Source organism: Penicillium odoratum, assembly GCF_028828045.1.
Source record: "Penicillium odoratum strain IBT 22623 chromosome Unknown utg000006l_segment0_segment0, whole genome shotgun sequence".
Lineage (NCBI taxonomy): Eukaryota > Fungi > Ascomycota > Eurotiomycetes > Eurotiales > Aspergillaceae > Penicillium > Penicillium odoratum.
This window is the reverse complement of record NW_026643148.1, coordinates 3096-429308: the sequence shown is the minus strand read 5'-3', so window position 1 is coordinate 429308 and position 426213 is coordinate 3096. Positions and strand designations below refer to the sequence as shown.

Here is a 426213-nt window from a genome sequence, read left to right as displayed (position 1 = left end):
CCAGCGACCTGAGATGATGAGAGTAAGTCACTGTATATCCATCGAGGTGAAGGGTACAAACATGGCTAGCTACTTTGACTCCGCCGAAAGAACTATCTATGAGTGGGGTCGTGATCTCGAGTCCCATGGAATAGTACCATTTAACCGTTGTTGTATCTTTCCAATGAATTAGTGATAGAGATACATGTATAAGGCGACAAAGCGAGTTCCTTCTTTGTCTACGGCGCGTGTATGCAATTTTACTTCATTTTTCGATTTAAAATTTTCAAGGTACAAATCAATTATCACCTGTAATCGTGTTATTTCAAAACTTGCACTTTTCAAATCTCTAGACGTGTCCGGTGAAATGATAATCAGCTGGCTCCAAGCATTGCGCCCTCTTCTAAACGGGACGATCGTCACTTATATAGTGGACTTCGACGTGTCACGGCCGGTAATGGCTTTGAACGATGTGAGAGACACAAGCTAGCCATGAAGAGATTCACGAAAATACAGAAATTCCTACCTGACTGCAGTGGAGGGGCTGCCGCCATACCTGGGGATTTTGACTGGTATGACAGGTTGATCTCGGTGGTGTGGGGATGCTGCCGCCGTCACTAGCCACGTCAGGCAGTGATCAACGCTAGGGGATGGGGGCGGAAGATGATTTCACGAGAAGGGTTCTAGCCAAACCCGTACTAATCTGACAGGAATTATGCGGCTGATGGCACTATATTACCATTAGATTGTCTCCCCCCAAAGAATCCTTTCTCTCTCTATCTACATCTCCTCACTTGGATGTTTCTCTGGCGAAGACTCTCGATTTTCACTTGTTATCTTCAATGATTCCTGTCGAAAATGATTGAAACCCGGATAGAGATTGTGGCTCCACCTAGTCAGGTGCGAGACCTTGTAAGATTCCATCAAACTATCTGATATGACTCATGACTGACAGTTCGGCGATGTCACGCCTGCCCTTCCCATAGCTGCTAGATTTTGCGAATTACCCGGATTGGCAAACCTCTGGGCTTATTCGTTCTTTAGAACCTGAAGATTCCGCTCAAACTCTAGCCACCTTGCAGCCTGGCGATAAAATCAAGTGTGACATTGATAGAATGAAGTTCACAGCCGTCATTAAGGTTTGTCTACATCCAAAACTAGCGGTATGCAGCTAACGCGATACCGATGACAGGAAAATTCCGAGCGTCTCTTCCAGTGGCAAGGGCCGCCCGTCATGGGCCTGGTTGCGGGGCTTCACTCATTCGGTTTTGCGACTACGGAATCTGGGGGTACGATATTCACCCAGACAGAGCAATTTTCTGGCCCCCTCTCATTCCTGATGGGGCCCTCTTTACTGGGGCGGAAGATGCTCGGCCAGTATCGGAGGTTCAATGAGGAGTTGAAGGTGCGCGCAGAGAGAGAGGGTTCCCCTTGATGACAATGCATTCTGTTGGGAGTGGCCCGAGTCATGACCTAGTGCAGTGCTCTCGTCTTGTTCGGGACTAGCTTAGTTGTGGTCCATAGGCCTTATCCTTAGACCTTTTACCCTTCTCTCTCTTTTTTCCCTTGAGACCCATTTCATACACTGTTCTGTGCGCTTCATCCGTGCTAGCCATGGGTGATGAGTGATTAGACCATATCACTTTCAACAAAAGTAAGGTTGCCTACAGCGCACTCACATGCATTGTCTAGAACTGATAGTACATAGCTGTAGTGTGTATTCATGCGTGTTACAGTCTTTGCAACATTTGTCTGCAAGAAAAAATATATCTCTACAAGAACCGGGGAGATTTAGATAAATCGATATTAACGTCAGGTTTCCCTACTTGCAAGTTTGGAGCACGAGCAAAATTAGATTCATAGCAATATTTAGCTAAGTGATCATGGTCAGCAAAAAATCCGAGGGTCTGAATTTGAAGTTTTGCGCCCGAAAAAAAGGATGCATCATCCGTGAATCGAACACGGGCCTCGTCGATGGCAACGACGAATTCTACCACTAGACCAATGATGCTGGGTCATGTGAAATGCTTACATATGTGGCTTCATGTAAGAAAACTAGCTTTCCAACCCAATTGAAATCTATCCCCGTAGTTGCACCTAATAGCTCGATTAGCTCAAAATACAAACGAACTCGAAAGATACACACCACTTAACATATAGAGCGGCTAAGGATGAAGAGTAATTGAAGTACCAACATTGAAATTGAAAATTCAGAGTACATGAATTCGTTTTTGAAAGAGTCTATAAGACCATTGATAAGTCCCAAACATAGAGAGCAGTCTAGGTACGATCACGACAAAAATCGTGATCATGGCGTAGTAATCTGCCCGGGCCTGCACCTCGCTTCTGGGCCCTATCTCTTACTTGCCTTCTATAATTCAAATTGTTCACGTGTGATGACATTTTCACAATTGATGGTCCTCGGAGGATATGATAAAGCGTTTAAGCACCGAAGAATATCATTTTTTGACTGATTTTAGGAGTGCGAATGAGGAGTACAGTACAGATATAACATCAGCCGGCTTCCATTTAGTTCGGTTTAAAAGTTACGGTATAGCGCCATACATTCTTGCGCTAGCCGCTGTTGATCTGTTCCTTGATCTTCCTCATCCAGAAGGCGTTAGGTATTGTCATCGGATGTTCTAAACCTATATGCGAGCTCCCGTCCGAGATATCAGTATCATATCCACCACCTGCCCCAGTACCAAAACAGGCCTGCCTCTTGATAGTCGTAGTCCGGCACTTATACGCTTTATATTTGACAGCGCTATTCTGCACCTTTCTTTTATTTTCCATCTCCCCCAACCATGGTTTCACTTTCTCTTTCAAAACCTGATACACTCCGGTGTAGAAGTGAACTTCAAACACCTCTAGGTCCTCATTCGCCTCAACCATCGCTTCAATACCATCTAACCACGCATGTTGGATGTAACTGTTTTTAGCATTCTCGGAGACTCCTTTTGGCATTTTAGCCAAAGATCTCAAGCTCGGACAATCAATATAAATCCGGATATGAGATAGGGAGAATGTCGTCCCTGGAGCGTTCCATAGGGAGTCGTATTTTGCTTTGTTGTGGCGTGACATATGTGGTTGGATATCCGTTTCCAGGCTCCACCAGAAGGTTAGACGTCGGATAGCAGGCAGACCCAGGGAGGGGATCTGGGCGGGAAAAGTGTTGCATGTATCTTTCTGGTGTTTGAAGCGGAACTCATTGCTGCCGTAGAGAATTGGTAGGCTTTCGGTGTATCTGTTTCTATTATCAGTATCATCGTTTTCTGAATAGTCCCTGATGTATGAATCGCACGGTAGAATTTCAAGATAGGAAATATTTTAACTCACACCTTCCAACACGAGCACAAAAACCAAACATCAATGCACATCCCCCAATACACTGCATGAGAAGGCGCGTGGCTTTGATCTCCTGGGCAAAAGTCCCAGTCTACGCTTTCGGATTGTGAATAGCATCCATACGAATAGATAACCCAATTTCTCGTTTCTTCCACCCAGTCACACTGGTAGTGCAGGGAACGGTTTCCGAAAAGGAGCTCGTAGATAATGATTCGGATTTCTGGGGGAAGGGTAAAGAATATACTTTGGGACTGGGAGTTGATGGAAGATTGACAGGGGTAGAGCTTCTTTTGGTGGACATTGGAAGCCGGGTGTTTGTTGGATTTGACTCCTGATTTTGTATTTAGTAATTGATCATTTGCATGGTGTTGGGTTACTCACTTCTCTCTATGTACCGTTTCAGAAAGTCGAAGGGCATGGTTTTGGCCAAAGATTAGTGATGAAAGAGATGATGGAGAAAGCTGGGGAAGATATGGAAACAAGGAGTCTGAGGCGCTTACCTAGGTATTCATGGCTAGGCAAATTTACTAGGGTCATTTTGGTATATGTAGGGTACCGCGGTAAACTTACACTACCGACCTTGCCCAAGTTTGAGATAACACCTTTACGGAGGCGAATAGAGACCAATTTATCAAAACCCCTAAAAACCAGGCAGAAACAGTAGAAATGGCAGAGAACGCAAAAATACTAGAATTTGAAAAAACAGTAATTTACATATCCAAGGTAAAAAAGTCAAATATTAGTCAAATCTTACTAAGTGCCAACTATATGCCACTTATCCGGCGACATGTTTCAGAGGTTTAGTCAGTATGTCCGGCAAGTAGTCGGCTGCCAAATATCGGACCGATCGCCTTCGGATTTCGGTAAATGAGGTACCGAAGTTGTCGGGGTTTTGAGGCCATGTGGCCCCTTTCCGTGAGCTCCAAGCGCTCCAGTAGATGGAGGCTTCTCGCCTAAAGAGAACCTATCCTCTCCACCCCTATGAGCACGATATATTGTGCGTCTTCCCACTTCTCCAAAACACCTAGTTCAGCCAGCTATGTGCACTTGCCCCTAGCTTCAAAAATATTTTCCATCGCCGCAGGCTCCTAGGCTTTGATGCACACTACTCGCCCTTTGTTGTCGCAGACTGCCTCGAGTTTGGGCTTTCTAGCATCCTGACTTAACATGGCTCCCTTCATGATCTCCCAATGCAGCGTCCCCGATGGCGCTGCCTTGGCTGCCAACAATGTTCCCGCTTTCTGGGCTGACCCGCACTGGGTCCTGGCCTGGCGCCATCGGACCCTCGAGTACCATATTTCGCAGGTAGCCCTGCTTTTTCCGCGTAACATGCTGAATGAACGGGAGTCCTTTCGACACCAGAAAGCAGTGAATCTAGAGACGGGTCGTATACTTGGCTATGCCCGATGGTCCCTATATGTACCATCGTGTCATGAGATAAACCCAGATAATGGTACACCGATATGGCCTGAGGCCCAAGTCCCTGCGTTTGAGCCTGAGAAGGAGGCTGAGATCCGGTGGATTGCTGAGACTGCTATTTGGGATCCTAACGAAGATGCCGACGAGCTAGGGAATCGCGTAACCGCGCTTAGGACAGAAGTGACGCCAAAGACACCGCATATAAGTAAGTTATATATTAAAAAATGACTATAGAGAAAAGGATTTCCTATACTTACACATTGGTTAATAGGTCTAAAATACCTTGCTGTGCATCCAGACAACCAGCGTAAAGGAGTCGGGACGGCATTGGTGAAGAGTGGGACGGACCAGGCGGATAAGATGGGTTTAGACATAATTGGTGTTAGTGGAGAGTATGGCGCAGATTTCTTTATCTATGAGGCTGGATCAAGGACTGTTTCTACATGTACATAATTCCCGGTCTTCTATTGAGTACTCAACACCGTCTAATCAAATACATCTGCTAAGTTGAGCGTACTAAAGTCGTGTTGCCTTATATTTACTTACATAGTTATCATACTTCCAAGTACTAGTCAGTACCTAGTAGTAATGAAGTTTCTCAGCCGGCAGTAGCCTGAGATAGTGTTGATTTTGGACGAAGTCGATCACAGCGACTAAAATAACGGGACGTGAGCAGAATTTGGTAAGCTGAATAAGCGCCTACCCATTTCCTGAAGTTGAGTAAGGCTCTAAGTTCCAGACTTCATATTACGGAAAGAGACGGCATCGTTTCGTGTTCATCATGCTATTACACTACCTTAGTAGCAGTAAATTAAAGCCCGTCCGAGAATTTTTGTTTTGACAGATACCTAGATTCTATATGTTTTCCAGCTCGGGGGGTGTTATTTGATGATCACTGGAGAATAAAATTCGCTCATTACAGTGGTCACTCAGTGAGGTCCAATTGACCATACAGTATGAATGTATATTCTCTAAAGCTCTAGATGAACGATCTATTTCACAGTTCAGTGTGCTGATTCAGCATTTAAATCTGAAATAGGATCAGATTGGTGGTTAAAATCTGTCCATGAACGGTAATATTTATACAGTATTTTTGTTATATATGTACATGAACGTTTTTTATGCACTTTATGGGAATGAAGAAATCAAATAAATCTGTCCATAGACAGGAGGAATGTCTCCATTGATAGGCCCGTGCCGAAGTCTATCACTAACGAAATGCCTTCAAGCGCAAGTGACAGACTATATATCCCTCACAGGCTCTTCGTATTGGCGGATAAATGAGGGTACTCTACCTGGCCATTGGTTATGGCACTCCATAAGCGACATAGTGAAAGGGTCGAGAGCGAGAGGGGGAGTTCTTATCGGGCGTACTAAGTGGGTCCATATCTCCTGGCTCCTATACGATGTAGTTTATGCCTAGTGTTTCTATTCGGTATTTCATCACAAGGCCACCTGTCCATATCCTAATGAGGCATCTTTATTTTTTCCCTTCTAAGGATATACACGTATCCTTCAATCAGCCTGGACTCCTCTCTCATGCTGACTGAAGTGACAGAGCCGGTTAACACCGCATTCGACAATACTGGCTACGGTTCGCTCCGAGTGCCAGGGTTCGCAGACATCCCGGTCCACTATGAACTCCCTTCCAACGCCCGTTTTGCGCACGGAACGGTGGAATGGCGACAGGCCCCCGCAGTCACGGCCCGCGAGCTAACCATGGTCGCCGTGATGAGCCACCTCACCGATCGGCCTGCGTGGTATGTGACTATCTTCGACGATGAAGTTGTAGCGCAATGGAAACAAAATACCTTTGATACAACACCACTGATGAGCGAAAAGGCGTGGGGATGGTGCGTAAAGGAGCTGCGCGATAAAGCGGTTAATCTCCGGGACAATCGCCAGATCCATATCCGCGTTCTTGATACTGGATCGTGCGTGTGCAAAGCGGATACGGAGAGTCTGGGCTCTCTCAGTGCAGTGTTCAGAGGGTCCGTTCCGGCTTGATTAGAGGAGCAGCAGGAACAGATAATTTTAGATTGGCAGTCTGAAAGCGTGTTGAATGTGGTTGACCCGTTGTTATTTGATTTATGGACGAAGCCTAGTCTTGACGGACGGAGGGAAAGTGGACCTCGACAAAGTGCTGGGCTCCTATCGAGATGCAACGGTCGCACCAAAGCATACGACCGACGGACCAATTCTCAGACCATGCAGGAGACACTAGACCGAAATTGCATTCCAGCGTGGGGTGTTAGACCCCCCTATGGTGACAAGTCTGCTTTCTACCATTGGAGTTCCAACCACCAATCCCTTCCATGCGAGGTGGAATTTCTCCACAATTTCGGGACGGAGGTGCAGATCACATCATACATCAACAACTTAAATCCAGCTCATAAGGGGCTATACCAGGCCATTGAAAACCTCATCTCGATGGCAATCAAGCCGGGGAATGATTGTCTGGTGAAAGAACAGAGTGGCTGGGATAATGAATACAATGTGGCACATTCAGGGCCGGTTCCCCTACGAATCATTACCTACGGGGTCGAATGGGAGATTGAGCTTCCTGAATGGGCGCTCGCGTTCAAAATACCCACCAAAGACAGAAAATAAATGTATCACATAGCCCAAGAAGCCCTACAGAGCAGCAAAGATGACCAGACAAGAGAGGGTAAGAAAAAGTACCTCGAGGCGCAAAAACAGCTATGCGGGCTACAAGATGTTGCAGAAAACCCAGATAAGGAGTGGAACATTGAAGATAAGTTAAAGCGTCTGCTGCGCTTTAAGCATCCGGAACCGGGAACCGCTTTTTCGTACGAGGAGTGGAAGACCAACCGACACAACGACAGAGCCATCATCGAGATACCCGACTCTTCCCGGGCATTATCGCTACATCAAGATGTATCTGATCGATCCACACTACCGCGTATGTTCGACCCGGAATATACCGCCACAGCAGTATCACTGGTGGATGCAGGAGGTAGGTAAGGTCCTTTCTACATTGGGGTTGCCTCGCGAACTTGTGGATGAGATCTTCTGCTACACGGAAGACTGGCCGATGGGAATGGAGGAGGCGGCACAGCACCGTCAGGATCTGATCAGAGAGCATAGATGGAACGAAGTATCTAGATTAGCGCGTATGTCTGGTCCGGAATTTTGATAGCAAAGAGTGACATGTGACATGTTCATTCACGTTGCAACATTAAGCCTCGTATGATTGTGTCACTTTAGGTCCTCACCGGGGGTTGGAATTGAAGGCAGGTGCCCATTAATGCCGAAGGGCGTAGTGTGCTTGTCGGGATATAGTTCAGGCAAATATAGGCTTCTCAGAAAATGCTTACATCGCAAAGGGGTGTTCAAGAAGCGTCATATCCTACCTTGATAGGCCTCTCAGCCCATAGGTTTTGTCTTGGTACTATGGGGAATTTCTTTTGGCCTACTTCATTATGCCTAAAAATGATAGGTAGATCGCTAGCTACTTTATTATGGGAGCAAGGATACTAGGGAGTATTAATTTTACACTTCCATTCATAAAGAGTTGTTCACGAAGAAAAAGATGCGACGATAAAGCGATTGCATATTGAAACCAATTTTTACTAGTAAATCACCGGCGCTTCCCCCCGAGCTGCAAAGCTAGACCTAATCTTTAGAAGGGTTGGGCATTCCCGAGGTGTGAGGCCACTTGCGGAAGAGGTCGGCAAGATGGTCAATGGGCGCCGCCAAAAGGCCAACAGCCGTCTCGTATGGCGGTTTGTCCGGAGCGCTGGGGTGAGAACGAGAAGGAACGAACATCTTAGTTCTTCCAAAAGACGTAGAGTACTCCTCGCTTTCCTCTTGCGATAAGACTTCTTCCAGCTTGGGCAGGTCATCAGCCTCTTCTTCCTTGATATGCTGAGACAGATCGACCATCAGAGCCTTGAGGGTAGGTAGGAACTGAGAATCTGAAGACTTCAAGTTTTGGAACTTCTTCAGTTGCTCTTTGATCTTTGATAATGTAAATAAGCTATTGAAACTCAGGGGAACGCGCACGTACTGATTGATGCTCTTGGCGATCTTTTTTGGCAAGTTCAAGGCCGCCGGACACATACTTCTCAAAGGCTGGGTAGACAACAAGCTCCTCAGCAATGGAATGGCGAGCCAATTCCCACGTAAAGAGATTCTGCCATCTCGTCTTCTCCGTATCCTCTGAGGTATTGATAATATTTTCGTAATATGACTCTATCTCCCGGTGATCCTTCTTGATCCAGTCGCTGATGCGGGGTGCCATATCAATGGATGAAATCACAAATGTGCGTCTGGTAGTAAGTAGTACTAGGCGTTCAATACTATTTTTTCTGAGCGCACGTAATGGAAAGGCCATGTTAATGAATCAACAGCTCTGCTCCTACGTTATATCGAGGGACCCCACCCTATAATAAAGATCCCTGCTTTCCAGTAATCATTCAAGCTTGCCAGAAGACTACCGGCTTGATGGTGTTGGTGCCCCAACCCTGGGAATGAATGCCAGCATCCAGGGATAGAGGCAAAAATCAAGGATGCACGGTAGGCCCAAACAGATTTACCAATCAAAGAAAGTATATATGTAAGCGTCATGGTGGCGAGCCACGGAAACTGAAGGATGGTCCACTTGTTGAACTCAAAAACACCTGTATACAACGAACTAAACTTGAAATCTAGTCACCGTAGCTGAAGCACTTGGGAATTCAGCTAGACAGACCCCGGGATCTAGTTCCACCAAATAGAACCAGACTGGTTCTAATCTGTAGAGCGTGAAACGCGTCAGATTCTTTCTATTTACTATACCAGCTTAGATACCGTAATTAACTAAAGCGGTCTATTGACCCGATCGTTGGAGCTTAGCAACATGAAACCTCAGTAAAACACAGCTTAGAGAATGCATCTCATTCAGCGTTTCACTGTTGCCTGAGATGGTGCGGAAACTGTTAAACAGCCAAGCAATCACCTTGTCATCCAGGGTGAGATCCATGAACATTAAGGTGTCAGCGCTAGGTAGTTTTGAATTGACAAAGTGTAGATCAATTACGTTGGCGTTCTTGCTATCACGGAGGATTTGTTTAAGCGAGAGATAGAGACGAATCCCGGTAAAGAAACGGATAATTATCTCCGAATAGTGTTCCCACGACCGACTGTTGCGAAGGCTTTGAATATATATCGGGTCTTGACGGGCGGGCTTGTACTGTACCCTAAGTTACGGTGAATAATGATGTTATTCGTCAAGCAAAGCCTCTATAACCCAATATGTGCATGCCATTCTCCCAAATCCCTACCTACCAAAATATCCTATTGTCATTCATAGTTTTCTCCCCGTATAGTAGAACAGAAGAAAAACGCCACCGGCATTTTTTACTAGATAGTTCTAACCGAGGGTGTCATAGTTTCTGATTAATTTATCTAGGCTTAACACTAAAGATCAATAATCAAGAAACCCGCAAGGGAATTAAGATAGAAGGCATTTCCCGTGCGAATATTGTGACATCATTCGGGTATCGCTTTAGCCCAAGTTGGGGGCGTTCTACTGGGCTTTCTTTTTTTTGTTTATGAGTTTACAATCAGTTAAAGCACTCGTCTCTTCACCGACGACCTGCTGTGTGGCATAAAGGTATATGGACTATCAAAGGTAACGAATATATAAGAGAGCCGGAAGCAGATTACTCACCCAGTAACTTCAGATTTTTTTTCACTTTACTATAATCTTTCCTCGTAGTCTAATAGTCTGTAATATCTAGAATCTGGTATAATTGATTTCCTGCATTCGCATTGTAATATAGACAAGCAAAGACTTGATTCCAATTATGGGCTAATGCTAAGGTTACATGTGCTGTTTGGAAAGACCAGATCTTTTATGTAGAAAGCCTTATAGGGATCTATGGCACAGTGGGTATATGAAGATCGCATGGTAAAGCCTGACTTTTACTCTTATGTTGCCATAGACTTTATCATGTTGACAGCAGCAATTTCTATTGATCTCTCCATTAATCTTTCCATTGATATTTGTGTTGGACTTTCTGAATTGGCCATCAATAAAAAGGCCTTCTTGCTAGCGAGCAAGCTAGTATAAAGAAGAACTAGCGCAATTGTCAATAGCCGCAATTGATAACGAATAGTCAGAGTTTACTTAAAGGGACTGTGACCCAGAAACCATTGCAGAGTAAAAAATATCCCCAGAATCTCAGACCTGGACGTCCTCGGAGACATCACTTGATATTTGCATTAATCGGCCATGATGAGCCAGCAAATTAGAATTGACACCATGTGACATTCTGCGTTACATCAAGCAACCCACCGCTAGTGAGCTCTCAGCATCCTTTCCGCGCAACGCTGTCCGCTGAGCGACCTCACCAAGCGACCCCAGCTGGGCAGTCCTCTGTCTGTGCGTAACTTTCTTCGCTTCCCCGCCACGTTGTTTTCACCTAACGCCCGTCACCCGCTTGTTCTTTGCAATGGAAATGGAGATACATGGTATCGGACGGCCATGCCTACGCTCTGTTAAGGGATCACCTGCGGAAGCAAGCGGAGTTCAGATTCTCGCTGAAGCCCCGATGCAGATGCCATATCCATGGGCCATCTTCCAGGACCACACCAAGTCCAATGCGCCAGCTGATTCGCTCTCCCAATCTAGGCGACCGTTGACCTGAGGGTACCATCGCTGTCACTACAAGGGATACAAGCGCGTTAGGTCAACAAGCCCGAGTATGGGTGTAAACCTACAAGGATGGGTTCCTTTCTAGTCTCACCGGTGCTGATCTGAACAATTTCTCAATTTGACATACAGTCCGTGCACAGTTCAGCTCTAAATCGTAAACTACTCAATTGCTCAAGCCGCTAAAAAGTGGAGACAGCCCTACAACTCGGGTCATGATGCCGAGGCCCTATAGGCCAGTATCCACAAAGAATTGACGAAGATGCATCAGTGCTTTTACTTTGGTTTTCCACAAGCCACCAATGTTGACCGAGGCACGGGATTCGGAAAGAGAACTCGGCCAGCTTACACCTATTCATAAACCTCATTTCCTCTCCATCGTCTGTCTCTGCTTTGTGCTGACGATTTACGAAGACGTTTAGAAACATCGTCGACCTCATGGCTGGACGATTGCTCTAAAGTAAATCAATCTCTGTGGTAAGGAAGACGAACTTCGCTGCAGCCCCTTTTACTGACAAGGAGTAGAACCCCGAGACTTATTAATTCAAGTTCGAAAACGACGGAGGTAAGACACAATTCGGCAAATAAGGCATAATGCAATGCTGAGCAAATAGATGTGAGATAATATACCAGGACTATTTGGATTGTGCGGTCATGAGGCATCAGTTTGTATTGCGAGATATCGACCTCCTCTTCAAAACAAAGTGACTTGTCCTCCTTATGAGCTTGCAGACGTCCCCGACTGGCAAGAAGACAAGGACAACGAAGACCGCCCGTATGTAAGAGGATAACACCAGTGGTAGTCTTGCCTGGTGCGGGGAATTATCAAGTTGGTGACGGTGATTGGAATTTTGGTTCTGATCATTAAATAACCATGCATGAAGGTGAATGGGCTGGAGTTAGGTTTTTGCTTGCCTGCTATGGTTTATATTAAGAAATTAGATTACCATGATATCGATCGTCTATGAACTTTGAGCTATGATTAAATTTGCGCTTGAGCCTTGTCTATATTTAACTGTTGAGTTGCTGCTACTTTTCCGAAGGTGTCATTAGAAGTTCCATGAATGATACACTTATTTGAAGAGGACTGTTATCCATTGATCTGATTGGCTGACGCCATAAACTGGGGTCTCCAAGTCAAGTCATTACATCATACTTGCGTTTCACTACAGTGAGGCAGAACAGGACAGGGCAATGTGGAGATTGTCAAAAAGGGGCGAAGGGTGATGAAGCTTACATGGAGTTGACGTAAGAGGGAAAAATACGAAGGTAGTGTAAGGATAACCCCCGCACGAACAGATATAAGGGTATTTCTATGTGCAAACGTAGAACAATCATCAGACAACATAGCAGAATCCTCACACAAGAAATCCTCCGCATTCTTACAGGCTAGCGACAATAGTAAGTTAATTAGAAATCATCAAAATTTGAAAAAGCGCGATATCCTGATGAGAATGACAGTGTGATTAGATAACGTACTTCATATGCGAGCGCCGCCAAAACACCATAGTAGAGGTTATTCTTGATAATCCTATATATCAACAAAAACTTCCTTAATTATATTATACTATTTTTCGATAAACTTCGATAAGTATTTAAAATAACATATATGAAGTTTAAATGATTCAAACTATTATATCATGACGATACCGAAAATTCCATCACTCAAACCCGGAAGACATATAATGTGATCCTCAGATAATCAATAATTTCAAATTTCTCTAAAATGACTAGATATGACATAAAAAGAAGTAAAATTCAAGAAAGCTTCCTATAGACCACTGTCGTTGAGATAATGAGTTGTAATTTATCGCATCTACTATGTGTTTTGGGGTGCGGCGCTCGCCTGTGCGCGGCGCTCGCATGTGAAATACGTTAAGTATCCTTTAAAGTTTAAAACTCAGTTACTCATATATATAGCAGGAGACAAGGATACGAGATCAGCAATCTTAATGTATCAGCCTGGATATAATATTGAGCGCCATGATGGTGAACGCACTCTGAATAATCCGCATTTTCACCCACGGGTCGAGGTAACGATGTTAATTGTCCAAGGGGGAGAAGCGAGAATGACATCGAGTTAGCTCCGTTAATCAAAATGTGAATTCTATATACTATAACGCCAACGAACGATTACCACTTTGTGCTTATGAGTGTATGAATCTTATCTAAAGAATGAATCGTTAGTAACTCGGTGTACTTGCTAGCTTGCAGAATAATAATCAATGGTCGTGGAGTTGCGGGGGTAGATTTGCGGGGTTTTAGTGGATGGTCAGTCCCGAGATGAATTAAAATCCAGTTGAGCACACAATATAAACAAATATGTATTAACTATTTTATTAAAGACTACTTGTTCTCTCGAAAGTATGATCAAAATGACCTTAGTAGTGTGACCAGTGCTACCCTATCCGTTCTTGACGTCATCACGATGTGAAAGACTACTAAAATTTCTATAGAAATCAGGATTCTTCTAGGTATATTTTCTTATCAGTCAATCAGATGTAACCGAACACCTGTTACATATCAAGAAATTTTTGTGAAATCATTGCTACGTAGGAGACAGCTTGAGTGTCTATAAGGTCCAGAATATACCAGCGAGACGATTTCAACCATTCAATCTTTCCTTAGTTGAGCCGAGAATAACCAGTCCATAAGTGGCGAGCCACAACGATATCATGACAATGAAAGCCGTCCAATTTCACAAACGCAAGGATGTTCGCGTGGTGTCAATTCCAGAGCCGGAATGCCAACCTGGCGAAGTGAAGGTATCTATCAATCCTCTTTTATAAGGACGAGATGTAGAGAATGAATATGTTCACAGATCAAGCCTGCCTTTGTCGGAATATGTGGTACAGGTAAGAATCTCTACCAGCAGACTTAGAATTGGGAACATTGAAGTTGATCCATCAAAGATTTACACGAGTATACTTCTGGGCCTGTTTTGATCCCAGAGAAGCCCCATACAATTACCAATACCAAAATTCCCGTCACACTGGGACACGAATTTAGCGGTACCGTTATAGACGTTGGAGAGGGAGTTCATCATTTGACCAAGGGTCAGAGAGTGGTGGTTCGCCCAACAATTTATGACAAGACCTGTTGCTCTTGCAAAGGGAAAGCCTATCACTGCTGCGATAACATCGGGTTTATTGGACTAAGTGGTATGTTTCGACATGAGGTCAAATCTTTGCAGACCTCTGTTGACATTCTCCTTCCAAGGCTATGGCGGCGGAATGGCGGAATACATGACTGCTCCAGCGGATCATTTCTACTGCATTCCAGACAGCATCTCGTTTGATATTGGAGCCCTCGTGGAACCTCTAGCGGTCGCCTGGCACGCTGTGCACCTGTCGCCTTTTAAAGCCGGTGATACAACCGTGGTCGTCGGCGGAGGCCCAATCGGCATCAGCATCGTCCAGGTCTTGAAACTTAAGGGGGCAAAGCAGATCATTGTCGTTGAGCCTGTGAAGAATCGCCAGCGTTTGGCATCCGAATTCGGTGCTGATAAGATTCTTGATCCAGGGGATTCGACTAATATCTCGGAAAGTATACGAGCATTGACGGAGGATGTCGGGGCCGATGTCATATTGGACACAGCCGGGGTCGAAAAGGCACTGAATAGCATAATTCCAGCATGCCGAACGCATGCATCAATTATTAACATTGCAGTCTGGGAAAAAAGGCCCCAAGTCGACTTGAACAAGTTGATGTATAATGAGGTGAACTTTACTGGGGCAGCATTGTACGATGAGCAGGCATTCGTGGACGTGATTCAAGCTTTGGCTTCTGGTGAGTACTGCAAATCCTTCCTGAGAAGCCCGAAGATGATTGAAACTAATAACGAGATAAAGGTGAACTGGATCCGAAAAGAATGATTACTTCAAAGATCGAGATAGACGATGTGGTTGATCAAGGACTGGAAGCTTTGATTCGGGACAAAGAGCACCATTGTAAGGTTCTGATTAATGTGGGGGCAGGATGAGATACAATCCGAGCTCATTGTATAATCGATTCGTGGAGAAATGTTCGAGAGCATGGTAGTCTCGTTCCATTGTTTGACTATTACAAGATACCATGATCCTATGAGACTGTATTGGCCGACGAATCTGCCGTGGACCAGGGCGCTGTAGTGAGAAATTGTTTCTTGCAGCCTTTTCCGGGCCATCCCAACCAAAGAAGAATTTATTGGATTGTTCTTTTCTCAGCTAAATCCGCCATAGCAATTTCTTGTAGCAGCTTGGTTATTTCTTGCTATATCCTCATTGTAATAAAAGAGCAATACTTGGGTGGCTGCTTTATCTGCGCGTAAACAGGTGCCCAGACTCTCCTGAAATGGCTAAATAAAGCGACAAGCTACCTAAAACATCGATACGTAAGCTCGCATACAAATTTCCGGTTGCTCTTCGAAGTATACTTTGATGCGTTTGGTATCCGACGAGAAAGTTGAATCTATGTTTGGGTCTCGTTGTATTGTTGCTGTTACATTACTGTGCAAAGTCATCCCCCACCGAGAGCTAGATGGTTGTTGATATGGTACTGTACGGCATCCCAAAGATGAAATGACCTAACCCATAGGGGTAATTCCATCGTACTACGATGGAATTAGGGTGATCTTCTTTAGTATGGGGGAACAAAAGTGGGTCAGGGTACGATGGGATATTATTTCAAGACTAGGATGGAGGCTGCCACTGCACATATTGCCGCAAAAACACAGTAGTTATTTATGTTCGTGAATTACCTAATGCAAAGTAGATTTCGACAATTAATTGAAGAGAGTAAAGAGATGAAACTGATTTCGAGCGCGTCTGTACCCCTTCGTAATCCTTCACTTTGCACACCCCCTTTTCATCGCTTGGCCCTTCTCCTCCAGTATGCCAGAGCTAGCAGACTTCACGCCGGCAAGGTTTTAGTCGTCAATATATCTCTAAGAACAGACTTGAAGCTCCTTCAAACCTAAGGTTTCTTCCTCAGCCTTCTTTAGGTAGCCATCCCCAAGATACTTGCGGAGCAATGGGGTATGGTCGAAGATGAAATCACGAATGTTGGCGAGAGGTCGAGGTATCCAATGAAACAATGTACTAAGTTTGCGAGCAAATTCCATGTTGTGATTAACATAGTCAATACGCTGTTTCTCATAGATTTCACATCCGGCTTTGAATGCTTGTGAGTCACGCAGATCGACGCCATCCAACGCTCTGGCGAGGTAAAATCCGTCTTCAATGGCCATACCCATACCGTAAGCAGCATAAGGCGATACGGGGTGCACGGAGTCACCGACGCAAACCACTCGTCCCTTGGACCACTTTTTCATTGAAGGTCGATTGTAGATTTCCCAACGATAAACCTGGGTATTGAAATCGGTGACATCCAAAAAGCGAGGTATCGGCTGTGCCCAGTCTTTGAGGATTTCGGAGAGATGTGCCTTAGGATCCTTTGGGACAGGTTTCCCCTCCCAAGACGGCTCGACAACCCACCACTCAAATCCGGGCTTGCCATCATGAATCATTGGGAAGAAGCTGGCTTGGTGCTGCCAGTCATGCGAGACGTATCCATAGTTGGGAGGAATGTCGGGAATGTGGTCGCACCAGGCGAGCCAGAGGCGAATGCCGGTGTGAAATAGGTGAGGATCACCAAAGGCCTGTTGGGAAACCTTTGAGCGAATACCATCTGCACCGACAACAATATCAGCGGTAATTTGGTTTCCGTTTTGGAAATGAAGTTCGACGCCATCTTCCGTCTCGGTGTAAGATGTAAACTCATGACCGGCGTAAATCACACCCTCGGGAACAAGGTCGAGAATCTTTTTGAAAATGGAAGAGCGGAGGACTCCATAATGCCATCCCTTGATGCCCATGCGCTTTTCAACAAGGGGATTGAATGGTAGTTTGACACGCTCGTCCCCGGCCTTGTTCTTAAAATATGTAGTTGTGAATGAGCCAACGTTGTCCAGACTCAAACCGTAAGACCGAAGAATCGACAAGACAGGAGTGGACAAGAGAACAGCACCCCCTATGGCTTTACATTCCGCCTGTCGCTCGTAGATGCGCACGTCAAAGCCACGTTGAATGAAAGCAAGTCCAGCCGAGATCGATCCAGGACCTCCTCCCACGATTGCCACTCGTTTGCCAGGGCGCCATTGTGGAGAAGCCATTGCGAGTATATATCAGACTGAAAAGTAGTCTGACGAGAGCGAGATGGTTGCATTGAGAAACAAAAGAAAAACCAACATAAACGTGCTAGGTTGGAGCTTTAGTAGGCAAGACCATACCCCTAACCTCAATATTGAAACCCATAGATCCAATTCCGGGGTATAGGTCGGAAGGCTGCCCACATTCCGTAAGCCGTATGATTGGTCAAAAAGGTAGATCTCTCGACTACTCTAGCGGTGTATGGAGAACTCGTCTCGGAGAAACAAACACCCGCTGACAAAGCAGCCGGCGATCTGCTAATCGCGCTTCCACGAAATAGTCTCGATCCCCCTCTAAAACTCAGGGAAAGTTTTGATTTTGGTCGGTCGGTCACTCACTATACCTAATTAGGAAGTGTTTTCGCATCCAAAAAGCCCACTACGGCGAGATCATGCTTATTTGGAGACCCATGTCTATTGAGTTAGAGAGCATCACTCAAGGGGACGGTAGCCATACAGTCGCGGAGATGTTCAATAAGCGGACATAATATTGCACCTATGGCGTGGACTTAGCGGAGACAGACTTAAGCCAGCAGGAGAAAAAGCAGGAAATTCCACTTCTTGTCCACTTGAGAAGCTCCAAACCGCCGTTCCGGTGATTGAGAACTTAACTCAAATGTCAGATTAACGTTGTGCTCGCTCGTATCAGTTTCAAATGGTGTTTCGCAGGGCCGGACAGAATTTGTGCTTTCTTGTTTAGCTGAGAGAAATTGGCACAGGAAGGGGTGGCATCGGTCACCAACGGAAACTAGCTAGGCTACATATTGTATTGGGGTGCAACCGTGCATGTAGAAGCATATGAGATCACCGCCTAGCATGTGGACGTGTATTTAGTATAATGACTCGCTGAGTCTCAGATAGCATCTGCCTAAACACATAGCCCAGGGAATGTCTCTGTTCCTAGCTTTCCGTTGTCCTACCATACTGGGCTTGCGTAGAGCTTGCCTCCTTTGACAAAAAAATGATGTCTGCCAGTGCCATTCCATTATTATCTTTTACTTCGCTGCTTCAAGTACGTCCGTTGTAAAATGCAGAGTAGGGTAAAAGAAGATCATGAAATTATTAGCTAATCATGTCAATGAACCATTCACGTTCTTGCTTCCAGCGTTTCTCGCAAGGGAATTTCCTGAAATGGCCTGGCACTCTTCTCTAAGGTAAAATCTGCAATAGTGCAATGAAATCCGTCGACACCATCATCATCATCTAAATCATATCCTCGCATATAGTTTACATATAGACTCCGTCGATTTGGTGATATTAGTGGATGTGAATGTGAAAGAAATTCCCCAAGTCCAATGTACAATCATATGTAGAGTCGAACTTGCCCGCTAGAGAGTATTTCACGTTCTACACTACATCATAGGGGACAGTTTAATACAATTCCCATAAGCGGCCGCGTGATATTGGTCCTTCGCAATGCACTGTACAGAAATGTCAAAGTCATACTGTGGTGCGCTAAGCCTAATCAGGTAAAAAATGGGCTAAGTGTCAAGCCGATGTGCGTCCTACTTATTACTGAGATTTCAGGTATCTTCCAGGTATCTTCAGGCGGGGGCTGACTTTAATAACTAACTTTCTTCAGTAACGAGCTATCAATTTCGAATTCACATGGGGCTGAAGGTTGGAGAAGGACGAGTCTGCCAATAAATCCTTCACAGAAAATAATGATACATTTTATATAAACATATATAGCTCGACTTGATACATGAACACATTATATCGCACGTTATTACTCCATAGATAACAACCGTGCTCAATAGCAAGACCATTGCACAACAATCATGGACAATTTCGTTTGCGACCAGCCATGTCCACGATCAGACCTTTTCGACAAAGTCCTCACATCTCTTCTCGTCGCCCGCATATCCACCGCTCTCAATCTCCATCTTTTCGATTTCAGCATTAAAGTGAGTCATACGCTTGGCAAACTCCTTTTCCTCATCCCACACGAAGGGGCTCTTGCTGGCAAACAGGAAGTCGATCTGCTCGAGCGTGCGGCCGGCAGTCTCGGGGAAGAAACAGTAGATGATGGGGATGTAGACGAGCATGGCAGCACCGAAGACGTAGAAGGTCTGAGGGAAAGAAGTCAGAAATGAAAATATGGGAAAGGTAAGATAGCACTAACCTTCTCGTGGATACCGGCAAACATGACCGGGACGAGCAACGACCCAGCGCCATAGCCAACCGCCCAACCTGCAACACCAAAAGCGTTACCTTTGGCGCGTAGCCATGTCGGGAAGATCTCCGTCGGATAAATGAAAGGAATCATTAACCATGAGGAGCTGAAGACAACCACGTAGAGAATTACCATGGCGGCGGCTCCGGTCCCGTACTGTTGAGCCTTGTCGGGGTTGTTAATGGCTCCACGGTTCAGACCACCACTTGAGAGACGTCAGCAGGAGCATCGTCAGGAAGAAATGGGATTGTACTCACATGGTAAAGAGAATAATACTCAAAACGACCGCTCCCCAGTAGAGAGTCCGGCGGCGACCTACTCGGTCCAAGGTCAAAGCAGCGATGCCAGTTCCCAGAATACCGCAGGTCATGCACACAGCAGACAGCCAGTTGGACTTGAAATCATCAAAGCCAGCAGTGCGATAGATGTTTCCCGAGTAGATGACAACCGCCGCGATACCCGTGCCGTATTGCATCAGAACTTGGAGCCAGAAGGCCAGCTGGATACGACGTCCAATGTGAATATCCCCTGATCCAATGCCCAAAAACATTTTGATATAGCTGGAGTTCTGTGACTCCTGTTCCATTTGCACGACGACAACGATCTCGCGGATTTCCTTCTGCACATTCGGGTGGTCGCGATCGCCATCTCCACGGAGCTTGGTGATAATCTCGAATGCCTCCTCATTGCGTCCGACCTTGACGAGCCATCGAGGTGATTCAGGAATGAGCAAGGTGCCGATGACGAGGAAGAAAATTGGGATCACTTGACAGGAAAAGCAGAAGCGCCATCGAAAAGCGCCGCCGGCGTAATTGGTGAAGGAGGTAGCGAAGCCAATCCAAGAAGCTAAGGCAATACCCCCAAAGTTGGCGAGGAAAGTCAGGGCAATCATTTGACCTCGATGGGCCGCTGGAGCCAGCTCTGCAGTCCACGAGGGAGCAATAACGATGATGAAAGAGACACCAATACCTGCGACAACACGGGCGCAGAGCATATGAGTGAGATTTACAGCACTAGCCTGCAAGATAGCTCCGACAAGACACCAGGCGCAGGCCATCCAAATACCCTTGATACGTCCGTAGGCGTCGGAGAAACTACCGGCCCAGAAGGCTCCGAACAGAGCACCGAAATAGTACATGGCAGCGATGCCACCCTGCAGAGAGGGCTTGATGACTTTTCCATTCTCATTGGCGAAGCCCATACGATACTGCAGTTGTGATATTCGATTAGTTCACGTTTGTGACTTAGGGAATAACGGCCCAGGAAGACTGCGGTACATACTCCATATTCTGGGGCGACGTTGACAGCGCCCATGACACCCTGACTCATGCCCTCATAGGAAATGGCCACAGCAGAGACTGCAGTAATCAGCCTGAGCAGTCTAGGTCCAGGGACCGTCTTCCAGAAACCTTTCTGAATCATAGTGAATGAACTTGAATGAAGAAAAGATAGAAGTAGTCAAAGACAAATTTGGAATGAGTATATAATGTGGAGAGAAACCAAGACTCTGGGAGTCAACCCCAGATGATTGATAGAGAAAGGAATGGATCATCGTTGTATCAGGGAGACATGGGGATTTTTATAGATGATGAGTGGTTTCCCTTCATGAAATGAATGATGGTGAGATATAGAGAGAAAGTGCGGGACAAACCCCATGGGGAGAAGATCATGAGAAATTGGGGCTCCATAGTTTTCTTGGTTCTTGGTCGTTGACGGGAATCACTCCAAACTCAAAAACCTCGGGGTCTCTTTCCTTCTTCGTCTCCGTCTCCGCCACCATATATCCCGAGTTTCCTCTCCACTTTCCATCTCTCCACAGCTCTTCGATCCTCTCTCCTGTCTGTTCTCGTCTCGATATTCCTTCTTCGACACAAACTAACCTCGCTCTTACCGTTCCACCTCTACAGACCCACTTCTACAGACCTCGCGTATTTCGACACAGATTTCGACATGGGAAAGCTTCGCTCAAAAGAAGGATGGTAAGTCATTCCCTCCATAAATTTCCCCACACTACACGAGCTGCACACTACGCCTGTCGATGATCGGAAGGAAAGGTGACTGGCTCATATCTATGTCTCATGTCTTGAAACGGTTATGGGGAAAGTTTCCAGGCAGAGCTATTGACCATGTGACCGCTAACGGAGAAGTGTCCAGACTCCGTCCTTGTCGTGAGTCTCGCTAAGTTTCATCACAGCCTAACTTGCCGGGAGAGGCATGTCAAATGTATATCATTCACAAGTCCAATATAAGTTGAATGCAACGACTTACCCGAGAACAGGCGACCAAGTCAAACCGATATGTTCGCAGTGCCAGAAAAAGAACCGGCAATGTCGTCGACAAGATCCATTAAAGAGCATCAGGATCAAACCTTATCAACCACGAAAGGCCAAGGACGACCCCAAGGATGCTCCTGGTCATGACCACGATGAAATATCTCGCCTTTCGGAACAAGGAACTGAAGACACAGTGATTGCTAATGCAACCAGCCCTGAACATAGTACTAATCCAATCTATGCGGAATTCTGTACCAATGCCTCGGTGACATCATCATATAACACAAGAGGATCTACCATCCTCCCGAAAATCACCAACGACTCTGTTCCCGTGCCTCTAATGGCCTCTCAAGTCAATAATACCACTACCTCACCATATTTTAGCGTGGTCGGACTTCCGATCTCCCACCAGCTCCGAACGGACTCTTTGAGTCCATGGTCTGCGGCTTCGCCCACAGGTGCGATACATGCAGGGTCTCCACTGACCTACAGAGAAGCTTATCTTGTGCATCACTTTGCGACGCACCTCGGGCATTGGCTCGATTGCACCGACGCTTCCCGCCAGTTTACCCGGAAAATCCCCATCCTGATCAAGCAATCGCCGATTTTGCTGCATGCCGTACTTTCCTACGCGGCCTGCCACATCGGGGATACCAAAATGGCCGACCAGGCGTATGAGCGTTGCGTAGAATTATTGATTCCCTCCCTGAACTCAGAAACGGTGGCCAACGATGATATTCTGCTGTGTGCAATTGTCATCCTGCGGGTGTTTGAACAGTTGAATGGTAAGTGAGAAAGTTTGCGAGCCGATTCCCAGGCTAACTTCCTTGGGACTGAAACAGTCAGGGTAACTGGGAACGATCAGGAGCGTCATTTAGCCGGCTGCTCGGCTCTGCTCCGGGCGTCGCAAGGACGGGAGGTGGATCCATCGACCCCGAGATTGCGGCAGGCGGCTTTCTGGGTGTACATGCGTCAGTGCCTCTACAACGCCTGTGTACATCAGCAGGCTCCAAACGTGGATTTAAATTTGGTTCTCATCCCTCCCCCGGGCGGAGGAGACCCCCTGAGCGATCTGAGGTCTGAAACAGCTTGGGCCAACACTATGACTTGGATCTGTGCCACGGTGGTACATTTTTGCTTTGGATCGAGTTACCCTGAGCCCTCCTCCAGAATACGCCGATGGCAAGAGCTATCTGAGGCCGTCGAGAGTTGGTTGATCACCCGACCAGATACATTTGACCCAATCTGGTATAGCGAAGCCGTTCAGGAGAGTGGAAACCCATTCCCGGAGATATGGTTCACCGCGGACTGGCATAGTATGTCTGCTAAAAGTCTTCTAGTTTGTGCTGTCTAACGTTGTTCGTAGTTATGGCATTCGGGTTTTATCATCTTGCCTGTATGCTCTTGGCCATCTACAAGCCATCGCCTAAATTCGCAGTCAGGGGGCTACATAGTACAGCTCGTGAGTCTGATGTGAGTTCTGGTTTTGCTATCCTGCGAATGACTTCTCGTTGACGTTAGCAGATCCGAGTCATGATGCACGCTCGTGCAATCTGTGGGGCATGCAACAGTTCCCCTTCGACGGTGCCATCGTTGATCACACTCTGTCATTCCACCTTTATTTGTAAGACATGTCCAGGGTCCGTGGGGATGCAGTTACTGACATTGACAGGGGGTCCCTTGATGACAGATCCAGCAGAAAGGTCTGGAGTAATTAGACTACTGCGAGATATGGAAGCGACGCATGCATGGCCGACGACTTGGATAATCAATTCTCTAAAAGAAGAATGGACGATGACATAACTCATTTACAATGTCCACATCAGAAGTAAAGGGCGTTTATTCATGCGACAAAGGAAATCATTGACCCTCATTAAAGGATACTACGGCATACTTTCCGTTCTGGATCCAGGCACCACCGGGCGCCTCCTCGTTCAATGCGTCAACTTTGCTCTGGGTAGGGACGCCAACGCAAACGTCGGACTTATTCGTGCGAAGGGACAAGATTTTGACGCCGCTCTGCTTGCCCAGGGGACCCAGAGCCTCCTCGTATGTGGTGGTGTGAGGCCACAGCCCATCCCTGGTCAGTTTGCGGTAGTTGAGGTCGCCCTTGAAGATGACCAGGTAGCTGTTCTGGAGCTCCTTAAAGACGGCCGGTGCCTTGGATGGCAACTCGTGGAATGAGAATGGCGTTGTCCAGAAGGGATCGCTAGTGGTTGTGATGGCGCCCGACTGGAAGAACTTGCGGAGTTTCGGGATGAGTTGGCCGAGATAGAGGCGACCTGGGAAGCATTCGGAGGAATCGAGATGCTCGAATAGTGATTCGACATCTGTGGAGATGACATCGCTGACGAACCACGGGAAGTCCTTGGTATGCAGTCTGATAGAGGTAGAAATGCCGGCGTCCAAAAGATAAGCGGCATAGAGCACATCAGTGAAGAACTCGAAGCCAGCGTTGTCAAGGATAATGTCAATCTGGCGACTAGCCTGACTGGCAGTGCGCTGAAGATAGGTCCAGACGTCGTCAGTGTCGTTGTCGACAATGTTCCGCTGGCTCTTCTGGATGGCCTCACGACCCTGCAGGTTTTGCAAGTCCTCCAGGGACAGGTTAGCGAGGAGTGACAGGTCTGTGGCGTTTCCCCACAGTGCAATTTCTGTCATCTCGACAAATAGCAACTTCTTGGCCTCTTCTTTGCTCTCATCTTGAGCAAATCGAGTATCGGCAACGATCTGCATATAACGGCTGGCGAGCTCCTCGACTGCGGCTCTCGACTTGACAAAGGTAGAGTCTTTCTGTCGTTTAAAGACATCGTAGTTCTGCCAGTATTTTGAGGCATTCAGGATCCTCTGGATGCTTCTGGAGGAATTTTCAGCGCAATTCCTCGATCCGAACTTTGCAGCAAGATTCGTACCTGTACATGTAGCACTCTCCAAAGAGCCAAGGGCAGTTTCTCCAACTGCACTGGCCAATTGCAGCCAGCTGCTTGTTCCACTCTTGAATATCGAGCTTGCCGTCATCTTGCAGGGGTCTGAAGAGCTGTGAGTCCTTGCGCTTTCGGTTATTGGAGAAAGATTACGTACGTGAGGGGCTTGTTTTGTTCGATCCTTCTCTTGATGTCCTTCAAGGCAATCTGAATGGCAATGCTCTCCGCTCTCTTCTGGTCGTCAAAATCGTCCGCGTTAGCTGTTTCGCCAATGTCGTCGATGGTGCCTTGAATGATTTTTGCCCATCGGTTCTCGGCCGTCTGTTTAGCCATTGACCCCTCCTCTGACGTCCAAACTGCACGAACTTCTTGAGGGTTCATGGTGGCGGAAGGCATGATGATGTGACTCTGACAGATCCGACTGGACAAGGTCAAGAGCTTAAAAGCTGTGAGGAAGCAGTGACAGCGGATTCAGGGGACTATTTATGTATTCTTTTTCAAAGAAAAAATGGAAGATCGTCCCTACTGAAAATAATAGCAGAGCTCGAGATCCGCTGACCACCATCTATGGAAACGCCCTCGACGCGAATATGGAAGGACCTCGGCTGCCTTCCCCTGTCTAGGGAGGTGGGGCCGAAACCAAGGCTTAAATCCCAAGCGTTCGCAATTCCGGGGATACGGTCTGTGCACCTCGTCTCGAAGATACCCAATTAGGCAATTCTGGCTTGCATGTCGGCCTCGGAATCGTGATGGAGCTCGCAAAATGCATCCCGAATTCTTACTTTTGAGCATTTTCTCGTGCGCATAAGCACACGCTTTTGGATCATGCGGGGGTAGTGGAGTCTTTTTGATTGTCCAGCAGGAATGGGGGCAAGGTATTTGAAGCGGTTGTTCGCTCCTCTGGATTACTGTTGGAATACAAATTATTGAGTTTTGATATTTTATATGCACATTACCAAAATGGTCACTTCAGTTGAATTTCCTGAGCCCAATGGCACTGCTCACGTCAACGGCTCTCACCGTTGTGTCGCAGATGGTACCATCGACATCACAGTCATGGGAATGAACAGCGGTACGGCCATGGACGGCATTGACTGCGCCCTTGTTCGTTATCGGCAGAGTTCTCCTGAAGCTCCTTTGCACATGGAGATCCTCAAGGTACGACTGCTCTCTAGTGGTCTTTCTCGATTCAACTTCAGCAAAACTGACAAATTGCCCTTGTACAGTACGACGAGATCTCCATCCCTCGGTACATCAAGGAGCCTGTCCTCACCATGCTACGTGAAACGAAAACCACCCCATCCCTCATGTCTCAGCTGAACGTCCAGCTCGGCAACATGTTCGGCGAGACCGTCAAGCTCTTCTGTGAGAAGCACAACGTCCCCATTAACAGCATCGACCTCATCGGCTCTCACGGTCAGACCATATGGCTTCTCTCCATGCCCGAGGAGGGCGAGACCCGTTCTGCCTTCTGCCTTGGTGAAGGAACTGTCATGAGTGGCTTGACCGGCATCACTACAGTCACCGACTTCCGCATGGCTGAACAGGCGGTCGGCCGCCAGGGTGCACCTCTTGTCGCTTTGATCGATGGTCTCCTCCTTCACCACCCCACTGAATGGCGTATCTGCCAGAATATTGGCGGTATCGCTAACCTCTGCGTCATTCCACCCGACAGTGAGGGTGGCGTCGACGCCATGGTCGACTGGGACTGCGGCCCGGGCAATATGTTCATCGACGCCGCGATGCGCTACTTCACCAACGGCGAGATGGAGTATGACCGCGATGGCAAGTGGGGTGCTCAGGGTACTGTCAACCAGGCAGTCGTCGACAAGTTCCTCGACAATAATAAGTACTGCAACCACCTGCCTCCGAAGACGACAGGTCGTGAGACCTTCGGTGACAACGAAGCCCAGGCGATCATCGACGAGTGCTTAGCTTTGGGCATGAGTAAGTGCGACACCGTCGCCACAATAACCCGCATCACCGCCCAAAATATTGTCAAGCAGTACCGCACTTTCTTCCCCAACTTCAACATCGATATCGACAAGATAGCCGGTGTCTACATGTGTGGTGGTGGTGCCCACAACCCCAACATCATCAAGTACCTCAAGGAGCAGCTTCCAAACTTGGAGATTCTCAAGCTTGATGAGACGGGTGTTCCTTCTGATGCCAAGGAGGCTGTATCGTTCGCTCAACAGGCTCTCGAGGCTATTCTCGGCCGTGCCGCTCTTGTTCCCATTAACAGTGACACATTGACACCCAACACCATCTCGGGTAAAATTGCGCCGGGATTGCGTTGGAGAGAAGTTATGACGATGGCAGTGGAATTTGGAAAGGGTCAAGCTCAGTTGCCAACAGTCAAGGAGATGGTTATTGACCGGCCCTACACCTACGGGAAGCCTTAGAAGGGTATGGTGGTGCACCTATCTATTTGTATGATTAATTACTTGCATATAATGGTTTAGCAATGATTTGTTCCAATCCAGCATTTTTAGCGACTTTGAAGTATCTTTCCGGTTTAATCTCCTCATGGTACTGTCAAGTGAAGATGCAGTGTACCACTGTTGAGAGGGCGATGGGCGGTGTTACGGCTCAGGACTATGCAGCACAAGAGGGACCTGCGCTGTTCATGAAGTAGCCTAACACTAATACTTTTCAGATAAGACTCTTCAACTACATAGGCAAGATCAGTGATTTCCAAATTGACGAATTTTCTTGCTGCTTTTGCTTGTGGTAAACCCGGCGGATCCAGCAGGTATCAACTCCACGTTTACCGTAGTATATAGCCGATAACAATCCATCGCTCATTTATTCTCCATCGAAAATTGAGCAGTGCATCAAACTCATTTCACGTATCAATTGATTGCGAACCTATCCATATAAGAAGGTCTCACGATAAGGCACGATAAGGTTCGATCTGCGGACTTTTTAGTGGCTAATCTACTATTTTCGCACCACAAATATTTTCACCGCTTCGTTCGCGCGTCTTCCGATATACGAGTACATGATCCAAAGAGCAGCAGATGACTGGGTGGATTTTGAGAGAAGTTGGTGACAAGAGATAATAGCATTTCAATTTAGAGCCCTGCTTCTACCTAGAAATTGACCATACAATCAATGTCTCAGATCCAGCTGTCTCTCAGCATAGTACTGATATCTGTCTGCCATTGCATGTCGCAGGCGTTTCCCATAAACAATAAACCCAAAGGTGCCAAGTAGAATAGCAGTCATTAAAACTGCAATTGTCACAAAGACATTTGCCAGGCCAACTCCCTCAATCCATGGCGAGAGTGAAAATACCAAAGCGGTCGCAAAAAGATTACGCATGAAACTGACTCCAACCAGTGAGTCGGCAACGATCTAAAATTATGTTGTTCAGCGACTTAGCATTTCAGAAGGGAGCATTGGATTGCATACCTCTCCATAAGCATCGGTGATATATGTCAAAGAAACGCTGCTGGCGGGTGCATTTCCAAATGCACAAAGTGCATGATGATGATGATGATGATGATGATATTCTATTAACCTGATGCTGCCTAGCTAGAATCGCAGTGGCAATGCAGGCGCTTCGTCCGTCCGAAGCAAGAATATGCCCAACGCCGTAACCCACGCAGTAAAGAGTGACTATGCACAAAGGAAATAGGTATCGCGCTACCACACAGGTGTAAATGAAGCCGAAATGAAGCCGAAATGAAGCCGAAATGCCAAATAAAGTAAAAACCCGCTAAAAGAACGTCGCAATCGCTATGCAATATGCTTTGATATCCCCGATATCCTCCTGTACATCCCCCTCTGCATTTGTCAACTCCCTCCTGCCCTGCTGGCAACAGCACACCCCGCTTCGATCGATTGTGTTGTGTTGTATTTTCGCTGTCGTCGTGGTCGACATCTCAGTTGTCGCTCACTTCGTTGTTGGATACACAGCGTCTTCACCCCTTGCCCATTCCGGTCATTCCCGGTGTGTTGGTTCAGTGTCTTCCTCGGGTTCAACGTCGCATTGGCGAAATTGTCCGAGAAGGCCAGTTGATAACATGAATTCGGCGACGTAGCGAATCGCCTGCGGGTGAGACATGATGGCCTCATAATCCGTCCATTTCCCACTGTCCAGGTCCGTCCTCTTAACCTTTTCTATGAATGTCTTCCGTAGATCCACGTACAACGGACACTGCAGGAGGACATGCCTTGGCGTCTGAGAGCCCTCCTCGCAGCTGCACCTGTCCGATTCCGCCTCGTTGATCTTATACAGGAAGTGACGCAGGCCGATCCTCATCGACCGCATCTGCACCAGAATCGAAGTGTACGGCTTCGATAAGCCCTCGAATAGCTTTAGAACCTTCTTGTGCGGCACCTCGACCAGTCTATGGTTCGGTCTGCCCGTTTTCTCCTTCGCCCACTGTTTTGCCCACTCTGCACGGATCCGGGCTCGCACCTGCCGTTTGGCGGTGGTTGCAAGTCGCAGCTTAGGGCTTATTCCAGACCCGGAAGAACCTATTTCCGACCCCGCACTCACACCCGCACCCCCTTTCGCTGCCTCCTTCGCCGCAGCATCCGCCAGCTCGTTGCCACTCACGCCCACATGTGCGGGGATCCATCGAATCGTAACCGAAAGACCGGGCGTGAGGGCACGGATGTGGGTATAAATTGCATGGAGGACATATTGGCCGGATGGGCGTTTGGGGTTCTGCACGGCTTGAATCGCGGCCTGCGAGTCTGCGAAGATCACCAGTTCGCGAGGGGGCTGTGGGTGTGGGTATGACTTACGAAAGTGACAGACAGCCATCTCTATTCCGGAGAGCTCGGCAATATACACTGTCGACTGGTCAGAGCTGCCTAGGTGCTGGCGTTCTGCTACCAGCGGCTCCGCCTGTGGGGCTACCGCGGACGCCCCAATCATGCCTTCGTATCCACTCCCGTCTGTGAAGAATATAGTAGGAGGAGGATTTAGAACAGGGTCTACGCTAGGCTCCGCTTCCGCGATAACAGCGTCGACTGTCGCATAGAGAGCGTTGGTCAAGATCTCGTTGTGTGATTTTATCGCAGCTTCTGCACCTTCAATGATGCATCGCACTCTTGGCTCCCACGGCGCGAGGACAAAGGCCGTCCTTGATTCCCACATAGTCTTTGTACGTTCGAGAACCTGACCTTTCTTCTGGAGGGCTTCCAGAGGTGAGAGGCCTCCCAGTTTCACTTCTTGGGACTTACGTGGCTGGCGCGCTGTGAGGCACTCCGGCTGGGCCCATTTGGCCCCTGTTTGGATTCTGATGGCTGTTTCCTCGATGATTTGTCGCATTTGTAGCTGGATTGGCAGTAGATAAAGTTCCACATTCAATGCAGCAGCAGACATGCTTTTGAAGGCACCCGCGATGAGAATGGCCGCACGGCGTTGAATTTGTGCAAAGATACTGGTGATTCGATTCGTTTCCGTTTTAGGGACAGTAGCTGGGGAGTGCCACGCAGCCACGCCGTAGAGCATCTGTGGTACCACCACTGCCTGGTATACCATGCGCATGGCCATGAGTGGGGCTCCCCATGTGGAGCCTGTCATGCCTCGGAGGGCCTCTAGACTGCCGTTTGCTTTTGCAGAGAGCTTCGCACGGTGGGTATTGAATTGTAGTCGTTTATCAAGCCAGATACCAAGATATTTGGCAGATTCTGTGGGTTGGATTGTTTGGTTTGCGATTTTCACTGGTAGCTGGTCGTTGCCGGGGTCTTCCACAAGGATATCGTAAATGTCCGGGGCGTGCTGGCGGTCCGGTAGTGGTGTAGCTGTCGTTTCTGGTATCTGTCGGGGGTTGGTGAAATGAATAAGTTCGAACTTGTCTGGTGCGAATTTCGCAGCATGTCGTCGTGCCCAGGTGTCTGCTTTGGTGAGGGCTTGTTGAAGAAGCTCCACGTTCCTTGCGTATGTCCTAGACTCCACAATCATGGCCACGTCGTCGACCCATCCGTATCCACGGCACTCAGCTCCATCCGGCCCTCGAATATAGCATCCACGGACGAGGGGGGTGTTGAATAGTAAGAAGAGGATTGGTGAGATCGGGGAACCCTGGGGAATGCCCGTTTCTGTGGCGAAGAGGTCGCTGGTGAAGCCCGGGAGCTTGATCCGAGTTGATCTGCCTGTGAGGAATGATTGGACCCATGGCACGAAGTGCCCAAGTCCTAGCATTCGCATATTGTGTAAAAGTCGCTGATGGGAGACGTTGTCGTATGCTCCAGAGACGTCCAGCAGTAGCATACTTACCTTTTTGCCGTCACCCCAGGCCCGGTGGACACGGTCAAGGATCAACTGGATTGCGTGGTCGACAGAGATACCTTTCCGGCCCCCGAGATGTGTATCTGGCAATAGGTGGTGCTCTTCGACCGCCCACGAGATTCGGCTGGCTATCACGGCTTCTAGCAGCTTTCCGAGGGTATTCATAAGGGCGATTGGTCGGTAGGATTTGGGCTTGCGGAAGTCCCGGGGACCCCCTTTGCGAAGGGCTACTGTGATTGATTGTTGGAAATGGCGTGGATTGTAGCCGGTACGTACACATGCGTCGAAGATTAAGGTGAGGATTCGGGTGAAATCCTTGCATGCGAGTAGTAGCTTCCATACCCTGTTTGGCAGTTCGTCTGGCCCGGGGGCCTTATCAGGAGGTGCTCGGCGGATCACGTCTATTATCTCTTGTTCAGAAATCGGTGGGAATCGTGATTGTTGTCTTGCTTTGGCCCTGGCTATGTCGTCGAGATCGGCATCTGGGGGCTGTGGGAAGAAAACCTCCCGTAACACCTGTGCTTTATCCTCGTTCGACTCCGCCAGCTGGCCATCCATTTTCTTCAGTGCTGGTATAACGCCGCCAGAGCTTTCTCCGCGATTCCTAGCCCATTTTGATACCCGCCAGAGGCCGCGCGGGCCGTCCTTGATGGTGTCTTTGATCCAGGTGCGAAAACCCTGTCGGAGCGCCTTACCGATCGCTTTCCCCTTCTTATTGCGTGCGGTTCGGTATTCCTGGTGATCTTGGTCGTTTTTGGAGTCTCTCCAGCGTCGGAATAACCTTCGGGTGGTGCTGATTGCCTCTGTGCACTCGGGGGTCCAGCCGGGGTGTGCCCAGGCTGACGGACGGGCCCAAGGCGTTGAAACCTGCACACCTTGCTGTATGACGCTGAGTAGAGACTCAGTAGCTTCATCGATCTGTCGTGGTGTCGTGACACCTTCTGGTATCCCCCTTTTGCCCAGCAGATTTGCTGACACAAATTCCAGGAATTTCCCTATGTCCATAGCTTTCCAGCAGTGCCGGCGAGCTTCCCCCACACTTTGCGTACCCAGATCAACCAGTGTGGCAATTGGAAGATGGTCTGAGTCCGCATGTGTGTCCTCGCTTACCTCGCACGCTATCAGACGTTCATGAAGCTTTTGTGACGCTAGTACCAAGTCGATTGTGGTCTGGCTCACTGCGTTCATCCTCGTTGGAACCCCTGGTTCCGTCCATAGTTCAAGGTTTGCTGTGTCCATTAGTTCTAACACTTCCTCCGCCTTAGCATCCTCCTCTGCGTCGTCACCTCCCCACACCGGGTGGTGTAGGTTGAAATCCCCCACAATCAGGTACGATGCCCCCCTCTGCTCCTTTGTTGGCTTCACTAAACATCTGAGGAGGTTTAAACCGTCCCCTGTGATCTGGTCGTTATATACATTGAAGACTCGCACCTCACTGATATTGGTGCGGATCCTCACTTCTTGCAGATCTCCTGAGTGCGCGTAGTGCGTCCACCCCGCTAATTTCTTCGATATATACATGCATACCCTGGCCCGCTGGCCTGTCTCTGCCTCCGCCGGCCATAGCAGCTCGTGAGTGCCCTTCGCGGGGTGGTGGGTGCTGTCCTGGAAGGGATTCTTCCATGGTTCCTGGATGGCGATGATGTCCGCGGCTAACACTTTAGGATCACGCAGAAACTGCGCCATGACCCCGTCTTTCGATCGATTCACATTGTACTGGAATATAGTGAACTCTTTCATTAGGAACTGTGAGATTTGGAGGGCTTTGCGCTTCTGTTGTTCCGTCGGAGGCGTGGTTCGAATCGGATGTCCATCACCTCTGTCTGCGTGTGTCGACGCTTCCTCGGGTTATATGTATTGAAGATCTTGTCACTGATCTCGGTGAGTGCTGAGCTGCCGACTGTTGATGGTTTGTAGCTGGCGTCACATGCTGGCTCTGAGGTAGGGACTTCAGGCATGCTGACTGTGGCTTCAGCAGCCTTTTCGGTGAGCTCTATCAGTCTCCGCGACTTTCGGGAGCTTGTGCTCTCTATGCTGACTGATTTATTCTTTGATTTTGGTCTCTTTGTTGTTTTAGTGGCTGCTTTGGCAGCCTTTGTGGTGGCTGGCTCAAAGTTGATGCCGTCTCCGTGGAGGGTGCTGGCTCTGTCCGGTTGGCTTGCCTGTGTGGCGTCCTCTGCCGGGCAGAATGAGTCTTCTGCAGTATCCATAGACACTGTGAGCTCGTTAGCGGCTGGCTGCTGCCGCTGGAGGCCACTCTTGGACACTGTGGCCCCTGACTGAGTGCTGGTCCCCCTCTTCTCCTTTGCCTTCGCCCACTGACTAGATTGCAGGCTAGTCGAATTTCCAGTTAAACTTCCCGCTTGTGCAGAACTTTCGGCAGGGGTCGAGTCGCTACTCTCGGTGCCGCTGCCCTCGCTTGATGATGACTGCCCTGCCGGTGTGCCCCACGAACTGGCTGGTGACGGCTGCAACACCACAGATGAAGCTTTGGCGGAAAAGTGAGCCGGAACTGGATGATATCGTGGCCGATATCGCGCCATCTCCTTCATCTTATCGACTTCACGCACTCGGTTTGGGCAGTCGTTTGCCCACGCGGCGTGTGTGCCCCCGCAATTGGCACATTTGTTTTCCTTCAGCGTGCCGTCAGCCTTGGCGCTGCACTTCTGAGATAAGTGCCCGCCGGCGCAGTGGACGCAGGTTGGGGATTGATTCGGGCAAGTGGCTCCTATGTGACCATACTTTTGACAGTTGTGACACTGACGTACACGGATAGCCCGGTCGTACATCACAGCAGTCAAGCAGCTCCCGTCCCAGAAGACCCCCCGGTCAATCGCCGCGTTGGCTGGCAATGGAGATGTGAACTCGACCACCAGTGACCCCGTCTTGCCCGCAGGCGTGCGGAGCCACGATAGTCGAGTGATTTCAGCCCCTTCTCCCCAGTCCGGCCCATTATTGGCGAGCAGCTGGCCGATCACCTTATCCTGCACGCCCCGCAGATCCTCCGTACGTGGCGTGTTCATCCCCAGCGAGCGAACGTTGATATCGTGGATCACGATACCCCAGGTCGGAAGCAGCACCTCTGCTTTCCTCCCCAGAGAGTGCACCCAGCCTTCACGGTGCACTCGCAGGATTTCCGCTTCCTTGGCGGTGCGCGCGGTGAAGCGGAGATCACCCGATCTCAGCTGGCGGGCTGCCAGGAAGCGGACAGAGGCCAGTGGTGCGGATCCTATGGCTTTAGCTGCACGCTCACGTAGCCTGTTGGCTTTCGCGGTCATCTCTACAGGTGTTTCTCGTCGATAACGATTCACCGCCTCCGCATCGTTGAGCCGTACGGTGATCGCGCGGTCTGCGGCAATATCGCTCACCGCCGCCGCCACCGACGATGCTGAGCCATGAGAGGACAGGTGGTGTGCTGGGCCTGGAGCCCCTCGCACCACGTCTGCCCAGCTGCTGGTACTCATACGGGTAGGCAGATGCCTCTCTGCCGCGGCCCGTACTGCGGTAAGGTCCTTCCGCATCTCCAGCGTCTCCTGACGCAGCTGTGAAAACTCTGCACGCCAATCGGCGCCCAGGGGGTTCTTCAGGAGGTCCCCAGTGAGCTCCTCGAGCAATTTGAGGTGTTGCAGCACTTGGGCGGGCACACGGTGCCCATTTTGCTTGTCAATATACGATAATAACTGCTTGGTGTCGTGATTGGCGTTCAGGAGTCTGGCAGTGGCGTCGGCGGATGCCGTGCGGCCCGTCCCTGAAACCAGGGTTGGCCACGCGGACGCCGGCACTGGCATGCTGACACGCTAGAAGATGGTATCAGAATGTAGCGCCGGAAGTAATTAAAAACTTCCCGTTTACAGTTAATCGCCAACTGGCGTGGTTGTGGAGTTATTTCAAGAATTCGTTGTGCCAAGAGATATGTGTTTTTTCTGCACAAAGTGCATATCCTACTGCCAAGACTGGCCACGGAGCGCCTCTGCTCAGGCCCAAGCCAAACATCAGTATTCCTGCCGGAACAAGAGGGATGAAGCCGGCAATGACCCAAAGACGCATCTCCGGTTCATAGATGCCTTTGTTTCGTCTTGCGAGAAAGAGGATAATCCAGTCGCTCAGTGGGCCCGTTATAAGGACCCTCAAACTTGTGCCAATAAATGGAGGGAGACTCATGAGACCTATTTGGGACGAGTCGAAGTTATATGGTGGCAAGGCCATGTATGATGACAGGGTGGTGATCATGACTGTTGAGCATGCCGTCATAGCACCGTATATGAGGGCCATAAAAAAGACGGATGGAATGGTGAAAAGAATGAAGAAAGGCTGGTAGCTATGCCGGAGAAAATGACGGAGGGAGCCTTGGGGCTTTTTAAACGGTACTAGGCGCTGTATGTATGTTTTCTTCGGGATAGAAGTATCGATACGTGGTAATGCTGTGTCGGAGTTGGGGCTGCTTCGTGTCAAATAATCTCCAGGTTTGTCGATTTTCTCATCATCCTTGGTCACTGCGTATGTATCTGATGCCTCGAAGCTTCTCTCAGATGTCGGGATACCATTGATCACCCCGGCAGGTACCTTGTATAAGCTCTCCTCGTAGAAAAAGGTGAAAGCAACAAAGCAGATACCAAAGAATATGGCCATCCACCACCAGACCATGCGCCACCCTTGAGCAACAGTGATGTAGCCGGCAGCCAATGGTGCTAGATTAGCGCCACTGTTCATGAACCAGACATAGATACTATTTATCAATCCGCGTTGGTGCACGAAATAGATATCTGCAACAGTCATCTGCACAATGACTTCGGACAGCGCACCAAAGAAGCAGCTTAGAATGTTGACCATCATAAGATCAACGACCGTTTGCATTTTTGCCGACCATATGCAGATGGCGAGCTGCGCCGCGGTGCTGATCAGGTAGACAGGGCGCCGTCCGTATGCCAGGGCAAACGGAATCATGAAAAAGGCCCCGATACATAAGCTTCCACATCCGGCTGCGTACGAGTCGTCGAGTATCTCGAAGCTAAAGCCGAGCTGGATGTTCATATCGGTCCAGGTTGGTGTAGCAGCGTCAATCCTTCGGGCGATCAGCGAAAGCATGTTAGAAAGGGGGAGGGATACCTACAACGCCCAGACCATGAATGAATAGAAAGATGCCAGGAAGAAATTGAGATGTTTACGCCATAGAGGCCAATTCTGTGGGTTCATTATATCAGATGGTTGTCTCGAAGCAGAGAGAAGGGAAACGGATAGCTCCTTACTAGAGGGTCATTTGGGTCCGATGACGGACGAGGCTGTAAGATTATCTCGCCATGAGTGCGCGTATAATCAGTACCCCGTAGACTTTCAATTCGAGCGGTACCTGGCGGCCAGGCTGGGTCACGGTTAACTGCATTGCCAAGGGCCATAATTGCTCATTCGGCATGGATTAAGGAGATGGATTGTTGAGCGATTTTGATCTGGACTCAGATATTGAGCCAGTCTTTATACCAAGCCATTGCTGAACACAGTCTGCGGTACTCAATTGAGTTTCTTTATCTGTATTGGAAATGAATAGCCTTCAGGCCATGAGCAACCAAATTCGTATCATATCAGGGCGTATCTTGGCGCGATTGCCTATTGGCTAATGCGGCAAATGGCGGAGAATGGACCTGTGCACGGTTATTCCCCACATGAAAGTTACTTTTTATCTTGAGGTATTAGGAAATTATGGAATGGATTACGTTTTTCTCTCGGGTCAAGTGGCAATATCTGAATGTCATGTAGATAATATGCGATAGGTTGTGAAATTCCCTAGTTTATGATCACTGCCTTACATGACCATCACTACTCTCCCCAGATTCATAAAAATACTGACAGAGGTAAACATCGACTCCATTAATCATATCTTATTAAATTTGTTTACATTATGCCATGTTTAAGCGCCTCTCAATACCCCAAAGACTTCCGTGCTTGGCGTTCATCTCTTCAAATATTTTACAGATCCAGGCCTGTTGAGCCATGTCTTTCGTTTCCATACTTGCCATAAGCATGGGCCAACATATGCGTCCTAAAAGCCGCATATCAATATCCAACGCCTTTTTGGCAGTCTCCATGAGATCATTTAGAGAAGACTGGTGGCAGCCATGCTCTGGTGATTGGAGGCAGACTACCCGGTGACAGAATATCTCCATTCCATATAAATCAGTAGCAGCAATTAGTGTTGTACGCACTACACGGCGCAATGCAGTGCCGGGTACTTGTGCGACTTTCGCTAATCGCAGGAGATCTTCGAATTTCTGCTCTTGTTAGCACATTCACCATGGCCAGGGAAGCATAACTGGAGATATTCATACCTCCCTCGTCCGACGTAATTCTTCACGTATGCCTGCTATATGGGAGATGTTCAGGGACAGATCTTGTGAGCTCTGATCCAGAATTTCCACTTTGAAACGAAGCTTGTTGCACTCATGAATGAGGTCCAGAGCCCGGAGATTCTCAAGGTCATCAAGAAGCTCGTCGGCTGGGTACCGAGTATCCCAGACACGGGGTAAGGTATGGTGCGCTGCTTGGAAAAGCTGGTCGTAGAACATGCCAGGGTTTCCGCTGTCGATAAAATAATCGAATGAAGCCTTGGCATCTTGGCTGTCTGGTACGATCGCCAAATTGCAAGCACTATTCCTATTATGAGCCATTATCAGGTAGTCGACTGGTTGAACTTACAGAGTGAGAAGCAACAAGTGCTGCGATAGCGGAGGAAGACTGTCAATTGATAATTGATCTCCATTCCGTCCAGACAGCTGTTGGGAACTACGAAAAAATGAAACCAATCCTTGAAGGTGTATTGACGTAGCGACGTTATTATTACCAAATTGTGCTTCGTAAGAAACCATGAGATAGAAGAGAGTTAAGATCGCATCGATGATCTCGTCCGTCATTGGTGCTGGCGTATGCAATAGTCGCGATAGCTCGCTCAGAGCACGGCAGTAATGCACTTCCCCTGCCTCTGCCATTGTTGTTAAAGAAGTGTTGTGGTGTGAATCTGTCGTCTGCTGTAGCTGAAGTTCTTTCGCCCCCATAGCCATGATCATGTGCATCACGCTGGAGTTGCGTTTGGCTACTTCCCGATAAATATAAGCCGGGGCACTCCACTCCCAAGCTTTCCCATAGTTGAATGTGAGAATGCAACGAGGAAAGAATTGGAACAGTTCCCGGTCCCTTAGGCCAAGTATGACGGAGTTTTGGAGGGGGATATGGTCTGTCCCCAAGCTTCTCGTGAGAGGAGGCTGATAGTCACATATATATTGACATAGGTCGATCTTATAAGTCAGTGATCACAGGCGATGAACGATGGATCAAAGGTTGTAATGAGCGGCAATTCCCACGCGGTCCTACTGCCTTGCGTGCTGATCGTCGAGGAACCGGCACCCAGTCCCAATCACATTTCACATGGCCACTAGTACAGCGCAGACACTCTGGTCTTTGTTCGTCGCATTTCAGCTTGCGCACACGGCAAGACAAACAACCTGTTCATAGAATGGTTAAATGAGGAGAGTTATATTGCATCCTAGCGGCACTGACCTTTTTTAGAGCGGGGGGCATGTCTTCCCGACATATTGATTTCTATGTCTGTGGAATCAATCGGGTTAGCACAGAGTTAGACGATGTCAAATCGCTTAGAGAATAGAGAAGAGACGAGGTGATAGGGTGTGGAGACGCGGAAACCACCGACTTACTCCGCTTGTTATCAGTAGTGCATTTGCCGCATTAGCCAATCACAGGTCAGTTCCATATTTTCGATTCAGCCAATCAGACCCCGAAGAACGTGTTGACTTATACTGTACAACGTCCAGAAAATAATTGTCTGGTAATTCTTTCTGTACCTCACGGTCCCTATAAATTGGGTGTAGGTGAGTCTATCCGATCTCTTTCCTTGTCTCTCCCAAAAAATTCCAGATCGCAAGCCATGAGAACTGCTATACCTGCACAAGCTGACCTCGGTCAAATTCAAGACACATTCGAGGTCCTGGCACACACCCACAAGGATGATCTATGGCGTGTTAACAAACAGGTAAATCGGTTGATCCATTGATTGGGTGCTCATAAGCTTTTCTAAGTTGTTTTCTGCACCACCAGATTCACGGAAACCCCGAGCCACATTATGAAGAGGTGCAAGCCCATGACAACATTTCCGGTTTGCTAAAAAGCCTTGGATATACCGTCACGCCTCATGCATACGAAGTCTCCACAGCCTTTCAAGTCGAGTTTGGCACTGGAGGTGGACTAGTGAGTTATAATGCAGAATACGATGCCCTCCCCTGTGAAAACAACGGATACCACCATGCATGCGGACACAATCTCATTGCCACCTCCTCCATCGCCGCTTTTCTCTTTACTGCGGGCTTGCTCAAGGAAACTGGGATTCAAGGTCGGGTCCGATTGCTAGGTACACCAGCTGAAGAGTCGGGTGGTGGCAAAATCGACTTGATCGAAGCTGGTGCTTATCGCGGCGTGGATGCTAGTCTTATGGCCCATCCATCCAACGATATCGAGTCCTTCGATGGCATCAGCTGTCCCAAAACTCTGGCCATTAATTCAGTCAAGATCAAGTTCCACGGAAAGGAGGCCCATGCGGCAGCCTCTCCGTGGGCTGGAATCAATGCACTCGACGCTGTTGTTGCAACATACAATAACATCGCGATGTTGCGACAGCAACTGCCTTTGACAGAACGTGTTCACAGCATCATTAGCAATGGCGGCGAAAGACCTAACATCATTCCGGGACTTGCGGAGATGGAGCTCTACGCACGGGCTGCAACCGATGCGGAATTGGAAACGCTTTGCAAACGACTTGAGGGCTGTATTTACGGCGGCGCGCAGGCATCTGGATGCAAAGTTGAATTAACATGGTAGGACCCAATTTGTCTCCGAGTTTTTTTTTTTTTTCCCCATATTGAGTGGACGCTAACCGCGGTCAGGGATCGGGCATATAAAAACTTGCGAAATAATGAGACAATTGCCAAGGTCTTCACCGACTCTATGCGAACCATGGGGAAAACATTTCAACACAAATTGGAAGAAAATATTGGAGGCTCAACTGATCAAGGTAGCATTTCTCTTTTCAAGTCAGTGGCTGCATGGCTGTATTTCTAATGTGTCTGCCTCTAGGAAACGTGACCCACGAGATTCCCGGTATTCATCCGATTTTTGTTATCCCTACTCCAGAGGGTGATACTGGACCGCATACATCTGGATTTGCGGAAGCTGCAGGCACATACGACTCGTTTCTGCGAGCATTGGACGTTGGAAAGGGTCTTGCAACTGCTGGTTACCAAATTCTGGCAGACCCTCAACTGAGAGAGCAGGCTTGGAACGAACATGCAAATAAATGACTGGATGTTATCAACGCATCCATGGAACGCTATATTGCCTAGAGGCTTGAACGTTGGAAACAGGACCTGAATTCAATTTGTATTCAAGGGATTCGAGATGAAGATCCCGTGATGATAGAAGCCAAGCATACGTGCACTGACCCCGGACTGAAAATTACGCTTGAGCTAAACGGGTGCGTATCTTACGTCATGTTCATGTCACGTGTATACTCCTGGGCCGCAAGAATGACATGTAAAAGGAAACATGTGTTTCAATCCGATGTTTATGCCTAGAAGCCCAAAATATAGATCCAGGTGCAGGATCGGACTTAACCTATTTTCAGAAGCTTTAGAATGAGGCGTAGTCTTGGAAGGCCCTCGAGGTGCAATTTCGAACCGTTTACTACTCCATCGGGGCAACTGGAAAAGTATATATCGGGCAACTCAAGTAATTGCAGGACATCGGATTATATGCGCTCATGCACCCGATGATGCTGTTATTCGACAATAAATATTCGAATATTATATGAAAGCTTCAATTTTCTAGATCTTCTTAATTTTGTTCAGTTTGAATTTAATTATTCCCCAGTTGAAAGAGGCTCTGGAAGGTCAGACCGGTCGACGCACTGGACCCTCTTAGCCAAGCAAGTTCGTTTTCCCCACTGTTGCCCTTCTTTCAATTGATGAAGGCCTTATCTTTGTCCAAGCTGATCTTGAATTTTTATTTTAGCTTATTGGGGCCCCAAGCAGACCATTATGCGCCTCATCGTGCCGCACACGCGTAAACGCGCCAACATCTCACACTGTGTCCTTTGAAACCAAACTTGGAAACATGAAACTGGAAACAAAATGATGGCGGGGAAGTTTCAGCGATGAACGTCATGGAGCTGACAGCTCTAAGCAAACTACAGTATATATCAGTCGTCGGAGATCAAAGAAAGATACCACGCTAGAAGTCCAACACAACGAGTACGACTTTCTAAACCCACTCTTTGAAGATGAATAGTTGCATCAATCCATTGCTACCCCGAGCCTGACGATTCGCCAGGTTCATTTCGCGTGGTAGGCCCACGTATTAAGTTCAACGCCTGTGCCGACATTAATGCACACGCATTATACCGCGTGGAGAAAACGTTCGCCACATCTGCCGATTGTTTTTCGAACTTTTCTTCCAGCCCACTCAAGCTGTTATAGACAGGGGCACCGACCGGCCCAAGCTTCTGGATTCCCTCCATCATCTCCTGAAACGCAGCGCGTGGTTTAGTTTGAGCCATATGACCTATCTCACGCAGTCGTTCCTCAACTGTCTCGAGTAAATTTGAGAAAACAAGAGTGGTATTTGGCGGGGTCGTTCCCGCGGGAATCTTCCGCATTCAGGCAATATATTCGGCGACAGCTAACGCGATGCCGTTTATCTCAGCCTGGGCATTGAAAATAGCCGAGGAGAAGTCGGCCAGGTGGGTGGCGACGCCTTCGTTTATGTTGCTATTGTTGTAGTTCAGAGGTGTGAATTGTCTTGTTTTTTATTTGAGAGGGAAGAATAAGGCTATATATACAACGAGAAGATCAAGTTGATTGGAAATCAACTTGGTTCTTCGTATACATACTTCGGGATTAATTCCGGTGGTTCGGCTTGGTTCCTGATCTGCACCAGCCTTATATCACAACATTCCCCCTCAGGATCGCTTTGCTGGCAGGGCGATTCTGGAATGGCGCAGAGCAGTCAGGCCTCGGTAAAACCACTGAAAAACCTTCGTGGGAAAATAAGTGGAAAGAGCGCCTGCGCTGTCACGCGTTTTGTCTCGAAACCTCTGGAGCATCGACTCCTAAGAGACTACAAAATCTGGCAAAGGCCGTAGGTCCCAATGGCTTGGTGAGACCGTCCGCGGCCTGTTCCCCAGTTGGAATATATTGAAGCCCAATCTCGCCTGTATCCAGCACGGCTCGCTGATAGTGAAATTTTACATTGAAATGCTTCGTGCGTTTGTGGAATTCAGGGTTGCGAGAGAGAGCGATGGCGGACTGGTTGTCAGCCATAATGTTAGTGACCGGAGACCGATACAATTGCGTTTCAGCCAGAAAGGTGCGGAGCCACTGGAGATGCAGAATGGCATTGTACTGTCCGATGTATTCGGCATGAGTTGTAGACGTGGCCACTTCCCCCTGTCTCTTGGATGACCAGGAAACTGGCGCACCTGCAAGTTGGAAAACATAGCCAGACGTTGAGTATGCACCGTCAGTGACGACGGAGCCCCCAAAGTCGGCGTCCGTGTACCCGATCAACTGCCCACTGCGGTAAGTAATGCGATGAGATTGCGTGGCTTTGATGTAGCGAAGCAATCGCTGCAGAGCGACTTGGTGTTGCGATTGCGGCTGAGACGTGAAGCGACTCAACATGCCCAGCGCAAATGCAATATCTGGTCGCGTGCCAACCATTAGATACATTAACGAACCGATGGCAGTCGCATAACGAGCTTTTGCTTCCTCGTCCGGAGGTTCCTCCTCTGGACGATGATTCAAGATTTGCTTGGGATTCATCGGCGTAGACTTCGGCTGACAAGTCTCCATGCCAAAGTCGGAGAGCACCTTCTGGATGTACTGGTGTTGGTGAATAGATACGGACCCATCGACATCATAGTCGAACTGGATCCCGAGGAATGATCGAGGGGTGCCCAGATCGTTCAGTCGGAACTCTGTTTGCAAGGCTCGTTGCACTTGTTCGATTTCGTGCGTGTTTGTCGCAGCAACAAGAAAGTCATCGACATAGACACAAACGACGCAATCCGGTTTGTAGAACACACAATTGTCCGATTGGGCCATAGTGAAGCCATGAGAAGCCAGAACGCGGTGGACGCATTGGTACCAAATCCGCGGAGCCTGCTTCAGTCCGTATAGTGAGCGGCGCAGTCGGCATACGTATCCTGGCTTTTCGAAACCTTCAGGTAACTCCATATAGATAGACGAATCGACGTCTCCATGGAGAAATGCGGTGACCGCGTCGAAGTTTCCATCCGCGCAACACGGCGCTGGCGACGATGCAGCGGACCGAGTCCATCCTGGACACAGCAGCAAACGTTTCGTGATAGTCGATGCCATGTTTCTGCCGGTAGCCTTTGATAACCAATCGCGCTTTGCGCGTTCCGTTGGCCTTGGTCTTGAAGACCCATTTGCAGCCAATCACATGATTTCCGGCTGGGACGTCCTCCCGCCGAACCTTTTCCCATGTTCCGTGTTCGAGAAGCGACGCATATTCTTTCTGGATGGCGGCCCACCAGTCCAGCTGGTCTGGGCCTGATACAGCTTCGCGAAAGGTCGCCGGGTCGACTTGTCTGGCCGGTGCGGGATTCAATGCGCCGGCAGAGTACACCTTGCCGAGTGATTCCAGGAGACGCCGTGATGGTCTTCTTCTGCGACCAAAAATCGAATATCCAAGATCCGATGTCAGGTCAGTGCCTTGTTGGCTTGGATTGACCACTGGAGGTGTCTCCTCCTCACGCTCAGATGGCGTTTTCTCTCGCTCCTTCGGCGGAGGTAATGGCGATGCAGGTGGTGTTGGCAGCCCGCTGGCTGAACTTGGCATTGATGAAAAGACAGGTGATGGAGGAGCATTGTCCGGGAGGTCGTTGCCTGTTTCCCCCTCGATGAGTGGCGCCACTGGGGTCCTCTCATCGAACTCGACATCACGGGAAAAGACTGTCTTTCCTGAATGGATTTCATAGAGCTTGTACTGATTCGGTTCACAATAGCCTAGCAGTCGGCACTCGGATGATCTTGGTCCGAGTTTGGCTCGATGCTCTTTGGGGATCAAGACCCATGCACGGGAGCCGATCCGTCGCAGATGCAAGAGCGAGGGCGGTTCCCCGTATAGAATTTCAAACGGTGTCTTCTTCCGTAAGATCGATGCTGGTGCACGCAGCTTCAAGTAGACCACTGTGTCTACAAGCTCGATCCACCAGGAAGGAGAAAGGTTCGCATCGGACAGGAGCGTGTTGATCCGCTCCCGGATAGTACGATTAGTGCGTTCGGCCAGCCCATTCTGCCCTTTGCAGTATGGCGGCGAGGTGTCGAACTCAACTCCCTGGGATTCGAGATGTGTTCCAATTGGCAGATACTCTCTCCCATTATCGGTGAGGAATCTTCTGATCTGGGCGCCGAACTGTCGGTGCACCCAGGCCTCAAAATGTTGGAACTTCGGGAGCGCTTCATGCTTCCATCTCATGGCATAGGCCCACGAGCCACGAGAATAATCATCAGTAAAGGTGATCACGTACCTGGAGCCATCTTTGGCAATCGGCATCTCCATGATGTCCGAATGGATCAATTCGAAAATTCTCGTTGAATGCAGACGTGGCCGTCTTGCGCGGGAGTTCCTCTTCTGATGCTGCTTACCCGACATGCACGCCGGACACTGCGGCGTTGCCAGCAGCTGCGCCTGCGTCAGCGGTCGGTACGGAGTGCCGGTCTGCCGAAGGACCACCCTCAAGTCGCCCCGGTTCAGATGTCCCATCCGAGCGTGCCACAACGCTTCGGAGGCCTGGTCCACTCCTGTGCACACATCTTCTTCGAGTATCACAGCTTCACCACCGAGTTCAGAGGTTGGCGCTGTACATTCTACGCCACTTGACTCCCGAGGATCGTCAACGTCCATGGCCACCGCCTGCGGTTCCAGGGAATCTGCATGGTCATGGGTCGTCGGCGCCCTCGCCAGTTGGACTCGCTCTCGAGATCTCTTGCTCACATGGCACCGCAGGATCAGTAGATCCTCCTCCGCGTGGTAGGCGGTCCCCACGGTTCGTCCTCGGCGTTGCACAAAGACGTTCTGTGGGTGCGCCACCACCGAGTAGCGGTCTCGCAACAGCTTCGGCACGCTGATCAGGTTCATCCCGACGCGTGGCGCAAAGTACACGTTCTTCAGCACCAGGGGCTGGTTGAACTTCCCCCGGAGCGTGAGCTTCACCGTACCAATCCCTTCGGCTTCCACTGGATCGCCCGCCGTGTCCAACATCTCGCGGTGGGGCCGCAGACTGCTGAAGCAGCTCCGGTCCCAGCAGATGTGGCTGGTGGCGGCCGAGTCCAGGATCCACCGGGGTTGCGGTGCGTGGGTATAAAGGGTCGTCACGATATTGATCCTCGGTCTCTTGGAAGTCGGCGGGCCCTGCCAATCTTCCACCTGGCTTGATGGTATCTTTTGTAAGTTAGTTCTTGGTGAGCCGGAAACACTCCTCTCAGCCTTCAGGGCATGGTCCCTAGACGACTGTCCTTCTCGCTGTTTCTTCCAGCACTGCGCGACCACATGGCCGCGCTTTTTACAATAGTTGCATTTCTTGGCAGTCTGCTGCACCGTATTGACAGACGGGCCAGATGCTGCCTGCAAGGGTGTTGGAGCTTCTTTTCTCCGAACCGTCTGCTCAGCATTAGACAGACGATTTCCGATCGTGGTCGGATTCACCGGATCCTTGTCATTCTGAATGGCATCCACAACTAGAATGTATTCCGGTCCGATCTGCGTCAGTAAGATCGCAATGTGCGTTCGATCGCCAATGGATCCGGGCACGATAGCATTCAATCGATGTACGAGCAACCGTACCCGATCGACAAATTCGCGGGCACTGCCGCAGCGCTCGCCAGTGGTTTCACGAAGCTGCGCAAACAACTCGCAGAACGTGGCCAGTTCCATTCGCCGGTACCGTTCTTCGAGTTCATTCCAGAGGTCGCGAGACGTCTCAAGTCCCGCAACATGAATGCTAATGTGGGGGGACAGATACCGGAAAATGGTGTGGTAGGCCTCAGCTTCGCGGCGCGACCATTCACGGTGGCGCTCGAATGCCTGGACCTCCACTTCGAGGCGCGCCTCAATGGCGCGCTGTCTCACCGCCCCCGCGAGGTGCGGTTCCACCAAAGGATGAATGTCTGCCGTAATAGGCTTGGCGTACTTGAACAAGCAGTCAGGACGCTGGAGGTCGCCCGACACAACATCCCAGACCTGCCTGGCTTTGAGGTAGGAGGTCATAAGACGTTTCCAGGTTGCGTAATTATCGCTTCCTGTCAGAGGCTCGATGGCCGTGACGGCTCGGTCCGGAGAGTCGTGAACCAGAGCAGACATAGTGATGACTGCGAAAGCGGGGTAGATATATAATCACGATGGTTAAGATAATTTTCGGATGAGTAGAGATGGCACCCGAGATTTTGCTTCCGGGCTCATAACCTGTTGTAGTTCAGAGGTGTGAATTGTCTTGTTTTTTATTTGAGAGGGAAGAATAAGGCTATATATACAACGAGAAGATCAAGTTGATTGGAAATCAACTTGGTTCTTCGTATACATACTTCGGGATTAATTCCGGTGGTTCGGCTTGGTTCCTGATCTGCACCAGCCTTATATCACAACAGCTATCACTGCAAGTTGCCCCCCGTGGCGCGAGTGATACGGGCGCGGGAAGGGAAGAGGGAGCCTCTACAATGTCGCTCATATCCGCGTTTGATAACTCCGCTATATCAACAAAGCTCTGACCTTGACCAGATTTATTGTTATTCTTCGTTTGGAAGATTGGCGGGAATCCGAACCCCTCGAAGTCATGCAACTCTGGTCCAAGGTGACTTCCTAACTCTTTCTCCGTGCCAAAAAGCGTTGAATTATTTCTTTCCGCTGCCATCCTATTATGGCCGTCGTTTCCATGCAGCGAGCACAGAAATTCATTGTTCAAGGAGTTTGGCAAGATCGTCTGGTGAGATTGGGGAGATGGAAGCTGGTCACCGTGCTGGGTTGCAGTATGGAGTGGATTGAGGAAAGCCGCAGGGGATTGACTGTCCCAGATGCTACTCCCATCTGTGTTGTAATGAGGATGCGAACGCGAGGTGGTACGAGATAGGCTATTTGGTTGACTGCGCATTTCTGAGACACGCGCTTCTGTCTCACCTTATGTCGGGGTTCGCACGAAAATTGTAGTAGGGATGCAATAACATTTAAAAAGAGTGGAAAACAAGAAGGGATATTGTCTTACGTAGCCGCTTCTGTAATGAGGCCACAGCTTGAGTGAGATCGGCCCTTGTGGGTCGTTGTGTTGGAAGATAGATACACTCCTCGCCGGCCCTGCGGCATTTCTCGCACGACGGCTGGCCACCATCACACCGCACTTTATGGTCTCGACAGTATTTGCATGCGCTGTGACGCGCTCCTCCACCGCTCATGGTCTCTCCCAGCTCTGGGTTGGTTGTAAAAGGCAAGTTGTGTAGTTGCGCGCCAGGTAGTCCCCGCGTGCCAAGCGTTTAGATGCGGGCGGGTAGTTCATGTGGCATTTGAGATTCTCGCCCCCAAATGATCGAATAGCCCATCACAATGACGAATATAATCGTGTTTTGTTATCCCCCTTATCTTTTCGATTGGAACAGCCTCTCGAGGCTGGCTGGCACGAAATTGCAACAGTCTCTTTAGACGGAACATGTACGTCATCCTTCATCAAGCCCACCGGGCTGCCCAGATTCATGGATTATATGTATCGAAAGATAAATTCCGAAGGTAGCGTCCTTGTTGGCAACTCCCGGGTGATGATTGATGAGAATGGGGTCACAATTGAGAACAGACAGTTCCTTGTCCTTACTCCCAAGACTGAGGGGTAAAAAAATGACAGGTAGCTGCTCAAGCGAGCTAGGCAAGTAATAAAAGCTGCTACTTTCACTCGAAACACATCTTATCGGCCTTTTTGCAGGTTTTTTTAAATATAAAAAGTCAAATTATCGTTGTGAGAACATTTGGAATGGCTGTAAATCTTTCTTAGGTCTCTTCGAGAATCGTAATCGACGAGCAGTGGAATTAATGTATTTTGTTAAATACGGTGCAAGGGTGAAAAAGAAACAGAAGGCCCAATACTAATTTTGAGATATTGCTATAGATCAGTGCCATTCTTTATTGAAAATAGCTCAAATGTTATTTTATTGCTGACTAGCCCGTTGGTCCAAAAGGTAATTCTTCAAGGTTGCTTCACCTGCTGTATCGACAGTCATCCTGCAACTTATAGCACACTCTTCGTTCTTCGTTGCCGGCAGGTTCATCGGACAATTCAAGCCGGTTTTAATTTTTGAAGCCTTGATTGTTTCTCAGGTAAGCAGGTAGGAATCATTCAGCTTGAGGATTGCTTCTACGGATGGTGTTGAAACCCACCCAGGTCATCCTGAAGTGCATCTATATACTACATCTTGTCAGCAGGTTTCTTTTCCGGGCGAATAAAAAAGCGAAGCCACCTAAATGCCATCACATACGGAATTGAAAGTCGTATATTGCGTATGCATGTTTCCGCCTCTGCGCAAGTTATCTTTTGCGGGTCCACACATTCCACCCAGCCACTCCCTTTTCCATCTCTTCTTGGGGCAGAGAATCAACATAATTGACCAGGAATGCACATCCACAAAGTGCCTGAAATCCTGACACTAGAAGGGTGCACATGGAGTGAATAAATCCTGCAAAGTAGATATACCGGTCCCATTCGGCGGCGACTTTGGGCACGATAAGGCGCCGGTATTAGCGGCTCGGGCCGTGGTGGGGGCCATTCCCCGGGCTCTGGCTCGTGCCGGGATGGTGGAACGGGTAAGTGTTTCAGAGCAGGAAATAATTTAGCGACCATTACCCCAGCGCAGACGTCCAGCTCGGTACACTTCGTTTGTAGCTTCGGCCCGAATGGCTGATCAAATTTCTCGTAGCCGGTGCAAAGATCAACAAAGTCTGTCTCCAAGTGGATCCACATCATAAGGAAGATCGTGTTGCTGTTGCAGCCAGGCCCGAGCCCCACCCAAGTTCGGGAAGATCTGTTTCTGCTTGTATATGCTGGCTCCAGGGGGAGAAACCGTCTGAATTTATAACATGTTCTATTTCTTAAGGTTCTGTGGATTTTTCCTCTGTATAATTTAGAAATCCAGCCAAATAATTCACTTGACAGCACAGTTCGCCCCATAAATATTTCATCAAACCGCCGACAGGATGACAGTGAGAACAAACACGCCCGACTGCAAACCTGAAAGATTGAAGGGCGAGAATAGACGGACATCTGAGGCCTCATTGTCAGCAGAGGGGGAAAAGAGACTTGACAGTTTGGAAAATGGGACATCAAGCGATGACCCTGCACCAGCACAAAAAGGGTCCATCACTGGTTTGAAGGTATTTGGATCCTCTATGACACGGCGCCATACTTTGTCAAGAACCTCTCCTGCTAACTGCATATTCCGGGCCGATCAACTAGTGGTTCTTTGCCTACGCGTCAGTGTTGTCTACAGTTTTTCTCTTCGCCCTTGATGGAACAATCGTGAGCATCATACTAGGGCGTCAATCGTGTCTCTCAGAGCTTTGCCCTAACAAGCCTCATTATAGGTCGCAACCCTTCAACCTTCCATCGTTGAGACCTTCGAAACCGAGAGTGATCTTTCCTGGATCGGAGTGAGTTTCATATTGGGAGATACCGCTATTCTACCACTGTAAGCCACAAATCCTTCTCCTCGGGTCATGGACAAAGCGATATTGACTCAGAAAATTCAGTGGAAAGGCCGTCGGCAGATTCAACATCAAATGGCTCTTTATCTCTTGTTTGATGATTTTTGAAATCGGGAGTGCGGTCTGTGGCGCGGCGCCCACAATGGACGCGCTTATTGTCGGTTGCGTTATTGCCGGCGTTGAAGGATGCGGCGTCTATGTAGGCGGACTTACTTTCGTTGCATTGCTTACGACGGATCACGAGCGTCCACTTTATTTGGCTGGAATATATTGTGTCTGGGGCATCGGTTGCGTTCTTGGTCCTATTATTGGAGGCGCCTTTGCCCAGAGCAGTGCCTCCTGGCGCTGGGGCTTCTACATCAACCTCCCTATCGCAGCACTGTTCGCACCCGCCTATTTCATCTGCTTACCGCCCATCAGGCCACAGCCGAACAAGCCCTTCCTAGAGAGACTCCGTTCACTAGATTGGATTGCCACAATCGTGTTCCTGGCTGGGGCCACCTGTCTGAGTATGGCTCTCAGTTTTAGTGGCACGGAATACGCCTGGAGCAGCGGTTCCGAAATTGCTCTCCTCGTCATGACTGGAGTGCTTCTGATTGCCTTTATTTTCGTGACCATATTTCACCCAGGGGTGTCGGCGGAAGATAAACTCTTGCCATTGGGATTTATGCGCACTGCCGACCTCATTACGCTACCAATTCAGAGTGCTATCGTCGCAGGTGCGATGTATACATACATTTACTATGTCCCACTGCTTTTCCAGGTTACTAGGTCCGACAGTCCCCTCGAAGGTGGTGTGCGCATGCTTCCACTCATTTGCGCGCTGGTTTTCTTCGCCCTCTTGAATGCGACCTTTATGCCAAAGCTTGGATACTATATGCCGTGGTATGTCTTTGGCAATGCCGTTATCATTATCGGCTCTGCTCTCATGGGTAAGTGAGAAAGCACATCTCTTTACCGAGAAATCCAAGAGCGTAACTCCGTGCTGACATTAGGGGCTTTTCCCTCGCAACATAACAGTCACTATTAATTCGGGTACTTCTCCAGCACGCATATATGGATACACCTTTCTCATTGGTGTTGGAGTCGGCTGCTTCCAGAGCGCCGGCGTTGCTGTCGCGTCAGCAATTGCTGCACCGACTGAAGTGAATAATCCTGTGAGCCTCATGACTATTGGTAAATGACCTGTCCTATCCGAGCATTGCCTTCCTTTGATTAATATTTTCGGGTGACAAAAGCTCAAATTTGCGGCGTTCTCGCATCTCTCTGTATCGATGGAGCTGTTTTCCAGAATCTCGTTATCAATAAAATCAGCAGCGTTCTTCCAGGGTACAGCACCAACGACATAAGCGAACTCACCGCTGGGACCAGTGGCTCTGTCTTCCAGAGTTTGCGCTCGAATCAACAATCAGCTGTTATTGACCAAGTTACTGATTCGATCCGACGGGTCTTCATTTATCCTCTTGCTGTCTCCGCATTTGGGTTTATTCTTTCATTTTCCTTGAGTGTACGTTATAAAGCCGCGTGTGGAAGTTGGTGGAAATGTGTGGCTAACCTCGATCCCTTCTTTTCAGCGCCGGAAGCTATATCTTGCCGAAGGTAAAGTTGCTAAATGATTTTGCTACGGGTACAGGTGACGCATCGAGGTGAAAAATTGGCAACTGCTTTGGGGGAGGGGGGTGGTACGGTTCTTTATTCGATTCAAGTGAACAGAGAGCATTAAGGAAAAATTATTTGGATAAATAATCTCATTGTACTATACTGTCATATCTTCTTTCAATTAATTTATTGATATTTATGAAAAACAGTCTTTATTTGTATTTTACAATATTCTGTCGGCATCAATCATTAGTGATAAAGGGGCGATTGGATGATCCAACTCGCATGCCAATTTTCAACTGCACACTATATTCCAGAAGTGGTGTACAATCTATGTCTTTGTCCTACCATATTGTATCTTGAATATGAACCGAAATAGTACTTGTATAATATTCCTCTATCGAGTAGCGTTACAGCTCATGTGAAGTGATTCTCGTGAGGACCAGGTGACATGACAAATTGCTTCGTGCGGGCTCCGCGCTTGGTCCTTCCTTACTTGAAGGAATCGTTACTTGATGTGGTGCTGGAATGCCTCCTTGGTGGTCTCAACTTAATACCTCACAGCTCCCAGCCACAGCGGCCATGGAGCAGATGAAACCAGAGGTTCAACCAATTGACACGATTATTCACAGTTCATTGCGGAATCCATGTCAGCCTTTCTCTGAGTCCTTAATTCGGCGACAGACGTGTTCGGATGCGCTACGAGTGTCTGCACCCAGTAACACGTCTCTGTAACCAAATGGCTGGCTGTGGCGAGATCAAGCACTCCTTCGGGAATCGAGAGGCGGAATTCATGATCCTCGACGCGGGGAACAGAATAGAGAACAAATCCATCCGTTAAATCCCCCAGATAAATCATATCCATCTTGCCAACTGCCTCCCCAAGACGATATTCGTTATCAGGCGTGATATTCTGATGCATAATATATGTCTCGATCAAGGCATCCAAGCCCCATTCCGTGCATTGATCTCCCAACTTAGTGAACTCGATGGTTTCATAGAACAGCGACTCAACGTGTTGCGATTGTACTGCCTCCATCACCTCCATTGCCGATAGATTTGGCTTTTCTCCGGCCAACGAAACCCGCACAGGTATACTGTTCACGCACGGTCCGACCACTTCTTGGATACCAGTCGGACCCTGGGAACGACCAGTAACGAATTGCGCAAATACGCAATCATCCTTACCAGCTTGGTGTGCCAGGGTCAATCCCCAGGCAGTCTTTACAACTGTAGCTAGCGTGATGCCCAGAGGTGGCTGCACTAAGGGAATGACACGACTTGTATCCACTACTGGGCAACGCGAGAGGACTCGACAACGTCCCACATCAAATAGCGATGAACCACGCAAGGTCTCTTGCCAAAAATCCATGGCATCGCTCATTGGGAGAGATGCCGCGAAGGCCTGGTATTCGCCAAAAGTCATGGCCGGCGGCAATGAATCTGGTCCGTGCTCGTAGAAGGTAGCCAAATCGCTAAATAAGGTTATAATGGACACGGCGTCATAGTGCGTGTGCTTAATTCCAACAACAAGGGAGCTTTCACGCGTGTCATCATCCTTCATGGCAAGAAAGAATCGAGCGGGAGGCCATAAAGAGCGCATGCTCCTTTTTGTCATCTCATTGTCGTTGACAATCCATCGGCCAGCAACCTCAATTGCTGGTTCGGTACTCTCAAGGATCTCAAGTTGAGGCTCGAAATCCCGTACGATGACCTGATACGTTCTGCCCGGTGTGTCGCTACCAAACACAACAGTCCGGAGGATCTCATGTCGCTCGTGGAGCGATTTGATGGCTGACTTTAATCGACAGATATCCAGCGATCCGCAAAGATTTAATCGAAAATATTCACACGGCAGATCGAGAAAGTACCCCTGCATTTCAGTGCCGGCAAGAATATGCTGGATATTCAGGGATCCTATTCCCGGAAATTGGCACGAGAGCATCTTCAGGACAGTGCCGTCGGTATCTTGAAGGAACTGAGGAGCCCATTTTTCATTGCAACCAAGTTTCTGTTTTTCTTTGTCAAGCTTTTGAGCCAACTTGGCTATCGTTTCCGCCTCTTGAAGGGCAAGTGGGCTTAGCTCGATGTTCTCTTTGCCGGCCAACGCGGATATTCTCATTGCAGCCAGCGAATCGCCTCCCTGGGCAAAGAAGCTCGCATCTAGAGCAACTTGCTGCTTCTCAACACCCAGCACCAGCGCAACCAAGCTCTGAATTCGATTTTCCATCTCGTCATGAGCTACGGTACGGCGATTCCCCATGGAGAGACCATACTCGAACGCCTCTTCCGACGAGAATTGTGCCACCTCTGCTGATAGTAGACGAAAATCCAACTTGTCATTCGGTGTGAGTGGCAGCTTGTCCAATGGGATCCACAGTTTTGGAATCATGAATTGCGGTAAATCCCTCTGGAGACGAGTAGCGACAGCAACCCGACACGCATGTTGGAAACTTTTCGAAGGCTTGAGGAACGTCGACTTGGCCGATTCCTTCTCACAAGTATCCCCATTCATTCCCAAGAGAAAGGCAACGAGGACGGGAGATGTGCGGCTCACAACGGCCACGATCACACGCTGAGACTCTGGCAATGCATCATGGATGACATGTTCAATTTCCTCGAGCTCAATTCGTTGCCCATGGATCTTGACTTGGTTATCTTTCCGTCCCAGTATGCGAAATGATCCGTCTGATACCATTTGCACCAAGTCACCTGTGCGATAAAAGGACCACTGCGACGTACGAAACGGACGAATCCAGGGTGTATTTCGAAAAAACGCTTGCGCAGTCTGCTCGGGTCTGTTGAAGTATTCACGGCCGACATTGGGACCTTCAATGATCAATTCTCCGACAGCACCGACAGGTACTAGCCGGTTGGTGTCATCCTGATCCACAACCCAGAAGTGACAACACTCGGTTGGGTACCCTATATTCGCCGTATCTGGTGTGAAGGAAAGGCTCGACGCAAATGATGAGCCAATGCTACATTCGGAAGGGCCGTAGATATTGGCAACGGTCTTTTTCTCGGCCCATGACTGGATGTCATTCATGGCAATCTTTTCGCCTCCACAGACTACCGTTGATATGGTTGGAAAATCATCAGGGTTGAATGTTCGTAAGACCGCAGGTGTCATAAAGGTTGTATTGACATTGAGACGTCGCGTGACGCCCCCTAGATCCTGCTGGCGTTCTTGTTCCGATGGTACACAAACACACCCGCCTCCGATCAACACCCCGAGAGTCTCCGAAATGCTGGTATCAAACCCATATGATGCAAATTGCAGGACGCGTGAGGTGGGGAGATAATTCATTTTCTTTGCAATTGCTATTAAACTTGTGCTAAACGCAGCATGTTCGATCACAGTGGCCTTCGGCTTGCCTGTAGAGCCAGATGTAAAGGCAAGAATTGCCATGTTACCCGGACGAACAGTTCGGGGCAGAATGATATCTGAGGCTTTCGAAACAGTGATCCTTGGAGTGATAACTTGCTGCAGCCCAATGGATTTACCGCGATAGGCATATTGAGGAGAGCAAACCCCGACCATGGCACCAATATCACTGCACATCGTCTTCAGCCGCCCATCGGGGAATGATGGATCGAAGAGGGCAAACGCAGCGCCAGAATAGAGAACAGCAAGCATCGCGACTGGTGTCCAACCAGACCTCTCGAAGAGCACTGGCACCACGACTTCTGGACCCGCCCCAGCCTGGACCAAACGAAGGCTGAGTGCCCTTGCTTGTGCCTCAAGCTCACTATATGTCATTTTGATATCCCAGGCGCAAATGGCTTCGCTCTCAGGCTGTGCCGCAACATGGGATGAGATCAGATCATGAATGCATATCTCGATTCGACTCAATGGATGCATTGGTCCATTTCGAATATCAATCCAGGAATGATCTTCGGGACACAGACTGAGTAAGGCCACAATATATCTCTCTGGGAAACATTGAAGCTGTTTCATAAGGTGGCTGAATTGGTACATCATTCGCTGTGCCTGCCATGAAGAGGGTCCTCTAGTGCCGACAATGACGCCAATTTCAGTCGAATTCTCTGCTAAGTTGCATCTTAATATCATCGGGGACACCAAATCTGGGCCTGTCGCCCCAGTTCCGTCCTGTTCAGAGGGCCTCGTAATCGTCAAATCTAAAAGACTCCTGGACTTCCAGTCGCTCGACCTCGCAACCGGGTCACAATCGACACAGGCAGTTTTAAGGAGGCTTCGGATCTCTACCAGGGCCTCCGATGCGATCTTCTCGGTATCAATTGGGATATCGAGTGCTCGAACAGACCCTTGCGAGTATAGTTGAAATTGAACATTTTTTTTCGCTGGTGAACAGATAGAGCGTGAGTGCCCAGGCCAAGTGCGGGATTGAGGTTTCAAGTCCAGAAAGATTCTTCAGCTGCGCGGATACTGTTTCAAACATCGCGACTGAAGGCATTGTGATCCTTGAATAGTGTAAAATAGTGCTGTTTTAAATGGCTAGTGCCTCGGGGACATCAATATATATTGTGCAACAGCACTCACAGTCGCTTGTAGCATGCAACCCACTCGGTCGTGTGCCGGGAAGAGCCTGGATTCCCGCCACTCAGCCTCAAGCGATGGTTCACCGAGGTCGATGGAGCAGGGTGAATCTCAGCATGCTTCGTTGCCCCACCACGGGCTGCATTATGGGCCAGCTGAAGTGATGTGTACGCAGTAGAACGATGTAAGGAGATCTGATTCTGTCATCTGCATGATTGATCGCCCCACGCTCCCTGCCTATATTATGTGGGTCCTTGCATAAGCGCCGCATGATTGAAATAATAGAGAATCTGACGGTATCAAATATAAAGTTAATCCGTGGATAATGTGATTTGGACGCTCGAATCTGCGTTGGAACTTGAAGCAGCCTTGGCGGGGATGACGCAGCCAACAAGTGCTGTTGATTTGTTGATTCTGTCCCTTGGCTCCATCGCGCACTTTACCACCAAGGGCCAGGGACGGAAATTTTTTTGGTCAAGTTGGAAAAGTTCTACGGCCGGGCAACGGACGTGCCGCGATTTCATTCTATCGCGCTTTAGAGAAAACGAGTCATCCGGTCAGACTGCCCTGTCCTGTAGATACTGGCAGGATCCCTAGCGTGCAGAACCCTGGAACACCGCCTGACCACATGAGGTGTTATGCATGATGCATACTACGTAGTGCCAGATTAGCTTTTCTGGTCCTCCGTACTTTTTCACAGTATGTTCCAAGTAGTAGATTTAATGCTAGGTGATACAGCATAATACCGCCTCTCTAGCAATTGCTATTTCAAATGTTTGATTAAGGCACGACGAACTTGACGCAGCTGAACACTAATACTTTCAAATGTTCACCCAGCCACTTCTCATATAACCCGATGTCTCAGTCAATTCCGAAAAAAAGCACAAATCATAATACAAGTGAATAGCAGATCTATTCACCGATACATCGTGGACAGGTCAGATCTTCAGGCCCGCTGATATCATAGAGCGCAAGATTTCAATTTTGCATTACATATAGACAGAGCTTGCAGCTGAAAGACCACAGGATACTCGATCCACTACCGTGTTTGGATGACAAAAAGACGGTAACTGTGTAAGATCAACAAAGGCGTAAAATGAGCTTCACTAAGTTCATGCACATCTGTAGTTTCTTCCTCATATTGGCAGCGGAAATATGACCCCGAGTGAGTTATTGCTTTCTGTGAAAGTATCCATCCATTCCTTGCAAGTTTCTCTTATCTCAACCATCTAATTCGTCGATATCTCAGTACGACTCCACGAGATCCCAACCCAACATCATCTCGCATTAAAATGCCTTCTTCTGGGATAGAGATTTTCAGGGCAATGAAAGACACGGCACGCAGCAACTCCTTGCGCTGCCTTGTTGTTCCTCTGCGCCCCACGCAAAAACATCGGACCGGTCGTAGGCCGCGGCTATTTGAATGCGACCATACGAACTGCACAATCATTCATTGAACCACCGGCATGGCTACGTGCGTTTCGCCAAAACTTGGTTCATCCAACTCCCAGTCGCGTGTACAAAACGGGTGATATCGTTCACTCCTCAAGGCTCACTGCAATATGTTGGTCGCAAGGACCTACAGGTCAAATTGCGCGGGCAAAGCATTGAGCTGGGTGAGGTGGAGCACCATGTCCGCAATTTAATCTCAGATGCTGCCGATGCCGTTGTAGGCGTGATTAGCCTGGTTGAGGGACAAATGGAACCCCAACTTGTCACGTGGATCAAACTGGAGGGCAATGAGCACACATCAAGTTCTGCACTTGTCAACCGCCAGCCATCCTGGAGGGATGCCGTTCGCACGGCCCGTGAGCGCCTGTGTAAGGTCTTGCCAAATTTCGTGATTCCCTATGTCTTTTTCACGTTCATAGCTTCCCGACGACGATGTCCGATAAAATCGACAAACGTCGTCTCAAGTTACTAGTATCTGCATTGTCGAGAGAGCAAGTCTCGATTGACCTAGTGGCCTCTCGTGCAAAGAGACCAGTAACGAGTGATTATGCACGCCGTGTTCCAGAAACTTGGGCCAGAACTCTTCGCACTAAGCGTCTGAAAGTGGCGCAGAAGACGGATTAGTTGATTTGGGTGGCGACTCGATCACAGCCATGACGACTGTAACAGCAGCTAAGGCTGTAGGCATGTCTATCAGGGCATCGGACTTGATACAGAATCGCAGCCTCGAGGACATCTGTCAAGACCTGCGGGATTCTTCAGTCATATCAGAAGTGAACTGGGTAGTCGAAGCTGCTTGAACGCAGATTTGAATGGTTTCAATTCAATACAACCCCAGGAGACACACTGCGTGAAGGAAGTTGCAGCACCGATGATCGTCATGCTCACGGGTGCCACCGGCTTTCTAGGAAATGAAATCCTGCGCCATCCCATCAGAAGCTCTAATATAGAGACATCACTGCGTTGCAGTCCGCAATCGCCCAAGCGCCAAGTTTCCTCATTAGACAAGGTTTTCATACGTGCAGGAGATCTTAGAGAACCAGGGCTCGGCTTGGACAGAACCTCTCTGCTAAAATGGGTCTCTACATGCAACGCAAGTATCCACTGCGAAGCGGATGTCTCCTACGCCAAGGACTATGCGGCTCTTCGCTCTACAAATGTCCTATCAACTCGTCAATTGGCCTCTCGGGCCATCATTCACCGAATTTCTATCCACTATTATTGGAGTATATGGGGTCGGGTCAGCTGACCCCCTCCGTTTATCAGCGCTTGCATGTCTTTAGCTAGATCTCACACTCTCTCTTTCTCTTTCTCTCCTCCATACCTCTCGAAATACAGATCTTGTCCCTTTCGTCTGTTTCCACGCTACTATGTAGCCCTTTCTTCCCCTGGACAGCAGATCAGCTGCCGACAACTATATTTCCACTGTGGCCCCTGCTCATCTTCCGGGGATGAGGGACTTCCCCTCGGCATCTATCCGGACTCTTACGCCAGAGACTTGCAGCAGTGGTTATCTTGTCTCCAAATGGGTCAGTGAAGTCCTGCTAGAGACTGTCAGCTCCACCTACAAGATCCCCGTTACAATCTATCGCGCATCCAGCATTGTCGCTCGACAGCTCCGAGCACAGACCTGACCAACGCCGTCCTTCGTTGCTCGCGTGCGATGAAATGTGTTCCTGATCTCAGATCACAAGACGGGTTCGTAGATATGATACGTGTTAAGACATTAGCTCGAGATTTTGTTGACACAGTTTTGTCATCTTAGTCCGTTAATGGGGCAACGAACGCAGAGAATCCATTGACTTATATTCACGAGTCTGGTGAGATTCACTTTCCTATAGCGCAGTTGAGGGACTATATCGGAGAGGAAGAAGGAACACCAATTCAGGAACAGGATCCATCCTCGTAGCTCAAGCAGGCTCCTCAGTATGGTATGCCCGCCTCGCTATCGCGCCTTCTGAACACGACCGGTCCAAGTGAGCTCGATATCTTTCTTCCGTTTGTTCTTCCGTTTGTCGAAAGTCGAAGGACGCATTTGAGCCTGGATAAATAATAGGACGATTAGTTGCATTATTAATAAGAAATACTCATTGTTTTCTGTATACGTGTCCTAGCATATATTTATAGTAAAAATAGTAGATCTCAATATAGGAGTATGTGGTCAGCTGACCCCCTCCGTTTGCCCGCGCGTGCATGTCTTGGCCATGTAGATCTCTCTCTCTCTCTCTCTCTCTCTCTCTCCTCTATCCCTCTCGGAAAGAATATCTTGTCCCTTTCCTCTGTTTCTACGCTACCATGTAGCCCTTTCTTTCCCTGGATGGCAGGCCAGCTGCCAAGAATAATAAATAAATTGAAAGGCATCTGGTGCAGCGCACCAGCCGATAAATTTCCAATTCAATCATGATTACTACTCGGCTACCGGCTAATCTCATCTGCACCTTCGCAACTCATTTCCAAGGGACACCCTGGGAATATTGGCGAGTCAAGAAGACCCTTACGAACAGAGTAATAAAGAGCGGGACAGATAAATATTCCGAGTACGAGGTTCAAGTGCATCGATCCTGTCTAGTGCTATAATTTCCGGTCTTTCTGCCTTGATCTCCGTCGAAATCGACCAAATGGGAAATAACAAAGAAGGGGAAAAGAAGACAAAGCGTCAACTCGGTATGCTTACACCCGAGAAAGACGGTCTGAGCCGCAACTGTTTCTGGACCGGACCAAGTTCTTGGCCCTGATTGGCGGTGTTCGGAATGAACGGAAGTTATGGTTGTAATTCTATCAATCATGGCACCGGCTTTCGCTCTACATCTGACCTTTGTTTCACGCTACGAACGTTGATTCCATGGGTCAGACCCAGGACCGCCTGAGCGTAATATTTGGGTCCCCCAGAGAAAAGGGGCGAAATGGGTAAATGAATCCCACCCCGAGGGTATATTGAAGAGATGGATTGATGAGCTGCTGGTCAGTACCATAAAAGCAAGGAAGGATGTGGTGGCGTCCGGCGCCACTGATAGGATCCATCGATCTGTAAACAGCCGTCTCGTGCTGAGTTGCAGCTCGGGTCATACCATACGAGCTCCACGCGATCACCAGTGGAACGGGAGGCTTGGTGACGAGGTTGTGGTGAAACTCTCTTTCTTGTCGATCACATACAGATTCGGGGGGTCGAGTAGACGGGTCAACATATTTTCCAACCAAAAGGAGAGATGTCGGGGAGCCGAGCGCACGTCCAAGCAAGATTGAAAACTCACCGGCTTGGCAACCTGGGGGTTTCGGATGGTCCAAGCCCTTCCCGCGTTGGTAAGGGAAAAAGAATGTTGCCAAGATGTCAATTCCGGGGAACCCAGCAAATACTTTGTGTGACCTATTTGGGGAGGACCGTTGAGCAGCAGAACAGGAGAAGTTCAAACTTCAAAGCTGAAGTCAAAGAAAGAGAAAACTTCAAATGGTTGGGTATGGACAAAGTCACCAAAGGTAGGATTGAATGAAACCATGTGGCGCTGACAGGGTCGTGGAGTTGCATACGCTAAGACCGAGATAGGGAATTGATTGACTTTAATTCAGTAAAGTCAGTGTAATTGGACCCTATTGACTAGTTCACTAGATTTCTCCAGTCTTCCCCCGCATGTACCCCATGTTTTCTTAAATGCTGGTATTTGCCGGTTCCTTTTATGTCTCCTTTGTTCCTTCCCTTTTCTATTCTCTATCGCTTTTAACACTTTCCCCTTGACACACACTCTATCTGGCCAGATCCCTCTCAATAACCCATCATGGGGTACGTGGTCGGAAATATCTACCTTATCACCGCGGTGGCCGTCATTGGCGGTGCACTATTCGGTTTTGATATTGCTTCCATGTCAGCAATGTAAGTTGTTCGACTCCACATACGTTCCTCGGATCATCTACAATCCCCAGAGCTTCCAGACTCCACATTAGATCATCTCCACTGACCCAGTCAATTTTTGAATCCACAGTCTTGGCACTCAACAGTACAAATGCTTCTTCAACCAGACCGGTCGCAATAGTGCTGGAGACTGTGGTGGCCCAACCTCGTCCACCCAGGGTGGTATCTCCGCAGCCATGCCAGGTGGCTCCTTTGTTGGTGCTCTGATCTCCGGATTCGTCACGGATTATCTGGGTCGGAAACGAGCCATCCAGAGCGGCTCCGTCATCTGGTGTATTGGAAGTGCCATCGTCTGCTCTTCTTTCAGTATCGGTCAACTCGTTGCCGGTCGATTTATCAACGGTCTGTCGGTCGGAATTCTCAGTGCCCAGGTTCCCGTCTACGTCGCCGAGCTGGCTCAGCCCAGCAAGCGTGGCCAGGTTGTGGGAGCTCAGCAATGGGCCATCACCTGGGGTATTCTGATCATGTTCTACATCTCTTATGGAAGCAGCTTCCTCACAGGCCCTGCTGCCTGGCGGCTTCCCTGGGGTCTCCAGATGGTTCCTGCCGTCTTTCTTTTCTTCATGTTTTTCATCCTGCCTGAGAGCCCTCGCTGGCTGGCCAAGCATGACCGTTGGGAAGAAGCTCATCAGGTGCTTGCGTTGGTTCACGCCAAAGGGGATACAAGCGCTCCTTTTGTCTTGACTGAGCTGCAGGAGATCCGTGACATGGTGGAATTTGAGCGCCAGAACGTTGATGCTTCTTACCTGGAGCTCTTCAAGGGCCACATGGTCTATCGCACCCATATCGGCATGTTCACCCAGATCTGGTCCCAGCTGACGGGCATGAATGTCATGATGCTCTACATCACCTACGTCTTTGGTATGGCTGGTCTCTCGGGAAATGCCAACTTGGTCGCTTCCTCCATTCAATACGTGATTAACGTCGTCATGACAATTTTGGCCTTGCTCTTCATTGACCGTTGGGGTCGTCGCACTCCCCTTCTGGTGGGATCGACCCTGATGATGACCTTCATGTTTGCCAACGCCGGAATTATGGCGTCTTACGGAAAGCCTGCACCCCCCGGTGGAGTGGGAAATGTCTCCGAGGAGTCCTGGGATCTATCTGACGCCCATGGCGCAGCAAAGGGAGTCATTGCCTGTACCTACCTGTTTGTTGCCAGTTATGCCCCCACCTGGGGTCCCGTCAGCTGGATCTATCCGCCTGAGCTCTTCCCATTGCGTCTGCGTGGTAAGGCGGTTGCCCTCACCACAGCCTCCAACTGGATCTTCAACTTTGCGCTGTCCTACTTCGTGCCCCCGGCGTTTGAGAACATTAAATGGAAGGTATACCTGGTGTTTGGAGTGTTCTGCTTTGCGATGACGGTTCATGTGTTTTTCTGCTTCCCCGAGACTGCAGGAAAGACCCTGGAAGAAGTAGAAAGCATGTTCACCACCCCGGGAATGCGTCCTTGGAAGACCAATGTCCAGTTCCAGCATGTTCGTCAGCTGGAGTCGGGTGCGTTTCAGTCGGAGAAGCTGGCGGATATCCAGACTGAAAGTGTAGCAGAGAAACGGACCACGGAGACCCGGGTGGAGTAAAAGATGCTTTGACACTTTTGGTGCCTTGGTTGTCTCTGACACAGTTGCTCTTTCGCATGAAATAATATTGCTTGCCCCTATTGACATTAGCTACAGCTCTAGCCGCTCTGGTTGAATTGTCCAAGTTACTAAGGGGACTACTAAATTCAATCCCGGTTTTTTTTTAAATTTTACTCCCCACCCAAAATAAAGTGATTGTATTTCTTTTGACGCTCCTTCGACATCACATAATGCACATCTTCCTCTCCCCGCTGAACGCTGAAGTCCGCGGAGATTTTAACTACTATATATAACAATTTGATATATTGAACGTTACAAGCTGATTTTTATCGCTTTTGAAGGCTACTTGATCTAAAATTACTGTCTCTCCATCTACTCTTCTGCCTTGCGATCAGCCCGTTTACGTGGACTTTTTTGTTTCTTTGGATCATCCTTCTGCTCTTTAGTCCTCTTCTGACTTCGAGTTTGACTAGGAACTGAGGTGATATCTCGAAAGATTTGAAGCAGACGAAAGGAGACTGTGTATGTGGAGGTGAGTCTAGCAGAGGACTTGAGATAGACGAAATAAGACTCTTTATGTGGGCGAAAAAGAGAGAAAGTTTTTGTGTTTCATGGTGATACCCTACTGTAAAGCCCTATTTCCGACATTAGGATATGCTTGGGGGTGGAAAAGGTTAAAGTCTGAAGGAGGCGTAGGGGTTGGAAGTACTAGCGCAATGAATACAAGTCACTTAATTTAGGGGGGGGGGGAGTGAATACCTGTCGGAGGGTCATGGTATGTGTAACCTGGATAAGAAGCATGAAAAGATGGATAACCATACTTCCTGATGAACCCTCAAGCGCAGCTCGTGCTTCAAATACCTCGCCGGCCTTTCCACCACTGATCCCAGAGTGGAGCACCTCTATTGAGGAGAGGTTATCCATGGTGTGAACAACAAGCTGTGAGTCTTTCACTCCAGTCCTGCTATTTTGGGTTTCAATTCATGTCGTGGCTGTATGGTCGGTCAACGAATTGATTCAGACTATATCCGGATTCCAATCAGCATCCAGGGGAAAGGTATGAATAGAGCGGTAAGGAAAGAGAGAGGATCGAAGAGAGAAGGAAACAGATAGCCGCACTGCTCAGCGCTGGAATTCCCGGAGCATTCACACCGTACAAGAGCAGAGGGGGAGTGATAACTACCTAGTTGAGCTCATTGAAATCATTCAAAAGCAAGTCGATGGTTTGTTGAGAGTCCTCTAACTTATATGAAAATCACGGGCTCATATAACTCTCAAGTGCTCTGATCGTATGCGCGGGCAGAATCTCAGTAAGATACTGGGCTCTATGATGATAACCTGAAGGATGGTAAGTGAAGTATATGTGATCGGGGATGAAGGCGATAAATGGTTAAGTAGCCCACGAGGGTCACCCATATGGTATATAGGAAGGAGAAACGGAAAGAGAAAAGGAAAAATGGAAGTAATTTCTCTTTACACCGTGCAGTGAGGTATATTATGAAGAGGTAACTATTGGAGGATAGTAATGAATACCTGAAGTTACTATGGATAGCGATGAGCTAGACCTATTTGGGTCGCAAACAAAATATGCCTCAGGCATTAAGATCTCGAATGACGGTCATCGCTTCGCAGTCAGAGCTATCCTTGTGCTTGCAAGACCACATACTTGACAAGAATTGCACGATCTGAGGCCATTTGACACTCTCGTGGTCACATTACAAATCTCATGGAAATAGGAAGTCACCTATCATTAATGCACCAATCGCAGGCAGGGGTTTTTCGCCCCCAGCAGTTTCAAGATCTGCAAGCTAAACATGTTCAACTTGCAAATTCCTCGACTTCAGCCCCACACCGCCGTTCAGCTGCCAGTATCGCATAGTGTGATGGTCACGTCTGTGAAATTGAAAAAGATCAAATCTCTCCTTCCGCTTTTTTCCCATCCAAGAAAGCAAAAAGCGGCTGTGTCGAAGGTGGGCTGTGAAAATCATTGGCCATCATGCACCGTCTTCATTGCATATTGCCAAGCCTAGAACCAGAATACCGGGCTCTTGCGCTGCATTTGCGTGGTTATTACTGGTCACCCTGAATGATGGTACGTGATTCGACTGGGCGGACGAGCCCAAAAAATTGGTAGCGTTTCCCAACCCGCAGTTGAAGCCGTGTTTATTCATAAGGAAATCGGGGGTTTGTTTCGTCACTTGCCTGAACTCATCTCTCTTTCAATACCTCTACCCTTGACCGGGCGTTGCATGATTCTGCCCTATGGAGGATTAGTCCGAAAAAGGGCTGAAAGGGGATGACATCTTCACTACATCAACTTGATCTGCATTTCCTCCGGCGCTAACTTGCGCTGCCATCGATTGTGTCTGGACACTCCCCTCTTACCCCCCAGCCGTTAATTTTTCTCCCGCCAGTACCCACCGCATTTTGGAACCTCTTCTTCTTGGAATCCGCCTTGTTCACGTCTGGAATCTTCACCCAGGAGTCGGTGTCGATTAAGCTGGTAGTTCCTCAGCCACAGTCTCATGTATGCTATTGAGGTGCAACAGCCTAGCTGTTGAACCTATTCTTACTTATACTTGACACTGTCACTACCTTTATTGATCTTTTAATATCGCTTTGCATTGGCTGGCTAGAAGTTTTGATACCCTATCTTCTTTTTTGTCCTCTTTGTCACTATCATGGATCAGACTCCAGAATCGGTTCGTCGCACTTCTATGGTACCTTCTTTGCCAGGGGATGCCCACGCCCTGGAATCAACATTCCCATACTTGTCACCCGCTCCCATAACACCATCTCACGTACCCAGATTCCCCACATCGATTGGCTTGGGCATCACAGGATGCGGCTTGGACCCTCAGTTCGAGACCATGGACTATTCTGGTCAAGTCCCATTCTGCTACGGCGGCTACGGCTTACCAAAAGCCATATCCCCAACACGCTATGAGGCGCATGCCATGAGCGCTTCCCCAGGCTACTATTCTCCCGTTGAAATGGGTTCCCCCCCCACAACATTACCTGGTAGCATGCCAGGCTACTGGGCATCCGCGTGCTCGGGGCCGACAACACCACCTGATTTCGTGCCATTTGCTGCTAGTTGCGCGGGAGGTCTTTGGAATACGCAATGGCTCTCGGGGTGCGCTACTATCAACGCCCCGACATTGACGCTTGACGCTTTACCGGTCGCTCCTACATACTACCACCCTGCAGCAAATGTGCCGGACTATGCAAACAGCCTTTATTCCGCGAGTCTTAACGACTATCGATCTACTTCCACTTTGGACAGGTCTACCCAAGCTCCTAACGCGGCTATGCTTTCCAACTTCAAGAGAAGAATGCGCCCCGGATACCCTTGCCGTATCTGCGGGAACACTTTCACTCGGCGATCGAATTGCGTGGAGCACGAAAAGAGACACGATCCCAATTTTAAGCGATCCCACCCGTGTGATGAATGTAATAAATCATTCGGACGGAATGCCGATCTCAAGAGGCATATCAACAACGTGAGCAGAACGAGAGCTCTCCTGCGCGTTGATGCTGATGAAGATTCAGGTCCACCGCGGTATTCGCAAACACGCTTGTAATGGGTGTCACCTTCGCTTTACACGACTGGACACGTTGATAAGGTGAAAACGAAAAATTTCGATTTAGCATCTACTTGCTAACAAATTTTTCATCTCAGACATTCGAGTGAGTGCGAGAAATGCACCATCAGCTCCACCAAAGGAGAGATGCGCGCCCCTCAACAAGCCGAGAATGGCTGGTTAGTCCCTCCTCGATCACAGCCTCCACTGCGCCAATTCTCTGGTTACAGGTAATCTAGCGATTGGTTTCCCTCGAGTTGGTCTGCCAATAGTCACTGTGGGGGCTTTGACCATAGAGTGGAGAGAACCATTCTGGACCTGTGTTGATGTATTTAATTTTAGCATCCGACAAGACTCTCCGAGATTTTCGATTTTATAGCGTTTCGGATGGCTTTTTGTGTAATTTTCAAGCATCTTGACATGGCGATTATGATTCAAAACATGGATTAGCTAACAAAGCAATTTTTTCTGTATTCCCTCGTTGAATTGAACACTTTCAACGTTGTGATTTTAATTCTGAATCGATCTGGGGCGAGTTAAAGGAGTAACTGGATCTCACGGCCTAGTGGGCCCACAAACTTCCTTCCGTTCAATCAAGACTTCAAACCTGGTGTACAGCGGGAAAGTATAGTAGAACTGGCAAACGGTCATTTGATTAAGTCAAGATTCGGTGAAACTCCCAGGGAGAAAGGAATATATTGAACGTGTCGCAGGAACAAGCAAATAAAGCCCTTTAATCCAATATTAGCTATGCCTTGTCAATTCCAAAAATCAGTCAACTCGAGAGCCCCTGGATCTATTTTTGTATCGGCTGCTAGATTCCACCTGAACGCCCAATCACTCGCTAAGACGGGTCATTCCGGATCGATCAGCGGGGCAATCTAAATTGAATTTCTCCAAAGTCACCAAACCGCTAAGGAGGGGAACTTTTCCTAGTGTCCGGGAGATTATCTCCTCCACAAGCGCTTGGTCCGAGCTCTTTCCTCTGACACGGAGTTATATTCTCAGGAAATGAGGCATTTTTCATCATAATGATGTCCAGGCATATTTAAATCGTTCCGTTTGTGACCTCTCTGGCTGCGGGATTTGGTGAAAAATGGCATCTTCCATTCAGTCAATCAGATATGACACAGTGGGGCCACTGTAACCCCAATTTGGAGACTACCTGCATGTTCAGTCAAGATGATCTCGAATATCCATTGGTCATTTCCCGCCACTCAAAGACGACCACTGCATGCATTATGATCGGCGGGTTGGTAGTGAGCTTTGACTCACGGATAGAAGAAACCGTTAGACTAATGAATCCTGATTGATGGTTTTGATATATATACATACCGAACTGTATAAAGTATTGGGTATAAAGGAGAAGGACATATTTATTGACTGCGTGTACTTATTGTCAACAGGTTCTGCCACATTCAAGGAGAAATGCAACTTTTCCCTGTTGTCACACCCTAGCTTGCTTTCTAACTCGATTTGGCATCTTTTGGCGTGTTACATGCGACAAAGATACGGATTGTCTGCTTGCAGCGCCTCAATCCCCACGCATATTTTTTATTCAGACACGCTCCTGATAGCGGAGATCTCCGTGCTCTCTTCGCACAGCTAGTCTGTTAGCCTCGGGCGTCGATGATGATCGCCATTTTTACAAAGAAAGGTGACAGATACGGAGCCTGAACTAGAGATAAAATCGAACAAAGAAACCCAACCCGGTATGTAATTCCTATTATCTGACCTCTTGATATCCTAGAATTTCATCCACTCTTCGATTGCATCCATCAACCCCGCCGCGTTCGAGCAATCTTTCTAAATTCTCCGTCAACACACTCTCCTCTAAGACTTCCTTGAAGCCGTCCCGCCCACAATGCCTCAGTATTGACTTCAATCCTGGCTCATCGTCATCAAAATATAAACGGGGCAAGAACACGCTGGAACAGTTCTTGGCCATCCCAAAAAATGAACTGAGCTGCCCAATGATCCGCTGATCTTGTTCGCCCTTAGCTGGTCTTTCACGTGGCAGTAATCTCTTGTCGAGCACCAGTTGCAGCATTCTCATCACTTGAGCGGTACCATGGGCCAAGGGCTGATGGTAGGAGTGGCATGCATGTGCAGGTATTTGGCCACTCTCAAGGATATGTGCCGGTTCGCACTTCAATCTACGATTAAAAAACATTGGAATGAGGAAGGGGCCCAGTGTCAACACAATCTTCTAAATGTCTATGAGCATCTCTTTGAATCGCTGACCATGCGAGCACCCTCACTATCCATCAATTATTATCTAACATTAGTATCTGGGGATGAGTCTTCAACACTGAATCAACTCGCACTCAGTGCAGTCGGGAATTTGGATGAGTTCATGAGACGCTTCATTACATGCATGAGCTTGATTTACGAAGGATAGTAATTTGGGATCGGCCCGGCGATCTCTAAGATGATCTCGCCGACAACATACACCTCTGTGGACAAAGTTGCATCTGGAACAACGCCGAGGATCCCCCAGACCAAGAAATCAAGAGATGTCCCACTGCTGGGTTGGATGAATTCTTGTAGAATGTTGAAGACTGATACCCCGCTGAATGTGGTGGTGCAAGCGTACTCATACTCGCCGTTCGGGACGGGTTCCTGGTCGAAACCCGAGTGCATGTTTGATGAAAATCGTAATTTTGGAACTTTAGATCAAGATATGATTCTTTTAATTGTTGGTTACTCCGAGTCTATTCAAACACTTGCAGTAGATCAATTTTATCAAGATCTGCTAGGCCGGGGAACAGTCGAGGGACCAGCTGACTGAGGCACAACCCAAATCTACACATTAAGCGAGCGCGATATATTCTTGCTTTTGATTAATTTGAAGATCAGTTCGAAGGAGGAAATAATCGAAGTCTGATTTCTAATAAATATCCCCACTTCAATCGAGAGTCGAGACTTAGCGCCTAGGGGAACATATGAAATTTTTTAATTCAGCTATGATAAGTCGAAGATCATCTAAGGTCTACAAATGCAAGTATAAAACTATTGGCTGGCGCTGCAGCCTGACTTAGGAAGTGTTTCATGAAATTCAGGGCTAATCACTCATAGGATGCACACAAGACTCTTCTATTTTCGGATGTTGAACATCGTTCGACTATGGCTTATCAGTTGCCACCTCAAGTGCTGCTATCTGCAAGCGGAAGATTATTTTGTACGTATTAGTATGCTGGTTTATTCTTAAGTGATATCCATATTCACAATTATTTTCTCACGAGACATCAAGTATTCTTCCATCATGGGCCTCTTTAGCTCTTCCAAATCTAAGGATCAGCTTGACCGAGCACCCAATCCGCAAATACAAGTGGTCAGTTATGTACAGTGTTAGTGCAAAGTCTGTTTAGGTATCTCTACTAAGCTCTATCTGTGCAGAACTATCAAACCCACGCCGCGGACACTTCCACGTCCAACAGAATGGCCTACAATCATGAGATGATTTTGCTCATCAATGTTGAGAGAGGTCTTCATAAAGCGCCTCCTCATATTCCGGCCAATGTACCCAGGATAAATGATGCTGCAAATGTAGCGTCCACGCCTATCCCAAATCACCGGTTTTGCCCGGAAGAATACAAAAAGCCACGAGAGATCTATTCCGCGAGCTGGGTACTGCAGCGAATATCCGAAGAATGCTTTATTTTTTCAAAGCCAAGGCCCAAAGACCGGCAGGTCCCATACTGTTATCAAAACCTCGAAGGGGAAATGGAAGGAAGAAATGTTCGAGGTTGGATATACTTACAAAACTACCGACCAGCATGAAAACATACAACGTGCTCAATCATCCCAAGCCCAAGGAGAAGGGGGACTATAGCCAGTAACCACCGACTCATCTGTCGGATAAGGGCGAGACCAAAGGAAGAGTGAAGGAACAACTCTCTTCTTCCAGCGATGAGACTCGATAATTTCGGTCCACTTGTCTCCATAAGATGACCTTTGTCTCAGTTGTACGGAGTGGTGTGTATGGCGAAAGACACGAGTACTCAGGAAGTGCTTCAATGTTTGAATGAGCGAACATCTGAAAGGCTGATTCTCATTTTCAAGTAATATTTTATAAGTGATTTTATATATATGCAGACTCTCGATTCTATATTTTCGGCAATTTGCTATTCCCGAACTCCTCTCTGAATATTCAAATCTGGATATTATTAAACGTGAAGAGTACATTGATCTATGCTGAAACTTCCACCTGGCTGCCAACTTTGGGGTTGGAAACCTTGAGAGACAGTCCAAAGAGCTGATTGAATCTCTCAACCTGCTGCGCCTTTGCCTCATACCAGGGGCCAGTATGTCCCTCAATCGGTGACAGACCTCGTTGGTCTCTCTCGCTATTCACCCAAGCAAGAAGATGATTCACATAAATTTCTTCTTCCCCCTTGAGCGAATGAAAGCTTCGCCTATAACCCTTGATACGGACCTTTTCCAATAACTCTTCTCTCATTTCCGTCTCTGATGGTAGATGCACATTTCCGGAAAAAAACTCCACGACAGCGATAGCTTGGAATTCAAACAATGTGAACGTCGCAGTATAGAAGGGAATACCCACAAACGCCAAGGTCGGATCGGGAATGTAGAAAATATCTCGGTGCAAATTGTGGACCTGCGTTCCGTCTGTGACTAGTGTCGAATTATCCGCCTCAGTAACAGACACAGAGTTGTTGTTGTATTGGGGGAAGAACGGCAATGTCATCAGGTAGCCCGTGCAGAGCACAACTCGATCGATATCGTGCAGGGTTTCACCTGACTTCAAACGGACAGTTATTGGTAGATGCTGGTTTTGATCATCTGCTTCATGAATTTCAAATTTTGAGACCTGCTCGATTCTCGTGGCATTTGCAGGGAGTGCCGCCGCGGGGACGTCAAATGCGCCACCTCTGGTGCTTTGATAAATTGTTTGGGAAACTGGGCTGATTTCTCGAGCGATATCCATTGCAGACACACCGCCGCCTATCAGAAGTACATTCTGTGTTGATGTCAGTAAAGGGGGTTGATAGATTTTGTGCTGTTCAGCTGACCTTTCCTTCGAATCCTTCGGAATTTCTGAAAGACTTGGAATGAGTAATCTTCGATGGCCATTTTTCTTTCGCCTGGGCAAGACCTGGGATATCAGGGACAAGTGGAGTGTGGTAATGGCCGGATGCAATGACAACGGCATCAAATTTCTACTTTGAGTTGGCAGGTAGCTTTGTAATGTAGGGAAAGATACTTACCAGTGATTGGTGACTTTCGACAAGTTCCCCGTTATGAATGTCTTCTTCCAAGATAGTCCAGTGAACATGCCACTGTTCATCCTGCTTGTAGATTTCGGTAACTAAAGCCCCGTAAATGGTCACATCATTGACCCCCGTTTCCTTGGAAGTATCTTGGATGTAATTTTTCAGCACATTATGGTTGACATAATGCGGAGTTCCCTCCGGCCAGGAATTCAACGTGGTTCGTAGCAGTGGCGTTGATACGTTATTGGTCAAACCTTCATAACAGGGACTATGATGATCAGTAAAATTTTCAGACTCAGTTGAAATTTTCATACCCTGGTGGTGCATGTAGTAAAGTCTGTCGCTCCTTCCCTTCACGGCCATCCTGAACGTATCGCTCCACATCAAGTGGTTTAATTGATGGATAGTGAGCTTCGATCGGCACTCGTTTGTCATAGAGCCTGAGTAAAGGTTGGCTTCATAGCTTCAATGGCAAAAAAGGGTCTCACCAGTTTCCGCCTGCTGCGTGATTTCTTTCGAAGACAGTCACCTCTTTACCAGCTGCCAATAGATGGGCGGCACTGACAACCCCCGAAATGCCTGCTCCAATGACAGCCACACGTTGGATAGCATTTTCAGTCATATTGAATGTAGTGACTAGAGTGAAAGTTTCATCTTCAGGGTGGGATATACATTATTAAACGCCAGATTATCGATCTTATCTCCACTATTGGTCATTGTGGACTATTCTGACCCAAGATTTCGCAATCGAAGCTAGACATGGACAATAGTACTTCCCCTCAATTGACATTTGATTACAATTCAAGATTTATCTAGTATATCTCGGATCAGGCGGCAGTGGAATGATAAGCACATTTTGTGCGGGATTGTGCCATGAGGTTTCAACGTGGGATGTCGCATGGATGCCTGGGCTAGGTCATGGTACCAAAATAAATTCATTCCTATCTGTGAGTAGATGAGGGGTAAAACAAATCCTGGCTTGATGGGATTCTTTTGCAGCCAACGAGGTCAACGATGATTTGGGTTTGACAGAAGGCGTAATGGATTGCGACGATGATGTGCTCGCGGCCTGTGTCATCCAACAATGCATGATCAAGACTATGAAAAAGAGTCAATAGCTTCTAACTGACAGACATACATAAATGTGGTAATTGACCACCGGAAATAATAATTATTAGTTTTGAACAAGTTCCAAATTATCAACATGGCTCCTGTCCCCATCGATCCTCGCATTGTAGACGTTGCACCACCGAGAAAAGATACCCTCGGTCTACCGGCACCTGCTAGAGAGCGATTGGAGAAGTCCGGGGTTGATCTCAGCAACGGATACCCATATCGACCTTCGCGTCCTCTTTATTTGGATGATGTTTACAACGTGCGAAACTATGACCGCGAGCATGTAGACCCTGGAAGCCGCGCCGATCCCGAAAAGAAGGCTCTTCTGTCTGCAGCCAAAGAAGTGATTCATCTCACGAGAAATATCGGCACGGAACTTGTCGGCCTACAGCTAAAGGACCTTACGGACCAACAGAAGGATGAGCTGGGACTGCTCATTGCCGAGCGCAGTGTTGTTTTCCTTCGAGATCAAGACATCTCACCACAGCAACAGAAAGAACTGGGTGAACATTTCGGGGAAATTGAAATCCACGTATGTTCCATAGCCGAGAATGAAAGTCTGCAGAAGCTCACCTGTTCATAAAGCCACAAGTACCTCAGGTCCCGGGCATCCCCGGCGTATCCGTGATTTGGCCCGCACTGCAGGCCACCGAGAGACCAGCTAGCTTCCGTCGACCAGGCGGTTCATCCCAATGGCACACCGACTTGGTACACGAAAGACAGCCAGCTGGGGTAACTCACCTTCACAATGACACTGTTCCAACCGTAGGGGGAGATACACTCTGGGCAAGCGGATACGCTGCATACGAGAAGCTCTCGCCCGAGTTTCGCAAGTTCATTGATGGCAAGACTGCCATCTATCGATCTGCTCATCCGTACCTTGAGCGCAGCAGCCCCGAAGCAGGGCCCAAGTACGTAGAGCGTGAGCATCCCTTGGTCCGTGTTCATCCAGCGACGGGATGGAAGGCGCTTTGGGTCAACAGGGCGATGACCGACCGAATTGTCGGACTAGACAAGGCCGAGAGTGATGTTATTTTGAGATATCTGAATGATGTCTTCGAGAAGAACCAGGATATCCAGGTTCGGTTCAAGTGGACTCCACGAACAAGCGCTCTCTGGGATAATCGGTTTGTTTCCCTGTTTTGGTCTAATTTCTCTTCATTGACGATCCAACAGAATCACCATCCACAGCGCGAGTTGGGACTATGAGGGTTCGGAGCCTCGTCATGGCACTCGGGTTACCTCCTTAGCAGAAAAGCCATTTTTCGATAGCAATGCCCCCACTCGGAGAGAGGCGTTGGGTCTATTGGGACCCGAGGAGATCGCGGAGCTGGCGAGCCTGAAGAAATTAGAGCTCCGGTGAGAATCTCGTTGTAATCCTTCCCAATTGTGGCGCATCGAAATCTCTCGCGTTCTAGGAGTATTGTGAAGACAAGACTTGGAATGTGATCAAGAAATATGGTTTTCCAATTCCCAAATCCCAACAAAGTCGTGTGTATTAGACGAAGTAGACCATGAGCTTCGGTATGATCCATCCAGGCTAGAACATTGTACCAAGAGTTTTAATATGGGTCGCAGACCCCAAGTATCGCGCTGAAGTCAAGCAGATGTGATCACCTGCAGTTGATTGGGACCAAAAACGTTCACATGATGCAGGGGACAAAGAGACACTCGACATGAGTACCCAGCCGTCGAGGTACTTAAGCCAGAGAAACCCCCTGGGCCCTGGCTTTCTTCATCGCCCATGTAAGGAGTTATGCAGGGTGATGCACGCTAGAGCAGAACTCCCAGTGTCCATGCCCCCTAGCATTTCCGATCATCAGCTTACTTGAGGTGGGTAGGATATGGCTTTGACTAGTATTGCTAGGTGGAGTGTATTGAAGTTGCTACTCCACCCGTGTTGTGATGTTCCTACAGAATGGAGAACGATGGGCAGATCATTACCGCCTTGGGAACATGGCCCCGTGCTACCGCCTGCATTTTGTTTTTTATCTCGAACCCTACTCGTCTCCTTAACTTGTCCATTCAATTGCAAATATGAGTGCCACTATGACAATGACTACACCGGAGATCACCGCCGAAAATGTGGCTACCCTGTTCCCCGAAGTTGACACCTCGCTGGCTCGGGATGTCCTACCCACCGCGAATGGCAACAACGCACGCGAAGGCACTGAGTTAGAGGGATATGATGAGGAGCAGATCCGCTTGATGGATGAGGTGTGCATTGTATTGGATAACAATGACCGACCTATCGGCAGCGCCAGCAAGAAGATCTGTCAGTCATCACAAACCCCGCCTTCGGACACCCAAGGAGGGGTAACCACATACAATTGAGGTTGAAGAACCAATACTGACTTTGCTCTTTCCTCCATAGGCCACTTGATGACCAACATCGACAAGGGACTCCTTCACCGCGCCTTCTCCGTTTTCCTATTTGACTCCAAAAACCGCCTCCTGCTCCAACAGCGCGCCACCGAGAAGATCACCTTCCCGGATATGTGGACTAACACCTGCTGTTCCCACCCTCTTGGAATTCCCGGCGAGACTGGTGCGGAGCTTGATGCCGCAGTGATGGGAGTGAAGCGCGCTGCCCAGCGCAAGCTCGGCCACGAGTTGGGTATCAAGGCCGAACAGGTGCCATTGGAAAAATTCGAGTACTTCACCCGAATTCACTACAAAGCCCCCAGCGATGGAAAATGGGGAGAGCATGAAGGTATGTCTGCATTTTATGACGTGGAAGTTTCTGGTCTAACAAGAATTCTAGTCGACTATATTCTCTTTATCCAGGCGGACGTTGACCTAGAGCCAAGTCCGAATGAAGTGCGGGACACTCGCTACGTCTCAGCTGATGAATTGAAGGATATGTTCAAGCAGACTGACCTGACTTTCACTCCCTGGTTCAAGTTGATTTGCAACTCGATGTTGTTTGAGTGGTGGAGCCACCTGGGTACCCCGGCCCTGGAGAAGTACAAGGGCGAGAAGGAGATTCGCCGGATGTGAGCTTGGCCGTGACATCTTGTGCTGGCACTCGTCTCTCTATAAGTTTTCATGATGCATTGGCCTGATACCTTTTGTTTTCTTTTCACCTGCACATTGCAGCATTTCGGCACATACCATCTTAATTCAAGTCCTCCATTTCGGAAGAACAGGAAATGTTCAACATAATTTATACTGCCCGTATCATCAGTTCAAACTTGTACCGTAAAATTGTCAGTAACGAATCTGGATATACGCAAATGCACGCTGAATGACAGTCAGAAAAGGCAAAATTTAACCCCGCCAATTAAGCTAGCCCGTCTGATCCGTGGATAGGAATAAGATACAACTCCCCAGAATCACAGTCCCAACCACCGTAAAAACCACCTGAGTCTTCCACCCGCTTTGGACCAATGCAGCCTTGCGACTGTACTTCATGACCGTGCGCGCGTAGTTGGCGAACCCGTTGGCCAGACAGGTTATACTCAAGAGCCAAAAGACGATGCCGAGAGGTAAAGCCATACGCCTTTCCAAGACTGAGGGTTGCGCCCGAAAGTGAAAGGAGATGATGATTGCTAGTGAGACCACTGCCAGATACATGGATAGGCGCAGCCATGATAAAAATGTGCGTTCATTGGCACAGTGGTCACGGGCGTCCGATGAGGTATTTTCGAAGAGGAGTGGGCCGAAGAGAGGCGCTGAACAGAGGATATGGTGTTGATCTTCGACGTGTCTGCATTCAATCAATATGGAGAAATCAAAAATGTCTATCGATAGCAGTCTTGTAACAAGAACCCAGTCCAATGATCAGACAGTGGAAAGTTTATGGAGCTAGCCCATGGGAGATATGACTTACTCTTCCACTAACGCCGGTCGAGAATGTGTTGGGTTAATAATCGGGTTATATGGTCTTCGCAGGCTTAAAGCTGCATTACCATCCACCGATCGTACCATTTCGCAGATGATTTCGAGATGAAGTGGGGAAAAGTAAGAAGAGTCGTGGAGGTCAGACCTGCATCAGGTGACAGGTAACAGCTAGACCGCTTTTAACCAGTGACACCACATCTAGATCTAACATCTTCCCAGATTCACATATAAGGAATCGAAAGAAACACAACATGGAAATAAAGTCCTCGAGATAGGAAAACGTGAGAGAGTGAACAATGCACCTTACCACTGTGGGTCTTCCAATTGCCGCGTGGAGCCCCAAGAGTCCTCCGATTTAGGACCCCGATGAATTTGAGTCACTCTAGGACTGACATGAACGCCTCGTTTTAACCTTTTCTGCTTAGACCTCCCTATTTGAGCTTTAGCAAATCAGTAATTGACACAATGAACCAATCATTCTATCATCCTATCGTCTTATCCGATCCTCACGCTAAGACCTGCACTAAAACGGTCAAAAGTGGTTCTCCCCCCACTTTGCGTTTCCAAGGTTTCATTCCTAATCTTTTCAAGCTTCCCATTCTTTTCTTCCTTTGTTTTTGGCTGGAGTGGTAGAGCTTGCCTATAGATCATGTTGAACGATCTGTAAAGAAGTAAATTCTCGCCTTCAATTCTGTATCATGCCGGCGCGCAATATACTTTCCGCGGAATCCGCGGAGCATCAATTCGGCCGTTCTTTCAGCTCCAGATTGTCCTGTTAGTCATCGTTTTGAGACCTCGGAAGCAATTTCAGGGCTAACAATCTCTCCAGATGGAACTTCGCCCGTGGCAGAAGCTGCAATCTCCCGAGATCTTGCAAACTATTACGAAGATGATTCCTTTGCCACCGATACCTCAGGATCCTCAACCGTGCGCCCATCTAGTAGTCATGCCGGGACAAATCCGCACTCGCTGGCCGGGTCTTATCGCCGGCCGAGTTATTTCACTACCGTCAATCACACCACAACCATTCCGGCCCAAGGCGATTACCAGCCCTTGACCCAAAGCGAACGTGAGCAGGCCATTCAGGAGGAACACGCCTTATTAGGCGACAACAATGTAATTCCGATCGCGCAGAAGCGTCGGCTGTCGCATAAACTGAGCAGTCTTTTCTCCACCTCTCCGGGGCAAATACACACAAGTTCATCTAATCCATATGGCTCCGTTCGGATCACATCGGCACGTGGAGACACGAGTGCAGCGCAGGATCCTACCGAGGCCACCGCCTTGTTGGGATCCTCTGGGGAAAATGAGATGGGACCGGAGGAGATTGATCGGAAGTGGGAGGAAGCAGTGATGGCAGGTCTAATAAACACCACGTGGAAACGGGAAACGGAAGTCATCGCCCGATACTCCCTGCCGCTGATGGTCACCTTCTTACTGCAATATTCATTGACAGTCGCCAGTATCTTCACGATTGGTCATCTGGGCAAGGAAGAGTTGGGTGCTGTCAGTCTGGCGAGTATGACGGTAAGCATCACTGGAAATGCGGTATTTTCTGGGCTCGCAACAAGCTTGGATACCCTCTGTGCCCAGGCGTATGGATCTGGCAAGCGGAAGTTGGTGGGTCTGCAGATGATGCGAATGGTGTATTTCTTGTGGGTTATAACCATCCCAATTGCCGTGCTTTGGTACTTTTCGGAGCATATTCTTGCGAAGATTGTCCCAGAGCCAGAAGTTGCCAAGATGGCTGGTCTGTATTTGAAGATTGCACTTCTCGGTACGCCTGGATACGCTTGTTTTGAGAGCGGAAAGCGATACCTGCAGGCCCAGGGTGTCTTCTCGGCTTCTCTTTATGTGCTGATTGTTTGCGCGCCTTTAAATGCTTTTATGAACTGGTTCTTTGTTTGGGTAAGTGGATTACTATTTCAGCCGCAACAAGCAGGGCTAACAAGTTTACAGAAATTACAATGGGGTTTTATCGGTGCGCCGATTGCAGTCGCTATCACAGAGACTCTCCTCCCTATTGGCCTGTTCATTTACGCTTATTTCGCGGTTGGCAGCGAGTGTTGGTGCGGCTTCACAAAACGAGCCTTTCAAAATTGGGGCCCTATGATCCGTCTCGCTCTACCGGGTTTGATCATGGTGGAAGCCGAGTGTCTTGCCTTTGAGGTCCTCACCTTGGCATCAAGCTACCTCGGCACTACCGAGTTGGCAGCACAGTCCATCTTGTCCACCATTTCGAGTATTACATGGCAGATTCCCTTCCCCCTCTCTATCGCCGGTAGTACGCGGATTGCAAACCTGATCGGTGCCTCGCTGGTCGGTCCTGCGAAGACAACGGCCAAGGTGAGCTTCTGTGGAGCTACTATCGTTGGCCTATTCAATATGGTTCTGCTCTCCAGTTTACGCTCCTATATCCCCAGGCTTTTTAGTTCTGACGACGAGGTCGTCGAACTAGTGGCGCAGGTTCTTCCTCTGTGCGCGGCGTTCCAGCTCTTTGATGCACTGGCTGCCAACTGTAATGGTATCCTTCGTGGGCTGGGCCGCCAGGAGATTGGCGGATATATTCAACTTGTCTGTTACTACGCGATCGCTATGCCCATCAGTATGGGGACAACCTTTTGGCTGGACTGGGGGGTCATGGGTCTCTGGACCGGTGTAGCGTTGGCTCTCTTGCTTGTGTCTGCGATTGAAGCCATTTTTATTACTCGCATCAGCTGGGAGCATTCAGTTGAAGAGGCTCAACTGCGGAATGAGCTAACCTAGGCTTTTCATACATGTGGTCATTGGCTGCTCATTTATACCAGGAGGAACTTGTGCTGTATATTGTGCTCTTTGAGTTGGCGTTGGCGAAAAGTTCCGAACAGAGACATTCATGCGATTGGTGTGTCGGGCGGAACGTGATAGACAAGATCGTCTTTCTGATGAGTACAAATGACTATGATGTTTATGGTAGATTATATCGGATATAAGTAAGAACAGGCTACAGCTGTTTTGAAAGAGATGAATCATGATATCATTTGAAAGTCTTTTATCGAATGGAGATGACAAAAGCCGTTACCAGGTAAGACTAATAATCGAGGATGGCCCATGTGTGCTCATCCAGCGTAGAGAAAATCAAACCTGCGTTGAGAAGCTCATCACCAGCCTTGCCAACATCCATAGCAGGAAGCCCCAGCTTCGCTGCAATTGTCTGCAAATGAAGACCATTGGCATCCTGGGATGATTCCGCCTTCAGCAGATTGTACATATCCCTCGCGAAGGGACTCACTCCAGCAAGGATCCTGTCCTGTCCATTGGAGTCCTGTCCTCCTTGCGCTGCCGCACCATCAGCACTGCCGGCACTGCCACCACCCGGGGGGCCACGAGTGAAGAACAAGTGCGCGGCCGTAGCGTCGAGCATGGAGCAATAGAACTGATTGACGTCGGTTACTGGTTGGATGCTGTGGGCAGCAATGTATCGCTTATTGCCGAAAGACTTGATTGCGCCGAGTACGCGGACATAAACACGATTCTGGATATCGCCCTTCGTCTCATCGATGTCCATGTATGCCGCGTCAACCCACTTCTTGACTTCCACTCTGCCTGAATAATCGTCGACAATATATGTAATGTTTGTGCTCTGCTTGCTGACATTGCGGACTCGGCCTATGAAGAGCACATTGTTGACGTCTGCGAAGTCGATTTGGAAAGGAGCCTCGGGGTATGGGCAGGTTGCGTCGTTGATCTGCTTGATTGTGACAGGGCGGAGTGTCTTGTTATCACCACCAGTCTGAGATACCTCAGTGTCAGCAGTGATCATACACGCCGAATCAGGGTCATTTATTCACCTTGCCTCCTGAAGGACTGTTGGTCTCGCCGCCGGCCATGAAGCCGCCGCCGCCGCCAGCTCCGCCAGCTCCACCTGCACCACCATAGGGGTTGTAATTTTTGCTGTATCCACTGTCTATCAAATCGGTTAGCTTACTATCAATGAAAGCGAGGAGAATGACCAACCCATAATGTTGAGTGTGTTAAGCGTGTTGCATTGAAATTATTTTACCCCGAGGCGCGTCAATTGGGACGCGTCCGTCGCGGGGACTAGTTTGCACTGTTTGTTGGAACCCCTCACCGCCTTATCTGATACCGCCTGGCATTTCAATTTTTTTTTTGCCAATCGTTCCAGGTTTTATCAGCACAGTATTTTCTCTGTGTTTATCTATTGTCTTTCCATTTTCTTGTCACCTACTATCTGTATCGTTCATCTATTTCGTTTTCGCCGGATCGGCATCACTTGAGGGTCTGACCTCCAAACCCGCAACCATGCCTGGACGCGAAGCTTCTCCGGCCATGTCGGAGAACGAATTCGATATTACAAGTGCACTATTTCAAAATGACAACGATTCCGACTCCGATGCGGGCATTCCGAAGCCCAAGAAGAAGAAGCCAGCGCCGACAGGGGATCTCGATTTCCTCGGTGCCGAGGACGATGGTGATGAGGCTTTCATTGCCTCAAAGCAAGCCTCTGCGAACCGCAAAGGATCCAATCTTAAAGGTCGGACCGTCAAGAAAGGTGGTGGCTTTCAAGCAATGGGCCTGAATAGCAAGCTGCTCAAGGCCATCACCCGCAAAGGATTTTCTGTCCCAACTCCGATTCAGCGCAAGACTATCCCCGTGATCATGGAGGACCAGGATGTGGTTGGTATGGCTCGTACTGGTTCCGGAAAGACGGCTGCCTTTGTCATTCCCATGATTGAGAAACTGAAGGCCCACAGCACGAAGTTTGGAGCCCGCGGACTGATTCTGTCGCCATCTCGTGAGTTGGCCCTGCAGACATTGAAGGTGGTGAAGGAGATGGGACGTGGAACAGACTTAAGATCCGTATTGCTGGTTGGTGGTGATAGTATGGAGGAACAGTTCGGACTGATGGCTGGCAACCCCGATATCGTCATCGCAACACCCGGTCGATTCTTGCATCTTCAGGTGGAGATGAATTTGGACCTCTCGAGTATCCGCTATGTGGTCTTTGACGAGGCTGATCGACTTTTCGAGATGGGTTTCGCTGCCCAATTAACCGAGATTTTGCACGGCCTGCCCTCAACCCGACAGACTCTTCTTTTCTCCGCCACACTGCCCAAGTCCCTTGTGGAATTCGCACGTGCTGGTCTCCAAGAGCCAACCCTGGTTCGTTTGGATACTGAAGGTAAAATCTCTCCAGATCTACAGAATGCCTTTTTCTCTGTCAAGTCATCGGATAAAGAAGGAGCATTATTGCATATTCTGCACGATATCATTAAGATGCCTACTGGCGATACCGAGGTCACCAAGCGATTCAAAGAGGAAGGCCCGCCGTCGAAGTTTTCGAACAAGCGAAAGAGAGATGATGGAAAACGACCGCACAAGGAATCGCCGACCGAACACTCCACCATCATTTTCGCTGCTACGAAGCATCACGTCGACTACCTCTACTCACTTCTTTGTGAAGCCGGTTTTGCTACCTCATACGCCTATGGTTCATTGGATCAGCTTGCCCGCAAGATCCAGGTTCTAAATTTCCGCAAGGGCATTTCCAACATCTTAGTTGTCACCGATGTTGCTGCCCGTGGTATCGATATCCCGGTTCTCGCCAATGTCATTAACTACGATTTCCCCTCGCAGCCTAAGATTTTTGTCCACCGCGTTGGTCGTACCGCGCGTGCCGGTCAAAAGGGATGGAGTTTCAGTCTTGTCCGGGATTCCGATGCGCCCTACATGTTGGATCTTCAACTTTTCCTTGGACGACCGCTCGTGCTAGGCCGTAACTCCGGGTCAGTCAATTACGCCGATGATGTTGTTGTTGGATCGCTCCCCAGAGACGCACTTTCTCGCAATTGCGAGTGGGTCAACAAGGTTTTGTCGGAGATGCACGATATTCAATTGCAGCGCCAGGTGGCAACGCGTGGTGAGAAACTCTACATGCGTACCCGAAATGCTGCATCACTCGAGAGCGCGAAGCGAGCCAAGCAGGTCACAGCAACGGAAGAGTGGTCTACCATTCATCCGCTCTTCAATGACCAGACCAGTGACCTGGAAGCCGAGCGGGAGAAGCTCTTGGCCAAAATTGGTGGTTTCCGGCCTAATGAGACTATCTTCGAGGTTCAGAACCGACGTGGTGGCAAGACCGAGGAGAACCCAGCAATGGAAACGATCAAGCGTCTCCGCACAACGGTGGACAAGAAGAAGGCGCGCGCCCAGGCCAAGGAGCAATCAGACTTGAATGAACTTGGCCTTGGGGCAGACCAGGAGATGGAATCCGCCGACGAGGATGTTCCCGAGGTCGCTGGCGACAACATGTCCGAGGCAGACGAGTCTGATTTGGAGGTCACTTTCTCCGCCTACTCTCAACCCAAGAACAAAAACTCCGACAAATCCCATGAAAAGCTGGCGACTTCGTTCCAGAATCCTGACTACTTCATGGGTTACACGCCCAACCACACCGACATGGCAGAGGATCGGGCCTACGGTGTTCACTCCGGTACGAATCAGAACTTTACCCAGGCCTCCCGCAGTGCGACCATGGACCTCAACGGCGACGAAGGTGCGCGCGGCTTGGGCGAGAACCGGTCGACCATGCGCTGGGACAAGCGACACAAAAAGTACGTGGCTCGGCAGAACGACGAGGATGGATCCAAGGGCACGAAGCTGGTGCGCGGAGAAAGTGGAGCCAAGATCGCGGCCAGTTTCCGCAGTGGTCGATTCCAGAACTGGAAGAAGGGCAAGCGGATGGGCAACATGCCTCGAGTGGGCGAAGCCGAGACTCCTGGACTTGGAAATGTCTTCAATGGACCTGCTGGCCGCGGGGGTGGTGGCGGAGGTGCTCGTGGTGGTGGTCGATTCCGACACACGCAGCAACGGGCGCCCAAGCGCGCTGATCCTCTCCGTGGCGACTACGATAAGATGAAGAAGAAGAACGAGGCAGCCCGCGAGAGACAAGGAGCGGGAGCGGGTGGCAAGAGTGAGATTCGCTCGACCGATGATATCCGCAAGGCACGCAATCTGCAACAGAAGCGTCGTGACAAGAATGGACGGCCGTCGAAGAAGAAGCGGTGATCGTCTTGTATAACTTTCATGTCTTTGAATAGAGATACCACGATAGTACAAAATTCATGTTTTTTTCTTGATTTCTTAATCATGATTTCTACGATTATTAGTAGGTAGATAGTCTGTAGGTATTTGAGTCTGGATCCAAATAGATCCTCTCGTGCTTTTGACTAAGATTTCTCCCGGACCAATCAAAGTCCCTAGTCGGATCAACATGGAATCACCGTTAACAGACACATGCGACCTCCTCGGGTTAAAGTCTGGCAATAGCAATAGCCCCGAATAATCTCCGCTATTAAGGAATAGTTCACCGGCGAATTTCTTCTTAAAAAGTGTGATCCACAAGTGACAGGAATTTCTCCCGTGTCATACCACTCAGGGGTGACCTGAGGGGGGCCTGAGGGGTGTCTGAGGGGGGAAAGGGAAAAGACAAAAAAGTGACTAAGCCCAATAGTTCGCACTATTGATTCCCACATCCCACATCGTGCATGAACTGGGTGACAGACCCCTTGCTGCTCCGCGTGCCGCATGTTCCACATAGCTATCCCCCCTCCCCCCTTTCAGGAGAGCCGCTACCGTATTCCCTCGGTAGTTCCCGGTTATCTATTATGATTGGTTCCCCTCTTCAGCTGTCAATGACGTTGGGGATTTTCCCTGCAGTTCCAACGCCAGGGATGAGCAATGCGCACGCGCTGTGATTCAGTTTGTGATTCAAGGATAGAATTCAAGGATAATGTCGCCACACCTGCTGGCTACCGGAAAATAAAACCTGGGATGAACCGGTGTACAAGGACCCTGATTCCTTCTTGGGTCACATAGGAGATGGAATGGTGTATTAGGGGGGGGGGGGGGGGGGTGTTACCACTACGTACCACGACAGGGAAATAGATTATTGAACCAAGCTTTCGTCATCGGTATCTCACGAACCGTCGATCTAACAGGACCAAAGTTTTCCCTCCCCTGCAGCTGTCCGACTCATGGGTTGAGTGAGACGATCTGCAGTGTTGGGCTCGACTGTAACAGTAACCCCTTGTACAACGGAGCATAAATGGACTCGACGGGGAATACGGCAGGTGTTCGGTATAGGTATTGGTATTTTTTACTATACACGAGGAACCACCTGATCACTGAATTTTCGTCTGGTCACGGAACAAGATACCGTGATTCTTGTTACGACTTTTCTGGATCTTTACCTGTCTTTAGGGAATCTTGTCTACGGAGTATTTACCGAGTGATCAGGATCTCGATTTTAGAATCTATATAGATTCTAGAATCTCGAAATTTAGTCTCACCGGCTCATCGATGTGAATTCTCATGCCAAGTACTTTGTGCATGTCAAACGGAATGTGCATTTCATTGCCGAGTCCGACTATTGGCAATGGCTGCGGGCGCCGACGTCGATCCGTCAATCCCTCACCTTGCGTCCTGTGTCTGATTGGTATAACCCCAAATAATGCCCCTCTTGAGGAGAAAAAAAAACAATAAAATGATTTAAAAATTGCTCATTATTCCTCCGTATCATAATTGTTAATCATCCTAGACTTACCCTTTCCATTCTAGCGGGGAATCTGATCCCTTTTACAGTGGGAAGAGGTGTCACTGTCACTTCCCCCATCTAATGCAAGCCACTTTAGCCAAAGAACCCCTATACACCATCTGGAGAACTTTCATGGGTTGTCTGGTATCTATGTATATTATACCATTCGGTGTCAATTTTAGATTTGGCTTTCTTTTGCCGGGCATAAGGAGAGAGGAGAAAGGGGGGGGCAACCCAATCTATAGAATCAACCCCTCCAAGAAATACTCCGCCCTTGTCTACTCCACCAGTGACCGTACCGTTGGGCACACCTGAAAAGATCTACCATGAAAAGGAGATCAAGTCTATCAGCTACTAGTGTCTTTCTGCACAGACCACTGCTTTCCTACCGTGTACCTAGGACCCGCTGACTTGTTGGTATAAGCCCTGAAGGCCCGCAGGTCGGGTGTGTTGCTCTAACTTAGGGTAAAACAATCGATTTCTCCATTTCTTGTTCACCTTGCTATCCTATCCCTACGGTATTAAGGAGGAAAGGAGTTCTGCAATACATATCTTCCATTTCTGGGGATACAAGTGATCAGGGGATTCTTATGTGAGTTTGAAGATATCTTTTTTCTCCCTTTTTACTCTTTTGGGCTTCATACTGCCATCCTGCACTGAACGTGGACCCCGATGCAAGAAGGTAAGGTATTGGTTGGGAAGAGGAAAAAAAAAAAGAAAATACAAATACCAAGCAAATCAATATTTGGCTCCCCGTGAAAAGAGAAAGAAGGAAAAAAGAAAGAAAAGAAAATACCAAAAGAAAAAAAAAAAGGAAAAATACCAAACCAGTAGGAGAACTGGGGGTCAAGAGAGGGGCGAAATTCATTGGAGCATTGACAATGGGCGTTACTTCCTGCACCTTGATCCTAGCTCAATGATCGACCGCCATCCTGCAATAAATCGCCCTGGGAGGGGAAAGACATGCGCGGCTATGAGTAACCCTGCTGTCATGATCTGGAAATCTCCCGCTGATCGATGCAGTCTATTTTCTGACTCCTCCAATAGCGGATCTCTCTAGTAATCGATTATAAGCTCGGGTGGTCCTCGGAGGTGCTGGATGACGGATATTGAACCTTCTTGCCCAACCCCTACACCGCTGACCTGGATTTCCCCCTTCCTAGTCCAGGCCTCCAGGGATTCGTTCGTCAGATATGCTGGCCCAAAGTACACTGAGAGTCAGTGGTCCCCTTTTGTGAACAAGACCACGCCAATAGAGACCGAGGCCGAGGAAAGAGAGTATCAGGTACAGGATCGGGATCGGGAGTGGCAAGAAGATTAAGATCAAGAAGATCAAGAAGACCAGGAAAGAAGGGAAAGGATCAAGGTATAGGACTTTCCCGTGGATCTATCCTCGGTCTTGTCTGACACCCGATGCAACCACTCGTGCTTCCTCCACCGAGCCTCACTACCGCCCAGTTTGGACAGCCCCGGTTCAACTCGGGCCCAGAGGGGTTTCCGTTGAATCGACCTTGGTCGACCAATGCTCGAGGCTGTAGCCCCCGGGCTGCTCTCCCTCGTCAACCTATGTCTGGCTCGTCTCGTGAAGAGCCCGTGGTGACATCTGAAGAGTCTCGGTCTCGATACCCACCGGCTTCCTCACCGGTGACATCAACTTTGGGAGAAACCCTCACTACTGGCCCATCTCAGCTACCCCCAGCGGCTCATGATCCTTTTCCAGCATCGATTCGGTCACGATATGGAGACCAGCCATCTGTCTTTACTGGCTCCCCACGACTTCCACCAGGGGTGGTGGCACCTCCGTATCCATTATCAGCCTTGGAAACGTCCCTTCCTGGGCCGCCAAATCGTTCTTTAGCACCAAAGTCCACACGACGGACAAAGGCACATGTGGCATCAGCGTGTGTGAACTGTAAGAAGAAACATCTGGGCTGTGACCCAGCACGTCCTTGTCGAAGATGTGTTCTTGCGGGCAAGGCTGTGAGTATTTGTTGGATATTGCTCATTTATCAATTCGTGAAGATGCAGCTGACAATAGCCTAAGGCTTCCTGTGTGGATGTTACTCACAAGAAACGGGGAAGACCCCCACTCAAAGCAGAAGACTCTTCTATTCGCCCATATACGACACCTGCGGATCATCCAGCGATTCCGGCCGAGTCCCAATCAGTCCCAGCACACCGAAGCACATTGCACCGACCAACATCTTCCAGGGAACTTAGACCGATGACCGATCTACACGCCACAGACTCTCCCGGTGCCACGGCCGGAATGAGAGCCCCAAGTGGTCAACAGCAGCGCTGGTCGGCATCTGTCTTTCCACTTACTCGGCCGATGGACCCAGCGGCTACAATCATTCATCAAGGTGTTCGCAGGCCATTCTCTTCATCTGGTGCGCCGTCAGATCCATCATTAGTACACCCTGCATTCATTCCGATGACTTGTGTGTTCAATCCAGTGATTCAAACCGCAACTATACCTCCGGGCTTGGACAGACGCTATCAACCATACGGCCCGGCGCTACCTCCAACGACATCTCCTCAACAACACCATCACCCAGGAGTACCCTTTTACGCCGTATCCCCCAGCTCCCTTCACCATACGATACCGGATTCCAGAATCCCACCAGGACCTCGCGAGCCGTACCTAGAATCTCCTGTCCGACTACCTCCGATTCACCAGGCTACTGCAAGCCCCGGTCCAACGCCAGGACGCCCAGGACCCCCACCAGGGATGCCTCATCACGCACACAGACTCAGTGATCCCTACCCCGGACTCTGGAGTACCGGCCGAGAAGAGAGTCGAATGGATCCACGAGGCCCACCGGCACAAAGACCCATGGGCTCCATGTTTGCCCACTCGCCCCACCATGGCCACCAACGCTCCTCCTCATCCACTACAGGACCCCGAGATCCCATCCCACGGCACCTCGGTCCAATTGACCTCTCAAGCCCTGTTCAAATGGCCCATTCCCCGCTCCTTGGAGTCCGGACCGCCCCATCGACGACAGAATCCGACCCCGACCCTGAACAACGACCAGTCAAACGCCGTAAAATGGCCCTAGACGACATGGTCAACGGTTAATACGCTGGAGCTATTCTCATCATAATATCTCCTATATCCCCCAAACCCCTTTCCTTTGTTTGCATGACTTTTTTCCCTTACAACTAATCTCGATCTCATTGTCTACTGCCCCGGAGGCGTCTTGTATTGTATAATTCACAGTTCCTTGTAGCAGGGCCTACGAGCGTGACCGATATACCCCTTCCAGCGTGGCGCTTTTCATTTTATTCTTTGATCTCGATGTGAGCAAGCAGCAGGAACTATTTGCGTTTTGTCATGTTCTATATTTCCTTGTGTCATTGCCCTGTCTGGATTGGATTTGAATTTGGATATCCTGCAAGATTTGTGGATTTTTTTCCTTGGGTTTCTTTCCATTCTCGCGAGTACCCCCTACAGTTATGTGTTTCTGAAGACATGGCATGGCGTTTCGTGGTGTGGCAAGGGGTATTTCTCGCTTTTTCATATTTCCTTTGTCATGTTTATGTTTTTTAGAGGTTATGTATGCTTCTGATGGAGAATGGAGGTATCCTGTACACCAGTGTACTTTGAGAAATATTTCGAGTTCAGATCCAAAGGTAGTTTCCTGCCCAAGAATTCGAGTTTACTAGTATTAGTAAGGTTTAAGCTTAAATTCTAAATGTTTCCGTGACTTGATCTCCCCCACGTGTTTGACTTGACATGTAAATGCCGAGGACTAGTCGATGTGTTCTATTCAAAGTCCGATTACTTTGTAGTTGTTTCTATTTAGGTAGTTTTCTTGACCTTTGCTTCTGACCTTCATTTTTATTGAAAGTTAACGCTGCACCTATGTGCCTCCAATTTGACGGCTCACAAAGAACCCCTTCGGCCAATGTAATTTAATTCTTTGACAGCTCAAGTGTCATAAAATCCAACCAATGTAGACAACAATGTCAATAACATATTTTCCGAGAGTAGTATTCTTCCATTACTCGGACCTAAAGCCTAATGCATTGTCCCTCGGCGATTCTCCGCTCCGCTTGTTTATCATTGGAGAACTGACCACCGAGGTCATAATGCCCCGAAATTAAGAAACTCAAATTCTATAGGATTCAAGGTTGAGGATTCGAAATAGATTCTTTCTTAGGTCTTTTTGGGGTAAGAGAATCAACCTCAACATTGAAGCTTTAGCAGGGCCATTATATTTTTGATGGATGCACCTGCATCGACGTGTTCTTTCTAATTTTGGAATGTTCGTCAAAGTCTGTTCAACCCCGCCATACGGCTCCAATAGACCCGCATTCTTGACTCCGCCTATTCCCACGGTCTGTCGATCTGAACCCATCTCTTTGACTTCAGAAGAGAGAAAGCCGCCGATGCAAACTGCACTTGTGAACACAAAGGAAATATCATACTTGGCTATTTTCTTTGTAGTTACCAACACAATATCCTCGAACGAAAGATACATATGCATTTGGACCGATTTTCTGGTACAATTACAAAGAGCACTTGAAGCCATGTGGCTGCCCACCTGATCATATATACATAAGAATGTCCCCATATTGGAATTGATTCCAACCTCAATATCCATTACCATCGATTTTTATCCATCAGATACAGTAAGTAAATCCAATCTGTTATGGGGTTCTATTTCAATGGTTGGAAATATTCAAACTGAAGATGAAATGTGAATAGAATAGCACAATTCAACCCAACAGGATGATAGACAATCCAGCCAAGCGTAAACATCCAGAGTCCGAGGCGGGAAGATCCACCGATGACCTGCAGACCAAGCGCGTTAAAACAGCCCCAAAGAAGACTAAGACTAGCCCTCGCAGTCCTCGCCCAGGGACTTCATCCATGGGCCCACCTCCTTTACCAGCGGCTCGTCTGAGTCAAAATTCTGGAAATAAAGGCCCGCTCAAAAAGACTCAATCTTCAATTCGCCCTAAATATAAAACTCCGGTTCCATCTCATCTTCAACAGCTCTCCCCATCTTCAGTCCGACTTCCTGCTCACTCCGCAGGCTCGTCTTCGTTTATTACGACTCCGGTCATACTTTCTCAGACTACCTTTGCGCCCCCAGCCAGACCACTGGATGCTAGATCAAATGGTTCCGTGGCCATAAACTATGTCGCAAAGCTTCAAGGACCACCATGGCTTCCTCCAGCCACCAGGCCTCAGGGCCCAAAGAAACATTCAGATCCGGGGATATCTTCAGGAGCGTGTCTTTATCCAAAGCGTAGAGAGACTACGGGGTTTTCGAATCTTCAAGAGAACACTAAGAAGGAGCCTCCACCACCCAGAAGGGAAATGATCAAAACCCCGAGTGCAGCGGATCCGACCCCAAATGTATATCAATTTCATGCATCAAAGAGCCTAGGCGAAGGCAACTGGCCCGTAATCTCACTCGGTCAACAGGGACCTTTGCCTCGATGGCGGCTGTGGCTACATAAGCCAGACCTCCCATTGGGCAAAGACCTTCAGTTAGACTTGATTCGAACGCATCAAAACAGAACGGTTATTCGAGGCCTCAACCACGATAGCAAACCCAAATCCAATGATCCGACTATTGGTCTTGGGGCTCTTCACTGGGAATTTGAACCAGGCCCAGCAGCCGGATGGGGTGGGCTATCGGGAGAGCAGCTGTACGAATATGCATACAAGTGTCTCGAGGACGCTTTGAACGATTATACGAGCCGACACCAGATCCGCGAAGTGCTAAGACGTGCCAACCTGCCGGCGATTGCTCACGTGGAAGATCCATTGTCACCTCTCCCATCGCCGCCAGCAGTGACGCACTTTGGACCTGAAGCTGGCGTTGCGAGGTGGCCGAAGATACCTGCGCCCATATCTGGAGAAATTAAGACTTTTTTTGGCAATCGATATTGGCGTCCTAGTATGGCTGTTAGGCCCGGGAAGAGAGGACGATCCAATATGGACTTTTTGGTTACCAGGATGCGCCGTCACTTGAGAGGGACATTGAGTCCCCCAGGTGTGACGAGTCATTCACTGGATCCTGTGGATTCAGCACCAGACCCACCGGCACCTGGACTTAATAACACGACATATTATAGCAAAGGGTTGATAACGGGTGCTGGGGTTGGACATGAAGGCAAAGATGGCCCGATTGGTGAGTTCAACTACTTGTCTTTCCCCTGATTTGAGAGTTCACATTTGATTTTCTAGCTGACAGCAAGGACCAGACAAAATTGAAGAGCCGCAGTCAAAAGGAGAAGTTGTAGAGAAAGAAGTTGAAGTGAATTTTGGACTCGTAACAGGGAAGAGTTCATCCTCGATTCGCCCTACTCATCAGGACAGGATAATGCTAAGCGGCTATGTTGATGTGAGCAAAGCTTATTACAACAAATGCAAAGCGATCTGTGAGGATCGCTTGGAGCGTTACCGATACTTTCCTGTGCCTAGATCAGTGCACAGAGTGCGAACGTGGGCTGGATCCTCCATTACAGCTTCCCAAGCGCGGGAGTGGGATTTGCCTTCGAATGCTGCATCGGAGAGACCTTTTTCTCCATCAAAAAATTGGTGAGATGCTTTGAGATGGTCTTACTTGGAGTGGAGCTAACTGGAATCAAGTCAATCTAAGGCAATATTCTCTAGGCCAACAAATCCTGGAAAGAAGAGAAAGATCGAGGCAGATTAGGTGCGCAATGTTTGACTTCGGTGGAGACTGGGAACTTTAGTTGTTAAAGTATCAATTTCTTTGGATTGTTCAATGTTATTATAGATGAACTAGCCGCTGGTATCATGCAAGGTTTACAATTGAAAACACACTATTCGTTATTCGCTCAATCTGCCAGACTCCCTTCCCCCATCTCGTCTCATAATTATTACTTTTGATTCATGGGAGTTTCAATCATCCCTGTGCCCTCATATCTGCATGAGCTGCCAGCAGCCGCGTAAAGAAGAAGAAAAGAGCAAAACGAAGCATATCATCTATGACGACGAGGGTGCAAGATGATTCATGATTTCCGAATATCTGCCATCGTTAGCTGTCATTCAAGGCAGGATAGATCAGGTTACAAACATCATATATTTCCACGAATCTACTGAATACTCAGCGGTGACCAAAGCCCAGTTGAAAGGCGCAGCTGCCACCGGTTCATCCTCTGGGTCATGGTAAACGCTCATGTATGGATGGACAAGAGCGTTGGCAGCACTGATGCGTTGACTTGGGTCCCACACGAGCACACGTTCCAGAATATCGATGGCTATGCCAAGTCAGCAGATACACAACGGGTTCAAGTTGAGCAAAACATACCCTGAAACGATGCATCTTTGAATATCTTTCTAAATGACAGCTTCTCTCGTCGTGGAAGGGCCTGAATGCGTTCCATTGTCTGAAAATATGTTTTAGCGGGACAGATATCACGACAGACGACATGGGCGAACTTACACCCTTGGCACAAATATTGGGGAGAATCTCGGGTGGTATTGAGCCGAGGAGTTCAGAAATTATTAGAAATTGGTGCGCATGATCCTTACCAGGGAAAAGAGGTTTCCCTTCAATCATTTCGGCCAGGATACAGCCTGAACTCCACATGTCCACCTCGACACCATAGTTTTGCCAAGTCAGCATGGTCTCAGGTGCTCTGTAGTATCTTGTCGTCACGTAGCCAGTCATTGCCAGTTTGAGTGTTCGGGCAAGGCCAAAGTCACAGATCTTCAGGTCACAGTTCTCATCGATCAAGATGTTGCTAGGCTTTAGATCACGATGCACAACTCCCGCGGAATGGATGTATTTCAAGCCACGCTGTGGGCAGTCAGTAACAAGATGCAGAGTTGGCAGTTCATATCTACTTACCATAATTTGATAAAAGAAGTATTGGATATATTTGTCCTCCAAAGGTCTGGAGCGAATCACACGAGCAAGATCAGTGCTCAGCAGGTCTGTTACCAGATACCTATGCAAGTTAGTACATACTATATGAGTATATTAGATTGTATTGATTGCTTACAAATCATCGAAAGGAGAGACGAATATATCTTGGACAGAAATGATCTGTCAGAAACCATGGTCAGTGATTATCAATGAAAATGTAGACCGGCTTACATTTCCATGTCGGAGATGTCGAAGCAATTTGACTTCTCTGAAACTTCGCTTCGCTGCTTCCAATGACTGAAAAGGTTCGGCGATCTTTTTGATGGCCACGGCTTGGTGGGTCAAATTATCGGTAGCAGAGCTGGAAATAATGTTAGTCTGGGCACAATGATGGGTTTGTGACATACATACCACACTTGTCCATATGTTCCAACTCCAACGAGCCGGAGCGAGGAATATCTGGAAAACAATTAGCATTTTTATCCGGGAGCGCTTTGGCAATGGCACGGACCTGCTGGTAGTGTCAAAACTGCATCCCGCGACTTGGTGATTTATAATATGCGCCATCCTGGCTGAACATTTCCTAGAAACTGGATCGCGGAGTTTTATGAATATGTGCTACCGAGGGAAGAATATGCACAAACTTCATGGGAAGTGAGGATGGGTCTGATGGCCGGTGATTAGTCTTAAGCTAAGAACCACCACCCGTGGACTCGGCCCAAATCAGGTTTTTGAACCAATCAAACATGGAATAGATATTTGCATCACATAAGCATAGGGATTTGGGTCATGAAAATCAGGTACTTTGAAAATCATTTCAATGACAATTATTGATAATTTCAAATGAAGATGTTGATTTTATTATCTACTAAGATGATATATGTACTAGTTAACTATGGCGCCTAAGCCACAAGGTGTGGGTCTCATTGGTCCTATTGGACGGATATTTGAGCCGCCCGGTCAGATTTGCCAAATTTGTTTAGAGGGACTGCTAGCATCGAATTGGGACATAAGATATACTAGTACTTAAGATGTGTGTGTGTATCCTGTGTGGCGCAATAAAGAATGATGCAAATGTTCGAATCTCAACCAAATATTGCACAGAATTGAAGATATCTTCCAATTCCATAAAAGGCAAAATCAACGACGATCTCAACGTCTAAGAATGTCCAGACTACAGTATGATTACGGTACTCCGTACTCCGTACCAAGTCTAGCGCCTTAACAGGGATTTGAAACGCCACAACAGTAACAGTACCTACATACAAAGCTTATCTAGGACTTGTACATATTGTCAATTCTTCATGGATCATCAGCGATTCAACATCAACTTTCCACTTACGCAGACTTTTACATACATGAAGGGGTTTTCCACTCAAAGCTTACAGACCATGACCACTACTGAAGATGAAGTCTGTTAATTTGATCCCATACAGACGATCACAATATTCTAGGTAATAGATAGTAATATAACTTTTCAGTCTTCCAGGAGGAAGGTCGACAAACCCAGATGAGCTTGACTATGAGACTGATTGGGCCCCCGAAGTTAGCTGGGGATATCGGATCGGCCTAGTGAACTCAAGAACTGTGTACTCATTAAGTGCGGCCCGTTTGGGGGGAGGCGTCATAATCACTACTGCTGATGTAAGTTCCTACGGATGGAACCAGCTTGATTTGTTGCTTCTTCAAATTGCTTACGTGACAAATCTGGAGGATACTATTGCTGTGATGAAGAGGACTATGGTGGAATAGAGTCCAAGAAGTTCCAGCACGTAGACTTGTGGCCGGGGAATTTATCGCCCTTGACAACTAGGCTTTCAATTATATGCTGAAAAAGGTGTAAAAGTATGATAAACGAAATACAAAATTTGGGAATTTCGTGGAAACCTACGAAGCACTCTTTTGTCCATTTGTTAGATCGCGGACCTGTGCTTCAACTCCGCGGAACTGATCTGGATCCACGATGGGGTGATCTGGGACTTCAAGAGATTCTGTAAGTAGAGGTTACAACGCGTCTAGTTTCAATCGATTTGTATCTGAAGAAAAGAATTGGAAGAATAGGGTTTCGAACGCGTGTCCAAAAAGAGTACTATAGGGAGGAGGAGTGCCCACGTGACCTTGACCCGTAGTGTGTCCTTGGCGTCGATAACACGTGACCTGCTCATGTCATCTGCCCCGACAAAGGCACGGACACGGCGACATTGAGAGCTCTTTCGCAAATCCAAGTCTTTTCTCGTTTGCCTTCATTCGGCACGCAATTAGTTTACACAATGATTCATCCTTGATTTGAAAGAAACCCCAGATCTTTCGATTGACGTGTTCTACGGCGTCGCGACACGCTGCATCAGACGTAGCGGACGCTTTGCTGACGGCCCGCGATCATGTTTACCTTTACTCCGCTCTTGGGCGCACAGTCGTCCTCTTCCAGAGCCTCACAGTCGATTTTGGAGTTTGACGGGGGAATCAAGATCTTAGTAGATGTTGGTTGGGATGACACCTTTGACACCCGCGATTTGGCGGAGCTCGAAAAGTCGGTTCCAAGCTCCCTGCTCTTTGTGCTCGTGTCGCTGTACTAACTTGTTTTATTACAGACATATTCCCACCCTCTCGCTGATTCTCCTGACCCATGCGACCCCGTCACACATCGGCGCTTTCGTACACTGCTGCCAAACATTCCCTCTTTTCACCAAAATCCCTATCTACGCGACAAGCCCGGTCATCGCTCTCGGTCGCACTAGTCTACAAGATCTCTACGCATCCGCGCCTCTCGCTCCTACCTTCCTCCCCAAAGCATCGGTCTCTGAACCCGGTGCCTCCTCGGCAGCGTCTGCGGTAGCCGAGCGTGAGAATGCTGAAGCTGCAGGCAGCACAGGACGAATCCTTCTCCCGCCGCCGACTGCCGAAGAGATCGCCCGCTACTTCTCCCTCATTACACCTCTCAAATACTCGCAACCACATCAACCTCTTCCTTCTCCCTTCTCGCCGCCCCTGGATGGCCTTACCCTTACTGCCTATAATGCCGGACATACTGTTGGTGGAACAATATGGCACATCCAACATGGAATGGAGTCGATCGTATATGCAATGGACTGGAACCAGGCGCGCGAAGGTGTCGTGGCCGGTGCGGCGTGGTTTGGTGGTTCTGGCGCGAGTGGGACGGAAGTCATTGAGCAATTGCGCAAACCAACAGCCTTGATTTGCAGTACCCAGGGTGGTGATAAGTTCGCTCTGTCTGGTGGTAGGAAAAAGAGAGATGATCGCCTTCTCGACATGATTCGGAGTAGTCTTGCAAAGGGCGGCACTGTTCTTATTCCGACGGACACTAGTGCTCGAGTGCTCGAGCTTGCATACGCGCTGGAGCACTCTTGGCGTGACGCAGCAGCGGGTGAAAAGGATGACGTATTGCAAGGTGCCGGTCTGTATTTGGCAGGCCGGAAAGTCAATACCACGATGCGCTTAGCTCGAAGCATGCTCGAGTGGATGGATGAGAGTATTATCCGCGAGTTTGAAGCTGCGGAAGGCGCAGACGGAGCGACTGGTCAGCGGCCTAGTGGTCAGGGACAGGAGAAAAGTGCCAAAGGAGTTGGGCCGTTTAATTTCAAGTACCTTAAGACCGTGGAGCGCAAGAAGAGTCTTGAAAAACTCCTGTCAGAAAAGGGTCCTAAGGTTATCCTTGCATCTGACACCTCATTAGCCTGGGGCTTCTCAAAGGAGTCTCTCCGTCGAGTCGCGGAAGACCCCAACAATCTGCTGCTATTGACAGAGTCATACCGCAAAATGGCGTATGAAGACACGCTGGGGTCACCATGTACTATTTCCCTGGGCAGTATTATTTGGCAGTGGTACGAGGAACGGCGCGACGGTGTGGCGCTCGAAAAGAGTTCCGATGGCGAGTTGCTCGAACAAGTTCATAGTGGTGGGCGGGAGCTGGCGTGGACCGAGGTGCAACGAGTACCTCTAGATGCTAGCGACCAATTGCTTTACCAGCAATATCTTGCCACTAAACGGCAGCTGCAGGATACATCTCAAGTCCGAGGCGGCCAGGAAACTCTCGAAAATGCAGCGGATGCTTTAGATGATGGATCTAGCTCCACCTCTTCAGAAGACTCAGACTCAGAACAACAAGGTCGTGTCCTCAATTTCTCGACCTCCCTCGCCCACTCGAATCGAAACAAGCTGGCTGTCAGTGACGAAGACCTGGGTATCAACATTCTTTTACGGCGGAAACATGTCTACGACTACGACGTGCGTGGTAAAAAGGGGCGGGAGCGGATGTTCCCGTATGTGGCGCCGAGAAAGAAGGGTGACGAGTATGGAGAGTTTATTCGCCCCGAGGAGTATCTCCGTGCGGAGGAACGCGAAGAGATCGACATGCAGCAACGGCGATCAGACGCAGAAACAAAGCTTGGCCAGAAGCGACGGTGGGACGAGGCCACAGGGACTGGACGAAGACTATCCGGTAGTTTAGCAGGCCGCAAGCGCCAGCATTTGTCCAAGGATGCAGGTGCAGGCGATGATTTCAGTCTTGTATCTGATGGCGACGTCGGCGATGATGCGGCGTCTTCCGAAGATGAGGCAGATGCCCAGCCTTTCGAAGGCCCTTCCAAGGCTGTGTATACCAAAGAGACAGTAACCATTAATGCCAGGATAGCCTTTGTCGATTGCATGGGCTTGCACGATAAGCGCAGCTTGGAGATGCTGATCCCTCTCATTCAGCCACAGAAACTGATTCTGGTGGGTGGAATCAAGGAACAGACCGCAGCATTGGCAGCTGAATGCAAGAAACTTCTGGCCGCCAAGTCTGGCGTTGATGTCTCTGCTTCTGCAGCTGACGCGATCGCGATAATTTTCACACCTGCCAATGGTGAAGTCATTGACGCAAGTGTTGACACGAATGCCTGGATGGTCAAGCTGAGCAATAACCTCGTCCGCCGCTTGAACTGGCAACACGTTCGCAGTCTTGGCGTCGTTGCTTTGACTGCCCAGCTGCGAGGACCTGAACTTCCCATGGAGGGAGGTGATACCGACGAGGCAGCTAATAAGAAAATGAAGCTGGTCGAAGATGGAGCATCTTCTTCAGCCCTTCCGACCACGGATATTGTCGCAAGAATTGCTGACAAGTCGGACGCTTTCCCGCTCCTTGATACCCTACCTGTCAGCATGGCCGCAGGCACTAGATCTGTGGCTCGGCCATTACACGTCGGTGATTTACGTCTCGCGGATCTGCGCAAACTCATGCAAGCTGCCGGTCACACCGCCGAATTCCGAGGTGAGGGAACTCTTCTTATTGACAAATCCGTGGCTGTCCGTAAATCGGGCACTGGCAGGATCGAGATCGAGGCTTCCGCACTGTCCGCTGCAAATCAGGCCGCTATGGGTCGAGGCGAGGGGAGCTTCCTCGCAGTCAAAAGGAAGATCTATGAAGGCCTTGCAGTTGTGGCAGGAAATTAAACGAATGATATGTATTTTTACACTTTATGTATTACTTCAGACAAAGCATTCACGAACATCAACACTGGCAGTTCGCATGATATCTCAAGATTACTTGAAGCCACAACGTTTCTAGATACAAAAATGTGTCCAAACATGCGTAAACGCGCAATTCTTTGCACTCTATGTATATTCTAAATTGATCGTTAATTATTAAGAGAAGTATCTACTTAACCTTGGAAGGTCATGAAATTCCAGCATATCCTACACACTGACTTCTTGATCGTTCTCGTAGCAGTAATCTTCGGTTGGGATTTCGTGAATCGTGTCATTAGTCTGAGGCCCAGTGTATTTGCTGCAGTAATTTGTTAGCTAGCAATTCGCATTGTGGAATATAAAAAGCTTACCCTCTAGCATCAACCCACCACCATGCTAATGCAAATATGGCAATGAAAGCAGCCACGCAAATGGCGTAATTCCTAGACTTCGATTAGTAGATTTCGATTTGAATCAGAAAGGAATACCTCACATGTTGGCCCTGGTGACAGGAATCTGAGTCGGGAAAAATAGAATGGTGCTGATAAACAAGACCCAGATGACGGAAACATAGTTGATAGGAGCTCCCCATCTACCAAGAGTGAAGGGTCCCTCCACAAATTTGACTCTAGACTTGTAGATCTGGTGAGCTAGAATCACCGAAACGTAAGAGAGATCAAGCGCAGGCGCTGTGACACTGAAGATCGCCGTCGCTGTTTCAGTAGAGCCAATAGCAATACAATTCAGAGCAATGCTGAAAATGACCACGAACCAAACCGCATTGACCGGGGTATGAGTTTGTGGATTGACCTTAGCAAAAAACTTTGAAAATGGCAGAGCATTATCTCTGGCAAATGCGTATGCCATCCTGGTATCAGCCAGCATGGCTGAGCAGCCAGTGAAAAATTGTACCAGTATGGCGAATGACCACATGACCGTGCCGCCTGTTCTCCCTCCGGCATTGAAAATTATTTGCGCAGCAGGCAAGCCGGTGGGCGTATGAAGGATACCCTCAAAGTCTGTCAGGCAGAAACACATGCAGACGGTCAACAACCACCCAAAGATTCCACTAACAAAGACGGCGGTCCTAATGGCAATCGGTCCTTGAACGGCCGCATCATGAGTCTCTTCCGACATATGAGTGGTCCCATCGTAATCGGTCATAGTCCATGCAACTGATAAGAAGCCTAGAAAGAATGAAAAGGTCTTGGAGCCCCACCCCGATCCATCAGTGAAGTGGGTAAAAACCCATTCAGCGGGCATTTTGTTCGGGGTAAGATATATCAGTGCGATACAAATACCGATAGTCGCCAGGACTGTTCAAATGTCTGGCATTAGAGCTGACTTTTCCAGGAGGGAAGCGTATATCTTACTATTGATCGGAGCAAACCAAAGAATAATCCGATGTAAGGACTTCGTCGTCAACGAGCAGATGACACCGAGAACACATAAGATTCCAATTGAAACCAATACCGTTTGAAGGGCCGTTGGTGAATATGAATACTCTCCATCAAGGAGATTCGAGTTCATGCTGACCGCAGCCAACATCATCTGACTGACAGAGTAGGCTACACTGCTCACTCCGGCAGTCTGACCCAGCAAATTGCACCATCCCTGAATCCATGAGAACATGCTGACCTGTTCTGGAGGGACCACATGTTTTCCAACGAAATACATGCCGCCTGCAGTTGGATATGCCGACACAAGCTCGGCCACGGAACTACCTTGAATGAATAGTCAAGACTATTGTTGAAGCGGGAGTTGCAGGAAGACAATGCGCACGCACCGATACACATAGCCATGCAGGACCCAATTAGCCAACACCATACAGATGTCGCAGGGCCACCTGCTGATAAGGGCGAGCCAAAGGTAGCAGGAACGGAACCCAGAACGCCCAGGATGCTAATTGCGTACGAAACAGTCGACCATCTGGAGAACTCTCGTCGTAATTCCTGTCATCAAGTTCCAAAATAAGCCAAAGGCAAATATGCCAATGTCCGGGCGCGATTACCTGTGTGTAACCAATTCTCGCCAGCAGAAGCTCATCATCATCTTGTATAGTCGCCATTGTGGACCCCGGTAGGGTGGGTGTTTGATCCCCGTACTTCACGTCTGAGGATTTTGCAATCTGGTCCATAATCAGAACTGCACCTTATGAGGGGGTAGATCATTTAGTGTAGGATAAAAAAAAGCCAAAAAAAAGGACCACGGGGAGGGGGGGTTCAATAAAGGACACTCACGGGCTATATCTAGTTGGCGTTGGTGACGCCAGATGGAGGGGTTAGGGTCCGATGCGGGAAGAAGACAGACGGTGAGAAGACAAGCTAACTCCGATTGTGGAGTTTCATGTATAGGCAAGAGACAATCCGATAAGCGCGACTCAATTGATTCGTGATGCACGTCGGCGCCGATTCGGGAACGAATTGACCAGGTAATGGATAAGCGAAGGGACTTACGACTTACGCTTTAGCTCTGCAGGGGACTAGATTGACTAAATTGGACTAGACTTTGGTTCGATGAACTTAATACTATCAGAATACAGTATCAGAGAGTTTTATTACGGTATCCTAGAATAATACCGTACTACAAGTTTACAACTAGTAGTATACTATACATATGGTATCAATACCAAGATGTGGTATTATCATTGGGATGCTCCTTGATTATACTACATATATCAAGCCTGGTAGGTAATCCCTCACCGCTCCCCCCTCATGGCTCAATTGATACGAGTAACAGGCCTGCGGGCATGTTGGTGGAGCCAATTATCAATCCTTTGCATAACCTATATATATCCTTCCACAGTTTCCTATATATTCTCGTCAAACCAGCCCCGGGTATAACTACCACCAAAATCAGTGTTTCAGGCATCGCCCTTCATGCAAATATCTGATGTAGTCTTTTATTTGCGTAGACTAACGAAGCCAATCCTCGCCTGTGCAGTCGGACCAAGGCTCCAAACCCCTCGAAGTGACTTTATTCTCGATATAGGTGAGAAGCAGTCCAACCAAACGAGTCTCAGAGCAGAGCTCTCCGCTGTGGAGGGAATAATATTGAGGAAAATACTCGTTCTTATCGACGATCAGACCGTGAGGGTGACAGATATCGCTAAGAAGTGGCGGGCTTGCCTTGATAGTATCCGCAAGGATCTTCCCATGTGACTTTAGCTCGTGGGATCGATATACTCGATTTGACTCGTACGATTTGAAAAGGTAGTCATTATTTTTCACAAGGACTGCGGAGGCTAATTCAAAACAAGAAAATAGCAGTTTAAATACGGCCAGGCGGTAGGCTGATTGATAATATGAGATCCTCAGGCTGGTCACCATAGCTACCAATCAATGTTGAGCATACTTAGTACGAACCTCTATTGGCCCTGTTTGTTACTAGTAGCACAGTCTGGAAGATGAAAGTCACCGCCCCCTAAGCCCATTGTTATACCTATAGTTACTCACAATTACTCCACAACCTGCCCTTTCAGCTACACTGCACTATAAAATTAAATCAAACATATATATGGTTGTAGAAAATGCGGAGCAAAAAACCAAAATTCGAAAGATTGATATTGTAAGGCAGCACCGATTCTAAGCCATAGAAATTATCCTATAAACGGTTCGGAGGGTATGAAATTTGACCGGCAATATGGAAAGCACGCGGAGAAGTTGCCAAATTTACTTATGACTGCTAAAGTGACCGGCATGAATGAAGACTACTAGTAAGTAGGAGAAAAACAGTTAGATACTGGGGAGAACGTCGCTGCCTGATTCAACACAGGTAATACGTAGTTCGGACGTTTACTGGTAACTCATCCAGATATCCTATAGGTGTTGGTTGTATTGTCTTGCTATCCCCGTAATCATAATGTGCTAGTACGAGCACTAGTAAATAAAAATACAGGAACAGAAATACACAATTTAGGCTTGGGTCCACCTCGGGAAGCGGGCGGACCACGTGAATGATTACATAAGGTTACGTGTTCAATTGAATAGGGAGATCGTCAACATCACACATCGCGGGGTCTGGCCTTTTTCTCGACATGCTCGTTTGCTGATTCTCCTTTCCATTATTCGCAATGGCCAATCCTTCCTATCATAACCCCAATGTCCCGCCTGGTCAGTGGGACGCATATGCCTCCCAACCACAACAGCCGTATTCAGGACAAAGCACCGACGACCTATCGAATCAGATGGGCAATCTTGGGATCGCAGAAGCTCCAGGACAAGTTCCAGGAGCCAGGACACGAAAGAAGCATCGCCATGCCCACCATGACATAGCTGGAGCATCGGCCTCAAACCACGCCATGGGCGCGGAGGGCGCGCAACTCCTCAACACTCGACCGTTGTCACCAGCCGCAGGACTCCAGCCTGGACAGCCCTCGCAACAAGCTGGAGCGAGCTCCGTGAGCACACAACGCGGCGTCAATTCTGATGACATTCCTTCTATTCCAAAACTACGCCAGATCTATTCGGATTACTATAGCAATCACGTTTATCCCACCCTCGACAGACGGTTACCTCCACCCGCTTGTGTGCCAGTCGTCTCACAAGATCAAGGAAACTCAGCGCCTCAGTTCGCTCGCCTTACGCTAAATAGCATCCCCGCTACCTCCGAGTTCTTAAGCCAGACCGCCCTACCCCTTGGCCTTATCCTACAACCCCTAGCAAAACCAGATACAGAAATTCCAGTACTGAATTTTGGGGATCAGCAGGGTGGTCCTCCTCGCTGTAGGAGATGTAGGACTTACATCAATCCCTTCATGACCTTCCGATCTGGCGGCAGCAAGTTCATTTGCAATATGTGCACCTTTCCCAACGATACTCCGACCGAATACTTTGCGCCTTTGGACCCATCCGGGGCGCGTGTGGATCGCATGCAACGCCCTGAATTGATGTTAGGCACCGTGGAGTTCCTTGTGCCGAAGGAATACTGGAACAAGGAACCTGTGGGACTGCAGACACTCTTCTTGATTGACGTGAGCCGCGAGTCAATTCAGCGCGGTTACTTGAAGGCTGTTTGCGAAGGAATTGTGGAAGCCCTGTATGGCATTGATCCGAAAGACGGCGAGGAGACCGCACCCAAGCTCCCGACTGGCTCGACGGTTGGCATTGTCACATTTGACAGTGAGGTGCACTTTTACAACCTAACGGTAGGTGATTCTGTTTACTTCGAATAAATTTTCACTGAACGAGATCTAGGCAACATTCGATCAGGCGCAGATGATGGTTATGACTGACTTGGAAGAGCCGTTCTTGCCACTGAGTGAGGGTCTCTTTGTGGATCCGTACGAATCTAAGTATGCCCAAGCCAATTCCAAATGTTGAGTGTCGGATCAGAGCTAACCGTACAACCAGGTCCGTAATCACATCGCTTTTGAGCCGGATACCCGGTCTCTTCGCGCATATCAAAAACCCCGAGCCGGCATTACTCCCCGCACTGAATGCAGCATACTCAGCGTTGCAATCGACGGGTGGAAAGATTGTCTGCTCGTTAGGTAGCTTGCCTACGACCGGCCCCGGGCACCTGGAAATGCGAGAGGATCCTAAAGTGCACGGCACCGATGCAGAACGTAAATTATTCAGTACAGAAAACCCCGCATGGAAAAAAACTGCAAGCAAGCTGGCCGAGGCTGGTGTTGGTGTTGATTTCTTCCTTGCGTCCCTTGGTGGCGCGTACCTCGACGTGGCAACTATCGGTATGTTGACCTACGCATCCAAACGAACTTGAAATTGTTAAGACTAACCCCTATAGGACACGTCTCGGCCACTACGGGAGGTGAGACCTTCTTCTATCCCAACTTCCATGCACCTCGTGATTGCTTGAAGGTGCGGCAAGAGATTGCCCATACCGTCAAAAGAGAGACTGGTTACCAAGCATTAATGAAGGTGCGCTGTTCCAACGGTCTTCAGGTGTCTTCATACCACGGAAACTTTGTGCAAAATACTCTTGGTGCCGACCTCGAACTCGGTAGCATTGATGCCGACAAAGCCATGGGTGTGATTTTCAGCTACGATGGTAAACTAGATCCTAAGCTGGACGCCCACTTCCAGGCTGCATTACTGTACACCTCTGCAGACGGGCAACGACGGGTCCGGTGCATTAACATTGTAGCAGCGGTCAACGACGGTGGTATTGAGACTATGAAGTATGTTGATCAGGACGCCGTCGTTGCGATCATCGCCAAGGAGGGTAAGTTGACCTATGACCCGCATCTTCTCGCCTGACACTAAATTTTCTTCCAGCTGCATCTAAGACACTTGACAAATCTCTGAAGGATATTCGTGCCAACATTTTGGAGAAGACAGTTGATATCTTGAGCGGCTATCGCAGGATCTTCTCAGGATCTAATCCTCCGGGTCAGATGATCTTGCCGGAGAATTTGAAGGAATTCACGATGTACATGCTTAGCTTGGTCAAATCAAGAGCATTCAAAGGTGAGGCTGTCCATTATTGACTCATTGATTGCAAACCCGTTCTGACTAGTATTCTAGGTGGCAATGAATCCTCAGACCGCCGGGTTCACGATCAACGAATGCTACGGTCATTCGGTTGTACGGAACTTTCCCTTTACCTCTACCCTCGTATCGTTGCCATCCACAACTTGCAGCCTCTAGATGGGTTCCCAAACGAGCATGGTCAACTTCAAATCCCACCAACACTGCGTGCCAGCTTCTCAAAAATCGAGGAGGGTGGTGCCTACCTTGTCGACAATGGCCAGACAGTTCTGTTGTGGCTACATGCACAGGTCTCGCCTAATCTCTTAGAGGACCTCTTCGGGCCCGGGCAACACTCCCTCCAGGAACTCAACTCTAACATCTCCTCCCTCCCCGTATTGGAGACACATTTGAACGCCCAGGTCCGCAATCTACTACACTACTTTTCCACGGTGCGTGGGTCGAAGAGCATGGCTATCCAGTTGGCCCGGCAAGGCATGGATGGAGCCGAGTACGAATTCGCCAGACTGCTGCTGGAGGACCGCAACAATGAAGCCCAAAGCTACGTGGATTGGCTGGTGCATGCTCACCGACAAATTAATCTAGAGCTTGCCGGTCACCGCAAGAAGGAGGAATCTACTAGTGAGGGTGCATTGGCTAGTTTGTCTGCCATGCGAGCACCCTATTGGTAATGGTGAGACTTGGACAGCGCCCTCGAGTCGGCTTCTTAACTCGCCAAATCCACACCCATTAACACCGGCCTCCTTTAGGCTGCATGTACTCCACTCCTCACGAAATCACAAGGATTTCCACATCAGATGAGGAAGGTAACTCGTTAGCTGATCAGTAGATCCTATGGGTTGCAGGGAACCATCAGCAGAGCCCTGAGATATCGGAGAAAACCGTTTTCTGTAGTATACCAGACTAGTTTTTCAGCATTTACATCGGATTATTTCATCCCCAAGTGATTGGCATTTTTGCATGTCCTTTCTACAGATGCCAAACCTGCTTGCCGCCTATTCATCGAGTAATTTCTACGCTAACAAGAGTGGGTCAGGATAGTTCCACAAATTATTGCCTATTACAGTAACATCCGTGATTCAGCTCAGTACGGCGATTAGATCAAGACCGATCTTGACTAGTCGCGTGCGCTATACTCGACTGATTGGATATCTATCCAGATTCTTCAGAGATAAATTTTGACGGCGTCAGTGGCCATTATGCACCGTAAATTGGTGATTATTTACCGATGCCCCTCCCCCCACTCTCACGCACGGTAAATCTGCCCTGCATTTTGACTTCTTTTCGTGCATGAGCAAAAGTACATAATGCCACCTACAAACAGCCTCCGACTCCATTTGTACCTGGCTTGAGTGAACACATTGCTTTCAACTTCCTCGGATGTCTTATGCGAAGATGGAATGCCCATCATGTCACTGGAGGAGATGATCAATCTCTTCCAAGAACAAAACCTCAACAATTTACTAGATTCCGGAAAATTGGCACAGGTTGTTACCTCATTCCGGCACATGGTGAATGCTCAAGAAATTCTTCTTGGGGGTAGTGTTCCTCCTTCATGTGATGAGACCAATATTTTGAGCCAGAGCTACAAACCTTAGGTGGAGTGCTCTTGTTCAGGAGTTTACCTTGCCCCTCCGGGATTTACTGTTGAATCAATAATACAACAAGGCGACTGTGAAAAAATCAAAGCTATGGTCAAAATTGCCGAAATTGTGACAGAAAGAGAAGATGAATGGAATCCACGCTGTCTGTTTTCTGCCGAAGATCTGCGGAATGCAATCTCTGAACTTGTCCTTGCTAGCGCAGATGAATATCCTCGACCTGATACTTGTCTTGGAGACCTGTCATCAATCGCTAAGATACAAGCGCCTGATCGTCGGCCAAGCTCAGTATGCGACACAGAGTTGTCTGTTTATCATCAGCTTTATCCAACAAGTGAGCAAATAAAGATCTTCGCGGATGTAAAATACTTCTTCGCCATCGCGTGTGGTGGAGGTCTCTGTGACGAGGGACGGGCTAGGGCGGTAGCTGAAGCAGCGAATGATATTCTGATTGCCGATTATTGTGAGGCAGCAGACCCGAGCTCTCTGAAACGGCTACAGCAAGTGGGCGGGGCGGCTACGGCATTCCTGAAGCTGTGTCACCTCGCCGGCGTTGTTACTGATTGGCAGTTTAACAATACCGTGGCTATCATTATTCAATTTCGCACTCTTGGGTACTATCGTGGTCACTCTCGCCCACTCTTACCCAGTGGCGTATACGGGAGTCGCATGACAAGCTTACTCGCACCTCGTCATATTGACCTTGCCATCTATATTGGTGTCATGGTAGCGTCTCTTGGCACTGGGGAGGAAATCACCAGGGACCAATATGAACTCCTCGTCGAGGCATGCTGTTTCATTAACGATCTGATTGACTTCCGAAGTGACACAATGCGGAAGGTGAGGGAGAATGTCATTCTCAGGGGCATCCGAGGCAACTTTTGCGAGCATATGGATGGCTTGATATCGTCCTGTCTGCGCTTATCAGCCAACGCCATCCGATCTAGCCGCGTCAGTGCTCTCGTGGTCATGGGATAAGTAACTGGATGCTCATGGGATCTAGCACAAAGCATACGAGCTGCTCCATGGCGTCCAGGAACGAGAGGATTCCACGACCTGTAAATATGTCTCTGCATCTGATTATTTTTATCAAATTCTCCCCGAGTCGTTAGCCGACTACGGCACGTTGGGTGATAATGGCCCGCGTGTGACGATTCGAAGAGCTGAATGGACATGCGATATCATCTATATCGAACTTCATCCCAGACTCATATGGCCTGGCTGGCGGATAGCATGCGAACTCTTCTCAACCCTATAACATTGCAGAAGATTGTCGACGTGGTGCATTTTGAATGGCATGGAAGCACTGGGGATGTGGAGTACTGTCCATAGAACCACATGGTTGAATTTGAAATGCCTACCGCGGCCTGCTATCTTCTGTGCTGCTCTACCCAACGGCCAATCGCTTGGTGATCCTGAAAGATGATGGTCTCAGTAGAAACATTGTACAGAAAATGAATAATTTTTGCGATCAACCTTGAGTCATGCACATGTCGCCTCTCTACTTCACAAGGGAATTGAAAGTGAAGAAATGCATTGCATAATTGCATAGCTGCATCATGTGCTCTGACATTAGGTTGTGTTGCCTAATTAGCTAGGCTGGAGACATACGCGTGCCTGATATTTCAGGCTTCAAATTCACGAATTGCTAACCAAGTTAACTAATCGCTAAGTAAGTTAGTTCAGATAGAACAGATCAGTCTAGAACAATCAATCATTCTCTTAAAAAGGATCGACGCCCTGGCCCCTCTTTACTCGGCCCACTTTGACAAAGTATGGACGCGGGGCTAGCCCAAGACTAAGGGCTAATATGAAGATACAAGTAGATTATATCTTGGAAAGTCGTGTAACAAGGAAAATCTGTTTGGGTACTTGGCAGTTTACAACGTGTGTCATCAAGTATCAGGGTTTCAGGCAAATCCCACTATGAGCATACTTGCCACAGGGCGTTGGCGCTCTACTACCAAGAAATCCAGACTCGATCGACAGGTACCCCAAGACATTTAGCGACGTCAGAGGTGGCTGTGGATCTGACAAGAGAAGGATCAGGAACAGAAGGTGACATTTCAGGCGAGTCTGACAGGTGGGACACGTTGAACCGGTGAAGAAGTAAAGAAGAAAAAGAAAAAAAGAAAAAAATAGAAATCGATTTTTAGGGCAGATTATTGGTCGAAGGATGGTTACTTCATGGTCCAGGGGAACAGCGATCTTCCGTCAAACTTTTCGCTTCATTTTTGATCGTGAGAAGGACGGAGGTGGGCGGGGATGACGTTGGGGCCTATTGCCACGGCTGAAACTCCGGTACGGGAGGCAAACCACACGCACTTGGAGTTAATGATACTAAGGAACTCATATGAACACGTCCAATCGTGAACATTTGAACTTGAGTACTGGATCTGTTCAAGATCACACCGCATACTGTAGAGACGAGTCGATCTCAATTAACATTGATTAACTCTTACAGATATAAAGCCGCATAATAAATACACCGTAACAAGTACATTTACCTCTTAATTCGCCTTTTTTTTTTAGGATCCACTCTGATCCATGGTTCTTGCTGCATGGCTTTTTACCGATGGTTCCATGGTCTGGAAAGCATCCGGGGTCAGTATGAATGATTCGAAAGGTATATAAACGTCCTCTTACTCCCATGTAAATCCCTCATCCCAACCAGTCTCTCACTCTTTGAAGACAGTCATTCTCTTTCCAAACCCACTTTCTTTTTGAGATTCATTCTCGTCACTTTCCTTTAGTCTGTCGATCAGACCCAATCTTTGATCTATATCCAACCATCTTGTCAGTCTTTTTACCAAACTCATCAATATGATGTTCACCAAGACTTTCGGCCTAGCTGCTGCCTTCGCTACTCTGGCTACTGCCCTTCCTTCCAGCATGGTCAAGCGTAACGAAACTGCGCCTGCCAGCGGATCCGTCCTGATCACCAACAACTTGAGCCAGGATATCTACGCTTGGTCCGTCTCCAACGACGTCGGTCCCATGCAGACCCTCACAGCCAATGGTGGTACCTACAGCGAGGCCTGGCGCACCAACCCCGATGGCGGTGGTATTTCCATCAAGCTCTCCACGAGCCCCAATCAGTCCGATGTGCTTCAATTCGAGTACACCCAGAGCACTGATACCATCTACTGGGATCTCTCCTGCATCAACATGGAGGCCAACTCCGAGTTCACCCAGTACGGTTTCTCCGTCCTGCCCTCGGACAGTGGAAACTCGGGTTCTTGCCCTTCTGCCGTTTGCCAGGCTGGCGATAGTGCCTGTTCTGCTGCCTACCTCCAGCCTACGGATGATCACGCAACTCACGGATGCCCTCTTGATACCGGCCTGGCTTTGAACATTGGCCAGTAAATGCCTTCGTTATGATTTGACTGTCAATTTCTCTTGCCTTGCCGGTTGACCCGAGCACTCTTTCAAGGGTCTGACTTTCTTTGATCTTATGTCTTTACGTTATTGATGATTTATTTGATTGGACTTGTTTTTGGACTTTCTTTTCTACCTGTTCGGTTGAGTCGACATGACTTTCCCAATACGGTTGATTCCGCTAGGGTAGAATGTCACAAGATTTGATTTCTTGATGTTTTTGTTAAATACCCTCGAGATCACGGGAACTCCGGGGTTTCACGGGGAAGTTATGTGATAGACTGTAGATGAGGTTGAATAACAAGAAAAGTTTGACGTTTGAAACGGTATACAAAAGTACGAGTACAAACAGCAGAACTTCCCAGACCCTGAAAACGGCCCTGCGTAGAGTCTGAAAAGGCTCAATTGGGAATGCAAAATCTATTAGATCTAGAACAAAAAGATAGGAACCCTGCGGCAATTCGCCTTTCTTTTGAAGGCAAAGAACAGCCACAGATCCACAATCCTCCACTTCGAATGTTCTCACGATTCTATTAGACCCGCTTGTCGATCCTCCGCCAGTCAGATCTAGAGCCGAGACCCTTAGACCCTGATTCTAGTAAGTATAACGAGCCCCACTGGAGGGGCGAATGAAGGGTCTACTGTTCCTGTTGCCCGATGACATACCCATGGCATCTCGGTGGAACTCCGGATTCGCCATTAAGACTGATTCGTCTACTGAGATTTGCCAGAGTTTGACCCAGAAGAATGACCAAGGCAAAGGCAAAATCAAAGAAAAGGTACTAAACTCAATATGCCGAATTATCCATTGGGAAGGCAGTGTTGGCCACTTTCAACACTGTTCCTGGCATGCGAACTATGGTTGAGCCTGCCAAGCCTAATCGGTTCATCCAATCACACTTCAATTGCAGGATACCGTTGATTCAGTTGAACGGTTCAACCCAAGAGGATTAAAACTCAGGATTTGAGAATTGAAAAGGATTTTGCCGTCTCAAACTGTCCCGACAACCTGGTTGACTGGATGCAGTTTGTGCAGTTTTTAGGCGTAAACTCAGTAATGAGGAATCTCGAATTATTGGTCGCTGATCTTGTCGATTCTGAGACATGCCATCTTGGACTTTCCTTGCTCAGTCTCGGTGAAAACCCGTGAGTGATTTGTGGCAAATGTGGGAATAGCGGTGGGAGCTGGCAGATTGACCTGATCTCGACCTGGGTGCCTGAGGCAACAACCTCGCTTTTGCTACGTTATTTTCTTGAATCTGTTATACCATTGTCTGCAATTGCCCTGACCGAACTCATTCACTGATGCTTGTCAGATTTTCAATGTGAACCTGTCGTGGTCATTACGCTGTGGATTCTGAAGCATCCGATGGCTTCCGAGCTGCATATTCGCCAAAAGCGGAAGGAATGTAATTGGATATTATACATGCAGGATGAATTCAAACATTGGAATCATTTACCTGGCCGTTCATGAAAAAGTAGTGGGTATCTGTAATCAGAAAAAAATTATCTGCTCTGGGAATGCTCGAGAGAGAGGCGCCACTCGCGCCACCGCTCCATCATGCTGTTGGAACGGATTGCTTTCAATAGTGCATATGCGATAAATCGGTAGATGATGGTGCAGACACCCAGCGCCATAATATTCATCGGACCATTCTTGTCCAGGTTGTAGAGGTTTAGGACCTGCTCTCCGGTAGTAATGGGGCAGCTACCGTTTGCAAGTCTCTCGGCAGCCGAGCAGTCGAAATGCTGTCCTTGGAGGGAATACGGTGCCAGGTTGGCGATGCAATATTTGACCGGTGAGAGATAGTTGAATCCTTGTAGCACCTTGTTGACATTCAGGCTCATGACGCCGCCGAGGGTGCACGAGATGGATAAGAGGGTGGAGATCACGTTAACAGCGAAGCCGACATGCGAGAATAGGGTGCAGAACATGATTCCCAGGGATTCGCCGCAGCTGGTCATGCAGAAGCAATTAAAGGCGGCGATGAGAAACATCTTCACGTTACGGCTCATGTTATCGGCATAGGCCGCGAGGGCGCCGAAGACGAGGGAGGAGACGATCTCAAAAGGGACTTCGATCGTCGTGTAGGAAAGGATAAATGTCTCCGCGGAGTAGCAGTTGTCGGCTTCCTCGCGATAAAAGACATCGCGCTCATTCGGGTAGACGGCGATGTTTTGGAGCATCCCTATTGGTGTCAGCAAGAGGCGCCAGTAGTAAGTACCCGCATTTTCTACTTACCAACAAAGTATAACGCCGAAACCTCCTGAACAAATCCCATGCGTGACTGTACAGCGGCGTAGTCATTCTTGAGTGGTGCAAAAAACAAGGCCATGACAATGGCAATTCCCAGAATCTGCATCGAACGGGCCATTACCAGCGCAGGTTGGCGTCGGAAATTGATGAATGATCGCCGCAGCACTAATGGGAACGTAATTCGAAATGGAAGCATCTTGCGACGGAAACTACCAAGCTCGGCTGGAGTTGCAATCTGAGATGTACAGCCAGGCACCAGAGCCGCTTCAGACCAACAAGAAATCAGATTCTGAACGCGCTCGCGAGTTATAGCCTCCCGGTCCGCTTGTTGAAGATCAACCGTGATGAGATCCAAGACAAAGTCCGCCGGGTTGGTCGTCTGCGGGCAGTCGTAGCCGAGTCCTGCAAAGTGTGAAAGCATCTGTTGCCCCGGTCCAGCGTACACCGGATATCCGCCTCTCGCGAGAAGCAAGACCTGGGCGAAATGACTGACCAGATCGGAACGTGATTGGTGGATAGTCATGATCAATGTGCGACCTTCGGCTGCGAGGCCATGCAAGACCTCAATAATGGACATGGCCGTGAAGGCATCGAGACCTGACGTTGGTTCGTCCAGAAGCAGCACCTTGGGGTCCGTGAGGATTTGGATAGCAATCGTCACACGCCGCTTCTCTCCTCCACTGATACCTTTGATCAGCTCGCCGCCAATTAGATTGTCGGCACATTCTTTAAGCCCCATCTTGAACAAAATTTCCTCGGCTCGCCGGTTCTTTTCCTCTCGTGACATCCAACTTGGCAATCGCAGCCCTGCTGAAAACCTCAAGCTTTCTCGAACGGTCAAGGATGGCATCAATGCATCGTCGTCTTGCGTGACGAAGGAGGTCACAGATCGGATCACAGTCTCTGATGGTATGGCCCCGTTGTATAGCATTTGGCCATGAACACGGTATTGGGTTCCCATAGAACCCTGCAATCGGGAAGCAATTGAATTTAGTAAAGATGTCTTGCCACTCCCTGATGGTCCCATGATGATATTCAACTCTCCTGGATGAAACTCCGCAGTGATAGGCTTCAAGACGTGCAGGACTTGGGCTTCTTGCCAGGGACGTCCGCGTTTTCGAATTTCCAAGGCATACCGATCCAGTGAAATGGTCAGTCTACGGGCTTCCTCGGCTGGGCGAATGGCTAGTTTTGATTTCCTGGCTGAGGGATCTACCTCCGTCTTGCGAGCTTGAGCAATATCAATCGCGAAACGATTATACTGCAGCAATAAGCCAGCCACCAGATAGTGGGCCATCACAAATGCAACGAGCACCACTATTGGCCGCCATATCCAGTTCGATGGCATTCCCAGACTGTCCATGATGTATCGCCCGGTATACTCCTCGCACGCTGGATCAAGCGGGTCCTTTGAATAAGGGCAGTCATAGAACCGACCCAGCTCAGAACCATCGAAGCCGATGAATTCGTTTGCACACTGCGCTCCGAATATGTAAAAGGTGTATGCACACCACTTGAGCCATCTCACATACACTGGTATCTGGTTCGACTGGACAAAGTACCCACAGGCAAACGATTGCACGGTGTAAGATAAGTTGGCAACCAGGGTAGCGCCAGGCAAATTTCTTACCAGACCGACTGCCACCGCTGCAAATGTGACGGCGATGTAATGCGTGAGAAGGGTGATGAGGAAGAAAATAAAGAACTGACCCACATCAGGACGATAGCCAACCATGAAGTAAAAGATGATGGAAAACAGAAGTGGGACAGGTAGATCTTCAAGCGGAAATCGGGCAATCCGTCGGCTGAACAAGAAAGCTGGCACACTGACCACGCCTTCATTTCGCTCACGGTCAAACAGTCGTATATCAATTGTCAACCGATAAGTCTCATAGAGCAATATGAGATAACCATTCAGGCTGCTAGCCGTATACAGACTACCTTCCCGTGAGCGAATTCCGGCTAGACTCTCATCAAGCTGCCAGAATATCCAACCGTTGATAATACCCATAGCAACAGCTTCAAGTAGACTACCGGCAACACCCATAGGGTCTCGGAGGGTGGTGACGAAGGTGCGGGAAGAAAGGACGCGCAGTTGTCGTCGGAATGATACCTTCCTCGTGGCTCCAGTATCCACGCCATCAAGAACTGGCACCGGTCCCTGCTTCTTATCCTCGGGCACGCATCTTCCTCGTAGTTCCCGCCACGTGTCTCGAAGGGAATCAACACGGACATATGACGCAGCTTCCGAGGCTTCAGTTCGGTTATCAATCGCAGCCAGGTCGACTAAAAATTCTGCGGGATTCACGAAAGGTGGAATGATATGGCCACATTTTGCGAAGTGCACCAGTGACTCGCTCACAGAACCACTGTATAGAGCAGATCCCCGAGCCAAAAGAATGACATTGTCGACAAGACTCCATATCTCAGATCGGGGTGCGTGTATGGAGACAAGGATGGTTCGCCCGTCCCGCGCGAGTCGCTTTAGTGTGCGGATGATCTGAAACGCACTGGTCGCATCCAAGCCAGTGGTCGGCTCATCGCAGAATAGGACGGATGGGTTAGCCAGCAATTGCACACCAATGCTGGTACGTCGCTTCTCTCCACCACTGCAGCCCTTGTGTGCAGTTGTTCCGATTCTTGTATCGGCACACTCCTTGAGCCCCAGTTCCAGAATAACCTGCTCCACGATGGCATGTCGTTCTTCTTGAGTTGTTGGTGGCGGTAAGCGGAGATCAGCTGAGTAGCGCAAGGTTTCGCGAACTGTCAAAGTCGGAATAAGGACATCCTCCTGCATGACATAGGCGCTGCGAATGCTGTCGATATTGGCGTTGCCATTGAATGTGGTCGATCCCGACACCTTGGCCTTGGAAAGGGACATTCGACTGGCCATGAGGTTGAGTAGAGAGGTTTTTCCCGAACCACTGCTGCCAATGATAGCTGTCAAGCTCCCGCTTGTCATCTCTGCACTGACTCCATCTAACACCCTTTTCGACGCGCCTTCGGGTTTCTGACCGCGCACGCGACACCACAGTTGCGAAGGTGATGTTTCCCATAGTGGGGGTGCTGTGTCAAGGTCAAGTGAGAGGATGTTGACGCTGACATCTACAGGGTTCACTGCGCGGAGACCCAAATTATAAACCGCATCTTGAAGGGTTTCATTGGGGCCCGGATCTTTTTTATGGACGTCAACATCGACAATCACATCCTTCTCCATCATGTACTATGTCTCAGCCAGATACAGTATTAAAGCGAGTTCCTGTAGCATTCAGCCAATGAAACGAGTACCAGATGATTCGCGGCGAATGAATCGATGTGATGGCATGCGAGCTTGAACGGCAAAATGATGTGACACAAGAACACTAAATAGCGATGCCCCAGGGATAATAAAAGGAGACTGTTCGATCACTTGCATCTGCGTTTATGACATGGCTCGGACTCTTTCAGTCGTTAGCCCCGATTGAACCGGACTATACACTGGATCCGTTCTAGTGCTGTTTTGATTGGTCATCTCCATCGATTAGTCATCACACGTGCTGCCTTACTTTAAGCGAGGGACGACGATGGCCCGATTAGGAAGGCACGGATCATCATATCTATTTGTCACGTACACCGCACCCTTCTTAGATAATCAAATTTGCTATATCACATGAACATTTGTTTTTATATTCAGTAGAGCCCCGACTTCCAAGTCCACTTTGCAGAGTTTTCTGAGTTGTGGCCCGTCAAAAGGTTCGGATGGTTCAACTCTCATACGAAAATTATGTCCACAGGTACATGGTACGGTTATCATGTCCATACTAGAGGCTTTCCGCCGCGCGAAATGTGCGGCGCCAGGTAGAACAACTATTACTTATTCTATAACTCCTCTTACTTATTCTCCTATCCAGCCTCCTACTCAGCCTCCTGCTCAGCCGCCTACTCAGTCTCCCACTCAGTCTCCCACTCTGTATCTTATCCAGTGTTCTACCTTCTTCACTATCGGATTAGTTAAATAGTCAAAGGGCTCTCCAAATTCAGGTAGCGGAATTGAAAGAAGAAAAAAGAAAAGAAAAGAAAAAGAACAGAAACAGAAAAGTGGAAGGAGGGAAGGAGGAAAGAAAAGTCGGGGTTGGGTTTCGAACGGAAATCCAATAAGTCCGCGGCGAAACCAATATTTAACAGAGGAGTAGATATTATAACAAAAACTAACAACATTCTTGTTCTTGACATACTATATAACATCGTATAAACGAGTTCTCTATTCGACGGAAGTCTGTACAAATTAGATACAAATTAGGACATACATCTTCCATCTTGAGAACAGTACAGGATTGACCCATCCAAATTGATCTATATTGGAGTGTGAGATCAGGCGACCCCCTCCGTTTGCTCCAGCGCGTGCACATAGGCAAGTCTTAGCTAGATCTCTCTGTCTTTCTTTCTCTCCCTTCCCGACCTCTCGAAATCCAGATTCTTTAATCCATTTCGTCCGTTTCCCGGTTACCGCGATGTATCACTCCCTTTCCCTGACCGACAGCAGCATCCAGCTGCCGCCAATTTACCATTCAATAGCTCAATAGCCGGATTCCTAGAACGGACATCCTACCCTTCCTCCCCTGGGTATTTGATTTCTAAGAGAATAGATTGCTCTCAGTTGCTACCAGGCTATGTTAGTCACCATAAAAGCTGCATGAAGACAAAAATGCGCGTTCTCCCCTTTTTCTTCACAGCTTCAGAAATAGCTCTCAAGAGTAGGCGTGGCTGCGTATTTCTCGGCCAGCAGAATTGGGCAGCGTGCAATACTCGTTAAGCCGCGCTAGAAATGCTTGGGAAAGGCTTGAAGAATGGAATAGTTAGTTCGTCTGTGGATGACTGGGCGGGAGATAGCCCCACTTTCTTTGGGATAGTCTTTCCCTCCTCCATACCACATCTTGTGTATTCGCACACTCGCTTCTTTCCTTACCATAATCCCGTATAGAAATCAGCCTGTCATAGGTGATCTACGTAAGATTGCGGGTGTCATATAAGTCAGAAATTGTCGATCAAACCTTGGTCTCGCTCATGACCCTGGACCCTGGACCCCTGAACCCCTGGGGAGCAAACCCTGAATGAGGGTCTTCCTGTAAAGCACCTGAAACACACATACCTGTAATACCATACGCGGTCCTGACGTGGCTAGGTATTATTGGCTGCGGCATCTTGCCGGCCTAGGTCGACTTTCAGATCCACTTGGCAGATTTTTCTGGGCAGTGGCCCGTCAACAAGTTCGGACAGATCGGACGGTTCAGTTCCCGTACGGGAATTAAGTACACGGTTACACAGTGACAGCTACCATGCTCATATCTACTACAATGTGATCAACCCCTCATTTGTATCTACTTTCAATTGATTGAGTACTATCTGATCCCACAGTGAGCGTTAATACCAGTATTGTCTCTCCAAATCGCAACAAAATGCCAAAGTCTATTATGAAACCCTCCCTGCGAGGCATATGTTTTGACGCTTCGGATTGGGAACAGTTGCCTGAGACTCCTATTCTCAGTATCCTACAATTGAAGTTTTTATCAGAAGTCAATCTAGAGGATCATTCAACAGTCTCAGTCCTGTGTCTACAACCCAGGGCTTCCAAGGACTCTTTTGGGCGCCAGTCAACCAAAGCACAGTGATGGTCTTGATTCAATGGGAAAATGGTCCAGCCTGGAGTCGATTCCAATGCTCATTGGGCTTCAGTATGCTATTAGGCTACCTGGAGCATGTCACCAACCGCTGTACGCAGCTAGCTCTTCCTGCTCATATTTCCAGTGCTACCTTTCGCCTGGAGCTATTCTCCTATGACTTCCCGGCCTCTGAAAACACGCCCGACGAACGACAATACAAATTCAAAGAGCGATGGAATTCATTATTTCGGCTCAACGCGATGAATGACCTGATATATGCTCGTGGAGAATGGGTGGAAGCGGATTTCCGAAGTTATGAGAAGAGGTTCGATGTTCCTTCCACGATAACAGAAGACTTCAAGGTTGAGAACCATTACTTTTCTGGTCTTATCCTCTGGAAGACTGGTATTGATTTGGAGATCCCCTCCAAAATTGCCGATCAATTTGCTATTCTAGCAAAAGAGGCAAATGGCTTGGTTATCTCTATGACAGAACAAATGCGCTACGAAGGATCAAATAATTCATCGCAAAAGACGGCCTGTGCTCCTCTTTCCGATCAACCAGCTTGGGATTATCCGCTGCTGAATACACCAGTGATTCGCCGATGCGATCTAGAGGACTCGGTTCGTCTTGACTTCGAAGACGTGGTACACATAGAATCAATGAGACAGGCATACACGGCTGGTAACAACCGAGAGGTTTCCAGTCCGGCTGGTAATTGGTTCCAAATGGGGTCGATGACACAGTACGAACTACCTTCGATGCATACTCAACGAACTCGTCAATCAGCCACTGTACTTGAAGTGATCTCTTTCCGCCTCTTGCACCAAACTCCAAATTTCGATAATCTATTTGCAGAACTTCGCGTTGCCATTTGGAAGCTCCGACATAAGCCTGGCGTCTACCGAGCCTCTGATCATAATGATCCCACTCGAATGTTCTTACTAGCTGGTCCGTATTTGGCTCTAATACTGTTCATACACTTTACTCACCAAGCACCAAATAGGCCTCGGTGACATGAAGAATGCATCAATGGAGGATAAAGAATACTTCCACCAACTCATTCACGATTTCGAAAATGCATGCAGAGGGATAATTGAAGATTTATCATACATGCAAATCCCAGGTCCAAGCCTACGACTCCCGGATAACCTAGAGATTACAAGTTTCTATGTCTCAAATCGTGACCTTCGTTCATTTGAATACGCATATCAGAACCTGCTTCAGTATGGCAATCTTTCACTACTCTTCTCAATCCTTTCGCTAATGATTCCATTCACCAGAACAACACGTGTCCAGAGGTCGTTTGGAGGTCTAGTAAGCAGTGTCTGGCTCAATGCAGTAAAATGTATGGGTGAGGATTATGATGGAGATCTGCAAATAACCAAATATACGAGTATTTGGTTTTGGAAGAGTAGTTCAATTGGTCAAAAACAGTGGTACGCCGAGTTCGCCGAGCGTGCTCAGAATGAATACGAAAACCTCGGACATATCATCGACTGGCTTCGAACTGTCTGCAAGAGCTCCCATAATGTGTTTTTGAACATTACACGATACGACCCAGCGATTGAGCCACTTTTGTTGGTCCAATAGATCTCTATTCCGACAATTTCACCATGTACCCGTCCTTCGCTCCAAACCTGGATAACATTAAGTGAATTACATAGTCTATGCGCTGAATGTGTGATGCAAATATTCTAATAGTTATCCTGTGACACATGTGCATCTTAAAGGCTCATAACTTCTCTAAATATAGTGATACCCAAGCATCCAAGTCCACATGCTAGCAAAGGACTTCTATGAGCCGTAAAGCATCATAATCCAATATCTGACTATGGTGGACGTCGGCAAACAAGACACAACATTCCAGCAGCATTACCCATTGACGAGCCCCTGATGATTCATTTTGTAGTTCATCAAAGGATTATAGGAGACACCGGTCGACTAATCATTCTTCTGGAAAGTAAGGGCTGTACCTGTTAGTAGAGGTAACAGAGGATGAAAATGATCTACTCACCGGTGATATAATAGGTCCACGAGTCTACAAACAGTCATAAATTAATTAGCATTTGCTCGCTTTGGATTAAGGTGTTAGTATTTCTGGAGGATGTTGATATACCGGCATTTTTGATAGCATCACTTAGGTTGAGAATTAGAAATATCATCTATGAAAGCGGGGTGTTCTTGTATATAGCCCACTTTCCAGATGAAAACATTCTTACTAGCTTCGCACGAAAGCCGACGGAATGAATTTCTTACAAAAATCCAGTTTAAATTTGGCCAAAGAAGATTATGGCGGGCTTTCCCTTGTACTTTAAAAGCCTCGGTTAGCGATTAATTTCTTTTACTTTTGCTTGGATCACCTTTCACATCTAGGGCATACAATGCGACGGAGTTGGGCGCTAGCAACGGCCTTTCGGCTACTGCTGCTATTATACAAAGTCTTTGCTGATAATAATGCTTATTCAGCAGACAATCCTTGCACGGAGGGCTGCTGTTCAAGCACATCAAATGTTTGCAGCTATGGTCCGAACTATTGTGGCAGCAGCTATATTGAAGAGGCTAGTTACAATAGCACCTATTCACATTTATCTAAGTATGACCCTGGAGTATATCCAGGCTATAGAGATATATAGGGTACCTACTTCCTTTCTTAAGTTTGAGCGCGATATCTCTATCAATACTTTATAATACTAATAAATCGGTATAGGATCCGATTATGCTTCCGCTAAGAAATACCTATTGGACGTTTGTTGTAGCGAGTACGGATACTGTAAGTAGCCCCAGTGAATCGTCGTTTCTTAGGAGCATATGCTAATCCAATTACTCTATAGGTGGCACCTCAAGCAGCTTCTGTGGTAATACGACATGGAGTTCACCCGAGTACTCAGGAACCTCGGCCTCTACCCGCCGAATTGGATACTACGAAGGATGGAACCTTAATCACGCTTGCGATAGTGAGCTTGAGCCTTCTTAGAGCAGCAGTTATTTTCAAAGATGTTTTTACTAAAGGTCTCATATAGTAATGACCCCGGAAGAGGTATGAGACGGATCCTTGTACGAAAAATTGAATTTTATATATACTTATGAGTCTCCTCTAGATACCTATCGGTGGATATACCTATCTGGTATTTTCATTCATTTATATCGATCCGGATACTTATGAGCTAGCTCCCATAGAGTCTAACCAAACGGATCTCTATTCACGATTTGCAGCCCTGAAGGACTATAGCGTCGAGGTATAGATCTCCATTGGTGGCTAGGCTATGAATAATCCAGGTATCTACTCAAGCGTTTTCACAACCCTCGCCGGCTCTACCACAGCACAAGATTCTTTCATTACGTCTCTCAAAGCGTTCTTAGTAGAGTATAGCTTTAATAGTGTGGACATTGATTGGTCAGTATTATAGACATCAACATGCTTAGTAGCTATATTCTAATACAAACATGCATATATTGACAATTTTTAGGGAATACCCTAGAGCTTCCGATAGATATGGCACGGATGCTGATTATAACAACTACGTCACTATCCTTCAAAACATTCGTTCTTCATTAGATAATGATTACGGACTTTTAATCACACTCCCAAGCTCCTATTGGTACCTTCAAAACTTTAACATTGCGAACATTTCAACTACAATTAATTGGGTAAGTTTGTGCCCTAATATATCAGTCTAAAATGTTTCCACTGATAGAGATAATTTATAGTTCAATTTCATGTCCTATGATATCTATAGTACGTAGGACAGCACGATTGCATCTATCGGATCCTATATCTATGCCAGCACCAATCTCATAATAATCAATTCTAGATTACAACTTCTCTGGCATAACGACATTGAACCTAGTCAGGTAAACCTTGGACTTAGATTTTACGGCCGCAGTATGTCACCCCAGTCTGATTTCATTATTTATTGAAATATTATAAGGTTACTCTGCTGATCTCCACAGGCTATACCCTAAACGATACATCCTATATTAATGCTGGATATCCATTTAGTACTGGAGGTATGCTAACATAGATTCTCGATATTTTATCCGAACTATCTCAAAATAACTAACGCCGGTGTTGAAGGCAATACTAGACCATGCACTAAGACCGAGGGTATACTTTCTTATACTGAGATCATGAATATTGTCAACGACTCCTTTCGAAACCCCACTGTCTGGCTTGACTCTACTACGGCTGTGAAGATTGCTATCTATAATGAAGACCAGTGGGTAGCCTACGATAATGATGAGACCATTCAAATGAAAATGGATTTTGCTAACGAGAGATGTATGGGAGAGTGAGTGATCGTACTGTGTTTTTTTATTCTACCAGCCTACCTCAGGTAGTTTATAGCTAATCTTATCTCTAAAATTAGAGTCTTTACATAGGCTGTCGACGAAGATAATGCGGGCGATCTGTCAGGTATTTGTTTTGTTCTCCTCACACAGCCTTTATAATTTAGCTAACATTCATTAGCAGAGGCTATCTCCAACTCGACTGACGTATTTTCTGCTGAAGGAGATAGCAAGGTATACGTCCTCCCTAAAATCTGGGACAGCGATTCCCCTAAGGTCTCCTGTCAGCCTCCTTACACGTTCATTTTGCCACCATTTCCTTTAAATAAAACGCAAACTGTGACTTGGCCATCCGTTACCACTCCGGTGATTATCAGTGCAGATGGAACTACTTCCACAAGTAAGACAATCATCTCGGTTCCGGACTTCGTCGTGACTGGGCTTCCTTTCTAGCCTATTACTGTCCTAAGTAACACGACCGGCATGATGACCGCCGAGCAGAGCATTGCACCCCCAGCTATCACTTTAGTTTTTCCTCCGAACATAGCGTTGGGTCCAATAATATCGACTAACTATTCAAACATCGGCGTTAGAACGATTACCGTAAATATGGAAAACACCGCGACCATCCCCAGCGCCCCTAGCACAACGACCGCAGTTGCAGCCGTGATAACTACGCCTACTCCTTACCCTACAAATATGGAAAGTGGCTACACAGAGTTCTATCAGGTTCAAAGTAGCGACTCCTGCTAGAGTATTAAGGAGTCCTACGGCATTGATGCTTCTGACTTCGACACCTAGAACCCTGATATGGGAACAGACTGCGCTAGTGGTGTCTGGCTAGACTACTACTATTGTATTGCAAATAATGACCAGGCTTCATCATCGGCCACAGTAGTTAGTGGTGATGATGATACGACAAGCAGCACGGACGATGACTCTAAGACTATTATATCATAGGGTTCTACCTCCCACACTATCACTATTCGACCGGGCGCCACATATACAGAAATCACCCCCCAAAGCAAAATTCCTCCCATAAAGGTCAAAAGTGAAAAAACAGATAAGACTGAGTCTGAGGACACAGGAGATAACGATAACACGGGAGATAACGATGACACCGGCGATGACGATGATAATACAGATGACACCGATAATACAAGTAGCAGTGAATATGAGGGATATAGGACACTGGATTGTGATATCTGGGGCTGCGATAGGGAGTGCGGATTATTCGGGTGTGATAGGGGATGTGGACTGTAGTGGTGTGGTGGTGGCTACGGACTAGAATTTTGTGGCCCTGGCTGCGGCTCAACAGGTAAGAGCTTAATTAACATACCATTAGTGCACGGCGAATTCCTGACTCATTTATCGTATCTAGTGGAGGGTGGCGGTGGTGGCACAACTGAAGACATACCTAAGGTATCCGAGGATGAGGATTGCACTTCCATGGTCACAGCAACCATTTGTACAGTCCTTGTGCAGATAATTTCGACAAGTAGAATGACTTCTGCAACTGTTAGCTCCTCCGTAAGTTCAAGAGCCAGTCCAACTTGTATCTAATGTGAAGGCTTGACTGACATCTTTACTTTTTTGTTTAGACATATTGTGGCCCGACTGAAGGATGTTCAGCCACTCCATCCACTACAACATCGACCATAACCACCACAGGAACCTACTTAACCGAGACCAATAGCTTCATGTATGTTTCTGAGCCTGTTGAAGATTCATCACTGCTAGCTTCGATCGCGAGCGGCATTGTGAGCCGGCGGAACGCTATGGATGCCACGCGCTGGGGATCGGCAACAGCAACTGGCTCCAGTACTAGTAGCTCCTCCACTGGCACTTCCTCCACCAGCATTTCCTCCACTAGCATTTCCTCCACCAGCACTTCTTCCGCCAGCACGGATGACCAAAGTATAAGTACCTCGAGCAGCTCATCTAGCAGCGCCACAATTGAGGCCAATACTCCCCCAACTTCCGACTACTACGAGCTAAATATGTACTCGGATAGTACTTGCGGGAGCTATCTCACCGACGATGAAGGAAGCACAAGTGATGTTGGCTGTATCGCCTGGGTAACGTCCGGCGGCTCCGCTGTCTACCCTCTCTTTGACGAATCCGTTTTCTCGATCGCGGCATACTCAGGGGATTCTTGCGACTCGTCGGATAAATTGATGTCATTCAATTCAGGCACATGTTACGAGCTTGATATTGAGAGTGGTAAGGGAAGTTGGAAAATTACCAAACTGTAAGCCCCTTTGAATCTCTTTGGGATTTACTATGTACGGGTTTGTGAGTTAGTACATGTATGTTGGGTTCAAAATTGTTTCCTCTTAGTCTAGTACTTGCTATTGAAAATGTACCGCAAATGCCAGAGGGTATGCATCGTTGGCTATTCGGTCGAATAGTGGAAATGAACTCTTTTATCAGACCGACAGCAAGACGGGTCAAACATTGAATAAATATGCACATAGTAGTGTCAAGGGGACATGGTGGAATGGGCTGTCTTCTGTTGACAGCTAGATCTTGTCTTGGGGAAAGGGAAAAGTGTATTCGGAGTTACCCCGACATCCCGCACATCGGGATAATTGTACCCGAGGGCCCCCCGCGTAACCCGTGGACTAACCCCCGCGTAACTTCCTCGTAAATCTTTCCGATTGCTACACTTTAACACTTTGATTCTCTCTTAACATTGAAAATGTCATTCACCACAGCTATCAAATCTACCCTCGAGGGGCCCGATGTCGCATTTGGATTCTGGCTCACGTATGGTCTCAATTCAGCCAAGATCATGGACTTCTGACTAACTGATTGTCATTTTGTCTGTAGACTTCCCAGTGCCGGAGTTGCAAAGACTGTTTTACATGGAGCTTCTGGGTCTTCGACAAAGTTTAGCTGGGTTTTGGTTGATGCCGAGCATGGATTGATTTCTGATCACCATTACTATGAGGTATGTCTCGGGCCGCGAAGCTCTAGCTTCTCGTCTTGCACTATTTCAGACATACTGACTGTAGCAAGCTCAACAATGCCATCGGCTCCGAAGGTGCTAGTCCCATTATCCGTGTTCCCTTCGCAGAGGACTGGATGATCAAGCGGGCCCTCGACGCTGGCGCACACGGTATCATGACTCCCATGTGCCACTCTGAGGTAGGGCAATCCAGGACGTTGAAATACTCCAGGTCAGAACTAATTCGCAATGCTGTAGGAGGACGCCGCCAAAATTGTCAAGTACGCCAAGTACCCTCCCCTCGGCACACGAGGATACGGACCCATGTTCGCCCCACACTCTGTCCCCGGCTTGAACCCCGGACCTGAACATGATAACGGTGCCAATGACGCTATCACTGTGGCCGTCCAGATCGAGTCCCGGTCTGGCGTTGAGAACGTGGAGAAAATCGCCGCTGTTCCTGGTATCGATGTGCTTTTCATTGGACCTTTTGATCTGGCTAAGCAGATGGGTGTGACCCGCTGCGGTGAGGAGCATGAGAGTGCTATTCAGCGGATCTTGACTGCTGCTCATGCGTCTGGGAAGAAGGCTGCTATCTTCTGTATGTTTTTTTGGGCACCCTGGGTCAATTTGTCTAGTTTCTAACGTGTCGGTATAGGTACTGATGGTAATGATGCGCGCGCTCGTGCGCAGCAGGGCTTTGATATGATCTCTGTCAACACTGATGTTGGTGTGTTCCGTACTGGAATGCTGAATGAGCTGAAGACCGCCAATGGAGAGAACGTCTCTGGTGGTGCTCGGGATGGTTACTAAAAAGAAATCTTGTTTCACGGGACAAGCTGTTAAATATATATAACATATTCAATTTATGAATATCTACTTCCCTATTTGAAGGACCCGAGGTTGGCATAGAAATTCCATCTGCACTTATCCAACGGTTGATCCCATAACATAAACCCCCTCAGCGGCAAACAGATTTCATTTATATCCGTGGACCTGGAGAAAAAGCTCCAGCTATCTTAACGGTCGCGCTATCGGTACTTAAAGTTACTAGCTCTGAGGATCATCCCCCACGCAACAAATCTAGTTCAATATTGACTGAACTCGAGTTCATTCTCTGAAAAACAGGTTGACACTTCGACAAGTGGCCCAAAGTATTTTGATCGACCTCAATTCTCAGGCTCAGTCTAAAGTTTTTAATGGATCTGAACTTACCTGGTGACTGATCATCTTCACCTTCAAGGCTTCTAAATAGTGTCCCTGACTGACCTGGTGTAGAAGTCGTTTACAGTGAATACCTATGTACCGTTCATTCAAACTTCACATATCATACAGAGTAGTCCTTAAGGATCGAATTGTCAATACATACAAGCAAATGGATATATACAGCAGATCAAAAATGTCCAAGAAGATCATCCACATCAAACGCCGATCGGTTCTGTCGTTATCATTTCCCTGATCTGGTCAACCACCAAAAAACCTTTAAAACACCTTTTTCCTCAATTTGAAACCGCCTCGTGCGGTAGGTCAAAATGTACATTATGCCCCCTTCCCAGGCGGGGTTATGATTTACCTCGTTGCCCCTTACTGCATGACACCGTCTGCCAACTAAAAACAAAAGCACGAAGTGAGCCCTCCCCACCGAATGCAGATGCATGTCCAAAACAAAGAACGCCGCGTACAGTTGCCAAGAAGCAAGGATCATCATGCTTGTCGGTCATCAGGTATAGAAAGGAAGACAATAGGCCCCTGAGGGGAAGAAGTGGGTAAAAGCGGGTATCGAAAATGGGGTAGGAAAAGAAATTTCAGGTGATGAGGAAATCCATATTCATGTCGCTGATGATCCTCTCCCAGTCCCAGCTGTCTTCCATCTTGGTATCCATTATCTCCCATACGCGCGAAACAACCTTGAAGGCCGGTTCGATGTTGCGGAGATTAGAGTAGGCCTTGAGGGACTCAAAGCCCTTTTTGATCCGTTCTCGTTGCTCGGTGAGGAAGGCCGAGCAGCCCAGTAGGAACAGGGGCATGAGGACGATACTGTAGGCACCTGCATCTTGAGGCAGGCGGTCTAGGTAAGCAAGGCCGTCATCAACCACCTGGGCGATCTTGTCGCTAGGGCGCGAAGGTCGGATAGTGCGGAAGAGGTATACCCAAGTTGACTGCCGGTAGAGTTGGGCCAAGCACCAGTTAGAGGAGTCTTCTTCGTGGGATGTCTTCCAGTTCCGGATGGCGGTATCGACTTGGACAGCTTCGCTGAGAGTCTGGTAGTCCACTGCAGGCTCGTATCCTTCGTTGAATCGCTGTCGAATCCGGTCTCGGAGCTGGGTGACCTGGGAAATGTAGTTGAAAAGTCCATCGAACACCCCCAAGAACATACCTGCCGAAGCGCCCGGCACGAAATCCGGCATTCGCTTATCACCTTGGAGAAGAGCAGGCCGCCGGTCCAGGGAGGTAAGGGCGTTTGAAATGTCGTGGTACTGGAAGAATTCCACGATAAACTGTCGGAACTTTTCGTTGCGTGGCTGTTGCGATACAAGGAGGTACCGGGCAGCATCCATGTGCGGTCGGTATTCACCACTGGTTTCACCTTCACAAATTGTATTCAAACTCAATGCGATGGTAGATGCTATGATGGGGTCTTCCACCAATAGTTGCTGGTCCTCTTCCGACTGAGGCGTAGCGGCCGACGAGGCGGTGATGTTCTCCTTCAGATCCTGGATCGCACGATGGAAATGATAGTACTTGCGCTCTCTCAGCTTCGGCTCTGGGTCCAGCCCCGACAGGTGCGATCCCGACAGGCACATAAGCGAATGCATCAACCCCCGGTGTTGAGTTGCCATGGGAAGCAAAATCTCCTTGAACGGATTCGAGTCATCGTTGATGAGGGTCAAGACCCGACTAAACCCATACACAAAGTGATCGAGGAAGCGACGGTCGATTTCAGTTTCGATGCCATCGATGAGGAAGGGAAGGTTCCGAGGCACGGTGACAAGGGACTGGGTTCTGACAGCTAAATGACGGGTCTGGTCAGTCCGAGCTTCAAGATTTTTTGCGCCTGCGCAAGTCCAGATCTCAATACGGACCATCCGCAACTCTTTGCCTTCCACTTTTCCAAATCTCCTTCGGGGGATATCCTTCACATACGACGGCATTTTTCTGGCAGTTAAGACAGCTAGTAACACATCGCATTAGTCTCGTACCACAGGGGATTCAGGGGAAATGGGTTTATCCGGCTCTCGGAAGTTCACTCACGCAGGCTTGGTTTCGTCGCATTTCTTCTTCCGGCGTCGACAGGTTATACAACCGGTCTTGGACCGACCCTTGGTCACTTTGGCCTGACCGCCGGGGGTAGGAAGCGGATGTTTGCGTGGACGCCCACGTTTCCGTGGAACGGTCGCGGGTGCACCCGAGCTTTCATCCACTTCGGACGGTTTCACAGTGTGGATATCATCGTCATCCACCTCCTCCACCTTTGGTGGAATGTCGTCGCTCATTCGACTCGATAATACATCAGAATGCAATCTGTTCAGTATATCCGAGTCTGGTGGCGATTGTCCCCCATTCCCATTCCAGTCTGGCGAGTCGGTTGAGGTATCATCGGGACTGCCACTGGTGCTGGCACTGGAGATACTTTCTCGGAGTGTGTCGATCCGGGAGGTGGGGATGTCCGAGCGGCTTCCGGAGCAACTTTCAGCCTGTAGCCCTGCGTTCCAAGGGTGTAGGTTATATGGGGAGTTCTGCATGGACAACATTGACCATGGGTTGTCCAGAGAAGTAAAAGCACCGGCGAAAGCCAAGAAAAAAAGAAAAGGGTTATGATTTGTCGGGGGTGGATGGGGTGGCTTTAGTTCAAAGCAGAGGGGGGGGTGGTGGAAAGGAAGCCGCGTATATCAATGGGGTGGGGGGAAGAGGAAGAAATAGGAAACGAGTGACAGCTATAAACAGGAAGGTTTTTCAAAGTATTTTTTGGCGGCAGATCGGAATGGGAGATCCGAAAAAGAGGGGCAAAAAGTCAAAGGAATATTATTATTATAAGTGAATCAAATATGTAATAGAAACTACAAACCTTGAGGTCATACGAGTTTGGGCTATAGAAAGGTTAAACTTTGCATTGCGGGGGAGGCTGCCAAGCATGTTCTGTTGCCCTGATTTGCACTCCGAGACAGGGAGAAAAAAAGCAATATTATTCCATTATTTATGGATAATCAAGGATATTCCTTTCTAGGTAGGAGTGTACAAGTTGTGTTGTTGAGGCAGAGAGGAACTGTATTACTCTTTGAATGAAATTGTGGACCATCCTCATTTAGTTTGAGTCTTGGCCTTTACTCTTTGTACGTTAGGATTATAAAGGACTTGTCGAATGGGACAGAAAAAGCATACATCCCCCAGCTACCGATGGAGTTTAATAGACGAGCTATGGGGGCCAAAGAAGAGGCTAGAAGAAATTAGAAGAATAGATGGAATAAAAGATCATGGTAAGCCGGTTAACAGCTTAGCTTTGGTACATTATATTATTACCATTTTACTCCGTAAAGGCGGGACAATCCCAATCTCCACGGATTTGGTCGGATCTAAGTGCAGGGAATTGTGCTTTTTTTTGCTTTTTCAAGGTACAGATTTGGTCGACATTGAAACTGGTTACGCAATTTTCCCCCTTTGTACGCCCGACAATCTGGGGTAGTGGGCCAGATCGTCTGGATTGACCAGCACAGACATCCGCCTGCAGGGAATGGCCCAGGTTCTACACGTCCACGGGGCTCGTCTTCCTCTGAGTCTGATCGTTATTGAATAATTTTGGTTTGGATTAATGGATTGCTAGTTTGGTGGGGGGGTTTTTTTGGTTACTTTTTATACCTCAAAACAATTCCTTGGGACGGATAACTAATATTTCTTGTGACAAGGGGGGAAAATGTGGAAAAAGTGGAAGTGAAAATGTGGATTCTCTGCCTAATCCGGCTTATAGCACTTGCAGCAAGAAGGTCTTAGTACCTGCCGGCGGACTAACGCGGTAAGACTGTCATACTAAAGCCCCTCTTTTTCCTCTTTTTTTTTCCCCTCTTTCCCTTTTAATTCCTACCGTAAGGGGTCCCGGACAGCTCGGGCCTTTTCACCATTTAAACTTACTTAACGCATCAGCTGAGAGTCCAAAGGAAAGTCGCGTTTCAGGCCGGAACGATCCTTGCTAGTTGCCTAGCCCAGGTACCAGTTTGGGCAATCTCCACTTGGTCAAACGACTTAATGCAATCCGATGGAGCTGATTCAAATTAAGGCAATCTCTGTTCCGAGGGGATCTGCGAAGGAACTGTGGCCAATCAGGCTATTATGACAGAGTTTTCCATTCGGATGTGTTCCAAGCATACAAAGGAACAATACTTGATTTCCGCTCCATGTTGTGCCATGGGTCTCAGCGGGTCTCGGTTCTTCCCGTTCCCATGTTTTAAGTGGGAACTGACTACAACATGTTTGTGTACGAGGTGGGATTACTTGTTAACCATCTCATTTCTTTTTTCTCCAGTAGCGCTTCGTGTGGATTTAAAAAGGCCGAAATGCTGGAAAAAGCGATCCGCCTGACCTCGTGTACAGGATCAGTAGGTTTGCCGAGAATTTGATGATCATCCACGGGATTGGATGGAGCTGCAGAGGCTGAGATCTTTGACCTTCTCTCATCAACCAATAAGCCTTCCATTCAAGCGAGATTTGCTCATCGTCCTGCCCGTGGGCCTGGTGAGTTCCGGGCCAGAACGGTCGAGGATCCTACGTATTCCATTCTGTCAAGAGAGGCTTGACGCCCACATCTGACCAAGCCACCCTATAATAGTTCGCATTATATCAACCTTCCACTGCATAAGCTTCATTCATTCATCGGTTGGTTCCTCCGAATAATAAATTTAATATGAATAGATCTCCAGATTCTAGAGTCGACTACAGAGTAAAACGATCGTCAATTCAAATTTAAACGGTTAAATGATAACAATACTCCATAGATGTGTCTGTCCCAACAATGCTATCCGAACACGGCTGACAACCCGGAAACTCGGAAATCTCCCGACAAATACAAAGGGTTACACATTTGATGCATATATTATTGAATTAATACCCGGGTCAGTTACTCAACACTTCCCACACGGATCACCTCCGAACTACCCAATAATAAGCCGGATAATAGTCAGGATCAGCCGCGGAGAGATTCACCACTTCAGAACCTGAATCATGTCCGTCATCATTCAAACTCAAAAAACTAGCCCAGGGGAAAGGAAAATCACTGTATATCGGTATATGCCGCGTATGCAACTAGTGCCACATCGTCGGCTCCGTCCGATCATACCTCCTTAGCTCGAACTACAAGTATCGGAGACTAGCTATCTCTCGCGACGGGGCAGATAGCCTTGTAATTAAGTTATTTGCCCCGTTTGCGCCATTTTTGAAGCCACCGGCATTTGGTTCGCGGTGCAAACATTCGTGTTCTACGCCCGAGGAAACTGGACTAGGAAAGTATTAGCGTGTCGAATCGTAATAACCGTAACGCGTGGCAAGGGGTTTTCTTCCATTCGGCCATACCGACCTTTGCTGATTGAATAATTATGACTGAATCCAGAATCCTTCCACTTTCAAGGTTCTTCTTGCTTGCACGATTGGGCAATAGTTTGCATTGCTTTTGGGGGGAAAACTTATGTCTCCATATTACCTCTAACCTTGGAATCGTTCGGCGAACTGCTTCAGTAGTGCCAATGGCGGGGCGAAGAGTTTGGTTCTATTTCCGCGGTCGGATTCTGTTGGACGCTCGCATTGGCCTGAACAAGGTTCTTTAGATCGATCACTTCTTGTTGTTCCATGAGCTGAACCCCCACGATTTAGCCCTGCAATCTGTCGTAATAATCTCCAGTCCCAAAGTTTGGTCAATTCTCGGGGTCTCCAATCTTGGGAAGCAACTGATGGGACCAATCGGGGCGAAAAGGCTAGAGTTGGTTCTGTCATATCTCCAAGCCTCCTAGGTTTGTATCATAACTGAATAGATAATTCTGCCTGACCATGGGCAAAATATAGGCCATCTCCCCCAGATTCTTAATCGGGAACGATGGCTGCATGCGCTCATGCTATTCGTGGCCTCGTGTGATGAGTTGTGTCTAATACGCGATGTTTTCTCCGGCTGACGAATTCACCCAATCTACTCATGTCATCGAGAAGTAGATTGTATTATTTCCTCCCTCTGAAAACGAACATTCTACCCTCCACTTACTCAATTCCGCCATTGCCCCAAGTCTATTGTTGGGGGTGTCCAAGTGAGGAGCAAGGCCGCCAACAGAGAAGGAAACTTGACAATTATGTGACATATGCCTGCATATATGGGAACCAGCCGGTCGAATGTAGGCGAATGGAACACAGTACATCAATCCACAGACCCCTTGCAGCATATCCTGGGGTCAATGGTGAATGACTCTTGGTTCAGCCAAGTAGGGTTCTCGATTAGACGCCCTCAAAGATGAAATGGTGCTCTTAGTGATGCCGATACCAACATCTGTATGACAATATTCCTTACACTTTATCTATCACATCTTGTCGATGTAACGTTGATTTCCGTGAAGTTGCTAGTATCCAAAATTGAAAATGACCCATCAAAGTGACCAGCTTCGTCAGTCTGTACAAAAAATACATGTGACGTTCGGGTCCATTGAGAGCGTCTTTGTCAAATTTGCCTATACTGAGCCTGGTGACTTCATTTCAGAGCCCGGACAATTGGGACATAGATTTGAATCAATCAATTCGTCAGTACACACCGCACCTTGAAGTTCTCTCATGACTGGTCTTGCGAGGATGAACAAATACAAATACACGCGATGAAAAATAGTCCACCCCCACGAATTAATAATATAAGCTTCTCCGAGGACATGAGTTTTCGGACTCAGATAACGACCATAATCCTCCAGACTCGGGATTAGTGTGTGATTGAGCTTCATTCAGCTCCGGAATTATTTCCCCCCTCTTCGCCACCTCTGACGACAGCCATTTGAAGTCCAACAAATCCCCGTCGCTCCCACGATTAACCACCGTCTCGGCCCTCATTCTCAGCAAGTCGACATGGACGCAACAAAGCCTTCAAAGAAAGGCTCTACCGCGTGTATCCGTTTGATTACATCTCCGATTTGAAGGAATTCGACTTGAACGCTGGATCCTTGGGAGCAATCGAACTGGATATTGCCGTCGGGCTGGAGAGAAAAGTTAAGAGCGCCGTCCATAACATTTTTGAAGATGTCGATTATGACATCCTTTGGCGCTGTAACATCCACATCCTCCGTGCTGTATACGGAATTGTGGGCAATGCTGGCGGCGCCACCAACGAGGATTAGTTGTCGGCGAAGTTCTGGACGGACTAGGCGGGTGGGGGCTCGGAAGCACTCGAGGAGAGCACTCCGAAGTGGTGCAGGAACGGGGGTGGACTTCGGCATGTCTCAGAGGTAAGAAGCGAAGAGGAGGGGCCGGAGTTGCTATTTCTCGTCAGTGCAGCCCCATCTGCGACACATGGTCCATTCTATCACTCGTAGCCCTTGAGTTTACAAGACCTTGAGTTTACAAGAAAAAGAGTGGGTGTATCCGCAGGAAGCTTGGAGGGTCCAAGGAGACCGGATCGCTTGCTTCAACTTCAAGTCAGTAAGTACTCACTTCAAGTATTAGACAGGGAGGTTCAAGCTCACTATTGAATGAAGAGAAGACGAGATAATTATACTTGAAGTCTTCTTCGCTGTCAGCTTCAAGTATTGATCACATTGAAGGATTCAAACTTACATAATTATACAACTTTTGGGTTAACAGAGATGTTTGTTTACGAGATCTCATTGCTACACGTGCAAAAATACCGAAAGCCTACTTTTCTCACTTCTAAGGTCGCTCCTGCCTATTATTCTACTGCATCCAATTCCACCCACCTGTGAATACTGACGTAATTTCAAGAACCTCAAAATGAAGCGAATGATTCTCCCATTCATCTCTAAATAAGGAGGAAAGAAAATCCCACTACCTTTGGTCCTCCAACAGAGTCCACTAATCCCAAAACTCCTCATTCCATTTCCTGCTAGGTTAGAGCACGAGGGGTACTTTAATGTGAAACAAAGGAGAAGAAATTCTGAACTCCTCCAGCTGTGACTATTGATTATATCATATCTTGATAATAAACCCAGAAGATTTCCAGAATTGTTACTGATGTTCTTATGACCAAACCTACGGAGACTCAGGGCTAGGACCCGTCTATAGGGGCGAGTAGCGGCCATGTGGTCAGATCAATTTATCGTATAACTAGAGTTTACCGCTTTTACCAATTTTTTGCTGAATTATACTAGAAAGTCTATAAATCTTAGTATCATTTGGTACTAATATTTATCCGTTATGGAAGTCAAGGAATCACTAAATGTCTGAAGTGAGCTGATGGATATCCTCACAATGATTCCTCTTTTCTATATTTGAGATCAAGATGAAGGAGTTATGACTTCCAATCAAAAGAAAGACAAGTCTGTCTTTCTCTAAGTGAAATCCCATATGTTTATACTCCATGAATATTTCGACAGTGGACTGTTCCGCCGGAATGTCTTCCAATACCAAGATACCAAGGTTCATGACTTCACTATTACAGCCAAGGACGAAATTTTATTGGACTAATCCTCAATGAGTAAGCCTTAAAGTCTAACTAGCCTAACTAGTTAGTTAACCTTATATCAAAACCTCTGCATCAGACATCTCTTTGCCGGGCACAAACATTCTCATTCCCAAGCCACATACTTACGGCCTGACTCTCAAGATATTTCAAGATCGTACAAACCTCAAAGATGACAAGCACTACTCCAGCCAATATCAAGACCCGGTTTCTAATCGTTTCAGATACACATGGGCTGGACAGTTTACCCGACCCTGTATCGAGTCAATATGTCGATGTTGCGATTCACTGCGGCGACCTTACCGCGGAGTCCAATATTGATGAGTATCAGGCCTCCATCCGACTCCTGCAGGCTGTGAATGCCCCCCTTAAGCTCGTGATAGCCGGCAATCATGACTTCACCCTGGACATTCCAGTATTTCAGAAAAGATTGGCAGAAACTCAGCCGTCCCTAGACCCAAGCAGGTATATGGCTGCTACGGGGATGCAAGACGTATGCTTGAAGACGCCGCTGGTATTACTTTTCTCGACGAGGGAACTTACTCTTTCCGTCTCCAAAATGGTGCATTCTTAAAGGTTTACGCCAGCCCATACACACCAACACTCGGAGAGTGGGGTTTTCAGTATCATCCAGATCGTGGTCATGACTTTTCAATTCACAATGTTGATGTTGCTATGACACACGGTCCACCAAAGGGCGTCATGGATTACACTTATGCCGGTGAGCGAGCCGATTGTCCATATCTTTTTGAGGCAGTTAGCCGAGCGCGACCTCGTCTGCATTGTTTTGGTCACATTCACGAGGGTTGGGGTGCAAAACTGGTTACTTGGCGCCACAAGACTAATGTGAAGCCTTCTATTTGACCGATATTGATAACTGAAGATCTACAGTTATCGATAAACTTTCTACATTAAATACCGTCAAAAGCTTTTCAGCTACAAGTCATTGCTTTGGGGACAAAAACCAGCTTCAACCAGGTTCTCAAACATTGTTCGTCAATGCTTCCATCGAAGGCGCGGGGGAGTTTCCGACACAACCACCGTGGCTCGTTGAACTTGAGCTTCCATCTGCAAGCGATCAGGAGAACTGAAAAGTCAAACTATGGATTATTGTGACGAATCGACTTTTTGGCTTTACTTGATCGCTTAGCTGGAAAAGCTCTGGAAAGCAGCAGTGCTATACTTGTTTGATATTCTACGGAATGGTCTTCTGCTCTCTCCATCCACCGTTTTGTCATTGAAGTAGAAATATAAATTGCGCAGACTTTGTCATGTCATAGCTACTTACTATTGATCGTTTCCTACAGTTAGTGAATATTTAATATGATGAGACAATCTGTAAAACATTTCGATCCGCGACAAGATCAAGATAAGGATAGACGAATGGAAGAAACGAAAGCAGATAAGTCAAGATCAAAAGAGTAAACCCCACTGGTCTCAAAATATTCGGTACTGTGTTATCGTTCCTGCGATGTATCTCACACTCCTTGGATAAACCGTAGCCAGCCAAGTCATGGCACTCCAACTATGCACAAACCTTCGGACTTGTTATCAAACCAGTATGTAATTATCAAGTACCTGGGTGCTCAAACAGGAGATTCAAGCAAAACGGTTGGTAAACAAGAGATTCTCAAAAAAAAAAAAGTGACATCGGCAACATCGCTGAAATATCTTTGCAGACACACAGATCAATACAGCAGTAGATCAGCAATACACAAATTCGACCACTTCGAGGCGAGTTGGCTAAAATTTACAAAATGTAGAATTAACGAACACAAGCTAGTCCATTGACTATAACCGGATAACAGAACCAGATCCCATCCGTGTAGACCGATCCCAATGCATAAATATGATAGGTCCGTGAACCATAACCATGACCTGATCATACATGAGACAAAATGCAATATCCCCCGACCCATGCAAAGAATGCTAAATAATAAGCAACACAAACATAATGGATATCACATGAGTAAGAACTCCGTTGCACCGTAAAAACAATAAATCAAGCAAGCCAGAAACGACATTCAAGAAATTGACTGGGAAACAGTCTAGAGAGAATTTTGGATTGCCGAAATTGGGTTCAACATCGGCTCTGGTTCATGCGGTGAACACACGGTCTAATTGGCGCAAGGCTCTCATATCTTCACCTCCAAATCCGATCTTCTCGTTTGGAATGTCGCGGGGACCTTCGCCCATGGGACCGGGACGAGCGGAATTGGGACTTCCCGGTCCCGGAGGACCACCAGAGGAGATTGGGGCTAGAGATGCACTGGCCATAAGGTTTCCAATACTAGGAACGGCACCTGGGGGACCGGCTGGATCGGATTTTGGTGGAGTGCCGATGGGCCCAAGATGTTGCTTCAACATGTGTGGACTTTGCGCGATACCGTTTGACGGTGCACCAGGTGCGGCAACGACGCGGGGAGAGGCGAGGCGGGGATCGGCCATGGGTTGTCCGTAGCCTCGCGGGCTTCCTTGGGCAGGCTCGTGGATGGTGCGAGGTGATCGACCAGGGTAGCCTGGTGGTGGGCCGGGAGGGAGGTTTGCTTCTGGGTGTGAACGGTCGTAGACCGGCCCATGGGGAGGTGGTGGGAGCGCATGATGTGTGTGTGGATGTTGCGGGTGGCCATATGGTGGACCGTTACCAGGCACAAGTTGGGGATAGCCTGGACCGTAATGGACCGACACTGTCGGTGGTGTGGCTAAGGGTGTTGGAGGCCATGCGTACGAGGGCTGTTGGTATGAAGGCGCATGGGTGGCGCGAGGATATGGGCCGATGGGATGAGGAGTGATGGGGTACGCAGCTCCAGGCATAGGTCCACGAGTGACCACAGGCAAGTTTTGTTGATCGTTGACAGTTGACTCCGGATACAGACCCTTCTGGGGGCGGACATGGCGCAGTGCGGGATCTGTAGTGGGTTGTTGTAGAGACATGGCAGACGAGTGCGCGCGAGCATAGTAGCTGATCAGGTGAAGGTGCTGGCCCGTCGAGGTCGTGATACTGAATGACTGTTTCATTAAGCCATCAGGCTTATACCGGTATCCATCAGGACCTTCGTCTGTGCCGTCACCTCGCTCCTCGTCGCTTCCTCTGCTTTCCGGTGTCTTGCCTGTTCTGGGCATGGAACCCTGTGATACACTGCCACCACCCCGCTTCCCTTCCATCTCTCGATATGTGAGAAAGCTGCCGGACACTCTACTGGCGCTCCATGATTTGCCGTCCGTCCATCGGCGCATACCCGCTTCCCGCTCATCCCAGACAAATACTGATCCGGATCTGATCGACTGTCGCTCCTTCTCCGAAAGACGGCGTTGTACTCGTGGCAGCAGACCAATGCGACAGGCCTCGAATAAGATGATAGCGTCCGCTGGGGTGCGAACGTGTCCGTAGTAAGTCTCCATCCAGCCTCTTAACTCATCCGACGACCCAGATGGGTTAGTAACTTTGATGGCCAGAGTGATTTGAGTTGGTTTTTTTTTTTAAGTTGATAGTTAAGTATGGGGATCAAGTTGGATTTGATCTTCCTTATCTCGATGTGGAGCAGACAGATCTGTTCGATTTTAGATCCTGTTCCCCGATCAGGTTGAGTGGGTAGGGAAAAAGAGTAAGAGCAAGAGCAAAGTTTCAGTGGAGAGGCGGTCCAAGATATAAAAGGAATCAGGATCCGAGTCAATGATGATCGGGTATGGGGTAGGCTGAGTAGTGGGTAAAGACCGAGCTTTTTTACGTCACGGAACAGGTTTAGTGGCTTTGTAATTTAGTTTCAATTCTTTTTTGTTTTCATTTTTTTTTATTTTTTTTTTCTTTGAAACCAAAAAGGGTAAATAAAATAAAATAGGAAACAGCACGCCAACCTGCAGAGATTGGATGTGGGGCAAGTGGGTAAGGAAGCGTAAAGAATGCCGACAGGAACACAAGGGGGGAAAAAGAGATTCAAAGAAACGGAGTCCGGGGGGGGGGGGGGGGGGGACTCACTTTAGGACCTCGTATAGTAGATTCAATAAGGGAAAGAATCTAGTGAACAACAAGAATATGAAGTACATGAACCAGGGGGAGAAGAAGGATTATAGGATTGTAGGGGGAAGAAACAATAAGGAATCATCAAAAGAAGGTTAAAAATAAGGGAAACCAGACAAAGACCCAGAAAAACTCAGAAATCGGAAGTTGCTAAACGCCGAGAGTTCCTGTATTTAGGTTACATGTAATATATTACTATCAATCAAGATTTTATGGGGCCCAGGAAAAAGGAGAAGGAAAAAAGAAAAATAATGAAAAAATCTATTTCTGTGTAATACAATAGCTTGGGAAAAACAGAGTTAAGTGGAGACAAGGTAACTAAGGTTGAAAGATGGAGCAAATGACGATCCACGATGTGATAGGCACAGGGGAAAAAAAGGAAAAACAAAAAAAAAAAAAAAAAAAGAAACTACTATGCACATTGTAGAATTTGAAATCCACGGGCACTTTATCGCCCGACCGTGTTGTGCATGGGAACCTTGGTTCTTAATGAGTCAAAATGAGTTGTGGCTGGTGTGGCACATGGTTGGCCATGATACAATGACGATACGGAGTATATGAAGTATACGGATACGAATGGAAAGAAAAATCCAGATCATTTCCAAGTATTTTAGTAAATAAGTCCCGTAGGGGGCCGTGGCTCAGCATGAAAATGTAAAAAGGGCTTTAGTGTAAAGATTAGTGTTCTGATTCGTCATTCTAATACTATTGGAAGCTCTTGGCTTTAGCCTTGGCTAAGCTTACGGTGGCTTGACAAGGATGGACATGGTGGGGGCAAAGACCAGTAAGGTTAATTCTGAGCCTTGGCTTCACCCCTTCGCAAGGCAGCTCCATTCCATGTTGAACACAAGTCAGAAAATAATTAGCCTAAAGTCTAATTTGAAGAAAATATTTGAATTAATTTAGATAAATTAATCCATAAGATGAATGGATATAAAACATAAGATGGATAAATATAATACATGTGAATAAAGAAAATAAAAACAAATAAATAATAAGACCAGTCCCATCGTAACAGGATCTGTGTCAGATGCATTCTCAAGGTGGCGCTCTGATCGTAAGAGGGAAGGTTAGTGCGCGCTGATTGAAGCTTAAGCTTAATCCGACACGAGGCCGCTGAACTTTATGCTCGCTTAGAGTGACTGTCTCCACCCAAAGTTCATTCTCACCTGATTTGGATTTCCAATGCTTGGCATTTGATCTAGTCCTACTGAGGCAACACTTGATTTCTTTTATATTGCTTTAGAATTATGCATTTTTCTACGTGGGGCGACCCTTCACCTTTATCTCTGCCGGCTTTCTTTGGATCTGAATTTCTTGGTATTTCTTGGTTTTACACGGAGCTCGGACTTCGGATACGGAGAAGAGCGATATCCAGGATAAAAATTTAAGACTGAATCCACTTGCCTATTGATATTTAGCACGAATGCGACCAAGGAAAGTACTCCGCCGATTCCGGATTAGCGTATTCTGCGGGTGTCTCGGCATCAGCATCAGCCTCCTGGAACTCAAACGGCTAGAAACCCGGAGTACAGTTTACCAGACAAAGTATATCGGGATTCGGGGCGGAAAAATGCGAAAACAAAAAGCCACTGTGGCCAGATCTCGTGACTCGTAATCGTATCATGACGCGGCCGCGGTTTGGAATTTAACTGTTCTTTGTACTAAGCTTGAACATTCAGAGCTGGAAAGCTTGAGATATGTTCTTAAAACATATTGCACATGAGGCATAATTGTTAGATAGGGATTATCCATGCTTATTGTTTTGATTCACGAAAGTGCCACGTAATGATCTTCGTACTTTCTCCGCGATCCTTACATCGGCAATAGTCGTGTAGAGCTAGTCGAATGAGCTAACGTCGGATGTACGACTTAAACTCTGTTTCGCATGTAATCGTCCCAAGTCGAGACTCACTTGATTTGCATAGCATTCACAAGGTTATACTTGGTTTTTATCCGTGATCTTCCGGGCACATAACTAGTTAGTATGAGGTAGTTATATATTGTTTTGGCAATAAAAGTCATCCAATAGTGGAGTCGGATAGCCGAAGCGCCCGCTCTCGAGCGCTAGTCCATCAGCTTAGCCTTAGCTTACTGTGGCCTCTTATTCTCCTGGTGATTCCGGGATAACCTTACGCACGGGCCGGTCCTAGATGCCCAGTTAAAGCGTATCGCCAACGGAGACCGGTTGCACAACTGCCACAATTCACTCTAATAGGCTTCGGAGGCTGAACGATCTGACCAGCTGATTCTATTCGCATCACCATCTTACCGTCCGTGTGTTCGGGCTTGGCCACCTCTAATCCTATGTTAAAATCGTTCAACCATGGCCTGCATTAGATGTCTCACGTGGCGACTAGTGTAATTTCAACATCACCATGGCGACCTGAACTTCCGTTGACCTGGGTGGAAATGGGGATGTCGCACCGAATTTCTAGTTTCCCACTGATGGAATGGGAACAGGACAAGGCATATGCAGCCGAGATGATTATATAAATTTTTGTTTGAATAATTTAGGAGATAAAGATAAAGGAAAGATAAATGGAAAGATAGTAAAATTTAAATTAAAAAAAAAAAAAAAATAGAACAAGTAATTAACTAGTATGGTACCACCACGGATAAACCGTTAATTAAACATAACCTTTTATCGGCTGCTCAGGGTCCAAAGCCGATCGATCGAGTTCAAATGTTGGAATGTTCAGTTCAAAAATGTTTACAACTAATTCGAGGCCATTCTCTACTGTGACCGATTCTGCAAATGACCACATGTTACACCCTTGCTTGATGTACCATGTGCGAGATCTGTCAAGCTGTCGAGCTGTGAAGCTCGGTATGCAGACAACCCCTTGGATCGCCCGAATTCCCGCTTGATACATCCGTCGCTCCTTTTACTAAATCCGGATACTTACAGAGTATGGATTATTTTTGGGGCCCGAGGTTCTACCGCAAGGCTGCCGGAGTCTAGACCTAACATAATGGAGTCCTCCGAGAACTCGTCAAACTCACCAAATGAGATTATCGAGATAGGCTTGTATTGCGTACGCTTAGAGCATAAAAACAAGACATTATATTGACTCGGAGTTCTCGGACCGCCAGGCCTTATCCGATCATCCGAGAAAAACAACTCCTTTTCCATTAAAGTGGGTCATGGATCCACAGCTCGCTAAGCATATTGCTCGTAACCGCTGATTAGGCCCTTGCGGGCCAACCCGACAGGTTTGCCGACCGTGGTTCATGAGGCCTCCTGGCTTTCTGATTACGGATCATAGGTGGATTCCATATAGATTTTGAGTCCCGTAGGGCGCGTACGTGCATCCGATAATATACTACAGAGTATCGGCATTACAATTCTTGTTTTTTTGAGGGAGTTTTTTATGTCCGTACATAACTGTGTAGTGTTCAGGTGCACTGCGCAACAGCGTATGGCGCATATTGTCTAGGATTGCCCGTGCGGTTGTCCCCTTAAATGTACGGAGTCCTCCGGACAGGATTACAGTATAATACTTCAATATTACCTGCACCTATCAATAACCTCAGACTTGCTGATCACTGTGGCTAGCTGACCTTTTCACTCGAGTTTACGATCTTGTAATTTATCTTTATTGCCTCGGCCCCTGGGGCGATGACGTGCCCTTGCATGGGTCCCATTACTCATCAACTTTACTTGAGATACGATTGTGACATGTACTGTATTGTCATGTATGATTGCAACCTTGGAATTAAAGGTTGCCAAGATTTGATTCCGTGAAACGTCGCACGAGCTTATCTCCACTAGCATAATTACTGTCCATGATTTTGGGAATGTGCTGGATCCTTTACGGAGTACTCCGTAGTATTTCTTGTTTGGCGTATGTTCTATCTAGGTAGCAGGCATAGCTGAAAACCCCATTTTTTTCCTTTTTACATCGTCATCTTTATATATATGATTAGTCGGATAGATCTGCTTCAATACCTTGGCCGCATTGCTACTCCTATCTAGTTACCTTGCCTTGAGAAATCAAGGAATCTAACCTTCTATCAAGACCCCTTCCAATTTTGGAAAAAGGTTCAACCCTTCTCTAGGCCCTAGTTCTGGTGGCAACTGTCACCCGCAAGTCTAAAAGCCAGTTTCCATCCTCAGAACCATGGGAAGAAAAAGGGAAAGTGGAGGGAATCATCTCTTAGTCTCACACTTTATGTTGTCTCAACCATAGAACCTTCCCCAAAATGGCGCCATGAGCCGACCAGTGTCTTAAACATGAATCAAACATAATCCATGTGGCGCACGGTTTCTTTTTTTGACTTTATGCATCGGGGAGTTTATTCAGCCGAATACGAAGATATTACGACTGGGGCTGGGGGATTCTGAAAAAAATATAGTACAGCTGAGGAGGCGGTACGTACAGTAGTTAACTAGTTAGGAAAATCTGGAATTGTAACGCATGGACAATGTGATACGTCAGGCAGGGATAGTCCCGGCTAGTGCATGACTCGTTTATAAGCGGACAAAGCCCGAACATCTCCTGCTTATGCTTAACCCCGGTAAGGTTGGGTCCCCTTGGTCCGCCGATCCTGGCCGCCTGATTGGCATGGGGGTCGATGCTTTGGTAAAGTCTATTAAATTGAGGAAAAAATATGTCCTCTGTACCCTGTTTTCAAATGTTGCTTTAAAAATGTAATCCCTGGCTCTAGAACCTAGCCCTCTGACTCTGACATTCCGATCGCGCGAGGCTGTCGCAAGCATATCAAAATCCCTCTAGCACCCTGGAGGTATGCCGTTCCAACTCTTTCTCCTTCGGGGCTAGACCATCCGAGATGCGTATGATAAATAATATTACCAATGATTACGGATTAATTAACTCTGCCGAGACCGGACCATAGGCGGTTCAACCACAATTTCCTCGGCATCTGTAAGCGAGCTCCGCAATGAACCAAAGGGGATTTAGAGTACTTTGTAAAAGGATATAACAAGTTAAATCCGAAATTAAACCGGGACCACGGACCACTCCGCGACCCCCTCATTTGCTCGCTCGTATGGTCATGGAATCGGCTCTGCCCCAATTTTTTATGTTTGGCTGCGGGCGCCTCTTACGCTAGAGTGCTTGGCCTTTTGATAGATTTGGGGGCTTGAACTTATGCCCCATAAACTTGCTTAAGCTTACCGTAGATGGTAAGCCTTGCGTAGCTAAATGTAGTGCAACCAGTCATGTACGGGAAACGAGACTGATTGTACAGTAGATCCACTCACATTGCGCGATTTTCCTAGGATCGACCTAGATAGTATCCGTGCTCAGATGGCTAGAATAATGGTTAGCTCAGTCACATATATCCATCTATTAACCTTGTTGAACTGATCAAGCTTGTCATTGTACCCACTATTCCCGTTCGATCTTTTCGATTTGGCCCCAATGTGCTGACATTCTGTTCCGCTCTTAGGGGCGAAGGATTTGCTCTTTGCCTTATTCTGGCTGTCGGAGGATTAATCTCCCCCCAACCATCCCGGGTGAAGGATGAACCCGCGGGTGGCTGGGAGCTTCGAGCTGTACAGTATACTCCATACATTGTGCATATGCTAGGGGCTGTAAGAGGGGACCTGAGATTCTAAATTGGGTTCATGCATGTGTTGATCGGGAAGGCTGAAACCCGATCTATTGTTAGTTTCGACAGGGTAGATATGATTTTGCCTAGCAGCCGAGAGAGTCCGTGGTAGTCAGAAAGCTGGCTTTAGATGAGCGGGCTTTGGGTGATTTCAGTTTGAAGTTGAGAGATTGAACATTGTAGGTCCTCTCGTCTATCGTACATTGCTTCAGTAGTATACACAATCCATTTTGGTCCAGATTTAGCAGTCGGCCCGGCCAAAGTACCGTGGGAATGCTACAGTATCTCGGACGCTAGAAACACCCGATAAGTAGCCCAAGAACCGATCAAAGCCAAGGCCGAAGCCTCCATGAGGCACCGAGCCCCATCGTCGAAGATCCGCATACCACTGAAGATGGCTGAGGTCCTCGGTCGTAGAGAGGTAGGGGTAGAGTGGCTCTGTGGGCACATTCTCGGGATCAATAACTCGAGGTTTAATCAGACCATGACGGCGCATGTTCTCAATAAGGTTGGGCAGGCGGTGCTCACGCAGAGAGCCACCAGCGACCTCACTGACCTCCGGGAACAGTAGATCGAAACACGCAACAGTCTCTCCTGGAGCGCTAACCTCCCCGTTTCCATTGCCAGTTGAAGGAGCCGTGTAGAATGGTTTGACGGCTTTCGGATAATCGGTGACGAAGACAGGAGTGCCTTGGAACAGAACCTCCACAATATACTTTTCATGTTCAAGCTGAAGGCCCCCATCCCAAGTGGCAGGGTGTTCGAATGAGGCACCATCTTCGGTGACTGCCCGTTGGAGCATTTCTATAGCTTTGGTATACGTAACACGGTGCCATTTAGGGCCGTCCATCAAGGCGGACCACCGTTGGCGTAGATTCACCTCTGCCTCGGGGTCGGATCTTTTCCCATCAACAGATCGGTTAAAGGACAAGACATCTTGACCAGCAGTGGTATCGTACAGCCTGCGTGTCAAATCACGAAGCAGATACTCCACCTGCTCGGTGAGCGCATCCAAATCCGACATGAAGTTGGCTTCCGCCTCTAGCATATAGAATTCACTCAGGTGGCGAGGTGTATCACTCTTTTCCGCCCGGAACACAGGTGTCAATGTCCAGACATTCCCAAGCTCTGCGGCATAGGCCTCGAGATGTAGTTGAGACGACACCGTGAGGTACTTTGGTGACCGGAAGAAGTGGTCGGCCTCGGTATCAGCGGTGGCACCACGCGGAATCAAGGTGAATGTTTCGCCCGCTCCTTCACAGTCAGAGGAGGTAATTATCGGCGGTTGCACTTGTGCAAAGCTTCCATTGGGGTAGGAATGAAAGACGTTCCCCAGCTGGAATAGACATTCGGAACGGAAGCGGGCAAGCATCGAGTTTAGCGGCGTTCGAAGGCGGAGATGAGGAATCTGGCGCAAGAAATCGGGGGTTTGGTATTTCGCTTGGATGGGATATGTCTGCGATTAAGATTGAACTATCAGCTCGTGGTTTCTTCCCATGGACTACAGAAGGAGATCTGCCAACCTCTGGGTCCATTGCGCCAGCCATTTCCACATCAGTTACTTGTAGCTCATGGGTCTGCGATTTGCCTGGTGGGGAAGCTTTCCATATTCCGGTCATTGTGACTGCAGAACCTGCGGATAGACTAAAGTGAAAATGGTCGATTAGATATGACTAGACACAAGCTTCATGAGAAATCTTACTCGGCTGCATGCTCTGGTTTTAGAAGAACCTGTAATAATTCAACTGTAGAGCCATCCGAGACCCCGGCAAAAGCAATTTTCTTTTGTTTGCGAATGGAACGAATGAAGCCATTAACCTTAATCTCCTGGTCTTCAAAGCGGCAGGGCCCATCTTGCCGGCCAGATTGAAGGATCTGGGCACATCGCAGTACTGCAGATGGTTTGGCTGTCGCGCTATGATTGAGTCTGGCGACAGACGTTGTGAAGGCTCGCCATTGCATGGCTGTAGTTGAGGCGCGTTGTGGTCAGAAGTTGCGCGGACTGGAAAAACTACGGAGCTGCCCATGTTCCGACCGGCTTCCCGACAGGTGGAGTTTCAACTGTGCTCCGGCCACTGGATACCTATCAGTAGGTAATCATTTGATGTTTTTAAATATCTGTTTTCTCTTTAGAACTGGACATCGTCATGACAGAAGAGTCATTTCATTTCTATTCATCAACAAGAGGTTAAAAGTTGACGTATATTATTGTTTTGGCCGTGTCAAACCAGATATCAAATTCATGTGTATATATATTCTGGCCACGGCGCTGTAGATTTGAATGTTGGAAAATTTGAAGTGAATTAGAAAGCAGCATCCATTGATAGAATTCACCGGCTCTGACAGAATATCATAAAATTAAAGAGGGGAATTTGTTATTCATGCAACAGAAATCTGGGAAAATAGAATAAAACAACATAGAGCTAAAAAGTAACCCCTTCAAATACCTGGACGAATCTTACTTCTGAGCATGGCGAGCATAAGCCTTCCGCTCATCTTCAATCATCTCGATGGCATCCAATAGACTGCCATTGGATGCGGCAGCATATATCTCCATCCGGGCCCGACCACCATCTTCAGCACTTCCATACCCCATTTTAATGAGCGAAGAGACACAGCTTTCAATAGCATCTTCCATGTCACGGACCTCGAGTGAACTGGATTGGGGTACTTCGGCAGGAAAGCTCCCAGGAATACTGTGTTGAGACGATCTGGACCGCTCGCGCTCCCTTCTGTCCAATCGCGCCCACGTATCTAGACCGCGGGCGGGACGGGCAACTGTGTCAAGTGCTTGACGCTCACTGGCTCGACGTCGCATACTAGGCCAACCCATGACTTCGTCAAGAGCTCGTAGATCTACCGCGTTGGAATTCTCTTGTCCCGCTGAAGACGTAATAGTGCTCGCACGACGAAGGCCAGGCCCGGCATCGCTACGATTACCTTGACCTTGAGGATGGGCAATGGTACGCGATCTTCGGGGAAGATCTGCTGTGAATGCAGGAGTGGAGTCACTATGTTTGACAGCCTGACTGTTGGAAGCCATTCCACGTTGACGTTGAGTCGCCAAATGATGGGCATCCAGCTGGGAAACAGGTGGAAATCGACTCATCTCTAATTCCGAATCCAAGTTGACAGGCACGTCATGCCGAATCCGTGATTCAGAGGCAGACTCGTCAATAGACAAATCGATAAGAGGGGATGATGCTTCCTTTGCTGATGGGGTAACTGCTTTTACTGCATCGCTAGACTGATGTGCGGTGTCTTTGGAGGACTGATCTGATACTTGAAAAGTGACTGATTTCCGGCGTTTGATTGGGGTGTTCTGATTTTGCTCCACACCGAAGGCATCAGGAGTCTTCGGACCTGATTTTGATTTAAGTGGCTGATGCTGATCGGTAGGATTGGTCACACCCTGGGTACTGACATCTTGGGTGGGCACAAAGTCACTGAATTCCAGGTTGATCGCATGGCCGTCAATGTGAGTACCCTGCAACGAACCCATAGCGGATATGGCTGGGTGGATCGAGGGGAAATGCAGGTAGCCAAAGCCTGCATGTTTGCCTGACACGGCATCCAATGGAAGATCCACCGTGACAATGTACCCTTTTGAGGCAAAAACATCTTGGATAGTTCTTTCAGTTACGTTGAACCCAATGTTTCCAATGAACAGGGTTTTATTTTCAGGCTCTTCCGTTTGTTTGTCCACAGTACTCGACGAAATTTCTCCGGATAGCACTGGTAGAGGCCCATGTCGGTGGGTCGAATATGTAGGCAAACGTTTAACCCAAGGAGGGGAGCCTGGGCCGTAAGGATTAGTGTAGGATGGGCGTACCTCAGCGCTTACTGAGTTGGAGGAATGGGGAGGGTGGGCGTGGTAGCCACCAGAGCTTGAGTAGGGTATCTGGTAGGATGGGGGCATGGGATAGGGTGGGTGATAGGCCGGGGGACACACCGCGGGCTGAGGTACATGGTATGGAAAGCTCGATACAATAGGAGCACCGAAAGGAGGAGAGAAGCGTCGTGCAGCTTGACTGTAAGAATTAATCGGGGGCGTTGCATGGCTGCTAGTTGCAGGTTCTGCCGCTGGTGTGTGGTCATCTCCCCTACTAGTCTTTGCCTCAGAGTTAGAATCCGCGGGGCGAGACTCAGCCGGAGGATTGGCCGACGCGGCGGAGACATTGCTTGAACCGTTCACGAAAGCGGCAGAGGCAGTATTCGACCCATCATGCGGGGCGTTCGTTCCCTGTGGCGTAGGGCGCCCAAATTCATGTTCAAAAGCAGCAAACAAAGTGCGGCCAACTTCGTTGAACTCGGAGGCCATCATTCGAACGCTTTCGGCGGCATTTTCAGCCACAGGCCGCCCTGCATGAATTGCTTCTTCTGCCCAATGTCTCCCATTGTCCGCCCACTGTCTTCCGTTATCCGGTAAATTGTTGAAAGCAGTTCTCATATGGGCTTCGAGTGTACTAAGCAGAGCTTGCAGCGATGCGCCAATGTTCTCGGGCAGATGTATCTGGGCATCACGAACTTGACGCTGCAAATCCGGCAGTCTTGTCCTGAGCTCAGATTGAACCAGATTGGCGCCATTAGCCAAGTGATGTAATATCTGCGCCGCAATAGCCTCGGCAATATGGGGCACTGTTTGAGGATTGGCATTTGTCGAGGACTCAGTCGTAGGCGACGGTTCAGCTTGAGGTGCTCTCTCAGCAGGGTCCTCTGATGAGCCAAGAATATTGGCCAACTCAGCCTCAAATGCTGCTAGCAAGGGCTGAGAGTCAGGGACAGCAGTGGCACTGAGTTGCAAGGGGGGTTCCTCGCGAGCCGATGCAGGTCCATCGTTCTTTGTTTCAGGAATCTGAGGACCCCCGATGGATTGATTCTCAAATCTTTTCCACAGCTCCGTTACCGAATTTGATCGACGGATATCAAATAGATGCATCGGCTCTGGTTCATCTTGGGAGAATTGCATAGGCCCAATCTCCAGGGGCTCATCTAGACGTTGGGCCAGTTCCAGAGAAGACCCAACCTATAGAGGTAGAGTTAGTTACCTGTTGGAAGAGAGGAAAATCTGGTGTGGAGCCTACCGTAATCTGATCGCCATCATCGTCATCCAGGTAGGTTAACCTCGCCCGAGGATGATTTGAGGCGAGGTCATCATAATCAGAGGCTGAGATTCGAACCCCTCGAGGGCCAGAAGACTGCACTGGACTTGAAGATGGAGACCCTTGTTGGTCTCTGATCTGGAAGGGTTTCAACATTTTGAGGAACGCGTGATACCGTAGTTCTAGCTCAAGTGTGGGGAAGTAACGGGAAGGATAGACACGGGATATCACCAGGAGGCGAAGGTGCGTGAAAATTCACAAGATTAAAAGGAACTTGAAGTCACGATAGAAACCATGGGGGAAGTTTGATTCTTGCTGCCTATGATAGCCAAAGCAGGGGCTAATGTAGATGAAAAGGATGAAATTCAGGATGATTTCACTTGTACATTTCAGCAGGCAACAGCGGATAAGATAAAAGCTGTTCCCCACCTGACCTGTGCTGACTCAGCTCCATGATTTTCGATTTGGAAATTCCCCAAAATGAGGAACTTTCGCTGTTTCGTCTACTGAGGAGTTCCTTACGGCTTGACTTGTTGTCCAATGTTGGTCCGACTGAGTTGCCTTTGCGTATCCAAAAAATCTGGTTGGTACGCTGATGCCAATGGCTACTCAAGTGGACGCACTCCTTGAACCCTAGCTACCGCGCGACATCCATTCGTTAAAACACCCTCCCTTCCGAACTTCGGACCTATCAATGGCGACTAGTACATCCGCTTCACGACTACAAAGTCCGGGCGACCGCAATCTGAAGAATGTCGTACTAGGAGACCTCCTTTTCAAGCCATGGTACCAGTCTATCTACCCGGAAGACTTGGTCGCCAAAGACGCCGATCGCCTATATGTTTGTCGCTGGTGCTTTCGATATTCGTGTGACGCGGAGACTTTTGCGGCACATACTCAAGTTTGCGAGCATCATATAACACCACCCGGCACGAAAGTGTACGAACACGGTGGATACGCGGTATGGGAGGTTGACGGGGAGGAACATAAGCTCTTTGGCCAGAACCTGTCATTATTCGCGAAGCTATTCCTCGACCATAAGACCGTCTTTTTTGATGTCGCAACGTTCCTCTACTATATACTCACCTATACCGACCCCGATAATGCTGAGAACTACCATGTGCTCGGCTTTTACTCCCAAGAAAAGCTCTCCTGGGACGCGAACAATCTCGCCTGTATCTGTGTCTTCCCACCTTACCAACACAGGCAGTTGGGAAAACTCTTGATGGGGGTGAGTTATAAACTGAGTGGCTGGGAGTCGCCTGGTGGATATATCGGTGGTCCAGAGAAACCACTGAGTGATCTGGGCCAAAAGAGCTACAATCGATTTTGGTCAGAGCGAATCGCGAGATATTTCCTACGTGGTAAGCATGGAGAAGATGCTGAAGTAATTCCACACAAGCCAAGCACCCCGTCGAAACGCAAGAAACCCCAGCGTGAAACCATGACCGTCGAAGAGATCGGACTTGCCACTGGAATGTTGACAGAGGATGTTATTACTGCAGTCAAAAGTATGGGTGTTGCTCAACCCGAGAAGAAGCGCAAAATGAGCCGGCTTATGGGAGAGAATGAAGCTGAACAGGGCCCGAAGATGATGATCCGTAAGTCGGACGTCTGGAATTGGGCCAAGACAAATCATCTTTCACTAGACGATCCTGTGAAAGAAGAGGGCTTCGTGAGGAAATTGCAGTCCACGGGTAGATCTGAGAATGACGACGACAGTCTGTCTGAGTGATCTGACCCCAGTCCTGTAAAACATTGGTTTAAATCCTGTATGATAATAATGATAATTACTTCCATAAGGACCATGCTACCTGAAAGAAACTCGGCGGTCACAGCCTGAACTTCATTGAAATATTACAGTTATGGCCTCTGAGAACCTACTAGTACTTATTTTATCATCGTACGTTGTAAAGTTGGCAGCTTGTAACTCTAGCGTTCATTCTTTTTTTCATTTTTGCTAGTAGACTGTACTGTTCAAGCATCAAGCCCTAGCTCCATCAAATTCTTTACATGAGATGCCACGCATCGTCAATCAATGGCACATTACTCCTCCATACCACCAGGTCCACTTGGCTTGCTCATTTGCCGGGCCTTCAACAGCTCGTCACAGAGAAGGAGGTTGGCAGCAATTCCAGTGCTAGAGGCAATGCAGTTCCGCAAAACACGGTACGAGTCAAAGACACCCTCCTGGACAGGGTCCATTGGCTCGCCAGTGTTCAAGTCTAGACCAACAATGTTACCCTCATCACACTCACCCTGCAGAGCAGCCAGGGAATCCTGGATGTCATGTCCAGAGTTGGCAGCAAGAGTCTTGGGAATGATCAGGAGAGCATCGGCAAAGGCATCAACACCATACCTGGCCTTGCCCTTCACAGTCTTCCGGAAGGCATCCGACTTGAGACGGGTAGCACATGCAACTTGGAAGGCACCGGCTCCGGGAATGACACACTGGTCAACAATGGTATTGTAGACGGAGCGAAGACCGTCACGAACGGCATCCTTAACCTGAGCGATAGTGTGTGGGTTGGGACCCTTGATAAGAATGGTCACAGACTTAGGGTCCTTGACCTCCTCAACGAAAGTGAACTTCTCCTCGCCGAGCTGGTGCTCGTAGACCAGACCGGCCCAACCGAGGACATCGGGGGTCATGTCCTCCACGCTGTTCTGGGCAACACCTCCGCAAACCAACTGCAGACGCTCCATGTTTCTCCGCTTGGCGCGGCGAAGAGCCATGATACCATTCTTGACCAGGATGTCCAAGCTAAGAGGATCGATACCCTTCTGGTTGATGATAACGAATCCTTTCTTCGGGTCGTTGCCGCAGACCTGCTTCTTGAGATCCACAATCTTCTGCAGCTTCGCATCGACAAACTTGCGCTCACTCTCCACCAACTTGTCTCGCTGCTCAGCGGTAGAGTAGTAGAAGCCGGAGTTGATCTCAGACTTCTCGTACTCCAGGCTGACGTTCAGGGTCAGGATGAAGGCGTTCTCCACCCGCTTGGGCATGTCGGGGTGACGAGCACCGTGGTCCAAAGCCAGACCGCGGATAAGCTGAGTGTCAGAGGATGTGCGGTGTTGCATGGTCATGATCTCAATCATGTGCAAGTCGGGCTTCTCGGGGGCGCGGTGGATGGCAAGCACGGCATCGACAATGTCAGGGGTCAGCTTCTCGGCGAGGGCATTGTTCAGCTTGGTGGAAAGAGAGGTGCGGGCGACGGAAAGGAGCAGCTCGCGGTCAATGCTGCGCTCGAGCTTGAATTCTTCAAGGTACTGTGCATCACGTCAGACTCGAAATTTGTTATGGCCAATCAAATATTTCGGTAGAATACCTTCAAAGCCTCTGTCTTCGCAATCTCGTAACCATCGGTGATCACTCGGGGGTGCAGACCCTCCGAAATGAAGCGGTCCGCCTGCTTCAGGAGCTCTCCTACGGAGAGCACGACAGATGTTGTTCCATCACCAGTGATATCATCTTGTGCGGTGGCTGCGCGAGCAATCATAACCTTCCATCATTATCAGCGAGAGTCGAATGTTCGTTCGCGTAAATATTGTCTTACAGCCGTGGGGTTTTGAATTTGCTGCTGAGTGTTAGCATCTGTCTGCAGCATGCTAATCATTAGGGGAAGGACCAACCATTTCACGAAGCAAAACATTTCCATCCTTTGTCAATTTGATCTGTTGTCATACCGCCACATTAGGTATCTCGATCTGTAGCATTCAATATGAAAGGGAGGTGTTGCATACTCCGCCAGAACCGTCCACCAGCCTAGAAATTATGTCAGCTATATCAAGGCTTGTACCCGCATGAAAATTGAATCTTACATCTTCAGGGTGCCTGAGGGACCCAGATTGGACTTCAGGACATCTTGGAGACCCTCTCCAGCACCGATGTTGACCTTCAGGGCCTCTCCTCTCCGCTAGATGAAATGTTAGTGCGGGCCACGGAGGGGTCAAATATGTGAGAATTGCATACCCGGGACTCCGCCTTCGGGTTAAGTAGTTGAGTAGCAGACATCTCTGCTATAATAAATGAATGAACAAGAGCTCAGCTCAAACAACAAAGCAATACTGAAAATAGGAGGGGAGCTCGTGCAACCCGTGGACAGGAGTGGGCAAGCGTTGATTAGTCACGTGTCACTGCCCCAGGCGGTGAGAAGGATAGTTTTTGCCCACAGCACTAGATTTGGTTAGCGCCGAAAAAAAGCTCGATTTTCGACTTCTCTTCCGCTCTCTAGAAAACGACCGCACCAACAACCCCATCGTGTCGAACCCTCAAGTCGTTTGTGGGCCCCGGTTGTTGCAATCAATATTTTGGTCATATAACGCCTAATCGGACCAGAATTTACAAAAATAAGACATGGCCGACTACCTTCTCTTCGAGAGCCCCATTGGCTACTCGCTTTTCAAGGTCGCCCTCCAGGGTGATGCTGTTGGCAACCGCCTGAAGGAAGTCCAGGAGGGTGTCAATGATCTTGCCAAGTTCGGAAAGATGATTGACCTCGCCAGTTTCCTTCCCTTCGAGTAAGTTTCGAGTGTGGGATCTCAACCTGCAAATTTTATCCCTCGTGGGATTCTTTGCTAACCCATCGCAGAAACAACAAGCAGGCTCTTGGTGAAATCAACGATGTCTCTGAGGGTGTCGCCTCCGAGACCCTTGTTTCTTTCCTCGAATTGAACCTCCCCAAGCCGAGTAAGAAGAAGAAGGTTGTGCTGGGTCTTTGCGACAAGGGTCTTGCTGGAAGCATCAAATCTGCCTTCGATTTTGTCGAATGCGAGACCGGTGACACTAGCGAGGTTGTGCAGGATCTTCTCCGTGGTATTCGCCAGCACTTCAGCAAGCTGGTTCAGCAGCTCCGTGAGGGTGATATGGACACCGCCCAGCTCGGTCTCGGTCACGCTTACTCGCGTGCCAAGGTTAAGTTCTCCGTTCAGCGTGACGACAACCACATCATCCAGGCTATTGCTATCCTCGATCAGCTTGATAAGGCCATCAACACTTTCTCCATGCGTGTTCGCGAATGGTACTCGTGGCACTTCCCCGAGCTGGCCAAGATTGTCTCTGACAACCAGCGCTACGCCGAAATTGCACTCTTTGTCCAGGACAAGAAGAACCTGAGCGATGAACGCCTACACGACATCGCTGCCCTCGTGGAGGACGATAAGGATGTTGCCCAGAACATCATTGATGCCGCTAAGCACAGTATGGGTCAGGATATCGCTGACTCCGACATGGAGAACGTCACTTCCTTCGCCGGCCGCGTTGTCAGCCTTGCTAAGTACCGCAAGTCTCTCTACCAGTACCTCGTCTCCAAGATGAGTGTCGTTGCCCCCAACCTTGCTGCCCTGATCGGAGAGGTTGTTGCTGCTCGCTTGATCTCCCACGCCGGTAGCTTGACCAACCTGTCCAAGTACCCCGCCTCGACCGTCCAGATTCTGGGTGCCGAGAAGGCTCTTTTCCGTGCCCTGAAGACCAAGGGTAACACCCCCAAGTACGGTCTGCTGTACCACTCTTCCTTCATTGGCCGCGCTGGTCCCAAGAACAAGGGTCGCATCTCGCGTTTCCTTGCCAACAAGTGCTCCATCGCGTCCCGTATCGATAACTTCTCTGATGAGCCCAACACCAAGTTCGGTGAGGCCCTGAAGCACCAGGTTGAGGAGCGCCTGGAGTTCTACGCCACCGGCGCTGCCCCTACCAAGAACGAAGTTGCTATGGTATGTTCATTACGTCTCCACGTTATTGATAGGTCTTTGCTAACAATTCTGCCACAGAAAAACGCCATGGATGCCGTTCTGGCTGGTATGGATGATGTGAATGGCAGCGATGTGGAGATGGAGGATGTTTCCCCCAAGAAGGAGAAGAAGGAGAAGAAGGAAAAGAAGGAGAAGAGCGACAAGAGCGACAAGAAGAAGAAGCGCAAGTCCGATGTGGCCGAGGCCGAGCCTGAGAAGAAGAAGAAGCGCAAGCACGACACTGATGCTGAGCCTTCGAAGAAGAAGCAGAAGGCATAAAAGCGCTTTTTCCTTGGAACTGGGAGTCTTTGTCACGGCGTTGGGATTTCTTTTCTTATCTTTTCATATCTGTTCAATCTTGATCACGACTCGATGGGCTCGGGCATCTGTAAATTATTCGATTTAGGCCATCATTGGCAATAAGATTTGCTCTTTCCTGTGTGTCTGTGCTTCTGAATTGCATTTTGCATGATTTCCAAAGGTTTAGTATATAGTATAATGATTAGTCTCAATTCTCTGTGTCAAAAAGTGAAAGCACATATTGGCTACCTATTCAGTAGGTACGTTGTGTGGTACTGATATAGTGATGGAATGTTTATGTACTAGTAGCTTCGTATGAACACATAAAAGATCTGCTGATGTATATTCTCTTCGTAGAGTACGAGTATTGATAACTTAGATCTTTGCTATTTACCATATCCACGCTGCAGGATCAATCTTAGGCCAGTCTGTTGATGTTGGCGGCTTAACTCATCATTTGACGGCAGTTTGGAGGTCTGCTGTTTGCGGAACGGCGCACTCCGATGCTGATTGCCAGCACGATTAAGGGTGATTGCAAGTAGATGCGCATAAAAGTCTGCTTTCTGGGATCTGCTTAAGGTGACAGAGATACTTGGCTGCTGCGAACGGAAGGCATTTTTTATTGGCAACTCGTTCTTTGGTCAGATGCTGGGATCTTTCGAATAATTTCAAGGATAACCCAAGTCTGGCCGGATAGCGTGAGAGGCGGCTTAATTTAATAGTCAATGTTAGCTTCGTTCCCCGTAAACCACAGGATTTCAGCAGTTGCGGATGTCGTAGTGCTTTATGGGTAGTATAAGGTAGATCGAGATATCTTAAGAGCCTGATATTCGTGGGAGTGCAGGAAGCGAGAGTTCAAATTTTGTGATTGGGGAAAATGAATTAATGTTAGTGGTCAGTGGGGAAATACTTAATTTACTTATTGTTGGGATCTAATAATGGGTCTTATTGAGGTGCTGACTTAGATGACAATCATGACACGCGTGAGGCCCACAGGACCTTGAACAAGTCACGTGATCACATCATGAGTTATCCTATCCAGGATTATCTATCCGAGTACAGCCTGAACGGATAATATATTCACCGCGATAACATTAATGATTGGAACACCTGGTCCACCGTAGGCGACCCCTCACTTAATCCTGATCTCCGCACCTTATGGTATGAGTTTCACTGCATGATGGGTTTACCCCTCTAGCCCTTAATAAATGGGGCGTCTCATTTAATCTCATGATCAAGCAATTCTGGATCCCTTAATTTTCCTGCATATTCCTCTTCCCCACGATGACGACAGATCTCCCGCCGTACTTCTCGCCCAAACGCAAACGAGAACCCTCTGAGTCCGACTACTACAGCCCATCACCATCCCCGACGTCAGTAGTCTCTATCGGGAGTCCGCAGGAAACTAGGTTTCGGGAGGAGGAGGTTGGACGCCACAGCCCTCGAGCCGCCGTGGCGGGTCGATTTGGAGAACTTGCGATTCGAGGTGAACGTCTCACAACCCTGGGGCGGCAAAATGCAGCTCTGCAGCCCGAGCCAACTAGACCGCCAGAACAACGGCTAGGTGCCGCTGGAAAACCCAAAAATATGCCTGGCTATCAGCCGGCACTTGAACTGCCCCCAACTTCAAACGATACCCCCACCGCGGCTGTGTCTCCCTCCAGAAGAAGATCCACGCAACCGCGCAAACAGCTTCAACCTAGATCCCCCTCCAAAACCCGCAAGCAACGAATGTCGCCCCCTCCTTCTGAAACTTCAAAGGAAGACCCTTTCACCTGGCACGATTATGAGATAACGGGACATGATCCCACAGATCCCACAGATGATGGCTATGGAATCAACGGTATAGGCTTCAGGCCTACTGCGGCGATTGCGTGGGCACGGTCTCAAAAGCGACAGAAACAAGTGACCGAATGGAAGAACCGTGAAGCACGGGAAGCTCGGGGGAAGCGAAGAGAACGACGACATGAGAGCGGAGGCCTGGAAAGAATCCACAGTATCCAACAAGGTTCCGTTCCGAAGCGTGTGAAATTTGATGTTTCAGCCGAAACATCCAGCAGGGATCTATCCCCGCCATAGTACAAAGTACTTTTTCGACATATAATGTCAGGTGAGAAGCCTGCACGTCCAAGAGCAGATAATGAATGCTCTTTTGGATTGGTTTAACCAGCAATTTGGACTTGGGGAATTGAGAAAGCTATGATACACAGATGACTTAATGACATGATGCCCACATCCTTGCATGGGATCGCAATATACAGTTTTGAATAAAATCCCACAAATACCGTGACTCCAGCCCATATCTGAGCAACGCTACCAGAACTTGTAGTTTGAAGGGTTGGTCCAACTCTTCTTTTGCCGTTCCTCCTCTGCCCGTTGGGCGGCGGCTTCCATGGCTTTTTCTTTATCCCGTTGTTTCTTGTCCTTCAATTCCTTCATTAACTCAACCGCTTGCTTCATTCCGTGCATTTCTTCGATTCGTTGACGGCGACAGAACTCGTATGCTGCCAAAGAGGTGATTGCGAATGCTCCAACGGCCCAATTTCCGGCAGACCACAATGAGCGCATTCCTGGACGTAGGGTTAGCTATTCATCTTTGTCCCAGACATCAAGAAAATCAATAAGCAGAGTGTTGAAATGTACCTCCGAATACACCACGGATACCACCAATACCAAAGCCGGCGCCAATGCCAGTTAATAACGACTCCCGCGCGCATGGAGCTTTGTAAAATGATGAGATTTCGCTCATGGATACATCCCCCACCACTTCCGAGTATGACACATCTTTGGGGTTCTTTCCACGAGGCTTATAGGACGCATTGGCGAGCATGTTTACCGGTTCTTCGGGGTTGCCGAATGCATCCCATAGCTTGCCAACTTGCGACTGAGGGAAATCGTGTTTGGGTTTCGTGGGATCGGTATTGGGGGTGCTTGCGGGAAGATGACTGCCAGCCTCCTGGACAGAGGCGGAATCTCGAGAATCTTCGGCCATGATGTCGTAATGTGGGTGAGCCTTCTGACAATTGACTGTAGTTCTCGCGATCCGTAAAAGAGGAGCCGATCCATATCAATATCGCGGGCTATATATTATCCGTCATCGGCTGTACTCGGATAATTATTCCGGGATAAGATGACTAAGATACTTTCACACGCGTAAATGGAACGCGAACGCGTCAAGCAGATTACGGATTAGAGCAGCCCAACTAGGACTGTACCTTTTTACAGACATTGGTTCAAGGTACTCTCACCTCACTGTTCCTCTTTTTTATCCCCGCGTTTCTTTCACCCGAACTTGTTGACTCTATTCTGCTCATTCCAACAATAATATTTTAATGTTCATCTAACGCGACTCAACCTGTGAAAAGGATTCTGAGCAGCCCGGCTGGGGCCCAAAATTCGCCATGCCTTCGCGCAAACCCAGCAAGTATGGAAACAACAAATTCAGATCCGGCGCAGCATCTTCAAATCCACGTCGAGCCAAGACCGTCGAGTTCTCCTCTCTCCGCTCCACCGAAGCAACCTCTCAGGATGAGAAATTCGAGGCCATTCGGCTGGCAAACAGTATCGATGAATCGCTGGGATTTCCACGCTTCGAGTCCGGCGAGACCAGGGCTGGTTGGCTTATCAACATGCGCAGCACCACAATAGAAGACACAACAGTGCCAGGTGGGCGCGCCGGTGTTGATTATTATTTCCTCCAAGACGACGGAGGCAGCTTCAAGGCAACCGTCGAGTATGATCCATACTTTCTCCTTGCGGTTAAAAAAGGCCATGAGATGGAAGTAGAGGAATGGTGCAGACGGAATTTTGAAGGTCTGATCAAGAACTTCAAGAGGGTGGAGAAGGAAGACTTAGATCTCCCAAATCACCTCCTTGGACACCGGAGGACGTTTGTCAAGCTAAATTTTGCTAATGTGAGCAACCTCCTCGAGGTTCGGCGGGAACTTCTGCCTCTGGCCGAGAAAAACAAAAAAAACGCGACGGATATGGACGCATATGCTGAAATGTCCGGGTAAGTGATGGTCCAAAAATCTGGAAACCTTACCGTTTACTGATTGAGTCTCTCAAGTGCACCCACGGGTTTCGACCTTTTTGATGACGAGATAATTAATGAGCAACGACATAATGGCAACATGCAAGCGAGTGATTTTATTGTTGATATTCGAGAGTACGATGTTCCGTACCATGTCCGAGTATGCATCGATAAGGGTTTGTACTCTCTCTTTGGGAAAACGGTGAAACCTGGGCTAAGACTTGATTAGATATTCGGATTGGAAAGTGGTACAACGTGGAGTCAAGACAAGGCGTGATATCTTTGAAATGCCTTGAAGACCGACTCACACGTGCTGATCCTGTCGTCCTCGCTTTTGACATTGAGACCACAAAACTCCCCCTCAAGTTCCCTGACGCTGTCATTGACCAGATTATGATGATCTCGTACATGATCGACGGCCAAGGATTCCTCATCACGAACAGAGAGATTGTTTCAGCAGACATCAACGATTTCGAGTACACTCCCAGACCGGAATACAGCGGACCTTTTGTGATTTTCAATGAACCGAACGAGCGAGCGGTTCTAGAGCGATTCTTCGAACACATAAAGATTGTTAAACCGACTGTCATTGCAACATACAACGGTGACTTTTTCGATTGGCCGTTCGTCGAGACGAGAGCGAGCGTCCAGGGAATTGACATGTACACGGAAATCGGTTTTAGAAAGAACAGCGAAGACATCTACCAAGCCGATAATTGTGTTCACATGGATTGCTTTGCATGGGTGAACCGTGATAGTTACCTTCCGCAGGGAAGCCGTGGTTTGAAAGCCGTGACCGTCGCAAAGCTTGGATACGATCCTGATGAGCTCGATCCCGAGTTGATGACTCCTTACGCAAGTGAACGGCCTCAAACACTGGCCGAATACTCTGTTTCCGATGCTGTTGCGACATACTACTTGTACATGAAATACGTGCATCCTTTTATCTTCTCCTTGTGTACCGTCATTCCGCTCAACCCAGACGACACATTGCGAAAAGGAACCGGAACTTTGTGTGAGATGCTTCTCATGGTACAAGCTTATCAGCATGATATTGTTCTTCCCAACAAACATAAGGATGCTGCCGAGGCATTTTACGATGGTCACCTCCTGGATTCTGAAACCTATGTTGGTGGTCACGTCGAAAGTATCGAAGCTGGTGTTTTCCGAAGTGACATCCCGGTCACGTTCAAAGTTGATCCTACTGCAATTGAAGAACTCATCCGCGACCTTGACCATGCGCTCAAGTTCAGTATTGAGGTCGAGGAGAAGAAGTCGATGGATGATGTCACAAACTACGATGAAGTCAAAGCCCAGATCATGGAACGTTTACTGGATCTGAAGAATAACCCAAGTCGCAATGAGGTACCTTTCATCTATCACTTGGATGTTGCTTCCATGTATCCCAACATCATGATCACCAATCGATTACAGCCCGATTCAATGATTGATGAGTCGAATTGTGCCGCGTGCGACTTCAACCGGCCCGGCAAGACTTGCGATAGGCGAATGCCGTGGGCCTGGCGTGGTGAATTCTTGCCTGCTAAGCGGGACGAATACAACATGATTCGGAGGGCCACTACAAACGAGCGTTTTCCTGGACGACATAAGAATGCTCCGACGAGGGCATTTGGCGAGCTGAGCATCGAGGAACAGGCTGGTGTGATCAGAAAACGACTGCAAGATTACAGCAAGAAGATCTACCACAAGATTCACGATAGTAAAACCATTGTACGAGAGGCAATCATCTGCCAAAGAGAAAACCCCTTTTATGTTGACACTGTGCGAAGCTTCCGTGACCGTCGATATGATTTCAAGGGAAAACAAAAGGTCTGGAAAAACAAAACAGAGTCATTGCAGTCATCGGGTGCGTCTGCTGCTGAGATTGACGAGGCCAAGAAGATGATTGTCCTATTCGATTCACTGCAACTTGCACACAAGGTTATTCTGAACAGTTTCTACGGTTATGTGATGCGAAAGGGATCTCGATGGTATTCCTTGGAGATGGCCGGTGTGACTTGTCTCACGGGTGCTCATATTATTCAAATGGCGCGAGAGCTTGTTGAACGTATTGGCCGACCCTTGGAACTCGACACTGATGGTATTTGGTGTATGCTTCCGGGAACATTCCCTGAAAACTTCTCTTTTACCCTCAAGAATGGAAAGAAGTTAGGGATCTCGTACCCATGTGTCATGCTTAATCATCTGGTTCACGGCAAGTATACCAACCACCAATACCAGTCGCTTACCGACCCGTCCACCTTCAAGTATGAGACCTACAGCGAGAACTCTATCTTCTTCGAGGTCGATGGACCATACCGAGCCATGATCCTGCCAACCTCAAAGGAGGAAGACAAAAATTTGAAGAAACGATACGCTGTGTTCAATCACGATGGGTCATTGGCTGAGTTGAAGGGTTTCGAAGTCAAGCGGAGAGGAGAGCTGAAGTTGATTAAAATCTTCCAGACGCAAATCTTCAAGTTTTTCTTGGAAGGCACCAACCTCGGGGAGACATATGCTGCTGTCGCACGAGTTGCTGATCGGTGGTTGGATGTTCTTTATGAGCACGGAGCTACATTGGCTGACGAAGAACTCATCGACCTCATTTCGGAAAACCGAAGCATGTCAAAGACGCTGGAGGAATATGGAAACCAGAAGTCTTCACCTATCACCACAGCGAAGCGTCTGGCAGAGTTCCTCGGTGAGCAAATGGTCAAGGACAAAGGCTTGAACTGCAAGTATATTATCTCCTCAAGACCAAGAAACACCCCTGTCACCGAAAGAGCCATTCCTGTGGCCATCTTCTCTGCCGAAGAGAACGTCAAACGATACTTCCTGCGAAAATGGCTCAAAGGAGACCCTGGCGACATGGACCCCCGCAATGTTATTGATTGGGACTACTATCTCGAGCGTCTGGGATCGGTTGTGCAAAAGCTTATCACAATTCCCGCTGCTCTGCAGAAGATTCGGAATCCTGTTCCTCGGGTTGCTCATCCCGATTGGCTACAGCGACGTATCAATCAGAAGGATGACAAGTTCAAGCAGAAGAAGATGACTGATCTGTTCACGAAATCGGAGAAAGTGCCCCTCTCATCGATATCAGCCAATATACTGGAACATCGTGTTCAACATGTCGGTGACTTGGACGAAGCACTGGCAAATTCAACACAGAAAGTCCAGTCGCCCGAGACCAAGGTGTCTCAGAAGAGGAAACACTCCGAAGGTCTTTCTAAAATAGCACTAGATCCCTTTGCTAGCCTTCCTGCAGTCATGCCATCAATCACAGACGATTATGAGGGCTTCCTCCGATACCAAAAGCAAAAGTGGAAGATCCAGAAGCAGGCACGAATTCGGCGCCGCCAATTGTTTGGTGACCGGACGACCGTCGCTTCAGACTCCCTGGGTGGCTTCTTCCGCAACCAAGCACAGATGCTCTACATCAGCACCTGGCAGGTCCTGCAGTTGTGCGAAACTGGTCGCCCAGGAATTGTGCGAGCTTTTGTGCTAATCGATCAGAAAATTCATGCACTTAATGTCAAGGTTCCGCGACAGTTTTATGTGAACCTGAAGCGAGATTCATTACCCGACATTGAAGTGCCCGACTGTGAGGTCGAGAAGGTCAATCACACATTGCCCAATGGGCACCCCTCGGTCCACCTCTTCAAGGTGTCCTTGTCCGAAGACACTTTCCTCGAGGAGGCAGACAAAATGGACGCCCTTTTCCAGCATTCAAGTATCGAAGGTGTATACGAGCGGAATGTTTCGCCGAGTATCCGAGCGGTCCTCAAACTGGGAAGTCATTGCACTTTCGATGAAGAGCAGCGTGGCGTTTTGGGTGAGGGTCTAGAGAAGGGCTTTGATCTTGCCACATTACTGCATACTACCTCGGACCAACCCTACCTCATGAAATCACATTTGGCGTACCATTATCTTTACCATGTTGCCTCCGGAGATAGACAAGTATTTGCTCTGTTCTCGACAGCGACGAATGAGGCGCATATTGTCATCCTGAACCGGACAAGGGATGTGCAAGGTATGCCGAACGTTGACAAGATCTACTCCGAGCTGCTTTCTCGCAAGCTACAAGAATCTAGTGATGAGTCGCAAAACGCCTTCCAGTACCAGGACAAGATCCACTTCAAAACCACACAGGTGATGACCCGGAGAAAGGCCCATCTGGAGATCGGCGATTTGGTAAGAAAGCTTCGGAGCGACGAGAGCCAACCGGCCATCCTGGTCATCCAGTCTCAGCAGAAGGACCGCTTGTGCCACGATATTCCTATACTGAAAGAGTACCCAACACTATCTGTGAAGCCCGAAGCGTCAGATATGGAAATGCCGCCACTTGGCTGGCAGTCATTCATTGCTAGGCGTCTTGTGACCCATTATTTGTATCTTTCTGCTTGGGTTCAGCACTTGACTCTGCTGGCTCGGTACGGCGATGTCCCTCTCTGCAATTTGGAGACTGATGACCCTCGGTACCTCATTGATATCTCGTATGCCAGACGGCTCCAGCAAAACAATGTTGTCCTGTGGTGGTCAACGTCCCCGCGACCAGATCATGCCGGATATGAAAAAGACGACGTAACAGGTTCGTTGGAAGTTGTGAACATGCCTTCTGTGAATGTGCCAAATGCCTATGGGACAGTATGCATTGAATTAGACGTTCGCAACCTCGCCATCAACACAATTCTCACTTCCTCGATCGTTAGCGAGATGGATGGAAGCGATACTCTATTAGCTTCCGGCAATGGAGAGGATACCGGTGTGCTGTACTCCGAAAAGGCTTTTGCATCTGCCGGTGCACATGTTCTGCGAGACATGGTCAAACACTGGTGGACTGAGGCTTGTGCCGGAAATAGCATGGCCGACATTATGGTTCAACACTTGATTCGATGGGTTGAGAGTCCAATCTCATGCCTTTATGATCGATCTTTGCACAACTATGTTCGGATGCTCTCACGCAAATCGTTCCAGAGGTTGATGGCGGAGTTCCGACGGGTTGGCTCCAATGTTGTCTTTGCCAGCTCCACACGACTCTTACTTCAGACCACCAAGACCGAGGTAGGCAATGCCTACGCATACAGTCAGTATGTTTTGAAATCGATTCGGGCGAATCCTTCATTCCATTTCATTGATCTCGAGATCCGGGAGTACTGGGACTATCTTCTGTGGTATGATGAGTATAACTACGGTGGCAAGGGCTGTCGTGAAGTAGTTGAGGCCGAGAACCAAGACCTTGAGACTGTCATGCACTGGCAACTCAATCGATTCCTGCCGGCGCCCATGCAGACCATCTTCCACGACTGGGTTGTGGAGTACATCGAGTTGATGCATTCCTTCAAACGCCCCGATCTCCAGGATGGCAATATGTCCTCTACACCACGCATGACCCAAATCCCCATCGGCCAACCCAGCGACAAAGAGAGTGAAGAGATCACTGCTATCCTCGCGGAACGATTCTCCAAGCCTCTGAAGAAGCAGATCTCCGGCCTGATTCGCCGCCAGCGTGATGAAATGCTACACCCCGAATTAGCATCCGACTATGCCTTCCCAATTCTCCCGGGTGTTCTAGTCGATCCCGCCAATGACAAACGCAATCCTTCACTAGAGCTGGTGAAGCTGCTGATGCAGGTTCTGAGTCTGTCGAAGATTACCACACTCGAATCTCGACTGTTGCGTCGCGAGTTGCTGGCACTCTTCGAGGTGCGCGAATTCAGCAAGGAAGGCCGATTTGAGAACCCCAGCACCAACCTGAAACTGACGGAATTAACATGTAACGCCTGCTGTCTCATCCGTGACCTGGACCTGTGCCGCGACGAAGACGTGCTGCCCGACCCAGAAACCGATAACAAGACCCCCAAACCATGGCGTTGCCCCTTCTGTCAGACGGAGTATGACCGTCTTGCACAGGAGGAAATGCTTATTGGACAGGTACAGGGTCTTGTGGTGGAATGGCAGACACAGGATCTCAAGTGCTCCAAGTGCCACAATGTACAGATCAGTGAATTCATGGAACACTGCTCTTGTAGTGGTATCTGGGAACCAACTATTGATCTCAAAGAGACGAAGAGGAAGTTGGAAGTGTTACAAAGTGCAGCCAAATTTCACAATCTGCAGTTGTTAGAGAACGTGGTTGACAGTGTGTTGACCCGGATGTGATCACTTAATTATTATTTTGGTCGCTGTGATACTTTCCATGTTTTCTCAAGGCGTTTTTCAAATTCTGGAGTCTTGGTGGGGATGGTTGTGTTTATGTTTATTGTTTTTTTTTTCCTGCATGGCATCGGTGTTAGGCCAATGTAAATAGTGGAAGCCGTTGGTGATCAACGTCGATCTCCCTTCACCCTTTTCCAACTCTTTCCCACCTATCTTCACCCACTTTTATCTTTCAACAACGATTCCCTCTCGGTCGGAATTTTAATATTAGCGCCAATCCCTGAACACAGTGACCGCAGGGAATAATAAGGAATACAGTGAGTCTGGTTTGGCGGGGCTGAACCGCGCGCCTGTCAAGTTCCGTGGAACATCGCGCATGAGGCTGACTGCTCCCATGATCATAGGAACATACGAAACAAACATCCCTATCCTCACGCACATATATATAGAGTTCAAACTCTCCGTCTGAACCGATCCAAACTACTTGAGCACCTCCCCCTCCGTCCCTATGGCACAGCCTCCGAAACCACAAGTTCAGCCATGTCGCTATAAGACCGGCAAGACCCTTGGCGCCGGCTCATACTCCGTTGTTAAAGAATGCGTTCATATCGATACCGGTCGTTACTATGCCGCGAAAGTAATCAATAAACGCCTGATGGCTGGGCGCGAGCACATGGTAAGACCATACACACCCACGGTTGATCGTCGTGGTTTGGGGATTGGGCAGCGATATTAACAAACCCTGGGGGTAGGTTCGCAATGAAATCGCCGTGCTGAAAAAAGTGTCCATGGGCCATCAGAACATTCTCACGCTGGTTGACTACTTTGAAACGATGAACAATTGTGCGCGACCTCCCTACTGCAGCTAGCATATATATGGCTGCCTAATGTGACATACGGCCATAAGCTAATCGTCAGTCCTGTCTAGTGTACCTGGTCACTGACCTTGCCTTGGGTGGAGAGCTATTCGACCGCATCTGCCGGAAAGGTAGCTACTACGAGAGTGACGCCGCAAGTTTAATCCGCGCTGTCCTATCGGCCGTGGCTTACTTGCATGACCATGGAATCGTACACCGAGACCTGAAGCCTGAGAACCTACTGTTCCGTACCCCGGAGGATAATGCAGATCTCCTTCTCGCTGATTTTGGCTTGTCCAGGATCATGGATGAGGAGCAGTTCCACGTATTGACAACAACTTGCGGAACACCGGGATACATGGCGCCGGAGATTTTCAAAAAGAGCGGGCATGGCAAGCCAGTGTAAGTTGAAACCCGAATATTCTGGTAGTTGGTCCCTAACAAAGCGATACAGTGATATCTGGGCCATTGGTGTAATCACCTACTTCCTTCTATGCGGTTATACCCCCTTCGACCGGGACTCCAACCTAGAGGAAATGCAAGCCATCCTAGCAGCAGACTATGCCTTCACTCCATTGGAATACTGGCGTGGCGTCTCTCAAGAAGCCCGCGACTTCATCAACCGTTGCCTAACCATTGATCCCAGAAAGCGCATGACAGCGCATGAAGCCCTGCAACATCCTTGGATCAGCCCACCATACGATACTTCGCGGACTGGCTCCGGCGAGGACCTGCTGCCGACGGTAAAGAAGAACTTCAATGCACGACGCACGCTGCACCGGGCCATCGATACTGTGCGTGCGATTAACAAGCTGCGCGAGGGTGGTGGGTTCATGATGGATGGGGTGATGAGTATTGACCCGAAGCCCGAGCGAGTGAACGGGGCAGAGATTGTTGAAGAGAACCATGCTGCCCCTGTACAAAACGGTGGAGGCGGTTCTATGCAGTTCGATAGTCGAGGGAATGCGCGTGGGCAGTCGGAGATACAGATTCGGGAGCAGGAACGGAGACTTAAGGAGACTATGGCCGGATTATGGAATCGAAACCTTTGAAAGTGAGTGGCTTGATTGAACAGGCATGTTGGGATGAAACTCGAACGATCTATTTGTTTGGGATACTTGACAATGTTTCTATGCTTGTTTTCGGGACTACATCGTGATAGCAGTACATATTCGGTCTAAATGCAACGATTAATGACATTTCCAAATGTGTAAGTGGATTTCATTAATGCGGAGTTCTCATGAAATCTCGGGTCATAAGTCACACAACCATGCACCATCTAACAAAGACAATCAAGCTAAGCCCAAAAGAGGACGGCCATCATCTAAAGAAAGCACCCAACTTCTCCACTCCTGCCACTCCTTATACGATGCACTCGCCTTGAGCCCCTGATACCTGGTAGCTTTGAACTCCGAAACCTGGTCCCAAGGGTTGCCAGAATCCGCAGCCCGAAGCAATCGTCGAGCAACACTGCCACCGCCATCCCAGCCAGCCTTCCGCATCAGACTCTCGACAGTCTCTTCCTTCGACCACCCTTGTTCAACAGCGACATCGGGCAGATAGGTGGCACCATAGCGTCGGTGGTGGTTGATGAACGAGATCCGGAGCCCGTGTATGCCTAAAGTCCAATCCATGGCGTCGTCACAGGGCTCGAATGAGCCCAGGAGGGTCAGTGAGCATGATAAAGCAGGGAGAATGGATTTAGTTATTGGAGAGAAGCGATTATCATCGAAAGCCCTATTCAGCCGTATTAGTTTGGTTTTCCTAGGGGTTTTGAGGAACGACATACGAAGTCATAGCGTAGGTCTTTAGTCCTGTGTCAAGATTCTGTGGTTCGAATGTGCCTATGCACCCACGTAACGACTTGCTTCCGCTGCGCGACAGCGTATTCCACGTCACGAACAACGGGTACTTCTGAGATGTGGAGCGCACCGGGGCACCCGGGGTTGTAGCGGCAGTCGAGCTAGACATGAGCGAGTTGGATGAGGTGTTGGAGGCGCTGGAGGGAGTAGAGGAGTCGGATACTTGACTCTGTAGGCGGCTGACGGCGGGCGGCTTCAGACTGCGCTGGTTACTTGTCTGGAACTCGTCATTTACAGACAGTGGCGGACCTGATTCTTCGGCCTCTTCGTTGTCCGAGTCCGTTCCTTGGGCTCGGGATCCGAGGCTTGAAAGCTTCTTGGTTTGCTCATGCTGTTCCCAGAGGGCTTCTACGGTTGAAAGTTTGATTAGGTCATGATTATCGAAGGAGGAGGATAGGCTTTCGAAGCAGTAGTAGCACTGTGCTGTATTGGCCATTTTTCACTGGAGTGAAATGCAGTACTGTACTGGTTGAGTGAGAGTTGGAACTCCATGTAGTTCCACGATAAGAGAGAGGGGCAGGCTTATCGGTGGATCAACCTGGAGCAGGTTGGGGGCGGGGCCGACGGATGAGGTCAAGGGTACTCAGGGTGACAAGTGAGGTATGGATTCTCATGCACTTTTGTTTACATATTCATAGTTATGTAGGCTAGTTCTTCTGACATATATCTCTTCCATTATCTATTCATTGATTCGTTTTCATAACTACTACTAGGAGATGCTTATCTGTGCAAATCTCTAATCTATGACTTGACAAGCAGGTTCTTACCAGTCATCTCGGCTGGTTGCTCGACACCCATGGCAGCAAGCACAGTGGGAGCAACATCACCCAGAACACCACCCTCCTTCGCAAGGCTCCAGCCAGCCGGGGCGTTGGCCATAACGAAGGGAACCTTGTTAAGAGTGTGCGAGGTCTTGGGAGTACCCTTCTCGTTGAGCATCTCCTCGGCATTACTGTAGAATAAATTGTCAGCTTGGAGCGCAGTCGTTTGATTTGAGGCACACTTACCCGTGATCAGCGGTGATGAAAAGAATGTAGTTGTTCTTCTTGCAGGCCTCGTAGATCTCACCAATGGCCTTGTCAGTGGCAGCAACACCCTGGATGGCAGCCTCGTACACTCCAGTGTGTCCAACCATGTCAGGCGGGGCGAAGTTGTTCATGACGAGATCAAACTTGCCCTCGCCAAGACGTTCAGCCATCTTGGCACCGACAGCGGCGGCGCTCATCTTGGGGTCAAGGTCGTAGGTGGCCACTCGGGGCGAAGGGATCATGTCACGAACCTCACCAGGGAACTGCTTTTCAACACCACCGTTGAAGAAGAAAGTAACATGCGCGTACTTCTCAGTCTCGGCAATGTGGCACTGCTGGAGGTTCTTCTTGCCCAGCCATTCGGAGAGGACATTGCCCATGTGCTGAGGGGGGAAAGCAACGGGGAAAGTGTAGTCGGTCTTGTACTGGGTCATGGTGGTGAGGGAGATGTTCTTGGGGTAAGGGAAATCGGGACGCGGTGAGCGATCGTAGTCACCCAGCAGCTGGGTAATCTCACGAACCCGATCCGAGCGGTAGTTGAAGAAGAAGACGGTATCGTCATCTGGTACCAAGTTAGTCAATTCCCATGTACATTTGGATCCCTTTCTCTTTGGACAAACCTTGGATGCGGCGCTCCTTGCCACCAACAATGATGGGCTTCAGGAATTCGTCATTCTCCTTCTTCTCATAGCGTTCCTTGATGGTCTGGAGAGGGTCCTCGCTGTCCTCGCCCTCGCCGGTAACCAGACCCTTCAGACCGACCTCGACACGCTCCCAGCGCTTGTCGCGGTCCATGATGTAGTAACGGCCGACAACGGTGGCAATCTCACCGACGCCGAGCTCTTTGGTCTTGGCCAGGAGCTGCTCCATGTAGATGGTTGCGCTCTTGGGGTCGGTATCACGGCCATCACCGAAGAAGTGAATGTAGACCTTGGGGATCTGGAACTCCTTGGCGACCTCGAGCAAGGCAAACAAGTGGGTGATATTGGAGTGGACACCACCATCCGAAACCAGACCGCACAGGTGCAAACGACCATTGCCCCCCTTGGCACGAGTGAAGGCCTTGACAACGCTGTCAACCTTGTTCAACTCGCCCTTCTTCAAGGTCTGATCAATGCGAACACTGTCCTGCCAGACAACACGACCGGCACCGATGTTCAGGTGACCGACCTCACTGTTGCCCATGAGGCCCTCGGGCAAACCGACTGCAAGCGAGGAGGCCTCGAGTTCGGTGTAACCCTGGGCGGTCTTGGAGTTGGCCTCGGCGAAGCCAGACATGAACGGAGTCTCGGCGGCGGCGATGGCATCACCCTCAGGCGGGGCATTGGGGTTCGAGATACCCCAGCCATCAATGACAACTGCATCGCATTAGTCTGAGAACATTTTGGGGACCTGGGTGGAAGGACTGTCATACTTAAAGCGACTTTTTGGTCGGCCATGGTGGGGGTGGAGTTGTATTGTCCCGTAATCACCTATAAAAGCAGGTCAATCGCTGTTCTCTGTACCCAAAGTTCATCCACCTTGATGAATAACCAGGTCTGCTTTACCTTTTCAAATGGTGAAAGAGGATAAAATGTGTTATAGGGGAAAGACAAAAGTGTTGGCCGGTGAAGGGGAAGGAGGGGCTACGGTGGACCATACGTCGCATGTGGTTCCCGCGACGTCACATCTACCATGGCCTAGCTCCTCCCGTTCCGACAATTCCCTAGACTTCTCGGCTCAACGTGGTTTTCATACTTCAATAACCCGACTTCCGATCCTGTCCTGGATATCCACAAATGGCTGCTAGATCCCCGACAGCAGCTACTCCGCTGCCGAAGTCCTCCGTTGCGCCCGAAAGTCCCTCCAAAGACGCGACCGAATCTCCTCAAACCGTGCCTTTCCCATCACCCCAGACTTTTGAAATCATCCCACCTCTCCACGGTATTCTTCTTCGCTTGTTATCTCAGAAGGGTCCAAGTGGACGTGGTGCCCCTGGAGAAGCTCCAGGCGGCCCAGGTCAACAAACACCCAGTAATAATGGTTCAACATCACAAGCTGTCCCCGAAGTCCCTACCCTCGATCCAAATGCCCACCCACCACTTGATGTGAAAGATCTTCCCATCCAGACCAGCTCTGTGAAGATTCGAATTCAAAAGGCAAGGGCGGTAGTGGAGGGACTACCAGATGTCCACCGATCTGTGGAAGAGCAGCAGAACGAGATTGCAGAGCTTGAGGACCGTGTGGCTCGTCTTCAATCTGTCATTGCAGACTTTGGAAGCCGTGCAGCCAAGACACAGGAATAAACAGGCCTTAAGACCAGTGATCCCGGCTGATATGCATATTAATTTGCTTTATTATTTGTTCATATTCTGTGGTGTTTATGGAAAGGAATATACCCAATGGTTTTTTATTTTTTTTATTTTTTAATTTTTGTTTTCTCATATTTTGATATTGGAGAATTTTCGTGATTGAGCTTCAACGCAGGGAAGGCACAAGCAAAAGCAGATGCAGAAGCAAAGGAAACCACGATTTACAGCTTCTAATCAATTGTTGCCAGGTGTTTTAGATCATCTTGTACTTGCTTTGTATATAAAAATCCGAATGTTATAACTTCCCCCCCGATTCGGCGAAACTCTCCGATATCGTCGTGTATTTCTCTGCCTGAGGCATGTAGATCCCCCTCCAATCCCCCACCAGCTTTTTTTTTCTTTTAAACCTTCTTCTTTTCCTTCTCTCCTTCCTCCTTCTATTTCCCACTTTTATTTCATTTTCACTCAAAATGTCCACTTACGCTTTGTCTGACGCCCACCGGGCTGTAAGTGCCTCCCTGGGCATTGAATTGAGATCTTATGAAGATTGGTGACTCATGACTTTATAGCAAATGCACGATGGTCTCAAGGAGAGCGACCCTGAAATCGCTGCCATCATGGTACGTTTGAATTGATTTAGGGATTGATTGCTACAATCACAACCTGTTTTCCTATTCACAAGACCAACTGTTAACAGACATTGTCAATAGGAGCGTGAAATCCAGCGTCAGCGTGAGTCGGTCGTTCTGATCGCCTCCGAGAACTTCACCTCCCACGCTGTCTTCGAGGCCCTGGGCACCCCCATGTCCAACAAGTACTCCGAGGGTTACCCTGGTGCCCGTTACTACGGTGGTAACCAGCACATTGATGCCATTGAGATCACTTGCCAGAACCGTGCTCTCAAGGCCTTCAACCTCGACCCCGCCAAGTGGGGTGTCAACGTCCAGTGTCTGTCTGGCTCCCCCGCCAACCTGCAGGTCTACCAGGCTCTGATGCGCCCTCACGACCGCCTCATGGGTCTTGATCTCCCCCACGGTGGTCACTTGTCTCACGGTTACCAGACCCCTGCTCGCAAGTGAGTCTCGATGGATTCTGTCACCTCATCCCGGAGCAACGTCATTCTAACCAGTCTGCTAGGATTTCTGCTGTCTCCACCTACTTCGAGACCTTCCCCTACCGTGTCGACCTTGAGACCGGTATCATCGACTACGACACCCTCGAGAAGAACGCCGAGATGTACCGCCCCAAGTGTCTGGTTGCCGGTACCTCCGCCTACTGCCGTCTGATCGACTACAAGCGTATGCGCCAGATCGCTGACAAGGTCGGTGCCTACCTCATTGTCGACATGGCTCACATCTCCGGTCTGATTGCCGCCGGTGTCATTCCCTCTCCCTTCGAGTACGCCGACGTTGTCACCACCACCACCCACAAGTCTCTGCGTGGTCCCCGTGGTGCCATGATCTTCTTCCGTCGCGGTGTCCGCAGCACCGACAAGGCCGGCAAGGAGGTCCTCTACGACCTGGAGAACCCCATCAACTTCTCCGTGTTCCCCGGTCACCAGGGTGGCCCCCACAACCACACCATCACCGCTCTGGCCGTTGCCTTGAAGCAGGTTGACACCCCCGAGTTCAAGCAGTACCAGACCCAGGTCATCAAGAACGCCAAGGCCCTCGAGGAGGAGTTCAAGGCCCTCGGTCACAAGCTCGTCTCCGACGGCACTGACAGCCACATGGTCCTCCTGGACCTGCGCGCCAAGAACCTGGACGGTGCCCGTGTTGAGGCTGTCCTTGAGCAGATCAACATTGCCTGCAACAAGAACTCCATCCCTGGCGACAAGTCCGCCCTGACCCCCTGCGGTATCCGTATCGGTGCCCCCGCCATGTCCACCCGTGGAATGGGTGAGGAGGACTTCAAGCGCATTGCCCGCTACATTGACACCACCATCAACCTCTGCAAGAAGATCCAGGGTGACCTTCCCAAGGAGGCCAACAAGCTCAAGGACTTCAAGGCCAAGGTTGCCTCTGACACCATCCCTGAGATCCTGGAGCTCCGCAAGGAGATTTCCGCTTGGGCCAGCACCTTCCCCCTGCCCGTTTAAATTGGCTTCCAACAATGCCAATCGGGGAGTGAAATATTATAAGATATGAAAGTTACGAAGAGAGATTTAAATCTCTGAGATCTCGCGCGTTTCAACATCAACTATGAAAGCGTTGGGAGATCGAAATATCCACGGTGCGTTTTATGGGGTTTATATACAGGTCTGCTTTTTTCAACCTTAGGGACATCGGTAATTTCTACATTTATTTTCTCCTTTTTTCCTTTACTTTATGCATGAGACGAACCACTACATAGTTTTCTCGCTTCAACTTTGAGAAGAACTGATTTTCAGGGGACCAAAAGTTCAACATCTGGCGTGTGGGCTTCTTTTTGGCTACTCAGCTCAGAATCAATACAGCCACTTATGGTGATTATCATACTACACTTGTAGAGACCGCTGCAACAAAGTAAGGGGAATGTTGTCAACAAATGATTCTAGTTGATTAGTAGGCCTTTCCCTATCTCCAATCATAGAGTTACATCTGCTCGGCCGACTTGCGGCCGAACTGGAATGCCGATCTATCACAACATCATCGGGGTTTCCCGTCACACAAACATTTAAAAAGGGACGAATGCGTCCTATATGTCTTCGACGATAATATAAAATTTGAATAGTTCGTCCAGAGAATATCAAAATGCGATTCCATCATGTTCTCCCACTCACCGCATCTTTGACGGTACTAGCAGCTACACAGATGCCACTAGCCGATCCCAGCCTAATGATCAATGGAGTGGAATTCGAAACCCGAGCTCACTGGATGCGTCTAGCAAACCAGGCATTAGGAGATATAAGCGGATCACCCTGTCCTTTTGCAGCCTTTGGAACTGTGATAGTAAACCACACAAACTCCGACACGGGCGAGCTTATCTGTATGGGTGTGAATGAGAATGGGAAAACAGGGAATCCCTCGTTGCATGGTAAGAGTCTTCGATATATTACTTGAGACTTGGCTAATATCAATTGATATAGGAGAAATTGCGGCGATTGCCAACTGCACTAGTATTCTAACTGATCCTCATGGCAAATTCCGTCTTTCTGCTAGCGAGGCACAAGCAGCATTTGCTGATCTATCTCTTTATACTAACGCCGAGAGTTGTCCAATGGTTAGCTTTGATCTGCCCCGTGTTTGAGACTAGCACTGACTTCATTGATTAGTGTGCATCTGCCATTCGGTGGGCCGGCTTCCGCGAGTATATTTACGGAACATCGATTGCAAAGCTCATTGAGAAAGGCTGGGGACAGATCCGTATTGCATCTGTGGATGTCTTTGAAGCCTCCTTCGACCTTCCCTATTCATCACGACTGATTGCTGGCGTTCTTACTAATGAGACGGATCCTTACTTCTTGTGGCAGTATGATCCAACTTATCCTTGCCCTCAAGGGTGTTCAAGAACCAAGACTGGGACGAGCTGTACAGTGGGCTCAGGCTGAACTCATGAAGAACGAGAATAGACAGTGAAGGGGACATACTCTTGTAAATGACTAGATAGTACTAGACTAGTCCACATATAGATGTAAGTAGTGTTTAAACGAATCGACATGAGCTTCTTTCTAATTTGTACAAAATTTCATTGGGTATAATTCTTTTTTCTGTCAAGCTTTCGCCAGGTTCATACATCGTCGAGCGTACACTTGGCTGCCGTACAATTCCAGGTTGACAGATCTTTCTTATGCGGAAGCAGCCTGCTGCTGTTGGACCTGGGATTGGAATTGCACAATCTATCCGTAAACCGTCAGTATGTGATCACTGAAAAACCAAATTTCTAATCATTTACCTCTGTGCGCTTCTTCTCGGCCTCATCCTGCTTCGCCTCAATCTCTTTCTCAATTCGCTTACTGCATGACATAAATCAGTGATGGTCATGGATCAAGATGCGAGGCACTGACATCTCCTTCTCAATAAACTCCAGTCGGCCATTGACGGCCATAACAGCCTCGGTCTTGTCTTGCTTCAACAAGACCGGACCAACCATCTTGAAGATGTTTGATTCATCATCTAACTGGGCGAATTCGCTCTGCACACCTTGGTTCTCCTGCTGTTGCGACTCGAGCTTCTGGCGGGCATCGACAAGAACTTCGAGATCTAATCAGGAAATGAACAATTAGCTACCATGATAAGACAACGCAGTTTCAATATAATTACCGGTTTGCATCTGCTGGAACTCATCTGAGAGAGCCTGGAGCTGTTTTTGGGCGTCCATGACGGTTGGCGGGGAGAGTGGGAGAAGGGAAAACCGATTAACGTCTGCCCGCCCGTCAACAACCTCCCTTCCCCCTCAACTCCCATCCAATCCTTCTCCACCCACATCCAAACTTGTTTCCTCTTTAAAGTCTTTCAATTTACTCTACCATTCAGTCGATCTCCTATCATTCAGCTTCCGGTCATCGTCTTAAAGCCGCTGCCTAGATCAAACGACACCCTTCCCCTCTCCACCTCCCCGCTTTATCGCTCCGCGGTTGACTTGCCACATACCCCCGAAGACTTGACAAACAAGCCAGGATAGAGAAATCGCCATAATGAGCAACACAGATTTCTTGGGGCGAGCGATTGACACGGTGAAGAAGGCGATCGAGAACGACAATGAGGGCGAGTACGAGCAGGCTTATCAGCTCTACTACGCGGCATTGGAGTTATTCATGCTGGCGTTAAAGTGGGAGAAAAACCCAAGATCCAAGGAGATGATCCGTGCGAAGACGGGAGAATATATGGACCGTGCAGAGAAGCTCAAGAATCATTTGGCTTCGGGTGAGGGTAAACAGAAACCAAGCGCAGTGGGCGCGAATGGAAAGGTTGCGCAGGGAAGTGGTAAAGGGTAAGATATGACTGCTTCAATCTTGTCTTGCATCATCACTAGGTGTTGTCCTGTGGATGAATACCTTTCGAGGGCCAGCTATAGACCTTGTTTGTGCTGAATACTGACGAATCGTACTGGAACAGAAAAGAAGATGACGATAATGGTGAAGATGCGGACGCGAAAAAGCTTCGATCGGCCCTGCAAGGTGCTATTCTGTCTGACAAGCCGAACGTGAAGTGGGAGGATGTTGCTGGTCTGGAGAACGCGAAGGAGGCCTTGAAGGAGGCCGTCATCCTTCCTATCAAGTTCCCGCACCTGTTCACCGGCAAGCGACAACCGTGGAAGGGAATTCTGCTCTACGGTCCTCCAGGTACAGGTAAATCACATCTAGCTAAGGCTGTCGCCACGGAAGCGAACAGCACATTCTTCAGTGTCAGCAGCAGTGATTTGGTATCAAAGTGGATGGGAGAGAGTGAAAGGTAAGCATCCAATCCAGCCGCGCACAGTTGGTCCGTAGAATTTCAGGCTGACCGGCCCTAGACTTGTTAAGCAATTATTCAATATGGCCCGTGAAAACAAACCCGCAATCATCTTCATTGATGAGGTCGACGCGTTGTGCGGACCACGCGGTGAAGGCGAATCCGAAGCATCCCGGCGTATCAAGACCGAACTCCTTGTGCAGATGGATGGTGTCGGCAAGGATTCAAAAGGCGTTCTGATCCTAGGCGCAACCAACATCCCCTGGCAGTTAGATGCCGCTATTCGGAGACGATTCCAACGCCGAGTCCATATCAGCTTGCCCGATCTCAATGCACGGATGAAGATGTTCATGTTGGCAGTGGGCTCCACGCCGTGTCAATTGACCCAGGCTGACTACCGATCATTGGCCGAGATGAGCGAAGGCTATTCCGGTAGTGATATCAGTATTGCTGTGCAGGATGCCCTGATGCAGCCAATTCGCAAGATTCAAACAGCGACACATTATAAAAAGGTCAGTCAAATGTCCTTCGAACCTTGAACGATTACATCATTTGCTAACTTTACTAATAGGTTACCGTCGATGGAGTGGAGAAACTCACTCCCTGTTCACCAGGCGATGCAGGTGCAGCGGAGATGACTTGGCTCAGCATAGAAGCAGAGCAACTTCTGGAGCCACCACTCGTCCTGAAAGACTTTATTAAAGCAGTTCGGAACTCTCGCCCTACAGTCAGCCATGAAGATCTCACCCGGAACTCAGAATGGACGAAAGAGTTCGGTAGCGAGGGTGCATGATCAATTAGTCGACTTGTACATCGTCTCTAAATTTCGATTGGATCCCAATGCCCTTTTTCCTGAGGCCAACTCTGCATAGCCCATTCTGAATCTCTTATCTCGCATCCTGGCTATACCTTCAGGTTTCTGTGGCTTCGGTGGGGGCTTGCTTTCCACAATATGGTGTGCAGGGAATGTATCACCTTCTATCTTTTTCTGTTCCTATCTGCGTCGAGTACTTTTGGCAATGGCGAGGCGTTTAACGAGCAAATATCCATGTGTTTTTATTCTGGGGGATCTGTTCAAAGGCTTGCAAAGGCTGTGATCTATACAAATACAGTACCTCGATTTATACAGGGTCTGAGACTGAACGGGCCCAGCTATGTATTGACGATCCAGTAGATAAGCGCCAATTCCTGTCTTTCGATTTCCTATAGCTTTGACCGTTGAATAAATGAGTGCCGAAGGCTCAATTTCTATCACACGGTACCGGGTACAGAGTACACGATACGAACCACGCGAGAATGACCATACAGGAAGGTTTTCCAATACATAAACAACAGTGCATTGCTCAGATCCGAACAAGGTCCCAAAACGCCGAGTGAAGCAACACAGATACAAAAGCACACAAGAACAGGAAAACATTGCATACTAGCATGACATGTCGGGGAATCTCTCGTAGAAGGGTTGATGACGCTGGAAAAACGAACAAAACAAAGCAGCCAAAATGAACAAGACAAATCAATAAATCTACTAGCCAAGCATGCTCTTACTAGAGCTCTCCCGGCGTTTGAGCATCTCACTCTTAGCCCGCTTCAAGCCCTCGCCTAGCTTCTTGGTCCGCCTCCACTCCTGACCCATCTTTTTCATGCGAACGGTCGCGACAACCAAAGAGATGGCAGAGCGGAACTTGCCCCGTGGAGATCGCGCGGTATTACGATCCCGAGCTGAAACACCCATTTCGGAGATCATGCGGAGGTCGGCTTCGTTACTGTAGTTCACGTTGTGTTAGTAAGAGAAACGTTGAGTGTGCTGAAAGGGGGAGTTAACGAACCATGCTACGCGAACACGTTCACCGAGTTCCATCAGACCCTTACTCCAGGCCAGATCACGGCGGAACTTCTCCTCCCGCTGCAGACGGGCACGAAGCCAGATGATTTCCTTGCCTAGACCACGCATCTCCTTTTCGTGTCGGATCTTGTTGGTCGACCTGCCTTGAGATAGCTTTTCTAGAACTTCGTCGTAGCGTTGCTGTAGTGTCTCCAAGTCCTTCAGGGCTGTTTCAGCCTTGCGAACGCAAAAGGATCGCTCTTCACGGATGCGGCGAACCAGGGCCTTCAACTCATTCAATCGAGCGTCTTTCTCTGAAACCTTCAGGGCCAGGGCCTCTGCTTCGATGGTCGACGACTTGAGCAGCTCATGGAGATCCTTTTGGTCCTCCTCCTTCATGGCGGCACGTTCCAGATCACGGTTTTTGGATTTGACCTCCTTGAGAGATCGGTGTGCATCCGCGAGCTGCTTGCGTAGACCACGCAACTCTTCGTTGAGCTTGTTAGAGGGTGAGTCCTGCAGAGAGCGGGAATCGAATTTGTTCATGAGGGCATCGTGAAGATCTCTTTCCAGATCTGAAGCTCGCGATTTCAAGGTGCGCGCATAGGCTTTGTGTTCTGCGTCACGCTTTAGGAGAACCTTCTCGCGCTTGCGGGCCTCATCCAGGCTATGCCGAAGAACAGACAGGTCGCCATTCGCCGTTGACTGTTCGTGATCGGCTGGCTGTTGTTGCGCAAGAAGCGTCTCCAGCTCCTGAATTCGTCGTTCAAATCGTTGCACCTTTGTCTTCGCCGTTGTCAGCTCTCTGTCCCGGTTTCCGGAGCCAGCGAGCAGCTTGTCCTGAAGACGATCGATCTCAGCGGAAAGACGGTTCTCCTCTGCTGCTGCACGTTCAATCTCGGAGCCAAGCTGTTTCTCGAGGGTTTCCTTGGCTTCCATCAGGGCAGCCTTGTCGTCCCGAAGTCGTTTCAGTTCGATCTCTAGTCGAGTGCCAGTCTTCCGGAGTTCGAGCTTCTCACGGTCAAGCCGGGTTGTTTCATCACCATTCTGGGCACGTTCAACCTGGGCCTGGAATTCGTCCCGCTCAGTCTCCAACTCAACAATGGAAGTCCGCAAATCGTGCAGCTCAACATGAGCATTGGCAAGCTGGTCACGGAGAGTTTGTCTATCTGCAATAGCCTTCTGCAATTGTAATTCCACATCGGCTGAGCCCTTCTGAGATCGGCCCTTGGCATATTGTTGCTCATCTGCTAGGCTTGACTGTAGAACAACCACTTCGTCTTCCAAGGCTTGAACCTTCTCCTTGAGGGAGTGCTCCTCACGCCGGGAGATACGAAGCTCTTCTCGTACGGTAAGAAGGTCGTTGCGTTGTTCATCGATAATCTGTCTCTTCTGTGCCAGATCGTCACCCAGTTCTTTGATTTGGCGGGTGAGCACCGCTTCTTCTTGAGTGTGGCGCTGCTTCTCACTGTCGATGGCGTCCTGGAGCTTGTATTCCTTCCCTGAAAGAGAGTGTTCGGCTGCCTGGAGTCTCTCAACCGTGCGCTTGTAGTTTGCTGCTTGCTCTTCCGCCCGCTCCTTCTGAGACTGCAATGCGCGCTTGGTGCTGTCCCAACGGTCTTGCTCGAGGGCAAAAACACCTTCTTTGTCCTCGATCTCATGCTGAAGAGCTTCGATTTCATCCTGGAGTCGTTCGAGCTCCACCTTGTGTTGCCAGCGCATGTTCTGGTTGTCTTGTGCGCGATTGGTGGCCTCCTCGACTGCTTGTTGAAGTTCGCGGATCCTGGACTGTGCTCGGGTCAATTCGCCTTGAAGACCCCCAGACTCATCAGTCAAGGCGCGGTGTCGAGTCTGCAGGAGTTCCTTCTCTTCCGTCCGGCGTTGAGCATCCTCGAGGGCTTCTTGTAGTCGCAACGCTGTCTGTTCACGATCCCTGACCGCCGAGTCTCGTTCGCGCCTAGCCGCCTCCAGGTCTTGGCCGAGCTTTCCGGCATTGCTCTTCAGGTCTTGCTGGATGGTATGGTAGCGCTCCTCAAGCTGAGCTACGGATCTAGTTTTGTTCTCAAGTTCAGTCTTGAGGGCTTCATTCTCTCGCTGCAGGTCATGCATCTCCACTTCGAGATTCTGAGCCCTCTCTTCGAGTTGCCGGTTAAGCCCCTTTGTTGTGAAGGACTTGTTTGACATCTCGTCTTGTAATTCTCGGAGGTCGTCTTCGGCACGATCCTTTTCGTCCACTGCCTGTCGTGCAGTGTGGGCCGCTTCTTCTGCGTCTAATTTTGCCTTCTCAAGACTGTCTTGAAGGTCTTGGAGATGCTCCTTCGCCCGGTCAAGCTCGACTTGGAGTTCCGTAGCTGCGTCGTTCTCGTTGGCGCTCTCTCTCAATTCCTCCAGTTGTTCGTCACGCTCTTCGATGACCCGATCTTTTTCTCGGACCGCCGCTTCCAAATCCTCAACATCATCTCGGAGTTTCTCGACCTCCTGGGATTGGCTGTCCTTGACCAATCTCAATTCTTCGCGTAGCTCTCTGATCTCTTTATCCCGGCTATCGACCTCCTCACGCATCAGATCCATTTCCTGTTGTACCTCCTCGTCGGTTTGTCCTCGTCGGGCTTTCTCTCTCAAATCTTCGATTTGTTGACGGTAATCTTCCAAATCGCGTTCTGCTAGTAGTAGGCTTTTCTTGTATCGAGAGATATCGCGCTGCATTGTCAACTTCAAAACTTTGAGCTCGGTGTTCTCTTTAAGGGCTGTGCTGTTATATTCCGGGCCGGCTTTCGACAGTTGCTCCTCGAGGTAGTGGATTTTCAGCTTTAAATTCCAATTGTCCTTGTCAAGTCTGTCGATGATCTGAAAAAGTCAGCGTGCGCTTCCAGATAAGGGGAGTCAGAAGAACAAACCCTCTCTTGTTCTTTCAAAGTCATATTTTGACCATCACCTAGGACACCACCGCTGCCACGACCCAGCCCCGGAAGAGGGGTACTCTGCACACTGCTGCTGGCTGCTTGAGGAAGCGGCGTCGCTTCATCAACTGTATTGTCCTCCTCGTAGATACCGGACCCATCAATAGGTGGCAGTCCGTGGGTATGGGCCATGCGACTAGTCTCTCGCATATAGCCGGGAGTCTTGAGACCGTCCCCTCGAGTACCGATATTTTTGAGGTAATTGTTCTTTGTCGCGCTTTTCATCAGAGGTGTGAACTCTCCTTTGGCTGGTCCAGCTGCAGGAAGGTGTCTTAACGCGCTTCTTGTTGACTTGGAATTGTTGGCGCGTGGGGTGCCGAGTTTGTTGCTATCGGAGACGCGTCTCCTTCCGTTGTCAAACCCCTTGATCACATCGTTATCCTTGGATGGAGTATGAAATGAGTTTTCCACTGAGTCCAGGGCAGATAGATGTGTTCTTCCGACGCTGCGAAAGCCGTTGGTGAGATACGTCGCGTTCCCGTCGATTTCCGTACGCGGTGTGTCGATATAAGGGAACGCCATTGTGGCGGAACAAAGTGAAGGAACGTGTCAGTCTCGTTCATGCAACCACCCTTCACAACAGGTTCTTGGGGAAGGACAATTGGGCATGAATATCTGAACCACCCGAACGTGTTGTTGTTTAATGTTTGCAAGTCGGAGACTGTTGATGTCTAGCCGGATATAGTTTAGCGTGTGTTCAAAAGTGGGTCATTGGACTTTCTACCTTTTTTGCTTTTTTGAAGAATTCCCCATGAGGTCATTGAAACACCATTTTGGAGATTGTAAAGATGGCAACTGAAGAGGATATTGCGTGGTTTAAATCCACATTTCATCCTATTCCTAAGCCAGAGCTCCCCGATGACTCGGTCGAATACTTCATTTTTCATTTGCCTTCCCCCGCCCCCGCCGTTATCGACGAAGCTGCCGAGACTAGGGCCCGATTGCTAGAGGTGCAGCGCACTGCTGCAGAATTGAGCAAAGATCTACTCAAAGACTACATCTGGCAACGAGAAGGTTTTCGCCTTGAAACTGCTAAGGATGATGGTATGAAATCATTCTTCACTTATCTGCTCATTTAACTAATGTCGATCATCGATTGCAGGGATTACATATCTTAGCGGCCGCACCAACTATGGAGACTCGATCGAAGACGAATGGGTTGTGGTCTATCTTTTACGTGAATTAACCAAACGACACAAGGATATCTGGGTTCAAGTACGGGATGGCGATGGAGAGTTCCTCCTTGTCGAAGCTGCGGGGACTCTTCCTGCCTGGCTCGAGCCGGAAGTCGCAGACAACAGGGTAAGCTTGGATGACCAGCATACAGAAAATATAGAAAGCTAATCCAAAACTTTCTCTCGAAGGTCTGGATTAATCAAGGAGGTCTCAAAATCATCAAACCCAAGCAAGATACTGGGAAGAAAGTCACCGAGAAACTCTCCCTTCCGCAAGCCCGAAAGATCATCCAAGGAGAACCGGATCGCTTCATCAAGTCCACCATGATACAAGAAGAGGCCTTTTACAGGTTACGCAATTACCCCAAACAAATTTCCGAAAACTTGCACTCGGCAATAGTAACAATTCCCCGCAAAGTCGCATACCTCCTCCGTCAAAAGCCAGGATATATATCACCTGCCGTGGAAGCATTCTACATCCGGGATCCAATTGCCCTGCGCCCCCTTCGTGCCGAAGATGCATCCGGTCTCACCTTCAAGCCTGATGACATGGTTACAGTGAGTGTTCGATTCACGCGCGTTGGGTATGCTCAGGTGAAAAGTCAAGAATTCCCCATTCCAAGCACATGGGCGGGTAAATTGCCACCAGTAGACGAGGACAAAGCATATGCTCGCGCGGAAACTGGAATGAAGCTTGCGTGTGGGTTTGAAATGTTACTCTACGATCCGCACCACCAGGACAAGGCAGCTGTCAGAGAGATGAAGCTCCTCTTGGAGGATGTTGAGACCGGTGACGAACAGCTCCCAACAAATGAAGAGATCGAGAAGACATGGGATAAGCAAGAGGACGATGAAAAATGGCTGGACATCAACTTTGAGGATCTAGACCGAGAGCTGAAAGGCAAGGGCAAGGGCAAAGGCAATAGCCAGGGCGGGAACTTTGGTGATGCAAGTGCACAAGAGAACCTACAACGAATTGTCGCTCGCTTCGACGAATTCCTGAATGACACCTCGGCCGGCTTTGACGGAGCCGAATTCGACGAATTCGAGACTGATTCTGACGTTGATGATGATGATGATGACGACGAGCTTAGCAGTGACGGAGAGGACAAAGATGCTTCATTTAACGAGGAGGAATTTGCACGAATGATGAAAGAGATGATGGGTATGCCTTCCGGATCGGGTCAAGGCCCGGATCTCTCAACACCATTACGCAACCGAATCAAAGAGCTTGAGGCAGAGGATGAGGAAGACGATGAACTGGAGCAGATCCAAGAACTCTCTCGACAAATGGAGGCCGAGCTGAAAAAGACGGGTGTCTTGGATCTGAACGGAAAACAGAAAAAGCTGTCATCTGGTGATGGTTCTATTAATGGAAAGGATGCCGAAGCCGAGGATGCCGAGGATGATGAGAATGTCAATATCAACCTCGCCAAGAATATCCTGGAGAGTCTTCAGGGCCAGGCTGGTACTGCGGGCCCCGCAGGGAATCTACTTGCCATGATGGGGCTGAATATGCCCAAAGACGACCGGAGCTAATTGTCTCTAGAGTTAACGGAATGAGTCCGTTGTGAACAAAATCAAGTCCACTTCTGCTCCGGAATTGCCCATATGTAATTTCGCCAACAATTCCTGAAACCTACAGGTTATGAGACATTAGTTGCCCGTTCTACGGGCTATGACATAACTGATCGGGATTTGATTGGTCTGGTCCCGCAGGCCGCAAGATAATCCTAGAGTTGCTAGAGTTGAGGCTCCAAAACAAAACATCACGGATCAACAGTTTTCCTAGAGTGCCATTCACGACCATTCCGAGGGTTTGGGGCTCATTCAGCCAATGGATACAAAAATAAATACAGTTACCAACCTAGTTTGTATTTCCACGGTTCTTCGGAATGTTAAGCAATGATCCCATTTCACGGAAACCCGCAACGGAAACCCGCACAAGCATAATCGATGATATGTATGGTCCGGGAATATCCACGCCCGGTGTGCCTAGAGCAGTAGGTCAAATAACGCTCTTAGACTTTCTTCGATCCCCATCGACCCCACCTCACGATAATCGCGCAGACCCCCGATCCACATGAAAATTTTATTTACAGTTACTGTAGAACTGACTGACCAGCGGCCATGTTGATTTACCAAGTTGTCATCTATCGAAGCCAATGCCATTGCTCTACCTTAGAAGATGCAGATATTATATGTCATGTGCGTCTCAGTGAAACATCCGAAACTGACCACGTGGGACTAATCTGATTTAATCATTATCGGAATCACCGACATCTGGACTGTATTATGCACAACATACATGTATTAACGGAGTACAAGGTTACGGTTGCAAATCATCCCGACACTGGAGTGAATTAGTAATTGAATGAAAGTGGCGTCTAGAACCAACAGAATACGGCAGGTCACCTCCTGCTGTTGTTCCAATTGGGTAATTGGTAGTTCATGCTCCGTAGTCCCCGATCCCTCCCCCCCCATAGTAAACGTTAGTCCCCATCTGCCCCAACCCGTTAAAGTGCCAATCCGTCCCGTCTCTAACTCCGCGGGACGAAAGTAGAGCAAGCAAAAGCGAAAGCGAAAGACGAGTGGATACGCGGCTAAGGGGAAAATGTAAAATGTACGGAGTTGATGTAGGAAGACTGGAGCCCGACTCCATGGCTCCACGGAGCGGGTTCAATTGGACGAACAGCGGTACGCTAGGCAATGGCCGGATCCATGGGTGGCTTGTATCTGCAGAAGAGAGACTTCGATTTGCTTTCGACTTAAATCCCTCATTCCGTGTGGGGAAAGCGATTTCGGAGTTGGCGGGGGAAACTAAGGAGGTTGGGTAATTTGCCTGATCTCATTATGTACGAAAGGTCAGAGAAGTTTATTACAAAGTACAAGAGTGAATGAAACCTAAATATTGGCAAAAAAAAGACACTACAGAGTACAGAGTACTCCGTACTCAGTATTAGATTGTACAATAGTAGTGGTAACTCATTTCATTAAGCATTGTGTGAGTCATTTGTAAGCAAAAACCAATGAAAGAAAGAAAAAAAAGAAAAAAAAAGTGAGGCGAGAGAGAATCGAACTCCCAATCTTCTGGAGACACCATATGGCTGGAATCAGACGCGTTACCATTGCGCCATCACCCCATTAGATAAAATTTGGATCTCAACTACAATATATACCCCTTTGAGGTGGAAGTGACATTGGCAACCAATAATAGTGTAGACGAAAGCTTGACTAATATACCTCGGGGATACGGCAACGGCTCGACTGCTCGGCAGAGTGATGATCCTTCGGTTTCCCCACTTCTCTTAGCCGCCATTGGATTCTCTGGACAATTGAGGGGTATCCGCATATATTGCCACTGGATTCTACGGAGTAGAGAGTTTGTAACCCTGGTTCTGGCTGGACGCCCAGGTAGTGAGTAACTTTGTTAGAAGTAAACAGGAGTCGGGGAGAAGGGAAGCATAAAAGTGATGACGTTGAGAAGATGACAATGCATAAATTAACGACGTTAGTCTAGCAGAATACGAGCATCTTCATTTAAGAAGCAAGTCAACGTTCAGGATCTCCCCTGTTACCAGCCCTAAAGCCGGCACCAGTGTCCACCTACCCGAAAGAGTTCTGGGATCTTGGGATCTAAAATGTTCTGGAAGTTCGGATCCCCAAAGTAGCAAGGATCAACAGATCATCCTGAACCGAAGGGGGGCCGTAGGAAACCTAGGAATACAGTACGTTGAAGAAAGTATAAAATATCTAATTATCTAAATGTTGTTATGGGTTGATTTGAGTTGAAGTTCGGGAGTAACGTAGCAAATCGGAGGATTGGGAATCAGCCCTTTACCAAATTACACGGAGATAAATCCTCCGAGTTGAATCAATTTCGTTTTCCAGTGATCGGCCTTTGATAGATCAGAAGGACAAATTTCCCAAACAATAGCGGTGTCGGTAGCCACATTCTCCACTTGACGCGGCCCTCGGTTCTCTCCAAACGGGACTAGAACACGGGAACACGTTGGGTAGTCAATTCATCTGCAGTCGGGCCGACGAGAGTGTAACTAGTTCACATGCCAAATCAAATCAATTTAATTAATTTATGATATAGAATCTCACGGGGAACACGGAACTTGGGGGTAGGGATATATCATTCCCTCGGTAAGGAGACAAGGAATGTGAGGTAGATGAAGAGGAAAAACTACGTAGAAGGCTTTATCAATAGCAAAATCAAGAGATATAAGTTATGCTATTAGCTGCATGGGAAAATCATTACATACATACAACTACTATACTCCGTAGTTAACTAAACACATACTTAACCGGAGCAATCGGGAAGTTAGTGGATCCAAGTGGAGAATTGTTCTTTTCTTCCATCGACCTTCCATTCTGTGGTCATTTTGATCTTTTTTGGTCCTTTTTCGTTGGTTCTTTGGGTCCACTCGGTCTTCGACCGAAGCCAAACACGGCGGAAATCCAAATGTAACTTTGGTCCGTGGCAAAAGGACTCTCTACTGCCCCCCTTCCCTTGCATTATTCAACTCCTTCCTTCGCCTTTTGTCACTTTATCTTTTCATATCTCTCCCCTTCCCCCCCCCCCTTTTCCCGGGAACCTGGTTTGTGGATACTTCCCCGGCGCATTCCAGGCATGCCCGCAATGATGCCTTGATTTGCTTCCGATCCATAAAGGTCCACATCCACCATGGATTTTATTGTGAGCTCCAGTCTCTCTCCAGGCGCATTACCATGGCTAATGGCATTCAGCTCTCTTTGACGCACTTCTGTGAAGTGCATGGTCCTACCTCAATTATCTGCTCTCAGGTCACTCCGTTCGCATGCTCACAATGCCATCCGGATGCGGATCATTCCCCCGACAACAGCCCTTCCAACTCGCCTCGTCCTAGATCCCCACAAACCTCTTCCAGTGATTACAATTCCTCAAAGGTCGACAAGATCGAAGATCACCCGTATTTCATGCGACCGCAACCAGCCTCGCCCGAAGAACGCCCCACCCGTGTGAGTGGCGTGGATGGCGATACTTGCGCCAGCTGCAGCTTGTCTCTCCCCGAGGGTGTGAGCAAGCAACTGCCTTCACAAAGCCGTGATGGTAAATCCAACAATGGTAGCCCAGTCTTGCGCTCCCGTGAAGTTGTCTACTCTTGTGGTAACAATCACTCTGAAGTGGATGATCACACACCCGACCCTCACGCGCATGCATCTCCACCCGATTCTCTTCATTCCTCCTCGGGCGCTTCTGACACTTCCTGCCACTCACATATTCTCACCTACCTTTCTCTCCGGGGCCCACCTAACCCCACAGATTATGCCCTTTTGCGCCGGTCCTCCATCCGCACTCTGAGCTGTGAACTTCTCCCTCGCGGTCTCTCCTCCGGTCCAATATGCTTTGGCGACTCTGTCGCTGGCTACACCATTGCCTACATTTTCCGTCTACCCGACCCCATGGCCCGGGGCAAACGACGCAGCTATGCTCTAGTGGCCCTCGCCGGAAAAGATGCCGGAAGAGCATTCCGGGCTTGCCCCGTCATCTGGCGAGCATTCGGCCGTATCGCAACCGGCATTGTCAGTGCCGCAGAACGCTTCCAGGAAGAAGAGAAGAAGCGAGAAGAGCAAACCAACCCCGGAGGCAACCCTGGTGGTCGTCAGTTCACACCAGTCTCCTCCTTCCTCACCGGTCGAGCTACCGACCCGGCCGGACAGCCACGCCGCCTTGGTCAGATCCGTGCGCGCAATTTAGCCGAGATTGTCGGAAATGAGTACATTTTTACCGAGATACACGCTCATTTTGTTGCGCTTCTGCAACAGCTGGGTTCGATGTTTGGTGGTGTTCCCCTGTCGGATGAACGCTTTGTCTGCAGCACCGTGGGCGAAGAAACCACCGGCACTGCACAGCCAGTCCTCGTGTCCACCGCCAATCGCTCAAAGCGCAATTCTACAGCCACCAAATACGACGGCAATAACCTCGACATGGCTAAGCTGGATATCTCTGGGCCCAAGCCTATTCCCATTAACACTCGCCGGTCGGTCGTGGCCTAGAGTGAGGTTCCTATCTGTTTTCTTTCCCTGACATCTACTCTTTTAAGATACCCCGCCTGCTTGTTTTCTTTCCAGGCTTTTCCCTTTGCTTTTTTATTATGCGCTGCTTTGCCGGTTCCCAGCGATGTGACCACATCCGTTTTTTTTCCAATTTTGAGGTCTCTGCATGTTACGGGGCATAGACTATGGCGTCTCGCAGACAAGGATCGGAGTTAATTTCGGGTAATTTCGGTTTATCGTTTTTCTTTTCTTACTTTCATCATCTCTTTCCTCACTTGAATCCATGTTCGTTTCACCGGCCAAGGGCCCTCGTGGGTTCGGGGGAGTTGTTTGATTGCGAACCGGATGATGCAACGAGCATTAGAGAAATATGTATTCTATGTATTATCGACCACGACCATGACAGCGATTTCAGCTGTCATCTGCATACTTTTAATATCTTTGTATTAGTTATGAGATAATTTATGATCAAATATAAATTAACAGAGTTCTCCATTGGTGTTTTATGTGCCACTATCCTATAATAATCTTAGGCAGGTATGGATATATATTATGTAGTGAGCGTGGGACCCGGTCAACATTGAATTCAAAACCTTCGAATAATTCGAATTCACATGTGGAATTGCACATGTGGAATTGCACGTGCATGTGGAAGGTAACACTTGAATCACCTGGACATATCAACAATTGAGACTTTGAATAGCTATTCATAGACCCATCTAACCTTGGAATTGGAATGGGGATATGCAAAATCAATTCGTTATAATTAGTCACACATGGTAGAGCTTAGCTGGCTTCTAATTTCCTGATGCACATATACTCAATGCTGACTACTCCTGGCTTTCCAACAATTGAAGGTTTAAACATCAGATAAGACGCAAGTTCATTCCTAGATCAAGTACATAGTGATTTCCAACATTGGTGTATAGTTCGATCGGAGAAACAAACCCAATCCGGTTATTCCGCACCCACCCAGGGCCACAATCAAAAATCCCACCAAAAAGAACCTCACAAAGACCCGCCATTTAACCCCCTCGTCAACCCAACAAGATGGTCGCCTTCGATAAGTGTGAAACCCGACCGGTCCATATCGACGCCATTCTCAATGGCCTCGATCGGTACAACCCCGAGACCACCACCGTCTTCCAGGACTATGTTGTGCAGCAGTGTGAGGACCGGACATTCGACTGCTATGCCAACCTGGCTTTGTTGAAGCTGTGAGTCGCCCATGTTCCAGTACCTCTTTTTGGACACTGTCCATGAATTCCCTGGTGTTTATATGATGAACAAATTTTCCAATTCACGTTTCCTATTAACCTGACCCGTCGCGTATGGGGTTGTTGAGAATTTCGAGTCTGAATCTACCTCGCAATAGCACTGCATGGTAGCGCCAGCCTTTAGCTGTTCGCATCTTTCAAACATATCAAGATCGCACCTTTACTTACTGACTCGCGCACTTTTTGAAAATTAGTTACCAGTTCAATCCTCACCTCCTCCAGCCTGACACCGTCACCAACGTCCTCGTCAAGGCCCTGACCGTGTTCCCTTCCCCTGCCTTCTCGCTCTGTCTCGCTCTGCTCCCTGCCCACACTCAGCCTTTCCCCACCACCCAAGAGGCCCAGGCTGCCTCCCAGACCTCCGACTTTATCGAGTCCGTACAGAAGCTCTCTCGCCTGTCAACTCTCCTCGAGTCCGCCCAGTACGCTCAGTTCTGGTCTGACCTGAACTCCGACGACCTGTACGCCGATCTGATCGCCGATGTCGCCGGCTTCGAAGAGCTGATCCGCATCCGCATTGCCGTTGAGGTTGGCAAGTCTTTCCGCTCCGTGACCACCGAGTCTCTGGAGCAGTGGCTCGACCTGCGCAACCGTGAGGCTCTTGAGAAGTTCGTCACTGAAGTCTGCGTCTGGAAGGTCGAGGGCGCCCTTGTCTCCGTTCCTACCAACAAAGAGAACGAGGCCCGCAGTGAGGTCAAGAGCGAGCGTGTCGGCGTCGACATGTTCGGCCGTGTCATTCGCCGTGGCTTTGAGCAGCCCGCATAAGCGATTTCATTACCCATTATTAGTTTTCCTTTCTTTGTTTCTTTTTCATCTTCCGTCCCTTCACTCCTTGAACCTGCAAAGGAGTTCGAGAAGAATAAAAAAGACATGAGTTCATGAATCCCCTGATCCGTGAGACGGTGATAGATTTCGCATGGAGGAGGCTCGGAGATGAGTCGGGATTTGGCGCATCCGGCGTTTCTTTTCTCCTATTGGAATGTGTTTTATGCTTGAAACGAGCGGATGAAGGATTGTTGCAAGAGATGCCTGTTCATATCATACCTATGCCGAGCCAATTCATCTGGCTCAAAATATAAGACATACCGACCAAGATGAATACGTAAATGAGACAAGTGCTTGAGAAAAGTAAAGCAAGTTCAACTGAAATCTATTTTTCATATATCCGAGGTTCATGGATGTGGTATAATCTATTTGATCTCTTCCCATTGCACACCAGCCCACTCTTCTCTCCAGCCAGTCTGCCAAAGAGCCTCGGGAGCACAATCCTTGGCACAAACACCCATAACAATCGTCCCCCACTCCATGCCTGCATCATCTTTCCCGAGTCCAACACCCGGGCGTCCATCCTCAAGAATGCTGATAGCATGCGGCACAAGCTGCACCTCAAAGACACGCTGTGCACCGCAGTACTCACAACGCGGCATATGTCCACCTCCAATGGTAGCCACCCGTCCAGCCGAGTGCTCAGGATGTAAGCGCTTGCCCACCTCGTCCGCGTACGAGTACAGCAGTGGACTACCGCGGTACTCATAGCGCAGGACCTGTTCAGGATTGTGAGAGAGGCGAGTAGAGAATTTCATAAATGCCTTGTCGAGATCGGACTCGAATGTGTCCTTCAGATCAACGTCGCCGGCGCCACCGTCTTCCTCCATTGGTTCCATTTGCACGTTATCCGGGACGGTGGGCGTTGATGGCCGCGAGAGGGTCTCGTATTCGGCATCTAGGAAGTAGTTCTGGTATGGGGCCGGGAAGGCGGACTGTTCTGGCCATGGGGCGAGGGCGCCTTGCGATTCCGGGGTGGGCTTGAAGGCAGTGATAGTGGGATTACTAGCTGATGGCTCTGGAGACGAGATCCGGACCTTGTCAGCGAAGGATTCGGCGAGCGCATTGGTGGAAGATTGGGCTGGGGTTGGAGCGGGAGTTGGAGCTGAAGCAGAAGCAAGAATTATGGAGGGCTTGGGCATCGCAAAGGGATTGACAAAACCAGCAGACGAGCCCGGGTTGGAGGAGAAAGGGTTGGCATTGGCAGACACGCTGCTTGTCAACGAGGTTGCTCCGAACAGGCTGGCTCCTAGATCTTTGGGCTTCTGGGGTGGGGGTGGGGCTGGTGCGGCCGCTTTCTTTTCAATTTCCTTGGTACCTTCTTCTTCGTACTCCTTTGTAGCGTTCAAGTTGACCTTGCGAGTTGCGCGATACGCTCGGACACTGCCTGGTTTGCGGTTGCATGGTTTTCTAGGACAGCCGAATATGTATAGGCGGCGCTCATCGGTGGGGAAATGATCGGGCAAGTCACCGTGCAACTCAAGTAGGAGCAGCATAGGACTATTGCAGACCTTGCAGTTGGCAAATTCACCCGGTGGAGGGGTATTATCCGCGAGCCATTTCTGTTTTCCATTTAGTTTGGCTTCATGAGGGTTGGGACTACTATGCATACCGGCCAACCGCCTAGATGGCTGACTGTGTCTTCGATGACTTCTTCAGCGGCATAACCAAGAAGGACACCAGTATCGGTGAAATCTTCGTCAATACTGGAGTCACTGTCGTAGGGATCCATGGTGAATTGGGATATGTTAAAGTCTTAAAACCCCGCCGTTCAAGGAAAAAAATGGATAAACGATAAGCGATACCGATCGTCCGTCCCCACTTAACTTCCTCTCGTCATTGGTTTGCTTCTATCCACCTCAAACCTCCCTCAAGGGGCTTACTACTATTCATTGTCAATCATGGGCATCAGGATATCTCTTTGGGCTCTCTATGCCCTAAATTTGTTCTATATATCTAGCAGCGCAACTCAACAGCCATTACAGACCGTCCTAGATGCCGCCCCGAAACGGGTGGCTGTCATCGGTAGGCTCCACCAATAGCCCCAGATAGATCCAAATACCATAGCAGACCAGACCTGCTAATCCCCATACAGGAGCAGGAGCTGGAGGCTCATTTGCCGCACATGAATTGCGCAAACTCGCCGACGCCTCAGGTATTCCTGTCAATGTGACTGTATTTGAGCGTGCTTCGTATGTCGGTGGTCGTTCGACAACGGTCGATGCTTTCGATGACCCCGCATATCCAATCGAACTGGGCGCTTCAATTTTTGTAGAGGTCAATCAAATCCTCATGAATGCCTCATACGACCTTGGTCTCTTCGTCCTCGGCGCAGATCATGCCAGACCTAAACAGACTGCCGACTCTATAGGAATCTGGGATGGCTCCCAGTTTGTATTCACAATGAAGGATTCCTCTGGCTGGTGGAATATTGCCAAGTTACTCTGGCGATACGGACTGGCCCCGTTACGTACTCAGAATCTGATGAAGGACATTGTCGGCAGGTTTCTGAGGCTATATGAGGAGCCACTGTTTCCGTTCCGATCTTTGTCGGAGGCAGCAGCAGCAGTCGATCTAGTCAATGTGACCGCTTCCCCGGGCAGCAACTTCCTGGATGCAAACTCAATCTCAGAGTTATTTGCCCGGGAGATTATTCAAGCAAGCACGCGAGTGAACTATGGCCAGAATATAGCGCTGATCCACGGGCTGGAATCCATGGTCTGCATGGCAACGGATGGCGCGGTATCTGTTCATGGTGGGAACTGGAGGATATTTGATGGGGTATTGAAGGCTGCTAAAACTGAGGTCCGATTGAACACGACAGTTACTAAGATTGCGAGGAGCAATGAAGGTACTGTGCGAATTACCTCTAAGTCGACTTCTGATCTCGAATCTGCACAGTCAGATGAATCGGAATTCGATGAAGTTGTAATCGCTGGACCGCTGCAATACTCCGGTATCTCGATCTCTCCACCCCTGGAGCATACACCGGATAAAATACCATATGTTCAGCTTCACGTCACCCTTCTTGCTTCGCCGCACCGGATCTCATCTCAATTCTTCGGCCTCGACGATAAGAACTTCCAGCCCCCGGAGACTATTTTAACGACACTTCCCGAGGGACTTGACCTTGGGACAAACCCGAAGGGTGTCGGGCCTTCCGGGTTCTGGAGTGTTAGTACGCTCCAAGAGGTACCTCGAATTATCATGAAAGACGGCCAGGAGCAGCTAGAGAATCACTTCGTCTACAAGATCTTCTCTCCAGAGCGACCAACCGCTGACTTCATTGCCAAACTATTCGGCATTGAATATCACCGCGCTTTTGACTCGGATATCACATTTCTCAAGAACTCAACCATCGAGGATCTCCCCAAGAGCGAGGTTAGCTGGTTCCACGAAAAGGTATGGCATCCGTATCCTCTTATGTACCCTCGTGTGACATTCGAGGAGGCTCTTTTGGCGCCTAGTGTCTGGTACACTAGCGGTATTGAGAGCTTTATCTCAACAATGGAGACGAGTGCTTTGATGGGTAGAAATGTGGCAGCACTTATGGTCCAGTCGTGGGAGAGAGAGATAGATGAGAGAGATGGCCAAGGTTCTTCAAGCGGAAGAGCCGAGCTCTAATTTTCTCCGTTGATATCGACTGAGTCTGCAAGTCGGCCCAGATTCAAGCTGGAACTACTATCACTTGAGTCTTTCCCTTGTTAAGCCGGTTAGTATCTCCACATACTTCTGTCTTGTCCAAACCATAGGACTATTCTTCAGCATATCTAGCGTAACTTGACAAAACGATCACCCGACAATAGCAATCCTGACACATTGAAACTTTACATGGTCTGGGGATGGAATGGGAGAAACTCAATTCTTCTATGCACATGAATCATAACCTCGATAAATCTAATCCTATATCGACATGGGAAGGCTTTTCTATTACATCCTATAACCCCTCAACCCAAAGCTAAACCTGGAAAAAAACAAATGAAAGTTTGGTATGGCGAATATTTACTCCATCTCAATGGTACCCGGGGGCTTGCTCGTGAAGTCATAGCAGACACGGCAGACGCCATCAACCTCGTTGACGATGCGAGTGGAGACCTTGGTCAGGAATTCGTAGCTGAAGGGGTAGGGGGTGGCGGTCATGAAGTCACGGGTGGAGATGGCGCGGAGAAGGATGATGTTAGCATAGACACGCTTGTCACCCATCACACCGACGGCCCGCGATGGGTCCAGGGCAGCGTAGGCCTGGCCGATGTCGTCGTAGAGACCAGCCTCGCGGATCATGGAGATGAAGATGTTATCGGCCTTACGGGCCATCTCGACCTTCTCCTTGGTAACCTCACCCAGAACACGGATGGCGAGACCGGGACCTAGAAAATTATTAGATAACTCAATGGAGATATGGATTCATAGAAATCCAACTTACCAGGGAAGGGGTGGCGGCCAACAAGCTCGGCAGAGATGTTCATCTGACGACCGAGCTCACGGACCTCATCCTTGAACAGCTCGCGCAGGGGCTCAATGAGCTTGAGACCGTGGCCAGCCATCAGGCGCTCAGCAATACCACCGACGTTGTGGTGGGTCTTGATAGTCTGCGAGGGACCCTTGAAGGAGATACTCTCAATAACATCAGGGTAGAGAGTTCCCTGCAAGAACCACTCGACCTTACCGGCACTCTCAGCCTCGATCCGTCTGGCCTCAGCCTCGAACACATCGATGAACTTGCCACCAATGAACTTGCGCTTCTTCTCGGGGTCATTCTCACCCTTAAGACCAGCAAGGAACTCTTCGCTGGCATCAACGACAGTCAGGTTAATACCGAGCTGCTCCTGCAGCACTTCCTTGACGAGAGCGCACTCGTTGAGACGCATGCAACCGTTGTCAACGAGGACAGCGTGGAAACGGTCACCAATGGCCTCGGTCATCAGCTTGGCAGCAACAGTGGAGTCAACACCACCGCTGACAGCACCGATAACCTGGCCGTTGGGGCCAACAAGCTCCCGAATGCGCTGAACTTCCTGACCAATGAACTCAGACATGGTCCATGTCTGCTGGGCGCCACAGATACCGACAGCGAAGTTCTTCAGAAGCTGGCCACCCTGGGGGGTGTCTATCAATTGGGTAATTAGTACCTTGATCGATCAAGGATCATCGTAGAAGTAACTCACGGGTAACTTCGGGGTGGAACTGGATGCCGTAAACAGGGTCGGTCTTGTGGGCAATGGCAGCGTACTCGGAGTTCTGAGTGGTTCCGATGGTGTGGAAGCCCTCGGGCAGGTTGCAGAGCTTGTCGCCGTGGGACATCCACACAGTCATGGCATCCTCGAGACCCTCGAACAGCTTGTCGACGTGGCCACCGAAGCGGGTGGCCTTCAGATCAGCGTGACCGTACTCACGAGCGGTACCAGCGACAACGTTGTCGGCGTGGAGACGGTGGGCGATCTCCTGGAGACCGTAGCAGATTCCCAGAATGGGGACACCGAGGTCGAAGAAGGCAGGGTCAATGTGAGGAGCGTCCTTCTCGTAAACGGAGTAGGGACCACCGGACAGGATGAGACCCTTGGGCTTCCAGGCAAGGTCGGCCAGCTTCTGGGTGCAAGGAAGCATCTCGCAGTAGACATTGATCTCACGCAGGCGACGGGTGATAAGGTGGGTGCTGCAAAACGACGGGTATTAGTATATCAGATCACAACGAGTCATATCAATGCTCAATCTTGGTGTAATGGAGAAAAGCATACTATTGAGAGCCATTGTCGAGCACCAGAATGGTGTCGAAGGCGTTGTGGGGGATGACTGCGGAGGACATTGTGAAGTTTCAGTCACCTGAAATAAAGTTAAATGAAAGGTTGATAATCCTTGATCCTTTGATCCAAACAAGATCTTGTAATGGTTTAAGGAACAAGCTCCCCCGGGGCAAATGCAATGGGGAAAAGAATTTGAAGATTTTATAGAGGGGCACCCGTGCCAATCGATAAGAAAAAAAAAGAGTCAATCACACCGCCCACATGAAGGCGGTGAAACCTTAACGATTACGGATCACTGATTTGTTCTTCAACTTCCAATTAGGAAAGCTTCAATTGATGATAAAACTATGAGTGATGTAAGTCTGACTTTAATAATCAGCCTCACTCTCACTTCCTGGATAGGCCTTTTTCCTAAGCTTCCAGAGAGATTTCTCCCGTCGCGCAGTTACCTCCCGCTGATGCCGACTATTATCTTCCACAACCTTCATCCAGGGTACATTGCTTGCACGCCGAATCCTGTCTCGAAGGAGGGCAAGTGTTTCAGTGTGTTGGGCTTGGTCAGCAGCAGATTCTCCACCCTTTTTAGCACGGGTGACAACCTGCTGGTAGCGTCGCTCTGCAGCTCGAGCAGCGTGGTATTCCTCGCTAACAGCCCAGTTAGGGCTATCCAATTGGCCGCGAACCAACACGAGGCTATGTCCTTGCTCGATGACATCGCGAACACGCGAAGGCGGAACAGGGGTGGAAAGCTCGATTTTTTGTGAATCGACATCCACAGAACGGATCAGTGCAAGCCCCAGGCAGTTGGAGGCCTTGGGGTTCAGGGGAGTGCAGCTTCCAGATCCCGTGAATAGATATGGCAGACCTTCAGGTGTCCTGACAATGTTGTCAGTTGGGGAAAAGGAGGTCGAGCCATTAGTTTGATGCTTCTCCGAGTCCAGGTCCATTTGGTCATCAGCAGACCCACTCTCCTCTGCACTGGCGGCAGCCACCCCATCTGAAGAAAAGGCGCCCATAATAGCACTTGGAGATTCGATCGCTACCAAGCCGACAATAGCTCCTTCCAAAACTTCACGGAGCATGTTGGGGCTGATCTGTGAGCCCATAGCCATAATGCCCAAAATCCCCTGCCTCAGTCCGGCATAATTCACAGTCATTGGCCTTGTGCGCGACAGAGGCATCTCCGACCAAAGCGGATTACTGATGTCCGTGGGATGAGATGAATGGAAGTAAGACTGAATCTGCATTGAGCGTAATTGAGCGCTTGATCGGCTCACAAAGTCAGTCGGCTGGGACGGTAAAATTGTCATCGGGACCCGAGCTTCATCTGCAGCAGACCGTAGAGGTTCGACAACCTCCTGGGGACCCTTCTCACTCATATAAACAACATCAGACAGACCGAGGCATTTGACTAGCCATGTGGCCACCTCTAAGCCCTGCCCAAAGATCCAGCCCGGGTAGTTGACAATCAAAGGGCACTGGGGATATTGTGCCAATAATGTGTGGTACTCATCCAGGAGATCCATTGTAGCCAGGGCATAATGGTCGGAATCTTCTTTCGGGGAGGTTGCCCCGATATGATGAGATCGCAATATTTGACCATCCCGCGAGTCGAGTGAAGGGTGGGTGAATGGAGGGCCAAAGAATGGAGCCCGAAGATGTGCTAGATAGACCTGGCCCATGGGGGCAAACTCTGGCTGCCCCGGGTCTAAGTCGAGGAAAGCAACTCCATCGGTATTGGTAAAACCATTTTCCGTTTCAGGAGCAGGACTGAGAACATGGTTCAGCAGATATCGGCTGAAAGTAGACTTTCCAGACGCTTTTGGACCACATATCAGGACTCGAAGGCGTCCCTGTCGCTCGGAGAGCGCTTTCATAGACGCACTCCATTTCTTATCAAGATGGAGAGGTCGCAGGTGTCGCTTCAAGGGATCATCTGCCGATGTATAAAGCTGCCAAGTATTAACTCATAGGTCTAAACTGAGCACAAGGGATGCTAAACTGTGGCTGACATACCACTGAAAAAGACCGCCGCAAATTCTTGTGAGCACCTTTCAAAGTAGCCTTATCCACAGCGGTGTTCTGTCCATTCCAGACCTTCTGATACAGCGGAGACACGTCTCGAAGACGGGAAAGACCAGTATTGCAGGATTTGATCTGCACCTCTGCCTCGCCTTCTACACCGGAGACGCACTTGATAATAGGCAATGAGTGGGTCGAGGGAGCATAGACCCTATACACCCGCGGAGAGGGAGGTAACTTGGCACCCATAAGACTGACAACTCCTCGTTTCACCCAAAGATCATATTGGCCGATAATAGCCAAGTTCTAAATATTAGTTAGCGCTGTTCAAATCGGTCCATACCGACATACATACCGTTTTCTCTTTGATGCGAATACACAAAGTGTTCTCATCCGCATAAACTATGCTGTTTTTGTTCAGTCTAGCCTTAGACAAGGGGAAGTTTTGCATTTCAACTGTTTCCGTAGGCGATTCGTAGCCATCGGCATCACCAGCTACAGATGCGACCTCATTCTCAGTCATCTCCTCGGGGCCATTGACTGAGGTTTCGTCCAATTCTTCATTTTCATCTTTGTCTTCGTCCTTGACTTCCTCCTGTACCTCCACTTTCGCGATCCTGTCCTGAGACAGCGACTGATGGGCTCGAGTTGCTTTCCTTGGCCGGCCTGTGGTGTCTAAAGAGACTGGGACTTCTTGGTTTTTGGATGACCTTGTCTGGCGACCATTGGACTCTGTGTCATTTGCCTTTGTTACTTGAGTGCCATCGAGAGATCGTCGGGGCCGCTTAGAAGGTGGTTCTGCGACCGGTTGAACCACCACTTCGATTCTTGTTGCCGTCACATTCTGTGCTTGTTGCTGCCGAGCTTTGCGAGCTGCAATCGCACTGACGGGGCCTAGATTCCATTAGAAAGATAAACTCGGAGTAAAGGAAATGTTATGTACCTGCGACCTGTTGTTTCTCAGCCTTGCGTTTCATCATGACGTGGAAAGGGAGCTTCAAAAGGTGATAATGCCGGTTCAAGCTGATAAGGAAAAAAAGTTGGCGAGTGGTCCGTGCGCCCGCGGAGCAGAAAAAAAAGATCCGAAACATTTGATCATTTGCTCTCTCAACTGTCGCGACTTATTGCGATACAATTAATTGGCTCTGCAAATCCACCTATCGTTTCGACACATATCGCCAATTTCGTCTTTGTCGATCAGATCTCGTGGGGGTAGATCCAAGCTAAGTCGTTGCCATCTGACGCAAGAAACGCCTATAATTGCCATGGCCGCCTCATCTTCCTCCTCGAGCGACAGCAGCTCCAGCCGCTCCTCCTCTCCCGAGCCAGACAACAAGCAGAAGCAAACTATCAAGAGTGTATCTAAGACAAAGGACGAAGCCGAAGACTCATCAAGTTCATCTGGTTCCGAGTCCGACAATGACGAAAGCTCCAGCGACATGGACACCAGCGACGATGCTCCCCAAGCAGTGTCACCTGCCAAAAAGTCAGTCAAACTTCTAGGATTATCGCGCTTATCTACGCGGCATTGAATGCGAACTAATATTCGTCACTTCAGGGTCAATGTTGTCGCCCCCAAGCCCTACAAGCCTCCTTCCGGCTTCAAGTCCGCAAAACAGCTAGCCCCGCCATCCTCGGCCTCGTCCTCTATCCTCTCCAACCTGAACGGGAAGCAAGTCATCCACATCACAGCTCCATCTTTTCTCCCACTGTCAAAGGTCAAGGAGATCTCCATGTCCAAGATCGCCGAGGGCCAGCCAATCCTTTCATTCGACGGCGCAAACTACGGTATTCCCACCGAATCGCTCAGCGAAGAAGGTGCGCAGGGCAAGTCTCTGCTGCTCTTCGACCACAAAAGCCAGACATACTTCAAACAAGCCGACAACATCCCCAGTTACCACATCCAGGAATTGATGGGTGTACCAGAAGCCGATAAGGCGGCGGTGGAAGCGCTTCGGGATACCGTCAAGCCCGCTCGGCCCCAACCGAAGAACTTGAAGATGCGTTTCCGGCCTGTTGGCAGTTTGCCCGCTCCGCCAGAGACTTTGGGCTCGGACTCCGATTCTGAGCCTTCATTCAAGGTCCCTGCTGGAGAGACAGAGCGTAAGCGGAAGCACCACCACACTGATGCGGATGCTGCCCAGACGACTAGTCTGCCCAGCCGGAAGAAGTCAAGGAAGCATACTCAGGAAAATGGAGACGAGGAGCAGGGTCATAAGAAATCGAAAAAGTCACACAAGGATACCGAGGAGAAGAAGCGCAAAAAGCCAAAGGCATGATTCGGTGTTAGGGTTTATCTATTTCTTGTTTAGCTAAAAGATATCTTCGTTCCATGATATGCAGGACAATTCAATGTACAATTTACACCTGAATGTTATGATCTTCAAATTGTATTGGCGATACCAATTCTAACATTAAAAGGTATAATTCAGAAATAGGTGACATCAAGTGAGCGACAACCCGGTATTGGGATTTGATGCACTCAAAGCAATATTGTTCAAGCAACGCCGAGGTATGTTCCCATCGCAAACTTACTTGGAATGATGAAGGTTGGTGTGAAAGTTCTCATGCACACTAACAAGTTGCAGTCTCTTTCCACTGGCACTCAACACTCCACCCTTCTCATCATCAGAGCTACGCTCGACAGCCTCCCATTCAGTACCAGCCGCCTTCTCTAAGTTCTTTCCACGAGTCTCTTTCACGAAGAACCAACAGAAGACAGCAGAGACGAAGTCAAAGCCCATGAAGATCAAGAAGGTGTTCGCACCCACATTTTTGATCATGTAAGGACTAGCGAAAGAGAAGCAAAATGACGTTGCCCAGTGCGCCAGCATACTGACAGCTAATCCCATAGCTCGGATGCGAGTTGGGAAGATCTCAGGCACATAGGCCCACGGCATAGGACCCCAAGAGCAATTGTATATCTAGAGGTATTAGTAGGAAGTCACGGAGAAAATATGAGACGAACTAACCATAATGTCAAGATAAAGCATAGCGACCGTCGCACGTCCAGCAGCAGTGGTATTCCCGTCAATGGTTGTGTGGGTTTTGTCAACGACCAATGCTGTGATCAGCATACAGATTCCCATGAACAGGGATCCGCCTATCAGAGATGAACGACGAGTCAGACGCTCCGAAAGGAAGAAAATGAAAAATGAGCACGCGATAACTTTGACAGCACCAAACAAGGCAGTGAGCAGCATATCCGAGTTGCCACCAGCAACTAGCTTGAAGTACTGCGGCGCGAAGACCGCGAGGGCACTGCTTCCTGTGGCATTCTGGAAGATGAAAAGCATCGGACCAACAAAGAAACGAAGGCGGTTCGCAGGTTCGAGAAGCTCGCGGAAAGAGAAGCCCTCCCGCTCAGCGCGCTCCGCCTGCAGACCCAATTGGGTCTCTGCGAACTCATCGCGAGTCTTCTGGTTGTCACCACCTCTCATCCACTCCATTGATTTCCAGGCCTCCTCGTTGCGATTCTGGATTGAGAGCCAACGGATTGACTCTGGCAGTGTGAAGGTCAATATGAACAGGGCACCTCCAGAAACTAGCTGGAGGCCAACGGGGATCTGCCACTCGCGGGTGGTACCGGAAATCGAGGCACTCTGCTTCACACCCTGATATGACGGGTCAGTGCCCATCGATATGAAGAGAGAAACAGACCTACATAGTCAACCCAGTACGCAAGGAAAACCCCCCACGCATACATCCATTGATAGAAAGAACCGCAGCGACCACGAATCTCCTTAGGGGTCATTTCTGCCGAGTACATGGGAATCACCACACTCTGTCCACCCATGCCCAAACCAGCGACGATGCGGCCCACATACCAGGCTGCCAGTGAGTGTGTGTTGATGACTTGTATAATGACGCCTAGGCAGAAAATACCCGTAACTGAGATGATCACATATTTCCTTCCAAACTTGTTCGTTAATGGATAAACGACAGCTGCGGCGACGAAGGAGCCAAGCTGCTCCAAGCCAACAGTGAGTGAAGAGACCTTGGACTCGTGTGCAGAAGAGTAGCGAAAGTCGCTTTCGAAGGAAGAGAAGGTGAGGATACCACCAGCGATACCTGCATCGTAACCGGATAGGAAAGAGGAAATACTATGGATCGTTCAGAATTCTCATACTCGTGTAAAAAGAACGAAAATACTAACAAGACAATGCCGGCCAAGTGATAGGCACGCCAAGTACCCAAGCGGGTATTCAGTTCAGGGAAGGAAAAGAGCCCCATGTTGATTGGCGACTATTAAAAAGCTGCTACAGTCGATCTTCAAGCCAAGGCCACACAAGCAGGCCATCGGCGATATAAAATAGATTTGTGGCTCGGACCATGTCATGGTGAGCAGGTACAGGGGTGTCTTTGCGTGCTATTTCATTACGTCTGCTGAATAGAGAAAAGTTAGACTTGGTAGGCTCGTTGGCACGCACGAGCACGCCTTAGCGTTGAACGATGATGTTATGGAGCCGACAGGCGAGTCAAAATGAGAGTTCTGAATGGTTTGATGAAAGGCTTTGACCTGGAAGGATTTAGGACTCGCGTTCGGGACCAGGCCGAATAACACTCGGTCACATATTTGTGGCTGGACGAGGCTTGAACGCTGGTCGGTTGTCGGCTACGGAGTATAGGGTAGAGTCATGGCAGTCGGGTTGGCTCGACGAGTCAATTTATCATTTAATGGTACGATGAGGTGATCAAGCCAGGATCTGATTTTATTCTGATTCTGTTCAAAAATAAGATATAGGGAATGAGCCAACCTTGGGCTACAAGTAATAACTGGTCGGTTTCAAATGTAGCGGTGATAGGGGGATCCACGATGCTTAACAAATGTCGATCTTCCCCGCATTCGAGTCCACATCAAATCCACAATCTACACAAACAAAGAATCTCACTAACTTACTGCGTATCAAGATGATATATGTGTACAAATACCGATCCTCTAACAGATATTTTTGGGTATCGCTAGTCAAAAGACTCTGAAATGTGACCCGATTACATAATAAAACACATGACTGCATCACATAACTTCATATGACACTGAGTATCTCAGGTGAAAAGTGCTCAGTACATTCAGTACGGTTGAAGATTAAGTCTAGTGGTAATAAGGCTACCATGTCATCTTGCAAGAGCAGTCTACGGGTATCAAAGGAGTATATGATCTGTGTACTCCGTATGTCTTGAACACTGGACCTGTGAAGTACCTTGTGGGTCCGAGCTTCCCCTTATCAGTCCTTATCGCTTTGGACAGTTGGGGGAACTTGGGAACTAAGAACCTCGTGCAATCAATCCATCTCATCCCCCTCACATGCTATGCTGTTGATAGCTCCGCCGTTGGGCAACTATACACCGAAGTCCACCTGACGTGGCCACAGATCATCCTATCAACTGTCACCTGGGACTTTTGACCCCCCGACCCTCCCGATCTGCCAACGGTCAACCTCCCCCAACGGCCCCAGCTTCCAGCTTCCAACTTCCATCGATTATACCATATCATCCGTTAAGATGGGACCTTCAATAGATGACGCCAAACGGCGGGGAGATCAAAGAATGAGTGCCAGCATGAGAGTTCCTTCCGTACATCGTCCATTTCCCGATCGGCTTCCCGAGCGCTTCAAGGACGAAGCAGATGCCCAAGTAGATTTCACAGCCCCGCCACAAGGTATGAGCTCGCGAGATGGCAATATGCATTACATGCAGCAGTCATTGTTTTCCATGATCGCCGCCGTGGGGTCTCGATCCGACTTTCGTGCTCGATTTGATGATTCGAGTGACGATGAACCGGACGAGAAACGAAAAGAAGATCGGTCGCACGTTGCAAATAGAGATTCATCATTACATCACAACATTAGCGGGACTCCCGCTTTAAACTCACCAGATGAAACTGACGAACGAGGCCGTCGCCACCGCAGAACAATATCGGAGAACAAAGCGGTGCGGAAGCTACCTTCCTTGACTTCAAAGGATGAAGAGAAGGAGATGTCGACGCCCAGCGGGTCGGTACTCATGCTACCGCTGAGGCAAACCCGCAGTGTAACGCCACGGGCAGCCCCCGTTCTTTCACGGATGGTACAGGCACAGAATCGATTCGACACCGCATCGGTGCCTGAGAATCCTCCGTCGAGGCCGGAAACCCCAAGCGAGGAGCGACCGCAAACCTCAGGCTCTGCCCTCTCTTCGCGACTAATGGAGATGTTTGGATTTGAACGAACGGAAAAGGTCTTGGTCGAATACGCTTGTGCATTGCTGCAGAGTATGCTTCTTCAAGGGTACATGTATGTGACGGAAGGGCATATCTGCTTCTATGCGTACCTGCCGAAGAAATCTACCGTGGCTATCAAATCAGGCTACTTGTCGAAGCGCGGTCGGAAAAATCCCAAGTACAACCGTTACTGGTTTGTTCTGAGAGGTGATGTTCTGTCATACTTCGTCGATCCTTCAAACCTGTACTTCCCCAGTGGCCATGTGGACCTTCGCTATGGGATCTCCGCTTCTCTCGCAGAGCCTAAGATCCAAGGCGCCGAGGTGAAAGACTTCCAAGTCAGCACCGACCAGCGTACCTTTCACTTTCGCGCAGATAGTGCTACAAGCGCAAAGGAGTGGGTTAAGGCACTTCAGAAAGTCATCTTCAGGTCTCACAACGAGGGAGATAGTGTCAAAGTCTCATTTCCCATCAAGAATGTGATTGACCTGGAGGAGAGTCCCATGGCCGAATTCGCCGAGACTTTCAAAATCCGAGTCGTAGACAGTAATGAGGATTTCGCCATTGACGAAGTAAGTTTTTTCCCCTTTAACATTGAACACCCCCTCAAGCATACTGACTTTGATGCCTAGTATTTTTTCTCTTTCTTCAACTCAGGCCAGGAGGCCTTTGATTATTTAAAGAGTCTAGTGAGCTCATCTCCTACAAGAAATCCATCAGAAGAGTCGCGGGATGCCAAGTCTGGGAGGGTTGGACCCGATGCAACAGTCACAGATCTCAGGGGATTGTCAGATAGCCAGATTCTTAAGCAAGATCAGTTGTCACGCGCCCCGAGTCCAAGTATCGGCAACGAACATCAAGGCTCTGGCGATTCGTTTGCTCATTCGGCGGACCAGGGAACAGATTCATCGCATGTCGTACATTCAATGACAGAAACGACCGAGTCCGCGAGTCAAATTCTTAACCGGAGTGATGTTTTCCAATCACCAACGATGCGGTCCCTACCAAGACGCTCATCTGACACTGGTGATCTTTTCCAGCGGCGATCTGATGATACGGCTCGCTCTACATCTGCGCGATTGGGCCCAGCGCATCGAGATACATTAAACACACCAAGTCGGTTGACACAACGCCCACCAGCGAATGTTCCCCTGAATGACCTTGTCAAGGCCGGAGCGTATCCACTTCAACGTGCTGCCGGCTTTGCAGAGTATCTGAAAAGCAGATCTCGGCAGATGAGTAGCTTGCTAGCAGCTGAATCCATGGGCTATATCGAGAAGGTATCTGGCATGTGGATTGGTGGACAGAGGCATTATGGCGAAACCGAAGGCGTGATACCAAGGGACCAAACCATCGACCCTGAAGAGGAGCAAGCCAATGCTAGTCATGGCGACCGGTTCCGTGCTCATTTCGCCCTCCCAGCTACCGAGCGACTGCAAGCAACTTACTATGCCTATCTGCATCGAATGCTCCCACTATACGGCAAGATCTATGTCAGTGAGAGAAAACTTTGCTTTCGCAGTTTGATCCCCGGCACTCGCACCAAGATGATTTTGCCTCTGAAAGACGTTGAGAACGTGGAGAAAGAGAACGGGTTTCGATTTGGCTACCACGGACTAGTTGTCATAATCCGCGGCCACGAAGAGCTCTTCTTTGAATTCAATACCTCCGATGCGAGGGATGACTGCGCAGTCACACTCCACCAAAATCTGGAGTCTGTTAAGTTCCTCATGGAGTCAGGCCTACTGGCAGAGGAGGAGCGCAAGGAAGTCGAGGCAGCAAAGGCCGAGCACCAAATGCTACAGGAGGCTCGAATTGACAACCCTGAGGAACATGAATCACATCCGACGCTCCATGAGGGCTCATCTGAGATACACCCATTCTTTGACGACCCTCGTGCTTCCATCATCAACTTTAAGCCTCCCGAGCCCCTAAAGATCACTTGTCTGACCATTGGATCCCGGGGTGATGTACAGCCCTACATCGCCTTGTGTAAGGGGCTTCTTGCTGAAGGCCACAAGCCAAAGATTGCGACACATGCTGAATTTGAGCCATGGATCCGGAAGCACGGAATCGACTTTGCTCCCGTTGATGGTGACCCTGCAGAGCTGATGCGGATCTGCGTGGAGAATGGCATGTTCACGTATTCTTTCCTGCGGGAGGCGTCTTCGAAATTCCGAGGCTGGATTGATGATTTATTATCGTCTGCTTGGTCCAGCTGCCAAGGCAGTGACCTTCTTATCGAATCGCCGAGTGCAATGGCCGGAATTCATATTGCGGAGGCTCTCAGAATTCCATACTTCCGTGGATTTACCATGCCCTGGTCAAGAACTCGTGCATACCCACATGCATTTGCGGTTCCGGAGAATCGCATGGGAGGTTACTACAATCACCTCACATACGTTATGTTTGACAATATATTTTGGAAGGCAATCGCCGGCCAGGTCAATCGTTGGCGGAACAAAGAGCTTGGGCTCAAAGCCACCAACTTGGACCGCATGCAGCAAAATAAAGTTCCATTCCTATACAACTTTTCGCCTTCGGTGGTGCCACCGCCTCTTGATTTTCCAGATTGGATTCGAATCACGGGCTACTGGTTCCTGAAAGAGGGTTCGGATTGGACTCCTCCAGCAGGGCTTACAGACTTCATTAATCGTGCCCGTGCTGACGGGAAGAAGCTTGTGTACATTGGATTTGGGTCTATTGTAGTCTCTGACCCTGCTGCCTTGACTCGGACTGTCATCGAATCAGTGCAGAAAGCGGACGTGCGATGCATTCTTTCAAAGGGGTGGTCAGATCGACTGGGTGACCCTTCTAGTGCCAAAATTGAAATCCCCCTGCCCCCAGAGATCCATCAGATCCAATCTGCACCTCACGATTGGCTTTTTTCGCAGATTGATGCTGCAGCCCATCATGGCGGTGCAGGAACTACAGGTGCGAGCCTTAGAGCAGGTGTACCAACCATCATCAAACCTTTTTTTGGTGACCAGTTCTTCTTTGGCTCCCGGGTCGAGGACCTCGGGGTGGGGATCTGCATGAAGAAGCTCAACGTCAGTGTTTTCTCACGAGCTATCTGGGAGGCCACACATAGTGAGCGGATGATTGTCAAGGCTCGTAATTTGGGTATCCAGATCCGTAACGTGAGTATCCCCTATTCTCTCAATGCTCATTTCGCTGACCAGTGTTTCATCTCTACAGGAGGATGGAGTGACCACTGCCATCCAGTCTCTTTATCGTGATCTTGAATACGCCAAGACCCTTGCGAAGCAGCGCTCCAATGCCTCAGCCACTCCATTCTCCCCCACTCCGTCTGCCCAAGCCTCACCGGATAATGCCGATAATGACATAGACGACATAGAGGAGTGGACATTTGTTGGCGATGATAATGACATGGACCTCTCAAAGCGAGTACGTGATCGGGCAGCCTCGGCCGCATCAGCTGTTTCGGATGTCGATAGAATGGCATCCAGCATGTTTCTCCCCTCATGATCGTTTGCATTTTGGCCAATCCTTCCATATAATCAGTCCTTTCTTTTGCACTGGGGGACTTTGTCTATTCATTCCCACTTCTTAATGATTCAATGTTCGAGATATGATTTACGAGTGCATTCTCTTGTCTTATTGGAGTTATGGGCTCCATACAGCGGCCTTTCGGTGGGTTAATTGATTTACTTCACTGGCTGCTATTTCATAGTATTGTCTTTTTACACAGTATTGCTTTCAGCGATAATTTTGGAATAAATTACTCGCAAATGAAGTTGGTTTTCACCTAGAAATGGCATTGACGTTCAGGGATTGGACAAGGGGATGGAGATTTAAGCAGAACTTAATAACTCATCGAACCTTGGACCTCAGGCTAGCAAGGTTGCAATCTGACTTGACCATTATATGCACTCTCCTCCTCTTCTTATCATGACGGATTCCACGAGACGTGCAGACCCGAGTCTCGAGTGCGCAAGTTCACCAACCCTGCTCTCAACGTAGAGTAGCAAAGCTCAAATGTGACAGGAAAGAACCATATGTCAGTGATTGCGCTTCTCAGTTATGGCCAGCGCTGATTTGAATCAGATCGAATGCACCAAAAGTGATATCGGCTACCTTTGTACTAAGGATGAACGTCATTCAAGAGCCAAAAGGATAAGAACAGGACCGATTCGTGAAAGGTGTATCAGACTCAGCCGAGGGCCAAACAAGTTGTTGACTTCTGGTAGGGCTTAATTGAAATCTCCCATATCGGAGGCAACAGAGGCAGATGAAACTAGTTGTTGGTCGAGAGGGAGAGAGAAAAACACAATATGCTCAATCAATAACCGCAATCAAGAGCCGGAAATGACCAAACTCATCCTATATACTGCGGTAATACATATTTCGTTCTGATATATTCTTCCCACTGTTCCACAAACGTATGATTAACCCTGCCACTTCACAATTTCCATGTTCCTGTTGTCACCAAACTGTCCCTACTCCTCCCACGTTCATCCTTGCCGAAGCATGACCCCAACTCCAAAAATGCCAAGCAATGTCAAGCAATACTGTAGAAGAGTGTTTGACGGGGCACTTTCCCCGTCTTTGCAAGTATTTGTCAAAATGTCAAAAAGAGCAAAGAGGCCTAGGTGGCTTGGTCAAAAAATTGATTCGTCGAAGAGTACTGTCAAGTATAGTTGAGGGTTGTCGTAGAGTGTTGTGGAAGCATAGTCGATGGATGTCGAGAAGTGTTATTAAAGAATGGTATCGTAGAGTGTCATAGAGTGCTGTCGTTTAGTGTCGAGGGTGTCGTAGGGTAATGCTGTTGAGTGTCGAGGATTGTCGATGATATTTGAGAAGAGAAGCTGTAGATGAGTATCATTAAAAGTCGATTATTATTGATGATTGTCGAGGGTGTTGCAGAGTGATGTCTGGTGTCGTTGAATGTCGTTGAATGTCGAGCAGTTTTGAAGAGTATCGACGGTGAAAAAGCGCTGTTTGATGACGGGGGACTGTCCCCGTCAGAGGCATTTGCAAAAAAAGAGCAAAGAGGCCAAGATGTTGTCAAAGATTGTCCTCCCCGAAAGGTGAAGGAATGGCTGAACACCCAGCAAATCCTTTTGTAAGCCCAAACATGCGTATCTTCGCCATTGCTAGATAGGTACACAGCTAACAACATGGGTCATACCTTCCTCACCGTGTCTGTACTGCAACAGACAGTTCAATCCAGAAGCCTACTGATACCCGATTTTAAGGTTCAGAATCTGGAAATCCGTGCCCTCAGGAAAATCCCGGCAAGCACAGCAAGGCCACCGAATCCATAATCCCTCAGAGGTCGACGTCTAACTCCCCCAGAAGCTGGGAGACAGGGGATAGAGCAGGTCAACTTAAGAGTCGGTCGAATAAGAGGAGATTAGCTCAACTAATAGGGTCGACATGGAGGTTGTACCGTTCAAGAGTTCTCAAAAACGGGGTAAGGAGAGGGGGTGTTGAAGAAGGAAGAAAGAAAGAAAGAAAGAAAGAAAGAAAGAAGGGAACGCGTTAAGAGCAAATGTTTTCACGGTTGAGGCAACGCTGGGACTCTCCGTTCTCAGTTCACTTCACTCCCCTTCGCGTCCCCATTCAAGACCATTGGTCCTCAAACACAGCGAATCCTTCTTGCTATCCCTCCCAAATTGAAAACCTCATCAACCCACTGGCATATGCTCGCCTACATGACTTCCCTGGCAGCTGTTCTAATTCATATGGATCCAAATTGCCCATAGCTATGGGGAAGGAAATTGTCAATTTCATTTCCCTGAACATCACTTTCTCTAGGCCACTAGGTCACTTACAACAACAGAATCGGAGACACAGCTTGGCCTCCGAAACCGTAGCGGTGATTCAAATAGTCATTTTTATGAGTTGGCTAAACCAGATTATGTACTTTGAATCCTCTTCAAGGACCCCGACTATCATTCCTGGTAGCTCTTGAACTTCTTTTGAATCTAGTCCCTATTGGATTAGTTGTGTTTGTCAATGGCATTAAAGACATCAGGCTTGAGTATTCAAACAATTTAAAGATAGAAAATAGTAGAAAAAGGAATTCATGATATACGAATACTTGTTTTTGCATTTTTTTACTTTCATAATTAGGAAAACGAGGAGCTGAATGGCATCACGGTCCTTTCTTTGATTATGAATCATTAAGATGATTACTAATGCAATTGCTCTTAGAATGGGTTACGGGAAAGGACCTTGAGCATACGAAAATCGTGTTAAATCTTTGAATTGTTGATTCCCTGAGCAAGAACATGCGCTTTGCTACAATTTGTCGAGCTATCTAGCGCACTCCTTATAAAAATCATTACCTTAGTCTGCCAAATTGCCAGGCAGATAATCTAATAATACATAAGGTTATGCCTTCGCCTCTTCCTCTGCCCATGGATAGTCTTCCGAGGAATGATAATACACGCTTAAATAAACACCTGTCTTCTCAGTGTAGGCGAATGAGATCCACGAGATAAGTCGAGAGGTCTTGCTCAATTGAAGGTTAGGGCTGATAATTGTCAGTAAACATCAGGCCCATAGGAGAAAAGGACATACTAGAAGCCTTGAATCACGTTCTCCAGATTATTGCCATCTGATACCAGGCCAATATGCGCCAGAAACTTGGCTAATCCGCGAATGATACGCTCATCATTCTCTCCGTGGACAGGAAAATAAAACTTAGTCAAGGGCATAGCCTCGCCAACCCGCATTTCATAGTTCCACACCATTGGTGTAGGTGTGGCATCCTTACCATCGTCAAAGCCACCAGTAAAGGCACGATCACCCTCGCTGATGCCAGTCAGTCGCCAGAGCTCACGCAAATACTCTAGCCCCTTCTGTACCACAGGCGTGTCTACACGACCTCCCAGCGTCCAGATTTCCTGGATCTTGGACCAAATGACGCTGTTGTGGGCGCTGTAGAGTTTCAGCCGGGCCTTTGTGTTGTCTGCACAGTCAAATGACCAAAAGGCAAACTGACTATACCCGTCTGTGGCTGCCATATAGCCATCCACCAGGTCGAAGGCGGGAAATGGCCCGATAGACTCTTTGAGAGGTATCAAGGACTTATTGATGATACTTCCGAAGCCTTGGCTCTTCACTTGCGTCTTGAGGCCTGGAAAGGTGTAGCCTTTGACCGAAATGGTTTCTGGCTGCAAATCAAACCCAAAAGCCGCCTGGGATGTAAGAATGGTGCCGGGCCTCGCGTCAGCACCAAGCTCCTGGCTCTCCTGCTCGCTGAGGGTGTGTGCCTCCAAGAAGTGATTGAACAGTGATGCATTGAAGCCTGGTGGACCTAGCTTCTCTAGCTTGTCCAACAGCTCGATAATCGGCTTCTGATTGTAGGGGTCCTTGGTAGTGCCTGACGCCTCAGCCACAGGCTCAAGCCCAATGCGCACGACATGACCAGCGACCGAGTGCTGCTGGTAATTGACGCTGAACTCGAGAGGTAGTCCACTGCGAGTAATAGCACTGCGGAACACCGATGGATAAGGGCCCAGTCGCGGAATAAGAATCTGCGAGTAGAAGAGCAGTGCCTCATACTGGCGATCTTGACTGTATTGAGCGGCCTCCAGGACTTTCGACAGCAGTCGACCGGTCTTCTTCCACCAATCTTGCTCGTGGGGAGTACCGAACCTGTTGAACCTACTCAACACCGCGTACGGTGTAGCATCATCGGACCAGACGTCTTTCTGGATCGTGACGGTCATGGTAAGACAAATAGGGATGAATGGAAAAGTGTTGGCTTTCCTGCACACAAAGCAAAGAGAGTTTAAAAGCCAGCTCAAGATTATTTGAACTCACGATAATTAGAAGACTAGTCGCTAGATAGATAATTTGAGCTTTCTCTCTCTCAAATTACTTGTGCAGAGCCCACACCGACTTTTTCGACATCACATTCACATTTCCACTACATGCAGGGTACATTTCCCATGTGGGCCTACTGTAGACCATGGCTTATGCATAGACGTGCGTGAATTATTTCAATATCTTCCGGCACATTCTGCAATGAGATCCTTCAGACCTAAATATTAATAGTACAGTATTAGAACCTTGGAAAATAATATGCATATGCACGTATTGAAAGTAAGGGACCGATTTTTCTTGTTTTTTTCTCTCTTTCTTTCTTTCTTTTTCTCGCACAGAGGACCTTACCTGACTGACTCAGGTGATAAATGCACATAATTAAATATGGCCGATCTACGGATGTTATGTGTCACTATGTAGGATCGATAAATCCATGGATCGATCTAGCTCTGTTAAACCTTAGTTGTTGGCATCATTCCAAGGTTTTAGCATATCTCACAAGATCGACAGACCACCTGGACTGACCAGTATAAGCATGGTTATACAAAACATCTCAATGTTCATGACAAGCATGATTCAGCTCAAAAAGTAGGAAATACGCATGGTATGCAGTGGATACGATAAGGGGGTTTGAGTAAGGGTTAGTTTAGTTGGACATAGCCACTCTGTAGTGTTATCCGCATTGAATCTGCTAGAGTCATGTGGAATGTGTTGAAAAAAAATCCAAGCAATTTTCCCTTCATCCTAATTACTTGCACAGATTTCTCCTTAATGGTAAAAATCTGCTCACATTTTCACTGTGACACGTTAAGATCTTGACTTGATTAGGGATACTTAATTTGAACGTCATTTTGGGCTTTGAGATAGTTGGTTGTTTTTTTTCATTTTTTTTTTTCACAATGACTATATCAGCTCTCCTGGCTGTGGCTATTGTCGGGTCGTGGTTGGTTGTATGGCTTCGGTCTCGCCGTGCCCTAGTAAGCCAGATTACCACAATCCTGAAAACCCCAAAATTGTGGCTAATACATCATAGGTTGACCTCCCTGTGATGGGCGACACGAGCTTTTTAGCCCCTTGGAAAGTAGCAGGTGGCCTCGCTGGTCCTCCAGATAAACTCTCTCAAGAAGGGTACGAGAAGGTATTGTATAATAGTCCACCACTGGGGCATCTCCCAAATTATTTCATACCCTGATTCCATTTTCAGTATCGTGAGGGGTCCTATCAATTTGCCACAGCCAATGGCTGGGAAGTATGCATCTGCAATGATACCTTAGTGAAGGAGCTGGCCCAGCTTCCAGAGGAAATCATGTCCCTATACGCCTTCAATGATGCTGTACGTCTTCGATCAAGCCCCTGAACCACATTCTCGTGTTCATCTAATACTCAGCTCATATAGCAATTTCAATCCGAGTATACCTCTCCCGGATTCGCAGATTCCGGGGTTAACCTTCCCGTTCAGCTCTTGAGTAAGGCTCTAGCTTGGGCACGAGTTCGTGGCTCGGCGGACAAGGACATTTACTTCGCGGGTCTTGTAGAAGATCTAGAGTGTGGTATCGACCAGAAAATTGGTCTCTCCGCAGCAGGTACGTTTACTCATTGGATGCCTTTCGTACTATCATACTTGCTGATTGTCTTGAACGTAGATTGGATTCAATTAAATTGTTTCCAACTGGGAACCCATCTCTTGCTTGGGTTGATTACCCATGTTCTCATTGGTACACCGCTATGTCGTGATCCCAGGGCTATTGACCTCTTCTCGAGATACGGAGCCTCAGTGCCAGTCAGCGGGCGACGAATTGGATATTTCCCACGTTTTCTCAGACCGTGAGCCCCTTCCATTCTCATCCGTTCTTTCTAGTGTCTCACGCTGCTCATCTTTCAATCTAGGCTTGTGGCACCTTACTTTGAGGCACCTAGACTTTCAAAGGAGCTTGATGCGATGCTGCTGCAACTAATTGCCGATCGCCGCACCTCGGATTTGAAAGAGCCACAAGTACGTAAATTCAATCAAGGCATTCGCAGAGCGTTTCTGGCTAACATGACGGATGGATCGCAAGACAATCATTGACTGGCTCTGTCGATGGATCCAGACAGATCCCTCCGGTATATACGGTGACATTCACATAGCGCAGAGTTTAGTATCTGTGGTCTTTGGCTCCGTGCATTCCGCAGGAACAGTAAGCTCACCATTCAAGTAGATGATTGGTCCCGACTTCGATCTGCATGCTGACCATCGAGCAGGTTCTAGCAAGCTGTTTGTATGAGCTGAGTCGCCGCCCAGAATATATTGAACCTCTACACGAAGAGGTCCGACGTGCCCTCGAAGAGCACAATGGATGGTGCAAAGAAGCAATCGAGAGCATGGTACAAGTAGACAGCTTCATCAAGGAATGTCACCGTCACCGCCCTATTGCACCTGGTAATGCTCCTATTTGACGGTGTTTAATCATGCTCCAAGCCTCCAATAACTGACCATCGCTGTAGTGGCACTGACTCGTCTCGCAAAGAGCAATCACACATTCTCCACTGGTCTGTTCATCCCTCGGGGCACAGTCTTGCATGTACCTAATACCCCCCATCTAATGGACGAGCGGTACTACCCCAAAAGCGATGAATTCGACGGGTTTCGGTTTTATCGACAGGGCCGGCAGACTAATTCTCCCGATGACTTCAAGATCACGGGCTCTTCTCCGGCCAATCGTCAATTTGGCGCTGGCCGACATACTTGGTAAGTGGCTTCTGAATGAGACGAGTGGGATGACTGTGGCTAATATTCCACCTCACCGGGGTGACGAATAGTCCTGGTAAACAGTTGGCGGCAGACTCCCTCCGGCTAGGGATGGCGTATATTTTGATGCACTTCAATGTGGCTGGTGATGGTCGCCTTGAACCTTTGGATTCCACTCTGCAGGCAAACTTGAAGCTCCGACGACGTAACCCAACCAAGGCAAACTAATGAATGCTGCTCTAGTGCTGGTAGGTAATACCATGGCAACCTTGGAAGCTGTTGAAGAGGGATTATGTCAGCGCTAACAACACTAAGTTAGTCCCATTTAGATTTAGGAGCTTCTAAGGATTCTTCTCTTTTTCCTTCTCTATACTCTAAAATCTATACTCTACACGTAAATATACTCTTCAAGGTCAACGTATCCTACAATTGGTATGCACATGTGCGGAAAATGATCAATTGACGTAAGCTAACATTGAGCTCTAGTTAGTTGTTGTCCACATTCCAGACAATTAGTCAGCCTTCCACAGTTGAGTTAGTTACATGGTGCGTGCTTAGTGCTCACATATGCAGATGGCAGTTACTGTGCAGCATATATAAAATGTGCCTATATACACCGCATATTCAAATTGTGATGGCCCCAAAATGTGACTATTAAACGTTCCAGCAACCTGAACCGGTATGTATTGGTTTGCACCCTCGCTGATGGGACCCTTCAGCATGCACACGCATATGAACTGACAAAGGACCCCTGGCGTATCATCCATCAGTTTGTCAAACTTAAAGATCTTGGTTTCTCTAGAATTTGAATATCTCCCAAGTGTGAAACACTTAAAAAATGCAGTGGCTGTACGCACTTCTCGTGATCACTCTTGCCTATGTCCTTCGAACATCCATTTTCAATTCCTCTAGAGGCTGTCGATGTCTCCCAGATGACCAATGCTGGCCACTACTGGAACAGTGGGAAGCATTGAACAGAACTATTGAAGGGAATCTCCAGGTGCTACGCCCTGTTGGCCATTCTTGCGTAGGATCACATGCTTCAGCTGGGGAATGTGAGAAGATCCAAGTCAACTTTCATAATACAACATGGCGGGTTTGGAATCCCGGTACGCATAAAATCATGATGGCCATACCATATCAAAACTGACCGAAAGCAGCAACAGTTCAGGTGGTGGATTGGGAGCATTTGAGGTCGAAGCAGCAAAGCTGTGCAGTGCCAATTGAAGGGATCAATCCTGATGGAACTTGTCACCAGGGCCGCGTGGCTCGCTATTCGGCGATGGTGAGTTCAGTGGATGAGGTTCAGTCCGTCGTGCGATTCGCCGCCAACCACAATCTGCGGGTGTCGATCCGCAACACTGGCCATGATTTGGCCGGTCGTTCCACTGCGCCCGATGGTATCCAAATTCATACTGCAGGATTGAAGGGTATCGAGCACGTTGCAAATTTCTATCCTACAGTTCCCGATGGCTCCCACACTGAGCCGCAGGGGCCTGCCGTCATCGTGGGCGCAGGGGTTCTCACGGGAGAGCTCTACGACGCAGGAGCCGCGAAAGGCTACACGGTTGTCGGGGGCAGTTGTAGTACTGTGGGTGTCGCTGGCGGCTGGATGCAAGGTGGAGGATATGGGATTCTGAGTCCCTTGTACGGGCTTGGCGTTGATAACGTACTTGAATTCAACCTTGTCACCGCAACTGTAAGTGAGCCCCATCACTTCTCAAGTTCCACAGACTGGTGATTAACGAGCTTTTCAGGGAGAGCTGGTTGTAGCTAACCAATATCATCACCAAGATCTATTCTGGGCTGTTCGTGGTGGAGGTGGCGGTTCATTTGGTGTTATTACCAGTGTTGCTTTCCGAACTCATCCAGATCCTCCAATCAGTCACGCCCGTCTAGTTCTGCAGAGCGAGTCAGCAAATACGGACTTCTGGAACGCAGTCCAGGAAGTTCTATTTACGGTGCCGTCGTGGGCCGACCGAGGCATTGCAAGCCTAAGCTTCGCGCTTCCGGTTGGGCCTGGACTTGGGTCCATGCTGTCGATTGAACTCTACGGTATGAACCAGACATCTGAAACTCTTGTTGGCGATCTACCTCAGCGCCTGGAGAACACTGGGCTGGCAGTACATCATGAAGTGGATCACTTTCCCCGGCTCTCCAACTACCTCGCAACTCCGCGCGGACTGGAAATGGCTGGAGTGAGCATTCTTCTCACCTCACGCTTGGTATCTACGGACTTTCTGGGATCTATCCAGGGTCCCCGTCAAATCATCGACACCCTGTCTCGGCTGGACTATGGGCCTGGCGATATGGTCAGTCTTGAAGGCTTCATGAGCCCAAAGGCACATAAAACGGACACGCCACTGCATCCGTCATGGAAATCAGCCGTCCTGTCGCTCACCGTTGCCAAGGGCCTCGCTCGTGATCCCGACTGGCAGCGCTACCAGGCCGTCGAGAATGAACTCCAGCATACTATCGGACCTGCACTCGAAGCATTGGAAGACGGGACTATGGGTAGCTATGGCGGTATCCCTTTTGCTTATGAACCTGACAATGCGCGGCTTTTCTGGGGTCCCAACTACCCCCGTTTGCGTACCATAAAACGCAAATGGGATACTTCTGATCTGTTCTTGACCCGATTGGGCGTGGGCAGCGAGGACTGGGACGCGGATGGCAATTGTCCCATCAGACCAGGGAAATAGGGCCTTCCGATGCAGGCAGTTGAAAATATTTGGTCTTTCATCAAATAAAGAATAGATTCTGGCAATAAGATAGAAATATGTTCGTGTTATACACAAAACCTCTAGTGGGGCTTATCTCCATCCCTCCCTCAGGTAGCTTTTCCCTTATCCACACACATTGTATGCTCGATCTCATCAATTCCACTTCCGCAAGTACTACATTCCTACATGAATTTCCTCGTATGTTATTTCAAATTTCTATAACTATCCAGAATTCAGATATTTCCAGGAACTCATGAAATCCCACATGGAATCTCATTCATCTTCTCGACCTACCATCTTCCACTATCCACCAAATGCCCCTTACCTTGGCATTTGTCCTTGCCTGGGTTGAATGCATCTGCTTTCTGCACAGATTATGTACCAAATTGAGAGTACATGTAGGACCAGGTGAGGGATTTTATTGCCACATGTGACGGCTTCTGTTCCAGCTGATCGTTGGGAAATACATACACAGTCGATTTCCGAGCCGGCAAAAAATCGACAATCCAGGTACCCCCTCCTTACATGGATTTATACTGGTGATCAACCAGCGCACCTCAAGGAATTTGCAGATTAGATCGGTGTGCTCTTCACGGATCGGATCGGCTCCCTTACTTCGCCACTATCATGCCGCTACATGATCTATCACATTCCAAGAGGTTCGCCAAGCAAATATGTTCTGACCAATACCACTTGGGTTCAGCAAAATGACGAACGCGTGAATGTCAGATAGAATATATCAGATAATACTGTTCATATAAGGACTACCAAACGACCCCCAAATCCCAATCGAACATTCTTTGGTATCCCAAAACTCGTCTTGATCAACTTCAAAAAATACTGAAATGGCAGTCGAACCCAGCATGCCAACTCCAGAGGAATGCACCGTCCTGGTAGTAGGCGGTGGCCCAGCAGGCTCGTATGCTGCATCTGTGCTAGCTCGGGAGGGCATCAACGTGGTAGTTTGTGAAGCAGATTTATTCCCGAGGTATGCGGCATTTGAGCAAGAGCTCTTTGGACGTTTCAATCTTGAATTAAATTTTTGACGGAAAATAGATATCACATTGGCGAGAGCACGCTCCCCTCTCTCCGGTACTTCTTGCGTTTCATTGATCTCGAAACCAAGTTCGATGAGCATGGATTCGCGAAAAAGGTCCGCTACGCTTGGTCTTATTTTAAGTCACTGGACTAACTTCAACGGGATTCCACAGACTGGAGCGACATTTAAACTGAATTCGAAACCTCCCGCTTGTAAGTAGGCCTAGGCTTTGATATAGGTCGGCGTCATCTAAACTATTCAGATACGGACTTTGTTGCTGGTAACGGGAACTCTAACGCCGTTTGGAATGTGGTCCGTTCCGAGGCTGATGAGCTGATGTTTCGACATGCTGGTCACTGTGGAGCTGCAATCTTTGATGGAAGGAAGATTGACTCGATTCAATTCGAGTCGGAGGGTAACCTTTCGTTGGGACCAGGGCGACCTGTCTCAGCATCTTGGTCACAAAAGGATGGACAGACTGGGGTCATCCGGTTCAAATACTTGGTCGATGCGACTGGACGGGCCGGCCTCATGAGCACCAAGTACTTGAAGAATCGTCAAATGAATAATTCTCTGAAGGCAAATGCGAGCTGGGGATACTGGGAAGGTGCAGAGACGACACAGAAAGGAGAGATAGGTGAAGGTAATCCCTATTTTGAGGCTCTCGCCGACGGAAAAGGCTGGATTTGGGCAATTCCATTGCATAACCAGACTTTGTCTGTAGGGATAGTTGTGAACCAGGACTTTCTGGTGGCGACGAAAAAGAGACTAGGCCTTTCGAGCCAGGAACTATATAAAACCATGGTCAATTCATCCACTCTGGCAACGGACATACTGCCAAATGCCAAGCTCGTGTCGTCCATTCGTTCCGCATCGGACTGGTCTTACAATGCATCCAATTATTCTGGACCCAACTGGCGCGTCGCTGGCGATGCAGGGTGCTTCATTGACCCGTTTTTCTCCTCTGGTATTCATCTTGCCTTGACCGCCGGACTGTCCGCAGCTGTGACGATTTGCGCTGTGGAACGAGGTCAATGCGAGCCAGCGGTAGCAGCGAAGTGGCACAGCGATAAGGTTGCAGACAGTTATAATCGCTTCTTACTCGTTGTTACCAGTGCACTCAAGCAGATTGGCGATCGCGAGAATCCCGTTTTGACCGAGTGGGACGAGGACAATTTTGATCGGGCTTTCGATATATTCAAACCAGGTATATGTGCATCTAAAAAATCCCTCACAACAATTTTAGCTGACGGTACTCTGAAGTTATCCAAGGATCCGCGGATGTTCCTACCCAGGTTCTGTCCGTGACAAAATCGGCCAGATTGCTTGACTTTTGCATGCATGCCATGCTCAACCAGAAGGACTTTAACAATCTAGGTACTGAAAAGTTGGCCAAGGAGCTAGGAGTGTCGGAGAAAACAGTAGGCGAGTATGTGAAAATGGTAATTGATGTCATGGTCAAGAACGAAGCCGCGGATGTTAATGACTTCGGGGACGGTGCGCTGAATGGCCTGTGCGCCAATGTCAGTCGTGGAAGTTTGGGCTTAGTGAAAGCGTAAGCTGACCTTGGAGTAAGATCAAAGCCCGATGCATTCTAGTGGGAATTATTCATAGAATTTGTTCAATGAAAGTGATTCTGGATACTGGAGCCTTCTCCATTGATGACCATGTAGCACTTGAGTAAAAGTCCAACCAAATTTTCTGAATATGTGCTGACCGGTAAGTCTCAAAGATACTGAGAGACATAACAATTTGCAATAGCCTAATTGGTATTTGGATACAGGATCAAGGAATATCCTGGAGGATGGTTGAATATGATTGTACATACTACAAACTATTTCAACAATGAAGTGCACATACATCAGAACAATGCAGAAAAAATATCTCACTCACGGCTGACACATATATCACCTCGTGAAACAAGGCAACGAGAAAACCGAGAAAACCTTTCACCGTCACTTTACATCCACTGTTTACCCTCTTCCGATTTATTCCAAAGACACAACCGTCATCCCCGAGTTCATTTTGCCTGAACGACCTCTTGAAAAATAGAGGGTTGTGCTCAAAGCGAAAACTAGTAGAGACTATGGACAGAGAATAAAGGCATAAAAATTTCATAGTCATATGAGATGAGAAGGGGAAAAGCTCTCGTTAGGCAAGAGGCTTCTACTGAGCGTGAGAGTGACAAATGACCAGATACCATCAATCTCCCAACACAATCTCCAAGACAGCTTGCGTATCCTCGCCAGCAGACTCCTTTCGCCAAACATTGACAAGCGAAAGTCCAGTCGACTCCAACAGATCTCTAAACTGACTCTCCGAACGCTCAGCCGCAGAGAAAAACGCCATCATGGAAGCATCGCATAATACATCCATTGGAGACACCTTACTAAGGCGATCAGGAAATACACGTTCCCAGATGAATAGAGTCGATTCTTTGCTCATGGCATCACGGAGATGTCCAAGAATTTTCCGGGCCTCCCGATCAGGCCAGTCATGCAAGATGCGAGACAAGAGGTAGATATTTGCACCTCGAACTGGCTGTGGATCCAGGAAGCTGTGGGACATCTTTTCAATTCCATCAGACTGTCGAAGAACATCCTCGCACAAAGAGCCGTGTCCTGTCTGAACCCGAGTCTTTTCACTTACACCACCAAGATCTTGAAGAATGTAACGACCTTTAATGGCTGGAAATTGCTGCATAAAAGCTTTCATCTCATGACCATGGCTCCCGCCCACATCAACGAATGCGAAGCTTCCATTGCCTGTTATGACTGAACTGAGATGCTTGGAGTACCATTCTTCAGGAATGTACTTCGTCCAGGCGTCTCCATTGGAACTACCGGTTGCTTCCATCAATCGGTGAAATGCATCGTGCTCCCCTTTGTGCGCTTCCATCCAGTCCCAGAAGGGCAGTCTGGTGTCGAAGGTGTCTTGGAGCAGTCCTGAATTAATATCGTCGGGTACTTTGTACTCGGTTTTTTGGAGGTACAAGGGGAGCCTTCCAAAGAGTGGTAAATACACTCCACTAATTGGTTGACTGAGTCAGTATGTAAGAATAAGCCTGAGATGATTGAAGATGCGTACCTGAATAAAAGGACATAATCGTGAGTTGGCGTGCCAGGCTTAAAACTCGAGGTAAAGCTGTTTGATTTACAACGACCTTCTGGCGTTACATCGACAATCCTCAACATAATCAAGCATCGTAGAAGTCGGGCTTTTTATATATTTGTTAGTGATGATCTTGAAATGCCCGGTACACTTCATACCTGTCAGGATCGGGTGGGTCTTGGTTCGGGTGGCGATTTCAATTTCATCGAATTCGTTTTGATCATCGTTGAAAAGGTCGAGAATTCCTCTTTCTATTGCCACTCGGATCAAGGCAGGCTCGATACACTAGAAATAAACAAACAAAATCAGGATCGTAAAGTTGATCGGCGTGCGAAATTCTTTATCACCCACCCCAGAAGAGGTCTTCATGATATGCTCTCCAGGCGTCGCTAGGCATCCTGAAAGCTTCTCACAGGCTTGATGAAGTTGAACTCGCTGGTTCTCGCTTAGTTCATTTTTGACGGAAAGAGAAGCACTCGCTTCGTCCAGCCTCGACATCAAACTGGAGATGTCCATTGTCTGAAGGATGACAATGAGTGACCGAGATAAGGGTCTGTTTCTTGAGAATCAATTGACTGACAGTTAGAGAATATGTATGTTGAGGGTCTGCCACTTGATCGTGAATATTCATCGTCAAACCTGGCGGTGTAATTAAAGCGAGCACTACATAAAATGTAAGGGTCATTAGGTGCGGGCCACTGCATGCGAACAATACTGACCCCAAAGCATGATGTGTGATATAGTGTGCATATGCATGTGCATGAAGATGTCAACCACCGGATGGATTTATCATTCTCCCTTGCATCGGTGCATGTCCAAGAAGGTTTCTCCCCGTGGCTTTAGAGAAATAAACATTGAAAAGAATACCAATGACGGATCTTATGCCGCCGACCTCAGGATCCCTCGCCTATTTCTCCCACAGTAGCGTGCTGTTATAAGGTTACCTCGATTTCCTATCGATTCTGACCACGGCAAAAACAGATCAATGTCCAAAATGAAGCAAGACTATGCTCTTGAGCTTCCAATGGCGCCCACCGGGATCACTGTCATCATAGTCGGTCTCGGGGTTGCTGGTCTCACTGCGGCTATTGAATGTCACCGCAAAGGACACACCGTGATTGGGTTTGAGAAGGCAGAAAAGTCACGGCAAATTGGTAGGCGAGCACCACGAGCAACTATGCGAACGAGACCCAACCCAGCTAATGGACGAGACTGGAAGGTGACGTGTTTGGAATTTCTAGCAATGGAGCACTGGTAATCGATCAGTGGGGTAATGGAGTGGTAGCAGAGCAGCTGGATAGTATCCGGGGAGTTCCTGATTCCACTGACATGCATAACTCTGCCGGCGAACTCCTCCAGAAAAACCCGACATTTGGTGTGCGACCAGGTGAGGGATATCTGGTAAACAGAGCAGAAGCGGTTGAGGTCTTCTACCAGCATGCGAAGAAGCTAGGTCTAGACCTTCGATTTGGAATTACGGTGTCGGAATACTGGGAGACGGAGCATGAGGCTGGAGTGATTGCGAACGAAGAAAAGGTCAATGGGGACTGTGTCATTGCCTGTGATGGCATTCATAGTAAAGCCAGACCGATCATTACTGGAGACAGTGCCGGCCCTAAGAAGACTGGTAGCGCAACTTATCGTGCCAGCTTTGACAGTGACTGTGTTGGTAAAGATCCTGATGCCCAATGGCTGCTTGATGGTCGGGGAAAAACCGACAAGCTGAATTACTTCATTGGAGAAAACATTCTCATCATCATTGGTACCATGAAGTACGGAAAAGAAATCTTCTGGTCTTGTGTTCACAAGGTACCCTTGCTTTGTTACCTTGATTCGTCACAATCTTACATCTTCCTAGAGCTTCCATGATGTTTCCGAGCCCTGGCTTCAAGTGTCAGATGTTAAGCATGTCCTTGACTACATTGAAGACTGGCCATTTGCCAAGCAACTCCAATCGGTCATCGGCAAAACCCCCCATGGTAAATGTTATGATCACTTGGTCCTAAGTATGGAACCAATTGACCGATTCGTGTCAAGAAAGGGACGGTTGATGGTCATTGGAGATGCTGCTCACCCCTTCCTACCCACTACAGGCCAAGGAGCCAGTCAGGCGATTGAAGATGGAGCCGTTGTGGCCATCTGCTTAGAAAAAGCTGGAAAAGAGCGAGTGACTTTGGGTTTCCGCATGTTCGAGAAACTCAGGTGAGATTATATATTCCTCTCTTGAAACTGCTCCGGAAGAAGCTCATTATTAAATTTATAGACAAAAAAGAATTTCATTGATCCAGAAATCTGGATTGAAGATTCTTCAAAATCTACATAGGGCACAATTCGACACCGAGAATCAGAATGAGAATCCTAACACCATTTCCCGTCCCTTGTGGATCCATGGCCACAACTGTCAGCGACACACATATGAAGAGTGGCCTAAGGCTTTGAATGCCGTGATCACTGGTGGGAAGTATATACCAACAAATATCCCTGCAGATGGCATATACCGCCTGGTCGATGAAGGAAAAAATATCAGCTCGGCCATCTTAACGGAACGCGGGAATTAACAGAAGCTCAAAGGTAGCAGCTGAACAGCCTGAAACATGGAGGAACATGAAAGAAAGTGAATGAGCGTTTCATCTAGCCTAAATATAATATGTCCTAAACTACCAGTCCATGAGCATTGAAACTGAGGGTCAGGTGATCCCGGTTTGCTCCAGTCAGATCTCTCTCTATCTTTCTTGAATAAAAATCTTGTCCATTTCGTCTGTTTTCTACAATCTACTATTTTTACGCCTTTCCTCATAAATGACAGTAGGATCTACTTGTCGACAAGAAATTACCGGCAACTAGCTGGTTTCATGCTGGGTGGCAAGTGACATTCTGATGAAAAAGCAATCATGCGACTCGTGTCAATAAAAGACTGCACACTTATAAATACCTTGCTTCTGCGTGAATCGTCTCTCATGCATTCATATGTATTGATCCTCCCTTACGGCGCCTAGACCGCTTCTTGACCCTCTGTTTACATATTTGAAATTCTGTCTTTTCGTTGCGGAATCCCACCCCCTCACAACCGATGGGATCGGATCCTCTTAAATTGTTTATCTTATTCATCAAAGTTTGTGAAATTCCACTCCTTAATCTAATCCGTGCTGACAGGCTGGTTGAGCTGCTATGGTAGAACAGATATGACGACTCATGCTATCCCTGCTTCATCCATTCTAACCGGGGTATTTGTCCATTTGTGTTATTTTCGCCCCAATGAACACCACCTGTACCCTTTTCGATATGTTCGATTCCATGGCATACTATTCGTCAGCGCAGTAGCTCTATTGTCTTTGTTCGCTGGAATTTCTCTGAGCCAATCATTAAATGGTGTCATCCGGGCCACACTATTCTATCTTGGCGGGCTCTATTGCTCGCTAATTTTGTATCGGTGTATGTTCCATTCCCTCCGCACCTTCCCTGGCCCCTTTGGCGCAAAGACGTCAGCACTGTGGCTGTCGTGGAAATTACGATCAAGACCAGCCTTCCGCATGCTTGATGATTTGCATCGTCAGTATGGACCAATTGTGCGGACTGGCCCATGCGACCTTTCCATTGCTCACCCTCAAGGAGTGCGCCTGATCTATGGTCCGCAGTCTCCCTGCACCAAGAACGCGTTTTATGATATGTCGTACCCGGCGCAGTCGCTCCTTTCATTCCGCGAGAAGCCGCTCCATGATCGTCGCCGTCGTGTCTGGAGCCCTGGCTTCAGTGAAAAAGCACTCCGCGGGTATGAGAAAAGAATTCGAGTCTATCGCCAGAAGCTGTTTGACCAGCTCATGGCACGTGAGGGAGAAACTGTCAATGCGATCCAGTGGTTTAACTTCTACGCATACGACGTGATGGGTGATCTTGCATTCGCGCGCAGTTTTGATATGCTCGACGATAATGAGAATCATTGGGCGATTCAGGTCCTACTAGACGGTCTCGGCCCGCTCGAGTATATGATTCCTGTCTGGCTTCTACGGCTTTTCCTGGGTATTGCCATGTTGTCCAAGGACTGGTGGCAATTCGGGAAATTCTGTAATGATCGCCTCATGCATAGATTAAAGGTATATTTACGCAATCTGTTAGATTCCCGAGTAAGAACGACAATTAATGCTCTTGTTTAGAACACACCGGATATTCCTGACATTAGTGCATCGCTGCTTGCGCCGGTAGACTGTGATAATCTCAGTTCAAATGATATAGGGACGCTGGGCGCTGATACACGATTAATTCTGACGGCAGGAAGGTATGAATCCTAATGGAATCTATTTTCTAATCCAGACTGACAGTTAGAATTCTAGTGATACCAGTGCCATTGCACTTACTATGATTCTATACGAACTCGCGCAGCATCCTGATGAGGCACAGAAGCTGCGAAATGAACTAGCTCCCTATACCCCTGATGAGAATGGAGAGTACTCCCACGATCAGATTTCTCAATTGATGCGGCTGAACGGATTTATCAATGAAACACTGCGACTTCATCCACCAATTCCTGGTGTGATCCCACGGAAGACACCTCCTGAAGGAATGAAACTTGGAGACACTTTTATACCGGGAAATATCAATGTCTCGTGTCCGCAGTGGGTTCTCGGTCGATGTAAGAAAACTGATAGCCACTTCGTTCTATTTTTTCTGACCCCATAATTTAGCTACAGACGTATACGTTGATCCTGAAAAATTTACTCCTGAGCGATGGTTTGAGAAGCCAGAATTGATCAAGGAGAAATCAGCATTTGCGCCATTTACCATTGGTATGAAAAACATTCCTTGGGTTAATCCTAACTCTTTCCAGGCCTCCATTTAAGCCATTTATCCTGTAATGAGATACATGCTAATATCGTAAAGGCTCATACGCATGTATCGGCAAATCGCTAGCCCTCATGAATCTGCGCACCACCACTGCCCGCATGATTATGACTTTTGACATTCAGTTTCCCCCGGGAGTGGAAGGCCCTTCTTTGCTGGACAATTCTCGCGAGCACTTTTCCTTGAGTATAGAACATATGCCAATCTTGTTAACTAGGCGGCAAGAATAGGTTGTGCCAACCAAAGAAACGACTGGCAGACGTGAGGCTCATTGTGGATGCTGAAGGGCAGGTTTTCACCGAATCAGTCGAAGGAACTACATTTGCCGATATCTATGTATACAATCTTCATTCAGGCATGAAGAAGCCGGAAAATAGTACTGATGGTTATTGAGTTCCTTGAACATGAAAAGATATTTGGCGGCTAGGTGGTGGGTGACTAGTAATTGTATGGTAGTTCTTTGATAGCAGTAGAGCAATTATAAAAATCAGACGCTACAATACTTGCATTGAGGCCTTTGATAGCTCCCCTGGCTTTTCCAGTATTCGGTGCTCAGCGCAGTAAGAACGCTCCCCACGCATGACATCCTCACACAGGTTCCGAAGCGCGTGTCCCAAAAAGCTGAATTGTTCAACTTCCAAATAAATCTGAGCACTTGCTCGCACCCACACGTGTTGTCCGTGCTGAAAAATAGGCACGTATGTTCTATAACGATGGACCAAAGATTGGGAAATATCTTCGATGACCCTGCCCACGTTCCCAGATAACTGCGACAAATCCAGAGGCAGCATGACGTTAACCATGCTACATCCACGAGTCAAAGTGCCTTCCTCGTTGTCCAAGACCTTTGTCCCTAAAATTCCAGCCATAACCCGTCCTCCAGTTGCAGCTAACTCAGAATTATAGCTCATGATCTTTGCCTCTCCACCTAGCCCCTGTCTGAAGGCCAAAGCATCTTGTAGACAAAGGAAGGGACTATAGTCCATTGTACCAAAGCTCTCAAAAAGGGTCTCGAATGGTTTCTTCTGTCCCGGGCCTAAAGCAAAATAGGCATTGCACCGGGCGTTCTTCGGCCGGAAACCCCAGCCTGTTGGGAAGGTCGTACGCAGAAGTTGCTGGGTACGTACTGGAGCATAGAGTACTGCACAGCCTCGTGGGACAAAGAGCCACTTATGGAGATTTCCCACAAAAAAATCGGGATCTACGGCCAATAGGTCTAACGGTAATTGCCCGATACAGTGGGCTCCGTCCACGCAAGATAGAATCCCTAGCCCTCGACATGCCTTGACAAGGTCTTCGAAAGGAACGCGCACACCTGGTTGAAAGCTGATTGCATCAAATACAGCGATCTTAACACGCTCTCCGCGGCTATGAATCCGATTCACTGTCTTGTTGAATGTCTCCAGAAGTGCAGAATCTGATAAAGGATAGACCAGTGGAGTGTATGTGATTTGGACAGCGGTTGTCTCTGCAAGATGTAAAGCAGTCCGCTCACAGGTGCCATAGATAGTGTCAAAAAAGAGGATATGGTCCCCAGGTGAGTATTCAATATTCCGTAGGATGGTGTCTATCCCGCTAGTAGCATTTGGCACAAGGACTATAGTGTCGAGCGGCGCATGCACCAGTTTGGCGATTTCAATACGCGCAGCGGTGAGCTCCCGGTTATATTCGTAGCGAATGAACTGATCCGGTGTCGCTTCGACAAGCAACTGTCTTTCCTGTAGACGGTTCTGCACTGAACGGGGAACTGATCCGAATGATCCTGGATACCGTTAGTCCGATTTCCAAAAAATGATACCGTCAATTGCCCTACCATGGTTCATATTGGTCCAGTCATCGGCAAACATGAAGTTCCTTAACATGTTCTTGCCGAAGATAGCAGCCATGTTGGTGATGAAAAGTCAAGCGACTGTCAATAACAGGAAGACTGTTCAAGCCGCTAAGGATATTATAGATGGCCTGAACTTAGAACTTAATATTGCACCTACGGGATCCTCTATGCCGATAGTCGCGCGTCCAGGGACGTAAGGGTATCGGTTTGTGTTCCCGCATCTGCGCGAGCATATTTCGCATGGAGCCCTTGTGTAATCAGCGATACTAAGTGAGAGATACGCATGATTCCAGACGCAGTAAGAAAGCATCTTGTATTGTGACGTGGATCTGCACTTAGTCACACCGACACCCGTCCATTGATTAGTACGAATACGTACTTACAGAGGTGGAGACCATGAGTTCGCGCATACAAAGCCGGATGTATTAGAAAAGCTATCTGCAGTGAGATAGACTCCACGGGAGGTTGCGTTGCACGAAAATCATTATCGTGGCTGGAATGCTGTATACACATGCATGCATGTGAAGCTTCAATAGCTACCGCCGATCACTTGCGTGCATCACCAGCACAATAAATATGATATATCATCAAGAACCCGATGCCTAATTGGGAATATTCAAAGATCAATGTGATGTGTCCTTGCAATTGCGTCGGTCTAGAATCTACGTTGTTGATCAAATGTTCTAAAAAATGAACGTAAGATTGGGATAATTCGTGTAGATCGATTACTTCCGTAGACTTCCAAACCTTCCAAATCAAATCGAGACCAATTTCTGCAGCGGAATATGCAAAGAGACGGAGAGCACGTCCACCAGCTTCGCCCACCGCCGCACTAACGCTCGAGGTGGACCCACATTGTCTGGCGTACTAATCTCGACCACCACCAGATGCAGGCTGTTTCCCTCCACCGTGCAGATACCTAGGCCAGACTCAGACTTGGGAGGATGGCCATCAAAGATCTCCTGTCCTTGAGCATCCACGCCGTCTAAAGGACACTTCCATGCCGCATCGAAATTTTGATGCAGCAAATGCCACGCCATGCGGGTATCTGCTGGCCATGATGTACACCGCTGGAGGATGTCGGGCATGTCTAAATAGTCGTATCGTAGAGCCTTGGCTTGCTGATCCTGTACCTCAGTAAGAAATTGCTGTACGGTCTTGCTTGGATCGATAATGATGCGGAATGGGATCTTGTTGATGCATGGGCCGAAAATCTGGTCCACATTGGTGAGAGGAGAATCCCGGCCATGGACTGTTTGTTGAAACAAAATGTCCGATTCCCGGTAGCGTTCACCCAGAGCAATAGACCACGCTGCACGAACTAGTGTGGCCAGGGTGAGCTCCTTTGAGTAGGAAGGTATGCGAATAGTCTCCTGCTGAGTGGGGCACCATGCCATGCCCATTGGAGGATTGGGGTCCTCCACATGATATTTCTCGAGAAGGCGGTTGACTGGCGCGTCTTGTAGATATTCCTTCCAAGATGAGAAAGCATGATCGAGACGATACTGGGCGCGGAAATACAGGTAGTCGATATAATTCAGGCGAGGAGCTGGGGTCTGTCCACAATAGGCCATTGAGATATCGTTGGCGATAAAGTGCATCGAGATGCCATCATACTGAAGGTGGGATAGTGTGATAATAAATCCATGCTGCACACGATCCGGGGCTGATACAAGGGTGAATGATACACCAAGATGCCCAAGAGAGGATCGTTGACATAATTCCTTGGCGTGGGATTTGGTCACCGATTCCACATCCTCGTTTGTCTCGATAGTGTGGAAGGGAAGGTCAACATCGGAAATAACAATTTGAACAAATATATTCCCCATGGGAACAAACACCGTCCTGAGCATTGGATAAAGATTCCATACTGTCTGGCACGCCTCTCTTAGTCTTTCTTGATTTACTGTTCCATGATAGATGAACATGAAGCTGTCCAGTCCATTGGTGTCCAGCATTTCGCCCTGATAATTAGTCAAAGGTGCTGCATCCACGACCTTGGCACGATTGGGAATAACACCGTTCGCACGTAGCTCGGCGTAGAAATGATCCAGGCAAATAACCGATGCCTTCAGCAGGGAAAATGGTGTTCTGTCAAATACGATTTCCTGGACCGGACTGGCATATCTGGCAAGAGATGATAATGTGGGATAGGATAGAAGGTCTGATGCCACCAGTGATAGGTTATGGGATCGAGCGGTTGAAGCCACTCTCATGGCAGAGATGGAATTACCACCCAGGATGAAGAAATTGTCGTTTGGTCCAATAAGTTCCCGTGCGATATGGAGCTCCCTGGACCATATATCTTGCAAAGTCCCTTCTATACCATAGAGGATACCAGAGCTTGAACTCGATGAAGTGAACAATTGGTAGCCCCTGAATTCATGTTGCGATAGTCTTGCGATACACCGTCGCAGCTGCTGCCGATCCATCTTTTTGCTAACGTTCTTAGGGAGCCCCGCAGAGGGCAAAATGATGGTCGGCACCATGTAGCTTGGGAGAGTGCGTTTGAGTTCCTTCTTGGCTGAGTGTGCCAATTCGACAAAGTCATCGGTTGGTGGTAGGATAACATCGTCGCGATTGAATTTGGTCCGTATCACCACCACAAGTACGAGAAAGGCATTCTCAGAGTTTCCATCAATGCTTGTCACATCAGCCACGAGCTCAATAGCTTGTGGAAAATGGTGTCGACAATGCGTTTCGACTTCTGATAACTCTAGTCTCTGGCCACGAAGTTTCACCTGGGTTCCCTTTCTGCCGACACACAATAGGGATCCGTCCGGTAGTTGTTGCACCAAATCACCTGTTTTATAGAGAGGCAACGTGTTACCTGGACCTCGTATGGAAACAAGCCACTTGGGAGAGGTGATAAATGCGGCCTCCGTTTTAGCCACGTCTTTCAAGTATCCTCGTCCAACATTCCAACCCTCGATGAGCAGCTCTCCAATGGCCCCAATTGGGGCCAATCGATTATGATCCCGAGGATCAACAATCCAACAAGCAGAGCACTGTGACCAGCCAACATTTGATGGATCGGCAGCCTCTCGGAGATTGGGATAGATTGTCGTGATGGGCGTACATTCAGCCGGACCATACCCGTTGATCACCCGCACCTCCTTGGGACAGGACATCAAGTGCGTAGAGGTGACCTTTTCGCCGATGAGAACGAGTGTGTGGATGCCGATTAGATTAAAATCCTCCGGTGTCAGTGTTCGGATAAAGGATGGGGTTAAAAAGGCATGGGATGGACGCATAGCCCGAGCCGACTCCACAAACGAATCCGTCCGTTGCGCGTCTCCCAGTACGCACAAACAGCCGCCAACCATCAATGTGCTGAGTATCTTGAGCAGAGCTATATCAAATGCGTATGAGGCAAACTGCAGAACTCGAGACTGTGTATTCATGTGAAATTTCTCGATATGAGTCCGGGCTGCGCTAGAATACGCGAGATGCTGAATGACGACACCTTTTGGACTCCCAGTCGATCCAGATGTGAAAGCTGCGTAGATAGCATTTGATGGACTCACAGAAGGAGCGTGAAACGAGGTTGCTTCTGTGTCCGAAGGCAGGCTTTCCTCGTTGTCTAGTATCAGCACATCTGGGGCCAAATGCTGAGCTAGATCAGAGGTACTTCTGATGCAGAGAACGACCCGTGGCTCCAATGTCTGGCATATTTCCATCAAACGTGGGAGTGGATAAGCTGTCTCTAGGAGTACAAAGGCCCCCCCGGCCATCATCACGCCAAGTACTGATATCATTGCCCAATAGGTCTTGGGGAAACACAGTGGCACAAACGTCTCCGGACCAACTCCTCGGTCTTGCAAGGCTTTGGCTACACGGGAAGCGAGATTCAAAAGCTCCTGGTAGGTAACCTGTCCTTCGTGTGAGGTAACGGCCGGTGCGCGCGGTCGCTGGAGACACTGTTGCCGAATAACGTCGTGCACACATTCATCTACTCGTGACGGGACCTTTGCATTTCGATCTAGAAGTTCCTTCCAATCCAACGGGCTCAGCGTCATGATGTTACGGATGGGTAAATCTTCTTGATCAAGAATATTCTGAAATATATGGGCGATTTGATTCTCAATCCGCGACGGGTCGATGTTGGATTTCGGTATTGTGCCGGGGAGAACGCAGAGTTGGCATGAATCACCCCCGAAAGAAAATAGAACCAGAAAGTTATAACGTTTGCACAGTTCCACTATGGTAGCTTTGCTGATAGGAATCTTTCCATTATCTAGCCAAAGGACCGTCTTGGCAGATGTGAAACGTTCGAGCTTTGCGTCTTCCATTTGACTCGACAACCTGATCTCCTCTTGAAGATAAAGCAAAGCTTCTGAAGTGATCATTTCTGGCAGAATTTCCAAGTCCAAAGCCAGAGCTACAACAGACGACTCACGCGATAGATCTTCGTCCATTTTCTTGCTCGCCGATAGGAACACGTCCGCCGGGATGTGAGCATTGAACATGACCTGGTTTTGTCCCTCATGCTGTGCCTGTAACACTGCCCAGGAAAGAATTACATTTTGAACAAGCTCTGCTTGAACCATTCGTTTTGGGATCGGTAGCGTGATTCCCTTTCTCTTCTGTCCAAGAATAGGATCGAAGGGACTAGTGCAATCTTGACAGGGCGTGGCAGCAGACTGACTGATGTCAGTACTGTATCAGGCAATTTTTCCAAATTTACTCACCATTAAATTGGGACTACCCATCCCTGCCTCTAGAGGCAGTTGGAGCTGTTGTTCCGCAATAGTCATTGCGTTTATCTGTCTTGATGCTGTGTTGTGCTCGGTATAATTCTTGAGCTCTCAGTATTCGAGCAGCCAGTAATTTATAGCATCTTGATTTCCCACGGTAGGCATAAAATACAAACTAGAATCGAATTGGAAGAATTTGGGGCTTCTCGCATGTCGAGTACACTCTTTGTCACTTGATCTTGATACTGTCCACTCTGCGGGATCCCGGCTTCTTTCCAAACCTAATGAAGCCCGCTGATAGGTGGGATTGAAAATCTTTCGTCAGGAATCATCGCTGGTGTGCTCGCAATTGCATCATGCATGTGTCTTAATTGCAGAATATTATTGGTGATATATCACATCTGCAAGGCATTGACCGCCAAATAATGAATATCTAACGCCAAGCCGAGTAAGGAGAGTGAAGAATGATTCATCCAAGACTGCTCCGATATTGAATTCTCACCGACATCCGAGAGCGTCGTCATTTTCGACGATCACTGACTTACTAGTTCCTCGTTGTGACAGTACTGCGAACACCAGGTACGGTAGAGATCACCTTGCCTAGAATTATCTCAATGTAGAATTTTGAAACTACTGAGACATTCAAACTAAACTTTTGCTTTCAATCATTGCTAAAAAAATCCATTCATTTCAACATCTTCCTTTTTTTGCATATCTCAGAAATCAGCCATGACACGAAACAACAATGAGCCACCGCCAATCAGTCTTCCATATGTGAACGCAAAAAGTCATACCGACAATGATTCTTTGGCAACAGAGATCATCTCAGCCATGGCCAAAGCCGGAGCCTGTGTTGTGCGAAATATGTTCGATACAATTACCACAGAGAAGGTGATCGAGGATGTCCGACCACACATCGCTGATGCGGGCAACTACACAGGTCCTTCTGCTCTTAATTGCTATCATATATATTGTGCATGGAGCTGATAAGGTATCAGGTTGCGCGCCTACCTCAAAAACAGTCACAGCATTGCTGAGTAAATCAGACACGTTTGCCCTCGACATTGTGGGACATCCGGTCTTTCATACCGTCATTGATCACTTTCTTACAAATGAGTTACACCCGCGTCAGGTAGGCATTTCCCAAATGAGTTCAAGATAAAGCTCATATAAGGTACTCAGGTACTTCCCAATCAGCTAGTCTCGGGTCAATGTAAGCCCCAGCTGGATGCCAGCTTCTGCGTCTGTATCGGGCCGCATGGTGAGGGCCAAGATCTTCATCGAGATGATATTGACCGTATGCACTGGTTGTCCGGGGCTAGCGAGTATAAGCTCGGCCGCGACCTTGGCGTGGCCATGCTTACAGCCCTCACACCAACAACGCGCGATAATGGGGCGACTGTTGTTCTACCTGGCAGTCATCTGTGGAACTATGAGGATGTGTTGCCTGACCACGCTGATCCTCGTCTTGTCACGCCTGAACTACGGCCTGGAGACTCTTTGTTACTGCTTTCCAGTACACTCCATGCTGGTGGTTCAAATGTTACAGAGGACACCCGGATGGTTGCTGTTTGCTTTGCTGCTCGAGCTCATCTAAAACAGCTGGAGAATCAGTACCTGGCGCATGATATGGATAAGGTTCGCAATTTTCCAGTTTGGCTGCAGCGTTTCATGGGGTACACCTTGACCCAGCCCTATTGTGGATGGGTGGATAAGAAGGATCCCCTCCGGATCATCAACGCGAAGGCTGAGGAATTCTTGGATGGATGGAATTTGCTTTAGCTTGGTGGTATGGCGATATGAGAGAGAAGAAAAATTAAAGCATACCTACCATAGGAGATTTTATGTTGTGGTATAGGGCAGTTCAATGAACATGGATGGAAATTATTTCTTAAGTGTGGCAGAAACTCAAGGCTTTGAAAAATGAGCATGTTACCCCTAAAGTGAAAGACTGACAAGCATGGAATAGAAGCTTGTAATCAATGAAGACTTGGAATTCTACTAACTACAGTTACTCTACGTGAGCTACTAACGGTGGAAACGGAGATATGCATAGAATTGAATACTCTTGGGCAGTGAGTGGAAAAAGCTGCCGGGGTGAAAAAAAATAGTTTATGCTATCCAAAGACTTTCATGCGGTTCACGAATATCAGATCACTCGCTTGGAAGAAACAGCGGAATTATAAAGATGCCCCGGGTCCCGCATATCAACATGCCCCAGAAGAGGCTCGCCGGTGGTGTAGCCCAAGAAACGCTGCAGATGCAGCGGTAGCCTTTCAATCTCTTTTTTTGTATAAGTTAAATACGCATTCTCCTCCTGGCGTAGCTCAGTCCGGATCCCCGACACAATTGCGATCAATCGATCCTCATTGGTTGTGCTATTAGCACTACCTGCGTGAAAGAGTCCACCCAATGACATGAACGCGTCTCCAGGGGCTAGTTCCACGTGAATGGCAAGATCCTCTGTAGGAGGAAGAGAGTAGTCCCACAAGTGGGACCCCGGAATCACGCGCGTTGCCCCGTTTGCTTCTGTCGTTTTGGAAAGAGCTACAAAGAAGACAGACATGACATCCCGACCCAACTCGTACTCGCGAGCTCCACCTCGCCAGTTATAGTGCAATATGTCATCACGGTGCAGCATTTGACCTTCACCGCCAGGGCCAACCTTGAAGGTCGTTGTCGAGCTCATTTGTGGTTTTCCCGTGTGTGAATGCTGCTCATTACCCATCTACTCTTCAAAGTCAGCTAATCGGTATTCATTCAAAGCCATGTAGTTGAGCGTCTTACCCAGTAAGGGCCATATGTGTAGGTCAGGAAGTAGTCAATGACACCATGCCAGATTTCGTTCCCGATCACTTCATGACAGAAGGTGGTTGACTTGGCTGCCAGTCCTGTAGCTGATGTGGTCCCGGGGCGAAACTCTTAAGTGAGAAAAAAATTGAAAGTTAGTAAAGGCATCAACCTAGCACAGCAAAAAGCAGAAAAGTAACTCACTCAGGAATGTCTCGGGGTCATCAAGGTACGGCTGAAAATCCTGCACAATCTGTTTTACGGTCTCAATGGGGAGGAGGTTGCGGACCACACACCCACCACTGATTTTCATGTGGGATATAGCCGTTGCAACGATGTTTGCCACATCACCATCGCGAGCATCTACCTCAAGTAGTGGGACTTTTCCCCTCGGATCAGAATCCTGTTGATTGGGGGTAATAGCCATATTGAGAAGTGATAATAAAGGAGGCAGGTCTAAGAGGGACCGGAGGATGAAGACAAAAAACTCTTTTTTTCCACGGGCTTAGAAAGAACGCCCCAGGATTCTCTCGGAAGTGGAAGATGAACAGTATAAGGAGACAGATGGTCAAGTTCCACTTCTCTGCTATGAAGTTAACATGAACCTAGTCCTGATTGGGAACAAACAGTAAGCAATTGCATGGCACCGGGATGCCTGGACCATAAGGCTGTAATAAGACTGTAACAAGACTGTAACAAGACTTGATGACCTGGTGAGAATTCAATATCGATCATCTATCATTTCAAGCTCAAGTTTACGGCAAGCAAGGTACTGACTGCAGCTTTCGCTAACCTTCTATGACACCTCATGTATCAGTATTATCGAGTGCATTGCAGCTGAAGAGTTCTTCACCTACGTGCAGTGCATGCTAATAAATCTATGCACATGCAGATAGCAAGGGGGGATTTGCTCTGACTTTGACTATCGGAACTGGGTATATCTGCCAAGACTGATTAGGTATACGGTGTAGCAGTGCATCATCACACTTCTGCAGTCGGTAATATGCACGACGATATCTGCAAGAACTTGACCGAACTAGTTGACCCTTGTTATCTTGGTGTGGTTCCCATCAGCTTCGACGACTCGCAATTTTATTCAAGCACAATCTCAGCTATCAACTGCTACTTTGATGTCCCTTCTACACCACTCTATTCTACTCTTCCTGAACACCTGAATCACCATGAAAGACGGATACCATTCAGCCTACTGGGCAGAGCTCTACGATTTGGGCCATGATCTCTTTCCTTGGCTCAACGAGGACGCGAATATCTTCTTGGGCGCTTATAAGGACATGCGCGCCAGACGTTCTTTGGGCGGATCAGAAGACCAGTTCGTCTTCGTTGATATCGGCTGTGGTACCGGCCGTGTTTTCACCCAGCTTGCAGACAGCCTGGTCCAAAGCGGTGAACCCTTAGACCGTACACAGTTCATCGGATTGGACTTCTCGGCTCACATGCTTAAGCGTGCGGTCGCAAAGATCCCGAAAACCTTGTCGCACTGCATCAAATACGTACAGGGCTCTGCCACGAGCCTTTCAGCAGTCAAAGAATTCCAGGGCCTGCCTAACGTCGACCTAATGACATTTGCGGCCGGTAGCATCAGTATGTTGATGGAGCCTGGGCAGGCAGAGCAGTTCCTAGTAGAGGCAGCTGGCGTCTTGCGCCCCGATACAGGCCGCGCCTTTATCTCTGTCCGATATGTTTTTGACGACTCACGAAAGAATGAGCAGGCCAAAATGGAGGAGCGCATGTTTGAGGGTTCTTACTCTCAGGACACTCGTAGCGTGTTGTTCCCGGGAATTTTATATCGCCAAGGCCAAGAGAGCTATCGCCGGGAGGGAAATCTCGTCTTTTGGGATCTACCCGTGCAGGTGATCAAGACAGACGCGAAGGGAATCGAAAGTGTCGTTGAGAGTGACGTGGCTTCAATGGGTGGGCGTGTGTGGCAGGATGGCGAACTATTGCTGGCAGCTACGGCGGCGGGGCTGGACCTTGTTGAGACGTGTTCGAGTAGCAACGAAACCATGTATATTCTCAAAAGAAGGTAGTCCATGTGTTTATTGAGTCAAATTGCAATTTCGATTTAATAGGGATTATGTCTTGAATGAAAATCCAAAGGTAAAGCCTATAGGGAGAATATTGACGATGTATTGATCACGTTCGAGTACAACAATTCAATTGGCGAATTAACAGCAACTACTAAGGCTAGTGTCAGAAATCGGTCAGAAATGGGGATCAATTCTATTTTTTATTGCTTTGGTATTCGAGTTCGCTACCAATACCATGCCAATCTGACTACTCTCACGCTGTCCGTATGGGAGAAAGAAATGCTAGCTAGACAAAATATAGTATGATGAGTATCATATATAGTACGTTATACGAAGATTAAATCATTTTATCGATAGCCTTAGCTATCATTACTTATTGAAGAGGGGAACGCTCGTTGGCTGTACGCTCTGACGACGCACGAGTCGGATATACTCAGCAAAACCCACCACGACCGAAGGTCGCCCTCGGAGAGTAGTGGATCCCTCGACAAAAGGTCAAAGTGAGAGATGTGTAAGTGTGTATTCTGTAACTAGTGCTAAGTTCGTATTAATATGACCGTTTCCCTTACATGACGAAATGTGACCCGTAATGGTATGGTAATTCGTACAGGGACCGAGTCTCCCCACTATATTATGTAGTTTGATATAATATGTACCTTACCCTGAACAGATTTGTTTCTTAAAGATAAATTAAAAGAAGGACTTCTAAAGACTAAGTCAGTAACTAGCAAAGAATATTTACCGAGGCATTTATATCGATGGTACAATTGTGGTGATATGCCTATAGCATTATAAACTAAGGCAAGCGCTTTACTACATCATCCAAAAATACTGCTAAAATTGCCCAAGTCTTTCGCTACAGACACTTAGTTGACCGTGAGAAGATAGACTTGAACGGCAGTATATAATCTCATAGGGGCTTTCCACCTTCAGTAGATGGAGGACGTATTGGCAATGACACCAGTGACCCCGTATGGCCACGGAGATCTATCAATGAGAAAAACGGAATCAAAAAGAGGATAAAACAAATAACATAATTGCATTGATTGATAAGGCTGATTTTAATGCAAGTGAAACACCGAAAGTAAAGGGATTGAAAGACCTGTTTGATGCCGAAAATGGACCATCGAGCGTTGCAAGTCCTAAGACAAAAGAGACGAAAGTCTATGATCACAAATATTTAAAAAGGCCCCGGGGTACAGAAGTGATTCAAGTAGCTATTTGTGTAACATCTCGCCGAAACCGATTATTATTGTATCTGTCAGACATACGCTGTGCCAGGCAGGTGATGAATATCATGTGGAAGGCTGATCTTCTCGGACAATCTCCAGTATCGCTTGCTTATCATCATCTTGTGGACTGCGCCAGACATTAACCACCTTAAGCCCAACTGAATGGAGAAGTTTTTTGATGTGTCCCTCGGTGCGTTCAAGTGATGCAAGTGCCGCCATCATGACCATGTCGGAGGCAACATCGTTATAGGATATAACCTCTAGCCGGTCTGGAAACACACAGTCATAGATAAGAAGAGTTGAATGTTGGTTCATGGCGACCTGAATGTGCTGTAAAATCATCAAGGCTTCTTTATCTGGCCAATTATGGAGCGCTCGTGCCAGAATATAGATATTGGCACCTTCGACAGGCTGGGGATCAAAAAAGTTGTGCTTCATCTTTTCGATGTTTTCAGGCGCACCTTTCTTCGTTTGGCACAAAGATGTAGCATGGTGCTTCCCTTCGGTCACATCTTCGAGGTCTTGCAGAATCAGTCGCACACTTTCCGAGGGCAGCCTTCTCTTGACGGCATCCAGAACATTACCAGAACTGGCGCCCATATCAACGATTGTGATCTCATCAGAGTGGACTTCTGATGGGAACTTCTCAAGGATCCATTTATCTGGGATATAGTCTGTCCACATACCCCCATGGGAGCTTGGTCTGCTAGCCATCATTTGATGGAATGCGTCCTCTTCCAGTTTGTTTTTATTGAACCAATCATAAATATGCGACTCAGTGTTATAAGCATACTGGAACACTCCATTTTTGGGATTTTCTGGGACTGTGTGTCCATTGTGTTTCAGATATTCGGGGAGCCTGCCGAGGAGTGGGATAAACAAGCCACTATCCTCATCAACTGATTTTAGTATAGTACTGTGACTGAATTAAATGGCAGAATTGGAAAAGTTGTACCTGAGCATTATGATCAGAGCATGGATCTCAGTTCCCGGCCGAATGGTCTTGGTGAAGCTATTAGCTTTGCACTTCCCATCGTCTGTCACGTCAATGATATGAATCGTAATGAGAAACCTCATGATCCGGGCTATTTATCTTACATTAGTAAGATCCAATACTGGGCAGGGGACATCCGTGTTTACATATCAGTGGCTCCCCACTCTTTGTGTGGATGACAATCTCGGAGACATCAAATTCTCGGTGGGATTGACACTCTTGGTTGAAAAGATCAAAGATCCCAAGGTCTATTGCTACCCTGAGAATAAGAGGCGATACAAACTAAATTATCGATCGATTAGTTGAGCAACCGAGAACTGATGTGCTAGATACTGTATCCAAATTGGGGCACTCACATCAAATGAACTTCTCATCAGCCGATCAATTGGGGTCTCCAAACTTGTAGAGAGCTTTTGACATGCATAGTAAATATCCCGGCGTTGAATATCCGTGGTGTCTGTTTGAACATGTGGGGAAGAAGCAGCCTGGCTCAGCGCTTTCAAGAGAGAGTCGGTATCCATTTTTGCGATGGCTCCGGGGCTTGATGATGGGGGGATGAAATATTTTAGTATCAAAACGGGGAGTGTTTGAAAAAGACTGGTCCCTTAAACAGTGAGTCCGGCTTTAAATACATTTATCTTATAAAGGTTGACGTTTTGACTGCATAATTGGAAGGTCATTAGTGTTAGGTGCAAGCCGAAAAAAATAAATTAAAACGCAAGGTTCCGGCTATTTTTAGCTCACTAATAGCGGTAAGTAACTACTGGGTCTGAAAGATATAGAGTAGCGCAAATCAAACAGCACTGACATGACTACATTGCAAAGTTCTCGTGAACTAGCGGTGTGCGGACGTGAGTTTAGATAGTTTCTGCATCTTACAAATGAATATGATTACGTCTTCTTAGAAGCCAGTCATTTGTAATCCGATGGCTACAATACAATCAATTTACTATTCGGGGTATTGGTTAGGCCCAGAATATGGCGGATGAGGTCAACTTGAATATTCAAATATGTCGCTCTATAAGGCCACTATATATACCCAGATCCCTTTATTGACAGAAGGGCCAAACTTGTGTATATTTCCACATTCCCCTATATATCTCCTCCATACTCATCTATGTTCCATCCATGTTATAATATTTCACAAGTTCGTCCTTAATCACAGGCACCATTATAGATAATGGAGGTATAGGACAAGCACGGGAAGGTGTATTTCAAGTGAGACACAGCATATTGATGAATTTCTAATACCTAGGTACCACTTGCCAGTTCAAATTGCTGACAAGCATGGATTGTTGTAACCCTTAGGATGCATTGAGGCGCTTAAAGTACTCCTTGACAGTCATCATAGTCTCTCGTCCATTTCTTCCCTTCGCCTTCCATGCATCTCGCTTAAGCTGACTAGCAGTTTGAGTCTCACTTGGTCCGTTGCCATAGTAATCCCCCCCTCGTAGCTGGGAATAGACGAATAGATCTTGAATTCCACCACCCTCAAAGGTTGGCATCTCTTCCGCGGGAATGTAGGGCAGGAATCGAGCCTTTTTACCCGTAACTATAATCAGATCAGCTTATTTCCTAGTCCATTGTAATCAAAGTCACAGTCTACGAAGAGTGGAGGGAGTCTGTACCCGATACATAAGCCTGTACCATATCTGCCCACGACATCAGCTCTCCATGACACTGGATCACAGCGCGATTCCACCGTACGGGGTTTAGGAATATGCCGTGGACCAGGTCTCCCAAATCATCTTTGACGCTGATAAATGGGACCTGTTCCCTGCCTCCCCATAGCGGGACCCGACAGCTGAGGTAACCGTCCTGGTCTTGGTGGATGGGGAAGCCCCCCAAAAGCTCAGCAAGGAAAGAATCTTCGAAGTTTTCGAGATACCATGAAAGCATAACTGGCGTGAAGGTCTCAAAAACGGGGCAGGCATTGCCCCATTCCGCTGCCTGAGCCTTTACATCCAAAGTAGGGACTGGCGCTTGGCCTGCAGTCAGTTTTCGCGCGTCAGGTGCTGAGCTGAAGACAACATGTTTCACTCCAGCAGCTGCGGCACTGGAAAGGATTCTTGTCTGTAGTGCAACGGCAATATCAAAGTCTTTCCCCTGGGAGATAGATTAGATGCTTGTTAACATTCCTTGTTGACAAGACTTACGTGAGTATTCACGTTGATGAATATACCCCAGCTTCCTGCCAATGCCTGTTTCATTTCCTCATCCTTTGCACCACTAACTTCAATAATATTGAACCCCTCACTGATGAGTCCCTTGGCTCCCACCGAACTTGCATCCCGAGTAATACATCGAACCTCGAAATCCGAGTTTTGCCCCAGGGACCGAGCAACAGAGCCACCTTGAGCCCCTGAGCGAGAGTCAGTAACATGGAGAATAAAGAAGAAAAGCTAGCTGCATACCAGTGGCTCCGATAATGCTAATAATCTTGCTTTCCTTCGCCATAGCTTTTGTTTTCCTCCTTTCGCTACTGCGTCGATAGTAAAATCCGAGGTTTCACCTTAGAGTATTGCTCAGGTCACCAAATTGTATGAAATACGAAAACACATGCGCTTGGTATTTCGAGAGGTAGGAAGTCACTAAAAGAAGATAGATGCAAACTGCCACAATGTGATGCATCATATGTAGTGTATTTTCGGGACTGACCGCCACTTGATTAACGGAAATAATATATCTGCAATCTGCAACCTACAAGCTGCAAAGTAGGAGGAAAGTGTCATGTATCACATGTGATTGGCATGACTGTTAGAGCATCGACCGCGTTTAATTTAGAACTATGGCTACGGAAGCACTCCGTACATTAATACCACCTTTACTGGCTATTGGATTTGAATGAATTTCTCCACCTAGTGATTATTAAGGGAGGGCCTATATGCCCAAAGTACGTTAGGTCAGCTAGGTAAGAGATAACGATGTATATGGTGCTATTATGCGCTGGAGAGAAGGGGGAAGCAACGGATCAAAGATAAAAAGGGCTGTAAAATATGGCCATTCTCATGCTTCCTATAACTAGAATTAGCCCCCTTGGCTTTGTGGTCTGGCTGAATTCGACCCCCGGAGGATTGTGAGATAGTTCATACGTATAATAGGGGATTGATGCGATTTAGCTACGTTGTGACTGAGAGTTCAGTTGCTGGGTTGCACTTGATATTCGGCACTGAAAATCCGAGAAGACAGTGGTGCTATAATGTTGCTGAGCCTTGATCCGCGAGATATGTATACTTAAACTGTTGACTTTTACTTCAAGTGTTAGACAGCTATTGAAAAGTTGTACTGTAACGAATACGGACGGAAAGATGGGGCTTAAGGCATCTTATGTAGTCAGAATGATTGATATATATTAATGTTAGGAAAAAACCGAAATATAATTCGCACAGTGCCACTAAATTCATCAAACTAAGAAATTCGTCCGATTGGGAGCAGACGCATGGAATACCACCTGTTGACCAGACTCCCAGAAGTTGAGCGAAGTGAGATACTCGACATTACGAAAAACTGCCATCCATAGAATACTTTGAGCTGAGTACCAGGTTTGCTGAAGGTCACAACGTTGCGACAGCAGTGAAGAGCCAATGCAGCCGGAGGTGGCAATGGCGAATTCAATGACAGTGGAGAGAGGATGGTGGCTACCCATTGCTACAACCCTTTCCTGTACTCGATCTAACCACTGTGAACCACTCATAGGCGTGAGTTGTCGCGATGTTGCTTCCATGATTGCGTTCCAGAATTCTTTGACACGAAGTCCATCGTCCACAGAGACGATGAAAGCGTTACAAGACGTTCTGGAAGGGTTCATGGTATCACGGTGGAAAGTGGCATGAATTACCACACTAGCAACCCAGTCTACTGGAGAAATATATATCCAAGAGTCGTCCTCTTGCGCATTGTAGCCCTGAACGTCAAGGGCTGCAGAAACAGTGCGCCAAATGACATCATCAAGGTTAGCTACTCCATCTACCGCAGGGCCCATCATCAGTCCCGGGCGAACGATTGTGAAGGAATGGCCCTGGTTCCCATGCGACTGAATGAAGCGGTCAATCAGCATCTCGGAAACAACCTTTGTCTGACTATAACCGGCCTCTGCGGAGAGCATCCTCCTCATATCATCTGAGACCGTTGGCCCACCAGTCTCTCCTGGTCGCAATGCAGATACATAGGTGAATCGAGCAGGAGATTGTCGGCGGGAGATTGCCGCAAGCAATGTGAAAGTAGACTGCACGTTACTGGCTTGCAAGGCTTCATAGTCGTAGAGCCAATGGACGGTAGCGGCGCAGTGGACAATGGCGTCAAATGTCTCGCCGCATAAAATCTCATAATGTTCATCGGATAGGCCCAAATTACGCTTTGACAGATCTCCAAGCCAGACTTGGATCACACGGCGATACTCTCGTCTCCACCAATTAGCCTGGCTCGCGGCACGGACGATACGGGCTAATGCCACTTCAACAGTGGGACCGCGCACAAGAAGAGTGATTGAGTGAACCTCAGGATTTCCCACAAGTGACTGAAGAATCCTTGTTCCCAGAAACCCCGTGCTACCAGTGAGAAAAATGTGACGGGGCTGCTTTGTCGGCACGGTTCCCGGGTCCTTTGTGTCCCTACACATCGACTTTGGTCCAGGAAGAAGTTTATCCACCTCGACCTCTAACCGTTGGTAGTCCTTCCACCAGGGGGCAATGTTTGTTGGAGCGGTTTTGAGTGAGGGATCGCATTGTGTGGAGGATGAGGCAATCATGGTGGCAATATCGCGGACTGTTGGCATGGTTTGGAAGAGTGCAGAAGTCGGGATGGTGACGTGGAACTCTCGCTGGATTGATTGAACCAATGAAACCATGTCAATAGAATCCAATCCTAGTTGAGCCGGGCTTACATTCCGCCCTAGAATCTCGCGTATCGAGGACTGCATCTCTGGAGTTTGAAAGCGTTTCCGGACAATTTCACTCAGCCAGCGCGAAAGAGTATGTGCGACAACCTCATGCTCAGCAAGTGATTCAATCACTAGCTGGGAGCAAGATTGTTCTAGGACAGCTAATTCATGTGCGGGAATTGCCTCTGCAATGCGTTTGAGGGCTGGACGATTGACCTTGCCGGATACAAGCAGTGGAAGCTTGCAAAGTTGGAGGAAGAGCGACGGTACCATCACGGGAGGTAATGTTTCCTGTAAGACTCTTCGGACATGCAACAGTCGAGAGGCAAAAAAAGGGGAGTGCTGGCAAAAAGGAGTAGTGTATTGTTCATCTGTGCTGGAGTCCTTGTCCTTGCCCAAATAGACCATGGCGGCCAGCAAAGGATGGCCTTTGGAGGCCTCGGGCGTGACCAAGGTCGCTATTACTGTAAAACCACCGCCAAATGCTAACTGCAGATGGTGCTCCACGAGAGATAAATCCAATCGCTGCCCACGAAGCTTGATATGTTGGCTATCTCGCCCGAGGAAGCTTACCGACCCATCTGCGTTATATCTGCCAAGGTCGCCGGTTTTGTAGAATCTACCATGAGACGCTAGACCAAGTTCTGAAGCCCAGTTGGTGGTATCCAGGAAGACTTCTTGGGTTTTGCTAGGATTGTCCAAGTATTCCCTACCCACGATCGGACCCTGAATGACGACCTCACCGACTGCACCCAGTGGAACGAGGATGTTATGGTTTTTCTGATGAACCAGCCAAAGATGTGCACCCATACCGTTTCCAATGTTTCTAACGTCCACGTGTTGACAGTCAACCGGCTGAGCCGAGGCGCCTGTACAACACTCAGTTGGACCATAGCCACACAGAAGCTGCACTCGAGACGACCAATCCTCGGCCTGGTCAGGAAGCATGGATTCTCCAACCGCAACTACAGTCTTCAGGCTCATCACCTCCCGCGGATTCACGAGACGGAGCATCGATGGGGTGATGACCATCCAGGTTGCCTGAAACCGCTGCACTGCGGCCACGATGCCGGTGCGGCACTCTTCCTCTGACGGAATACACACGCAGCCTCCCGCGCAAAGTGTGGTGAGGACTTCGACAGCAAACGAGTCAAAGGCATAGGAGGAAAGATGGAGCACACGAGATTGATTGTGGATGTGTAAGCTTTTCTGTTGCGCAACGGCGGCAGCAGCAAATTGTCCATGCTCAATAACAACTCCTTTAGGTTCACCAGTAGATCCTGATGTGAACACAGTGTATGCGATGTCCTTTGGAGTCGTCTTAATACCAAAGGCGGCACTCGTGGTCTGCGGGGTGTAAGTGTCGATAAAAAACATTGAGCCACAAAGCCCGCTGGCCCGATCTGCCAATTCTTCAATTGTGATAACAAGACCAGCCTTGACTCGTTGACAGATCTTCTCGTGGTGCGCTGACGATTGTTCCAAATCCAGCATGACAAATGGGTTTCCGGATTTTATGGCAGCTAGCATCGCAACAAGGGCCCAATGAGAACGCGGAAGAAGTACACATATCGTTGTGTGTGCATCAGTGGGGCTTTCAAAATTCGAGTCACTTGCCATTGAAGAGGTGAGATCATCAAGTTGTGTGTAAGTCAAATTTAAGTCATCCCATGTTGTCACTGCCAAGGATTCAGGCCATTTTGCAACAGCTTGGGCGAATAAGGCGTGAATGGAGCACTCTGGCTGAATTGGAGCAACTGTCTGCCATTTTGTTAATTGACTCCGGTCCTCTTCGCAAAGTAGATCCAAATCGCCAATCAAACAGTCACTCCGCGTTAGCTGGCATACCAAATGGGCAAGTTGACCTAGAATTCCTTCCGCCCGACGCATGGATATGAGATTTGTATCAACAAGAAGCTCCAGAGACCAGGTTCCAGACTTAGGCTCACAAACAAGTATAAGCCCATAACCTGGGAATCCTTGCATGCCACCTAGTATTGTCTCTACGCGGCCCAGAACAGGGGGACACTCAACGCCCTCGGTATTGGACTGCACCACGAGGAGGGTCCGGAACCGGCATGCAACCGCAGCATCCTCTCCCGCACGAGCAATGTGCTGCAGACCAGTCTGCTCAAATGGTATAGATCGAGATCGTGCATCTTCAAGCTGTGACAGCGTGTCTCGAACGCTGGAATTATGATTTAAGTGGCACCGGACAGGAATGGTGGATATTGTAGGCCCGGCTACAGCCTCTATTCCAGGGAAGTCCCCTCGACGTCCGTCAACGACATTGCCGAATACAACGTCCTCTGCGCCGCTATACAATGAGAGCAAGATTGCCCATGCGAGTCGTAGACGCACCGTCGGGCTAAAAGCGCCATCTGAAGACGGTAGATGAATGGATCGACGAATTGTAGTTTCTGCACGTGGAACGTAGTCTGGTGTTGGGTAATGGGGAAAGGCAGAAGGTTCAACATCGGCGAGCTCATCGCGCCAGAATTTTGCCGTAGCTGAAGGGTCGCATTTTTGCTGGATATGATGAACGAATGAAGAGAATGGGATATGTTCAACTCCTGATGACCCATGGTAGGCCTGTTCAACAAGTCGAAGGAGTAGTGAAAGTGTCCAGCCATCATATGTCGCGTGATGAAGAGTCACGGCAAATTTTTCAGACTGCGATTCACTTTTAATGCTCCCAAGGCTGACCAAAGGCATCCCAAGAATCATCTCGCGTGCCGAGTCAGTCGACGTAAATTGAGCGATGCTTGAGTATTGTCGCCAATTGATTGACTGCTTGACCACGACCTGATAATTATGAGCACCCGAAGATTGAACCATCCTTGTACGCAGAATCGGGAGTTGATTCACTGCCAGATGCAAGGCTCGCTTCAATTTGTTCATATCTTGAGATGTTCCCGGTGGCGGATGGAAAATAAACCTGTCGATATATGCATCGGTGCCCAGGCCGGAGGTAATCGAGAAAAGGCTTTCCTGGATCGGCGTGCAGGGATAAATATCCTCAATATCGGTTTCGGGGACCAAGCACTGCAGTGCAGCGATTTGACGCAGAGCCGTAATGTCATCGGAAGGTTGCATGAGCGAGAATGGTTCAACTAGAGACTTATGGGGGCGTTTAACGGGTTGAATTGAGGCGCCAAGGCTTCTCAACGATCTCTCAGCATCAAGAAGCCCTTCCCAGTGAAAAAATTGGCCATTTGTCGCCAAGTGCCGCGTAACCTGTATGGCTGAGACAGAATCGCCGCCCAGCTCCCGGAAGGATCGATCTAAATCAACGGCCAATATTTGTATATTCAAGACGTTCGCCACACTGTCCTGAAGAACCTGCTCCACTTTAGTCTGGGGCGGGCATGAAGATTGCTCAGCTGGTGTCAAAAGACCGCTTTTGGGATATAATCTCGTAACCAGCTCAGTGTGAGACATACCTCCGACGGTCTTGCGCAGCTTTTTTTTATCCACTTTCCCCGTAGTCCCAATTGGCATCTGAGTGACGGGAATGAGGAACAAAGGAACCATGAATCGGGGGAGAGACTTTGCAAGCCGGTTTAGGAGCTGGGAAGCCTCAATGTGGAAAGATCGGGGTATCTGAATGGGCCATTGCACTTTGTCAAGGTCAAATTCAACGCCCACAGCGTGTTCAATAAATGCCAAGAGTACCGGATCAGATCTATCGCTGCGACCAGGTAGTAACACAGCATCAACAGCAATCTGGCAATCGGGCTCCAAGCGGCGGAGGGCAATCTCGACTTGGTCCATGTCAACTCGCTGCCCGTTGATCTTGACCATAGTGTCTTTGCGCGATAAATAACGGATGGATCCATCAGCATTGTATTGGGCGAGATCGCCTGTTTTGTAGAACTGTCCAATTATGGGCGAACTGAAGGTATTGCGCCATTCAGGAGGTTGTATGAAAAGCGCACTGGTCTGTATCGGATCGTTGAGATAGCCTTGAGCCACAGCAGTCCCTTCAATGATAATCTCCCCAACTGCTCCGACAGCCACCAAGCGTTCCACATTGTCCGGTTGCACAATCCACAAATAACAGCATGAACTGCTCCCAAAGGTTCCTGGAATCCAGGTGTCGGGAAGAATCTCGATGCTTGCACCGCCACAACCTTCCGAGGGGCCCCACAAGTTGAACAGACGGGCGTGGTTGTTCCACTGCATCACCAAGTCCTGAGTCACAGGTTCTCCTCCAAGGACGATCGTCTCCAGATTAATCAAATCCTTCGGTGTATAATTGCGTAGAAGGGTCGGGGTAAAGAATGCCCATGAGGCGCGATGCTTCTGAATGAAGGACGGCAATTCCCAGAGACGATCAGTCTCCGACGGAATACATAAACAGCCGCCACGCGTCAATGCATACCATGTCTCCAAAACACTCATATCAAAAGCGTAAGAGGAGAACTGTAGGATCCGAGAGCGTGGGTCCACATTTAGGGCGTGGCTTTGATAGTGGGTAGCCGTAGCGATAGCCTCATGGGTTATTAACACACCCTTGGGTTCCCCAGTGCTTCCGGAAGTAAAGATAACGTGAGCGACGCCGGAGGGGTCTGTATGAACGGGATTGTGTTCAAAACAAACCGATGCTTCCAGAATTTCAGGCAATACCCAGCAAGAATGCTCGCCATGGTCAAATCTTTGGCTTTGCGCTTGAGAGCATAAAACTCCAGTTGCACCAGACTTTTTGATAATTGCTTGAACGTAAGACTCTGGATAATCAGCGCACAGACTGACACATGTACCACCAGCCTTAAGGACTCCTAACATGGAGATCACCATCCATTTTGACTTCTCAAACAAAAGTGGGATGATCATTCCTGGACGTACTCCATTGGCGCGAAGGACGTCGGACAGCTTTCCTGCCAGAGAGTCAAGCTCAGCATAAGTTAATTCACCATCCCAGGATGATATAGCGATGGCAGATGGCTGCTTCTCCGCTTGGGCTGTGACAAGACGATGGCAACATTCCTTTATCGACGTCTTGGTCTGCGAATTCCACTTGTCGAGGGTGGTTTTGTCAACCTGTGAAACCATGTCCAGCTGCTGCAATTGCAGATCGGGAGTCTCCAACGTGATCTGACGGACGACATGACGGAACTGATATGCGAAGCGTGAGGCAGCCTCCTTAAAACCCACCGCTTCCGCATACTGAATGCGGCAAGATACATGTTCCCGTGATATAGATTCAACGATCAAGAGTAGGATCTCGTGCTCATGGAGGGAGTGCAATTGATGGCCTTCATCACCACTGGCGCTTTCGTCATCCGTCGAGGAACTCCACGTTGAAACCATGGAAACGTGAAGCCCTTGTATGCTTTTGTTTGTGTCTCCATCAAGAACTGAGATATCTCCCCGGCTATAAGTATCCTTCAATCTTTCTGCGATTGCAACCGATGTCTCCTGTATTCCCAGAATGGGATTCAGCTCTAATTCGATGAGACCTGCTGCTGCTGTTGATTCATCGGGGTGCTGAAAGTTTGTTTCAAGTGTTATTGTGCTAGATGCAGAATAAGAGGCAACAAGAACAGCCCATGCCAATGTCAAGAGACTGCTGTCTAGGTTGGAGTTCTGAATGCATATTGGTTCTGTGACGGCGACGGTCCGGTGAACCTGAAGAGGATCATGAAGGGTAGTGAAGGGACTAAGTATCGAAGTCCGCAGCACTGAGGTTCTAGGTTCTGCTTCTGGCTGTTTGGGGTTGACCTTCGCCAAAGGCATCTTTGCAGGAGTACGAAAAAAGATGGAGGCTCATTAATAAATGGCTGTGGTCATGTAAGAGAGACCCATGACATGTCGCTGGCCTGGGGAGTACATTAAGTGTTCTTCTTGTCTTATTTGGGCCAAGGTGAGAAACACTAGAGGCCAGCCTCCAACCCTTGCAGTCTGCGCGTAAGGGAAATCTCGGCACTAAGAATTCCAGTGGTTTATTGAATTCCCTCGTTGGTGTGTCATGTACCCACTTCGTGCATCAATATTGGGCCTTGGAAGTGAGGGGAGCTTGGGGGTGGATTTAGATTAGTGTTCGAAGAGTTACACGTATTCCGTCTTGATCAGAATCCTACCTTAGAATCTATTGATGCAATAAATATGTGGACCTTTCGATCTTGTCTCCACACGTGCATGTCGGCCCGAACGATGTGTGATATATTAACGAAATAAGACGCGAATGCTAAATTGCTTGCTTATGATAATGAATGTTAAGAGGAAAGAAGGGTTTGAACTTTCAAGCCTATTCAGTCAAAAATGGCCGCTTCACCCTTTCTTCTTATTGTGCACAGATTATTCTGAAATTAAGCCTACTGGAAATAACCCTCATCCATTAATGTTTTATCTTCGCATTTCCACTGACAGCTTCCACTTCACGTTCCAAACCATCGGTAGGCAGGGCTGGTACAAAAACAGCCCATTCAAATATCGTCAACAGGGTCAAAGAAAACGTCCTTCCCTCGATTATTAATCATCTTTCTGACGTTCAATATATGGAACCGACCGCTCGACTCGCTCAAAATCAATACTTTTAGTAAAGTGCTTTTCGAACCATTCACGCGCTGACATCAAAGTCTCCCGCCCCTTCTGTCCTTTTGCCTGGAATGCCGCCCCCTTGAGCACACTTGCGGTCCTGTTCTCTGTAATTCCACCACCAAAGAGCTCACCGTCGCGCATGTGGTAGAAGGCAAAAACCTGCCGTGACTCGTGGAGGTAGGGCCGGTCAACAGGCATCTCTGCCAAGTCATAATATGGGATGTATCGTGCCTTCCGCTGGGTCACTGTGTTTTGGTTAGACCTTCCCTCTCAATAGCTTAAGTGACAACCTACCATCGGCGAAAGTAGTCGTCAGATCCCCGTACGACAATATATCCCCAACTGCCTGGACTGTTCGCTTGTTCCATCGTGTAGGGTTCAGGAAGATTCCGTGGACAAGGTCGCCGAAGTCCTCATCAACACAGATCCAAGGAACCTCTTCATTCCCTCCAAGTGGTGGTATCCGCAGAGTCAAGTACCCTTCTGCATCCTCCGCCCATGGGAATCCTCCAAAGTCAGCCACGAAAGACGGTATGAAGAAGTTCTGGAAATACCAAGATGCCATGATCGGGGTGAAGGTTTGAAATGCAGGACAAGCGCGTCCCCAAGACTCCCCCCAGGCTTTAGCTAGCGGTAGTAGAAAAGATTAGCTGGCGCTCAGTGACAATGTCAATCAGACAAGCTGTTTACCATCGAGAACTGGAGTGCGGATCTTGCCACCAGACAGCTCATACGCCGATGGTTGTGAACTGAACACGACATGAGGGACCTTAGCATCGGCGGCACTCTTGAGAATGATGTTTCCGAAATCTTCCTCATATTTGCCCTCCCGGACAGTCGGTGGTAGTGCGTACCCATTATTGATGAAAATACCCCAGCTTTCATGAAGAGCAGTGGTCATAAGACTGGGATCATTGCCATCGGCTTGCACAATTTCCGCGCCCAAACGTTTCAGCTCTTTTGCTTTAACAGATGAAGCATCTCGTGTAATGCACCGGACACAAAAGTCGGGATTCTGTAGTAAAGATCGGGTGACAGAACCACCTTGTTGACCTGTGATGATGTAAGCATCTAACTCATGTTTCCTGTCCAAACTCCTTTTTACCTGTTGCTCCTATCACGGAGATGATTTTACGTTTTCTTTCCATTTTCTTCCAGCTTTGTGACAATTCTTGGATGATCAAGATCACTTTACTAATTGCCTTATGACCCGATTTTCTATCCAGCTTGGAACATGATGAATGTGATTTGTAACCTGGCACCTTGCCTTCATGATCGCCAAGAATCCCAGAAATATCGGTCAGCGTGGACCTTGCATCATTCATCGTGGGTCGCATATCATCCGGTTTCCGGATAATTTTTGATTATGATTATTTCAATATTGAGAGTTTGCGTGCACAATCAATATGCTGCAAGACGCACGACGCACGACGTACAGATCTATTTTCATGAAGAATCCCACCGCTACTTGGATCCGACAGATCACAGAAATCCCGAGTCTAACACTTGCACAATATGCCCCTCACATCACATGTACGTACCTATTACGCTTCGGTGAACATCCTCGCTATTTGCTTTCGGCTGAATACCGCTTTCTTCGGCTTGTACTTTGCACTTTTTCTATGCTCGCATTAGACTCTTGTTGTTAGTGATCGGTCGGAACGAAATTTCCAACGAAATGACAATTCAGCAAAAAATAGTCGCTGTATTCGGCGGCACTGGTATGGTCTAAAAGCATCGAAAGTACTGTAAGCACAGAGCTGCGCTAACGACGACCAATTCCAGGTAACCAGGGAAGTGCTGTTGTTCGATCGCTGCTATTGAACCAAAAAGGTGACTTTGAGGTGCGCGTAATCACACGCGATGTCAACTCCCCTGCTGCCAAAGAACTGCTCAGCCTTGGTGCGAAGACTGTTTGCGCTGATGCCCGCGACCATGACCAGCTAGTTGCTGCGTTTCGTGGGGCGTGGGGCGCGTTTATCAACTCCAACTCCGATCACCATGTAAGGCACCCTCCCTGAGTTTGAGATTTGGACGCTGAAAACCACTGCCAACAATAAAGGGTGCGGATAATGAGTTGCATCTCCCCAACGTTTTCGATTTTGATACCGCTGTTCTCAAGGCTGCACAGGCAGCGGCTGTGCGTCACGTCGTCTATAGCTCTGGTGCTAATGTTTATCGAGCGACGAATGGTCGGGTTTCGCTGCCCGGTTTTGACTGTATTGGCATCTTTGAATCCCAAAATTATCCCTGCTGACGAAAGTTCACAGGCAAGAGCTTTGCCGAGGAATACGCTCAGTCCCACAAAATGTTCACGACATTTACACCACTTCTACCCGCTTCATTCATGGAGTGCTGGACAGCTGAACCATTCTGTGAGACCTGGGGCGGGTTTCCACTAGTCCTCAAGGAAAATGGCGAGCTTGTCCTATCTGTGCCGCCCTATGGTGGTGATGGTCGAATGCCGTGGGTCAGTGTCCAAGACGACTTTGGGGATATCGTTCACGGTATTTTTCTTGATCCGATTCATTATGACAAACAACGAGTCCAGGCGATCAGCAGCCTTGTTCGATTTGAGGACTTGGCGCTAGCGTACACTCGTGGTATGTCATCCCCTTCATGCAATTGAACACTTGCTTATTTTGCCTATAGCTACTGGAACTCCTGTGAAGCTTCAGCCCCTCTCTTCGTGGGCGGAAGTGCCACAGGATGGTGGTGATCTTCGTCGCGAGTGTTCTCTGATGTTTTTTTATATGGAGTTTTGTGGTGGTCGTTGGTTTGCTGAGTACCCTAGCGACGACACCGCTGCCAGGGATTGTAAGGCTGCTGCCGCGAATGCTCGCGGGTGCATGAAGTCTACGACCATTGATTTTGAAGAATGGTTTAGCCGCATGCACAAAGAAAGAAAGCGCCATGCATAAGTAATTGAATGTATATGATAAGATGGCTGCTGATTACAAAAATGCGATTTTGACCTCTGAATACATTTTGCTCCGGCGGAAACAGCCTCTTTACGTGCACAATAATCACTTTCTCAATATGATAAGAACGTGTATTTCTATGTCAAAAGAAACCCTCCATTCGATTCTAACACAGTTCCAGTGGCGAACTCATCTTTCATGAGATACAAATAGGCCTGTGCCACATTCTCCGGGCGGCCAACTCTACCAACCAAAGCTTTCTGCTCAGCCACTTTGATCGCTGCATCGTAATGCTCCCCCAATATGTCTTTCACGGCTTGGGTCACGATAGGCCCTGGAGACACCACATTGAATCGTAACGGCTTCATTTCCACAGCAAGTCCTCTCATAAGTCCCTCAATAGCGCCACAGTAGCCAGCTACAATGCTCCAGCCCGGGTCAACCTTTTGGCCATGTGCTCCGCTTGTGAAAGTGACAGAGTTCTCAGCGTTCCTCTTCATAAACCGCGGTAGGTGTTTGGTCAGAATAAGAGGCGCAAGGAGCCTCAAAGTGTGGGTTGACTCTATTTTTTTGACCGTTATGTTGTGCACAGGAGGTGGAACGGTCATGTCTGCCGCCGTCACAACGAGGTGATTGATTTGCGCGCCATCAGCTGCATACTCGAAAATGGAAGGGACCGTCATCTCCAGAGTCTCTGGACAGGAAAGATCCGCCTGCATGCCTTTCAAATGACCATTGCTTGTTTCCGAGGGGTATGATTCGCGGAGTTTGGACAGAGCGTTCTCCAATTTTGTCTTATTAGAGCCCACCACGGTTACAAAAGCTCCATGCTCAAGAGCACCCTCTGCGATAGCATATCCGATGCCTGAAGTACCACCAATTATGAGTACCACCTTGCCATACAAGAGACTAGTATATTTCTTGATGCCCTGCGTCATGTCGAGTATAATCGATGGGCACTGAAGGGCATCAACAAGGAAGATCTTGAGCCACAAATTTGCAAGTCGGAGTATATAGGTGAACTGAATTTTTGTTTCTACAACTGCGTTCAGCGGTGACTTTTGAGTATGTGTGAAGTCCGCCTTTCTCGCTTATGCCTCAACTGGTGGCTGATCAGCGGTGAGTTATGCAGATACATGGTGCAAGTAGCAAGATCAGGTTTAGTAAAAGTAATGTAAAATTCCTTTTCTTTTGGTTTTAATCATTTACTTTCTGCAAGGTACTGCTCACATGTGGGCCGAGTTTCGGGCTATCCGTGCAGATAAGATCATGGCTGATAGACAGGTCTCATGCATATGATTCATGCATAATTTTGGTGCCAGGTATGATCTCCACCATTCTGCAAAAGCTTTTGCACGGCATGATGCGGCGTCAAGGGCTCCCTTCCCAGTATTTCGCCCAACAACGGGTCCACGGTCTTCAGTTCCCCCCTTGCAGCCGCCATCCACCACGAGGCAAGTATCTCGAAAAGCACCACTGACTTCCTTCCTTTGTCATGCTGGGTATGATGTGCGAGAAACTCCTCCTTAGATACATATTGGACGTTCAGCTGACGACCGGTGGTTTGATTAATTGTATCCACTATCTCCCTTGCAGTAATTGTCTCGCCCGCAGTGAAAAGTACGGTTTTATGCTCGTACCCACCGCCCAGCATCAGGCGTGCAGTACCCTCGGCAAGGTCATCTCGACTAGTAAAGGCTATCTCGCCATCGTACGGAAGGATGATGTGGGCTGTATCGGCATACCAGTTGAGAAATAGTGGGAATGCCTCGGTGTAAATACCCTCACGAATGAAGGTGTAAGTCAGACCGGATCTGATAATATTAGTCTCAATCCCTGAATTTGATTGAATGGCAGGGCTTCTCACGTCCTGAGCATCTTTTCTGTAGCTATATGATGCTGTTGGACCGCAACAACTGAGTCATCCTCAAAGCCGCCAAAGGGCAAGGATGTGTACCATACCTGTGATCAGCGCAGTTAGTCACATATTGCGAAAGCTAAACACATGCGATGAAAGACCACATACATGTCCAACAAGAGCCTTGGCAGCCGCCGCCACGACATTTTGGTGATGTCTGAGAATTCGATCGATATGTATCACATTCGTATTCGTGCTGACGAAGAGCAGATTCTGCACTTCGTGGAGACCCACCTCCAGAGTGGCTGGATCCTCGTAGTCCAAATGACGGAATTGAATTCCACGACTCTCAAACATGGACCGGTTGCTGATCTGGGAAGACGAGACGGCAAACTCACCCAAGGGGACATTGGCAATGAAAAAGTCTAGAACTTGGCTGCCAAACCCACCCGTCGCGCCCGTGATAAGATATTTGAGCGTCATGCTTTCGTGATTGAGGACTAAAGGCGATATTTTGCCCCATGACGATAGCAATCTGCAACGTGTATTTATATCTCAATAACGGACTATTGCTTGATGGAACTTGCAGTAAACGCTAATGAGTAGTGCACCTCACCATGTCCGTAAGTGGAGACAAATGGTGATTACTCCAATGCAATGCATAAGCAGAAAAGAGCTAGCTCCAGATATGCCTTGCGTGCTAGCGCTCCACTTCGCTGCCTGAACCATGTAGTGAATCTGGCCATGCAGACTTCTGAGTTGATCGAGAACTTGTGCGATGATCTTTAGCTTTAGTTTTGTCTGCACGCATGATAAGTGTAGGGGAGCTCCGTAACTAGCTGCACTAGTTGATGTCCGGCAGGGTAGTCTTTGATGTCTGCACCAAATGCTAATAAATTGAACCAGAAAGCCATTGCCGGTTGATAAACAATACTAATTGAACATCAACTTCGCACTATGAGGAACAACAGTTCGCAATGTCTTGAGAAAGCTGCGTCGCTTGGGACGCAGCCTTTGGGAACCTCGCATCCTCCTGGTGATCCCCATGTACTGCGCTTCCCCGAAATTACTCCTCCGAGACCTAGATAACTGACTAGACTTACACAGGCTGTGAGCTTTTCCCTGCCGACATGGGCATCTGTGGCCGGCAACATGGCCGGGGAAGGTTGGGTGAGGAAGAAAAAACAGACCACGTATCCTAGGTTTGTCAAATTCTACGATTGAACTCACTATGAAAACGATTCTGAGGTGGTATTCAATAGAATGGGATTTTGCCCAATAGTCAGAAGGTTGACTGAAGCCGCCCTGGGACGTGTCAAACGTTCCGCGGGGGTCAACGCGCGGATCTTCATCTCCAAAGAGGCTGCTTCTCGACTTGAGCGTACAGTCAAGGAGAAAGATCCAACTGTCAGTGCATCTATAATTGAATTCAAGGTGCGCCAAACAGACAGCCAGGATATATCAAATTGGGCGAAATTCGTGATGGTGCTTTTCCCAGAGAGTGTGGAAGGGGAAGCTTTCACATTCTGGCTGAACCACGGCGACGGAATCTCAAATAGACACGCTGAATTCTGTTTGAACCTATTTGACTTCATGGATTCACGCTGTGATGATGCTGAACGTGATTTTCAAACCTCTGGGCCAAGGTCGGAAGATATGCCGGCAGATCTCCCCGCCTGGACAAACTCTGGGCTGGAGGAGAAGACAGTAATCAAGTCCGTTCTTGCTGAGGCTGTCAGATCACAGATTGCAGGTGTTCTTCCTGCGCAACCCGAGGACGTGTTTTTATATTCCACTGGTATGATGGCCATTGGCAAGATTGCGCGCGCTATGAGCGATGTGTCGGGAGATGATGCGGCGGTTATATTCGGGTAGGCTCTGGACTCTAGGAGACGTAAATTCTTAGCTGATCTGTGGCAGCTGGCTGTATTCAGGAACTTTACCTTTGATCAAAGACAGCGGGTATGGGAAGTGCCTGCTATATGGACGTGGGACAGAGGAGGAGCTGGATCAACTTGAGGCTTCACTTGCAGCAGGCGCAAAATGTAATGTGTTGTTCAGTGAAATTACCTCGAATCCTCAGTTGCACAGCCCGAATTTGGTTCGCATTCGACAATTGGCAGATAAATATGGATTCACGGTGGTAGTTGATGATACCATAGGCACGTCAGCCAACCTTGATATATTTCCCTACGCGGATGTTATTACGACTAGCCTGACAAAGATCTTCAACGGCGCTTGCAATGCGATGGGTGGAAGGTAACACTTTTCCCTCATTCATTTCCGTTGATATTCTGGCTAAGCAGTCTCAGTCTGATCGTCAATCCCAACTCTTATCACTACAAAGAAATCCACGGCTACCTACAAGATCACTTTGAGGATCTTCTCTTCCCAGCTGATGCAGTCGTGCTCAGCGAAAATTGCATTGACTACCCTGACCGCGTCCGAAAATGCAGTGCGACTGCCCGCGAGATTGCCCATTTTCTGGCAGCGCACCCCTCCGTTGACTACGTCAACTATCCGACTCTTGTCTCATCGCGAGCCGAGTACGAGCGCTATCGCCGCGACGGGGAGGGCTACGGATATCTACTCAGCGTTGTATTCCGTGAACCAGACTTTGCAGTCAAGTTCTTTGACGCGCTGAATGTTTGGAAAGGCCCAAGTATTGGGACCAATTCATCAATTGCGCTTCCATACTCCGTACTTGCACACTGGGAAGAGCAGGATTGGGCAGCCGAGTACGGTGTACCTAAGCATATTGTGCGACTCAGCGTAGGGCTAGAGCCGGAGGCTTGGCTTCGAGCTCGCGTGGCTGAGGCTTTAGCACAGGCAGGACCGGTGACTTTGTGCAGAACGACACAGTGCGAGACCGGTCATTAAGTACCCGGTCATTGGGTAAGCATTGAAATTTATCTCCGGGTGATTCAGAAGGCAAAGACTCGCAGATTGAAATCGAGAGGAGCGATTTGGCACGTTGAGAGTGCCACTCGTGGAAGTTGTGCTCGGGGTTGTTCAGGAGTGAGGAGCGACCCATTTTTTCCCTTTTCTCTCATTATTTTGTTTTTGAATTCCTCGCCAGATGGTCCGTCAGCTTTTGTTCAGACTTATCGCGTAACTCTTTAGTCTTGAATGAGATATGATGAGTACATAAACGTCTTCCAAAGTATTGATACATGGGCCGTGGTAGACAGTGCTAAAGCACTTAGTCAGTGACCATAAGATTCAGGTTGATACTTCCACATGCCCCTGAGACCCAAGGGCGTTGAAGATGACGATGGCCTGGGTCTGCTTATCATTAAACCTTTGTGGCCTAAAACGGGCCAGCCAAGCTTGAACGTCTTCAAAATCAAGGAGTCAGTAGTAATATGTAGAAGAGAAAGGCAAAAACTGTACGAAGGAAAGCATATACAGCAGAACGACCGAGTGTACACAAAATTAGTGGGAAGCAGTAAGAAAAGACTAACTAGAGTGAGGAAAGTAGGGATGGATAGGCGTCCCTTGGAGCGTGTGCCTTTGGCACCCACACTAACAAAAATGGTATTCTGATATCTTCTTTCAATGAGCAATAGAAGAACAAAGGATTGAAGAGAAAGACATACTTTATTCACTACCTCTGATTCCTTCTGCAGAGAATAAAAATTCCTCATCTGATGGTGGCAAGCATTCACCCAGACTCATCGTACTGTACTTTGTGCACTTTTGCCTGATCCTTTCGAACCATTCAAAAATAAATATTTTTGATGAAAGTTCGGTTTCAACCACTGTGAAGTATACTGGAATGGGTAAAGATAAAATATAGATTCTCAAGGATACTACCCCCCAATGATCTTGCTTCGTGATTTTGCATCGATAAGCAAGCGCTTAGTGCCAGCATAATCACCGGTGATTTTTTTATCCTTGCATTAGACTTTTTGCCACCATGCTGTTTAAGAATTATTACTATCATATTTAATGATTGGAAGTTCAAACCATCGAAGGCTAGACTAATTGATATTTCATAGAAGTGAGCAGTGTTCTTATAACAGTTATATCTCACTAGGCCGCATGAGTCATTACAGATTATTTATATAGATTCATAGCATAAATTCACGGGATGCGCTCACTATTTCAGCTCACAATCTATCCCTTGATCAAGGTAGAAATAGCTGATTTTTTTCCTTTTATGCAATCTGGATACTCGTCCCAAGTAATGGAGATTCCTTATTAGGCAACAGTCGTCCAGACTATACTGGAGTACCTTACCTTCCATGCAAGGGGGGGCGTTATGTATTCAAGTAAAGATTTGAAACCTATCTACTCCACTCACTTAGTTTATCACCTGCCTTCCTAAAAAGGGTAATTTTATGCTTTTACGCATACTTCGATTTGAGATGAGTTACCACCAATACAGCTATTACATAGATATATCATAATCTTTCAACACATGTGACCATAGTTATACAGCATGTTACCTAGCTTCAAAAGCGGTAGACTTCATGTGGGTCAAGTGGCTGGATTTAAAAATTTTTCACCCTGCACCTTTACATGAGACAGCATGACAAATTCTCGATCTCTAAGAGCCGAGACCGTCTACCGCCTATACGATTGAAAGTGGGCGAATAATTTCTTTAATACGCGTAGTCGTTCATGTGTAATATAACTTGTCCTCCTACATGCACGTAGAATAGGCTTCTATTACGGTACAATGACGGTCACATCATCGCCGTTCGTGCGAATTGTTGAAGTTGGACCCCGAGATGGCCTTCAGAACATCTCTCAATGGATTTCAACTACCACCAAACTTGATCTTATAAATCGACTCGTGCGCTGCGGACTGAGCACAATAGAACTGACTTCCATTGTGTCCCACCGCGCGGTTCCTCAGATGGCTGATGCCACCGAGTTGCTTCAGGATGCCAATGTGCAGAACATGCTCGCCAAAGCCAATGTTAGGCTTCCTGTTTTAGTGCCGAATCTTCGCGGACTTGAAATTGCCCATTCCTACGGGGTAAAGGAAATAGCAGTCTTTATCAGTGCCACAGAGGGATTCAGCAGGGCAAATATAAATTGCACTTGCAATGAGGCAATTAGGAGGATAGGGAAGGTGGTAGCTGAGGCCAGGCGATTGGGTATTGCCGTGAGGGGGTAAGTCTCTCAAATTTTCCCAAAAATTTATGAGCTAACTTTATCCGAGCTATGTGTCGTGCATATTTGCAGACCCTTATGATGGACCAACAGAGCCCTCTTCTGTTCTCGTTCCGGTAAAGGAACTTCTTGACATGGGCTGCTACGAGGTCAGTCTAGGGGATACCCTTGGCACTGGAGACCCAGACGCTGTAACTGTACTCCTGAAGTACCTCCAGCACCATGGAATACCCATGAGCAGCATCGCGGGCCACTTCCATGACACGTATAATCAGGCACTGGCAAACGCGTGGGCCGCCTACGAGTGTGGGGTACGGACCTTGGACAGCAGTCTGGGGGGGCTGGGCGGCTGTCCTTTTGTTCCGGGGGCTCGAGGCAATCTTGCAACAGAAATACTGGTTGCTTCCTTTGAAAAGGCCGGGATTGCCACGGGGGTCAATACTGAGCAACTAGAGGAGGCGGTGGCCTGGGTACGAGATGCATTGAAGGCTGGCAATTAAAACGATGAAAATGCAAGTTTTCATCAATTGATGGAACTTGCATAAGAAACTGCGAGATCTACCAAATTTAGGCTAGATATCCCTTACTATTCAGCCCTTAAGATTCACATGAAAAGTTCCCTAGCATTATTTACCACCTCAATATCTTAAAAAATCAACGGGATCATTACAATGAAATTCGAGCTTTCCTTCGGTCCTCATTTGTAACACAGCCACCCTCTTCAGGGCTTACATGTGAGGGACATTTCTCTATTCGATAAAGACTGCAGTTCAGTCCTTAATTGGAAATGCAAGGGACATGACAAATTGAAAAACCCCCACGTATATTGTGAGCATTGTTACACGATGACACGGGAAACATGAATCATACATAAAGTATAGCAACCAATGATCACTCTGATGTTGTGTTGTATGTATTTGCAGCTTGCCAGCTATCCTCGCTCCTCCGATTCCCCGAAACGCAAGGAAATTTCCATGCTGGCATCAGTCAATTGTCGTGCAGGCGGTGACTGCCATTCAAGTAAGAGTTGTTTTTACTATATACCCACACCAATATTTTCCCCCAAACGTAAGGGAGATTATGATTCATGTACTTTCTCCCTCGAGCATTCCAAGGCCGTTGCCACACAACGCAGAATATCGATGTCAATAGCTTAGGGTACTTCAACTATATTTACCTTCTATAGGGTCTTAATCAACAGATTGGAATAAACAGGACATCCAAATTCATCACTGGCTGGTCGTTCGATCATGATGAACTCCAAACAACAGAATGACGTTGTACCATTGGTACCGACTATGTCTCTAGAATCGCCCCCAGGTCACAACCAGCTGGCTCGTGATCAAGGCTACCGTGCCTGGCTTCAGGTTTTGGGATCTTTTATGGTATTCTTCAGCACAGCGTGAGTCGAAGTCTCCTTGTATGGCAATGGCTAACTCGGACTAGGGGTATGGCCAATATGTTCGGAGTGTATATGACTTTTTATTTGGACGAAAAGAAATTTGACGCCTCGGTATCGGCAATCTCATGGATTGGGTCTCTGCAAGCAGCCCTTTGCCTTGCTCTAGGGATTATTACAGGCCCGCTGTATGATCGTGGTTACTTCTACCATCTCGTATACACTGGGTCATTCCTCGTTGTGCTTGGCCAGATGATGCTCAGCTTATCCAGTTCTTACTACCAGGCTTTTCTCTCTCAGGGGGTCTGCATGGGCCTTGGAGCGGGACTGGCTTTGTTACCTTCTTTCTGCATTGTTGTTACATATTTTGATCGGCACTTAGAGGTAGCGACCGGGATTGCTTACATGGGGGGCGGCGTGGGTGAGCATAACTCGATCAAGCTAACCAGTCCTCTGCTGACACTCTCCAGGTGGGATTATCCTCCCAATCATCTTCAGTCAAATTATCTACAAAGTAGGGTTTGCCTGGGCTACTCGGGTAGTTGGGTTAGTCCTTTTTGTCCCTCTGCTCATTGCCGCTTCCGTCTTTCGTCCCCTGAAAAAGTCAGAGCGTCCTCGCCCCTCCAGACAGTTCATGAGCTGGGACATGTTTAAAGAGCCATCAACTGTCGTCTTCCTTCTAGGAGTCATAGTAGCAATCATGTCGGTTAACATACCTGCCTACTACGTGCAGGAGTATGCTTCGGCCATTAACATCAAAGACGAAGTCCTAATTTCCTACATATTGCCAATCTATCTGGCTGCCTACACGTGTGGATGTTTTGGTCTGAATGCATTAGCAAACTGGATTGGCCCATTTAACGTGATTTCAGTCTCTGTCGGCCTCAGTGGCGCGCTGACCTGGGCTCTCGTTGACTTGAATGACAAAGGGGGTCTGGTTGTTGTGGTTGTGTTTCTTGGCTTTCTCTCTGCAGCTCCCTCATCCCTACAGCCAGCATGTTACGTCAAACTCTGCCCTGATATCCAACAAATGGGCTCGCGTATGGGATGCGGCTACATGGCCTCAACTATAGGGAGCCTTGTGGGGGCCCCAATCGCGGGCGCTATTCTCGATCGTTACGGATATAATCCGGTTTGGATATTCTCCGCTTCCATGTCACTTATGGGCGCAGCTATTTTCATCATTAGTCGGGGATTCCACATTGGTTGGAGAACTTGGATAAAAGTATAGATCCATAAATCTATGCCGTGCTTGCTCATGACATGGCCTACGTGGTAGAAGGCTAAGTGGCTAGAAAGAAGTGGTATACGGAAAGTGAAGGCTACCTGAGTGAGAAAGGAAGAGGATATTCCCATTACACTGCCTAATGAAGGAGTCAGATTGGCCCTACATGACTGAAGATATGAATGATGAAATGTACCCCAATGATTGTATCAAGTGGGTATTCGTACGTGAACAGCTGGCTTTTTTAACAGAAAACTCATCGCACACTAGCCACAACTTGACAATCAATCTGGAAGATAATTTTAATTTATTTAAATCCGGAATTCAATCTTATTTCAAAATGTTCATTTGATATATACATATTGTAGTGGGAGACCTGGTCCCTACTACGGATTACCATACCCTTACCGGTCACATTCCGTCCCATAAGGACAAGGTCATATTAATACGAGTTTAGCACTAGTTACAGAATACAAACACTTACAAATCTTTCACTTTGACTTTTGTCGAGGGATCCATTACTCTCCGAGGGCGACCTTCGGGCGTGGTGGGTTTTGCTGAGTATATCCGATTCGTGCGTCGTCAGAGCGTACAGCCAACGAGCGTTCCCCTCTTCAATATGTATAAATACTTCGCGAATCGCTTACCTGAACAGGATTTACTAAATAGGTATTCCACATAACCGCTCTTGTAGTGAGTGATTCATGAAGCATTAATAATTTCAATAATTTCGCCCAAAATGAACAATTCAAGCACAAAGGAGCATCTCGAAGGAAAGTTCAATTAGAGTACTCTTCAATCCCCGACGGCTTAGTCCAGCATCTACTGGGAAGAGGGAGAAAGGGTTGAAGAGGGCTGAAGACCTTTAAAGCGTCCAATTGTGCGAAATTCAGAAGGGGAATTAAGAGCATAAGTTTGTACGTGAAATGATATGGACGTGGAGAAACGAGTGTATGGATGGATGGATGTGTGTGAGGGAAAGCCTCTGGAGTGAGAGACGTAGTGGGGATTGCCCCACCGCAAAGAAAATTCTCGATAGGCAAGATTCTTCTACATCCTACTGAGCGCTATAAACAAATAGAGTGTTCACAAAATGGACACCTGACCATCTCCAATAACTACAGACAACCTAAAGCGCAATGCAGAACCGACTCAGCAATATAGGTAGGATGGACTACAAGGGTCAATAATTGGATTAAGGAAGCTCATACTAGTATGATATGGCAAAATCGTAATCAATTCAAGACCTTGGGGGACCTTTATAGCGGACAAATCTCTAGGACTGGGTGCCTCCTAATGCTTGAACTCATCATGTTTGTCCTGAAGTTCCCTTTGAAGGTACTGACTGGGCTAATGACCCCCACACAGAGAATACATAAGAAGGGCGGATGATCAAATACATCGTAAACCCATCTAAATTTAGCTATATATAATAAATTTGCTTTTTTGTTGTTGTTGTTGTTTTTGTTGGTTGGCTTCTTGGTGATATCCAACAAAGAGTAAGGTACACTGACTTCGACATATTGTTACGCAACGCTAACTGGTCACAGTGAGTATCGTCGTTATGGGTCCGCTTACCAAGGTGATGCTCGATTCTGGAGTCTCAATCTGCAACCGTACCGTTGCCAGTCGTTGTTAGGCCTTACACGGACTCGGGTCCATAGGATAGACTCAATAGGATGCGCTAGGTAGGTTCGCTTAGTCAAGCTATACTTAGGATCTGTAACAGGTGTTCCAGAGACTAAGGGTACCTCTTCTGATTGGGGTTTGTTTTGTACGAAACTGATAGGTGAATGAACTGTTGGGTTCCAAGTAGCAATATGAGATTGAACGTGAAGACTAAATACATGTGTGGTAATGACTGTCCTTATATATCTAATCCTTCGTATTCCGGGTATCCCGTTGGGTATACCAAATGTTTACCCCTGGGGTTCCCCCCTGTATACCTTCCTGTATACTAGATGTGTCACGTGGTGGTGTCGAGTATACCGCGTTCTCTTGGCGTAGATTCAGAGTATGTGGTTCGGTGGCCATTCCCGGCCTGTTGTGCACTGTTATATTCTGATAACGAGTATATTTTGTGACGGCAAGTTGGAGGCCGTAAATGGCGCGGGCGGTGAGTTTGTCGTCCGCTACCTAGAGTGACCTAGGTAGTGGATTCCTTGTCTAGACCCGTTCTGCCGGTCTCTCGCTTAGTGCTTGCTCAGTGAATATCGTGGCTGCTCACGTGATCCTGCTGTGTCACTTGTAGACCTCGCCATATTGCTTTTTTGGGTACCCGAAGGAATACCCGCGAACCCGCCAAGAACCCATTTACCTGTATATTACAGTATTACTGTTGAAATACAACCAATACCAGATATAGAGTGATGTAATCAGGTATATGTTACGTGTATTTTAATCTCTTGGCGGGTTTTGGGTCAAGGGTCGAAACCCAACCCGCCCATTTGGCGAGGTCTAGTCACTTGTTCCTGGGAGCTTGGTTGGTCCTCATCTTCTTTTGTGAGGAGTGTTCAAAGTGGGTCCGTAACACATATGATATAAATAGACGTATAAATACTGCACATCGTACATGCATTTACTACATTGTTTTCCCTTCAACAACTTAGCGATCCCGCTCGGTAATGGGCCAAGTACACAGTGCATATGTATTGTATACTCCATTCAAGTCTCATCTCACAGTTCTCAAGACCTCATGCTCTAGCCCGGGTATCACCAACGATTTTTTTCTACCACAACAACCTTGAGTCGATAAAGAAATACATAACCTCCATGAACTTATGGTGTAGCCCTATTGCTTAAGCATTTCAATACAAGCGTCTTAAAGAGAGGCAAATCCCTGATGATCTAAATCAACCCGATCTGCCCTTTGCCTGCAAGTAGTTTGCATCATAGGTTCTAGCCATAGCTAAGACGCTGACACATGATGCTGCTCTTGGCAAATACGGAGATCTGATCATGATATCCAGGCGTGTAAATAATATACCAGCTATCAACAGATACTATTCTTGTAAGAGGCATTGCCTTTTGGTCATCATTGATGGTTGAAATTGCGGTCTAAGTGCGCAACAGGTTTGGAGATACAAACATTATGATGTGCCCCTTACTCAAAGACGGAGTCCAATTAAAACTATGGGCGCTGATTTCGGTTTCCTTCTTTTCAGGCAAGGGATAATGTGCATGACCAGTACGATTACCCCCGAGCGTGCTGCAGCACCTTACTGGGAGAAAATTTGAGAGAAAATTACTATTGCCACATTGACAGATAAATTGGCCCTCTTCCTGTGTAGGAAGAGCAGATTGATAGAACATTTACTTATTACGGGCATTTAAACCATACCGACAATGATTGGAAGCGCGATCTGGAACCTCGCATCCTCTCTGAACCTATCCTCAAGTGAAGTGCTCATGCTTGCAATTCTCATTTTTTCAGGTTTTTTTGCAATGATAAATTTGCTGGTTTTACCTACAAGACAGGGCAATCACGCATACCCAGTGATCAATGCAAAGCGACCCCTGGAATTGACACAGGAAAAGGCGAACAAGCGCTTTCTGTCCGATGCTAAAAACCTGATTCAGGAAGGTTTCAGAAAGGTGGCCTGTCCCTCGTTCGGACCCAAATTCATCAATAAATATTTCTGACCAAACTTGCGTGCTAGTCTAGTGACGTTTTCTATTTGTTGACTGATTGTGGATTACGTATGGTGCTATCCACAAAGTACGCCCATGAAATCCGGGATGTCAACGTGCTAAGCCTGAGAAAAGCGACCGAGGATGTGAGATTATGTTAGATCTAATCCCACCAGAAATCTCCCCCTGAGAACGAAAATAGGAATTCCCTGACAATATTGCCGGATTTGAGCCACTGCAAATACCCGCCACCGGTGATATCTTTCGAGATGCGATTCGCATGATGACCAACACTCTAGGTAAGCCATTCCCTCGGAGTACATGATAGAAATTGATAGAAGTTTCTTCACCAGGTCGAGTAATGGAGCCGCTCTCTAATGAAACAAATATTGCTCTCCAAACCCACTGGACAGACGACGCAGGTAATTTGACTACCATGCAGTTTAATGTTACATTTTCAGAACATATCAACGCTAAAAAAAACTGCCATAAATAGAATGGCACAATGTTTCACTAAAAAAGAGTGTTTGTAATATTGTTGCCCAGGTATCGTCACGAACCTTTGTGGGAGAAGAGCTTTGCCGAGACCCTGCATGGATAAACGTCATTGTTGGCTATGCAGAGCATGCCTTCCCTGCTGCACAAGCACTTCGTCTTTGGCCTAAGTTCCTCCGTCCAGTAGTTCACTGGTTTCTTCCATCTTGTCGAATGGTCCGCGTTGAAGTTTGCAAAGCCCGGACCATTATCGACCCCATCCTGAAGAAACGCAAGGGAGTCCAGAGAGATGGAAAAGCGTGGGATGCGATCCATTGGATGGAGAAATCAGCAGCAGGACGCCAATTTGACGCGGTTGCCGCCCAATTATCCTTCGGCTTAGTAGCAATTCATACCTCAGCTGACCTATTAACGCAGACGCTTTTCAACTTAAGTCAACGCCCAGATCTCATTGACGCACTTCGAAATGAAATTATTTTCACCATTAAGACCAATGGATGGTCTAAAATGACTTTGCATAAATTGCCACTCATGGATAGTGTGCTTAAGGAGACTCATCGCTTGAAACCGATTACGATTAGTTCGTCTACCGCACTGCCTCCCATTCATTTTTCAAATCAAATTCGATCTAACACTCCAAAAATCTCAGCTTCAATGCTTCGGAAGGCGGAAGCACCTGTCGTTCTATCCAATGGGATCTATATCCCAAAAGACACCACTCTCATGGTATCAAGTCATGGAATGTGGAATGCGGATATTTATCCAAGACCTTACGAATTCGATGGCTATCGGTTTCTCAAATTGCGCCAACTTCCCGGCCAAGATACTATTGGCCTGTTTGCCTCTACGAGTGTTCATCATCTAGGCTTCGGGCATGGTAAAGATGCATGCCCAGGCCGCTTTCTTGCTGCCATCCTACTCAAAGTGGCCCTTTGCCACGTCCTGCTAAAATATGAGATTGACTTGGTCGAAGGTGATCAACCGGAATTTCACAGACTGGGTGTGGGGCTTTACTCCGATTCGGAGGCTAAATTACGTATTAGAAGACGGGATTCGGAGATTCAATTAGATCAATAGAGTGAAAAACGGTCCTTTCTGTTCTTGGACGATACAACCATACTCCATCCTACCCTGAATTACTATCGCTACTCTAACCTATGGGGGTAATTGTAATGCAGTGCATTACAATTAGGGTGAGATTCTATAGTATGGGCAAAAAAAAGTGGGTCAGTGTGCATTACATTTAAAGTATTCGAGTGCATTACAATTATCTTCTAGGCCCGTACGAAGCTGAAAATTTGATATGTTTTTAATTTATATTTCAAGCACCCTAACCCATAGGGGTAACTGTAATCTATATCATTACAGTTAGGGTGAGCTTTTTTAGTATGGGGGAAAAAAAGTGGGTCAGGGTAGATTATAGTTAAAGTTCACGAGTAGATTACAGTTATAATCCTCGGTCGTACGAAGCTTAGATTTTGATATGTTTTTCGTTACCCTCTACTTTATGGTCAAACCGAAATTCAGATCATTCCAATCAGCAGAAATGGTTATTGCAGGGGGTCTGTCACAAACTGATAAAGAGTATCTGGAAGTTCTCTTATGTGACCTCAGCTGACCTTACCAAGAGAGTACGGGGTATAAAGCCCATCGTTCTCTTAGTACCTACGATTCCTTCAAGAATCAGCTTTGATATAAATCTGATTACTGCTATTTTACAACCCATCTATTCTCCCTTTATCTTATCTATAAACCCTAACAATTCTGATTCTTCTTTGATATGATAGAGAAGAAAAGATGGTGCGTACTACTCGCAGTAACCCATAACCTTCGATGGACCCGGTGGAGCTAGCACCGACCGTGGATCCAACCCCGATCGACTCCACCATAGAACCACCTCGAGACGATGACGATTCGGACCTCGAACCGCTCGCTTCTATAGGCGAATCCCTAAGCGACCCCACAATTAGAGAGCTTAGGGAGAAAGAGAAGAACATACTTATAACCGCCCGTCTCCTTAAGCGAATTGAAGAGCTAGAGAAACAAGTCCAAAAATATACTTCGAAACGCCCCCGAGAAGGAACTGACTCGGACTCGGACCGAAATAGATATAGCTATAGGCTTCTACAAAACCCAATAGACCCCAAACCCAACCCCACCCAACCGCACTTTAGGTTGGGTTTTGGGTCTAGCCCTCGGACCCAACCCAATATATGGGGCCCCAATAGGGCCCTAAAAAGGTCAAAACATTATAAACATGCTGTGAAGGGCTAAAGCAGAATTTATGTTTAATTGAGCTAGGCCACGAACTGTGTACAAAAAGCTTAAAGAGAGAATTATTAAGTAGGTGTTCTGCGTGTTAGGTTGTGTCGCTAACTAACTATCTAAGATATTATTACATAATTTAATGAGAAGGAATATGATTGAAACTTACCTTCGAAAGTGTGTATATAATGCCTTGCTGATTTTGGATAATCCGGAGTGATTTCTCTTGATCTTCTGACCACTGGCGGTCGGTGGTATCATTCTTTGGCTCTACCTTCATGGAACCAAGAAGATCGCGTAGGCTAAGTTGAATGACATGGGCAAGGCAAGGAATACGGACAATTGGTGTTTGATCGGGTAGTTCAAGAGAGTCGATAGACTGTTGAATACTCTCTACCATAGTAGTATTATTCGACGCATTATCAATTATGACTGCTAATACTCGATTAACGATACCATGTTTTTCGAGTAGCGCAAAGACTGTGGCACCAAGATTAGCACCAGAGTGTGTCCCGTGTAAAGGCTCAAATCCTAGAAGGATTTCACGGAATTTCCAGTCGATATCAACGAAATATCCAGTGATAGCCATAAAGGCCTGCTGGAATGGTGAGGTCCAGCAGTCAATCGCAATTGATAGCTTTGTACCATCGGGAAGTGCTAATAGAACCTTCTGCTGCTCCTCCTTCACTATTGTCTGAAGCCGACGCCGTGCAGTTTTGGGCGAAAGTAAGGTCGGCTTTGATGGAGATAGCTGGGCTTCTGGAATCAAATCCTCGAAGTCCTGGTGCGCAAGGAATTGGAATGGAAGGGAGGACCTTGCAATTAATGTAACTTGTTTGCGTTCCCAACGAGCTATATTAAATGTTCGTTTTGCGGTAGGGGTATTTTGAGCCTATGGATAAAGAGAATATTAGTAATAGTTTAAGGATAATAGAAGATAAATAGTTTTATACCGCTAATTCCATAGATTCATGAATATTTCTTTATGATGATCTATCCTTTGCGACACGCTGACATTTACCTGCGGTAGCATGACGCTTCATCGAATTGGTTCCATTCGCAGTTGATTGGGGGTGTGGAAGTGTTATCCCACACTTCCGACAAAGAACCTTTGGCTCGCCAGTAATAAAGTGAGCAACTTGCTCAAAGTTATCCCAGGCTGTTGAGGTACGCTTTGCATCCCAACGAATTCTTTTCTGTGTCTCATCTGCTTGTGTCTGTACCCACCAATTGATGAATTCGTCTTTATTCATGTCGGTTCTGATTACCCAAAACTTCTTATTCAGAGGTCCACCACGTTCAAGGGTAAGAGGAGCTGAAATAGGGGTAATGAATTCAGACCCAGGTGCGGAGGTAGCTGTCTGCTGGCTATCCAAATGTTCGTATGTAAGGGATTGGTCGTCAGAATATAATCAGCCTGATCAGGGATATCGCTAAGTGCCTGTGAGGAGGGGCCAGCATCAGAGAACTGGTCAAATTGAGACATAGTGATAATAGCCTACGAGCCAAGAAGGAGAAGTGAATATGAATAACTGAGACTTACAACTAAAAAGCTATAAGGAAAACCTAAGTGTAGAAGATATAGATGGTCTAGGATCTATAGTAGGGTAGTTAGATATATCAAAAAATAATCAATATCCCTGCAGGACTAGACTTTAGCAAAGCCCATGGGCCGGCCCATTGGACAGCCCATGGGCCCATAAAAAGCCCATGGCGGCCCATTAGAGTGGAGACACCTTTTTTACATAATTTATGAAAAATGTGCTGTATCTTTGGTATCCTAGCTGTTAAATACCATAAAATAATATACACTACTTAGATGGGGTTTTGTGCACAAAAACCCTACTGCCTGAAATTTCAGGAGTTAATCAGTTCTACAGAAATCGGTAACCCTTATTGATCTGATAAAATTCAATTAATAAATAATAACTAATTAACTATATGAAAGCCAATTGGCTGGTCAGGACGCTTCCGTACACGACCAGAAGTGCGATATGCTGGCAAATCCCCATCATCCGCACTTTCATCCGAACTTTCTTCGGATGAAACCCCTCTTTTTCTCTTCGATCTCACACCTCTCTCACACTCTCTCTCACACTCTCTCTCACACTCTCTCTCATACTCTCTCTTATACCCTCACTTTCACTCTCTTCATTATCACTAATTTGATAAATATCACTCTTTTGTACCTGAATATCACCCTCTTCACCCTCTCCACTCTCTTCTAAAGATCGGATAAAGATAAGCTCTGTCTCTTCTATCTCAAATTTAGTAGCACGACTATAGAGCATAAGGTCTTTAATCGTGCTAGCCTTCAGACGACCACGCCGGTAGTGGCAGATATCACGTGCTGAGTTAAAAAGCCTTTCTACCCCAGCACCTGTAGCAGGGATAGAAAAGATATCACGTGCAATTTGCGCAAGAATTGGGTATCTGGTCTCATTTTCTTTCCAAAATTGTCGAGGATTCAGAAGGGTCATGCCTATAGATATAAATAATAAGCTTTTTTGGCCAAAAAGTATCAAAAAGTGCCAAAAAGTGCCAAAAAGTATAGAAAAGTATAAATTACCTGATTCAAGATAGTGAGATAACTCATCTTGGACGAAAGGGCTCTGCACTTCTGGGGTTAGTAAGCTTTCAAGCTCACTCTGTTGAAGTATGATAGAGGGTATACTAGTAGAACTAGTAGATTTGCTTTGATAGCTTTCAATCCGATCTTTTAAGCTTATCTTATATTGACCAGCATAATCTTGATCTGACCAATCAGCTGTTTGAAAGAAGTAGAGCTTATGCTGAGGAGCAAGGATTGTCCCATGTGCATATAGGTTACCAAGCTCAGGGCTATCGGTCTGACTATAATAGTCAGAGAGCTTAGCCTTAGCTGCTTCTAGGGCTTGAAGCATATGCTGCTTCCATGGAATCTAAAGGGTGGATATTAGCTTTTTGACTAAAAAAGATCGGATGAAACTTACCTTTTTCCGCTGCAGCTTCTGAATCGAAGCTTCTAGATGGACAAACAGCCTATTAGGCTGTGCCGTAACCCGCAGAAACCCGCACCCGAACCCGCCCCATCCTCCCTATGGGTCGGGTTTTGGGTCGGTCTGTCTAACCCGCATGCGGGTTGCGGGTTCCGTTGGGAAACCCGCGCGGGTTTATGGGTTACCCAATGGGTCGTCAAACAGGACAAACATAGAAATAGCTCTCTCTGCATAAATTATGTAGTATTTTTGAGTATTTTTGAGTATTCCTAGTACAGCCTAGTACAGCTTTGTAGTTTTCGCAATATAATCTTAATTCATGAAATCTTGATTTATGAATCACTCAAGTAGATAGAATATAAAGTGAATATATTAAATAAACAGCTAATCATATAGGAAATCACTATCTTCACGTCTAACACGCTTACGCACTCTCCCTGATGTGCGTTTTTGAGTATCTACCCCTTCTATCATAGGTAAATCAGGCGAATCATGCTCACTGTGGTCTTCAGGTGACTTAGACCTTTGAGTCTCCTCTTGCCCTTGTGTATCCTCTTCCTCATCATCACTGATTGGATCAATATCAAATTGATCAGTTGAATCATCTCTTTCTTCATTTACTGCTTCAATCTCATCATGAGAGAAGAACTCCTTTAAGAACTTGAACTGCTCTTCTTGCATATCAAACCTTGAAGTGCAGAGGAACATCATTAATTCTTGGATAGTTGTGGCATTTAGTCTCCCTCTGCGGTAGTGGCAAATATCACGAGCAGTATTGAACAGTCGTTCAACACCAGCACCAGATGCTGGAACTGAAAGGACATCCCGAGCGAGATTTGCAAGTGCTGGAAATCGGTACTGATTCTCTCTCCAAAACGTAAGAGGGGTAACTTCAATAATATCTAAAGAGATTAATAATATTTAAGTATAAGACAGATAAAACTTACCACTATCAAGATATTGCGTAACTTCATCACGTGGTATTGCCTGTTGCCTTTTCCCTTTAAGCATCATATCTAGACGTGATCCTACCCTAGTAGATGACTGGGAGGGAATAGAATCATGTTGACTAGTAAGACGGCTTTGGTAGGGGATAAAGTAATCCTTAAAGCTTTGTCGATATCTTTGGCGCCATTCATCAGACCAGTCGTCAGTCATGAAAAACTGGAGCTTATTCTCTGGCGCTAAGATAGTGCCAATTGCATAAAGGTCACCTCGGATATTATCTGTTTCAAAATAATAGACTCGAAGCTTCTGTAGGCCAGCCTGAAGCGCTTCAAGCATCTTCTTTTTCCAAGTAGCCTTCTTTCTTTGGAGTTGGGAAATCGATAGCTCGAGATGTTCAAACAGTTTGTTATAAATCTTGAAGATATGATGGGCTGTAACGTCTTTTGTCTTCGAAAGTTCATTAGTGAACTCAAAGAATGGCTGTGTGATCCAAAGGAGATATTCAATCTGCCGCCACTCCTCATCATCCAACATCAAGTCTGTCCGATCGTATTCCTCACAAAAAGGGTTGAAGATAGATTGGAGGCGCTTTGCACGGCGAAGCATGAGGAATGTAGAGTTCCAACGTGTTTTGACATCTTGAATAGGCGTAAGTTTGACAGATTCAGGTTGAAGTTTATAGAATGCTTCCCGGCGTTGAGGACTAGCGTTAATATAGATAGCAAGACTGCGAATCTGGAGAATTTTATAAGTAATAGTAATATTTCATAGATTTGATATCACTTACCTTATTTAACGTTCTCACAATTTCTCGTCTATGGTGCTTTGCATTCATGCGAGCTGACTGGGACCGCTGCTCAGTCCACCGTGCTTCGGTTGTCTCATTTATAGGGTCCGCCTTCATAGAACCAAGAAGCTCATTTAGACTGAGTTGAATAACATGCGCGATACAGGGGACCCGAATCAGGGTAATATCATCTGACATAGATTGCTGAAGGGTGTCGACTAAGGTCTTATTGTTTGATGCATTATCAGTGACAACTGCAAGAACTCGATCTTCAATTTTGTGTCGCTGAAGGATCTCCAGGAGTACTACACTCAGATTTGCACCAGAGTGTGTTCCATAAAGTGGTTCGAATCCAAGAAGGATCTCACGATACTGCCAGTCCTCATCAATAAAATAGCCACTGATAGCCATGAACGCCTGTGAGAATGGAGATGTCCAGCAATCAAGCGCAATTGATATCTTAGACCCAGCAGGTAGCCTTCGGAGTAAATCTTCTTGTCTCTCTTTCACTGTAGTGTGTAGCCGGTTTCTAATACGTTTTTGTGACGGGATCTCAGGGCATGTTGGGGCAGTTTGGGCCATTCTGATAAGGCTATGAAATTCAGGGTGCTCGACTAGTCGGAATGGAAGCCGTGCGACCGTAAGGAAAGTAAGAAGCTTCTGTTCCCATGCATCTTGTGTAAATTTGTGATTGGTTAAAGGGTTTCTGCTCTATAGCGTTGAAAGTTAAGCGTTGAGCGTGAATATTAATTAAAGATATGTTTTTGTGCACAAAAACACGTCTCTTAATGATCGAAGAGAAAGTTGGAAAAATAGAAGAATAGATGAATATTTATACTTACAGCTGTTTGTATAAACTGGGTAATACCAGATGCTTGCGTCTTATTCTTAGTATAATTGCGACAATTAATACCCTTTAAATGCTTGTTCATTGTCGAAGTTCCATGGCGCATACTCGTTCCAGCGCATGGAGATTGAGGGTGCTCAAGGATTTGCCCGCAACGTCTGCACATTACCTTTGGTGCACCATCAGCGGCATTTGCTACCTGATCGAACTGGGTCCAAACTTCAGAAAAGTGGTTTGAGTCCCATCGTACCCTACTTTGTTTCCCAAAGTCGGTCTGAAGCCACCATTCTACCCAATCACTATGTGTCATGCTTCCATAGAGAATGTAGCCCTTTCGACGATCTGGGCCAACGCGTTTTAGAGAGGAAGGAATCGTGAGAGGGGCGGATGGTCGAATAAACTCTTGATCAAAGGAATTGGTTGTCTGCTGGCTGACTGAGAGTTCGGGTGTATATAAAAGATGTGAGTCCTCTGGTGGAAAATAAGGAAGATTATCTAAATCACCATCGTAGATAGATGATGAGAAGCCATCAGCATCAGAGTATTGGAGTTGAGACATATAGAAAGTAAAGAGGGGTAGTAGATGGTTTAGAAGAATATGAGAGCAGTTGGCACTTACGTGGAATTTTCAATGCTGTAAATAAGGGAATTTAATAATAAAGAGGGGGGTTGACCATGCTGTATAGTGAAAAACTGAGTATGTTGATCTATCACAACTTGACTTATAAAGCATGGTTCCTATTGGATAGAATTTATGGGTTATCAGATAACCCGCAAGAAACCCGCAAGAAACCCGCAATAACCCGCAGAAACCCATAAGAAACCCATTGAATTTATGGGTTACTGAAGGCCTTAGGGGTTAATGATTTCTATAGAAATCGTTGATCTCCTGATTTTTCAGGCTATGAAAGTATTACTAATTGCTGTAGACATGGCTGATAAAGTCTGCCACTGAACGACAGAGTCTAAGATAGAGAGAGTATATAAAAGTACTGCTGATTTCTATAGAAATCAGTCATAGATTTGATATTAAAAAAGTTGAAACTAAGCTGATTTAGGTAGGGGAGAGAAGGTCCACAAATCTCCTAGAAGATACACTTGAAGAGCTCTACATGAAATATATATATTGCCACCCCAAATAACCATTTCCTACCTAAACTCTTCTAAATAACCACAACCTACCTTAAATACATTAAATCCTAAAGGCAATCTTATTACCAGACTTAAAGTTTTGATATACAACCTAAATCCTTTTAAATTCATGATACTAATGATTGAATAACGAGAAATTCAAAAGCGTGACAGAAACATGTGTAAATAACAGTAATTAATTTCATGAATAATCAAATTTATCCATCCTATTTAGGTATAGCGTTAGAAATTTATGCAAAGATGGGCTAGCGTGGGTAACCCGCACCCGAACCCGCAACCCGCATGGGGCGGGTTGCGGGTTGACCTGACCAACCCATGGGTTTTGCGGGTTCGGGTTGCGGGTTGACTTTACCTACCCATTTGCGGGTTATGGCACAGACTACTTAGGATGCGCAGAATGAACGCTGTTTTCTGCATCGTTTGATAAATTCTACCTAGAATTCCGATGGTACCCTATAGAAATAACCACGACGATAATAGGTAGCTAAGAACATAGTATATATAGGTGCTAGAAGGTAATCTTTTCAAAGCATCGACCCGGTCCTAGGATCTAGACCTATGCTCCGGGTGCCATCTATGATATCTGAGGCTATAACCCTGGAAACAAGGCGCTATCTTCCACGGGTCATTTTTTTATTTGACTATCGCTGATATACTGATAGAATTCAAGATATCGTACATAAACCCTTAGGTTAAAAAACCTCTTCGCCATATTACCCGTTTTACTTCGTGTATATGGTTTCACACAATGCCGACTTGGCAAAGTGCTTATTTTACATGCTCTTCAAAAGACAAGACACATAATGTATTAACACAAATTTCAGCCTAGGGTACGATGGCGGACACTCATATTATCATATACGTGATTACTGCGCCGAGTGGTATGTGCGTTAATGAATGCATAAGCTGCTCCTGGACTCACGAAGCGAAATCCCATGTCCCTCACGGTTAATTTAAGGATCATCATGATTAGTCCTGGGAGGTGCAGCGCTCCTAGAGCGCTTACCTAAGATCTTAGGGCTAGGATCGGGATTCCTAGGATCTTGGTAAGGTGACCTAGGGGCGGAACTATGGTTATAGGCGCCGGTGGCCCTTATTACCCCTTAATGCACTTTAAGCAGTACTTCTCATCCTATAGATATTCCTATCGAGAATGATATGTGGTATCATCAGCACTAGGCTTAAGGAATGTATATATCTATATTATTCGTTGTCTCCCTATGGTTACCTTTATGATCAAGAACTATAAGATATCTAGCTATGACTAATAGTTAACTTTAAATTTAAATCATCGGCGTTCATAATACTCTATTTCGTCGAATCATCGCCCTCGCAGCATCTATTCGCCCGACTATCATCATACCTCTATCTTATCTCTAGGATACCTTTGCGATTTATGAAGTGCCAGACAAAGAGAACAGAACATACTATGGTCTTACCAGGCAATCTAGACTATGTAAACTCATCGTGACAGAGGAAGTCCACTAAATAGGTATTAAAAAGTTGAACGACCTCTTATGCGATCCCTTTGACCTTCGTCTTCTCCCTTCTAGACTACAGGATATTATTCCTTATTTCCTCTGCGCACGCTAGCACCGTCAACTCTAGGTCGACAATATCCGAGATCAATAGACAACAGCCGCCATCCGTAATTCTGCCTAGGCTAACACGTCACAACCTTCTCCTAGGGAGGAAGGAGAGCTATCGCCAGAGGCTCGCCTTAGCATAGAGCGTAAAAGATTCAATCCTTCGATATCACCCGGCCAGCCTAACCCTACTCAGCCCACAACAGATGCTAGAGCTTTAGAGTCCTCTTATCTCTCCGGTCAGAGAATAACAGAGATTCTTCTACGAGAGGAGGGGGCTCCCTTAGATCTTTCGGGGGACTATCTAACGGTGCTTTCAATCGAAAGAGAGGAAGGGGACGAGACTCTACTTTACCTGAAAGATTTCCACCCAACATCAAGCTTAGAAGACGGGATATATAGGATTTGTCTAGGGGTAGAGCAGAATAACTCCCTCGTGTTGAAATATGGCCGATGCACCTCTTACGTCCATTTAGGGTATATATCGTCGTAGCTTTAAAGTCTCTCGCCCAGAAGCAAATCTTCTTGTGTAGTATGGTATATTAAGCGTCTTTATTCTGAAATTTAAGGAGCAAGAGCTAATCAAATGAACAGTAAAAGCGATACACTATTCAATATATACTATATTATGCGAATTGTGGAGGCTGCGTGGAATTAACGGCAAAGGCAGGCCTCCGCGGCAGATCACCAGAGTTTGCCGATTATAGTATATAACGAGCAACCACTGGTCAATACCACAGCTTCTGACGAGACCTCTCCTACACCTATAGATATAGCGCTAGATATCGCTAGACTAAGTACATACTAGGTACGTTAAGGGTCGGAGCACATAGACTATCCGCTTCTTCCCATAGCCTCTGCATCCTCAGACCCGCCATTAATTCGTCAATCAGGTAGGAAGAGACAGGCTCCTGACCGCTACAAGGCATAGATAATTTACGCATAATCTAGCCAGGCAGCTTCCAGCATACACCTAGAATATGGTCAGTTGGTGGAGTAGTGTGTCAAAGCTGCGGTTAGGGACGCAGGTATTATATCAAAGTTGACAGTCACCTAATGGTTGGAATAGAGGAATTTCCTAAGGTAATCTGGAAGGCTGTGTGGGCCGTCTGCGGCGGGCGCTTTCAAAAGGGCTTCTCCCAGTCAGTGCATTTTCTAGATAAATGATACAGTATGACTTCTAAGAAGTGAAGTGTTAAAATCTGAAATGTTTTTTCTTGATTTCTTTTAAGCTAAGCATAATTCGATTCCCTCTACTATTCTCCTATCGCAGAATAAGACATACGACCTAAAGTAGCTACTTAAGCCTATAGGTCAATATATTGACTGGAATCATATTATGACTCAAAGATCCAATTACGATTTTTTTATCTTCCTATTGATATCTAAAGCACCAGTATTGCGTGTCTATAGTACCTTTCAGTAGTAGCAGTACCGTCCATTCTCTTTTATATAGATTCGTCGCGATTTTTGCACTTTTCCTTACCTACCAATAATCTTTCGAGCTCCCTACATCTGAAATAGTGCACTATATTCATATCATTACTAGATAGCATAGAGTATCCCTAAGTAAGATAAGTAACCATATCAGGCGCTTAGAAGAGGCGATTAGGCTTATACTGCCGCTAAATTCCATATAGCATAGAATAGCCTATCATTAAGGTCACAAACAACAACACCCGTCCTAGTTTCGAAAAGAACTCATCTTTATATATATAGGTCATAAAGGTTTAAAGCGCCTAGATAAGATATGGTATCGGACTTAGGTGTTTATGATTAATATAAAGATCGAAGGGGACATAAACGAGAGGCTCATACAAGCGGTCCTAGGCCTAGAAATAATAGTGGAAAAGGTAGAATATACCAACGGGGGACAGTTTGATGCATTAGCAAAGCGCATGCTCCACTTACGGAACGAGATCCCATAGTCGAATGATGGGAAAGCTAGGAAAGAAGACGTTTAAGGTTGTTGGTATTTCGGGAAATGGTTCGAAATTGGGAGGCATGTCTGATGTAAAAGTACTGCCATGCTCGAAGGTACTTCGCCCTATCGAAGCGCGCGAACTACCTGCTGAATTTTGTCCTAGGCGAGAAGTACCAACAAAGAGGAACTGGAAATACTACAAGAATGATGACGCTTCACTATGCAGACATCTGGTGGATCATCACAAGGGCAACTCACATCACCAGTACGGAAACTGCAGAGCTTGAGGATAAACGCACTAGATTACGGTCCAAAATGTTTTTTCTGGTTCAATATCACTCTCGCTTCTTCATAAACCTTCCTTTCCATCTTCTCTCTTCTTTCGTATAATAGTGTTCGCTGCTTACAATTCATCATCATCATGCAACTTTCTCCTCCCTCGCTATCTTTGCCGGTCTCGCTCTGGCCCAGAATGCGGCGATCGGACTACCTTACCCCAACCAGACAGTCGTTTCTGGCAGCGATATCGTCGTTCAGATCCAGCGACCCGTATGTCAACCTCCCGTTCTTCTGGCTCAATATCATTATCTAACCGCATTCAGAATTCCCTGACTGGCTCGACAGAGATGGCTGTCGCTATTGGTCTTGTCTCTTGCCTCCATCGAATCTGTCAGCCTGCCAGCAACATCATGGGCTCCATCTTGTTCTTAGTCAAGAACGGTTAACCCGGCTCCAAGCAGCTATTGAAGCATACTGCATTCAGCCTTCGGATATCTAGAGTTTCGACGAGACAGGCTTCCAAATTGGGTTTGGGAGGGACCAATGGATTATAACTCGTGAGCCTCGGCGAAAAATAGTAGCCGGAGTGCATACAAGCCATGAATATGTCACTGTTGTGGAGGCAATAGGAGGCAATATCAACTGATGGATTCACTATCCCGCCGCTTATCATTCTGTCCGCGAAACAAGTTCAACACCGCTGGTTCCATGATTTAAATCATGACGGACGTATTGCAGTCACAGAAACTGGTTATATCAATGACCAGCTTACTTATCAATGGATTCAACACTTTGAAAAGATGACACGAGCGCGAAAAATCGGTGTTTGGAGACTATTACTATGCGATGGATTTAGTTCTCATTTAACCTATGAACTGTCAAATTTTGCCAAGAGAAGCAGATTCTACTTTTTCTTTCTACCTCCGCATACTAGTCATCTTCTTCGACCGCTTGATGTTGGTGTCTTCAGTGTCTACAAGCATTATCATAGCGAGGCAATTGAAAATGCGACCCAGACAGGCTGTTCCAAGTTCACAAAGCAAGATTTCTTGGGGGCAATCAACTTAATCCGTGCAAAAGCATTCAAGGCGAGCACAATCAAACTTGGATTTCGATTAGCAGGCGTTTGGCCTGTTGATCCTGAGTTTATATGCTCCAAATAGTGGAATATGATCATGCTGAGCTTCCAATCTAACCCTCAACACTCTCATCTCATTCCACCAATTCAACATCTTTCAGCACGCCGAAGACGGTTGACAAGATTAAAGCTCAAGAAAAAAAAATTACTTCTATTAAAGTCAATTCGCAGAAATCGCAAAAGATCCTGAATAAGATATCCAAAGGTGCGCAACTTGACCTGTATGAATTACAGGAGCTCCGCGAAAAAAAAGTGGCAACTCACGCGGCGACTGCTGCTCGCCATGCTCGGTATGGCATGTCAAAGATCCTGCATAAGATCAAGGGGTATCATAGCTGCATCTAATTTGAAAAAAATGAAAAAGTATGAGGAAAAATTAACGGAGTTAGAGGCGACTGATAAACTCCGACCTCAATGGAAGAAGGTTATGAGAGAATTAAAACGCCACTGCAGACGTGCAGGACGACTTGTGAAATAGTTCAAACTTGAGTGAATTATTATGTAGCTACCAATGCGCTGGAAAATGTCTTAGAAGCACGAAAAATATAGCTATAGCATTGTGAATCATGAAAAAGAATCTAGATGGGGATGAAAAGTTGTCGGTTGGGAACCATTTGTCGATGGGTGATGGACCCTCGCTTGCGAGGGTTCCGTAATTTTTGAAAAAAAAGTGGGGCCGGTTAGGAAAGGGGATCCAACAAAAATCTTGTTTTCTTTTTTTCTCATGTGTAGACTTGCTCCTCGGTTTCTTTTTTTCCCCCATTTATCGCGCCTCCCTTCTTGGTATGCTACATGCGTCTTTCCTCTTAGCTCTCACATCCTTTCACAGACTGCCTTTCGTATGTTTTCTTCTCACTGTTCAATGTAAACCCGGAGGAGATAATTTCCGAACACTCTCCACTGTTGCAGTCATAGATATGATCACAGTACCTTCCCAATCTCCACATGTCGTTCGCCTCCTTCTTAGCAAAACTATAGTGGTACTTAGAAGCGTAATAGTAATCAATCTTTTCCATTTTCTCTGCGATAACCCAAATGCGCCGTAGGTCCTGATCAGTCGATCTTTTTCTGAACCTGGAGCTCGCCACCGCAGGGACTTCCATATCAAGCTCAATATTCGTATCGTTGTGTCGCATCTCGGTGGTCACCCCCGTGTTGAGATAAGTAACGTTGACCCATTGATTGTGCGGAACGATTGAAGAGAGATTGTACTCGGTGCACCAGAGGGTGTTGCCTTCAGGCATTGCGACCATGTATGAGTGATTGTACGAATGGCCGTACGAGGAACCCCAGTTCACCAAGTCCCGCGCGGGAAGGGTTTCGAGTTTCGACTTTTTGTAGTGAATCGTCTCAACAGCAAGGCTCAGCATGAGTGCTGTTGCGCTCCCGAAGTAAGATACGAGACATGGGGGAGCTGTCCATCCAGAGCTAGAGGCTACTGCAGCACATATAGCCCAGAAGCCCGCATAAGCTACCTTGACGATATAGATCGAGGATTTGAAGTATGCCGACGTCGTCATTATCACGGTTTTCTTCTCTTCATGAGAAACCCAGGAAATCAGATGTCAGTTATTCAGCCTGAAGCAGCTTGTATGGTTTCAAACTTAGCTATGAGCACTCACCTTAGGCGAAAAGTAAGCGAAGACTGACAACATGATTCACCGGAAGGGAAAACAGGACGCAGTATTTATATTTGTTGAAGAATTAGGGCAGAAGACGCAAACTGGCTGGAAAAGTGAGAATTACTGCACCAAGTCTTAACCTAACGCGCGTTATACCCCACTTTTCAGAGCACGAGAGCCCTTGAAATTTTGTAAAAGAGACAAAAGTGGTAGTACGTATGACTTGATACGAATCTTTTTCTATACTCCAAGAACTTCCCCAATGAGCGAACGGTCGTGGACGGGAATTTTGAACAATCGGAGTTACTCAAGACAGATCTTTTATATCTCGCATTGGCACGCTATTTCCCAAAGCCCTGACAATCATTCTCCGTCGATTAGTCAGCATCTATGCCGATCTATGGTCCATAATGGGGCTGCAAGTATTGCCCGAGAAAGTGATTGGCTAAGAGAAAGTGATTGGCTAAGCTCAAATATTTTCAAGCTTTTTGAACCAGTGGATCCTAAGGCTTACGTCTGCGATCGCTTACATATGAATCCACAATTCATTAGGGCTTCCTCGGACCAAAGCTCTAGGATTTAGGCCACTGCCATCAATGTCCCTCAAGAATATCTCTCTTTTAATCTCCACAGGAAAAAGGCTATCATGGTAAGTAGCACTCCTACGCAAAGCATGAAGAAACCAAAACTGGTCTAACTACTTATCTGACATAGTCAATCAACGAACCCCTTACCCCTATAATCTATACCGTGCTCCTCACAGGCGTAGTTGCTTATATGCGCACAGGCAACTTCCAGCCGTTCAACGAAAATTTCACAACAAATACAGCACTAGCCATCTCCATCTTCACCCTACTCAAAGGCGCTATTGGGCATGCTCGGAATGGCCTGGCTTCTTCTACAGAATTTAGCCTCAGCTTCTTCTACATCGCTCTCTGCACACTAAGTTTTATGCGTTTGCGTGCGGGTCAGTCATGTGGGGCCGAAATTGGCTTACTCGCTTGCCTTGTGATTATCCTTATCCAGATATTATGGGACAGAGAAAGAAGTTGGAACCTGTTTCATGAGTTATATCCGGTTGCTATTTATGGGGTCATGATTTTTGCAAGTCAATTTGGTCTTTGGCCGCCTGTGGTCATAATTGTTTGTCTAGTTAGCTTGGCTTTTAGTATAGACTTACGTAGGTATTTAAACAGAATGGATTAAGTCTTATACTCTACCAACAATGATAGCAGACCGTGTTGTAAAGTCTATCTACGCCTCAAGGTCCCGAAGGCATACCGACCAATCACGCTGCTCTGCACGCTCGGCAAGGCGCTTGAATCAGTGATCGCCACACAGATCAGCTTCCTCGTCGACGAGTATCGATTGCTGCCAGAAACGCATATTGGAGGCCGTGTGGGACGCTCGTGCGACCATGCTCTGCATTTGCTACTAGAACGGGTGTATGAAGCGTGGCGATAGGATGATCCTGTCGCTTCTTTGCTCAATATCGACGTATCTGGTGCATTTGATAACGTCTCCCATAAACGGCTCATCCATTGTCTGCGCATGCGCAAAATCCCCCTCGACATCGTGCAATGGATCGCCAGCTTTCGCTGCCATCTCGGTGGCCGAAGGGGCATATCCACGGACCATGCCATTCACATCATCATCGACCGAATCAAGACATCGTGGGGAAAAGGCAAGCCAGTGGTATCTCTACTAATGCTAGATGTCGGGGGGGCGTACGACAACGTTTCGCACGAACGTCTACTGCACAACCTCAAGGAACGATGCCTGGGACACTTCGTCCCCTGGGTAAAAGCTTTCTTGACAAATCGAAGCACGAGAATCCGCATGCCCGAAGGCATGTCCGATACATTTCCAACCCCCACGAGCATTCCTCAAGGGTCACCTATCTCGCCCATTCTCTATCTTGTCTACAATGCAGACCTCCTGGAAGGCTGCGGAACGGGCATCACCAGCAATGGCTGGGTGGACGATGTTGGCTTCATGGCCAAAGGCGACAGCGAACGTGAAACCACCAGAAAGCTCAGGGCGGCATGCCAGAAAGCCGATCGATGGGCCGAGAAACATGCATCAGTCTTCGACCCGAAGAAATACGCACTCATACATTTTGTGAACACCAAAGAGGTAGATCCCCAATACACATCCCTTACTCTACGAGGACACACCGTGACCGCGACAAGGACGGCCGAGCGATATCTAGGCTACTGGCTGGGTCCCGGTCTGTAGTTTCACCACCACCGTGAGAAAGCCGTGGCCAAGGCGAGCGTCTCTCTCCACGCCCTACAAAGCTTGGCGGGCTCAACGTGGGGAGCTTCACTCTATGCCATGCGCAGAATCTATCAAGCAGTGATCATACCGCAGATGCTCTTTGGCGTCTCCGCGTGGTACCGACCCATACTCATCAGCAAGTCCAAAGTAAGAAGTCTGTATCGCCCTTTCGTGGACATTCAAAAGCAGGCAGCATGCCTATCGGCGGTGCTTTTAGAACCACCTCGGCAGAAACTTTAAATACAGAGCTTCACCTACCGCCCATCTCGAACCAAATGAACCGATTGGTGCAAGAAACAGCAATCAGGCTACGAACGGGGCCGGTTTTTGCTGTCCCGCCAACGATGCTCCGACGTCGACCAGCAGATGAGAGAGACTGGGCGGGGTGGTCACCCATGGAGGCGCAAACCTGGAAAAAAGGCGGATGTCTCACAACTCCCCCGGGCGCTTTCGTGAGATAGTGGGAGAGTCGAAAGGCATTCGTCCTGGCGCCGTGGCAAGGACCGCTAGATGTGATCATTAAGGACCGAGACACCGCTGTGCAGCGTCATAGCCAGATCCTGGGGAAATCCCCAGAAGAAAGACCCCCTGATCATGTACACGGACGGAAACGGTATCGAAAGTAAAGTTGGCGCAGCAGTAGTAGATGAGACTGGGTAATACGTCAGTCTAAGCCAAATGGGTGATGACGACTCATCTACTATATATTCCGCGGAACTGCGGGTTATAGAGATAGCTCTGGAAACGGTCCTTGGTGGCAATGAGCCAAATCCCACACGGGCAAAGAACGGCCTAGTCATCTTCACGGATAGCCAAGCGGCGCTAAAGGCGCTCCGACGACCGCGCATGCCCTCAGGTCGGGTTTATCTCGCGGGATGCCAGGACCTCATCCGCCAATTGGCCAACAAGGGCGTTCACACCGAACTTAGATAGATTCCGCTCACCAAGGTGTGGTGGGCAACGAGATCGTGGATAGACACGCCAAAGCAGCTGCACAGGGGCCCGAAGAACCGCTAAACTCTCGCAACCGATACATCTGCCTCGCAGCTGCAGTCAAACGGCGGTTGCGCCGAGAGGCGAAAGTCGAGTGGGAGAGAGCATGGACGGTAGAAAAGACCAGTCGGCCAACCAGGCGACTGATCGAAGTACCAACAAAGAAAACACTCGGATACTGGTCCAGGCTTCGCAAAGCAACCACGTCAATCCTGATGAAGCTACGCACGGGGCGGGTCGGACTAAGCGCCTATCTCACCCGCATCAACCGACGAGAGACGGCCCGGTGTGAATGCGAACTAGGCAAAACCACAGTGGCTCATGTCCTACTGGAGTGCCCGCTCCACCAAGAGGAGCGGGACTGGATGCGGCGCGCCCTATCGGCACAGGGGATTATCGTTCGTCGCAATGAACTTCTGACGCGCCCAGAAGCGCGCAATATCGTGGCCGATTTCATGGTCAAACAGGGATTTTGAGCCAGTGTCAAGCTGTAGATCCAATTGCTCTCGGTGTGGAAGAAACGGTGAAAGAATGACCCCTGAGGACAGTGTGACGTAAGAAGAAGAATGGAGACCGTCAGGGGTACAGTGCCAGGTCCACTGTACTCCCTTGAGTCAAACGAGCGCGCAAGCGGCTGCCAACAAGTTGAAGAAGGGTGTGGATGTTTGAAGAGTGAATTTTGGGGTAGTGGATAGGTGGAGCAGGGTCCAGTGAAGGCGGTGGGGACCAGAAACGTTCGTTTTAATGCGGTGGAAGTGGTTAAACACTTACACATCTGCCTTCCTTTGTTGTTCTTTTGTATCTACATTCGATGCGACCATCGAGAGGCTCGGACTGTGAGCCTCTTGATGTCACCCAATGGGCTGGTCACCACTTATTAGCTGTCGGCAGGTCCGACAGCACTCCCGCATAGCAGCATGATATAGAGCGAGCTACACCGGGCAAATGAATTCATCATCATCATCATCATCATCATCATCATCATCATCATCATCATCATCATCATCATCATCATCACCATCATCATCATCACCATCATCATCATCATGCATGAAATGAATCCCTGTGTTGAACCTCCAATCAAGTCCCGAGTATCATCTTCTCTCGACCGGACCAAGAGCATGGTGACGGCATCTGCTAGCGTGTCATCGCAAATGCCGACTGGATCAGCCTGGAATGCATATTCGCTCGACAACTGCAGTGTCCGTGGAGATCGGTAAAAGTCGGTCGCGCAGCAGGTGGACAGGTTGGCAAGAACTATAACGTTCGCCGGCTGAGCTACTTGTTGAGCAGGATGCAGAACGGTGTCGGCGCTCGCGCGTTCATGGATGGAAACACGGCGTTGCGTCTCCAAAGCGAGAATGGTTGGCATTGGCACGCCCGCCCACCAGTGCTTAATCCAACGCGACGGCAAAGGCGGTGAGGTCGTCCCAGGCGCGAGGGCAGGACTGTTTACGCGACGACCCGTGGAGTTGGTCCACACATGACACTGGCCATTGAGATGGGTTAGTCGACATCATGCCACGAAAATCTTCTCACGGCTCTTCATACTCGACTTCGCTCAATACTCGACTCGCTCTGGTAACTTCCGGCTGACAGGACAGCCCATGTATTGATGGGTCTCCAAGTTTCGAGTCAACCTATGCTCGCTCTAGTCAGCTCTCCCAAAATGCTTCGGACCTCTCTGTGCTGGACTACAGCGAGAGTTGACTGAAAGGGCTATGAAGCATATCTCAAGCAGAGGTATCTGATATTTCCTTAACTCCTGGCCGACTTCCACGAACGGCTCCCACGAGCCGATTCCCACATATCAATGCCCACGATCCAATTGCCATAATGCAATGCTCATCAACCAACTCCGACGAGCCGATTTCCAAACATCAACTCCCACAAACCCACTCCCACAAGGCTACTCCCACAAGCCAATGCCTACAAGCCAACGCCCACACGCCAACGCCCACACGCCAACGCCCACACGCCTACGCCCACACGCCAACGCCCACACGCCAACTCCCACAAGCGAACTCCCACACGCCAATGCTCACAAGCCAATGCTCACAAGCCAATGCTCACAAGCCAATGCCCACAAGCCAATGCCCACAAGCCAACGCCCGCAAGCCAACGCCCACAAGACCTACTCCAGCCATGGCTCTGAACTGAGCCAGACAAACATATTGGTGTGAATCAACGCCCATCATGAGCATGTGGCTCAGCATGCCCTCTCATTTGGGAAACTGGCGATCTGTACCTCCAAAGGAACTGCATAACCGGAATATGGCAGTCAAACGCCTGCGGCATTGGTGAGATGCTTGGGCTGTCGCATTGAGGCACATTTTTTTTTGGCACACATCCGCGAATAGATCAGGAAAGGAACCGTTGACTCACGTTTGTCCGATGGCTGATCAGCGTTTCGACGGACGATTGAAGCACGGGTGACAGGCGCAAATCCAAAGTGAATAAACTCATTTTGGGACTGCCCAGCCTGGATAGTGCCCCTTTGCTGGCTTTAACAGACAATGTTTATGATGATCCCCGCCCGCCTCGGGATCTCCATGTCAGTCAACGTGACCAAGGCTGCTTATTTTGGGCACCAGGAATGCATGGCATCTACATTGGTCGCCATTGACCATCCGCCACCCATGTGTAGTGTGAGGGCGGTCTTCATAATTGGCGTCTTTGCTGGAGGTATCACATTGGCGAGCAATACCTGGCGTCAAGATGTGACGTTGAAACGATAGCGGGATTGCCATGCAACCGTAATTGATTGCATGCGGCCGAGCTCGCGTGCCAATGTCGAGACGACATACCCTTCACGCGGTATGCTCAACTGAGGGGCCTGTGCTTCTCGCTATACTGGGATGGCCGCTCCACCGGGACCATCTGGGAGATTGCCGGACGAGCGTCCTGTGGTTGTGCCCATCTCGGAGTAGTCTGATGCCAAGCGCCTTCGTTTGGTACTACTCATCCACGTCGATTCAGGGTGTTCGTGGGATGAGAAGTGGGTCGTTAGAACAATTCGAGCGTTTGCATCATGTGCCGTCGAGATATTCCGCACTTGACAAGTCATCCTTCAGAAGATGTTCGTACACATTCGTCGAAAAGGGTTCACTCACAATTAATCAACCTCAACCTCACAACTTTTCAGGACATATGTTGCTGCACAGTAGCTCTTTATCCATGGCGGAGAGTGTTCGTAGTCTTGTTTGGCACACTGATTCAGCTCTCAAATCCCCCAAGACATTGACGGTGTGTGCGTTGATACAAGATAGGCTGCAAGGTAGCAGTCACTCGTAGTCTGAAACCCTGCGCTCGGCGTGTGCCCGAAGGCATGTCCTACTGGGCACGGATTACACGAGTGATGGCGAAATGTTGATGGGCAACGGAGCTGAATGACTGCATCCGTCAGGAGGTATATGGTCTGTACCAGTAAGGAGCACCGGCACCAAAGGCCAAAGGCGAGGAACTCATCCTGGGCAGGGGCCTGCAAAAACAAAAGGGACCCTTTCGCAAAAATGCAATGCTCAAGGCACGGGCTCGCAGACCATTGTCGTATCCATCCCTCCCTCGGTAGCGTCGGACGTTGCATAAAGGAGTCGTCCCACGAACGCTTCCAGTACGTCACGCAGAATTGGTTGGATGGTTTGATTCGCCCAGTTGTAGCATGCAGTCGTAAAGGACGTCATGTGCAGGGTGGACCACGGATTTTGATGCGCTGTGGAGGCAGAAAATGGCAAGCTACCAATGAAGACGTCTCGCGCAGTTGTCAGAGGCAGGATGGACGCAATGCTTGGGCGATTGTGACGCAAAGCCTTTTGTCTAGGAGTTAACCAAGGGTCGCTTCATTCATTTATCGCCTGACTGCAGGGAGTTGGCGCTGTCGCTGGTCCTGCAAAATGCGATGAACGATATGCCTGCGATCCGCTGTTGCAAAACAGTGCATGTCTCTCCGAAAGGTCACTGTCGTCGAAAGCGATGACTCTGTACCCTCTGGAGACAACGACACCAATTTGACAGGGGTAGAGGAAGGTGTAGAGAGCGACCGCAGAAAGCGATAAGCCCTGTGGTAGATCTGAGTGCTCCGTGGTCATCTTCTTGGACGGTTCATGGCGATCGACATCCGCCCCTAGGAAGCAAAATCTGTGCATCACCGTATCGACCTTCAGCATCCTTCTTACTCATACCATCCCCGGGCGTGGAAGCCGGACCCACCGTGGAAGGGTCCCTCAACACCTAGGCTTATCAGATGGAGGTTTGATCACCTCAGTAAGCATCGCATGTTGCCGGTCGCTATATTGGTTGCATGGCTGATTCAGCTTTCCAATGATGTGGAGTAGACGCTGGTGTTCTCAGTCGGTACCAGTGGGTAAGGCGAAAGACTGGAGTGATCGGGCAATTTAGATCACGTCGACCTTCGAAACCGTTTCCAAAGAAATATATATTGCTTCGCGGCCAGAGTGGCACGATGCGAGACACGGGCGAGGCTCGTTGAGCTGTACGTCATGTCTTCCAGCGTCTTGGCAAGGGGCTTTGCAAGATGGTTAGCATGTGCCTGATAAAGAGGGTTACTCACGGTCTTGTAATCTAGTCTCACCCTGCACCTATAACGGACGACTCTGCTAAGATAATGAAAGAGTCGTTCTGCGGAGACGAGTCTTAACTCCAGACTGACCCAACACATGGTCCGTGTATCCAGCCAAGATCATGGCAAACGATGAATGGGGGGTGATGGGGCAGAAGCACTGAGCAAGCGTACTTTTTCTAACGGACATTTAGCCGCACCAGACCTGTGGCGGCGATGGCGTGCCCTAGTAGCCATGCTTGAGACACTATCAAAACATCGAACTATTCAGGATAACGGCGATATGTGTATCGGAAAGGTTCTTGGTAGCGGTGCTCAGAACCCACCGGTCTGGCTGATGATCGCTGACGGCATTGTTTGATAAGCACTTGTCAGCGGAGAACCAAAGTCCGGGCTCATGACTTACATCAAGAGCTTGAGGCTTAGGCGTGACTCAGTCATCGGTGTTGCTGATAGGTAGTTGTATAATCCCTGATATGCTTACTTGGATACGTCCTATTGACACGACTTGCCTGGTCGTTATGTTGGTTGTTTCAGCGGTGGCCGATGGTAAGGGCTGATAAGGGACTTACCTGCAGGATGCCTCACTTGCACTCTTGTAGTCAAAAAGCTAGTCAGAAGTCATATTGTTAGCTCTACTCGATAAGGTATATGGATGCAGCACTCACCAAAGGATTGTCGTTATTCAAGATTCATGGTATGGCTGGCACGAAGACGGGTACAGTGGAGTGAACTCCAGTGGGCATAGTAGAGAAAGCAGGTGACTTGGTGGTTGGAGTGGCCACCGTGGGTATGAGTAACAGAAGGGGCTTGGGGTCAAAGAGGAAGAATTTATGAGTCTGCTGCAGGAAGGCACGTTGATTCCAGATTGACAGAATCCGCCAGATACAGTAAGGACGATAATTATTTCGACAGAGAACCGACGGGGGAGGCCATATTTATAGGTCTTGTTACCGCCTGCTTTGTATTGCTGCGGTGAAATCTTTTTGATCTGTCGATTTCTGGAGGGCATTGTCTTCGGGGGCATCAAAGTTGCCCGTGCAGATATAGGCCTGTTGAACCTCAACTTACTGAGGTGACTAGCCAGGAGGAATCCAAGTACATGCGGGTGAATAGTGAACGGTCATGGTCAGGGTGAATTAAACCCTCAAGTCAACTTCGGAAATGTGCGAATTATAATAGATTTTTTAAAAAAAACCAATTTGATATTTTACTGTTATTTGTCCAATAGCGTTGATCAACGTTCAACCTTGTACGGAGGCGAGTAGCGGCCAATTTATCAATACCCCTAAAAACCAGGCAGAAACAGCAAAAATGGCAGAAAACATAAAAATACTGGATTTCGAGAAAACAGTAATTTACATATTTAAGGTAAATAAGTCCAATATTAGTCAAATTTTACTAAGTCCCAACTGTATGCCACTTTTCCGACGACATGTTTCAGAGTACATCAAATATCATAATTCGTTTCCCATCCGCCCTCAAAAAAATAGGCTTTGGTGTGTTACCGGTATTCCAATCGTCAACTACAGCTTCCCTCCACCTGGGAAGCAATACAGGTGCGAATTGAGCGAGGAAACCTTGTTGTGATATAAGGCTGGTGCAGATCAGGAACCAAGCCGAACCACCGGAATTAATCCCGAAGTATGTATACGAAGAACCAAGTTGATTTCCAATCAACTTGATCTTCTCGTTGTATATATAGCCTTATTCTTCCCTCTCAAATAAAAAAACAAGACAATTCACACCTCTGAACTACAACAGGTTATGAGCCCGGAAGCAAAATCTCGGGTGCCATCTCTACTCATCCGAAAATTATCTTAACCATCGTGATTATATATCTACCCCGCTTTCGCAGTCATCACTATGTCTGCTCTGGTTCACGACTCTCCGGACCGAGCCGTCACGGCCATCGAGCCTCTGACAGGAAGCGATAATTACGCAACCTGGAAATGTCTTATGACCTCCTACCTCAAAGCCAGGCAGGTCTGGGATGTTGTGTCGGGCGACCTCCAGCGTCCTGACTGCTTGTTCAAGTACGCCAAGCCTATTACGGCAGACATTCATCCTTTGGTGGAACCGCACCTCGCGGGGGCGGTGAGACAGCGCGCCATTGAGGCGCGCCTCGAAGTGGAGGTCCAGGCATTCGAGCGCCACCGTGAATGGTCGCGCCGCGAAGCTGAGGCCTACCACACCATTTTCCGGTATCTGTCCCCCCACATTAGCATTCATGTTGCGGGACTTGAGACGTCTCGCGACCTCTGGAATGAACTCGAAGAACGGTACCGGCGAATGGAACTGGCCACGTTCTGCGAGTTGTTTGCGCAGCTTCGTGAAACCACTGGCGAGCGCTGCGGCAGTGCCCGCGAATTTGTCGATCGGGTACGGTTGCTCGTACATCGATTGAATGCTATCGTGCCCGGATCCATTGGCGATCGAACGCACATTGCGATCTTACTGACGCAGATCGGACCGGAATACATTCTAGTTGTGGATGCCATTCAGAATGACAAGGATCCGGTGAATCCGACCACGATCGGAAATCGTCTGTCTAATGCTGAGCAGACGGTTCGGAGAAAAGAAGCTCCAACACCCTTGCAGGCAGCATCTGGCCCGTCTGTCAATACGGTGCAGCAGACTGCCAAGAAATGCAACTATTGTAAAAAGCGCGGCCATGTGGTCGCGCAGTGCTGGAAGAAACAGCGAGAAGGACAGTCGTCTAGGGACCATGCCCTGAAGGCTGAGAGGAGTGTTTCCGGCTCACCAAGAACTAACTTACAAAAGATACCATCAAGCCAGGTGGAAGATTGGCAGGGCCCGCCGACTTCCAAGAGACCGAGGATCAATATCGTGAGGGCGAGGGTGACGACCCTTTATACCCACGCACCGCAACCCCGGTGGATCCTGGACTCGGCCGCCACCAGCCACATCTGCTGGGACCGGAGCTGCTTCAGCAGTCTGCGGCCCCACCGCGAGATGTTGGACACGGCGGGCGATCCAGTGGAAGCCGAAGGGATTGGTACGGTGAAGCTCACGCTCCGGGGGAAGTTCAACCAGCCCCTGGTGCTGAAGAACGTGTACTTTGCGCCACGCGTCGGGATGAACCTGATCAGCGTGCCGAAGCTGTTGCGAGACCGCTACTCGGTGGTGGCGCACCCACAGAACGTCTTTGTGCAACGCCGAGGACGAACCGTGGGGACCGCCTACCACGCGGAGGAGGATCTACTGATCCTGCGGTGCCATGTGAGCAAGAGATCTCGAGAGCGAGTCCAACTGGCGAGGGCGCCGACGACCCATGACCATGCAGATTCCCTGGAACCGCAGGCGGTGGCCATGGACGTTGACGATCCTCGGGAGTCAAGTGGCGTAGAATGTACAGCGCCAACCTCTGAACTCGGTGGTGAAGCTGTGATACTCGAAGAAGATGTGTGCACAGGAGTGGACCAGGCCTCCGAAGCGTTGTGGCACGCTCGGATGGGACATCTGAACCGGGGCGACTTGAGGGTGGTCCTTCGGCAGACCGGCACTCCGTACCGACCGCTGACGCAGGCGCAGCTGCTGGCAACGCCGCAGTGTCCGGCGTGCATGTCGGGTAAGCAGCATCAGAAGAGGAACTCCCGCGCAAGACGGCCACGTCTGCATTCAACGAGAATTTTCGAATTGATCCATTCGGACATCATGGAGATGCCGATGGCCAAAGATGGCTCCAGGTACGTGATCACCTTTACTGATGATTATTCTCGTGGCTCGTGGGCCTATGCCATGAGATGGAAGCATGAAGCGCTCCCGAAGTTCCAACATTTTGAGGCCTGGGTGCACCGACAGTTCGGCGCCCAGATCAGAAGATTCCTCACCGATAATGGGAGAGAGTATCTGCCAATTGGAACACATCTCGAATCCCAGGGAGTTGAGTTCGACACCTCGCCGCCATACTGCAAAGGGCAGAATAGGCTGGCCGAACGCACTAATCGTACTATCCGGGAGCGGATCAACACGCTCCTGTCCGATGCGAACCTTTCTCCTTCCTGGTGGATCGAGCTTGTAGACACAGTGGTCTACTTGAAGCTGCGTGCACCAGCATCGATCTTACGGAAGAAGACACCGTTTGAAATTCTATACGGGGAACCGCCCTCGCTCTTGCATCTGCGACGGATCGGCTCCCGTGCATGGGTCTTGATCCCCAAAGAGCATCGAGCCAAACTCGGACCAAGATCATCCGAGTGCCGACTGCTAGGCTATTGTGAACCGAATCAGTACAAGCTCTATGAAATCCATTCAGGAAAGACAGTCTTTTCCCGTGATGTCGAGTTCGATGAGAGGACCCCAGTGGCGCCACTCATCGAGGGGGAAACAGGCAACGACCTCCCGGACAATGCTCCTCCATCACCTGTCTTTTCATCAATGCCAAGTTCAGCCAGCGGGCTGCCAACACCACCTGCATCGCCATTACCTCCGCCGAAGGAGCGAGAGAAAACGCCATCTGAGCGTGAGGAGGAGACACCTCCAGTGGTCAATCCAAGCCAACAAGGCACTGACCTGACATCGGATCTTGGATATTCGATTTTTGGTCGCAGAAGAAGACCATCACGGCGTCTCCTGGAATCACTCGGCAAGGTGTACTCTGCCGGCGCATTGAATCCCGCACCGGCCAGACAAGTCGACCCGGCGACCTTTCGCGAAGCTGTATCAGGCCCAGACCAGCTGGACTGGTGGGCCGCCATCCAGAAAGAATATGCGTCGCTTCTCGAACACGGAACATGGGAAAAGGTTCGGCGGGAGGACGTCCCAGCCGGAAATCATGTGATTGGCTGCAAATGGGTCTTCAAGACCAAGGCCAACGGAATGCGCAAAGCGCGATTGGTTATCAAAGGCTACCGGCAGAAACATGGCATCGACTATCACGAAACGTTTGCTGCTGTGTCCAGGATGGACTCGGTCCGCTGCATCGTCGCCAGCGCCGTGTTGCGCGGATGGAAACTCCACCAATTCGACGCGGTCACCGCATTTCTCCATGGAGACGTCGATTCGTCTATCTATATGGAGTTACCTGAAGGTTTCGAAAAGCCAGGATACGTATGCCGACTGCGCCGCTCACTATACGGACTGAAGCAGGCTCCGCGGATTTGGTACCAATGCGTCCACCGCGTTCTGGCTTCTCATGGCTTCACTATGGCCCAATCGGACAATTGTGTGTTCTACAAACCGGATTGCGTCGTTTGTGTCTATGTCGATGACTTTCTTGTTGCTGCGACAAACACGCACGAAATCGAACAAGTGCAACGAGCCTTGCAAACAGAGTTCCGACTGAACGATCTGGGCACCCCTCGATCATTCCTCGGGATCCAGTTCGACTATGATGTCGATGGGTCCGTATCTATTCACCAACACCAGTACATCCAGAAGGTGCTCTCCGACTTTGGCATGGAGACTTGTCAGCCGAAGTCTACGCCGATGAATCCCAAGCAAATCTTGAATCATCGTCCAGAGGAGGAACCTCCGGACGAGGAAGCAAAAGCTCGTTATGCGACTGCCATCGGTTCGTTAATGTATCTAATGGTTGGCACGCGACCAGATATTGCATTTGCGCTGGGCATGTTGAGTCGCTTCACGTCTCAGCCGCAATCGCAACACCAAGTCGCTCTGCAGCGATTGCTTCGCTACATCAAAGCCACGCAATCTCATCGCATTACTTACCGCAGTGGGCAGTTGATCGGGTACACGGACGCCGACTTTGGGGGCTCCGTCGTCACTGACGGTGCATACTCAACGTCTGGCTATGTTTTCCAACTTGCAGGTGCGCCAGTTTCCTGGTCATCCAAGAGACAGGGGGAAGTGGCCACGTCTACAACTCATGCCGAATACATCGGACAGTACAATGCCATTCTGCATCTCCAGTGGCTCCGCACCTTTCTGGCTGAAACGCAACTGTATCGGTCTCCGGTCACTAACATTATGGCTGACAACCAGTCCGCCATCGCTCTCTCTCGCAACCCTGAATTCCACAAACGCACGAAGCATTTCAATGTAAAATTTCACTATCAGCGAGCCGTGCTGGATACAGGCGAGATTGGGCTTCAATATATTCCAACTGGGGAACAGGCCGCGGACGGTCTCACCAAGCCATTGGGACCTACGGCCTTTGCCAGATTTTGTAGTCTCTTAGGAGTCGATGCTCCAGAGGTTTCGAGACAAAACGCGTGACAGCGCAGGCGCTCTTTCCACTTATTTTCCCGCGAAGGTTTTTCAGTGGTTTTACCGAGGCCTGACTGCTCTGCGCCATTCCAGAATCGCCCTGCCAGCAAAGCGATCCTGAGGGGGAATGTTGTGATATAAGGCTGGTGCAGATCAGGAACCAAGCCGAACCACCGGAATTAATCCCGAAGTATGTATACGAAGAACCAAGTTGATTTCCAATCAACTTGATCTTCTCGTTGTATATATAGCCTTATTCTTCCCTCTCAAATAAAAAAACAAGACAATTCACACCTCTGAACTACAACAAACCTATCAAATCCTAAACGAAAATGCATGCATGAGAAAATAGCGTACAAAACCCTTCAGAACCCATCTATCCCTATCAAAAGCGCCTGCGTCTACTGGTACGCTGGCTTAAAAGCTCAGGGGTATCTCTCCTTCTTCTTCTTGACCGTGTTGGACGCCCTGCTGGCGCTGCTGTAGGGGCCTCAGGGGCAAGATCGGGGATCTCGAGGTTCTCGGTATCGCTGTAGGCAGGCGGAGATGACCAGAGACGGTCTTCGTAGAGCTCAGTAACCACTGGGGCTACGGGGGCTGCTGGGCTATGGGGGCTACTGGGGCTGTAAGGGCTGCGGGGGCTACCGGGGCGGTAAGAGTAGTATCTGAATGCTGTGATATTATCACATGAAGGGTCCAACGGTCCTTAAATCCTTTAACAAGGCCCAAATTATGGTCACAAAACTCCTGGAGGGGCGTATTTGGGCGACATTCAACCATAAATGCTGTAGGATCTCGGTTATTGGCCGTTTTGACGTCCCTCGCAAGTAAATACCCGTCGAATTCATCCAAAGTCGGGTTATACCCCTTCCTCTCCAGCAGCGCGACATTGGTGGGGGTCAATATGTCGAATTCGACAAATTGACGTGTATTTTGGACGATGAATTCGGGAGGAAAGTCGGGGTTCAAAACGACTAAAAGAGCCAAAAAGTTAGCAAATATATCGAATGTGTATAGAAAAAGCAGAGAATCAGGAACGCAAACCCTCTCTAATTTGCGTAATTGGTCCACCACGCTCCCAAAGATAGACATATGTTACCAACTTGATTTGTGGTGGGGTAGGCGCTGGCGCCGGAGCTCGACCAATTTGCTGGTTTCTCGCCTGGGACCCAGCCCCGTAAGACCTTGTAGCAGCTTCATACCCTGTCAGCTGAAGGGCCTGAGTATTGACCTGCGCAGGCGTACGAATAGGCGTAGGGGCAGGGGTAGAGGTAAGGGTAGGGGTAGGTGAAGCTTGAGAACTTTGCCACTCTAGAAATCTTGCGATAATTGCGTTGGAATCGGACATATTTGGAGGAATTAAGCAATAAATTGATGAATAAAAGTGGATTATGTGGAAGATACTGATGGGAAAAAGTGCTATTTAGTATACGAAATCAACCACATATTCATCATCATGTTTTGCAAACGCAAAATTCGTTACCCGAGACCAAAATTCGTTGCGCAACCTAAGACATTAGATTATCAACCACTTTCCGCTGTTACACCCTCTGCTGCACCTGAATTCCGCCAATTATATCCATCTAAGGGCTTGTCACAAACGCTGAATTTCGGCTGCATACCAGAATCTTCATGGTCTAATGCTCGAATCCGCAGCTGCTCGTACACAGATCGATATGGCTGTAAGGGGTTATCACCCGGTCGGTAGAGAGGTGGATTTTCGGGGTCAAATCCCCCTGGAATGATATCATTCAGCTGTGTAGAGCACCACGCCAGAGTAGCAGGTGGAAGATATTCTATAGGATCCCATGGTGCGACATTTTCGTACAGGATTTGATAGGTTTCCTCGCTCACTTCGCACTTGTATTGCTTCCCAGGTGGAGGGAAGTCGTAGTTGACGAGTGGAATACCGGTAACACACCCAAGCCTATTTTTTTGAGGGCGGATGGGAAACGAATTATGATCTTTGATGTACTCTGAAACATGTCGTCGGATAAGTGGCATATAGATGGCGAGAAGGGCGACCTGGTCTGTAATATTTGCTGCTGAAAAGAGGTGTGATTCTCGTAAAATCATGAAGTAATGACGATAGATAAATAAACACGTTTTCAGTAGTTTCGACCAAAACGATTCAATACGCTGGTTTTCTGTGCTTTTACTTAGTAGAAAACAATCACGAAGACGTGTAATCGTAGGATCTTCCACCCTCCGGAGTGCAAGATGAAAATCAGCCATCATATGCCCTTCAACACCTAAATCACAGCGGATAAAACGCGGAATACACCCAGCATGCTGAATACAGTCAAGATATTGACGTCCAACACTCACAGCTGTGCGTGCGCTTATACCGGTATAAATCCACATGATTTTGCGAGAGTATCCATCAATAGCAGCATAAATCTCGAATCCATAAGGTTCAAGCTTCATATGCCCATCAACATGCCAGACGAAATTAGCCCCAGGGCAGCTATAGCTACCACGGCCACGCTGGAGGTCGTTTGTGCGGCGTAAAACTGCGTCAGGGCGGATTTCTCGGTAAACGTCGTAGATTAGATCACTAAAGAAGAAATCAGCACGTTTCTCTCCCAAATATCTCCCACATATCTCCCAAATATCTCCCAAATATCTCCCAAATATCTCCCAAATATCTCCCAAATATCTCCCAAATATCTCCCAAATATCTCCCACTTACGCTGGATAATATTGCTCATAACGACGGAGGTGGACCTGCATTGCGCGTCGTCCGTACCCCTCAATTTCTCCAGTACGGTCATAATAGGTCAAAACCGCCTGTAACTCCTCTCTTTGCTGGTCACGCTCAACAGGGTCGTCTGTGCGTAATTTGACACCCATTTCCGCCCGAATTCTCCGAAAAGTGCGCTCGGTAAGCGTAGGTAGCACTTTTTGGACATCTCGAGGGCGCATAAGGGGTAGTAGGGTTTTAACATTCTCACGCATATCGGGTCCGGTGCTGTATCTCCGAAAACCCCAGGAATCAAGTCGTCTTCTGAGCGTAATAAGGGTCACGTGCATCTCACGGGCGGCCAGGGCATGCTGAATAGCTTCATGAGTAGCACCGCTCTCAAAAAGGGTCTGTATCTCGTCTCGGTGGGCAGCAAGGTCAATTTGCGGGCGCGGCATGTTGGGTGAAAGGGGGGAAAAGGGTGGAGATAGGTGGATATTAAATGGGTGGATATTAGATGGTAGGATTTAGGGGTTTTCTCGTACAATACGTTACCAAATTGATAAAAGCGGTGAACAAAAGTCATGTGATAAGGTGTTTTGATAAATTGGCCGCTACTCGCCCCCGTAACCTTGTCTAAACAGCTGTACTTTCAACAGTTGAAACAGTGGGCAGCGATTAACGATCGACTGCGACCGCATGCACTTTCGTTACCATCATCTGAACTTCAGCATTGGCTGTTGATTCAAAACTGAGGCCGACGATCATGCCGTTTTTTCAGAAATTCGCCTTACTTGTTGAAGAGCGATTTTTCAGGGTCTAAGCTATCGCCCACTAAAATTATTTTCACTGAGTGTACTGTGGCCAGGCCACATTGACGCTAGTACTACGGCTCTTACTTTGACCCGTCCGGGACAACGCATATCGATGATTGACACCATAAGCCGAACTTCGGCCATTGCTAGCCGTCGGTTCCAGAAAGTCTTTTGTGTTGGAATTCCATATCTACCGATCTGAACGGGTCGAGCGGACCCAATGACTATATTCATATACCTGATGTTTGTCTATGCTGCCTTTCTGGACTGATATCTCTAGAATATAGAAATGCGGTCATCACACCATCCATTGGTAGAGACATGGTGATCGAAAACCAAAGTCTATTTGAACGTATTAAGGCAAGACAGAATAGATACGAGTGGTGAAAGCCTTAGAGAGTCGCTGTACATCGCTTGCCTCTGAGCTAATCTATTGATCCTCGCTCGTCGAACTTGGATTCGGAAAAAAACGAATGGGACATAGATAAGCTGACGTTCGCGAAGATTGGCTAGGGCGACTCACGAAGAAGAGCAAGGCCTAGCGTGCAAAGGAAAATAGAGACTTGGAAAACGCTCGAAATTAGTCCCTGTTGCCTGAAGACCTACAGTATCCCATCTCCAGCCAGGTCAATTTGAAGACCTACTAGACCAGTTTGTGGATCCCCTGCGATTGTGAGGGTGTCACGTATCTGTTGATGAGGAGTGTGTCTTTTTAATGAAGGATCATATTAACAAAAGGCATAGTCGACTCTAGATACAAGACGTAACGCGAGGAACCAAAAGAAAGATGGCTTCCTCGCGTTTAGGGAACCCAGATGCGCTATGTGGGTCCGCGTCCTCCGCTTAGCGTGTATGCCTCATGTATATCCCTGACAAATGTAACCACTGCTCCTGGGGCCTTGCCTGCTCCTGGGTCCCCCAAGCCATATCCTGGAGCGGTTGGCCTTGCTCCCGGGGCGGGGACTGTGCCTTCGGGGATTGTAGAAGGGCATCCTTGATAGTCAATTTGGTTTCACGTGCAGCTTCTGGCTTGAGCGATTTCGGCTGCAGAACTGATCCCCGTATTTCAAATGGTACGGTGTTCTAGAGTTTCACTGCACATAAGGGAGAGTACACGCGCCGCTGTAAGCTCCCAGTGACCAATTTTGCTATTTGCTGAGATTTATTTCCCGAACACAATTAGACACAGCAAAATTACACCCTTATGCTTTGCGAGCTTCCAAAATAGCTCTTACTCTGGATTTGCAGGTTTCTTCAAAAAGACCGCATTCTGAACCTATGCCTGCTCTGTCGTCGGACCAAACCTATTTTCACTAAGGCGCTTTTTGTGTGCCTTGTCTCTGATGAAATTCCGCCACACTTTCGTGCTATGAAAGCCCAAAGATTAGACATTGCAGCACGATCAATCGAGGAATACTACGTGAATATCGACGTTGAGTACGCAGGGCAGAACTAGCTCCTCCTAGCCATTGACCTACGATACCCACAAGCCATGGATCTGGTCCTGCGATATAAGCCCAATGGTCGCTGTTCTTGTGACTTTAGAGGCCGAGGCCCTTTGTCACTTGCAGTTATCGGCGGAAATACTGCTATAGTTGAGCGGATTCTCCAGTCTCAGGAGATTGATGTCAACGATCAATGCTTGGACGGATTTTCTGCCATTGTGTACGCGCTGAAGCATCGCGAGTACTATATCTTGTTGTGATATAAGGATGGTGCAGATCAGGAACCAAGCCGAACCATCGGAATTAATCCCGAAGTATGTATACGAAGAACCAAGTTGATTGGAAATCAACTTGATCATCTCGTTGTATATATAGCCTCATGTTTCTCTCTGAATAAATAAGACAATTTAATACCTCTGAGTTATAACATATCTTGCATCTCTTGCTTACTGACTCTCGAGAAAATGTCAACCTTGAAGATCATTTTGATCGGACGCCACTGCAATCTGCGACTCTTGGAGGGGACCATATCGCGACTCGGATACTCGTACGTTAGGCAGGAACCAATATCAATCACCAGAGCTCCTACGATGATGCGTCTCTCCTTTTGGCTGCGAAAAAGCTCAATCAACAGCAATGAGTCCTCATGGTCGAGTCTCTTCTCCTACATTCGGACCTTGATGTAACTATATCGGATCCCGAAGGGCGAACAGCCTTGTGGCACGCTGTGGATCGTGGTCACCATGATCTCGTGAAATTATTTGTTAGCCAAAGGCATGTGAGATTGAATGATGCTGATGGTTATGGAGTGACATCATTGGCCCGAGCTGCCGAGAATCCTGTTCTGCGAGTTCTTGAACTGCTATTGAAACAGTCGGAAATATGCATCTACTCGCAGACTAGAGAGATCGTGCCTCCGCTTTGTCTGCATGCCGTGTAGGCAACTTTCACGCGGCAAAGGCACTCCTTCGTTTGGGGTCAGTCAAGGCCAACCAGAAAAGCCCTACTGGAACTACGCCGCTTCAAGTAGCTATCATTCTGAATCATCTATCCATTATACCTTTGTTTCTCCGACAAGGAGACATAGTCGAGATCAATGCCCGTGGTCCTCAACAATAGACTGCCATTTTCTTTGCCGCATCCAATGGGTATTTGGGACTGACCAAATCGTTGCTGAAACATCCTGATATCGATCTCAATTTAATTGATGACCGAGGATGAACACTGCTTTGGTGGGGTTGATAATGATGATGAAATATTCATCTATTCATCGCCGCGTATTTGAGAATAGTCTCCATCATGTGATTTAGTTGCAAGGGCTTGGAGACATAATCATCCATTCCAGATTCAAGGCATTTTCGCGGTCTCCGAGCATTGCATGCGCCGTCAGTGCGACGATTGGTACTCTAGGGAGATTTTGCAGCTTTTCGTGCTGTCTTATTGTCGCAGTTGCTTCAAAACCACCCATTATGGGCATTCGGACGTCCATGAGAACCACATCATAGCGTCGTTTTTTGACCTCTTCCACAGCTTGGAGGCCATTCCCGACGACGGTAAGGTGGTGCTTGGCTTTCTCGAGGATGCGGACGGCTACCTTCACGTTGACATCATTGTCTTCGGCAAGCAGGATTAAGAGAGGCCGAGTGTTGCCGGGCAGCGGGTGGTTTTGGTGGTTTCCCATCGCAAGAACAATTCCATTCCAGAGATCGATGGGACGACAAGGGGTGGTTATAAAGGCCGTTATACCGAGCGCACTGGCGGTTTTCATGGGCAACGACAGGTCAGGGGCCATGAACACGAGGGGGTAGCTGAGAAATGGCCACAAGTGCGCAACTCGAAAGCGTCTTCCATCTTTGAGACGATAACAGCACTGAATGCAGAGCTCATCTTCCCATTGCATTGGCCCGAGATGAGCTGTTCATGAGTCAGGATCACAGCCTGAAGGCCTAGTTCTTGCAGCATACGGCCGGCCGGACATCCAGCCTGTTTGACATCGCCAACGAGCAAGAACTCGCGACTTCGATAAGGCATAACTTGCTCGGCCAGAGCCACTGGAGGCTCACTGACCTTCAGCTTGCAAGTAAATCCGAACGTGCTTCCTTCACCTAGATTAGACGTGACCCAGATATCCCCACCCATGAGGGAGACAAGGCGCTTAGAAATGGCGAGCCCCAGACCCGTACCCCCAAAGCGGCGTGTCATGGATCCATCTGCCTGTTGGAACTTATCGAATATAAGCCCCAGGTTACTCTGTTCGATTCCGATCCCAGAGTCTGAAACCGAGAACTGGAAGGTAGCTTCGTCGGCTGCGCAAGTGATATCCTGGATATGCTTAATGGAAACGTGAATTTCACCGTGATCGGTGAATTTGACAGCATTTCCAACCAAGTTCATCATCACTTGCCGAATTCGATAAGCGTCGCCGATGAGGTAATCTGGCACACTGCCGTCGACTGAGTAAATCAAACTTAGTGCTTTCTCCACGGTTTGCACGTCGAAAGCTTTCAACACTCTCCACACGGTCGTACTCAGACTGAATGCGGTCTTTTCAATCTTCATGTGATTTGCCTCGATCTTGGAGATATCAAGGATATCATCGATGATTGTCAGAAGGCTAAAGGCCAGGCTGTGCACCATGCTTAGTGTTTCGCGAACGGAGGCGGGGATGTCGTCTGTGTCGAGGGCTAGACCAGTCAGTCCAATAATTCCATTCATTGGGGTACGGATCTCATGGCTGGTTTATTGTTAGGTTTAACATTTTCATCGTAGTCAGATTGGAAGCAAAGACAAACCTGGTATTCGCAAGAAACTCTGATTTGCTGCGGTTGGCCAATTCAGCTGCTTCACGAGCGGCAGTATTACGCTGGATACTGTCCCGCAGGCTCGAGATCATCTTGTTGATCTTTTGTTTCAAGTCATCCATTTCACCAGATGCAGATACTGTGATGAGTGATGTGAAGTCACCGCTCATAGCTGCTGTTGTGATTTCTCCAAAGGCGCGCACTTGAGACGTAAGGTTGTCTGCCATGGTGTTGACGTCCTCGCTGATCGATCTCCAGATACCAAGGGATCCTTCTACGTTAGCTTGGCCGCCAAGTTGCCCTCGCACGCCCACGTCTCGTGCTACGCCCTTCAGCCCACGTGCGAATGCACCCAGTCCATCCACCATACTGTTTATCGTTTCCTTCAAGGTCAAGATCTCGCCTTGGGCATGGACCTCGATCTTAGTGCTCAGGTCGCCACGGGCAATAGCCTGGGTCACATTGGAGATCTGCCGCACTTGCAGAGTAAGATTCTGGGCCATGGTGTTGACATTGTCTGTGAGGTTTCGCCATTACCCTTCGACATTCTCCACCTGTGCTTGGCCGCCCAAGGTACCATCTGTTCCCACTTCGCGTGCCACTCGACTGACCTCAAAAGCAAATTGATTTAGTCGGTCGACCATCGAATTAATCGTCAGCTTGAGGTCTAAAATCTCTCCCTTGACATCCGCCGTCACCTTCATGGTCAGGTCTCCACGGGCCACAGCGGTCGTTACTTTGGCAATTTCGCGGACCTGCTGTGTCAAATTAGAGGCCATGCAATTCACATTGTCAGTCAAATTCTTCCAGGTCCCTTCCACGCCGTGAACAACCGCTTGGCCGCCAAGGGTTCCGTCTGATCCCACCTCTCGAGCGACCCGACTGACTTCAAAAGCGAACTCCCGTAGCTGATCCACCATAGAATTGATGATGTTCTTCAACAACAAGATCTCACCTTTGCAGTCCGCCTGCACCTTTCGCGTCAGATCGCCCTGCGCTACCGCGGTCGTCACTGTAGTGATATCGCGAACTTGAGTCGTAAGGTTGTTCGCCATAGCGTTGACATTGACGGTCAGCTCCTCCCAGATGCCCTTGATGCCCTCGATCTTTGCTTGTCCACCCAGGACTCCATCGGTGCCGACCTCGCGAGCAACCTTAGAAACCTCTTGGCTAAATACCTGTAGCTGGTCCATCATCGTATTGATGGTCTGTTTGAACGTGGCGATCTCGGGCAAAATCTCCAGGGGGTGCATGCGGGCCCGCTGCGACAAGTCTTCATGGGCCACTTGGGTGATGATCTCGCCGATCTCGCTCAGTTCCTTCTGAAACGCCTCATTGATGTGCTTGTGTTTGAGTAATTCATTGTCAAGGCGCGAGCACTCTCGCTGGATGGCTGAGATGGACGAGTGAGCCTCGCGACATTGAATGAGCTCCTCGACAATCTGTGTGATAAAATCACGTGGAACCAAGACCTTCTCTGAACACGTAATCAGGGTCGAACAGCATGTACCAATGGTATGGGTCACGTCTGTGTACTTGTCTGGTATTCTCTAGTCTCCACCACAGCAGTTTAACATGTGGTACGCTGACTAATAAAGTTGATTACATGATCCATTGTTCCGACAGAAAAGGGTCGTGATCCGTGCACCACGGATTTTACCTACCACACCACGTTACATAAGCTACCCTCTTACATAATTAAGAGATATCGGGAATCCTCGGAAGAAAATCACGTGCTATCCAACGTCCGATATCAAATTTTCATCACTATAGTAACCAGATTTGGGTAGATAAACGATAATTTACTCTATTCTACCCTTTTTTTTACCATCTACCTTGGCCTGATCACTCTATCTACCATAATCTGCCCTAATTTGCCCTAAAATACCACAAAAATGGCTACCAATTCTACCTTATCTGCTCACGGAAGTAGGGTATATCCTTTTCCCTGATCTTTTATAACTGATAATAACCCAATTTAGACCTTCTTCCACCCCCTGAAGCTTCATATGCTACTCGAGATGAATTAATCGAATCCGTCCGGAAGCATGCCCTCTCTCAGGGCTATTGTACTGCTATAAAAAGCAGTAATTCTGGCAAGGGTCAATATGCTTACGCGAACCTTTCAATCCAATGTGTCAAATCAGGCATACCTTTTCGGCCGATTGATAGGCCAATTACAGGCCTAAATCCTCGGGAAACAAGCTCAAAACGTCAAAATTGCCCCTTTAGGCTATATGCAAGTAATAAAACAGGCAAATGGGAGCTCCAGGTACGTAATTCATCCCATAATCACCCTGCTGACGATCCAATAGTGTTCCACCAAGCTCGGAAGCTTAATTCTACTCAAATTGATAAGATTAAAGACCTGAATCAGATCAATTCTGCCCCTAGAGATATGATCAAATTGCTCCGTTTATCTACAGATCAACCGATAATCTCACGTGATATATATAACCAAAAAGCAAAATTACTCCGAGATAGGTATGGATATCAGGGAGAAATGGAGTATTTTCTCCAAAATTTGCAAATTAAAGGATATAAGTATAGATTATCTTTATCATCTGATGATAAAATCGAGTTTTTAGCGCTTGCTAACCCTAAATCTATTGATCTTGCTAATAAATACTATAGGGTTTTTGTCCTTGATTGCACTTATAAGACTAATAAGTACGGTATGCCTCTTTTAGAGGTTATTGGCATAACTCCGACTAACCAGACCTTCTTATTTGCTACTTGTTTTATGCGAAATGAGAGTGAAGAAGGCTATAAGTGGGCCCTACAAACCTTATTCTCGGATTTTATCCATTTATCTAATAATTCAGTATTGATTACTGACAGAGCTTTAGCACTTATTGGGGCAATTGAAGAGCTTTTTCCTAATATTAGCCATTTACTGTGTATTTGGCATATTGAAAAAGCTGTTTTTACTAAAGCACGTGAATTTATTTGCCAAAAAACAGCAAATCAGCCCCAAGACGACCCAAAAAACACAGAATTCACAGAGTTTATGAAGATATGGAGAGACCTTTATTCATCTAATATATCAGAGGAATATAAATTAAGGTTATATAACCTTAAAACTAAGTTTAACTACCCTAATCTGATCCTTTATCTCGAAAGAATATGGCTAATCTATAAACAGAAATTCGTCCGCTGTTATACTCCGAATATTACCCATTTTGGTAATTCTGCAAGCTCACGGTCTGAGGGTATTCATGCAAGGCTTAAGTCCCATCTTCATGGCTCAAATAACGATTTTATTACTGTTTTTAGTGCTATTGATGCTGTTATTAATGGCCAATTAGATGAAATCCGCAAAGAAACAGCCGAAATCCAGACTAAAATACCGAAATTCACCATGATTCCGCTTTTTAGCCACCTTCGGTCCCATCTCTCCCCACATGCTTTGCAGAAAATCAATAATCAACGGCAATTAGCCCTAGAAAAGGGGCCAATAGGCATTTGCACCCATTATTTTACTAATTCAATGGGTCTACCCTGTAAGCATATGATCCGTGAGTTATTGAAGGTTAATCAGCCAATAGGACTCGACAAAATTGATCCTTTTTGGGTTACTCGACCACCCACAGCTGAATATCTCTCAATTCTACCACCTCGGGTCTATCTACAGCCAAAAAAGGAGGAAAAAAAGAGAAAAAGATCAGAGGAAATCACGGAAATATCGGATATAAAGAGGCCTAAGGCCCCTAGTAAGTGCTCAGGGTGTGGAGAAATAGGGCATACTATCAGAAGTTGCCCTTTGCGGAGAATTTGATTTACTCCTGTACTTATAATTTGATATCGGACGTTGACTATCACATGACTTTAGTCCGAGGATTCCCGATATCTCTTAATTATGTAAGAGGGTAGCTTATGTAACGTGGTGTGGTAGGTAAAATCCGTGGTGCACGGATCACGACCCGACAGAAAATGTCGGCTCACGTAAACGGACGTATTTTATCGACCAATAGGGTCCGTACTCGATCGTGTAATTGTCTGAATTATTACCCGCCCTCGAACCACGGTTCTTATGTGCGGATCCTGACTAAGGCTAGCATGACAAAGCAGATTACCTAATTTTATGATTCTCCATAACGTGAAGTCCGGTTGCGCGGGCGACCCGGTTGAGCGGGCGACCCCACCAAACTTCGAAAAATCATTAATTTTGAACTACCACTAAAACCATCAAATAACTCAAAATTTTGCTAATAAACACGTGAAGGGCATCCAGGATATGTATGACCTTTTATCCCACAGCCAGAACATGTCACATGCCGCCGAACCGAAGGCATAGAAGGTAAAGTAGGCTCAACAACCGCTCTTGTAGATACCTCCGGCAAATATATATCTTTACCATTATCTTCATCCTCATAACCACATCATCTTTACCACTCTCTAGACCCCCAAAGATACCTTTCTGGGTAGTAAACTTATGTATGGTCTCTCGTTTTTTTGTCTGTTTCTTGTTGGTAGCCTCTAATTGGGTACAGCGATTCTGGAGAAAAATATGGTGGTGGACCACTTTGATAGTCATATCATAGGTCTTCTGAAGCTCTCTTTTTGTTGGTGAAGAGAGGATTGAAGAAGAAGATTCTAGACCTTTTTTGATCCGAGATTGTGATTTTGTGAATTTTGAGAGAGTCCAGAGAGTATTTGGATCACTATCACTGCCGGAAGAGAGTGGTCGCTGTGAGACAATATCGAGAGGAGGAAGGGAATCCAGGCGCACATTTAGCTTTTCCAAGACTTTATTAGCATCAAATGGTGCTAATCCAGTAGCTGAAAAGCTATTTTGTATAGTAGAAGTCTTAAAAGCACCAATTCTCGCATCAGCGATAAGTTCAAGAAAATCTCCCTTATCAATAGAGTTCACTCCATTCCGCATCAAGGTTGAAACCGCTCCTCCATAAAGCCTCTTCAAAACCGAAAAACAGCCCACATCCAAAGGTTGTAAAAGGTGGGAAGCATGAGGAGGCATACAGATTGCGATAATTTGGTTTTCTTCACAAAGTTGGTCAAATTCGGGGGTCAAATGATCCCATGACCATCGAGGACCAGTAGGCAATATTTCCCCACTCTTGGCCCAATATTTGGGATAAAAAGATGTTTCAACCACCATAAACCAATTGTATTAGTAGTCCAGCCATTTTCACTCATAGTGAGACGTGCTCCTTCTTGATTTAAAAGAAGATAAGGGCGTAGATGCTCTGGAAACTTTTTTCCCTTGAAAATGAAGAGTGGAGGCATAATACTTCCAGAAGCTCGAATACACTCGATTATGGTTACCCACTCGCGATTTCCGGCTTGTAAAAGAGCTCTTTTCCCGTGGTATTCTGCAGAAGTGATAATCTTTTGTGTTGCGCCGATACCCATAGCAAAACCACTCTCATCAAAGTTAAAGATATCGTCCGAGACAATACCCCACTTTTCAATTGTTTTTTGCACCAAATCAAACCATGGTTTAATGATTCTAGGGTCTTCTGAAAGGGCTCTCTGATAGTCGTATTTGCGAGAGAATCGAGTAGAGAGATTTGGGCGTCGTTTGATAATTTCAGCAGGCCAATGATTACCCACAGTAGAGGGCGTAGTTTTTCGGGCATAAAGTAGCAGATTAGCCATATCTCGCAACATAGGCAAAGTAAGAGCTGCCCCTCTAGAATCCATATCCAGTAGCCATTTTTCAATCGATCCTTCCTCAATTTCGGTGAAAATAAAGCGATTGTGTCGCTTTTCAGTAGCAGATTCACGCCCATTAATCCGTGCCTTCAAAGTTGAGACAGGGATATCAAAGGATCGTGCAGCAGCCGCAGCAGAGGGATATTTACCATCTTTTATAGCTTTTATAGCTAATAAAAGACGACCCTCCTGCTCTATTAGCTTTTTTTTCTTATCGGAGCGCTCAGGGGGCATTCTTGTTATGGTTGAAGAAGACGTATTAATATGGAAGTGGATTTTTGGTGGGGTCGCTCGCTCAACCGGGTCGCCCGCGCAACCGGACTTCACGTTAGATCCGTGGCCTTGCTGTCTTTATCAACGCTAGTCCTCAACGCCGTGATGCATTTCTAAACCTCCAGACAGAGGAACCAAAGCTTGGTCCGATATAGGATGTACGAACTCGCTGGAACTCAACATTTCTTATGTTAAGACGAGCAAAACGTCTCACATCAACCTTTGACCAATACTGTGTTGAGCATAGTCAACCTTAATTTAAACTCAATTTAGAAGAATAGCGATAGATTAAATATCTTCTTCAGATCACACAGCCATTTTATAAATGGACAACAGGTCTATCAAAGATCAAGGATGTTACAATCTACAACGTCTTTAAGGTATACAACGTGCTATTTAATCACTTTGAGAAGTCTATTCATCAGCTTAGACGGAAGAGGGTGGCCTAGAAGCAAATTATGCTTCAGGCCCTTTATACAGGAAAGGAGAAGTTATCTGTCTATTACAATAAGACAGAGCAAGTCCATGGCCATCTTTTTGCAATTGGAACAATTCTTGCACCGGAGCATAAGCTGGATTTCTTCTTAGAAAAAGACTAGGCTGATAATAACTATGAATGGCGTCAGAAGTATGAAGAATCTCTACGGCGCTATCTTATGAAATATCAACAACAGGTAATCTCTCTACCCCTACCACAGAGAATGACAAATCAACCAGCAAGTCACTTCGGGGCTCTATTCAATGAGGATCAACCTTCGCGTACTCAGCGTCAGAATCAAATAGCTAGCTTTGAAAGTGAGCCTACTAAGTATCTAAATGCTAGTATTAGTCCCCTTTACTATATCAAAAGCTTGAATCTAATAGGAGATATAGGGCGACAGAGAGATATCGATCCATGCGACTATTGGCGCTCTTACCAACATCAATTTCCAACACTTACTAGGTCAGCACGGGATGTATTCTCTATTCCCGCCACAGGTGCTGGTGTCGAACGTCTATTCAACTCTGCCCGTGATATCTGCCATTATCGACGTGGCTCTCTTCAGTCCTCGACTATTCAAGACCTGATGATGTTCCGCTGCATCTCGAACTTTGAGGTTGATCAAGATGAATTTACCTCAAGCGATAGAGTCTATACTCGGGAAGAACGACAGGCAATTGAAGAGAATCGAGAGGCAGGGCTTCTATTAGAAAACCTAGATGTCATTAGTGATGATGAAGAGCCGACTAGTGGGACACAGTTCATTATTCAGGTCCTAAGTCAACACGCACTTGGAAAGCGACGGAAGAGTATTGCATCTATATCCGATATTGATGATGGTAATGATGATAATAATGATGATGATGATGATGATGGGATCCTATTACTACTAATGCAGGAAGAGATCAGTACACAGACACGTATGGCAACAAGGAACCAGGGCTAAAAGCGACCACGGAGAGAGGATGATGATTTTGTGTTATATTAGTTATATAGTAATATTTTGATTACCGATCCAACTTTAGAATTCTCAGAATTAGCTATTGAAAGTGGAAAACAATAAATTACCACAAAAAACTGCATAATTAATGAAGGACCTTTTCGAGTAGATGTTTGCACTGTTTACAGTCCCATGGGAATTCCCATAACTCCCATGGGAATTCCCATAGGGGTCTTGTCCCACCAGACCCACTCCCATGGGACAAAATTTAGTCCCATGGTGGGAGTCCCATGGGAAATGTCAAGGTCTAGTAATCCGACGCGGGTTTAACGTCCATGGAGGCGCGCGTATAACGTTGTATATGGGATATTATATATAAGTGAAGCTTGACGGATTGATAATATTCCTGGCTCTTTGATAGCCTGGATTGCAAGTAAGATACAGCCCTCTTGTTCTGTCAAATTCTGACGATTTTGAGAGCGAATTGGTGGCATGGTGGGTGGTTGAAGAAGAACGGACTAATTAATTGACGTGTTTTGGTCGGGTTGATCCGCCCGACCGGGTTAACCGGTCGCTTGTGAATTACGTTATGGTATGCCACGAATTTAGATTTAGAAACTCTTACCAGAGTCTGCCAAGGTTGCTATATGGAGTACACGAATTTTCCCTGCCCCACCAGAGCGCATCAATTCCCGAGGTCCCAGCCAGACGCGTGTGGTGGGTCAGGAAGAGACTGCGTTCAATATTGGGCTCTCGCAACCCCCCCAAGCTATTTATTTCAAATTTTAACTAATCACCAATCGGAGGTCACCGCGACGAATTGAGTATACAATCGCTCGAAAAGTCTGACCAAAATGTCAAGTCTTACGAAAATTTCCCTTATAAGTCTGCCAATCGAACTTGTGAATAGAACTTGCAGCTATCTGGAGCAACCGGACTGGGCCGCACTCAGATTATCTTGTCGCTCCCTGTACGCAAAATCCTCGGATGCTTTCGCAGATCGCTATTTCAAAAGCATTTGCTTCATTGCCACCAGCGAAGGTATTCGACAACTAGAAGAGTTGGCACAAAGTGAAACTGTCCGAGTCCGAGTCCGACAGTTATGGATGATTCCGACCGTCTTCGAAGGTCGTCATGGGCGGAGCCTTGCCGAGTTCAGGGGGTCTCCATATGGAAGAACCACTGGTGTTGTTAAGAAACCACTGGGTCGCAATAGGCACATTAGCGATAGGCGGAATGATGATGCGTTACTTGATGCTGCGTTACTTCCTCATTATGCAATCTATCAAGCCATAGAAGCCGATCATCTAGCTCTGCTTGAATCAAACACCCTTAGCTCTAGGCTTCACACGTGCTTTGCTTCGTTCAGAAACCTTGAGTCCGTTGGATTAAAGCATTATGCGACGGACTTTTTACTTGATCGACGGCAAGCAGATTTCCGATATCTTGGATTGCCAGAGTTAAGGCATCAAGTTGAATACGTGTCTCGCCATAAAGGCATGGATTTTCTTCAATTGCACCAGGTAGCCAAGGTCAACTCTCTGGTCTTATCAAAGGTTTTGCTAGGCCTTAATGAATCCAGTCAAAAGATTAGAGCCTTAAACACATGCAGTCCCGACTTCTGCGGCTCTACTTCTCCTAATATTCTTCTCACGGAAGAGCAATACAACTCTGTTCTTCTCAAGCTTGGAAACCTGGAACATCTTCATATGTGTATCTGTTATGACGAGGACGACCTAGATTGTCATCCGAATTCAGACACCTATATTGATCTTTTTATTTCCGTTGCACCCCAACTGAGAACTCTCGTTTTCTCACAATGGTATCGAGGTCCACGCGAGATGGGAGAACAGTTTTCAGAGCTCTCCCAGAACATCAGGTTCACTCGACTAAAAGAGCTTCATCTCCACTGGATTGAAATTGGATTTGAGTCATTCAAATTATTCCTTAACACCACCAAAGGAACTCTAGATTCTCTCTCACTCGAGCTGGTAACTCTGAAAACCAATACTGCCCTGTCCACTAATTCAGAGCCGAGTTGTTGGGAGCAGATATGGGAATTCCTTGGAGCGGAGTTGTCACTGAAAAGTTTTTACATGGGAAACATTGCCTATCAGAGACGGAAGGTGATGATTCAAGGACCTGACGAGTTGGTTGAACCGACATACTCTGTTACTTTCAATGCATATGTAACCGACATTTGTTTCAATGATTGGATCCGGCAGCTCAAGCCAATTTTGTTACGAAGTTTCGATATATCAACACGAAGCTATCCAGGTTTGCAGCTCACTAAGCCCCCAAAGCCACGGCCTTGTTTTAATATCAATTTTTAGACTTGCTTCAGTCGAGGAAACCTCGATCAAACGATCCACCAGCTTCTGGCCATCAAATACACGAGAGACACCCCAAACCCCTAGGATTGGGACCGACGAATATTAGGTCCCTGATGACCTGTTACCCAAGGAGACTACGACATACGTGAGCCGCTTTCACATATTCAAATGATAATTACATCAAGTTTAGAGCTGAGGTTGGGGTTGTGGTTGGAAACGCTCATTATTCACAATCGGAAAACCTCAAAGACCAATATGACGATAGTAAAAGGGGCGGTTCCATGAAATTGGTAGCTCATAATTAGAAGAATCAAACCACAGACCTGCGTTGAATAGCGAGGGTTTATGCTATGTATCACCGCATATGTGGGAGTCCCCTTAAACCGGTCTGTGTCTGGCCAGCCTAGCACCGGGCCCGTAATAACGAAGGCGAATAACCCAACATTGAAACCTTTATACTAGTACTATATTTTCCTGTCAATTTGGCTGTTGAAACTCCTCCCAAGTATTTCAGGCCCATCCAATGATGCCAATGATGCTACTTCTGAGTAATAGTAAATTATGCAATGTATGACCGTGGATTTCGATACATCTAGATACACGATACTAGCCAAATACATCCATTATGATATTAATTGATGGATACGTATTATGGCATTTTCAGTTTGTCCCCGGGGAGATAACAACTTGAACCATATGAGAAAAATTGGAGCTTATCCAAGACATAACCATTATACGGCTCGGATCTAAGAGGCCCTGTTTCTGCCTTTCTTTTCAAAGCAAGATATAAGGAACTTTGGAATGCTCATAGCGAGATTTATCATAACTCTACCGCGTGGATCAAAACATGAAATCCGCTGGATCCACGCAGGACCCTGTCGACCAGTCGCATTGGGATATGTATGCACCTAGAGGAGTTTGTATTAGGAGACTGATCGGCTTTTCAACGAGATATTCTAAGTTGAGCAATTCTGATTTCACTCACCCATGGCCCAATATTTAAAGGTGTCTTAAGAAAAGAGTTAGTCTAATTTCATGAATCTTCATAGTGGAGAATCTTACCAGCATTTTTCAATGACTTGAGTTCGGCGGCATCATCCTCACTGTTACCTTCCTAGACCTCATTAAAAACGTTTTGAGGGCCGGTACCCCCGGCCCTCAGCCCGACCCGCACCAGTTGGAGGGCCGGTACTACCGGCCCTCGGCGGACCCTCAGCCCTCAGAGGGCCGCCCTCGAGCGGCCCTCATCCGCCCGCATTTACATAAAAAAAGTTGACCTTTCCTAATTTAGACGCATAATATTGCTCAGTCATCCTAATAGATTACTGTTTTTTAACACTGTTCTGGTTTCCATCTTTCATTTCTACTTTATTTCCTTATTATTATTGAGAAATTTTAAGAAATCAAGTAGTATTATAGTATATAATGATAGGTAATATAGATATATTCACTTTTAGCCTACTATTATGAAGATAGGGTTGGTAATTTTGAATGTTGCGAAGTCTACAAGTTGAAGTTGTAGAAATATATATTTGCACTTAGGGTATATAGTGTATCCTCCATAGGAACTTAGTAATACTCTCTTTAAATCTCGAATGCCAGTATTTATGATTAAAAATTGAATCAAAAGGTGAAATTACGATAACTACTTGATATATTGCTAGTAATTACTATTAAATTATATATGGTATAATAGTAAAGTGTTAGAAATTATGATTTGGTAGAAGAGTTTGTGGAAGATTTTTGGGGGGGGGGGCATCACGACTACCCATTTTTTGAGGGCGGATTATTGAACTGAGGGCCGCCCGCATATTTCGAGGGCTTTTCGAGGGCTTTTCGAGGGCGGCCCTCAACTAGCGCTCAAATTCTGACCAATAGGGGAAGGTAGTAGTAGAAAAAGTGGGTCATAGTATGATAGATCATACTATGTTGTTGCATGTGTATCTCAGTTGTATTGTTGTGGAGTTCTGTGGGTCACGACCCAATACTATAGATACAGGTCTAACCCTAATGCATGAGTAGTGCGTATCAGGGTGACAGGACAATACCATAAATACAGGTGCTCCAACACCCCCCAGACCCAAAACTAAGCTAGTCCTAAACGGGATGCCAGCGCTGCTCAGGTCACATGATATGACCCAGGGACACCGACAGATTGGAACGGAACCCGTTATCTCTCTGGCCAGTGGAGCTTCCGAATAATTCATCAGAGTGTGGGCCTGCTGATACCCTTGAGCGCTGCAGAATTGTGGGAGTAATTTGAGGGGAGGGGCGGTAATAAATCGGGATGTTGGTTCGGCTGTTGATCATGTTTTCGGGGTCTTCCGCATTTCCTCCGAATTCCACAGTTGTGTCTTACACATTGGTAAAGTCCAGGTTCCTCCTCTACGGAGTACCCACACTCTACGCAGATGATAATGTGGTAGTCATCAACGGAAATTTGAACGCTGTTTGGCTGCCACATCAAATAAGCCTTACATTGGATACGTGAAAAGTCCGACAATTGAAATAGTCAGTGCTCAGCCTCATCTTCAACATCCTCCGACATTTCTGGAGTCAAATACACACAAGTTTTGCCAATATTGGCCAATACTGGAGGGGCCTGCTTTGAAGCTTGGCACGCCGACCCGCATCGAGTTGACCAATTCCTACCTCGTCGACATCATGTCAGAAAAAGTCCATGATCGGCTTTCTAAGCTTCCCAATGAACTCTTGGTCCTGATCTTTCAACAATCTACTAATTTCAGTTCGGTATGGAGCCTCATGCATACATCCTCCTACCTAGCGTCAGTGTTTAACGACCATGCCTGTCTAATCGTCAATGCTGTTTTGAACACTAAGGTTCCGTCCCAGTCCCGGGCTCTCATACAGGGCGTTTTGACACTGCACAAAGGCACGTTCCTAAGCCGTACCCCGGAAGATGAGCTTTATTATTTCGATTGGTCTGAGGTCCCGCTGCTGCCCAGCGTGTCCGCAACATCGTCAGACATGAGATGGCTTGTTAGGCTAGCCCACCATGTTCATAATCATGCTCATTTGTACATCGAAGTCTGCATGCAAAGATGTTTGCAAAGCAGACTGGGAGACCGAAATTATTCCGAGGGATTCAAAATCCCAACATGGACCGAGGAGCAACGTGGCCTTCTGGGATTTTGGCGGCTCATCTTTGTCAACCAGCTCCGTGAAGAGTCACAGAAAGGCTCGCTCAGATGGCCACCTCAAACCATAGACTCTTTGAAGGGCGGAATGCGGCGTTATGGACGGTCCTCTCTTTTTTGCACAATGCAAACAACAATGGCGCTAGATTATCTGACAGGTTATTACTCGGCTCCAAAATCTCAGCTACCTTCGATAAATTCAATGGTCCTCAGATTACCGCCTGTTCCGGCGCAACGAGAATTCGGCTGGCACTGTCAACCTCTGCCTACATGGCAGGCGATCTCCCAGGGACAGGAGCCCGATGAAATTCTTCGTATGCAAATTAAAACTACCAACACACCATTCGATGCCGAATCCGATCAGCTAGCACCACGACTGGGTAACCAACTGGAATCCCCACTAGTTGTTTCAGAAGAAGAGCCGGCAGAAGAGCTAGAAGAGGAGCCAGCAGACGAGACAAACGACGAAACCGAAGAAAAGTGTGGTCAGAGCAACCAGGTGGCCAATCAAGAAGCTAGACGAGATGCCAATCAGGGACGAGTTGAACAGTCCGACGGGAATCTCGACCCTCGGACCCCGAGATATTATTTTGGCCCACCTTCCTCGTCCAGCGAATCGTCTGATGATGTCGATCTCTTGCCCGATGAAGATGAGGAAGGTCGAAGTGACGAGGATGAGCATAGCGATGACGATGAAAGAAGCAGTAGGCGTGGCGCATATAGTTGTATCCTTCGCGACGTTTCGGATACCGATAGCCAGGATTACGAATATCCTGGAAGATTGGAAGTACGAAACCGTCCAGTCAGCCAGTATGTGGCACGCCCTGTTCGGGACTTTGGCCCAAATTCAACGGTAGAAGAATGTCTGGACCTGGAAAGGTGGCCGCTTGGCCTCCAGTTTTGGGACAGCATGATACTCAATCCGGAAGGAGGACCTGGAAAGTATATGCGCTTCGATGCTTATGCTCGGTATGGCTTTTTACTATGGGAAGAATGGCGGATGATTGAATTTGGGTTGTGGTCGAACAAGCCTATTGAAGATATGTCTGTTTACTATCATAGGTGGTTTCGATTCCTTTCTCCAGAGGATATGTCTTTTCATTCAAAATTCCGATATTCATGGGACGACGACTGGCTATAGAATTGATTGACATGCGAAGTTCCTTATCCAAATACTGTAATGGAGTACGCGTCGTTGGTGCTGGCAATGTCTGTCTGCGAGCCAAAAACCACCGGGACAGGTTGTTGGGTAGTGGTAAACAAGAAAGGAGAACCTAGGGGTGGCTTATGGAAGGAAAGACGGTCTGAGTTGCTATCTCTGCACGACTGGGCTTATGAACATCACATATGCTTAATCACTACACATCGCTATTCCCCACTAAAATACATATATCCACATAGTATGTTCCAGCTTTGGCTTCCCAGATCAGATTTGAACTGCATTGAAATCTGGGATTTCTTTGGTATTGGAGGCACTGGAAGATCTTTTCAGTCTTCATAGGTGGCATAACCAGTATAGAACTCTACTGGGTAGTCCTTGGCCCCAGCTGTGACGGATAGAGTGTAGTCATAGGCAACCCTGGAACGATACATTAGCGAGAGAAAGAAGGAAGACAGAGCGATTCAATACTGACGCCTGCATAGCATAGTTTTCTGGGTTCGACATGGCTTGTGACTTCACGAAGTAAGTTCCATCACGGCGCGCGGCGTTTCCCGTCATCCTGCGGAATACGTATTCCTCCTTACCAGAAGGGTGCAGGTCTTCACCCCAGTATAAATGAAACAATTCGTGATAAAGAGTGCGGCCTGCAGGCATGACGTCTCTGATTCTTGTGTTATCATCTGGGGCTTGGCCAAACTTCTCGTTGTAACTGCTTGCGAATGCGGAAACACTCGTCTCATGCAACTTAACCTCAGTAAACGACTTAGGACAAAGCACAATGAGACTTATGGAGCCTTGGTTCATGGTATATCCCAAGGCGTCTGCTTCGTCGCACCCATTTTTGGTTGGATCATCAGAATATTTTACGTTGAAAATATAAGCGCCAATGCCTGCACTCCAATACTGAGTGAAAACTCCACGATTAGTACAAGAATTCAATTTTGGAATAGCGGGTTTCATACAGGATAGATTTTGCTTTCCTTGACGTTCCAATCCTTTGCAATCTTCTTTCGTGCTTTCACCATCTTTGAGCTGTCCTTGATACGGATAATCGCGCCATCTCCGTCGACCATATCGGTTCCGTCTTTGTCCTTCATCTGGCTGCTCATGTCCTGGCGAATCACCCACGAGTCACCACAAAACAAATAAGGCTTTTTCTTGTTCTGGCCGTTGTTGACGTTCCCGCCTGACTCCAGCCAAGTTTTCACCCCGTCGGCTCTTCCTATGACCTATTAACTTGAAGACTCGCGGTTGGTAAAAATTCTGGAATCTGAATAGAATTACCTTTGACGGTTTCGAACTCAGAGTCGGATGGTTTGAGAAACATAACATCCACCAATCGCTTTGCCGCTTCATGCGTATTCGCAACGGTGTCTTGGTAGTCACTCATTGCTTTAGACCCCTGTGTAGCCAGCGTGTAGGCGTCATCGGCAATAGAATTCAGGGTGTCCTCTCCAATTGTAGCGCAGCCACCAAAGTCGTCCGTCTCGACGGTGTAGCGAAACAAATTCGAGAGTGTTTGTCGATCAGCCTCCACAAGGTTTACCAAGGCAGCAAACAGCAGACCTGGAACAAGCATCAGCCTGATTGACCGCATGCTGACAGTTGGAAATCAATAAATGGCTTTGGCTGCTATCAAGTAACTCGGAAGCAGGTTCCATATAAGTGAAATAGGTTGTTTCTTTCACTAGTGTAGAGTCTGGCCCGGCTGAGATGCACGAATCCTTGCTTTTCCTGAACTCTTCCGACTTAGCAAGTTCTAATGTCTGGAAGAATCACCAAACACTCTTATCTCGCTGTTTATGTGATTGAAAACTTCGTTATTTGGAATAGCATAGTGCTCGGTTCAAGCCCCTATCGCGACGAAACCTCTATTAACTGATACTTCGTATTTGCGCATGACCCACAACTAATTTAGACCAAGAGGCAGACCGGAAGATAGATGCCGGGTACGCCTGCTCGAGGCACTAAAGGGAACTAGTTTGATTATTCTGCCCAGTGTGCAGACTCCATTTGGAAGGTTGAGTGTACCTGCTTGGGGCCGACATAAGCTGCCCCGCTTAGGGGCCTCTGGACTAAGGGAGAAGAGCCAATGCCCTTAGCAGATAAATCCACGCCGTACAGTCTGGCCATTGGCTTATTTTCATTACCACGAAATAGCCTAGATTGCAATATCATCACGTTTCACCTCGAAATAGCGAATACCGACCTGTGTGGGGATTCTTTTAGTCTGATAGTGGGGGCCATATTGGATGCAACATTGCAATCTAGAGAAACTGACCCACTTTGACTTATTTTGTGAGACTCTGTTAGGATGTCGGTGATACTTTTTTTTAGTCCGTGTCCGAAAGCACTAAAGCGTACGCAGGGAGATAGACGGTGTTGATTTCAGGTGAAAGCACTGTTAAGAGAAGTCATAGATTGAGCCGAATCTCCGAATTTCTAGATAAAGTTGACCAAACGGAGAAAATCCGGCAAAAATATCGGGGTTTGAGAGTGCATTTTTGAAAACTAGAAAAACTTGCTAGTAAGTTTGCAAGTAGGTGTGGAACTAGTCTTGCCACCAGTACGAAGTGGTAGGTCTCAGTACTAGTGCATTTTTCAAATCGTCGATTCAGCCCCCGGGGCCTAGTGATTACACTAAGGCGAGCAGCTAGCTAGTGACTCGCTAATACTATGGCTCCACCATAATTTCAACGGACTCTACGGTCCGTGTTTGTCATCAAATCTCCGGAGCGTTGTACTGCCGACAATAAAGATGCGTACTTGGTGACACTTTTAGAAAAATTGTGCGTCCATGCCGAACAAAACTGGGCAGGATTGAAGTCTTTTCTTGCTGCTACCATTCCAAAAAACAGCATCTTTAGATGAGATAGCGCAGCTATGTTGATCCAAAATTTTGGGTTCTCAAGCTTTCTTTGGCTCTTTTTGCAAGGGATAGCTCATGTGGACGCCAGCCATAGCCATGGTCATGATAGATTCCATCACCATGTAGTACGTGGCGATTCAAATCACTCACATTCTACTCAACGAACAATTTCCACCAACCGACGCGATACTCCAGTTTTGGTTGGTGATAAGCCTCCACTTCCATTGGGGACGCCTCATGTAAGTCAATACCCATATAGTCACTTCACAATCGAAGTTCTAACAAGAATAGCCGGCCCCTGCATACATGAAGGATAATGTCAACAACTTCTTTGGCAGTGCTCCTGATCACGGGTCATTGAGTGGTCCCGTGTTGGGTCCGATGAATGCATCAATGATCACTGATATGCACGGATCTGTTCACTCACGAAGCTCCAGTGATAGCTATTGGCTTGCTAGCCTTGGTAGCAATGGTCAGGTACGTAATGATGCTTATTCCTTTTGTAGACCTATAGGAATCAGTTGTTAACCATACTTCTCACAGATGCCACATGCTCCTTCTGGATACCAATTCTTCCGTAACGTCAAGGATTTTGGTGCTATCGGTGATGGAAGTACGGATGATACAGCAGCAATTAATCGCGCTGTAACTGCTCTTAGCTCCTCAGACCATTCTACGGCTCGCTGTGGCGAGGACTGTGGCTCAACTTCGACTTTGGGTGCTGTGGTATATTTCCCTGAGGGTACCTATCTCATCACCACCCCGATTATTCAATATTACTACACCCAGTTTGTTGGTGATCCTTCGAACAAGCCTACCATCAAAGGCGCCGAAAATTTCACCGGCATTGCTTTGGTCGACTCTGACTTTTATATACCCGGAGCCAATGGAGACGAATGGTACATCAATCAGAGCAATTTCTATAGACAGATTCGGAATTTTGTCTTCGATATGACTGCCATGAACTGGACCAATACTGATAATAATCAAACATACGTTCCTGCTGGAGTTCATTGGCAAGTCGGACAGGCCACTTCCATCACCGACTGCGATTTCGAGATGTCTGTTTCCAGTGCAGACCAGTCAGCAACAGCTGTGGGAATATACATGGAGAATGGTAGTGGTGGAATGGTATCCGATTTGACATTTACAGGCGGGTAAGCAAGACAATGACCCAAGATTGAATCGAGCTATCTCTAACAAGATGAAATCCAGGAACATTGGTTTTCTAGCAGAAACTCAGCAATTCACGGCCATCAATTTGAAATTTACTTCATGTTTGACAGCCATCAAGTCCATCTGGAATTGGGGCTTCACATGGAAAAACATCCATGTTGTATCGTGCTACATTGCTATCGATGCCACCGAGTACTCCGGTGTTGGAGACCAAGGAACTGGCTCTATTGCTGTGATAGACTCTCATTTTGATGGCGTTCCATACGCAATCACCATTGCACAAACAAAAGATGAGCAGCCCAGCGTCGTGCTTGATAATTTGCTAGTGGAGAACTCTGCTTCTGTGGTCCTAATCTCTGGTGGTGACACACTACTAGCCGGCAGTACCGATGCCCTCTACTTTGACTCCTGGGTCAGTGGCTATCAGTTCCTTCCTGATGGTTCAGGAGAAAAGAGGACTGGATTCGTGGATCCAGCTCCGAACAAGCCCTCACAACTCCTGGACAGCTCGGGTGCCTATTACCGGCGAGCGAAGCCACAATACGAGTCCGATACTCCTGTTGTGGCGACTGACAATGGCATCTCAAATGATGGAACTGGCGATCAATCCTCTGCAATCAATAGTCTTCTGTCAGATAACATCGGGTCTGTCATCTTTTTCCCCGCTGGTATCTATCAAGTGGAAAGCTCAATCAAGATTCCCGTTGGAAGCAAGATCGTTGGCTCCGCATGGAGTCAGATCATGGGTACCGGGTCCAACTTTGAGGATGAGAGCAATCCTACGGTTGTGGTGCAAGTTGGAGAGAAGGGCGACCAAGGGGTTGTCGAGATCTCTGACATGCTTTTCACGGTGAAAGGAGCCACAGCAGGTGCGATTCTCATGGAATGGAATATACACGAAGGTGAACAAGGAAGCGGTAAGTACAACATTATATTCTCCCTAAGATATTCCTAGCCTGCGTATCTGACGAGATATAGCGGCTATGTGGGACAGTCATTTCCGCGTGGGAGGTACCACCGGCTCCGATCTTGGATTGTCTGAATGCCCGGCAGGAGGGGATGCAAGCGACAAAGACTGCATGGCAGCATTCCTCATGTTACACCTCACCAGCGAAGCATCTGGGTACTTTGAAAACGTTTGGGCTTGGGTAGCTGATCACGATATCGACAGCGATCTCAATGCCGGCGCAACGGAGAGTACTTCAGGTATTCCTCAGAACGTTCAGACAGATATTTCAATTTACTGCGGTCGTGGCATTCTCATCGAGTCTCAAGGACCTACCTGGTTCTATGGTACAGCGAGCGAGCATGCCCAGATGTACCAGTACCAGTTGCAGAACGCGGCAAATGTGTACATGGGTCACATGCAGACAGAGACTCCTTATTACCAGCCCAAGCCCAATGCTTTGAGCCCATATAAGCCTGGGGGTCTCTCATCTGATCCGACTTATGATGATTGTTCGGACGATCTTTGCAGGGGGGCGTGGGCGCTTCGCGTGCTCAATTCTAGTGATGTGTTTATCTACTCTGCTGGATTCTATTCTTTCTTCCAGAATTACGACGAGGGATGCATTGACGAAGAGGAGTGCCAACAGTCCTTGATTCAAACAAATTTCGCAAACAACTTGTGGATGTACAATATTTTCACCAAAGGAAATGTGGAAATCGTGTCCCCTGAAGGAAACCTGCCTTCATTGCGCTTCAATTCAACCACACGAAATGGTTTTACCAGTGAAATTGCTGCATGGCTGGCACTCTCGAGTGATGGCGAAGATATTGGATCAAGTGGCAATGACTCCGGCATTGTTTACATTGATCCATCGCTTTGGGATGAGCCGAATAACGATACAAACGTTTCGTGCAACGAACCCTGCACGTACGTCCTGCCTCCACAGACGCTCCCAACGCCAGGCACTTGGGTCTACCCTTCTGTCATCACACAAATTGGAGTTGGTATCGAGGTTCCCACGAACATAGTGTACTTCGGAAGCACCATCAACACCACCACGTACGTTACGACCACGACTTCTACTACCATTTCCGTGCCTGATTACCATGGCTCCGTGATATCATACTGGAACGTGGTCATCCCGTCTGGCGTGGGCTCTTCCGTCTTCTCCCCAACCCCCAGCATCATTCAAACAGCCTTCAACATCACCTGGCCTTCTTTCGAACAGAATGGAACAACCTACCCCGGGACCGTCGTTCCATTTTACCCACCACCTTGGAACTCGGTGATCCCTACACAGACTCCTTCCCCTGGACAAAGCGTGAGTCCAACAAGCTCTTCTTCAGAAACAAATACTGGGGCAACGAAGACAACTTCTAGTGGTTCTTCCAAGACTACAGGGGGTGGGGACGATGATGATAACCATGGTGGACATCGCTCAATTACGCATCACCATGGACCATCAAAACCGACGTGTACAAATCGCGCGCTGTGCGGAATCTCATGCACCGAGGGGATTGGAGGTCTCCTACACAATATTTTCCATGTTTGCGAACCATGTTTCACGGGCTGCGGTGGTTCTGATTGTAAACAAACCTTCATCCTTGATACGGCCTAACGCTAACCTTTCATAGCACCAAACCAGGACCCCAATGATCCTAATGGCCCTGATCCCGATACGGATCCAAATTATCCTTCATCAACTCAGACTGAGTGCTCGACAAGCACATACAGCTCGTGCAGCACCGTCTGTATCACAGCGAGCTCGACCAGCTCATGCTCTTCCACATGCAAAGGTAGGATAGATCAACTGCTCACCAGTTTTATATGCCCATCCTAACTCGCCTTTTTTTTTAGATGTTGTGGGCTGTGATACGACCGGCGCCTCTACCCTTGATGGCTATACGCTAGCACCGATAATAACGGGAACTGTGGAGATCTGGACCGACGTCGCAGACGACGCAGCGACGGATGAAGCCGCGGACTGGACAGCTGCTGAATCTATTTACAATATGGAGACTCCCACGGTTAGCTCCACTATCAGCACCATCACCGAGGTTATTCTGGGGACTGGTACCGCTACCGAAACAGTCACCGATGTTGTTGGCTGGGTGTCAGTTGCTGCCGCGTCGCGATACGGATACCGCGGACTTATTCAGACGGACTATAATCTCAACTTTGCCCAGCCTTCCACCACACAGAATGCCTGTGAAGCAGGTTACTGGTACAATTATGGTGTTGGCAGCCCTAAGCCAAAGGCGTGGACAGATACTCCAGAAAGCGTCAGCTTCTATTCGGTCCTCACGGTTTACGACGACAAGTATTCGAATTGCTTTTATACGAACGCAGCAGCTCCGAGTGCCGGAGATGGCGGCACGTTGTCTTGCGATGGACTATCATTGAGCTGCTTTGTGGCGGCGACCCAGTCAGTGCTTGGGTGTAATGCGGATGCACTCATTACATGGGACACGAAGGTCAAGCCGCTCATTGGATGTCCTGTTACATCGACACCGACCACGCAATATCCCGCAGTCACCTCGCGCAGCACAGAGACTATCGTGACCACGATAGTGCATACGTCTTACTGAACGGGGCTTACATACCATCTGTAATACGACTTTAATAAAAGGTAGATTTAATTGTGATTCTATCTATTTGTGACTTTCGAAAAGCTGTGAAATCGATTTTACTTTGAGTCTTTATTCACACTAGAGTTCGGACGCGTTCCGCGTGGATCGTCCCCGAGCTCCACAATTCACCTTAAACCGAATTAGAAATGTCAAGAAATTTCTCGAAAAAGTCGCTAAAAGTATTAACATAGCTCAATGAACTGGTTTAGATTAGGCTAGATATTAACGAAGATCATGCCGACTTCATAAAGGAAGTAGTTTTATTGGGGTTGCCTCACAATGCCTGTTAGACCTCGCCAAAACCCGCCCACCACCCACGAAAACCCAACCCACGGGCTGGGTTGGGTCTGCGTGGGTGGGTCGGGTCTTAGTCAGCATACCCGTGGGCGGGTTGTCTTCTAGGAAACCCGACCCAAGACCCAAATGGGTACCCTGCATAACCCAAAAAAGCAAAAAATAGTTGACATATTATTTTGCACTAAATTGTGCAGTAATTTTGGATTACGTGGTGGTGTAGCCACTGTCTGAGTATCTTAATCTATAGCGCGGAGATTGGGAACAAATATTATAGACAAAGGGAATGAGATTGGATGAGATTGGCGCATGAAGACTAGTATAGCTCGTACCCATGCAGTCGACTCGAGGGCATCGTTACCCTACCAGAGGATCTCTTTTAACTTCTATCGCCCAATTGTGTTATTGGAGGTGGAAGCAAATCAGCTTCATCGGCTTCAATTAATTCTCCCTCTGCCTGTTAAGACCAGGGTCTTAGGGGGTTGGATGGATGGGAGTGATAACACGGCACAGCGTACTCCTGTACTGCTGCTGTCTGGATTGATGGTAATATAATCACTGGAGAGCTGTTATGCAGCTCTCCCGCCGTGCTACTTCTGTTGTGCGGCTTAGCTAAGCGGATCACCGGCATACCGGGTCAACCCTTCTCCGGCCCAACTCCGTTAGGGCCCTTCGCATGTAGAAGTATACTCCTCTGCCTATACTCTTGGGTTCTGGCCCCTCTCGTATAGGTCTTCCTAGACGTGTCGTAACACTGCCACCTTATTTACGTCTCCATCTATATGGTTCGTCTGGTTGTGCATTGAAGGCCGGTTAGCCTCTACCAGTATACTTTTAACTTGGTATGAGGCCTCGATCTCCAAATTGCCTTCGACGTCTTCACTTTCTTCGACCTCCTCCTCGTCGCTGATCGGCTTAGCATTCTCTTTATTTCCTTTTAATGCTTTATCCTCTTCAATTATCTCTTAACCCTCGATCTCCGTCGACTTTTCTAGGCGAGCTAACTGCTCTCCCTCTAGTGTAAATTTCTCTGAGCACATATATATCATCAAGTCTTGAATAGTTACTTCATGAAGAGATCCTCGACGATAATGATAGATGTCTCGCGCACTGTTGAAAAGCCTTTCAACCCCCGCGCCGGTGGCCGGAACCGAAAGTAAGTCGCGTGCCAGCCGAGAAAGCATAGGGATATCACGCTCATGTTCTCTCTAATAGAGCCGTGGTAGCACGGGAACATTTGCTATAGAAATCAGTTAGTAGTCTAAATGTAGCATACCAGTTACCCGTACCTTCTCGGAGGTACCGATCCACCTCGTCATGCTCTAGCGAGGGGTCCCGCGGCGGGCGGTAGAGGGCGTCCAAGACGGTCTCGGTCGGGCTGCACGTATCAGCCATCAGCACGACCAAACCAAAATCCTCCAGCGAACACCGAACTTACCAGATGCAGCATGAGGTACCTCGTCCTGTGCCGCGCTTTCCCAGCCACTCCTCCGTACACGCCAGGTGCGATAACCCTCGGCACTTGACGCACCGCAACACCACGCGTTCATTGACTTGATCGCCCTCCTCGTCCAAACAGAACATGCAGTGGATGTTGTCGACTTTGTCACTGAAAGTGACGCTCTGAATTGTCAAGTCTTGCACCCCTGCCCATATATTTGTGAAGAATGGAAGGATCGCTGGCTGGACTGGCGACACGCGCCATGGAACATCGTTTGCTCGCAGCATCGCAGTCGTGATATAGGGAGCAACCCATGAATGGCCGTGAGTGGATATATCATGGTCACTGAGGACGCTGGGAGGCGAAGACTCACGATTACCAAGTCGATCTCGGTGCCATCGCGTGCAGAGAAAGCAGTCTTCAATTGTGCAGAGTGAAGACTGCAGTCCGGCCAGATCAAATGTGTTCTTCGGAATTTCGGTCATTCCGACGGCCTTTGGCGGTATTTTTGGTATTCATTGGATGCTTGAGGCTGTTTCCTGTCGTGTGGGCTCGCAACAGGTGCTTCGTGGACCAAGTGATCCAATGTGAATTCACAGACCTTTAACGGCTATCAGCTGTGTGCGGACGACCAAATGTGGATTGAGAAGTCGACTATTTGAGTGACTAGACTTGGGAGCGTGCTTTATTAAATAGATTTGCATGGCGGTCCAAGATACTGGTGCTCTCAGCAGTGGACAAACGATGGCGCCGCAGAGCATTCCTGATGTGTTTTCTTTGCATACTGCTGGCAGGGTCGTCGCCGATCGCTGGCTTCTAGACGATGCCCTTCAATGCAGAGGACGGTAGAGCTGAAAATGTGCAACACGATTCAGCCAGGGAACTGATGGTTACATTGCACCTGAGTTTGCCTCTTCATAATCACTATGGCATGCTAGGTCTCGTGCGCGATTGAGAAAGGTCCGTTGTCCAGGAGCTGTTTACGTGTTCCTGGAGACAATTTGAGCGCTCCCGGGACGCAGCTTGATCCTAGGAACACTAGTAACGACTCCAGGATCCCTAATCAGGCTTCTAGGACCTACACGACCGCATCCCATCGTGCTGATGCTTCATTGTCCCTGCCGACCATTGGCGGCGTCAGTCACCCTTGCGTCAGAGCTGAGGGATGAGGATGCTCAGGGAGCATCATATAAAAGTGCTTTTCTACCCCAAGCATCCTCTACATCAGCTCTTGTTCATCGCCTCTCGATCTCTTCACATTATGGTGCGTGCATGAATCTCCCACTGATGTGTTAGGCTTGGATACTAATCTACATTGATAGCCACGTATTCGAGGCTTGCCCAATAAAATATTGCTCATGATTGCCGCGTATCTAGACGAGCAAGCAATCACCGCTTTGAGAGCATCATGCAACAACTTACACAATAGACTGCAACGAACCTTCCTCGAGTTTAACATCCAACATCAGAACAGCAATCTGTTGCATCTGGCAGCCGAAACCAACAATCGGTCTCTGGCAAAGGCTATGCTGAGATGTCACGCCGACGTCAATGCTTTTTTCCGCGGGAAAACCCCAATTATGAGAGCATTGAAGTCCGGTGCTACCGATGTGCTGAGGGTCTTGTTGAAAACGCCAGGAGTAGACATCAACCTCCAGAATACAGCTCTGGAAAGCGCTTTGTGGTATGCCATCAAGTACAGCACCTGCCGGGCGGTCACAGAAATGGCACATGCCCATCGAAATTTGAATCTGATTTGAAACACGAAGAAGATCAAACCGCGCTTCACAAAGCAGTCTGGGCCGGGAGAATTGGCCTCGTGCAAATCTTGCTCTTTCTAGGCAGTGATCTGGAATCCAAAGATAACCATGGTCACTCGCCTTGGGACTGGGCATGCCGCAGTAACCGGCCTTCCATGATGAGAACGCTCCAGAGGGGACCTGACTCCCGCTTTCCGATCGACTTCGATCTCGCCTATCACGATGAGCTGCCTCTTCATCAATCAGTGTCTCACGGGTCCATGGATGCTATACGGCTGCTGCTGAAGCAGAAAGGCAGCAACCTGGAAGCTTACGATCGACATGGTAACACCCCGCTGCATCTGGCGGTTCGCAGTGAGAGCCGAGAAGTGATGGATCTGTTGCTGAGGCACCCACGAGCCAGAGTGAATCGCAAGGACAGAGAGGGTAACAGATTTGGTGTATTCCAAACAGGCCCACAGTGAAGCTAGAGACCGGTCACATTAGTGGCCGCGGGGAACCTCTGGAAAAGATGTAAACATGTTGAAGTGGAGAGATGGGACTGTTCACTTGGACTGTTTTTGTCTTCGCACCCAGAAAAACATAATGACTTCGAATTTGCTCATCTCACCAGGGATTTTTGTTTTGGCCATCAACAAATGATTCTTCAACTGTTCTCAGGTCAACCCAATACTATTGAAATTGCTCACGCTGGGTGGTCGCCTCGCACGCTCGTTCCTTCCACTTTGACCTCACCCTTCGTATAAATAGTCCCGCAGTGGCTCAATACTTTGAGTAGCTCAATAATTTTCATCCAGCCCCAAACCCAATGGATCACCCACCTTCTCTTTCTCCATCTCGACCCGCCAAAAGGCAGCGCCGGCTGTCCGAGCTGCCAATAGATGACGTTCAAGTCAAAGATTGCCAGCTAGAGGCAGGTCACGCTAAGGCAGATCACGCAACAATTGCTCTGAAGGTTAGTTCTGCCCAGCAGCTGGTGAACATTACTAAACATACACTCACAGGATCACATCCCCCCGGCTGGTCCACTCACAACGCAGCTGATGCAGATCCTCAATAGCCAGACGGACCTTGCCATGCCCATCATCAGACTGCTCGATTTTTACTTTCGTCTCTGGGACAGCTATGTCGTGAAATCGGCCGACAAGATTCACCTGGATGAAGAACAGCAGGAACTTCAGGAATCCAATGAGTGGTTGGAGGTCGAAAACGATCTCCTCGTTCAGCGCTGCAATGAGCAAGCCTTATTGATGTGGAGCCGCGAGCGGGTGCTTCGTGAACTTCACACCGGCATCGCTGCAGTCCTGAAAGCGAGTGGTGAAACGGTCTTTCCGACCGATATGCCTTTAGCAAGATCGAATAATTGATATGAGTTGCATAGACCAAGGAGTGTGTTGTCTGTAGTCAATGCTAGACGACTCATACTTTGAATGCTTTGATCAATGTCACCGGTAGTGAGATATGTTTATGTGCTGTTGAACTCGATGAAAAAGCCATTTCCGACCAACATTGTTGCTAGCCTTTGAAAAATCAAAATTTTCCATCACCCTTGCTGCCATGGATCAAATATTTAAGTCTTGAAATTGTCATCTGATTTTGTTTGTTCAAAACACCGTATACCATAAGTCAACAAGATCGATCTTCCCTTACCTGGACCCCCGTGGCGCAAGACTACAATATGACCGCTCTAGTTCATGACGGTAAGAGGCCTACGAGAACTTCTGATAAAGACATGCTCACCATATCACAGAATCCGACTTTGACCTCGATCTCCACGCAATCTGGCGAGAGTCTTCTGGTATACCGACACCGCCTCCCTGTCTTGCCACTGACCATGGGTACCATGACTTCGACCATCTCCGCCAGTTTGTCAGAAATGACGCTCCACCGCCTCTGTTGGTCGAATGCTGCTTTCACCTTGGACTCGACCATGCGCCTGGCTTCAACTGGACTGGTCCCGACCCTCTTGCACTCTCAACCCAACCCGAAGATATTTTTCTCCACTTGTCGGCGTTCTGTCTCTGCGAGCAGATACATTGGGTGGAATTCCGACTGAAGCGTCTTGATCAAGTCACTGGAGAGATGATTGGCGAGCATATGTTTTTTTTACCCCGGATGGAAACGGTCATGGGCAATCTACGCCAAGTGCGTGGACAAATGCTTGATATCATCGCGAAAACCCCCGCGGGATCGAGGGATTCCCGTTTCCGACTGTCTCTGTGGCCACGCATGGAGCCCCTGCCGTACGCCAGTCACTCGGTCCTTTCCTCTTCAGCTACACTGCCCACGATGCCAAACCTAGACCCGTCGCTTTTTGTACATAACTTGGTGGGGAACTATTCTTCAAACTAGAGCAATGCGTGAATGAAAGTCTTGAGAATCAATAACAGCTCTTCTGATCTACATTTTTGGAAAACGAGCGGTTCATCAAATAAATACCTACACACCAGGTTTCAATCGACACATTCACAAAAAGTCCAAAACTGTACTAAGCAAATGACTCTTTTCACTCGCTGCTGTTGACATCCACCAAATCCGCCAGATCGCCTCTTGGAATCTGACTCCATTGAATGAGCATGCCAGTCATTTGTTCTTGAGACGATCTCAGAGCCTGGTCAAACAAGCGCAGTCGAGCTACTTGCTGATCGTGGCGAGCTTGGAGGTTGTCCCTCTCATTGCTCAGTTGCACACCAGCCTGCTTCAGGCGGAGATTGGCGTCGATCGTTTTATCGCACTCGCGGTGCTTCGCCACACACGACTCCCACAGGCGACGGTAGATTCCGACCAGTCGAGAGGCCTGAAAGGCGAGCTTCGGGTCGTCACGCTCGAGATCTGCCAGAGTCTCTAACACCGTTTGGAAAGGCCCCGTAAGCAAGGCATCTTTCAGAGTTTCTTCCTGCTGTCAGTAGTTGTCAGTCATAGAATTGATCACTTGTCCTTCTGATTGACTTACCAGCGGTGGTTTGGGGCTGAGCTTTTCCTGGGAAGTATCTTCCTCGCTTTGGGGAGGGACTCCATTCGGCTGAGAGTCTTGCGCCTTGCCCTGGTCTTGCATAGGTTCAGTGGCCTCCATTGTGTTCGACATCTTGTAATAACAACAGTAGAAGACACCATCATTTTGCAGAATGGGCTTTTTTTATAATTTACTTGGCGAATCAGGCTTGCAACTACCATTGTCACTGGTGTTGAACAAGCTCACTGTCTCGACGCCTTTGGCCTCTCACCTGAGATGCTGACCTTTTCGTCACAACCATCATGACTATAAACGGGGAAAATTGAATGAGATTGGAGATCAAGTCATGTTGAGAAATGATCGAAGAAGAATATTCTCAAACGTTGAGTCCGACACGCTCACCGTTGACCGACGCTTCCTTCTCAGTCAATTCAGATTGAAGTGATGGAATTATCTTTGGGAGAGAGCAGCCTTCAAGTGAATTTCTTTTGCTTCAATCTCAACGGTGAAGAAGCGATTTTTCTGGTTGGCCGACCATCATGAATCAGTCCTCAGAATGTGCAATATTCGTCTCAGAAAGTAGTGGTGGTTAGCTCGCTGGAAGAATCCCATCTTTGTGCCTCTTTTTTTCTCTTTTGTTCTTTTTCTTCCTTGTAAGATAATTTCAGGTCATTCTGAGACTCAAAAAATGTTCGGGGCAATATTAGCTCCCTTTCCGAGGCGTAGAATATGCGAGTTTCAAAGAGATCTGCACATATTTGAACTTGCATCCCTGAGTCTCGTTCGAAAAGAAGATTCTCTAGAAAGATCTATGAGCCTCGATCCACACAGCCTTTGATCCTCCAATCTATCTGTTAGAGATGATGCTACAACACGCTCCACAGTCAATGAGCTGCAATCAGTCAGCTGCATCCTCAGAGATGGGCGCATCCGGAGACGGTGCTTTGTTCTCAAGTGACATAGATGTGCTCCACGGCAGCCAGGATGCACGCTCTTCAATATGTGCGGATTGTGCTGAATCTCCAGGCACAGGTCATCTGCAGAATGATTGGGTCGGGAATGCAACCAACACTCAGATTCTCATAGATCCAATGTTGAACACGACCAGCGGGATTCAAAGCCATTCTTGCCAATCGTCGACTTGCACTATTATCCAAAGTCTGAACGCCTCCCAGTGTCGGGGCGTCGGCCTTTGGTTTCCGTGCGCCTTAGGTGCAGAGCTTCTGAAAGTGTTGTAGTTCAGGGGTATATAGTGTAATATTTATTCAGAGGGAAACATGAGGCTATATATACAACGAGAAGATCAAGTTGATTTCCAATCAACTTGGTTCTTCGTATACATACTTCGGGATTAATTCCGATGGTTCGGCTTGGTTCCTGACTGCACCAGCCTCATATCACAACATTCCCCCTCAGTATCGTATTGCTGGCAATGACGATACTGGATTTAAGCTGAGCAGGCAGGCCTCGGTAAAACCACTCAAAAAACCTCCATGGGAAAAGAAAGTGGAAAGAGCGCCTGTGCTGTCATGCATGTTGCTTTGGAGTCTCTGAGGCGTCGACTCCTAGGAGACTACAAAACTTGGCAAAGGCCGTAGGTCCCAATGGCTTGGTGAGACCATCTGTGGCCTGTTCCTCAGTCGGAACATATTGAAGCCCAATCTCGCCTGTATCCAGCACGGCTCGCTGATAGTGGAATTTCACATTGAAGTGCTTCGTCCGCTTATGGAACTCGGGATTGCGAGATAATGCGATGGCGGATTGGTTGTCAGCCATGATGTTGGTGACTGTAGACCGATACAGCTGCGTTTCGGCCAGAAAGGTGCGGAGCCACTGCAGATGCAGAATGGCATTGTACTGTCCGATGTATTCCGCGTGTGTCGTAGACGTGGCCACTTCCCCCTGTCTCTTGGACGACCAGGAAACTGGCGCACCTGCAAGTTGGAACACATAGCCAGATGTTGAGTATGCACCGTCAGTGACGACGGAGCCCCCAAAGTCGGCGTCCGTGTACCCGATCAACTGCCCACTGCGGTAGGTAATGCGATGAGAGTGCGTGGCTTTGATGTAGCGAAGCAACCGCTGCAGAGCGACTTGGTGGTGCGATTGTGGCTGAGACGTGAAGCGACTCAACATGCCCAGCGCAAATGCAATATCCGGTCGCGTGCCCACCATCAGATACATCAACGATCCGATGGCAGTCGCATAACGAGCTTTTGCTTCTTCGTCCGGAGGTGCCTCGTCTAGACGATGATTCAGGATTTGCTTGGGATTCATCGGCGTAGACTTCGGCTGACAAGCCTCCATGCCAAAGTCGGAGAGCACCTTCTGGATGTACTGGCGTTGGTGAATGGAAACGGACCCATCAACGTGGTAGTCGAACTGGATCCCGAGGAACGAACGCGGGATGCCCAGATCGTTCAGTCGGAACTCTGTTTGCAAGGCCCGTTGCACTTGTTCGATTTCGTGCGTGTTTGCCGCAGCAACAAGAAAGTCATCGACATAAACACAAACGACGCAATCCGGTTTGTAGAACACACAATTGTCCGATTGGGCCATGGTGAAGCCATGAGAAGCCAGGACGCGGTGGACGCATTGGTACCAAATGCGCGGAGCCTGCTTCAGTCCGTATAGTGAGCGGCGTAGTCGGCATACGTATCCTCGCTCTTCGAAGCCTTCAGGTAACTCCATATAGATAGACGAATCGACGTCTCCATGGAGAAATGCGGTGACCGCATCGAATTGGTGGAGTTTCCACCCGCGCAACACGGCGCTGGCGACAATGCAGCGGACGGAGTCCATTCGCGACACAGCAGCAAACGTTTCGTGATAGTCGATGCCATGTTTCTGCCGGTAGCCTTTGATAACCAGTCGCGCTTTTCGCGTTCCGTTGGCTTTGGTCTTGAAGACCCATTTGCAGCCAATCACATGATCTCCGGCTGGTACGTCCTCCCGCCGAACCTTTTCCCATGTTCCGTGTTCGAGAAGAGACGCATATTCTTTCTGGATAGCGGCCCACCAGTCCAGCTGGTCTGGGCCTGACACAGCTTCGCGAAAGGTCGCCGGGTCGACTTGTCTGGCCGGTGCGGTATTCAATGCGCCTGCCGAGTACACCTTGCCAAGTGACTCTAGGAGACGCCGTGACGGTCTTCGTCTGCGACCATAGATCGAATACCCCAGATCCGATGTCAAGTCGGTTTCTTGTTGGCTTGGATTAACCACTGGAGGTGTCTCCTCTTCACGCTCAGATGGCATATTCTCTCGCGCATTCGACAAAGGTAAGGGCGACGTAGGTGGTGTCGGCAGCCCGCTGACTGAACCTGGCATTGATGGAAAGACAGGTGATGGAGGAGCGTTGTCCGGGAGGTCGTTGCCTGTTTCCCCCTCGATGAGTGGCGCCACTGGGGTCCTCTCATCGAAATCGACATCACGGGAAAAGACTGTCTTTCCTGAATGGATTTCATAGAGCTTATACTGATTCGGTTCACAATAGCCTAGCAGTCGACACTCGGATGATCTCGGTCCGAGTTTGGCTCGATGCTCCTTAGGAATCAAGACCCATGCACGGGAGCCGATCCGTCGCAGATGCAAGAGCGAGGGCGGCTTCCCATATAGAACTTCAAACGGTGTCTTCTTCTGTAGAATTGATGCTGGCGCACGCAGCTTCAGATAGACGACCGTGTCCAAGAGCTCGACCCACCACGAAGGAGAAAGGTTCGCATCAGACAGGAGCGTGTTGATCCGCTCCCGGATAGTACGATTGGTGCGTTCAGCCAGCCCATTCTGCCCTTTGCAGTATGGCGGCGACGTGTCGAACTCAACTCCCTGGGATTCGAGGTGCGTTCCAACTGGCAGATATTCTCTCCCGTTATCGGTGAGAAATCTTCTGATCTGGGCCCCGAACTGTCGGTGCACCCAGGCCTCAAAATGTCGGAACTTCTGGAGCGCTTCATGCTTCCATCTCATGGCATAGGCCCACGAGCCACGAGAATAATCGTCAGTAAAGGTGATCACGTACCTGGAGCCATCTTTGGCAATCGGCATCTCCATGATGTCCGAATGGATCAATTCGAAAATTCTCGTCGAATGCAGACGTGGCCGTCTTGCGCGGGAGTTCCTCTTCTGATGCTGCTTACCGGACATGCACGCCGGACACTGCGGCGTTGCCAGCAGCTGCGCCTGCGTCAGCGGTCGGTACGGAGTGCCGGTCTGCCGGAGGACCACCCTCAAGTCGCCCCGGTTCAGATGTCCCATCCGAGCGTGCCACAACGCTTCGGAGGCCTGGTCCACTCCTGTGCACACATCTTCTTCGAGTATCATAGCTTCACCACCGAGTTCAGAGGTTGACGCTGTACATTCTACGCCACTTGACTCCCGAGGATCGTCGACGTCCATGGCCACCGCCTGCGGTTCCAGGGAATCTGCATGGTCATGGGTCGTCGGCGCCCTCGCCAGTTGGACTCGCTCTCGAGATCTCTTGCTCACATGGCACCGCAGGATCAACAGATCCTCCTCCGCATGGTAGGCGGTCCCCACGGTTCGTCCTCGGCGTTGCACAAAGACGTTCTGCGGGTGCGCCACCACCGAGTAGCGGTCTCGCAACAGCTTCGGCACGCTGATCAGGTTCATCCCGACGCGCGGCGCGAAGTACACGTTCTTCAACACCAAGGGTTGGTTGAACTTCCCCCGGAGGGTGAGCTTCACCGTACCAATCCCTTCGGCTTCCACTGGATCGCCCGCCGTGTCCAACATCTCGCGGTGGGGCCGCAGACTGCTGAAGCAGCTCCGGTCCCAGCAGATGTGGCTGGTGGCGGCCGAGTCCAGGATCCACCGGGGTTGCGGTGCGTGGGTATAAAGGGTCGTCACCCTCGCCCTCACGATATTGATCCTCGGTCTCTTGGAAGTCGGCGGGCCCTGCCGATCTTCCATCTGGCTGGATGGTATCATTTGCAAATTATTCCTTGGTGAGCCGGAAACACTCCTCTCAGCCTTCGGGGCATGGTCCCTGGACGGCTGAGCTTCTCGCTGTTTCTTCCAGCACTGCGCGACCACATGGCCGCGCTTCTTGCAATAGTTGCATTTCTTGGCAGTCTGCTGCACCGTATTGACGGACGGGCCAGACATTGCCTGCAAGGGGGTTGGAGCTTCTTTTCTCCGAACCGTCTGCTCAGCATTAGACAGACGGTTTCCGATCGTGGTCGGATTCACCGGATCCTTGTCATTTTGAATGGCATCCACCACTAGAATGTATTCCGGTCCGATCTGCGTCAGTAAGATCGCAATGTGCGTTCGATCGCCAATGGATCCGGGCACGATAGCATTCAATCGATGTACGAGCAACCGTACCCGATCGACAAATTCGCGGGCACTACCGCAGCGCTCGCCAGTGGTTTCACGAAGCTGCGCAAATAACTCACAGAACGTGGCGAGCTCCATTCGCCGGTACCGTTCTTCAAGTTCATTCCAGAGGTCGCGAGACGTCTCAAGTCCCGCGACATGAATGCTAATGTGGGGGGACAGATACCGGAAAATGGTGTGGTAGGCCTCAGCTTCGCGGCGCGACCATTCACGGTGGCGCTCGAACGCCTGGACCTCCACTTCGAGGCGCGCCTCAATGGCGCGCTGTCTCACCGCCCCCGCGAGGTGCGGTTCCACCAAGGGGTGGATGTCTGCCGTAATAGGCTTGGCGTACTTGAATAAGCAATCAGGACGCTGGAGGTCGCCCGACACGACATCCCAGACCTGCCTGGCTTTTAAATAGGAGGTCATGAGACGTTTCCAGGTTGCGTATTTATCGCTTCCTGTCAGAGGCTCGATGGCTGTGACGGCTCGGTCCGGAGAGTCATGGACCAGAGCAGACATAGTGATGATTGCGAAAGCGGGATAGATATATAATCAAGATGGTTAACGTTAAGATAATTCTCAGATGAGTAGAGATGGCACCCGAGAGTTTGCTCCCGGGCTCATAACCTGTTGTAGTTCAGGGGTATATCTTGTAATATTTATTCAGAGGGAAACATGAGGCTATATATACAACGAGAAGATCAAGTTGATTTCCAATCAACTTGGTTCTTCGTATACATACTTCGGGATTAATTCCGATGGTTCGGCTTGGTTCCTGACTGCACCAGCCTCATATCACAACAGATCCGATGACATTCATAGCGAGTTTGATAGTACATAGACATTCTTGAAATCGGTACAGTAATTTGGCGAGGAATGCAGTTCAGTCAAGTATACTGTACCGCTCCCCATCATTCATATGTTACAAAACTCCCGAGGCCTCTCAACATTGGTCCTTCCCACCAGCGCCGATTTTTTGAATGGGCGGCCACTGAGACGACTTTGCCGCTTTTTATGCCGCTTTTTATGCCGCTCTTGAAACCGCTCTTGGGACCGCTCTTGGGACCGCTCCCCTGTTTGTAAGAACCGGGGACCGCCTACAAGACCGCCTCGATGGCCGCTTCGGGGACCGCTTTGATCTTGCCGCCTGGAAGACCGCCCTCAAAGCCGCCATACAGACCGCTTTCCATAGTCACTTCTCTATGTTACATTACGACTGCGTTACATTACTCTGTGTAAAGTACAGGAAACTCTCTTACAGACTTCAAAGCTTCGATTTTAGCTACTTTTTATGGGCATCAAGCACCTAGAAATTCCACAAAGTTAGATTGCTGGTTGTCATCTACATCTGCAAACGCTACCTGTATCTTTCACATGAAGTCGTACCCGTAGATAATAGCTATTTACAACCAAACCAAATCAAGTCTCATACAGCATTATTGGATTTCATGTGACCTCCTGGAACATACATGTTTCGGCCCTTTCCAGTCCTTTCACCTTAATTCTGACTTCACTGAGAAAATGTCTCTTGGCTTCCCTGTCGTTTCCGGAGGGGATCCCCAGAAACGGCAAAGCAGCGTTGAGAGCTTGCGGCACAGAACGCTTCTATAATACTTGTGTATTCCCTAACAATGGACTTTTGTAAGCTAGCTTTGCCCAAGGCATTTGAGTAACCCTCAACAGCGTATGGTTGAGACTTTGAAAAATATAATGCACGCTCCTGTTCGCTTTTTTGGATCGGCAAAAGAAAGGCAATCCATCCAGTCTTTTCAAAGTGACCAGCTCTCTAAAGTAGCAGTCATGATTTATGCTTGGTTTTTTTTTTGTTTCATGCAAATGGTGAGCTGGATACTTACAGCTGAATCAGAAGTCATATTCAAAAAAAAAAATTCATGTTCAATGGCTGAGAATGTGTCTTTGAATTGTGACGCCCTGTATCAACTCAAAACCTCTTTTATCGTGATAGGCTTGCTCATCAACGATCGACCAACAAGATTACTCGATTCAACAGTCAATATTTTGGTCTCTCAATCAATGCTGATCTCAAATAAACAGTCGTCAGCGGTTTCAAGTCGTAGTGAATGAAAACAAGAGCCTCGAGCAACAAATTTTGAATCGCATCAACTTTCATTCACGATTTCTCATACATAAATGGTGTGATGTCTTGCGGCATATCTACTATTTTCAATTAATCGCTACCGCTAAGCTCTTATACATTTTCATGAGATATTATCCATCACGTGGCATTCGAAGATCCTTCGACCATAACAAACGACGTCTCGACTATCTACCCTTACAATGCGCATAGAATACTGTCTTCTGCTAGAGACGCTCGTCTCACGGGTAGTCAGCGGACATCTGATCATGATGTCGCCTGAGCCGTACAGTTACAGCAATAAAATCCTCAACAACTCGCCTCTTGCTTCAAACGGCAGTGATTTTCCCTGTAAATTACGAGATGATGCATTTGTGGCCCCTGCGAAAGAGACTGTTTACGAGGTCGGTGTTTCAAACATAATGAGGTTCATGGGAAGTGCAACTCATGGGGGCGGATCATGCCAGTTGAGCCTCACTGAAGACCTCGCGCCATCCAAAGAAAGCATATGGAAGGTCATCAAGTCTTATGAAGGCGGCTGTCCTGCAAATGTAGAAGGACTTCTAAGCGGAGACGCCAGTTCCGACAATGACATTCGACTCGATTTCGCGATTCCTGAAAACATTGCCTCCGGAAAATATACCTTGGCCTGGACATGGTTCAATCGTATTGGAGATCGTGAGATGTACATGAACTGTGCACCAATCACCGTCGACAACCCTTCATTGACTTCATACAACCAGAGCATACAGAACCAAGCGCAGGATTTTCCACCTATGTTCATCGCAAACATAAATGGCTGTATGACTCCTGAAAATTTGGATATCCGATTCCCTCAGCCCGGGAGAATTGTTGAACGCAATGGTCTGGCGCGTAATATTCTTCCCGACGGTCAATCAGTATGCACCGGAAGTCCTGAATTTGGTGATTCGGCAGCTATGAACCCGATCGTTCCTGATCTTCAAAATGGCAATCTTGGGAAGGCTTTTACATACTTCCCGCTCACTTCTTCCGTTAAAATTCAGCCGTCACCTTGCTCCTGTCGTGCTTCCCACCGCAATGCAAGCCATCAATGATACCTATCTTTGGCAATTGCGGCACAGTCAGACCGTATAAGGTGGTGTCACATGGAGGTCATCGACTGAGCAGAGCATCGCTGGATCTTCGTGTTGGAATGTTCGTGAATGTTCGGTGAATCACCGTCTTTTTGCGATTCTTTGAAGTGTCAAATTTTGTGTCCGATATTCTGCTGCATTACAACTGCCTTTTGGCAATGGTAATTTGGTGACAAGAATTCATTTAAAAAGATGCAACAGATTTAGTAGAATAAACCAGCCACAAAAGAGTCCATGCACTCTGCGAAACCTAAGATGAAGATAGAAGAGCTGAAGTGCTTACATCAAAAGGTCAAGATTGGATTGATATTGAAAGCCATTTGCAAACTAAAACAGACAGGATTCGTCAGAATGACTAGTCTATCTTCGAAACTTCACAATAGGGCCAAATGCTCGTCAAATGTTCTTGCAAATAAAAAGTAATGTGTAGCGTTCAGACTTGTATGAACACGATGACGCGTTGATTAGATGTGCTCTATGATTGAGCTTGTCTTACGACTAGAAAAATTAATACCCCAGACTTCGTTTCCACTAACAGTGACTTCTCAAGTGTCGTGGCGTACCAATTACAGTTTCAGACTTTTGTGTAGACTAGGGACTGAGAGTTGGACTTTTACGTCAATTGTCGGAAGTTTGATCCTCTCGTGCTACTTAGAAACCGAAACAGAACCGGAAACTTTTCAATAATTGTATTATGATTGCAATGCACGCAGCTTGTCGCTAGAGAAATCGAAAGGCAGATGGACCAACTACGATAGGCATTGCCGTCCTTACTTAGCAACCATACATGCTCCTCATCTTTTGCATGCAACAATCTGCCTTTCATCGACATGTTGACTGGGTTGAATTGGAAATGATATTCTCATTCGCGATGAGAATGGGGTTCGATTCGATGATGCACGATTTTATTCGTCAAATTGACAAGCAACTTCAACTCTTCTGGGTGTAGCTTTTGCTGAAAGAGGGTTGTCTGGGACATCAGCCTTGATACGCTGAAGAAAGGGGGGGGGGAACTCACCTGCAATATCTTTTTCAAAGAGCATGTTTCAAGCTGTTCAGGTAGATTTTCAATCTCGACAGGCCACTCATGCGTCGGATGGCATTTTCCCATCAGCTTGATTACAATATCCGCTAAAGCGGACTGCTTCATTGTCGCAGCATTCATTTCTGGAGCATCTATCTCGCAGCTGTCTTCGACACCAACTGGTAAAATAAACGATTAGCTTAAAGACTGAAGCCTGGGGTCAATCTGGTATGCGTACCTATCTTGACCATGCCCGACTGAGTGAAATAAATGGTATTCATTGTCAAAGTGGCGAGCACCCTCCCGCGTTCAGCCAAATATTGGATTCCTTCGAGTATCTATTCATAATCAGCGATCGCTATGGCTGTGATACAACATGTTATCTCCACTTACTGGCTTGACAATTGCAACGATCTCACTCGCTGTGATCACGAGCATCGATGCCAGAATATAAGCGACGGACAGTTCCACATGCTCCCAGACCAAAAACACCGAATCACCATGATAATAGCATCCAATTAAGGACCGAAAAACGGGGTGAGAGATGCGTTTCAGCGTCCGTTGTAATCCAAGGTCGGAGAATGCTTGCAGCTCCACTTTCCGAATTTGGACAAGTCTGCCTTTGTGTTCCTTGTATCGAGCCAGCACATATGGATGATCCAATTTGATAGTTGCAATGGGCTCAAACATTCTCCATGGATCTTCATGCAAGGCTCCCGAACTCGAGCGACAATTATCGGTATCAAGCGTTACAGTCTTCTCCTTGGTTCTCAAAGGTTTCGGGAAAGCTTGATTCACCGTACATGTCTCAGAGACAGTTGTACAAGTCTTTGAATCAGCTTGAAGGGGCGGTGCCTCACTAACCCATATGGTAGGGGGTCTGCGGTTCTGCTTACTGGCGCTCATATTTCCAGGCGTGCACTTCCAATGAATTAAACTTGGAACATCAGGTCATCTGGGTGAAGAAAAGCTTCTATCGATGAGGGAAGTGAACTTCTTATACACAAGTGCAGAGACGAAGACTTGACATCCGTCTTCGTTTATCAACTCCATCTCTGCCGTAAATTTTTTTGCGTAGATTTTTTGAGGCAGCATGCGCGGTTCAACCTCAACGTCAATTTGACCTCAACACAAAGTTAATTTCAGCAAAGAGCTTCAACGTCAACACCTAGACCTGGGTCGCTAGTCATATCACACTTTTTCTCACCAAAAGTCAGCTTTGCGTAAATAGGTGAGAATGTTTGTACTACGTTGACAGCGTTGCAAAATGGCGAATCTGTTTTTTGGCACACAGCGTCAGATAAAAGCGGCAACACCCAGAAGTTTTACCTCTGAATTTGCACGTTTCTCTTTGGCATCTTTGTTGCTTATTTTTGGGTCATTGGCAGCGCAATTTCGGCATGAATTTATTCATTTCTCCCCGCAGCACTCTTTTTACGATTTTGATATGTACCACAGCTTGCTTGGGAGCACATCTACAAGCAGACAATCCTGTGGTTGATTTAGGGTACGCACAATATCAAGGATATTACAACAGCACGTCGAGACTGAATGTTTTTTGGGGGTAGGTGGCTGATTACGCTTATCTCAAGAATTCCACAGAACACTGACCCATCCCTGCTTGTTGCCAGAATTCGATATGCGACCCCTCCGGTAGGACGAATGCGATGGCAAGCTCCGCAGCCTCCTGTTATCAACCGGACCACTATCATTCGTGCAACTCATCAGCCGCCACTCTGTCCTCAATCAGGCGCCGCTCAGCTTCCTAAAGTCTATGGATTTAATTCCGACTTAGGTGACGAGGATTGCTTATACCTGAACGTCTTCGCGTCACCAAGTGCGCGGGATCTCCCCGTTCTTGTCTGGATTCGTAAGTTAATTCCCCTCCCCATATTCATCGTGATTATAACATCCAACCCAACCGGACTAAAATGTGAAACAGATGGTGGGGGCTATGGTCTATCTGGGGCGGTTCACGACCCAAGTGGATGGATCAACACTAATGACGATGGATTTATTTCAGTCATGATTCAATATCGGTTGGGCGCATTTGGTTTCCTTTCTTCTGCAGATGTGGCAGAATACGGTCAAACAAACGTTGGCCTACTGGACATGCGTCTCGCTCTTGAATGGGTGCAGGCACACATCTCTCAATTTGGTGGAGATCCACTTCGGGTCACGATAGGCGGCGAGTCAGCTGGGGCAGGCGCAGCAATTCTCCAAGCAATGACTTATGGTGGCCGAGAAGACCATTTATTCAACAATGTCAGTGGTATCTTGAGCTACATCTCACATCGACCAACTAATTCTGACTTAATAAGATCATCGCATCAAGCCCCTACATTGCGACTCAGTATCGGTATGACGACGAAGTGCCGACAAAATATTATCGAGCATTTGCAAGACGAGCAGGCTGCCTTGCTGGCGACAAAAGAGCTGACGCGCAGACATTTGCGTGCTTGAGGAACGCCGACACCAACACCTTACAAAATGCCAGCGGGGCTGTCTCGGCCTCGGGGGCCTGGGGGAACCTTTGCTTTCTTGCCTGTTATTGATGGACATTTCATTCGAGACCTTCCATCAAAGCAGCTTCTCGAAAAGCAAGTCAGCGGCAAACGCGTTCTGTCCGGTGTAAGTCACTACTCATGTCGTGTAGGGAGAGCCTCAAGCAATTTATAAGTTGCTGACTTCTCGCAGAATAATGCCAATGACGGTATTCCCCTGAGTCTTCCGTATGTGGAGACCACTGCGGATTTCAAGGCCTATGTGAAAGACACGTTTCCGCGTTTCATTGCCTCAGACGTAACTCATTTATTGAAGATTTATGGGTTCGCATCGTCCTCTTCCGATCCGTTTGGTCCTTTCTACGACACTCTTGGCGACCGTGGGCTCACCGCGGTGAATCAGTCCGAGTTTGCGACCGGCTACCAGCAGACGGTGTTCAACATTTTTGCTGAAACATCCTTTGTCTGTCCTTCTTACTGGTTGGTGGATGCTTTTTCCGGGAATAACGCAAAAGAGAGTTGGAAGTACCAGTACTCGGTCACTCCGGCATATCACGGTGCAGACTTAACAGCTTATTTCTCTGTAGATACAGCAACACCAACAAAAGGCATAAGGCATGCTTTCCAGAAAATGTTGGGAAGCTTCATTATCAAAGACTCTCCAGTGATCTCTATTCAGGACGCCAAGGGCAATGCAAGTGACGCCATCGTGCCTGAAAATACCGATGGACGTATCCTTTGGCCGATGTGGAACTCTTCTTCCCCAATGATGATGGACTTGAATACAACCGGAGGGAGCTTATTGTACAGAAATGTCACTGGACATCTCGCTTATTGGCTTCGTGAAGATCCGGGGGTCGTCAATCACCTCCGCCTAGCCAATGCAAATTTCTGGGAAGGGGGACGGGGTGAACGATGTCGGTTTTGGAGGGAAGTCGGTCCGCGCGTACCTCAGTAAGTAGACCCAAGGAGATGGGCTATAATGAGTAATGTGTGAGGTTCTACAGGATTGAGATAGAAATTCGAACAGTCATGTATTGAGACATATGAGGCATATTTACCTGTTATCAATTAATAACCCGTTACATGAACATTCCGTCAAGCCGGCTGTTTGTGAAATGGCTATGTAAACGAGACAACATATTCTGTGTCTTCTTCAATCCCAGTCAATTATAGCTTCGTGACTCAGCACGCGAAAATGGGATTCTACTAGTACAGTACCTCAGCGAAAGTCAAATGAAAGAATCGCCCGCAGAAGATAGTACCTGGCCTCTGGGGCTAGAGCCCTTGATCCTAGATGAAGCCATAAATTGTCCCAGGAACAAATGACCAGATTCTAGGATAAGACTTTGCTTTTTAACATCGACTTATTTCACGGTTTTAGCTACCAAGTCTTCTCATCATGATAAATTTTTTTAAGGAGCATCAGCGAAGAAATGCGCATGTCAAACTCTGGAAACAAATACTGTGAAGCAACATTCACGATCTGCATTTGTCTGTGCGGCATTTGAACTCAGAAATGCTATGAACAAAAGACGAGTCTATGGACTCTAATTACTCGACTAGGGGTTGATCATTTTGCTAGCATATAAAATGAAACTCCCAAGGCCTTCGTTTCACGTTTCTCAACATAATTACACATCACCCCTCATATCTCGTCCAATACATCTATCTTCACCACCACCATGTCACTCGCTTTATCCTACCCTAACCCTCCACTGGAGCAACAATTCTCAGCCCGATGCGCTCCAAAAGTACCTCTGCACGTGCACGACGGAAATCAGCACGATACATGGAAGACACACGCCCTTGATGCTTGCCGTGCAAGCGGGGGATCACGCGGCAGTGGATCTTCTGTTGGAGTATGATAATCTTCGTGCCTCTCAATGCAATGCTTACGGTCAGACTGCGCTGTCGATGGCTATCACGCAAGGCAGTGTTTCAATCGTACGACAGCTGCTCCGTCAGAAAGATATTGAGTTCTAAAGTCAAGATCAAAAAGTCCAGCAGCCACTCCTGGTGGCTTTGGAATACCAACAGTATGAGATTTTGAAAATCCTCTTGCGTGATCGTCGGGCCAAAATCAACCAGAAGGATCACCGCGGCCAAACCATCCTGCACCTGGCTGTGATCTACGGAGACCTTCATGCTGTTGCAAGCCCTGCGAAAGGGGAGCTGATTGATGTCGATTGTCCCGATCATCTGGGAGAGACGCCCCTCATGTTGGCTGCGAAGCTCCATGCCTGCGATCAGCCCAACAACGTCAAGATCCACAAGTGTCTGCTCTCGCGGTCCAAAGTCAGGGTCGATCGAGATCAAGGGGTCAATCCAATCTTTCGCATGCCGTGAAGACTTTCAATATCGAGCTGATCGAGTAACTCGGCTTCGTTTGAACAAAAAATGTGAGGTGTCGATGGAATCACTGCGTTACCTCGAGTGAGAAAGCAATTTGCGACCGTCAGAACTCGGTTGCCTTAAGCCCGCGTGCCACGATGCAAGTCACATTCCTGCTCCAAACATGTGCGAAGGGCAATTATGAGATAGAGATTTAGGTCAGGCAGGCCATGATACATTAGCAATTGAGAATGTTCTTGAGACATAACTTTATTCCCAGCTATCAGGTGTCTTATCTATGCGCTTGCAGAGAACATATTATGGGCAGCGTATGTACACTAGCTCGCTATCAATATCAAATGAGAAGATAAAGACAAGTTTCTAGAGCTAGTTTGTAAGTCTGGTCAAGGATGAAGTTCCATGGCTCCTGGTCCAGGATGTTACATCGACAGTGGGTCTTGCGCCACATGGCAATTCTAGAAAGTGATCGACGCCTTCCTTGAGAACGGACTGGCGCCTGATTGGTCAGGTGTGTTGGGGTGAGTCATGGTGGACTGCGGACACCTCACCAATCAAGGTTGTTAGAAAGAGCGCAGCGGGTCCGTGGCCGGTAAGTTCGAGCGGTAGGAGCAAGGCCCGCAGATCAGCCAAAGTCTTGCCCGGGTACTTACCAGGGTAAATGGAAAGTTACTCCTGAAGTCTCAAGTTTGCCCTGCCACGCGCGTCGATAACAGAGATGAACAAGACGATACTTTGTAGTATTCGTAGCAATTGATTGACCTTATCCGAAGTTTACCTTCTCATCAGGAGTTTACCAATGGCCAAAGCATTGTCAGGAAGAAAGTGCATATGAGAGGTGGAAAGTGGGACGGCGAGATCGAAATGATCGGCCGGCACCTTAAACCTTAAATAGCACAATAGCACGTGGGTTGGTCTAAGGTCCAGTCCTTCGTGCATCTTGCTGAATACCACTGTTTGGTTTCTCAGAGTCTGGCGAAAACAAGGACAACGTGCGCTGCAGCTGCTCATGATCGATGCGCGACACTAATGGCAATAGTACCCATGACTGCACTTGCATGGCCATTGCGTTTAGCCCTCTTTGAATATTGTATTGTAATACATCTATCGCAACTTGCAATGTAACGCAATTTCATTGCCACAGCGATCGTATCCATGGAATCCATTGCATCAATTCTGGTACCCAGTCGCCAATGTAACCCACCGCAGAAAATGAACAGTCTAGATGATCGGTTTGATGGAACCAAGGGGCGGTCCCCCCTGACAACGCGAGGCCATCCACGGATCCATGGGAGGTGTGTCTCCTGGCCAAAGATTTCGAAGTAACTTTCCAATGCCCTCGCAAATTAGTGGCCGTTCCTATGGATTTGCGCAGGGGGTATCTGTGAAGAGACGTAGCCGATTTGGCATAAAAGGCGCGAGATTTCCGGCCCAAAACAAATCAGGACTTTCCTCCTCACACTCCCGTGTGTCATGGTTCCATCTCTTGTCTGCAGGCTTGAGAGTCTCCGTGGCCACGGCTCCGCAGTACAAGCTCTGCGTTATCAAACATGCTTCGCAGGATAGGTCTGCGTCATCAATATGCCTCGCAGGAGGGCGCTGCGAGAACAAGTCCACCCCGCAGGATAGGTCTGCGTTATCAATATGCCTCGCAGGGGGGTGCTGCGAGATCAAGACTACCCCGCAGGATAGGTCTGCGTTATCAATATGCCTCGCAGGATAGGCTCTGCGTGATCAACTGTTCCTCGCAGGGGGGCGCTGCGTTACCAAGTGAACTCCGCAGGGGGACGCTGTGATGACAATCGAGACCCGCAGGAGACCGCTGCGTTAACAAGTTCTCCGCAGGGGACAGCTGCGAGACCAAGGGACTCCGCAGTACGATGCTCTGCGAAATCAAGTGCTCCGCAGGGGACAGCTGCGAGACCAAGGGACTCCGCAGTACGATGCTCTGCGAAATCAAGTGCTCCGCAGGGGACAGCTGCGACACCAAGGGACTCCGCAGTACGATGCTCTGCGAAATCAAGTGCTCCGCAGGGGACAGCTGCGACACCAAGGGACTCCGCAGTACGATGCTCTGCGAAACCAAGTGCTCCGCAGGGGACAGCTGCGAGACCAAGGGACTCCGCAGTACGATGCTCTGCGAAATCAAGTGCTCCGCAGGGGACAGCTGCGACACCAAGGGACTCCGCAGTACGATGCTCTGCGAAACCAAGTGCTCCGCAGGGGACAGCTGCGAGACCAAGGGACTCCGCAGTACGATGCTCTGCGAAATCAAGTGCTCCGCAGGGGACAGCTGCGACACCAAGGGACTCCGCAGTACGATGCTCTGCGAAACCAAGTGCTCCGCAGGGGACAGCTGCGAGACCAAGGGACTCCGCAGTACGATGCTCTGCGAAATCAAGTGCTCCGCAGGGGACAGCTGCGACACCAAGGGACTCTAGCAAAGTGCAGGCACCTCTACGTGGTGCTAGGGACCAGTATTCAACTCTCGCTCTGCAGTTGAAGAAGCCAAGACCTGCGCCAACATCGATAGTTCACTTGTGTAGGCTCAGGCCATGGGCGAAGAGACTGGCAGTAGGGCCAGGAGAGCGCATTCAGAGCCTGTTTTCACTTCTAGATAACGTTGTATAGAGAACGAACAAACCCAGAATTTTGCTCTTACCGAATTCGCCGTGCATTGTAGTATCAAGTCCAGAATCCGATCTCACAAGATGTATACACACGTAGAGCATGTATACACACACATCCAGGCTGGTCGCTCGGTCAAAGATCATCACATTTGGGCAAGAACGCATTATTCACGTGTGTCTCAGAAGTCTGGAAACCCAAGATGACTGTTGAGGTTGGCTTTGGTGGTGACGGGTAGATGCGGTGATCAATAGTCCATGGTGGCAACCAGCCTGCTTCGGTGATAGTTGACTGAGCGTCGTGAACCGTTGCATGAGCGTGCGTAAATAGTTGAGTCTGCTCTGATAAATAGTTGAGCCGGGCCTGGTAAATAGTTGAACTGTTCTCATCAACAGTTGAATGAGCGTGTGTAGACAGTTGAGTCTGCTCTGGTAAACAGTTGAGCCGGCTGTCTAAACGGTTAAACGGCTTCCTCAACAGTTGACCGGCTTTCCAAACAGTTCACCGGCTTTTTAACAGTTGAAATGCTATGCAAACAGTTGAATGAGCGTTGGTAAACAATCGAGCACGACTTCATGAACAGTGACCAGCTTAAAAACCGTGACCAGCTTGAAACCGTGACCAGCTTGAAATCGTGACCAGCTTGAAACCGTGACCAGCTTGAAATCGTGACCAGCTTGAAACCGTGACCAGCCTGGAAAATAGTGGCCAGCACTGAAGACAATTTGTCGATGATGACGGTGCCGATGCGTCGATGGGCAAAAAAGCTGAGTCTGGACGCGTTGTTGTCAAACGGGGTGAGGCGCTCAGGCGGTGTGTCTTCCCTCGCGCACGCTCCGTCCGACTTGGAGGAAGATCCCGCCCACAGCACTGTATTTCTCTCATAGGCCAACAGTGGTTGTCAAGTCCTCCCGGACAAGTAACAGAGTTTTGACATACGGTCGATAATTATATTCCAGACGGAAAGCTACATCACGTCAAAAATCCCAGTAATCTACACCAAGAATCCACTCGGCTCAAACTTCCCGATATATATACCACATGTGTACAGTATATGACACCTCCAATGAACGAACAACATTTTTTTTAGCACTACGTATACTACTGTATGACATCTAAATCGCATGCGTGACTGGGATTTCTAGCGGTCTCACAAAAATATGACCAATAAGTCTACACCAGTCTCCTCTGAGTACGACTGCGACACATCATGAGACAATTGGGATCAAGTTGATTCAAAGTCGACCACGTATGATACAAACATGAAACTAATGCTCAGCAGCCCGACCGTTGAGTCCCACATCACTGCGCGTGAGCCCTAGATCCGATGAAATGACACTATTCACATCCTTTGTGTACGTCTACGTTGCGAGCTTCCCCTGTCCCACACACTGACAAGGCTACCATCCCGGACATCGAACAAGTCGGTCTACTGCATGTGTCTCACAAACAGCAGTCATCAGTCTACGAAAAGGATACACCATCGAGTGTTATCAGGGAATTACGCAGGCGGTTGAAAAAGCAGCATGCAGGACGAAAGCATAAAGAGCCCTGCATCACCGGCCTAGACTTTGCCCAGCATGACGAGCACTCGTCTTAGAACTAGATGAAAGCATTTGAGAATGCCACGAAAGAGCCTTGCAGTCTTGCTTCGTGAGTCAGCAGCTCACGCGTGATTCGAAGCCTTGTGGGAGCAATGCATCGCAAGACATCAGCTACACAGCGACGCAAAGCTGCCCATCGGGATGAAAGAGATAGCTACATAATTAGATGCTCAAGACTGCGATGTGGACGCGTGCCGTCATGATGCAAGGTAGAGACGGCGAGCTCGCATCTCACACCACATCACTGTAGCGCAACTCCCACTGTTGTACCTGAATGAGAGGCAACTGAGCTAGATTTCAAGCACCAATACGCAAGACCTTTTCTTTGTTCTGCCATGGCAGTTCGACGGGTAGCCTTAGCTTCCTCTTCATAGATCCCCACACCTAGCAGACTGAATTCCTGGGCAAAATCGATATCACCGAGTACGGAATTCTCCGTTATTTTCGATTCGCCAATAGAATGGGCATGGATTTTTGGAAGCTCAAATCGACTTCTCTTCAGCAGCATCGGGGCCGTAGCACGTGTCACGTGACAGCCGTTTGAGAGGACACAAGCATTTCGAGACCTCCAATCACTTTGAACAGCTCGAGCATAACCGCAATTTGACCGATACTGGGAGGGACGGCGGAATTTGGTTATCTGAGACCTCCCAGACCTCAGAACGACTGACAAGATCAGTACGGAAGGCTTCTGAAGGGCTTGGGTTGAGCCAAAGTTGCCGAGCTCGCAGACTGCACTGCATAGCTGGGCAGATGTGGCTTCATCTCACCCACCCTTGGACATGTCGCTCCACCGACAAAAGACCAAGTACCAGCGGGCGCAATGTCATACGTGCCGCTTGATAGTTACGTCCAATCAGCCCATGAAGAGAGCACATCCATCAAGATTCTCATTGCATGAAATGAATCCCTTTGTTGAACCTTTACTCAAGTTTCGAGTATCGTCTTCTCTCGACCGGACCGAGGACATGGTGACGGCATCTGCTTGCATGTTACCGCAAATGCCGACTGGATCAGCCTGGAATGCATATTCGCTCGACTACTGCAGTGTACGTAGATCGGTAATAGTCGGTCGCGCAGCAGGGAGGCAGGGTCGCCAAGAATGATAAACATTCGCAAGCTGAGCTGCTTGTCGAGCAAGAATGTCGAATGGTGTCGGCACTCGCACCCTCATGGATGGAAATCAGCCTGGTGTCTCCAAGGCGAGAGAGGTTGGACTGGCGTTCCCGTCCACAGTCTGACGCGACGACAAAGGCGGTGAGGCCGTCCCAGACGCGCGTTGCAGTGTTGTTTACGCGACGTCCGGCGGAGTTGGTCTTCACATGACAGTGGCTGTTTGAAATAAGTCAGTCGACATCGGATCTCACCGCTTGTAACACCCGGCTTTACATTATGTTTGATCCTCTGATGAAGTCCGGTAGATATTACAGACCACGCAGTTGCTCTGCCGGTGTCCAAGTTTCGACTCAATCAATGCTCGCTCTAGTCAATCTTTCAAGATCGCTTTGGGCCTCTCTCTCTTTCTCTTAGTTGATATCAGAGCTGTAGTCGACAAGAAAGGCTATGAAGCATACCTCGAGCAGAGGTATCTTCCCCCTAGTCCTAGTCGAACCACTTCCACGAGCCGAATTCCACATATCAATGCCCACGAGCCCACTCCCACGAGCCCATTCCCACAAGCCAACTCCCACAAGCCAAACCCCACAAGCCAAACCCCACAAGCCAAATCCCACGAGCCCATTCCCACAAGCCAACTCCCACAAGCCAAACCCCACAAGCCAAATCCCACGAGCCCATTCCCACAAGCCAACTCCCACAAGAAAACTCCAACAAAGCTGACTCAAGACCGACCAAGTCCAGCCATGGCACTGACCTGAGCCAGACAACCGTGGCAGTCATGTCCTTCGTGTGCATGTTCTTCAGCATGCCCTTCGTTCGAGAAACCGACAACGCGTACTTTATAACGAGCTACATATCCGAAAAAAGCAGTCAAATGCCTGCGGCGGTGATGGCGTGCTTTGGGTTTCACCGAGACAAATTCTGTTGGGGATACGTGAGCTCACAGATCAGAAAAGGGACTTTTGACTCACATTAATCCGATGACGGATCAGCGTTTTGACGGGCGATTGGAGAATGGGTGACGAGTGCAGAATCCCAAAGTGAAAAATCTCATCTTGGGACTGCCCAATCGTCAAGGTGATCCTTTGGAAAGCCTGGCCTGGCAAAAGACCGAATGCTCAATATTTGGGCTTGAGGGCAGACTATATTCGTGATGAACCCCGCTTCACTCTACATGATGAAAGCTGCTCATGTGGTTTGCGGGAAAACCAAGGGCTCCAAGAGTGCCTAGGATATAGATTGGACGCCATTGATCACCCGACCAGCCATTTGTAGTGTGAATGCGGTCTTTATAATTGGCTTCTCGGTTGAAAGTTGGACACTGATACTCCCAAGTCGTCGGGATTGGCGAGGGATACTCGGTGTCGGCATTTGACCTTGAGGCGATGGCGGAACTGCCATTTCACCGCAATTGATTGCATGCCGCCGAGCTCGCGTGTCAATGTCGAGACGACATACCCTTCACATGGTATGCTCAAACAAGGAGCCCATGTCTCTCGCCAAAATGGGTTGGCCGCATTTTCGGATTCATCGAAGAGATTGCTACTCTGATCCTGCTGATCAAGCGTTCTGCAGTCGCGCCGATTTCTGAGCAGCCTAATACCACAGACTTTCGTCTGCCACTGCTATGTTCATGTCGAGTGATGATCTTCCCCGCGGGAAGGATGCGTCATTCGAGGATGGCGAGTATGTGCACATTGTGTCGTTACAATGTAACGCACTTGACGGGTGACTGTTCAAAGACTGTTCCAAAGATGTCAGTATACATCAGGCGATATGGGGCCACTCACAATTTATCATCCTCGACCTCACAACTCTTCAGCCCGTACATATATTGCTCCACTTAAGCTCTTTGTCCGTGGCGGAATGGGTTTGTAGACTTGTCTGGTACACTGATCTGATTTCATTCTCAACTATTGCGAGATATTGACGGCGTGTGCGTCGGTAAAAGATGGACTGCAAGGTGGCAGTCTATCGTAGCCTGAGGCATTGATCATTTGCCCGATGTGTGCCTGGAGGCATGTCCTACTGGGCACGGTATTAGTGACTGGATTAGGAAACGACTTCTGACTCACCTTTCCAGGTACCGAGCTGACACTTGTACCACTCTTGGTCGTATTGACCTGAAGTGGTTGAGTATGAATTGGGCTGGTCCCAAATTCGGTGTTCAGCGCAGTCTTCAAATGTATGGGGCTGGCCGGGACATAGCTGCACAAGACAAATTGCGCATGCTGTCATACTTGAAAGAAGCCAGGAGAGGCAAAGTTTGGTCGGCTTGGTGGCCAGGTTCATAGGTGTCAAACGTGCGGGATATGGTGATGCGGTTGAGATTTGTGACTTTGACCCTAGCTGATAGGCACGAGTGATGGCGATATCAACAGCGTGACGGAGTTGGATGATTTCATCGTTCGGGAGGTGTATGATCCGTGTCAGTGAGCAGTGAGCACCGACACCGAAGATCAAAGGTTTGGTACTTATCTTGGGCATCAGGGGCCTGTGAAAACAGAGGGGTCTGTCCGCATATGATGCTATGCTCAAGATACAGGCTCGCAAATCCAGGTCGTGCCCATTCCTCCCTCGGCGATGACGAGCGCTGTATTCACGGAACTGCCCACAAACGCTTCTAGTGCGCCACGCAGACCGCATCGAATGACTTTCTTGGCCCAGTGGTAGCACCCAGTCGTAAAGGGCAACATGTGCACAATTTTGATGCGCTCAGGAGGCATAAATCTGGCGAGCTACCAATGGAGACGTCTCGCGCAGTTGTAAGAGGCAGAAGGGAACGCAACGATTGGTTAGCGGGGGCGATGGTCGCTTCATTCGTTGCTGGGCCGCAAAAACCTGGCTCTGTCGCTGGTTCTTCACAAGATTAATGAACGATATGCCTGCGATCTGCTGTTGCAAGATAGCCGCATATCTCTTCGAAAGAATCACTATCCTCGAAAGCGATGACTCTAACCTCTGGTGACAATAGCTGCCACCAGATTGGCAGGGGCAGGAGCAAAGCAGAAAGCGACAAGCCTTGTGGCAGGTCTGATTGCTCCATGGCCTTCTTCTTGGACTGGTCCATGGCGATTGACGTCTGTCCCGAAAAGCAAGATCTATCCACCCATCGGATGGACTTTCCGCATTCTTCTGACTCGCACCCTCCGCAGGTGAGGAAGCCGGTCCCACCATGAAAGGGTTCTTCGGAAACCACAGACTGAGGCTTCATCACCTTACCATGCACCGTGTGTCGGCGGCCGGTACATTGGTCGCATGGCTGCCTCAACTTCCCAGAGATATAGAGTGATGTTCTCAAAAAGGGGGCATCAGTGGGTGAGGCGAAAGAGTGGAGTGATCGGGCAAGCCTAATTCATGTCGACTTCTTCACTTCGGAACGTTATCCAAAGCGAGATACATCGCTTCATGGAAGGTGGCGACGGTGCAAGGCTCGTTCAGCTGCACGACATGTCTCGCAGCGTCTTGGCTAGTGACTCTGCAAGATAGTCAGCATGTGTCTCATAATGTGGGCTCACTCACGGTCTTGTTATCTCGTCTCACCCTGCACCAACGACGGACGACACTGCCAAGACAGTAAAAGGGTCGTCTTGGGGAGACAAGTCCCAACTCAAACCGACCCAACGCATGTTCCCTCTTTTAGGTCCATGAGGTCGGTTTGTTCTGTCTGTACCCAGCCACGATCATGGCTGACGATGAACGGGTGGTGATGGGGCAGAAGCACCGAACAGGCGTACATATTTCAACACACATCCAGCCGCATGAGACCTGTGACCGCGATGAAGTGCACGAGTAGTCTTGCTTGAGACACTATCAGAACATCAAACATTCAGGATGACGGCGACATGTGCACGGAAAGGGCTTAATGATGGCGGTGTTCGATACTCAAAGGTCTCGCAGATGATCTCGCTAGAGGCACTGTTCGACAAGCACATGACAGCAGTGGAACCAAAGTTGGTCTCATGATGATTGTTATCGGTGTGACTGGCAAGTAGTTGTATAACCTTGGAGTGCTGACTTGGGGCTGTGGTATAGACCTGAATGGTCCTAACATGGGGAGTTTTAGCACTGGCCAACGGGTATGGGGCTGACAGGGGACTTACCTGCGGGATGCCTCGCTTGCACTCTTGTGGTCAAGAAGCTAGTCAGAAGTCACACTATTACAGCAATATTCGAAATTGGCTTCCATGTTTTACACAGAGAAACGATCGCCAGCCCCACTGCCAAGACGGTGGTGAAACCGCTTAGGCTATATTAGGCTAGGCTGCAGATCATCCTTGTTTCGAACAGTCTTGATGTATGGTACGGAGCATTGGACGAAATACGGCCCCGTAAGTTGCCCGTTTAGTCGAATCCAAAATCTAGAAACTTCTAAATAAAACAAGGGCCACTGCCCGTAGGCTCTTGCAATCTGACATCTAATCAGTATATTATGTATGACCTACCTTCTTCATATTGATGTACCTACTTTATTCCGAGGGTTTTCAAATTCAATATAATAAAATCTCAAGCTGGTGGACATTATGTCTAATTTGCATTTCAATCAGTGAAATAGTGTTTATCTTCGCGATAATAGATTTTATTATTTTGTAAAAAAATATTTTTTTACTGTCACTAAGGAAAGGTCTAATCTAGAGCAGGTGGAAAGAAAAGAGTTCTACATTCTGCTGAAGAGGCGTGAGAGGATTGTGCGCTTACGGCATCCGCCACGTATGAAAACTCGCTTGGAAGTTTCCGTGTAACTAGCTAGGGATTGGTGCTCCTCTTTCGTTTCAGTCGTCGCGCTTTAGTGAGCTGAGAAGACGGGGATTCATCCTTCCCGCGCCATTCGTCTAAAGCAGACTTGGAAGATGTAGTATGCGGATGGTTAGGGCCGAATTTTCGGTTGCAAATTTGAACGCATTCAGCCATCAGCTGCAATGCGGCTGTGTATTGACCAGATGACCTTAAGGTATAAGCCAGGTTGTTCATGCTCGTCAGCGTGTCAGGATGGTCCACGCCGAGCTTCGTCGTGCGAGTCTCCATGACCTTCACAAAGAGCGGCTCCGCCTCCTCCCATCGGCCCTGCTCCAAGAACGTTAATGCCAGGTTGTTCATGCTACCTAGCGTGTCAGGATGGTCCACGCCGAGCTTGGTCTTGCTCGTTTCCATGACCTGCACAGAGAGCTGCTCCGCCTCGTCCCATCGGCCCTGGTGCCTATACGTCGCTGCCAGGTTGGCCATGCTCGTCAGCGTGTCAGGATGGTCCACGCCGAGCTTGGTCTTGCTCGTTTCCATGACCTGCACCTCGAGCTGCTCCGCCTCCTCCCACCGGCCCTGGTTACTATACGTCAATGCCAGGTTGTTTATGCTCGTCAGCGTAGAGGGATGTTCCACGCCGAGCTTCGTCTTGCGAGTCTCCAAGACCTGCACCTCGAGCTGCTCCGCCTCCTCCCATCGGCCCTGGTTCCTATACGTCGATGCCAGGTTGGCCATGCTCGATAGCGTAGAGGGATGGTCCACGCCGAGCTTCGTCTTGCTCGTCTCCATGACCTGCATGTTAAGCTTCTCTGCCTCATCCCATCGGCCCTGGCTCATATATGTCACCGCTAGATTTTCCATAGTCGTCAAAGTATCAGGATGGTCAGCGCCAAGCTGCGCCTCGCGAGTCTCCATGACCTGCACCTCGAGCTGCTCCGCCTCCTCCCATCGGCCCTGGTTCCTATACGTCGATGCCAGGTTGGCCATGCTCGTCAGCGTAGAGGGATGGTCCACGCCGAGCTTCGTCTTGCGAGTCTCCATGACCTGCACCTCGAGCTGCTCCGCCTCCTCCCATCGGCCCTGGTTCCAGAACGTCGATGCCAGGTTGGCCATGCTCGTCAGCGTAGAGGGATGGTCCACGCCGAGGTTCGTCTTGCGAGTCTCCATGACCTGCACAAAGAGCTGCTCCGCCTCGTCCCATCGGCCCTGGTCACTATACGTCGATGCCAGGTTGGCCATGCTCGTCAGCGTGTCAGGATGGTCCACGCCGAGCTTCGTCTTGCTCGTTTCCATGACCTGCACAAAGAGCTGCTCCGCCTCCTCCCACCGGCCCTGGTTACTATACGTCGATGCCAGGTTGTTCATGCTACCTAGCGTGTCAGGATGGTCCACGCCGAGGTTCGTCTTGCTCGTCTCCATGACCTGCACCTCGAGCTGCTCCGCCTCCTCCCACCGGCCCTGGTTACTATACGTCAATGCCAGGTTGTTTATGCTCGTCAGCGTAGAGGGATGTTCCACGCCGAGCTTCGTCTTGCGAGTCTCCAAGACCTGCACCTCGAGCTGCTCCGCCTCCTCCCATCGGCCCTGGTTCCTATACGTCGATGCCAGGTTGGCCATGCTCGTCAGCGTGTCAGGATGGTCCACGCCGAGCTTCGTCTTGCTCGTCTCCATGACCTGCACCTCGAGCTGCTCCGCCTCCTCCCACCGGCCCTGGTTACTATACGTCAATGCCAGGTTGTTTATGCTCGTCAGCGTAGAGGGATGTTCCACGCCGAGCTTCGTCGTGCGAGTCTCCATGACCTGCACCTCGAGCTGCTCCGCCTCGTCCCATCGGCCCTGGTCACTATACGTCGATGCCAGGTTGGCCATGCTCGTCAGCGTAGAGGGATGGTCCACGCCGAGCTTCGTCTTGCTCGTCTCCATGACCTTCACAAAGAGCGGCTCCGCCTCCTCCCATCGGCCCTGCTCCAAGAACGTTAATGCCAGGTTGTTCATGCTACCTAGCGTGTCAGGATGGTCCACGCCGAGCTTGGTCTTGCTCGTTTCCATGACCTGCACAGAGAGCTGCTCCGCCTCGTCCCATCGGCCCTGGTGCCTATACGTCGCTGCCAGGTTGGCCATGCTCGTCAGCGTGTCAGGATGGTCCACGCCGAGCTTGGTCTTGCTCGTTTCCATGACCTGCACCTCGAGCTGCTCCGCCTCCTCCCATCGGCCCTGGTTCCTATACGTCGATGCCAGGTTGGCCATGCTCGATAGCGTAGAGGGATGGTCCACGCCGAGCTTCGTCTTGCTCGTCTCCATGACCTGCATGTTAAGCTTCTCTGCCTCATCCCATCGGCCCTGGCTCATATATGTCACCGCTAGATTTTCCATAGTCGTCAAAGTATCAGGATGGTCAGCGCCAAGCTGCGCCTCGCGAGTCTCCATGACCTGCACCTCGAGCTGCTCCGCCTCCTCCCATCGGCCCTGGTTCCTATACGTCGATGCCAGGTTGGCCATGCTCGTCAGCGTAGAGGGATGGTCCACGCCGAGCTTCGTCTTGCGAGTCTCCATGACCTGCACCTCGAGCTGCTCCGCCTCCTCCCATCGGCCCTGGTTCCAGAACGTCGATGCCAGGTTGGCCATGCTCGTCAGCGTAGAGGGATGGTCCACGCCGAGGTTCGTCTTGCGAGTCTCCATGACCTGCACAAAGAGCTGCTCCGCCTCGTCCCATCGGCCCTGGTCACTATACGTCGATGCCAGGTTGGCCATGCTCGTCAGCGTGTCAGGATGGTCCACGCCGAGCTTCGTCTTGCTCGTTTCCATGACCTGCACAAAGAGCTGCTCCGCCTCCTCCCACCGGCCCTGGTTACTATACGTCGATGCCAGGTTGTTCATGCTACCTAGCGTGTCAGGATGGTCCACGCCGAGCTTCGTCTTGCTCGTCTCCATGACCTGCACCTCGAGCTGCTCCGCCTCCTCCCACCGGCCCTGGTTACTATACGTCAATGCCAGGTTGTTTATGCTCGTCAGCGTAGAGGGATGTTCCACGCCGAGCTTCGTCTTGCTCGTCTCCAAGACCTGCACCTCGAGCTGCTCCGCCTCCTCCCATCGGCCCTGGTTCCTATACGTCGATGCCAGGTTGGCCATGCTCGTCAGCGTGTCAGGATGGTCCACGCCGAGCTTCGTCTTGCTCGTCTCCATGACCTGCACCTCGAGCTGCTCCGCCTCGTCCCATCGGCCCTGGTCACTATACGTCGATGCCAGGTTGGCCATGCTCGTCAGCGTGTCAGGATGGTCCACGCCGAGCTTCGTCTTGCTCGTTTCCATGACCTGCACAAAGAGCGGCTCCGCCTCCTCCCATCGGCCCTGCTCCAAGAACGTTAATGCCAGGTTGTTCATGCTACCTAGCGTGTCAGGATGGTCCACGCCGAGCTTGGTCTTGCTCGTTTCCATGACCTGCACAGAGAGCTGCTCCGCCTCGTCCCATCGGCCCTGGTGCCTATACGTCGCTGCCAGGTTGGCCATGCTCGTCAGCGTGTCAGGATGGTCCACGCCGAGCTTCGTCTTGCTCGTCTCCATGACCTGCACCTCGAGCTGCTCCGCCTCGTCCCATCGGCCCTGGTCACTATACGTCAATGCCAGGTTGTTTATGCTCGTCAGCGTAGAGGGATGTTCCACGCCGAGCTTCGTCTTGCGAGTCTCCAAGACCTGCACAAAGAGCTGCTCCGCCTCTCTCCAGCTTCCCTCCAGTCGGTAGGCTACTGCTAGCATTGCAGTGCTATTAAGTGTTTCTTCATCTTCCAAACCCAATATCTTCAGTCTCTGCTTTCTCGACATAGATGCCATTTCCCGCGAATCAGGGATATTGCCACATTCTTGCGCATACCACGCCCCCTTGTAAAGTAACCCAGCCCAGCTTTGGAGACAATCTTGCGATTTCGGTCGATGCGACATAGCCGACTTAACATGTGGAAAGAGTGTCCGGCATCTCTCCCAGTGTTCATGTTTACCAGTCGGAAATTCAGCATTTAGATTTTTAATGAATCGTTCCTTCCAATCTTCGTCCTGGCCGTATGTTTTCAACCACGTGCGTACTGTGATCTGCACTAGCCGATGCATCGTGAACACCATGCTATTTTCACTCGGAGTAACGAAAGAATAGTCTCTGAGAGTTGTAATATCGCTCTCGAAATTGTCATCTAGGTCACATTCAGACGGACTTTCCGTGTCCTCTTCACTAGAGCTGTTCGCAAATTCCCCCGACGAACCTAAACCTTCATGATTTTTTGCCGTATCTTGAACCCGTAGAAGATCCTCGGGGATCCCCTGCCAGTCGAAAAAGCTCATAAGAGATAGTAAATCAGCCGCAGACTGCCTCGTTCGTCGGATATGGTCGAACGATATTTGCCATGTCAGTATAATAGAGTTCTTTGCCTCCCAGTCTCGATCCGTGTGAAGTCCCTCATGATTCAGAAGCTTCGTGGCTTGACGATCACTCTGCCGAAGCTTTTCGAGGTATTGCGATGCCGAGCAACGGGGTGAACGGTGCGCGATGTAGCTAGCCGCTTGCACAATCGCCAGCGGCATAAACTCAAGTTCCTCCACAAGCTGAACCAAGTCCGCTCTCTCTGCACATGAGTCCAGCTTGTGCTGCATTAGATCTAGCGCCTCGGCCATATTCATTGGTTGTACATCGATCAGGTTCTTCTTATGGCCGGCGATTTCCGATGCTACTGCTTTATTCCGGCTCGTGATAATGATGGAGCCATTCGAGGCTCCGAGAAGGTACCTTAGCGGTGGCTGCGTCGAGGTATGGTTCTGGGCGTTCGCTTGGTCGTGCGTACGAGTTGCCAGTGGTTTGCGAAGGAGCTCGTCATCATCTACATTATCCAGGACAAGAATCCATTCTCCGATATTTCCATCTTGCAACCAGTTCCCGAAGAGTTGGAATATATTAACGTTGCGGTCCTCGCGTCCGGGAATCTTGGCGCGGTCGGCCAGGTTGCGGAGACTTTCCTCGCAGCGCGCCGCAGTGCTCGCATGAACCCAAAAGACCCAGATGTCGCTTGATCGCTGTCGGACCTGGTGGCAGTATTCGATAACAAGCCGAGTTTTCCTATTGTAAAGTTAGCCTTTGACGGACCGCCGTTACACCCGTGATGTCTTGCCCCACACCGCCGAGACCAACGAGAACTATTATAGACCCCGGGACTGACGATTTCTCGTGGATTGTATTAAGGATTCCATCGCGGCTAACAAAATCCGGGTCATGCGGGAACGGCACGGTCGACAGTGGCTCTGGACGGGGCTCTGGTATTTCTAGAAAAGCGTGTCGTTATTAGTCGATCCAACGTGGTCCTGTCCTCCACGCTAGGGGAACTAACTAGATGTGAAATTCATCACCCCATTGTTGATCCCTACCTGGGAACCTGAGTTTCCATCGCCAAAATTTATGGATTGCATAATTAACACAGGATATACAGAGTTGATGGTGTTTTGGGCGGAAGAAAGATGACGACCCCTCACCGAGGGCCTCAGCCTCACCATCAGGTGATATCATGGGCGCTAAGCGTTTCATGGATTCGGCACGTTTCACTATGTGAGCATCCAATCATCCAGCAGCTAGCAGCCTCGCTCCGTCTATTTTGCGACCGACGTGGCTGTGACTAGGACTGAGAAATAGCATAGATATCAGAAAGGTCCTTCCGGAGCCATTATGTGCGTGGGTGTTCCGTGGTGGCAATGCAAGTGATGAGGAGGGCTGCAATGACATGAGCGCGGTCGGGAGATTGGAGAGAGCAAGGGTTTAGCGGGGGACGCATGATCGAACGACCTCGGCGTATCTGTCTTGTCATGTAATTTACATTTCCATTCTGACGAACAGGGATGATCTGTAGCCTAGCCGAGTCCGGCCTAGGCGGTTTCGCCATAGTCTTGGCAGTGGGGCGTGAAATAGTTTCTCTGTGTAAAACATGGAAGCCAATTTCGAATATTGCTGTAGCTCAAGGGCACTGTATGCTTGGAGAGATCGACTGTATCGTTTCGGACTACTGTATACGTGGAGTCATACCGAGATCACTGTACTCACGGACAGACAGGAAAAAGTTGGTGTCGATAATACAGTGATTTATTGGTGACCTCACACAGTCAAGAGGAGCAAGAAGAGTTTAGTTTGGCCGCAACGGGTTACCTGTCGCTGCGGTCGTAGACCGTGGCGTCAGATAGGCCCCGTCCGCGCTCCCTTGAAGGGAGGCAATGTGTCTGTATTATAGTGGATTCTATATACAGAGGGAAGGTGGGAGGGACAAAATTGACACTTGACTGCCTGAGAGATGACGAGCTACGAGCTACCCGCAGAGGCCATCAAATGACTCTCGTGAGGCAGTTGTAGGAGGAAGAGGCCCTCGGAAATGTCGGTGTAGATATCACGTGAGGCTACAGACATGGTGAGGCTACAGGCATTGTGAGGCAACCCCAATAAAACCACTCCCTATAAACTTTAACGTTGTGTACCGAGCGGGAACCATCCCCAAAGCGATGTCGGACCCACCGACGGGAGGGCCCGAGCCCTTTCACACAAACACCCAAGAAACGATCGCCAGGAACTCCAGGCCACGGCAGCTGCTGACAGCTCCAGCTTGCTCTCTGAGAATCGGAAGCGAACCCGGAGTGGCGATGTCTTCGCACCTGCGGACCCCGCTGCTCGAATCACCACCAAGGAGGTGTGGAAACTCATCGGCACGCTGAAAGACGTCATCCGCCGCCAAACCGCGGCCATCGTAGCTACCCAAGATGAACTGCAGGAGATCAAACACAATCAGAATGTTCTTCAGGAACAAAACGAAAAGCTTCACGAGGAGGTGAAAGCGTTGCGAGCACAAGTGGAAAACGCCCCACCAGCGACGGCGACCAGGACCTGGGCCACAGTCGCAGCTAGCGGGCGCAATGACACCTCCCCGCTGAACCACCAAAAACCCGAGAAGGAGCAAAATTGCGTTCGAATCAGCACTCAGAGGACCTTCGTGGACCCAAGAGACAGTACTGACGATGATGGAAACGCCTTCGGGCGATACCTCCCCATCGATGCCGCCAACAACCACATTCGCACCGCATTGCAGAGCGAAGCCGCAACGCAGGACGTCCAAGTGGCGGGAATCGGCACTACCAAAACCGGCTATATCATTCGATTCAAGAACACGGAGTCGACTGAGGCGGCCCGCAACAACACTAAGTGGCTACATAACTTGGGCAACCACACCAAGCTGGTAAAACCACGATTTGGTGTCGTCGTACACCGAACCCCCACCGAGGAATTTGACCTGGAAACCGGGGCCACTCAGGCAGCAGAGAAAATTATCGAAGACAACGACCTAGCTGAACACGGCTTTCGCATCGAAGAGCTGGCTTGGATGAAATCAAAAGACAAGACCCTAGGGAAATTCGCATCTCTGGGAATTTGGTTCGACTCCGCAGAGGGAGCGGAACGTATGCTTCGGCAAGGGTTCCTTGTCAGCGGGAACTATATTCACCATGTTGAGCGACGCGAGATTAAGAAGAAGAGATGCTTCCGATGCCAACGGTTTGGCCATCTAGCATGGACGTGCAAGGAAACGCCACGATGCGGACACTGTGCGGGCCAGCACGAGCGGGAGCGCTGCCCACCCGGAGTAAGGGCCCGATGCCTCGACTGTAGTGGTGAACACCCTACTGGTGATCGACAGTGCTCGGCTCCAGCGGCGTTTAATCCCGCTAGATGCTAAAGAGAAACCTTCGCATCCTACAGTTGAACATAATGAAATCGGGACCGAGAATGGAGGCACTGATTAACGATCCTCAGAGCCATGATCTGGATGTACTTTTGATCCAGGAGCCATCCATTACCACATATCGCACGCATGTCAACCACAGCGCCTGGCGACTTTATCGACCTACCACGCAGACCGACGCAGTTCGCTTCCGCAGCCTAGTTTACGTAAATAGACGAATCTCTACCTCCTCACACCGCCAGATACCTTGCGACCACCCAGATGTCTCAGCCATCAAGATCTGGTCAGCCGACTCCCAAATCCTTCTCTTTTCGGTCTACATACCTCCAGCACCGCTTTTCATGGGCGACGACGAGTCAGCACTACCAGCCCTGACAGCAATACAAAACACCATCACGGCCGCGCTGCAAAATGAGCAGCGGCCGACAAACATCATTCTATCCGGGGACTTCAACCGACATCACCCACTATGGGGCGGCAACCACATCCCACCCAGATTCATCGAGCATGCCAGGGACCTAATCGAGTTTCTCCAAAGCCATAACCTCCACAGCTGCCTCCCCCGAGGTACAGCGACTTACTGGGCCTTGAACAACCCAGGCCAAAACTCGACCATCGATCTAACCGTGACAGACCAACCAGAACGGCTTGTCAAGTGCCATCTGTATCACGAGAACTACGGATCCGACCACCGTGCCACGTATTCGGAGTGGAATATTCAACCACAGAGCAAGCCAAACGACAAAGTGAGAAAAGCGTATGAGCGCGCGGACTGGGCCAGAATCGGCGAGGAGGTAGTTCGGAAGATGAGCCCCTGGAAGGATATCAAGACCCGGCCAACACTCGACCGGGTTGTGGAGAAGCTCACAGCAGTGACAGCCCAGGCAGTCGACCAGTTCACGCCCGACACTCGCCCAACACCATACTCCAAACGGTGGTTCACACCAGATCTCAAGGTCCAACAAGTCGAAGTCAATCAACTGCGCCGAAGATGGCAGGCGAGCTGTGCGGAGCTTGGACGAGGCCACGCTAGCACTATTACAGCCTTTCAGCTTATGCAACAGAAGCGCCGAGCATGGACCCGGACCATAGAGAAGGCCAAAGCATCGCATTGGAGACAGTTCTTGGACGAGGCGGGTGAAGGGAAGCTCTGGAAAGCTGCGACCTACATAAAGCCTCGAGAAACGTGGGGGTGCACCCCGGCCCTGAAGGTGGGCTCACAAGAGCTCACCCAGAACGAAGAGAAAGCAAGGGCCTTTCTTAAAGCGTTCTTTCCCGCAATGAACACACCCGAACCCAGCCTACCAGTGTCGCCACAACCAGAACTTCCGTGGCACCCGATCACCGAACTGGAGATTGAGCGATCACTGAAAACAGCGAAAGGGACCACTGCGCCAGGGGAAGATAATCTACCGATGCTGGTCTGGAAGAAACTATGGGTATATTTGAAGCCCTTCATCATTAGCATCTTCAGAGCGTGTATAGACTTAGGACACCACCCAAAACCATGGCGGAGCGCGAAAATCATTGTTTTACGGAAACCGGGCAAGCCAGATTATGCGATGCCTGGCGCTTACCGCCCAATCTCACTTTTGAACACGCTCGGGAAGCTCATCGAGGCCGTGATGGCCCGACGGTTATCTTATCTTGCAGAGAAGCATGGCTTGCTACCGGACAGCCAGTTCGGGGGACGCCCGGGCCGAACCACCGAGCAAGCATTGCTGGTGCTGTCCAATGCGATCGACCAAGCATGGTACAAACACAAGGTGGTGACTTTAATCGCATTCAACCTCAAGGGCGCCTTCAACGGGGTAAATAGGGTGAGCCTGGATGCCTCTTTACAGGCGAGAGGGATCCCGGTGGTGGCAAGAAAATGGATCGCGAGCTTCATGAGTGACCGGCACGCCAACATTGGATTCGACGATTTCCGTACCAAGACAGAGCTGCTAGTGAACGCAGGTCTAGCGCAAGGCTCACCACTCTCGCCCATCTCGTTTGCATTCTTCAACGCCGATCTCGTCGATCAGCCCGTCGACTCCCACGGGGGCGCGTCAGCATTTATTGACGACTACTTCCGATGGCGAGTGGGCCACTCGGCCGAGGAAAACTTAGCCAAGATACAGTCCGAGGATGTCCCTCGCATTGAAGAGTGGGCGCGACGAAGCGGATCCTGCTTCGCGGCGGAGAAAACCGAGCTCATCCACCTTACCAGAAAGAGGGGAGAGCACGAAGGTAAGATCACCTTCGATGGAGCCGACGTCACGCCATCGCCTACAGCCAAACTGTTAGGGGTGGTGTTCGACCAAGGACTTCGGTGGAAGGAACACGTTCAGCAGGCCATCAAACGCGCCACCAAGACAACTATCGCTCTAAGTGGACTACGACACTTGCGCCCAGAACAAATGCGACAGCTCTACCAGGCATGTGTTACGCCCGTCGTAGACTATGCATCGACAGTCTGGCATGACCCGCTCCGGGATAAAACTCACCTGCGACACTTGAACACAGTACAAAGAACTGCGTTGATCCGGATTCTATCAGCATTCCGGACAGTAGCCACCACAACGTTAGAGGTGGAAGCTCATATACTTCCTACGCATCTTCGTCTCCGCCACCGCGCGCAGCGCACCATCGCGAGACTACATACTCTACCGCGTGACCACCCCATTTGGAGCGCATTATCACGCGCCCAGAATCGTAGAAACAATATAGGATCGTACGCGCGCTTCCCACTGGCGGAAGCGCTGAAAACCATGGACGTCGACAGGCTCAGCGAACTAGAGACGATTGACCCACGCCCGCTGCCGCCGTGGCGAAAGGACGCCTTCACGGAGATTGAGCTTGAACCCGACCGAGAAACAGCGAGAGAAAGGGCAGAGTCCGCAAGGGACACATCAGACATCGTCGTCTATTCGGACGCCTCCGGGCGTGAGGGTCATCTGGGAACTGCCATAGTCGCGCTCAACGACCATGAAGAGGTGATCGAATCTCAACAGGTCCAGGTAGGACCGATGGAACGTTGGTCGGTCCACGTAGCAGAGCTCATCGGCATCTTCTACGCGGTCGATATGGTGCTCAAGCTGGCCCACCAACGTTCATTCGTCAGAAACAGCGCGCACACAACAGCAACCATTCTTTGCGATAGCCGATCGGCTTTGCAAGCAATCCAAAACGCGAGAAATAGATCGGGGCAGCGAATTGCTCATGCTATCCTCCAGGCAGCCGCTGAGGTCCAGGGAGAGAATGTCACGCTCCGCCTCCAATGGATGCCAGGGCATTGTGAAAACCCAGGGAACGACGCTGCGGACCGACTCGCCAAGGAAGCCGCGCAGCCGGGTAAAAGCCATCCCTTCCGGCCGCTGCTGACGAGGGAGAACGCATTTATCCGCGAAAAGATCCATGCTCAGTGGAAACAAGAGTGGAGGTCAAGCGCCAAAGGCGCTCACCTACGGAAGATTGACCACACCCTACCGGCGAGATACACCAGAAAACTGTACGGGAGTTTGCCCAGGAACCGAGCATATTTGCTCACTCAACTACGCACGGGCCACAACTGGTTATCCACTTATGCGAAGAGGTTCGGCTTCCGCGACGATGATCAATGCGAGTGCGGAGCGCGGGAGACAGTCAGCCATGTACTATTGGAATGTCCCAATCTACGAGAACTGCGGGTGGAATTGAGAAGAAATGCCGGGGACGCGTTTCACAGCGTGTCGAGTCTGCTGGGAGGCTCAAATGAAGGTGAGAGAGGTAAGCCAGACATCGTCTCGCGAGCCAAAACAGTGCAAGCTGTGCTGGACTTCGCTGAGGCGTCACAGCGATTTCGCAGTCGTGCGCCATAAGGGCAGCCTAACGACGGGAGCGGCAATAGGCCACGATAGGCCGTGACGAGGCTCTAAGTTCATGTCAGGAAGTGGATCGATCTATTTGTACATACTCGGATATATAGTCGTCGTATACTGCATATCGCTTCGGCGAGAGGTCGGTGTAAATGAAAACTACTACTACTACTACTGCTATATGCGTCCGGAAGATCTTTCCACGGCAATGAACGATTTTCATCTAACCATCGCAGGAGGTTCTCTTCTTCTTGCACTGACCAGCTCAGAATTCCACGTGGGGACATTGTGAAATTTAAAAAATGATGCTCACGGGACGGTCGTGAGTTTTTGTTGAGGGGAGTAAGCTGAGTTTTAAATACTCGCTAGACTTAGTCAAGAGTATCATTCACTGGCGAAGTTGGTCAAACTTTTTTGAGTCAGAGTCTGTTCCATGGATTGGTTTGATGAGCCATATTGAGGATTCTGCACCTGAGAAGCGCTTTGTATTGCAGAATTTCACCAGTTTCTGATCTGAGGTCTTTTGTCTTTTGTTTCTTTTTTCTTTTTTGTTTTCTTTTTTCTTTTACTTCTTTTTGTTTTTGAATTAAGCGTCGCTCCTGAGCAACAACGATCATCAAATATTGAGTATTGCTCAAATTGCACAATCTGGATGAAGTTTATTAATGTGGTTAGAGCAATGTTCGTATGTTCATCTTGCATGTTTTTGCATGTTGAGTTTCCCTGTTGACCCTGCCTGTTGATCCTGCCTGGTGAAGCTACCTGTTGAAGCTACTTGTTGAAGTTGCCTGTTGAAATTCTAGATGGTGATCTCGCCTCTTGAGCTTGCTTGTTGAGCTTGCTTGTTGAGCTTGCTTGTTGAAGTTGCTTGTTGAAGTTGCTTGTTGATCTCGCCTGTTGATCTCGCCTGCTGATCTCGCCTGTTCATCTTGCCTGTTGATCTCGCCTGCTGATCTCGCCTGTTCATCTTGCCTGTTTATCTTGCCTGTTTATCTTGCCTGTTCATCTTGCCTGTTCATCTTGCCTGTTCATCTTGCCTGTTCATCTTGCCTGTTCATCTTGCCTGTTCATCTTGCCTGTTCATCTTGCCTGTTCATCTTGCCTGTTCATCTTGCCTGTTCTTCTTGCCTGTTCATCTTGCCTGTTCATCTTGCCTGTTCATCTTGCCTGTTCATCTTGCCTGTTCATCTTGCCTGTTCATCTTGCCTGTTCATCTTGCCTGTTGAAATCTTACATGATAACTACCCTTGTTCAGCTTTGACCTTGTCTAGAGCCGTGAAAAGCTCACACTCGCAAATTCCTAAACAATGTGGCTCTACATATTTCGATGGAGCTCAACATCTGAGAGAGTCTTCGTTGTTGCGACAGACATCAATTGCTTACTCAGACCTTCCGGACAAACCTTATAAAAGCCGCCCGACTTTTGCCTTGGGTAAATCCGCCGTTCTAAAACTTCTCTATCACAAGCATGGTTGGAATTAGAAAGGCTTCCCGGCCCGCCAAACACGAAGACTTTCGACGTCGGTTAGAGCGCGCTTTATCACTGTCACCTTCTGATTCGGACAGTTCACAAGATTCTTCATCATCGGCAGAGGGTGACACTACCGAGATTGAATCTTGTGAGGAGAACAACTTCCCCAGTCTCCAACGTGAGACGACCCTGGTGCGTAGCATCCCGCAAGATGCCACCGAAGACTGGATCCAGAGAGAGGATGTCGAGAGAGAGCAGATTTTTGGAGGAGAATCTCCAACCCCGGACAATCGTGTCATGATTGCTTTCCAGTGTATCTCCGAGTAAGTGTCTGACTCTGCTGTGAAATCAATTCCAACCTCGCTGCTAACCTTACATCTATCAGACTAGACACCCGAGTGAAGTAAGTCGGAAGTACTTCTAAAAGGCGACACCGCTGATACCATTCTAGGTCAATCCAGAGCTCGCTGAGCACTCTTGCAGATAAGACTGGAACCATTCGCAGTGATCTGGACGATATTGTTCAACGATTGGTAGCCGTGGAGGCAGCCATAGAGACGATAGCTTCGGAAAACCAGAGCACCACAGAGGAGGATAATTGACTGGGTGAATACGTTGTCGCCAATGAGGTTTCGGACTTTGACGTGATGGGCTTTTTGTTTCCAAAGTAATGCTACGTGATTCACATTACCACTTGTTTCCACCTACGTGCCACAGCATCCAGCTGCATCACCAACCTGAGTAGATTTTAAATTCAAATCACTAAGTTTTAGTGGTCCGACATGTATGAATTAGAATACCGCCACCGGTCTAAATCATGATTGCTTTGGCTGATACGCGCACGGACTATTTGCCACGTGCCAATTAAGCTTTATCGTGCCGGTGTTTCAGTGCAATTCGACCCACTTACTAAAATTGCCCACTCGAAAGCAAGATCTGGAACCCTGCGCGGCCGCCCTGGCAAATAATCGTCGAGATCATTGAGAAAAAAAATCTTTGATGTTACATTCAGTGCTTTGCGTAGATAATTCCAAATCATTTGACCCGTGGCAATCCTTTGATTTGACTTTACTAAAATTGGCTGAGTGGTAGACCATCTAGCGTGCCAGTTGCCAAGGCTTACCGTGATTGGATAAAATATCCGAGCAGCGGAAGATCATCTTGCGCATAAAGTTAGGAGAGGACGGCGATCACGATCCACCGGGCGGACGTGACGGGCCCCGCTTGGTGGTGAACAGTAATGCTTTAAAAACTCATCTACATATTTACATTTCGGAAAGTTCTCCATTCAAAACAAGGTATGAATTCGTCAGCAAGATAAAATTGATCGTATTTAAGCTGTAGGCCGACGACGATGATGCGACCATAGGGTACTTGTCTGCGTCAAAATATATGACATCAAAACACGGCTCCACTATTCTGGATTGGACCCACAGCTACTTAAGGATCATGACGCATCACATAAGGGAATCAAACACATTGTTTGCCCCAGGCTCTCGCTGATTGCCCGATTCGGTAAACCCGGGAAGTGGATCGTGTCCCAAAGATCCCAGCGGGCCGTACTGCTCCGCCCAATTACCGTGGATCACTCCAGAGCCGGGTAGATATGCTAGTCTGCGGTTCTGGAGAGCGTCGATCGCGTTCCAGTATCGCGTGGTCGCGGACACTAGCTCGCCATGTGTTTGATGCAATATCGGCTGAACGTCATTCCACGGGACATTATCCTGTGTCGAAGCGTTCAACAATTCCACCTGCTGCTGGAGTTGACGAACTTCGTTCTGAAATTTTTTGTTCTCAGCCAGAGCGGTTTCTTTAAGCGCAATAGCTTGCTTCAATTTCAAACCCTCTTCCGCCTTGGTGGCTTGTGTTTTCTGCAACAACTGGGACTCGTAGGCCTTTTGGTCGTTTTTCTCCGCAAGGGCTAATTGAAGCTCCCGACCAATCTTGTCCATCTCATCAAAGCACTTAGCATGGATAGCCTTAGACTCCTTCTTTCGGTCACTCTTTGACACAAGATGTCCCTAAACAATATGATCAGCCGAAAGCGCATGGTATCAGCAGTATTGAGCATCGTGAAGGGTGATTCCAGAATCGAGAAATCGAAAACGACCACAATTAACATACTAGGACTTTGGGTGGCTTCGTGTCTGGACGCAGAGAAGAGCAGTCTGCATGAGACTCAGAGACCCCCGACGAAGCAGGGTTGGGAGAATTGATGCGGGATCTCGCACGCGTCACTCTTGACCTGCTTCGGATGTTTGGCTTCTTTGCGGTGGAGCTTGATTCCTTTGCCATGCTATTTTTTGACAAGCGAGTATTGGTTGAAGGATGGAAAGCAGAAGATTTTTTCTTGCCAAAGATTGGAAGGTCGTACCTTTAAATATAGACGAGTCCATTGTGAGAGGATCTGAAACGAAGCAAGATATATGCGTCCCTGCCAAGCAACCCTATTGGTACCAGTTTTCTGAGCCCGGGGTCTTGAATGTGCGTTTACACCGACAACCCAGAATCTGTAAGCGTGATAGAAAATACTGCAAAACATCCACATGCCGCATGAAATTGGACATGATGCATTTGTTGATGTACTGATAAGGGTCCACAGGAAAGTACCTGTTACGTACATGAATTTAGGGCCTCAATATGATCCCCAAGGAGATATGTTGATATATATATGAAATGACGACTTGCTGCGGCGTAGATGCAGAAGGCTATTGATTATCAAAAAGCCATTTAGTGCACCCCTTGTTTTTTGAGTATGGCTCATTCCAAATAAAAATCCACGTGGGTGAAATTGGAATCCATATTCTTTTCGTAATTACCACTTTCCTTGGTACAGTGCATGGCTCAAATCCCAATTTTTCTATGGCTCAATAACAGCAAGCGTCGGCCAATCACTATGGTAACGTGACGGGGGATTGTTGGTTCTGAACGCTATTCGCCGTGGGATTTGTCAGGGTCCATCCATTGCAAAAGGTTGCAACGCTACTATCATACCCCGGCGCAAGAAGCCAATCAAAAATGACCTGGAAATACGTGACTCATGATCAGATCGAGACAACTATCGGTGGGACCTTGAGACTAGGAACACTGACTCGGGGACCCGTGTCGAGGGATTGACCAATCAAGGACCACTAAATTGACATTGAATTCACTAATCACGATCCGATTGACTAACGGATGTGCGACTGAGTGTGCCTTCACAATCAATGCCTGCTAAGGTTGCTCTGTTGATAAAGACGGCTTATGTGACTCACGGTTTGGGAGCACAGAGCACAACGCTACAAATGTTGCTCCCAAAATGATGCCTTGAAGTTGATTCGCGATCCACTCTTTAAAGGATGACTCCACATAGGGAAGATCTTCCCCACTTTTCTGTGTCCGGGGTGATCGTTCTGTCGATCCAGTCGAGAGAAAGGTCTAGAAGCTATTTTCCCTGCATCGAACCTTCTTCCAACACTCTAATCGTCCACTTAACGCTTCATCCTTTTTGCCTGATTTCTATTTATGGTCTAGAACCACCGCTGATTCAGGGTCGTGCATGTTGGCAGGACAAAATGGGCTTACATGAATAATTCGGGGACAATCCAGACACTTATTGGCTTCCGAAAACATCAGGGTCGGCTTCGTGGGCCAGACATACTTGCAGTTCCCTGTTCGCAAGTTTCAATCCCGCGGGTGAGTCTGGTGTAGGATAAAATTCTGCCTGCAGCTTTTAGTTTTAGACCACAGTTTTACACCACCCGCAATGTGGAATTTGATAGCCACAGTTCTTCTCGAATGTCTGTTCCGGTCAAGAAGCAAAAATCCGAAGAATCTTACCTCAAAGAAGTTGTCAGTCTCAGCTTCAATATCACCCACCTATGGACAATCGCGTTCTCCTCGCCTGAGGCTGTCCTGCCCGACCGAGCGTTTCCATGGTTTAACGAGAATGTCGCCCAACTTCTCAGACAGTCCCACTCTTAAATCTATGGAAGCTGAGAAACCTGCATTTCTCTAACCTTTTCACTAGCATCCAGACTACCAGACACACGAAAGATTTCCATTGTCTAGTTGATCTGGAAGGGATATGGATTGAGGCTAATCGCATCTAGAATTCGTCAGCTTCTACGTTATCAATGAGTCTGCGACCCACCCAGCTTTTGATGGATCTAGTAAGATCTTACCAGTTCCAAAAGTCATCCCAAGGAGCGGCCAGCTACCATGTCATGGTCTCATTGTAAGAAATCACATGTTTATGCAGTAGTATTTAAAATCGTCTATCCACCATGTCCACCTCAGAATTTTAAATCTCTTCACGCTTGGAACAAGTCTTTGGTCATCATGGATACAATCATTACCAGCCTGCCATCAGACGTCGGGGCCATTCTGATGAAGAATGTCTCGATCATTCAGGTCGTGTCCATGTTTGCGATCGGCGCATACAATGCTTTCGAAACGGCAATTGTCACCTTCGATACATTCAAGCGCTACAGCGGTCTCTATTTCTGGAGCATGCAAGTCGCGTCTTGGGGCATTCTTGTTCATGCACTGCCTGCCATGGCTCGGTTTGTCTCTCAAGCATCTAACCTTTCTACGTCCATCCCTTTCATCATCGGGTGGTACGCCATGGTCACTGGTCAGGCGGTCGTGCTCTATTCCCGTCTGGATCTCGTTGTCCGCCACATGGAAAAAGTGCGGTGGGTGCTGTGGATGATCGTCGGGAACTTTTTCATTCTTCACATACCCATGACCGTACTGTTTTTTGGCCTGAACCAAGGCGACGCACGCTTCGCTCGTCCCGCCGCGATATACGATCGCATCCAGGTCACCGGCTTCTGCGTGCAGGATTTCATCATCTGCGGCATTTACATGTACGAAGCAATCCGAATTCTCAAGCCCATGGTTCAGACCCGAGGTCGCAATGGGCGGAATGCCATCATCCATCTGCTCTGGATCAACATCATTGTCGTGCTGTTGAATATCCTGCTTCTTCTTACCGAGTTCAAGCTGCATTACATTCAAGTGAGCTTCAAGACCGTGGGGTACAGCATCAAGCTGAAGTTGGAGTTCTCTGTGTTTAATCGTCTCCGGTCGTTGACAAGCAATCAATCCATTCTATCTCAGTATGAGCCCGAAGACTGGCGCAGACCAAGCAAGACAAGTCTGCTCGACAAAATATTTCCATGGGTATCTGTCACCCCGGATAGAAGTGTGAGATCTGAGGCTGGTCAGATAGAAGCGTCACGAGGCGCGTGTACAGATTTGACTGAGGGTAGCGTATGCCCTAGTAGCACTTTGTCCACACGACTCTCGGCCACTTCCTCAAACACTCCGCCTACAGCCTCATCAAACAGTCTGCCCGCGCTGGAATTGGGTCTGTCTCAGTTCTCACCCCATTGGATGTATGGAAACAACACCAAAAATTGGGCAATTGGTTCATTTTGAGCTCACTGCCCGCGAGAGAGCGGATTGGTGATTCAAAGGAAATGTGAACGATGCAAGTATAAAAGCCGGCACGAGCCCCTTGGAAAGAATTAGTGACCTTTGAAGATGTGAAATTGGTGCACCATGCACGAGTCAGAGCTCTATTCCTTCATAGCTAATTTTCATGGAGATATTATGCATTGCCATAGATTATAATCATTGCAGAACAGGAATGGCAACATAGAATAATCAAATGAAGAAATTCAATCCTCCGCCCAACTAATGTACGCCTTCACGGTTCGATTGGAGTGCAATCGATGCATTCACTCTTAAATTTGAGCACCTGCGGCCTGCGAGTATCCAGAACAATACTGTATACAGTGCTTTCGAAGAGAAGCAGCAAAATGGCAGACATCTCGAGCAAAGTATCAATATGCTCGCCCCAGATACGGAGAAAACCTGTCGCCAGTATCATGCACTCATACCAGCTGAGCACCTCTGTAACACATAAAGTCTCACAGGAATTGTTGTTGCACTCCGATGGCTCTGTTTCATTGCCACTTGGTACCATAACCTATATGATCGTATCGTTCAGCGTTTGTCGATGAAACGCTTGCTCTCTTGGATATTGGGCTGTCACAGTCGATAATTGCATCCAGATACAATCGCTACCGACGACCCGTTCCTCACTCAACTGTTGAAAAACAGTACTTGGACTCAATACTTCGAGAACAGACCTTAGAAGTCTTGTAAACGATCCAAATCTACGCAGCCTGCGGTGATGAGCTTCTTTTCGCTGTCAATGACCGGGCTGCAAGGGTCACCACTCCTCAGCTTACCATTTATAAATGGTGTTGTCCGACATGGAAGGGGAAGAACATCTCATACGTCTTTCTAGCAGCAAAAATATGCCCAACATGGAAAAACGTAATTCATCCAAAACCTGGCATTGTGCCATCTTCTCCCTCATCAGCTTTTGTGGGTTATCTTATTTCTCTGTTCTTCTTGCACAAATCCCCTTTTTTCGCTTTCCTCTGATCGGCAATGGGGCTTTCATTACGTTTTCTGTGGTCGTCTTTTAAGCCAGCATCATGTTATTATGCTCATTGACCTTACTCAATCAATTCATGTCCAACTTTCGAAAAGATTACAGCACAAAGTCTCACAAACCGGAATTGGAGCTTGGAGCTGTGTTAGCCGTCATTTGGACGAGCACTCTTCCAACGGTCATTCATCTTTATGAGACACAGCCTTCCATTCAACTCGGATATACAGTTCTTCTCGCCTGTGCCTTCCTTGGGAGCGTCTTGGACTACATCGCATCTGGCCTGGATTCATCGGTTATTCGGATCCGATTCCCCTACCACTGCACCTCGCTCGGCTTACTGCGTTTGGCTCCAGCGGCTCAGGCTTTGGCCGAGACTCGACCTGCATTTCCAACACTGGCGACTGAGTTCATCCACATGGTTTTAAGAAACTGTCTTGGGGGACGGGACCTTTGGAGCGAATCAATTTCCTGTCCCGACTGCAGCCCAGTCTTTGTGTGATGTACCTGTGTGTTATATACAGCCTAGTGAGTTATTCGAAGGCGCTCATGCAGGTCATTGTCTGAGCCTCAGTTATATGTCGGTAGTGACTGTGCGTTCCAGATGAGAACAGGGGGATTCAATTTTCGTTTCATGTGTGCAGATATGCGCGAGGGGTTTCGGGAGAAAATACGGGAAGTGCAGTTTCGCTTGGGATGGGCTTTGAAACAAATGGGCATTCGAGGTTTTGTGCTAGAGATTAAGAGGCGAGTGCCGACCTTACAGTTGTTCTCAAAATCGGCTTGACCGATACACACTCAATCACCCTTTTCTAGCCCCACTGCCAAGACCTTAGTGCAGATTATTAATTTGGCTGGCTGCAGTAAGTTGAGGGCCACTGTAAAATGATGGTTGTATAGTATTGTAGAGCACTAGTAAGTTTATATGAGCGGTACGAAGAGCTCCGGGAATTCCATAGAAACCTAGAGTAGGTCAGCGGGTCTGCACAAATCATGCGAGTAGATATTGTCGGGATAATGGATTATGTAATCAACTTTTATTAGTCAGCATACCACATGTTAAACTGCTGTGGTGAAGACTAGAGAATACCAGACAAGTACACATACGTGACCCATACCATTGGTACATGCTTTTCGACCCTGATTACGTGTTCAGAGAGACATTAACTAATAGGCACCCTGATTAGCATTTGACCTTACCAACATATTCTACCTTGGCTATCACAATAGGAAACAGATATATATATGCACTTAATACAACGTTGTCGCATCTATTTTGCAGTGCCCCAGCCCACGAGATGTAATCTTTTCTAAGCATAGTGAGAGTAAATTATGGATAATAATGTTGCATGAGATTGAAATGTACCTTGGGTTCCCTCATTGCTAAGGAAAGAGATGTGACAATTCGTGACAATTCAATTTAAAATTGAGTACTCTTCCCGAGTTACAGCCTAGTGTCACCCTCAAAAGCTACACGGCAGAAGATGATGGCCGGTAATCGGGCGGTAGCCAAAGTAGATTTCCAGAGTGCCAAGTGATCCAGGTTCTATCAGAACTTACACCTAGTTTCTCGAATTGCGGGGTTTGAGGAGGACCGATGTTCGTGGGCGTTGTATTTAAAGTAGAACAAGAACGAACAATACCAGTATCAAGGTGAATACAGCCAGTGGAACCGTCGAAGGAGGTGATTGTGATGGACTTAGCAAGCAAAGTCTGGAGGCATTGCCCGCTGCTGGCATTTCACACCTTGACGGTTGTATCGTCTGAAGCAGACGCGAGGAGCTTAGAGTCATGGGAGAAAACGACCGAACTGACCGAGTCCCTATGACCCTCGAGGGTCTGCAAACATGCATTCCAATTCTCCTCCATGGCTGATTTTGCAGTTAACCAGACCGGTCCCTCTTTTTCGAATTGGATCTTAGTTATACTACTGGTGGGGCTAAACACCAGTGCAGAGTTATACACTTGAAGTGGATACTTTTCGATCCCTGTCTTAGAGTGAAGAGCAAAGCGATATGCTTCTTGAACTCTATTAATCAAATGAGAGTTCTCTGTTCTCACCTAAAGGGATATTGTTAAACAAGTTCGTCGCTTGACACATGGAAACATACCTTGAGAAAGATTTCGAGTTTCAGCATCGAAGCTACCCCCTGGGATAAAAAATATCAAAGCCGAACAGTAGAGTTGAAGAGGTGTTTTGTCGATCACATTGCGAACTCTGAGAACGAATCGGCTGGCATCATGTAGGAAGGCCGAAAGCTCCAGGGAGTTCTGGGCCTGTAAATTCATTGTTAGCATAGTCTCCTCATAATTTATCTAATAGACACTACTGATAACATTGGAAAAGCAAGCTATCAGGCATGCAATCAATCTATGCGAACCAAAATACTCACTGAGAAAGCCATTTGAAGCCGATTAATTACCCCCACTGTCTCCATCGCAATCCCCAGCAGACTCATCGCTTCGACCCAATACAAGAAATACTCTTTCAGAAACAACAAAAGTTCCGCTGCCTCACTCTCAGAAATTATCCCACCCTCAAAATGGGTGCCCCAGTAGCGGCAGGCATAGCTTAGCTCTGCAGGAAACAGATAACGAATAGGTTGCGGATCAATATTCGCTCTCTTGGCTGCAGGACTTTTCAAACTGCAAACGTTCTTTTTCAAATGAAGTTTCATCATATTGAAGCAAAGTTTCGCAATCTCACTGTTCTTGGTCTTCGCAGGCACCCGGAAGTTTTCATCTGAGGACGAGACTAAAAAGTCTCGGAAGGACAGATGGAGAATCCTGACTGGTCTGTCCGACTCGTTAGCTATGGGAACGCTGAGAACAAATCGAAATGAGTCTAGATGTGTGCGAAGCAGCTGTGTCTCGACAATCAGAAGTCTTGAAAGCGACTGGATGGGAAGCGGAGCGGCGAGAAGAACGATAGCACCGACAATTCTCTGAAATCGCTCTATCAACTGCTTTTTCTCGGACTCTTCACTTTCTATGTCATCGATAAGGCGTGTCAGAACTGGCATGTATGTTTTTTCCATCTTTAGTCTACATTTTTTTGGAATTCTTGTCTGATACAATCATTCTTTTATACAGTAGCTAGTCAAATGAGCTGAAATGTATGCAATGAGGCCTTTTGATCTGCACCTACTCGGCAATGACTTTTCTTTATTTATTTAGAATAACAAAGCATCGAAATACCTGCTTCGTCTTTGTTAATAAATGAGCTATTCGGAGGGAAAATTTCGTTATTAACAAGTGACTGTATGCACAGGGTAGGTCACCGGCTCAGCACTCAGCTGCAGATGGCCATGCCAAGTACCCCCGTGGTGAAAAGTGCAACAGCCAACGGCAGCACCTTTAGAATGCAGGGTAGTAGCACAATTTTCAACAGCACTCAATATTGTCTTGCGTTCCGCCGTGGTGTCACAATTCTCTCCAGTAGTTGTGGCCTTGTACGCATAACCATAGTAATAATCACCAGTAATATCCGTACCATATGTCAACGTGCACGAATCTGCCTCCGACTTCGACTTAATGACACCAGCAACGAACTCCCAGATTTCAATCGCTGCTTTTACCGTGGCAATGGTCTTTACTCCGTGCTTGACCACTGTCACGACCGTGGAAATACCCGTGCGCTTGCTGAGATTGGACGTGGTATTGGCATATTGCCATGCGTAGTCGGCGTTGATGACACCCAGAGTGACAGTCATGTTGGATGATCCGTTGTCCCATTCTTGGAAGATCGGGGTGGTAATCACAGATGCTGTCGCATTGTCTCCAGCAAGACATGGATCAACAAGACCGCATGCGAGAACGCCACACAGGATAGGGCTGAATTTGACCATGTTCCTTCGGTATATCGGTAGTAGATGGCAATGAGATCGAGGATAAGAATGCAGGCCAAATAAAGCAAATCCATGTAGATGTCTTTCGAAACTGTCTTAAATATGTCAGTCCACACTCAGTCAGAGATGGGCATCCACAAGAAATAGTGACCACCTACCGATCTTCGCAGATAAGAGTCTGCGTAAAATAAGAAGCTGCAAGGGATTGCCAGCTTTTTAATGAGTTGATGGCTTCTTAGCACAAGGGAGATAGGGCCGCTTTATATATCCCATCGTCGGCAAATTATCCCTGTCTCACCGGAACGAGTGTGGAGTATAATCCCAGTCCATACCAGTTTGAAGCTTGCTGCGCACTAAATACCAATATAGGACATCAGTAACTAGCGTTGCGATGCTGCGTAGCACCATATTTTTTCGCGTTAATTAGTTGCCGTATCTGCATAGACTGTTTTAGCTTCCTTTGGGTGTTCGCCGAGGACATCGAAAATGATTCCCGCTACTAAATATTCCGAGATTTACTGTCTTATATTTATGCGAAGAGAAACTGTTGTACCTTAGCAGATAATTTCCCAGTTTCCTCTTGATTTTTCCCCCGATAATTAAAGACTCCTAGGCTGTTATGATGACTGCTCTAGTCTCTTTGTCTCTCTTCTCTTTTGGCTAAATGTCGATAATGACTAGTTCAAAAGCGAGTAACAAGGTGGTTCAAAAAGCTAAGCTCAAATTGATATTTCACTCCCGGACCAATCCAATCGTTCATAGAGTATCCACCCTTGAAGCTTTCCAGGTAGGCTGCTTAGCTTGGTGACGCGGCATTTAGGATCGCGACGTACGTATGCCCACTTCTCCACTGCACTAGGCTGCTTAGCTTGGTGACGCGGCATTTAGGATCGCGACGTACGTATGCCCGCTTCTCCACTGCACTAGATCTATGCATCTGGGACAGGCACCTTGTCCAATGGGATCCCATGAGATTCGAACTTCGCCGGATTAGACAGTATCATGCGTGTGCATAGGTCTACACTGCACCTACTGGCCTTCAGTGACCTTGGCTGAGTGAATTGTTTATTTCGACGATTCTACACTCTACTCTCCCCGCCACCACTTAACTGGATGTTCAATACTATGTTTCTCTAGCATTAAACCTATGTCATTGAGACCAGCTGTCCGCATTTTCCTACCAAAAATGATTGAGAACTCCATTACATGGCCATGTCTCAGGCGGATTTAGCGTAAATTGGCCATGAACAAGCGTATGAAATGGACCCAAGATCCATAGGGTTTTTATGGATCCCCACTGGGTCCCCAATTGGGTCGCAAATTATAGCAAACATGCCAAGCCTTTTAATACAGCATGTTTATAGCACGTTTTAGGGCCCTATATACAGTGGCGTTCCATGAGTTTGAAACCCCCCGACCCACTTTAAGTAATTCTGCCGCATTTTCTGCCAGATAAAAACCTCATATCCAGTAATTAGTATGCAAACTAGACCTCGCCAAGCGTGGGTTTGGGTTGGGTTTTCATTTTCTTTACCCGCCCACGGGTAGCCCACCGCGGGTTTTGGCCTTCATGAACCCGCCCGTGGGTTCTTGGCGGGTACCCGTGGGTTACCCAAAATACCCAAGTATATGGCTAAATCGCGAATAAAACTGATTAGTCACTGTGTGTAATTTTTGTATTTTATAATTGTCACGCTTTTGGCTGTGTGTTACGCTCAAATACTGCCCCCTCATCATGTGTCAGAAAATATATATATATTAGGCTTATCTCGAGGTTTCTCTTGACAGTCTTTCTGTATCTCAAGAGATCTCAAGCCGTATCGATGAGCTTATGAAAGTTTAATGGAATCCAAGCTTACTGCGTTGTATTCATTCGATTATATTCAACTTGACGCACTTAAAATTAGCCATTGGAATGTTCTCAGCGTCCTCAAGTCGCGCGGGTTTTGGGTTGGGTTGGGTTTTGGGTACCCGCGGGCTTGCGCGACTCAAGAATAGATAGATCCAAACGCACGACGCGACTCTAACAAATATCCACATTCAAGCACACAAGATGGATATTTTTACCTTCAACTCCGATGGCACAAACCATCAACATGGCGGCTTCTTCCTCGTCATCGCAATCAAGGTATCAGGCTTTCAGCCCTCTGCTCTCTATTGAGCCATCGTCTGACGTTTTGTTGGACTCGGATATTCAGTCTTCTGTATGAGAACAAATGCCTCCTTCGTGTGCTTGATTGACTATTCCGAGACTCCCCACTGGTATGCTAAGATAGCCTACAGCCTTTCACCGAATCCCGCGAGAGCTACGACATAAATACTCGAAGACCTCCGGCGACGCTAAGACGCGTGGGACCTCAACGCAGAAAGAACTGGATTTTGTACGAGTTATACCTGGAGAGAGAATTTTTAGGATGGTGGGAGAAAACCGAATATGGCCACAAGCTAAACGGGGACGGTCAGTCCCAAATCAAGTGGTCTACCGAGTCGCGTCATGCCGACGCTTGGAAACACTTTGACCAGGTAGCCGATATCGATTCTGGGCGCCCACGAGTCCTTTGTAAAGCCTGTCTTACTTTGCTTGATCATCCACAGTACAAAGGCAATGGGACAAGTGCTATGAGTAGACACCAAAAGTCAAATTCTTGCCGCAAGGGAAAGAAAAGAGGATCTCATCAAACACTAATCCCCGATTCGTTGCAAAACCATTCCATGAGGGAGTCGGCCAATGTGCACAAGGTAACAACATTCCAACTTGAGGAGCAGTTGTTAAAGACTATTACCTGTCTTCGGTTGCCATTCCAAACAGTGGAGAACCCTGTGTTCCAGAGGCTGCTTAACCTCGTAAATTCGGGAACTGGAGTACTGGAACTTCCGTCAGCAAAAACCCTGCGAAGGCGACTCCGGAATGCAGTTACAGTTCAACAGGAGTCGCAATTGCAAGATCTGCCTGAAGACGCTAAGGTGTCACTCGCGTTGGATTGTTGGACCAGTCCATTCCAGCAAGCATTTATGGCAATCACAGTCTATTTCATTGACAAAGATTGGAATTACCGAGAAATGCTCCTTGGCTTTGAACCATTGCACGGTCCCCACACAGGGAACAACCTCAGTGATGTTCTCCATCAGTTACTGAAGGAACGTGGACTCTTGGATCGCATCTTTAGCGTCACGACAGATAATGCGTCCAACAATGAGACGTTGATCCGCGCTTTGCAAGAAAAACTGATCTCTACTGGCGCGATTGGCTCCAGGGAATCCATTATCCGGGTTCCTTGTATGGCCCATGTGATCCAGCTTTGCCTAAAGCAGCTTTTGGGGCATATTAGAGCAGCGCCCAAGAACAAAGAAGTAAAGACCTTTTGGTCTGATACTCAAGTCATCGGTTTAAGAGACTCAGCAAGCCACGGAGATGTGGCTCATACCCTGGCAAAGGTGAGTCTGGAGCTTCCACGAATGACTGTAAATATGGGCGGAGTACTGATCAAGGCAGATTCGGTCATTTGCGGTATTTGTCAATGCAAGCCCACAACGGCGAGATACATTTTTATGTCTTCAATCAGGCGGAACCCGGCTGTTTCCGTTGCACGATGTTCAAACACGCTGGAACTCCACTGTTTTGATGCTTCGCCGTGCGCGTCGACTAAGAAATATCATCGACAAATACTGCGACGATCATGAATACTCTCAGTTCAAGATTACTGACATTGAATGGCGGCAGATTGACTATCTAGTCCACTTGACCAAACCGTTCTTTCAATTCACCATGGCTCTAATGAAGACCAAAGACGTGACAATTCATAGCGTGTTCCTTGTGTATAGGAAACTTCTGGAGCATATCGAACGGTCAAATCGAAAGTTGAAGAAAAAGACAACGCCTTGGAAGAAGGACATGTATAGCGCGCTGCTCGTTGCGAGGCAGAAACTGAGAGAGTACTTTGAGAAGACCTACCGTGACCACGGCTTTCTCTATGGCACGGGAGCTCTACTTGCTCCTCAATATAAACTATCTGCCTTTGATGACAGGGAGTATTCTATTTGCCACGAGGATACTTCGAAAAGGTACTGTGAATACTTGAGAGCGTGTTTCACGCAGTATCAACAACAAAATCCTGAGCTATTGTTCCGTACAGTGCATCGTTCGTCGGCACTGCATAGTTCAGAACTTGATCGGCTACTTGAACCAGTTAATGACTATATGCTCCTCGAAGGGGTAGAGCATGACGAGGTGGATCGGTACCTCCGAGAAGGTATGGGCAACTGGCATACTACACTTAGACCACTAACTGATTTCTATAGCAAATGTTCCCGTGCCACCACGGCTCTATTGGAGAGAACATGAGCGTGAGTTCCCTGTGCTTTCTCGGCTGGCACGCGACTTGCTTTCGGTTCCGGCCACCGGCGCGGGGGTGGAAAGGCTTTTCAACAGTGCGCGAGACATCTGTCATTATCGTCGAGGGTCTCTTCATGAAGTGACTATTCAAGACTTGATGATGTATATTGTCACGAAACTGACAAGGAGTATCTGGAAGTTCTCTCATGTGACCTCAGCTGACCTTACCGAGAGAGTGCGGGGTATAAAGCCCATCTCTCTCTTAGTACCTACGATTCCTTCAAGAATCAGTTTTGATACAAATCTGATTACTGCTTTTTTACAACCCATCTATTCTCCCTCTATCTTATCCATAAACCCTAACAATTCTGATTCTTCTTTGATATGATAGAGAAGAAAAGATGGTGCGTACTACTCGCAGTAACCCACAACCTTCGGTGGACCCGGTGGAGCTAGCGCCGACCGTGGATCCAACCCCGATCGACTCCACCACGGAACCACCTCGAGACGATGACGATTCGGACCTCGAACCGCTCGCTTCCATAGGCGAATCCCTGAGTGACCCCACAATTAGAGAACTTAGGGAGAAAGAGAAGAACATGCTCATGACCGCCCGTCTCCTTAAGCGAATTGAAGAGCTAGAGAAACAAGTCCAAAAACATACTTCGAAACGCCCCCGAGAAGGAACCGATTCGGACTCGGACCGAAGTGGACACGTCCATAAAAAGGATCTGAAGCTACCGGACTTGAAAAAACCTTTTACTCTTCACTTCAGCCTACAACAGCAGCAGGAATGGTTCAAAAATCACGAACAGATATTCCGTGCTGCCCCACGGCAATTCAAGACCGAAGATGCCCAGATTATCGCTGCTTCTTTCAATATGGACGAAGACTGTCGACAACGGTGGTTTACACACATCGAAGAACTTGATGAGGATGAAGCCCGATACGCTACCCATACGTGGACGTATTTCAAGGAATGGACAGATGAGCTTATTGCCAATATGTCCACTGGCATTATCGATTATCAAGATCGATTCGAAGAAGCAAAGCAGCGCCCAACCCAGACACCTATCGAATTCCACCAGTATCTACTAAGTTTAGAACGCTTCTTCGAGAAGCCTTCCGAGCAGCGTCGTGCTCAGATCTACTACTCAAAGCTTCAACGAAACCTCAAAGATGCAATCATTATTGCCCGGGCAGGCCAGTTGCCTGAAACCCTTAAGGATATGGTTGCAGAAGCGAATCGCCACTGGACCATCATCCAAAACAAGGTGAAACCCCAAGGGCATACACCAAAAGAAAACCCAAAAAGGGCACAGAATAGCAATTCCACCATAAATACGGAAGCACCTACCCCAGTGAAGAGAGGCCGAGGTAACTTCCGAGGAAGACCCCGTCAAGCTCCAAGGGGGATTCCTAGAAGAAACGCTACTGAATCACCTAAGGACTCTACAAACACACACCCCGCTCACTGGATTTGGAAGCTGAATCCCAAGACCCAGCAGAAGGAGTGCATCAACTGTTCGAGTCCTGACCACTATGGCAACAGCCCAGAGTGCAAGAAAAATCCTGCAAACGCTGTAAAAGCGCAATCGGCTAAGGCGGGAAAAGTGTGAGGGTCGAGCAGGATGGCCAGCCGTCTTCGACCCAATCCTTACCCCAACTTGGCACAGCAACTCGATTATTCATCCCGATTCGGCTACGAAACGGCACCGAGACCCATGCGGATCTCGATACTGGAGCCGAAGTCGACCTAGTTAGCTACGAATTTGCAAAAAGTCAGCATCTGCAGCAAGCCAAGACAACAGAACCCTTGATCCGTGCTATCGGGGACGTCCTTGTACCCACATATGGAGTATGGAGGGTTCCCCTCAGTATTAAAGATTCAAGGGGTACTACTAAAACCTTCGAGAGAGTATGTGTCGCTGTCGATAGGGACCCGAGACCTCAAGGAAGCCCTGTTTTATTATCCATGACCACTCTCTGTGACCTGAAGATACACTTATCACCTGCGAATCGTATGTGGTGGTTCGAAACCTCAGTATCGTCCACTATTATCGAAACGCCTTGGAGATTCGCCAAAAAGTGCAGAAATGAAGTATGTGTCTTCGCTGTGGTCAAGTTACCCGAAGAGGTGTATAAACCCGAAAACGAGGACGATTCAGGGGTGGATCCGCAAGGGTTACCACCTGAATTGGAGGAGTTTCGGGACGTTTTCGAGAACGTGAAATCGAAGACGTTACCCCCTTTTAAGAACTCTGACCACTCCATTGAGTTAACACCTGGAGCAACACCTCCTTTTGGACCAATTTACCCACTTTCGCAAACAGAATTGGCGGAATTACGTCGATACCTAGACGAAAATCTCCAAAATGGTCGAATCCGACCCTCAAAGAGCCCCGCTGGCGCTCCAATCCTCTTCGTACCTAAAAAGGACGGAGGATTAAGGTTATGCGTTGATTACCGAGGACTCAATCGAGTTTCGGTTAAAAATCGTTACCCTTTACCCTTGATTTCGGAGATCCTCGACCGATTATCTGGCGCTACTCACTTTTCAAAAGTCGATGTGCAGGATGCGTACTATCGGATCCGAATCAAGGAAGGCGACGAATGGAAGACAGCTTTTCGTACACGTTACGGCCACTTCGAGTATACGGTTATGCCTTTTGGGCTAACTAACGCTCCTGCTACCTTTCAGTCGTATATCCATACTGCTTTGCATGGACTTCTTGATATCATCTGTATCGCCTATTTAGACGATATTCTCATCTTCTCGAAATCGAGAGATGAGCACACGGAGCATATAAAGCAAGTGCTTATACGTCTCCGAGATGCACAATTATACGCAAAAGTGTCAAAATGCACCTTCTACCAATCAGAAGTCGATTTCCTCGGGTTCATTATTGGACAAGGGGGTATATCTATGGATCCTCAGCGGATTTCCGCTATCGAATCGTGGGAGGTCCCTAAGACCTACCATGATATCCAAGTGTTCCTTGGATTTTGCAACTTTTACCGACGCTTTATCAAGAACTACTCTTTGATAGCGCTGCCACTTACTGATCTCCTCAAGGGGAGTAAAAATGGGAAAAAACCTGGATCCGTGCAGCTAAGCGAGCCCGAATTACGTGCGTTTCGTACACTAATCGGATCTTTTAGGGAAGCACCTCTCCTTCGATATTTTGATCCTTCAAGGAGGATTCGATTGGAGACGGATGCCTCGAATCTCGGCATGTCCGGAATTCTTTCCCAGCCAGACGATCATGACGTCTGGCACCCAGTGGCCTTTTGGTCGCGGAAGTTTACCGGAGCGGAGTTGAATTATTCGACTCCGGATCAGGAGCTTTTCGCCATCGTTCAGTCTTTTAAAAGCTGGCGACATTATCTAGAGGGTAGCCAGTATACCATCGAGGTGCTTACAGATCACTACAACCTGCAAACTTTTATGAAGCAACCCAGGTTGAACGGTAGACAGGCGCGATGGTGTATGGTGCTTACCCCCTTTGATATTGAGATTCGACATCGCTCGGGCAAATCCAACCCGGCAGATGGTCTATCTCGGCAGCCGAATTCAGAAAAGCCTGATTCAGTTAGCCTTCTTTCTATGATCCGAAGCAAATTCGCTAAGGTTCAGTTTCTTCAACGGGTCGCTCCCGAAACCCAATCAAGCGTGGACGTAGAGGGCCCGCTTAGCAGGCGAGATGCTGCTGAAACAGTGGATTGGTCTGTTTGGGAATCGTTAAGTTCTGCTTATTCTATTTCCCAAAGCGCATGTGTTTATGCTGCTCAGAACGAAAATGTTCTATCATCAAGTCCAAATTCGGATTTGAAGGCCCTTATTGCGAAGGCCCAGGGTGACGATCCTGAGACCAAGATGCGAAAGGATGCCGTTTTAGGAGAGATTCCTAACCGGATCGGGTGGGAGATTGATGCTGAAGGCCTTTTAAGGTATCGTAAGCGGCTCTTTATCCCTGATGGGGTTGTTCGTCAGAAGGTTCTTGAACTCCATCATGACGACCCCCACTCCGGACACTTCGGTCGAAATCGTACTGAAGAGCTTTTAAAGCGGAAATTCCATTGGTCAAAGATGAATCGAGATGTTATCGATTATGTCTCGTCATGCCCCGTGTGTCAAGGTGTAAAGGCCCTAAGGCATAAGCCTTATGGAGCACTTCAACCCTTACCACAGCCAAAAAGGCCATGGGCTGAGATCTCCATGGATTTCATCACAGGTTTTCCCCCTGTCCTTTACAAAAACGAGCGTGTTGATGCTATTTTAGTCATTGTCGATAGGTTTACGAAATACTGCATTTTCTTACCCGTCACGACTACGATTACCGCCGGAGAACTTGCCGAACTCGTCTACGAACATGTCGATTTGAAGTACGGATCCCCAGAGGGTATTGTCTCCGATCGAGGAAGCCTCTTTACCAGCAAATTTTGGTCGAGATTGTGCTATCATTCCCTCGTTAAGCTTCGGTTATCAACCGCTTATCACCCTCAAACTGATGGTCAAACCGAGCGTATGAATCAAACGCTCGAATACTATCTCCGCTGTTTTGTGGACCACTCGCAGCTTACGTGGCCAAATCTACTTCGAACCGCCCAGTTTGCGTGTAATAATGCCGTTAACGCGACTACCGGAGTATCACCGTTCATGGCGCTTATGGGGTATAGCCCTGAAATGCGTCTTCACCCTGATCTTGACGTCGAAGACAAAGACGCACCCTCAGCTCGAGACCGAATCCAAAAGCTCGCAGACCTCCGTAAATCGACAGAGGAAAGCTGGCGAAAGGCGAACGAATCAATGACGAAACACTATAACCAGAAGCACAAACCTATGGAGTTTAAGGTCGGCGATATGGTCAAATTGGCCGCCAAAAACCTCAAATTGAACCTTCTCTCCAAGAAGCTCAGCCCGAAATTCGTCGGGCCCTTTAAGGTCCTCGCCAAGGTTGGCAAACAGGCATACCGCCTTGGATTACCCGTCAAATACGAACGTTTACATAACGTCTTCCCGGTCACACTACTCGAACCTTGGTATGCCCGAGACGGCACCGAATCACCTTCGTTACCTGATCTACACGATGATGACGAATGGGAAATCGAGGAGCTTCGAGATGAAAAGATCATTGATAACGATATACACTTCCTAGTGAAGTGGAAAGGCTGGCCCTCGGAATACAACCAATGGGTCGCCGAAGACGATATGAACGCAAAACAGCTTATCACCAAATTCAGAAAGTCATCTAAGAAGAAGAAGTAAAACTTCACTTCTTTCTTCACTCACTTCTTCACCTATCCCTTTACTTACTTCTCCACTTATCCTTCACTATCCAACCTCGACTATATATACCGGTCGGGGCGACCGCCAATCGAGGGGGGATGCGTTGGACAACAAAGAAAATCAACAAAAATTTAAAAAAAAAAAAAAAACTGGATTCGAAACACAAAGGACATTCAGGCCGAATCCTAGGGCCTTAGCACAAATCCAAAAGTGCCTAGGCCCTGGGCTTCGAAGAAATAACCAAGACGAAGAAGATTTTGTGATCTTCTTCGAGGAAAGCGAGGTACAGAATCCGTTTCTGCTACATCACCTCGAAACCTAGCCGAATCCCTTCCGAATCAATACTCACAATAATACTCGGAAGCCTTATTACGGATAGTATCAGCGACTGCAGCGGTCATCTCGCCAGTTGCGAGACCCGCATTTGCAACATCCTGGAAGTAACTCCATATAGCAGTATTCCAAACCATATACCCATCCTCGTCAGGTTCAAGACGACAAAGGGTGTTCGGAAAGGTCACAGGACGAGCAATACGATCCTGCTGAACCCGAGCTTTATCACGACTGATCCGCTGATATTCCCACCAGGGTTCGCCTTCCCACTTCTTCGCGGAATCAAGGCCATTTTCCACACAATGGGCAGTAATCGTTTTCCGAAGGGCAGCGAGGAGATTCACCGACGCTTCGTGGGCTTCATCAGAAGATTCGGGTCCCCATGTGATCGCCGCGGGACCAGAGCCAACTACACCAACTGGAGCAGTAAGACCTGTACTCGGTGCTGCGCTGCCAGGGACAGAATTATCGACCCACTCGAGGATCTCAAAGAGAACCCATGATTCGTACAACATGCCGATTGGGACCTAGAAGTGAAGCAACCCCGAATTAGCTCCGAATCAGTACTGAATTGAGGATACTCACCACATGGCAAACCGCGTTCTTACCATTACAACCATCGCAATTCTGTGAAGCAACCGTACCCCAAGTACACTCTATATCCACCCGGGATCCGTCACCTGCGACAAAGGCTGTACCAGCCCGGCCAAAGCAGCCGATACAAGCAGTATACGACGCCCGGGTAGGTGATGCCCGAGGTGTCCTGTCACTTGGCAAGGGCATTAGTCCTGAAGATGAAGAAGATGACGATTCTGCTGGGAACAATGGTGGATAATAGGAGAGGAGCGAGGGTAATTCCTTACCTTTTCTATCTCTGCCCTGTCGGATATTCCCAGTAGAACAAAGACAAACCGCTCCTACTGTCAACAAAGGTTAAACTGAGGCTGAAACCTCAATATCAAAGAATCTCTCATTTGAGAATTTTACGCAGATTGCGTGATCGAAACCCCTTTGTTTTGCAGGCGACAGATGGTCGTATCGCCCTGCTTTCTTTGTGAAAACTGATGCGTGTTCTTTTCTACAAACACTTTCCTGTCAACTCTCGGTTCTGTCTTTGGTTCTGTATTTAGCAATTACTTGAAGGGTCTGGTCAACTGGGGCAGTTGCCCCTTAGAGGGGGGATAATTGTCACGAAACTGACAAGGAGTATCTGGAAGTTCTCTCATGTGACCTCAGCTGACCTTGCCGAGAGAGTGCGGGGTATAAAGCCCATCTCTCTCTTAGTACCTACGATTCCTTCAAGAATCAGTTTTGATACAAATCTGATTACTGCTTTTTTACAACCCATCTATTCTCCCTCTATCTTATCCATAAACCCTAACAGTTTAACTATAAAGTAGAGGGTAACGAAAAACATATCAAAATTTAAGATCTATATAATAAAGCATTAAAATTATAACAGACTCGGGAAAATTAATTATAATAGACCCCGCCCCACTTTTTTTCTCCCATACTAAAGAATCTCACCCGAATTCCACTGGTGTCCGGTGGAATTACCCCTATAGGTTAGACCGAAAAGTCGGAGTATCTTGGACCATGGCTTCGGCGGAAATCTAAGAGGAAATCAAACGGCACTCTCAAACTCGCAGGGCCGTGGCTTCGACGAAATAACTAAGACGACGAAAATTTTGTGCCTTTGTTCGAGGAAAGCGAGGTACATTGGTTATTTCGTCGAAGAAGATTTTGTGACTCTGTTCGAGAAAAGCGAGGTACAGAATGCAATTATGTGGGCCCAATTGGCCATCTTGAATCCGACCTCAGATTCTCAGCTTCTACCTTCAACCAAGCCTCTCTAGCCTAGGTAGCACTTAAATTTTTGACGCCCTATTGCCTATTGTATCCTCTTTAGTACGAATAAGCACCTTTTTTGGATTCATGAATACATAATATAGTAAAAATAATCGATTTTTATAGTCAGCTGTTTATTAAATGATAAAAGTTGTAAGGGAAATACCCAAAGTTACAGCGCTAAAACGCATAATTTATGCAGTAGCAGAATCTTGGCATGTTTACTATGTTTGTGACCCAATTGGGTATTGGGTTGGGTTGGGTCCGGGTAGGCTGTGCCGTAACCCGCAGAAACCCGCACCCGAACCCGCCCCATCCTCCCTATGGGTCGGGTTTTGGGTCGGTCTGTCTAACCCGCATGCGGGTTGCGGGTTCTGATGGGAAACCCGCGCGGGTTTATGGGTTACCCAATGGGTCGTCAAACAGGACAAACATAGAAATTTATGTATAAAACTGTACATAAAAGTGGTTTATTACATAAAAAATTGGATTTATCCATCCTTTTTAGGTATAGTGTCAAAAATTATGCAAAGATGGGCTAGCGTGGGTAACCCGCACCCGAACCCGCAACCCGCATGGGGCGGGTTGCGGGTTGACTTGACCAACCCATGGGTTTTGCGGGTTCGGGTTGCGGGTTGACTTTACCTACCCATTTGCGGGTTATGGCACAGACTAGGTCCGGGTAAACTTGGGTCCTACCGAAGCCTAAACACAGATTCTCCTCTATTCTTCAAACTAACCTCGCCCCTGTAATGTGGCTAGCTGTCGGGCATAGCGAAGATGGCCATACGTTAAAAATGGGCCGTCTGACACATCCACTAGCCGATCCCAGCTGTACTCAATCACCCGGCCCTGGCGCTCAAAGGCTAGGTAGCCCGGCGCGAACCGCTCAAACTCCTCGGCCCACTCAGCTGCAGTGTAGTCGTTCAGGGGCGCCAAGTCCCCACGCTGGCTCAACCCCGCCACAATTTCCAGGATTGGTAGATGGATATCGATGCTATTGTCATGGTTCTTTTTGTTACTAGCTGTTTCAAGGTTTGTACCTATTGCCGCCGCGAAAGAGAATTACGGGTAGGGGAGGGGCGAAAGAAGAAACGAGTCTACATACGGTTGGTTCCAGCGCGGATCCATGTCTGGTCTCTCCTCAAAAAGCTCATCCCAGGAATGGCCTAGTGCATGACGGAGCAGCGTGAGAGGGCCTATTGTGAACGGGGTCATTCGCGCCTGGTTGATGATTTGTCCATTGGGTCCGAAGATGAGTAGGCGGAGGCGCCCGTCCTGACAGCTCTGATTATCAATCACAAAGTATACATGCTCATCAAGACGTGGAAAGACGACAGTCCCTGAGCGAGTCATGGCCATTGTGGAAAATTGGGCGGTTTCAAGGTAATAGTTCACGGGTATATTCTCTGTTGTTAGGAGCTGGGCATACTGGTCATCGGCAGATGCTGTGATAGTATTAGGGTCCAGCATGAATGCTGGGACCTGTGGGATAGGACCACGATCAAAGCTAAACGGGTGGCCACTCGTCAGCTGAAGATGGATATAGAGGAGAATCAACAACTTGGTTATGCGGGGGTAGTTTTCATGATCAAAAGGCTTGTCGACAAGGCAGATGAAGCGTTTGGACATGCGTGGGCCGTTGAAACCAATCAAGTTCGGCAGGGGAGCATTTGAATGATATGACTAGAAAACGTCGATTCGGTATTAAAATTGACATTCAGCCGAAAAGACAAGAGAGTAAAATGGAAGGAATTCGTACATCACGAAAGCTTTGATCTGCAGATGCCCATCTTTCTATCAAAGCTCGTCGTTGGGTCATATCCTCTGCTGGGTCAGAATTGGGAATTCGGAATTCCTATTAGATGTTAATAACACCCATTGCTATGTTCAAAGAGGTTCGTACCTTCAAGTACCGGCACCATCCTTTAATTTCTTCTTGTAGGCCATCCTTATCCGAAACGCTGTCGGGGTGTAGTCTTACGGCAGCTGGGATTCCGCCGGGCCAAACGTCCATAGGCGAGAGGATTGTTTGCATCATGTTGTCCGATGGTGAAAATTACCGAATCATGGGTGTCGAAGTGAAGCATTACATAAGCGGCAGAGATCCGGATGGTACGGAGTAGACGGGCTCTAAGCGTAGTCGGATAATCAAATACCCCCCTGCCGCGCCCCGCTGTGGGGCAAGTCCCTGACTACGAAAATTTCTGTCGACTAGTGCGAGACTAGGTCGTCTCTTAGCTCGATCAAGGCTCGGTTGCAGAGCAAATTCCAAAAATTCAATAAATTGCGTGACAGGATAAGGTAATAGCTACTATGGTCAATGCTTAGATCCACTAAGGTGTATGCCTAAGCCATCTGCGCACCATAGATGAATGATGTCTAATATGTAGAAAAAAAAGCAAGGCTTTATTCAAGCGTCACATTCTCCGTAGGAGCTATCGCATGCACTTACGGAACAGTAGTCCGTCGTTGAGCCACTATTCAAGATTAGAGGTGGAATTTAATACTGAAAGATATGAATGAAATTTTCTTAGCATACCAATAACCGTAAATGCTGTAATAGCTTCCGAACTAGGAGCCTGCACAGGTGTACCCGTATGAGTCACCGCACAGACCGTTCGGTGAAATAGTGAGACCGCTGCTGCTAGGTATGCTTGAGGAGGATGTTGTCGTTGAAGTCGAGGAAGGTAATATTGTGGATTCCATGGCTGTGCTGGTGATACTAGTCGTCATCTCTGTGGATAATAGACTCGCTTGGGGTGTGGAAGTTGTATAGAATGCGGTTGACGGACTGGATTGAGTAACAAGGGAGATACTTATATTGAATGCCTGTGTGGGTAGCGGCTGTGAGAGATCAAGGAGACACCCTATTGTACTCTGCTATCCAAGCTGTATTATCGAGCATTGCCGAAGTCAATCCATCTTCAAGAGAAACATTATAGTATTGCATGGCCTGGGAGCATAGAGTGTAATTTTTCGTGAGGTTAATTGTAGTGATGTTGTATATAGCCGTTGTTGTTGGGTAGGTCGCAGGGGTCGGAATAAGCCAACTGGAAACATGTCAGCCGGAGCAAAAAAGCTCTGAAAATATATGGATGGTCAGAATTCCAGCGATAGTGGAGCCTAGATCGCCTGGATAGTAGCGCAGAAGATTGCTCCAGCCTTTCGCATTAAGTGGTGACGGAGAGGATTATAATCTTAGGAGCTCTGGGTTGAACACGGGATATTGAATAGTAGTGTTTGGTCTAGGTGGTTACCCCTACGGTATGAGGCTTAGGGATAAGGGGTTAAGAACAACGTTGCCGGTGTTACTAGTGCAGTTCTCAAGGGCTATCGCTTGCTACTTCTTCTTGCGGCAGGAGGAGGCACCATGCTCGCTTAGGCCGTATGCCGTGCACTCATGACGTCTCTTGCAGCCTTCCTAGGAGCACCCTATCGTATTGAACTTATCGCAAACCTCTGTCTCATTATTCGAAGACCTGGTATTCCTGGCTTGACGAGGCCGGGCTGGAGGATTTGTTAGTGACTTCGTAGGTAGGGTGAGATTGTGGCGGAGGTATTTCTCGCGAAATGGGCCTGTGACCAGGTAGTTATCCGTCGATAGCTCTCCTTTATCCAGTATGTATTGGTGGAAATTAAGGGCAAGTGGGAGAACTGCTTCCGACCACTGATAAGTCTGAGCGAAGTCCAGGATCTGCCTCATAAATATGAGGAGGTTGGGAATTGCCTTAGGATGTTTCTCGCCGAAGAGGTACCCTACAACGGCCAGATAGGCAAGAAAGCAAGTCGTCCATATCTGAGGGTTAGGGCCCCAGTCCTTAAGCGACGCTGCTGCCTTCTTGAAGCCCACTGTGCCTCCCGATTTGGTCATTTTGAAGACTCTATCCTCCTGATCTAGCTCGGTGACTGACTTCTCTTTGAAGCGTATAAGTTCAGTCGCCTTCAACTTCCCCTCGAAGACGCGGATAAGAAGGGCGGCGGAGACACCCGGAAATATGTCGATGAGTGATTTGACCTCAGGGGGAGGCTCACGGTTTTCTTAGAGATTATCGTTATCTTGCAGGTCCACATGAGGTCTTCTGCGGCGTAGATCGGTCTCTGCTACATCCAATTCAAGGCGTCTAGCCCTGTCTTTCTGTATCTACCCTAACTAACTGGCACGGTCTGCCGCACCCATAGTCTCCCAAATGTGGGCCGGTGGCCAAGCGGAGTCGAGCGGGGCAGGAGTGACACTGCTAGACTGGCTGAATGTCATGGTGGAGAGAGATATAGTCAAGGCTTATCGGTGCTGTTGCCGTAGGGAAGGACGTGAAACACAAAATTGACACTTGACTGCCTGAGAGATGACGAGCTACCCGCAGAGGCCATCAACTGACTCTCGTGAGGCAGTTGTAGGAGGAAGAGGCCCTCGGAAATGTCGGTGTAGATATCACGTGAGGCTACAGACATGGTGAGGCTAGACCTCGCCATATTGCTTTTTTGGGTACCCGAAGGAATACCCGCGAACCCGCCAAGAACCCATTTACCTGTATATTACAGTATTACTGTTGAAATACAACCAATACCAGATATAGAGTGATGTAATCAGGTATATGTTACGTGTATTTTAATCTCTTGGCGGGTTTTGGGTCAAGGGTCGAAACCCAACCCGCCCATTTGGCGAGGTCTAGGTGAGGCTACAGGCATTGTGAGGCAACCCCAATAAAACCACTCCCTATAATCGTCATCCTATATTCCGGCATCGGTCGCCCACTTCAGATCTTGTATACCTCCCACTCGCAAAACAATAACTCATGATGGGTCATTTCGGCCCATGTAGTTCTGGCCTCGATAACAAGAATCCACCGCGCCTTAACCAAAATTTCGGAGCATCAACGGCCTAATGACGTGCGCGGCCCCAGAAGACCACGCTATATATGTGGGCGAATCTCGATTACTGAAATTTAGATGACATCAAGAAGAGACTGCATTGTTATTGATAAATTTGCCACCGAGAAAAACGAACATGATTCTGTCCAACTCCGAATTCTGGGACAAAAGCCAAAATTTCTAGCTCGACCTGAAAGACATCTAATTAAACGGATACTTATACACTTGATTGTTTTGAAGCCACGTTATATATCCGATCAAATAATAGCATGGTATTATCTCGCACCACATCTATCCTTCTTCCTCGATACCCTACATTTCGTATACCTTTCCTTTCTTCTCTCCCATCATTCGATTATTTTATTCTGACCACGTAGCTTTCTCTTTTCATTGTTTAAACACGAAAACACAGGAACTTCAGCGCCTGAAACCTTTCGCTATTCTGCCTAGCAGTTTGATAGTGCTCATCTGCTGAAGATGGGAAACGTGTTATACTGATAGTAGTGTCTTGCTAATTGTGGAGCCACTGGTGCGCGATCATAGATTCCGATAAAATAATATGCTAGTAGAGAATTTAAATTTCTGTTGCTAGCATAAACCAAGCTAGTGAATGAATGCCAAAATCAGCGTGACAAATTGTTTGCGATGAAGCACGAAAACGTTCAGTCTGGGAGGAAACACGACTGATTCATGGATGATTGGCATTTAAGCTTTAGCCCAGTCACAAATACATTTACCAATTTCTGCCCCACTCAATTCCTTGATTATTTCCAGTTTTTGATGTTTGCAAATAAAATGGATAGAGAATATATTGTCAATCCTACCTGATACCTCCGTCGTGAATAGTTTAACATCTCGTTATAAACGCGATTTGTCAGTCTCAGGTCCTTTAGCCGGGAGCAAGGGCTAATCACGTCCTTTAGAACCATCAACATATAGATTCACCTGTAAGGATCTAGATGAGGTCCCAAGAACTTTATGTGGATACGATACGCGCCACTGTATTTCTTAGTGCCCTATCGAGGTCTCCGATGATTTGTCTCGTTGGTTACTCTATTATCTCTTTTAGGTTTAGAGCCCCAATCACGATCCATTGCAGGTCGCAGGTTGCCGCCGATGTTCTGGAAGTCTACTCTACATCGTAGCTAAACCTTAAATCAGCGGCGGCCCTATAAGCAACCGCTGTCGATCATCCCACTTAGGATAGCGGATTTTTAGACTAAATAGCCCCACAATTCTATGTTACATGTTACATCGATAAGAATAAGTTTTTCTTTCAACGAGCGAACGAATATCACCTATGATTGGCCCTGATAAATTCCGAACCAAGCTTACAATTCAAAGCCTAGAACGCGTACTGAGGTAGCTTTGTTGGAACAGAAGGTTCCTCACATCTTGCATACTGCAGCGATGCGCGCCAATTGTCCAATCAGACTGCGAAATCGCGCTCCCCTGCATACCAATCCTCCCTTATTCCGCTTTCTTTTCCTTCTCCCATTCATTCCTCTCGGTATCTTCAATTCTCTTCGTTTGTCCTACCTTTTGGATCATCTTTTTCCGCTCGTTCAATTCACACCATGGCCATATATGAACTGAAGAGCGACGCGCTCGTTACCGGAAGGGGACGAATGTACACCCCAGAAGGAGTATCTACTTGGGAGCACGACAATGCGCATCTTCGACAAATTGGAAAGAAGCCGGTTCTCAAAGTAAGCACAATGGCCGTTGGAGCCATGAAGATCACGAGTTCGGACTGCTGAAATCCTATTTTTTTAGCGGAGTTTTGGCATTCTCTCAATTTTTGGCTTCAGTTGCACCCTTCTGGGTACCTGGGAAGGATTGCTAGGGTGAGCATGACCCTTTTTCCACTTTCCCGGAATTCTTTGCTAAAGGTCGTTCCAGCACTTTCGTTGGGCCTCTAAAGAAGTTTGTACTCAACACAAGTAATTCTAGGCCCTGGAAAATCTAACATTTAATAGTGGTGGCTCCGGTGGCACCGTCTATGCATTCATATTTGGGTGGTTAGGCACAGCAGCCATTTTTGTCGTCTTGTCGGAATTAACATCAATGCATGTCAGCTAACCTTATTGGGTCAAACGCTGGAGCTAATCAATGATGTAGGGCGCCTACCGCCGGAGGCCAGTATCACTGGGCTGCTATGCTTGCCCCGATTAAATACCAGAAATTTCTAAGCTTCATGACAGGTAGGTCGCAATTCGCAAATGATAAGTATTTATCGTCACACCCTTCCTTACTAACAAAGGTTCAAAATAGGCTGGTGGGCCGTTCTTGGTTGGCAAACCGCCCTTGCATCATCCGCCTTTTTGACCGGGACGATGATCCAGGGTGCTGCGATCTTGGGAAACAGTCTTTATGATTCCTTACCATGGCAGGGAACATTGATCATTTGGGCTACACTGCTTTGCGCATTGCTCGTTAACTTGGCCGGCGGAAGACTTCTTCCCCGGATTGAGACTGTCCTTCTGGTCGTACATGTGCTTGGATTTTTCGGTATCATGATCACTCTGACGTACATGTCCGATCATAAGTCCAAGGAAGAAGTCTTTTTGCAATTTGAGAACAATGGGGGGTTCGACTCGCAGGGACTATCTTGGTTTGTCGGAATGACGAGTTGTGCTTTTGGCTTCGCCGGAGGAGATGCTGCCGTGCATGTAAGTTTTCAATTATTAAAGGCCCTGTGATCTTTGCTAAAATTAGGAAAGATGTCTGAAGAGGTTGCAAATGCGCCACGTGTCATTCCTCGCGCCCTAATGCTAAGCGTTTTAGTGAATGGCTGTCTTGGTTTCGGCATGCTTCTTGCGTTGCTCTTTTGCGCTGGAAATCTTGAAGCCGCGTTAAACTCCCGTACTGGGTACCCGTTCATGGAGATATTCTATGAAGCAACTAACTCGCTGGCTGTTTCGCTTTTGATGTGTTCTATCGTCTTGGTTTTTTACTGCTGCTCGCTTATGGGTCTACTGGCTGCAGCGTCTCGCCAAATATGGTCTTTTTCCCGCGATAAAGGGGTTCCAGGATGGCATTTTTGGAATCAGGTAAGGTGGGAGACTTGACGAGTGTCTTGTATTAACTGACCTTTGACTTTCAAGGTTTCTTCATCTCGAGGGTTGCCAATCAACTCTATCATACTCACAGTGATTATCAGTGGGGCTCTGGCCCTTATCAATATTGGCTCATCTGTTGCTCTAGACGACGTCGTTTCCATGGCAGTGTCTGGGTTATATCTATCTTACCTCATGGTATGTATCTTGCTACTCTACCGCCGCACTCAGGGTAACATTTCTCGACACAATGAGAGTGAGGACGATCTTGTGAATGTGCCCGGTGCGAGGCTTGCCTGGGGAACTTTCCATTGCCCCGGCATATGGGGCACCTTTATCAATGTTTTTGCAATTCTTTATATTTTTATTGTGGTCTTTTTCAGCTTTTGGCCTTCCGAAGTGCATCCAAGCGTGGAAAGTATGAACTGGAGCGTCGTTGGCATCGGGGGTAGCAGTATTCTTGCTGTTGTGTACTACTTCGCTTATGCCAGGCATATTTACGTCGGGCCCGTTATGGAAACCTCAAAATAGAGAGTTTTAGATGAATCGAGAAGGGCGTCAAGTCTCTGAGAGAGTCATCAATTGGCCTTTCTCCCTCATTTACTAGAGATGTGCAGTCTTAAGCGAAGACCAATAAACTTGAAATCAAGGCTCTAAGGAAAAAGGATCTTATAATGATGTATATAGCTGATAGCGAAAAGCTTCCTCCCAAAACTAGTTTATTTCTTTCTGGCCCGTGTCAACGCCTAGTTGCCAATGTCATTGCTGTAATCGTCGGAACATCATTGGGCAAGTGAATGGCTGGGTGGATAGCAGGGTGATCTAGAATGTAGAAGCTGCGACGAACTTTGGACACAAAATCAGTTCTCGATCTATGCCCTGTTCCTTCTAAGTAAACCCAACAATGAGATGTGATCTGGCACTTGGACAAGGACCCTTAGACTCATCGGGGAAAGATGGTTTCCCAAGGGGAGGAAAAGAATCCAACGGGGAGAAAACCCGATTGATCATGAGCAGCTGGGATTCAAGATTCAAGCTTTTTCATAGTCATCCACAGATTTATGCTCCAGCTTGATTTCCTGTTTGATCGTAGTAGATATTCAAGGGGAAAATCAGTGATTCATCTGAAGAGACATGCGGCTGTCTTGCAACAGCAGATCGCGGGCATATCGTTCATTCACTTTGTGCTGAACCAGCGACAGCGCCAGCTCCTACGGTCAGGCGATAAGTGAACGAAGCGACTATCGCCCCCGCTTCGGAAGACAAAGTCCTTTGCGTCACAATCGCCCAAGCGTTGCGTTCCATCCTGCCTCTTACAACTGCGCGAGGCATCTCCATTGGTAGCTTGCCAGTTTCTGCCTTAACAGCGCATCGAAGATCGTTGTCCACCGTGCACATGTTGCCCTTAATAACCGGGTGCTACCATTGGGCAGAAAAAATCATTCGAACCCTCTTCCGTGGTGTACAAACAAACAAACAAACAATTCATTAACGCCCGGCGGCTGAGCCGAAAGGGCAACTATCACTGATCTACTGTACATGTCCATCTGTGTATGCTGTGTCTCCTGAAAGCCCATACATAAAACCTTATAACATATAACATTTCCAGAACGCAGTATCGCAGCGAGTTTCTCGTGGGTTAGTAAGTGGGTTAGTAGGCTGGCTTGAAGGTGCTTCTCCAAGTGTTCAACATCCTATCTTCGGCAGTGATGATGATGATGATGATGATGATATTCTATTAACCTGATGCTGCCTAGCTAGGACCGCAGTGGCAATGCAGGCGCTTCGTCCGTCCGAAGCCAGAATATGCCTAACGCCGGTAAATCCCACATGCAGTAGAGAATGACTATGCACAAAGGAAATAGGTATCGCGCTACCCAAACAGGTGTAAATGAAGCCGAAATAATGCCGAAATAATGCCAAACAAAGTAAAAACCCGCTAAAAGAACGTCGCTGTCGCCATGCAATATGCAATATATATCCTGATATCCCCGATATCCTCCTGTAAATCTCCTTCTGCAGTTGTCAACTCCCTTCTGCCCCGCTGGCAGTAGCACACCCCGCTTCGATCGATTGTGTTGTGTTGTATTTTCGCTGTCGTCGTGGTCGACATCTCAGTTGCCGTTCACTTCATTGTTGGATACACAGCGTCTTCACCCCCTGCCCGTTCCGGTCATTCCCGGTGTGTTGGTTCAGTGTCTTCCGGCTCAGTGTCGCATTGGCGAAACTGCCCGAGGAGACCAGTTGATAGCATGAATTCGGCGACGTAGCGAGTCGCCTGCGGGTGAGACATGATAGCCTCATAATCCATCGGGTTCTGTAGATCCGTCCTCTTGACCTTTTCCACGAATGTCTTCCTTAGATCCACGTACAACGGACACTGCAGGAGGACATGCCTTGGCGTCTGAGAGCCCTCCTCGCAGCTGCACCTGTCCGATTCCGCCTCGTTGATCTTATACAGGAAGTGACGCAGGCCGATCCTCATCGACCGCATCTGCACCAGAATCGAAGTGTACGGCTTCGATAAGCCCTCGAATAGCTTTAGAACCTTCTTGTGCGGCACCTCGACCAGTCTATGGTTCGGTCTGCCCGTTTTCTCCTTCGCTCACTGTTTTGCCCACTCTGCACGGATCCGGGCTCGCACCTGCCGTTTGGCGGTGGTTGCAAGTCGCAGCTTAGGGCTTATTCCAGACCCGGAAGAACCTATTTCCGACCCCGCACTCACACCCGCACCCCCTTTCGCTGCCTCCTTCGCCGCAGCATCCGCCAGCTCGTTGCCACTCACGCCCACATGTGCGGGGATCCATCGAATCGTAACCGAAAGACCGGGCGTGAGGGCACGGATGTGGGTATAAATTGCATGGAGGACATATTGGCCGGATGGGCGCTTGGGGTTTTGCACGGCTTGAATCGCGGCCTGCGAGTCTGCGAAGATCACCAGTTCGCGAGGGGGTTGCGGGTTTGATTTACTGAAATGACGGATGGCCATCTCTATCCCAGAGAGCTCGGCAATGTATACTGTTGATTGATTCGAATTACCAAGGTGCTGGCGTTCAGCAACCAGCGGCTCCGCTTGTGGGGCTACCGCGGAAGCCCCAATCATGCCTTCATATCCACTCCCGTCCGTGAAGAACACAGTAGGAGGGTTTGAAATAGAATCCAAGCGAGGTTCCGCCTCCGCGATAACCGCGTCGATTTTCGCATAAAGAGCGTCGGTCAGGATTTCATCGTGCGACTTTATCGCTACTTCTGCATCTTCAATAATGCACCGTACCCTTGGCTCCCACGGCGCAAGGACAAAGGCTGTCCTTGATTCCCACAACGTCCCCGGTTTACGTTCGAGGACCTGACCCTTCTTTTGGAAGGCTTCCATTGGCGAGAGACCTCCAAGCTTGGCATCTTGAGGTCTGCGTGTGAGCGTAAGGCATTCGGGTTGAGCCCATTTGGCCCCTGTTTGGATTCGTATGGCTGTTTCCTCGATGATTTGTTGCATTTGTAGCCGGATTGGCACTAGGTAGAGCTCCACGTTTAGAGCAGCTGCAGACATGCTTTTAAAGGCGCCGGCGATGAGGATAGCCGCCCTCCGTTGGATGTTGGTGAAGATATTGATGATTCGGTTGTCGTCAGGTCTTGTAGTCGTCCGTGCAGCTGGAGAATACCACGCCGCTACGCCATAGAGCATCTGCGGTACTACCACCGCTTGGTAGACCATACGCATAGCTGTGAGCGGGGCACCCCACGTGGAGCCCGTTATACCCCGGAGGGCTTCTAGGCTACCATTCGCCTTAGCGGTGAGCTTTGTACGGTGTGTGTTGAACTGTAGGGTCTTGTCGAGCCAGATACCAAGGTATTTCGCGCAATTTGATGGTTGGATTGTTTGATTGGAGGTCTGAACTGGCATCTGGTCATCGCCGGGGTCTTCCACGATGATATCGTAGATGTCCGGTGTATGCTGTCGGTCTGTTGCTGCCGTAGGCATAGGTAGTGCGTCTGGTGTTTGTCGAGGGTTGGTGAAATGGATGAGTTCGAATTTGTCCGGTGCGAATCTCGCTGCATGTCGTCGTGCCCAGGTGTCTGCTTTCGTGAGGGCTTGTTGAAGAAGCTCCACGTTCCTTGCATATGTCCTAGACTCCACAATCATGGCCACGTCGTCGACCCATCCGTATCCACGGCACTCAGCACCATCTGGCCCGCGGACGTAGCATCCTCGGACGAGGGGGGTGTTGAATAGTAAGAAGAGGATTGGGGAGATCGGGGAACCCTGGGGAATGCCCGTCTCGGTAGCGAAGAGTTCGCTGGTGAAGCCCGGAAGCTTGATCCGTGTGGATCTGTCCGTGAGAAATGATCGAACCCATGGCACGAAGTGCCCGAGTCCCATCATTCGCATATTATGTAAAAGTCGCTGATGGGAGACGTTGTCGTACGCTCCGGAGACGTCCAGCAGTAGCATACTTACCTTTTTGCCGTCACCCCAGGCCCGGTGGATACGGTCAAGGATCAACTGGATTGCGTGGTCGACAGAGATACCCTTCCGGCCCCCGAGATGTGTATTTGGCAATAGGTGGTACTCTTCGACCGCCCACGAGATTCGGCTGGCTATCACGGCTTCTAGCAGCTTTCCGAGGGTATTCATGAGGGCGATTGGTCGGTAGGATTTCGGCTTGCGGAAGTCCCGGGGACCCCCTTTGCGAAGGGCTACCGTAATCGATTGCTGGAAGTGGCGCGGGTTGTAGCCGGTGCGTACACAGGCGTCAAAGATTGAGGTGAGAATTCGAATGAAGTCTGAGGAGGCGAGTGCCAGCTTCCACACTCTGTTTGGGATCTCATCAGGCCCGGGGGCTTTATCAGGTGGCGCTCGACGAATCACGTCGGTCACTTCTTGTTCAGATATTGGTGGGAATTGTAACTGCTGCTTCACTTTGGCCCTGGCAATATCGTCGAGGTCAGCTTGCGGGGGTCGTGGGAAGAAAGCCTCTCGCAGAACCTGCGCTTTCTCTTCGTTCGATTCTGCCAGCTGGTCATCCATCTTCTTAAGTGCTGGTATGACTCCACCCGAGGCTTCACGGTTCCTGGCCCATTTTGACACTCTCCAAAGACCGCGTGGGCCGTCCTTGATGGTATCTTTGATCCAGGTGCGAAAACCCTGTCGGAGCGCCCTGCCGATCACTTTGCCCTTCTTGTTGCGTGCTGTTCTGTATTCCTGGTGATCTTGGTCGTCTTTGGAGTCTCTCCAGCGTCGGAATAACCTTCGGGTGGTGTTGATTGCCTCTGTGCACTCGGGGGTCCAGCCGGGGTGTGCCCAGACTGACGGACGGGCCCATGGCGTTGAGACCTGCACACCTTGCTGTATGACGCTGAGAAGAGACTCGGTAGCTTCATCGATCTGTCGCGGTATCGTGGCACCTTCTCTTATCCCCCTCTTGCCCAGCAGATTTGCTGACACAAATTCCAGGAATTTCTCCGTATCCATAGCCTTCCAGCACCGCCGGCGAGCTTCTTCCACATATTGCGTTTCCAGATCAATCGATGTGGCAATCGGCAGATGATCTGAGTCCGCGTGTGTGTCCTCACTCACCGCACACGCTATTAGGCGTTCACGGAGCTTCTGTGAGGCCAGGACTAGGTCGATGGTGGTCTGGCTCACTGCATTCATTCTCGTCGGAATTCCTGGTTCCGTCCATAGTTCAAGGTTTGCTGTGTCCATTAGTCCTAACACCTCCTCCGCCTTAGCATCCTCCTCTGCGTCGTCACCTCCCCACACCGGGTGGTGTAGGTTGAAATCCCCCACAATCAGGTACGATATCCCCCTCTGCTCCTTTGTTGGCTTCACTAAACATCTGAGGAGGTTTAAACCGTCCCCTGTGATCTGGTCGTTATATACATTGAAGACTCGCACCTCACTGATATTGGTGCGGATCCTCACTTCTTGCAGATCTCCTGAGTGCGCGTAGTGCGTCCACCCCGCTAATTTCTTCGATATATACATGCATACCCTGGCCCGCTGGCCTGTCTCTGCCTCCGCCGGCCATAGCAGCTCGTGCGTCCCCTTAGCAGGATGGTGAGTGCTGTCCTGGAAGGGATTCTTCCATGGTTCCTGGATGGCGATGATGTCCGCGGCTAACACTTTGGGATCGCGCAGAAACTGCGCCATGACCCCGTCCTTCGATCGATTCACATTGTACTGGAATATGGTGAACTCTTTCATCAGGAAGTGAGAGATCTGGTGGGCTTTGCGCTTTGTGGTTGTCTGGTGTTCCGCCGAAGGCGTGGTTCGAACCGAACGTCGGCGGTCTCAGTCTCTGTGTGTCGACGTTTCCTTGGGTTTCTATGGTGGTATGAGTTGAAGATCTTGTCGCTGATCTCGGTGAGTGCTGAGCTGCCGACTGTTGATGGTTTGTAGCTGGCGTCATATGCTGGCTCTGAGGTAGGGACTTCAGGCATGCTGACTGTGGCTTCAGCAGCCTTTTCGGTGAGCTCTATCAGCCTCCGCGACTTGCGGGAGCTTGTGCTCTCTGTGCTGACTGATTTATTCTTTGATTTTGGTTTCTTTGTCGCTTTGGTGGCCCGTCTGGATGTGGCCGGTTCAAAGCTGATACCGTTTCCGTGGAGAGGTGACTGGCTGGCACTATCCGGTTGGCTTGCCTGTGTGGCGTCCTCTGCCGGGCAGATCGAGTCTTCTCCAGTATCCATGGATACTGTAGGCTCGTTGGCGGCCGGCTGCTGCCGCTGGAGGCCACTCTTGGACACTGTGGCCCCTGACTGAGTGCTGGTCCCCCTCTTCTCCTTTGCTTTCGCCCACTGACTAGATTGCAGGCTAGTCGAATTTCCAGTTAAACTTCCCGCTTGCGCAGCCCTCTCAGCAGTGGTCAAGTCGCTACTCTCGGTGCCACTACTTTCAGTTGATGACTGCCCGGCCGGTGTGCCCCACGAACTGGCTGGTGACGGCTGCAACATCACAGATGAAGGTTTAGCGGAAAAGTGAGCCGGAACTGGGTGGTATCGTGGCCGATATCGCGCCATCTCCTTCATCTTATCGACTTCACGCACCCGGTCCGGACAGTCAGTTGCCCACGCGGCGTGTGTGCCCCCGCAATTGGCACACTTGTTTTCCTTCAGCGTGCCGTCGGCCTTGGCGCTGCACTTCTGAGATAAGTGCCCGCCGGCGCAGTGGACGCAGGTTGGGGATTGATTCGGGCAAGTGGCTCCTATGTGACCATACTTTTGACAGTTGTGACACTGACGTACACGGATAGCCCGGTCGTACATCACAGCAGTCAAGCAGCTCCCGTCCCAGAAGACTCCCCGGTCAATCGCCGCGTTGGCTGGCAATGGAGATGTGAACTCGACCACCAGTGACCCCGTCTTGCCCGCAGGCGTGCGGAGCCACGATAGTCGAGTGATTTCCGCCCCTTCTCCCCAGTCCGGCCCATTATTGGCGAGCAGCTGGCCGATCACCTTATCCTGCACGCCCCGCAGATCCTCCGTACGTGGCGTGTTCACCCCTAGCGAGCGAACGTTGATATCGTGGATCACGATACCCCAGGTCGGTAGCAGCACCTCTGCTTTCCTCCCCAGAGAGTGCACCCAGCCTTCACGGTGCACTCGCAGGATTTCCGCTTCCTTGGCAGTGCGCGCGGTGAACCGGAGATCACCCGATCTCAGCTGGCGGGCTGCCAGGAAGCGGACAGAGGCCAGTGGTGCGGATCCTATGGCTTTAGCTGCACGCTCACGTAGCCTGTTGGCTTTCGCGGTCATCTCTACAGGCGTTTCTCGTCGATAACGATTCACCGCCTCTGCATCGTTGAGCCGTACGGTGATCGCGCGGTCTGCGGCAATATCGCTCACCGCCGCCGCCACCGACGACGCGGAGCCATGAGAGGACAGGTGGTGTGCTGGGCCTAGGGCCCCTCGCACCACGTCTGCCCAGCTGCTGGTACTCATACGGGTAGGCAGATGCCTCTCTGCCGCGGCCCGTACTGCGGTAAGGTCCTTCCGCATCTCCAGCGTCTCCTGACGCAGCTGTGAAAACTCTGCACGCCAATCGGCGCCCAGGGGGTTCTTCAGGAGGTCCCCAGTGAGCTCCTCGAGCAATTTGAGGTGTTGCAGCACTTGGGCGGGCACACGGTGCCCATTTTGCTTGTCAATATACGATAATAACTGCTTGGTGTCGTGATTGGCGTTCAGGAGTCTGGCAGTGGTGTCGGCGGGTGCCGTGCGGCCCGTCCCTGAAACCAGGGTTGGCCACGCGGACGCCGGCACTGGCATGCTGACACGCTCGAAAATGGTATCAAAATGCAGCGCCGGAAGTGATTAAAAACTTCCCGTTTACAGTTAATCGCCAACTGGCGTGGTTGTGGAGTTATTTCAAGAATTCGATTTGCCAAGAGATATGTCACACCTATCTTCGGCAGTTGAAGCGCGTCTACCATGTGTAGCACGAGGTGGTGGGTAAGTAGGGTCGGAAGAAGGGGTGGGGGTTATGTTAGTCGATATGTTCAAGTGGCCTCGAGTCGGCCCGTCGCAATGGCGAAACGTATGGAGGCCTGTACTGCCTCTAGGTTTGGCGTCCACTTCTGATCATCAGAAGGCTGTTTTCCGCCCAGGAAGAAAGATATGTTTCCTCGGTGAGTCTGCGTGCATTGTAACATTTCCGTCCGGTGCGCCATCCACTTCCGACATCGGAAGAGGAAGTGCTCCACGGTCTCTCTTGCTTGTCCGCAATCGCATTGATCCGTCTCTGCTACATTAATTTGATTGAGATACCCATTGAGCCTAGCCATGCCGGTTCGGAGCTGGGCCAGTACGCTCGCTTCTTTCCACGTGAGGCGATCATACAACTGCCGGGTGTGTTTGCCTGGCAGTGCGGCATCTACTCGTTTTGCGTGTCTTCCTATGTTCTCTGGTAGCTCACTGCTGGGGACTGCTTGGGACCGTGCGATGTTCAATGTTGTCGACTTCATCCTCGAGACGTGTTCTTGTGGGAGAGCATCTTCTTGAGTTGCAGTTCTGGCCTGTTCTTTAGCCAGACCTAACAGCTTGTTGTCGTCGGTAGTAGGGATCCAGTGGAACTCGATGCGGTTTCCATTCCTCCGCAACCTTCTCATCAACTTGTACATCTGACAAACAAACTCCTGGCCAGACTGTCGTCGGGGGTTTCTTAGCGTGAGCACCGCCGCCTTGTTGCTTGTGAGCAACGTAGTCCTGTAGTCCTTGATTCCCACTATCATTTTCAACACGTGTGCCATGGCTGCCAGCTCCGCAGAGAACGGGTTCTGCTCTGCCCTCGCGCCCAATGTGATAGAAAACGTTTTGAGCTTCAATTTTCGATTTCGAGGTGGCTGTTTCTCGATTGCGACTCCAAATCCCACCAGCTCGTTCCGTGCCGAGCTGCTGACCGCGATCTGCATCAACCCGCCCGCTTCAGTCTGGGGTTCATGTTGTCCGTCAATATTGGTCTGTACGCGTTCGTCCCATGGGGCCAACGTGAACGGGTCAATTGTTTCCAGTGTCTCCATGTCGATGTGCCTAAGCGCATCTGCCACTTGGTACAGCGGCGAGCGATGATATCGTCTGAACTTTCTGATCCGGTCTGTACCTCTGCGGAGCGGGTTTGTTTCAGGAAGGGTATGCATGTCCGTCCACATTTTCACGGCCCGTCTCCAGAATCGGTTCCGCGCGGTGGCAATGTGGGCCTCCGCCTCCGCTACGCTGGTCGCGACCGTGAGGAATGTCCCCCCAATGGCTTGTGCTCCAACTCTTTGGACTCGATTGATCGGCCCCATGGCCTTGTCCTTACACGCGTGCATCCAGACATTGGAGGCGTAGTCCACAACTGGCGCCACCGTCGATGTAAATAACTGCCGCGCCGTTGCTGGGGAAAGGCCGCGAAGTCGCCGAAGCTCCATCGCTGCCTCCAGGCCCTTGGACGCGGCCCTCGCCATATGTTCCTTGTATTTCAGTCTCGTGTCCATCAAGACACCCAGGATCTTGACGTGCTCTTTGGGTACCACCGTCTGTCCCTTGATGATAAACGACTCATGGTCCGATTTACGCATCTTGGGAGCAAAGTGTATGATAGCTGTCTTTTCCGCTTCAAAAGTTGCTCCACTTCTCCTTTCCCAATCGAGCGCCTCATTGATAATTGCCTCGATTCCTTGCCGGTTACTCTGCGCGGTTGGCCCGGTCACCCATGCGGTAAAATCATCCACAAAAGCGACCGCTCCTCCTTGGCTGTCGATCTGTCTTTGCACGAGGTCTGCGTTGAAGAAAAGGAATAGGATCGGAGATAGGGGTGAGCCCTGAGGCAGGCCAGCTTGGGGCAATCTTCGGGCCTCAGAAAGCTGCCCGTTGATCTGGATGGTGGCCGTTCGCTCTGAGCAGAATGCCTCGACCCACCGGAGCAAGTCATCTGGTATGCCTCGCGCTTTCATCCTCTGGAGCAGTCGTTCTTTGCACACTCCGTTGTAGGCACCTTTCACATCGAAACTGATCAGGCTCAATACTCGACGGCCGCGCCAGGCTGCGTAGATCTGCTCCTGCAGGAGCACCAGTGCTTGCTCTGCGGATCGCTGCTTTCGGGCGCCGAAGTGGCTGGTCGGGAGCAATCCGTGCGTTTCCACTGCGTGTGAGATTCTTTCAGCAACCACTGATTCGAGTATCTTTCCTAGTGTCGCTAGGAGTGAGATCGGCCTCCACGCCTTTGCAATGGTGTAATTTTCTTTATTCGGCTTCTTGAGCGGTATGATCTTCGCGTGTCTCCATTGTGTCGGTAACGCGCCTTCTCTCAGTGACGCCTGGAATAAATCGAGAACCCTGTGCTTGACAGTCGGCCATGTCATCTTCCAGACTATCGCCGGTAGACCGTCTTCACCCGGTGCCTTCCATGAATTAGCAGCAAAAAGCTGTCTTTCGATCTCTTCTGTGCCAACCGTAGGCATCCTCACCGGTTCTCTCTGTGGTCTCGTCCCCTCGTCTTCAATCACCTCTGGCAGAGGGGGGAAGAACTTGGACAATAGCTCTTCTGCTTGCTCCTTATGGTCAGCAGTAGTAGTGTTATCTGCTCTGACGAGCTGCGGTAGTTTCCCAAACGCCGCATCGTCCCCCGACTTCAGGTACTTGGCGGCTTTCCAGATATTGTCGTTGTCTGCGAGAAACTCATTCCAGTGCTTCTTCTTTTGCTTGCGGATGGCGTCATGGTATTTTTTTGCCGCATCCTGGGCCATCTTTTCGAGCTGAGGTATTTTTCGCCCCGCCCGTCGCTCCGAGCGAGCGCGATTGCGCCAGTGTGTGTATATGTAGCGGAGTTGTGTCAGGTCGGTTGTCCACCACCGCTTCGCGTGTGGCGATGGTTTCGCTCTTGGAGTTAAAGTATGCACTGCATCCGAGACTGCGGACATCAGTCGGTCGGTTTTCTGCTGCACTCTGCCTTCCGACGGAGTGGTGGCCAGGGTGCTCGCGATTCTAGCATTAATCTCTTTCCATGGCGCGTTCTTCAGAAGAAGTCGTTCCTGATGTTTCGGGGCTGGCCACGGTGCATCGAACACCGTCTCAATCGTCCGGTGATCCGAGCCGTGCTCAGTCCCGTGTATTACGCATTTGGTCATCAGGTCTGCCAAATTGTCGGAGGCCAGGACGAGGTCAATTGTGGACTCGCAGTCCCCGTACTGTCCTTCGCCATGCCATGTTTTCGTGCCTCGTTTGAGCAAGCTACTTAGAGCAAATTCACTCATGAGGTCAATGATTGGATCCGCTTCGCCTTGTCTTCCCAAGGACACCTCGTCTCCGCCCCAGAGTTGATCATGGCGGTTGAAATCTCCCATAATCATGATGTTCACCACCGCGCCCGTGTCTCGCCGCACCATCGCAATTGCCCTTCTCAGGTGACCACACGCGTCATCCAGAGCCGAGGAATCTCCCCCTTCGACGTAGACCGATGCTATAAAGATCAGCCGTTCGGGTAGTCGGATGACCGCTGCCGTCAGATCCGGGGACTCAATGGCCACTTGCTCCGCTTCTACATCTCTGTTGACCCAAAGCATGCTCCGGATCGCCCATCTGCCTTCCCTCCAGGTGGAGGGTACCATCTTCGTCCATTTGTGGTGTACCATTGGGGTGGTCAAGAGTCGTCCCTGAATCCTCCTCGCCTGGGGTTCCTGAATCGCTAACGCCACTGCGTCCTTGGTTTGTTCGTCGTTCATTAAGCTTTCATGCACGGCACCCTGCTTCCTCACATTCAATTGGATTATTCGAAGTGTCTTATTCATGACGTGGTGGGTAGAGCTTCCGGCAATTCTTGCTAAACGACTCATGTGGCCCACCGCATGGAACACACTTTGGAACCTCTTGATCGCAGCGACTGTGGTGATGACCCTCCGAGGCGCACTTTGCGCACTTCTGGGTCTTCCGGCATTGGAATGCCTTGTGACCAATCTCCTGGGAGTTATAACATTGCATCGGTCGTGGCCGATATTCAAAGACGCTGGTTGTCCCGGATTCCCCTCCAACGTGGAAGTATCCGTCGGCCAGGAGCCTCCGCGCGTCGGAGCCTTTAGTGAGGTACACGACCATCGAGCCATATGGCTTCGCGGCTTCCTTGCTGCTAAGCCACGTCATCTAGGCGACTGTACTTTCGTTTTCTTCACTCAGTGCTACGGCTGCTCCAGCCAGAATGGCATGGTTGTCATCTAGCACCGCAGCCCTCTTGACGCCGTCGACCTTGATCGGGTAGAGCTCGTCCCGGAGCACCCGGGATCCTGTTCCGATCTTTTCTTCCGCCACTTTCTTGACCAGCTGGTGCTCGGCTTCATCACGACACGCAATCCTGATCCGATTGGGGTCTCTTGGACTCACGGTGACCGCGCGGCAGCGCCAGTGGGTGTGATCATCCATCGTTCGGATCTCTTTCTCGATTGCGGCCCTGATTGAGCCCGCGGATATCTTTTCATTTTCGTTTTCGGTCATCTTCGAGGTGTCTATCGTACAGTACAAAGTTTCGGTAAAGGTGGTCGGTGTCGTGCCCAGCGTTGACAGTGTCCGTATGTTGCTTGGGTAGCTGGTTGGAGGAGTGCGCGCGACATCTGCATAGGATGGGGAATTCGTGGGAGCGGGGACGCTGATTTCTTCGCGCAAGGATTGAATCTCGCGGAGAATCGCATCATGGTTGTTCTGAGAGCATGCCTCGGAGTGGCATTGCGGTGTCAAGGGTCTATCAGTCAGGTTCTGTAGCTCGTGTCGGACCTCGGCGAGAGCGGCACCAAACTCTGCTTGGGCTTTTAGTAGTTCTTCCTTATGTATCTCATCGCGGAGTCTGATCTCCCTCCTGAGTTTGGCGATCTCTTGCACCAGATTGCTGACATCGAGGTCGTCGCTCTCGGTCGCGGAGTCGTCCGAGGTTGCCACGTCAGGCTGGTCTTCGGGTTCGATTCTCTTCTTTGGTAGCGGTCGCGTCTTCCTCTGCTCGTTGTCGATCTCTTGCTCTCGAGCATAGTTTTTCGGTGGTTTGGTGGTGCGCTTCGGTCTCGACAGTCGCGGTGGCGAATCCTCGCGTTCATCGCGGTCGGGCGGATCAGGGGTTCGCATCGCGGCCCGTCCCGTCATTACTCACTCGATACGGGAGGTCGGTATTTTCGCCACGTGGCACAAAAAGGCTATCAAGTCCCAGTCGAGATACTTCAGGGAGTACAGTCCCCCAAAGGTATACCCTCAGCTGGTACAGTCCGTCAAGTAATACAGTCGATCCCAAGCAGTACAGCCTTCAATGGGTCGAGAGAGATACAGTCGCTCTTGAAATCGGCTTGACCGATACATACTGAGCAATAGACCTCGCCAAATGGGCGGGTTGGGTTTCGACCCTTGACCCAAAACCCGCCAAGAGATTAAAATACACGTAACATATACCTGATTACATCACTCTATATCTGGTATTGGTTGTATTTCAACAGTAATACTGTAATATACAGGTAAATGGGTTCTTGGCGGGTTCGCGGGTATTCCTTCGGGTACCCAAAAAAGCAATATGGCGAGGTCTACTGAGCAACTCTTTGCATGACCCACCGCCAAGGCCTTAGCGCTGATTATTTATTGACCGGCCGCCGCTAAATTGAGGTGCGTCGGAAAAATGCTGGTTTTATGGTACATGGTCATTTTACAGAACTTATATATTCAGGCTCTGTCTTTTAAACACATGGATATTGATAGGAAACCTCTAGTTTAAGTGAAACGCTAGGCTTTGATCAAAGGCCAACGTTTGACGTTCACTGTGCTCTATAGATAAACATAAGACCTTAGCAGTGGGGCTCGCAAAGAATTGCTGAATGTGTGTTGGTCAAGCCGATTTCGAGAATGGCTGTATGCTGGCAAAACTAGATCCATTCTTTACCACTACTGTAGAGATCACCTTGGGAAAAATCATATAACCTTGGGTGAAACTTCGAAACGATCTTTGATTGAGTGATGCTAGGACTATTAGCAAGACTTGCCCACAACACTCCCTCCGCAAGGGGAAGAAAAGAAAATTACAGTACTGCAAATTAAGAACCAACGCAACTGCCAGTCTCGTTGATCAAAGCTCAAAGAAAAGCACCTTGATCTAATGCTCTGCAGAGGGACCACCGAAATCACGTGCATCGTGGCTGGACGCGTAGCTGAAGCGGCACGAACATTCGTTACCGACGTGGAGAACTCCCATGTAAGCTAACACAGATCTCAAGGACTTTGACAGTGTGTAAATATAAGCGACAGCCCATATTACGCTGACTATTTATGTCTCGGCCCTAAACCGAACTATATGAACAAGAATTTTAATATTCTCCTCCTACCCCGGGACACTCATTGAACGTCTGGAAATCCTCAAGCCACGTACGACCCGAAAAACGTGTTCGATAAGATTCACCCCATTCCTAAGCGCTCAAATTAAAAGGGAAAGCTTTCTGATTGGGCAACTGCGGATAGAGTTTGGCTTTTCAGGTGAGGGAGGGTAGGATATATCTCGGTTATCGATGTTTGAACCCGAAAAGGTTCACCAGAATGTGTAAAATGTCGAAACTCCACGTACATGTCACGCAATCTATGATTTACTCTTCCAAAAGCCCCAGGACAATACCACTGAGAACTTAATCCCTGCTGCCAACCAAAGCACGGGCGAAATTTGCTGCGTCGCTTTAGTAACCCAACCTCCCACGATGGCTCCAATTAAAGTAAAGATGAAAGCCGCGAGGCGCCGATCCCGCTTTTCATTCCGCAGTATGAACAACTTCGGGTCCGACATCAGGTCACACAAAAGGCTAGTGATCACTACCGTGGGAATTTCATTGTATCCCAGAGCTCGACTCGCGACGATTTGGCCCGCAGACTGAAAGCTAAGGAGAACAATCGGCACCTCTGAGTCCCATTGTGTTGCAGTTTGCACCAGACCTGATTCCATGGCGCTAGAAACCACGCCAGCTTGTACCAGGGCAGCAGTTATCAGAATTAGGCTGGCCTGTATGAAGAAGGATAGCATCAAGCATCCTCGTCTGTGTGCTCCGATCCACTGGTTGAGCCGAGCAAAGAAAAATGCACCCAGTACAAAGCATCCGATGGATGTCAGTGAACGAGCCCAACCGTATGGGCGTGTATTCTGGTTGGATGTACCTAGTGCGAGGAAGATGGTGTTTCCTATGTCATAGCAGCTTATTAGAGTCCTTTTTCTACCATGGACGTGAAAAGAGGGAAACGGCTTCTCACCGGTTTGCATCGAGACGAAGGTAGCGTAGGCTGCTTGAATTAGATCTTTCATACTGGTAATGTAGATGAAGGATTGAAACCATTGTAAATTGTACTGTCCACCAGACCAGAGGTCAAGCAGCAGGTGAACAACAGCAAGTCAGCATTTCGTGAGACGACTTCTTCCTTCAAGAAGCGTGAAACTCCCGCCGTGCGACCTTTTTCTTGATCCATTGAAGTCATAGAAGTGAAGAATATTGTAGGACCTCCGTAGATTGGGGATAAACTGCTATTTCTTTCAACTTTCCAGGGCGAAAAGACTGAGGGAATGATGGACCTCAAAAATTGGAACTTATTCCTCTTCCCCTTTCACCTCGCCAAAGCAACAAGATGCAGGCCAAGAAGCCAAAAAGTCCAACCTGGCAAATCGATACGACAATCTACAGCTGAGTACTAGACATTCCCCACCTCCCAAAGGCTTTCCATCCTTGGGTGTAACCTAACAATCAACCTTGATACTTGTGGCTTACAGCGAGGGTTTTCCTCACCTCGATCCGGTGCCCAGAATTGCCAAGGATGATTCGAGATGAATTTTCACCATGCCGAGAATCTTGGCACCACTATATTCAGTTTCTTGATCCGTCAATCAGAGGAGATTGTGGCGCTGAAGCCCTAGATGATTCCGGGAACTCTCATTGTTGGATTTATTGTTCTGCGGTCTCGGAATGCATTGAAAAGTTGAAAAATCTGGAAGGAGGCGTGATAAGATAACAGGTATCGCGTATTCCGTGTGAATGGACTAAGATAAGGCGTAATCACGAGCAAGGGTGGCTTAAATGAGGGATATCTGTAGGCCACATAGCCTTTTCCTTTGGGGCGGGGGTTGCTGATCTCCCGAATGATGGTCCCGAGAAAGAAACTTCGCGACCAGGGGTGTTCTTGGCCGAGTAAGACGGATGCAATCAATTTTTAGCGTCCCGGAAGGCCGATTCTCTCCACTGGCTCTGTTTCCTGCACGGCCGGGGGCCGTAAGGTCTTGGCCAATCCCTCCCGATGCCGCTTTAATAAAGTGGCGTAGATTTGGTTTGATTACTGAGTATTGAGTATTAACCAGCTGAAGATGATTATTTCATTTAGTGTTCTGCTTTTGTTTTCCACACGAATGAGGTAAATGCGGTTATCGCATATGTTGGTCAGCCTTACTATATTGCAGCCACTGCAATAATTCATGCATGAAATTCTCCGTTGAGAAATCTCGCCTCGTCTCGTCTGGTAGATATAGTCTGCATGTTTTGTGGGTCTAGACCTCTCTTGGCCGTATCTTCACCAACCTCATATCAGTCCAATTAATTAATTCTGAATTCTGAAGTGCAGGACGATATGGATTTTTAATTCCGAGAAGGCTTCTGTACTTTGGTTTCGTGATCTTCACTCTCGGCTGAATTTCCTTCTGATGTCGAGATCTACCGAGTCCGGGTCTACGTGGGTGCCCACCGAAATTCGGCTAAATAATGGGCGGAGAAGATCAGGGGTACCTTACTTAAATCTTCGCTGTTTCACTGGGGTTTGCTGACGATCTGGTGAATAATACATGGTAGCCTGAAGATCGCAATGATTCATGGCCTATGAATCCTCTGTCTCCAGATTTCTTACTTGAGGGCTCATGATCTTCATATCCGTAAAGCTGAAGTATGCCAAGGACCTACCACAGGGCATGTGAAAACAAACGGGAAAGAAAATTGGCCCCGATAAGATGCATCTCGGCGCCCGTGGTTGAGGGGTTCTAAGACCACGAATGCGATCTTTTCATCCTATGGCCAGTCACAGGAGCCCGAGACGCGCCCCTAAACGCTACCTCATAACCTCCATGTCGTCTTCTGTCCCTCTGTTTGCCTATCACCACGCATACACAATCTCATTCGGCTCGGGCTTTCCCCAGCCGGACATTAGTTCTCTATGGAGAACTTGGCGCATCTCGCCTCGACATTGAGCGATAATCTTTGCAATTCCATATCTCGGCGCATCAACTGCCTTCTGCGGCTCTGATCCTGTGACCTCTACTAGCGCTGCAGGCGTACAACTTCGGAAACGGGAAATTGATGATAAACCTGGCTCTAATGAGCTACACACTCCGGCAAGGCGTAAATACCAACTTCGCCCCTGATTTTTATGCGGTCTGTGGTTTTTGAATGTCAGTTTCTGAAACCTGAAAGAAAGAACGCTGAGAAATGCAAAGCATTGCTCAAAATATGGGGGCAGACAGCCAAAGTGAATTTACTATCGGCATGAAATTTATCGGTCAAAGCGGGGAAGAAGAAATGGACACTTACTAACTTTGAGTTTCGCCGATGCTGCAGCTAGTCCATTTTGAGGAGGCTAAAGCAGTCGTTATATTGACTAGAATACGTAATTAAGTGGCGTGGCGTAGTAAGATACATATTGGAAGTCCCTACGTCGTGTCCAGTTCTTCAGCTTGACATGAAAAGTCGATGACAATGAAAGGTCTATCTTCAATAATGACTAACCTCACATCTGAGTCACACATTATTGGACTTACTAACGTGGGTCTATCTTCTAAAAGACGGAGAGATCTAAAATCATCGACCATTGATTCCCATCTGTGGAGAGAAGTGATGGGCGTACTGGATGCTTGTCGACAACCTTGGAAGATAAACTATTCCTTGGCGACCTTGGTAGGTAGAATACTAGTTGTACTTCAATTCAAGCAATCGGGAAATTTCCCAGCTGTCAAAAGCGGCAACAACGACATACAGAAAAATCCAACGTAAATATTCCGTAGTGTGAGTAAGAACCCACTATGCAAGTCAGAAAAGATGGCACACATGCATATGCATCAGCGCATACGACACCAAGCGACAAGAAATCGATCCCGAAGGAGGTGGGCCTAAGTATATTGAATTTGGCTAAATTCTGAAGGGTGCAGCTATCTTGTCAACCGCGTCACCCGCATGCGTTATCAAGGTCCCTGGCCCCTGGCATTCTGAATTCTGCAAAACGTGGCGATCAATATGTCCAAATTCAGCAGTCCCTCCGACTATCCGTGGCAATTGGGAATACCGGGTTTTGAGGTGCTGTGGAAACCTGTGGCCATTAAGGTCATCCGGATCGTGATTTCGAGTTGGTACGACCCAAGAACGAGCGATAAAGCATGTCGCGTCTTGGCGTACGGTGAGATGTTGCATTCCCAAGTATCAAGGCTTGCTAGTAGCCCGTGTAGTGAAGTTGGCCCCATTGATCTAGACACTATCGGACCCACCCTTCCCTCGTGGGATGGTCTTGTCCGAGCAGGGTGAGAGGTATAAAGATGCGGGTTCGCCTCGACTGTCATTTAGTCTGTCATGAAACAGTATTGTTCGATTATATCATATATATCATTATGACTATCACAATTACCGTCGAAAAGGATGGCTATTATGAGGTGAACGGCATGAGACAGGAGCCATCTGTCTCTCTCTACGTTATCCCCGCGGCATCCAAGCTACGAAGAATGCTCAAGGACAACAAGGAAATGATTGTGTGTCCTGGTGTTTATGATGGCCTTTCTGCTCGTATTGCCATGGAGCTGGGCTTCAAGGGCATGTATATGGTAAGGCATCTCTGTTCATCCGAATCAATCCATAGGAACTAATGTTTTCACAGACTGGGGCCGGAACTACAGCATCCCGCCTTGGAATGGCCGACCTTGGACTTGCTCAACTTCATGACATGAAGACCAATGCCGAAATGATTGCTAACCTCGACCCATTCGGAGCTCCTCTCATTGCAGACATGGACACCGGCTATGGAGGTATGTAACACAAGAAATAAAATTCAGAAATTCGAGCATTCAGCTGATTGACACACACAGGCCCATTGATGGTAGCCAAATCGGTTCAGCAATACATCCAAGCAGGTGTTGCAGGCTTCCACATCGAGGACCAGATCTCAAACAAGCGATGTGGTCATCTTGCTGGCAAGCGAGTAGTTGGTCTGGAAGAATACTTGACAAGGATTCGGGCCGCGAAGTTGACCAAGGACCGTCTGCACTCAGACATTGTGCTCATCGCCCGAACCGACGCGCTGCAACAACACGGATATGATGAGTGTATTACCCGCCTGAAAGCAGCCCGCGAGATCGGCGCCGATGTCGGTCTACTTGAGGGTTTCACTACCAGGGAACAAATGGAACAAGCCGTCCAAGATCTCGCTCCTTGGCCACTTCTGCTTAACATGGTTGAGAACGGAGCATCTCCCGTTGTGACGACAAAAGAGGCCGAGGAAATGGGATTCCGCATCATGATCTTTTCTTTTGCCTCGATTGTGCCTGCATACGCTGGAATTAGAGCGGCATTTTTACGTCTCAAGACAGAAGGTGTTGTCGGAACGCCGGAAGGACTGGGACCGAAGAAATTGTTCGAAGTATGTGGACTGATGGACGCTGTGAAGCTGGATACTGAGGCGGGAGGCGATGGTTTCGAAGACGGAGTCTAAGCGGGGATTTGTCGAATTCCCTGAGAGCTTGTAAGGCATAAGCGAACTAGACTTGATATCTCCACACGTCAACCATACTTTGTCGGTAAAAGTGGAGAGGAATCTTACTAGCGTAATTCGTTTCAATCAACGCCCAATGCTTCCTGATTTCCAAGGTATCAACGGCTGAATCAGCTCGAAAGAGCTCCTTTAACTATTTGGTTACCGGAAGGATATAGAAAAGACACATCTAACTTAATATACTGTGCAATGGCCTAGTGGGTTCATTCTACTACTAGTGAATACTGCCACTATCGGAACCGATATATTTCATCATATTTCTTTACCACCACTACAAACCACATTCACAGAGTAGCTTCGGTATTAACCAAGTAGATGAGCATACATCAGAGAAATCAAATCATGAGGTTAGCGCTCATCAGCAAACAATCCACGTCATTGGATTTTTTTGAGTTCATTAAGAAACACATCTCTTGTATTAGAATATCACCAGGGACTGGTCTAAATTATTAAATGGTGGCAAAGGTGTGAAGGTGACTCCAGGCAACTGTTTCCAGGCAACTGTTGGCATTCGACGGAGTTTGAACTGAACGGCAGAAGTAAACATTTCTGTCAACCCATCACTGCCGCACTCTGAATAAGAAGTAACTTTTATAAATCTCTAAATTCAATGAAGTCAGTTTTTGTTGATAGATCAACTCAATTTTGGTACTGACTATTGAGGAAATTTTCTTTCGCCATGCTCTCAACCCTACCGTTGATTCCCCCCCCCCCCCACCCCAATCGTCCTTTCAAGTTTTGAATACTTTGTCACCAAAAGCTATGCAGTTCACAAAGCGATCCAGATACCGTCAAATTAATGAAAGAAACAGGCAGATTGAGTCAAATAGATGATCTAACTTTTCCCCAAAGATGATTTCCTAGTTTTCCCAAACATGCTTTATGCTCTTTTCACCAGTCTTTTCAATACAGAATTGGCGTACTTGCGAATTCGCTATTCGAGATACTGTTTCATTATATGAGTCTACATACAATGATAAGACCAGCAACATCCACTCTCTCACCTTTCAGGGTCCACACACATTCCTTCGGCTTTTCTTCAGTTCATGTCTTGGCCACTTACAGCAAAATCGGCATGGACTTCTTCGCTTCCCTCTGCAGCATTCCATTTACGATCGTATGTATCACGGCTTGTTTAGGGACACGTCTGCACGCAGACAATACAGTGGTTGATTTAGGTTAAGCAACATATCAAGGATATTATAAAAGAGCCTCGGGTCTGAACATATTCCTAGGGTAAGTGGCCTATTACCTACTAGACCAGAGAGAATCTCCAGAGCACTGATCCATCCCTCCTTTTTACCAGAATTCGATATGCGACCCCTCCGGCGGGACAATTGCGATGGAAAGCTCCACAGCCTCCTGCTGTGAACCGGACCACCATCATTCCTGCAAACGATCAGCCACCACTTTTCTCTCATCGGGTGCCGCACAGCTTCCTGAGGTCTATGGGCTCAACTCAGACTTAGGTGATGAGGATTGCTTATTTTTGAACGTCTACGCGTCACCAAGTGCGCGAGATCTCCCTGTTCTTGTCTGGCTCCGTAATTTGATATCCCTCTACAGATTTCTATAGGGTTCTGATTCGAGACGCCTGTAATGAGGTGTGAATCAGATGGCGGGGGCTATGGTCTCTCTGGGGCGGTTTATGACCCAAGCGAATGGATCAATACTATTGACAATGGGTTTATCTCAGTCATAATTCAGTATAGATTAGGCGCATATGGTTTCCTTTCTTCTGCAGATGTGGCAAAGTATGGCCAAACAAACGTTGGTGTTGTAGTTCAGAGGTATCTTTATTATCTTATTCAGAGGGAAACATGAGGCTATATATACAAAGGGAAGATCAAGTTGATTAAAAATCAATTTGATTCTTCGTATACATACTTCGGGATTAATTTCCGATGGTTCGGCTTGGTTCCTGATCTGCACCAGCCTCGTATCACAACATGGATCTCTTGCCTAGGCCACTGTCCTGGCGTCATTGGTGGTCAGAGTCTTGCCTTGCACTGCTGAGTGAGCGTCACACTCAATGCCCGTCATTCTAAATTCAGTATTTGCCCGGTAGACAGCATTCTGGCGGGCTGTGCTCTGGAGACGTTCCCAGGGATGACTTGCCGCCAATCCCGACTTCGACAACATCGGATACACCACTCGACCTCTGCATCAATTGGCCATGGCGAGAGGGCAGTCAGCGTCGACAACGTATAACATCTTGTCTTGCGAAAGGTACCTCATAATTGGTGAATGTCCTTATTCTTTCCGCTAAACGAGCTTTATCCGCCGAACGACTATTACCTTTCGACCTCTAACGGGCAGTCATCTGCGCAAGAACTTTTTCGCTTCTTCACCATGGGTCTGTAGTCAATCGTTCGTCTACCGCCCGTCTACCGCCCGGCCTTTGTGATGGCATGGATATCTATAGCAGCGGATACCCGTCCCCGCACTCAGCAAAACTTGTGATTGAAACGGGATGAGCTCCGAGACTTGACGAAAATTCCAGTGCAAACAGAAATTCTCGACAACTTCGATGATCATATCAAGCCCAATGCGCCAGACGATACTCGTCCGACCCGGGCGACCGATTTCCGAGTGCGACCGCTCTTGAAGGAACATAAGCGCGGCGAGCCAACAAGCCCAAGTGTGGGTAACAAAAAGGCCAGCATCTGATGGGAAGCCATGCAGTGCAGTCTGCATGCTCGGCTACTCTAAAAGCCGACTATCGGCGTACCAAGCCAACTTCAAAAAAGTGCTGAGCAACATGCTCACGAAGGGCTTGAGATGCATACCGCCACGGTTGTCTGGCTCAAATCAGTGCCATGGCCGGACTTGGTCTTGTGGGAGATGGCTCTTGGGAGATAATTTGTGGAAGTGGGCTCGTGGGCGTTGGTTTTGGTTTTGTGGACTCGGTCTTGTGGGAGTCGATTCGTGGGAGTGATTCGTAGGAGTTGCTTGCTTCATGGGAGTTGGTCTGTGGGAGTGGGAGTGAAGTCGACCAGGAGTTGAGTGGCAAACAGCATCGTCTGCTCGGAAAAAACTTCATGGCCATTTCAATCGGCCGCAGCTGTCAAATTGGTCAAGAAAAGAGGTCCGAAGAGATCTTATAAAGTTGACTAGAGCGAGCATTGGTGTGAGTCGAAAGTTGGAGAACGGCAGAGCCACGCCAAAGCATGGTCTGTATTGTCAACCGAGCATCACCAGAACAAGCCCAGCATTAGGCACTCGAGCATGAAGAGTTGTGAATGAGATCTTCTCTGGCAAGGCCACTGTCATGTGCGAACCAACTCCGCGGGACGTCGCGTAAACAATACTGCACCCGCGTCTGGGACGACCTTACCGCCTTTGCCGTCGCGTTGGATCAAAAGCAACTTCCCCTTGCCAAACACTGGTGGACGGAAACGTCAGTGCCAACCTTTCTCGCTTTGGAGACACCAGGCTGAATTCCATCCATGAGGGCGTGAGCGCCGTCATCGTTCTGCATCCTTGCTCGACAAGTAGCTCAGCTGGCGAATGTTGAATCTTCTTGCAAACCCTGTCTACAATGCTGCGCGACCGACTTCTACCGATCTCCACGGACACTCTGCAGTATTCGAGTGAAAGTGCATTGTAGCCTGTCATCCACTCAGCCTTTGCGATGAC

At 48.3% G+C, this 426213-nt stretch overlaps 124 protein-coding genes across 124 annotated transcripts; 70 read left to right on the top strand and 54 right to left on the bottom strand.

The window, feature by feature from the left end:
* Nucleotides 1–837: 837 nt before the first annotated feature.
* On the top strand, nt 838–1384 carry N7520_008599 (SRPBCC domain-containing protein; the record flags this gene model as incomplete). Its single annotated transcript, XM_057142533.1, has 3 exons — nt 838–891; nt 966–1118; nt 1172–1384. Coding segments are annotated over 3 exons (420 nt in total), but the record flags the coding sequence as incomplete, so codon positions are not given.
* Nucleotides 1385–2553: 1169 nt separating this feature from the next.
* N7520_008598 (uncharacterized protein) lies at nt 2554–3745 on the bottom strand (the record flags this gene model as incomplete). The annotated part of the gene is made up of 3 exons (XM_057142532.1): nt 2554–3226; nt 3451–3658; nt 3709–3745. 3 exons carry the CDS (start codon nt 3743–3745, stop codon nt 2554–2556), a joined length of 918 nt encoding a protein of 305 aa, XP_056991820.1.
* A 749-nt stretch (nt 3746–4494) lies between these two features.
* N7520_008597 (uncharacterized protein) lies at nt 4495–5199 on the top strand (the record flags this gene model as incomplete). Its single annotated transcript, XM_057142531.1, has 2 exons — nt 4495–4951; nt 5018–5199. 2 exons carry the CDS (start codon nt 4495–4497, stop codon nt 5197–5199), a joined length of 639 nt encoding a protein of 212 aa, XP_056991819.1.
* Nucleotides 5200–6285: 1086 nt separating this feature from the next.
* On the top strand, nt 6286–7356 carry N7520_008596 (uncharacterized protein; the record flags this gene model as incomplete). The annotated part of the gene is made up of 3 exons (XM_057142530.1): nt 6286–6680; nt 6728–6737; nt 6793–7356. The coding sequence occupies 3 exons, from the start codon at nt 6286–6288 to the stop codon at nt 7354–7356; spliced, it is 969 nt and encodes a 322-aa protein (XP_056991818.1).
* N7520_008595 (uncharacterized protein) lies at nt 7357–7731 on the top strand (the record flags this gene model as incomplete). Its single annotated transcript, XM_057142529.1, has 1 exon — nt 7357–7731. The coding sequence occupies one exon, from the start codon at nt 7357–7359 to the stop codon at nt 7729–7731; it is 375 nt and encodes a 124-aa protein (XP_056991817.1).
* A 651-nt stretch (nt 7732–8382) lies between these two features.
* On the bottom strand, nt 8383–9010 carry N7520_008594 (uncharacterized protein; the record flags this gene model as incomplete). Its single annotated transcript, XM_057142528.1, has 2 exons — nt 8383–8727; nt 8777–9010. 2 exons carry the CDS (start codon nt 9008–9010, stop codon nt 8383–8385), a joined length of 579 nt encoding a protein of 192 aa, XP_056991816.1.
* Nucleotides 9011–14079: 5069 nt separating this feature from the next.
* N7520_008593 (2,3-butanediol dehydrogenase) lies at nt 14080–15386 on the top strand (the record flags this gene model as incomplete). The annotated part of the gene is made up of 5 exons (XM_057142527.1): nt 14080–14169; nt 14226–14259; nt 14317–14565; nt 14624–15193; nt 15256–15386. 5 exons carry the CDS (start codon nt 14080–14082, stop codon nt 15384–15386), a joined length of 1074 nt encoding a protein of 357 aa, XP_056991815.1.
* A 942-nt stretch (nt 15387–16328) lies between these two features.
* N7520_008592 (FAD-dependent oxidoreductase) lies at nt 16329–17555 on the bottom strand (the record flags this gene model as incomplete). Its single annotated transcript, XM_057142526.1, has 1 exon — nt 16329–17555. One exon carries the CDS (start codon nt 17553–17555, stop codon nt 16329–16331), a length of 1227 nt encoding a protein of 408 aa, XP_056991814.1.
* Nucleotides 17556–19408: 1853 nt separating this feature from the next.
* On the bottom strand, nt 19409–21189 carry N7520_008591 (putative MFS monosaccharide transporter; the record flags this gene model as incomplete). The annotated part of the gene is made up of 4 exons (XM_057142525.1): nt 19409–19663; nt 19717–19972; nt 20025–20974; nt 21049–21189. 4 exons carry the CDS (start codon nt 21187–21189, stop codon nt 19409–19411), a joined length of 1602 nt encoding a protein of 533 aa, XP_056991813.1.
* A 528-nt stretch (nt 21190–21717) lies between these two features.
* N7520_008590 (uncharacterized protein) lies at nt 21718–23668 on the top strand (the record flags this gene model as incomplete). The annotated part of the gene is made up of 5 exons (XM_057142524.1): nt 21718–21746; nt 22128–22825; nt 22883–23356; nt 23407–23502; nt 23565–23668. The coding sequence occupies 5 exons, from the start codon at nt 21718–21720 to the stop codon at nt 23666–23668; spliced, it is 1401 nt and encodes a 466-aa protein (XP_056991812.1).
* Nucleotides 23669–23900: 232 nt separating this feature from the next.
* On the bottom strand, nt 23901–25360 carry N7520_008589 (damage-control phosphatase ARMT1 family protein; the record flags this gene model as incomplete). Its single annotated transcript, XM_057142523.1, has 3 exons — nt 23901–24897; nt 24953–25069; nt 25122–25360. 3 exons carry the CDS (start codon nt 25358–25360, stop codon nt 23901–23903), a joined length of 1353 nt encoding a protein of 450 aa, XP_056991811.1.
* Nucleotides 25361–25924: 564 nt separating this feature from the next.
* N7520_008588 (UPF0075 family protein) lies at nt 25925–27369 on the top strand (the record flags this gene model as incomplete). Its single annotated transcript, XM_057142522.1, has 2 exons — nt 25925–26122; nt 26191–27369. The coding sequence occupies 2 exons, from the start codon at nt 25925–25927 to the stop codon at nt 27367–27369; spliced, it is 1377 nt and encodes a 458-aa protein (XP_056991810.1).
* Nucleotides 27370–35271: 7902 nt separating this feature from the next.
* Nucleotides 35272–36302, bottom strand: N7520_008587 (major facilitator superfamily domain-containing protein; the record flags this gene model as incomplete). The annotated part of the gene is made up of 2 exons (XM_057142521.1): nt 35272–35383; nt 35434–36302. The coding sequence occupies 2 exons, from the start codon at nt 36300–36302 to the stop codon at nt 35272–35274; spliced, it is 981 nt and encodes a 326-aa protein (XP_056991809.1).
* An 806-nt stretch (nt 36303–37108) lies between these two features.
* Nucleotides 37109–38266, bottom strand: N7520_008586 (transcriptional regulator family TF; the record flags this gene model as incomplete). The annotated part of the gene is made up of 3 exons (XM_057142520.1): nt 37109–37480; nt 37538–37856; nt 37905–38266. The coding sequence occupies 3 exons, from the start codon at nt 38264–38266 to the stop codon at nt 37109–37111; spliced, it is 1053 nt and encodes a 350-aa protein (XP_056991808.1).
* Nucleotides 38267–39147: 881 nt separating this feature from the next.
* Nucleotides 39148–40573, top strand: N7520_008585 (M20 family metallopeptidase; the record flags this gene model as incomplete). The annotated part of the gene is made up of 4 exons (XM_057142519.1): nt 39148–39252; nt 39318–40090; nt 40160–40287; nt 40350–40573. The coding sequence occupies 4 exons, from the start codon at nt 39148–39150 to the stop codon at nt 40571–40573; spliced, it is 1230 nt and encodes a 409-aa protein (XP_056991807.1).
* An 8947-nt stretch (nt 40574–49520) lies between these two features.
* On the top strand, nt 49521–51643 carry N7520_008584 (DNA repair protein RAD50; the record flags this gene model as incomplete). The annotated part of the gene is made up of 7 exons (XM_057142518.1): nt 49521–49697; nt 49780–49842; nt 49908–50011; nt 50073–50959; nt 51048–51203; nt 51266–51534; nt 51602–51643. 7 exons carry the CDS (start codon nt 49521–49523, stop codon nt 51641–51643), a joined length of 1698 nt encoding a protein of 565 aa, XP_056991806.1.
* A 605-nt stretch (nt 51644–52248) lies between these two features.
* On the bottom strand, nt 52249–55389 carry N7520_008583 (nonribosomal peptide synthase; the record flags this gene model as incomplete). The annotated part of the gene is made up of 1 exon (XM_057142517.1): nt 52249–55389. The coding sequence occupies one exon, from the start codon at nt 55387–55389 to the stop codon at nt 52249–52251; it is 3141 nt and encodes a 1046-aa protein (XP_056991805.1).
* Nucleotides 55390–57571: 2182 nt separating this feature from the next.
* On the top strand, nt 57572–58072 carry N7520_008582 (AM-toxin synthetase; the record flags this gene model as incomplete). Its single annotated transcript, XM_057142516.1, has 1 exon — nt 57572–58072. The coding sequence occupies one exon, from the start codon at nt 57572–57574 to the stop codon at nt 58070–58072; it is 501 nt and encodes a 166-aa protein (XP_056991804.1).
* Nucleotides 58073–61370: 3298 nt separating this feature from the next.
* Nucleotides 61371–63084, top strand: N7520_008581 (sugar porter family MFS transporter; the record flags this gene model as incomplete). Its single annotated transcript, XM_057142515.1, has 2 exons — nt 61371–61465; nt 61575–63084. 2 exons carry the CDS (start codon nt 61371–61373, stop codon nt 63082–63084), a joined length of 1605 nt encoding a protein of 534 aa, XP_056991803.1.
* Nucleotides 63085–65765: 2681 nt separating this feature from the next.
* N7520_008580 (uncharacterized protein) lies at nt 65766–66902 on the top strand (the record flags this gene model as incomplete). The annotated part of the gene is made up of 3 exons (XM_057142514.1): nt 65766–66587; nt 66637–66710; nt 66767–66902. The coding sequence occupies 3 exons, from the start codon at nt 65766–65768 to the stop codon at nt 66900–66902; spliced, it is 1032 nt and encodes a 343-aa protein (XP_056991802.1).
* Nucleotides 66903–69056: 2154 nt separating this feature from the next.
* On the bottom strand, nt 69057–69311 carry N7520_008579 (uncharacterized protein; the record flags this gene model as incomplete). The annotated part of the gene is made up of 1 exon (XM_057142513.1): nt 69057–69311. One exon carries the CDS (start codon nt 69309–69311, stop codon nt 69057–69059), a length of 255 nt encoding a protein of 84 aa, XP_056991801.1.
* A 1549-nt stretch (nt 69312–70860) lies between these two features.
* N7520_008578 (putative FAD dependent oxidoreductase) lies at nt 70861–72527 on the bottom strand (the record flags this gene model as incomplete). The annotated part of the gene is made up of 5 exons (XM_057142512.1): nt 70861–71652; nt 71705–71851; nt 71900–72173; nt 72220–72345; nt 72394–72527. 5 exons carry the CDS (start codon nt 72525–72527, stop codon nt 70861–70863), a joined length of 1473 nt encoding a protein of 490 aa, XP_056991800.1.
* A 582-nt stretch (nt 72528–73109) lies between these two features.
* N7520_008577 (TauD/TfdA dioxygenase family protein) lies at nt 73110–74384 on the top strand (the record flags this gene model as incomplete). The annotated part of the gene is made up of 3 exons (XM_057142511.1): nt 73110–73553; nt 73607–74148; nt 74198–74384. 3 exons carry the CDS (start codon nt 73110–73112, stop codon nt 74382–74384), a joined length of 1173 nt encoding a protein of 390 aa, XP_056991799.1.
* Nucleotides 74385–75058: 674 nt separating this feature from the next.
* On the top strand, nt 75059–76021 carry idi1 (isopentenyl-diphosphate delta-isomerase IDI1; the record flags this gene model as incomplete). The annotated part of the gene is made up of 3 exons (XM_057142510.1): nt 75059–75296; nt 75396–75734; nt 75786–76021. The coding sequence occupies 3 exons, from the start codon at nt 75059–75061 to the stop codon at nt 76019–76021; spliced, it is 813 nt and encodes a 270-aa protein (XP_056991798.1).
* Nucleotides 76022–76304: 283 nt separating this feature from the next.
* On the bottom strand, nt 76305–76613 carry N7520_008575 (uncharacterized protein; the record flags this gene model as incomplete). Its single annotated transcript, XM_057142509.1, has 1 exon — nt 76305–76613. The coding sequence occupies one exon, from the start codon at nt 76611–76613 to the stop codon at nt 76305–76307; it is 309 nt and encodes a 102-aa protein (XP_056991797.1).
* A 949-nt stretch (nt 76614–77562) lies between these two features.
* N7520_008574 (MATE family efflux transporter) lies at nt 77563–79630 on the top strand (the record flags this gene model as incomplete). The annotated part of the gene is made up of 3 exons (XM_057142508.1): nt 77563–77638; nt 77694–78772; nt 78824–79630. 3 exons carry the CDS (start codon nt 77563–77565, stop codon nt 79628–79630), a joined length of 1962 nt encoding a protein of 653 aa, XP_056991796.1.
* A 304-nt stretch (nt 79631–79934) lies between these two features.
* Nucleotides 79935–80864, bottom strand: N7520_008573 (uncharacterized protein; the record flags this gene model as incomplete). Its single annotated transcript, XM_057142507.1, has 3 exons — nt 79935–80636; nt 80695–80810; nt 80861–80864. The coding sequence occupies 3 exons, from the start codon at nt 80862–80864 to the stop codon at nt 79935–79937; spliced, it is 822 nt and encodes a 273-aa protein (XP_056991795.1).
* Nucleotides 80865–81166: 302 nt separating this feature from the next.
* N7520_008572 (ATP-dependent RNA helicase DBP10) lies at nt 81167–83932 on the top strand (the record flags this gene model as incomplete). The annotated part of the gene is made up of 1 exon (XM_057142506.1): nt 81167–83932. One exon carries the CDS (start codon nt 81167–81169, stop codon nt 83930–83932), a length of 2766 nt encoding a protein of 921 aa, XP_056991794.1.
* Nucleotides 83933–86873: 2941 nt separating this feature from the next.
* On the top strand, nt 86874–88542 carry sclB (uncharacterized protein; the record flags this gene model as incomplete). Its single annotated transcript, XM_057142505.1, has 2 exons — nt 86874–87440; nt 87499–88542. The coding sequence occupies 2 exons, from the start codon at nt 86874–86876 to the stop codon at nt 88540–88542; spliced, it is 1611 nt and encodes a 536-aa protein (XP_056991793.1).
* A 1656-nt stretch (nt 88543–90198) lies between these two features.
* Nucleotides 90199–91641, top strand: N7520_008570 (uncharacterized protein; the record flags this gene model as incomplete). Its single annotated transcript, XM_057142504.1, has 1 exon — nt 90199–91641. The coding sequence occupies one exon, from the start codon at nt 90199–90201 to the stop codon at nt 91639–91641; it is 1443 nt and encodes a 480-aa protein (XP_056991792.1).
* Nucleotides 91642–92433: 792 nt separating this feature from the next.
* On the bottom strand, nt 92434–93886 carry N7520_008569 (uncharacterized protein; the record flags this gene model as incomplete). Its single annotated transcript, XM_057142503.1, has 9 exons — nt 92434–92476; nt 92525–92708; nt 92759–92837; nt 92894–93250; nt 93302–93401; nt 93456–93499; nt 93551–93680; nt 93731–93778; nt 93831–93886. 9 exons carry the CDS (start codon nt 93884–93886, stop codon nt 92434–92436), a joined length of 1041 nt encoding a protein of 346 aa, XP_056991791.1.
* A 1814-nt stretch (nt 93887–95700) lies between these two features.
* Nucleotides 95701–98770, top strand: N7520_008568 (cleavage polyadenylation factor subunit CFT2; the record flags this gene model as incomplete). The annotated part of the gene is made up of 2 exons (XM_057142502.1): nt 95701–95849; nt 95911–98770. 2 exons carry the CDS (start codon nt 95701–95703, stop codon nt 98768–98770), a joined length of 3009 nt encoding a protein of 1002 aa, XP_056991790.1.
* Nucleotides 98771–99013: 243 nt separating this feature from the next.
* N7520_008567 (uncharacterized protein) lies at nt 99014–100853 on the bottom strand (the record flags this gene model as incomplete). Its single annotated transcript, XM_057142501.1, has 6 exons — nt 99014–99104; nt 99157–99228; nt 99279–100101; nt 100159–100509; nt 100572–100737; nt 100797–100853. 6 exons carry the CDS (start codon nt 100851–100853, stop codon nt 99014–99016), a joined length of 1560 nt encoding a protein of 519 aa, XP_056991789.1.
* Nucleotides 100854–102857: 2004 nt separating this feature from the next.
* N7520_008566 (Sec23/Sec24 family protein) lies at nt 102858–105908 on the top strand (the record flags this gene model as incomplete). The annotated part of the gene is made up of 6 exons (XM_057142500.1): nt 102858–103931; nt 103981–104078; nt 104137–104477; nt 104534–104971; nt 105025–105216; nt 105274–105908. The coding sequence occupies 6 exons, from the start codon at nt 102858–102860 to the stop codon at nt 105906–105908; spliced, it is 2778 nt and encodes a 925-aa protein (XP_056991788.1).
* A 738-nt stretch (nt 105909–106646) lies between these two features.
* N7520_008565 (uncharacterized protein) lies at nt 106647–106835 on the top strand (the record flags this gene model as incomplete). Its single annotated transcript, XM_057142499.1, has 1 exon — nt 106647–106835. One exon carries the CDS (start codon nt 106647–106649, stop codon nt 106833–106835), a length of 189 nt encoding a protein of 62 aa, XP_056991787.1.
* Nucleotides 106836–106928: 93 nt separating this feature from the next.
* N7520_008564 (uncharacterized protein) lies at nt 106929–107816 on the top strand (the record flags this gene model as incomplete). Its single annotated transcript, XM_057142498.1, has 1 exon — nt 106929–107816. One exon carries the CDS (start codon nt 106929–106931, stop codon nt 107814–107816), a length of 888 nt encoding a protein of 295 aa, XP_056991786.1.
* A 1845-nt stretch (nt 107817–109661) lies between these two features.
* N7520_008563 (putative extracellular thaumatin domain protein) lies at nt 109662–110204 on the top strand (the record flags this gene model as incomplete). The annotated part of the gene is made up of 1 exon (XM_057142497.1): nt 109662–110204. One exon carries the CDS (start codon nt 109662–109664, stop codon nt 110202–110204), a length of 543 nt encoding a protein of 180 aa, XP_056991785.1.
* Nucleotides 110205–111722: 1518 nt separating this feature from the next.
* N7520_008562 (putative ABC efflux transporter) lies at nt 111723–115693 on the bottom strand (the record flags this gene model as incomplete). Its single annotated transcript, XM_057142496.1, has 2 exons — nt 111723–112405; nt 112459–115693. The coding sequence occupies 2 exons, from the start codon at nt 115691–115693 to the stop codon at nt 111723–111725; spliced, it is 3918 nt and encodes a 1305-aa protein (XP_056991784.1).
* Nucleotides 115694–118120: 2427 nt separating this feature from the next.
* Nucleotides 118121–119705, top strand: N7520_008561 (uncharacterized protein; the record flags this gene model as incomplete). Its single annotated transcript, XM_057142495.1, has 2 exons — nt 118121–119063; nt 119119–119705. 2 exons carry the CDS (start codon nt 118121–118123, stop codon nt 119703–119705), a joined length of 1530 nt encoding a protein of 509 aa, XP_056991783.1.
* Nucleotides 119706–120569: 864 nt separating this feature from the next.
* N7520_008560 (uncharacterized protein) lies at nt 120570–121089 on the top strand (the record flags this gene model as incomplete). Its single annotated transcript, XM_057142494.1, has 3 exons — nt 120570–120708; nt 120823–120885; nt 120947–121089. 3 exons carry the CDS (start codon nt 120570–120572, stop codon nt 121087–121089), a joined length of 345 nt encoding a protein of 114 aa, XP_056991782.1.
* A 1154-nt stretch (nt 121090–122243) lies between these two features.
* Nucleotides 122244–122855, top strand: N7520_008559 (glycoside hydrolase; the record flags this gene model as incomplete). The annotated part of the gene is made up of 2 exons (XM_057142493.1): nt 122244–122394; nt 122584–122855. 2 exons carry the CDS (start codon nt 122244–122246, stop codon nt 122853–122855), a joined length of 423 nt encoding a protein of 140 aa, XP_056991781.1.
* A 156-nt stretch (nt 122856–123011) lies between these two features.
* On the top strand, nt 123012–124657 carry N7520_008558 (glycoside hydrolase; the record flags this gene model as incomplete). Its single annotated transcript, XM_057142492.1, has 5 exons — nt 123012–123131; nt 123204–123299; nt 123363–123570; nt 123748–123932; nt 124004–124657. 5 exons carry the CDS (start codon nt 123012–123014, stop codon nt 124655–124657), a joined length of 1263 nt encoding a protein of 420 aa, XP_056991780.1.
* A 446-nt stretch (nt 124658–125103) lies between these two features.
* On the top strand, nt 125104–126165 carry N7520_008557 (HpcH/HpaI aldolase family protein; the record flags this gene model as incomplete). The annotated part of the gene is made up of 5 exons (XM_057142491.1): nt 125104–125171; nt 125235–125355; nt 125424–125552; nt 125611–125953; nt 126011–126165. 5 exons carry the CDS (start codon nt 125104–125106, stop codon nt 126163–126165), a joined length of 816 nt encoding a protein of 271 aa, XP_056991779.1.
* Nucleotides 126166–127157: 992 nt separating this feature from the next.
* Nucleotides 127158–129104, bottom strand: N7520_008556 (Zn(II)2Cys6 transcription factor; the record flags this gene model as incomplete). Its single annotated transcript, XM_057142490.1, has 2 exons — nt 127158–128508; nt 128605–129104. 2 exons carry the CDS (start codon nt 129102–129104, stop codon nt 127158–127160), a joined length of 1851 nt encoding a protein of 616 aa, XP_056991778.1.
* A 4311-nt stretch (nt 129105–133415) lies between these two features.
* On the bottom strand, nt 133416–133796 carry N7520_008555 (uncharacterized protein; the record flags this gene model as incomplete). Its single annotated transcript, XM_057142489.1, has 1 exon — nt 133416–133796. One exon carries the CDS (start codon nt 133794–133796, stop codon nt 133416–133418), a length of 381 nt encoding a protein of 126 aa, XP_056991777.1.
* Nucleotides 133797–135167: 1371 nt separating this feature from the next.
* N7520_008554 (uncharacterized protein) lies at nt 135168–136086 on the top strand (the record flags this gene model as incomplete). The annotated part of the gene is made up of 3 exons (XM_057142488.1): nt 135168–135410; nt 135461–135716; nt 135887–136086. The coding sequence occupies 3 exons, from the start codon at nt 135168–135170 to the stop codon at nt 136084–136086; spliced, it is 699 nt and encodes a 232-aa protein (XP_056991776.1).
* Nucleotides 136087–137092: 1006 nt separating this feature from the next.
* Nucleotides 137093–138397, bottom strand: N7520_008553 (camp independent regulatory protein; the record flags this gene model as incomplete). The annotated part of the gene is made up of 1 exon (XM_057142487.1): nt 137093–138397. One exon carries the CDS (start codon nt 138395–138397, stop codon nt 137093–137095), a length of 1305 nt encoding a protein of 434 aa, XP_056991775.1.
* A 6434-nt stretch (nt 138398–144831) lies between these two features.
* On the bottom strand, nt 144832–146552 carry N7520_008552 (asparagine--tRNA ligase SLM5; the record flags this gene model as incomplete). Its single annotated transcript, XM_057142486.1, has 3 exons — nt 144832–146046; nt 146114–146234; nt 146293–146552. 3 exons carry the CDS (start codon nt 146550–146552, stop codon nt 144832–144834), a joined length of 1596 nt encoding a protein of 531 aa, XP_056991774.1.
* A 496-nt stretch (nt 146553–147048) lies between these two features.
* On the bottom strand, nt 147049–149848 carry N7520_008551 (uncharacterized protein; the record flags this gene model as incomplete). Its single annotated transcript, XM_057142485.1, has 2 exons — nt 147049–149616; nt 149675–149848. The coding sequence occupies 2 exons, from the start codon at nt 149846–149848 to the stop codon at nt 147049–147051; spliced, it is 2742 nt and encodes a 913-aa protein (XP_056991773.1).
* Nucleotides 149849–150386: 538 nt separating this feature from the next.
* Nucleotides 150387–151427, top strand: N7520_008550 (putative histone acetyltransferase (MysT1); the record flags this gene model as incomplete). Its single annotated transcript, XM_057142484.1, has 1 exon — nt 150387–151427. One exon carries the CDS (start codon nt 150387–150389, stop codon nt 151425–151427), a length of 1041 nt encoding a protein of 346 aa, XP_056991772.1.
* Nucleotides 151428–151738: 311 nt separating this feature from the next.
* Nucleotides 151739–153710, bottom strand: N7520_008549 (chaperonin-containing T-complex subunit CCT6; the record flags this gene model as incomplete). Its single annotated transcript, XM_057142483.1, has 7 exons — nt 151739–152965; nt 153025–153198; nt 153253–153273; nt 153329–153370; nt 153440–153461; nt 153518–153612; nt 153669–153710. The coding sequence occupies 7 exons, from the start codon at nt 153708–153710 to the stop codon at nt 151739–151741; spliced, it is 1623 nt and encodes a 540-aa protein (XP_056991771.1).
* A 342-nt stretch (nt 153711–154052) lies between these two features.
* sik1 (snoRNP complex protein NOP56) lies at nt 154053–155704 on the top strand (the record flags this gene model as incomplete). Its single annotated transcript, XM_057142482.1, has 3 exons — nt 154053–154216; nt 154288–155407; nt 155465–155704. 3 exons carry the CDS (start codon nt 154053–154055, stop codon nt 155702–155704), a joined length of 1524 nt encoding a protein of 507 aa, XP_056991770.1.
* Nucleotides 155705–157009: 1305 nt separating this feature from the next.
* N7520_008547 (uncharacterized protein) lies at nt 157010–157804 on the top strand (the record flags this gene model as incomplete). Its single annotated transcript, XM_057142481.1, has 1 exon — nt 157010–157804. One exon carries the CDS (start codon nt 157010–157012, stop codon nt 157802–157804), a length of 795 nt encoding a protein of 264 aa, XP_056991769.1.
* A 234-nt stretch (nt 157805–158038) lies between these two features.
* Nucleotides 158039–158717, bottom strand: N7520_008546 (COX20 family protein; the record flags this gene model as incomplete). The annotated part of the gene is made up of 2 exons (XM_057142480.1): nt 158039–158295; nt 158369–158717. 2 exons carry the CDS (start codon nt 158715–158717, stop codon nt 158039–158041), a joined length of 606 nt encoding a protein of 201 aa, XP_056991768.1.
* Nucleotides 158718–159126: 409 nt separating this feature from the next.
* Nucleotides 159127–165920, top strand: N7520_008545 (DNA polymerase epsilon catalytic subunit POL2; the record flags this gene model as incomplete). Its single annotated transcript, XM_057142479.1, has 3 exons — nt 159127–159737; nt 159795–159934; nt 159988–165920. 3 exons carry the CDS (start codon nt 159127–159129, stop codon nt 165918–165920), a joined length of 6684 nt encoding a protein of 2227 aa, XP_056991767.1.
* Nucleotides 165921–166425: 505 nt separating this feature from the next.
* N7520_008544 (serine/threonine-protein kinase) lies at nt 166426–167826 on the top strand (the record flags this gene model as incomplete). Its single annotated transcript, XM_057142478.1, has 4 exons — nt 166426–166593; nt 166670–166760; nt 166846–167176; nt 167229–167826. The coding sequence occupies 4 exons, from the start codon at nt 166426–166428 to the stop codon at nt 167824–167826; spliced, it is 1188 nt and encodes a 395-aa protein (XP_056991766.1).
* Nucleotides 167827–168066: 240 nt separating this feature from the next.
* Nucleotides 168067–169072, bottom strand: N7520_008543 (AMMECR1 domain-containing protein; the record flags this gene model as incomplete). The annotated part of the gene is made up of 2 exons (XM_057142477.1): nt 168067–168511; nt 168564–169072. 2 exons carry the CDS (start codon nt 169070–169072, stop codon nt 168067–168069), a joined length of 954 nt encoding a protein of 317 aa, XP_056991765.1.
* A 305-nt stretch (nt 169073–169377) lies between these two features.
* On the bottom strand, nt 169378–171103 carry N7520_008542 (phosphoglycerate mutase, 2,3-bisphosphoglycerate-independent; the record flags this gene model as incomplete). The annotated part of the gene is made up of 4 exons (XM_057142476.1): nt 169378–169588; nt 169644–170226; nt 170285–171022; nt 171079–171103. 4 exons carry the CDS (start codon nt 171101–171103, stop codon nt 169378–169380), a joined length of 1557 nt encoding a protein of 518 aa, XP_056991764.1.
* A 339-nt stretch (nt 171104–171442) lies between these two features.
* On the top strand, nt 171443–171949 carry N7520_008541 (mediator of RNA polymerase II transcription subunit 9; the record flags this gene model as incomplete). The annotated part of the gene is made up of 1 exon (XM_057142475.1): nt 171443–171949. One exon carries the CDS (start codon nt 171443–171445, stop codon nt 171947–171949), a length of 507 nt encoding a protein of 168 aa, XP_056991763.1.
* A 476-nt stretch (nt 171950–172425) lies between these two features.
* Nucleotides 172426–174053, top strand: N7520_008540 (glycine hydroxymethyltransferase SHM2; the record flags this gene model as incomplete). Its single annotated transcript, XM_057142474.1, has 4 exons — nt 172426–172461; nt 172525–172575; nt 172666–173030; nt 173093–174053. 4 exons carry the CDS (start codon nt 172426–172428, stop codon nt 174051–174053), a joined length of 1413 nt encoding a protein of 470 aa, XP_056991762.1.
* A 1763-nt stretch (nt 174054–175816) lies between these two features.
* N7520_008539 (tubulin-binding prefolding complex subunit YKE2) lies at nt 175817–176254 on the bottom strand (the record flags this gene model as incomplete). The annotated part of the gene is made up of 3 exons (XM_057142473.1): nt 175817–175889; nt 175941–176136; nt 176197–176254. 3 exons carry the CDS (start codon nt 176252–176254, stop codon nt 175817–175819), a joined length of 327 nt encoding a protein of 108 aa, XP_056991761.1.
* A 316-nt stretch (nt 176255–176570) lies between these two features.
* N7520_008538 (AAA family ATPase VPS4) lies at nt 176571–178120 on the top strand (the record flags this gene model as incomplete). The annotated part of the gene is made up of 4 exons (XM_057142472.1): nt 176571–176866; nt 176992–177327; nt 177389–177839; nt 177899–178120. 4 exons carry the CDS (start codon nt 176571–176573, stop codon nt 178118–178120), a joined length of 1305 nt encoding a protein of 434 aa, XP_056991760.1.
* A 732-nt stretch (nt 178121–178852) lies between these two features.
* N7520_008537 (putative spindle-pole body protein (Pcp1)) lies at nt 178853–182631 on the bottom strand (the record flags this gene model as incomplete). Its single annotated transcript, XM_057142471.1, has 3 exons — nt 178853–179090; nt 179154–181996; nt 182047–182631. The coding sequence occupies 3 exons, from the start codon at nt 182629–182631 to the stop codon at nt 178853–178855; spliced, it is 3666 nt and encodes a 1221-aa protein (XP_056991759.1).
* Nucleotides 182632–182897: 266 nt separating this feature from the next.
* On the top strand, nt 182898–184823 carry N7520_008536 (putative regulatory factor Sgt1; the record flags this gene model as incomplete). The annotated part of the gene is made up of 3 exons (XM_057142470.1): nt 182898–183153; nt 183212–183411; nt 183474–184823. The coding sequence occupies 3 exons, from the start codon at nt 182898–182900 to the stop codon at nt 184821–184823; spliced, it is 1806 nt and encodes a 601-aa protein (XP_056991758.1).
* Nucleotides 184824–188021: 3198 nt separating this feature from the next.
* N7520_008535 (folliculin domain-containing protein) lies at nt 188022–189329 on the top strand (the record flags this gene model as incomplete). The annotated part of the gene is made up of 1 exon (XM_057142469.1): nt 188022–189329. The coding sequence occupies one exon, from the start codon at nt 188022–188024 to the stop codon at nt 189327–189329; it is 1308 nt and encodes a 435-aa protein (XP_056991757.1).
* Nucleotides 189330–190379: 1050 nt separating this feature from the next.
* On the top strand, nt 190380–191371 carry N7520_008534 (CSN8/PSMD8/EIF3K family protein; the record flags this gene model as incomplete). Its single annotated transcript, XM_057142468.1, has 2 exons — nt 190380–190546; nt 190801–191371. 2 exons carry the CDS (start codon nt 190380–190382, stop codon nt 191369–191371), a joined length of 738 nt encoding a protein of 245 aa, XP_056991756.1.
* Nucleotides 191372–191796: 425 nt separating this feature from the next.
* N7520_008533 (small subunit rRNA maturation protein TSR4) lies at nt 191797–193163 on the bottom strand (the record flags this gene model as incomplete). The annotated part of the gene is made up of 2 exons (XM_057142467.1): nt 191797–192993; nt 193044–193163. The coding sequence occupies 2 exons, from the start codon at nt 193161–193163 to the stop codon at nt 191797–191799; spliced, it is 1317 nt and encodes a 438-aa protein (XP_056991755.1).
* Nucleotides 193164–193332: 169 nt separating this feature from the next.
* Nucleotides 193333–195055, top strand: N7520_008532 (putative prenylcysteine lyase; the record flags this gene model as incomplete). The annotated part of the gene is made up of 2 exons (XM_057142466.1): nt 193333–193456; nt 193527–195055. 2 exons carry the CDS (start codon nt 193333–193335, stop codon nt 195053–195055), a joined length of 1653 nt encoding a protein of 550 aa, XP_056991754.1.
* Nucleotides 195056–195433: 378 nt separating this feature from the next.
* Nucleotides 195434–197234, bottom strand: gua1 (GMP synthase (glutamine-hydrolyzing); the record flags this gene model as incomplete). Its single annotated transcript, XM_057142465.1, has 4 exons — nt 195434–195798; nt 195855–196538; nt 196597–197084; nt 197167–197234. The coding sequence occupies 4 exons, from the start codon at nt 197232–197234 to the stop codon at nt 195434–195436; spliced, it is 1605 nt and encodes a 534-aa protein (XP_056991753.1).
* A 306-nt stretch (nt 197235–197540) lies between these two features.
* Nucleotides 197541–200174, bottom strand: grc3 (uncharacterized protein; the record flags this gene model as incomplete). The annotated part of the gene is made up of 4 exons (XM_057142464.1): nt 197541–199124; nt 199189–199500; nt 199550–200088; nt 200138–200174. The coding sequence occupies 4 exons, from the start codon at nt 200172–200174 to the stop codon at nt 197541–197543; spliced, it is 2472 nt and encodes an 823-aa protein (XP_056991752.1).
* Nucleotides 200175–200459: 285 nt separating this feature from the next.
* Nucleotides 200460–201473, top strand: N7520_008529 (DNA-directed RNA polymerase I subunit RPA34; the record flags this gene model as incomplete). The annotated part of the gene is made up of 2 exons (XM_057142463.1): nt 200460–200665; nt 200753–201473. 2 exons carry the CDS (start codon nt 200460–200462, stop codon nt 201471–201473), a joined length of 927 nt encoding a protein of 308 aa, XP_056991751.1.
* A 252-nt stretch (nt 201474–201725) lies between these two features.
* Nucleotides 201726–203427, bottom strand: N7520_008528 (sugar porter family MFS transporter; the record flags this gene model as incomplete). The annotated part of the gene is made up of 4 exons (XM_057142462.1): nt 201726–202118; nt 202167–202808; nt 202859–203297; nt 203351–203427. 4 exons carry the CDS (start codon nt 203425–203427, stop codon nt 201726–201728), a joined length of 1551 nt encoding a protein of 516 aa, XP_056991750.1.
* A 1269-nt stretch (nt 203428–204696) lies between these two features.
* atg26 (uncharacterized protein) lies at nt 204697–208882 on the top strand (the record flags this gene model as incomplete). Its single annotated transcript, XM_057142461.1, has 3 exons — nt 204697–205965; nt 206026–208533; nt 208592–208882. The coding sequence occupies 3 exons, from the start codon at nt 204697–204699 to the stop codon at nt 208880–208882; spliced, it is 4068 nt and encodes a 1355-aa protein (XP_056991749.1).
* Nucleotides 208883–211753: 2871 nt separating this feature from the next.
* On the bottom strand, nt 211754–213135 carry N7520_008526 (DMATS type aromatic prenyltransferase; the record flags this gene model as incomplete). Its single annotated transcript, XM_057142460.1, has 2 exons — nt 211754–211895; nt 211943–213135. Coding segments are annotated over 2 exons (1335 nt in total), but the record flags the coding sequence as incomplete, so codon positions are not given.
* Nucleotides 213136–214092: 957 nt separating this feature from the next.
* Nucleotides 214093–216149, top strand: N7520_008525 (cytochrome P450; the record flags this gene model as incomplete). The annotated part of the gene is made up of 10 exons (XM_057142459.1): nt 214093–214170; nt 214227–214331; nt 214398–214526; nt 214590–214776; nt 214837–215017; nt 215081–215186; nt 215251–215370; nt 215435–215612; nt 215678–215921; nt 215993–216149. The coding sequence occupies 10 exons, from the start codon at nt 214093–214095 to the stop codon at nt 216147–216149; spliced, it is 1485 nt and encodes a 494-aa protein (XP_056991747.1).
* A 610-nt stretch (nt 216150–216759) lies between these two features.
* N7520_008524 (FAD-binding oxidoreductase) lies at nt 216760–218623 on the top strand (the record flags this gene model as incomplete). Its single annotated transcript, XM_057142458.1, has 3 exons — nt 216760–217030; nt 217082–217620; nt 217679–218623. The coding sequence occupies 3 exons, from the start codon at nt 216760–216762 to the stop codon at nt 218621–218623; spliced, it is 1755 nt and encodes a 584-aa protein (XP_056991746.1).
* Nucleotides 218624–219489: 866 nt separating this feature from the next.
* Nucleotides 219490–221242, top strand: N7520_008523 (NAD(P)/FAD-dependent oxidoreductase; the record flags this gene model as incomplete). Its single annotated transcript, XM_057142457.1, has 5 exons — nt 219490–219632; nt 219701–219797; nt 219856–219895; nt 219946–220890; nt 220947–221242. The coding sequence occupies 5 exons, from the start codon at nt 219490–219492 to the stop codon at nt 221240–221242; spliced, it is 1521 nt and encodes a 506-aa protein (XP_056991745.1).
* A 643-nt stretch (nt 221243–221885) lies between these two features.
* Nucleotides 221886–223310, bottom strand: N7520_008522 (uncharacterized protein; the record flags this gene model as incomplete). Its single annotated transcript, XM_057142456.1, has 4 exons — nt 221886–222711; nt 222771–222900; nt 222953–223079; nt 223146–223310. The coding sequence occupies 4 exons, from the start codon at nt 223308–223310 to the stop codon at nt 221886–221888; spliced, it is 1248 nt and encodes a 415-aa protein (XP_056991744.1).
* Nucleotides 223311–223779: 469 nt separating this feature from the next.
* fqzB (FAD-dependent monooxygenase fmqB) lies at nt 223780–225352 on the top strand (the record flags this gene model as incomplete). Its single annotated transcript, XM_057142455.1, has 4 exons — nt 223780–223948; nt 224014–224603; nt 224653–224996; nt 225058–225352. The coding sequence occupies 4 exons, from the start codon at nt 223780–223782 to the stop codon at nt 225350–225352; spliced, it is 1398 nt and encodes a 465-aa protein (XP_056991743.1).
* Nucleotides 225353–226324: 972 nt separating this feature from the next.
* On the top strand, nt 226325–227860 carry ftmC (cytochrome P450 monooxygenase ftmC; the record flags this gene model as incomplete). Its single annotated transcript, XM_057142454.1, has 5 exons — nt 226325–226885; nt 226946–227067; nt 227123–227421; nt 227474–227575; nt 227670–227860. 5 exons carry the CDS (start codon nt 226325–226327, stop codon nt 227858–227860), a joined length of 1275 nt encoding a protein of 424 aa, XP_056991742.1.
* Nucleotides 227861–228124: 264 nt separating this feature from the next.
* N7520_008519 (Hercynylcysteine sulfoxide lyase) lies at nt 228125–229516 on the bottom strand (the record flags this gene model as incomplete). The annotated part of the gene is made up of 2 exons (XM_057142453.1): nt 228125–229392; nt 229444–229516. The coding sequence occupies 2 exons, from the start codon at nt 229514–229516 to the stop codon at nt 228125–228127; spliced, it is 1341 nt and encodes a 446-aa protein (XP_056991741.1).
* A 700-nt stretch (nt 229517–230216) lies between these two features.
* On the bottom strand, nt 230217–234218 carry N7520_008518 (non-ribosomal peptide synthetase; the record flags this gene model as incomplete). The annotated part of the gene is made up of 2 exons (XM_057142452.1): nt 230217–234104; nt 234153–234218. The coding sequence occupies 2 exons, from the start codon at nt 234216–234218 to the stop codon at nt 230217–230219; spliced, it is 3954 nt and encodes a 1317-aa protein (XP_056991740.1).
* Nucleotides 234219–234887: 669 nt separating this feature from the next.
* On the top strand, nt 234888–235940 carry N7520_008517 (phytanoyl-CoA dioxygenase family protein; the record flags this gene model as incomplete). The annotated part of the gene is made up of 3 exons (XM_057142451.1): nt 234888–235098; nt 235157–235290; nt 235341–235940. 3 exons carry the CDS (start codon nt 234888–234890, stop codon nt 235938–235940), a joined length of 945 nt encoding a protein of 314 aa, XP_056991739.1.
* A 367-nt stretch (nt 235941–236307) lies between these two features.
* N7520_008516 (uncharacterized protein) lies at nt 236308–237375 on the bottom strand (the record flags this gene model as incomplete). The annotated part of the gene is made up of 3 exons (XM_057142450.1): nt 236308–236886; nt 236946–237079; nt 237153–237375. The coding sequence occupies 3 exons, from the start codon at nt 237373–237375 to the stop codon at nt 236308–236310; spliced, it is 936 nt and encodes a 311-aa protein (XP_056991738.1).
* A 754-nt stretch (nt 237376–238129) lies between these two features.
* Nucleotides 238130–238996, top strand: N7520_008515 (class I SAM-dependent methyltransferase; the record flags this gene model as incomplete). Its single annotated transcript, XM_057142449.1, has 1 exon — nt 238130–238996. One exon carries the CDS (start codon nt 238130–238132, stop codon nt 238994–238996), a length of 867 nt encoding a protein of 288 aa, XP_056991737.1.
* A 1295-nt stretch (nt 238997–240291) lies between these two features.
* Nucleotides 240292–241743, bottom strand: N7520_008514 (uncharacterized protein; the record flags this gene model as incomplete). The annotated part of the gene is made up of 4 exons (XM_057142448.1): nt 240292–241144; nt 241184–241313; nt 241369–241504; nt 241579–241743. The coding sequence occupies 4 exons, from the start codon at nt 241741–241743 to the stop codon at nt 240292–240294; spliced, it is 1284 nt and encodes a 427-aa protein (XP_056991736.1).
* Nucleotides 241744–242526: 783 nt separating this feature from the next.
* Nucleotides 242527–243679, bottom strand: N7520_008513 (uncharacterized protein; the record flags this gene model as incomplete). Its single annotated transcript, XM_057142447.1, has 4 exons — nt 242527–242774; nt 242851–243328; nt 243379–243584; nt 243637–243679. 4 exons carry the CDS (start codon nt 243677–243679, stop codon nt 242527–242529), a joined length of 975 nt encoding a protein of 324 aa, XP_056991735.1.
* A 946-nt stretch (nt 243680–244625) lies between these two features.
* Nucleotides 244626–251840, bottom strand: N7520_008512 (uncharacterized protein; the record flags this gene model as incomplete). The annotated part of the gene is made up of 1 exon (XM_057142446.1): nt 244626–251840. The coding sequence occupies one exon, from the start codon at nt 251838–251840 to the stop codon at nt 244626–244628; it is 7215 nt and encodes a 2404-aa protein (XP_056991734.1).
* A 735-nt stretch (nt 251841–252575) lies between these two features.
* Nucleotides 252576–253792, bottom strand: N7520_008511 (uncharacterized protein; the record flags this gene model as incomplete). The annotated part of the gene is made up of 4 exons (XM_057142445.1): nt 252576–252889; nt 252939–253271; nt 253335–253697; nt 253750–253792. 4 exons carry the CDS (start codon nt 253790–253792, stop codon nt 252576–252578), a joined length of 1053 nt encoding a protein of 350 aa, XP_056991733.1.
* A 258-nt stretch (nt 253793–254050) lies between these two features.
* Nucleotides 254051–255565, top strand: N7520_008510 (NmrA/HSCARG family protein; the record flags this gene model as incomplete). Its single annotated transcript, XM_057142444.1, has 6 exons — nt 254051–254177; nt 254294–254365; nt 254430–254647; nt 254707–254863; nt 254915–255247; nt 255297–255565. 6 exons carry the CDS (start codon nt 254051–254053, stop codon nt 255563–255565), a joined length of 1176 nt encoding a protein of 391 aa, XP_056991732.1.
* Nucleotides 255566–255702: 137 nt separating this feature from the next.
* Nucleotides 255703–256503, bottom strand: N7520_008509 (SDR family NAD(P)-dependent oxidoreductase; the record flags this gene model as incomplete). The annotated part of the gene is made up of 1 exon (XM_057142443.1): nt 255703–256503. The coding sequence occupies one exon, from the start codon at nt 256501–256503 to the stop codon at nt 255703–255705; it is 801 nt and encodes a 266-aa protein (XP_056991731.1).
* A 362-nt stretch (nt 256504–256865) lies between these two features.
* On the bottom strand, nt 256866–257906 carry N7520_008508 (uncharacterized protein; the record flags this gene model as incomplete). Its single annotated transcript, XM_057142442.1, has 3 exons — nt 256866–257379; nt 257433–257527; nt 257592–257906. The coding sequence occupies 3 exons, from the start codon at nt 257904–257906 to the stop codon at nt 256866–256868; spliced, it is 924 nt and encodes a 307-aa protein (XP_056991730.1).
* Nucleotides 257907–258380: 474 nt separating this feature from the next.
* On the top strand, nt 258381–260303 carry N7520_008507 (uncharacterized protein; the record flags this gene model as incomplete). The annotated part of the gene is made up of 5 exons (XM_057142441.1): nt 258381–258470; nt 258531–258625; nt 258686–259294; nt 259344–259682; nt 259736–260303. 5 exons carry the CDS (start codon nt 258381–258383, stop codon nt 260301–260303), a joined length of 1701 nt encoding a protein of 566 aa, XP_056991729.1.
* Nucleotides 260304–262107: 1804 nt separating this feature from the next.
* N7520_008506 (hydroxymethylglutaryl-CoA lyase) lies at nt 262108–263047 on the top strand (the record flags this gene model as incomplete). Its single annotated transcript, XM_057142440.1, has 2 exons — nt 262108–262547; nt 262597–263047. 2 exons carry the CDS (start codon nt 262108–262110, stop codon nt 263045–263047), a joined length of 891 nt encoding a protein of 296 aa, XP_056991728.1.
* A 750-nt stretch (nt 263048–263797) lies between these two features.
* On the top strand, nt 263798–265177 carry N7520_008505 (major facilitator superfamily domain-containing protein; the record flags this gene model as incomplete). The annotated part of the gene is made up of 3 exons (XM_057142439.1): nt 263798–263949; nt 263994–264367; nt 264417–265177. The coding sequence occupies 3 exons, from the start codon at nt 263798–263800 to the stop codon at nt 265175–265177; spliced, it is 1287 nt and encodes a 428-aa protein (XP_056991727.1).
* A 3826-nt stretch (nt 265178–269003) lies between these two features.
* N7520_008504 (cytochrome P450) lies at nt 269004–270373 on the top strand (the record flags this gene model as incomplete). Its single annotated transcript, XM_057142438.1, has 3 exons — nt 269004–269100; nt 269155–269223; nt 269298–270373. Coding segments are annotated over 3 exons (1242 nt in total), but the record flags the coding sequence as incomplete, so codon positions are not given.
* A 2045-nt stretch (nt 270374–272418) lies between these two features.
* Nucleotides 272419–272814, bottom strand: N7520_008503 (uncharacterized protein; the record flags this gene model as incomplete). Its single annotated transcript, XM_057142437.1, has 2 exons — nt 272419–272453; nt 272583–272814. 2 exons carry the CDS (start codon nt 272812–272814, stop codon nt 272419–272421), a joined length of 267 nt encoding a protein of 88 aa, XP_056991725.1.
* Nucleotides 272815–284006: 11192 nt separating this feature from the next.
* On the bottom strand, nt 284007–284570 carry N7520_008502 (uncharacterized protein; the record flags this gene model as incomplete). Its single annotated transcript, XM_057142436.1, has 1 exon — nt 284007–284570. The coding sequence occupies one exon, from the start codon at nt 284568–284570 to the stop codon at nt 284007–284009; it is 564 nt and encodes a 187-aa protein (XP_056991724.1).
* Nucleotides 284571–285468: 898 nt separating this feature from the next.
* N7520_008501 (zinc knuckle domain protein) lies at nt 285469–287060 on the top strand (the record flags this gene model as incomplete). The annotated part of the gene is made up of 4 exons (XM_057142435.1): nt 285469–285471; nt 285537–285789; nt 286072–286220; nt 286287–287060. 4 exons carry the CDS (start codon nt 285469–285471, stop codon nt 287058–287060), a joined length of 1179 nt encoding a protein of 392 aa, XP_056991723.1.
* A 720-nt stretch (nt 287061–287780) lies between these two features.
* N7520_008500 (ribonuclease H family protein) lies at nt 287781–288571 on the top strand (the record flags this gene model as incomplete). The annotated part of the gene is given in 2 exon segments (XM_057142434.1): nt 287781–288014; nt 288032–288571. The coding sequence occupies 2 exon segments, from the start codon at nt 287781–287783 to the stop codon at nt 288569–288571; spliced, it is 774 nt and encodes a 257-aa protein (XP_056991722.1).
* An 11325-nt stretch (nt 288572–299896) lies between these two features.
* On the bottom strand, nt 299897–300214 carry N7520_008499 (uncharacterized protein; the record flags this gene model as incomplete). The annotated part of the gene is made up of 1 exon (XM_057142433.1): nt 299897–300214. The coding sequence occupies one exon, from the start codon at nt 300212–300214 to the stop codon at nt 299897–299899; it is 318 nt and encodes a 105-aa protein (XP_056991721.1).
* A 176-nt stretch (nt 300215–300390) lies between these two features.
* On the bottom strand, nt 300391–302007 carry N7520_008498 (uncharacterized protein; the record flags this gene model as incomplete). The annotated part of the gene is made up of 3 exons (XM_057142432.1): nt 300391–300891; nt 301195–301423; nt 301559–302007. The coding sequence occupies 3 exons, from the start codon at nt 302005–302007 to the stop codon at nt 300391–300393; spliced, it is 1179 nt and encodes a 392-aa protein (XP_056991720.1).
* A 1849-nt stretch (nt 302008–303856) lies between these two features.
* N7520_008497 (uncharacterized protein) lies at nt 303857–304449 on the top strand (the record flags this gene model as incomplete). Its single annotated transcript, XM_057142431.1, has 2 exons — nt 303857–303991; nt 304366–304449. 2 exons carry the CDS (start codon nt 303857–303859, stop codon nt 304447–304449), a joined length of 219 nt encoding a protein of 72 aa, XP_056991719.1.
* A 666-nt stretch (nt 304450–305115) lies between these two features.
* On the bottom strand, nt 305116–307863 carry N7520_008496 (uncharacterized protein; the record flags this gene model as incomplete). Its single annotated transcript, XM_057142430.1, has 4 exons — nt 305116–305723; nt 305774–306543; nt 306602–307127; nt 307188–307863. The coding sequence occupies 4 exons, from the start codon at nt 307861–307863 to the stop codon at nt 305116–305118; spliced, it is 2580 nt and encodes an 859-aa protein (XP_056991718.1).
* Nucleotides 307864–318980: 11117 nt separating this feature from the next.
* Nucleotides 318981–320615, top strand: N7520_008495 (uncharacterized protein; the record flags this gene model as incomplete). The annotated part of the gene is made up of 1 exon (XM_057142429.1): nt 318981–320615. One exon carries the CDS (start codon nt 318981–318983, stop codon nt 320613–320615), a length of 1635 nt encoding a protein of 544 aa, XP_056991717.1.
* Nucleotides 320616–320962: 347 nt separating this feature from the next.
* N7520_008494 (uncharacterized protein) lies at nt 320963–322233 on the bottom strand (the record flags this gene model as incomplete). The annotated part of the gene is made up of 4 exons (XM_057142428.1): nt 320963–321053; nt 321109–321539; nt 321599–321858; nt 321921–322233. 4 exons carry the CDS (start codon nt 322231–322233, stop codon nt 320963–320965), a joined length of 1095 nt encoding a protein of 364 aa, XP_056991716.1.
* Nucleotides 322234–323811: 1578 nt separating this feature from the next.
* N7520_008493 (glycoside hydrolase family 55 protein) lies at nt 323812–328218 on the top strand (the record flags this gene model as incomplete). Its single annotated transcript, XM_057142427.1, has 6 exons — nt 323812–323982; nt 324049–324662; nt 324721–325598; nt 325660–327216; nt 327265–327426; nt 327488–328218. The coding sequence occupies 6 exons, from the start codon at nt 323812–323814 to the stop codon at nt 328216–328218; spliced, it is 4113 nt and encodes a 1370-aa protein (XP_056991715.1).
* Nucleotides 328219–342349: 14131 nt separating this feature from the next.
* N7520_008492 (uncharacterized protein) lies at nt 342350–343222 on the top strand (the record flags this gene model as incomplete). Its single annotated transcript, XM_057142426.1, has 1 exon — nt 342350–343222. The coding sequence occupies one exon, from the start codon at nt 342350–342352 to the stop codon at nt 343220–343222; it is 873 nt and encodes a 290-aa protein (XP_056991714.1).
* Nucleotides 343223–344166: 944 nt separating this feature from the next.
* On the bottom strand, nt 344167–344975 carry N7520_008491 (uncharacterized protein; the record flags this gene model as incomplete). The annotated part of the gene is made up of 4 exons (XM_057142425.1): nt 344167–344253; nt 344280–344464; nt 344524–344623; nt 344679–344975. The coding sequence occupies 4 exons, from the start codon at nt 344973–344975 to the stop codon at nt 344167–344169; spliced, it is 669 nt and encodes a 222-aa protein (XP_056991713.1).
* Nucleotides 344976–345947: 972 nt separating this feature from the next.
* On the top strand, nt 345948–347830 carry N7520_008490 (Carboxylesterase type B; the record flags this gene model as incomplete). Its single annotated transcript, XM_057142424.1, has 6 exons — nt 345948–346155; nt 346228–346550; nt 346607–346832; nt 346891–346916; nt 346983–347743; nt 347797–347830. The coding sequence occupies 6 exons, from the start codon at nt 345948–345950 to the stop codon at nt 347828–347830; spliced, it is 1578 nt and encodes a 525-aa protein (XP_056991712.1).
* A 3191-nt stretch (nt 347831–351021) lies between these two features.
* Nucleotides 351022–371331, top strand: N7520_008489 (uncharacterized protein; the record flags this gene model as incomplete). Its single annotated transcript, XM_057142423.1, has 2 exons — nt 351022–351520; nt 371189–371331. The coding sequence occupies 2 exons, from the start codon at nt 351022–351024 to the stop codon at nt 371329–371331; spliced, it is 642 nt and encodes a 213-aa protein (XP_056991711.1).
* Nucleotides 371332–372287: 956 nt separating this feature from the next.
* N7520_008488 (uncharacterized protein) lies at nt 372288–372892 on the top strand (the record flags this gene model as incomplete). The annotated part of the gene is made up of 3 exons (XM_057142422.1): nt 372288–372613; nt 372676–372693; nt 372742–372892. 3 exons carry the CDS (start codon nt 372288–372290, stop codon nt 372890–372892), a joined length of 495 nt encoding a protein of 164 aa, XP_056991710.1.
* An 855-nt stretch (nt 372893–373747) lies between these two features.
* N7520_008487 (uncharacterized protein) lies at nt 373748–374585 on the bottom strand (the record flags this gene model as incomplete). Its single annotated transcript, XM_057142421.1, has 2 exons — nt 373748–374311; nt 374415–374585. 2 exons carry the CDS (start codon nt 374583–374585, stop codon nt 373748–373750), a joined length of 735 nt encoding a protein of 244 aa, XP_056991709.1.
* Nucleotides 374586–376067: 1482 nt separating this feature from the next.
* N7520_008486 (uncharacterized protein) lies at nt 376068–376253 on the top strand (the record flags this gene model as incomplete). Its single annotated transcript, XM_057142420.1, has 1 exon — nt 376068–376253. One exon carries the CDS (start codon nt 376068–376070, stop codon nt 376251–376253), a length of 186 nt encoding a protein of 61 aa, XP_056991708.1.
* A 357-nt stretch (nt 376254–376610) lies between these two features.
* N7520_008485 (uncharacterized protein) lies at nt 376611–377714 on the top strand (the record flags this gene model as incomplete). The annotated part of the gene is made up of 1 exon (XM_057142419.1): nt 376611–377714. One exon carries the CDS (start codon nt 376611–376613, stop codon nt 377712–377714), a length of 1104 nt encoding a protein of 367 aa, XP_056991707.1.
* A 1106-nt stretch (nt 377715–378820) lies between these two features.
* On the top strand, nt 378821–379240 carry N7520_008484 (uncharacterized protein; the record flags this gene model as incomplete). The annotated part of the gene is made up of 1 exon (XM_057142418.1): nt 378821–379240. One exon carries the CDS (start codon nt 378821–378823, stop codon nt 379238–379240), a length of 420 nt encoding a protein of 139 aa, XP_056991706.1.
* A 1238-nt stretch (nt 379241–380478) lies between these two features.
* On the bottom strand, nt 380479–381761 carry N7520_008483 (WD40 repeat domain-containing protein; the record flags this gene model as incomplete). Its single annotated transcript, XM_057142417.1, has 3 exons — nt 380479–380765; nt 380850–381015; nt 381162–381761. The coding sequence occupies 3 exons, from the start codon at nt 381759–381761 to the stop codon at nt 380479–380481; spliced, it is 1053 nt and encodes a 350-aa protein (XP_056991705.1).
* Nucleotides 381762–381986: 225 nt separating this feature from the next.
* N7520_008482 (uncharacterized protein) lies at nt 381987–382586 on the bottom strand (the record flags this gene model as incomplete). The annotated part of the gene is made up of 1 exon (XM_057142416.1): nt 381987–382586. One exon carries the CDS (start codon nt 382584–382586, stop codon nt 381987–381989), a length of 600 nt encoding a protein of 199 aa, XP_056991704.1.
* Nucleotides 382587–384682: 2096 nt separating this feature from the next.
* Nucleotides 384683–386835, top strand: N7520_008481 (zinc finger BED domain-containing protein; the record flags this gene model as incomplete). The annotated part of the gene is made up of 3 exons (XM_057142415.1): nt 384683–384790; nt 384870–385505; nt 386617–386835. Coding segments are annotated over 3 exons (963 nt in total), but the record flags the coding sequence as incomplete, so codon positions are not given.
* An 8290-nt stretch (nt 386836–395125) lies between these two features.
* On the bottom strand, nt 395126–396431 carry N7520_008480 (uncharacterized protein; the record flags this gene model as incomplete). The annotated part of the gene is made up of 4 exons (XM_057142414.1): nt 395126–395387; nt 395499–396076; nt 396153–396248; nt 396297–396431. The coding sequence occupies 4 exons, from the start codon at nt 396429–396431 to the stop codon at nt 395126–395128; spliced, it is 1071 nt and encodes a 356-aa protein (XP_056991702.1).
* Nucleotides 396432–397814: 1383 nt separating this feature from the next.
* On the bottom strand, nt 397815–398570 carry N7520_008479 (uncharacterized protein; the record flags this gene model as incomplete). The annotated part of the gene is made up of 2 exons (XM_057142413.1): nt 397815–398431; nt 398549–398570. 2 exons carry the CDS (start codon nt 398568–398570, stop codon nt 397815–397817), a joined length of 639 nt encoding a protein of 212 aa, XP_056991701.1.
* A 2269-nt stretch (nt 398571–400839) lies between these two features.
* N7520_008478 (amino acid permease) lies at nt 400840–402852 on the top strand (the record flags this gene model as incomplete). Its single annotated transcript, XM_057142412.1, has 8 exons — nt 400840–400971; nt 401039–401109; nt 401165–401188; nt 401242–401283; nt 401384–401466; nt 401537–401934; nt 401986–402315; nt 402370–402852. The coding sequence occupies 8 exons, from the start codon at nt 400840–400842 to the stop codon at nt 402850–402852; spliced, it is 1563 nt and encodes a 520-aa protein (XP_056991700.1).
* Nucleotides 402853–417385: 14533 nt separating this feature from the next.
* Nucleotides 417386–418266, bottom strand: N7520_008477 (YoaK family protein; the record flags this gene model as incomplete). Its single annotated transcript, XM_057142411.1, has 3 exons — nt 417386–417975; nt 418045–418074; nt 418125–418266. The coding sequence occupies 3 exons, from the start codon at nt 418264–418266 to the stop codon at nt 417386–417388; spliced, it is 762 nt and encodes a 253-aa protein (XP_056991699.1).
* Nucleotides 418267–421420: 3154 nt separating this feature from the next.
* On the top strand, nt 421421–422514 carry N7520_008476 (isocitrate lyase/PEP mutase family protein; the record flags this gene model as incomplete). Its single annotated transcript, XM_057142410.1, has 3 exons — nt 421421–421630; nt 421684–421831; nt 421892–422514. 3 exons carry the CDS (start codon nt 421421–421423, stop codon nt 422512–422514), a joined length of 981 nt encoding a protein of 326 aa, XP_056991698.1.
* Nucleotides 422515–426213: the final 3699 nt, after the last annotated feature.